Genomic DNA, 576,716 nt, shown 5'->3' on the forward strand with positions numbered 1-576,716 from the left:
GTCTACCCTACCTGGTTGTATAAGCTTTGAGGTAAATTGACGCGAGTCACAAATTGAAACAAGCCCAGAGCTGATATCACAGTTACCGTTCAATTAAGGACGTTTAGATCTCGCGGATATCGCTTTCGTTATGCAATGATAAAATTTGCAAAATTCGCAACCAAAACATGAGTACCAAGTGCTTTTGGCTTGCAATTAGATTAACTTTTTGGTCTCGGTTTTTCATTTTCATTCAAAACGTTTTCTCATCATCTTTAATGTCTAATAAAGTAGATTTATTAGATTGGTAGTTAGACTTTTTCATAGCCGTCTAAATTGAATGAACTTATGTTTATTTCAGAAAGATGAGCAAAGTTAACGTATTTTATACACAATTCGGCACACAAGTCGTCGAAGCTAGGAAAGCTTATCCTTCAATTTCATTTTGAGTACAGTAAAGATGACTTGACGTAACCTTGTACAAAGTGCATATTACTTTTTTAGACCCGGCAATCATCGCATCGTGATATCAAAACGATTATCACCTGAATTAACGGAAGTATCCAAGGTGTTTGACAAGATTTACTTATCCGTCATGATAATTAGTCGATAGACACTTCGAAACAACGCTTTCCTGCTGTATTTTCACGATTATTTCGTTGGCGTTGAATTTTGTTAGACGGTGATTTTTGTTAATATTATATGACAAACTCGTCGCCGTCACGTAAGCGTCGGTAGTTAGACATTTTCTCCTCCAGCAAGTCGATCAATTTCTTTTCGATGACCGGAAAGATCGCATTACTAAACCTGCAGTATTAAAAACCACAGTTCACAGTTTGTGCACTTTGAAATTGTTGATACTTTCCTGTAGGATTTCAAAGTCTGCATTGAATGAGAAAACTGTTGAGGAGGTTGTGCTTTATTCTATCCTGACAACATAGATGAAATGCCTAAATTTAACGATGGAATATTCAACTTCTTGTCGAATACACAAGGCATGCTTTCGATGTCACAAAAAAATCTCTCCATTCTGGTCATAGTATCCAAGATCTTCCGAGTATGAAATAGGATTTTCGCCTGTAATACGTCCGTATTTACTCGTAGTACTTCAATTTTATCTCATCGTTAGACTCAATTCGTGAAAACGCAACCTAATGCACAAACAGCGAATGACGGTTTAATACTGTTTATTAATTTGCTTTTTTGTGGCGATGTTAAATATCTTTGTATCAATATATCTGTGATAGTAATACATTAAAATACAAATAGAAAGTCTAAGTGCAAGTTCTTAGTTAGATGGGGATACTGACGATGTAGAATCAAATAAACCCAGTGTTGGATACTTATCGATGGCAGTACCATTATTTTACTTGACGATCTAGACCAAGGTATTGCTGATGTTTATTTCATTTCCACCATTCGTACAAACGTCAGTACGCGTGAAGATTTCATCTTTGATTTACTTTGACGCCTTAGGATGTTACATATTTTATTTCGAATAATCAGTATCCCGTAGATAAATAAAACTTCTTTTTCTATCATTTTACGAAGCTGCCACAGATGTTGCCAAATCACGTAGATATCTGCGCAGAGTTTTGTAGGACTCTGTTCTCGGGAGACAATCGACGAACTTGACTCCGCCGCGCAGCTGACTAAAGTCACCCATTTCCGTGGCCACTAAGTCAATCAATTGCTGTTCGGTAACCTGAAAGATCGCAAAGATATCGTGTGAAGGGAGCTCAAGCTCTGTTCAAATATTACCTCAACCACTAAGTTTGAATGATTTTTCTGAAATCCGATTTTAGTAAATGAAAACTGTGAGACCCAGAGAGGATGTAACGGTCTTTCACTCTCATCGATGACTTTCAAATGGAAAATCAAAACGTTTGAGTGTTACGTTAGAGATTGCATCGAGGTTTTACTAAGGCATAGGTAACCTCAGCGTCTAGCAGCCGATGATTGTGATGAAGAAAAAAAAATACCTTTTGGTCGGTCGCAGAAGACTCTGCTCTGACTACAAAAGCAACAGGGTGCTCATCGTCCAGAGGATGAGGCAAGCCCACGACAGCAACCTCCTTGACACCAGGATGAGGCAAAAGCACATCCTCGATATCAGCTGGAGATATGTGGTAACCTCGATACTTGATCAGATCCTTCAATCTGTCCACCACAAAAATCTCACCGTCCTCGTCATAGTAGCCAAGATCTCCCGAGTGCATCCATCCTTACGTAATGAATTAAAAGGTGACATTTTTCAAACGTCAGTGATAGGTTTGAGTTAATCGGTATCCTGACTATTCTATGGATGTCTAGTTGTATACTGACCTTCCTCGTCGATCGCTTTAGCAGTAGCTTCTGGATTGTTGTAGTAGCCGTTCATCATAGTGCAACTCTTCAACCATAGTTCACCTTCTTTATTGGCTCCCTGTACTTTCCCGGTGGCTGGGTCGACCACTTTCAGCTGGCTATCCTCTAGCACATGACCGGATGATCCAAATTTCGATCCAGGCGACTGGCGTATGATCACACCACCGACTTCCGTCATACCGTAACCAACGGTGATCGTGGCGCTGGGTACAGCCTTGATAAAGGCCTCCCGAGCAGCAACTGATAGAATGGCTCCACTGCTTGTAACATCTTTCAGGCTGGACAGATCGTATTTTTTCACGGCGTCCGATTTTACCAATCTGTTCATTACATTGACGGGTAAGAAGGCTGAATGTATCTGGAATAAAAAGAAACATGTTATTCTATGCGCATCCGCGTCCTCGATAACAAATAGTTTGACAACTATTTACTTTGAGCTTTTCGATGAGCGCGCAAGCTGTATTCTCGTCGAAGGGCGGCGGTATTAGTCTAGTTGCCTTTGCGCAAACAGTAAAAAGCATGGTGAAAGTTCCAGTGACCCATGCTTGAGGTGTGACGATTAAAGCTCTGTCGGCTTGCAGTACAGAAAGTGCCGGTCGGTTTTGCACCTTCATCAAAACTAGGTGTGACAGTGCAACACCTTTCGGCAAGCCTGAGGTTCCAGAAGTACACAGGATTACCGCAGTATCACCAGAACTTTTCACCGGTGTGCATTCGTAGTTTTGGACCTTTTCGTTTTCTTGCTCGTTGATTATTCTTTCAAACTCAAAAAACCCGGAAACGCGACCAAAAACTATGATCTTCAGGTCAAGATTAATTTCTTCGGCCGCCGCGGCAAAGGTGGTAGCTAATTCTTCGTTGACGAATGCCATTTTTGGTGCAGTTGTTTTCATCATATGACAAAAGTCCCCTGGAAAAATTATTTCAGCATCTTTAATGTTGAACGGTTGATTACAACTGTTTTTCGCGCTTGGTGTATATACAGACTTTATTCATCTGTGGCCTAAATTATGTTCATTCTGTTCGTTATGCTCCAGTGATTTATGAATATTGATCGAGTTTGTCGCTCTTACGTCGTAACAGTCTAAGCGTATGGCTATGTGTTTGGTCGGGACAGAACTTAACGTTGCGTCAAGTATTTAATCACAATTGGCACGTAAGAAACTCAGTGGTACAATGTATAATTTTACCAATTACAATAAGTAATATATACTTTCGTCACTACCGTTATATGTTTTACGAGACTTCTACACGGTATTGTGAGTTACGCGATTGTGAAGAAATTTACGTTTGCTCATCCCGACGTATAAGGGATTGAAAATGGCTCCAACGTAGAGGGCTGCGTAACACGGCATCGCGACGTCCAGATGTTGGTTGTCGCAAACTACAACAACGTCTCCTGGGAGCAAACCGTGAGCCTTCATCCACAGAGCACATCTCACGCTCCTGTCCCGCATCTGGTCGAAGGTGTATTCTTCGCCAGTCTTACCATCGATCTGAAACATTGTTCTCCAGCATATTACAACAAATATATTTCTGACCACAACGAGCTTTTGTGAAGCAGGCCCGCTTCGATTATTCATACTTCCATAATATGGAGCAATATTACGACACGTGTGGCTCGAAGTTAAAAATGGGTAATTTCGAGTAATCGCATATTTACCTGCCCTACTAATTTTGGATTATTTTTCAGACTGGCTAGTATGAGTTCCCCCAAACTGTTGAACTCGAACGGAGGATAAGGAACAACCTTTCCCTTGAGTACATTGTCCTCAAGTGTGAATCTCGAATCATTCTGAAAATAACATCAGGTATTACATTTTTCATGATTTTCCGAAAAGCGGAAATAACTTGAGCCAATTAGTGGAACTTTTGACGTATTCTATACATAGCCCGTAAAGTTTTCTACAAGAAAGCATTGAACGATGCCTTTGTAGAAAATTTTAGGATCCCTGACACCAGAATCGATATAAAAGTCAGAGACCGTTGCGTACTGTTGCTGCCAACTACGTAGAGGTTTAAATCAAGGTGAACTGAGCATCAAAGTGCGCATAAAAATTCAGTAAATTCAGCTCAGTTGAACGAATAAAAAAATAAAATCACAGTCCAGAAAAATGGAAGCCAGTCACCTATCAAGCTTTCTACGTATGTGGAGTGTGAGCAATTCACTTACCATTTTCGCTGTTTGTCGGTAAAATTATACTATCGAACTTAGATTTTGTGCCACCGTGCTATTTATGTGACTTGAGAAATTTTTTTTTCACTCGTTTAATATCTGTCTTGGAACTCGGTAAGAGTAATCAACAGCACGTTACAACTCGACAGAATGACGATTGTTCAAAGAAGAGCGTGTTCTTAAGTGATTCTCTACAATGAAGTGTTAAACCGGTGCAGCGTCGTTGATTCGTTGAAATCGATGTCGATCGGTTGTAATTATTTCTTTGACTGATAGAGTACAAGACGGATTTGATCTCTCTGCTCACACAAGTACATCCCGTTCATTCGTTCGATGATTTAGACAGAGTTTCAGACTATATATATCATTCTGAACAGCTCAGGATTATTAAATCTGATTCACCTAAGCCCGGCTTCGTAAGCAATGTGGCAAGGCGTGTCAATGCCACCTGCGAAACATCAAAATCACTATACAACCATTATCTATTTTTCCCTATAAGATTATTCGTTTATTCATAGTCTAGTAACGCTGGGTTCGTTACTACCAACTGATGGAAAGTCGTCATGTGTCGTATTTTCTGTACCCAATTCAAAAATTGGTCATGGCAACCACTTTATATAATATCTTATCAGTAACGAGATTTTTCTTTTGCCACCTATACGGGGTGTAACGAAATTGCCAATTGCGGGACACAGCATTGAGGTCATCTCGATAAGTGCAGCCGAGGAAACGGGGAAGAAAAAATTATTTGGACGCTCCGTTTTCTCCAAAAAGCATATGACCGGTAATCAATTGGGAGTGAGCTTTAGATATTTTCACCGAACAAGCACAATCGCCAGATCCAACGGATTACCGCGGATCCGCTCAAATCTACCAAAGTAGATAAAATTATACACTTCTCCAAAAGGATATATTACTAACTCCGGAGTCACTGAATAATCACCTTAACAATGCCTCGGATCCAAGCCAAGGACACGGATGCAGACGAAAAGTCATTTCGCGACTGGACTTGCTCAGCAACGAGCTAACGCCTGATTTGCACCCAATTGTATGGTTTCTTAAAAAAATCGACCATTCATATTTTTTTCTTTTGCGCTGAACCGGTCCTGCTTACGGCGACGAACTCAATACTTTTTCCTACAATCGGAAATTTCGTTACACCCTGTATAACATTCAGTCTATACACATGCATAGATTACAGGTTTAATTACATATTGAATTAATTTACTGGATATCGCCAAACTGGACTAGTCCCAAGGCTAATGAATTTATCTATCTATCTATCATTAAAGAAAATTGATTCATTCAAACTGCAATTACAGATTACCGGATCGCCACTTTCGTTACGCAATATAGAATAGATTGTTATCGATATTTTTGTTCGCGTTTCTCTGTAGTTTTGTACATGATAACTATTTACACGTTAGAAACTAGCACGGTCATCTTCGACACAGCACAGTTATGCTGAAAAATTGGCTGAAATTTCTAAAGTATGTATATTTCGTATGTGTGAAATTGTTTTCTATCTTGGAAAAAAAGGAATAGCTTTATCGAATGCCGTTTATTCCGCTGGGCTGTTTTCCTTGATAGTATTTTAGTTGTATATCATATTTGATCACTTCGTACGTATTTGTTTCTTTTCACGTATGTAACGCGTGAAAATGCCCTGACAAACATGATAATATACAGAAAAAATTGATATTTCTTTCGTATAGGCTTCTGGTGCACGTGTTAGAGATTATATAGCAACACTACGCAGCTGTTTTTTGATCTTTAGCTTCAAATGTGGATTAGCTGTTGTGATTGAGAGGATTCCTTCAAGGTAAAATTCATTATATAACATTGATTTTATTCATATCACGAATACAAATGCATCAATCTAATTATTTTCACTTCAAATACTTTCCGAGCGATGTATCGGATGAAATGGTATAAGAGTGTTTGACAGTTAAAACGTACCTATCCCTTAAATTTATTCCTTAACTAATTGCTCTTGGAGATGAGAAAATTTCTGGCTGATCGTCACGTTGTTGCCATAGATCTCCCTAGGTCGCGTACATATCCGCGTCGAATATTATTTGACGGTGTTTTCGGTAGGTTATCCAGGAATTTGACTCCACCCCGCAGTCGTTTACTGTCAGCCATTTCGGTCGCCACCAAGTCAATCAATTCCTGTTCTGTAACCTAAAGAATTCCAGAAATTAAGCGTCCATAATATTCGGACTTTCATTATTCTCACACTCAAATAACTTCACGATAATTTTACGTTGGACTTGTCGATATTGTAATTCAGAAATTTTCACGTTGATCTCGACCAGTTCATAGTGTCGCTAAGTAACCGACTTCTACTTGTCGGAACAAATTACCTCTTCTTCGGTGAGAGAAGACACCGTTCTAACTACAAAAGCAATAGGATGCTCGTCATCCACAGGATGAGGCAAGCCCACGACTGCCACCTCTTTGACACCAGGATGAGACAAGAGCACACTCTCGACTTCAACCGGATATATGTGATAACCCCTGTATTTAATCAGTTCTTTCAGCCTATCTACCACGAAGATCTCTCCGTCCTCGTCGTAGTAACCAAGATCTCCCGATTGCATCCATCCTTAGAAAAAGTATTAAAATTTGAGATTTTGTAACTTAAAAGTCAAGGGTTGAACTGGAACTTCGAATACATTTGCTAGGAAATATATTACTCAAGTTACCTTCCTCGTCGATGGTTGCGGCTGTAGCATCTGGATCGTTATAGTAACAGTTCATCGTGGTGTCATTCTTCTACAATAGTTCACCCACCTGATTAGTTCCCAATACTCTACCCGTATCTGTATCCACTACCCTCAGCTGGCAATTGATTAAGAGGCGGCCACGCGATCCGGGTTTTGAGCTGTTTGATTGTACTGATGTGCCAGCTCCTAGTTCTGTCATGCCATAGCCAGCTAGGATGGAAGCGCCTGGTAACTTTTTAGCAAATGCATCACGAGACGCAACTGACAGTTTGGCTCCACCACAAATTACAGACTTGATACAGGAGAGATCGTACTTGCTCAAAGCGTCGGATTTCAATAATCTGTTGACGATATTTGGGGCTACAAAAACTGTTTGTGCCTAAAAAAAAAAAAAAAAATAGCAGACATACGTTCAGCAGTGAATTCTACGATTATTTTGTTTACGTACGAATCGATAATTTTTATAACTTACTTCGCGTCTTTCGAGAATTTCGGGAGCAAACCCTGTTTCTTCAGCCACAAGGCACACCTCACACTTCTGTCTTGCATTTTTTCGAAGGTATATTCTTCGCCAGTGGCACCATCAATCTGTAATATCATTTGTCATGATAACAAAGTGAAAAAACATTATGTATCTCGATAGAAAATGGCTGGCTTTAACCATTTATGTATATTGTTTTCAGTTCAATGTCATAAGGTGTATCAGATGAATGTACAGCAACCGCTTACCAAGTTCGCACGAATACTTACTTGTCCCACGAAATTTGGATTGCTTTTCAGTTTGTCTAGAATCATTTCTCCGATACTACCGTAGTCGAAATCGGTACAAGGAATCTCGTTACCTTTGAGTATATTGCTTACGATTGTAAGGCCTGAATTGTCCTGGAAATGAATTCGTAACATCTTAAGTCCATTTTTGTAGTCTGGTAATTCTAGTCTTGAGGAGTTCGCACGTTCTCTGTGGTTTTCGGCGAGATTGTACAGTAATGTCACGCATTACTGCACAGCATTCAATGTACGTAACATGCATGGGTGCAGATAACTGTGCAGTAGGCATTTGAGATTTTGACTTGGCTGAATTGGCGTTTCTCAACAAGGCCGAAGCTGTCTTACGCAAGAAATACGTACGTTGATAAAAAGCTTAGTCATAGCAGCGTTAATGAGAAGTGTGGTGAACACTATTGTTGACAATCAACGATGGACCGCGCAACACAGTTTCGGGATTTACGTAAGCCAGATATTTTGACTTCACCGCTAGTACCGCATAAAATACTGTGATATGATCAGGTTGTTAAGAGTAAACGAAATCAACTCATCATCAAAAAATGATTTGAACTCACGAAAGCAGAGAGCATGGAACTACGTAGTATCATTTAAACAGTTGTAATTATTAGGTTTTGAAGAAGTCCACAGATAAATTGTGTTATTCGACAATTCGTAGAGTACGGAATCAGCAACGCAGTATTACTGCGAGTCTGCATGGAGTAGTCAGATTTTATATGACTATGATATAAGAATGCTATGTGTGTAATTAACTCACCATTTTAGCGTTCCGGATGAAGAATTAGCTTGATAAATTTCGCCACTCGTTATATCGTACGTGATAAAATGAGTACAAACTTGAAATCGGTTTCAAAACTCTGCGAAAGCAGTCAAGAAGAGGTTTGAATTGGACAGAATAACACTGGTACAACAAAGAAACTGTTCTTGAGATGTTCTGTGGAATGAGGTATGTTATGTTTAGAGGTATACATACTATACATATAGGTATAATTGGTCAGCTTAGTTCGTAAGATGCCCGCCGACCTCCTACGCCAAGGATGGCGAGACACGTCGTTCGGGCAAAAGTTGTAACCCATGTATTGTGGAACTAATCCACAAAAATAAAGGTCTAGTATATCACGAAGTGAATGAACCCAAGATTCACATTATTTTCTACCTGGATACATAACAAGGTAGTAGGTCGATTGCAGAGTTGACGGTGTTGGTTCGTGATGATGGTTTCTGTTATGCATGACGAAAGTGAGGCATGTATACTCATGAAGATATGCCATAATTCTGTTCATCGCAATTCACGGTGACATGAAAAGACAACCCACCTGATAAGATACATGATCGCTGTCAACAAGGCGATTTTCCGTATTAACTGATTTGATATAATGATGGCATGCTGCATTTACGATATTTTATCATGAGTAGAATGTCACATTTTGAATCCAATTTGCATCGTGAGATCGGCGACCGGAAAAAATTCAAATACACCGAATCTACACGTGTAGTAGCTTTACGTGTATTACTGCTACTGATAAAGAAGCTTCATTGGCTTGTGTACTCACTGCGTCTTCAACAAAGCACAATCTTTTGTTGTGTAATTCGTCGTACAAACAACCACACACATTCACATTTTGGAACGAAAGTGTGCATCATCAGTACCATGTCGCAAGTGATAAATCGTAATCAAATACGAAAGTTTATAGAGGAAAAAACTGTGAACAAGTATTTGGGAAAGAGGTACTTGGTTTGATAGCTTCTGTTTGAGTGAATGTTCGAAAGTCCAGTCAGTACTGGATTTGTTGCTGGTATTATTGGTATTGGTGCTGGTATTGAAAGGACTGTATACATAAATCCATTAAACGTGACAAAATTAAGCGTAATACTATTTTGAGCGTCTCACGCCCGATGATATAATTTTGTAATAAGTAAAATTATTACTCAAATTTAACTACAATTTTCGTTTGGTGCTGGATTTGAGCTCGCAGGCATCATGTCAGCATAATATTACGGAGAAAATTGATCCGGATAGACCAAGACCCAAGTCATTTCGTTGGACTCATCAAAAGTTACAATTAAAATACGTATATACCTCGTATTTCACTGTTACTCTTTACACTAATTATAGAACTAGGCTAATTTTCTTGGATTTAAGACTCTGTACATATATAAATTTGTATATTGTTGTTTTCCAATATGGATATGGAAAGGATATTAATAAAGAACATCAAAACCATCAAAACACTTTGCTTCGTAACTTCTTCCCTGTTGATCCCACGCTTTTTTTCGCTGCGTTTCCTGAGTTCCTGGGGGTCCAATCTGTCAGAAAAGGGTGTTTGGAAACGAATCTGGGAGCAAAAGATTTTCGGCCGAAAAATGAAAAAAAAGCAAGGCTAACCCCTTTGCATTTTTGGCGAAAATTTTCGCGATTTTGAAAAGTGCGAGAATAAATTCTTTCCGGCACTATTTCGACGTAGTTTTGCGAGAGAAATCGATTGGGCGCAGTCCCGATACGCTGCGATCAACGCATCAAAAGTTACAGCCAGAAAACGAAAACCAGTGTTTTCGACATTTTTCAGCAGGTGCTTTTTCGGTCGCCATTTCTCTCCTGTTGGGCCTACGCTCTTTTCGCTGCGATTTCTGAGTTCCTGAGGGTCCAATTGGTCAGATAAGGGTCATTTAAATCGAATCCGGGACCAAAAGTTTTTTGCCCAAAAAAAAAGTAAGGCTAACCCCTTTGCGTTTTTGGCGAAAATTTTCGCGATTTTGAAAAGTGCTAGAATCAATTCTTTGGCGCACTATATCGACGTAATTTTGCGAGAGAAATCGATTGGGCGCAGTCCCAATACGCTGCGATCAACGCATCAAAAGTTACAGCCAGAAAACGAAAACCAGTGTTTTCGACATTTTTCAGCAGGTGCTTTTTCGCTCGCCATTTCTCTCCTGTTGGTCCTAGGCTCTTTTTGCTGCGATTTCTGAGTTTCTTAGGGTCCAATTGGTCAGATAAGGGTCATTTAAATCGAATCTGAGACCAAAAGTTTTTTGCCCAAAAAAAAAGTAAGGCTAACCCCTTTGTGTTTTTGGCGAAAATTTTCGCGATTTTGAAAAGTGCCCGAATAAATTCTTTCCGGCACTATTTCGACGTAGTTTTGCGAGAGAAATCGATTGGGCGTAGTTCGAATACGCTGCGATCAACGCATCAAAAGTTACAGCCAGAAAACGAAAACCAGTGTTTTCGACATTTTTCAGCAGGTGCTTTTTCGGTCGCCATTTCTCTCCTGTTGGGCCTACGCTCTTTTCGCTGCGATTTCTGAGTTCCTGAGGGTCCAATTGGTCAGATAAGGGTCGTTTAAATCGAATCCGGGACCAAAAGTTTTTTGCCCAAAAAAAAAGTAAGGCTAACCCCTTTGCGTTTTTGGCGAAAATTTTCGCGATTTTGAAAAGTGCTGGAATCAATTCTTTGGCGCACTATATCGACGTAATTTTGCGAGAGAAATCGATTGGGCGCAGTCCCAATACGTTGCGATCAACGCATCAAAAGTTACAGCCAGAAAACGAAAACCAGTGTTTTCGACATTTTTCAGCAGGTGCTTTTTCGCTCGCCATTTCTCTCCTGTTGGTCCTAGGCTCTTTTTGCTGCGATTTCTGAGTTTCTTAGGGTCCAATTGGTCAGATAAGGGTCATTTAAATCGAATCTGAGACCAAAAGTTTTTTGCCCAAAAAAAAAGTAAGGCTAACCCCTTTGTGTTTTTGGCGAAAATTTTGGCGATTTTGAAAAGTGCCCGAATAAATTCTTTCCGGCACTATTTCGACGTAGTTTTGCGAGAGAAATCGATTGGGCGTAGTTCGAATACGCTGCGATCAACGCATCAAAAGTTACAGCCAGAAAACGAAAACCAGTGTTTTCGACATTTTTCAGCAGGTGCTTTTTCGGTCGCCATTTCTCTCCTGTTGGGCCTACGCTCTTTTCGCTGCGATTTCTGAGTTCCTGAGGGTCCAATTGGTCAGATAAGGGTCATTTAAATCGAATCCGGGACCAAAAGTTTTTTGCCCAAAAAAAAAGTAAGGCTAACCCCTTTGCGTTTTTGGCGAAAATTTTCGCGATTTTGAAAAGTGCTGGAATCAATTCTTTGGCGCACTATATCGACGTAATTTTGCGAGAGAAATCGATTGGGCGCAGTCCCAATACGTTGCGATCAACGCATCAAAAGTTACAGCCAGAAAACGAAAACCAGTGTTTTCGACATTTTTCAGCAGGTGCTTTTTCGGTCGCCATTTCTCTCCTGTTGGGCCTACGCTCTTTTCGCTGCGATTTCTGAGTTCCTGAGGGTCCAATTGGTCAGATAAGGGTCATTTAAATCGAATCCGGGACCAAAAGTTTTTTGCCCAAAAAAAAAGTAAGGCTAAGGCCCTTTGCGTTTTTGGCGAAAATTTTCGTGATTTTGAAAAGTGCTGGAATCAATTCTTTGGCGCACTATATCGACGTAATTTTGCGAGAGAAATCGATTGGGCGCAGTTCGAATACGCTGCGATCAACGCATCAAAAGTTACAGCCAGAAAACGAAAACCAGTGTTCTCGACATTTTTCAGCAGGTGCTTTTTCGGTCGCCATTTCTCTCCTGTTGGGCCTACGCTCTTTTCGCTGCGATTTCTGAGTTCCTGAGGGTCCAATTGGTCAGATAAGGGTCATTTAAATCGAATCCGGGACCAAAAGTTTTTTGCCCAAAAAAAAAGTAAGGCTAACCCCTTTGCGTTTTTGGCGAAAATTTTCGCGATTTTGAAAAGTGCTGGAATCAATTCTTTCCGGCACTATTTCGACGTAGTTTTGCGAGAGAAATCGATTGGGCGCAGTCCCAATACGCTGCGATCAACGCATCAAAAGTTACAGCCAGAAAACGAAAACCAGTGTTTTTGACATTTCTCAGCAGGTGCTTTTTCGCTCGCCATTTCTCTCCTGTTGGTCCTAGGCTCTTTTTGCTGCGATTTCTGAGTTCCTGAGGGTCCAATTGGTCAGATAAGGGTCATTTAAATCGAATCCGAGACCAAAAGTTTTTTGCCCAAAAAAAAAGTAAGGCTAACCCCTTTGTGTTTTTGGCAAAAATTTTGGCGATTTTGAAAAGTGCCCGAATAAATTCTTTCCGGCACTATTTCGACGTAGTTTTGCGAGAGAAATCGATTGGGCGCAGTTCGAATACGCTGCGATCAACGCATCAAAAGTTACAGCCAGAAAACGAAAACCAGTGTTTTCGACATTTTTCAGCAGGTGCTTTTTCGCTCGCCATTTCTCTCCTGTTGGTCCTACGCTCTTTTCGCTGCGATTTTTGAGTTCCTGAGGGTCCAATTGGTCAGATAAGGGTCATTTAAATCGAATCCGAGACCAAAAGTTTTTCGCCCAAAAAAAAGTAAGGCTAACCCCTTTGCGTTTTTGGCGAAAATTTTCGCGATTTTGAAAAGTGCCGGAATAAATTCTTCCTGGCACTGTTTTGACGTAATCATGCGAAACAAATCGATTAAGCACAGACCGAATGCGTTGTCATCAATGAATGTAAAGTTATGGCCGAAATACATGTGACGGTTTCGCTAAAAGGCTGGGAAGAAAAATTACAAATTCATTGATCAAAATTTGAGTTTATTAGACATGCCCTAATGGTTGTACAAGGGTTCAGGTGTCAGTGTGTAGTGATTTAACAACTTAATAAACAGAACCAATTTGACAGAGATACTAAATTATTTCAATTGCAATATGTGGAAACCGGTATGCATCATACGCTGTCTGAAGAAAAATATGACAAGTACTATATGAAGTAGTTACTATCATACATATAATACAATATTACAAGGTTGCTAAGTTTTCAAATCTAACTGAAAAGAGGCGTGCGACGCCGGACGCGCAACGAAAGTGAAAACTTTCAGCGGAGTTACCGTCTTTTTTTCTTTGTCCCTCACTCTTTCCTTAGATATTAATACATGTATTTGGGATAGAATTCATTCATAAAGTAGTAATAAACATGGTCTTAATATAATAACTTCTTATTCGAAAAATCGGCCACTTCAGTCAAATTTCATATTGTTATTCACTGACAAATGTTTTCATATTATTTGTGTCAAGACTGGATTTTTCACAGCTTTATTACGAAATTTATCACTCATACAAAGCTTGCACAGTCGAAAGCACTCTCAAGATTCCTATATTTTACTGTTCGCTTCGGATAAACCAAGCGAAGTTTTACTGCTGTCAATCCAGACGTCGGGGTGCTTGTACATTATAATGAATATTGCAAGCGATCTTTCTATGTTGCCCCCACAGCTCTTGCTAATTTGCGGACATCTCTGCGCTGAACTTTGTTTGATGGGGTTTTTGGTAAATGATCCACAAATCTAACACCACCACGTAGCCGTTTACTGTCAGCCATTTCTGTAGCGACCAAGTCAATTAACTCCTCCTCCGTAACCTGAAAATCGAATTTATGAGGTTAGACAAAGAGACCACTGAATATTTGTGTACTCTTAATCGGGGTAAAGACCTTAGACAGCAGCGAATTGGTTTAGCTAGTAAATGATGGTTTCAAAATAATTCGTTTGGAAAAATCTTTTGATTCTTTTATAGTCTTTTTCGCTCAAGGGTTCATTTTTTAGGAATGTTCACATTCGTCGTTTCCACTTTCACACCATTTATATTAAACATGATCTTATCATAAATAGAAACTATATAGCCTTAGTGAATCTCAGTCATATCTCGATGAATTACTGCGCTGAACAGTAGATGGACTAGTGTTCACTCTTAATGAAAATTGTGTTGCAGTTTTTTTAGAACATAGTACCTGTTTGTCAGTTATTGCAGCTTGCTTTCGAACCACGAAAGCAATGGGATGCTCGTTGTCTACAGGATGCGGTACACTTACAACCACAGCTTCCTTGACTCCAGGATGAGACAAAAGCACATCTTCGATATCAGCTGGAGATATTTGATAACCCTGATATTTGATCATTTCTTTTAGTCTGTCTACAATAAAGATTTCCTCGTCCTCGTCATAGTAGCCAAGATCTCCCGAGTGCAACCATCCTTAAATGGAAATTCAAAAGGCAACATCCTTAGAATCCAAGCCAGAAGTTAATCTTCATATGAGTATCCAAAATATTGTCTATCAAATTTATAAATATACTCACCTTCCTCGTCAATTGTGCACGCTGTAGCTTGCGGATCCTTGTAGTAATGAGCCATCGTGGTCCCATTCTTGAGCAATAGTTCACCCAATTGATTGACTCCCAGTAGTCGGCCGGTATCTGGATCGACGACTTTTAGCTGGCAATTGTCTAAGATGGAACCACATGATCCAGGTTTCGAGTTCTTCGTCTGAATTGAAATGGCACCTCCGACTTCCGTCATGCCATAACCCACGATGATCGAGGCATGTGGTAACATCTTATTGAAGGCTTCCCGAGTATTAGCGGGTAGAACAGAACCACCGCACATGACTGTCTCGAGACTAGAGAGGTCATATTTTTTCAACGCATCTGACTTTACCAATCTAACGAGCATGCTGGGGCTCAAAAGAGCTGATTTTATCTGGAAAAAGGGTAACGTATCACTGTGTACTCGTCCGTTGTCAAGCTATTCCACCTAGGATTGAATAGGATTTGTAACTTACTTTAAACTTTTCGATAATCGCACATGCTGTGTACTCTTCGAAGGGCGGTGGTAAAAGCCTGGTTGAATTTGCGGCTACAGCAATCAGCATGGAATATACCCCGCTGATCCATGCTAGACATGAGATAATCAGCGCTGTATCGTTAAATACGTCAGCGAAGGACGTATGCAATTGGTTAAGGATAAGTGCATGGGCCAATGCAACACCTTTTGGGAAACCTGAGGTCCCAGAGGTGCACATAATTACTGCAGTCTCGTCAGAACTTTTGATCGGTGTGCATCTGTAGTGCTGGACCTCTTCGACTGTTTGTTCAGCAATCACTTCTTGAAACGCAAGAAAGCCTGGAACGCGGCCTAGTACAACAATTTTCACGTCTAGCTCTGTTTCTTTGACCGCCTCGGCAAAGGTAGTTGCTATATCTTCGTTGACAAATGCCATCTTTGGGGAGGTGATTTTCAACATATGACTAAAGTCCCCTGGAAAAATAATTTCAGCATTTTTAACGTGGGAGGCTTAATATAATATTAATAACCCGTGTTTGTTTGCGGCCTTAATTTTGTTCATTTTGTGTATCATATCCCACTGTATATTCGAGTACTGATTAAGTTTGTCCATCTCATGTCACAACAATGCACACGTATGTGTATGAGTTTAGTCACGATAAAACTTAACGGTGTGTCAAGCATTTGTTTAGAATTATCACCTAAATTAGTTGGGAAATGTACGATTAGTCAATTGAAATAATTAGTAATACTTCCATGGCTGCTGTTATTATTCCAATGAGTCTGGTATATTTGAGTTTACGAACTTTGTCATCGAAAAACAATTTACTTTTGTTCATCCCAACGTCCAAGGGGTTGATTACGGCTCCAAGATACAGGGTTGCGAAACACGGCAGCGCGAGGTCTAGCTGATTGTGAGAGCACATTGTGACAACGTCTCCCGGAAGTAAGCCCTGTTTCCTCATCCACAAGGCGCATCTTACGCTTCCATCTCGCATCGTGTCGAAGGTGTATTTTTCACCAGTAGTAACATCAATCTAAAATATCGTTTTCCAACATTTTATAACAGATATGTTTCGGAATAAAATATTTTTTCGTGAAGGAAAGCTTGCTTCAGTTATCGATACTTCCATCATCGGTGCAATATTACTACAGATCTGGTTAGAAGATATCTGAAAATCAGTCATTCAGCGTCCTCTCGCACACTCACCTGTCCTACCAATTCCGGATTGTTTTTCAGTCTTGCTAGTACAAGTTCTCCAAAGCTGGTGTATTCGAACGGAGGAAAGGGAACAACTTTACCCTTGAGTATGTTGTTCTCAATTGTGATCCTCGAATCATTCTGAAAATAATTTCATAATTTTTTTCACCAGCTTACGCATGTAGCCGGTACTGTTTTCTAGATAATAGTGTGTCAAAAAAAATCTCCAACAAAAACCCTTACGTGTTTCTGCGCCAAACGATTAGTTCTCGATACCTATAAACTGATGTAAAACGTCCGTGTGCTCAAAGTGACGAATATTTTACCTGGCAGATGATTTCAAATCGCAGGATATATCGATGGCGATAATGCAAAAAGCGAGCCTCAATCGAGTCTGCTATTTGATCAAATATAAAGTGGTCCTAATTTTAACCACGTCACCGATGCGGATCAAGATCCACACGTAAAAGCACAGTCAATTTATCTTATTGTTAATTGAATTAACCAGTTCAATGTTAGGGAATTTGGTGAACTTGTCCGATATCGAAATACTAAAAGTGTCGAAAAAAGTATCTAGACATCGGACAATTTGCGTACTTTCGGACGACTCTAGCCAACGTACTCACCATTTTTGTATTTGCGAGTGAAAATCTGCCTTCAACTTCGATTTTTTACTATTATAATTGATGGGATCTGATAATGTGCCGCTAGAAAATGTTTCAAACAGTACATCAGTCTTACGACTGAGGGAGAGCGAATAACACGTTTCAACTAGAACGAATGACGATTGGCCAAAGACGAGCGTGTTCTTAAGAGACTCTTTACAACGAAATGGTGAGCTTGTGTCATGTTGTTGTCTCATGAAAATCGGTGTCCGTGGGTGATGATAGTTCGGTTGGCTGTGAAAGAAACGATAGATTACGATGCTATGCACTTACACGAGATACTTTGATGCCGTTGCGAGGGTGTATCATCAGAGAAAATTGAATATCATGCAAACGCAAGTCACGCCGCGCCGTCTGAATTCTTCTTGCAAAAACTTGTTTGTAATTTAGACAGTAATGATGAGTTTTCAAACAGCCACTAGTACGGACTTCTATCTGCCTCTTCGTTCCTAGTTCATTGTAATTTTCTAGATAATGAACTAGCAGGTGCAGATTCTCGGCATTGTCATTTTTATTGTCATTACAGTGATCAGGTTACTGAATAAATCGCAGGTGTTCCTGGTACCGTGTGCGTAAACATATTTTTACAAATGTAAGAAAATTATGACAGGCTCGGAACTCTGTACGTAAATTTTAACGCTTACTCAATTTTTACGTGTAATAATCGATCGTGTAATGCTCTTGGTATTGGATTTGACAAAGACATATTTTGATTCTGTTTTCAGAGATGAATGGATTTTAAGATGATATTAATATTATGATTTGAAAAATCGCAATTTGCTTAACGGAAACATTCGATTTTCATTACTTTTGAGAAACTTCTTTTGCAACGAATATCGAGGTTCGTGCTGTTAATGCTATTGTTGTACTATTAAAGTGTACGATTGGCTGAAAGTTGAACTGAATAAATTCAATTGGCGATGCTTGGGATTTGTGCAGTGAATCGAGCGATGACAGTTGCAATTTTAGATAGTAGCAACACATTGCAACGTTTCGCATTCCGTATACCTATGTGGATAAAAAACTAGAGTAGAATTTAATCGCGACGAGCAGTTATCCTTCAGGTGATCATGGATGTTTCTACTTTCCGTTTTGGAGTGATAAAAGTATATTTCAATCGAGATTTACAAACATGTTTAAAATTGGGTCAACGATGGCGTCAGCGATCCATTATTCTGAGACTTATCGAATTATTACGTTTAGACAGATAAGATTACGAAGTTCATATAACGGGAAAATCGTTTACTAGCTTATGCAATGCAGCACTGTTCACGCTGATTATATAGACTGCTTAATGGCTGCGAGACAAACTCGGTTTAGAACTATTTTTAATACTTTTAAAATACGTGAAGTACGATTAGGTTTTTTTAACCTTGACAGTAAATACTTTCTCGAAAAGAAGTCAGAATTCATCATTACACTAAACTGGATGTTTTTTTTTTTACATCTACATTATATAATCGCGATTTTTACGGTATCCCAAACGTGAATTATATTATTATATGTGGGTTTTGAACGGTTGCAATGTCAATCGGTATTACTTGCAGCCAAAACCGAAATCAAACCGATCAAATTTCGATTAGACGTGTGTGTTAAGAAATTGCCTGTTACTTGCTGATGGGTTACGTGAGATTATAAATTTTCTTGATTATGAATGAAATCGAAAATTCAATACAATCATAATTTTATTTGTGATAGTAGGTACAGCTCACACAAATATATACATTCCGTATTGAGCGCATTTACAATGTTATTTCGTATTTATTTTACTTTGTTTCCACGTTGATTGGATAATTTGAATAATAAATTACGGTTAGACGCGGATTCCTCGCACTGCACGGGATCCTTTTTTTTTATTTTGAACACAATGGCATCCGCATGTAATATGTCCAAATCCAAATAAATATTAATTAAACCTAAATTAATTTAGTGAAATAAATTACTTAGGTACATGAAATTACATACTCGTATATGCTTTCACAGTATTAATCATCCATTTGATTGATTAAAATGGCGATAATACGTGCATTCAGCACTATACTTTTGTCAAAATTCATTTTTGTTCTCAATTTACGAACGGAATAATATTTTCAGAAACGAATATACCGAGAATTATCGTTGGTTTTATTTTAATGATCACTACGATCTAGGAATTCTATAATTTTACAACTGAATTCGATAGAAGTATATTTTCCGGAATATTTTTGCGGTAATTAATTTGTAACTTTCGAGTCGCAATTAATTAGGCTTCGATTCATCACGTGGATACGGATAGTAGTAAGATTTCCGTTACTTGCGTTTCAGCAGTTACAATAAGATCTTATCATATAAGCTTTCACAAGAATTGTAGTGGGTATCAGCATTGTTGATACGTATCATTTAGTAGTTTCGGTAAGCTGTGTACTGTAAACGGAATATTTTTTAATCATATTTGAGCTACTTACAAGGTTTTGTTTTTTGTTGCCACGAAGAGATGCTTCTCCGAGATAATTCAAAACAATTGAGATACAAGTCTTGACCAAGTCCTCAACTAGACACAGTTATAGTGTCATAATGATAATAATGGTAATAATAATTTTAATGTCAATAATAAGAATAATGACGAAAGGAATTATGACATTTGTATAACTATATCAACTCAACAAAGTTGACTCCCTGTTTATCTGTGTAAGTTATATCGATAGCTGTGTGTGAATACAGGTGTGAGAAGAAGATTAAGGATTTTTAACGACAACAGAAATCTAACGTTTAAAATTGATAAATTGTAAGTAAGAAATTTGTAGAAGTAAGTTCACCGTCGTTGATTGTAAAATTACTGTATGCTTGGATTACGGTCTTTACTTTGTATGGATTATACGTCTCAGATAAATATAGAAATTGTTTGAAATGTTCCCCCCATATTTTCCTATATTAATCTTTATTGTAGTATCATATTGAACGGTGGAGGGAAGAGTGTGTACTTGATTAGCTAAACTTTGGAATATCAGCTACCCTGGTATGATTTTTTTTTTCTTAGGATATTTTAGTACTTTTTTCTGTGCATCGTATCGATAGTATGATCAATAAATAAACCTTGATTACGGGGCAACATTATTACACGGACACGTATCCGGATTCTGTTTACAGTATCTATAATAACTGTCATTACTCGGATTGATGACGTAGTTACAAATACATAAAATAGGGCAGTCACTGTACAATATTATATAATGCCCGGATAAATTAGAGTACATTATTTGACATTTATAGCTGCTAAGACGATAAAAGTTAACTGCAGGCAATATAGGGTATATTAATATACATATTGTATTACGATATTTAAGCAGGCGAGAATGACGGCTACTGGTATACGTTGCATTTCAAGAGTAATTTCAGAGTTGTGGTAATTGGAAAAAATGTTATCACCTCTATAACACTGTTGAAAAAAAACCTGTTCACCTGATTTACAGTTCTGAACAAAAATCGTTACTTTCCCGGCCACAATTTCCAATTTCCAACAATACCGTGACGTTTCAAGTCTGCGGATGAATAGAAAATAATTGATTCTTCTCCGATACGGATTCCCTTCAATATGCGATTCTGTTTCATCGAAGCTGGTCAACTCGTCGTCATCCAAGTGGTATTCAAACGGTTTAGCGTAATTGCGTAATGGCTAAATTCAGAGGATGAATTTGTGTTCAGAACCGTGCGCCGTGCGTTCTCGACGGCGTATGAAATGAATCGATTCAAAAGTCATTATTCGCGGTCGTGACTCCTAAAGTCCATCTCTTAAATCCGCACTCGTTTCGATGTAGGATAATTCAAAACCCCGATAGGATCGTCGATCGGACAGCGGCTAACGAATGCAAAGCAGTTAATCGAGCCTTGGATTAATTTTGGAAACGGTGGGGCCATCCCTCCTCGGCAAGGCTTCCGTACTGACGTATGCGCGGCGGCAAATGCGTTTCCGGACTCTGAGGTGAGTAGCATCCGGCCCCGGCGCTCTGGACCGGATATCTGTAGAGGGAACTCGGCGAGGCGTAGTGGGAGGACTCGCTTCCGGCCTGGAGGACGTTGCCGTACCCGGAATAGGAGCCGTAATGCGAAGACTGGGAATTTGGCGAGTGGCCCCTCTCGCTGAGGCTTCTGTAAGGCCCCGATTGGCGGGCCTGTTCCTCTTGTCAGACGGGGGTGCTGACGGCGACGCTGCTTATGTACTCGATGTCGCTGATGCTTTTGACTCGACGATGCCGTTTACCGGACGACGGTCTCGGCGGTAGTTGAGGAGGAGGTGGCGACGATCCTCGGCTCCCGATGCTCCCGTGGTGAACGTACTGACACTGGCTCGCGAGACTTCCGGTGTCCGACGATGACGACGGGGATGCCTTTTCGCTGCGAGGACGAAGACCGAGGGCTCGGCTCAGTGATCCCTGGAAAATGGTTCATATTCACGTGTGATTACGAGGTTCGCCGATCGATCGAGCAGGAATAATAGCGGAACGAAAGCGATATCGAATTTTATCGCGAGGAAACGGATCAGACAGAGGGAACTTAATTATATTTTAATCAAGGTTAAAGCACTTTCGATTTCGCACATTGTTCGTATACTTATATGTATAGGTATAGGTGTATATGTATACGAAATAAGCTACCGATAGTGTCTACTGGTAATTAATCATACGTTTTAGATAACTAAAAATCATTCGTTTCAATGGGAACACCTGAGTTCATTATATGTTACAGAAATTTTAAATATAATTTCTCTTTCGAAATTTCAATTCGAAATCGTTACCTTTCCTATTCGAAATGTGCAATTTTCAAATCAATATTATAATTAATACAAATCGAAGATACAAACAAACAATAGACGCTATCTACGACCATCGAAGTATCGTTTTCAAGTCAATTAGTTCGATACGCAAGTATGCGATAGTAAGGCTTTAGTGATTATTGGCATCGTTGCAATATGTGCAATCAAACGTTGCATATTGTCAATATTGAAATGGAATTTCCGTGTTCCCAACTTACCGACTAACGTCTTACGATTAGTGCCCGTTGGAGATTGCATATATATTTGGTTAAAAATGAAACACAATGCCGTACGTCTACCAAAAACCCACAAGCGTATGATAATAAATTAGTATGATTATTGATGATGCTGTCTCGAACGTTGTTGACAAAATGATATTTGATATACAGGCATTCGATTGCGTTTGCTCACAAACATGGAAAACCAACAGGTGTAATTACTAATTATGGGCTTTATTACGGGGGTACTTGATCTATAATTTAAGTTTTGGCATACCTGAGAGCTCCTCCATGACAACTATTAAAGGACGAGACAGGCCAGTTAAGAACCGACGCACCATCGACATTTAAATTACATTTTATATTTACAATATAATAATTGATCGTGTATTGTGGCGTGACGATTGACACGAACATGAACTGTTGAGACGATGTATTATCGTAACAGATATAGGTATATATGTATATAATAATAATAATAATAATAATAATAATAGGTAAATTGAAATCGATCGTATGAGTTAGGGCACAGGTAACAAGTTTACCCTGCAACTATTTTGTAAAATACTGCTAATAACGTACAAGTGTGGTATTAACATACGAATTGATATTTTACATGTACGTACATGGGAAGATGTCAGTATAGTATAAGGTCGGTATGGGTAGGTATATATAAAGTATGGCACGGTATATGGCATGTTATGTACATATACAAGTGTTTACAGTTTGTAATATAGTATAGGTATATATAGTATCTACCGAGTGTACAGTGATAGCAGCAAACGGGTTGGTTAGTTAGTACTGTCTTGTTTTAATGCTGATCAAACTTTTCTTTCAATTATTTTCTAACTTACGCAGTTTTTTAGTCTCTCTGGCGGATCAGTCTTGTACATTCTGAAATTTCCCCTCGTTAAAATTGCAACGTTAAAAGTTTCTTGCTACTGGATCATTAACAATCACCCTAGCGTGTAAAACCTGTTTCTTTCTCTTTTTCAAAGTCCTAACTCTTGTTACAGCTCATTTTCCTGCCGCATGACAGATTATAAATCTCGGATATTTCATACATCGTATGTAAATAAGAATCAACACATGTACTTTGAACTGAAATCATTCAATTTGGGATGAAAATCAAGTTAGTTTTTATGAGAATCGACGTTGTTTGTAACATTATTGCGACTATTAGTTTGAGCTTCGTGTTTGGTTTACCAATTTTTTTGACACTGTACAATTAGCAAAAAATCGAATTGTCCTTCGGGTATTCAAGGTCCCATTTTTTCTCTGAGAACAATCGTTCAAGATACGTTTGTAAAACATTAAGAATATTTTCAACCCGTCGCGTCTAAACTATAATTCATTAATCCCGAGAATGAGTTTAAGATTGTTAGCTTCAAATTTCATCATTACATAATTATACTTGTGTGGCATTTGCTGATTTTTATTCATACGACAAAATAGACAGAGCACGAATTTATCGATGAATTGGATTGCGTTAACTGATGAATTTCACTTGTTCATTTATTTACCTCTTGTAATCACGTACGGATCATTGTCGTTAGTGATTAGCCAATCAAGCTTGGTATTTAAAGTGCCACTTGACGCTTATCAACGGTATATATTTGTACATACAAGTTTCGTTTTTTATTACACCGAAGCCCTATAAGCGATACCAGATTGTTTTCTTTTTATCAATTGCATTAAATTTTGTAATATGTTTACGAGTCGAACGTATTTACGGCGTTCGCATTGTGCAACGATGACTTTGCTTCTTGCACACATCTTCATCAATTTAATCTCGCAGTTATGAAATTTCGTGTAACATGACCCTAAATTATAGCATGTTAGTAAGTAATAGCGAACCTTTTTTAAGTAAAGAAGACTGCAGGTCTGCCGCGATCCACAGAATGCAGGGACAATTGTTCATATAACGTTAGGTAAAATACTGTTATGTATACGTGTTCCATAGCTCACAGCATGGTCGCATATTATATTGCAACGGGATTTCTAAAGCATATTTATTTGCTGTAAGGATCATATAGCCGCCGTGCGTTGTATCAGCAGTTGACATGCAATCGTGCACCAGCGAAAATAAATTTTGTACGTGTATATGTATTGTACGTGTGTGATGTTGTGATAATCATACATTATTTACAACTGGTTCACTAGATGAAATGATTATCTGTGCCCTATCAAAATATAAAAACGACAAATTAATGTGTTTTCAAATTGCATGGGTGTAATCTTTTGAAATTTGGCATATCGAACTCACAACGGAGAAACGGTTAAGTATTCATAATTTTAGTAATAACTACCTACTCATAAGTGATCAACGATACGTAAAAACGAGCATAATATGTACGTAGTGTTTAAAATTTTAAACCTTTATACAAGAGTGTGATGAAAATTCTAGCTCGATTGCTTCGTCTTATTTGAATGCTCGATGAAAAGTAAGCGGGCAAAAAGTGTGGATGATAATGTGGTGTACAGGTGCCTTACGAAACGTCATGCAGGGAATAAGCTCGGGAAGTGAGATGATTCGTTACCCTTAAACTGGATCTGCGACGGTCGACCGTGTTGCTGTTATGGTTAGCCGCCATGTGAAGGGCTGATAGGGAGCTCTGGTGATGCTGGAGATGAAAGGCTCGGTTTCCACGACCCAGGCTTCCGCCGGCGCTGACGGTGCTAACCGGTCTGCTCCCGATGCTTCCCCTGGGGACGACCTCCAGTTGACCTCTAAGCACACACACCCACCCTCATTCATACATGGTTTACACCACTTCTGTATCATCCACACACACGTATACCTGTGTACCTTCTCTGGGGCTCAACACACTCGCGTAGAATCGGTTGTGCGATGCAGTAAATTTCCAACGCTGTTTTCTTTATTTTTTTTTCTGTTTTTTTTTTTTATTTCTAATTCTCGCTATTTTAAAGAGAGAATCACACGTATTTCGAAAGTGAAAGATTATTTTTCAACCCTAGCCAATCGCGGTATAAATACTGAATCCTTGTCACATATTTGACAGGTGAATTTGAATATTCAGGTGAAATCAACATGGCCGTCGTATACATAAAGTTACTTTCAGCATCGGCTACTTACAAAGTGCTACTCAACGTCAAGTAAAATTATGGCAAAAATCGTTTGATTGTAATATTCTATCTTCAACGAAATATCGAACCTTAGAATTGGCATCGCGAAATTTTTCTTTCATGTTGCTTATGGTTCAATGTTATTTTTTCGATTTTATGATTTAATGCTTAGCGCGTTACGTCAAGTTTTGAAATTTAATAAGTTGTGATATTTACTGCATTTCTTTCTTTCTCGGCTTTTTTTTCAAAAAACCACCATAAATACCTAGTTACAACATAAATAATATACATACACAAGCATTCTGTGCTCCATATATATGATAGGAGAGAACGTAGGAGATGGGCTCTAACAGTCTATAGTGCGTCATCCACACTTATATGTAATATAAATATATATATATGATATAATTATGAAACAAACGAGAATAACCGATAAGAAAAAAATCGAATTATTGATGCGACAGATAATAAGACAATTAGAGCCAGGTAAACGTAACATCGAACAGTTATAGAAATGTAAGTATTGAGATTTGCAAACGAAAACAAAACGATATATATAAATATATATATGCAAATAGTGTGATTCCTGGACAGTATACACCTACATTATGACAAATCCCACGTGCGAGTAGATTTTACTTGAATTTATATTCGAAGTATATTTGAAACGATAGACAGCAAGCTTCGTGAACCGTTACATTTTTTTAAAAATTTTTCTTCTTAGTGAGGGTATGAAAATAAATAAATGGCAATAAAATCTACATAATTTGTATAAGATGGACCAGATTTACAGAAAGCCGAAATCATCATAGCGATATCGAGGATCCAGCTGGTACCACGTTTTTTTGGTAACCTCCAATCCTAGTTTAAATATTTTTCTGTGAGCTTTAGAAAATCTTTCAAAGTATCTAGTCGTGTTACAGGACGAATTGAGTTATCGGAACAACAGCAGGAAAAAGGCCTGCCTGATATAATAAATACTGCCTAAAATCTTCCAAAACAATTGATAAAAAAAGTTTCACCCGACCAGGAATCACACCGTGATCACTAATAACAATGTGTGTGCTATACATAGCGCGAAGTGCATTGCAAGCAGCAACTGTGGGCTACGGCACGGCTATACTTGACATTCATATAATTTTTCATCATTTTTTTTTTTGTTGCGCTTATTGATATCTGAACGACCGATTAACGGATCAGTCGAAGGACCGTACATAGCTGAACGAATGTACCTATTAGGAGCCAGAAACAATTGTACAGTAACAAAACTCCTTCATATAGTGATTCGTCATCACACATCGATAGGAAGTAAAAACCATATATATATATATGTGATATATATGTTCACTCTAAATTGGTAGAAATGAATGTTTGTATATGTACATTAATGTTGATTGTATATTTTGTATCGTATGATCTACGTGTGTGTATATATTCCTGGGAAGTCAGGTATATCGTGTGTATGCGGTCGTAATTAAGGGTACAACATTTGGCGATGTTCAATTTATCGGATCGTCTTTGCTCACTCCAATACAGGCTGATAACGTGATTTCGCACGGGTGATATGGCCAATGCCTCGAGAGTTGCCGATTAACATCAAGAAATATGTTTTGCACTGAAAATTACAGTGTGTTACGCACGTGTCGAGATGAGAAAATTCGACCGAGTACGCGTAGGTAAATTTCAAACGGTATGCATAGATTCGTATCATACAACGCGCGAATGAAATGTAAATCCGGTAACTATTATCAACTTCGTAAACTAATTAATCGAAATTTCAGGATTTCATTTCATTCGCGCCACGCAATTTATCAGTAAGTAACCCCTGTAGGTCACGTAAAATGTGTAGTTGTGTATAAAATTCATTGTTATTTAACTTCTATACCGAGTTTTATGAGAAAAATAAAAAACTTTGGTGACGTTCGCGTACACGAGAAACTGTAAAATTACGCGACGATGATAATTAGCTAGAGATTATTACATTAACTTTCAACAATTTTGATTTTGAACAGTTCGATCCAGCTTCGGTATTGACAATTTTTACGAGGCTTTATATATCATTTACTAAACGAGTTGACGATTAATACCTTATACGCTCTATACGATACCATACACACATAGTTAATGTAAATAGGAGACAATCCGTGCAACATTTATAAGGATTACTATTATTGTTTATGGAAAATTTTACAATTATTTTTATATTTATATGTATGTATACGAGTATGAAAATAGGAAATCGCAACGATTGCGTTCATTTAATACGACGCATTTATACTGAAACTAATTGATTCAATTTAGCAATTTTTGGGTTATCGCTTGTTTGAATCGATATAAAAGAAGAAATCGTAACGACTTTGAAAATGAATTCGTTGCTTGACTCGCATCCGAAATACAAACGTAGACGAAGTGGGAGGTCGTTGGAATCGAAATCTAATTTACGGATTTTTTTTTGTGCTAGTTGAATTTCGGTACAACATTCGATACCATTAGATTTTATTTAAGTATATAAGGAACGTCTATACTTAATTTTCGTATGCCGAAACAAATATTTATTATCATTTGATTATTTATAAAGGTATTTTAGTTCCTTCATAACGACTTGCAGTTTTCACTCGTAGCGTTACTTTACCTTCCTCTTCAATCCTGCTATTTTTGTTCTCTCCCTATAAAACGGTTTTGCGTTTTTTTTTTTTCTCTTCAAAGAAGTTCACTTCGTTTCGTTTCACGAAAATATCCGCGTCATGAATAAAGTTACCGCGGTCCTACCTCGCCCAAGGGACTAAGTAATTATTTAGATTTATGTATTTACCTCGCGAGGTAATATAATCAGAGTTTTATGATTACCGTGCATTTGTCTTTCTAAGTATCGTTGTCGAATTTTTAATCGACGCAAGTGCGTGATCTTAGAAATGAATTTTCGATATCTCGCTTCGTAGTCTCCGTACAGATCGGTGTCATCAATGCGCATGTGCTTTGAAAAAATCGGATTCGCGAAAACTTACAATTAATCAACTGTCCAAGTACGTTCTAAATTAATTTGCCCGTGACAACTTTGGCTATCCAAAGTCTATCTGATAAATAATAGACCATCGACGCGTGATGATTCGAGAAAGAACAGCTGATCAATTCTTCAAGTTCAAAAACGTCGCGACCAATCGATCGAATTCGGCGATTGTAACTGCCAGTCGTTCAAAACGTATACGATATCGGGACAATAATGCGGGTACTCCGAAAAAGTCAACGTTTCAATGTCATCGTGTTGTTTTGCCAATCGACGGTAAAACAGAGTAACGATCAGCTGTACGAATGATCCAGGATCAACCCATGGCAACAGAGACGAAAGTACTTCGTTAAATCTAGGCGGAAACACCGTGATAATCGATGACGGTATATGCAACTGTGAACTGGATGTCATTGGAGCGAGAAGACGTTTCATTTCTCTGTATTAAAAAATTGAATAAGCTAATGAATGATGTCTTGCGCTGCTTCCGGATGACAGTAGACAGAGTACCTGGCGGGGAGTACCAAAGCTTCAAGTTCGGCGGTCAGATGTCGTCGGATCATGTGTTTCGCTGGTGGGATTCCTAGAGCAGTGGCCATCATCTCGCCTGTGAATGACGGCTCCAGAACAACGAGAGCGCCGTGAACACCCGAGTCTGTCACAGAGGGAGAATTAATGAATGTGACACGATTAAATAAAAGCTACGGAAACCTGGAACCGCGTTAGCGAATCGCAAGTACTGTTTATATGCGATCACTTAAGAAACCTCACCTTTCAAGTTCTCGGCGTATTCGGTTAAATCGATATTTCGTGCCCACCTAATAAACCTCTGATTGGTCCAAACCAATGGGTCTGCGTCCACCTGTTCACACTGGTGTCTCCTTACCGCCAGTGCCTGCGTCAAGAAAATTAATCATTTTTAAGCTACAACTAATTCAACGTCACTGTCCTAATACACGGATTTTTCATTTCCAGCCGGATCCGTTGTCTTGTATAGAGTTACTTGTTTTCAGTACAAATATGAATCATTGGTATACAACGGTACATTATGACAAATTTTAATTCCAATGAAGGAGAAAACGCACATTTACGATTGTCGGAATAGAAAAGGCGTAGTACTAACGGTAATGAGAGAATGATGCAACAAAAAAAAAAAAAAAGAAAAATACACTTAGTCTTGCAATTAAAGCAAAAGTAATGATGCAAAACATTAGGAACCTGTTCATTATGACTGGATTATATACGCTACGTGAAAGTGACTAAAAAGCGTCGTTGGTTCAATCGAGATATAATTTTTTCAAAAATGCGAAAGAAATTTATCCAGATTATTGAGCAACCTATAGCAGATACTAGTTATCCGGTTTTCGAAACTCTGAAAGATAATCCATTCTCGACGGTGAGTGTTAGGTATAATATTGATGGAATAATTTTCGCATAGATTATGTAGTAAAGTGAGGACCACGCTCCGGCGGCGTTGTTCGCCATTAATATTGATATAACCAGGGGTCCTTGTTAGTCCGTTGATAAACGACGTAATTGCCTAATGGGATGAAGAACTGATTATACATCAAGCACCTCACCTGCCTATCGTAGTTCAGCATGCGAAGCAGATGAATACCGTGAACGATACTGGCTTGATGAGACTTTCGCGTAACGCCCAGCAACTTTTCGAGCTCCTTCTTGCTCAGGTGGTCCAGCATCCTGGCGTCGACCATGTTCGTCGCGAAGCTCTCCGAGTATTGAGCGAGGCCCAAGTCCGGCAACCATTCGGAGCTTACCCAGGTGTGGCCGAGCTGAGCTATGCAAGGGTATCGCACCAAACTCGGATGGCGGTGTTCCTCGATCGCTAGCCTAAGCTTCTTTCTGTGCAAAGGATGAGTGACCCCGAGACCGGCGTCTAGCTCAGCATCGTTCAGCTCCAGCAGCACCTGATTTTCGTCATCGGAATTAGATTTCACAATTTCACCATCAAAATTTCGGCCAGCTCTGCACGGCTGTTAGCTTATACATATATTACTACACCGGCGGAGGGTTTTGAGGCGGGGTAATTGGAAGGAATAGCAAATCGATGAACATTACTTTTCCGGACTTGACGTTTTCCGCGCACCGCGGTCCGTACTGGGACATTCCCAGGGCGACCTCGAGCCATGCCAGGACCGTCGGTGCTCTCCATCTTTCCATGGGGACAGACGCAGCTTCCCTCAGGAGCCGCAGCTTCTCGGCGTAGCCTTCCTCGGTCAGTGGCGACCACGATCTGTACGGGTCGAATGTTTCCGAGGCCTCGTTCCCGGGATTGGTATTAGTAGTTTTCCGGTGCCGTGTCCGGGTGAACACCCTGTCAGAGATCATAAGGGAGGAAAATTATTGAACCTTATTTCGATAACGCGCGATTGGGATCCGGGTCCGCGATTCGGCGTGTTTCATTGTTAAACCGACTGATTGTGAATTGAAAAGAATTCCTTTTTACATGCGGAGGCCTTCGACGATTCTATCACTGCATCCTCCTCTCCCTGCCGTCTCACACTGTCATGTCGTACTCGTAGGTGCGTACACACACGTACATACGTTTCGGATTGAATTCAAAACCTGAGTGGTAAACATCCGTTATTCGGAGATGGCGAGGGTGAGGGAGAGATGAATACCGCGGGGAAAATTGCCGAGTGAAAAGACGTTGAGGAGAGGTGAGGAGAAAAAATTCACGAGAAATTCGAAAAGAAATAAAAAAGACGAACTGTTTATCTGGTCCGTACATGTAATCTTGGCAAGTGTATATACATATATAATGCATCACATCAAATTATACCTACATATACGTTACATTCGTTCGTCTTTCACTGAATAATGGAGAGAAATTTCCTGTGGTAATTATGTTTACTCCAATTCACGCACCCGCGAAATAATTAATCGAACGACTCTGGTCCAACGAATCAAAATTCACTGCGGTTTTTCCCCAGTAAAATCTAACCAGGGTAACAAACCCTTCGAACTAGGATTCGGTCCTACAGAGTGATTCTAATGATATTTGCTGGTTTGCTTAATTGAGAACAAAATAAGGGAGGATATAACGAAAGCTCAGAATACCTACCTAACCAGAATCTGATCATTTCACTTTCCTGTCACATAAATCTGGTAAAGTAATATACGTATAAGTCACCTTGAAATCGAACCCCAGGGTCCTCCCCGCGTAGCCGAAGACCTTGAGTGCGCAGAGGGTGCGACAACGGGAGGTGGATGTTTGTTCCGTCTGGGTTCGGACTCCATTGGGCTTGAAAGTTGTTCCACCGACCGAGACAACGAGGAATTGTCCATTGACCTTGAGAACGCGTTCAAGGGTGACAAAGTTGGGCTGCAATCCTTGGGCGTGGTAGCTGCTGCACACACGGGGAATAAAAGAACTCCGTGAGGTGGGTGCGAGTTATTATACACTCGAAAATTAATATTTTCTGCGGATATGATAATCAACTGCGTCGACTATTTCGGTTAGTGTATACAGTGAACGGAACCGCCTATGCGTACCGTTCGGTTGTACAACCAATATCTACCGTATAACAATCATTGGACATCGATCGTATCGATTGTCACAGCGTGTATGCATAGAGAGCGGTGTTTCTTTTTTTTTTTTTTTTGTTTATTTGCTTTCACCCTCGTTTTGTAATTTTGCATTCAAACACTCTGGTGAAATGAATAATTTCCGTGACTGATACAAATTGAAAAATTCTCATGAATTCAGGGTGAAACAATCAGTAGGACAGAAACGTTTTCAATCGATAATAGCGACATTGAAAAGAGGAGACAAAATTAACAACGAAATGGCACATGTAGGACAATGCAAAACATGAATATAAGTGATGTAGATACGTGTACCGAAAATACCAACGTCCAGTGTATGTACTACATACATGATGCAGACGAATCGGCGCAGCTCCGAATAATGCGTTTGAACCGTATGCTATGTGTGTGCGTGTAAATATGCGGAGAGGGTTTTGAGAGAGAAAATCCGGAGGAGCGCACCCTTTGATTACGATTGAATAGACCGCAAACCAACTCGTATTTCTATGCTGATTGCTAAAATTGATCCCGACGCTCTTCACGCAGCGCAGGAAGCTGTACGCTATACATATGCATACATACAGGTTGAATATACGTGGGCGTTGTTCCGATCGTAGGAACAAAGGGAAATAGAAAATATCACCCCCGCACTTTCTCTATTTCCGAGCCTGGTATTAAAGGTGGGAAAATTAGATTTATGTCGGCGAGGCTCGGATATTGACTTGTAAAAGGTGCGTGTCTCGTGTGATAATTCATGGCTCGTCGTATTTTGTCGTGTCAAACTGTCGTAACTTGATACTGCGGCTAGGCTATTCGTTGTAACTGCGGATCGTGTGTTAGCGAAGGTCGAAAATCGAAAGCAACACCATCAATGCAACATAGAGAACATTCGATTATATATACATAAGTATAATGAAAAACCTTTCGGTGTAGGATAACTTCACTTGCGGATCGTACCATGCGCATGCATATACATGTTATATCATAAACATTGATCATGATTTAATGCAATTTGACTAAAACACGATTTAGTCGTCGAGTATTAACAAGTATGATTATTTTTTTTTTCTCAGCGAGTTATCTTTCCTTGCGAAATTCGTACAGATGACACTGCGTTATTCATGATGGGAGAAGATGGGCAATAGATGGTATGATCACTTACATTGATACATGTGAGGTGGCGCAACCGAAGACACCACGGAGATGTTGTCCATGTCGAGACCACTCCCTTCAACAGTAATAGTTGGCGTCCCTGCGCGGAATATTTTTCTTATAAAATCAACAAAGTCTCAGTGGGCGTATTTCAATGTCGCTAAATGCATAGGACGGCAGTGGATACTCGTATACTGTAGGTAATCAGCACGTGTAAGTAGATAATAAAATAAGATATCGTACGTGCGTGTAAACTTTTTAATTCGAAAAATTTTCTCTCGAAAGGTGAGCGGACGTTTTTAGTAAATTCAATTTTTTGCAGACGAAATACGTGGTCGTTTCGCAGTAACGAAAGTTACTCTGGTCTGCTTCAGTTTTTTTAATTAGCTTGTGGTATGTGGTTTGTTTTTCCACGTTAATAATTGTAATTGAGTTAATTACAACAGGAAATGAAGTGTGTTTGAAGAAGGGCGTGGTCCCAAGGAATTTTTTTTTCAAGGAAAATTTTGGTTTTAAGGACAATTATCCAAGTGTTGAAAACATATTGTTTCTGAAATGTATTCGACGCTAAGTAGCACGACTTTTACCATATGCACATTTTTTTCGGTACTATTTCGAGAGCTATAATAAAAAGGCATCGTTACATCACTTTCTTCGTCAGGTGCTGATTCTTAGAAAATATCCGTTCTAAAAGCGTCTCGTTACTTATTATCTAAATCTGAACTGAAAGATAAGAAGAACTAATTCAGATTATACTTCTCAAGTCGGCATCTACACAGATCATCATTGAGTTGTAATAAAAAGCAGTCAATCGATAAATGTGTGTTGATTTACCGAAATCCGATTTCATCTAACATTATAGGGTTCAGCGGGACATTTCTTGCGAGTTTTGCGCGAAAAAAAGGACTTTACAACTTACAGAGATCGAACGTAATCTGAATCATTTCGAGAGAAATCATTTATCGTCTCTATTGGAATTGAATCGTTCGATAATCAAAGATTGGAAGGGATATTCTGGTGAAAAAAATTCCACTGATAGGCAGCTCGGTGTAAAAATATTTATACTTGTTCTATATGTTGCTTTTTGGTGTTACGTGCGAGATATGTTGACAATCGGACGTCGAGGCAACGACCTTAAACGTGAAATACGTAATGTTTCTAACATAAAATTGTGGGTTTCCTGTCGGTCTGAGCGGTATGCTTCGGCGGGAAAAAGTTGTTTGAAAGACTCTCATTACGAATTCGCATTCAAAGCTCATTTTTCTACCTCTGAGTGAAGAAACAGTCTAGACCTACGTCCAGTTTATCCTTTGCTTTGGTTACGTCTTGACTCAAGTTTTGTGCAACGTAAAATACCGAGGCGCCAAGAATTTCCCCAGAATAAATTAATCTAATCCTCTGAAAAGAGTTAATTGGGAATTACGATTAAACTCAGAATCCAACAATCCCGCGAACTTTATGCAGAACTCCTGGGGATTATCACGTACAGTTTAGTGGTACGTTTAGATATGTACAAGTTTCCCTGCTAAAAGTCAGTTCAAACTATCGCAACACCAGGATAATAAACCCTGCACCAAAGTCCTGGTTTTGCAGTCAGAGGATTTATCAGTCAGTCATTTGTCGGAAACTTACATTATATTTTTTTCAATGTGTTGCCAGAATTGGAAAAAAAAACGTCAACGCCTACACCGTGAGGTCGTACTTGCATAATATTTTTCATATTCTTGACTGACGTTACACGAGAGACGTATTCGGGAAGTATGAGAACACGGTATGCAATTTTTTTTTTAATAACGGGCATTTCCCTAGTTTATGCATCTTTTGCTTGTCGTTTATGGTGATAAGTGGCTGCACCTCTAGGTGACAACTGTCATACATATGACACATACATACGTGAGTGAGTATAAGTGTGCAATATTCACCGTTATTGCGGATGAGTTCACGTCCCAGTCGCGTTTTTCGCAAACGGTAATTAAACGAACTCACTCGCCCTGCAGAAGCGTTTTATCGTCACCGTCTCTTAATTTACATTCGGCGTTTATTGTCATTCCATTGTCCACGTGAAAAATGTCGAGAATTATTTACGTCGAGGCTTGGTTACCTCGTGAAAAAAGGTAACGTCACAAAAATGCGCGAAAAAATTGGAACTTCGTTCATTGGATGAACATATTTATGGCCCCGTTGTTGTTGTTGCTGATCATTTGATAAAGGGGCGTCTATCGCCACATCGACAACCAGCGTGTCGCGTATAAATATGCAAATGGGGAATCCATATGAGATTAAGTTTAAGCAGGGATTGAATCTGAAGCTACCCACCATACCAGTCAAAGTAAAGTGTATTCGCAACGAAGTGTCGTTTGGGTGCACACAGATGAATGAATCTGCTTCGGAATATTCTACGGTTATTTCGGGCTACCAGACACTCACCCCACTTCAATTTTCAACAATCATCATTGAATATTCGAATCCCACTGTACTGAACAAATTTTCTAATTATAAAATTGAATCGGCCGAGCTGTTTGAATCGAAAGTGAGGAAGAGAGAAAAATCATTCCTACTATGTGATAAAAATGAATTTGTGAAAATTCTGATGAGAAAAGTCAATCCATCAACCTTTTGAAAGCGATGTTATGATTAGAAAAATCTTACTTCATAATATAGAATCTGGTATAATGCGCAAATGTAATTTTGTTCTTGAATTGTTAAATTTTAAATTGTTCACGAAAATCCGATGCGAATTTATTCCACTGCGACGATATATACCTGGATTGCTAGGAAAAGATTTCAGGTCAACTCTGAAGATTTTTATAATGAACAAAATCAGCCGAAAAATATGAAAATTGAAACAAAAAACACGAAAAGTTTAATAATTCTGAACGTAGTAATCATAAAACCATTTCTGTTAACTTGTTGATATCTCAATTAGGAATTGTGTGATTTGAATTTATTCATATTCAGTTCTGTAACATAATCATTACGTCAATTCATTAGTCTTCACTATAATTGTGTCGCCAAAAAAAAAATAAAAAAATTACCGACCATTTTTGAAGGAGTTATCGTTCTTCTCCTATTATACGATAATTATTCAAACGTTTCGGCTGACTCATCCCCAATGAAACACATACCTTTCATTTGCATAGCAAGTTCGTCATACACGAGAGTGAAATCCAAATGTAAATCAGCGTCGATAAACCCAGTAGATTCTTCGACGATCCTGACTTTTATCCCCCGATTTTCCGAACCGACAGCCAATCGTCGAGAGGGGAGGATCAAAGACTCGGGAAATTCCGTGACGAGTAATTAATCCGCGAGAGAACCCTTCGCGGCTAATCCAGATCGCGAGAAGATGAATAACCCGGGAAGGCGGCAGTGACTTACCGTCGGTCGTCGAGTCGGATAAATTTCCACCAACGCTGGTCGCACCCCCGCTTTCGCGGTCGCTGGAACCTCGCACCCCGCTGTCAGCGCTGCAGCTTCCTCGGTCGCCAGCTTGACCTCCACCACCGGCAGCACCGCCCCCGGCAGTCCCGCCCACGCCGCAAACTACCCCTAATTCCGTGACCCCCAGAGGCTGTTGCGAGGTCAAATGCGGGATACCACTTCCGCTGCTGCTCCCGGCACCTGGGGTTGCGGCGCCGTTGACGCTTCCTCGAGGAAACGATACCAGCGATTCCTGATCGCTGAGACAGGTCCCGACGCTCCCGCCCCTCTCTATCAGCTGCCGCTTGAGCTGTTTCAATCATTGTTTGCAAAATCAATATTAATTTATGATTCGTGATGTTTCATTGAGTATTTACAATTTTACCGTAGGTACCGAAGTCGTAAATGATGATAGATTTTGTCAAGACACTGTCACGTTCTTGGAAAGGGTATTTGTGACAGGATGTAGCGAGAACCAAATAGAAAATTTAGAAAAACATACATTCTTACACGTATAAAACGATATTGAACACTGCAAGCTCGGAGTTTGTTTGGTAGAAAATTGTATGGGCGGATTAGGGAGTGTCACGAATATATAAGACCCTTAAATTATTATACAAAGTGAAAAAAAAAAAAAAATAAAAACTATATATAATATATAGTTTAATTGAGGACTCTACAACAGGTACGAATAATCTGCAAGTATTAATTTTCCACTGTATCTACCAGACCTCAAGCTTTTTGTTTTTAAGAAATGGACTCAGGCACTGTGTCATTTTCGAAATACATAAAACGAAACGAAAAATCTGTGCGATTTTTGCATATCGGACTCTAACTGCCTTTCTGACCGATAAAGCGTTTTGAGTAAGAGTAGAAAGACCGCGCGCGCTCCCTCTCTCTCTCTCTCTCTCTCTCTCTCGGAAGCTTTTTCTGATCGTTTTTGTACTCGTCCCTTTCTCTCTCTCTCTCTCTCTACTCTTTACCTCTTGTATAGTCGCGTGGGCGTGCAGCAGGGCCGCTTCTTTGTCGGCAAGACTGGCAGCCAAGCTGAGACTTCGGTCCGCCTCATCCCTCGCCGCTCTCAAGAGACTCCATCGCTCTCTCTCCCGCTCTCTCTCTCGCTCTCTCTCGTCGCCTGGTCCACCACCCAGAGCTCCTTGTTGCTGCAAACGGCCAAGTTTCGCCTCGCTCTCTCGCATCCGCTGCAACCAACGGTCAAACAGACCCATATCCGGGCAGTCACTTCATCCAGGAACCAAAACCCCCCGAATACATTTTCACCCCGTTTAACCACATTTTCTATTCGCCCGCTAAGCGAGCATGCACGATTTGGCAAAAACCCTTCGCGTTGGATCCTTCGTTCACCCTACACGATAAACTAACTCTGCGTCGTTCTTGTGGAACGTTGGCTAACGACCGTCGATTAATCACGTTTAATATTGATTCGGAATTCGGGAATTATCATCATTTCACGGAGAGGGGGAAAGAAATACCTCGGTTAACTTTAGCGGATGATTAATGCGAGAGAATCCGAGAGAGTGAATCTGACACACGGTGCTAAGTAACGGATTAAACTAAATCCCACGTTTTCACTTATACTTACACTTATACATGCTGTTACTTCACGTCGATGAAAATAGTTTCACAATTTGTTTACATCGCAAATCAATTGGACTATCGATTCCATCATCAAAGATGGATATTTACGATCAGTAAATATTTATAATTAGTAAGGCGTACCCTCTTTGCAGTGCTGTCAAACGTGTTAAAGGCTCAGTTATCATAAATTGACGCGAAAAGATATACGCGCGGCTAAGATTTGAACGCTTATATGCACTCAACAATCTGCCGTACGGACGTGTGGGATACATCATGACGTGGTTAATAATATTTTGTTATTAGTTTGACGTGATATGTCCGTGGATTTTTATGGATAACGTGATATATTTTCATCCCCATGGTATTTAGTCTCGATCCTCATAAATCAAATTATCGCCGGGGAGAATGTTTACCGTGGTAATATTTTTTTTCTCCCCTTCTGTGCAGTCATAATAATAACATTTCGGACACTTCTAATTTTCTGTCGATCAGTTACAGCCTTGAATTACTCGTTTCAAGTTAAACCACATTCAGCATCGTATCCTCCCTCAGGCCCTATTCCGTCTGTTTCGATATCTCTCTCTCTCTCTTTCTCTGTCAAGATTAATCCATCGGCTTTCTTCAACGACTTTCTCTCCAGTTTGTTTATCGCATAAAATTCGCTTCGCCGAATACGCACGGAGAGAGCTGTTGCGCGGAAAGACAAACGGTGATAATACGATCCTCGCACCCTTGTCTCGGTGGCTTCAGCGTCAACGCCCGACGGAAGAAGAGGTCTACAGTACCAGTGATGGGAGAAGATGTGGCGGTGAGTCGACAGCTGGGTTAGTGACGCGTTCGGTAAGACGTAGCGATACGTAAATATATTGGCCGGAGATGAGGGTGACTTTATGCAGGGCGGGGAAGAGAAGGAGGGCGGTAAATTGAGGGGAAATTGTGACAGCGTGGTATTATCGAGGAGGAGGAGGAGGAGACAAAAAAGCTAATGACACGGTGCAATTGATCGTTGACGATGTTGAAGAGGAAAGAAACATCTGGCAAGGGTTTGAAAATGGAAGGATCATGGAGATTTTTTTTCAGCCATTTGTTTGAAAGGCGCGTTGTTGATTGTGAAACCCGCGTATCGATCCTGGAGAAGCCTGGAGCTGGGAAAAGGTACGGGATATGGTTGGGTAGGCGTTGCGTTCTTTCAAAGTTTGGAGGCTGCAAAGGCTCGATTCGGCAAACAAGTCACGCGCCTAGTGTACGGCTGACAAAAAGCCCGGGTGGGTTAAGTCGTAGAACGACGAGTAACGATCACAGTCTCGAGAAAGGGGAACAAGGGACAAGGAAAATCAAAATGCGCTACTCTTGTCAGGGTTTCCGCAAAATTTACAGATATATGCGTACCTAGATCCGACCAAATCTACTGCAATTTACTAATTAATCCGGTTTTCTGGAATGGTGACAAGTGCTGAACGTATATGCAATGGATACCCACTTCACTTAAGAGAGAGAGTATACCTATAGACGTATTCCGCAAGTGTCGGTAGAAAACCGCGAGCGCTGCAGGTCTGAATTTATTTTGAAGGTTGCGCCGAAGTTCAATAAAATCATAACCTGAACGTCTGCCAAATCGTTTTCCGACAAAGGGTAGCGAAAATGTTAATCCGCAGCGATGTAATCTTTACCGTATGATGAATCTTCCCTTTTGGAGCTCGATAGACGAGCCATAAATCTCTAGCAGGATTTACTCACCTGTTCGTAGTTTCGTATAAAGTCGCGAAGTTCTCGTTCTTTGTCCTCGAGGGTCACGTACAGATCCTTCATTTGATTAAGAAGATCGAATTTCTCGGCCTTCAAACGCTTGCGATCTGCTTTCAGGACCTGGAGTGCCTCGCGGGCCAGCTGAAGCTCCATTTCCAAAGCCACGACTCGCCCCTCTTCGCCGAGGGCGACTTCTTCGTCGCCGACCTCGCCACGACCCGCGCCACTCAAGAGGAGCCGCCTTAATCTCGCTACTTCCGCCACCAGCCTCTCGTTCTCCAAGCGAAGCCTTCTGGCACTTGCGACTTCGATTGGACCGCTGTTTGCACCGTGTATGTTTGAGAGCCGGGATGCCACGACAGGATCGCCAATTATGCCTGCTAGAAAATATCGCTCGTTACAATTAATTACAAGACAGGATGCGTTGTTGAGTTGACATCTCCGTCAAGGTGTAACGGAAGCACGTCGAGGAGAAATTCATTGGACATACTGAGGTATTGATCCACTCCGGTACCATAATCCCGAATTGCAGTGCGAGATCGTTAAAGAAATGATTTATAAAGTTGTAGACGCCTCAAGGGTTGACATTTAGGTACGAAATGCCACCATGGAGGGTATCGCTGGACCGATATAAAATATATAGCGAGTTTTACGATTCGAAAAAATGAGAGGCAGACTCGTGCCTTCGTGAATCTTGATCAGATAGACGAATATAAAAATGTACGATTTTTCTCTCGGGACGTGAAATTTTCGAGACACAATACCAGTGAAGCAATTCGCAATCGCTGCTTTGTTTATCTATCAAACTAAAAACGAATCCACATCTCGAAATTAGCGCAATAAAGGCTTTTGCAAATAACATTTGAATAAATTCTTTACCCACAGTGGATGTAGGTACTGGCGTGAAGGTGAAGGTCTACAATAAGGTTAAGCCACTTAAAATCAGACAATCAACGTCTTATTCTATTGTTATACTACTTAAAGCAGATTCCTCTCGCCCCTTGTGGTTGTGTAATTGTTTCGAAGCGGACAATACACCAGCATTTCGGTTCAACAGCTACTTTATACGTGTTCAATAACAGTGGTGAAAACCAAGAAACAGTACCGCGCACATTGTAATTTTAGGAAAAGGCGCCAAAATCGGTGTGGGAGTTTCATAGCCGCCATTGTTCAAGTCGCGTCCCACCTCGCAACTTTGAAGTTATCATTTACCTATACAATATTTCAGGCGGGGAATCAAATAGGTTAGGTTATTTTTTCATCAGCTGCAGCCTTGAAAAACGCTCATTTTAACTCTTTCTGCATCAAAATAACAGTAAGTTTGAAGTACAATTTGAGCACCCCTGACGCCATGATAACCTCAACATTGCCGAGTCATCCAGAAGCTTTCCCACCGCGAATATACGGAACTGGTTAAGACGTTAGCAGTCATCAAGACTATTAGCGATGTGAAATTGAAGTTTTTCAAAACTTGAAAGAGTCTAGCTGATTCAGATAAAAATATAACGGAGGGACCGAAGCGTGTCTGATGTTGGGAAAAGTTTTTCGAGCTCAAAGAGACGCGATAAGCTTGGTCGGGAATGCTTGTGGGGTCCGTTACCGAATGAACCCCTCGTCGAGACGTAACTTGAAAACGAGATTACCCACCGTGAGAACTAGTCGGTGAGTTTGGCCGACTGCTAGGCGCGGGTCCCGGCGGCTCATCATCGTCACCACGCACGTCGCTGTCCCCCATGTCTGATCTTTCTTTGTCCTGATCAGCAACGTCCTTAGCGACACGCCCCGTGGTGATGCGGAGCCTTTCGATGCTTGAACGTTCGCTGTTCCCTCTGTGCAGGAAACTACCCCTTGTAGAAAATCCTCGGTCAGGACTGGCGCTTCCAGACCTCGAATCTACGCTCCCGCCCGAACCACCCAACCGCGTTTTCTCCAGGGCAGGGGCGCAAGGCCGTCGATTTTTCTCGCTGGGGCTGCGGCACGGCGAGCCATTATTGTGCCTCTCTGCAAGGGATGATGAAATTCTGTTAAAAAATTATTAGGCGGGCTCGAACGCCGCTGAGGCGTTTCGAGGAAACTGCATGGATTAAAGTTGACTACGACTTCTAAGATGGCTGCTCAAGCTAGCTACATAACAGGCACGTGGAACGTGAAAATTTTTGTGAAAGATTGTTAGGGATTTAGAAACGATAACGAGACGTTTCCGTTATTGCACACGACTTGTCTTGTCGCCGTTATCTGTGGTTTTCATGCCACTGCGAAACTTCATCATCACAGTAGACTAATATCGCATAATATTTTTTCTCTACGTTATACGTATAATCTACGGAATGAACTCCTTGTTCTCATCGTAACCTTATACAAGAAAATCCTAGAAACTTTTTAGTGTAACAAAGAATCACTTGAAGGTAATTGTTTTATCGCACAATTAAATTAAAAAACCCGTCGTACAATCCATCAGTCTCAACAGTGTGGAATACTGTATATCAGACATTGGTAAGCTCTAAATTGTCACCTATGGGACTCGTCCTTCTGTCTATGGGACTAGTGCGTTCCTTTTTGTCGACTGGACTCGCCCTCTTCTCGATTGGACTGGCGGATTTGTCGCTGGCTGAGCTTCGCTTATCAACGGGGCTGCTTCCGGCGCTAAGTCGTTTAAGATCTTCCTGTATTTGCGCCTCGCCGTCTTGGGGGGGATTTAGGTTAGCACCGGTGGTACCGCCGCTCGAGTTGTTCAGGACCAAGGCACCCCTGACTTCGCGAAGCTCTCCTCTCAGCGTCGCGCATTCGCCTCGTGCTCGTTCCAGCTCACCGTCAAGCCGGGCACCCGTGGCTGCGTTCTCGTCCACCATCACGCGGAGTTTCGCCTGAAAAGAAAAATTCGTAACATGGTAAATGAGACTTTCCACTGTTGGTTGAATGGGACCGTTTACGTAGAAGGGTTTGCGTGGAATCAAGACGTCAAGCAGCTGCCATGACAAAGATGTTCAGATTCGATGGTCATATAACACGGCTCTTCTTTGAAGATTCCGTTTCATATTGTCTCGGACAATTTTGTTTGGGAAACTGTCGTTCGGAGAAGAGATTCCGAAGAGGCGAGAAGGCGCTTCTCTTCATCTCTGATGCATGATTTCTCGATGCAGAGTCTTGTCTAAGGTGGTAGCGATAAAAGGTAAGAGGCTTTTGAATAACCTTGCGGCCTGCAATCTCTATCTTACTGACAGCATCCACTCGCCTTCTGGCTACCTGCCAATTTACGGTAAAGAGTCAGGATCTCGTGGAAGTGATACTCGTCCCACTTGTTGCACCGTAGTTTTAGCGGCAGATGTCAACGTTTTCTCTTCCGAAGGACATTTCATTTGAGATAATTGATTGAATGAAGCTGCGAAAGGCCGATAACTCGAGATGCAGTTGAAGCTCGGTAACTGCACGCGGATAAATTCGAAGTAACGTCGTCTATAACTTGCATCACACGACACTTACATTTCGAATTTTTATCTCTGGCACAAACTTTTCTGTGGGAGAAAAACGTTCTCCGAGCTCTTGGGCCACTGGAAAGCGGTTACAAGGAAACCACAGCCGTTATGTTGAGCCGATCAGAAACCTGAGAAGCACTGCAGACCGCGGTGTAACAATTCGATATAAATTTCAGCGCCATTCGACTTCCTGTATACGAACGAAGCCTTGTCAAGAAATGATCGGTGACAAGTTACTACCAAGGATATTAAAATCAAGAACAAGTTACAGAGTTGCAGTTCGTTGGTTTAAATAAGATCAAGAGACGGTTTTTTAAATTCAGAGATTAAAATCGTTGTTAAACTTGAGATACGGTTTCCGTTTCTACACGCTACACACTTTTCTAAAGAAAATATGGAGGAATCAGGTTTGAAATTTATCCGCCGTACTCGCAAATTTATAACATCGTAAGAAAAGAAGCATTGTAAAACTTTGCATCTAAAAGTGATGCGTTATTTAATTTACGGCTTGTAGGTGTAGGCCAGAGTCCAATTTCACCAGTTGCATTCGTACCACTCAATCAGCGAGAAACGCGCGTTCACGGAAAACGAAATTAATTTCAATTCCGTGGGTCGAAAAACAGAGCCGGCTCTGTTAAATACCCGCATTCTGAAACTCGCTATTCGTTAGACAAAGAGAATAGCACCGCAAATTGGCACTTTAGTACACGCGCCAGCCACGAGCATTTTCAACGTGAGGGTAACGACGTACCATTCGGCAAAATAGGAATTTCTGCTGCTATTTTTTTCTTCACTTTTTACTTTTTTACGTCGCGTTTCAGTTTCTTTCGTTTTCGTAGGTGTACGTAAAATACAAAACTTCGTCAGTCGTAGTTACAAAGTTTTCTCACAACTGAGTTACTGCGTGACGTTGATCGAATTATAGGCTTAAAATTCTTTTAAAATTGCTCACCCGCGAGTGTCTCAAGATTTTATCGAGACATGATTTTTCCTTCCCAACCTTCGAGCTGTCGCGCACAGCTGGCGTGGATATAACGTTTGATAATATAAAAATCATGAATATTTTTCATTTCGATTTACCGTTGGAATATCTCCGCGTGATTTACTGTCAGGCCGAAATTGAAGCCGCTCGATCTACCAGCCTATTCAAAGAAGGATTCGATTTCGTCAAGACTTTTTGCGCAGTCGTGAAAAGTTTTTGAGCTACGATGAGCTCTTTTTTTCTCGATCGAACAACATGTAAAAACTCCATTATCGCGATGTTGAAGGAAAACTAATTACTAACACAACTTTAATTATGACCCGGGAAATAACATTGCATTTATCTTCGTCCCTGATATCATCCGTGTACAATAACAGGAAAATAAAGAAACATTATTACACACAGAGCTGTGGCCCTCGGGTACAGAATTTATCTGCATACTCCAGTGGCACTTGTACGGTGCGGCGAACGAGGCAAAGAAAAAAAAAAAAAAACCGAGAAATATTAGCTGCTTGACAATAAAACGTAAAGAATTTAAAAGAAAGTATGAAAAAAGTATAGATAGTATAAAAAAATAGAAATGCGAAAAATTTAGTTATTTCGCATAAGGATATTCGTCATCCGGGCAGCAGTTTTACTCGTAGCTCCTGCAGTAGAGAGTCTGTCATACACAGCGGATGCGAGGCGTGAGGGAATAAATTTATCACCACTGACGTTAGCCGTAAAGTAAGTTGTACGTAAATTCAGAAACTTGAGTGTCCCTGCCGGCTGCTCGCGTTACAGAAGTGCAATTACTTCGCCATTTCGTTTGTCTCCTTTCCAACTTCATCTTGCTACTTGTATTATCCGTGTGCTGCCGCTTATTTGTTCACTCTAAAGATTTAGTACGGAGTTTACTTATGCGCAAAGACCAGGTGAAAATAATAGAACAAAAAAAGGATGCCATTTCATTCGGATTAAAGTTCCTTACACTATCCTCGACTCTGAGACTCTGTATAAATTACTGCGTTACACCGTTCAACGTGCAATTATAATGCACTGCTCCTTATTGTCGCTTCCGTGAAGAAAAACGAGACGCTGAATTATATCTTCAGGTGGGCTAATTTATTGACGAATTTATCAACTTTTATAGGTTCGCAAATTTCGAAGTACAAAAAAGCTTTTGCGATTCGACCGAGTTACTCGACTACGACAAATGATTTTATTCGTTCTTACCATTTCCTGGTAAGTCACAGCCTGGTCTATTATACACTATCGCACGTGATTATGCCGAGTTCGCTGCTGCATCCGAGTGCATTCAAGTCAGGCAGACGTGACACCGTACAGCCTATAAGCTTTAAAGGGTTCACTGATCTCCGGGATGGGACAGAATGCGGTTAAGACTTGCACAACGCGGCGACCGTCCAATCTACAAGCAGAAGGTATTGTTATTTCCCTCAGCTGTAATTGTATACCTAATTGCATTTAACAAGTTGCACGCTGACTGTATGCGTACAGAATTTTCTACGTGTTCATGCCTAATAGTCCGCGTGCATCCGTGATACCGCAGAGATGGAAATACGCTGCAAGTACAACTGGCGAGCTGTATAACTTGGCGTTTGAAGTTACGAAGTTACGAAACTAGTACGGATAAGACGATATGCAGGCGAGATAATATCTCACGGAAGTAAGAACGTTGTACAAGTTTTTTATGGACAAGCACGAGACCTAAACGAGTTCCAAATCTCAGGATTGAAGAATAGATCAGGAAAGTGTGCCACGGGGTGATCGTCGGAACAGAAATAGCGAAAAACCTCGTTGCCAGAAATTAGAAAAGACATTTGTGGCCGATGAGAGAGACTGGATCGTATTTCGCGTTTCACCTGCTTCATATCGCGTTTCCCGTATGCTTGCAGGTCACGCGATTCCAGATATATAGAATATGTCCGTATACACGGTATATTTGCACGAGAACGAACGGAAATGAATGAGCATGAACGACCCGTGGGCACATTGAATAACCGCGGCTATTGTGGCTTTCGATTTTCTGCCAAGAGCGCAGGATATCAATAGAGCGTGAAAGAAAAATTCAACAACTTTCAGGTGAAGAGAATAAACGATCATCGGTCCCATGGAGATTCGAAACTCTTACACGATAAAAGCCGCAGCTAACCGTTGACTGTATATCACATCCGACTTACGGCTGTTTGAAAATTTTATAATTCCCCGGTAGCACGCATTGCGGACAGTTCAGATAGTCGAATATCCGTGATGATGGGGAAGATCTTGAGTTTCAAGGGTGGCAGCAGACGCGACGATATCGGCATTCAAATGTAAATTGAGCCTGTCGCTGCACAAGCTGCTTGGCTTATAATTCGCTCACGCAAGAGACCAAACTGTGATGATAAAATTTCGGACGAGTTTCCCCACCACTGCACTCGACGAATATAAGCGTACAAACTTGCATTTCACTGCGGGCGTTTTAATCTGGCCGTTGCAGTTGTGTCCACACTCGTGACTACACAAGCTGACGATGCATAATGAAGGTAAACAATATACGCACACACAACTTTCCACATAAATTCTATGCCGGAGAAGTTTATGCTCAGTCAAGTTAAACTATTGCATCCATGACGAATTGCGATTGCGTTAACGTGCCAATCATTCTGTAGTGTAGAAATGATGACAACAACCCTCAATCCACACTATTCCAATTTTTACTCTTCACTCAGTCTCTTCTTTTCCAGTTATGCAGATTTCTCAGTTTGAAGGGGAACGAAGTAATTTATACGATTGGGCCGATTTTATAATACTGTACCCAGATAGAACACAGGTACGGAGTCTCAACGACAGTCTCTAACATGTATATTAACCTTAATTAACGCATTTCACGGATACGATACGTATTTTAGACGGTCGTTTAGACTTTATCTATACTGGTTCAAAACACCGGCAATTTTGGTTCCGAGGTGCAGCTGACTTTTCGACCGAAGTTCCTCGTTCGGAAACCAGTTAACGCTAAACTCGTGTTTTCCCGAGTACGGAGAAGTTGCACCAGCGAGCGACACGGAGCCCGAGGCGAGTTGTATCCTGGGTGCTGAACAGCGAACAGTGAATAAGGGACGAAGGAAATATGGAGTGCAGGTAAAGTAGGTGTACATTCTATTCTTTGTCAGGCATTTCAATGCATATCGAAGAAGTACTGTCAACAGAGAGGGAATATAGGTCAGCAGACTCGACCCAGTTCGACGTCTGCATGCACATGGATTGATGGATGCGGGTTGCAGCGAAGTGGCGAGGCAAGCCTTTTGAAAAAGTCCCGAAATATTCGTACTTCAGAATTGCACATGCAGCAAAAATGACAGTCGGTACTTTCCTTTCGCATTCTTGACAGCAAATTTTTTTTCTAGAATTTTAAGAAGAATTTGTTAAAGATAATAAACCACAAATTATAGTTCCACATCCAGATGCGATCACTTGCCGGAATCCGAATTGCGATATCGGTGCTTGGTTCATCGAAGAGTATAAACTAATTTTTTAACACGATTTCTACTTCTATTTTAATTACGGTCGTAAACACGTACGGGTGCCTGGTCGAGTGGGTAGATGTTTAGTCGAATTCTTTGAGAGCCAAGAGACTGTTAACGTCTGCAGTGTTCATGATTATGAATCGTTAATGAAACGTTTAGGCGAAGTAAACACAACCGGGGTTTATTTTAAAAAGGATTTTTATGCGCAATATTCTATCCCACTCTCTAACGATAACACCATCCGCAAAGCTTTTTGCGAGTTTATAAAAGGGGCCCTGTTTCAATGAGTTTCACAAGGAGCGTATGGGGTTTTGGTTTTCCACGGGAGGGAATGCTTGTGCACTATATTTTCACGGATCTCAAAAAGTTACAATATTTAGAACATAGACAAAAAAAAAAAATTATAATCAGATTTCCGGACGTGCATAATGTTATTAGAACAATGTTAGAAGAACCAACCATTAGATGTGGCATAATTGGGTGCTAGACTTGTTTGGAATAAAAAATTCATTTGACACTCAAAGATTACTGTCTGATTAATGTCTAAATCATATTTAATTCCTTTCTTCGATGATTTCCAAAATACTTGTTTTTTTAGTACCTTTCACCCATACTCTGCAACCATGACGCCGTGTTATCAAAGCAATGAAGAAACGAAGTTTCCCGTTTAACCTATTATCGGGTTTTTTGACATGGTCCTGATAGGATTATCCACGTAGCTTCCGCGGGTCGATGAGCTTAGCAAAAGTTTCCTACGAGTACGGCCCTTACCAATTGCCAACAAATCGTTCGTACCGTGAACCCTTTCTTCAATACCCGGATAACCGAGGTGCTGACTACTGAAGCTGACAAGTTATTCGATATCCTGTTACATGCGTAGGTTTGGACGTAAGTGAAACTACGATGCCGATGTCACAAGCAACTGATTTGTGACTTAGTTTTCTGGTTGGGTGTCAGAATTTCACCGCAATCGAATCCCGGCGAACAAGTACGGGATTCTCTAGCGTATACCTACAATATTAAACGATATTAACGATGACGGATTTTTCTTCCCCCACGTAACAGCGAATCAATTCACGGTCGGTACGAACTGGACTGGATCATTTCTCACCCAAATTGGGTTAAGTTTAGATGCAGGGTGCTCGACACGTTTTATTGCCCCGCAATACCGGAAGCCCAAAGTTTCGTGAAAATATTGTACAAGTAAGAATTTGATTCTCCAGTGTTATACTCCGAAATTCGGGAAAGTTTTGAGCATCGTGACTGGTGGAAATTCCGAGCGGGTATCCGGGACAACATTGAACGAGAACCAGGGGCGAAAGAGATGGATGGATGGATGGATGGGTGGGTGGGTGGGTGGTTGGGTGAGTTGGGCCTCCTTTGTGACAAGGGCAATATTGTACGCGAGATTCTCTCTGAATACACAAGCCGCTGTCGCGGCGCGTTGCTCGCTGCCGAGAGAGAGGAAGCAGTGAGAGACCGAAGAGGAGAGATTCGAGAATGGCGAGAGGACGGAGAAGCGAAGAGAGAGGGAACAGCCGAAGCCACTTAGCTGTTCATCAAACAAGCGACCATGCACGCGGCCTCTCGCTTCCTGATTTTGCATTTTTCATTTACGCCCACGACCGGCTGCCGGTTATATTCCAGTTTCAAGGGAGCCTGCGTCAAGGCGAGGGTCGAAATCCATATTTCTATGCACGCGAGCATCGAACCAGATTGTAAAGATAGTCGGTAGGGATACGATGCGTAGACATCTGTACGAACATGTATAACCCGTTCCGCGGAGGGTGATTCGCGTTGGGTGCGGGCACCCGACAAGGTAAATGAATATTCAATACCTTCATGATTACCTATAATCATACCCTCCGCGTTCAAGTGCAAGGGCTGCGCAGCTTTCAGCGATAACGGGACCAGTTACGCATTTCCACTTCGACGAGTGGGGAAAGCACAGAGCCAGTCACGTTTTAATTACTTTATGCAGAGGAACTCAAACATTCGGACTGATGAAACATTTTCATCGTCAACGCACGTTATTTGTCTTAAAATTGCAAACTGATCGTTAGACCGTTTTTAACTACCTACCAGGCTGTCTACTTCCTCAGAGAAAACGTCACCATCGTATATCTATATATGAGTGGAGAACATCTTTCGTGGTGAAAGAAACAATGGCCAGTCATAATATATTTGTTATCTTTTTAAAACCGAAGCCCAGCGTAACATTGCATGGTCAAATTAGCATCTCGTACCTACAATTGCTTAATTGTAAGTAATTTTATCGGTGGTACGAAGTGTGAATAAGAAATATATTTTGGTAAAGGTCCTTGGTCTTTTGTGAAAATAATCATCAGTATTAGCCGTGACGTTCAATATTTATGCAAAGTTTTGTTCCTGCTGTTTTTCTCGCTCCTGGTAATAAATGTCATGAACCACTATACGAACGGGCAGACCCGACGTGTATTTCACTTTTATGGTCTCCGTGATTTTCTCTGTGATTTCCAGTAAATTTTTGCTACCCATCATCTTTCACCCTCTTCAACAACGCTTCGTAAACCAGGTATTCCAACAGTTTTCACACCTTTTCAATATTCAAGAAATAACTGGATGACATTTTTTTTTTTGTCATAATATAAACTTGATCGACGTATCGAATTCCGTTCTACCGCGGATACTTCCTTCTTCCCTACAAAAAGTACGATTGCACGACAAACTGGAAAATTTTTCGGACTCGTCACCGTCAGTTTCCACTAAATTTTTCACTTTCCATCTCTACACCAAGGCTAATGGATCTCCATAAATAACTCGCGCCCGTATAGACATGGATAATTTAACAAGGCAGCAAATTCAGGTCGGATAGCGATTCGCGACCGTCACAACTTGTAAGTGCCTCAGTCGCCGTGGGAAAACAAGCCTTCTCACAATCAGTGTTCAAGCTAAACCGATGAAAATTAAAAAAATCGAAATCTCTTGCTCCGTACTTGAACCTCTTGAACATTTTCACTCCCGCGGTAGCATAAATATCGTATTTATACTTGCGTATAATAGTTGAGCATCGCCGATCATATCGTATTGCATGCATAAATCCATAGGTTGACACCCTGCAGGATGTGCACACTACAAGTTGTGCAAATCTATCAACATAATATGCATGGACTGAAATTCGCGTGAGTGCGCCTGCATGTGGGTGGCAGAGCGATATTAAATACTCGCTAGATGCGCGTTGCGCGAAGTTTCACGGAGGGCGATTCCTCGCTTGCTCCCCAAAGAGGACGAAAACTACTAGCTCACATTGGAGGTGAGAGAGTAACTTCGAAGTTAGAAACTCCTCTGGCCTCAGGCGCCGGAATAGCATATATTTGTATGTAGCTATGTACATAATGCGAAACTTGTTACTAGCTGCTTTTTGTAGCAAAATGATATTGCGCCACCTATAATATAACCGTCAGAAGCTCTTTCCTTCGAACCATTGAAGCCACGCGTACATATATATATATACGGATTCCAATGTTGATTTCGCAGTCGAGAACTTCTCGTCAGTAATTGTTATAACTGCGAAGTAATAATAGTTATTTAGGGACAGAGATTCGCTTTGATGATTAACTTGGCGAAAGAATATTACTCTCTTCGTCGATACGTGTGTAAAATTTTTAACACCAGCTTCCCCAGAATTTCCTGTGTTCAAACCTTAAAAATTGTATTTCGGAAACAGAAATTTCAATCCATCTTCCCGGCTAGGGGGCTGGTTCTTTTTAATCGATGCTCTGCGCTGAGTCACGCAGAAAAATAAGTGCCTCTAAGAGGATCATATTTCATGGCTTCTTATTAATCGAAGTCACGTCGAAAAAATAGCAGCAAAAAATAGTGTTTATAAAGTATACAACTTTCGGTTCTATTTCCAAAAACCTCTGAGACCCGTGGAATGTGTTTCAAATGTCAAATAAAATGTATAAAATGTAAGTATGTCATTTAAGAGAAAAGTTTTTCACGATTTTCCCCTTCAGATAAATCTGTCCGAATTCTAAGGCAGAGTTTTTACGGCATCCAGATATGAGTTGTTTGTTCAGTTTCGAAGGTTTTCTCGAAGATTTTAAGAAGTTTAGTGGCTGTTCGTGATAAGTTATCGAAGTAACCGGTTTCTGTACAACTAAAGTGAATGAAACCGAACAAAAGCTGTGTTCATAGAGTTTCGGGATAAGGAGGCATATGTTTTTTTTTATTTTTCCACCGTGAGTCTTTCGACAGAGACAGTTATCGATATTTTTCCTCATTTCTTTCTTCATCCTTTTCCCCGTCGATAATTCCACCGCGATCCATAATACATGCTGCACAAGTCCGTGAGACTATACATATCAAAGGGATACAGAGTCGTCTTTCATCTCTGCGGGCGACAAGCCGGAAAGTGGTTCAACAGAGTCCAGAATCGTGGAGAGGTAAAACAGACGGGTGAAACAAATGGTAATCCAATTCGATATTTTTCATGAATTGTCATGGAAATAGGACGATATTGAGATCGAGGAAAGTGCCGCGGGACCGTGAATGTCAAAACCAATATGCACGGCCGTATCTTAACGTCGGAAAAATTTTACCATCTCGTAAAGTTAGCGGATCGCGTATATACGTGATGTGTTACCTATACGTTTCCTTACCTTATACTTATGCGCCAATGTTATTGCAAGCGTAAAAATAATAATAATTCTAACTTTTTCCTCGTTTTTTTTTTCGTTTTTTTTTTTCTTTAGCTTGTATGCATTCACAAAATTTAATTGCAATTGAAAATTCTTTTAAAATCGTAACCAACTCTACCTACTCATTGAAACAGATGTGGTGTCAATTTATACAGCATCCAGGCTGTAATATCGAGAATGTACTATTCGAAATGCAAAATACATTCCGGAAATTAAAATACTTCGAGAACAGGTTGCTCAAACAGCAATTTCCGAGAGTGGGTACCAGTTACGGCAGTGAAGTTAAATTGCATTTTAGAAATTACTATTCTCCATTTCATTCCTGGCGAAAATATACCTACGTAATCTCTATCTCTCTCAAATATTCGTCGTGAAACGCTGAAATTTACCCTGTGTAAAACTGTTTATAAAATAACATTTGCAAATGAGTAGATACAAATACGTGTCTTTTTTTTCAATGAAAATTTTTGCGATTCGTCGGAAAACCTTCAAGTTTTATGAATTCAATGTACATCACAGGATTTGACATGTAATTTTTCCGAACGTACATACATCGTCACGTATTAAATTTCGGAAATACCTACGTGAATTTTTCTTCGGTATTGGATAAATTTGTCTTTCTTCGGAAAAAAATAACTCCTCGCTGATGCAGCGTAAGACTTTCCTTACCGTGCCTTAATATCGCAGGCTGAGGTCGTTCGGGAATTCGAGAACTTATTGTTTTCCATCCCAGACTGGGTATTGACATTTCAAATTGAGTAGCAAGAAACATAAACTCACGACTACGGTTATACATGATATAAGCGTTGACTTTGTTCTTTTTTTTTTATTCAATTCTAATCGCAATTCAGAATTGTGTACAAAAAGGAAAACATTCTACTATACATCTGATCGATAAATATTTCGAGCATAAATAACAAAAAACCAAAAAAAAAAAACTGGCAGTGCCGCTCGTTTGCAACTGGCGTGGTATTGATGGAACCACTTAGCAAGGGAATAGGCACTCGAAATGTATTCGCCTAATAATATTCAAAGACTAACGCGAAGTAGTTTTCGTCGTGTATCGATCGCGTTACGTTTTGTATCGCACTTGTTGTTAGTCGACCGTAAATAAATATATATATTTTTATCAGAAGCGTCGCGTCGCGTCGATTTCTCTGCTTTTGGTACAACGTACGTATGTATAAAGAATAACGATATACTTGCACTGTCTGTATCTTTCTCTGAAGCATTTAATATCCAGCGTGAACGACAGAGACGTAATATAATTTGACTGATGTAATATAGGAAACCCGAGATCTTAAGTGCCTGTAAATGAAATGTCAATATCGCGTCGAGTATTCGGAATTTGATAAGAAGAGAAGATCGATAATGTAATATGCATTAGTTGAAACGAGCCACACTTTTACACCCCGGCAAAATGGGAATCTGATGGTGAGACGTGAACCAAGTAACCGCTACGATAACTCGGAAGAATGTTCATTCGATAGGTATACACGTAACGTTTGCCGAAATCGTTCTGAAAGTTTCTACAGATCTCCTATCAGACATCTTGTCCCCGAATATATTGTTTTTCTCTCTCATTTTCAGACCGTCATTCCATCCACCCTTCGCCGAACTGAGATAAGACGAGATGTGAAACGTACGAAGAGGTCCAGAGATACAAAATTGCGATGTCATTGGTCGTCACGTTCGCTAAAGGTTAGTTAATAACGACAGGCTTCAAGTACGTGCACCGGGTGCCGAACGCCTTTTAACATCTGCTTGAAATTTGAAATTCATATTGATCGAAGATCTTGGTGAATCACGTCTGGGACAATTTGCACCTGCCGATACAGCCAACGATTTCAGCGCATGCTCTTCGGTCTAAGCGGAGGTAAAAATGAGAGCAAATGGATACACAGCGTTAAACGCCGGCGGAAACTCGGTAGGTTCAATGGTGTTCCCATGTTCTGACAGTGAGTGACGGTGTCATGCGAGAAGACCGGGCATTAATTTCAACGCGATGCGTCTGTGCGTGCGAACCGCCATTGCGTGGTCTCGTCGTCTTATACCTACTTATATTGTTGTAGGGCGCGTGCCGAACCAATTTTCCTCGTCATATATCACCATTACCCCATTGTGTAATCTCCGTGTCCCGCCTAACCTTGTTCTCAAACACTTATCCGCTTCCCCGTGATGGATGTGCAGGGATCGAAATTCACGCTATGAAAGTTATACGGTCTTCCACAGGTTACCGCATTTCCGGTTCAGTGGAAGTTCGGTTTGCCGCATATTTGTCACGTAGCTTTTTATCTTATTTAACATGATTCCTAGTTTGAATATTCGCTGAATCGTTTCAAGCAATTTTAAGATGATTTTAGGACCTACGTGTTCGAAGATTTGATTTGTTTTGCTGGAAATCGTGTCAGGAAACGTGACTTTTCTGCGCTTTGAGCTATTCGGGGACAGAAGTATAGCAATTTTACACGAGCCTCTGGATCCTTTTGTATTTTCAATCTTACACCTACAGTTTCCCAAGAAGTGTATATGCGATCTGCCTGTTATCTGATCTGGATAAAAACACCTCGCATTATGAGCAACTAAATATTTCCAAGTACCATTTTAGTTGCGATTCGATATCGAATTATACAGGCTGTATTTGCCAGGTTCGAGGGTCGCTGTAAGGACATAGATTTTAACGCTGACTCAGAGATATGATTCGGAAAGCTTCGCCGATAAATCCTTCCTTATTTAATCCACGCGATTTATCCTTCATCATAAGAGTTATGAATGGAAAGTCCTCGTTGCCATTGGGTTCAGAAATAAGCTACCTTGAATTATTTGTTCAGATTATATTACCCTATTATAGGTATAAATTCACGACAGCAAAATAAGAGGCAAGGCCTGAATAGACCTTGAGGACAATCACGCAACGCAGCGAGCTTCGGAGTGCAATTTTAAGCAATTTCATCTTATTTTTCAACCCTGAAGACGAACAGCGTGCTCATTCGGTCTGCCAATTTTGAAAAGTACAAACTCACCGCTCCTATTCGTATGAAAGAATTACCCGCAATCAGCGAGAACCTCGGTTCCGTAATTTCGCGGTGAATTCACTTTATTTTCGTATTTTACCCGGCTTTATCCATTATAAACCGTCCCCACAAGCTACGGCCTGTTTTACCTTTACATATTCTGTAAATTCCTATTCTTGGTACGCACGTATAATATTCATTTGTGAAAGCAATGGAAATACGTTTGTGAGAAGTCTGCTGCGTGCAAAAGGCTACACAGATGTACGAATCTGTCAACTCTGGGATTCCAGATTCAGTTTTATTACGGCTTCTGCCAGGGCTTCGAATGCGGTGAATACTAAGCCGTGACCATTGATTACAGTGTTCTTTCAGGGCTGCTCTCTTATTCCTTTATAAGTACGTCGATTTTTCATCGTTTTATGGGTTTTCAACATTCGCAACCAGCTGCTGTTCTCGGCTTCGATGGAATTCAATAAATTCACCCTCTTTTGCTCCAATTAGTCATTTATATACCACAAAAAAGATCAAGAGAATTCTCGCCAACATATACGTCAAAAACTGATTCCGATTACTCGTTAACCCTTCTTTTGCAAGTGGAAGTAATGCAGAGTATAGAAGTGTATTTTGCGAATATCACGGTTCGCTTATTTCTCTACACAAACAACGCGATTCAATCATTACTGAGTTTCAATTAGAAGCCGAGTGGCACGGTTAATTTAAACTGTGAACATCTGATTCGGAAGTCTCGCGATTGTTGTTTCAAACGATAATAGCAGAGAAAATTCTACTGGAACCCCTCACTTTCCATTGAGAACACACCGTCTTGCACCCTTGGCCAGATACTTTGGCCTAGTTTTTCTCAAGGACACCCTCAGAGCCGAAGCCGCGAGAGAAGAGGAAAAAATTTCATGCCTCGTTTTTCGCTGCTCAACACGCGGAGAGTAAATCCACTTCTGGCATCAGAGAATCTTATCCCGGAAGTCAACAACCGGTTCAAGTATGTGTATAGAGGTTGGAAAATATTCTTGCCAGCACATTTTAAATGGAAATGCACCCCACCAAAATATGCGTTTCCGATAGCCAAGTAGTATAATCCATTCGTTTCTCGAATCCATGCAATTTATTGAGAATCATGTGACTATATTACAACATTTGTGTGTCAAACTCATGATCCAAAGTGACCTTTTGATCCTTGATGGCAGACAGCGTGCAGTTTGGATAAAAAAGAAGTTCTTCAAATGTGCTTGGATTAACCGAGAAGTTCAGCTGTCGAATATACGTCCGCAGTGATCAGATTTTAAAACACATGCGTGTAATCTAACTCTGCGCAGCTTGTGATCAAATGCTTGAATGAAACTTTCGAATCCGACGAAATTGTCTACTCGTCAGTCAGAAAGTGACTTGTGTACGCCAGAGTCGTAATTCGCAAAACGTAATTGTCGTTCGAAGTTTATCTTACGTAGTCACGTGACTCGCCTCGAGTGAAAAACGTCGTGTTTCTGAAAACTGGAAAATTCCTGTGCTTCATAAAATAGACGTTGCGAAGTTGGTTTGAAGGAAACTTCAAAAGTTCGGAATTGATTTTCGAAACACAGCTGTACGTGCGTGCCTGCCGGATTAAAGTTCGAACCGAATCCCGGCCATTGACCATTTCCTACCTCCATTTCCCGATGGTATTCGCGCCGATGGTTATACGACGATATACGAGTAATTCTCTCCTGTCCTAATTCTCCACAGCGGCGCGTCTTTCTGCATAGCGTCTATCTATCCGGCTTTCCGCGTCTCTCTTTAGAGTACCTCCCTCTCCTTCTGCTCTTCCTCACTTAATAAATATGAGAAGCAGCAGCATTTCCCCCGAGAGAAATTCTCGCAATCCTGGGGACCGGGAGGTCGCTTGCGCCAACTATATACACCACTGCTAGAGGACAAAGCCGGTTTATAGACAAAGGTTTCTCTACGTGGTGGCGAATGCTGCAAGGTAGTTAACAACTGACCCGGGATTCTCGCTTTCGACTTTTACACGCCTCAATTCTCCGGTTCTTAAGAGGCTGAAGCGAATGAGATAAAGGCAAGTTGGCACACCGGTGTGTAGTTCGTTTAATCAACGCGCGAGATAAAAAGAGCTCAAATTTTCTTTCCGGGGCAATTAAATTTGTCCGAAAGTTTCGCATTTCATCGCTCACGCTTTACTCGTATTTTATAGCAAAACCGTGTCAATTTTTAAGTCCTACTTTTCAACGGAACTAGAACGAATCAACAACTGATAGGTACACGAATTCTTCGAATCGCCTTCAGAGGAAACCGGATGAACTTTCAACGTAGCCGATGCACGTGAAATTGGGGCAGAATGTTATTAAGATCGAGGTACTTTATACATATACGATATCCACGGCGGAAGACTCGGGGCTGTTATACGGTTTTCCGAGAGGGGAGAACCGAGGGAATTAGAAACTACGGTTACTACTACGCGGTTCTAATTAACTCGGGTTGTCTCCAACGACACGCAGATATTTTTTCCTTCCCAGTTTCGCGTACCGCTCGAATCATCATTCTGCACCGGCTCGGTTTCCTCCCGAGCCAACCAGGAAGAGCTCAACCTTAATGCTTATTAAAACCGTCGAGGAGAGCGTCTCGAGTAAATCGAGTAAATTTTCGACCGTGCGGAGAGGTTGAATTTATATTGTATATAAAGACGAGGCTTATACTATATACATATATACCACATATAGGAGCGCTATTTTGCTGACTCAACTTTCTGAAAAATCACAATTTCCTTGCAAAATTCTCGAGTATTAGATACTTGAAAGTTTTTCAATTTGTTTCACCTCCGTACGTTTGGTGATAAGAAACGGAAAAAAAAACCTAAAAATAAATAACGGCAGTTTCCCTCCCAGAAATATCCGCCCTTATTTAAAACAGCTCAGGGGGTTTTCGCATTGACGCAAACCTCGAAATGATCAGCGAAAAAATTTCATTGACTCACCTGCGCGTCGGCGAGAATCCGGCGCATCAAGGCCAGGGTGGGGTGTGGTGTGACGTCATCCTCGAGGGGTAGAAACGCTTCGCCCTCCTTGTTCAAGCGATTCAGGCTCTTCAGAGCTGCAACGGATAAATAACAACGGAGGTTTAGTCATGCAGGGGATGATATAGCCCGCACCCTACGGTACGAGCTTGTGCGTCATGCACGTATACCAACACTCAAATCCACATGTCGATAATTTGGCAATAATTTAACAGCTTGCAAAGAATTTATGTTCTCTCGCCCCTCCCGAAACGATGTGTAACTTTCCCAAATAATCCGTCGTTGGCATTTTTACGGAAAACGAGATACTCGACCGCAGTAGGGGATGTTTGAAAACAGTCGTATAGGTATGTACCTACCATGTTGTCTACCCATACCTATAATACTCGTATGATACCTCATGCAACACGTGTAGAGGTTAATTAACATCGAAATTGTGTTTTCCCAGTATGCTGTTTAAATATTTGCTATCTTCTGATCACTAGATGTTCAAACCTTTGAAGTCGATAAAGTTGTATTGGACATCGAATAAGCTTAAACTTGAATCCACGTGTATTTCACACTGGATTAAGACAGGTGGCAAAAGAAGATGACAGCGATTTGAGGGCTTTATTATTTATACTTTCAAGAACATTTTAGAATTTTGTCTTTCAAATTGATAAAAAAATTGATGCATGGCGCGTATAAGTAGCGAACGACTTTTAACTCGAAGGCTTTTGCGGTGGAGCATCTCCTGATATCACTGTCCATTTCGGGTTCAAGCTCATAAACCAATGGTTAAAAAAAATTCTCTTTCAAATATATACGATTACAACAAAAAATTATGAAAAAAAATTTGTATGATAAAATTTTGGGATTGCAGTCGAAGATCTAGCCACGAGCTCGGATCGATAGACAAGTTTTAAAGATTGTGTCCAAGTGTTTTCATTTTCTTTAATAATAAAATAGGCATGATTTTATACTCCCCGCCCCCCCGTACATCGCAAGGCCAGTTTGGTGATTCGCATCGATTCGTCCTTTAATATCGTATATGATAAATATATGCGGAGGTATTCGATACGTGTATCCAGTTCGGAGTAAAGAGTGTAGGATTTCGTACAAAGGGGGCCAAGGAAGAGTGTCATAGGCTGAGTGCGTCGCGAGTGAACGCTACCTTATAGCAAGTATGTAATATATCACTTTGGGAATCGACCAAATGGATTAAACCCTCTTCGCATTTCGGGGTTGTAGCTTTCTCGCGCGCATGATTCCATGTGCCGAATATATATATTATATGTATATATAACCCACGCGCATGGTGTATACCCTAAATGCGTAAAACTTACCTTCCTCGAAGGGTTGAACGCGCTTTGCGAAGGCCCTGGAGAACACCCCCCGGGATTTCGGGGTCTCGACGCCACCGTCGATAGCCGTGCTCATGTTCAAATTGGTTTTCAAGTTTTGGCTTGTATTATACTTCTCAACTTCGATCACATTTCTTTCACAGTCTATAATAATACATGCACGCTGTGTTGTTCGTCTGAAAAGCAATGAGACGCCGGTTTTTATTTCTCGGTTCGATTCCTCGTCGCGGAGTCAATTTCGCAATTGCGAAACCGGATTGGAAACGTCAATGATCAACGTCAATGATACCGCAGATCTATACCTCGGATCTGATTACCAGTCGAGTGCACGGTGCATTTAAGGTCATCGATTTGGAACTTCGCTAGTTGATCGACCCTTCGCTTCCGGTGAACGAACGCTATAATGCGGCAGCTGTGATAGAGGAAAGTAAAACACTAATTTCGGTCACTTGCTTCGATTCCAGCGAATTTTTCCAACCGGCAATGTCGAATTTTGCGAAATGTTAAATAACGTACAGCTCGTTTAGGAAACTCTTCGGTTTTCAACTATAACTGTAGGTATATGTATGCGCAAGGTATTCGTCTGAAAATAGGAACACATTTAAGCGTATATTGCAACTCACTCGGTTCTAGTTAGTGAATATTTATGCAAGACTGAACCTCGCGTTTACTCTAAGAATTAATGAAGCAGAGGTACATTATAAACATACCGCAACCTACACAAAACACTCCTCGTTAAAAAGGTAAAAACTTTCTCGTACATATTAAAGACATACTTGTAAAAAGGTGAAATGAAATTCATTCCACGAACTTTTATTTTTATTCATCTAGCTTGTTTAGAACATTTTTTCTTATGGAATTCAAACCTTCCAACTAATTAGACGTCTGAAAATTTAATATCGCATTCGAAGTATTACTTTATGATTTTTAGCATCTTCCAATCGTGCACAATTTACTTATTTCTCCTTACAGTCAATCCACGGTAAAGTGATTTGCGAGTAATTGTTATCCATAAAAAAAACGGTGTCGTCATTAATTAAAAACGGAGACGCGAGCGGGTTTTCCGACTTCTGATCCTGCTCGGAGATGCAACGAGGCCGAATTTCGTTAGCCCAACGCTTTGGCTTGTAGGATTTCATTTTTCGCGGGTGGAGAAATTCCTCCCCTGTCCGACGCAATCGGCAATCATCAGCCCCCGGAACCATCGTCCTTCGATAGTCCGGCATCCAATCGACAAACTAACGTCGTTAGGCCAGGTCGTCTATACAGCTCCGCACCACTTGGTTTAGACAATTTGCCACGTCATGCGAACGGAAGAAATATCGCACCGGATGAGGTCGAGGGTCCTAATCAATACGAACAGAACCAAACTTGCAATGATTTTGGGGGAAAAAAATGTAATCTCGACACATTCTCGAGGTTTTTGCCAGCCGCTGTTTCGCCAGGGCGAGAAATCGCGGGAGAAAAAGGTTCATTACCGGCACCCCGTATCTGCACAAGGGACAAGATGCCGTGACCTACGCGTAACCCGCCAAACGTACTGCTTAGTGTCCCGAGAAATTGGTCTGAACCAAGCGCAAACAAGCTTCGCGTCTAGGCGTTTCCCATTCGCATGCAACCATTCCGATTACTTCCCCTTGATAGTTGGAATCGCGTGTTGGGACGGCAAGTGTATTAACTTACAATTAGTGTTTATCGAATCCCAGGAAATTCGCCGATTCCACCGCGAAGGATCACCTTTAATTCGTACAATCCGATGTAAGAGGGTATGTAAGTGACCGATGTACGAAAGCTCTGGAAGACTTCATCTTTATTCCGGCGTGATTGAAGTTGGCGGAATGCCAGATCCAGGCGTATTTTATCCATGGGATCCGAGGCGGCGAATATTGGATCCGAGAAATTCGATCATACTTTGCATTCGTCGAAGATTAGGAGTGTCGTTAATCCTGGCGATAGGCAGCCCGGCAAGCCCGACGTTTACTCGGAAAGCTTAGACCAGGCGCTACTGTCCAGAAGTTTCTCAATCGGCCAATCAAGCAAGGTCTTGAAATTGGCTTAAACAACTCGGATTCGACGAGATTCTAGGCGGCAATTATTCGCGTAATTTTACCTTTGAGAATTGGGAGGCGGAAGCGTACTGGCGGTATCCTGTAATTGCAAATGGGATAAGAAAAGGATCTGGAAGAGAAATAGCACAATTCCGGATGAATAGTTCATCCGGATCGAGAAGAGATATTGGATGATAAAATTACCCCTGGGTACATTATTGACCATGAGCGTATATCTATGGACGGGGATTCAACTCTACTATTCACTCGGGAATCCTCGAAATGTCCTTCGGGTGACTAACGCTCTTGATGCATTATTCCTCCTGGTTTCTACCAAGTATCGCATTCTCTTATACGGCTTGGACAGCCTTCGATGGTCAGTCGAACGATTCCAGAGAGAAGGCTGATTGGGAGAACCGTTTTTCGATGTGGGATACACGATCTAATTAAACTGATTGGATAAACGCGGGCTGCTAATATTAGGGTGGATACACAGAAGTTTGCGCTTCGTAGGAGGGGACTGGCTCTCGTTATTTGGGATCGAGGAACGTTATTCACCGAAAATTACTCATCGATATTACGTAGACGAACACGACGGGTATATAAATTCATTTTTGCACCAATGTCATCGTTTAGCACGCGAGTAACGAGAAGACGTTTTAATCTCACGTACGTAAATCTGCGCGCGCTTTATTCAATCTAAGATAGGCAACGTCGTAATAGTATATACGCTTTGGATATTCATTGCACGTACAAACGAGTCTGGCATAAATTATGGTGAAGTTGTTGAGAGAGGTGCAGGGAGAACCGATTACATATACATGTAATTATAAGTTTTTCATCGAATTAAAACGAGGTAACACACCGCGTTATCATAACGCGATCTTACTCGGTCATAATGTTTTAATTAAAATACTCCAGAGTCGTGACGTATGGCAAAAAATTTGGCTGCCGCTTTTTTTTTTTTTAAAGTCGTCAGGTCGAATTGAAGTTTTTTAATCACTTGTAGCCGGACTTTAATCTGGCGGATAAAAGGTACGCTGAAATTTAACAGCTGACAGCTCACTTACTGGAACAGCTTGCACGACGCTCAGTTTATTGTCGGTTCGATCTATTTCTTTCGATTCAAGATTGAGAAAGTTGAGTTCTGTTTGATTGAACCAAAGTCTGATCGACAGTTCGAAAAACAATTTAAAATTCACAGGAAATTCTCAATTCCGTATTGAAAGCGTGTACCTACTTTGTTTACAAGGAATCATTTGAACGCTTATTTATACTTCGATAGATTAGGCGAGTTCCTGTACTGTCTAAAATCTAAACACTCGTTAATCGGATGGCTTGCGACAGGTGTTTTTACTCGTGTAATACTTAGACCGTATCTGATTATAAAAGGGAATATTTTATAGGTATTAACTTCCACAATAAGAGTGGAAAATGTACGAGTATCGTTTTAAAAGAATGCCGATGGGAAACTCTGCTTCACAGAAAATACCCAATTTTAAAAGAAGCACAAACTCCCTTTATCGTGCGGGTCTCCCGAAGGAGCAAGTAAATTCCGAGGTAGACCGTTTGTACGTTTATTTAAAAAAAGACCAAGTTTTATCGCAGTTTCGTCAATGTAACTCAGGCAATGTTTGGGTTAACAAATATACATATGTATGGAAGTTGGAGCAGGTTAAAGCAGTGGCATTGATACCGGAAGTGGAAGAAGGCACATCGAACTAAGCTGGCGTCTGGAAATAGACGTAAGCATTTACCGTACCTTTAAGATTTCTATAAATAAAATTCTAAATCTTTGCCATCGCTGTGCATGAGCATTGACTCGGAAACGAGCACGTGCTTCGAGCCATTTCATTAATTTTGGAGTGAAAAGGAAAAGCTGAGTAAAGTGGACGCCGAACACGATGTACGTGGAACATCAAACGGCAAATACCGACTCGGTCTCGCGATCAGGTGTGAGAATTGACAGATAAGCATCATCGTCACCGAGTCAAGTGGCAAATTCGGTATCTTAACGTTTCGGTCCATTAAATTTTTCGTTTCATCCTCTCGAGACGCGGAAAAAAGACTAGAAACGCGACTCTCAAATACTCACCGATGGATCGGACACGCGGTATTGTCATCATCTGCGTCACAAGTACATAAGTAATCATCCAATCGCGTGCCGATACTGTCCGATATTTTAGAGGTTCGGCTACTTCCACTCTCTCTACTATCGATGATTGAATAGTCTGCCCATGGCAAACTTCGACAAGGATATCAGTTGGGCGAGACTGTCTCGCGCGATGAGTATTGATCAGAGCTTTTTTTACGCTAAAAATTTATTTACGTCGCGTCCACGATTTTTAACGTGATAACGATTAGCTAGATTCGTCCTCTACTGTTCTGCTCGTAGGACGATAGGAAAACCAAATCAAAAACAGCGATGATCTCGAAAGAAAGTTGGAGAAAAATTTCTAAAAAAAACGAGTCTTTGGCGTAACAAGCGAACCTGAGCTTTTATAATAGAAGCGACATTATTCTACGAATATTTGGAGAATTCAATTTGTATGACCGTTTTCCTTTTCTTCGATGTCTCGATTCCGACTCGGAACTGTAATGCCAAAGATATACGGAGGCAGGTGGAAGGATGGCGAATCTGTGCCTGGTGGAAATAGTTTTACCCGTATATATTATTCCAACGGAAGAGTCTCTCCAGGTTTTGTTAAATTGAAAACTCAAACGCCACAAATCTCGTATCCAATATGAAGCAATAAAATAGAGTCTAGCTACCTTACTACTTCCGCTCTATTAGCCAAGGTCCTTATTCTGCAACTGCGCAATCCAACCGCCCCGAGTTCCCCCTGTGTTTTTATTCCCTCCGTTGGAAACCAATCGTTTATTCCACTCTCGCCAGAGAATCGTCAGCGAAACATTTCCATCGATAAAGTAATCCCGCGTGATGAAAATGTAGACGGAACAACAACGGGAACTATCTCGAACCAGAAGATGAGAAAAGCTACCCGATTTGCTTTTATTTATGGGAATTTTCGAAAGTTCTGCCAGTCGAGCAATAAATAAATGCAAACAATATTCCTTCAGGGTTTTTTTTTGTCAGTTATTGACGGTGTTGGTCCTTCCTGGCGTGCAGTCAAGCCACCGTGGCAGCAGGCACGAAATTAACAACAGCCCTGCGTGGTCCGTGAAATTTCAACTTGAATACTCAAGGAGTGACAATTCGAGCCCCGCGCATTGACACTGCGCCATGCTCTAACACGTATCTCGCATTATCCATTCATGAATATTCACGGTGCTGGAGAATGATTGAAGCTTGCCAAGAGCTAACTACCGGATCACTGTAAACGTACGTTACACGCATCCTGTCGAGTTCATGCACGCATGCTTTGGAATGGTGGACGATTTCGGTTAACGTTTAAAAAATGTTATTCCTCCTGTCCTGCGGCCAAGGATTTGATCTCAGTGGAGCTTCGGCTGAGCAGAAATTATTCAGAGGTCATTCGAGAAGTTTGAAAGTATGCAAAAAGTTTCGCCAACATTTCTCAAATACTTCTTGTACTCGGAGACTTATCTCGTACAGTTCTATGCTCTACGCAAATCTCTGCCTTCCATAACTCATGCGGTAACTTTTTAGATTCCTTAAAAATCACCGAGTAACCGAACGTTCGCACAGCTGTATAAAATTTCTACATACAGATATACGTGTTCTGCATAGAAATAAAAAACGACCGGCTCTTCCGTTCCCTGTCACTTTCATTACTTGTCTTCGTGGCCAAAGCTCCGTGAAGCTGGTTCATCCGAGGCCGTACATTGCACGGTGTAACGAAGGCGTTCTACTCGAACGGCGCAAAGCCAAACTGCAATGAAACGAGTCTGTCTATCCATAATCGGAACCGCTATGTAAATCCCCGGCAATTTTCTATTTTATATGCAACGCTGTTCGATGACAACCCCGGCTTGAAACGCCCTTCGCTTCAAGTTCCATCACGTCATAATGTATATGCATGGGATGTACATCTAGGCGGAGTTAATTGCAGCGTATAATCGCAGGGAGACGCCCCCGTGCAGTTAATTAGCAGTGTTCGCTATTAAACAACACGATCTTCAAAACTCAGCAGGATCAAAGAGCTTCGAACCTTTCGCTTCTGTCTAACAAATTTCCGGCTCTTAGGGCGCCAAGATGACGCAATTCCCATATTCTAATGGGTAAGGTAAACGGTTTTCGAGTTTCGTCGACAGCCAGCGGCGCGTAAAGTAAATATTATATGTATTTCACGAGGGAGCGATTCGTTCCGATTTTCAATCACGTAAAAACGGTGAATAATTTTTCGACCACTTAGCTTCACGCTCACCGTTACAAAAATAGAGATCCAGAAATTTCGACATACGCGAATTACGCCGTATCTGAGACTTTTGTATGCGATAATCATTCCATGACTATACTTTCATTTGCCTGCCATAAACAACGTTTATAGTCCCGTTCACCGACACTTGGACATTATGCGGAGCCCGTTTATCCTGGCTGCGATTCAACTCGAGAGATGAAGAGGTAGTCTAACGGAGATCTTACGGAAATCGTTGCAGATAATGATCTTCGCCCGTTTAAGCGCGGGACAATGTAAGTATACGTACTCGCTATTTATACTTCCATATTCGGTGAGATGTTGAGGAATACTCGAAGCCCGCAGATATCTTGCTCTGTACACTTACGTCAGAGAATTGTAATATCTGAACGAGGTGCTGTTCGGCCACGAGTTAATATCTCTCACTTCGCGTTTTGGCGAAAGTCGATATTTCTTCCGTTCAAATAAAATACGATCCCGAGTTTATCACTTGTTTCAGTCTTGTGCACGTTGTACCGGTAAAATCCTGTTTCACTTAGATAGCCGGTCCGTTCCAAAGATTGAGTTTAAATTTTCATTACAGAATAAATGCGATATAGCGCAGGTTCAGCTGCGAATAAAAATAGACAATTCCGAACAATCGATGACGCTCAAATCTCATTTTCCCCAATTTTCGGGGGGATGGATTTTCCTTGCTAGCCTGCAATGTATTATTTTCTAGAACTGTTCGCGGTGCCTTCCTTGAAAACATTTTTTGGTGTATTCATTTCCGCGAACCAAATACCCGCATTATTCTTCTCTGCGGAATATTTTCAGATAGATAAATAAACTTTTGCCATTATGTTCGTCGAATGTAATTTACCGCGAGTCGTACCATTTCACGAGACGGGTAAACTTGAATCCGAGATGAAATTGGAAAGGAGGTATTCGATCGAGTCGGTGCGGTTTGTTAGATTTATCGCTACCGCGACCGCATCAGATATTTGTCAGAAGAAAGACATTCGCTCGATTGTTCAATCGAGCTCGATTTAATCTGATGCCGGTGCAACGCGAAACGCGACGTAGCTGTCCATCAGAGTGGAATCACATGTGTAGAATTAAAAAGTTTACGCTCTGGATATATAGTTATTATCGAGGACCGGATGTCCTTATAGAGCAAGCGTATAGACTGTAGGCAGAGCCACCGCCTACACAAAGGGTTCACAACGGCAAACCAAACCCATGCCGAGAGCGAGTTCAATCAACTTCAACTGAATAATAATACCGATATAATAAAGATCTCGCGACCTCGTTTCGAAGCTGCCTTACCGAGCCAAACTGATTGTGGATCCCAGAGGACGATAAATGTCCCTCGGATATTATATCGAGCTTTTCGGACCAGCTTCGCGTCATATCCGTTTGAGAAAGTGAAAATTTTGGCGAATCGCCACGCGCTCATCAACCCCGCGAGCTTTCACTCGACGACACGGGGTTCATTTTTGTCCAAAGTTTAGTTGTTGGCTGAAAAGTTGTGTGATTTTTTTTTTTTTCATTACCATTCGGTGTATTTTATCGACACCTGGCGATATTTTTCGGCAGATGAAAAATAACCGATTAGATCGAGTTCGCGGATTATCCACGACGCAATCCACTAATACGTTGAGTTTAGGTATTCGCAGAACTCTGGAAGAGCCGTGTTATATCCGTCGACAATATTCCGGAGGAGGAATGCGTCCGGAATGTCTGCAGAGTCTGCAGCGCAACGCAGCGAGGCGATCGATTTCGGAGATCCCGTTTTTGCATACCAACTAACCGATTCCGTTCTTCTGCCTCATGAAATTGTCAAATACATCGAAGCATGATCCTGAGGTAAAAATCCAGAAATGTAGCAAGTCCAAAAACGGTCATTAACGTTCGTCTGTTAACTTTTTACTTACGTTAAAAATAGCGATAAAATATCCGTCCCCCAATGTATAATGTAAAGAAAATGTAAATTGTAAACGTGACGAAGAAAGTAAAAAAAAAAATATACATATATATTAATAACGACGATCTCATAAAACGTAGGAAACACTTTTTACACTCTATATTTCGTTTATTCTCAAGTGCAGCTGCTGCGGCATAACTCGAACGCGTGAATCTCAGCGATGATCCAGTTTCAACAGGCTGTTATAAAATCCACAGCAGCTGCAGCACGCGTTTATTGAAGTTAGCCGAAACACATGGAAATTCGCAACGATTGACACCGGCAGTACGATAACACGCGTTCATTAATATTGCATCAGCTTAACTGCACCGGTAAGTCGTCAAGTTTAGTCGATTTGTAATTTCGACGAGTGATGAGTCAGCGTAACATGAAATTACAACATACACCTTGACCAAACGAGCGTCACCGTTTTCTGCTACCACGATATGTAACAATCGATCTGTAAACAATGCCGCAATGCCACGAATTACGTTTAAACACTTGCATGCAGTTGTACGATTTCCCCGCGCGTTCTCATTTCAGTTCACGAATCAAATTAATACAACAAAAAGTCCGGAAGACTTGTTTTTCATTGATTTGTAATCATCGCTTCGGAGCACATATCGAACCTTCTCCCGGAGTACAATAATTTACGAATATGTGGAGGTTGACGAAGCTGACTAACACGTTCCGTCCGCCTCGACGGATCAAAGTAAAACGTTTGATCGTCAAGAGGAGTTGAGCTTAGCTAATTAGCTACCGCCAGCCAATTTCATCCAGATTATTCATACGTCACAATAACGGATGCTGTTTGTGTGTGTGCGACAACACGATCCAACTGTAGTACCGTGTGCCAAATGTAGGATAAATTTTTACACGTAATTTTAGAGGCATCAGATTTAACGACCACGAGGAGATCAGATTCGTTTAGCTATCGTAATGAATTTTCCTATATTTTGCCAATAATCTCAACAGATGAATCAAAGAATAGATCATTCGTTCTGAGCACGAAGTTGAAAATTAAATTGATCGTAAAGAAGCGTCAACGTAAAAGTTACTATCGTGTGTACCTTGAAGATTCTCAAATTTTCACGAAGGATATTGCCACATGGGATTAGAAAAGATGTAAGACTCTGAATCGGAATTGAACGAATCGCGTTGACAGGCGTATCTCAGCGTAGATTTCGTTCGACGGATAAAACGAAATATCTCGCGTACCTGCCAAACGCGTATCATATCTGTAAGACATTCATTGACTGTGATCCTCGACGTTTCCAATCGTTAACGTAACTCCATACCATTCAAACTTCTTACCCATAACAACAATACGATTCAGTTCATGCAATAAAAAAAAATAACAAAAAACGATCCGCACTTCTGGTCGACGATTAAAACTTCACCTCACTTAACTAATCAGCACGAATTTTCCGTCCCAGCACAACTATGACCGTGCTTAATTATAAATATAAAATAAGCCTTCGCACACTTAATCACCCCGGACTCGACGAGCTCTACTACATAGATGGTACGCACTCCTTAGGATAAACCGCGTTACGAGTCAGCCGAGTGTGGCCCAAGCCTCGCCGATTGCCGTCTGCCTGCCGTCGACCCGTAGGACCCGTCGACCAGGATGGTTGGGCCCGTAAGTCGGAAGAGGTGGAGGGAGGAGGAGGAGGAAAGAGGGGACGGCGAAGGTCCGATGCGGCCCGAAGGGATACCGGATTATTACAACCAACCTGGCTTGCGCCTCTCGGATGCCTCTCGCCTCTTCGGTCGGTTGTCCGTTTCTCCGTTCAACTGCCCGAGCTGCCCAACGGAGCTGAACTCGCCTCAACCCTTCGGTACAGTCATGCTCATCCTGCTGCTCGTAGCGATCGTGAGGTACAATAAATCTCGCGTGTGACTCTCTCGCATCCGGACGAAAGCCGCGCATCGAAGATTGAATTGATACCGCCTAACCGTTCCCGATGATACGTACGACGATCATGATCGGACTTTGTACCGGTGGTCTGTGAACGAGGGACTGCTATTAGAGAGTTTAGTCGTTGCATCGCGATTCGGCGAGTTCGTTATTTTCTGACCAGGTATATCAGATCTGCTCGTTGTACTTCAAAATTACTGGGGTTCGGACTGGGCCTGATAATCATTAGCCGCAGTAAAATGTCGTTGCACGTTGAGTGTGAAGTTCGTGTTATCAGGAATGACACCACATTGAGAAAAATTTCATTTGACATAGTAAATAGAAAAATTCGGTAAAACAGGTATCGTTAAAAAAAACTGTTTGAATATTGTTGGGATTACGAAAAACGAGGTACGCCTAACCATATTGCGCTATCGTCGATACTTTTTTGGTTATTGCGATGCAAAATCAGTTTGTGAAGTTTACTCCACTTTTTTAGTTAAATAAGGCTTCAACGTCAATTTATCGTTGCACAAGCATTAAATTTTCGCAACAGTTACAAGAAAATATAGCAACAGTGATCCTAATGAGAAAGAATAGCAACGGATACTAGACTTTCCAGCGACAGCTAGTAAAAAAAACTAATTTTCATTTTGTACCTAGAACTATATTTTTCGATTGTGGTAAAAGATGAAAATAGTCAAGGAATGAGCGGTAACCGGAACTAACAAATTTCTCTCGATGCACAAATATCCAAATATTTTCCAATTCGAGATTTCTCTGTGTGTACCGAATTTAAGAACGTCAAGATCGTATGGTTGCGGAAAAACGGAGACAAGTTCGATGCTCAAAGAGAAGATGTTCGCACTGCAGGTTATATTCTATATGTATAGATTCAGCCTGACGACATTGACTGAGGCAGACGTGCCTACGCGTAACTATCTTTGCCTTGAGATTCGCTCAAGTTTTCGTAGTCTCAAACATCGTTTTCCTCAAGGCTCTGCGCTCTGCCACGCAAATACGAACAAAAGATAATAATTACCCACTTAACGTTCTAACATAATTGCGATTGAGGCATGCAGCACGGATGTCCTTTCAACGATTGACAATTGTGTAAAATGCGTTTTCACGCATAATACGTTACAGGTATACATGCTGTCGTTTGAATAACCCGACCGTGTGATTTATGCCAGGCAAATTACGTGCACGTTGATTCTGCAATGACTTTTGAGGGTTCGGCTGATATTCTATGTTGGGAAATAGGAAATACGTGTTTCAAGATAACTAGGTATATTTGACTACCTTGGCGGATACGTCACGTATGTGTAATATTCACTGTCCGCATAAGTTTACCGGAAGTAGCGGGATTGATAACGAAAAGGGAAACCTCTGTGCGGAAGTTGAATCGTGCGACGAAGTTGAGGGGACAAAAAAAAAGAGAAAAAAAATTTATAGGTTTGCAACGGCACAGGTTCAAAAGCGGCGAAGCTGCAATACGATATGCAGCCGGCTACCTGACACCAACAATACGCCATTGTGTGACAGTCGTTCAGAGTTTGCACTGTATGTTCCGTATACAATGTACGCTGCTGGAGTAAAAAGCCGTGGAGTTATGTACGAGTTTTCTCGTTCTGTTGCCGCAAGGTGCGTTGCGGCTATAGGTGCAATCGTTTGTTTAGTTTATGAGTTGTGCCATTTTTTTTTTGTTTTTCGTAAAGTTAATTATTTCGGCATCGGTTGAAAAAAATAATTTTTACTAGTCATAGATGTCCTCTCTCCTCATCGTCGATTCTTTTCATTGTTGGTTACACGATGAACGATTGTTCTTAGAGAATTCATGCTTTTCCAATAAGCTTCCGAAAGAAGTTTTCAGTTCGTACGAAAAGGAGGCTGCAGCAAGAAGGAACGAATGTTTTATGCATGATGCATCTTTGAATTTAGAGCTCTGAAATACCAGCACGCCTTTGGCATTCAGAGGACTGAAATTTCTCTCAAGCGCTCCTCGGTTCCTTCTGGCTATACTCGTATGGCTGTATAGATCACTTCTCAAAGATGCATACACCCATTCGCTCATGGCTGAACGACATCGCGTAAATCTAAAAAATTCATCCTCTGCTGAGAACCGTGGATGCAGATTATTTGCCGTCTCGTTCTCAAAATAATTTTTTTTTTTTTTTTTAGGAAACATCAGGTTCAGGAATAGTTTGTATAATTTCTGAAATTTATTTTTACCACATTGAATGAAAAAGAACGAAAATTATAATAGTAGGGTTGGGAAAGACGAGTAGAAAGGTTGAGCCGTTTCGCCGACGAAATTCCATCGATATTTTTTTCTCCCTCTTTTCGGACCGCTTATTCACGCTAGGAATTCGGATGCAAGTTGAACGGCAACTGCTGGACCATCTTGCCACTCGATGGCAGATGTTGTCCCAAAGCCTAGCGTTTCCTAAAATACACAGCTGTCGAGCGGAGGCGAAAAAGCCTTACAAGATGTTGCCATGATAGAATACATTTTCATGTGCCCACGTTGAACACAAAAATTTATACCTACAACGTGTAGAGCGGTTCGAGGTAAGTGCCCAGAAACAGCTGCCCTTTGCCCCTCACAACTCTTCACGATTTAACGCACACGCGCGACAACTCCAAGCAGATGCTTTATGCGAAAGACTAATTCCTTTTGTCTTCCTTCGTATACTTCGGTATAACCGGCGAGGAGAATTTGTTTCTAATAACGTTAATGCCGCATCAACGAATCTCATTATATGAATCACTTTATGCTAAGGAGCTCCCTTTCGACTCAGCAACTTGTTTAAGTTTTGATTTACAAGCCGTCGAAGCAGGAGGCGGTCGAATTCGAGCAGATGCAAAGTTATACATACATATTAATATACACGTCGGCTTTCGTACGAGCTTCCCCACTTCCACCGTGGTTGCAATATCTGCTCCCCCTTATTGCCGTCGAACCCTATTATTGTGTATCGGTTGGACTTGGCCCCTGTAATGGAGAAACCTGACGTTGTCTAAGTAAGTCGTATCGCCTATGACGGTGTTTGTAAGTATCGATTTCACGAGGCTGCAAAGTTTCAGTTGACTAAGTTCAATACGGGATCATTCGGTAAAGCGTTCAAGTCCTTGGTGTGTATGCTAAGATGCAAACCGGCTTACAACGATACCTCAGTCTTTAAATACTGCAGACATGTTAATGGGAGACCAAGAGCTAAGGTAAGTGCACCAGTCATTGACACGTTTAGACCCGATTATAGAACCTTTTACTTTCCAAAATTATAAATTTACGGCATAAATTGTGAATATCTCGATGATTAAAACCAATTGCTAGAGGGTTGGACACTTCAAATTTGTTTCTTGGTCATTTTAGAACCAAGGATCAAACAGATACAACTAAAAAAAGCCAATGACTAGGAAACTCAGCTTAGTAGTTGCACAAAGTGGATTTCCTGAAGATATTTATAAGATTTCTCATGGCTTTAGAATAAAGTGGAAAGGACGTCTACTCCAATTTGCTCAAATATCTAGTGAGTGTATTCGTTCATTGGAGTTCATTTTGCCTGATTGCTTTCACCGTTTGATTCCGACTGCGGGCCGTACGACGGTAATTTCTCGAAGCCGAAACTCGAGCCAAATGGGATGACACCAAGTGAACCGTATCTTAGAAAACTCCGGACCACAACCTGCTGCTGCTGTTGCCATTGCTTCACTAGACCTGGCCGACTGTTTTATACCTTCAGTTGCGTAGCTAAAAGTTTGTACGCCGATTGTGAAATTGCAATATCAGTTTACCGGATAAATAATTGAATGAGGGGCACGAATTTGCAACCTAATCTGAGGAGAATTTGTCAAAGTTTGAATTATTTGTCATTTCTTCTAGAGCACTTGTACTTTTTTGAGACATGTAACGTGTAATCCTCATACAACGACTATATTTCATGTGAAAAATGAATTACTCTCGATCGAATTAAAACATCAAAAACGAATTCGCTTCGCTTGCCATTTGTCTGGCCATTGTGTTTTTGAATCACGGCATTAGCCTGTCAACAGCTACATATTACGCGTACATACATGATCCAGATTCAGATTTCTCTGTCCCCGATTCGTCCAACCCTCTTTCATTATTCTGACGCCTCGCCGCTAGTTAGCGCAAGCTGACCCCTTTTAATTTCGAACCGTAGTACCTATTTCCTATTGTAATGTTCTACAATAGCAGTTTCCATGGATAAGTTATTACCCGTATCGCTTTGTTGAAGAATAAATCTTTGCAATGGATGGATTGAACGGAATAAAAGTAGTGAAAGGATGAGCGGTACGCAAGCTCGCGTATCCACAATATCGATTGCGATGATGACAAGTCGAACTATTGAACTTGATGGGATATTTTGATCTACCTCCGTTACCCAACTGAACAAGCAAGCCTGGTTCAGAGTGATAAAATCGTTCGGTTATGAGGGGAGATTTTCCTTTCCTTTTTTTTCCATGCTAAATTATTGCGGCGGACTATCGAACGCGTCGACGGTGGTTGAATTTGATCAAAGTTTACCAAGGATCAAAGCCTGTCACGAATTCATACATTTTTATTGGATACGGGTCGGACTCGATTCTTTCTAGTCGTATAACCATGTACAACGAAATGTAAATCGAATAAGGAAATTTCCGGATATCTCCGGTTATTACAGTTAGAAAGTTTTCAGAATCAAAGAAGAGAATTTTTTTGAAAGTTCATTCATTTTTAATCATCCTCTACCCAACACGAGGACAAACCCATAATCCAAAGGTCTGAAACGCAATTTATCTTTTTTCCTTAAAAGTAAACCTAGAAATTTATGAAACGCGTAATGGTAGACTTGAAAACACATACCCTGCAGTATATACGCAACTGGTTGACCACTCTATCAAACCGATTAACGTACAAGTCACTTGAAGACTGCGTCCGATTCCCACTCCGATTATTGCCTCCAGTACATATATCCAGTGGCATATAATACGGCCTGAGTACCTATGTACGTAATTCGCGCACGGTGAGTTGAACGCCCTTCGACTGCGGTATAGATTGTCTATGCACAATCAGCCTGAGAGGCATGATGGGCCCATAGGTCACCTGGATGCAAGAAGGGTCACTCACCCCTGGCATTAGAAGTACATGTATGGCAACATGCAGGAGCGACGCACCCTTGCATGAATAGATGTGTCACGGGAAGTGTGTTTACCGTTGGAGTGTTACGGTGTTGGGACACCAAGGCTGTGTCGTGACGTCAAGGTATAATCCAGTTGCATTGTTCCCAAAGTCTTGTCTAAGGGTTTACACGAACGTGGATATAACGGAGTGGGGAAAAATAGTCTCTGTTCACACGAGGTACGGTATTTGTAAAATACGATCATCGTGAGAGAAGGCTGTCATTTCTGTTTGGAGCTCACGGCATGATTTTTGAACTCGTTACTACATCGGAGTGCTGTATCATACTCCTGAGGACGAGATTGAGAAGGCAGATTCTACTCGAAGGGTGCGATAGGTGCTCGTTAATAACGCAATTATAGATTATAATTCAGTTATGAGAGAATAATAAACGTTTATTGCCTTAAAAGGGTCCATGGGCAGGCAGGTATAAAACGAAATTACAGTATTAAACAAGGCTATTAAGATTGTTGCTAGACTGTTTCAAAGACCGAGGTAGCTAGTGGCAATCGTGCAGGCTACGAGCCTCCAGGTTATAAACTGTAATAATTAGATACCTGAAACGTGGCTATTAAGTACACCAGGCTATAATGGGCGTGAGATTCATCGAGTTGCGTTTTCATTTAAAAAAAAAACTAAACAGGAAAAAATTACTCCATCGAGCTTATAGGTGCCTTATACTCGCTGATTGTACATTAAAATTTAAGGACCGTAGTGCCAGGTGTTGGATTAAAGTTAATTAAATACTCGGTGAAATGTTTGGGCATGATAAAGCAATAACAATAGTGATGTGTACAACGTTCATCGGGTTCATCTACAACACAAGTCATGCAAAGCAGGAGTCGAAGCAGTCCACACTTACTTGACTCAAGATTGAGACAAAGACTTGATCTACAACCCGACTTCAAGACTTTTGCCATGTTCGTGTTGAACCTCGTTAAAGTTAAGTTCCCTTAATCCAGATCCATGATGTGATACACGAAGAGGACTTAACGCGAGCATTATTCATTGCTGATGAAATATGGTTGCTCGCATGAGAACGAGAAGGGCAATTTAGGGTTGTCAAGACCATTGTCAGTAAACACAGTGTTCGTAGGCTAGTCGTAGTACAGTAGTCGTTAGAACTACCGACAACTCATGGCCCTGTTTACCGATCACTCGGTCATTTTTACTACTACAATAAATTGTTTACAACAATATTTCGCGTTGCGTGTAATCGTAAGAAATTACATCATAACGAGGTTTGCGATAAATCATCAGACAGTGGTCGACTAATTCTTTCAACTAGGCATTAGAATAACCTAAAATGCGATTTGCACCCAGTCAGATAACATCGAATAACGGTTGAAAAGAACAGCGCGTACTCCCAGGAGGATTTCACTGCAAGTTTACCGTACCAAATGGGACTATTTGACATGGGTTAGCGGTATAATCGGAGAAAAAAACTCGGAGATATTATCTCGAAATGAGAAGTTGATATTTGAACAACAGTAGACTACTCATGGTAGACCAAATATTTTCGTGTAATGGTCGCGGAGTTTCAGGCGACGTCGTCCCCCAATGTCTCGATCCGTCAATACCGCATTGTGAGTTCGTAGTTTTCGGCGTGGTAGGTATGACTCGACAAAATCCGAACGAAGCCGAAACGCAAACGCGAAACGTATGACACACGCGACTCCTGCACGCTCCGCACCCCCTCGCATGGGGACCATGGGGTAGAGACTTGGGTTATGACGACGGGTGGTGGTGGGCCACGTGCGCGACTTGGTTCATTCACCAGCGGTCCACCTCTGCAGCCCGCACTGCAGGGAAACCCTCTCGAAATCGAGCTTTCGACGTTCCGTTCGTGCTACAGGATTATGGGGACATGCAAGTGTTCGTATACCGGTACAGTCCCACAATCCGTGTAGGACTACGCGGTACAGTCTGCGGAGAGACGTGGTCGAGAAATTCAGGGGCTGACGCTCTTCGTAAAAATACTTTATACCGGCTTTATTTTTCGATGCCATGGAATCCGGTTTCAAGATCAAATCGTACTTGCTCGAGTGGCTGAAAGGTATGAAACAATTCGTATGGGTGGTACTTGAAACGATGTTCTTATATATCTTCCGCTTGTACATCTTAAATTGAACTTATACTTAGGGGGGATATTATATATATATAATATCAACAGTGGAGTTAGCTACTGCTGGAATAAAGTATGTCTGAGAAAAAGTGACATCTTTACAGAGAGAAAGACTTACGAGAAGGGAGCGACGAGGACGATAACGGTGTACTCAGAAGGGTTTATAGCTGCTCTCGAAACCCTCCTTGAATTCTTTTTCCGTGAATTTGACATGTTTGTACTAATATTTACGCCACTCTTATTTTACGGACGTTTTCACCGGGGGTTATATTATTCTCTCTTTGGTTCTTGGCGCTGCTTCAGTGAATTCGAGTGCTGACGTCGCGTTGTTCGAAGCTTGATATGATGTTACCCTGAATCAATGAAACACGGAATTCGACGGGTTTTCTGTCTGAAGCATTTTATTTTCGACTGAACGTCACGTTTCGCAATAGATGAGCTGATTATGGGGTACATTGGACTATGAAATCATTGCAAGTAATGGTGGTTAACACGGCTTTACGCGGGGTTCGGTTGCACAGTGCCATAAATTTAACCGGTTTCTTTTCCTCCGCCATAACTGTTGAATAACAATTATTTTCAAAGAAAAAACTTATCAAAGATAGCAAATCAAAGAAACGGATACGTTTGCTTTGCGGACACCGAAACCACTTACAATTAGAAGTTACGTGCATAGTTTGCAAGATTTGTAAATCAAAACTAGCGCTAATGACTGGAACGCAGCGGATTTTAGAAAGAGACAATCTGCATTGATCTTCAGCGTGATTTACTTTGAATATAACTTAATCCGACCTCTTGATACACGTGACTCGACTTTATGAAAATTTCGAAGCACCCTGAACTGACGTCCCCACAAACAGCCGACAGCCAATATATTTGGAAGAGGGAGGGGTAAAATAACCCTGATACTCCGGAGTAAAGAGCGTTCGGTAAAAAGCGAAGCAGAGTTTTCTTTATTCCGTCTTTATGTTTTCCTTTCTTCTTTTTTTTCACTTCTGTTCGACGACTGCACCCCTGGTACAACCGAAACATCCTGTGAAAGGCACCCTCCAGATTATTGATTATGTATTACGCGCTTGCAGCCTGGCACTCGCGTTCAACGACTACTCCCTGCAGGCAAGCAGGGTTCGCGCGTTCCTCATTTTCGCGAGTGGCGAACCCTAGAAACACGTCGAGAACTTCAGAACTTGGGAACTGCTGGGTACGAGGGGAAACGACACTGCAGGAAAAACGTCGAGATGCCCTCCCTGCAACTTCTCGGAAATAGTCGGACGCGTCAATATTCGGTAAAGTTAACTTTACGCATAGACGAGCCGGAGCGAATGCTTCGACGAAAAAAAAGCGCCACGGAGTTTCTTCAATTTTCGTTTTCAATTAATCGTAAAGACAACCCAAAAGACTTTCGCGACTAAAATGAAAAATACCGATGATGCGCAGTTGGCGAGCTGATGTATATATATATATATTATGTGAATTGTACCCGAATTACAGCAAGATGGATTAATTTTTTTCAAATTGCAGATGGTCGCGGAATCTTTATACACTTTTCTTCGTCTCTACTTTCCCTGCATAAATATAGTCAAAGTATGAGAGGAGAAAAAATGGTGCCCTCATAATTTCTGGAAGAACCCTGTGTTACGGCGGTATGCCTGTGAGATATGAGAAAACTTTAAAAGATAATTTCTCTGACAGGCAATCAGGATATCTGCAGAAACTTAACGAGGGTTAGTAAAATAATGGAAAAAGAAGGAAAAAGAGAAAAAGAAAAAGCAAAAGCAAAAAAAAAAAAAGAAATAATAATAATTAAAAGTAAAAAAGTAAAAAACCGTCAAGATGTTCCAAAAGTATCGTCGAAACTGCCGCGCCCCCGGGTTCTGCAGATGACGTTAATTCCAGCGGCATCCCGGGGATCGGATAGACGAGTTACGAAACGGAAGCGAATAACGCCGTCCATTCTCTGATTCGAAATCACGCTCATTGTCCCTTCGTCCCTCTCGGCACGCTGTACTTACTACGCAGATCGCCGAGGGTGGTTAACAATTTCACTAATTTTTCCAGCGGCCGAAATAACGCTAACTGGAAGCATTACGCTCCAGATCCACTCCTGTTTCATTTCGTTCGTTCGGTTTGGTTTGGTTTGGTTTGGTTTGGTTAGGGTTGGCAGGGTTGAGTTGGGTCGGATTTGCAAATTGCGCGTCATCCTACGGCGCGTGCCGCAGGGAGTCCGCTCGCTTTGGGGTTTTCCTTCATCCACCCTCGATTTCTCTGGCTCCGGATTACATCCGTACGTACACGTGCATGTCGTGCGATTGAGCATCTCTGCACGCACGTCGTACGGAGCCGAGAAATGGAGGGTACGGCCATTTTGGGATAAGAAATTTTTATGTTTCTTCCTTTGAAAGAACAACATAAGTCAAAGTAACAAAACAAAATTCAGAGTTTATATCTGAGTGAATCAACTTTGATTCTATACATAGAATAATAACTAAAAAAAAATTCGTTTATTACTTATAAAGTTTGCTTTGGTCTTTTTTACGTTGATAAATAACACCGGTCAACACGCATTTTGTGTTTGGGTTCTAAGAGAAAAAATATTTTTATTAGATAAGGTAACAATTAAACAAGATTCACTTTGAATTAAATTGATCTAAGCTTCAGTTTGTTTAATTGTTATATTTTTAGAAGAAATGTTTGAGAGAATAGGTAATTTTTCTAAAAATACCGAAATATCGTTCTCGTTTCTTCGAAAGCAATATTTATCCAATAAAACTATTGTTTCTTTTATTAGTTAAGTGGAAGAAATCAGAATTTGACATCTAAAACCCAGACTCAAAATTCGAGTTAACCGGTGTAATCGATACGGTCGTAAAACGCGTTTTGAAGATTACTCGAGCCTGATTCAACACCAATATATAAGTACTATAGATCCAATGCTAATTTAACTTGACTTCGTTATGCTCTCCCGACGTAATGTAATCGCAGAATTAAACGGTTCTGTCTAAATAAATTTCCCCCAAGTGAGTTATAGATAACTGGAGTTACGGTAATGGGATCACAGGTTATAAATTCGCAATCTACGAAAATCGAGATCAAATTGTACCTTACACCTACACGATGCTCAATATCGTTATGAAAATTCTGAAAAAACATCCTACATATTTCACACGGCGATAGTGGGTACAGTAATTTCATTGCAACGATTTTTTTCCTACAGTATTCTGTAACTTCGAAGAGCAGTTCTCACGATTCGTTAAAATTAATTGGGACTATTCATTTTAGCTTTTGCTGAAAAGTATCAACGATTCAAATTCACGTTATACTATGGGCCACTTGAGGCTGTTCAAACTTTCACGAAACATTAAATGAAAAGAGAAAATATAGAAACACGGCTGTGCGCATACGTATTTGCTATTGAAAATAGGAGAACACGAGGAAACTGAAATAACGAAGAATTGTCACGCTTTATGATTTTTTGTGTGATTGCTTTGAAGAGGAAATTATTATTTATTGTTTTATTTCTCAATTACGTCGCGAGTCAACGTATAACGATCCGGAATCGATGAAAACAAAAGTTCAAGAGAGAAACAGGAAGATAAAATGTTTAACGCATGATGTAAAAATCAAAATGTATGACAACCAATTTTATCCAAGCAAATTTGTTTGGAATAGAAATAATAATTCGAAAGTTCTTTAGAATTGTAACTCAAATCTTTCTACTGATGCAATCCAAGAAGATTTTTCTGCGATTTTATATCTATATGCGAATAAAGATGACGAACCGAGAAAATTTTGTCTTCTTTACTGCTCGCTGGTTAAATTTGACGTCCAGGTTATACGGTCCAATCTTGTGGGATGGATATATCTCAGAAAGTAATCTCTTTCGCAAAAAGGATTGCTTCGAAATTAGAACGAACCTTGCTCGAGCCGTCGGCAAAAGAGTGAAATCTCCGAAGCGTCTGAATACATTGAAAAAATATCATATTTCACAAATCGCGGATGAAAAATTCAGCAATGATCGTCAACTGTCAAAATTATTCGCATTGCAATTTTTCCCTCCAAAAATATGATCCGTGAGTATAAGCTACATACACACCATGTGTGGGAGTTTACTCGAGAGTAGAATAAAACTCGGTTCAATTATAGGTATGCGTTCCCTGACGAGGACGCTAATTCATGACGAGTCGTAAGTGTTGAAAAAGAATCACGCGGATATGATTGCCCATCAGTCGCACGCGACTCGAACAAAACAGGGAGAAAATTAAAAAATTCAACCATCGTTACTGCAAGTCTGCGTCGCCGCGAGCATGCCGCGCCAAATGTGGCGGCGATACGAGAATCGTGACGCGCAGCACTCCGAGGGTGCAGAATCATCGGCAAGCTATCCAGCTGGAAATTCAATCAGACACCACTAGGATGTAAATATCGTTACGCCGCACGTACCGCCGGAAGCAGAATTGCGGAAATTCTTTACCGCGGCGGCGGAGGGGAAAAACGACAGCCGCAGTCGGGGTGAAAAACCTCGTTGCAAGTATATGCTCGGAAGCCAGAAGGGAGGTCATTGTTCACAGGACGATCCTCTCTTCGATCGAGTTTCCTTCGTTCGGGGTCGCAAAACAGGGACTCGAGGGTGCAGTTTTCCTGCATCGAACGACGCCTCGCTAGTCTTAAATAATACATCCGTCCAGGAAGAGGCGAGTATCCTTCGGAGGCAATCTAGCCTACACCAATACGACATCGACTGGACCTCCTAACATCCGGTTGTTATTCATCCAATAGATGTCCCGCGCCGCGAAGAACATCGCCCGGAAATTGGAGATCCTCCAGGGAGTTGTCCTCGGACGACCACCACCTTTACGAAGTGTACGCGGGTCGGCGTGCAAATTCCGAATTTGAATTGTTCCGAAAGCGCCGAAATCCGAATTTTTTCGTGGCGAAGACATCAAATTTTGTCGAAATATCAAAGTCTCGAATGATCGGAAACTCGAGGCTCAAAATTCGGAAGGGAAAAGATTTCAAAAGGGCATACCTCCGACAAGACAAAGTTCAAACGTGTGAAAATTTAAAAATCTGAAACATCGAAATTCCGAACGATCGACAATTTTCAGTTCTATGAATATCTAGCTTGGAGCAAATTTTACCACTTTGATTTTTCATTGCCTTGGATTTTCGATATTCTTACGTTCGGAATTTCGGTAATTCTGATTTTCGGTTTTTCTGATTTTCTACACCCACTCGTTGAGTAAACTATGCTGCGCGAGTATAGTTTAATTTTACGGGAATTTTGCTCTATCGTAACTTGATTTTTCAAAGTTCAAGGTTTGATTTCTTTACTTCAAGTTTCGCCACCAAATAATTCGGATTCTGAACTTCAACCCCGCCCCGTACACACAAGACGTACTCGTATGACCGAGCCCTCGAGGCCATCACCCGAATAAAAACACCCCCGTCATTGTCCTCGAGGATGAGATGTGGTGGTAATAAAAGTGCAGCTACGTCGCATCCGAGAGCATGAAAATAGTCGAAAATACCACAGTTTCGACGAAATGAACCATGAAATGAGGCGGAGAACGAAAGCACTCATGCGGAGTGGCGTCGGGACTCTATGGGACCACATATATTTCTTCTCTTGGCATGTGCAGATCGTCACTGGATCGGGTTCGTTATCGAGATGGTATATCACGGCGATCGTTCATTCGAGCTGATGATCATTCTTGCCACTTGATACCTGCTGGGCATTTGCCACTCGACGTTATTCCTCCCGCTGTTCACGAGGGAGTCGCGTTCTTGTCCGTGATTCGAGATGACTGATCTGATCGATTGATGGTCGTGCGACTCGTCGTTATGAATAATATTTTGTTTAATATTTCAGTCGAAGACTGTCCTCGATTCCGCTTCGAGATGCAATGTAATAATCATATCCTGAATTAATTTTAGCGAGCAATCAGCAGTTACCTGTACACTTCTGTCCAGACTCGTCTTAGCGAATAAACTCGTTAACTCTGTCGTTTCAAGACGATTTTCGATAAATTAAAAGCGACGTAATTGACGAAGCGACTCAATTAATCATAACGTCATGTAACGGTGCAAAGATATAACCTTATACCCTCATTTACATTAGAAATTTAACGTGCACGTATGAATGTAGATTACTCGTTTAAACAGTCTACACTTTCTGGTGCTCTCTGAATTCACGACTATAAAAACTCGAGGGAATACGGTATTTCAGAATGAAAATTAAACATAGTGTTTTCACTCTCTCTCTCTCTCTCTCTCTCTTTGATTTTCAAAAAAATGACTCATTGTTGATAGTCACGGTAGTTACGGTTACACGTTTTCTCTTTCCAAAAATTCGTCCCTCTGCAAATCCAAGATTCGATTACAGCAAAGACACGTTGACATTAGTTAAACCAAAAAATCAAGACTCGAGTCAAGTTAATTTAAGTAACGCAAGAGCCGAGGTTAAAAAGTGACGAACTTGAGTCACGTTAACTTTACAGGCACCGGAGCAGAACAGCGTTTTCCTAGCAATTAATTCCCACCGTTTATGAAACGTTTACTCACTCTTGCGCATATAATGAGAAATAAGATCGACTCAATTCGAATTTAATTAATTATACCGTTTGAAAAATGGGCGTAACAAGACTCGCCTCGAGTCGTTATAATACAGTCGTTAAAGGAGCGATCAATACGAGCCAGGTTAATTATCTGATTACGTATTAAATGTGTGATGATTTCCATCCATCAAGGCTTGTGTATGAATTACGGATAAATTGGCGTCGTTCGTCTGGACGCTTCCAGCGCCTTGCGTAGGTACCGACAAAGTTACACAAGGCTAACGACAAGTTCCATTTTAAATTGCAGTATACTTATCCTCGGTTTATAACGACAAAACAATTATTTCGCACACGCCGGCAGGCACGCGATAACGCGTGGCCCCGTGTCAACACGAAAACGCGATTTCAACTGTCGGCCCAGCCTTCTGGATAGAGTTTATTCCCAGGGTTTATTCCTTTGCATCAGCGTGAAAAACCCCCTGCAAATATTTTCTCCTCATCGCACGTCTGCGCAACGTATATTTGCTTTTTGGCTCTACATTCATAAATAATTGTTTGCGCGAGGGATATGGGCACGGGCATAAAAGTGCTCTCAGAAAGTCTCGCGGATCGGTAGTGATTTTTTTTTTTTTTTCGTTTGTAAAAAAAAATGTAGAAGTTGAAAAAAAAAAAAACACTCCACCAAGCCTCCGTTATCCATTATATTTATTATTTTCTTGTTTCCCCGTTTGTTCTGTATATTATTGTGTCCCGCACGAAATTCTTTTTATACGTGAAATTATCAAATTGATTTACGGTCTTAATTACGCCGTAATGGATTCGAGGTACGAGAAAATATTCGCTGGTTGAAATTCCGTTTTCGTCGGACAGCCTTACAATTAGTTACAGTTTTCAATTTTGTCTCTTCTAATTCTTATACTACTTTCGAAATAGCTCCGAGTTTACACAGATGTTGTTAGAAAATTTGCAGGAATATAAAAGTTCAAATTCAGTTGCCACAGAATCATTATTATTGTTGTTATTATTGTTATTATTATTATTATCGTTGTTGTTGTTTTACTATCTCGCAGTTTCGAGAGTTTGAGTTTCTGTTGAATTTACCTCGCGATATTACGTCTCAACTTTTTTTCCTCCACATGACCTTTTCTTCGGTTCAAACTCATTCTCATTCTCTCGAATAACAAAAGTTCTATTACAGAAATAAAAAAAATGGTCGGTTTCACTCCAGGTTTTAATTCAATCCTCAACTTCCTGGTTCTGGCGCCACTTAACCTTCGCTAAGCCAAAGACTCGCGGTAAATTGTCTGCCACAATCTGTCGGCTAATTGCACTGGATACAATTATGTACAAAATTAGTTTGACGTATATATACAGTAAAGTTCGAGTCGTGGTTTACTTAAAGAAAGATATTTGTTTTTTACTACTGCCCGCCTACTGTTGAGATCATACATACACCGAATAAGGTGCGAAAACTTGTGCTCCGTTTCACTGCCAAGTGACTCAGCCTTATGGATGGCAGGTATTTAAATTTTCATCAAAAACGCGTTACGCTGAATTCAAGTATCGATAAGGTGTTTATACAGCTATATATATATATATATCTTTATATATATATCGAGAAAATCAAGCATAGCAGAATAAGAATGTATGTGTCCGTATATATCTCGAGTTTGTACGCTACATTATACACATGTGCAAATAAACGTCTTGAAGTACAAGATGATGAACAGCACGTACTCAGGGGGTTTCATTATTTTTTTAAATATCTTTGACAATAGTTGAAACTAATTACGAGAGTAATGATCTAACGAAATAGCGGGAAAAAATCGGTGGGTATAATAAATTTCAATATCACGAAAAGCGATTTTGGGTAATGATAAATTTATGGGCTGGGGTGAAAAAGTGGAATACGCACACAACAGGAGGATCGGAATGTCAAATTCTCAAGAAGCCCAAAATCTAATTCACACAATTTCAAAGTATAGAAAAGAAAAGTACAATATGTATATATGTCGAAAAGTAGAAATTTCTGTCGAGTTATACGATACACGATCGAAATACAAGATTGTCAGAAAAAATAAAAATGCAACCGAAAAACCGAAACCTAAATTCTGAAACTGCTTTTCATCCAATATTTTTTTGCATATTTCGACTTTTCTATACATTCTGAGATATCAACGAATTAGGTTTAGGTTACAAAAAAAAAAATTCATCACTCCCAACCCTTCTGCCATTGTATAACCATTCTACGTTTCGACCCCCCACTAAATTTGTGGCTGAAAAAAAATAGCCAAAAAAAAAAAACAAAACAAGAAAGAACCGATTTACCGGACGGTTAATAACAATAATATTCGTCTCGCGGTTATGCTCACGGTTTTCCGTCGGGTTTGCGTAGCGGGTGGCGAACAGTTGGATGCAGAGGTTGAGGGCTTAGGTCGAGGGGCGGGAGGCAGGGGAAGGCGAAATGGAACGAAACGGAACGAGGAGAAACCCCGTGCAGGCTGCAGTGACGAAGGAGACTCACTCTCCCTATCCCTCCCTTCCTCTCCCTCTCTCTCTCTCTCTCTCGGTATCGTTTGGGTCTGGGAGCGAGAGAGGTCGGGGAGTTGGGGTCGTCGGCCACCCCGCTAGGGGCAAATTGTTGGCGGGTTTGCGGGGGTGGAAAACGGGGGTTGGAGAGTCCCGATCAATACTCGGCCCGACTGGAAGGTACCCGTTGTGGCCGCAGGGGGTTGCAGGGGGTTGCAGGGGGTTGCAGGAGACGCGGGAGTTTACGGTCTACCTGTGGATCCGCGTAAACCTGCACCGAGTGACTGCGTGTGTGCAAACCTGTCGGTCGGTCGTAGACGGATAACCAGGGCGCAAAGGGTGCCCGTTGCTACGTCATCGTATTTCGTTTAGCTACGCGTGCACGATGCAGGGCGGGGGGGAATTTGAGGGTGGGTGGGGGAGGGGGATGGAAACGTTTTCCGACAAGACGCGAGACTCTTTTGCGTTTTTCCATTTCAATTTCCTCTCTTTTTTTTTTTTTCGTTACTTATTTTTATTTGTATCGCAAACAAATTGCATGGCGCGAATGAATTCAGGCTTTTCATTGGTTTCCCGGATCGAAAATTCTTATTTTATAGATAGCTTTTGTGATTTTGGTTTCTTGAATGGAAATGGTTTGCGAGATATTGAGCTTTCGAAATTTAAAAACGACGATTTTTTTCTTTCTACGTACGAAAGAATCTTTGAACGTGTACATTTTATTAGATTCCTGACACCGAAAAAATATCTTTAGCGCTCCGGTCATGGTGTCTGAAATTTGGAGTAAGGTTGTTTTTTTTTTTCTTTTTTATATTAAAAAGGAATAATTCGCAGATCGGTGCGAGGAGTAGCTGCAAGATATAAGCGAAGAATGGTGGAAAAAATTCAAGAATCAAGAATATAAATTATAGGATAGAGGGCTTAGCTTTCGGTTTTCGCGATTTGAAGAAAATGAACGAGATGGGAGAGAAAGGAAGAAAGAGGAAAACTTATTTCCCACCCATTACAGACTGATCGGAAAAAAGATGATATTTTTCCTTGTGAGGATATAACAACCTGGCAAAATTTGATTACATACACCGGAATTCAAGCGGGAGGGAAAATCAGGAAATGAGAAATGATAATGGAATAAGGATATTGCAAATGACAAGTTTGTTGGTGGAGAGTGAAGCGTGAACTCGTCTTAATTTTTACGCGTGCAAAAGTTGGAAAAAAGTTCTCGGATGCCGGATTACACGAGTCCTAATTACGGCGAATTCAAGCCGTCCTTGATTGAGTTTGCAATTCTAATTTGACTAAAAACTCTCGCAACCGTTCCTCGAGACAAAGAGTGAATCCCAATAGAAAAAGTTGTTCGCAATATTGACCCTGGCAAAGATTCTCATAGCTCACCCCCGAATAAATATAATTTTTTTATTTTCGTTTTGATAATCTGAAGGAAAATTTTTTCAATTTCAAAGCATTAAACATTCTAAAAATTTACGAATCTCTAGAATTTTTTCCCCAGCATATTGTTAGGAAATCAGCTATTCGCAAATTAACTCAGCAACTCAAGCTTATCTCGATCTCTTTTGTTATTGCACCTGCGTTATTGACTCCTTCGGCGTCTGTTCCGAATTGGAAATGAAATCAAGTGACATCTGGAAGGTGAAAAAGTAGATTTTTCCCTCTATCCGGCAATATTACAGGCACAGTGGTTAAGTCTACAGATCTGTCCAAATTTGAGCAGCAACGTATACCCATGATCGTGTTGTTTGTAAGATAAAAAAAGAATAAAATTTTTAAATCTGAATACTCTAATTTCTTTCAACTTACAATTAGTTTGAAACTGATAAGTTACACAAGCCTTTAAGTTCTCTGTAGAAAATACCCCGGAGCAACGGAGTTACGTAAACCTTTTTGAAAGTGAAATCAGTTCTCTCAAGGCATGAAACGAATTTTCATCAAGGAAATAGGATACTATCCGGGTTTAAAGATGCTTTGCTCAAAGATCGTAAAGAAAATGGCAAAGCTTCGGAGCGGATTCGATAATGCTTTTCAAAAAATACTTCATCGAAGCCTCGAGTTATCACTTATGCTAAATTCTAATTACAAACGAATATCATACATCGGGGAAATACATGTAGCCTCAATTTTATCGCTTCGTGTTATTTGACTAGCCGACCAAGTTTCGTTTACTCATCGAGATGCCGCAAGCTCGAAAGAGAAGCGTCGACGAAAGAAAAAAAACAAAGAAAGAAAGCTCAGAACGATAAAAATTCTTAAAAATCAAGGTACAGGCGTGCTCTGCAGGCCGCAGAGTAAATGGACACGTAACGCGACGTAGCTCCGAAAACCGCAAAAACAGCACGCGTACGCAAAAGCAGCGATGTAGATATCTGACGCTGAAGCGAAAAGCGGGGGAGCGGATCCGACGACCCGCCTTTTGACGAGATATTCAGTCACGGAACATAATGGCCCGGAAGAGCGAGTCGCCACTGTATCTACATGGTGCATTACACGCCATGGTACATGGGCATGTATACTTCCATGTATACATACGACACATAACGCCATGATTCGCGCTCTTCGCCGTCTCATTGTCAGTCAAAGAGCAAGGAGCGAAGGGGGAGGGAGGAAAACTCAAGAACGTCATCTGCATCCCTTCTTTTCTCTCCTCTGACATCTCCCTCCCTCTTCGGTTGACACAGTTTTATACGTGCTGCATGCACTCGTTGCGTTACACCTCGTATACCTACAACCTAAATGTACATATGATACGTGACGTACGTATAAGGTATCGACCTACCACCTACGCATCGCCTAGATATATATATATATACATATACGGAAGAATCAACGGTGAATCAAAAGGTTCCCTATCCCCGGTGTAACCCACATTACAATCGCGTGTTGCACAGACCAGCGTCGCAGCTGTCGAGTGTAAAATTACATAACTGTTGTTGAGAGATTTGTCATCTGGTTTTAATGAATATTATTTCGGAGTTTAACCTACCCGCGAAACACGTTTCTACGCAGTTTTTTTTAAAAAGAATTATATTTCATTTCAACCGTCGAGCCACGCGTAATCATTTTTCGAAGAGAAGCTCTAATTTATGATTCTCACGCAGAGTGGGAGATGGATCGTACGTAATAATTGGAGCTTGAATATAGCTTTAGCAGAGATAATAAGGAAAAGATGCGAAAGCTTGTTTCAGTATTCGCGAGTGTGATTTAATTTTTGTTTTTTTTTTTTATTTATTTATTTTATTTCTTTTACTTCGCACTCATCGACGTTTGTCCGTTTTATTTGCCAGACTTTTCGCCTGGCTATAACCGAAAATATTCCTTCGTATATTTTCGACACTCTTTGGTCTAAAATTAAACACCGACTTGGCATGATTTAATGGTAATTTCACGTTCCCGCTGTAGTTCGGCTGAGAATAGACATTGTGATTTTATTAAAAAAAGAAGAAGAAAAAAAAACCAACAATAAAGAAAACACACACACACACACACAGACTCAAAACGAACAAAATGTTCCACTCAAAGGTTACAGCGCGACTAATATATAGATATAGCTAATGAACCGAGTCATTAGCAGATCTGGTTCCTCAAGAGTACAACGATAAGAAAATAAAATAAAAAGAACCGACATTTTGCGCAAGTTCTTCGTTGAAATCGACGTTATAACGCAACTCGCAACGTTTAATGCAACATCTATTTTCTTAAATTTTATTTCTTTTCGTTTCCTCTCTTGTGATTCACTCGGCATTTAACTTTGAAAACACTGGTCCGCGATAAAAAGAACGAAACAATTTCAGTTACTCGTCCGGTGTATATAGTTAATTGGATAAGCATTTCTTGAGTCGAATCAGCGGTTTAAATTGAAAGGAAAACTTATTCAATTGACGTTAGTTCACCGATTATTGTTCGTTGCGATTGAATGGAACTAAAATAATTCTATCGATACGTATAACGTACACATATACCTACACGAGACAGAAATATGTATGACACTTGGCACTCGCGTCTTTATATATAATTTTAACGTGATTCCCCGATGAGACTGTAGAATTTAATACGCTGATTGTTGATAAGCCGAAAAAACTTGATTAAAACCCTGCAGGAACAGCTCAGTGGGTTTACCATAACTGATTAGGACATTTTTTCATATTCTTCGAAACTTAAACAATAAACCGCGGAGAAGAAACAAAAAATCGGAGTAAAACTTGAGCGATTTCGAACCACACAGATATAAATATCCAGCAACGACTCGATACGAATGGAATTTTTGGAATAAATCCCAATTAAAAAAAATGTCAGTCTCGTAATTTATATACCTAACAGAGAAATTCAGATGATCGAGGTTAACTTCGTCTATTTTATTTGCCGGTAAAACCTAATAAAACATTTTCCACCCTTGCAATATTATTATTTATCTTATACCTTTTTCTCCACACAAAGGAAATTTTGATATAGCATCAGGGGTAACGCGATAATTAAAACTCAGGTGCAAAAAGCTTCGTGCTCCGAATCACCCGGCAGCCAGACGATATTTTGATAACGACCCTTTATTTTTCCTCGACCTTTATCAGCCCCTGGGTTGAAATACCACCAGGCATTTCAACCCTCGGCTGTACGGCTCAATTCCACTCCGTTTCCATTCCCTTTTCCCCTACATCAATTTATCCAATTAAACATTCGTAAACAACGATATTTCGTCGAGAGATAAACGACTCACTGCAATTCTCTATTGCCGGGACTCCGACTTTTCGATTCTCGGATTCTCCGCCGTGTTCATTTAGTGCCAACCCTTCGTTAATCTTCGGCTGATTTACATCCACTCCCGATATCAAGGAATTAGGGGTTGATGAAAAATTTCAACCATCCAAACGAACTACCGATTTATTTTCTCTCATCAATCGCAAAGTCCGATTTGATTCGATTATAAAAACGAAAAATTCGTAGGTACGTCACACTCTTGGGTTATTTTGCATCAAAGTTTTTAAATCCGGTTGCTCCGGCCTACTTCACGTTTGACTGATATTGACCGATTGAAAAAAAAGTATTGTCGATGGAAAAATTTTGCGAATAAACATTGCAGATGAAATGTAATTTCAGCAAAGCCTTAATTAATTGATCTTCAATTAGCGTTTCGGTTCGCAAATTCCTATACTTTTATTTGCACAGCTTTAGAGAATAATAATTAAAACTCGGAGCTCCGTAACTTTTATTATTATTATTATTATTATTGTTTATTTTCTGATATTATTATTTGTCGAAAATGGGAATGAATGTCTAAATTCGAGGAATCAATGTAGCATAAAGGTGTAAGTGTTAACTTTGACAAATGGATAATAATAGTAAATGAATTCATTCAAATTTGCGACAAATACGATGAGCTGCAAGTTTTACCCCTGCAAAAGAGAAAATAATAAATGGTGTAAAAATGTCGACTTCGCACCCAGCGTTGACCCAAATTGAAAGGAGAGGCGAACTTGTTAGCGAGGCGTAAGTATATAATATATTTATACACACGCACACACACACATACATATATATATGGCGGGACGATCGCACCAACCAACGGCAATACGTATATATATTATATTATACCTATCCGTTTCCGAGTCTCTGCAACCGCGTAGATATATATCCTGCACTCGACTCAGTTTCCACGTTAGAATTCTATTTAAGAACCGCTGCAGAGTTGTCCCATAGGCGAACGCGTGTACTCGAACTATAATTACTCTTTTGTGCTCGTAGCTTTCGCGGCGGCGGCCGCAGACCGCGGATTGTCATCGTATCATCCCCGTGGTTTCGGTGGAAATTTCAATGCCCTTAATTCGGGTTGGAAATTAAGGGTTGCGGACTGCAGGTTCAATTGAATGAGGGGATAATTAAAAGAGGCCGCACATCCAGACATGAAGAAAAATAGAAAAAATGGAGTGAAATTGTTCTTTCTTCACGGCATATTTAATACGTCTGTAGAGTTTTTGTTTTACTTTTCTCAAACGGTACTCGCAGCCATTTTTAGATTCTTCTCTTCAATTGCGAAGCCAGAGCGGAAATCCCCAGTTGGAAACAATTCAGCTAGCCGGTAAAAGTGTGAGTAGCGTTGTACACACATACGGTATTACACGGGATTCTAAAATGACCGATGATGTAGTCACCGAGATTGTAATAAATCACTGCATTTGCATATATTATTTGGGTTATACGTGTACCAGGATTTCCAATCTCTCTCTGATTCCAAGATTCATCTACGGTACAGGCTATTGCTCAAGAAATATTGCACCCTGTACTTGGCGATTATACTCGAGATGCGAGGGGTGTTATGTTGTTCTGTTCATCGAAGTGGACGCCTGAGCCAATGACGCGAACGTATTAAGAACTACACGTCATGCACACTCAAACCAGGGTGATACTTATTTAGGGCTGGAACGAATTTTTTATCGGACCACACTCACAAATGGACTCCAAATAATTTAAAAACAGTTGCCGTATTTTTTCAGATTTTTACCACCAGGATGGATTTCCCGATTTAAAATACACGTGTTTCAGCTATAACCTCAGTATATGTATTTTATTGTAAGCGTGATAATTTTCAAAAAAATGTCCAACTGCTAGATTTTCGTGAGCATTAGCGCTACTATATCTGATAAAAAATTTACATCGTTATACCCGGCAATCTGGACGAATTGTACGCCCTCTGAACCTGACTTTACTTTTCATTTAGAGGGTGTGCAATTCGGCCAGATTGCCTGGTATAATGATGTGAATTTTTCATCAGACAGCAACACCAATGCCCACTAAAATCTCGCGGTTACAGATTTTTTTTAAATTTATTACTCTTACAATAAAATATAACCGAAACACGTGTATTTTAAATGAGAAAATCCACCCTGAGATAAAAATTTGAAAAAATTAGGGAATTATTCTTGAATTATTTGGGGGGCGTCTGATAAAAAATGCGGTAGAATCCTAAATGAGGATCACCCTAACCTATACGTACATACATATAAAAGCAAAAATGTTTCTTCCACGTTTTCAAATTCTGTTACCTCAATATCTAGCCGTCTCTATCACTTGAAATTCTGCCGGAGGGTTATTCAATTGCATTGAGGCAGAATTCTGCGTCAGTTTATGCGCTATCACTATTCATGGACTGTACCTATACTCTCCTCGGCAAATATTCTCTTTTAGCACAAGTGCGCCAATTACAGGGTTTATTCAAACGCTCTGTAGAAATGGAGATTTCACCAGTCAATAATGAATTTGTTAGAGGTATCAGGCTAGGTATACTCGAATAAATCTACAACACCAATCTATTTCCAGCTGTTAATCCCTTTCTTCTATACATATGCACAACTGAGAACGGTTCTAATTAGTTTCCACCGAGGGTTCTTAGCAGTTGTAAATTACTTTGGATCGACACGGAGTTCTGGTGATGTATAATATGCATGTAATTACACGATGCTAACGAGAGATCACTCGGAATCGCTTAGAATTATCTGATCGTGAGTATTAGAAGAAATTTTGTTTTACACTGGATTAATCCCAAAAATATACATTGCCTGGCTTATCGTCAGTCAGCGAGTGCTCATCGATTTTTCGGATTGTTAGAAACGTTCGAAGATCGAGGAAGCTCGAATGAAAAATGTTTTCTTCCTCGTCCCGTTGTATCCCAAACCCGTGTCCTTCCAGAGTTAAGATTGACGTCATAATTGACAAGAAAGTCGGCATTCAAACATAGGGGATGTATAACGTATCGCTCAGTACACACGTATGAATAACCGTTGAATTATTATTACAGCGAAAAAAATAAACATTCCTATCATTTCTAAGACAAATCACCCACAATATTCCTCAAGCAATCATTTCAATTTAGTGTTTTATTTTATTTATTTTTTTCCTAACCTCAAATTACGACCAGCGATAAATTTCGAGGTTGCAAATCACTCTCGAAGATTGGCAGAAAAAACAGACGAAACAATGAAAGAGAAAAAAGAAAAACGTCGAAAAGATTTACAACGTGCTTTCAACTATATTGTCTATTTGATTTGTCGTGCGTCAACTCAGTAGAAAATATCCCGAGATTGATGATACACGCCGTCGAATTTCACTTTCCCAGCTTTTTCGCAATGCTTTATATTCGCGAATAATGCCGCGAAGAAATCAGCGATTTTTTTTTTAATCCGAACCTCTATTTTAATACCGCGGTTATAACGGGAGTAATTGTGAGGAGGTTCAAGAACGAGTTCAAGAACTAGCCGTGGGCGCCAAGTTAAAAGGGTATCTACAATACCGCAATGGCCGAGGGGTGGTATTATTTTCCTGTTAACAAGAACGTTTTTTTTTTTTTTTTTCTTCAACTAAACTTTCAGCTTTCAAAAAGTTTCTCCAGTTACGCCGGAAGGCCGCAGGCGAAGCGGATTGCAACAACTGCTGTTGACTTATGGAAATTCATTTCACCGAAGGTATAATAACGCAAAAGATAAGCAGAAGATGCTCCAGATACTTGCATGACATTTAATCCCGATTTGCTCCGAAATTCATAATAAAACATTGAATTTTAAAAATTGGGAGGAAATAGTGCGTCCAATGATTTAATAAGAAATTGACGATGCAATTACAGATATTTTCTTCTTTCTCTCTCACTACCTCTCTGTATGTCTCCCGCTTTTTTCTTTGTGTATTTTGAAACGTCCCCGAGTAAATGATTCGCCGCTTTGATTGTACAGGGTGAAATGGAAACACTGTAATTCTCACGTAATAGATAAGAGGCCAATGAGGTAGGGATAGAATTGTTACGAGGGAAAAAACCGATGGTGTGTGATTTTCCGATGAATCGTAACTGTTTACGACGCGAGACAAATATGGTAGACGGAAGTGCGTGCTGATCAGGAAGGGAAGTGACGACCCAATTACACGCGAATTAACATTCGAGCGTATGACGTATCGTTGATTCAAAACGCACTCGACATAAATTCAACGTCGAACGTGCCTAACTATAAACACGCGTTCACTAAACCAAGCTGAATTCCAACCAGGTCAAATTATCTGTCAAAGTCGATATTCCGTATATTTACATCGGTAAAAATGTTAAATTAAAAAAAGTTTAAAAAAAAAACGCGGTGATGTCGTCGCGTTCTCCCCCAATTTTACAAGACGTCGCAAAAAGCGTGAAACAAATAATCCGGATATACAATTTCCTGTTTATCAAATGTCGATGAAAGAGACTTTTCCTCTTGGTGTAAATAATTGCGTTTTCCAAGGTTAAAATCGATTCTGTAAATTGGCCCGCGGCGAAGTATCATGAAATATGAATTCCGCTTCATATTTTTTACGAGAGTTATTCAAACGAAGGGCAGACGATCACTGTCACATTGCGAGGGTCCCAAAACACTCGGTATAATAACAAGGGAATCGTTTTCGTCAAAATATATTACGGACATTCAAATCCAGCACAAAAGCATGACTGCGGAGGTGAAAATGGGAGTGAAGTCAAGTGAATATTTTCTTCACCCGATTTCAAAGCGAGTAAGAAAAAGAATGAACAAAAATTGTAGTATTTCAGGTAGGTGTCGCAAAGGAACTTCACGATCATTGTCAACCGAAAAAATAATATTCTTTTCGAATAATTAAACAGCACACGAATGACTCGCCTTGCAGGCATTCAATGCCTGTAAAATGCAGCTAGTGCAGCAATTGATTCACACGTATTGTCGATATTTCTGCACAATAGCATGCAAAGTGAGAATCAGAGTCGCAGACTGCGGTTGACGTCGGTTCTACGCATACGTATCCAAGCGCGCGAAACTCTTGTTAGGTACATTGACACAAAAGTGTCATCAGCTGTTATGGCAGCTGCGTTTTTGCGGATCTCCGTGACGCATTGCATCCCGCACATCGTGCACAGCATCCGGATTCGTACGAATAATAAAAATATACGCCACGCCGCAGTTGTACATTAAATAGGAATTTCGCAACTTACCGATTGATAGAATATTCGCGTTCATAAACCAGAGGATCCACTTTATCCGGTAGCAAAGTCCGCGTTTTATCGCGGAAAACCTCGCGTCGAGAACATCAAGGAAATTCATCGTGTCGGCCCAGCGACGACCGCACATCGCCCTGACAATCAGCGCACTGGGTGATCCAAATGTATTAATCCTGGTTCAGAGCCGCGGTACCGCTTAGAATCTGGGGTTGCCCCTACTTATCCTCGATAACAACGCAGCTACGCCCGCTTCATTCGTACCTAATTGCGACCTGCCGGATGTCGCTCTATTCGACGTCACGACAAAACGCTACGCGTCCCGACGCCAAGCCGTCTGCTGCAGGGTCGCTGTTGCGCTTCTTAATTCACCGATTCACGTCGCGATGTGTGAAAGGCGTTTCAATTGCATGCACCGACGAATACCGTCAGACTCGACTTTCGTTTTTTCATTTTGAAATTTTTTTAATACCGCAATAACGAAAAGTTAAGGAGTAAAGTGCGATTGTTTAGGGAGAAAGAATTCCGTTTCAATTAAAGCTTTCTCAAATTCATTTCGGATTATCCAATTATCCGTCGTTAATTAACTATTCTTGTAGTTGTGCAGAGAAATGCAAGTGTCGAAATTTTTCGAGTGAAATCATTCGAATTGATCTTTGATATATTTCAATTTTTTCACTATTCAGATTCTAGAAGCTTTCTTTGATTACGAATGTTCCGACAGATTTAGTGAACTTTTAGTGAAATTAAGTAGGTATATAAAAGTTATAGGTACGGGCGTTGTTGGTCGGAAAAGTAATGCTGGCAGTGATCCAAATTTACCGGTAGAATGGATACAACGAATTGGTGATCAGTTTTCATTTTCGAGGATTACGGTTAGAAACTACTTGAGAATATCTCATGTCGAAACAATTCATACGTTGTTTCATTCTTGTTTGAACTGAAATATTGTATTTCTGTATATATCTTATATATATTATGTATATATCTGTATAGCCCAAAAGCACCTCTGGTGCAAAAGGCTTGCGCCAAATACAACATTATAGTGGAAAGTATCAACAAAAATTCACTTTGCTACTTAGAAACCAAACCATCCAAACAACAATATACATTCAAATAAGTACCAGCAATAATATCCTGCCAACAAAAAAAAAAAAAAAAAATTGTGAAATCAAAATCCTTACTGCTAAGTATATAACTTCTTAGCAAAAATAAGAATTCAATACTAAAAATGTAAAATTAGATACGAAATTAAGAATTCGAGGTTAGTTGAACTTGGCTGGAAGATGTTTATATCTGTATTAACATTGCGTCTTGAATAACGATGCCTTTACTTTTATGGTCATAAGAGCATAGTTGTTGAAATAGTCGGGATAATGAACAAGAAACGATTTGAAAACCTTTTCAACGCTGGCTCTGATACTCTTTTCGTTCGTTCATTCGCATCATGCGTCATTTGCAGCTGACGGATTGTTCAATTTAATCGTATACCGCACTACCAGGTTACGTTATTATAGACCAGGCACGAGCGATCGACTCTTCGTGCCTCGATCGTGTTGACACAGAGCTTAAACGAAAGCTCTTAAAATCTAAAAACGTACAACACTTGTCAAATGTCAAATTTCATCGTGAAAGACGAGAAATGTGTGATAACATTTTCGCCGGGTAAGTCAAAGGTTTCTCTTCGCGGTAAAAGAAAGTCCGTTGTCTCGCTTCTTTATTTATTATTTTTTTTTAAATGAACTTTTCGCAATCAGTGTCGGTATAGTTACTCTGTTTCATCGGTGCGTTAATTCGTTATACTAAATCGAATTAATCGCCCTACACCAAATCTGTATCGCACATTAACGACCTCTTCAACCCATCAAATGATGACCGCCAATTACAGTGTGAATGCCAAGTGTGACCTTGCGCACATTATACAAGTGCTGCCAATTTAATTCGCACGCGAATCTTTTAGCCCTCTCCTTCCCGGCTAATATCCAGAACATCGTCACCCGCAGAAATAATGATCTCGTATTCGTAAATTTGAAATCTGAATTTTAAGTTACGCCTTTTACCAGTTTAAAACTCGTGCGACGCGTGCGGGCGGCAACTTAAAAGGCAAGCTTGGTGCAGCGGTGTTTTTAAGACAACAAGGGGTTCCTCGGACGTGGGTGGGGAAATTTTCTCAAGAGGTTAGCAATTAGAGCTACCACCGCCACACGTAATGGATCTTTGCCCCGCGTACCGCGGCTCATAATGCCTTCGAGTTTTTAAACTGCACACACCTTGTACCTAGATCAAGGAATTTTTTCGCATCGTCGAGTAAAGGTGCACGAGTCATGCAAATTTTTTTAATTTACTTTTTCACAAGCCAATTTTCTTACTTTCAACTTACCGTACGGATCATTTTATTTTTCATCTTTTAGACCCGAGCGTTCCGTAATTTTGTTTTCATAGTCAGAACGTAATCTCCGACGCAATTAAAAGTAAGGTGAAATATCATTTCAACGAGTCGGTCTGAACTTATCAGCTTCTAAAATATCCGTAATAAAATGCGGGTTAATCGCAGGATTGTCGATAATAAATAACAATTCACTACGTATCGTTCGGGCAATCTTTAGGGAGAGACAGAAGAAAAAATTTCGTAAATGGAACTGCCTTTTACATTAACAACAAGTCATATTATGCCCTGCTGTAATGCAAGTATTGATTCTCAATACAACTAACGTTACGACCGTTCGGTATTCAAACGGAAAAAATACGAAAGAGGACTTTAAGTATAATGTAAGTAATACCACGTTTATTTTAAGACCGCAGGATCTATGATGAGTATTGCAGCAAAAAAGTAGATAACACGAAAAGGAGCTCTGATAAATCGATAATGAAAAAAAGAGAGCGAGATGTAGTCGAGGCGTTATGGACTAGATTTCACAGTTGGTTTGGCATCCAAACGAGCCCGCAAGAGATCTTGATACGCCAACAGATGTCGTCAAAGAGGGGGGTCAGCAGAATCGCTTAAGAGAACCATATTTTTTATCTTGAGAAGATTTAACGAGTTTCGCACAACACGCGCGCTCCTCTTCGTTGATTCATTCGTGCTGATTATTGAACCGGGTGAACCCAGCTGTAATTATAAAACATACCCTCCGTCGTTCGATTTTCACCGCAATGGTCCGTCATCCGAACCCCCGCATCACGGTTTAAAACCATGCAAATCTCGTCAACAAATTACAACACGAAACGGTCAGTTTCGAAGACCTCCGTAGCAAATTGGCTGAAAATCTTCCACGAATTTATGAAAACTCGAATCAGCTCGCTTCGCTCACCTCCGATCAACGGATGAAAAACAAACTGACATGAGAACTGCGTAAAAGTGATAGAACTAACATATAAATACACCGCGACACTTCGGCAACTCAACTGAATTCCAAAAAGGAAAGTTAAACGCAATTGACAACATTAACGAAATGTCATTATTCTTATATCTACAATCACAGGAATCCAATTTTATCGACAGGTGAAAAATTTGGTTGGCTTTAATCGCGTCGAGGCATTAATAAGCACAAATAAGCGATTCCTTACCTTGCGAGAACTCCTTGACGCGCAACAAATCGTCGAAGATCTTAATTGGTCGGGGTCCTCTCTTATTCCATGATAAAAAGTTTGACTGTTGTCATGACAACCAAACACCACGATCACACTGCACTATGCATCGATCCGGATGGAAGGAGGACCTCCACCCCTGTGCGATCTCCCAGTCACCCTTAGGACGTGGTTACTACGTCATTCACCGGCGCATATTATCGCAGCCCCGTAGATTGACACCGTCGATTATCGCGGGTTTCTCCCACTCTCCACCGAACTTGCTTTCCCGTTATTCCCTCCGTCCCGTTCACCCCGATCCATCACTTAATCGGCCCGATACGAAAAAGGGTCTTAACACCGTATCGTAAACCACTTGCGATCCTTTGCGGTTTTGCGACGACTCGTAAATACGCCGAAAAACAGGTTTCACTTTTTCCCTCCCGACGTCTTCATGCGTCAAAGGTGAATTTCACGCTCCTCGATTTTTGTTTACAGTTCCTGTTCCGAGGGGTTGGCTAAGGACATTCTCTTTCAACTCTGCAGCGCGGACGGGTTAGCTGCAGGTAAACATGAAAGGAGATCGACAACCCCGCGAGAATTTCGAGTCGAGCAGATGCGATCCGAACGTTCACCGAGGAAGAGAGCGCTTAAGGTTAGCAATCGGTGTAAACTGAGAAGCCGCGCGGCGATTGGAAACGTGCGGTTATCCGAAGCGCGATCGCCTTCCGCGACTCCCTTCCCTCTCGGAGATATTCTCGGCAACTGACGACTAACGTCAGCCGGTGGCGCTGCCACAACGCAAAGCAACAGCCCCCGCCCGGGCAACGCATGCGCCATCCGAGCCGTCGTCGCCCCGACGTTGGATTCACCCCATCCTTCATCTTCTTTCCGCGCCCTTCGACCTCTTTTCTGCCACAACCCTTCACCGACCCAGCGATATCTCGCCGCTCCTTCGTCCGTTTTTCCCACTCCGTCACCGTTCAGACTCGCTATATTCGGGGGATGATCCGATCAGCGAACGTTTAACCAGAGGGCGAGAAATGCGCGTAACACTTGCACGTAGCACGTGCCTCGGCGATAGGTAATCATCTGCCAGTTGAGACATGGAAGGAATATTCGGGAACGTGTTTCCACGAGGCGGTTAGGTGCCCGGTATCATCATCGTTGTTGCTCACCCTTTGTGGTCCGAACTTTACGTCCTACGTGCTTGAGAATTCTCGGCTTTTGTGTGGGAAGGAACGCTTGTGTGGGCGTAATATCCGGCGGCTCTTCTCCATATCGATGGAAAATTCGTTGTTTACCTGCCCCACGAGACAAAGCTTTCTAAGAACTAAAATTGATGCGAGTAAAATATTGCTTTTACGGAATCTGATGGGATTAGTTAACACAGTGTCTGGATCAATTCGCCTGATCTTTACGTCAACGACTGGAATAATGAAGCATAAGAACTTCACTCAATCGATAATGAACACTGCCTTAGGCTATTTCCTTGATTCACAAAAAACTGACTGCATGTATCTACGGAATTATTTTTCGAGCACGCTACCAGTTTGCGGAATATTTTTCAAATATTTAGATACATGTTACTTTTCAGCATGTATGAATTCGATGATATTCCAATGAGCCTCGAATTTGACTCTCGAATTAATATTCTATGCGTTACAATCAAGATGAATCAGATTGGCATAGACCTATACCGATTGTACTGCTAAAGATAAAAGATACGCGAATCAGTTATCTTTTCTCTATGAAAACGTTGCTTATAAGTATCGGACAAAATTTTCTTCTGAAATTCTTCAGTTTAATTACAAATATAAATGCAAAATTAGTTATAGTAGTAACTCCAACTAATTGTAAGTTCCAAAATTGCCTGTATGATTGCTGTAACATTCATAACAAGATAAATAAATAGATTTATTTACAGTTGAGTGATTCATTATTTTTACATCAATAAGCTTGTATCTTTTAATACAATTTCTGGAAACTGTAGAACTTGTTCGATCCATTTGGCAGCAGTGAGCATCTGTTGTTCGTGAAGAACTGGAGCCATAAGTTGCAAAGAAAGGGGAAGCCCGTTGCTAGACAGCCTTACAGGAAAACTGACAGCGGGAACTCCTGCCATGTTTGCAGGCTGCGTGCAGACATCCTGGATCGAGCACTGAGTTTGATTATCCATGGAGATGAATTCCCGATATCTTGGGGCATCGGTAAGTGTAGTGGGAGTGAGCAGCAAGTCGATATCAGAGTTCCAGACTTTTTCAAAGTCCTCGTAAATCAACCTGCGCACTTTCATGGCCCTGACAAAATAGTTTTCGTAATTTTCAGCCAATAAGAAGTAATTTCCCGTCAAAATCCTGCTCCTCACTACTTCGTTAAACCCTTTGCACCTCGTCTCGGCATAAAGTTGCTCCGTAGACTCGTTCTGGTCTACCCTAAGTCCGAATTCAATGCCATCGTAACGAGCCATGTTGCTCGCGACCTCGCATTGATTTAGAACTGAGTAACAAACAATAGAGTGCTCCGTGTGGGGCATAGATACAGGAACTATTTTTGCTCCCCCCTCTTCCAAGTGCTTAGATACATCTAGCAAGCATTTTTCAACTTCCACGTTCAGCCCTGGTGGCTTGTACTGCTTTGGGATTCCTATCCTCAGGCCGTCTACGCTTGGACATTCCGGCAATTCGATTGGGGTGAATTCCTTCTTTAGCATCGTCGAGTCAAAATCGTCGGGCCCAGCGATGGCGTTCAGCACCAGAACCGCGTCATCTATTTTTCTAGTAATTATTCCAGGCACATCCATCGAATTCACAAGTGGAATCAAACCGTGACGAGACACCAAGCCATAGGTTGGTTTGAGGCCAACAAGCCCACAGTAGGATGCTGGATTTCGAGTCGAGCCTCCAGTGTCTGAACCTAGAGCGGCGTAACAGGACCCTGTGGCAACGGCGATGGCTGAACCTCCGCTACTCCCCCCAGCGATGTGCCAATTGTCTGGAACATCGCTGGTTTCCTTGTTGCTTGTTTCTGACTCGGAGGAAGGGTGACAAAAGTAATTGTTCATAAAGGTCGATTTCCACAAATTTTTTGTCGGCCCAAAATACGAGTCTATTGTCCCTGAGCCCATGGCAAACTGATCGAGATTAGTCTTACCGATCAAAACTGCTCCAACATTCTTTAAACGGCTATATACCGTAGCGTCATATTCAGGAACAAAATTAGCCAGCATCAAAGATGCGCAGGTCGTTGCTGTGCCACTTGTACAAAAGTTATCCTTGATCGCTATTGGAATTCCATCGAGGGTTCCTAGAGGCTGACTTTCGGCGTATCTAGCATCTGATTCCTGTGCCTGCAACTCTGCCGATCCTCCGGTCACACAAATATACGCGTTTAGCGGCTTTGACGCATTTGCCAGCTTCACCGCGGCTCTGCAAATCTCGGATGGCTTCAATTCGCCGGCATTCAGTTTGTTACTCACTTGTTTTATCGGTCGTGACAGTATCTTATTCATTGTCTCAGTTTGTTTGTTACTTGTCAGGGTTAAGATTGTGTATTACATAACCTCAACTTTTAAACAACCCCGGCATCTCGCGATTAACCACGCTTTCAACAATTCGATATTCGATTCATAAATTTTTTAAATCACGCGTATGATTGCTACATGGGTAATCTAAAATTAGGCGTACGAGGCACGCGTTACACACGCGAAATTCAAAGTGAGAAAACTACGTTGGATCAATGATGTGTAGTAGGAAAACGAAGAACGTTGAATGTAGAATTAGAATTCGATTTATTTATTTGTCTACCTTTAGTCATGGAGAGCGTGAATATTTTCGACAAATAGACCAATCTCGACTATATCGAACACTAGCTCATATGTCATGGAAAAGAATCTCAGCGTAAACAATAAAGTATTTGGTTCCGATCTACTGACAATGAGTGTATACGAGAATTTAACGGTGATACTTTAGATGTAACAATAGTTAAACTTTAATTCATACATGTATTACATGCAAAGCTGTTACCGTTTGAAGCGACCGGCGCTTTTGCGCGATTGCCTTGCGATATTTCAGAATACATATCTAAATCTATGTCTAATACGAACTTTCTATACAATAATATACACGGATCTCTTCCTCGAACAATATGAAACAAATTTCTAAGGGCACGGAATTTTTTTCAATATGCTTATACATTTATAGTATTATCGAAAACATACCCATCGAAAGTGAACGCAGATATTGCGCCGGTTTTACATTAAAGTCATCAACTGCTTGAAGAGTTCTAGATTAGAAAAAGTATTCCTTGAACATACGGAAAATGTTATCACTCGCATATGTCAAATTCAAAAATTACTCCTATATGTTAAATCAAACCTAAAGTGTTCGCGTTTCTCAGTTCTCGACTTTTTATGTTACTAACATGGATATTCCGATACGAAATCACGAACCGAGCTGCTATTACTATATCGCGAATCTATCTTGAAATGTAAATTTTTCCTAAGATAGATTTAATTCATCCATGTACTAGTCAATTTACGAATTGCTTTCACATTACTAGCTATATGACGTTCGTTATAACATGAAGTTCGGAAAACTGCTACTATTTTACGACTTAGAACGTATTATTCAATAGTGTACACAATGTAAAAGACTAGACTGAAAGTCATAAAAGAATCGCTACAATATCTCCTCTAAATAAACGCATCATTATTTTCTACAGTCGGTTATAGTTCAACGAGCTTGACCATCTCCCGTGTTCATAAAATAATCTCATAAAATATAATTCGCGCAGATCAACGGTAACTGTGCCAATGTTAAGTTTAGCGAACAATATACATATTTTGTGCTCAATAATGTAAAGCTGACTTAAAACTCAGTATTATATCTTGATGATCATTCCAAGCTGTATTCGAAAAATACTAACCCTAGATAAATTCGGTTGTTATATATGTATGAATCAATAATCCCTCCAATATTCATACTAGCAATAGTAATTCGTTTGAATGATTATTCAAATAAGAAGTTGTCATATTGAACCCCAGCTGTCATCCGTTTCCTACGCCTTCCGACATACCTCAAATGAACAGAAGCGGTCCATCTAAATGGTTTAATTTTAAACCTTTGCTATTTTTTTCACATTTGACACGATTTCGATCTTTAACAAACAAGTAAATCACGATATTTTCACCTGCAAACATCAGATATGCACTATTCAAGTTTTAGCTCAATTTTCTCTTTCAACTTTCTCACATAAAATTGCAGGAGATCATAATTTTCGCCATATCTTCACGGATATGACTAAAGACGTCAGACTACCAGCCAAAACTATATTACATGAAATTGAGATCGATATCTCATGATACTTGCCACTGTTACGGTTTTCCGTGATACGTTTTATCGCTCAACATATCTGGTAGTAAATGTTTGTGGCTTGGAAGATTCCTCTTCATCGATAAAACATATTCCTCTAAACTAATGTGTGTAGATCCTCTTCATCTTCGTCAGAAGTAGCAGAGGGTGGCAACATATGTCACATCTTGAATAGATGTGGAAACTCGTTACTGATTTCACGCACCAATTTTTGATCAGATTTACTCTCAGGCAATTCTTCGCAAAATATCCTGTAAGATTGAATAATAAATGCATTTGTTTTTGGAACATTGTTGGTACTTCGTAAAAAAATTTGCCTACTACCCCTGATCAACATTTTCCAAGCATAATACGAAAGAAATCATAGCGAAACGAGCCTAATTTAAAGTACGGAACGAACTGTAGTTCAATACAAACCTTGTGAAACATTTCAACACGTCTTCACACCTGTGACGATGTTCATTGTAGCTTTCAGTTCTCAACACTCTCCGACACAGCTCCAAATACTGTCTGCGTTTCTGTGCAACGACATGTTCCACATCAGGTTACAATATACTACTACATAATTTTTTATTTTTTCATACACCTGGAATTGTTTCATAATATTTATATGTATTTAAATTACCTTCACTCCTGGTGAGATATCAAACAACTGCCGTACAATAATGTCAATCAAGACTTTAATATCGTTGGTGTAAAATAAGTTTGCAGTAACATCATTACTGAAGAGATCAACAAATAATTTGAGTACAGAATGTGGAGGAGCAGGTTGATGATCAAATATTCGTACCGGATCCTCTAGAATAATGGTGAATGCAAGAAGATAAGACGGAAGTTTTTATTCTCCAAAGAAGAATAAACAATGGATAAAATATGGTTGCTACAGTAGGTTCAATTTGGCGTGAAGCATCAAAATCTCACCTTCTCTATTAAGAAGCAGTAGAATTTTTTCTGTGAATGTTTTTGCCACAGTTCGCAGTTTTAATGCATTTAATACCATGTTTTCCGAAGTGGTGAATTGCAAATTATAGGACAGAACCAAATTCAAAAATAAATCCGGTATTTGATCATCCATATCGGTATCAGGAGGATTTTCTATCAATTCTAAAAGGAATGATATAAAATCTGTTCCCAGCTGCTCTGTAATCAGACAATTATAAAGACATCGCAGATACTGAAACTCAGTGGAAATGAACACACAACGTGGAGTATTCTTACCCAAATGAGTGACGGGCATTGGTTCACCCATTGAGAAGATCATAGTAAGCAACAGCGAAGAATAATTCAGCCTTGGCACATTCCTTGGGTACGTTCTCATATCACTGTTTGAAAAATACACTATATAAATCGGGTGATTCCGTTATGCCTGTTTGCAAGTACGTGTTTAATGGAAAGCACAATAAAATGAAAATGTATATCGACAAAAGCAGGTTGATACTAATTTAAAAACGATTGACACGGAATCGTTAATATCACATTTCGGCATTAGACTGCATGAATACATTGTTAAATAGAATGGAGTTCAGCGAAATTTCAACTTTAATACTGCATTACAGTAGTAGGACAATTTTTCTTGTCATACCTTGCTAATTCCATTGGCAGAACACTGTTCAACATGATGGTAAGAACTACTGCATCCAAACTGCACATAACACCAAATGATTGCAGAAGCAGTTGCCTAATAGTCCATCTGGGTTCCATTTGGTAGTATTGTATTAATGTCGTTACGCCATTATATTGGTCCGATCTTAATGCATGTCGTGAAACATTTGCATCTGCATTTGTCTAAACAGTGTTCAATGATATGATTTACGTGGCTAACAACGAGGATGTATAGTAAGAACGATGTATAAACATAAATTCCGATATTCTGACGTGTATCACAACACATTTTTATGCCATTACTCTAGTTATAAGTATATTTCAGGTGTTAAGGAAGAGAAGTGTGTCAAATCAGAAATATTACTCTAATTATGGTGTCTGGTGACTGGATGATTTGAAAATTTTTCAAACTTTTGTGACCTTCATTGGTTGGTTGCAAGGTTCTTCAAAAATACTGAGAGAACTATGCTCCCTGTAATCTTTCTCTGTTCTCTTAATGAACATTTGTAGATATTTTTAAGGTACGTTGTTTACTATCAATATTGAACAAAGATGTAACAAGATAATTAAATTTACCAGAATGGATGTGAGCTCTTTGATGTATTCGACAATAATAGGTTCATCTTCATACAACATCCAACTTCTCTGCTGAGAATCCTCCTTGCAAGAAGTTAGCTCTGTAAAAATAACTTTGAGCCTATTGGCATCGTGTGTTTCTTCAATACTCATTTTTGAAGCAATCAATGGCACTTGAAGCTGGTTCAGCACTGCAGCAAAATAATGACTTATACTAGCTGGTAAAAGTTCCTGCAGACCAGAAACAACCACAGCAACTGCAACTTTCGACATTTCGTGACTAAGTTGTGTATTTCGTCTCACTTGATCGAGTAGCTGATAAGCAGCTTTTGAATTAATCTCACACGAAGTTGAGGAGCTGCTTTTTATTGGTGAGGAATTTCCTACAGTGTTCAATGCACTTTGAGAAGGACTTCTTTTCATTTGAATTGGTTCAGATTGGCTAGTGTGAATTGTATCAGATATAGATTGTCTAGGTAGCTGTCTGCGCTGATCGTTTACAGTCATCCGCCTGCATTGTGCAATTAGTTGGGCGTCTGCAGGATCGGCATCGTAATGAAGTGTAGATTGAGCAGTGGCATAGGACGTATTACTAGGAGCAGATCGAGCATCGCCATCCGGATTAGTATAGACTGTTTGATTAGTTGTATCTCTTCCTAAGGTGGAAGTCGAAAAAACTGGAGGCATAGGTGCTTGCTTTTTTACTTTTCTGCCAAGCTCTGCTTGTCTCTCCTTTTCCACAAGCCTCATTAGAAGATCCTGTTTATCAGCTTGAACGGAGCTGCCTTGCTGTTGAATTTCGGTTTGCAATTTCTCTATGCATTTCCTCAGGTAATCAATCAAAAATTGAGGCTCGACCTGCAGAGAGAATCGAGTATTAATGACTGTAAAACAAAATAGAGAAATGTATGAATATTCAGAAGACTTCCAGTATCAGAAAAGGAAATACCTTGACCGTAGTAACATAGTTAGATGGTATATAGCCAAGCTGCCCCAAGCTGTTCACAACCTGCCACCAATTTCTTTGTTTTGTATTTGTTTGATACAGTATAAAATGTTCGTTTTCTCGAAAGCTTAGAGTTTTAGCAAAGGTTGCCTTGAATTCGTACAGTGCTTTTAGCATCTCATAGTTTTCTGTGTACAAAAGAAAGATTATGAGTACAAGCCACAGTCTTGAATATTTGGAATCATAAGTTTCAACTAGTAGAGCATTTGCCATTGACTAACTAGCAAAAACGTGAAAACGAACCGCGTAATCGAGCGTGATAATTTCAGATAGATATGTAAACAGATTCGTGTACGTCTCGTTGTTTGGTTGAAGGACTGGCTAGTTAAGGGATGCGATCTTACCTAACCTGATGTAGTTGTCACCCATCATTTAAACACAAAATATAAATCACGAATTAAAACGAATTCGGTTGAATTCCTTAAGCAATAGAAAAAATAGATGCAAGTATAAAATACAGACTGGTCGACGAAAATGTGAGAACAGATGGTGATTGCTTTTCACTTTCGTTTACTCTGCTCCAGTTATCATTCTTTTTTTCAACAAGAAACACATAACCTGTTTGTTTACGAAACACAACCCACTCAGGCGCCCACCGACAAACTCGCAGCGGTAACAACGAACTTGCACAGTTGCACTGATTTACCTTGCCACGGAAAAAGTCGATGGAAAGAAATGAAACTCTGCCTCAATACTGTGCAATGAACTACAACGTGATATGCCATGTTGAATCGACGCATGAAGAAACGAAGCGAATAGCGTTTCTTCAGTCAACGGATTAGTCAATGGACTCCAAATACGCGCCACGCGGTATTCAATAACATGTAAGAGCTGTTGAGCTTACGTGCATACATATTATACAGAAAAGTAATAATCTATACAGAATTTTGGAGTAATGGCTGCAACGGTAGACCGTGTGTCAAGTCTTGAACCATCTGAGGATGAGATAGAAGCAGAAGAATTAGAGGAAACACTGAGAAAAAGAAAAACGTCAGAACCTGAACTTGGAGAGGTTAAATACAACAAGAAGTTTACCACTCCTCTGAGAAAGAAACGCAGAAATCATTACGACCCGGTAGAAGAAGCCAGGTAAATGAACTTGAACCATGATCTTTCACCTACGAAACAATTCTTCATCCCTTGTATTTCAAATTCAATCACATCTCAATAATTTCCAGACTCGAAAGGCTCGTATTCGGTGACCATATCGACGTCATTAGCAACCTTCTACGAGATGAGCACAATGATTCTAAATCACAGACACCTTTGTCCAAGGTTTCGACCCCTAATGATGAGGTGGACGATTCTGATGACAATGAAGACAATGATGAAAAAACCGATGACTCTGATTTAGATAGATCGGGTTCAGAAGATACAGAGCAAGATACAGATGCTGATTCGGGAGTCGAAGATGAAGAATTGAAGACTGAAAAACAAGTGGCATGGGTAGATGATGACGAAGAAGAAAACCTTTCGTAAGCAACAGACAATAATACATCTAGTGTTGAAAACAGAATAAAATTTGTGTTGAATATATGTTGATTCATTTACTCAACAGCGTTGAAGAAACCTTGCGTCTGCAAGGGCGAAGACTGGCTGTGCAGCGGCCTGAAAAACACTACAAAGAACTGCTACGAAACAAGTACCAACAACTTGTTGGCACTCCTAAGTGGGCTGAAATTAGTGCAAAAAAGGAAACTGGCTCCGAAGAGGATTCAGACGACGAAATATTGCGGGTACTATTTAAATCTCATCAATCATATTATAACCATCGATGATTAATTAAATTATGAAGTATTTAGTTTTTCAATTAGTTTTAGTATTGATGTTTCCCTGCTATTATCTCTACAGCACAGCAGTCATTTGATAACACCAAAACCTAAGAATTTAGCACAAGGAACAATCGAGTTGAAAGCTCTAAAAAATATAAACCAAGAAACTCGATCCGAGGGGCCTGTAATAACAAGTCTTCAATTCCATCCAACCTCTACAGTGGCATTAGTCGCTGGATTATCTGGGATATTGTCGATATTTCAAGTGAGTCAAGAGTGATCCACTTTTTAAAAAAATTACAGGGAATCTCAATATTTGCAACCAGAGTAATAATGAAAAACTCGCAATAATTTCATCTTCTATTTCGTCAGATTGATGGTAAACAGAATACAAAACTGCATAGTATGCAGTACCGAAGATTTCCAATAAATACGGCCAGGTTCACAAAAGAGGGATCAGAAATAGTGGTAGGCTCACAACGCCATGCTCATTGTCACACCTATGATTTATTGGCTGGAAAAACGTACAGAGTACCACTACCACATGGCATCACTAATATGAAGGTACGCAGAAGACAATTGCAAGTTTGCTAGGTCTATGGCAAAATCTAATGCTATCCTGGTAACATTGATTACAGAACTTCGAAGTATCTCCCGATGAGAAATTCATCGCCGTATGTGGAAGAATGGGTAATATATACATCCTGACTACCAAAACCAAAGAACTTGTGAGCACTTTGAAGATGAATGACCAGTGTAATACTTTGGCATTCTCTCCTGACAGTAGGAAACTTTTCACACATGGTGGTAAGTTGAATATTTCTGAAGTTGTAATCAATTTATAATTTGTTCGGAGGTAATCAAAGAAATATTCTTCTCATATATTTAGAGGGAGGCGAAATTTACGTATGGGACATGAACGAGCGTACCTGTATGCACCGAGCTATAGATGATGGTTGCTTGTCGGGGTCAAGAATTGCGGTTTCACCTAGCGGGCAATATTTAGCCACTGGAAGTAAACAGGGAGTAGTTAATGTCTACGACACTAGCACAGTCTTAGACAGCACTAATCCCTCCCCATTGAAAATAGTCCTGAACCTTGTTACTTCTATAACAAGTTTGAAATTTAATTCTGCGTCAGAGATTCTTTCAATGGCGTCAGATGAGACGGAAAATGCATTTAAAATGATGCATCTACCATCAGCTACGATATTCTCAAATTTTCCAACATTTCGAACAAAGTTTTTTAAGCCCATAGCTGTAGATTTTTCTCCCGGCAGCGGGTATTTGGGAATTTCAAATAATAAAGGCAATGCTTATTTGTATCGGTTGAAACACTATGGAAACTATTAGTTACTAAAATTACGAGTTGATATCGTTTATTAGTTATTCATAATTATTGTACAAAATAAAGCATCTTATGATGACTAAACGACGTAATCCGAGTTATGCATATAATTTCACGATGATTTATGAGTATAATATGTAGCCATAAAAAGCTGCGTAAACTCTTTGATGACACCTTTGATGTAGACGTACCGATATTAAAGTTTTATCACTCTTTGTTTTATATCCAGTTACATAAATGGTTTGACCTTTCCATGGAAAATGAATGTGGGGCTCCAATAGTGCAAAATATTCGACCTAATACTTACAGAACTTGCGTTCGATACCCCTTAACTAGCAAAGTACATTAGATGGAAAATGCATTAAAACCCATGGGCTATGATATATTCAAATTTTCCAACATTTCGAACAAAATTTTTCATGCCTATAGCTCTAGATTTCTGCCAGCAGCAGGTACTAGGAAATTTTAAATAACAAAAGCAGCGCTTTATTCACCGGTTAAAACGTGTAAGTCTGTGGTTGAAACACTATGGTAACTATTAGTTACTATGTACCGATAGTAACATTCATCGACATTACTATATGTCGATGGTAACACTGCACATTTAATCAACTATGATGATTCGTTTCCATAATCAACCTCTGCGAGTATACAACTATTAGAACCAACTAGTGTATTCCAGGAGGGCAGTATTCTCCATAATTCTCCATAAATAACAATACCTACAACTTGCGAATAAAGTTAGAAAGTGGTGAAAAATTTCAACGCATATTATAATCCCTATACCGATTAAAACTATCAAACGAAAAAATGCTCATCTCAGGATTCGAAGCCCGATCACATCAAATATAAGTTATAAGTTATTTTATATAAACGCTGTAATCACTTGGTTTTACGTATAGATAATTACTTTTTTTGATGATCAATATTACCAACTTTTCATGATTTTCATATATGGCTATAATAATGAAATGTATTAATAGCACTGTATCTGGTATTTTTGTGAGATGATTATTATATTAGATAGATGATTGCTACTCACTCATTTCTATAAGAAACATCAATGATGGTGATTAAATGACATTTGATGAAAAATAGTAGACCATGCATGCAATTCGTGGTTGCAGAATAATTTAATGCATTCTTGAAATTGAAAATAAATTAAAGCTCATAGAGATGAGCTCATATATTATAATTATCTCAATGATTACAAATAATCAGGACTTTAAATTTCAGGTATGTATTGGCTTTTGTAAAATGTTCAACTTTATCTTATTAGAATATTGTAATAATATAAATTTACCTGAATGGTTCGGCAGAGAAATGTTGCATGGAACAACCTTCACATGTTTCTTTGAACATTTATATCACAAGTATGTGAAATTAGGTGTACAACCCTAAGTTGGTGAAGTCCCTCAATTTTTTTGATGCTTCGTGTTTCACTAAAAAAAATCCGTACAATATGATGCTAACAGTAAATATGTTTATACAAGAGAATAAAAATTAGTATCTATATCTTACAACATTTTGCGTCCGACCAAAATTCACTGCTTCATTTCTTTACACTATTTCACAATCTTTATTCCTACCACATCATTATTAGATTGGGTGTGTAGAAAATATCTAAAAGCTAACATTTGGTATGGATTCGTTCGCAGAAAAACAAGTTGCACTCCAAGTTGTCTTTGATTGGCAAAATATTCTCGATCTCAATTTTCAAAATTCCAAGTATTCAAGAATGTTGACATCAGTATTCAATGCTATTCTATTTATAACACCAACGTAACACGCTAATACCTGGATCATTTCATTACTTTGCTCATTATTGTTATTATTTTCCTTCGAAAACATAATTATTCTATTCTCTATCTTTCTTGTCCATCTCGGACTTGGCAACTTTAATATCTGTTTCTAATTCTTCTGTTGGCGAATTTTCCATATCCAATTCTTCACTCCCAGGATTCTTTTGATGAATCGGAGTGAGGAACACTAGCTATTGGTCCCCGGCTGATGTTGAAAGTGCATTCGCATCCCCGCTACTACTCTCAACTATCAGCATAACTGTCTCTGCAGCGCCTCTTACACATTCTACCTGATGACCAGCCCAATCCTTTCGTTGGCAGAACGTAGAACAATAAGGCGTACGCCTACACAGCGAACACTCAGCGAAAGCTTCGCGATTGCAGTTGGCACACTTGGGAAAACATGGGAAAATTCATAATGAGCCCATGTCAAAGTGTAAATCGACAATCGAACTTTTGAAATAGTCAAACTTACTTTTTTGTTGTGTGTATCCGAAGTTGGCTGCAGACCAACTGTTTCAATTACTTCACCTCGGACATTGAGTTGCGCAGCAAGAGCTTGCTCTCGCTTCTGTTGCCTATTCAATTCTTTGGCTTCGGCAAGAGTTTGCCTAAATTCATAGGCTAGTTTCAACATCTTATTTGACATTTCGTCGAGCTTCTTAAAAATATCTTCGTTTTGTCCATTTTCAATTTGATGCACACTCTGCACAACTGTTTCCTGTTCTTGTGATTGTTGTACCACCAAACCATCTGCTGATACAAATTGAGACCAGCTTTCCTTATCGGGTACAACAACTTCAGTGTCACTGTCGTCATTGTTACTTCCGTCTCGAGAATTGTCACTTTTGTGTTTGCGATTTGGAGTCTCACCATCAGAGGTTTCTCGCGCTCTTCTCCTACGCTTGTAAGGAGTGAACAATCGCACTGGGCCAGTCTGCAGCATAGACGCCAAATCATGTCATCAGTTGTCAGTAGCAATAAAATCAATACAAAAGTGAATCACCAAATTCAAAAAATGAAAATAACGATACTTACAGCGCTATCGTCGTCACAGCAGGCTGCACAAGTACAGGATGTGGCATGTGGTTTCAATATCTGTTCATCTATCAAGGTCTGTAAACTCCTGCCCCCAAACCTTATGCTACGTTTCCAGTCTTTACTTGATGCTCTTCCACAAAGAGCTTCAAACTCACTAGGTGTGTACCAAGTATCTCCAAGTTTTATGCAACGTCCTCTTCCCCCTGACCCAAATCTACTTTTGTGCAGTTCTGCATTAGTGTTTTTACACCTAACTGGCAGTACAGCCATGTTCGCAGACTCTGACCAACTGCATATTGGCTGCGAGTTGGCTGTTGTGACATGGATTTGATCACTATCATTTTCATCTGTACTGTTCTGGATTACGATATGCGTCGCTTTCAACTCCCCGTTCCAGCGTAAAGGATCGCTATCCTTGTCATGACGAGGCTCACAGATAAATCCATTATCCACGCATAACATTTGCTTAAATTGACCAGAGCCCGGTAGCTGAAATGTAATTAATAGCACGTGACATTTGATCTTTGCTGGCTAACGCAAATCTTACTGATGCAAATTTTTTAATGTATACTATTTTGGTGGCGGATTAATATTCCTTGTCACACAATGTGATAATGTTCAAGTGCAGCATATGTAGACAATGGCGGCTAAAATCTATTAAAAATAATTCTACACAGATATTGTGTAGATAATTAAAATATTTTTTCAGTCGTTTACTTTTAATGAGGTACCGTATTTGATATTCTCCAAATATTCTAAAGATCATAAGAACTTTGGGAATTGAATTGACAGTGTGTTGACTTAGCAACTACGCGACAGGGTACCTGAGAATTTAATCATTTCGAATTATGTATAGTTTTCCACAGAATATCCCCGAATTGGTATTCTAATGAATATCAATGATTGCAATTACTCATATTCTGCAATAGAACTCAAATACATAACGTTGACATAGAGCATGCAGTAAAGGGATCTTGCATGACAACTACTATCATGTATTCAATAAGCTTTAGCAGTTCTCTTCATTATCTCAAAGTGCAATAAGCTGCGAGACAAAAACTTTTATTGCTCAAATATGACCACTGTTGGTACCCTATCCGTAGCACGTTCGTTTTATAGCGGAATTGCGTCATAACCTTGTAAAATGAGTTCATAAAATGTTGATGGTTTGTTTTAGAAACTTCTGAATAAGATACATAACCAAATTATTGTTATACAAAAACAAAAAAACAAATGATGACTATTTTTTCCACTACAGATACGATATTGCAAATCATCAAAACTGTGCACTCTTGTACATTAGCTCTTGTGATACATTATTTAGACAACCAAAGGCAAAGGCAGGTGTACAAGCATACAAAAGCCGATGGAACGTTCGACAGAATTGGAACATGGCTAGAGTGAGCGTACCGAGTAAGCGAAGGAATGTAAACAAATTTATGAAGTTGTTAAGAAAACCAATAAATTGGATCAATCTTGGAGCATGTAAACCCTCGGATAATAAATATTATGGTAAAAGCCTGGGCCTGTGTAAGCAAATACCGTCCGTGTAGGTTATAAATCGATAGCCCACATACAGACACCATGCAACTAGCTACCGGATAACGAATGGGGAAAAGATGATGCGATTATTCAAAGGGGTGGACATTTTGGGGTGATGATGGTCATATGCTCACAACTATACGAATTGACAAATGACATTGAAAAACACGTTGAACGCTGATAGGTGAGAAAATTCGATCAGACTTTTTTCGAGGCCTGAGGCGAAGCGATAAAACGTGAGAAATACGCGGAGCGTAATCGTCAAGCCAAGTACCTGCAGCTGGTCGGAGGTAATGACGTTGAAGGTGGTGCCATTGCTGGAATTAGCTACCCCGATGATCGAGCCAACGGGTAGCGAAACGGGAACGCCGACCCCTGGAACGGAGGAAACGTTGGCCGTGACAGCAACAGGATGGGCTTCGTGTTCGCCCGTTAGGGCAGCCGACTCCTCGGTTTCGCTCGTCAACGGTTCGGACATGTCCGGTAACACAGCGACACTTTCCGATGTTTGATTCTCCTCCATTTCGGCTGTCCTCGTCTTCAATGGCGCCAATACTTTCGTCCTCGCAGTTGACTATCGACTTCCCACGTGATTGTCTTTAACTTTTCCTCGAGACCCGCGGTAATCAAAATACGCCCTGCACGTACCCAGATACAAATTTTCCGACCCGTTGCCCATGTAAAGCTATTTTAGTTTCCCCAAATACCGAATAGATGTCAGTCGCTGGACATCGACTAACGCGGTCGTAGTACCGAGCACGATGGGTAACTATACCGCTCTGAAACATGCACGGAGTTTCTTCAACGCCGGCATCGCGTTTCGCTAATTCATACTCTCCGACAATTATTATCACCGTTATTTTATCATCAATTGGTCAGTTGCCTGTTTGGACTTTGATTCAACCGCCACTTTGTGAATTGATCGGAATGCATTTCTCGTCTTTTCAGAATTTCAATCTCTTATTCATATTTACCGACGGAATTTCGTGCCGTGCCGTAATTCCAAGTTAGCTTTAAGCGTGTGCAGATTCATTTAGGGCAGACCGTACCGTTGTCGGTCAGACTTTTAAACTGCGACAATTTGTTGCTTTGACCGACGATACTTTGTTGTTTTGTTCTTGCTGTATTGAAAATTTTATCTCATAACTCGTATGCAGTACTTAATTTAGAGCAAGTGGAGTTTGAAAAAAATACCCACAGAAACTGTTTTATCAACCTTCCCAGGGACATCGGTTGGCTGTCGGTATAGCAGTTCAGTTACTGTCAGTAAGCTACCACTACAGTTGATTCATATTGCAGAGTTTGATTAACAGATGTCTTCGCACTGGACGTTTATTCGCAAAATTAACGCAAAATTAAAAATATCATTGGATTTTAAAATAGAAGATACGAGGAAAAATACATCTATAAATTTCTAAATGCAGCAAGAATACTGCTTAAAAATTACAAACAAGAATTCAAGTTCCAAACCTTTAGGTTCTTTTTAGTTTTCCCGTTATTTAAAATGAACGTTTTCTTGTTTTTCTCTCCAAATTAGGTAAATATTGTTAAAAGTATGCAGCTTAGAGAACCATCATCCAGAAAGGTTCAAGAAGTATTATTCACAACATTTGAAAAAACAATTTATGCGAGAAACATTGCATGGCATCTGTGTACAAAATTGCGAATATGTATTGTACAGTTGTATAAATTTTGGAGTGCACCGTAATAACATTTTGCGCACAGATTAGAATCAAGTTTATATAACGCTACGTATCACGACTCGCGCATGTATCACGTTTTGTCGTGAACTCGAACATTGCATAATTTTCGTAAAGTTTTCGTCGATTTATCGTTCATTGCGCGACAGAAAGCGGAATATTTCCACTTTCCGTATATATAACATCACTTTCAAACATAAACAGTAGCCGTATATGTATAATATACGTATATATCTCGTACGTATGTATACGTTTGCAAACCTTTCCTTGGTTAACAAAATCCATATTCATTGTTTAATTACAACGTGTTGTTCAGTTATTCCTAAAGTCTGTTGAAGTATGCAAACTCGTTTGAAAATTCTTCCGCAGTTGTGTTTCTAGCGGCATCAACTGATCGTCTGTACAGGTGAATAAACTTACCCGTACATGCCTTATACGTGCTTTGATAAATCTCTAAATGCACAAAGGTTGAGTCCCTCTTGTATTTTCCTCGGGCAGAGCGATGTTTATAAATCGTGTGAACGAACCCGACTGCACGACCCCTGCAGCAGAGCACGAGGATAATGATGTTATTTAGAAACTCTGAAAAGTAGGTAGCCGGTGAAGTAATGAATCGTAACATTTGTTCAGGCTTGAAAATAACAGTACCTGCTAATATATGTATGTATACGTATATATCTGTCTTCGCCGAACCGTCGAACTGCAGTATTTTCTCAAACAATCCCGGAACTACTCGACGAATTTTTAACCGACGTTGAGATCAGTTAAATACTTTGCTGCGAGCAAAGCGTACAATTTAAATCACAGCCAATGAAAATTTAGATAAATAACCTTTTCAAAGGTATAATAAAGATAAAATTGTTAAATTCGCGAACCGAATTTCTCATAGTCACACGACCGATTTTGCGATGAATTTTTCTATCAGTTATAATTGACGTGACCACTTCTCCACGAGAGTGTATACTTATTTTTCATCGTCACAAGCCACGAAAATTTTCTCAATAACTTCTCACATTTGGACTCGAGCCAGTAGAAAATTTCGTAGCGAGTTTATGTCGTTAAATAATGTAATGTAAGATTGTCAGTGTATGAAAGATGTAAAATAAAAGCTCGTTCACTTTTATTCATGAAAGAAGTAAAGCTTTAATTTATAAAAAGTAAAAAATTGGAGGAAAAATAGGAATCGCAAATATATAGGGATACTTTTAAAATGGTGTAGCGTTTTCGCAAGTGAGATGGGGGCGATGCACCTTGAAATTGTTCTCTCATCCAGCGATCTCACTCTTGCTTTCTGCGCGGGTAAACTAATTAGTCGTTAACGAGTTTTCTATCAGGAAGTTCATTCTACTTTGAAACTTTCTCGGATCGCCAAACGTACAAACTGTTAGAAACTAACTGATACGAACGGCGCGTATACTATAAAAGTCTCAGAAAGTGTAAAGAACTTTTGTACAATTCTCTGAAAACGCAGCGTCTATTTAACATCAGGGATTAAAAAATTTCTATTAACAATTTTTAAGACTTTCTTACTACTTTTGTAATCACGAGAGAAAGAGAACAGAGATCATGCTAATCGTGCTCCAAGGCGTTCGAATTTACGCAAGGTAGAATTCGAGAATGTGGCCAGATTATAGGCGCGCATAAAAACGAGAGCTTCAAACGCTCCGGATCACTGAAGGGAAAAGTGGAGACAATGGAAAATAAAATTTTGACAAAATGAAATTAAAGTCCCCTCTCATGCGTCAATATCCGAGCGATAGGAACGTAAACCAACCGTGGTCTGATACAACAAAGAGCATGGGTAACGTAATTACACCCGTCCAACGAAACTTCACCGCTAGCTACGTGTGTATAGTATATTCCAGTCGTGGACGTACATGCATACGTGTCACAGGTTCGCATCAGGCAATCCATCGCCACTCCACCAACATTAAAATGGGGTCATCTCGTATTCCTTCATCGTTTTATCGTAATCAGTTTTTCGAGTTAAAGTGTATTCAAAAACTTTTTCAGATTTTTCGAGCGAGAAAATTTTATAGCGCGTCGAAATTGCGAAAATAATATCTTATACCTAAGCAGCAACAATGAAAAAGGAAGGACATGTGTCAAATCTGTAATGGTTAGAGTCATGTGACGAGTATTTTTCAATCACTTTATCCAATTAAAGAATGGTGTTGCACATTGTGGCGTATTTGGCGTGGAACGCCTCACGTACGTATACGATGATACGTGTCTTCTTCATCCTTGGAGTTTCCTAACACCGTCTCGAGTCTCTCTTAGCTCTCTCTCGCGTTTCTATTCTCTATCAATACCAGCGTAATCTATTTTGTAGCAAATAGGGCTCACGACCCTCAGACAATGGTTCTCTGCAGTCTGTATACACCCTGGTTCAAGTTCGTCCATGGTACATCTATATCTGTACAATATCCACTCAATGCGGAGTATCCGCAGCACTCGCATTTCGTCCCCCGAACAATAATCATGTAACTATATAATGCCTGATTCACTTGTGGAATATTCAAGGCACCTGCACTTACCACCACCTAGCGCAATGCAGCCAACTAATTCTTGACTTTGAGCTTGAGGGGGGATATTGCTTCGCCTTTATCACGACGCCCATACCCGGGGGAAATCGAATCGTTTACGCGATAGAGTGCAGGGAAAAACCTTTTATCTGATCTTCGGTACGACCCGTCCTGTCATATCCTATATAGATCATTACACGCCCGATGCCAGGCGGCAACACCCGTAAAGAAGCAAACGGGACGTGAGGGGGCGAAATTTACTTTTTGTCGAATATTACCAAATCACTGAATCCAGTTACATAAGACGATACTGTCCAGTAATTAAATTGTTCGTGGTTTCTACTCGCCTTAACTTATCACCAACCATCCTACGTGTAAGTTATTTTTTCATTTCAAAAGAACGACATGATTCACAAAGCTGTTATCAGGTAATCTGTCTTTAAACCAAAATCTCAATTCTCGATTTATCAGACATGGATTGATATTTCGGTATTCACATCTACTTTTGAGCTAATTAATTGATTACAGAATCAGCCATTTTGCCAAGCCCAAAATTCTATATACATATAAGCATGTAGCACTGAATGCCGATTTCAATATCTCGCACCCTCGGATCCCATTCGGATTAAGTCTAAACGAAAATAAAAGAGTTACATCGTAGGCTCGAGTCGATCAGCTTTCCCCTTTCTACGCAACTCGCACTTTGATCTCGGAATCGTTTGTAACAAATCCACATAGCAAGTTCAACACTGGAAGCTTGACAGCGGTACAGACTTTCGGTAATATGTGACATATATCGCCGTAACCGATTCCTTGCAGTATAAGAGGAAAGGGTTAATCGACTGCTATGAGCTGATCATAGAAGTCTGCTATAAACATACTGTAGTCTGGAATCGGATAAGTTGGAACGGTACCCGAGTATTACGATACCTATTCACATTGAAACGCCTACCCTAAAACGTTACACACATCCGCACATACACACACACATACATACGCGGTCAGAGGAGTTGAAGGCGTAGAACCCGAGGTTTTAGGTGCGTATAACGGGGAGTGGTGTGCCGTGATCCCAATCCGATTATATCTCCTCCTCGATCCCACGCCAGCGACTCTTGTCAGATACTCCTTATTACCCTTAATGAACCCAGATCTCTTCGGTCCTTTCGCACCACTCGTCATTAACTCCGATTCGGCATTGAGCACGGGTGCGTAAAACCCTTTCTAGGTTACTCATACCAGTAGGTGGAACGCGATTCTTCACGTGAGGGCTTCTACAATTCCATCTAGAATGATGCCACTTCAACGCGCACTTGAGCACGGACCCAGTCTCGGTTCGCGAAAAGCCAAACAGTCGTATCTTGGGCTTGAAAATGGACTCGACAAGTGCACGGTTTTCTGTTCCATCTCGAGTTGGTTCGAATTTGTAGTATTTTTAAGAAACGTGTAACTTGTTCACTTTGAATTTTGTCACTACGGTGGATTTTATCACTGAAGTTGCTTGCGAGATGAATTGGAATTGGTGCGAAGCTAGGCCTGCAAACGCATTAGGAGCTTTCTGATGAATTCGTGCTCTCATTGTACGCATCTCACCGTGGAAATTATTCGGGTTTACGACTCGCACCTCCGTCACTCCTGCTTCGCCGACAACGGTGCGGGGTAGAACCATGGAAGTCCTCCCAGAGCCGGTGGAAAGGTGTTTTAATGTGTTTCATTAAAACGGTCTACTGCGGGTTTTCGGTAGAGTCCCATCGGAGCGATTTATTTGATGCGCCCCTGTTTATTTCCGGTTACGCGTTTCATTACGAATCGTCCGGCCACTGCAGGGTGGAAACTGCTGGGGAGGCTTGAATTGACAGCGATGTTATGTATCGTTTTATTCCCGAACCCAAAGTCAACCCACTGACCAACCGGAATGAAAGGAAAATTTATTCGCTCGACTACCGCAATTTCACCTGCTCTTATTTCCCTCATTCTGTGCCCATATAGTGAATAATTCAAGAGGTGGATGATAAAGTAAACTCCATGGATTAATACAACCCAGTTGAAGTATGGGCGCACAGTTTAAAGATGCGGTATATTATTTTATCGATCATTTCCTCGATCGTTATAATTACGAAAACTTCCCAGCGACTTGTATTAATGTGCATATATATTTCGGCGAGCGGACACTCGCGCTGCCGAGGGTAGTGATACTTATTTTCGTGTTTCCCGGTGCGGTCTGGTGTCCCCAGAAGGACATTAAGCAACCGCAAACCCGGCTAAATTACTCGCACTTGCGAATTGCGAACTAGAGGCATAAAATAGCTACATACCCGAGAAACGCTCTCTGGGTTGGCCTGGGCTCGATCTCCGAACCCTGAACCTTGGACGCTGCGAGCCACGGAACCTCGGTTCAAGGGGTCAAAGCGACGATCCGTAAGAGCCGATAGCCCGGCGACTTGTGCCACCCGGTAATTAAGCGTTGAGAAATTCACGGCTACCAAAGTCGAGCCAGTAAACTGTAATAGTTCTACCGAAACTTGACCTCGGAGCTTCGCTGTGATCTGCCCATAACTTTCCACGCCCAAATTCTGCATCCACTGACGGATCCATTTACATGGACCAATTAATTACTCATCAAGGACTTCTCGCTTTTGCTTTACGAAATTGAACGCTCGGTCCGATCGCGCCGGCTCGTTGCCTATAAACATATTATCTTCTAATTTTCATTTCGAAACCTGTGCGCACGTTTTTTCGCGAAAAGCTGTCTTCGAAGAACTGATCAAAAAAATTACCTTAAGAAAAAGGGTTATCCCTTTGCACGGTTCCGACACACGGACGCAACACAGAAACGCACATTCGAAGCGGCAAGGTGTAGGTATAGAAATCTTGGGTATATCTGTACCCTAATAACCAGTCCCGCACTGGAGCGAAAGCGTTAATGCGGGAATTTAGCAAAGTGGATTTCTGTCCCCGTGCAGCAGACATAGGTGTATTATACCTATGTATATACGCCCCTGGTCCCTTATCCGTCGTTTAATGCTTGACGAGGGCGAGGAAGATGAGGGCGTGTGACAGGGCGATATTAGAGCACAATGCCGGATTTAATTAGGTGTCGTATGGCGCGATTCGGGCTGGTTGTCTTCGGGCTCGGTGGCTGAGCGACGCCGCGACGCGACGCGACGCCGACGCCCCCGAAATTCGCCTGGTCCTTTTGCGACGTATACATGTAAGGGACAATGCCGCGGGGGGGGTGAAGGGACCCGCGACAGGTACGCACCTACGCACACCTATACGACTGTATACAAATGGGTACGATTCACACCCAATTAACTGCTACGGACGTGTTCGCGCCTTTTACGCGCCTCTTGCTAGGCGCCTAAACTGTCCGCGTATATTTTATATATATATATATATATATATATACATATGTAATATGTAGCTGCTACTCTCGTAACGCGACGTATGATATAACACACGCGTTTTCACGTTTCTGCTTTATTAACGCGCTCAAATTCTTAATACTCTTGTACTCTGTCCCCCTCTGCCCCTCCCCTCACAGTCCGCTAATCACTCTCTGTCACACGCATTTTCATCACCCCCGGGATCTTAAAACCGGTTTAACAATTCCCCAGGCACGATGAATTCCTCGCAATATTTGGATGGTTTAGTTTTCTGTCTTACGCTTTTCAGGCTGTAAGGGATGGTGCTGAAGGGTTGTGATGTTTAGAGGAATCACGTGAACCATCACGCATAAAGGTGTTCCAAAAATGATGGGACATCCGATACGCGTTTAATGAAAGCTTGCTGATATTGAGCGAGGATTTTTGACGTAATCCAATATTGTTCGATTCTCGCTATATCGGTATAATTAAGCTCATTTTGCAATGGTCCCATGTTTCGGAAATGGGATTATTAAAATTTATTTCTGGGAAATAGGTATGTAACGGTTTGAAGCTCGATTCACTAGAATTGAGCCTGTACGTATTACTTTTATGCAGGAATACTAATTAATGCTACTGGAATAGCGAAATTTTATTGGCATTTTCGCGAGGTGATTTAATATCGGTAAATTACGGTGGAATTCTGTGACTAATTTTTAAAAACGAAACGGAATCCATGCGAACACTCGGGGAAAAAATTCTTCTCTGACGATACGAAATGATTATATTTTCGTTTATATACACGCCCAGAGTTCACACGGGAGTGAGGGTAATATGGATTAACAATAAATTGTCGGATTTGTTTTTACGAATCACAAGATCAACCGATCGAATGCAGGCCAATCGAGTACAGAGATCGAAACGAATGTCAAAAAAATAATTGAATGTAAACACTTTGCGTTTGTTAATTGAAATTCAATCGCAATGACGTTGAACGGATAAAATGGTAATAGTAATAATGCCACAACGAAACAGGATTTATGTCACAGCCCCCGAACCTGCGGATATTTTCCAATATCTACAGATTGAAATATTCCGGCAGACCGTGCAGTGGAGTGATACATAATATGCGACGGTGAACGGGGCCGCGATTATAGGCTTCGGGAGTTAAGACCCGGGAGACAAGAGAGTCTTGAGGAGATCTCAACGTTAAATACAAAGATGTCGTCTGCCTTGGGCGCTCCGAGGCTCAGGGTAGGAAACCCGGTGAAACTCGAGGGCATTGTGTGCCGATTTTCAGCGTGTCACGCTATTAAAATCTGAATTTATGAGTATGTTCAAGTTATTATTCAATATGGCGCAGCAGAGTCCCGCATCATACAATACCTACCGGAGCTCTCGTTCCATTGTCGTGCAGATGTATAAATTCTCGCCAAAGAGCGAAAACCTGGAGTGTTGGCCGCTGTAACGTCGCTCCTCGGAGCTTCTCGAGCGCGTTTCGTTTAATTGAAAGCACCCGAAATTATACGATTGTGAAAAAAAAAGGAACTTCTCGTAAACGTATCCGGCGACAATAATCACGGGAGAGAATCTCGGAGCTGCTGATATGCCGGTGCAGCCACTGCAGCTGCGATGGCGATGTGTTCGTAACATCTGGCGGCCAATGAAATGCAGGCTTCGCTGGGCTGCTAGTGACCGTTACGACCGCTGAGAATTACGATCGCGAACTCAATCTCAGTCGCACGATTCGAACGTGATTCGAATATCGAAATCCGGTTAATAATCAACGACCGCGTTAATTATCATTACTCGCGGATGAACGGATGGAGATTATACCCGTCCAATTTCTGGCAAAAGGAATCGACTCGCTTCCAAGATTAACAACCCGTTAAAGCGGAATCAGACTTTGTTTCCTCCGCGAATACGGATCGTCAATTTTTTCTTTATTACTATTTTTCTTTATTTTCTCCGTGTATAAATAATAAGAGGCAAGTTTCGCTGCGGGTCTTGAGTGTCAGAGCGTATACTTCGTGGTCTCAATTAATCTGTGAAATCGATTCAAATCGGTGTGTACAGCATGTATTTTGTGAAACTCAGGTGGTTGGAAGATCCGCGACGTGCATTTAATGCCTTTCGCGAGATGCTGCGGTTTTACACATTTACAATGTAACTACGCGCAGAGGCACGGGTGGGCTCCAAGAGTATCTTTTTCGTCTAATGAGGCGAGTGAATGCACTAACAAGGAAGAAAATGAGGGAAGAAAAGAACTGAGAGAAAAACACACGTAGACGCACACTCACCGAGAATGAGGTAAAAAGTAAAATTTGAAAGGAACTTCTCGACCGTGGTCTCTCGTCCCCCTACATCTTTCTCGCTCCTCAACTTCGTTCTCCCTGAAGCTATCTTCTCAACGCTGTCAAGTCTCGACTGATGAAAGGATTTTTGCCCTCCCTGCAGAAAACGACCATCATACAAAAACGGACCTACTTTGAAGAGATTTCGCAATTTAGTACTTCACCTCTTTCTCCACTCATCCTTTTATTTAATTAGGCCCATCATTCCAACCCCGATTGAATAAGTTTGACCAGAACCTTAACTCCTGCCTCCTCCTCTTACTTCCACTTTACATCATTAGTCTGATTTCAATTTTCCAAGTATAATCTCAACGGTGTTGCAAATTCTCAATTAAGGAGAACGTGTAGCAATCAAACACCATAATTCACGTATTAAAAAATCAATGACTTTCACTTCGCCGTTTATTCACCAACTTCGGCAATAATATGACCGGCGGGACTTGATAAATGTACTTTAAAAATGTCGACATAATCTGAACCGCAACAATTCTAAATGAAAAGTTTTTTAGATGGCAGATACTGTAATTTCGTAAACTTACGCGATTGGAACATTCTCACGAAAACTTTTCTCTTTCGTTTATAACAGACAAGTTATGTGAATTATCAAAATTGGAAAATCGTCAATTCGACGTCGGTTCACCAGATCAGACGAAGAGAAAGTTGTGCAACTAAACCAAATCTTGGTTTCCCGCATGCTTGATGATTAGGTAAGAGTCACAAGCAGTTACGTCCTCGTATGACATTTTTCCTGAAAAATTCTGTGATCCGTAACGAGTATTGTTAGGAGGCAACGACCACCGAGAAACATTCTTTCCCAAATGTCGGCACCAAAGGTCACCTCATCCTGTCCACCATGCCACTCGATCCATAATTAAGGTGGCGCTACGGCAGCAGCTTATAGTTACGAGATTTTCCATCGCTCCGATACCGCACCTCAATTAAAACGGAGCTCGACCAGCGTCGGGACATGTATATTGTATATAACCAGTGAAAACTCGTTGTTGCAGTTACCGACAAGCTGAAAATAATTATCGAATTATTCACCACCATTATACGTTTATAACTCTTATTTTAGTCATTCTTCCTTATACCGTGTAAAGAGCAATGCGAAAATTTTCTTCAAGAACAACTGTGTCTAAAAAAGTAAAAGCTTCTCGGTGAATCCGGCTTCAGAAAAAAGAGCAGCGGACCAAACGGATTCACGTGCACTCGGTTCTACTTGGCGCAATTCTTCCCCGATTCATACAACCTGACATTACAGTAACTCTCGTCGAATTAGGCCAGGATAGCGACATATGGAGGTGACTAATTACACGTGACACATGGCAGAGTGGTTCCGTCCATCGAGTCCTAGCGTTGGGATGATCCCTGCGGCTGTGCCGAGTGATTATATAATACGAACCAGGGAACAGTGGCGTGCAGAGGGTGGCGACCGAAAATACGAACGAACACATCAAGTTCTCTACGCAGATTACGTCTTGTTTGCACACTGAGAGAAATTCTTAGTTCCGGTTACCGCTCAGCTCTTAATTATTTTAATTTTATACCCCAATCGAAAAATATAGTTCTAGGTACAAAATGAAAATTAGTTTTCTAGCTGTTACCATAAAGTCTAGTATCCGTTACTATTCTTTCTCATTACGATCACTGTTGCTGTATTTTTCTTGTAACCGTTGCGAAAATTTAATGCTTGTGCAACGATAAATTGACGTCAAAGCGTTGTTTAACTAAAAAAGTAGATTAAACCTCAGAAACTGATTTTGCGTTGCAATTACCAAAAAAGGTTCGACAATAGCGCAAAATGGTTACGCGTACCTCGTTTTCCGTAATTCCAACAATATTCAAACAGTTTGTTTTAACGATACCCGTTTTACTGAATTTTTGCTAGTTACTATGAAAAATGAAATTTTACTCAGTATACAACGAGAGTTGACGGCGAGAAAGAAGGAGAGAGAGAAAGTTGAATTAACTGGAGTGAGTTTGGCGAAATTTTTCACCATCCTATTTGTCACTTTTTATCGCGTCGGTCCGCCGGGATATAAAACTATATTCCATGGTGAATGAAGTCGACGACATGCGAATTACCGGTCGATGCTGCAGTTGCACGATGCTGTCGCATCGTGCCGCACGTTACACGTCAAAGTGTCGAAGGTTTGCCTGAGTAAACATCTGGACGAAATTCACGATGCGAACAACGCGACACTCGTGTCACACTTGCGTGCATGCACGCACCAGGAAGGCTGGACTCCATTCGTCAGTGCATATGCTCCGAGTCGAGTCGGTCATCGTGCTTAACCACAAATTGACTGCTCGCGTCGGTCTCCATTCGAACGCGATCCGCGGGTCATTGATCAACCCCATTTGCCAGCTGATTGGCTTTATGACGAAGCCAATAACAACTGGAATGATTATCTCGATAAGGGGATGGGGGGTTGTTTGCGGGGGATGTTGATGGTGATTGTCGCCCGTGCCTCTACGCGTACGCACGGATGTGTGTGCTTGCGCGTGCTTGTACGTAGAAAACGGTCGAAGCGAGGGTAAAACGAGTGACGTTCGACAGAGCTGCTGGGGTCGAATCGCATTCAATTGGTTTTAATTCAATCTGCTAATTGATAACCGTGGGGTGGCTCGTCTTTCTTCTCAACCCAACTATCTCGCGGCTAAAGCTCGACGGGAGAAATTTGCAGGGACTGAACTTTGACGGTGGTACAAATTTCGCCGAGATCATGCGAACGTCCCGTAGGTACTACACTCGTTGCCACGCGGCAACAGAGACCCAATTTGAAAGACGTTGTATTGTCATTTTGAATTGACTTTGCTTTCGTAGAACCGCCGTTGCACGATGCAATTACAGAAAATTCTGCGCCACTCGGTAAACTGGTACTACACTAGATCACGGAGGGGGATGCGGTGGGTAGGGTGTAAAAAAATTGGGTCGATTTTCTTCCGAAGAGAAGTGATTTTGAGAGGATCTTGCCTCGAACGACAGCTGACAAGGGGTAAAAACGGTATCCAGCTTAACCCCCTCAGACATCCGATAGGCAATCGAGAAAATTGTCTGGAAATGCTGAAGCCAACCAGGTTTAATCGACTTAATCAACGTCTTTGTACGTCAAGGGTGTCTCTCGGCTCCGACAAGGTTCACCGGACGCCCTTCTTTCCCATCAACTTTTACCCGTGCACGCGTTGTGCCCCGCTGTGTGACGAATGTATTTGTTTTCTCGATCCTCCAACCCCCGTCTTTACGCGTCCATCTCTTTATCTCTATTCCTCGTTCGGCCGAAGGCGCAGAGTCTTATCTATCCTCGATTACACTTCCGGACGTGAAGGTAATCAGCGTTTTATTACGGCCGATACTTATCGTCAAGAAACAATACGTTTCTCTCGTATCAGAGTCGCTTCATCTTTTATTCACCCGCTTATACCCGGTATGAGAAGAAGAGGGTAAAAGGAAAAACGAGGAAAACAGAGTAAGAAAAAAATAAAATAAATAAAAAAAAAAAAAAAAAACAGCCGACCGAAAGACGGAAAGAGGGAACATAATAACATTAGGGTGGCTGTACAACCCCGCAGTTTGTCTCGGCTACGCCGTTCGACGTTACGGCCGACCGTCGACGTCGCCTCGCATTGCATTGTAAACGTTGATGGGTCAATACGAAAAATGAGTCATAAACTCGGGAGGTAAGTATAGACAATTTTCGTGCCATACCGTGGACGCCGATTAACCTGCCGGGGTTTCGGTTCGTGTTACGCGTCTATGAGGCTGCATGCCGTCGCCTCGAAACCACCCCTACATTATAAGTATACTTGTCCGCCGCTCAAGCTTCTTCGCGGTCGAGTTTAACCGGCTGCATACGAGTCGAGTCTCAGGGTGGTTGGAGGTCGACGAACCGAGCGAACTATAACACTTCGAGTCATGTGCACCGTATACCACGGCATTAAGCATAACTTGTCCCATGTTCAATTGTGCCGAGGAAGATGGGACGCGTGCTTTCAGCTCGCACAGACAACTTCGAGTACCGCGTTGCCGATTTTGGTTAACGTGCTCTCAACTGGTATAATAAACTTGCCGTTCAAATCATCCGTTTTACACTAAATTTTTCTTTTCATAGCTCGTTATATACCTAACTGATGGAACTTACCGCGGTACCTATACCTGGGCGCGCGAGGTGAAGAATTAACCGGCGGAAGTCTCGAATCGAATTTCAAAAGTCCCATTCGCCACTGTAATACAAGCTTTCCGAGTGATCCAAGAGTGCGTGTGTGCCAGGTATATATATGTATATCTATACGCTGGGATTTATACTCTGTCGCGTATAGTCGGCGTGATTAATATTCATTTATCCTTTACACGCGTTGGATTTAACGACCGTCGTGTCTGCCCGGCGTGCACTGCCTTACCGTGACGTATGACCGGGTGTGTCACCGAATGAATATTACCTATACATAGATACATACATATACATATATATATATATATATATGTATGTATATATGTAGTCGTCCCACTCGGGTATCCGAAACAACTCACCAATAATTTGGATTAAGATCGTTGGTTTTTCGTTGTCATAACGGTTCGCAACCTTTGGAACGGTGGCAGTGATATGTAGAAGGTACAAAGTGCCGAATTGGAAAAGAAGGTGATCAAGGTTCTAACCGAGACCTTGACGTTTATGACTCGTCGTGAGTGGTCCTCTGAATTTCGAAGAAAAAGAAGAAAAAAAGCGACGAGGTGTACTTTCGGGCATTAAGGATAAATGATGAAAAGCTTAATGGAAAACGTTATCCATCGCCATTAAAAACTGTGTAATAATAACAAATGGCACTTTATCTCACACCTACGTGTAATATAGCGTGCGAAGTAGAGAATTCTAGGCGAATGATTCGACATCGTCTACATATATGTATATACCCTCTTAAATTCTCGGAATGGAAGACCGCTATTAATCTCAATGAGAAGAATGGCCAGAGGGCGGAAACTCGAAGGAAAAAAATCGATTCCTTACGCGTAACCGTGACGGTTAAACCCGTAATAACGGTTTTCGAGAAGTAGTGTGATGGCATAATAATCTTGAACGTCGTGCGGAAGAAATTTTGATCAGCCTCAACCAGCGCATCTAAATTAGCGCCAGAGAAATCCATGGTCGGGCTATTGTTCGTTGAGGCACGCAAGCCGCGGCGCGGTATTCAGTTTGTACTGCAGGTTGACGTAAAGCCAAAGCGAAATGTGCGCCCTGCGGAGAAAGAGAGAGAACTGAGACCCGACCGTAAATACCTGGGCATCCCCTCTTCATCCTCCGGGAATTTCTACCCTCATCTCGGGGTGGCGGCACGCGGTTCCCCGTATCCGGGTTTCGGACTTCCGGCTTCATTTATATAAGAGTCTCGAACCCGTGGATGAACCGTGCGTGCGCCCATGGGCATTAGGAGATATCGCGATTTCATCTCGATAAACAACCGATCGTTTATCAAAACGGCCTCTGCTGCTTATGGACGTGATTCGCTAAACTTGTGCGCAAACACCTACGTGCGAGAAAAATCGACGATGTTCTAGCCGACGAGAGGGGGCGAACGGGGAGGAAACGGGAAACGGGAAACGGGAAATGGGAAGGCGGCAAGGGGCGGGGGTGGCGGGGTGGCCTGTGCGTGACGGCAGAGATGGATGTTGCAGGGTGCAGGTCTAACCCGACAGCGTTCTCGAGCACTACAACATTATGTATACTAACCGGCGAAAAAATGCTAACGGACTCTTGATCGCCGCCAGTACAGAATGTACGTTGCAGGCAGTCGGCCGCGTTCGCGCGAAAAACAGTCAAGCCGCGGTTAGGACTTGAGGATAAACCGTTCGGTATTTCCAGTGAAAAATAGGTGCGTAAAGAAGAAGAGAAAAAAGGAGGAAAAAGAAAGATACCTATACACAAGTGTTATAGGTATCATTGGGAGTGGGGCTTTCCGAGGGTGGCTGCAACGTCTCCCGGAAGGCGTTCATCCGTCTTCGTTTCCGTCAAAATTTGAAAAAAAAATACAATCGCGGGCCTTCTTTCTTAGCTCGGAGTGTTCCACGAAATATGACTTGTATCTTCGTCGTTGTCAAATACCGCGCGATTTCTACTCGCCGAGGCAAAGCGTAGTGCGCGTCTTGACGATGGTGTTTAATTTACAACCGCGTTCTTCCGAGGCAAACATCTTATTTCGCTGCCACGTACGTCTGCAGAGTGTAGTACAGATGTTGTAACGTATACAACGCTTCAGGATATCCGAATACTTATATTCGACGAAGCTATTCCGGGTTATTTTCACTCTCGAGTAAAACGGATATTGCTCATTAACCGAGTTATTTAAATATAAATATTTTTCGCCCTCGGTCTCTCTGCCGTGGCGATACGAAAAAACCGACCCACCGGCGGTATCGAAGGCGTAACGAAACGACTGGTGGAACGAAAATTGGAACGGCGCGAGAGAGTTGAAAACTTGGGTAATCCGAGAATGAAATTTGATTGTAGGTTGAGGGAAGGCGTTAGCTCGGTGTGAAGAGACGTTCAAATTTCTCCGCTGCAAGGGAGACGCGACGACTGCAGCTGGCTGCCCGCGACTGTGAGGGAATTCGAGATAGAGTTGGCGTGGAAACGGTGGAAACTAATGTAGAGGCATTGTTAGGCAAATAGTTGAACACGGTCCAAGCCAAAGTCGCGTAATTATACGATGTGCTAGGAGCGAACCTGGAGGTTGGCCATTACTCATACTTTTCACAATTGCGAATTGGTATACACGGGGTGGCTCGGCAGTTGCCCCGTGAAAATTGAGTGGAAATTGTTGAACGGAAGACTTTGATCGCCGGATCCCGCCCCGCAAGCTCGAGGATTTATCTATCCGAGATCTCTCACTCACTCGCTCACTCACACGGTAATACAATCTTGGCTGCAGCGCGGCCTCGTTAAACCGCCGAGTCATCCCCGAACGCCTCGATTTTCACGCTTCAAACACCTTTCACCGTTGGGATTTTTCCGCTTTTATACGCTGGCCGCAAATAGCCGCGACTTCGGTCCCGGTCTCTCCGCGCTGGCCGAGGGAAAACCGAACGTCGAAGCGAAGACGGAGACGAAGACGAGTCCGGTAATCAGGATTGCCTTGGAGTAATCGCGTTAGCTAACCGGCCGCACCACTCTGGCATACTGATCGCTGATACCACGGCCCGGAAATAGGTAGAGCCAACGTTTGCACCGGTCACGTATTCCCCGACGTATATACGTATGTACGTATATATCACTGGATGCAGACCCTCCCCGATCCTCCGTCTACCTCCTGATCCGCTGCAGGAAGAATTTCGTTAGGTCACTCGATCATAGAGTTAAACGGATGTACGGAGCAGTCGTCGCTGGGATTTGGAAGGACAATCGTGACAAGGTAACGATTGTTCAGCGTCGATTGAACACCGTCATGTTTCAATTAGGCTGAGAACAATTAATCCGAGTATTGCCGATCGCGAACCGAACTGTGTATACGGATAAAATACTGAGAGCGTATAACGGACTAAGAGTGAAAATGATTAATACCCGTACACGGATTTACCGCAAACCGTAATTTATCACGATATGCTGCAGGTTGCGGAGGGTTAGCTAATTGTGTTTGGAAGTTCACATGCACCACCGTGAATCAGTTGTACTATATACATAAATCTGTATAGCTGTGGAGCAGAAATTGTACGGTATCAGATGCGTAGCGAGGAGAGTTGGCGGCGTTAGGTGGTGTAAAGTAATTACGAAACTCACCCCTAATTCGTAACGTGTTTGCAGATTCTCAAGCGCAAATCAATTCGATTTACCTGCAAGTACAAAATTACTGCACCTTTAATCCTGCGGACAAATTGTCGCGTTTTCGCTGCGACGTAAAAGTTGATGGATAGAAAAGGGGTTGGATCTAGTCGGCGGTGAACTGCCCCGCTCTCCGGCTGAAACAAAAAGTGCGAGAGAGAAAGAGAGAGAGAGAGGTGTAAAAAAAAAAAGAAACAAATATGGAGAAAGTGAAATTTCATCCGTGCCCGAGGCCAACGGCGAGGCCGCGAGGCGTCAGATGAACAACTGTTGCATCCCTTGGCGCTGGAGCCGATTTCTCTCTCGCTCTCGTTCACCACCCCCACTGCCATCTTCCATGTGTAAGCGAAGGGTGCGCGAAAGAACCGGCGGCGTCGGCGTCGTTGCGTCGCGTGGATATTAGGGGATGATGCGCGAGCTGCCGGCCGCCGCGAAAGCCGGAGAACTGCGAGGAAAAGGCGAGCGCCCTCAACGGTGCGTCGGGACGTCCGGCGTCGAGTCAGTCTGCGCCCGTTAGCCGTCGCGACGCCACTGATCGTCGAACTCCGTCGCAACGACGCGCCTCCGACCGTCGCACGCGAGTTTCCGAATTACGCGCCCCGTCGAGGTATCGGTCAGGTTAACGGTCCGTTCGAACCGCACGTGCCGATTGGGGCGAATTCACCCCGCCGAATGATTTTTTCCTTCTCTTGAGTTAATTTTTCGTAACCGTGCGGTAAATGAAACACAAAAATAAAGTACAGTTTGAAGATTTGCAAAGTATAGAGAACAGGATTTGCCTGATTGTTGTTATTTTATCCGTACAGGGTCTGTGAAAAAAAGAAAAGAAAGAAAAATAAAAGAAAAAAAAAAAAAAAAAGCGAAATTGTTGCTTGTCAAGAGTTCTACATACATACGTATACGTATAAATTGCTATTTGTACACGGGAGAATATACAAGCCGGGGAAAGATCTACCGAGGAATTTAATCGGTGAGTAAGATATAATAATTACGGGGAAAGGTCCTCGTCGTAATCGTGTTTAAAAAATAACACACAGGCAAGAATCCTGCCTTTTAACGTTAATTATCCATCAACCGTGGTGAATTTTGAGCTTGTTTACAACCGCTCGCTGGGTCACGCCATAGCTCGGAACTCGTTGACAAAGTAAACAATATATTACAGCCGATTACATTACCCCCTAATGAAAATTTCCCTGACAAACATGTGTACCTATACATACATATAACATATTATAGGCGGGCACCCGCGACGAGCAGTGCGTGCTGCTAATTACGAAAATGCACGACCATTTACCACGGTACGTGTATGAAGTAGCCTGCGTTAATTATCATAATGTGGGTTCCGTCATCGATCACGGAGGCGAATTACGCGTCGCTTGATTCAATTAGCAATCGCTGATGGAAATATGCTGGTTTAAAAATTTATATCGCACTCCGTTTCGACGGAGTTACCGAAGATCCTAAATCACCGATTCAGATTGCAGCGCGGTAGATACGTTCGATATCCGAGCGAAATTGAAGGTATCATAGATTGATAACATGCGTGATTCCGTTAGCTACGAGAAATGTTACTGAAAAATCGATCGGTCACGCTGCTTACGTAAACGTGCAGGAGTGCCGTGGATTAATTATTTATATTTTTGTATTCATCACGCACGTAGCCGGGCTGACAGACGGACTTCGGCCTTGCGGGTACACAACGCACGCACGTGACGGTAAACGAGCCGATTTTATCGCCCTCGATCACCGTGGCGGTGACAAACCAGCTCGCGCAAGTACCTCGAGGATTCCCCTTCGCCGAATCGATCGTCGATGAAACGAGAAGAAAGAGAGAAAAACCAAATAATCACCGACTCGCGACGGCTGCAGTAGTAGGGCTCAACGGTTGGGTCGGACGAAGAATACATCAGGCGATCACCGCAGGAGCGACGTGTAAAATCCGTGCCCATGAGCGGAGTTATTCCACCGACAACACTTCCCCAAATAGCGTTAATTAAGTTAGCGAGGCTGTGGAAAGTTGGCAAAGTGCAGCCGATCAACCGCGTCGCGTAATTACACCAAGAGCTTTGACCGTCGGTCGCGCTTTTGACGAACCTGCAGTCAAACGACTTCCGCCCATCGATCAGATGTCGATGGAACCGAGCGTTGAAGCATCTCGAGTGGCTTGGAAATATGCGTTCTGTAATTACGAGGAACGATCAGCTGACCTGGCTGATTTTTTACTTTTTTCGTTGGGGCTTCTCCCTCGAGACCAAATTTCGAACGCATGTGGCTTTTTCTCTGATAATTAAACTCCTCGCAACATGGGAATATTTTCTATCAAAATTCCGGGGCGGCAGCATCGCCCGCGTGAAATGACCACCCCAATTGCGGTATGTGGAAACCAAGGGAGGATCGAGGGTGTCTAGAGCTCTCGCCTTAAGAGCCTTGTGGAATGTGGCTGTGCGGCCACTGCAGGCAGCCCGTCTTCTCGACGAAAGCCACGCCACGGAGCACGGAAGCGGAATCGTAGCTTCTCGCCGTCTCGGATTAATTTTTTATTTTCTTTTCAGTCTATAACGAGGGGTTATATTTAAATAACTTACCGGAAAGTAGCTCGTGGCCTCAAGTCAATCAGCCAACTACGCGACGTCACGCCTATCTCAAGTCACTTTTGAATTATGAAGGGGACGCGACGATCGTTAGCGCTACAAGTTTAAGCTTGCGAGTAGCTTGGACGTGATACACAAGCTTTTTGAAACGTTCGTTAAAACTGGGAAGGATCATCCTCTTCGAACGATGTATCGAATTATTCATTCACGATGAATCGTACGAATATACCAGATCTTGTATCGCATCTATGAGTGTTGGTTTAACGCGAACCGAGTGAATCCATTAATCGTTGGTGAAAGAGAAAAATGAATATGTTAATTTCAGCTCCGAGTTTATAGATTACAAAATTATAGTTCAACATCGCTCGTGTATTTGGTACAACGAGTTTTACTCCTCGTCTTTAAATTATTTATGATAATGATCTTTGGCGAAGAGGTAGAGAAGAATAATATCCTATAGGAGGTTAGTTGGGCTTGTCGTATTCCTGTCGAAAGCATCGAGCCAATTAGGGTAAAAATTAAGGCACGCCAGGTGTTCTCCTTACGTCTTGACGAAGCTGTTCTCATTAAAAAGATCACCCCGCGGCCACTTCGTAATTGTTATTACAGCCATTCCAATTTTAGTCACCCTCCCTCTCGATATCAGGTTAAGGTGGTGTAAAATCCGAGGTGATTAAGGGATGAAAAAAAAAAATATATATATATATTCCTGGGTAAATGAGACGCGTTGTAAGGGTTTCGCCGACGTTGATCGGGCTAAATCGTTTAACCGGCAATGAATTGTAATAAAAGTCAAGTAACGCGACTGGCGAATCGTACAATAACTCCACCGGCTAATTCTCATTCGCAATTTGATTATCGCTATGATATTCAACCGAGGCATCGAAGCCGCGCGTTATTCAACGGAGTATTTGATCGTGCCTGGAGGGAAGAGGAAAGTCCGACGCAGGTTCTCGCCTCACGTACATTCGACATAATCGAGCGCCCAGAGCGACAGATACGTAGCGGAATGCTGAATTTAAGTAACCGTTCAGGGTGGATATATCGCGTGGGCGAGGATCGCGGGTGAATTCCTGGATGTAATCAACGAAGAATACTAATTCGTTTGGGAGTATTGGCATTGTGATTTTACCTTCGGGACGATCGCTCCTGCTCGAACGAATGACAGGGAAAAGTGTATTGACCGTATCGCGAAATGGAAAATTAACAATCTTCGATAATTGGGGGCGGTTGAATTTACCCTGAGTAAGCTGACGCGGCATCCTCGGGGTCGTGAATAAATTCGCGGAAAGGGTACGGGACATAAAATTTAGTCTAATCTGAGAGCGACCTTTTCCGATAGTTTGCCACTTCGCGAAACGAGTGAGTGAAAAAGTTCTCCTCTTATACCTTCGGCTGCAGGGCACGGCTGGTAAAACCTTCGATGCAAGTTCCAAGTGGGATTGGTTTTATTCCCGGTAGTTCTTCGGGTCTGTGCACTGCACTCCAGAATTTATAGGGGCGATGATTTAAATTTCCAAAATCCTATCCCCGGACCAAAGCGAGCTAGAGGCACGAGTCGCTCTCCCACCACCAACACGGAATAAGACAAGAGTAAGCATTCGACTTTCCGGCTGACTAACGGGAACACCGATACACGTATTCCCTCTCGTTCCGGTGTTGTAGACACAAGAATTATCGCGAAGTAGGGTGAGACAACGTCGAGCAGCGACGAGCGACCAGGGGTAGGAATGTCAGGGCGGAGGGCGAGGGTGGAAGACAGACTGTTTGGTTAAGCGTTCTCGAGATATCGAGAATCCGCCGTCGTAATATCGGAGAGAATATTTCCGATGTATCCTACGAGTGGATAGATATTGCTATTTAGTATGAAAATAATAGCCAGAAGTCTGTTGTTTCACTCGATAACGATCAGAGTGTCTCGAGTGGTGTAACAAAGAACGCATCCCTTCCGCCTAGGAGCAGGCGGTCGTATCGAGAGCCGATCACGAGCTTTCGGAACGGTTCGCCAAAGGACCGAGACCAATCAGTCGAGAATATTTGCTATCGCACGACGCGTGCGGGCGAAACGCAGCTGAAATCCCACCGGATTGGCTCCGTGGCGCTGAAGCAGGCGAGTGGCAACGCTGTCCTGGCTGAGTATGAGTTATGCCCCGGAGTTGCGGTATCTGGTGGTAACACACGACACCCGAGAACCTCGTCGACCGGGTCCTCGTCGTGTTGCGATAGGCGAACCGAAGCCTGACTCGCATGTCCGCAAGCTCGAGTCGTACATGCGACTTGCTAATCAGCGCGCAGCCAGACGGGAACAATTCATTCCCATCGCACGATCCACGTTCGAATTATCGAAGAAATAAGCAAAGGATACTCGTCGCGCAGACCGAATCTTCGGCGGCATTCCGCGGCGAAACGGTCGTGCGCGTTTATATGTCAACGAATCGTCCGCATGTACAGTGCAGAGGGTGAAATCCTCCGGGTACCGAGTGAACGGACGGCGGAATGAAGAAGGACGTCGGAGACATGATGCACGTCGGAGAGAAAGGCGGGATTGTTCGTAAATTGACTGCCGGAGAGGCAATTCGGACCGTTTCTTCCCCGGGGATATGGCCGGGTCCTCCGGGCTAGAGATGCGAGTCCGGAGGACCGTGGTCGGTTGGCTAGGAGAGGAAACCATTCTCATTCTATGTCAGTGTTTCGGAGCCACGAGGCGGGGCGAGGCGAGGCGAAGCGAGTCCGGCTAATTTGCTAATGCCTTATTTAGGTGCAATTATTTGACTTGGTTCTACGGGATGGTTGCAGACCCTGCAACATTCGCAAGCTACGCAACCCTCGGAGACTGTTTCTCTTCCCGTTTTCCTACATAGTGATTCGATATGTATAACAAGGTACATTTCGTAACTTCTTACCTCGTATAATTTTGAAAACGGGACAAATGCTTGGACAAAGAAGAGAGTGATAAAGAGAGAGAGAGAGAGAGAGAGGAATAATGCAAAAACAAATCAGCTGATGGGAAGAAAAAACGACGACGAAACTAGGGCCCTCAAATTTTCCGCTAACGCGAGCGACGGAATGGCAAGTAGGTGAAGACGACTGATGATATTTACGGGACTTGATTTTTTGGAATAAAAGTAATCCCATGGCTCTCTAACAAAGTATTATGGACAAGTAACGGGCACTCGAGGTTCGCGCAAAGTGGAACCACGTTCGTTATATACCAGCAACAAATGAACCGAAGGGAATACGATTGCGATAGTTTCCTTGACGATCGACGATTAGGTAGGTGAGTTATTTTTCCCTTTAGCGTTGAAACAGGGTTCTTATCGTTGAACACAGGTAACGATTTCGCCTGCAATTTCAAGCACCGAGATTATCTTTACGCGAAGATTCTGCCGCGCAGTTAGCTTTGTCATTGTATACACAAAATTTTACGCACAGTTATAACGGAACTGGAATATCGACGATTCGAATCGCGTGCAGTTATTGTAAGAATGAAAACAATACCGAGAGGAAATCGCGACGAGTAGTATAGGCACGCGTAACGTCGGATGCGGGACGTTTGATGCGTACAAATGGATTTCAGGCGAGTGTCACCCTCCCTTTTAGTTCTCCCGTTTCTTTCCACATACCGTCAAATCATCCCCTATCACGATCCCGCAGAGCCACCCTCCCGCCTTCAGTGTGGAAAAAAATAAATATAAAAACTGAGTACGAAAAAAACGACGAAAGAAAAAAGAGAGAAATGAAAGAGGATTCGAAATCTGGAAGACCATTTTGCGCGGGCGGTATTGGAAAGCGTTTCCGCAGGCACGGGAGGCGATCGGGTCCGGTGCAAAAAGCCCAGAATTCCTAGTGCAGCGCAAAAGGTGCGCCCCACCGAATTGAGACGGGGAATATTTCGCGATGAACCGAAATCGACGTTATACCCTGCATATCATGTAAGCTTGGATTAACCGAAAGAACGAGGCAAAGCGCAGCGCTGCAAGCTCGCGTGTCGTTTAATCCGCTCTACGTCATACTCGAGTAACGTATCCCTTGTGCATGATGCACTTCTCGGAGGCAGCCGTAGAAGCCCGCTGCAGCGAGGCGTACGGTTCAATATTCCCTCCCCCATTCGTCGGGATTAAAAATTCCATCGTGAAAATATATATACATATATATATATATATATATATATATACGTATACGCGTATGCATGATCGAAGCAAATCCCCCATGGAAACGTGATCCGCGACGGCAATTTAACACGCCCTGTACAACGTAGGCGCCTTATACGCGATTTAATTTTTCGGTGACGAGCCATTACCTACCTACATGTAGAATAATTGATCAAGTCGATGTAATTTCGACGGTATAAAAAGACGCAGAGAGAATTGGCACTCTCGTTTATTATAGACGCGTTCAACGTGTTGCGTAGATCGCTTGTTCGGATTGCCGAAATCCCGCGGTTGGATGAATCGGCGAAATTCTCCGTTAATACAGGGTTAACTTTAATTTACGACGTATAGGAAAGGTAGGGGTACTGCATCGTGCAACCCTAATCACCGCTGTCATTGTCGATAGACTGGGGCGGTGGAAAATTATGGCGAGTAACGCGTGCACCTCGCCTGCGACGTGTATGCACGATTTTACACGCCTCTGTCGCAGGTATTGTTGCGATATTCCCGGCATCGTGCACTCATGACGATTCGCGTATAATGTATAATACATGCTGCCAGTCTCACCATTATTGAGTTGACGAGGATTCAACGACGTCGATCTGTCATCCGGTGAAAATTCGCAGGTCGAGTGCAGGACGAGGCGACAAAGTTCAAACGCGGAGTCGCGGAATTTCGTCATGGTATTTTGTACCAGTCCAATTATCGCGGGTGAGACTTTCGATTCCCAGCAGTTTTCCTTTTCTTCATCTGAAAATGAGAAACGAGAAAATGGGGAAATTAATTACAACCACGGTCACATGCGAAACAAATTTGTAAATTCTTCCCGTTCACCTGATACGAATTGCAGTGGCGAGTATCAGCGATGATTGCGCACGATGTACCGGGAATTATTTTCTCTGTATAATTTATAAGCCAATAATCTGCATTACAATGCAGGCCTTGCTGCAGCCGGTGCAAACGGTCCGCAATGCGAATCCGGGGGAAATGGTTTTCATAGTAACAACAATTCAAATCAACAATCGGGTAGACATGTATTAACCCCGTGCAACGTCAGCGTGGGATGTTCTAATTCTGTTAAATATTTCTCTACCGATACGGTAACCACCAACCAAAATTATTCTCGGACTAGCGAGCAAATTTATTACCCGTGCAAACGATAGTTGCTAATTTTCCCTGTTCCGATATCCGGCCATCGCGAATTCGATTGTAACTTTTATCAAACGGTAAGCCGAAATGAAGATAATTACCCCAGACCTTTTGCTTCCTTGATTCCAAACTTGAGGCCACTGTGAAAAACATCAACTTCTTGTAGATTATTTTCGAGTAAACGTCGTATTCCGTCCGTCGTTACGCTCGGGGAAATCTGACGCCTTTTTTCACCCCCACCCCTCGCAGAATACGAGACTTTCCAGCTGTTCTAACGAGGCGTTCGGGTAATTGAGACTCCACCGCGTGGCCGAGGAGCATCAGAAATCGAGGATGCCTCCGGGGACTCGGTCGTTCGATTCGCATCAGAGACGAGCAGGACTTATGTCTGGAACATTCGATACTCCGAATCGTCCTGAGGTGCGGATTCAGGGGTCCCCGGAGGACGAAGGAGCGTGTAAAACGAACCAGTTCGTTAATCGTGGTTCAAATTCAAAACACACGAGAATTATCAGTTATACAGCATCGTTCCTCTCGGGAATGCATCCCGATTATTCCCAAGAAACTGAAACCGAAGTAGTAACATTTCCTGAAACGGTCCACGATCCGAGCGGGACTCGCGTTCGTTGAATGCCTACATCCGACTTCGAAGTTAGCCTGAAAACTTTCCTCCATACCGTATAATGTACCTCGACTCGACTCGACTCGACTCTTGAGCTTCTCATTTTCAGTATCAAATACCGAGATTTCACGCAAAGAGTTTTCCCTGCACCAACGTAGCGCAGTGTAGAGGCTGCCATTCGCCCACTTTCGTTATACGATTGCGAAGTGCACTTTCGAACAGCTTTCCGTACCGATTACATTTCATCGGACTTTTAACTTTACGGATTTTTTTGTTCCCACGATTCCGCACGACACGCACCCACTTGTATCGGCGCAACAAATTGAGGCCTTAGGCTAATTCGTTTTGAGTACCGTAATATCTGTGATAAAAAAATCCGGGATACCATTTTGTTTGTTGAACCGAATTGTTTGTTCAATACGCGGTAGGCGGATGCGATACTCCGAATCAGATGTAAGCCACACCTCGCTTAAGATTAGTCTCAAGCACTCTCGAGAGTCGACGAGCGATCTTAGGACGTCTTTGGGCTCGCCAGACTTTGATCTTCCTCCAATATCGAGCCTTTTCCTAGAATTTTCCTCACCGGACGAACGAACTTTATCAATTTTCGTATGTACAACTAATTTTCTCGAAAAATAAACAGCTCGGATAACCTTAGACAGTAACCTACCGCTTGAACTCCCGCTCAATTTGGAAACTCATAAGCCTTGATTAATGAAATCGAACAATACCGAAAGGTGAACATTTGATACTTAAAGGCTCTTATATCGATGGAGATACGGTAGTTGTAGGTTACCTGTCCTTTGTGTGTACATGAAATAAGTACTTTTCTCATCATTGTTAAATAAAGTCACATTTGGAATTTGTTAGCAACGACATTTTCTGATACAGTTGGAGTCTGTCTTCGTCAATATTCAAAGAAGAAAAGAAGTTTTCCAAACAGTTCTGATTCTTTAACGAGGTCATGGTAAAGAGGAACGTACAACAAAGACGTCGCGATGTTTGATTTAGAGTTGGAAAACCGAGGAAAATAAGCACGACAAAAATAAACGAAAGACAAAGAAGTTCGGGCAAATTGGATCTCGTCATCGAAGGATGGAACACGTGACGCTTCGGACCATCTATTTCCCCAGATCTATTTTAGATTTTTATTAATATCGTACGATAATTACGCTGTATTTGAAAGCCAGTAGGTATAACCGAATGTTTATACCAAAGATCAATAAAATTATGAAATAAGGTATGGCGATTTATATCATTTCAGACACTTATCGCTCTTCTGTTTGGACTAAATTGAATGTATGTATACACACCTCAGATTATTACTTTTACTATTTTTTCGACCGTAGCTGAATACAGTGTCGTTATTTTGACCGGATACTTGAGAACCGCGGAAGCTCACGTTCTCGGTAACCGATAGACGCCTCACGGCAACGATTTAATATTTAGCGGACCGCGAAGCACAACTCGAGATATACGTACGATTGCCGTGAATTGCAGAAGCCTGTATCCGACTAACGGAGGATGTTTGACGTTGGTTAGACACTTGGGAAAGTTTCTTAATTGAACGACATTATACATAACAGATCAAAGATCAAAAGTCGGTAAAATCAAGCTCTAGAATCCCGAATCGGTATGCCGTTTTCACCGTGAATATGAGCATATGTGCAAAATTGTTAACTTTTTCCTGGCATTTTCCGAAGCGTCGAATATCGTTACAACAATGAACGCGAACAAAAAAACGTTCGGAATATGAGGAAATAAAAAAAAAAAAAATATCAACGTTATTTACACTGCAGAAATTGTGCAGTTATAGGAATACGTATCGGATCGCTCGTCGACTCTGGTGTAACATCGAATTTGAACGGTAAACAAACGCGTTCAAACCGTTCACAGCAAACTTGCGCGTAACTGCGGCTGCCCGACCAACCGGCAGCGTTGAATTTATAATAGAGAAAATTCATACGTTACCGGGAAATTGTAACGATCAACAATTAACGTCTCATTACTCTATCGGATAGGTCGATTGGTCGGTGTATCCGCCTGTAAAGCGGATTCGCGCAGAGTCATTAGCGGGCGCATTATCGAGCTTGTTTTGTGGCCAATACTGAGCGTCAATAATTGTTAAATCTACCGAAACGAGTTTTCCGTTAGAAATTCATAGTTCCAGTTTCAGTTTTACCAGAGGTGGAAAATCCCGCGAGTTGAAACAATTGTTGGCCGAACAATTTTTCCGTCATCCATATCTTCCGGCACGTTCACGGGATGAATTTAGACAATGCAATAAAAGAGCTGCTAAAATAAACGGGTGTTACCGATAAAATTGAGACTCCATAATCACGATGGGCGTTAATGTCCTACGGATAAGTTGTAGGTAGGTTGTATATTTTGCCGGTGATATTCTTAGACGGTATTGAAGGAGAGGACCGGACCTGGAGCCTTGCAAAAAGCTAAGATAATATTATTTTCAGGGCTTCTGGTACATGATCACGAGAGCGTATAATCACCTCGGTTAGCCCGACTCCGCGGCTCCTCGTTCCGTTTTTAAATTCTTCCAAGAAGCTTGGAACGCCGCGTAGGTATAATTTCGCCTTACGTAACACACGTAAGATCGGCCTAGCCGGAGACGCTTACGCGAGTTCCGTACCAGCCTTTATTTCCTTCTCCTTCTCTGCACCCCCGTTTGTATTCAGGCCTTTCCGTTTTATTTAGGGCGTGACTTAAAAGCTCCATGCATCATATTTACATGGAAATTCAGCACCGACTTTCGTATTACCGGTAGTTTGTATTCATTTACGGCTCGGCTGGAATTTTACTTCCTTTACATATATATATATATAAAATACACATATACGTATACATTGTACACATATATTTTTAGGGGTTTTCACCCGGGACACAATCTATATATTATACATGCAGGTATAAGTATACTCGTATACCATATCGCAGATATACCTTTGTGTTATTATACCTTTACCGGACAGGTATTTCTGTAGCAAAAAAGCGGAACGTTTTATTCGTTCGGATTTGCCAAGCACTATTAATCTTAATCTTTGAACTTTCCTATCGTTGGCTCGCGACCGGCTTCTTCGTTTCTGACATGAAAGAAAACGGCTTTGACTATGTTTGGAACGTCTACTCGCTACCCGGAACAATATTCTGAACCTATCCTTACCTTTTCGAAATTTAACATGTCGAAATAACAGCATAAACGATACGTTTTATCAATGGCACGCGAGTATTTTGCGAATATTCGTACAAGAATTTGACCGACATAATTGAGTACTCTGCGTCGTCTTGTAGACAGACGAGAAAAATTCTATTCCGTATCAATTCATGCCCAAGTATCGGAGATATGACGAAAGAATTCCGGACTCGGATTTTTTTGTGAAAATTTCTCCACGGCACGCTGAAAGAACAAGTTGTATAGAAGAAACTTTATAAGGGAAAAAAAGTTTTCCAGTTTTCCAGATTCGTTAAATTTTCACCCCCTCTAACTTTTATATCTGCTTGAAAGGATATTTTTTTTCTAATTGAATAACCTGAATTCGACGGAAAGGAAAAACGCACACGTTGAAAAGCTAATACGAGTACGTATAATGTTCGTGAAAAGCGACAAAGATGAAACGCGCAACGGTGTGAAGATAAGCGAGAAGTCGAAAGACAATTAAGTACACGTCGATTCTTTAATTCGCGACTACTATTTTCACGTAGCATGCAGACGTGACAGACCATCGATCAAACGACAGAAGGAACCGAGCAGCCCGGATGCTGTTGGAGAAAGAGGAAGTGTGACGTAGGGGATGAAAACGGCGCGAGAAATAAAATAGAGAAGGCGGCGGTGGAGGGGTAGAGAAAAATAAAATGAAAATCGGGAAAAATTTATTATCCAACGTCTGGATCACGGGGGCGATTCAGTGAATTAATAGCCAAAATACACGTTACTAGCAAGTTAATTAATAGGGCATATTTACATAGGCATTAAACAAACAGGTTGATCGGAAGAGATTACCTTATACTTTGCAGGTGTATTATACCCCTCCTGAGCAAGGGTTGGTAGTGGCGTGCCGTTGTAAATACGCTTACCGTATATTCTATCCGAAGATAGGGGTGTGATTCATGGGGGACAACCACCGCGTAGATCCGAGGAGATACCAAGACGCCATGAGCGGCGAGGCCTGCAGGCGAGGGATTCTCTTCCACCTCTCTTTGCCTGCCCGCCTGCCTCCCGCTTTTACGCACGCGAACTAACCATACGTTTCAACCCCCTGCAGGGTCGAGACGAGACGCTCCTGTTCAAGGACATCGGGATTGCCCGCCTCCCCCGCCCCTTGGCCGGAAGAGAATATTAACAAATAACCGCGTTTCCTGCCTCTGACAAGTCACGTAAGGACGTTCGGGGGACAATTTGCTCGTGTTTTGGTCGGTGGGTTTGAAATTTTACAGCGATTCGGGTATTCCTCAATAACGAGAGAAACTCGAATAATGCAAGTTTGTTACGCGAAACATCGAACCAGAGAGATTTTGCAGCATTTTTGTGTACAGCAAATTATTTACACCGCTAGATTTTCTAGAAATGTTTTTCTAATCCCCCCCCCCCGCACCAATTAATTTCATCATTCACGTGCGTGTGTACAATGTACATACATACATTCCGGATACTTTTCATCTGCTGAACGCAACGTACCGGAGTTCTGACCTCGGTAGTAAATAACTCTGAAATTCTACGACGGGACCCGCGGGTTCTTCTTGCAGGGTGCAAGAGTTTATTGCTAGCAGGAACTGCTAGAAGTTAGTTCACCGGTTCGTGCGCTGTGCTTTTTGATGTAGTGAACCGTATACACGAGACCTGGGTTCACGAAAGTAGGTAATTTAATTACGAAAGACCTTCTTTATTTACTATTATAATTTTCCTCGAATTACTTTCCCCCGGTGACCCGGAACTTTTCGTCAGACAGGATTCGAAATTAGTCTTCCTTCTCCTAGTCCCTGTTCTTATTAGCGCATACGGTGAGAACAGAGCGCGTGACGTATGCATGCTCTCTCTTTTCACCCTCGAGTTCCTCCCGCCCCGCCGCCCTTGCGAACTTGAATTATTACCGCCTCCCTTTGCATAAAGTAACGCTAAAATCTTCCCCCATAATGACTCGGTTCGGTAATAACAATGATTTATTTTTATTGTTGCGACTTCTGAGACAAATTCAAATTAGCTCTTCACCCCCACACGGCGTGGAGCCGAAGTTTCCTTCTTTTTGCCAACGCCGAGAAAGTCGATTTGTTACCTTTTCACTAATTATAGAAGGTACGACAACATTGCCGTACGAAAAGTTTTTCCAGACACGCAATCCGGCCACCCGTCCACGTTCTTCAGGCATCGTCGGAACACCCGTTAAGAGTATATTAAATTCAATATTTCCTGGGATATTCTCGATCCCCATCTCGCCGGTTTCCTCGACCAGACTTCTTCTTGTATCCTTCTCGTATAATAACGCAAAGTTCAAACTACCCCAAAGCATTAGGCTTGTCAGTTTCTAGGAGAAAATACATAATACGAGACTCGCGATCAGCTTTCGCCGAGGTAGAATCGACTCCTTGGATGTGTAAACGGAAGTCTCCGAGAACTCCGCTTATGATCAATAATTGTCCGTACAGGGCAAAATCTTGACACAGACGCTTACATCTGTGTCAGTAGATACCCAACAACACGCGTGCACGCAAACACGATCTAATTAACCTGCTCCTCGCTGCATCCCTCGGGCACCGACGCCAGCCGATCGTTCCGCCGTGGAAATTTTCTTCGAAAGTTAATCAAGCTTCTTGAAATTCCGCACCGTTCACCCGTCCGTGCAACCGTAGCTGCAGTATCGAACAATCCGACACCCTTCCATCCCCGGAGGCTTGACGCAGGCTTCTCGAGTCGCAAGATATTATCCGGGGAATGCGCGCGCGACGTAGCCGATTAATAAATTCTTACCGCGACACATCCGATGCAAATGGAGAAAAATTATAATTATACCTGCGATTGTTATCATCGATGCCGTATCGTATTATTACGGCGTTTACAGCGCGGGTACGTAATTTTGCTGAGCGAAGTCGGTAGAGACTCGCGGGCGCCGGTCAACTTTTGCTACTTTCGTTCTTCCGGCTAGACTCATCCGTAAAATTACAACCATCACGGAGAGGTGATGTAGGCATATTACAGGGCGGAGTGGCGTGACTGAGGAAGGCGTGTCCGACAACGTCGGCGGTCAATCACTTAATGTTCCATTATACAGTTGCACGCCATCATCTGCTGCACAGCCCTAATTGCTGATTAGAAGTTACATACTATCGCAGTCGCCGGGTTTAATTGCAAATAATTGATCGAATATGGAGGATTCCGTCGGCGGCAGATTGACGAACGTTGATCGTTTTGAAATCAGATTTTTTCAATGTCGGGGAAACAAATACAATCACCCGCGCAAAGCTCGGACGTAGACGGAGCGAGCTTTTGATCCATTTCCTTTGTTCAGCGATTATTTCATCCCTTAATATTCCACCTTCAAACATCGTCCGTTTTTCAAACACAAAATATCATCCCGGGGGAGTAAACACCGGACTACGGTGTATAGATAGGGGCGGGGCACTTTTAACTCCGAGTTCACCCCTGCCGAGCGAAAGGGGTAAGGGATGTAGTACCCGGGTGGCATCACCGGACAAACACTTACAGATTCGCGTAGATTATCCTCGACCAGGAAACCAACACCCCGAAATTTGTTGGGACGTTAAAGCGTAATTCGGGATAGACGAAGAAGAAGAAGAAGAAGAAGAAGAAGAAGGTTGCAGGTGGCGAGGAGGGAAACGTCGGGAGAGCCGACAGGAGGGCAGGAAACACCAGACGGCGTTTCGAAGGTGTGGGCGAGTTACGACTCGAGAAATAAAAGTAACGACACTTACCCGAGAGACGGGGTGCGGTTTTAATTGCCTTTTTAATGCCTATGCAAATCATATTCTCATATACTCCCTGCCTTATGGCTACACGTACATACAATTTCATATACCTGCTATACAAGTATGTAGAATACGTACGTAAACGGGAGCATAAGCGTACCTCAAGATAGGACCCTTATTGTACGCCGTATATTACAGGCATGTACCAACCAGTGCGTAAAAGATTTACCAGTGGATAAAGGAAGTGCTTTTTTTTCTCTCTTATTTTCCCCATCCCCTCTATTCTCTCTCCGTGTTTCCCTTGATTTTTTCTCTTTTCTCTGCTCCACTTCCCTTTCATTCAATCACGCCACGGTTTTTACTGCATTTCCGATGCAGAATATTCCGCGCATGCGGTTGTAGCGATCGCGTATAACAAAGAGACGAGAGAAGTGTTTGCACGTGGTCACGTTTAATAATAACAATAACAGCAACGCGCTTCTATTGTATTAGCGATTTATTGATTATCACGTGTATATTCTCCCCGCTTCTTATCCTTCCATCTTCAGCTTTGTTTATTTTATACGTGTATGTATGTAGACGTACACCCGATGGCGCAGAAACGATCCTCTTTGCTTTTAGTTAATCTCGAGTCTTTTGATTTTTCAAACAATTTCACAGACGTTCTTCGTTGTTTGTCTTTCCTTTTGTTTCTACTTCTAGCGGATTCTTATTATGATCTTTCGTGTAACGTGATCAACAGCTGACGATGAAAAACGGATCCACGTATATACTATGTATATGTATTCAGTAGATTTGCTTTGAGTCTGATGATTTGATTTCAAGGAGTTCCATCCTCGAGTTAGCAGCGCTCGTTTACTGCGATAAGTTGAGCCAGACTTCGCTTTTTCGAATTCATTTCAATGCGAGTTCGTCAATTTTTTCCTTACCAAATCTCTTATTTTATTCGACATAGAAAAAGCTTTTTATCGAAGGGTGTTTCACCGAAACGATTGAAGGATCAATATCGTTCGAAATCATTTCGTAATCACCGAAATCACACCGAACTCAGTAATATTAAAATAAAATTCTGCATTGGTAATCATCTGAGAAATCATTTAGGATTACAGGAATCGCTTTGCAATTTTAAGGAATCATACGTAATCTCAGAAATCATGAGAAATCACGTAATCAAAGAAAAATTTATCTGTCAAGTTATCTCTCGTAATCACTCTACGCAATGTAAGCATTTAATCACGAAACACGTAATCATGTCGTCGATTTCTGCTTCCTTCAAACACTCCTTGCTACTTGGGGCGATCGGTAACATCGGTGGAAACTTTTTTCATTGTTTTATCAAAAACCTTTCCCCGATGCCTTTCCCGAGAAATTCAGAGACTTGCATCAATAATTAACGAAAGCACACTCGCAGCCTCCGTCAGGTGACAGCAACACGTTTGCTCAATCGGAAGCAATTAGGTCCTCGTCTTTCATCCGCATCGCTGATCGTTCGTTAGCGCAGAATGAAAAATTCATCGGACAATCCTGAAACGTCGAGACGGACGTCACCGTCATTCGGAACGAAATTCAATAAGATCCCAAAGGTCGTCTGCCTGTCCTCATTCAAAATGCATTTCGTCTGCTGTCTGAAGTAGGGCGCGAGGTTTCTCCCTTCGTCACCCCAATTGAAACCCGATAAATTCATCAATTTTCAGACAATCACAGAAAATGATTCTATTCGAACGTGGGATCTGAATTTCTTGTGATCTTAAAAGTCCAACGGCCTCCGCCTATAACAGGTCTTCAGATTCAGTTTGTACAACGACTTTCAGCTCTCTCCCGATTTGCCGAGGACGTTTCTCACTCTCTCTCTCTCTCTCTCTCTCGCCCTGCACCCTCGACGCCCACTCGGCGTACAACAATTAAAACTATAATCATTACTTTAACGCGGTAGTTAGGCGTTTAGACACGGAAATGGGGCGGAGAGATTGCTGCAGGTTACAACTAGCGGCGCGTGCAAGCGCGAAATACACGCTTTGTACTCCCCTCTGCCATACAGCAATTCTACAAGCTCGACGGAGTCGTCAGGCTTGCGCACCTTCGGGTAGCTTTAAACTTTTTCACTGTCATCGCGGGGGCGCGGATTAGCTCTAATTCTTATCCCCGTGGAAATTAATATAAAGTACCTGGTTCCATTACCTGACTGTGACGAGTACGCTTTTTAGCGAAAAATAATTGAAATTTGGAACGACGGAACGGAAGGTCGCTGACGTAAAGGAAGTAAAAATATTGACAAATACGTAAATTTATACGCGGAGAGAAAACTGGGGTAGTTATAACGGCACGCTCGTTTCTACCGTTATAACGTACAGTTTGCAAATTGATATACATGAAAATCGAGCGCGCAAGCTCAGAACAACGAGCTTACATGCATACATCGAGTTCAACGAAAGCTTGCGCTAATCCGCTCGTTCCTCTCGACTTCCTTTCGCCCCCTACCAGAGCTAGTTTATACCGCGATGCAGCAGGTACACGATGTGCGACCGTGCAGCATTCGAGCTGGGGTCGCGGCTGTGTGAGCGGGATAAATTTTCAGGCGCAGTCTACGTTTCCAATTTCACACATGCAACGCTCTCTCGATAATAAACGGCCCCTGTTTTGGCGTAAATCAACGCCACAAACCCCGTGCGCGGCTTCATCATACCGCCGACGTTTACAGTTTCCTATTTTTTCACTTTTTTTTTTTTTATTTGTCTACGGCGTTCTTTTTTTGCGCACTCTTCTTTTTACCGTCGATCTTGCGGAACACTCGCCAATCGATACCTGCGAAAGAAGCCCAGCACCAGAAACACTTCCCGTTGTCCAACGTCGTACATCGAGATGTAATTAGAGGAAACAGAAACACACAAAATAGTTTCTCTTTAAATCACGTATAACTTGATCCATGTATTATTTTATTTTACTATATATTATTCGATAATTTCTTGTAATGTTGAAGCAATAAAATTGTGAAAAATATGGTTTCACCCGCAAAGCTTTTGTTTTTTTTATTGCAAATATCAACCATACTTCTACTCTCTATTTACTTGAGCATATGTTGTAGTAGGGTCTGTACATACCCACTCGAGACGAGTATTTCTCTTTTCTCTGTGATGCGTGGCAGCTGCGGACAGTTGTCGTCTGAAAATACAGCGACAAGTTCGCTTCCCATATTATTTTATACGAGCTGGTATGTAGACGTCGTTGTGCTTCCGTCTTGGCGGGGACGGAGGGAAAAAAAAAGAAAGAAAAAAAGATAAGGTTTGATAATTTATTGGCCAGTTTGGCAAACCGAAACTAAAACGACGCGTACGAAGCGACACGCACGTCTATTTGTCTGTCTGTTTGTATTTCCACGGCACGCTACCCTCGCAGGCGATTCCCGTCTGGATTGACCTCGAATTTTCACGGGCTAAATATAATTCTTCGTTTTTTACCTCCTTCTTCTTTTCTTCCGCTCAATTTTCCACGAGATGACGGCTAAGCTTTAACGATATAACAAATAAATACATATTCATTCTCCACGACTTTTTTTTTGTTCTCGCTTATTTTCGGTTAAGCTACATTGACAAAAGTTTCGTTTCACGTACAGTTACTAGAAAATTTGAATTACAAATATATTCTCCAGTTGTGGTAAATAATTTATAATAGTCAAGGATCGTGTAGTAGGAGCAACTAAAAATTTCACTCGGTGTACGCGTTTGTATGCTCGAAGCGTACGATGCGCACGATAATAAAAGTGGACGAAGAGAGGTCCTGCAGATCCTGTGTTTTTTTTTTTTTTCCCTCCCCAAACAATTGTCCCCATTGAAACTTTTGATTCAATAGTTTGTTTCGCGCCTGCACAGAGTAAACCGAGAAGTTGTCGCCTAAGGAAACAAGATTATGCAAAGAAGGCTTCGCGCCGGCCGTAACCCAGCCAGGCTTGCGTGACCCGTCGCGTACATCCCCGGGTCGAAAGGTCGTTTTCACCTCTTCTTTTCCGCTCAACACATTTTTCATCCAAGAACGTAAAAGGCCGACGCGACTCGATGCGACCCAAAGAAACCGGGCGTTTCTTAAATTATTACATTTTCGTCCGCAAGCCTCAGCTTCTCTTTTCACAAAACACTCGACTCCGCGTCACCGCGTCGTTATCTGTCATCGGTGTTAAAAGCAGGAGGGAGAAAAAAAAAAGAAACATAAACAAACGAAAATCAGATATACCAACCTCTTTTCAATCCGACTCGCGAAAAGTGGCACGAGGATCGTTTTATACAGTCAGAAGACATCCAAGGTACATAAAAATAGGAATGATCTAACATCTATACACAGCGTGGGCAAAGCTTGACTCGTTGCCTATTATTTTTTTTACCTCATAAATGAAAACGCGACCGAGACTTCTCACTCGTCTCAAACTATACCGCCGACCGTAATATTCCAACCGGCAACCAAGTATTAATTGATTTATCGCTTCATCCTGCTCCGTTCGTTCGTTCGTTCGTTCCCGACATTATTGAAGCACTTGAAATGCTCCGTACGATGAATGGTTCGCGTGTTAAACATGCGCAGGATCTTCTACGCTCCAAATCGACACGTCGATATTGGGTACAAGGTGACAAAAAAGCTCCCACGACAGTCGGGATTGGTAGCAGCCGCGGTAGTAGTCTTGAAGTAATTGATTTGAAATCGTTTCGAGTGATTTTCATTAACACTCAAAACATTCAAGAGATAATTCCGATGACGTAGGTTACATACGTATATAGGATTGCCAATCGGGTAACTCCGCACATACAACACGCGTTATTACAAAACGAGGTTATGATTCAGCAACACGTGTAGCGATGTTTCCGGGTGGAGTTGGGACTGGTTAAAATCCAATGATCATTAGAATCCAGGGACCATTAGAGCGGCCATCGTAGTACGGCAATACAGGCGGTAGCATGGCAGCTGACGAGCATTAATGGCGAGTGACAGGGGCTAATTAATTGATGCGAAATGCAGTAGCCATAGCCGGACGATAACGAATTGAGTGTAAATAACGATCGGGAGGGAGATCCTCTCTTTATTTTTGTGCTTAAAGCAGGGCGGGATATTTCGCGTGCCGTGGGCATACCGATCGTGTAATGATTTTTAACGAGACAACCGTGGATGCCTACTCGCCACGCCCGTTGGCCTCGTGTAAACAAAACTCTGAAAAAATGTCAGCGCCGAATTCATAAATCAGACTCGACTATCGCAAGCTCGTCGACCGGTTGCGTAGGTGGGCAGGTATGGATGGTGCCGTGTCTGGCGGAAAGCGTGAGAGTATTTTGACCCGGCAAGTATCGATAACGCCGGGGTTGCCAGCCCGGGTCGGGGTTAAACCGCCCCTGAGCATCACGTGCTTCTGGCAGGGGGTGCGAGACATTAACACGTCTTGAACAGCGTTTGGTAACCCGGTTCGTGACCCTCCTGACCCGCCCAACTGACCGCCGATCGTGCGGCACGACTGATCTACTCGGTAATCAGATCGGTTAACCCCTTGCCGACATGACTTGGCGCATGTATGCGGGTATCCCCTCGCAGCTGTCATTTACGGTTCGATATTTTTGACACGCGGTAACCCGGGCGAAACGAATTCGTTGGTAAAGTCGAGCGTACCGTTGAGCTTTCGGATTCGCAAGCGCGAGCGCGTTTCGCGGAATATTCGATGATCGATGACGGTATCTTATCACTTCAAAATCGAACCGAAGTCGGTTCTTACTGCGCTTGCGATGCGCGTCACGCAAAGACAATGTCGCGAATTCGGTGGAAACCTGTGGATCTCGCGTCGACGTTTCGAATGCATTTATGATAAAATAAGGAACTACAGTCGGAGAAAGAAGGACTCGCCTAGACACTGATGATGTGATCAAATTCCCGCAATCGGATAAAGCGAATCGTGCTCGACGACGATTGGAATATTGTATTTCCTGAATGTAGGACCGTCATTGAATCTCAACACGCGCTCTGCTTGAGCCTTGAATAGCTATTGTTCGGGGTGTGAAATAAGGATAGTACAATATTTCGTCGGATCCGTGCAACAGCTTACTTATTCGCCGGTTAAGAGTCGCGCAATTCGTGCGGTAAGTTTTGTTTAGTCGTGTTCGTTATTGCTTCATTCTCCCGCTAATTAGTGATCGTTTGTTAACTGCGAAAGACGGTAGCTCGGAGTATATCGTTTTCAACTTTATTCCCAACCCTTACGGGGTTTCTAAATATAAAACAAACCGACGGACAAGTTTGCCAACGCAGGCAGGGCACAATTAAAGTTTTCGTGCCAGGGAGCGCGCGGAGTGCTAAAGAAGAAAAATAATTCGTCTACCGAGTTCGGAATTGAGAGGTGGAAAAAGTTGCAGCCCCAGCTGAAGTTGTTATACTGCATTGGAAGATAAATGCTTTATTATAGTTCTTCGAGAGAGCCGCGAGACTCGTGAGAAATCGATGGTTAATAGACAAACTTGACACCGTTAAAACATTGTGTAACTGCTTTCGGATCTGCTGCCGTTTGTTTCTTTCGCGTTGGACTCGCAAAGAAGGAAGGAAGGAAGGAAGGAAGGAAGGAATTGGCGGACTGCGTTCAGCACGAACCCCTAAATTTTCACGTATAGAATGGCATCGGGTTGACCAGCAGTTAGTTTCCGCGACCCGGTTTCGCAAAACTGACCGTACCTCCGGTAAATTTCATGAAAACTAGCATGAAAACGAGGTAGCTTTAAAATGCAATACTAGTTTGTCCCGCGGGCGCACCGGAAATTCCGTAAGACTCGGTAAAAGGTCCCTTCGGCGACGTACCTTTGTCGTTCCCATGTTTTATTCAATTCCGCAGAGCCTCCTTGTCTCGCCTTTCGAGTCGTCAGTTTTTACCACCCTCTTGATCCACCCTCAGTTTTCTCTTCTCCCCGTCGACTCGACAGTTACTCATATCGCAGATTGGCCACAGGTTCGCCTGATTTTTGAGACTCTCTCTTTTCCCTCTGTTCGACTCAGTCCGCGAGTGGAATTCCAGAAAGACCATGGAAAGAAATTTTGTACGAATTTTAAGTTCTCCTTCAAAGCCCTGCGAGTATATTCAAGGTACGGCTAAACTCGGGTTTATTCCTAGCACGATCCGTGCAGCTGCAGCAAGTTTTAAACCGAGATGTGAAAATTACCGGGCAACAATTCTCACCTTGTACAAGTACAGCCTGCACATGGACCCTGGACGAACAGACGAGGAAGTGCATCGAGTGGCGTAAGCTTTCGTGATTTTCTGCTGGCTGGATATTCCCGCGGGATATTGAAACTCCCGTGGTGAGTCTTCGGCGTCCCGACCATGAAACACACCCTCCGACTCTTCATGCTCCCCTGTTCTTAGACGGCGAATTTCGACCCGACGCGACGTGGCGTTGCAGACTCCGTCTCTTCGAGTCCAATAGATTCGACGCGAAATTTTCTCGCGAAACGAAGTCACCGGTCAACGGAGAATCGTTCGCTTGATCAAGATCGCGGGATAATGGTTGGCATAAAAATGCCTCCCCCTCGGAGAACGCGGTCTTTTTCCTCCACTTTCAACGACCGCTGAATGCGCAATGAAATAGCAATCATCGAGAAGCATCCAACAAACACGACGATTATTATAGCTATACGTATTTACGTATCCTCGGCAAAGAATAAGGGCTTGACGAGGGGATGATGACCGTCTGTATAATTTACTTTTCAACGCAGTTTCATCTTCTTCTCTTATATATACAATCATCGTTGTTATTTTCACGAATCGATCGATAAGCGAGTGTTCTTTCTCCAGAATATTCAAACATTCTGCTTCTCGATTATACGTAGCGCTGCATAGTGCGTATTCATGCTTCAAAACGATCCAAGCCTAACGTTATGCGCGTTACCAGGATAAGATTCTAACTAGGGCGTAAGACTTGAGCGTGGGAAAGTTTTGACAGTGAGTACACCGTTCTTTGGTGAGTAGATAGTAACGCAGAAGTTACGAAAGTTAGCTTGAAATATAGGTAAACACACACGTATGAATCCCCGGTGCTTCACGAAGCAGACGAGAAGCGTGTAACGTGACGCAACCGAACGCAACGCAGCGTCGTACACACAACGAACGGTATAATCCGTGAACGGGATGTCTAGCCTGCAGACTAGAGTCTACTAGAGGATTCTGTGTGTGGAGTGAGCGAGGCGAGACATCGTACTGTATTATCATATTACATCCCCGAGAGTAGAGAACGCTGGGGGGTAAGTAATGCATGGGGTTGAGGGGGGAGGGGGGATGCGAACGCCGTCAGAATCCCCAGGTATCGGGGTTGGATGCGGATATCACACGGAAGCCGGATGCGGTCGGTAAATAAACAACGAGCTCCGGTGTCGCCCGCTTATTGCAGTCACGTGCTGCACGCGTGAATTCGCGTTAAAGGTGAAATCATCGCGAGTGGAGAAATCCGTGCTCTTGATTCAACGATTACCGTTTTTCCTATCTTCTAATTGGATACGCCGGGGCGGGGTCGAAGTTTCTAAAGCGCCTAATTCCGAATTATTTGGTAGCGAAGCTTGAAGTAAAGAAATCAAACCTGTACGAAATAACAAAGTTTCGAATGGTCGGAAACCCGACGGCTCAAAGTTCCAAAATTCAAGTTACGATAGAGCAAAATTCCTGAGAATAGTTTCGATAGTGTGAAATTTGGAAAGTTGTAATATACTCACACAGCGTAGTTTACTCAACGAGTGGGTGTGAAAAATCAGAAAAATTGTAAATCGGAATGACCGGGATTCCTAACATAAATATATTAAAAATCCAAAAGAAAGTAAGATCAAACTGGTGAAATTTCACCAAGAACTGAAAATCTTCGATCATTCGGAATTTCGACATTTTGTCCTTTCGGAACCTTGTGTATCGGCTTCGGAGTATTCGAGACTTTGATGTTCCGTCAAAGTTTGATTTCTTTACTTCAAGTTTCGCCACCAAAAAATTCGAAGTTTGGCGCTTTCGGAAGTTTTAAAATTCGAAATTTCATCCTCGCCCCGATACGCAGCCTTCCGAACTTGCATGACTATTGGTTACAATTCCTCACCCCTCGACATGTAATTTGGACAGTTAATCTTCGCCGACTCCTGCGCGAGTAATTGGCAATAGTTTCGTTCGCCTGTTCGCGCAACGGTGTAAGATTCACCCGAGGAACTCTCGGTTTTACGGTATTTTGTCTTGGCAGTATAAAGACGCGGTTCTAACCTCGAAGGCTCCGCTCGTTTCTACAGCTCGTATAACTGCACGATGTAAAATTTTTACAGCTGTCAGAGAGACTCACTCATTTCGGCCCTATCGCCCACCAAATTGCGCCTCTCGACCTCTTAACGATCAGTCGACTCCACCCTCCGGAAATAATTTTATGTATACTTTACAAAAAAAAAAAAAAAGCCTGCACGCATTTGCGATCCTCGATTAGGGGGAAAATGGTGCCGTTGACGAAACGCATTATCTTGAACTCGGTATTCCGAAAGTGTCACAAATACAAGCTGATAACAAAAATCACGAATCACGGGCAACTGTCTGACTCTCGACAGAGTTTCTTTCAGGTGAAGAATCGAGAATATAATGAGTCGGCAGCTCGAACGAGCCCTTTTTGGTCGGAGGCAAAATGTAAGGGCAGCAACTCGATCTGGGAACGGGAATTCGGTACGGTTCGCGGGTAATGATTCTGCAGAATGCAGGCGGCACTATTCCCGCTGCCTCCAGTTTGTCGGGTCGAGGTACAGTCGAGGGATCGATCGGATTCCAGATTTACCGCGAGCACGATGTCTGGCTCCCTATCCCTTCTTCGAACATGTGTCATGTTATTTACGGGTGAGGCATTACGTCGCGTTTGATATACTGCATTCTACGCTACGTGAACTGGGTTCAAATATATCTGTATACTATATTTTTATCGCGGTCTGTAGGTCAGGCCTGACCTTCACTGTCTACGTCGGAGATTGTCCTGTCCTTCGATATACTCGATACTGCGTTGATCCTCCTTAGGATTCGCGAAAGAGAAAAATTGAATTTTTGTTTTTTCTACTTTTTTTCATACCGATTCCAGCACTTCGATTAATGGCGTTGGTCTCGACGGCGGGTTTTTCATCGGTTTAATTCAACGAGCGGCATAATCCGTACTAGAGGAAAGAAACATAGAAGAAGCTCGTCGGACGAAAGACTGATAAATGGCTAGTTCACGTTTATTGAATTCAACTGAGGTTGGTTGAAAGAAAACGATAACAACGATGAATACTCAAACACATTCATTCTGCTGTATAAATTATAATGTTTGCCAGCTTTTAATATCAGACACGATTGTCAGACCAACAACGAAAATGTCTTTTTTATCTGGAACCATTATTGTGATGTCAATAGTCGAAAGATTCTATTTTCTAAACAATGTCAGAGCAAGAGAACCAAAACTCATTCAACGGTTAAGCTTTTAACCCTCGCGAAAGCTATTATTTCGTCGACTATAACCATCCATCAATCACGCCCAGTATCTCGAAACGGAATTCGTGAGATATTATACGCTAAAAGATAAGATTTGACGCTAAGTAAAATTAGGCCTAATTGTACTATTATATGAATGGATTTCGAGTGACATTTTAAGCAGGGCTTGAATAAAATTTGTCCGATTTGAATAATCGAATGTGTTTCGGGTGGCGAGGCGGTCCCGAAGGGTGTAAGTGAATATATTCGAAAGAATTCGCTTTCAAGCAATTCGATCCGGCTGTCGTTCGCGTAGCCGAATTAGTCTCGGCTGTACTTGAAATCGTACAAATAACCCCCGACAGTGATCCGGATTCACGGAATCGCGCACACCCCACCGGAACACGTTCAGGGTAGATACTTTATACCCTGCGCGGTGTTGTGGTAGGCTGCGGATGTATTTGCCCTGCAGGGGAGAGGGAGGAAAAAAAAAATGAGCAGTATAAAATCGAAGGGATGTATATTTTAGCGACAGGTACACGTCGAAAAATCAATCAACGTTGAAAATTCGTCGAGGGTTTGATAGGCGTGCGCACGCTTTGATCGGGGTGAATGTTCGTTACATCGGAAATAAAGAGGAAGAAAAATTGCGGGTAACGAGTGCGCGGCAGGCGAATCCGATTAACTAATTGCAGGAACTCGAGTATGCCGACGGAGGCAGTGACGGCGCGGCGAAGAGGGGCGGGGGGGAGGGGGAGGGTAAGGGTCTTATCCTCCAAGAAACAAGAACATCCCTTCGAACCCTAAACCAGGATCGAAACCGAAACAGGGTTTGCGTGACCCGGGGCAGTTACGGGAGCGTCGGAGAAGAACAGACGGCGGCTTCCTGGCGATCGCTGCAAGTTTCACCCCCTCCCCCGCCCACAGAATAATGCCAGACGTTGATTTCTCGGGAATTCCAACACCGTTGGAAACGTTTCGCAATTCGTACCTTCGCAGCGATGTTCTTACGAGCTCAACGGCCGCTCGCCTCTTCTCCGCTACAAACACGATTTGTTCTTTCCAGTTTCAGGCCAGCCTTACTGCACGGGGAAACTCACGGAATGGGATCGAATTAGGCCGCCCTCCGAAACCCCGGTGCAATTCCTTCCGTAATACCTCGGTACCCTCCTGATACCTGCACTGCCCTTCTCGCGGCGGTCCCTTTTCTTCCCAATTTCGTACCTTAGTTCCCTCAATCTATCTCTCAATCTCCCTTATCGATCCGTGGACGTTTCTTGCCGCAGGACCGGGATTGAGGTGCCAAAGTTGGCGGTGGTATAAAGAAGCTGACGCCAAATTGTAAGCGACCGAATTTCAGTGCGAGGAATAATTGAAAATCATCCTGCACGCGAAGTTTTTACGATGACGTTAGAGAGCATCGGAAGTACGTATGTAGGTACAGTTTCGTTCTTGAAGCAGAGTCGCAAAACGTCGAGGCAAAATCTGGCTTTGACGGATGCTGTTGCAGAAACGAAAGATGCATGGACGAACGGTGAACTTTTGATCGGTAAAGTCGAGCAAGGACGCGGAGACACGACTGACTGACAATGAGTCGCTTTATCTAATTCTTGCCGTTCCCCCCAAACTTAGAAAGTAAGATGTCCCGGTGAAATTATTGTAATAATTATTGCCCAGCCGTTTACTTTACGGATTGTCAAGAATACGGTTTCCCGATTTGTCAACTCACCATTAGTGCGGATCGTGTAGCCAAATTATAGGGGTGGTTAAATTTAACCACAGTTATCTACCGCCCGCTGACTCACCGCCCATTTTTCTTCCTTCTAATTTGTTCCGCTCTATAGCTCGAACCCGCTGCATGCGAAACTTACATTTATCTTACTCCAAGATTCACCCCGGCTATCTCAGCCTTGCATCGTTGCAACGGCCCTTCCGCCGCAAGCCAGGATGAATTTTATTCACCTCCATCCCTCGCCGACGTGCACGCGGTGCACCCTTCACTCACCGACGAAACACGTGTACCTACTTCGTTTCAACATCAAGAATTTCACCTTTCTCGACAAAATTCGCTTGGTTGCGGATTCAAGATGTTCGTGGTTGACTTGACAAAGGCACGGATTTAACAGTCGGGGTGGTTTTTATTTTCTTTTTTTTATCCAACACAGAACTCGAAAAATCGCGACTTCGACGAAACGTGGGAACGAGAAGCGAGCGAAAAGACCAAACTTCGTAATCGACGAAAATTCCAAAGACTTGAAAATAATCACGATCGCGTCCGAATCTCGAATATAAGTAGGTACATGAATAAATACGCAGACACGCGCCGTGTACGAGGTAAGAAACGAACACGAGACGTCTTACCCTCGACGCACACGTGTAACAACACCGTCGAGGCGTGAGGGCGGGGGTGTCAGGGGGTGCACCGAGATAGGGGATGATCGCAAAAACGGATTAACACCGCTTGCCAGGCGTAACGGTGGAGCCCTAAGTTTCTTATTGCGAATAGTAGCAACTGGCACCGACTGCTATCCGCCGGATCGTATGCAAATCCCTGGTGGCTTAATTACGCGAACATGCCTATCGTAGCGTCTCTGCGTTGCCCCCAAGCTTTGGCTTTCAGACACATGCAAACGTGTCCGCCATGCAGCGGAGCGCCAAAGCGTCGAGGTTCGGCCGTTGGTTCGCGGGTAACGCGAACCGGAACTCGATAAATTTTCGCCACGATAAGAAGAAACTGCTTCGGGGGAATAAGAAAGGCGGTGAGGGTTGCGGCGAGGGGCTCGTTTTGCTTTGCATGCATCCCGCGGAGACTGCGGTGCGCGTGTAACGACGATTTTCTGGTATAACGTATAACGTATAACGTATAACGTATAACGTATAACGCGGTTGCGTCGCTCCGGATTCCACTCGCATGGAACAGCTGCCAATCAGAAATTCTCCACGGAGCAAATAAAATTCCCGCATGTCACGTCGTCGGTAAGTCTCACAAGTCGAACCGCGACGCGACTTCGTCCTACAGGGTGCAAGGTTGTCGCTGCTTCCGGTTAGAGTTTAACACCTACGTGGACGCCGCGTGTATGTAGAGGACCTGGGAGAAAAATAAAACGAAAGAGTAAATCCGAGCGGTGTTACGTTTTTCCTTGCTAAAATTCCGCTTGAAAACCGACGAGGAAATAATCTAGATCTACATTTTTTTTTTTACCCTCGCCGTTACAACTCACTTGTGTGTTATTTAAGCCTACAGCTGTGTGTATAATCGCCACGCTAAAATCGTCTGTCTCGTAAAATTCATCAAGGTAGTAACTTTCTCTTGTTTATTTTACTTTCTTATTATATTATCTTCTCAGCGAGTCGTTTCATTTTTATTCATGTACACTTTGGTTGCCGTAAACTTTGTTGTTCTTGGAAATTTATCAGCTACGCGAATGACCGGCGGAAAAGTGAAGACCATGGAAATTTAAGTACCCGGACTTGATTCTGTTTCGGTTTTCTACCCGAGGCGAACCTGTCCGCAAAAAAATTTCTACCAACTTTCTTCCGTAAAAGTCTCTTTTAAACATTGAAACTCCAAACTTCTGACTAGTGGAATTTTCTCGCGTCAAGTTTGCAGCCAAGTCCGAGGACTCGTGAATCTAAGTGCTATAGGTTCAAGCTAGTCGAAACGGAGCCAAATCGAGGCGAAAAAGAACCGCCAACGCAATCGAATAAAAAGTCGAATAATCAAAAACAAAAAATAAAAAACTCATCCCTGTAAATTGAACACGGATATAAAGAAGATTCTGGTTAGATGACGAGGTTCGTTCAGCCAACTGCGAGTGCTTGAATAGGCCGCTCGGAATTTTGTAGTCGTCGTTAAACACTTGATTACGCTAATTATGAATTTAAGGATGAGGGTGCTAGTATAGCCTAAAACACTGCCTTGTTCGCGATTTCAAATCCTCTCTTTATACACAAACCGCGCGATACTTCTACGCTCGTAAACCTGCCAACTTTTCAAGGGGTGAAGAGAAGTTTAGCAACAGGTAAAACAGCGGGAAGCCCAAGGATTTACTTTGCCCTCAGGGTTACACCTACTTGATACATCTCTTGGACAACAGAGATCTACTTTTTCTTACTTCTCCGAAGAAGATTCACCGTGGTAAACGCACCTCGCACCAACTACCGGATCCTATCATTCGCAAAAGTATCGCAATAAGTTTCTGTATTAAATATGAGAAGAAAAGATGAAGTAAACTAGATCAAACGAAGAAGGAATCGACGATTTTTGAGAACAGTCGCCGTAGCTAACCGTAGGTAATCAGCTCACGCGTCAAAACTGTCGCAACTTTTTCCTCACCGTTAATTTAAGCCATGCTGCTCGTCTTGGCTTCCACGTTTTCGTAGTAAAACCAACCCTGTCAAGTTCACGGTGGCTTCGGTTGGCGTGATGCGAAGCGGGAGGGATCATCGTAGGAGGAAAGAAACGGGGAGGAAAGAACGTTTCATTCAAGATAATTTCTAGGCTGTTGAAAATTAAGATTTTCTGACTGCTATTATACGCCCTCGTAGCTTACACATAGTATAATACGTAGTATATTTTATTCGCATGCAGGGTATCAAAATTTTTTATACGGTGCATCATTGCATGTCTACACGCGATTTATTTGTCCTATTGATCGTTTCGTGATCACCCTTTCTCTCTCTCTCTCTCTCTCTCTTTTTCTTTTATATTCGTAACTGAGAGTCAACGAAACGCGAAACATTTTTAATCCAGGCAAAAAGTGTACCATTTCCAATTTCACATCCCACGCTGGAGGTTATCATTGGTTCGAATGACGAGGGTCACGTCACGTGTCAGCGCAGCTCAGCCGATTCTATCTCTGGTCCCTCGACACGCTGAGTGCAATATCTGGTTTTGATTTCAACTATTTAAAAATTAAACCGTTACCTGCAGTCGCTTTTACTATAGTGACGCACGCGGAGTAATACGAATTAAACCTTGTTACCACTCTTGAACAGCCCGTTTATTTTCCTGACCTAGAAATACGGATCCTGTATTCTGGATATTTTTACGGGCATTGGGAGCCCGAGGAATCAAATTGAGCGAGTGACACGACCCTGTGAAAACAGCATAATTACAGGTCTCTGTGAAAGGGTAGCAGGAACCGAATAGGAAAACAGATTGATCGAATTCTAGAAAAGCAACAATTTAGAAGAACTTATCGTCAGATAGAATAATCATAAAATATGCCACGTGTCATAATTCCGTATAAGAAAAAAGTTAAACGATTCTTTCGAGTTTTGTAAAATTTTCCTATTCGAGCAAAAGTTTGAAGAATGGCTAAAATTTCTTTCTATCACAACACTTTTATTATGAACATGAAAATGAGAAATGAAAAGAAAAATAGACATGACAATTTCATCCAAATTTTCCCTTTATCGAAGTACAATACAAAAGTATCGTATACAACATTTTTACATAATTTTTAACAATCGAGCTGATTTCCGATGCTTTCACCCGTCGTTCCGTCCCCCCCCCCATTCCGCCCTCAACTCTCACGGTTATGATATAATAAACGCAGAGTTGACGTGATACAGCTAAATCCAATCATACACGGTGTACGTCACATCTCGCAAAGCCTAACTCCCGGAAACTTTGAAATTATGCGGCGTTTATGCGCTCATTAACGTGAGTTACGGCTAAGGGTGGGTATCGGGGGTGAAAGTGGGTTTAAAGGGGGGGGGGGGGTGAAGGGGGGAGGGAGGGCAGCTTACGCTCACCCCCGCCGACGTATCCCCTTTGAGCCGGCGTCTCTGCAATGCCTCGTGATTAATCCCCGGGGTGGAAACGGGAGCATCCCTGCGCTATAACCCGCGATGAACGTTGCATCTTAGCGTCGAGACGCGTCGACGGGTTCTCACGTGGTTTTGCCGGGTCCGTCGCTCGGCGCTTCGCATCCCCGACGAAGAATCGTTATTCGGAAAGGCGTCTGGAATTTTAATAATACGGCCTTCCCGGCACGGCGATCATTCCGGTTTCCTGCGCTTCTTTTTTCTTCCCCCTCTCTTTATCCCGGGCTCCGTTTCGGGGAGGAGGGAAAATTTTTGGAAACAAGATTTTCTCCTCGCCCGATTCCTCGCCTGTTATACGTCTGTAAAATATGGTATGCCGTACCAAAGTCGAGAACAATAGCAGGTGAAGCTTCGGCTCGGAGATTGGCTTGGCAGCCGTCAGCCCAGTGAAAGATCGACCGACACTGCGGGATTCGGAATTAAGAGATACACGCGATTTGGGCACGGATCTCAGTGCCGAAAGACGAAGGACAGGGAATTTTATAGTCGGCATTACAGGTACGACGCACCCGCGGCCCTCTTAGATATACGGTGTATTTATACGCCAAGATTAATTTCGCTTTAGGGTGAATTTACTTTCTATGGCCGTCTGCCAGCCCACCAGAGACAGCGTCGTCCGATGTCTTACGGAATTCAACCTGATGCTGAGCTACCTAACGTTTGGATTAATAGAGATTAAGCGATATCGCGCTTAGCACCTCTATCGGGGTTTAAAAGCCACGTTTTATCAGGTCGTCTCAATTTATTCCCTGAGACGGATCCTGATTCAAAGAAAATCGTTGTACGTACAATCATTTGTCACCACTAATTACAAGACCGGATTTCTTTTTGCATGGGTACCGTGCAAACTGAACTCCTGCGTCGCAGATTAATAATAGCCGCGATCGATATACTTGAAAATCATTCCCTAGTCACGTATTACATAATATTCTTATCTAGCACACGAAATAATCCAATGCAGCTGTCCGTACGGTTCAATTATCGCAATAAATAAGAAAGGCAGAGCGAATCGGATGATTGGTTGTAAGCCTGTGGTAGAAGCTGTGCAAATGCGTGCGTCCGATCGTAATTTTGAGAGATAATCAAGTCTGGCAAGGAAGAATTGTTATTCGTCCACAGAAAAAACGCCTGTGGGCCAGTTATCTCACGTTTGGCGGACTCCTGATCGATTTTATACTTGTTACCAGATGTTCAGCGCCGCGTAACAGAGTGTAGATACCACGCGATGAAAACGGAGTAATAATAAAAACTCACTCCCAGTGGCACGTGGCTTAACAGCCAGCCGAAAATCAGCAGCGAACATTGAGAGTATTAAAACTACATACTGTAAGTCTTCAGGCTGCCTTACAGAAAATTTCTCGCAAGATTTTATTTTCTTAAGTACGAATCAATTTTTTCACTCGAAGAAATATCGTCGGAACATCAGTTTTGTACCGTCAGGAAAAACCACATTTATTTTTATTGAAGAAAAAAACTATCACTTTCTTTCACTATTTTCCCCAATATCAACAAACTTTGTATTCTGCGTACACATTGACGTGCAAACATATAACCATATGACGGGCGAAACACGCGATTACCGCATCAAGGATGAACTTCTTCAATTTTTAAGTGTTAGGTACAGATCGTTACGAAATTCAACACGCAGCCGGTAAAATCCATGCAGTTCTTTCTTTCATAATTTTAGAAAATTTATTTTTTCACCTTCATCAATTAGACGTCCGAACCTTTTGCAGATTTAGTGATATTCGTATTCCTGTTGCGAAATTTAATGCTAGGCTGTTTTGCTGTGCGCAAAAATCACCTAGTCTTTGGCTTTGGAAGACGAGAACCTTACTTGTTCTTGGCACCCGAGAAGTGTCAGAGAAACGTTAAATAATTGCCGGCCAATCGGACACGCTAGCATTTGATTAACGCTACGCAGCTACACGGAAAAAAATGTAATGTCAATTTCACATGCTCTGCGGTGAATACATAAACAGCATTTTTTTGGAATCAAATTCACATCAATTGTGGTAGATCTCCATATTGGTTTTGCAACTTTTATTATCGAATTTGTAAATCGTGCCACAATTGCTGTAGACTTGACTAAAAAAAAAGTGCTGTCCATGTATTTACGACAAGCGATGTAAGACCTACAATATTTTTCATTCCGTGTAGGGGAATGACGAGGATCGCGAGTATATGGTGTAGCAGCATACGTAGGTTGACGTGGTCATTTCCGGGCTCTATATTATGGACGCACTTAAGTATTTTACGTCCCGTCCGCAGCCTGAGGTGGAAAAGCTTTTCTCGGGGTAACTATAAGCACGAACCTATATTTCCAGGGCGTTAAAAACATTCGCTATACATTTAAATGCAAAAGGGTTATGAATTCCTTCTGGGCTTGATTCGCGAAGAGATCGAAGTGCGCGATTTTACCCTGGGACGGTCCATACATAAACATTAAAACCAACACGCAGATCTTTCATTTCCGCAAATCGTTAATAGTTACTTTTTTCCACGCTGCTCGATGTTTTCCATTTTTCGCGATTCTCATCAAACACCCGCTAGTCCGTTAAATTTTTGACATTCCGCTAGCGCGGCTCGTCCCTTGAATAAAGAATGATCTCGTACCTCGCAGCATCTCGAGGGTCAGATCGATGCCAAGCAGCCAAACACCGAAACCCGGCCACCGAATGTCACATAGATTTGGATCCCCCGTTTTAGAGTATTATACAGCAATCGTGTTTCGTCTTCTTTACAAGAATCATTAACAAACATATATTTTTTTTAGTAAGAGTAACGGAAATCGTATACGAACTTGCGAGTGACCATTGATTACAGTTGAGCTCAGAAGCTGCACCGTTGCCAAGACTTTAACACAATCAATTCCGATTTCTCAGACATATTTCGAGTATAATTGTTCCGCTGAATAATTTTGATTGCTCTGTGCTTCGTACAACGTTTTGCGCGCAAATAGGCAATTATTGACAGACAGCAGGTGCGGACCGATAAAAAAAAAAAAAAATAACGAAACAAAAAAAAGAAATTGAAACAAAAATAAATAAAAAAAAAAAATAACCGTTTCGCTCGTAGTTCAAAGGATGAATTTCTGGTGAATTTCGATTTGTTTTGACGAAGGAAGTTTACAGTCAATAAAATAACGAACAAGGCTGTTCGTTTCGGAGAATTGGTTAGTTCCAAAAGTACAGAGAAGGCGTATCGTGGAACGTTTGGCTGTGTAATGAGCGTAAACTTACCGCCCGCCGCCTGAAGTCAACCAAACGATGTTAACAACGAATCTGTGTTCTGTTTCAGATATCGGTGAGTGAAGCTGGGTTTCGAGTCACGGATTGAGTGAGGCGAGGCGTCGCCATTCGCCCGAATCGGGAATGGAACGAGCACCGTCGAATATCCGACCCTCCGCAGTTCGGTTCGATCAATTCAGTTTCCCCAGCCTTAACAGTTCGTAACAAAGTAAGACTCATCGTGAATTGCAAATGCGAGATATAACTCGTAGGGCGAGACGCAATGGACCGGAATATGATAATTCGAACGCGCATACCTACCTCCGACTCTTCGGGAACAAGAGAAATCTCGCTTAAAGAGATTTCCTGCTCGGTTTCCAAGGGAAAACTCCTTTCCTCCGACTCGCTGCAAGCTCACGCACCTGGGCTTTGAAAAAGAGAGACAGAGGGGGAGAAAGAGAGATTGATTAATTTTACTGTGCCATATATGGTAAGCTTTTGGCAAGAAAAAAAAAATAAGAAAAATAACAATTACCAAAGCGGTTCTGCAAAGCAGAAAATTTGACACATATAAGTAACAAAATTTAACGGCACTGGAACCGCATGTGTTATAAACCCAGATAGGACCTACAAAATATTACCGCGACGAACGTAATTAACGTTAGATAGAATTATAAATATTATTTCATATGAAAAAGGTGTTTCAATTTTTGAGAATGGGCGGAGACGATTCTTTTTCCATCTTTTGGGGAAACGACGATGACTGTAAGGAAATGTTGAAAATGTTTGAAATCCAGCGATATAGGCAGGATAAGCTTGAAGCGATTTGCTCACCGAAAAAAAAGGTGAAATACCATCGGGTCTGGCTGTAAAAGAAGCAGCGCCGGGGTTATAAGTAATGCATGTAGGTACTTGAGTAACCGTGATTTCAGCAAAACGAAATATAGAGAGAGAGAGAGAGAGAGAGAGAGCGCGGAGTGGCACTTAGTGGAAATCAAATGACCGCGGATGGGAATTGAGCCGGGGAATCGTAAGGTTCGTTATCAAAATGACCGGGGCAAAGTACCTCGGAGGCTGCGGCAGGGCGCCGGCCGTCCCGGCGCTGCGGATTCGATTTATGCCTCCTATTTACGCCGGGCGTCTACAATGGTACGCGCGAATGTTCGATATTAATCCTTACCTTTTTCCCCGCAAAATCCTCGCCCAAGTTATTGCCGGCGTCGGGTTGAGTTACGGGTAACTCGGTGTATTTGCAAAAACTAATATATGCGGAAAGGATTACCCCATACCAGCGCGTATATGATATTCCGGGAGGAACTCATTCCGCGTACCTTCGGAAATTTGAAGGAGAAACGGGATGAAACGATCGTCGCCGATTCGTTCCCACTGAAATATGCATGCGCGTCTGGTAACAATCGCTCTGGGCACATCTGAATTTGCATTTAATGCGTTTAGAGAAACAGCCGTTCAACGTACGCTGACTTATTAATAGGAAGTGCGCAGGGGGAATCGTTAAATCGCTACCTGTATAATTATAATCGATCTCGTTTTGCTGGAGCCGTTATAGCCTGTACGGAAACGAAATCGGATCGCTGATTCCAGTTACCCTCATAAATAATCCATACCTTAGTCCTTTACCGACAAGGCTTCTCTGTAATAGAGACTTTTTCTATCGTCTCGAGTTAATTATTCGCCGTGTGATAATCGAAGATGCGTGTCTTGTTCTAAAACGGTAAAAATAAATGCACTGTAGTTACAGCGTGCGTGCAAATTTTGCACATTTGTCAAATGTTTCGTTGCGGTTTTTTTTTTTTTTGTTTTTTTTTTTTTGGCTGTTCTGACTCCTTATCACCCGAACGTTCGGCTTTGGCGGAGCTTAAGCTTCGACCGCCTGCAATTATTGTTACATTAGAAATATTGTAATGGTTGAAGGAAAATGTGGCAACCGAAAGCGATGGGCTACGGGTTTTGCCTATGTAATTAATGGATTTTCACAGCGAGAGGTCGAAAAAGTCGCAGAGTGGCGTTTTGGCCACAGAGTAAAAGTTTTCCGAGGTAGTTCTCCGTCACGGTTCAAGTGTCTTTACAAAGTCCAACAATAACCTAATTCCAACCGGGTTATACTCCCCGTTCCGTTGTTTGCGAATTTGGAAGCGTGACGACGGCCCATCATCCATCCAACCATCCGTCCATGCAAAAGTTGTAATTAAAATCTATTGCCATATCGTTCTGTAAGTAAATTATAAATTAATCGTCCGCTGGTTCGTCGGGGTAATTAAGGGGCTTAGGGCTAAACTTCGCAAAGAATTTGTTCGTCTGAACAAAATTACTTGTTATAGTCTACATTTAAGGTAGAGTTTGGTGGAAAGAACGCCCAGAGGTGGAAATCGAATCGCCCTTCAAGCGGTCGAGAAAGGACCTGTTTTCACGTGCTCACACTTGCCAGTATATCACTTTGCAGCCATTGGCACATTCATCACTCGATATCAAAGAGAATTCGGACTTTATTTCCTCAAATCGAACGACAACCTTATGTCACTTTGTTGCCTCAGTACTTCATATTGGCGCCGAAAGGTTTGTTCCGTGTTTACTCAATACGGCAAGTTCAAAGTTGGATTTACCTAGATAGACAGCATCCTCTGTATCACCGCTCCGAAACTCATCGAAGATTCAGAGCATAACAAGTCGTATAAATCTTGGCGATGTTGCAGGCAATTTTTACACTGACAGCTTTCGTTTTTGCTAAATAATCCGAAGATGTTTTCCTTGAAAAGACGTTTTGGTTCTCTTCCAGATTAACGGTGGCGTCATACGTATTTTCGGGTCGAGATATTCAAGGTCCCAACCCACGCGGTGGTGTACAAAGCGTTTTTCCGGCTTCGAAAATGGCATCTGATCAGCTTTACTAAAAAATCTTCGGGAAAATTGATGATACTTTACTGGCAAAGATCAGAAGCTTCGTCGTTTAACCTGTAACTCGGAGATGAGTGCAATATCATTTGTCTAATGGCATAAGGTCGTATATGTTTTTTATCGTACGCAGGCATAGAACATGAAAATATGGTCAGAAGCGTTGCAATTGAATAACGGTTCAATTACGCGCAAAAGGTCGCGTGCACTGGTGGACACGATTTGTTAGTCCCGATGAAAATTGAAAAAATGATCTACTACGGTGATTGCGTAAGGGCGTAACCGCAAAAATCAAACCTTGTCGAATTACAATATCCTTCGTAGCCGCCGGACATGAACGGGGAGCTGAGAATTGCGGTAAAATGAAAGTTGACGGGGCCTAGAAAAATCAGGCAGTGCTCGCTGCAGCTTTAATGAAGCCGTGATCGCTGTTCTCCGGTTTCCGCATACATACAGTCCGTCGTTTCTGTTTCGTAATCGAAACGACGCTCTCCGAGTCTTTTTCCTTATTAACGAACGAGCGGACAAGCCTAGGATGGAACGAAATAGGAAGTTGGCTCTGCCTCGGACAGAAGTGGATGTCGGAGTGAGCAATTACGATCTTTGTATTTCAAGACTGTTCCACCGTGCCGAACCAGTCAGTCCCATCGTATCCACGCTACCTGGTACAGGCTTCGACGAGACAGTCGAATCTTGTTTTATCAGGGATGCTGCGCTGGCATTTCTAGTTAGGAGATGCAAATTATAAAAGAATAAGACGACAGTGACTCGAGTCGATGGGAGTCGAGCGACCGCGGACAATGATTAAGAGGAAACTCTGGAGTAAATTGGATGGTTCTGCAAACACCAAGTAAATCCGCATTCGAATCCTTTCCGCCCTTCGCGCAAGTCTGCACCGAGTTTACCTTAGCAATTAGTCAACGTTGTTTGTTCTTTTCTTTTTTTCTTTCTTTTTTTTTTTTTTTTGTTTTCATAATACTCAACTTTCCTCACCCGCAGTGTGACGACTGCTTATTTGTTATACCGAATGATTATATTTACTCAGCCAGAAGAAACAAACAGATTGGCAAAAAGTAAAGTAAAACAAACGAACCGAGAAACAATAAATTCTTATTCGAATTCAGTGGAATCAAGCACTACTTATTTTTAGCATTATTCAGTTCGTTGTTTCAACCGATAACCTATACACGGAATATTCGTCACAGGCACCCGCATGCGTCTTCGTACTGATGAGTTAGAAGAGCTGGAGGAATACAGAACGTTATATGTAAATATTATCTTACTCAATTTTCCACTCGAATAACAGGAAATACGATTATCGAGCCACGTAAATGATATCGGGAGTATGCATACTGTAAGAAGAGACGTTGCGTATAAACGAGAAACCAATATTTTTCTGACCCCGAAAAAAGAATCGCCCCCGCTGCACCGCCTCCATTTATTCCGACAGCTCGAATTCTACCCCTGTTAGACTACCGTTCTTTTCCTTCATTTTCTATTTTCCTCCTTCCCTTCCCTCATTCAATAATTAACGAAGCTTCACTCAGGTTGATTGGCGGGTATCGATTCAGTTTCCTCCGTACCTGCGATGCACCATAACCTAAGCCAAATATGACCGCGTGATGTGAGCTCTCTCGGTGAAAACGTATTTCTCGTTTGACGTTTTCTGAAAATGAAAACAGAAAAAGATGGCATAAAAAAGAAAAAAAAAAATCACGGAAAAAGGTGGCGTGCACAGGCATGAAAAATCATACGCGAACGACGCGCCTGCAGCCCAAGAATTTGTCGGCAAGATTAGGCCTCGACCTAATCCCTCGACAAATTTCGGTCCAGCCTAATGGCGGTTATGCTTCACGCTTTTTCCCGCCGTCCTCCTCCGTCCGACCGTAAGCCAGAAGTTCCTACGCAGCGATTCCCGAGTGTTTCAGAGGTCGAGGGAAGTTGTTTGAAAAGCACGTCGGAACGAGAAGCAGCGATGCAAGAACTAGGTGGCAGGAATATATCTTTCCTGGACATCAGTCACGCGGATGAGAGTCCCGTGACAGATGCCCCGTTGTTTCGCATTCCATCGTCATCATACCCACTGAATATAATCTGGGTCAGCGTTAATTTTGTTGGATGTGAGTTGCCGGCGCGCATTCTTGACGCTGGCACGCTAATAGCTCCTGCACAGGGTCTCGCCTCACAACGGACCGAGACGCGAGGCTGTAGGCGAGGAAAACCAGCGACGGATTTCACCTCTAGATCTCTCCTCCAAGGAGAGAGAGAGAGAGAGAGTGGGGAAAAGAAAAAGAACAAGTTCGCCAAGGAACTGCATTCAAGACGAAGCACTCGCGGTATAAAAGCTCACCGGCAAAGTGGAGTCCAGTTTCGTTCATAGGAAGCCATGCGGACTCTTTTCTCCTCCCTTCTCGTCTCCTCTCCACCGCTCCTCTATGCACCGAGACGAAAGTGGCGGGTGACATTCTGGGCGCGAGGTGCCAAAGCAGGGTGCAGCAAACCGGGGGAGTGACTAGGAACACCGGATTAGACGCGGGAACGAGAGAGTTCAGAAGCAGCAGCGCCGCTGCAGGTGCTCCGCTCGCTAATTGGACAGGGCTATCGTTTGTCACCTGAGCTTAACCACCTCTGAAAGCGCGGTGCAAAAGAGCTGAAGAGACAAAGGCGAAAAACAACTCTGTCGATTTAACGCGATGTCGCGGTCCATGGGAAACACGGGTCGGGTTGGTTTGTTGGTCAAGTTTTACCCTCAGCCCTCGATCTCGACGACGGTGTCTATGGAGTTTGTTGCCGCGGACGCGTCAAGCCTGGATCAAAATACGAGTATAAACCCGACGATCGTTTGTCTACGGTAAAGCGTCGAATCGCGCTATTTTTCTCTTTCCAAGGCTTTCGGCGAGACTCGAGAATCGCGGAGTGACTTTCGGGACTCGGGAATATCGGAACAAGTGTTTACTCGACGGAGTACCGATTGTTTCGAAAATAACTGACACTTCAATTAAAACCCCCTCCTAAAGTCTCCCTAGCTTTTCACATCCAGCTATAAATTCAATTTTCCTACCCCTCGATCTATGCCGCACCTACCCTAAACACTCCCTCCCTCCCTCCCTCCCTACCACTCACCTTTCGCCCCTCGTCCTCTTCGGTTGTACACTCGCTGTAATGCCGTGTAGACTCGAACCCGAGTTGTTGTTCCGCTAATACCGTTTTCAACCTGTTTGACGTTGTTCAACAAAGGCAGTGTCACACTTTCCCGAGACGGGTGGAACAAGAAGGGACTGTCACTTACTCGTCGACGGACGTCGAGTGGCTCCTCGGCTCGGCGTCTCACCCTCAAGCCAAATTGTAATACAGACGTTCACCCTGCCGCTGCAGACTTTCGCCCCGCTGAGGAACTCGGCTGAATACTACTTCTTCGTCGATTCTACTGCCGAGAAAATTGCGACAAGGTTTCCTCTTGCCGCCTGTCTGTCCGTTGCGAGACTTGAGCCTGCCGTCGAGAAACCTGCGCACTGCGGATGTTGGGAAGAAGTTACGCGAACCTCGCGCGATAGAATTTCACGCCAAGACCTTAGACACAGCTTCGGTCTCGTCGTTTATTAATACCTGGCGTGTTTCCTTACTTTTGCTCCTTTCCTCTATCTGTGGCTACATATCGCCACGGCGATACAATAATTGGCCTAAGTACTGCAGCATGCTACTTTTGGCACCGCGTCGTTCTCGAAGCCGCGTTCAGACCGACCCGGAATAGCAGAGCGTGACTACTCAGTGTCTAGCTTGTTGCTCAATGGCTCGTAATCTCCTAAACTTTGTCGCTTTTCAACTTGACGAATAAATTTTGTGACATCAAGTCCGCGACAGCTGCGCGTACGCGAGATGTTATATATACCATATCTGCGTTGAGGGACGGTTGAGAAATTTGAATCGCCTTGTGCATACCTGCAAATCGTTGCATGAGTTGAAATTTTCGGCCCTTTATTTATTGTACTCGATCACTTTTTCCAGACCTTGTATTTATTGCGTGGGTTTATTTTTATTCTATCGCTTTGATGGGTGAATTGGAGAAAAAAGATGGGCGATTTTTATTAATTCATTGGCAAAAAAATTTATCTGCGAAAGGTGAAGAGAGTGCTTAAAAAGTTTCGAATAGAAGTGAAGGGAGGAGCGTTGAAACGGAGCGAACGATATTATCGTCTGGCAAGTTTAACAATGGACACGAGGTTTGCGGGTTGAATCAGCGTCTGCGGCTATTCCCAAGTACGATACGGGTATGCATAATAATATAATCGAACGTGGATAAGCGGTTTATAAAAGCATTCGAATCAAGAAATACCTACAATATTGAATCGGAATCAATATTGGATTCTGGCGATAAAAAAATGGATATCGTAAATGTGCTTGTTTCGTACGGATAGGCCGGAAATCAGGAAACATTAACCGCGTGATTTTGCCAAAATTTTTAAGGCGTCTGTATATTTTATTGGTTCTCGATTTCTTCGTCGCGTGTGTGCGATATTCGACCGAGATTCGGTGGGCGCCGTATCCAATAAAGGTGAAATTGCAAAAGCCAAATATGCGGAATACGCATTGATGTTTAATGCAAAATTCAAATAGCTCCCAGGGAAAGAGAGACCGCGGAGAGCGACATATGACGCAATCTTGGCGGAGAGAATTGTCGGCGTCTCTCGCGACGTATCTTTAATGTATGAGATAGAGGCAGGAAGTGGTGGTAATTGTCCTCGCGTTCACGCCACCCCTTGTACAGGATATGTATACCACCAGGAGAAATTTTATCGGAGCTTTCGCGGTTCAGGATTCCGAGAGAAAGTCTTCGAGGGTACGAAAGATAAGTCGATTTCAAATTTGACGAGAACATTGTTCTTCGTGAAATTATGTGCTACTCAAAATCGATTCAAAGACAGCATCGATACCAACAGCGACGAAGTTCCCGAAGATAGGGGAAAAAAGAAACTTAAAGATTCTTGTTCCCGATGACGCCATTCCGCCTAATTAAATCGCGGTAAATCACTTTTCTGTGCGCCACTTTTACGCCGTTATACAATTGAGGATAAACTCGAAGGCGTTGGAAAGCTTCGCTCCGAAAATCGATTCGGACAAAGCGACATTTAAATGGTATGATTTCCCCCTTCGATAATGGAAATGGAAATACATTCGTTGACTACCGTCGAGTCTCCCCTTACACGTCTGCTCGACCGGTTTTAAACCGTAGCTTCGAAAGTACTGCTCCCGGATGAAAGAGCTCGATGCGAAAATGAAATAAACAATACCGAGAGTTCTAGACTGCGATGTTATTATACTTACTCATTTTCCTCAAGTATAATCGCAGCGTTCACGTTCGTTGTACCTACACTGAGTTAAATGTTACGCATGCGAAAATTGAAAAACTTTTCCCAGCGAATTACTGATACATTATGCATTTTTTTTTACTTCTTCATCTTTTTTTTTTCCTTCTTTCGTTTTTCCTTCCTCTGTTTATCACGCACCCGCGGCTAAGCTCGCTTACTTCTGATATTCGAATGAACAATGGTCGTATAGCAAATTATCTCGCAAAGATTAATCTTATAATCCAACCGGCAAATCCACCGACTCTTTCGTCTTCTTTAATCCCCCCCCCCTCCCCCCACAGTTGTCCCGGACGTTCCCCTTCGCCTCTTGGCATTCCACTTTGTCGAGAAAGAAATGGAGAGATAATCCTAACGATGCTCCTTTCATCCCCTTTTTCTCTTTCACCGTCACCCATCTCCGTTCTCCTGCGGCTTACTTTCATTACCTTAAGCTTCGTTAGAGGCCTCAGAGCTATGCGAGACCAGCCAGTGTTTGTACGGCATATATGTTCGATTATATATCCGTATATATGCACATATACACATATATACATACATATATATATATATATATATATCCGAGGCTTTCATTAACTCTTCAACGCAGATTATAATACCGTATTGCTGGATCTGACGTGGAGGTCCTTCAATTGTCTCTCTCGCAAAGCGATTCAGAACTGTGCGATAATATCCGCATGCGAATAAAACGCATTCACGAGAAAGTGCAGCGCTAATGACATGCCGGCGCTGACGGTTATTGATATACTGTACCTACAGCGAGGACACAAGCCGACGCGGCTGCGGTTTGTAGACGCGTTATGAATAAAATAAAACATCAAGAGGTCGCAGACTTGTGATATTTTATTAAAACGTAAGATGATAAGACCGAGATGAGAGCGCGGACGATCCAAGCGAGCTTGACTGATGAACCTCTCGCGGTGTAAAGTACATTGCAGGTGCAGCCGCGGTAATGCGAAGAATGTGTGTAAAGAGCGGCTCTGCAGGATATGAAGCGCGAAATATTGACAGAGCGAAGCTAGTCTCGGGCGACGTTTACACTACGACTGCTAATTGCTTGTAACAACGACCAAACGTCGTGATGGCAGGCAGGTATATTTGTTGCGAGCCAACAAGACTTTGCGCCAAGTAGTCTGGCTGCAACGTGCATCCGCGAGTGCAGCGTGTCGCATTTTGAGGAAAGATTTGACACGCGCGTGTCGCTGCGGAGAAAATACGTTACAGGTATAAAACGTGAATGTGAGACGTACACATCTTTATTGTGTCGCCCGTTTTCCCGGAACGTAATCGACCGTATTCATTCAGCTTAATTGAACTGAATTAAATATCGGGCTCAATTCAGGTTGAAGGATTTTTACCCCGGTATATTCTCCGAGTGCCTAAGTCCCGTGCTACCCTCGACCCTTGAATAAACCGGCTTGTCGCGGTTCGTTCCGAGGCACATTGAATGAGAAATGCTGCCGACGCGAAGCTGGACATCTTATTTCCGCGACGAATCAAAGACTCCTTGTACGTATAGGTATACTACAGCCGAGGCCGTGGACTCTTCGGCGTTCGGAAATCACCGCAGATTGACCCTCTCGTGGCCTAATTCGGGTCGCTAACGACGTGATACGAGAAAATTCCGATCGCTCGATCGCGGTGGCGAGTCGGGTCGTTTATGGATTTTTCTTCGTTTTTACTGCAGGCATCGATGAAATTTCTCTCAACTTTTCGCGACACGATTTTAGCTACGATAATGGATTTCTTCGTATCTGATTATTTTTACTGGAGCACTGTTGCGACTGTTTTGCAAGACCGATTTTAGTCAATAATTTGATACACTTTTCGTTTTGATATCGGGGGAATTCTAGGGAACGGACCCTGGGTCGACTCGAATCAGCTGTTAGGTGTAAGGCGATATGGAGACGGTGACGGATACGAAGAGACAAACCGAAACTCCGCCTCGCTAGTAAAGCAGCTTTGTCGCGTAAGCGTCGCTCCGGGTTATCAGAGGAGTAGTCATAGGCGCGAGAAGTAATTTGCACCTGGTTTTGAGAGGTTGATTCGTTTAGTCTTCCCCTCCGATCAACCGTCTGGAAATTACCGGTTTATTATACGAAAGATGTTCACCGAAATTTCTCTAACGCGATTAACTCTCTCGTTGAAACTAGTTGATATTCGAGACTTTGAACGATGTTTAAAGCTTTGTTTAGTAAACTCCACTGATTGTGAGTAACGCTACAGAAATTCTGTTCGCCGATCCTTGATTCGATGATTCCAGGATTTTCTTCCAGCAGAGTGTACGTTATGAAATAATTGAGGCAGACTGCATCGTGCAGCGATGAAACTTGATTTTTACGACGATCGAAACGAACATCGTATGCAGCTTTTCAATCCGGTAAAGTGAAACGGTGCTTCTTTTATATATAATGCGCTACGCTGTTCTCCAATCGAGTATCCGAACTAGCGATAAAGCCGAGGTATAATAGAATTTTTGCCCGGGGAAAGACTATCAGGTCCGATACTTCGGATATAACAGCCTGAAAATTTGAAAGTTCGGTTAATCGGGCGAGCGCATTTTCTCGTTATGAGCGAGCATGGCTGCAGGTTAACATTACGGTAATTTTCACACCCGCGGAGTATAATAATTGCGAAAGATAGCAGAGCCAAGACTGTATTTTATAGCGATAATATTGGACCGGACTGCACACAAGGGGTCATGGCGCATGGCGTGAGTAAAGCGCCAATAAAATTTCGTCGGCCAGTTTTATTAAATTTTGCCAAGGTGATACATCAAATTTTTCCCGCGTGTTTGGCGTCTCGCCCTTTGAATTTCGTTTTACGGTCGCAACGGAAAAACACACACACACACACATACAACGTATGAATGAATTACAACGAAGGCAAAGCCGGTAGGCTTTGTATCCCCCTGAGCACAGCTATGACTCGGTCCTCAAACACCTGCAGAAATAGAGTTTTAAATCAGCGCGACGAGATCCGCCACCTCGTACGGCTGCAACAGCCCCATCATTTTTTACACCCCTGTTAAAATCGAGCCCCCTCCACCCCTTAAACTTGATTTCCATTGGATGGGCATAAAGAAAGCATGGAAATTTTTTATTCATTTATTTACTCTCTTCCTTGCTCTCCCTCTACTTGCACAAAGTCGACGACAGCTGAATAGATTTTCCTTTTTCCGTTTGCTCGTCGCTCCTGAATGACGAATCGCCGTTGGTTGCGAGGATATTTTTATCAATTTTTTTAATTTTCATTTTCTACTCCAGGCGAAAGGTTTTCATCGTTCAAGCACCGAGCATATAGGACCCTTGGGTGGTAAACTTTTCCGGCAAACCTATATGCCGTACTAATTTGAAGTATCGCCTGAACGTAATGCCGCCGTTTATACTTGGCCCGTTGGCATTTTGTATTTATGAAAAGATTAGCCAGCTTAAGACTGACCTTTTGACTTTGAACAATAGGCCATCCCTTGCCGCAAGTCGTTGCAGCCCCCTCAGGCCTCGCAGCCAACAGACGGCATTCATCCCCGAGAACAAAGCCGTGACTAGTTACAGCAAACATGGCGCTCAACTTGATTAGGGTAGATCAAGGTGTTTCAATCCGATGAGGGATACAAGTGTACCAGTTGCATTATGCAGCAGGGTACGCGGCCGGTGTAAAGCAGCTACTCCGAGGATTACAAACGCGGAATTTTAGCAGCGGCGGTTTTCGTTCCGTGCAAGCATTAAATTTCACCTTCAGGGATAAAGACGGTTGTGATCCTTACGCGCGTGAGATATACGGTATTTCTTTAGCTCACGAATAGCTCGGCGATTCGTTCGTTTCTTATTTTTTTCATACACTCAATACGAGGGCTGGAACTCGAGTATATTATACAACGTGGTGAAACGTAAGGGAGCTTTTAGAATCGAGGATCTCGCAGTCAGACAAGCATGACGAAGCTCGCTCGCATGTTGAAAGACACTTTGGTCCTGACAGCGCTGAAATGTTCGCTGATTTTTCCTTCGTCCAAACCGGTGCTGCAAATTGCGTATGAATATTCTTACGCTCATAGAGTAGGGTTTTCGAAAGGATTTCCGTACGTGATCGCGCCGCTCATCGAAACGATGAATGAATGCATGTATTCGAGGTACGTCACGCCCTGCAGATCCAACTCGAGAAATGGCGTATCGCTTCTGCGGCTTCTGCCATAATATTACCGCCATTCCGCGCACATTGGCGTCAACTCAATTCATTACCGCACGAATGTAATTAAGCGTATACCCTCAAAATCGGACACAAGCGTGTAAGATTTACAATCGTTTAAATTCTCAGTGAGGCGATGATCCTGACACATTTCACTCTAATCGTAAGTTACTAATCTCCATTGTCTTGTCGATTATTGTGTACTGCACAGCGTACCAAGGCAGAGCTCTGTGTCACTTGATAATGAATATTATTAGCGCTATCAATTACATACAAAAGTTTTCGATATTACATAGAAGAAAAGCACAGATCGAAAAGCGCAGATATCACAGCTACGATTTGCCGCATCTATATTCGACGCAAATGTATTTAATTCAGATTACCTGAACAGTGTAATTACCAACGATTAAATTTATCGTTTATTTTCCGCCTGATGAAAGAAAAAGAACTCCATACCTGAAACATGCAGACTGCGCTGATACCGACAGAGTAAGATTTGCCCAAAAGGGACGACGAGCAGTTTTCTCAGAAAGATCGCGAATCCTCGATTTTCCAGGTCTTGCCGAGAGCTACCTGCATCGGTGGCCGTGTAGCTCATCGTCAGCTTGCGAGATGGACGTCGTGATAGAGAAGACAGAAAACCAAGGAAGGGCTAAGCAGCGGAAATGTCAATGTGTCAGAGGCACCCTCGATCCAGGAGCGACCGTGAGTGATTTGCTGGGATGGGGTTAAGGGGCCGGCGAACGGCAAAGGGCGAAGGGCGAAGGGCGAAGGGCGAACCATTCGGAGACAATTCGAACCTCGAAGCTGACACGAGAACGACAACCGTGGCGAACGCGAGTGACGACTATAAAACGGCAATGGATCGGATCATCGCACCTTTTTGCGGATTCCTCTTTTCCTTTCTTTCTTTCTTCCTTTTTTACTTCCCTTCTTGCTTTCTCTCCTTCCATTTTACGAGCCTCCTGGAATCAAAGATACTTGCGAGTCGACACAACCAAAAGCGAGATGAGCCAGAGGAGTATTGAAGCAGCGTACATTTTACCGATGGGTGCAACCGGACACCCATAATCGTGCAAAATCTGCGCTTTATCGATCTTCGTCACAGCGAGTGATGAGTAAGTGACCTTTGCGTAGCATCGGAGCGATGCAGTGATTATTTTCAGACACGGATATACGTGTGTATACACGATGTATGTTACATACTTACAAGCTCTTCGTGGATTGACACTAATTGTAAAAAATACGACGACCACGGAAGCTTCGGGTACCGAAGACACAGCTAATTGGCAGAAAAATTCTAACACGAAACTCTTCAATGTCGACTATTTTCGTATGTATTATATCGACCTTGTCGACATTAAAGCCAAAGAGGGGGGAAAAAAAGAATGTATTTTCGACGTTTTGAATTCCGTAATCACGGGTCAGAAATATTATCGGGTAAAGTTATCCGCAATTCAAGCGATTAATCTACGCCCCGTTTTCATGGAATACCAAGAAACGCACCTCGGCAGGCCAATACGGTCACACCCATCAATCTCCGTATATTATTCTCATTAAAATTCTCCACGGGAACACAACTGCAACGGTTAGAATTAGAGCTGGAAAGTGGAGTTCAAGTGTCTGCAGCGAGAGTTGTCACCGATGTAATTAATATCACCCGGGGGCCCAGAAACGCCGCGCTAGACTGACGGGGTGACAGACGAGACGGAACGAACGATCAGGAGAAATGCTTGACAAATGGCTGTCGACGTGCCCAACACTTCTGATGAAGTAGAAGGGTTCTTGCGCTCCTTTACGGTTTTGCTTCGCTCGCTTCTTCCCCGTCCCGAGCAACAGTTCACCGTGCTCCGAGTAGGTACACCCATACGGACTGATGGCCTGAGCCTAACCAAGTTAGGCACTTCGGTTCCTATTAGCCACGATCAATTACCACTTCATCTCTCTTCCGCCACACTTAATGCTTGGCTTTTTTCTCCAATTGCGAGATACGAGTGGTTCCTATTCCTGTTGTTCGAGTTACTTTCTTTTTTGTCGGCTCATCGGTTACACGATTATTGTATCGTAGGTACGGAGTATAAATGAGCAGGGAAAAATTTGACGTGACCGAGAACGCAAAGATGGATTTCGAAGCGCTCGGTTGGCGGTATTTCCAAGTCTCTGTCAGACATTTGCTCCATCGGTGAGCACGCATACTTATATGGATGCTTCACGGTCGGTGAATTTTCGCCGGGGCCTGAAGGATCGTTGAGAAATTCAATACCCTTTTCGGTGAGATAAAAGGACGATTTAATACACCGTTACCGCTAATCATCTATATTCATTCGGCTCTCGTAGCAGACTCTCTCGGTGCCTCTGCGTCCTGCGTATTCAGCTGCGAATCGATAGCCGAGGCGGCGTGGCGCCGTGAGAGTTAAAGCGAAAGACAAAGCAAGAGGCGTCGAGCGGAGGACCGCGCGTTCAAAGAACGGTTTCGGGGTTTTAGGATGTTGGATGGGGTGGTACTCTCTCGAAGATCGTCGAAAAGCAGAAGAAGAAGAAGAAGAAGAAGTAGAAAAAAGATGGTAAAAACCGGCCAACAAAGAGCACCGAAGTACGGAAGCGGAACTCACGTCTTGAAAACCCCCTTGTGTGCATGGAAATTAGAATAAGTACAACAAACGAAGGGGCGAACGTCACAAACTCGGCTCGTTTCACCTTGAACAGGCGTAGAACGAACCCTGCAACGAAGAGGTTCGATGCTGAGAAGCAGACGGAATCGAAGAAAATAAATTTCAACTCTACGCGAGAGGCCCGTCCAAGGGAAGTTCCTCCGAGGTGGACAATCCGCGAAATCCGGGAGTCCGAGTCGCGTCTTATACTCTCGATCGCGGATCGTGACGATCGACTTGCCGAAGTCGTGTGCGAAATACGCGCCGCCTCATAAACAGCCACGTGTACGTACGTATGAGACTGTGACGTCGGTCGGCGATGCCTCCTCGGCGTGTCGGAGTCTGACTGTTCGTACCGGAAATAACTCTGGCACGGGCCGCAATAGTCCGCGGAGTAGGTCCTGGAGGCCGTGCTTCAAGATTGCTCTTCCGACGGACGCGAAGGTGCGCCGAGTGCGGCTCGACGCGTCTGTTGCACAGAGGCGAGACGTGTGGGTGGTCGAACCTCGCCGAGAACACCCGGTCGATGTATCAGAATTCGTCCGGCGAATGAATGGGTCGAAGAACGCTCCGTCGGGTCGAAGGAGGGTATCGACGTCGCGGTTCGACGTTGCCTCCGCATCGGCCTCTCTTGGCAAACGACCAACAAACCGTAATCAAGACGCTTAATTACAAACGATCCACGCCACTACTTAACGAAAAGATTTTAGAACACGCGTTCCTCGCCAATTCGTCCCCTCCCTCCCCCACACCTCTCTTTCCGATCCCGAATCACCAGGTGCCGTTTCACCGATACGTTTAAGGATCTTGTCTAGCCGCACCTAATGATCACTGTGGATAATAGACTGGTTTAAGATCTCATTGTCGAAATATCTGATCGGGTATTGCGAAACGAGAGAAAGATGTAACAGAATGATGTATTATCTGAAGACTTTTTTCTTTTTTTTTTTCTCCGTATAAGATTGAGCGTGGATTTTTGGCTGGTCAGGTTGAATGCCTACACCGCTATTCAATTTATCGGTATACCTGTGCAGCACGTATCGATCCTACCGTGCAGGGTACATCGTCGCCTATTTACGTAACCTAATTTCATCCAGATCGTGTATATATATATACATATAATATAATGCGCAATATATATATAATACGCAGACCGACGCTCGAAAGTTGGGTTGAGTTTGACTGAGAAGAAAAATATTGACAGAGGAAAGGTTTTCAACGTAAATATATCGAGAGGGTAGGTATAGCAAAGTTTACTGGAAATAAGATAACACCGCGTTGACGGGATCTTGATTGAGTTTGTAAAACATTGATCAGCCAGTCCGCGGCTGTACGAATCGGTGTTTGAATATACAATTATCAAATCCACCGCTTTGCAACTGCGTTAATGAAATTCTCCGAAAGGTGCTTGACGCGCGGCGTATCGGCGCGATTGGATCTGGTAATAAAAAGTTGTGCAGATTTAGCTCGCGCTTGGCTTAATTGCAATGGAAACTATCGGCGTCACGACCGCGACGTAAATTCCCGTTCGTTATGCAGGTTTCTCATGTTCTTACAGCTGCGTGAGAAAAGCTCTCCGCAGCGCATGAGCATCAACTCGAATTCGACGCAGAATTATAATTAGACGTGCGTTTGTTTGCGTGACGCCTAACTTTAGCCGTTCGTTATTCTATTTTCAAATTTGGCGCGGACGGTTATTTATAAGATACTCCGTTCTGTTTTGCAACAACAAACTCGAAAGTGCATGCACAACCCTGTAAGCTTCTCGTAAAACTTTACCTATACGCCACCTGCTCCAAATATCTTAACCGCTCCTCCATTGTACTTAGCATAGTGTAAGGCTACCGTTTTTGCTTGATATTAACCACAGCTCATACGTATATGCACCCTGATACTGCCGTGAAATTGTTATACGGTTGACTTAACGCCCTCTGACATTCAATTGCTTTCTTCGGGTATAGTAAAATAGTCCGTTTACTGTATACCTGTACCTAATGGCGATACGCAAAATCGCGAGAAATAATCACCCGGTCAAAACCACAGTTTCACCTTTACAAAATGAAAATCATTGATAAGTAATTCAATAACTTCAAGTACGGAAATTTCCGGATGAAAAGTATTTTTTTTTTTATTATGTAGAAAATTTTTTGATCATTATGACTGAATAAAACGTCTTTTATACAAAGATAATTATTTACCGAACCCAAAATGTTATACAAGCGATTGAATTTTTTCGAAGCAATATAACAAAACACTTTGGCAATCTGTTTGAAAACAGGTTCAAGTATTAAAATCAGACAGTTTTTCATTGTACTCTGTGAATCGCGTAAGAACAGTTCTCAAGTAGTTACATTTTGTACAACGTGACACGCAAAGTACGACAATTGAAACAAAGCAAAAAAGTTAAGGTCTGAGAGGACGAGCAGAGATTTTTGTTCCGACCGTTGAAAAGGAAAGGGAGGTTTTGAACAAGGGGCTGTACAACTTGTAAAGCTGGAGCCGCGAGAGTTACCATCGGCACTTCGCACGGCCGTTATCTCGTTAATTAAAACAATCTTATTCCAAGCTAATCTCAGGGCGTCGATTGGCTGGCAGTTGTGCCAATTTCATTCGCACGGAGTCGTCGAAAAAGAGAGAGCGCGAGCAAGAGAGAGAAGGGAGGACGCGACCCGGAGAAGGACCGGCAGGACATTTCGATCCCTGCGGTTGATTAGGGGGCCAATCTCTAGCCCTAGCCAAACCTAATCTCGGTTTTGAGGGGTGGGGGCTAACCTGCCGACAACCGACTTAATACGAGGCATAGCCCGTTTGTCAGAACCGAAATTACTTCCCGAAATTGAGCGGGTGTAGCTACTGCCACGCCGCCATTTAAAAGTCAAATCCCTGTCAGAGCGAGACCCTGGAGAATACGAGACATCCACCAACAAATTCAGGCCTCGCTTGATCCGATTAACCGAGACCAGAATTTAGATCCTGCCGATTCGAATCTCGGCTACTTCGTTATGATCAAGAACCAACGCTCCGACCGTGTTTAAGATCAACTGTGCATCGATCATCTCGAACCTTGTCTTCGATGCTGTCTTGCTTCCGGGTCCGAACAGGGATGTTCGGAATCGCTGTACGATGAGGTGAACAATTCGTTGCCCGACGCCCGACGAGACTGTTGAAAAACGTTCGAAACGAAGTCGGTACGAATAAATTGACGAATCGGTTTCTTTCCTGCTTAATCTTTTGAACCATGTTCCGAGGAGATAATGTAAAAATATCGTACAGTCAAGTTATCTTGCTTCTAGAAACGAAGCTTTCCATTAATCACTCTGGCCGGTATCGCTGACCGAAGACAAAATAAGATACGGATTGAGAGACGAACCAGAGACGAAGATAAAAAATGGATTATGGACCGAGGAACATTTGTGAAAACCGTTCGAATTATACGACGTGTGCCTAAACTTTGTTTTTTAAGTAGCCCGCGCGCGTAATAGCGTGGGTACCGCGGACTTGGGCATTTCGGTTAAAAATAGAAACGGTATTTTTACAAAGAGTATTTCTACCTCGACCGGGAGCAGTCTATCACCGAGTTATTCCGAAGTGACGAATAGCTAACCGGTGCACGTTGGGTTATATAGACGAGGAAAAGGAAAGGGCGCGTTATCGGCGCGATAAAAATTGCTACCGGTAACGGTTCGATTCAAAAATTCTTTTTGCGATAGTCGAGGCTGCGCTGAAAGAATTTGTTAGCTGAAAAAGTGTGCCAGGGGCACGTGTTTGCAGAACGCTAACATCGAACGGTTTAGTAAAATGTAAAACGATTTTGCTAACGAAACTCGGATGTCGAATGCGATGAAAAAAACATTAACCCCGTAGAGTTTGAATATTTTTACATTCCCCGTATCGGACGTCGGCGTTACGACGCAAGAGGCACTCCGCAAGAGGTTGTAAAATAAACGCTCGAATGATGACCTGGGTACGGGATCATCCGGAGAAGTTAGCGGCAGGATCCTCGGCTAATAAGCGAGTATCGACGGGACGCGACGGGACCGCCTGGCGTATAAACCGGCGTTTATCCGGAGATAAGCCCAAGTTTGAAAGTCTGCATGAAAAGAAGCTGGGTGCCGTGAACCCTGGACCCTGAGTCCTGGAAATTGAGAGGAAGGAGCTTGATAGTCTACCAAGTATCCGCGGCATCCACGGAGAGGGATACTTAGGGTAGTAGTTCAACCCTTCTTAGGCCTAAGAGGGTGAGAGTGCCAGAATAGGATTATATTTTTGTTGCCTTGCGGGGGCGGCCGCGCGCTTTTGCCGCCTTAACACGATCCGCGAATATCGCTGAATAACTCGGTACACACGGTGTTCCCCCGATTTTCTCGATCCAAGAACAAAGAGTAAAGGACAGCGAAAATTATTACGGAATGAAAATTTTCATCCTTGCTAACGTTGGAAGTTGAACCGACGTCGAATTTTCCAACATATACCGCTCGTTCAAGTGGCGCGAAAAAATTTCCGTTACAAGTTCCCGCGGGTCGACGGTCAGTTACCGTACGCTTTGTCAAGCGCTTTGTTCTCCATTTGCTATGTGCCGTCCATTAGCTAGGAGGGAATTTTTCTTTCTTTCTTTGGGTATGCGAGAGTGTGTGAGTGTGTGTGTGCGGTTTTTTTTGTCCTCCTCTCCTCTGCCCACCGCAAAGTTAATTTCGTAAGGCACGGCTGGCACGCGACCCGCCGCTTTGTTCCCCGCGTCGCAATGGCAGGAACGTCTTTGTACAAGCGCCTTTTTCGGATGACGGTTGAAATGAGACGGTGGACCGACGTGTTGATGAGGCGGATCCAGAGACCCCTCCGACAACATTCTGAAGGCTGTGCTACCGGCGGCGATAAGTGATTACAAACGACGACTGCCTGAGCAAACTTTCAATCGAGCTAAATCAAGCGATCGGATGATTTATCTTAGCAATGCTTGAGCCGGCGGTTTTCTCTTCGCTCCTTTACCGTCGGACGAAAAGTCTTCCCTTCCTTCGAAAGTGCGAACTAGGCTGAAAAAAAAAAGTTCATCGCAAGCGTACCCCCGATAAACCAATTGAATGTTGAACGAAGAGGTACGAGGGTAAGGCACATCGGTAAGTACACATTATGTAACAAGTTCCTTCGTTTGGGCGATTAAAACTTTTTGGGAAATGGGCTGATGCAGTCGGAGGAGAAGTTTCGAGCTGTTACAGACCTAACGAGAAGTTTACGCGACAGGGAAGTTTGTTCTGATTTCGGGTAACGGCGGGTAAAGAAGTAGAGAACGGCTGTTCCAATTCCATCGAACGGCGTTCGGTTGAATTTCTGCGTGAGCGCGAGTGAAGTGAAAACCATCCCGGATTCGCGGATTCATCGAAAGCGCCAATCAGTATCCTTCGAGGTTTGATTAACATTTGGGTGCGGTATTCAATGGGTATTAGAATTCTGGGAAGCATAAAATTGGTTCAAACGGTGCGTAAAGTATCGATACAGGGAGTTTATAGACGCGGATCACCTTGCGAATTGACGCAATATAACCGCGGCTATACATTTTTATCGTTGTATCCGAAGAATATCAAACAAATTTACATATTTACTGCACCCCTTACTTCTCTCACGGTTGGCGCGCAAAGTTTCGAGGAGCTAAACTTTGAGAATGTACCGTAACGATCATAGCATGAAACGGCGATAAATTATTCAGCCAACTTTTCCGAGGCGGTTGGATCTAACCAGACCGTGAACAGATTGAAAACGGTTACCATTCAAATATCAAAACGAATCTAACGTAAGAAAGGCTCATTCAAATTCGGCTTAATCTTCGCCGAGCAAACTTTCCACAATCGCGGGTAGATTATTCGCAAACCATCCGAACCCAAAGTAGCGGGCTTTGCGGAGCTTACAAAAATCTCTTATCTTCCTGCTCATCGAGGTGGACAAGCATTTACTTCTCCGGAGCATTCCTTTGAAGTTCCACGATCCCCTAAGCCTCGAAATCTTAACTACCAATTACTAATTACCATAACTCGGATATTAATATTTCTTTAATCGCATCTTCAGGCCCTGTTCCGCTTCGCGAAACGCGTTTCCCAATTTGCAAAATCACTTAAAAATGCGAAACCGCCTCCGTATCCTCTCGGCCGGATGCGACGCCCTACGTCTGGGATTTGCTTATAATACTCTGTAGCTTCCTGAGATTATCTCGGTACTTCATCTTACTCTCATAAATCTTTTTCACGAAGCGCAGCGAAATGTGACACCCGATCTCCCGAAAGGATTTCAAAACCGTGAATGGAGGAGGGGGGGGGGGGGGGGGGGGGGAGTGTCGTCTATAGAACAGCACGTAGTTACGCGACACGCGCTCACTTCGTTAGTTATAAGCAAATATGTATACATCCACCCGTCTCCGTGCATGTGTACATAAACGTCCCAGAGACCGGCACCACCTTATCAACTGCTTTGGACCATGAAGTCAGAGTTAATGTATGCCGCGACACTCGCAGCTTCAGACCCCAATAACTCCCTGTTTTAATTAACAGCAGAGGTCTGAGCCAGCACCGCCTGCACCTGGAGCAAGACTCCTGGTTCCCAAGTCCGGGGTGTCAGCGAGTTGTTCTGTGCCGGCAGTGTCTAGTGGTATCAAGGTCATTCGATCACCTTTCGGCTCGGCGCCAGTGCCGAAGATCGTCGTTTCGCTAAGCCCGGGAGGAGGGAAATTTCGTTGAGAATTACGACGAGGAGGGTCGTATAAATTTAAATAGACACATTATTGCGCAAGCGCGATTATCATCTCCTCCGGGATCCTCGTGGCGAAGGTCCATCCTAGGAGGCAAACCCGTTTTGTCAATCCTCGGGTGATATGGCGCGGTATTTGTGAGGTAAATGGCGAAGTGCGAGGCGACTTCCGCGTCCGAATTGTGTGCCATTTCACCCTCAAGGACAGGGGAAGACCCCTTTCCGACCGTTACTAGCTTCTACTATACCCTGATGAGACGACGGGATTTGCGTTTTGTGTTCATAGCTCCCACGTCGAGTTGTGACGAGCCCGGCAGGCTGCAGGGACTAGAAAAGGGAATCGGCGCGGACAGAGGCGGTATTTGTTCGATTGGTTAGGTCGATGGTAATTTGGTTGAAATTCGGAACGCGAATGGTTATTTTCGTACGAGTCGTCGGTCCGGAGATAGCTGCGGAAGCACGCCATGGCTGCCAAACCGTGTGAGCTATAGCTGCGCTGTTTAGTGTTTCGGGTATTTGGAGAGTTAAAGGGAGGCCAGGGCTGCTCCAACTACTAATTAAGTCAAATAGGCGACCTAATACGCTCTAAATTCTCGATATTAACTCCCGGCAGTCTCCCTTCGCCCGGCCTCTTCAGTCGAGTTACCCTGTTCGTCTATCCCGCCCTTCCGCACGTCGGTCCCAATGCGAAACTCTCGGCGAATGCTTTTCGTAACGCCTACGTGCGCTCGACAAAAGTTATGGTATTACATTTCAACTTTGTCATACCGGAGCGTATTACTTTGTCAAAATGAGCCATTTTGAAAATTCACCTAAACGGAGTATAGACATTACAGGCACCCTCGACCAGCTGCTTCGTCTGTTTTTTCGCAAGTCTTAGCTACTATAATTTTTCAGACTGGTCAACTAGCTACGGACAACTATCGACTCGACTTCGTTACAGTTTACATTCCAGCGTTATACAAGGTTCGAATTTTAAATTAAAGATCTGCGCGGATCGAACCAATTGTCGAATCAGGTGATTCGTGTTCCGACAAATGAGACTCGCATACGTTGAACGTACATTCACGGATGAGGAAATCGATTGCAATCAATCGAGTACCTACCGCCATTTCGTCCTCGGCTATTATCCACCGGTTGTAATTAAAACCGAAGACTGATGAGCCGGAACGGAACACTTGTAGAATTACGTGATTCACGCGAGGTCGAGTGTAACTCACATTGAATATAAACGCACATGGTAGCAGTTGATTCGATTGATTTTTCCAAATCGACACTGATTTCTAACCGTCCTGCCAGCCAGATCGAAGGTCAATTTGTCAAATTATATGTCGGTTCCAACAAATTGAACCTAATGGATAAAGGTGATGTTATACGTATGTCACACCAATCAAACGAGACAAGTTTGTTTTCTTTTTGTTCGAAATACGTATCTCGGCTATTGTTCCAAGTAGGTATATCACCGCAAGGCTAGCTCGCTATCACTGAAAAACGTGCCCGTCAAATGAGAAAATTAAGACGCGTACACGCTCGAAGATGATATCCGTAGGACTGCTTCATCCCGACGTACGACGTTCCTCTCACGAAGTGCAAATTAGAGTACCAAGTCAAACCAAATTACGACAATACCTGCAGACTGAACAAAACCATGATTCGATGTGTCAGCATTGAATGTCACTCGTTTTATTCGGATTCCACGAGACTCACAAGCTCACCGAACTTTGCCCAAACTCTGACGAACTGGTAATGGAAGTGTCTTCCGCGAGCTTATACCTTCACCGGCTGCTTCTTGACGGTGGGAAAGCCGCGCGAGTAGAGTACATTGGTATCCGATATTAGGAACATGAACGATGCTTCAGCCCATCATCGGATAACCGGTGGCAGGCATTTGATGAATTGTCAACAGCCGAAAGCGGCCCCCGAACCTTTTCGTGACGGAGTCGGACGGTTGCGGCTTCTTCGGCACGTGCGCAATTTCTCCACATATTAAAGTCACGCTATGCACCATCGTTTCAATATCTGTGACGGTACGCGAAAAGTCACAGATCGAATCGACCGAACGAGGGGTGCTTTGTTCGCCGGTTCGAACTTCAATCTTGAAGGTTGAAGTCGGTGTCCCGTGTTAACGGCGAAGCGTCCTTTGGGCTTGGGGGTTAATATCAACGACAAGCGTCGCGACGCGTGGCTGCTATACATGTACGATCGGGGCGGTCGGTATCGGCGTCACGCTATTGAAATACTGGTGCGGACCGGGGAGTTTCATAAAATACAATATCACGAAACGTCGGACGACACTTTTTACTCTTTATTATCTGCGGTTCCGTTCGGTATATTCATATCGGTGGCCCGCTCCTACCCGGAGCACACTTCGAGTGGTAGCTGGTACACGTATACGATGGAGCGTTAAAAGTGAACGATATGCAAATCGAGGAATTTGCATTTCCTGCACTCGATGGTGCAACGCGATTGTATAATCTTGATACAGGAATCCCCATGGCACGACTTGGCGGTATAAATACCACCGCTGCAGCAGCGAGTGTCGCTCGCGTTGCTGCACGCTCGCTTTTATTTATTTTTTATTTTTTTTACTTATTCAAGGATTACATGATTGGTCGTAACGCGAGTATGACGCGTGCCGGCAGGACGGACCGGCCGGAGGTTCAGGAAGTAACGGTAATAATTCCCGCGGTCTGATGACGAGGGCGTCGAAACGAGAGCCAGGGTTACACTCGGAGGCTTCGTTTACGGTCTGGGCTCGACGTAGGTAACCCGGATCGCTGGAGCCGGCTGGTGTAATTGGCGTAGCTCTGGCTGGGGTCGTGCAATCTGTTTTTAGAGCCAATTCTTCTCTCCGCCATGCCGCTGCAGCAGCGGCGACGTCCCTCTACTCTTCTCTTCGCCTTCCGCAGACTCGGAGACGAGTGATCTCGCCGACGAAGGCCGCGTGGTTTTCCAGAATTACGGGACCGGATTGGAGCGCGTAACGAATGAGCTTGGAATTAAACCACCAGCCTCGCCTCGCCCCTTCTCGACCCTCTTCAATATCAACCGGCCAACCAGCCGACCGTCCGTCTCGCAAAGCGACGCGCAAAATAAGAAAACTTGCAATTTAAGACTAAAACGAGATACCTTCCTGCTTCTCATCCTGCTTTTTTCTCGCGGCCCTTGACGCTCTGTTAAATTTCATCTCATCTCCCTGTCACCTCGATTGCGCGACTGAATTCTCGCTTGGGTAGAGCGAACGGATATCCTACGAAATGTTCGAACAATTTTTCAGACAGTATACGATACCTAGAACGTGGTAACGGACTTTCATTCTCACAATTACACGTACGCAACAATTAGTAAACAATTCGTCTATTGACGGAGTTGTGATACATCAAAAGACGTTGGCGGCGTATTTTTTTCAAACGCCAATTCTGCCATTTAAGGGATGAAAACCACGGCTATAGTTTACTATCAAAAATCGATTGGACATTATTTACTGTCAATGGACAATAATAAGCGTAGTATGTTATTTTTATCTTCACGCACTGTATCCCTTACTTTCTAGGAGAACACCTTAAGGGTGATTTTCTACCCTTTCAGTGGCCGGATTAGCATGTAAAATATAGTTGCCCAATACTTTTTGATATATTCCTTCTGATTGCGGTTTTCAAGTTTTAAAAAACATCTTTAACGATCACGATTTTTCCTCGAGGCACGCTGTCTAATAAAAATATTCCGCAGGTTCATAAATAACTGCCTTACACCTATCAGGGATAAAAAGTTTCAAACAATCCCATGAGAAAACTTAAATCCAGAGGCCGGTAAGTCCGGGAATTTCGTGCTCTTGGGTACGTCAAGTGTACTTTTGCCGAATAAAAGTTTAAGCTCTGAAAGGAAAGGCATCCGGTAAATAATCGGGTGCCTCGCGCCGCCCCGCCAACCAACGAACCTTTCGGACGATTAATTCTCGAGGTGGTTGCCTCCTCGCTCCTTTGTGTCCCCCAACAGGTCCTCTCAGTCCTCTCGCGGATCTTCGACTCTTGAGCTATTCACGCCGAGCTTTGGTAGCGACGCCGTGCGGCGCGCGCATTTCGCGGATGGAGAGCGGAGTCGTGCTTTCGGGCGTGCTTCGGGAAGAACGTGATTCGATTTAACAAATTCCGATTCAAACCTTTTCCACCGTACAGCCCGATCACCCCGTTCCGCGGAGGTAACGTCTCGCTGGGCGAGTAATTTCCGTTTGATTAAAGATGGTGGGAATGAAAAAGGAATGACGGGAAAATATGAATAAAAGAAAATCGAAGGACCTTAAAAAAGAGAGAGAAAGGGGTGAAGTTCGAAAAGCGAAAAAATTAGCGGGGGACAAAGTTGGAGAAAAATTTACACCTAGAAGAAAAAAAGAATAGCTTTCGAAAAAGATATAGGTGTAAGGAAAATCCGATCGCTGGGGAGAAACTACGATCAGGGACGAGTGGGAAACGTCGCGCCAGGAATCCGTATAATTAAATTAAATCTGGGTTTAATTTACCGAAGTTCAGACCGTTTAATGGCGCAAAAGAGGAAAGTGGCGGCCGTATTGGAAAAAAAAACACACAGAACAAAAATCACCATATCGATTTCCCTTCGTGCGTGCTTCGAACGTTGGTCATTTTTTTCACTCTTTTTCTTCATTCTCTCTTTCCTTCGTCTACTTCCCGTAGCAATATTTTTGACACGAATTAACTTTTCCTTAATTGGAATGAATTTTTATGTACAATTTTTGCGTGATTTTAAACTTTTCGAACACAACAAAATGCGTATGATAAAAATCAAGCCATTCCAACTTCGGAACTCTCTCTCATTTTATCGATCCAGCAAGGGTGATTTCAGCCGGCTTCAACCATCGCAGCTGCTTCTACTTTTTCACGGTGAGATTTTCTTCCGTTTGTTTTTTTTTATCCTTCTTTGGTCTTGTTTTATTCCATAGCGATAGAGTTTCGTGGTAGCAATTTTCTAGGCAGGCCAGGCAGCAGTGTAGCAGGCCGTTTCTGGTGCCATATCGATATTGCCCGTATTCGATTTGAGCCTGATCATATTTGAGGTCAGCCGCTACCATCCGCTGACCAAGGAAACTTGGAATTATGAATATTGTGCGCTTTTCTCGAGGAAACGATTCTGTACCGCTTTCCATGCTGCAGTACGAATATGCCAGACAAGTTGAAACAGAAGTTGAAATGAAGATTACATTAATATAAATACACGGAGAAAAGAAAGAGAGCAGATTTTCGCATCAGGGTTTTTGGTAAAAACTACCCAAATCAACTATGTATTTTTAATATAAAATATGTAGCAAATTTTACTCTGCACACAGCAGTTTTCACTGATTCTACAGTAAATTCTGCATTTGACAAAGTATATTTTACAAAAACAACTTGACGCGTCTTGCTCTTCCTGCAGTTTTGAGTAAAATCTACTCTTCTATTCTCTCCGTGTATATACAGATCAGGTACCTAAGTATGCAACTGAGAAATTTCACTTACGATGATAATGAGTTGTTGCATTTTTGATACGATCCAAAATTGCAAAAATGTGGAGTAGCTGAGAAGTCGTTTGTTTTTACTAAATACATAAATTGCTATGATTCGCATGAAAGTAATAAATATTTATTTTATTAAATCGACGACGCTCGTTCAACTTTTAATCAACCCTGACCCATGCGGTACAAAAGCCAGCTTTACGTTTGTGTAAAAAAAATCTGTGCACGGAAACTGGGGTGGTGTAAAAAAAAAAAGAAGGACTTAATCGAGCTCCGAGTCTCTTGCAGGAGCTAATAGTGTCAATAATTAGCTGTCGGTGGGATGAGAACGACGTTCTAGGCGGCCGTGGCGGTAGCAGGGAAAAGGCGAATGGGGGATTCGAGGTTAAGGGTGGCAGATGGAGGCAGCGAATCAAGTTAACGCCGTAGTAAAACCCCGAAACAAACCCACCCTGGCTATCCCTGGTATACCTATCCCGAGCTTCAGATTACCACTTTCTCGATTCTGTAGCTCTCTCTCCCTCTCTCTCTCTCCCTCTCTCTCTCTCTCTCTCCATGTATATAAATTGTATTGTACATGGATGTGTATATATACGATACATATGTGCGATACAATGTACACGTCTCGCGGGCGTGGACCCCAGAGGAGGCTCGGAGCCTGGGAAGGGGATGATTGCAATCACGGCTCGGCGTAAACTGATCGCTCGCCGGGAGCAACGGTGTCAAGTTATGTTTAACCCAGTATTATTCACTATTTTTTTCGCAATCTCAAAAAGAAATAACAGGCTCGGTGAGATTGGAAAAAAATAAATTTTCAACCATTATAGAAAAGTTTCATCTAAGTAATGAAAAGCGGAGGGCTAATAGAAAAAAGAAAAAGAAACCTGAAAGTTTATCGTTCCGGAGTTTTTCACCGTTCTTTTTTTTTTTCTTCTTTTTAATCGTACCGTTTTGTTTCTTCCTTTCCACTTCTATATTTGTGGAAGAAATTGAAAATTTTGAAATTCTACGAGCGTATTTTACCCTCCGTCAGGTAAAGGTTTTACGCGAAAGTAGAACTAGGGTCCTGTCGTCGCGTCCCCTAAACCCATCGAGGGCCGAACAAAGGCAGCCAAATTACAGAGCAAAGTAGAGAGAGAGAGAGAGAGAGCCTCCCGTCTATAAAGTCCAGAGTCTATATAACCTTCTCGTCAAATCGGAATCACTGAGCGTACCTCGCGCCTAAGGCGGACCAGAACCGGCCCCTGCACGTTCCTTACCCCCTGAAACCCGAGGAGAGCGTTCGTTTCGAACGTGACTCACTGACCCCCATTACTTGACTGACCCCCCCCCCCCCTCTCCCCACTTAAGTGGTTTCTCCCTTAACTTAAAACGTGCGCCAGCCAAGAACCCGACACATCGCGACTGGCTAAAAAATCTTTGCCCTAAACTCCTTTCAGAGCAAAAGAGAAAAAACCAAAAAAGGATATATTTTTTTTTTTAATCTAAAAATGATCCATCCGCTTACACCTACATTTTTTTCAAGTCTGAATCAGCTTGCGACTTGAAAAAACAGTCCTCGGGTCACCTGGTGAACATACCTGTGCACCCAGGTGCTCCAGTTGCACTTACCCGATACAAACGGATGCTGCAAACGTTGAAGTAGCGACCTCTGAACTTGGCTGCATGTCTACACCTACGTACGTACAAGTTCACCTGCCTATATACGTAGATCGCGATCGCCATTGAGAGAGCGGGTATTGCGGATGGTTTAGCACGTCGGCCCCTCGTCGTTTCCGCTTACGTATCGACGATAGCACTCGTGCGCTTATTCCTTGCAGGAACGCTTCTTCGGTGGCAAAGCGATCGCATCCATCCAACACCCGTAAGGCGATTCGTGGCAGGTAAGAATCGCCGTTTTTCAATTCTCGCGAAGAGTTCCTTCGGAAGTTTGATATCCTTGTGAAAAAGCGCACCGTCGCGCGTCGTTGTATCCGCAAGAGAGATGAAAATGAATTATCAAACCATAAGCGTCATTGCAAAATGAGCGCAAGCACGCGTGCTGCAAAGACGGTAAATATCAGGGGTAGAGTCAAACGCGTAAGGGAGGCTTAACACGGAGAGCATATTCATTCTGCAACAATGCGCCGCTGTCTGTCAGGTTATTGCGGCACTGTAAATCCCAGGACGAGCCGAGAGTCGAGGCAGGGAACTCGGAGGTGGCTCATCACCATCTAGATTAACCAAGCATTTCATATTTACTATCGAGTGTCCTCGCCGTTGCGGTTAGGGTACTGTACGGTACCTTGACACGCTACCCTAGAGGATAACCGCGTGCCGGCTCAACGACGCAAACAATTTTTACCGTCCGTCGTCAACCGGGGGTTGAAAACCCTGCGTTTACCAGATCTTGTCACTTATCGTGACCTCGTCTTTTACGGCTAACCCCAACCCTTTGAACAAATCTCGTAACGCTCGTCATTCGGTCTGTTTGAGCATCGCTAATCCGACGGGGATTACTCTTTGCTTGACGAGTAAATCTGACTGGCAGTTTTTTTTTTTTTTTCTACTCCGTATACCCGTATTAATTCTCCCTTCAATGCGGAGGAATATGCGCGTATTTTAACATCGCACGAGCCTAAAGCCATCGTACAAAAGTTTTATTATTATACACTGTATGTTAAAACACATTCGCTTGATCGATATTTCACGTACACCTACGTTTAAAAGTTGAACGAGCGGTTGTACCGAATACCTCTGCCACGGTAATTATATAATTTAGAAGTTAAGATTACACCCCATGAAATATCAGCAAGCGAGCATGATGCAGGTGAAATGTTTGTGCCTGTGAACAAATTTTCTTACCTTGCACGAAATTTCAGTAAACTGCGCCAAGAAAGAAAACTTGCAAACAAAAAGAAATAAAAAAAAAAAAAAAATGAAAGGCTAACGTGCAATATGATACCGAAGTTTGAACGAATTAATGACCAATATTCAGTACCCGAGGAATGTATGTGATGTGGAAAGTAAAAAATTGCCGAAAAAATATAAAACTTTCTCCTCACACCGTATATCTTCATCTTCAACGGCAGAAAAATTCGGAGTGGGATCAGTCCGTTTCATGGCCAATTTCGTGTGGAAATCGTTTTATATGTATATTATGTGTGTATACGCATAAACGTGATACCATAGAACGCGAAATGGGACATTTTCGATACTTTATAGTTCTCGTATTATCGTTCGGCTTATCAAAGTCAGTTCCGGCGTGTCACAGCTATAACTAAGGGTCATTCCGTCATTTCCTTGTGCCTTTTGTGCCGCCGGAGGAGAAAGTGGGCCGATGCGAGTCGGCGATGGAAGTAGGTTTTTGAATCTTATCAGGAGGTACACATCCTATAACATCACCGTTTTCTTACAAAAAGGGGCTTGCGCGTATACATAAATTCCATTTAACCAGAGATGGCATGAGCTCTATCTTAATGCGATTCCTCCTTTTTTATTCGTCCTTCCACCTCTTCTTTCCTTCTTTCTCTATTCCGAGTCGTTTTAGTTGTTGTTGCTTTTTTCTCTCTTCTCATTCTTTTTTCATTCATTTTCCTTTTTCGTTTTGTCTCTTCTCACGCCGCTCGCCGAGGTCGTGCACATTTAGTTCTCTTATTTTGCGTCACTGTCGCGACGCGGGGAGAACGAGAATCGCGGGGGCGGGATGTTGCCGAGCGGGTGTACACCGTGCGAAAGTAAAAAAAAAACGCGAGAGGGGGTAAAAGCGGAAAGAGAGGCACGGAGAAAAGCGTCGGAGATCCCATGTAATTACTGGAATCTCCAGCCACCAACACCTCGGCCAACTCCTCTAATTACATTCTCGAGATTTCGGTAGTGTACAAGTACTTACCCGAGTAGCAGAGCTCACGCGAAGGCATCGCGGCACATACCGTGCAGACATACCGTGCAAGAGAGTTCGAAGCGAGCACACCAGCCTCTTTGTATCTGTTATACAGCTTCGAACCGTCGTGTCTACAGTCTGAGTTTGGTGGAAGTTGGCCGATGCTTAGGCGACCCCTTTACCGAAGTTTCCTGCTCTTCTTAAAGTTTTCCCTCGACTTATACCAGAACCATCAAATTTTCAATTAATAATGTAAACGCTGTTATAAGATCCCGCTTTGCTTGGGGACCAGATACCATCTTGCAAACGTTACGGAGAGTTTTTACCGCCAATATAGTTTCTGGCCTCGTTGTTTCCACTTTGAATTAAACCAATTGCCAATATCTTTCGGTCGATACGAATCGCGAAAACTGTAGAAGTGATTGATCGTCTTTTTGCTCTGACGACACCTTCGTGATTCCGGCAGACTTCTCGACGTAAACACTTCGAGAACGTCAACCTGAGCGGAAAATCGAAGGGCGGCCAGACTGTGACACAAATACAACGTCGAATAGCCCGAATGCCAGGGTCGCAGCAGCCATGCAAACTCCTACTTATGTAGGAACTGCCCATTTTCAACGACGTTTCCATGCAAGTCTGTACATTAGCTGGATAAAGAAATCAGGCTTTTGAATTAGGCCACACACATTACTAATTCACTTTCTACGTTATATTGCGGTGGACACACGGGGTGAAAAATATTGAAAAAGTTACTGTCTGAATTGTCCCATAGTTGTCGTACGTTATACGTGTAAAAAATTCGCGATACGAAATGAAAAAGCCAAGATGGGCGAGTGTCCCTGAGCCGCGTGACAACAATCATACGAATATTGAAAACGAGAGAACGCTCGAGGCTTCCTTTTCGGAGGCCTCTTTTCAATACGTACATTTCTGAGGAAAGCCTTGTAAAGAAGTCTGAAATTATTGAAATGATCGAAAGTTCAGATAAACAAATTTTCAACTTGCTCTCAATTTTCCGTAAAATTCTTCAAACAAAACCGTTAGTCGATAAGCACATTTCATTTTGGAAATTGGAGGAAACGAACAAATATATAACAAACCGTACATCAACAAATAATCCTTAAGCCTTCTGTCGAATAACTTTACGCGATTCTTTGTCGGCGCGAGGCGACGTAAGATAAGAAAAAAATATCGTTCCAAGTGTTATTCGGAACGTGAAATTAGTGAACAGATTTAGGTACAGTAATACGAGACCAAGACAAGTTTTCCTGACTAATATCACAGTTGAATTAAAAACCAATCCACCAATTAACGAGTGGATTTTTTCGCGACGTATTATCGCGTGTTCCTGTAGGGGTACGTAATAATACACCATGCTGTATATACTGTTTGGACCCGAGGCCCCCTTTCCTATTTTTTTCCTCGCTTCCAGGCAAGGATTGGGATGGTCGCAGAGGTTCTGTGAAAAATATATCGCGAGACCGAAATGAAACCGCGAGCAATCCTCGGAGGCAGAGACTGTCTAATTTAATTTTCCAGGGTCTTTCCACTTGTACGCCCGGGTAACGCGTCAGGGGCGCATCGGCAACCCTATCCTAGTCTCTCTCGGCACCCGACACCCCCGCATTCACACCTTCCCGACAATTTGACGCGCTTGTGGTTCGTAGCTACGCCTCGCCGCGTACCGAATCCCATAAACAGTCGACCCGTCTCACGGGCTCTTTCCCCAAGACGTGGCGGATGCCTAAATGTTCTACGAGGGATTTCCACCTCCGCTCCGCCGCCTCACTCTCGCTGTAAATCAACTCGTTCTCAAATATTTTCTCTTCCATTTGCAAGTGGATTTAAGTGTCACTCATTCGTGCGAGTTGCCGGAGATTCCGATTCTATTCCAGAATTTTACCACGATTTTATATTTACTTATGCATAATCCTCTGAATCTTCAATGTTGACGGTCAAAAGAGCAGACATTCTTCAGATTTTCAATAACCGTGAGTAAAATTATTTACGTGGGTAATACTAGCGCAGAGCCGGATGAAAAAAAAAAATCCGAACATTAGTCATAGCGTAATTGAGGTACTGATTCGGTACCCTAGTAAAAACTATGAGAAAAATTCATTTTTGTATAGTTTTGTTGAAACAAAGTCATATCATCGGAGCAACGGCAAAAAAAATTACCGAAACGACAAGTATTTCGGAAATCAATCAAGACGGGATTTAGCTACCTCATGTTCGACTTTACTAACATAACTCTGCTAATATTGTACGCGTGAATTATTTTTTTCGTTCGATATTTACATTTTCCTTTCATCTCTTCAAGACTCAGTTCAACATTTATTCAACTGTGAAGATCGGCTCGAAGGTTCAAAAAATTATTCGCATGTTCAGACAAAAAAAAAAATAAAAATCACAGCGTTAAATTTATTGTTTTTTTTTTTTTACACTAATTATTCACGGCGCTTATCTCTTTAAAAACAAATTGGCACGGTGTAAGTACAATTGTTGATAGTCGGTATAACATCCAGCTATATCCTGTATCTTTAAAACGTTTTTCACAAGTGTGTATACGTATACATGTCACAGCGGCTTGATAACGCTCGAGGGCTTCTCAACTCAACTACTCATTAGACATTTTCCAAGGGTATAATGTTCATTGATCTAGTTAAGCCGGTGCCTACCTTCTCAAGGAGGTCTTAATTCAATAGTCGGCTCGAGTGTAGCCGCGCACCTTGAGTAGGTTAAGTTACAGACTGTACAGAGTGTTTCAAAATGAACGTTTTCGAAAGCAACCGAATCTGTTGCTAAAAATTTTCGGAAAAATTTGCAATTTCTTTTTTCTGTCTTATCAGCAAGATTAGTTGTCGGGTTATCATAAGAATCTCAAGAGTTACGTACCTACAAATGAATAATAAACACCGAGTCGTGTACAGTGAAGTTAAGGTTTTTGATAATGGCCGAGATAATTGTTGAGAAATGAGAACAGATGCTGGAAGTAAGGGTCGAGGGTTGTTGGGGAGGTAAGAAAAGATGGGGAGGAGAGAACAATGATAATAAAAGCGGGAAAGGAAGAGAGAGACTGAAAAATGAAGCAGAGACGGAAGGGTAGATGCGGGGGCCGAGGGAACAAGTAAGGAATTAACTAAGGGTCGAAGTTAGAGTAAGTTGGTGCAGGGAGCAAAAGACGCCGAGGTTCGAGGCTCGCAGCGCTCCTCAGTTGAGGAGTAAAGGGTATTTGAAGAAAATGGTGTGCTAAAAACCACGGAAACTGCCTCGGAACGGTAATTATTTTTGACCCCCAGCACTGATTGCCTGTCTTTAATTCCCCAAAGTCAACCCAGAACTTCTCCTCCTTTTCTTCGACTTCTTCTTCCTCTCTTCGTCTTTATCTCATTGCTTCAATCTCACAGGTGTACGAAGATCTCACTACTTTAATTGGTTTGTTTTTCCCTGATTTCCTCCCTCCCTCCGACCATCCCTCCATCTTTTCTTTTCTCGCTTCGTGCTCGAAAGACCGCAGGACGTCTGAAACGGATTTCAGGATCAAAGCACTGCAAGTACATCAATGCCACAAAATCCTTGTCGTTTTTTTTTCCTGACATAAGTTGCCGCCGCAACAAGATATCCCGGAGTGACGCGGCGCAGATTGAAGTTGGAAAATTATAGTGCGCAATAAATTGAATTGAAAAACGTAGCCCGGTTGACGTCGACGCTTCGCGGCGTCGCGTCGCGCCGCGTCGTATGGTCGAGGATAGTGCGGAGGCTGAAAATCGGAATGAATAGTTGTGCGGGGACTTGTTTAATTTTTTACTACAGTGAACGCAGGCTGCGCTCGTCGCCCAGCCGGAAAATATTTATTGCTGCAACGACACTTCATTCGACCGTACTATAGGCATCACTCGAGTTTAGGCATACATGTACCTACGTGATATAACGGTAGATGCATTTTCGAAGAGAACGACGAGACCCGGCAAGCCGGAGCCGTGATTTTACCTGCGAACCGACGGCCTAATTCACGGCTTGGCTGGCCGCCCGCGAACCATTTGGATATACGGTTTCCTTGAATTGATATTCGAGTATTATTAACGACGCTTCCTAGGCGCCAATGAGGCGTTTTAGGACGAGTTGTGCCGGGAGAAACTTTAAGTACAGAAATCAAACTTTGAGGAAACGACAAGGTTTCGAATGGTCGGAAACCCGGTGGGTTAAAGTTCCGAGATGCAAGATTCGGAAAATTCAAGTTACGATGGAGCAAAGTTCCGAAACTAAAGTTCCGATAGAGTGAAATACAGAAAATTAAAATATACTAACACAACTTGTTGTTAGTTTACGCAACGAGTGGATGTAAAAAATCGGAAAATCCAAAAAACAGAATGACCGGGATTCCTAACGTAAAAATATCGAAAGTCCAAAACAAAGAAGGATCAAAGTGGTGCAATTTCACCAAGCTAGAAATTCACAGTACTCAAAATCTTCGATCATTTGGAATTTCCATGATTCAGATTTTTAAACTTTTTCATTTTCGCAATTTCGGAATCCTTGTGCGTCGGGTTTCGGACCATTCGAGAGTTTGATGTTTTCATCAAAATTTGATTCCTTTACTTTGAGTTTCGCCACGAAAGAATTCGGAATTTGGTGCTTTCGGAACTTTTCAAATTCGGAATTTCAGCCCCACTCCAATATACCGACGCGAAAGAAAGAGTGTTCAATACCCACAATTTCTTAATGTACATATAATCCGCGTTGCCCTTTGCGCGTGAGATTTCAGGGATTTAAGATGGAGAAGGGGAAATAATTATACAAACTGAATGCTAACGATAAGCAGTGGGACCAGCCCAGCTGCATCTGCCGGTGATTTTCTCCCCAAAATCTTTTGATGAAATAGCACGAAACCCGCGTTAATTCTGCAAGCTCACGGATTATAAATCGTCGAATTTATTAATCCGCGCGGTGTTGCAAACAAGACGAATCCCGGGACAGTTAACAGGGTTGTACCTTGATCAAGCTCGTAAGTTGTGAACGAAGCGACGAGACTTGTGTGTTGAAAACTGAAATTTTGACAATACTCTATTCATCGTCACTCTCACTTTGGAATCGGTCCAAAATCCAACCCCCGCTTTTATACACCGAGTGATAATCCCCTCAGGAGTTAAAAGTCTGTTATTACGTCGGTACTTGTAACACCGGATCCTTCATCCCTCGAAAGTAGAATTTAAGGCTATAGCTGCTTGCTCGTCTCTCGTCACGCCGTGGCGCCGCGTTTCGCCGAGTTGCACAATAAATTTGAATGGAATTGAATGAAAATTTCGTTATTCATCAAATCTGGCCTGTGTATAGGTGATACACAACGTATAACGTGTGCCCATGTGTAGATATATTTCTACGAGGGTATGAATAATGCACGTGATATATAATTCAGACGCCGTGCATGCCGGACTCCGGCCTTCCGTATGTCTGTGTGCCCGCTCGCTTATGAATATTCATTCGAATTTCTGCCTGGCGTCGGTGGTTGGCTAAGTCCTAAGAGGTCGGTTATGCCCGTTTGCCCAGATGTTAGCCACGCCGGCGTGTGAGAAATATTGAAAACCTTTGTGGCCTTCGAATATCCTGGCAAATCCGTACAGGAAAGTAGAAGAATTAAGCCTAATTGCACGCGTTACCGAGTTTCCGATGGTCGAAACTTTGAATCTGATCACATTTCAACAAATTTGTCCATTTCGAAATCGATGCAAAAACATTTCGGGTTTTGGTTTGAATTACGGGCACTTCAATTCAAAATTCTGCCGAAAAATTGATGGCCGTCATAAACAGCGAGTCGGAGAAAATCGCACTTTGTCTAGTTCACTAGCGAAACCCAAAATATCTGCATCAAAAAGCTTGTGTACTAAACACAAGTTTAGACGAATTTTACGTAAGCCTGTTTCTTTCTGTTTGTTGTATTTTATTGACGGAAAAGAAAAAAATAATCGATAATAGGCACGAAAAATGGCTTTGAATTTCATTCGACCTGCCTCATACCTCATTTGACGATTACGGTATAATCGTAAATTACGCTTACGGATCAACACGCGGCGAAGCGAGCCGAATAGTGAGAATAATTCGTAATTAAAATCTGTCACGGTGGGATATAGTGGGATAGCGTATTAAAACGGAAAGAAATTGCAATCAATTGCCTCTATTACGATTTAATTAAACTCCATCGACAATATCGAATTATACCGGATGGCAGTAATTCCCGACTACAGCGGTAATATTAGTTAATTTTGGGGAAAATCCCTGACACAGTGATATAACTTAATTGATTAAAAAATAGATCTATAAATCCGTTTACGAACGACCCTGCAGCGTATAATATAATAATATGATTTAATGTTAAATCGCAGCGGAGCATCCGCTAAGGTGATTTCCGGCCCAATTGTGATATAAATTATTTGCATAACGCTGCCGCAGATTATACATTATGGATACGGTAACAAAAGCTCAAACACACACGAGTGAGCTGCACGCGTCTCCATGTGTGTGTCCGCGTCACCGTGCAGAGTAGAGAGAGAGAGAGAGAGAGAGAAATTTAATCCGCTGGATGGAAGATTCCCGCCTTCATTAACTCTCGGCGGGAATATTACGACGGGTGATACGTTAAATTATGAATAACTGGCTGGGGCCAAAGCTTGAAATAATACTTGAACGTTGACTCTGTACAAATGTAGGACTGCAGGAGGTCACGCGCGAAATTCGCAAAGGGTGGGAAGGCGGAGGGTGCCGAGGGTGGCCGAGTCAGGTGATAGCTTTATAACGGTGCTGGTTTTTCATGGCCTCGCCACATGGCACTGAATCCACCGATCCCCCTTTAATAACAACGAAAAGCCCTTTGCCGCGAGCGGGGAGTGTGTTTTTAATGCCCAAAATCATTTAGAGATAAAAAACGAGCCCAGGAAAAAACACCCACACACACACACACACATAGAGACTGGCGGTGGGAAAATACCTGTGCGCTTTACGGCAGCGGTGGAAAATCGCTCATTCGAAACAACACGCCCGTCGATAATTACTTTCATTTTCACTATCGATCACGTAGAACGAGAGCACAGACGAGTAACAGCTTGAACATTCGCACGTACACGTATACAAATGTCCGCGACTTTGCCCACGTGTGAATTGTCTCTTCGATAATGAATAGGATTCAACGCAACGCGGTATCTACCTGCGGTGAAATATTGCTTGAAATATAAACTGGTGTACGTACATGTAAGAAAAATAATTGGTAAAATTTGATTAAACATTCAGAGTCGATTAAATATTCATCGTTACATCGTCACACGCGACGTCGCGGCTTCTGATCAATAAATTCGAGGTTCCAAATTAGTTGAACATTTAATTAGAGGGAGGGTCGTTTAATAAGTCTAGCTGTTATTTCTCATACGATAAAAAAGCCCCGTACGTAATATTATTATTGTGTCAAATTAAAAACAAATTAGTTGACATAACGACTTAGCTATGGATTTTCAATAAAGAATAGGACACGCAATTTTTCAAATTTTCCATCGCAGTAATCCAAGTGATTCGAAAGGCAAAAATCCTCAACAGTTCGTGCTTCGCAATCTTTATAAAATCGCCGTCTTATAAAATCCGTCCATCTTAAAAAGGGATCTTCGCTGTACGTTGAAGGCTCGAAGGACACAGATCGGAAACTGGTCCGCTTTGCCGATTTTCTATGAGAAAAATAGTTACTCTCCGAAGACACGAGCTGCGGAGGATATGGACTCGGAATAGAGCGAAAGGCTGGCGATATATCCAGAAGGAATCACATGTCTGATACCGAAGAGAAGCTGCTTAGTTCGCCCCATCCATCCTCGCAGACATAGCAGCTGGTAACGTTAGACGGGTATCGTGTTTCCTGAATATCCAAGCTCGTGTCAGCACCGAGGTTCGACTACCTATGCGCTCGTAAACAGCATTCAGTCCACAGCCGACTAACGTCTCAGACTCGTGTTCGATTTCGGTATGTGCTTCGCCCGAGCAGGAATCCAAAGAATCTGAAATCCGGTAATCGCGCATCTAACAGACGGGTAAGTGGTGCTCAAAAGCGGAACTCGAGGATCCGGTGATCGCTCGATCCGCGGTGATTTCGTTAGCCGGACGGACCGAGTCGAGGTCTAATGAGTTATGAATCATCTGGACCTCCTCGGGAGAGAAAGAGGAGGATTTGCCGAGGAGGCGCCCTGATTTTGTGCCTCAGACATTGCTCGAGTAGGTACACGGTTGTCGCGGACTGTGAAAACGGAGAGTCTGGGAAAATGTCCGCGTTTCAATTTGTCTTTGACCGATTGCTCGGATCTTGTTTTATAACATAACGGTTGTAGTATCTCGAATCGAGTTTCTTTAGAACCTGTTGTTTCTTTGTTGCAGAAAATGAAGATGAGCAAAGTGGGTAACCAGACCAACTCGCAGGATCCACAGGCGGTTAACTCGCGAGTTTTCGTTGGTAACCTGAACACCTTTCAATGCAGCAAAACCGACGTTGAACGCATGTTTCAGCGTTACGGGCGTCTCGCTGGTAAGTCTGATTATTCATCTCATTAAAACCGACGAATGCACGTCAAGGAAAATTTCTCCTTAACTCCGTGCACCAATTATTCACAACAGTTTTCAGTCAAATATTTATCCTCTGATTATACTCGGCTGCAACGGGAAACACGCTTCAACAATATCCACCCCATGGAACGCGGCGACATTATAACGATGCGTAACCTGCATAAATGTAATGAAAAATGAGACAATTGTTCGAGTACGAAAACGTGTCTGACAATTTCACGTAAATAGAGTTTCAACAGGTAAAGTTCAAACCCGAATTCAAATTGCTTACTTGTTGGATCGCCTGACACGGTTGTAATAACCTCGTAACCTGCAACAACGAACGCTGGCGATTTCGGCTCTACCACTACCGTATCCGTACAGTTGGAACATATTGCCATTAGTTCGAGCATGTGTAATTTTTTCTCCATTATCAATATCGGCGTTCCATCATTCCTCGGCACTCCAAACGTCATCGATAATCACCATGCTTTGATTGGCCTCCGGACACGACAGTGCCGGAGTGCTTCGAGCATAATTATGCAAGCACGTCAAATCGATCAGGAGCTCCGTCCAGGCGGGAGCTTCTGAGGTCAATTAGGCGTTCGATCATGACTGGATACCCGGAGGGGTGAAGTCGTCCACGTGTAGTATCTGCAATTCCGGCAGGAAGAAGATGGAGGAGCGACATTTTCCGGTAACGGTCGTTAAATGCGTGACGTGGATGATCGACGTTAAACAAGAGTTGGAACGCTGCGGAGCGTAAGCCGGAAGGTCTACGGCGACGGATGTCAGAAGCTTTCGAAAGCTTACCACTTCCGGTTGAAACTGAGAATTGTCCACTGCCGGTTATACTCCTCTTCTCCCTCGAGCATGGTAGATCTTTCGCATGCGGAATGGGATTAGAGAAAAGCGTTGTGCAGCGCTAACTAATCTCGTCCTCCGCCATGTCAGCACCGTTTGCGTTAGAACTTGAGAGGTGTCCAGGTACCCCGAAACTGAAATCAACTTGCTAAGCCCCACTCTCAGTCATCTCGCGGTAACGTTTCAATTCCCACGCAAAACTATTGTTATCCACCAAGTCTATTCTGCGTCGTGGTGTCAGGATATTTCAACGAAATCAATATTTTAGAGACGTAAAGGGTCACTCTTTGGGCCGTCAAGCTAACGAGACACCGAATTCAATAATTCATCCACGTTCAATTCTTCTACTATCCATAGTGTCGGAAGTCCGATATTTTAAAAAAGCTGGAACCTCGCCAGAGACAGTATTTCCGAGCACATCTTCGTTGCAGGAAATTTAAAGCAAATGTAATTTCTGTTAATTCAAGTCACGATCTGTTTTCGTATTTCAACATTTGTACACTGTTTTCACGCGATTCCCTCACATTCTTAAACTCATTTTGAATTGTCTATAAATGGAAATGAATTTCCGGCTTCGAGGTCTGTGACAATGATTCGTTCCTGAAATTTGGGCAGCCAGCTTAATTCTTCGCGATGTACCGAAATGACCGCTAAACGATGTAACAGGCGGGACAACAATCCGGTAGAGATTGAATTCGCTTTTCAAGATAAAAGTTTGGGCAAGAATAATGCCGCCGAGGGATATAAACTCTGAACGAGTCCGCAAGCTCCGTCCATTCAACCGACCTACACCCTCTGCTAACTACTTCGGTCTCCCATCTGTAACTGTGTTTCATTCGCATCAAAATGATCCCCCTTTTTCCACAGTGATTTCGCAATTTTGATTCTCTACTCATTGCACGTAGATTGGAAATGGAAACATCTCTGAACATTTTGAATAATTAGTTAATCTCAGTATCTGGCACACAAAAAAAGAGACTTAAAGCATTGCCAAGCTTAAACAAAAGAGCTTCGATTATGTTTTTACGACTCCTCAAGTCGCAAATTCACTTTCTGATGCTTCAGACAATTATTTCTCGCGCATTTATCATTTGGATTTCTTTCAGATACGCATCTAATTTGCAAATTTGAATGTGAATTGTAGCGTATAACGTAACCTAACACCGGCATGGAGATAAGACTTGCACTGATCTTATCTAGATTCAAATCGCGTAGGTGCCGTGACGGCAACTTGGATCGAAGAGCGGCGCAATTCCTTCGCATCCTGCAGATGCTGCATTATGTGGCTGCCAGTCTAGCCAGATTTCTCGAGCTTAGATCTCATCTCGGCTGACTTTTCTCCTCAAGCTCCTCTCATATACGAGTGCATCTCAATATTTACCACACTTTCAGATACACCCTTCTTTCGGCCGTCCTCGACAAAATTCAAGTGTACGGGCACAAAGTTCACAGGCTCAGTTTTCTTATCTGACAAAACTTGCGTAAACGTAGATAAATATGTATCCGCGTAAAATCTCGGCGAAAATTCAAGCCTCCAAGTTATACTCGGATGATAAATAATTCATTTGTTGCCTATATAAGAACAAAGACAATAAAAGCTTGACTACAACCGTTCTGTCGGAGTCTGAAAGTATACGGTACGATGGCGGAACGACTACTCTTCATACCGATAATATGAAAAATAAACGTGACGCCGCGGTTTACCTCTAAAAATATGAATTTTATTCTACCCAGACTTCCCTTCTTTGTTCTAACGGACGTTCTGACAGGAGAAATGCTCTTTCACTAGTCCCGCGCGAATGGAAGAGAATTTTCATCCTTCCCCATTTTTGCGGCGTGTGAGAAAAAAGAACACCGATCATTCGCAAAACTCTTTGGAATCATTCGGAACAGTAGAAATTGAGCGATTTCACTCCGCGCGATTTTCCCCGCAGCCTGTATGTTCCTCTTCATTTTTCATACGATATTCTCGCGATCCGACCCCTCCCAGAGTTCGTATCGAGCCAATCCGAGACGTGTTTGAACGTCGGAAGTCAGACGTGCGTCAAATTCTGATAGATTTTGACGAGAACGCTCGAGCAAAGATTAGAGTGCCTGCCCTTGACCCGGGCCTGTAGTTACGATATTTCTTCCGAGGCTTACGCATCGTCGGGAAATCTCATCTCGCAACGCTCTCTGAATCTGAAACAAAGCTATCACGGCGCGAATCCCGTTGGTTTGCATACGGGAAAGACTCGCCGGTCTCTGAAACGGACTCTCCGTCACCGGCTTCGCCTGGAACAGAGGCAGGATTAGTGCCGGACACCCTCGAAGCGCCTGGTGCCCGCCGATAAACAGCTTAGTTTACTTGGTTCCCGATAAAAACCCGAGGGACAATAAGGTCGGCCGAAAGTGCTGGGGTGAGTTTTGAAGGAGAGAAACGAGGGTCGCTCACACAATGCCGAAATATAACGCCTGAGGGAGAGACGAGATTCGAACGAGAAATATATCGTTCAATGTCTTTTGGAAATGTTTCACCCGCTATCGTTAAATAATGTGCCAAATTATGCGGACGGCGATTTATTTTCAAACAAGTAAAAAAGGCACTGCAAAATTGATAATTCGTCGAAGAGACGTTAAACGGATGCCGTCTGAAAAATTCGTGGGAGATGAATTTTCATTGGTGAGAAGAAAGAGCAACGGTGAAATAATTGTGAGCTTGCAATCCAAGATTCATCCTGAGTCGATGTCCGTCATCGTTGCTCCGTACTTCCGGATTTTACGTACTACCGCATTGCTCTACTTTTATCTTCAGAAAATAAAGAGGTCGAAGTCCCTTAGCCGTATATCGGTGAATTGTTGGGTGTATACAATAAGCCCGACTTATTGAGTAACAAAAACGGAAATAAAGAAAGGCAAAGCAGCACGAAAAGGTGTTGTAAATAAAGCTCGAGTCCGGGAACCGGGTTCCCTCAGGATCTTAGGAGACCCGTGTCTTCGGCGTACCTGTATAGAAATCTCTTCGTCTCCAAAGCTTACTGCCGTAGGATACTAGGTACAAATTGTTGTGTAAGGGAACTGGGAATAAATTGCCTGCCATGACACGAAAATCGCGTGTTATCGAACCTAATATATCTAGAAGCTTCTACGAGGGCCTCATTTGTTTGCGATCCGAATGTACGTTTTGGATTGTCATAACAGCCGCCTTGTACACGTCTGAACGGAAATACCATACCGATAATGTCGTTCCAGACACGTAAGTTCGAAATAACGCTAAACCCATATCTAAAATGAATCATCATCACCGTTTGGAGAGTCGCGAAATTCTACAGAATCGAAGACGCGATATCACCGAAACTCGATTTACTAAAACCGTAGAATTTCACTACCTTTTTCGTATCTTTGGTGGGAAGTTATACGAACTGCTCCATTGCGCAAATAACCTCGGACCAAAATATCATAAAAAACAAAAAACAAAATGAACATCCTCTTTTCGGTTCAGTCAATATTTATGGAGTTCAAGAATGAAGTTTGGGGTGGTTTGAGACGTTCATACGGGTTGCGGGAGTGTGAATAAGAATTGGGGATAAAATTTCCAGCAGGGCGATGCGTGACTGAGCAGCTGATTCGTACCTATAGCCAGGCGAGTGTTCGGTGCACGGTCTCAATTATTAACACATCGCTTTTCGAGGCGTAACATCTTGCTCACGTCGCGTCAGAAGTGTCGCTCCACCTTCTGACGTCGATTCGAGACATGCCGATCACAAGCTACTCGAGTTGATCGATTAGCGGGAACGGACGATTCTTTCACTGGCGATCGCTTTAGCTGCCTCACCCTGCGCTGACGTTGCAAATCCTACCGGAAGTGGGAAAACTGTAAAAATATTGCAATAATTTTTTTTTATTTCGATCAATACCGGCACGAAATTACTTTCGAATTGGCTCATTATGACCCCGCGACTAAAGGTATGCGGTAAAATTACACCGTACTGGTACTAACGCGGTAGATAATAATTTTGCATCACGGGGGTTCCTAATTGCCTTGAGCTTACTATTGGCCAGCGTATTCGCATCAGGTTCATTAGTCAGTCAAGGCTCCGGGTTACGAACCAGCTCGTAAAAACAAATGGCTACTAAAATAATCACGCACCTTACGTACGGTGGATAATTAATCACCGGCCCTTTCTTTTTTTTGTTTCTTTCAATTCCTGGTTAATATAAGTACGTATAATATATGTTATACGTTTTGCCGAGAGCATAACGAGACCCGGCAAAAGCTTCGAATCTTCCGAAGAACAATGCCCCCGTGGAAAATTTGAATTTTCATATCCGAATAAAATTTTTCCCCGCTTTTTTGTGTTCCAGGTATCTCGATGCACAAGGGCTACGCCTTCGTGCAGTTCACCAATCCTTTCGACGCCCGTAGCGCCTGCCTCGGGGAAGATGGCCGAACTGTACTTAGTCAAGTACTCGGTGAGTGTCCCCAGTGCTTATGTGAGTGTATACATAGATAGTAATCAATATATTTTATAGTAATCTGTTGTCCGTTAAGATACAATTCGTATCGGTTGTAGGCTTGACCGGAACGAGAAATGAAATATATTATATACTTGGTAAGTCGTGAAAGCAGAGAATACCGGGTAATTCAATCATAATTTTCTGACAAAATCAAGGGAAACGAAGATTTCCACGACGTAAATTCCAATCCCTATACATTTCCAAGGCGAAGTGGATATAAATGTATCGGCGACCCCCGCGATATCCGCCTTTGCGAACAGCCTGCTGCAGTGGGTAAATTTATATATCTACCCAGCTAAGCTTTCGTTCGCAGCGTTATACATATACGTATAATCCCGAGGAGATTCCGACACGGGAATTGTGAGCTCTCAGTCATTGGATATCCCATGCCCCATGGTCAGCGGAATACATCGCTACGTTGCGCGTTGATAGCCGGTCGATACGACGAACCGGCTCGATTTTTTGTACCCACTAGATTCTAATCAAGGGACAAAGGAGAAGATGAAACAGACAGAACACGTAACGAGTTACCGAAGCAAGAATTCCCGTCTCTTCTCTTTCCGCATCTCAAGAAAACCCTCGGTCGTTTACCTTTAATCTAGCTGTGTAACGAGTACCGACGACGACGGGATACGCGAAGCGAAAGAAAAAGCAAACTGTACTTTAACGTCCGGACCCTGGAGTGAGAACCGAAATGAACGATGCGTAAGAATTAAGTATCGTTCTTTGAGGTTGCTGACGTCTAATCACACGGGTTCTTTCCTCGATTTGAGTGGTAAGAAGAAACGAGAAGGAAGAAAGAAAGAAAGAAAGAAAGAAATAGGGAGAGGTAAAAAACAAACGACACGCCACTCGAAACTAGTACAATGATGAACAATACTTTTTCTCAGCAAAAACACTTTCCAAGATCAACTCCAACGCTGACGCAATTCCGGTCCGACTCTATTCCTCCGATCCCGACCCTTCGCCAAATCGCCAAAGGAGTACAAGAATTTCGGCGTATGTACCGGATTACATCCGAGAAGTCCCGCACTTTTGTGACCTTCGAGACCTTTCACGTCCGTAATGGTATCCGATCCGATTTTCCGCAAAGCTCCATTCAAACCAGCAACGAGTTATTCCGGCCGGTGCAGAAGCACATCATTCACGGCTGCAGTCACATTGGAACAAGAGAAGCGAGGGCGAACAATGTTGCAAGGTGAAGTAAGGTCACACGTTTTGTCCGAACGAGGCACGCGTATTTCGGACTTTCTTATCGTTGGCCAAACACCGCGTGTGCGAATCGGGAAAGTCTGCATGCAGCAAGCAGCGTGGCAGCGATCATCCGACCAAGGCTATCGCTAAACCGCTCGGCTCGTCTCTCTCCGGGAGAATTTCGCAACTTGCGGCAAACCTTTCTTCGACTAATGCGAGAACTGTGTTCCGGGCATACATACCCACGCGGGAACCCAAGGACCCTTGCTCTCTTTCTCTTTCTCTCTCCCTTAGACCGAAACTCGGTAGCCCGGGATTTCACCGAGGCTGTGCCCCGTCGAATAGCTGTCGCCGTTTCGGGGGTGGGAAATCTCTCTCCACCCCCGTCGCCGCATCGACCCCGATAAAAGTGCAAACTGTTCGTCTATCCGCAATAGACCAGCCGATACGTCGCATCCGCAGCGACAGGTGTATCTGGGAAACTTGTTCGTGGAAGCGTAAAATAAAACTGAACAAAGTATAGAAGGGAGGAAGGAAGGAAAAAAGGTAGAAAATACGGAAGACTGGGAGAGTAATTCAATTTTTTTTCTTACCTCTATTCTTTTATCCCCTTTTATTATTACTATTGCTGTTCTCGTTTCTATCAACATTGTTATATCATCATTACTATGTAGTCTCCACGTCGGTATTAGTCCGGAAATTTAGTTTCGCTCGTTCGTTTCTTCGATTCGCCCAACCTGTAACGGTTGTAAATCGGAAATGGACCAGGATTATGTCTTTCTTACTTTTTCTTCTTATTTCAAGTGGTTATCTTCGAAACGATTGACTTTCCTTTGGGACGTCCTTTTTTCTCTTTCACTCTTTCAATTTTAGATCTCAAATCGTTCAAGATGAATCAAAATATAGCGAAGCAGGGTCAGGAGATCAATTCTGTCTTCAGAATCGTTCATCAACGTGTACCTATAAGAATACTTTCAGCTCGTTTTCAGTTAAAGAAAGTTTTAGACCTGAGTTTGTACATATATATATATATATATGTATATTTTTTTTCCGATATCCACCACGATATACTGCGCTCGAATAATCGCACAGAGACAAGAATATTGAACGGCAAAACCCCGTGTATTACATTGTACAGTATACGAGGGAGATAATATCGAATCTCGACGGAGGGTTGGGTAAAGCCTCGATGGCTACCAGCAATAAACGGCAATAAAATCCAGCAGCATTACGTATATAAGACACGACTCGTTACACGTGTGTGTGCGTGTATCATTTTCCTCAAGGATCCAGAGCGTTTTTCGATATATCGGAAAAGAGGGACGATAATTCAATCGGCGAACCTTCGATTTTCCCCATCATCCGCTGGATGCAACGACCAGCGTACGTCAATTTCGGAACTCCGTCACTGCCGCGGGATGATAGCTGAATCGCTGTCTTGCCAGGGTCCCTGACCCGAGTCCCTAAACCCAAACAACTCCCTGCAGGATACGCCTCTCGTTCCGGTGATTATCGAACGAACACCCGGCTCTCGGCTGCAGTACGGCGGTGCAGAAACGCGCCGAAACGTTGCTAATAAATTATACACCCGCGGTGCAGGTTTGCGAAATGGATAGAAAGAAGGAGAAAGATAAAAGGAGGAAAGAGGCACTGAAAAACGTCCGGCACCGGTATATGAGTACCAACCTTTCCCACGTAGCAGCAGCAGCAGTTGCAGTAACGGTAGCGGTAGCACTAGCAGTAGCAAAGCAGCCGTCATCCCCTGATCCTGCAGGATTACCGGGACTTTTATTAATACACATGCTACCGGGCTGTCGTTCTGCTTTGTCCGTGCCTTCTGCGCCTTCCATCCTGTCCACAAGCCGGTCCGATCCTCCGGGTTTAAATCAAGCGACGACCGACGGTGTATTGTTCCCATTCTCCCACCCCTTTTCATCCCTTATTCCCTCTGTCTCGCTCCCTCTGTTTCTTTCACATCTTACTCGTCTCGTGTCCCCGTCTCCTGGGTGAGTAGTTCTGTTACCGTAGCGGGATGATCGAGGGGAGAAAACGCGAAGAACTTGTGCGCGCGTTTTCCACACGGAAGGAATTACTCACCGCCAACCCCGCGAGGCTCCTTCGACTCTCCGAAAAATCCAGGGGACTAGAATCAGGCGCTGGGCCAGTCGGGATGAAAATCGGCCGACGCACCTGCGGATAATTCCGCAAAGCTGGAAGCCCCGGCGTTTCGGAATCGCGAACGTTTAGACCGTGGTTATGTTATTACGCAATCGACGCACGCGCCTCGTTCCAAATCCGTTCGCCGTTTCTGCAACGGTTTAAAAGATCACCGGGCATGATTCACGCCCGTCTGTCATCGCCGACGAAAGACGTCGCCAATTTCGTTCTACCCAACCAACTGCTCGCCGAATGCTGATATGCATGCACGGGTGATTTTTCGACGCTGAGGAATGTATCAGCTATCCAGATACGGCAAACGCGTTCAAGATTTCACCGAATGTTTACACAGAGTTAATCGGAATTTACGCATCGCTACCGTTTATCAATTATCGCGTTATCTTCTTACACGCTTCTTACGCGGAGAGAATTTTTTTCTTCTTTCTTCCACAACGAGTCAATTTTCTTGCACTCGTGGAAATTACAATGTGGAAATATTTTAATTGATCACGCGTGATTTTGCGCAACGGACAAAACGGTCACATTTCCGTTTTTATCAAGTCAAATTTTAAATTTTAACAAATTGCATATGGAATTTGAAAAAAAATGATACAAGGTATCTAGAAATTCAAAACTTCTGATTGTGAGTGGGTTTTAGAAAGTACAAGGCGATACTCCGAAACAGAATACCATATACCAATGCGTTTACGAATCACGGTATAATTTTTCTCTCAATGACCAATCAAGAATACTATTTTGGTGAGATGTCGTGGGAAAAGAAAATCAGCGTCTCTTGTCTACAAGCACGATGACATACAAAGTGCCCGTTGATAAAATCAAGATCGGCTCGCCACGCGATCAGTAATTGGAAACATAACAAGTTGTTTTTCTCAACCAACTTTTTCTAGAGCTATCTGGCAAGAGGTAGTAAAAATTCTTCTTCGCGATTTAATGTTGTTGTGAAGTATCCACTGCCCGAGATAATATTTAAAATCTCTGTTATCCGAGCCAATTAAATAAATTTCGGTGAGGATGAAAAGACACGGAGGTGTATATGTACATATGTATATATAAATATGCAGAGGTATGTATTATTTAGGTAGTAACGACGATCTCGGGAGGCTGAGAGTGATGAATTTCTTAAACGTCTGTCGCCACGGCGAAACGGGCTCGGAAGATAATAATTAGGCCTCATCGCATCGCTTCCTTTCTTCTATGGCCAGTCGTTATAACAGTTCGGTATTACAAAACACATTCGTATATTTTACGCACACACACACACATCGTCGCAAAGAAGCGGAGACGCTAAATATACCAAAGTGATAAAATTAGCCGCGTCGCGCGCTCTCCGCGTGTTTCTACACGGGCTGCTGCTCACACAGCTTTACGGTGAAAACGCAAAAAGACGAGGGTCTTTGATGTGACGTCACGCCAGGTTTCGCCCGTCTCGCCAAGGACTAACTCACCGTGTAAACGGGTTGAAGAAAATTGTGCAAAAAAGCCGTAGCTAATTATTTGTGATATTGCGAGACTCTTTTTTCCCACCACCTTTTATACCGCGGCTGTAAGCAGCGAGGGAAAACGATATACCCGCTATATTGTTAAGGAGCAAAAAGCGATGCAGGCTCGCCTTTTACGCTCCGAGCGGAGAAAAAAAAATTAATAATAATTATTAAAACAACAATGGAAAGCGTGTTTTTTGTTTTTTTTTTTTGCTTCCATTAATAAAGATAATAATGAAGGCAAAATCTTTTAGACATAGCGATGATGTTTATTCAGGATTACGGTCAAATCCACACCCACGCGTGACGAAGAAAAAACAAAAAAAAGAAAAAGAGTTAAAAGTCTCACCGTCGACTCGAAACAATGATTACACCGTTAGATTTATTTTTCTCCTCGTTATACGATCGCGGCCAATATCGCGGCGCAAATAAGCGCGGCGAATTTTCTCCGGGTCCAAAACTGGCAGCATTTCAAACGAGACAGACTCACCCATATTTGCGTACATGAGGACTGTGTGAAAAATTGATGTTTAGTCTGAACGTGAGACGAGAAAACCTGACCTCTCTCGGTCCATCCAACCGAGGTTCGAGCTGGTCCCGCGCACCTGAGAAGGGGTTTGACGCAGCTCGTAAAAAAATAAATCCTCTCAGTGGCTGCCCATTGCAGAAATAAAGGTTTTATTATCAGTAGTTTTCCAGCGATACGATTGCATTTAATCCGACCGAGCCGGCGGTGGTCTTGGTGTATAACCAACCTTCCTGCCTTCCTACCTTCCTACCTACGTCCAACACGAACTCCGGTCCATCCTTCTGAATACGCGCTAAAAGCCGACGCTGAAACTCTTGAGAGTATAATCCTGGCTTTCGCGATTCTCGGCCGCGTCCAATCCTCCCCCCTTTTCCCGTTTCCCTTTTACCATCCCCTCGCATCGTTCTCGTCCGTCTCTTTACCGCCCTTCTTTTTTCCGTCTACCTCCCAAGAGTTCACCTAATGCACGGTATCCTCCGCGTGCGCATCACGAGTATCACTGGAATTTCAAAAACCTTTTCATTTTAATCTCCGCTTATAAGTGTAGAAATTTAGCGAGATAAAATTCGTTGGGTTTTTTTTAATACCGTTTTAGATTTCGCACGATGGAAAAATTATTCGGTTTTAAAGCATTACATCAATTACGGCGGTTAAAGCCTGGCAAATGGAGATGCGCCAAATATAATATCATTTTAATGTAATACTTGATCGGGATAATTCGTGCAGTTCTTTTTTTTTCACTTATAAACTTGCGATTGTTTCTCTGTTGTGTGTTCGGATGAGTTGAGTTAGGTTAATGACGAGTTTCTTAATTTTTTACAAGTTTTCTTTACTTCGATGATTTCAAACGTCATCGCAAATACATAAAAATTTTAGCCCACTGGGATTTTTTCAACAATTTGCCAAAATTTAATGTTGACAATAATCGTTTGGCGAAAGTAGAAATATCGATACACGCAATTTGAAAGAATTTCAAAATAGAAATGATAAGAGACCGTTGTGTCAAACGTTTTTCACTACCAATAGACGTTGGTGAACAAAAATAATCATAACGAAAAAAAAATATGTAACATACATATAAGTAACGTGTGTTTTTTCCTCATCTCCTCGATACATATTGCAGCGGCGACGTTTAGAATTTCTCCCGCTATTGAACGGTTAGTTCATTTTAGATGCCGGGCGTACGGTTATTGGGCAGTTAAATCGTTGAGTGTTCGTTAAACGCCGCGGTTTGTCACAGGTTTTATTGCATTTTGTTGCGTGGGCGTAACAGCGGGAGTCGAGGTGACGAGAAACAGGGCGTCAAACGCGTTGACAAACCGCCGCCTTTTCAATTCGAAAGAAACAAAAATGAAAACGAGAGATAAAAGAAAATTGCAGACGAGCCGTTGGAGGGCACTTCAAAGAGATCGTCAATGCTCGGATACACGAGCAGCTCTCGGCGACTCTGGGCGATTACTGATGAGGACGTGTGAGATGAAAAATAAAAAAGGCGAAGATCACCCGAGGAGGATGACACGCTTGTATCGACCCACGTATGATACGCGATGACAAATGACAAGGTAGGTATAAATTACGATTCTCGCGACACGGTACAACTGCCGATTCATAACTAGCAATAAAGCTGTTCACTTTCATACTTGTCACGTTAAATCAGAGTTTCGTTGCTTTATAATGATCGCGTATTTACGCGTACAATGTAGCTTGTTATGTTATCGGTCTCACGCTGATGATCGACCGACATGTCAATTAGCATCAAATAAGCTAATCGAAATTCCTCCACTCGCTGTTGAAAATGGATCGGTACTAGAATGAATCTAGGCTCGATATTTACTGGGACGTGAAAAAACTTGCGCAAGAATTTATGCAACAATCCATATGCATGTATGTATAAACCTATACGTTGTAAATCAACGGGCGCGAAAAAATAATTTTTTCGTTAATCGGCATTCGGAAGGGCGTCTGGTCCGAGGGTTCCATTACGGGAATGAGTTATAGAGCGAGAACCTTCGGTTTACGAGAAAATTTGTTAACGGAATTCGTTGGAATAACAAAGAATTATTCCGGAGCACAGCCACCGTGTATATTTATTCAAACCTGCTCCTATTTCCCCCGCGTACCGAACGTAAAAGCGGCTCTTGGATCTTTGAAGCCGGTAACTGCAGGCGCGAGTCGAGGCGCCGGTGGAATTTAGAAAAACCATTTCGCTTAGCGAGTCACTTATACGTATAACGTTCTGCCTACGTGCATATACGTATGCAACTACATATGTGCGCGAGTGAGCGTGTGCGTATCCATAAACGCAGCTACTACATTACCCGAGAAATAAAACTATCTTGAAAATATTAAAAACCGCAAACATGCTTTTCCGCCGCACAAGCGAGAAGAGCTGCGCATGCAGCGCTTATACACGTAAATCTACCCCATGAACCGTTGAAAAAGGTGCGCTCCGGAGAAAACTGCGGTTTCGAAATATCACGGAATTGCGGAATGCGCAGAGTAGGTATACCTATGATTAAACGCGGGAGCGTGCTTAATTATAAGATTATACGTGTATACGTATACACGTAATACTTGTCGAGTAATTAATTAATTAATGCTTACCAATTAGCGGTCTCATCATCGCGAAATTGAAACGGTGCGTCGCGTTATCGGTACCTAATTGGAATGTATACTACAGGCGCTACACTAGCAGAAATATCGCGAGTGTCGAATCACGGTTGACATACATGGACGTGAAACTGCACTGTGCACTCACGCATACACCCGCGCACATTTATATCGTATAATAATATGATCGGTGAGGTTTCGTTCACGTGTCAACGATGCGAACGTCAATTAATTAACCAAATTTTGAACGGGTTTTCCCTCGCCGCGATGCAGCCACGCATCGCGTTTTATATAAAGTGCATTCCTGTCCATCCACCATGGCAGTGGAGACATGTTTGAACAAGTTTGCAATTTAGAAATTGCAGAAAGGAGGAGGACGGGGATCCTGGGAGCGCCCGAGGGAGTCCGTAGAGGAAAGTTTCACAGTTTTTCCGTATTTTCCCTCCCACTTTTCATTTGATTAGTTCGAATTAACCCCATCCTCGTCGGCGCGGCGTCCTTGGCCTCTTCAGCCTGCAGCCACCGCAGTCGTTTTAATTAATTCTCAGTCTCCACACACTTCAGGACGTTTTACGTACCTACCTACCCCCCGTGCCTTTTATACGCCCGCAAGCCCGGACAGATTTGTGTTGCAGGCGCTGCACAGACTCGGTGTGCGAAAGCTCGCCGCGAGCTTTACGGTTTCCAACGATTTTAGCACCATGGCAGACAGAAATTGCCGAGTTGTACATACAGTAGCCCCGCAGCCTAGGGTCGCAATATTACACCATTTGCTAGGCGCAAAGCTCTGCGCCGCCCTTGTAAACACGACCAGCGAACAGCCCGTATGTGGGAACAAAGCATCCGTTTGCAGGAAAAGGGAACGGAAGGATGAAGGCGGCAGCCGACTTCCACGAGGAGGTGAGAAGCTTTCCGAGCGACTAGTCTTTTCCTTTGATTTTTTTCATCCTGCTTTTCTTTTTTTTTTTTCTAATCTCTCCGTTCTCCTCACCACCCACGGCGTGAATTGAATTTTCTGAACAAATCTCCAACATACGACAAATCGCGACAAGTTTTTTCGAAACATGCAAAGCGCAATGAAAAGACCGTGCGGTTTTTAACGGAGCGAGAAATTAAACTGGGGGTTCGATTAGATCGGCAATTCTGATACCGGAGAGGAAGGGACGGGGTGCGGGGGCGATAAATATTTTTATTACGCTTAGCGTCTCGGGTTCGGGTGCCGTTTTATGGCCATTAATCGACTTTTATTGAGAAATATTCAAAGCTGTAAAGAAAACTATAAAACATACGGTATACGTAAGAGACGTATGTATAGATGTATGTACATATCGAATCCTCCGAGCCCCTTGTGCTTCACCCTACATTTTAACGGTTATATAAGAAACCGTTTGAAAAACAAACGCTCAGGGTAAAATTGACGACCGACGTGTTCCACTTTGAATCGCGATCGTTTCTCCACGAGGGAGTTGAAATACTCTCGGTGTAATCGTCGACGTTGAATCCGTTCGAAAATGACCGTCATGGGGAAGCTCTATGCGATATAAAAAAAAGAATAAAAAAAAAAAAAAGAAACACAGACAGACTGGAACATGAAAGAAAAAACCTAGTCGCTCACCTCTTAGACAATCTGCACCAGATCAACTGTCACAAAGCATAACCGTCAAGGTCCCTGTAATTCACCAGCTTCCTAGTCACCAAACCCGATACTTATTGTCTGTTGTTTGTACTGTGAGGCGGAAATTGTTCAACTAATTTGCTGACCAAGGGACGCGTCGTTGTGTACGAGTATCGGTGGCTATCTCGTCGACGGATTAGCGTGTGCGTATAGAAAGTATCGTAAAAACGGGGCCCCCGTTTGGTCGTATATGAAAATTTGAAGGAGTAAAAAGAAAGTCCACGCGCATGAGCTTTTCCCTTTTCTATACCCCATAAATCTTCCCGGAAACATAAGGAGTGCCTCCCTTCTGGGTTCTATATTGTCCCAACCAACGGTAAGCCTCGAGGACTTTTATTGCGCATGTATATATGGATGTTGACAAGATTGTATGAAGAGGAAAAAAACAAGCAAGTGGCCAGCAAAAAAGCGGGGACGAAGATAAGAGGACGGAAAAGATTGCGAGGATAATGAAATGTTACTTACTGCAGATGCATGCCGCAGTAATACTTTAGAATATGATTCGGGATTCGGTTCGTTGGATTAACAGGACGCAAGAAATATTCGGTCAAGTTTCGGTGTTAATTTTACATTGGGCTAAGTTGCCGAGGATTCCGGAGTTTACGCGTCCTCTGCAGTATATACGGGATAACTTTGCACCTTACCCATCGGCCCTCGGCATATTCTCCGGCTCCTTGTCACCTCCCTTTCTTCCTCCGTAAATCGCTGCTTGACTGAGCGAAAAGTTTGATAGATTACCGTGTTGGTTTATATACGGTAAGACGGGAGGTGAAGGCGCGGAGGTAGAAAAAAACAACAAAAAAAAAAAAAAAAGAAAAAGGAAAAATCACGAAGACGAGGGAGAAAGGGGCGAAAGGTGTATTATAATCGCATATAAATTGAAAAACGACACGAGGGTCGGGAAAGATTTCACTCTCGGTTTTTCTCGCTCCTTTCACCCCGCTTCTTTAACTTCATTCAATATTCGTTTACCATTTGACCGAAAAGTTTCGTTTTCTGCACAAGTTATATTTTCAGCTTATTATTGCCGCTGAATGGAGGCGTAAATTTAAGATACGTATTGAATATGTCAAACATTGAAACACGTATTTGTAGATTTATTTGAACTAGCTGCAATAATTTTTTTCTCTGCGGTATTAATTAACTCTCATTTTTATATTTTCCTTCAAACCGGTTCAACTCAAATTCTAGGCAACTCTGACCCTAATCTAACAATAAGGTGAGTTTTATCTCCCCAAAGCAAACGAGCTGCGGCCGTACGAACATGATTTTTTTTTTTTTGAAACAATTATTAACAACCACGGTGCGTTAATCACGACGGAGGAGATCAAACGAATTTCTATATCTAGTCGAGTAGCTGGCGTGGAGGTAGAAATTAAATTTCAAATATGATACGTCTTCACGCCGACAGAATTGAACAGTCAAGTTCAAACGACCGAAATAGCCAGTGGAATGATGTTTCCTAGAGTTCCTTTTATCGTTGAAATTCCGTTCTTTGGAGACCGTCAGAATTGGATAAAAATGAATTTTTAATATTCTTTTTTTTTTAATTATATATTGCCGACGAAGTGATCCATATCGAATGAATTACGTGCCAGGAAAAACAAGACTACCGTCAAGCGACAAGAAAAGCATATCGATAATATCATAGACACACGGTAGTACAAATTTTAAACAGTAAATCACTGACTTGTCAATACCAGAAAGGAAATTTAATACCTCTGTACTAATTATACTCTTTCGCTAATCTTTTCCGAACATTATTACGCATGTGTGAAATTCTCATCAACATCGTCGAATCGGTCTGAAACAGTTTGATTCCTCGACACAATTTTCGTCAAATCTCGCGTTTATATATAACATAATAACCCTCTCAAACCGACGCCATTTTCCCCGACACGTTTCAATCGTCTTAAGTACAATATCGGCCAAGGGGTGTGAAGCATCCACGTTCGAATCCCCATCGGAGTTCAATATCTCGGGTAAGTCATCACCGGGACGAAGTCGACAGAGATTAAAAAGTAAGTGAAAGAGATGGCCGTGCGATGCGGCCGTGGGTAACCAGACGAAGCGGCTAAAATTTTCGACGATATTGTAAAAGATGTCGACGGGATCAGCGGGGCGGCTGGAAGTCGATGGGAACGATGAGGGGAGAGGTGCGGAAGAACGGGGGAGGGGGGAAGCTAGCCGGGGAATCTCATGGGAAATTCCCAGGGAATCTGAATAAATCGAAATACAAAGTGATTCCCGAACTTAAATTAGTTTCCGGCTGGTAGAAAAGAGAGGGTTAGACGGCGGTAGCCGTCACGCAAAGGTTGCCGGGCCTTCGCAGATTTTAACCCACGTATATGTATAATGCCGGTCTGCTACGGGTATAGAATTTCGCCACGGTCGCGACCATTTTACGGCCGTCAGGCGTTTTATAGGCCGGCGTTTCTGCGGTGACAGAATGGCAGGGGACAGTCGGACGGACGTCGGATTTGCGAGGAGCTTTTTACCCCGCAGAGCTTTCGCACCGTCGTCTGTACTGCAGGTGTTTCTCTCGTTTTCTCAGCGTCTCTCCTCACCCGGAGTTCCGCAGGCTTAGCGACCCGCTGTCAAACGTCGCGCCGCCCGACGCGATCCGATTTTTCTGCATCCGATTTTTTTCGCCCTCTGATATTTTCTTGCCTCTTACCCTCACGCGGTCTTTCGACAAAAGACCGGGACAACTCGACTTGTGCACCTATCCCGGGGGACAAAAAAGACGATCTTTTCGAATGGAATTCTTAAGCCGAATGACCCACCGTCGGTCCGGGAATTACCTAATTAGTCGAGTTAAAGTCTGCCGCTGTACACCCGCGTCTTGCTTGCGGGACTTCGCTCCGCCCCGCGTAATTAACAGGGCACTCTGACCGTAATTATGACGGCTAGTTCAGTTCTTATTCTTCTCTGGCCTGCACCGCGGTTTCTTTACCGTCCTAACTCGACTTCGTCTCGCGTCGATTTTACGCGGGATAATCGAACGGTTGAAAAAGCTCAGGCAGGAAAAATAATTCCGCAGACGCGTCGCGCAGTCGTTGGAAAATGACGCGGTGGTCAGTCACTAGCGATTTTTCGGCGTTAGCCGGATTCAAATTAGCTTCGTAATCCGAGCTTGCAGCGGCAGGAGATCTCGGTGCTCGTTTCTGGGGACCGGAATTGACCCGGAAAAATGGCCATCGATATCCTATGAAAGAGCTGCACGAGAAGAGGTCGGAAGCGTTGTGGAGGGCATGAGAGGGCCGCCTTTCAGAGTGACAAATATCAGTCGTATCTCAGCGGTGGCGTAAGAAAAGGCGATCTCTGGCACGACGGTGCAGTTGAGGCTATCGGTAAAAATGGCGGATAGCGACGGGCGGGGAGAGGCGCGGGAAAAGGTAGATAAAACGTTCGCTTCCTCGCTGTAAATCTCGGTGCCAAAAATCTCGAAATCAAAGTTAGCCAATCGCCGCGGGGATCAGACTGTGAGAAATCGGTTATTGAGAAAATATGGAACCCCGAACGTGACAGTCGTTTGACAAACGAGTCTTCAGCTCCCCTCGTTCGATCGTCGTATAAGAGATCAGATCCTCGAGCGGGAGTCGAAACTTAATATGCCCCGGCTGCAAAAGTTCCACATAAATTCTCAATCCCCCTGCAAAGGTGTTTCTCTTCTCTCTACTAAAGCGTTGCTAATTTATTTTCTCGTTTCATTCGAATATGGGAAATACCTACTACATCGCCATACCATTTATTCTAAAATTATTTGGGATTCAATTTTTGCTCAATTTTTCCGTATACTCATTTTTTCAACGTGCTAATTCCGCAAATTATGTATAACCTCTGTGATTCCACGTAGGGAACACCACCCGATTGTAATAAAATTCTATTACACTCCACCTCTTTTCTTATTCTTCAATGCCGTGCTCGAACCGCGACGTCCAGCGACCGTTTGAAATTAGCGCGCAATTAGAGATATACGGGACGACCGGCTCTGATTGGCCCCTCGGAGACAGTCGAACACCCTGATTGGCCGCCGCTTGCCGCGTACGTGATTCGAGGCACGCAAGGCGATTCGCATTCCGGTCATGCGATCGCGACTCTAACTCAACAGCCATTGCCTGCCTGACTGGAATTCTTTCCAGCTAATTACGCGTCTCGCCACTGGCCAACCCAAATCATACCGGTTACCCCCGCTCGATCGGACCAACAACACGCCTCGCTAGATCTACGCTGCGATCGCGGCATCGTCCGGTGACTTTTACCGAGATTTTATCTTAGCCGCATCCCGCACTGTGCACTCCTGCACGCTTCGTTCGCGAAACAACTTCGTCGGCAACTCTTTTATTCGTTCTTATCATCAATTGTTCCGCTTGACTTCTGTCTAGTTGTTGGTTCGGTATTTCTACAGCTGTTTCCTTTTTCTGCTCGTTTGTACTCTCGATGTAAAATTGAAGAGATATTTTGTTTCGTATATCTGCGCGGACAAAAACCTGATTTTATCCAGCACGTAACGAGACAGTACTTAACCGTGTCCTCAAGAGCCAACATCTTTCACTAATCTGTCCGCTTCAGGGTTGCCGGAAAAAGAAAACAACGGAATATACACCATTGAAGTCTGATTATTTTCTGTAATTTCATTTAATTTTACGCACTCGACCATAACATCGTCGGTATTTTTCAGAGTTCAGACATACTCATTGGTCCCCTTGAAGAGGCGAGAAAAAAACCACCCGCCCTAAGAGCATAAAAGAAATAACGAATCGTACCGCAGAAAAAAAGTCAAAGAAGTGTGAGCGTCGGTCTCTGTACTTGAGTTGAGCCGGAATGTCGGGCGTATGCGATTGCGTAGAGAGGGTCACGCATACGGTAAAAATACGTGGCGTGCCTTCCGTGATTACATACTTTGGCCCAAAATGCAGAAACCGCGGTATATGGCGGGGGTGGCGAAAGGGGCGCGCATGTATCGCGCATAGCGCAGGGATGGCGCCGTGGCGGACATGGTACAAATTGCAACCATTACTCTTGCCTGACCCTTGCTGCGAGAGCACGGAACTATTGTGTATGAAATGATTATGGCCGCGTGCGGTATGAGGTGGCAAAGCAAGGTGGCGAGGTGTAGAGGCGGTGCAATGCCGTCCGTCAGTTAGATTGGGTCGCAGGGCCTGTGTAACGCGGGATTTATGCCCCGCTCGACAGAGTCATAAATGTCCCTAAGATAAGACAGTTGCTTTCCCGCCTTTTTAAACCCCCGTGCAAAACCCGTCGCATGTGTTGGTGCATGCGATACATCATACACACGTGTAACTGTAACTGGGAGCTCGAACACGTCCTGCACAATCACCGGGCACTGAATAACTCGTGCGGCATTGTTTTGCGACGTAATAACGCAATGATTTCCCAACATCATGGCGTCACCGACAAACAAACAGGTAGGTGTACGCATACGTTAATCAAAATGTCGGTACTCGCGAAAGGATGGAAATGCGGAAGAAAAATCGTCAGAAAATACCGAACGGAAAGTTGAACAAGCTTTGAAAACGGCAAGGAACTGTTCCGAGTGATGATGCCCATTGCAGCGTCTGATCAGCCATCAAACTCGGCGCAAAACTCTTTCATTCCTGACTTAAAATTGTTTGAAAGTGAATTTCCTTCATTGAGATCGGGATTCAGAATTCTCAGAAGGCATTGAGAGTTTTCAGTGTATCGTTTCAACTGGAGGGTGAAAGGAGCTTGAAAGTCGGGGCAGGTGTATTGAGTATTTCTTCGTTTTGAAACGCTGCAGGCTCTCTCGAATTAACCAGCTAATTAAAAAGTCTGGCAACAAACGGTGCATAGCTTGCATACAACTGATCCGAAGGCGATTCTCAGGGTGTAGAATTATACAGAGACGACGTTACGCTCCACCTTCAAACCGTTTCAACATTTCTCGACGATTTGAACGATGATGATGAGGAAACGCACTCGGTAAAGCCATAGCGTCTATTTACAGGCTTACCCGATTCGGCATCCGATTTATCTAACAAATCCAACAACGTTAAAATGTTTGAAAAGCTTAAGGATTCCTTCACCGCAAGCTCGGCTTCAGAGGTCCGATCTTGGCTACGCGGAGTGTGAAATAAGCAGTTTTTCAAGCGAAAGGGGAGCTGGTTTATCATCTACGAAATCCTCGCGGCATCAAAGGATTATCATATAAATTATTTCGGTGTTTGTCACCTTTCGGTTGGCGGTATTCTGACGCGGCGTGAATCCAGCATCGTGCTGGTTATTCACCGTGACACAATAACGAAGGAGATTGGAAATAGACGGTCGCATATACGCAGCACCTACACGCACGTGCGCCGGCGTAAATCTCAAGACGAAAACTCGCTCCTCTTCCCCAATTGTAATAATCCCCTCTTGACTCCTTGCCAATGAACACAAGTATATCTGGTTAGTTCCGCCGATCTGGGGGACAGCAAAATTGAAATTAGATGACTCCTTCGGGCAGAGATACTCCGGCAAAATTTCCCGACACGGCACGAGGAATATCACGTAACGGGACCTTCCTTCTTCATAGCCCGGAAGTTTCCAATAACCCCGAGATGTGATTGGATACACGATACTCGCGATACAATGCGATACACGCGGCGCACGCCGCGACTCCGGGGGGAACGGAATCGGCAAGCCGCCTTCGACGTCTCGTTTGTATTCCGATTATGAATTCCCATGGAAAACTCGGAGACACGACAAGGGAAAGGGATTTTCGAACCGACACTCTCTACCGAGGAAACGTTGAAGCCCTGATCGTTCTAAACGAGGAAAACGTTTCCATCCCCTGATGCCGCCGTCTCTCGGGGTGGAAAAATTTCACTAAATTCTTGAGCGTTATGGGAACGGACGTACATGCTGCTTATATTATAGGGATCATTCAAGCCTGCAGGAAGATCAGAAATCTAGTGTCGCTAGAAGCCGGAGGTTTATCGCGGGAGAGTAGCTAAAGTCAATTGGTAAACAGGTTTAAATCCAGAAACAACCTTTTTAGGCACGAACTATGGGTGCACGTGCTTTCAGACTCGGTCGTACATAATGATACAAGTCAGGTTTCCACGCCGTGTACGAACTTTGTACGAAATCAAACACAACGCTGCAAACAGATTTCGGATCGTGCGGGCACGGGCGGTGCGTGTGAAGTCGAGGAAAACGTGAGGAAAATTTTCAATATCCTTAACCTTTGTTTGACACTTGTGTAGAATCGCATATCTGACACACCGGGGTCGTTTGTACCCCAGATTGTCAAACGTACACCCAATCCCAAGTGCCATCGACAGCTAACCGAGACCGGAAAAATGATAAACACTGCATTCGGCATCATCGGTAACGATATGAAAAGCGTAAATAGCTGTGGGTTCGGTGGAAGACGTTAACTCGCGAAACTTGATATGTAAGTAGAAAAAATCGTAGAGCGTATCTATATTGTAGCCCGCCATTAAAGGGGGTGGATTAATGTTACCAGTTGGTACTTTTTTGTTTTCATTACCAGCACCCTGTGAGTAACCTTACACGCGACGTACACGCTGTATCATACTCAAAGGGAAGTTTGTATAAAATAGCAGCAAGGGGGAAAGGGAAGGGGGGGGGGGCTGCATTCCATTTTGTCCAACGAGAGTGGGCGGATTGACCAACCGAAAGTATACATGTGAAATACACGAGGCGCGGGTGTGCTTTTGTACATGTATGAACGAAGGCAATGAATTCTATGGGCACGACGTAGGGGATCAGTGCAGAAATTCACCGAGCGGTGAATACGCGCGGGATGAATGGCCGACCTTCAATGGACCGGAAAGTGAGCACACTTTGTCAAAGAGTTTAAAAGAAGAATTAGCAATAGGCACTCTGCAGACTCGGAGCACAAGCCTCGACGGAGAAGATTCGCAGAGGGGCCGCCTTCCCTCTTATGGGGCTTTACACACTTGCCGAAAAATATAGTAATTTGATAGCTTCGTTTTCGCAATTTTTCGGAATTTCCGATGAAAAATTCACGCGCACATGTAAAAGTTGTTAAAACTTGACGAACGAAATTTGTGGAACACGGATTAAACGACGTCATTTCGTATGAACGCAAATTCTTCCAACGTGAGAATTTGTTGACATTTGAATTGCTTCAACATTGTTCGAATTTGTATCGTCAAACGTGTCTTACTGAAACTTTAACGACGTGTCAACGCCTACGCAAAAGTTTCCGGATTCACAAAAATTATAATATTCAACCCTGCGACACGCGGACAGAGGACCATTGATCTCGAAATAGCTTTAAATAACCGTAGAGTTAATTAAAGCTGGCCCAGTTAATCCGCAGAGGCATTCGCGGTCTCCCAAAATTTTATCCAACGATTAACGACTGACGGGATATTAATTGTCAGACAATTGCCATTGTTGTAGTTTCGGTACGGATCATTTGTTGTTTAGAATACGTGTATACGTATAAACAGCCGGGAATCGTTATCCGCTGGCGTATTGTACCTGAAATAAACCGTCGAATGAAACACCTCGAAACGGTTCAGTCGCGCACGCTACCTGCCAAACGAACTTGCCGAAATACATCAGATTGTGATGTTAAGTAGGTTAACAAAACCTTTTTCCGTGCCCGCACGTCAGATAAAAAGAAGCGCGCCAGTCATCTTCGTCGTTTACACTACTTCGCGCTGAGTTCACTCAAGTACGTGTCAATGAAGGATGTTTGAAAGTAGAAAGTAAAAAGACTGCGCAATGATCATCGCGATGAATTGCCTCACCGAAAGTCCTCGTTGTTAAGCAAGTTTCATCAAGAATTCCGTAAGCCACATATTATAGCGTGAAATCTCAACCGACCAAGCGTCGATTAAGCCCAATTATAAATGAGCCCATCGTTTTCGGAACGTCTGCGTTTCCCAACATTCGACTTCTATTTGGGAAAATGGTCGATAAATAAGTGGGTTTGGCAGTTTTCACCCACTGCAGAGAGCGCAGCTTTTCGAAAGGAGTACGTTGTGAGGGTTCCCTGAGGATGTGGCGCGAGGGGTGGAAAACAAGGGAAAGTAAACGGCGAAGCAGGGGCAGAGGAACCAAAATGGAGGGATCGGTGCCAGGGCGTACCATCCTGGTGCGGGCCGACCGTCGCCTGCACGCCATAGAATTAATAAACTACCCCCTTTGCCCCCTGCCTCCGCCCCCATCGCCCCCTGCAGCCATGCGGTAATCTCGCTGTAATTCTGCTGTGCACGGTGCAGCGTTTTCGCAAAACAAACGGCAGAACGCACTCGCGTCGAAATATAAATCTCGTCGTTTTTAGCTTATCGAAATTTCGTTGCGTTGTTGTTTTTTTTATTCTTCGCCACGGAACCGCGACTGTGCATACCCGAATGGTGCAACAAATTTTAATCACGGTTCTACATTTTCCGACAGCGGTACGGCCGATTTACGGGACAGCTAGTCAGGTGATGGATGATCGTACAGTCGGCGAGTAATGCCTAGTACTAGAGCTTTTGGCGGAAGTTATGAACCGCGATTATGTAACGAGACGGGGAGGCGGTGAACTATAATGAAATGGAATTACCGAGCAATACAGGCGGCTCGAATACAGACGAGAAGCGGTAAAACAGTGCGGTGTGACCGCGGGGCGTTACATTAAAAATCTCGCGGCGGTTGATTTTTTTTTTCCAAAGCTATACGCCGACCCCGAAAACCTTTGAAAGCAAGCATGCGCCGGTTTCCGGTCGTCCCGAGCCGTGGGCAACCTCGACCGTTTTGGGCGGCTTATTCCCACATGTCACGAAACAAATTACAGCGGCAGTGGAACTAGAACTGAAACAAACTTTAACTACTCCCATAAATAACGTCGCACAATTAAAGAGACCTGAATGTATACATGCGGGTTATATACACGTTTAGCGTATAAAGAGAGATAGAGAGAGATGGATGGTATGAAACTGTGGAAATGATATCGTGTTTTAGGAATGGTGTGGCACGCGGTGCGTGCTTCGCCGGATGAAGAGGGTGGCTAGGGTGGTCCGAGCTAGTCCGGGGGCTGGTACCGCGAGAAAGTGGCTTCGCCAAGCCCTCCGGGTAGACAGACAAAGCTCCCGGGCTTTCGTCTCGTCCCGATACCAGGGTTCCTGGAGGACGTCGGACTAAAAGGCCGGCGAAGAGCCGAGGGCTTCGGGTGGAAGAGAGCGGAGAGCGTTGAAACCGTGTGAAACTGACCGGTGCTTCGTTTCGGTGACAAGAGGTTCATTCGCCATTAAACCACTTGGCGTCCTTTTTATTTATTCGTGGACGTTCGATACGCGATTATCGTTAAAGCTCATTGGCACACTCGTGCGTTATACGTATGCTTGTTCGCTCGTCCACCCCCCCGTGAAAGTTGAATTATCAACGCCCTCGAATATTTTACGACTCGGCTCGCTATCCTGTAATTTTATTATACCTCGCCGCTTCGCTATACGCCTTTCTAAATCGCCGTGTAACGACTACGACGGTTATGCGAATGGGAAACGGTTGATAAAATCGTTTGTTTCAATTCACGGGATTGCGGGTTGCGGCTGTAACTTATTATTAATACAGACCTGACAGTTGAGAAATTTTATACTTTCGTTTTAACAACGCCTCTGAGTTGCTCAATTTTGCAACTTGGTAACTTAGTCTCACCCCCCTGCGGTGATGGATAATCGTTTCAAGGAAATGGAACAAAATCGCGTTCTAAATAGAACTCAAATTGTTTATCTGTGTTCTGTTACATATTTAGATCGAGTTATTGCATCGAACTTATTTCCCCTGACAGAGGAACTCGATATCACGAGCGCACGAGGATCGAACCTTTTAATATGACGCTTCGTCGATTTGCCAATGATGGGAATTCCCAGAAATTATATCAGAGTGTACTATAATAACTACTATAAATTTATCAGTACTGTACATTTGATCGTTATATACAGTGAACTGAAATTGAATGTAAATATTTGAGTAGGTGAAAATCGAAAGTACTAGGACCGATGGTGAATATATTGTATATATACGGATAAAATTTTTTTTTTTTTTATTTGAGCCATTTTTTATTACACACGCCGATTGGTTTTCAGCTCTGAAAATTCTTTTATGTCGGAGCGGGAATGCCGAGGGGGTCTAAAAAGTTGGAAGATCTATCGTACAATAAATTTCCGAAGGGAACGACCCGCCTCGTCCATTAGAGATCGATGGATCGCCGGGCGCGGGTGAAAACTGAAAACTAGATCGGTGTAATGCACGGAGGGTGGGAGGTAGACCGATCAGCCCTTAACTTTCCACTTAGGGTGTGAAAATAAATAATCCACGGAGGCCACTCGAGCCTGGGAAAACTGGAAGCTACGAGCTGGAAGCTGAGGGTAGTTAAAGCCAGCCCAACCTCTCGACGGGTTGTTTGCACAAAAGGAAATCTCCTCCGGTGCCTTCGTTGTTGAAGCTTCAAGCTTGAAGTCCGCGCCACGCCTCTGACGGTGACATCAAGCTCTACCAGCTATTAACTCGCTTTCGAAAGTGTTTTTAAACTGTTTACATTTTACGGCAGATTATTCAGCGGCCGATGAGGAGTCGCCTGTATGGTAAATCGGCCTGAGAAAAAGCTTATTCCAGGAAGGCGGTTTCGCCGGGTCGGAGAAAATTATAAATAAAGCGATTCGAGCTTTGGGAAATCTAGTTGTGAGAAGAAAGAGGCGAACGCCAGTAGCAGGAAAATATATAATACCGCCTGCCTCGTGGAGGTATAGATATAGGCTAAGGGTGAAAATTGATTTGGGTCAAAGAGGGTTGAAATTTTCGATTGACTGATACAGATGACAGGCCTCCGACGGACCGGCGATATTCCTTTCCAGTTTCGCTATTTTCGTCACCTCCGAGCGAGAAATAAGGAAAAGAGAAATAGGTATAAGAAAAAAGGAAAAATCCCAGAAGCGGAAAGCAGCTCGAGCTTGCTATTTCAATTACCATCGGTCACACTTTATGTCGAGAAGCCAAATTTCTTTTCCCAACTAAAATTGATACCGATCGACTGTCTGACTCGCGTATATCAAGATTCTCAGTTGAATACATCCTTGGGATTCCCAGAGGCGCTCGGGCCACGTGTAAAAGATATGACGGTGTGTGATCCTCGTCTTGGCTTTCACCGTGAAGGGTATAACGTTCGCATTCCACTGCCTCGAATAATTGGATCGATATTCGATTGGATTTTTTTTTCAATTCAAAAAGTTCTCAAACAATCATCCGTTGCCAATAAATTTGTCATTTTCATATATTGTGATCTTTGTGATCACGAGGCCTAAAGTTTCAATTTGTTTTTGTTTTTTCTCTCAACTACCTTCTCGAGACAGCTAGTACCGTTTGGTGAAATTCGGCAACTCGATATTTCCAGACATTTTGGTGGGTGAATAAGTCTTCACTCGATGAATTCTTTGTCTGACGGAGAACATGCATAGACGAATAGTGGCAAGGAGGGAAGGGCAGCAACGTACGGTGAATTTTTGTCAAAAGAGAGAGAAAGAGCAGAACTTGGCTTATCGTTAATGACGTGTAGTTTTGTTTGCAGCCGTGGGTGGAGACACCCCAGGGAATGAATAATGCATATCGTGGGTGGTTCTTAATTGAATTTACGAGGGTGGTTTAAATTGTGTTTATTCCGGACGATAGCGCCGTTCGTAGCTGATTTTATCTTCGAACGTGTTCGCCAGTATTGGCCTTAAACGGCTCCTCAAAATTTATTGCTGTTTATTTAAGAACTTATCCCGCGCGCCGACATATATTATTTCGCTTGAATAATAGGGCGAAAAAACGCTTGGCGCGCTCGCCGGACGCTCGACATGACTTTACAACTTTTCACTACTTTTCCCTCTCTTCCTGCACGAGCAAAGTTCAGCCGAGCGTTAAAGTGCGGTAGGGTTGAAAAGAGGAAGAACGAAACCGTTCGACAATCCGAATCGCGGATGTATAACCAGTTCCATCAATGTCACTCGTCTCGAATTGCTCGAGGATCACCCAGATAACAAGAATATTTCACGCGATACGGCAATTACTCGCAAGGGTGATGTCGGCTGGCGGAAAACTCTCTCAGATAATAAGCCCATTTAAAACTAGAAAACTGCTCGGCGAGGATGTCCGCATGGAAACTACACACTGTCTTGCTCATGGGATATTAGACGAACGGAGAAATTCAGGGGGAGCTTTAAGAGCCGTGAGCACGCGACGTCGCGCCGATAAGAACCTGCCGAGTCACAGGCGACGTCGTTCTGGCTTCATGATCCGGTGATTGAAAGATCAGTGGCCGAAGAAATTTGACGAGATAAATTTGCCACATCGCGTCGTTCACTTCTCGGTCAACTGCTGCTCCGACAATGCTGTTTGGAGTAATTGACCGATTTCGCTTCGTGCTTCGCGTCCAGAGCGCAACGAGAAACGTATCTATGGAGAGTAGAACACAAGACCATAACAACATAAACGAGAAAGGAGACACGTGTCTGTCTTAACTCGTCTCGAATCTCATTTCCCTCGGTCCTGGTTGCACGGAAACATCGTTCGGCACAAGTTGTCTCGAATGTGGTTGTACAGCGGTTCCGACGCCCCGATAGTATTGTCGTCAGTTGCAAGTTACCACGGTCGTTCAAACTTTCTCATTGTTAGGCAGAGGAAACAAGTGCTCGGTTTGTACAAGGTAAGGGAAGCTGCCGAGAACTTTACTGCGATTATTTCATGCAGCTGCAGCTGACACAGAATCATACTCAACGAGCTTAAAAAAATTCACACGCTGGTTTACGAACTATGAAAAATGCGGTATTCAAGGCCATCCAGAAGGCTATTTGTTTAAAAATTCCTGCAGAACATTTTCACTCGCGTGAAAGTTCTTTTGTTACTGAAACGAGATTTTGCAGATTGAGGTTACGTTTCTCCTGTTCCATCGACAAAGGAAGCGGCCAAACAGTGTACTCGTTAAATTTGATTAGACACTGTAACTGCAGTAACTTTGCCGTATAATTACTATCAACCACCAGCGAGGATAGGTTGTCGTTAATTACAAATTTACTCGGTATAGCTTGAATAGTCGTCTGTTCAGGAGTCTCGCGATGCAAAAGGTGGAGGAGAATGGTTGGGTGCTCGCATAGATAGGTAGTTAGAGAGTCGAGTAAACTTTGGGCAAGTCTCGAAACAAAACAGCGGAGTGCAACCCAATGATCTCTACTATAAACCAGCCTAGTGCAACCAGATCGGACGGGATCTTTCGCAATGTCGAGGTGGGATTAAGGGAGACGGAAAATCGGAGATGGATGAAGTCGACGAGGAGTCGATGTAGGCGTCCATGCCGTGGCAGCAGCCCCCGCAGATAGCTCGCTTGTTTGTTCCTATCCGTTGTTCGCGAATCGTTGTCAGGCACAGTCCGCGTTTTATTGCAAAGTTTGCGAGCGCCTGATTATTATGCACCGCACGTTGTCACTGGTCCTGTTTCATAAGGGGAAACGTCCGATTCAGATCCGCCGACGGTTAGTTTGAGCCAGAGTTCACAATGCTAGCGACGTCACCCTTCAACTATACCTACCCGCTGCTTGTGACATCGATACTTCGAGCCTCTCGCCGTCCGATAGAGTACAACTTCCGCTTTGATTCTGACTTCGGCTTTGTATTCCTAGCCCCAAGTTTCCACGGTACGTTGATGCTAGGCCTGCACCGTTCGTGGCTTTACTCGAACAAATCGAATCGGTTTTCAACCACCGAATAATAATCAAGATTTACGTGATTTCACCTCGCCTCCATCCCCTGGCATGCACGTTGTCACCCTCTTTCGAGACATCAGTAAAATCTTTGGACGATTTCTACTTTTAGCAAAAGATACATACCAGTTCACTCGATCAGCTGAATTCTGCCTCATCTCGCAAGGCACGATTACTGCTGTACAGTCACTTCGGAGGCTTCGTCATCTGAAAAACAACAAGATCTGATTAAAATTGTTGTTCAAGCCTAAAACTATACGATTATATCTTCGAACCATAAATTGCAATTCAATGGCTGTAAAACCATTACAGGAGTAAAGCAGATAAAAAATTCTTGGACATAGAGCAACAGCACAGTATAACAGTATATGTAAAAAAAAGTTTCGAATTCAGAGGCTACCCTGCGCTTCGATAGAAAAAAAAGCCAAAAAAGTGCAACATTTTTGAAAGGGTTGTGTTCTTTTCTTCGCCATGAAATTAAGTCTACGTTACTAAATTGAACAGACACAATACGAATATCTGTCAGAGGCGTTAATTACTTGTAAAAGTAAGAGTATTTATTAAAGCAGTCAGTGTGTCCGTCACCCGGGGCTGTATGTATACCCGTTTGTTACACTGTGAATTTAAATTTGGACAGTCAAGTTGCGACGGTCGTTAAAAATAAGGACGATCTGCACGGTGGAAGCCTGGTAACGAGCGATAAATGAGATGAATAATCAGCTGACTAATATAACAGGGTATCTTTCGTCGGGTTGCTCCTCGCTTTCCTCGCTGACGAGTTCACCTTGGATTTCCTTCCACTTGAGAAAGAAAGAGGGTGAACCAGTTGGCAGATGGAGTTCCAAGCGAACGTCGTCAGTTTCACCGAATGCCATCAAGTCTCTTTGCCTCCTTGAGACAGTCGTTATTTGTTTATTTCTTCGTTGATTTATTTATGTACCCAGAGAGTTTTCCCTCATTGCTCTCTATCATTTATCGCCGAGAAAATCTCGCTGATACAACAAAACACCGTCGTCGAACACTCAAAGGATCTTAAGTTAAACATTTCGTGGGCTATTTTTTCAGGCAATCCAATTCAGAGCGTCTCGCGAATCCAATGAACGGGAACTCGAACATGAATATGCGAACCGTATAAGGGTTGGATTTTAGTTTTGCGGAGGCTTATCCCCGGGCATATTCGTCGAGGATTCCGATCGGCTTTGGTGAGCCGTGTATATTTCACCCGTAGGGATTGATAACCAGGTTAATTCAGCGGTTGGAAGTTCCTAATTTGTAAGGTAAACAAGAGCCCATAAAAACGTACAATTCGGAGCCTTATCTGCGAGGATTAAATGGATTTATTGCTGGGGAGAGAAGTTTCCCGGTTCACTTATAAATACACATACACCCCCGCGACGCACTCGGTTAAATTAGACGCGCGTATACTTCAGCTTGCCTTATACAAGCTTCGTGTAGACCAGCTTTTTCAGTTCTGCCGGGCTAGGCATGGTACCCACCCTGGTCGTGTTCCCCGTTGCGTGCAAACCTTCAAAGAAACAACCTATGCAGAGAGATAAATTTTCTAGCTAATTACACGGTTGCGGTATCGCCTGTCTTTGCCCACCAATTTTCGCGAGCGTTGAGGATCATAAAATCACCACCTCGACGCCAGCGTCTCTCACCCATGCAGGTGGTTGGAAGGTAGGTACAGGAAATCGGGCAAATCCCAGAACGGAAAACTCCGCAACGCGTCTTCGGTTACAACCTACATCCGGAACTTCTCGGAATTCACGAAATTTCAGGTAACGGAAGGTGATTCGCCTCCCGTCTTTAATTAAATCGACCCTACGCTTGGTTCTAATTCAACCCCGCCAAAGCACGAATTGAGAAGTTTTAGGAAACACGAAACAAGCATTAAAATCCTGACGAATAACGCACGAGAAACAGGACGTGCTATTTTCAACTACGATGAAAAAGAATATTCCACGAACCGCGTATTCCGCCACTTTTTTTTTCTCCTCCGGAAGTAGATACTCCGGACGTTGATCGCCTCCTACTCGCGCGCCACGAGGAGTCTGCAAACACTCTGCGGATATACCAACGCAAACATGCAAACAACCGGCAAACCACTTGCCTGGTTTATTGATACGCCGCAAGCCGTCGAAAGACGTCTTCTCCGACAGTACATACATGCGTACATGGACGTATATTTATCCGTACGTCTGCCAAAGTTCGTGGGATGAGCACACAAATTTATCTGTGTACAAGAGGAGTGAATGATTCTTGCATCAGCGGCGAGATAGAAGAAAAAAAAAACAAACAAATAACAAAGAAAAAAAAAAAAAGGAAAAAAGAAAAAAGAAAGAAAGAAAAGAAAACAAGTTATTCCGTTAATAATAAAAATGAGTCGATTTCCAAAATACCGTAAAACGCTTAAGTTGCGGCAACTTTTGGCCTATGATTATAAATGCATGGGCGACGTGTCTGCCGATATCTCTGTCAATGATTTTCAAATCTATTTACGCCCTCGGGCTCGATGTCGAGTAATCTCGTCCATCTCTTTCGGGCCGTTGTTACAACGCCCACGTTTCGCTAACAACGAGGCCCTTGTGTCGTTCGAATGATGAAAATAAACGTGCCGCTACGTTGACTAACCGCCGAGCAAAGCGAACAGCACAAACCTGGAACGGCTGACGCACCGTCTATAGAGCCCACATCTGTAGCCTCATCTATTCCCTCTTATAACGGGCACGAAAATAACCTGACAAAACGTTGAAACTATTATTAGGTCGGTAGGTATTATGCCTTCGTCAGTGACTCCGCATGCACATTTATTCTACGGTCATCGTCTTCCTCGAAGTGACCGCAAATCGAACCCTTGAACCGGAATTCTTGTTGTTCCAGTAAATCGGGATATCGGTATCATACGTTTATATATAATATGTGGGCGTTCGACTGCGAGTTAAAGTTCGTTTCTTTTCTCGTATTCTTGTGTAATTGTAAAGCGCGTTGTGTGATTGGATCACTTGATCCTTTTTCTACTCTTTTTCCACTTTTGTTTTCCTTTCATACAGTTTCCCGTAATCAAACGTCTCACACTCTGGTAAGAGTCACTAAATTAGTGGGGAATGACTTCGTGCACGGTAGAAGAAGGATACATAGGTGTTTTGCTCGGAAGAGAACGTAACGCTGTTAGCATCCAGTCCCATTAACAGTGATTTAACGCGTTCCAACGGAGAAACAACAGGAAGGAAAAAGCGCGGTCTAATATTTCCCTGATTATATAAATCGAAATGCTTAAATTGTGAATGGGGTCAGCAGTTAAACCTGAAAATTTTAATCCTACATCTTTTTTTTTTTAAACGATCCTTTATCTTCGCACTGCGAGAAATTAATTAAATTTTTCCTGGTTAGATGTGACCGAGTTATACATAAGCACTGTAGGTATGTGACATAGGTGAACATACATATACGTGGACAGCACAATTAATTACTGTCGGTGGTCAATTTGACCACGTTCCAGTTTACTGTGCGTATTCATCTCTCTGCCACATTTGGAATACCTCCCGAAATTTATTTTCCGAAAACTCGATGTGCTCACCCGACGTGATATTTAACGGTAAATGAGGTAATAAAAATATTATGAAACATACGGATGGCCTGTAACCGAAGCAATCAAATACCTACATCGAGTCACATTCGTAAAGTTGGCGGTCAGAACAGTTCGTGCAAGTATGTACGGAGACGGTGAAGATGGTTCAATAAATACCGACTGCGTTACCGTAAGTGAAGCGAAGCAGCCCCCTTCAAGGGGTGTAAGATCGGCACGCTCAAAAGCATTCGTAAACAATTTTCCAATATCTTGCAACATCAAAGTGTCCAAGTGTTTGTATCATCCCTGCCAGCGTATATACGTTTCAAAATGCAATTGAGCGATAAGTATATTTGATATTTGTGTTTCCAGTTCATCTTATCTCAATCACCCATTGATTCGTATGGTATAACGTCACGGTCCCGTTTGTCTAGCTGTGAGACATTAAACAAACTGTATGCGAACTGAACTGACTCAATTACGTTAACGCCTTGGCTAACAATAGCAACTATTCCTAACTCACTAGTAATATTGTCATTCCGTCGAGTACAGTACGTGAAATATCAGCTCATGTAAAAATTATACCTCACTAAAAATAATATTATATTTCGTGCAAGTATGCGAAATAATTTTCGGCGGCCTCTGTATCGTCGGTTAAAAAAATGCGCACACTCCCGGTACAAAGAATTCTCCTCGTTACGCAAGAGTCGTACGAAACTAACGACGTCACAGAAGGTAATTAGTCGCACGATGCTGTTGGAAGTCGGTGTTTGAAGCCTCATTTTTGAGGGAGCACTGCCGCATGTTTGAAGTAAACAATTCACTTCTCACGCTTGCATAAATTCATTCTGATGTATTATGAAAAAGCTTGAGCTTTGCGCAGGAGTGAGGGGCAGGGGGGGGGGGGGGAACCGTTCATTCTAGGTTCTGAGATTTACATCCCGCAGGAAAAAGAGAGAGAGAGAGAGAGAAAGAGAGAGACAGACAAGGCAGAGACGAACCGGTGGCACTGGTGCCTGTTTATAATGTTACGGTATTGAATCATACCAATTACAACGAAACAAAGGATGGTGTACACTACATCCTACCTAACTTTGAAAGAGAAGCCGCTTGTTCGTATGAGTACCTACCTTATATTTCGAATAGAAGCATGCTTAAACTCTGTGTATCTCCTGGAGGCTTTCGTCAAACAACCTCGCACCGTGTTTAGCATTTCCATCATCCACATGCAGCAAATAACGAAGGTAATTAACGATGACGGAAAGTTTTGAATAAGACGAAAAATACTTATACGTCCGTTAGCACGTCAGCTAATATAACATGTATCTTGATTATCTGGCCGCGTCTTATTAAATACGGTTTTCTTCACTCGATATCAACTTTCGTTACCTTGCTCAACAGTTAACGAAGTCTATCGCAGACTGGTCCAAGATCCGTATATATAGCTCTGATCCATTTCAAACCCAGTACTTCCTCGCTCTGTACCTTTTATCCCGTATAAAACCGGAGAGCGCGGAATGAAGCAAATTGAAAATGACCATGAAATCCGGTAAAGTAACAGCCCGATTCATAGATAGACGGGATAAGCTTGCGGCTTTGGGCTCTATAATTCCATGGGAATATTAACATATGCAAATCTGCTCGGTTGGTTGGATGAAATTGTGGAAACGCAAGGAAACGACCAAGAGAAAGGTATTAGAGAGTTGGATAGATGTATACGCGTGAGGGGAATGAAGGAGATGAAGAAAAAGAGAGGAGGACCGGCGATGGCAAGCAGAAATAGACGCCTGGAATGGAGGGAGGAAAAAGGAGGAAGAGAAGCGGATATTTAACTAGGATGATGGCACCTCGTTTAGTAAAACTTAAGCCAAAGTTAAGCGTCTTTCTGGGAGTTAAGTTGGCGGTGGTCTGTTTGAGGCGGTATATCTGTCCTCCAGTCCCGACCGCACCTTGCCGTTTCGCCAATTCCAAGGGTAACTCGGTCCTCGAGAAGGCGTCCTCCTTCCTACCGCGGATATTGTTCAGCAAAGAAACGTTGATTCCTCACAAACTTCGGGTAACTCGGTATAGTCACACCTCCAGAGGGTCGTGGAAGTACTCAAAACTCCTACATAAATGCATATTCATCTTACTATCGCCCACCCCGACTCGTTCCAAGTCCGAAAAATGACATTTTTTTGGACCGCCAGGACGTAAAAATGACCTCCTCGTCTTCGGTCCCCCGGTTTCCACATGAGTTCGGTACGCCACGATTATTATTTTATTTGCAAGCCTCCCGGGGTGACTTTGGCTGCATTATCCCCGGATATTATTCCCAGTGATCTCACACCAGCCGGATCATTATGTGCGATAAATATTTAACCGGATGCGTAAGTGCAGCTGGTGTGCTCATCTGAGCTGATAAACCATTGATCGCATCCCGCTTCGGGTAATCGCTCGGTCTCATCGATTATTTATCAACAGCTCCACATGGTACCGCGATGTCATGTACAGATCGACGTCACCTTCCGGTGAGGATTAAATGCGATCCCAGACTCGCCTTGACATGTCTGATGTGCCGCTTTCATTGCGAGCTGACTACTAAGCCCACATCCTCAACCGCAAGAGAGAGATAATTTTGCGGGGGTGCACCGCAAACATAATCTCGCCCTAAGTAGCATCCAGCTACCTCACTTGACACGACCCTTCGTCGAGGAGTCTCTCTTTTCCTAACTCAACCTATCAAAACACCACATGGGCGCTCGACGGAGGCAGAAAATTCGTGCGGCTGACCATGCTGGTGGCAGCCCTGAGGACCACCGGAAGATACACACCTGATTTAGCTTAACACGAGACCCCCTCTAAAATTTACAGGAGAAATTCTTCTTTGCCAAGGAGCGAGACGCAATTAGTCGGCATGTTTGCTTTTCATCAGCTGTGTGGCCGCGATAGACTGCGGCGTGTTACTACATACTTTGTTGGCAAACTGAGTCGGTGGGCCCCCTGATCTGCATAAACTTCCCGTCTCAGCTTAGGACGAGAGAGAAGTTTATATACGAAATCAGATAGCGGACTGGTGAGATTTTGCGTCGCCACGGTTTATAACACTCATTTTTAGTTCAACCAAATCTATAACTGAATTCTTATTTCATGTTCATGAGAATTTCTTGTCATAAGATTTAGCTACTTGAACATTTTCCTCTGGTTTGGTTGCAGATGTGAACATGGTGGCGGAACCAAAACCTCATCAAACCGGACGCAAACGTCAAAACGTGGCCAAGACCGGGAACGACTGGTGAGTTGAATTTTTGAAACTAACGAAACTACTTGCACGCGTATCAATTGATAAATTATCTCTTGGCGATGTGAAGCTCGAAAATTATTATTCATTGGAGTTGTAGAACTGAATTCTAGCTAGGAAATCGTACACAATGTACAACGAGGGTAGTGGTGGCTAATGGGTAATGGTCAATGAACATTCCACAGTATCAATATTTGACTGGACCGGCCACCTCTGACGCCAATACGCATCCATTATTGGACCCTGCCCAGTGTTGTGACGTTACAAACACTCGACATGTCCTCTCGAATCGGTACACCTAGGCCACGATGAAACCTCGCGTGTTTGCACAGCTCCAAATTGTGCAAATGCAAACATTTACGATAGTAATCAAGATGGTGGAATTCGATAATGGTAATTTATTGGTACCAATTGCATAACCCCAATCGATTCGAGCGTCATGCGTTGCTACCTACATACATATATACATGTGTATAGGTAAACGCAGCCACCCAGACTCCATCGATATTCCACCAAATCTGCCCGCATACATCCGATGCTCACTCCGCTTTTCGGATATCTTAGATATTATATTCGTTACAGAATCACCGCGATTTAGTTAGTGTTTTTCATCCACTAGACTCGCTCGTTTATTTTCAGTGAAATTAGAACGTTTCGACTCGTTCGCAGCTGAACTCTGGTCGAGAGAATCCAGCGGGTGCACTATTTGTCTTCATATTTGGGCCTTGCGCGTCTAATCCAATCTCCGCGAGCTTGCAAGAACTTGTTGTTATGTGAGGAGACGAGATGGATGGAAGCTTGAAAATGCGGGGCTGGAATCACGGGATATGTAGGGTACAAGGGAAAGAAGAGTCAAGCGAGACGGGCGGAGAGAGGGCTACCAGACAAATACGAGACGCCATAAAGCTATCAGTTGAGCGGAGCCAATCCCGAGTCGCAGGACGACCTAAGGTAGCGCCTTTTCAGCGGACGAAGAAGGGATGAAGGGGGAGGATAATGTGTTTTATGCAAGGAACGTGCCTCTGAATTCCAGTTCTCGCCGTCTCAAAGTCTAACGCGCGAACTGAACTAGGTTTATTTGTTCTTCCCGCCGTAATTTCACCCAGCGTGGCAAAGTACCTCTAGGAACATATCTCCGTGTAGGTACAGGAGTATAGAACTTCAAACGCATCCACGGACGCGACGTTGGACACTGCAGGTGTACAAATATCGTTATCATTGTTCAACTGCGATTCCCGAGCAAATATTGCAAGCGTATAAGCCACGAATAAAATTGCAAAGACAATTGTCACAAGATGCAAAGTCATAGCGATTGTCACTTCGTGACGTTCAATGGATCGACGGTCAACAGAGATTGGCGTGCTTTGATTTTATACTGTTAATTGTTCTCCTTGCACACCAGCAGCACATTCGGTTATTGGCATAATGATTAAGTCCCGGTTGTACGAGGCAACAGAGATTCGATTTGGTACAATTTAACCCCCTCCGAATAATGCAAATATCGTTAATCATGAGCATTGAGCGTTTTGTGGAGAAATGCCAATCACTGTCACGGTGCGAACAGTTGCGCCTGTCAGCCCCTACTCGGTTTCTTTGACTGTCACTACATTGACGTCCGCGCGGCGTTTCGGCGAGGCCGGCCGTGACTCTACAAGTTACGTTTTACAGGAGGATATCCCATGCGTATTCAATAGGAAACGCATCGCGCAGATAAGTTAGTTGTGATAATCCGGGTATGGGCCGTAAAAAATTTTTGATTTGAAAATCGTTGTAGCTCGATATCCATCAACTGATTTATCGAGCGAGACTCTCAAACAATAAATCACCCCGAACTTGGAGGCACAACATGAGGGCTGAACCTCGAAGGCAGCGTCACTTGGAAGGACGTGCGAAATGGTACGAAACGTTGAGTCGAACAGAACACGTACAACATCCAACAACTGTACACAAAATCCAATACCGAGCAGACTCCACAGTTTATACTATATCCAGAGTCAATGCTCTTGCGGAAATCGAGAGGAAAAATAATGATAACAGTTTTGGTCCATTTCACGGACAAATTACACCCCGCGTAAGATCTGTATCAAAAATCGAATTCAATTACTACAGGTACTCGAAGCTGAAATTTATTCATGAAATACTCACGACCGGACTTAACCTTGTTCGGCTAAGATCAGGAGTTGAGCCGAGAGAGGGAGAAAGCGGGGATCATCGCTGCGAGACGGGAAGAAAGATGGGATGATAGAGCCTCATCTGCCTGGTTGTGTGAATGGAGGAGGGACGGTAGAAGGTGTCAGATTCATCGCCCTCCTGGAATTAGGCACCGTACACCATTTGAAATTAGTGTGGTTACGTTTGTTTAGGGTACCCGTACCGGTATCTACGCTCCTTTCGCAAATGCTGCAGCCCGTGTCGAAGCGCACGAGGAAATGAGCGCCAGAATTCGCATAATTACCTATGGTTCGAAACTTGTAGAAATGATCCGTGAAATAAGTTGAAAATCCCGAAATGAAGGTAACAGATACTCGAATACGAGAGAAAAATTATAACACTTAGCAGTAGGTGCGTCTCTCACAGTCAGACATTACGTACCTTGTTGTTTCTTTCGATTGTAGTCGGGATTGAAATTAAACCCAAAGAAGTATTTGGGTTCATTAAATCTATAGGTGATTTGAATAAAATCGGATACACGCTCTAGAATCGAAGCCCTGGATTGTTCTTACTTTGTCTTTCAGCAACGATTTTACAATCCAGTTTTCTTGTTTCACTTCTTATCAGAGCTGATTAAATTTACTGTTAACGAATCTAATCGAATGATATTATTGGAAGTCGGAGGCGACTCCTAAAAGGCATGGTAACGAAATCCGTAAGTCGATGTTGAATAACCTTTACCTGCTAATGAGCATAATAGTGTAATTTTATACTCGTATTAACGAACCTGGCTCACCGGGAAATTGCACGCTCACATATTTGCGTTTAACTCAACTCACCTCGTCCAATTAAAAACGAGCGTTTATTATACCCATCGGTTGTTGCTTACACCGCTCACTGTACTCGATTTTCTCGGATAATTTATAAACGATGGGGAACTAAATTTGCATGCACGCACATCCTTGAAGTCGGAAACCTTGCTTTATCTCCATCACTAAACTTTCCAAAATTTTGCAGCATCGATAGCCTGTAGACCGCGTACATTTCTCGTTCGCAGTACGTATATACATGATATCTCATTGTCTCGTGCTTCGGTTCATTCACATTTGTCCCGGAGAACATCAAGCAAGTCGATTCGAACAGTCAGAGGTATAACTTAGGTTTCTTATTGGTACAGACTCTGAGGAATTTTGAACTGTCTTCATCTGCGTTTGTTTCCTTTTTTATCTCCGTACAGTGCACCTCATACTCCTCACTTATTTTTCTCAAAGTACAACGTGCTTTCAAATCAGTCTGTAAAGTAGATATATGGTTTGAGAGAAGAAATGAACCTTCCAGCTCAAAGTTACCGGAGTCTCGAGTGTCGCAATAGAATAACCCCTTTGGCGTACAGCACTAAAATAGTGATAGTGGTTTGGGCCGCTTCTTCATCGAGAGATGGAAGAGGACGAGCACTCGCGACAGAGACCATTCATACACGATCTATATGTACGTACGCCGATAAAAATTCCACTTTCGTTAATCATTCACGAAGCACTATACCGACTATAGCGGATCCGTACATCTTCGCCAGATCTACGAGCGCTACATTTCCTACTCTTTCACATAGGCTGATTCTTTCTGCGTTATTCATGAACGGGAATCTCGAGTTCCTGAGGACAAGAGGTTGAAAGCGGAAAGCGTGCTGCGTTTCCCCATCTTATAGTTTTTAACCGACTGGCCGAAGTGGTTTGGGTTCGGGTTTGGATCATCGGACTTCGGAGAGTTTCGAGAACTGACTCCGTGACTGTGGACCCAACGTATCACATCTCGTTTATCCTGAACGTGATCCCGGCTTACCAATCTCCCGGCATTAACCTCTTAGTCCTCGCTTCATCCCTTCAGGAAACCAATTAACATAGGAAGCCTCGAGTAATTGGCCGTTGACCGTGCACTTACCTCCATTCCACGAGAATCCCTATAAGATTTCCTCCTCGAGAGAGATACGAAATACGTAACGACAAGGTCTTGCAATTAAAGACCGAATATTCCGAATTTCCAAAACGACGACTGTTAGTACGGGAACGAATCGGAACCAGGGGTCGTTATTTCATATTTGAATCTATGAACAACTTTCATGCTATCCATTTGTACATTTTCCACAGTGATGTCACTAGAGGGCTGATCGTGAGATACCGGAAATCACGAAACTGTGTGCAAACTGGCACACACGATACGTTCACCGTTCGTGTTGAGTTTTAAGTTGCTTCTTGCCCAAAGCCGTTGTACAAATATCACTGCATAAGTGAATGTTTGATTAGAGCCAAGGAGAGAAATCAAAACGTCGAGACCCTATCCCTCGGGTTGTTTTAAAAAGTTAAAACGCTGTGTCGAAAAGTGGGTCTCGTTATTCGTGGAAGTCGAGCAGCACAGTAAAGTAAATTGAAACATAACGTGAAATAATTTAGAACAATAACAACGACGCAATACGAAAGGAAAATTGATAGGAATATTTTAACCTTCTGGCTCGAACCAAACGCCAAATGCCGCTGCACACCGCGCGTATGTGCCTGGCAGATATCTAAAGAAGTTAAATTTCAACCAATCTCACGGGAATACGCGACTCTCAACTACCGAGAAAGAAATACTACCAAGGATTCTCAAAGGGCTTAAGGGGTTCTTTAAATTGAATGCATATTCTTCATTCTTCTTTTTTTTTTCCAACCTTAAATTTCTTTCTCCGTTTTCTCTCTTTCTTTCTCTCCCTCTCTTTCTCTTCTCTAGGGCCTCAAGGGCTTAATGAATAAATTATCCACTCGAAATACAATACGAGTAGCCTAAGCATCCGCTGTTTCGTGTGCCATGATACGAGTTTACGCTACATGGAAAAAGGACGTACAGAGGGGGGGGGGGGGGGGGGGGGGGAGATACGAGAGAGACAATACCTGGTCGGATATTTTGATAATAATCAATAATAAATAATATAAAACCTCGGGTCATCACAGGTGGTAGAAATATTCGTAGTCCACGCGGTAGATCTTTGCCCCCTCCCTGCAAGCTCGCCTTGTTTACTTTTTCCATTTCTTCGTATTTTACGTACATTTTAATCCATTTCACTTTTGTTCCTTTCTTTACGCCACCCGCCATTATTCTTTTTAAACCGCTCGAGCTCGAGCGCAGCACCGGTTAACAATATATATCATAAGTTACTCCCAGCAAACAGTCCGCCTGATACGACGCAGAGGGATAGAATTTAAAGACAAAAGAAATGAACTGCGCCGCGACGACGCGGCGTCGCGCTGAAGTGCATGAAGAACGAGAAATGCCAAATTTCATTATATAAAACAATCTAAAACAATGTTGGAGAAAATTAAAGGAACACATTTCACGGGAGTCTCAATGAATTCATTTGAATAATTTCATAAATTTGCTTAGCAAGTGTGTAACTGATTCCGTGCTTTTAAAACTCACAGCCACAAGAAAACCATCCCGTGTTCAAAGAATATTCCCTCCGGGCCCCAACAGCTATCCCTTAGGAAAAGCTGATTTTGAACGATTACTTTCACAGCGCATATTAAAGCGAAACGATGAACGATGCGTTAGCCGTTCGCCATTTCAATCGTCGAAGCCTGTGGCCGGGAGCTCGGAACTCGACGATGCGGCGTGGCCCGGGATCTGCGATTCTTTAAAGTCAAGTTCTCCAACTAGTCGAGCAGGCAACGTCGCCGGTGGGAACGACAAAGACAAATTACGCACGGACAATGGTGGTGCGCAATTTGACGGAAGAGAAGAGAGCCCCGCCTGACCCCGTCGAACCCGGCGACCTCGGTGACCCGCAAAGGCCCGACTCGGTGCGGCATTTCACGAGCTTAAGCCGCAAAATCGTCCGGTGTGACGTGATCGATTTGTGCGCGAAACCAATGGGCAGTTTAGACAGTTTTATAGGTGGAATTTCGTCGGATCAGCGCCCCTCGGTGAAAACAAGTCGGTGGGTATCAGGGAGGACGGGGACCAGATGGAAACAATTTGTTAGGGAGATCCGAAAAATCCTAGGTCCTGACTGTCCTGCGCCGAGACACTTTTCATCAGATCTTCCGTCTGGCGGCTGAGTGATTGAACCACCCGCGTGTCGAACAGAGGGAATCGTCCGTCTCTGGAAGGGCTGTAATAGGCGGCGAGAGATATCGACTCTGCATTATAAAAGTTGTATATTCCGAACGCCGCATGTGCGGAAGCGAATAGGAGGAGGCAACGAACTCCGATACCTGCAGTTACCCTTCACCGATGGGAAGAACCCTAATGGCATAGCTCGCGAGACAGATGCCGTACAACGCCGATCGCCGACTAGATGAAACGCAGAAATATACCCCAAGTAAAAGAAGGCATCAGACAAAAGAGCTCTCCGAGGATTCGTAATAGATGCACATGCACACGTGCAACCGAGCGCGACGTTAGCCGTACCATTATAAACTCCCGCACTGCGTCTATCATCCATCTCCAAAGCTGCTGCAGTCATACACGCTCGGTTTCTCCTCGCTCTCGCCGATTCTGGAAGGGCTTGTTTTCAACCCGCTCATCCCACTTAACGGCCGCTTTTTTCCACCTGCCCGGCAAAAAGCGCACATCGACTTCTCCAAGACGTGTTTCATTCCTTTCCATTCCTTTCCTGCTCTTCCTTTCCCTTTCCATCCATCGCAGACACACATCCCTCGGATGCTACGTGCACCCTTCTCTCGGTATATTCCTCCTCCCCGTTCCTCCGCGACGCCTCTTCCTTCGTCGTAGTCGACGCCGGCTACCCACTCGGACACAATAGCTCGACGGTGATTTTCTCGCTGAGTGCCGCTCAACGTCGGTGAAAAGCGAAGACGGTGCCTAGCTCCAACCACCCCCGGACATCCAAATGACGTAACGTTACGACGAGGGATGTCGACCACCAGTCAAACGTCCCGGAGACGGAATTCATCCCATTTAATGCTCCCCACACCCTTTGATATCTCAACAAAACGACCCCACCACCCTTGATCCGAGGTCAACCATCGACGGGATACGAATGTGACTCGTTTTTTCAAACCCAACATCAGCTTACCGGCCTAAGTTATTGCACTTCCACCTGGATTTACCACGTTTTTCGAATTAACGACATATTTCTCAAGCTTGGCTCGCCTGAACTTCAGAAGCACATGAATTTTTACACCGCTAAAGAATAAACTTGGAATGAAAGAAAACGAATTATCATCTTTCAAACCGTCAACCTGTTTCGTAAAATAAATTTTTCTCCGCCACGGTACGATTCCACCGCAGACGCCGGTCAATTCCCATTGCACGACTGAAGCCGCAACTCTCACACTCTTTAATCGCTGCAAGGTGATGAATAGAAGTCACTTAACTAATGGATAAAGTCCTCGATATCGATCTTTCGAGGTCAGCTTTGGAGCCTTTCCGCTGTGTAAACTCTGGCAGCTGTTCGTCTGGTCGACCGGATTTTCCAGCTGACAAGAAAACTAGGATAGGAACGGGGAAGCTAAGCCGAGGCAGACTTAGCTGATAGGACTTCGCGGGAGATGGTGAAACTGTAAACATAGCTTCCTGGACGTAAACATGAGTTGGCCGAACTTTCCCCGTCAGGTATTACTCCGGCGGTTCTCTGATCCTGCATTGGTTCCCGCTACTCCCGGGCGTCCGATTTCACCTCCCAATTTTTGGCACTTCTTCGCGCAGCCTTGGCAGGTATGGCGAACCATAATTTCGAAAAGATAGTTCGCCATAAATTTCGCACTTGGCGAGACTTGGCCGATTCTCGATGTACTCTAATTGTAGGCTGAGAGACGGAATTAACGAGTCAAACGTCGAACGGTAACTTCCAATCTATTGTCGGTAATATTTAACCAAAGACCTTGCAAATTTGGGCGGCAAACCTACCCGGGACAATCCAAACAAGTGTTTATTTATACTAAACCCATGCCTAGTTCTGTCTGTTCGGTCCCAAAGGGTGCCAACGGGCGTTTGCATTATTCATGTCATTTAATCACACCACATGGAAACAATTTCTACCGGCTACAGAAGGATGCCGGGTCTGGTCTGGTTTGGTATCGTATGGCATGGAGTGGAATGGAACGGCGCGGAGCGAAGCGTCTCTGCCGTGTCGCGTGCTCATAAATATACTAAGAAATGCCCGAAATATTTACATTTATAATGTCCGCTTCCCCTTTCGCCTCCCTGCAGCTCATATCCGGCAGCTAACCTTCACCGTGCTCGCCCCTAACGGCACGTTTTTGCCAAGTTTGTCTCCCGCTTCTCCCGGCTCAACCCTTTAACAGCTATAAACGCGTTAACGGTTGACACTTTTTAACGCCCTCACGCCGAGCATTTTTACGTCCCCTTTTCGCTCGCTCGCTCGCGCGCTCTCGTTTTTCATTCCGTCAAGCTGCCCCATTCGCGCAATCCAATTTTTACGATTCTCTTTCACATTTTTGGCATTTTTGTTTTCCCTCCTCCTTTCAAATTGGAAATTGCATAATCATACCTGAGCAGAGTTTGATTACCTGTTCATTCGAAGCTGTGTTTTTAAACGTTATTCCGTTTCGTTTAACAGATTCTGTTTTCTCGTCAACTGATATTTCAGCGTATCAGTTTATGTAGTTAGTCACGTTACGTGATTCGAAATCTACTTTTCATTTGAGCCCGTTCATAATCCTCAGTCCTTTGAATTGGTCATTGTCGAGCGCGAATGATATCGCATGAATTTCAACTCTCAATTGAATATTCAATCGCGGAAATATTTCCACTGGTATACATATGTATGAACGATAGCTATATGTATCGTTCATCAACTTACTCTGCCGCTCGATGCGAATAAGGCCGACGACGATCGGAATGAGTTTGATTTACGTTTCTGCGTAAGATTGCGCAGGGAGGGAAAGATAGCGCCGTCATCAAATAATATTCACCGTAAAATTTTCAACAAATCCAGAACCGAATGTATCCAAAAATCCAAGGAGTAACAGACAACGAAAATCCGTGGACAAAATATCCATTTTCGAGCTGCAGAGACATAATTTCAAGGTACTAACAACTCGTCTGTTAATTTGCGCATATTGTACCGCATGTAAGCCAGACTCGCTTCCACCCCAGTGCCAAAAAAGTGTTCCAACAAAAGGGGCATGCATTGTTTAAATACAATATAAGCTCTGGTTTAGAACAATTTATGACCTGGCCAAAAATATATTCCGTTCTCAAACAATTGTAGTACCTGTGGCTATGACCAAAGTTAATCAGCTTATGCGGTGGGTGTAGGTACATGGACGCAAAAGCTAACAATGACGGTATTATACGTTTGTGGCGGGCATACCGTGCAGCGGTGAGACCATTTTTTTTTCCCCGCTACGCGCAGTCGCCTCGGAAACTGCTTTATTATACCGATATCACGGAAATCACAACGACGATAATGTCAATGTGCAACTTCTCCCCTGCAGCATACGAAAATGACGCTGGTACACATATATAGGTAGGCAATAATTCCGAGTATCCACTTTCATGAAAACGAATCGTTCCTGCAACAACACCGCGCGGCCGTAGGGATGTATTCGTTATTCATGCAAGTCGAGAGATGTTTACTGGACCGGCCGTTAACGTCACCAACAAACGTTTAGAATTGTAATTTACAGGAATGTCGAGGTATTTTATGCGTCTGCTGCATCCTGGGAAAATTAATATTAAAGTAGGTGATTCGAATTCCGAGTAATACAGAGGAAGTTTCACTGGTAGGCTGGCTGTCCGCGCTTTTTGTACCTTATATCTGTAATAACGTACATTGGTATGATCTTGGAAACTGCCGATTAAAGCACCGTTCAAAAATTCATCCTGGATTATTTTCCGCGAGTTTCTCATCACCGCCCGCGTTGTTAAATTCTTCACGCAGAGAGGCGATAGAAATAATCGCGTTTTCATCTCGGAGTAGTATTTAAAAGGTGAAACCGGGTCCTTGTGCATAAATGCTGGAAGAGAGAGAGAGACCGGAAATTATCCATCCGAAAGCAGGTGGCGTAAAACGAGACTGCAAACAAAGAAATAAACGAGAATGCAGCCCAGCTCGACGTATTAACCGCTTTGCTGCTCTATTTACTACTCTGCAGTACCTTGCCGTACTCGAGCAACCTCTGCAGACTTTTTTTTTTTTTGCACCAGGGATTAACCGGATCCACATCGCACCCTAGAATCGCACTCATTACAGCGTAGAGTTGAAAATTTTTCAACTGAATAAAAATTTCATGATTCGTTTGCCATTTCTCTTTTATTCACATACGATATGCTGTGAAGATCTGCAGCAGATGTGAATTGCCGTTTGTTCTAAATACCAAAACCTAAATAAATAATCGCGGAAATAATTTCCCGAACGATACGAGAAAACCGATCACCGTAATCAAGCCTTACGCGAAACAGCCGAGTGGTCAACGTGATTTCCTGCGGCGAATGAAAATAGGAAGAATCTTAAAAAGTGGGTAAGAAAAGAGAGTGCAGAGGATCGAGATTAGGGAGCAGCACTCTGCGAGGAATTTCCCATGTGTTTTTGCGGGTACATAAGTTATATGAAGACAGAGAACTCCCTGTTCGCCAGGGGGGTTTCCCCTGGGACCAAAGCTCGAGGTAGAACGTCTGCCCGGTGACGGTAGCCTCTCTGACCGTAAAATACCCGAGACGATTGCAGCGGAAGCTGCTTCCTCGAGTGTGCGAGCCGTCGAAATTATGACGTTTGAATGCTAGGTTCGCGTTGAGAGAAAACACGGCTACAATTTTCATCGGCGTTTAGCGAGGCAAGCTTTGCGGTTTTCTTCCGCCGAGTTCCTGGCAACGTCAAGGGGACGAAAAAAAGAATCGAGCTCCGCTGGACACTCGAGTGCCCCGGAACTCTGGTGGGAAATCATCGGGAGTCTAAGAGTGGCGAACGAATTTAAAAGCGAACGAGTGTAAAATACTTAAATTACCGCCACTGGAGACCGTCGCCACTTTGTCTTTTTTTCAGTGTTTGGATTCTTCCATCGACGTCTCGGCTATTATCGGTCGGAGTCGATAACGAAACCGCAGATTGACAATAAGATGGTTGGCCACTTGGGATTGCGGGAAAGAAAGAAGCACCCGGTAAAAGCTAAATTTGTTTGAAGTTTGCGATGTTTCACCTGATTCGCAAATGATAATAGAAAACAACAACGTTGCGGTGAAGTTGATCCCGACGGAGGAAACTTGATCGTAAATGCGATCGCGTCAGCTTTGAAAATACCTAACCAGCAGGATGCTTTCTTCTGCGAAGCTTTGTGGCTTACATGACGTTGGTCAATGCAATTTTCTCAGTCTTGAGATGCGACTATACATACCGCGTAACCTGCGTTTGCACATCAACTTAGAAGAATATTTGATTAGAAAAATTGTTTTCTTAACCTCAACGGTAAAGTTTAACCCTCAAGGTACACTCTCCGGCATCGTAATCGAGCTGGTGATGCGAAATGAGTAAGAAATCGTCGAAACGCGAATATCAATTGAAAATATCTCCAAGTTCGTTCCATTGTCAGAAGCGAGCTGTTAAGTTCGGTGTACCAGTTATCGACACGTTTAGAGCCAATTATTGACCCTTTTATTTACCAAAATTACACATCGACGACACAAATTATGAATTTCTCGATGACTAGAACCAACAACGCTAGAGAGTTAAGCACTAGAAATTTATATTCTGGTAATTTTAGAACCAAGCAACCAACAGATACAACCAAAAAAGGTCCAATAACTGGTACACTCACCTTAAACTGTTCTCGCATTAAAAAGAACTCTGGGTGCCTAGAGTAACAATGGGAGTCTGAACGGGGATGAACCATTTCCATAATTACCATTCCGCATTGATTGTTCATCGACCAGAAGAAGATTACGCATCCGAACTCCAACTGCTTCGAGCGATGAGCACTGTTTCAGTTTCGAGAAAAATTCCTTCGTCAAAGAAAACGCGCGACGGTGAAGAATTCGTTTACGTAACATTATCGGCGGTACGGACAGCGAGGAAGGATTCGCTGGTATATTCGGATAAAACTAAGCCGATCTTGGAACCGTTAAAGCCGGCGTTAACTCGCTCGTAAAATTGCCTGCTAAGGTCCGGGACGAGTATCGGGCAAAGGCAAGCGGGTTAAGGCAAGGCTAGCTCGAAGGCGGCCCAGTGTATACACACGGGCCATCCCTTCGCGGCAGTGAATCAAATTCAATTCGCAGAAAGTAGATTTGAATATCAAATAGCTCACGACCCGGCTCGTTCGGCGGTGCGTGTCCGACGTTACGCACGGTTCGCCGCTGCCGGTCGGTGGTGTAAAAATTATACTTGCAAACGTAAAGACATAAATAATGTCACTGGCACAAGCCATTATCTGCCTCACGCCGGGTAGTAATTACACCTTGCTACCTCCCCCCCTCCCCCTACCCCGACCGCCCACCCCCGCAACCTCGAGCTGCCTCTTTTTTCAACTCGCCATACGTTCGCCCGTGCAGCCTGGCTCTCGCACATCGGGAAGCATACATATTAATAAGCCCACCGTGCCGGGGTTTCGCGCCTTCTCTTTGGAACCGTAAAGATTTCGTTGAGATTAGAAAACAGTCTTAGGGTTTCGCCCCCTGTCGCAACAACTGTATTCATGCAGGTTGTGGCGAATTGCAGGTGTTTCGGGTGGGTAATAACATCGTAAGAAGTAAAACGACCCCCGACTCGGCTGCTGGTCGAACCGACCTGCAACCACCCCGGATTTCTTCGAACCGTAGTATCACACATACCCACGTACATAATAGGGGTGCAAAGTGTTCCGGTCGTAGAAACGGACGCGGGTCCTCGACTCGGTTTTGGAATCTGTTCATCCTCAGCCCTGCAGGGTGTTCGTGTAATTGAATGCTAACAGCTTTCAACTGTTGGTCAAAGTTCCTTGACCGCTCGGCAAATATACTCTTGAATGTTCGCGGGCGGCGAGGCCCTCTTTGTGTCGGTTACGTGGCTCCGGGACGCGGCCTCGACTGTCGAGGACGTAGCGTTGGTACTCCAAGTGTGACCGAACGGACCTGGCACACATCCGTGCTCGCAGCCGTCGGAGTTTGGGTTAATTCCCGAGGGTCCTGGCTGCAGGACTCGTGAGCACCGAGTTACACCGCGAAGCGACGCGACGTAGCGCCGGCCCTGCAAGATAGAGCCGGAAAACTATTGAATTCCCCCGGGCTTCGCAACCGAACGTTGAATCCCCCGTTTCATCGTCAGCGATGAGCATCGGATTCAGCAGTCGGTGTCGGTGATCCAGAAAATTATTCAACCCTTTTCCCGTTTCCTCGACAAATTGATTCATCATCTGATCGATAGCTCCCGCTCCGCTCTATGCAGCGCTTGTGTCCCTCTGGCTGCCGCTGACTGCGGTCAAATTAAAACGGAAGAAGTACCTTCGCTGTATAAACCGATTTGTCCCGCTAACCGTATCACGTGTAGAGGATGATTGAATACCGGAAGACGAATGACTTCGTAACTTGAATTGCATGTAAAAAGATGAAACTTTGGCTCTCAAGGTCACGTGACTATGGAAAACCGGATCTAAAGCGTTGTTTTACACAACGACAATGGTTTCCGACGGAACGCATTGTTTGAGGCAATTTGCAGTTTTTTTTTTTTTATTATTCTTGTTCCCACTCATACCCGGAATGTTTGCCGAGCGTGATTGTCACGTGTCGTCGTAACGACGTTGTTTGTACAGCAGCACTACGTTTGGAACGCGAGCGTAAAAACGAAGTGAATAAAATAAAACGAAATGAAAAAGAAGGCAAAGGAAAAACAAAAAAACGCATCAAATGCATATTTGCAAACGAACACGGTAGCTCGATAAGCGACAACGCAACCGACAAATCCTTTGTTGGTTGTCAATCGTGACGCGGTACGCCGCAGTAATTCCATCCTATCACTGCAGCTTGCCCGACGTGTGTGCTTGTACATTGATACGTATTAAAATGATGTGATACCAGCCGGGTGCAAAAGTAGTGCAAATTGTACACGTAAAAACCGATCGATATTACAGCCACACGTGAAACGATCGGCCGTGTTAACCTCTACGCGATATGAAAGAATCGAAAAGGAATGCGTTGTGTCAAGGATCCATCATCAGCAGGGTTTCAACATCCTGTTTCCCTGGCGGACAGCAGATTTGTAGTTGATTTTTGGTGTACGAGACCACAGTACAAGAACCAAGATTCATCCGGATCGAATAACGTGGCTATCAAGGCGGCCATCAAAACCGAGAATAACCCTGCGGGGAAGCTTAATTGGAACCGCGAAAATTAACGGTTGAAAAAAGATGGAGAGAGAAAAGGCAGGTATAATATCTCGAATCTTTTGCTTTTCATTACGCGGCTTCTTCTTCGTTAATACTTTTTCCACAGTTTATGAGAAATTACGAAGCGAAATTAAGCCGATTAGTAGTCCGTCTTTGGAACGATTAACCCGACGTGAAACTTGACGAACAACTGAACAGGGGATCGCTTCTACTGTTAATAACAGCCTAACTTTTCGCATCCGTTTTGGAGAAGCGAAGTGTGAAGGCGCGGCACGTAACCACATCTCATGTCGTGGGATGGTACTCCAGACCCTCTTCAAATTTCTGTCTCAATTAACTTCAGGTTCCAATCTGCGGAGATTTCGAGAAGGTATATATGATACAGCCAACGTCGAAAATGAAAGTCTAATCAACTCGAAACTGCGCAAGGCGAGCAGGTCGCGCAAACTTGTGTAATACTCGCGCAGGGTGCATCCGATTGATGTTCCTAATTGAAAATCGAGACAAGAATTTATTCCCAAGAAAGCGATAATTTACAAAAAAGTCCGCAGAGGCCCGAAGGCGTACCTTTTGAATTCCGATCCGTTTCGAAATAAGTAATATTTTCAATCGTTTCGCTTGTATTGACGAAAGTATTTAGCAGATGTGGGTCTTCGCCTGAAGAAAAGGCTGACAAAATGTGAAGGCTGGCTCCGAGTCTCGGGGCTTCGTGCAAATCCGGCCGCAATAACCGCTAATTAAATTTGACTCTCCTTTTTCTCCTTCCACTCCTCCTTATTCTCCATCTTCTCCTTCGATAGTTTTTAGCTTTTACCGAGCACACAGAGTGCGGGATTAAACTTGACTTTACCGCCACGATTGCTCCCATGTATATATAAGGGGAGAAATAATTTCCAGCTATAGGTTACAACGTGGATCCCGGATCTTTGTCCTTTTTCGTCTTCTTCTTCTCCTTGCACCATCTCACCCCCATTTCTGCCTTCTGTACTCACTAACTGGAAGTTATCCGAGTATCTTGAAGCCTGTAAGTTTTTTTGAAAATTTCCAATCTGGCTTTCGTAAGGAGTTCAGTAATCAAATTGCCCTTTTTCGACTTACCGATGATGTCAGGTTTGCCATCACGTCGAACAGATTAATCCTCCAGATCTACTGCAGCAAAGGCATTTCGTTCAGAATCTAAATACTCAATTATTCACCATTCGTCCTGAGCGATTCTCAATACAATCTTTGCATATCCGTAATTTTTACGAATGAAATAGAACCTTTTACCTTTTATTATTACTCAAAGTGAAGAGAAAGGCAATTTTTTCGACCGCTTCCTCGCTGTTCAAACAACATAATAAACTCATCCTACCGAAGGGTATCGCCCGAGTTCTTTCTTTTTTTTTTTAGATATCAGACACGCTAATTATAGTAGATAACAAACGCAGTCAATTTCGAGAAGACGCTTTGGCACAGGGCTGAATCTCATTGTCAGTTAATTAGGTTGGGCGGGTCTCGCTCTCGAGAGTGCGTTGAGAAGGTGGTAAACGACGCGGGAAGAAGACGAGCCCTTCTGGCTGGGCTAAGAACGGGTCGACTCTGTTTCACAACGAGGTGGTTCCCTCTTCCTTCCTTCCTTCCTTCCTTCTTCCCCGGGCGAAGCTCCGCTTCGCCTCCCGGCTCTCCGAGGGTAGCAGGAACCGCGGGGAACTAAGCCAACCCTTTCTTCCTCGCTGACTTGTTATCTTTAGTATTCAGACGGTGGTGTCCCGAAAATGTCTCCCGTTTAATTCCCGACTCCCACCGTCAGGGCCGGCATGGCGTATGGTGGAACGGAGCGGAACAACGACGACGACGACGAAGACGACGCCCCGCGAAATTGCATCACGTTCTCATCTGTATGTTTTCAATTTTTCGCCCCTTTGAACCTCGCTCCAATTTTACGCCGAAAACATTTGCCAAGCGCTGTGCCAAGTGCCCCGCGGAACCAGAAAACACCCGCGAACTGTGATTGGCCGCATTGTCGTACCCTACCCCCGACATATCCGGTTCTTGTCACTTTTTTATTTTTTCATTCCCTTTTCAATTCACCCGCCATGCGTCGCACCGCGCTGAGCCGAATGATAATCGCGGCACCGCGCGGCCGGAATTTTTCACTTTAACCATTTTGCAATATAATTCCCACACCGAGGAAAATCAGGGATCCTTCTTTGAACGCGTTTCAACCATGAGCTGTAACGAGTCGAGGGGGGCCGCAGGGTTAACCGCGCAAAGTTTATCAAAGGGATCGGGATCTACAACTTCCTGTGTGAATTTCAACGCCCGCACATAATTTCTCTTGTCCTCTGTGCGTTTTGTCAGCAGTGAAAAATTTACCTGAAGTTCGAATTTTGACAGGGGACATCGAATTGTATCCGGTAGCGAAATAATATTGGTACAACGCAATATTATCGTCGCCGGTATTATACTTGTCGATAATTATAATTGACAAAAATCAATGAAGAAACGTATAGCAGAAATCAGCGGGGTACCGATTCAGAGTAGAAAATGAGTCTGACAGAGTTCAATTATTTTCCACAATGTGTATCGATTTCCGACTTAATTGTACCACGCACGAAAATCGGGATTATATTTAACAATTTTCCAAACTTTTCTCTGCCTTTATTTTGAAAATTTCTGTCATAAAATGATTTACATTGTAATCTTTCTTTTGTTTCAGGGACTACTATTACGACAGGTGAGTCTGAAAGCTGATCAGAAAAGTGAAGGACGTCGACGATATTAACTGAGCCATGTCAAAAAATCCGAACATGAATGATGGCTAAATTTATTTGAAAAATAACCAAAGTGTTTTTTAGGCGCTGATTAGATACCTATCCCAATAAAAATTTGAGCGCTAGATTTTTTCTATCGAAACACTTTGCGGTGATGCTGCTCTGCGAACTCGATTTCGTGGTAGCAGAAAGCACCAGTCAGCTCAAACCTGTAACGGTATTTCGATTGTATTTTTTGAGTTCCCAAGGTTCCATTTAGTCGGAAAAGAAGCATCGTACGAAAAAATGTTGAGAAATCTTTAAATCGTAATAAGCTCAACACCATCTAAGTGAGCTTTACCTTACGTTCGATTTTTCTGACATGACCCTGGTAATGTTATGCAGGTAGAGGAAGATGTATAAAAATTGAAGGGTATGTTAATCACTATACATTATATATCATGTATATTCTGTGCTCTATAAATGTTTGACTTGCGGAATGGATTTTGCACGTATTGCACTGCAGAAAGACGTGGTAGAGAGCCGGGAAGTGAAATGGAAAGCAATGTTTAAATCAATCTAAGAGTACAGCGAATGCCTTGAATACTTTGTCGCGTGCTAGACAAAATCCATATGTCAGGTTTATATTCAAATATTTCATACATTCACGCAAGTTACGCGAATACGACCGTATCCACGTGTATGTATTCACGTCGTGAGTAGCATGAATGTTCAATCTTACACTGCGAACACAACGTAAGAAACTCGGTTTCGGAGCTTTTATGTAAATGAGTTCATTTTTTTTTCTTTCTTTTCTTTTCTTTTTCCTCTTACGCATCATTCGCGCGGCGGGTTTCGAATTTATTCATAACCTTCTCAGCGTTACAATATTATATGCAAAGAAGAAATAGGTTGTCAAGCGTCGAAAACACTGAACGTCATTTAAAAGGTTTGTTACAAGTACAAAAAAATTTAAAAATAAAAGAAAAAAGAAAAAAATTGCACGAATCTCTTCCACTCGAAAGCCCGAAGAAAAATTCTTCCACTTTGTCCTTTTGGGAAAGTTCGTTCGGTCCCTCGACGCTAACGAGCAGTCGTAATTTTTCCTTTGACTCTTGCTCGAACCCGTCAGAGACCTCGGCGCGTAACAAACGTGAGAATTTTCAGCGATCTACATGCTTACCAAGTTTTCCGCAATAAGCCTCGATTCGCGGGATTCAACGTGAGTATATACGTGCATTAAGATCGACTATCGACGTTTGTTTCCATTTTTTCGAATTATCTCGGTTGTTCCACTTTTTGAAGTCGTAACGCGGTTGAAAAAGAAAAAAGCAAAGCAGCAAGGATTTTCGAGCGAAGTTAAATCGCATTGTCGCACCGGCGTTTCCTAATTCTTGGTCTGCCAGGCGTAAAGTAAGTCACGGATGGAAAAAGGGAGAAGGAGGCAGCCCCGCTTCGAACAACGGCATCCAAGTTCCGTCCATTATTCAGTCTTCCTCCCCTCTTGATCTCCCATTAAACTTAATTGAATTCCCCCGCGCGACGCCATCGCGCCATTGCCATTGCCATTGACTTGGAGATACGACCATGAATTCGACGTGTGTTTTACAAATTTACATCCACCCGTTTTCCTCGCCCCCAGTTCTTCTTCCCACCCCGAGCCATTGCCTCCCGGAGCAAGGATTCCAGGGCGAAGGTAGGCACACGTACAGCTTCGAACACGCGCACACAGGAGCGCCGGGACGTTACAGGCGAAATTCGCGGGAATAAGCTTCGATTGAGATTTACCGAAATTGGACGCGTTCGATTTTTCACTGAATAGTTTCGCACCCCTGGAATGCGTGCCGCGGGTCGAGTGGGTAGCGATTTCCCTGCACCCCTCCTAGGGGAAAACATCTCAGCTCCGCGATGAAAGGTTAACGCGAGTTTCATCCAGATCCCGGTCTCCGCGATTCCGTTCTGTGGATATTTTTTTTCTTTTTTTTTTTATCCCTCGTAGGGACGTGAGAACGACGAAAGGCGAAATCGCAAACGTGAATTGCTAATTGCGAGGATTGAAAATCCGGGGGCAGCACTCTCGCGAGTCGGTTTAACCGTCGTGTATACACGGTTTTAATCGAGACTGAAATCGAGTCGGGACGTGTCACGCATCGGAAACACGAGCCTTGTCCCTTCGTCGACGCCTTTTCCTAGTTTCCTCTGCGGCTCGACAGTCAACACGGAGAAACGCTGCATCGTGGTAACTGTGGAGCCGAACGGGGAAGGAAAAGCGAAACAAGAAGCGTTAGAGGGACGGAGAACGTGGAAGCCAGCGAAAAGTGGGCAAGGCCATCAATCATTTTTTCCACACCAGAGAAGTCTGGCAGAACGCGTTATAAATGATATGTTGCTGCGCGGAGGCCTCGCGCCGAGCCAAGCCGCGACGAGGGTGTTTTGCATGAAACAATATTTACGTCGAGCAAAATTGAATTTATGGTCACCCTTTTAACCGGGAACAATAACATCTTGAATCCGGACCCGCGCCCTTAAATCTCTACTCGCCACCCCGCTGCTGCACGGGCATTAGAAACGGGTGGAGAGCAAATAAGGCGATAATAATGCGATTTTTCTAGTAAACGCGGGAGCAACGCTACGACTCGAGGCGTAAGAATTTGACCTGCCGTTATATTTTTCATGAAAAACACAAGCCTTCCACCCTCGGCTCTGGTATTCAACGTGTTTAACCCCTCACACCTCGCACCGTGTGTGTATAGCCGGCATTGGTGGACGGCTGAATTTCATTTCTGTTGGCAACCTGGCGCACGTGAGCCGGTGGTGTAATTTCGGAGGCGTGGAGCTACGCACGTGTGTATGTATATTTACCCATGTGCTCATGTGCGCGTACATCCGCGCCCGCACGCGAGAGGGGCGGAGGGGGATGAGTGAGTACAGAGGGAAAGAGTTGAGGAAGCGGAGTGCGCGGAAGGGGCCCTTTTGTTTTAATTGTCGCAATTCACCGGGGCAGTTCGTGACCGGCCTAGCCAACGAAAAATATAGCCGAAAACAAAACGCGCGGACGAAAGTTAAATAGAAATAATAAGCCGCGGAGGAGATGAAATTAAAGCAGCGGCGGTGTAAAAACACCCTGCATCATGGACGAATTTAACACCCTGTGCAGCTCGAAACTCCGGCATCCCCGAAAGGGCTGCAGACGAGCGAAATTACCCCCGATACCTCGAATCGCAATCAAATTGCCGTCAGTTTACCTCTCCGCACCCTTTCCATATACCTAATGCGATGATAACCCAGGGTTGTTTACTTATTCCAATTTATCCCGTTCACCCCCCCACCGTAAGCGTACCAAGAATCGTGGAGAAAAATACCGCCATTTCGTTTTTTTGAATAAGAGGTATAACGATACAATTTTTTTTTCTACCTTTTTTTTCACACACATCTAGATTCAGTTCTTTCTTTCATCAACCAAGATTTCTATCATGGCGTATTAGCAAAAGCTTCAGACCGTTGAAGGACTGTCAGGAATAAAAGAAAAATAATGTGCAAGCCACATGCGTGTCTGGGAAAACTTGAAATAAAACAGGGGCATATTGTTCAGAAAAGAAAAGAGAATATTCCACCGAATTATTACCGGAGCAGACATGCAGAACCTCGTATACAGAGGCCATTATGCGAGCGTTCTCTCGAGGTTTAAAAAAAAGCCAGACAATACACGTAGCCAACTAGTTGCGATTCGTGCGAAACTCTACATTATTCTCCAAATTTTCTCCCATTTTTTCCATTTCTCTCACAGAAAAACACATCTCCGACATTTTCGATACATCAGCGTTAGCTTCCCATTTCATTTCGCGACCGTATACTGCAGGGGTCCGCGAAAAGAACATCTGGCTACACTCACGTCGCGTCAGTGGTTTTCAACGACCGCCAAGGTGGAGCACTCGAAGTCTCGGAGCAAGAGATAAGCCAGCGGATATGTAGCGCACTTGCTGTATATATTGACTGCAGAAATGGAGGAGATACCCGTTTGACTTGCAGGGTTTATGGAAACCGAATAAGAATGTACAACTTTGGTACACGACGCCGTCGAGGAGTGACTTTCGCCAAAGTTTCACCTTCTTGGGTGTAGGTGAGCGTTCCTAGAGCCAATCCGCCTCTTCTCGAGGTAAACAAAGGCGCTCGTCTCTGGAACGGTTGCATGTATAATGGGCGTAATACGATGCGGATGGCGGATGTAGTGTTATATGTTCGAAGGCTTAGGGGGCGGGGGTGTGAGGTGGGCATTGTACACACACGAAGCCGTTATAAGCCAGCTCCGTCGGATAATGACGCTCATCTCGAAAACTTATTCGCGAGAGTGCGTCCTCCGCCCGGAGTATGCAGGCTAGTTCAACGGACGTTTACAGTGAATAATTTAGAATACCGTACAAGGGATGCTGTTGCAGGGTGACTGCGGTAATATCTCGCGTAAAGAACGGGGGGAGTCGAGAAGGACGAAGAACGATACCCAGCCACCCATACGTGTACCTTGTATTTTGCCACCTTGCAGCCACACGACGAAGATGAGTCTGTGAGAGAGGAGGAGTTGTAGGGGTAAAGTGAAATTAACGTCAACCGGCTTGATCTTCCTTACCTGGTTTTGTTTCTCTTGCTCGTTCAATTATTATTCTAAAACTGGGGAGAATTTTTCACTTTATTTTTATTCAATTTTCATTGTTTCTTTTCCGTTCACTTCGCTTGTATTTTTCGAGCCCCCAAGTTTTTCAAGTCCGACTATTCTTTCTGGGCAAAGTTTCTTACACTCCCGGTTTCTCGCTGAGCGTGAACTCGGTCGAGGTGAGACGGAATATAAGACATTGCAGGGTTGAACTTCCGACGAGTCCAAATTTCCGTTGCCTTTGAAACAAGTGAAAAAAAAAAATACGTCTCTCCCTTTCTTTCAAAAACCAACGAAAGAGCTGCTTTATTGTTGGCCGTACGGATGTACGCTGACTCGGAATGTACCTATGTCACCGTGCAACTTTGACTTCTTCTTTACGCTTCATTAGTTTCTCTTGCTTCTGTTTTAGCTACACTCAGCCTTCTTTCTTTTCAGTTTTCGAAATATTTGGCATAGGTCTTCTACTCTACTTCCGCCTTTCTAGACACCGACATATGAAATACGAGGTTACCTCACGGTTAAGCGATGCATTCACTTACATGTTGGAGTCAAAGGAATCGCGAAACATAAATTTGCATAGACCCAGCGCAAGCTTCTCCCGCAGATGTATGCGTATAACTAAATGTCATTCACTACCTTCGTTTTGTCCGGTATACAAACGGCTGCAAAGCAGCTTACGTGCTGGCTTTCATATCGGCTTCAGTGACTATCAGTGTTCCTCCAACGACGCGCATTTCCTCTCTTCGTACTTCACAATTTCAGTTCTACTTGGTCTCAATGTAATTCGAAATCGGGAACCTTGCTAATCATGCGATGCTTTGATATTCATATAGTTTGGCAGTGCGGTGCGGACACACAATACAGTTTACTAGGTACTATACGCTAGTTTCACCAAATCTCCGGAAATAGAAATTTGTATTTAATTACTTGGTGAATATCACAGAATCCAACAGCACTAATTTCACAAAATGTACTGTACCTGAAATTGTAATTCACACACAGAGCCGTGCAGGTACTAAAGATCCGGTGAATCCGTCGACGTGCAGTTGCAGGTAATATTAATCATTCGGGGTATGTATTCCACGTGGCACGAGCTGGCCTATCACACTTGCAGATAAGGATAGCCTCCAAGTTTTGCAGGGAATCCTTGCGAGGTGACATTTATAACCTGTATCAAAACCGGTAGAACAATGACCGTGAAGCCTTGGAAGCTTGACGCGTACGATTGTGGCGGTGGTTGCGGGTAAACTATTGGCCGAGTCGACGGCTTGAGACGACAGGAAACGTTACGTCACACGGACAACGCCTTTTCCATAGGTTGATCCATTTAACAGGATTTGCGTCGCCTCGAGTTAGAGGTTGCCTCGGTGTCAAATGCAGCCCTCATCCTCACCCCCGTCGCCACTGCGCCTGCAGTATACTGTCATACCTCTCCAAGACATCGCATTAGAAACCTGCAGGTGTCTCTCAGGGGATAATCTCACCGTTGCAAAGCGAATGGAATCAAGTTGATCGTCAGCTGGTGCATCGTTTATTTCATTAACAAGTTACGTACTCACGACGTGATGACGTCGCCACTAATTGTATCGGGCTTCGTGTTAATCATCCGCAGTCTTAATCATCACGAATACGACGAACTGCAATGTTCGCTCTATGTTCTGTGAGACTGATCAATTCTCTAAGAAAGTTCCCCGCGTGGTTGTCGTAACAAGTAAACGATCGTTTCTCAGTCTTGCACTTTACAAACGGACCTTCGATTAATGCGGATTGCACGATGCGTCGAATTCGGTACCGAGAATGTTGAAACTGATCTGCGGGATAAAATATAGTCAGGGTAGTCCGAATCAACTCTGATTCGCATGCACGGCGTAAAGCTAGGTGTAATATCCACGTCCCTGCATGTATCGTATAACAGAGAAGCTGCTTCTATGGTCAAAGGATTCGAGTTTGATATTGATTACATGCGCGCGAACAAATGCATTCAGCCGGCTTCATGTGTTGGCGTTTCACTCGACCCCGGATGGAACCGAGGTAAGCATGTATTCGTAGGATACGGACGTATGGAATACCCGTGGGTGACCACTGACAACTGATGAACAGCGTGTATCCCGGTCCCTGCACACCGAAAGGGCATCAAGTTTCGACGACCGTACTAGCAGTGATTACTGTGGGCCATGCGATTTAACTTCCAGAGCTCTCTATGCGACTGCGAACAGAACACGTTGCATGCTGGGAGAACGAAAGCTTGTCTGGCGACGCTCGCCCTGGTATACATGCATATGTATGAGGCGTGCGCCAACGGAAGTTGAAGGGAAACTTCCGGTCGGCTGGTTTCGAACGGGACTTGCGGACGGCAACGAACGCAACATGCTGCCTCAGAACTACTGAAAGCGAAATTCGTTCCGAATCGAAAGACTTTATTCATCATACCCGACGCCTCGCAGGCATTGTCTGAGTTGCTAACGATCCACCCTGTCTGATTTAAAAAATGGTTCACTACCGGAAAACCACCTTATAAAGGTATCAAGCTATATGATAATGCCCATTTGCCATGAGCCTCTTGTCCGAATATGTGAAGGTGGTTCGACAACCGTACGTGTAACACATTTCTAGATCATTTCGGTCTGCTCAAAATAAAATACAAACTCCTAAGCTGCGTTTGGTTCTTGATTGCGCGTTCGATTTAACCGGACTATGTCTCACAGTTTTAATTAATTTCTTTCACTCTATTTCTCTATTGCCCGAAATCATGGCACCCACCAATGGTAAATTCAGGTCTTTGAAAATCGAAACTTAGACTGGAAAATAGTAGGTTCGTTGCTGTGAGTAGAATGGGCACCTAGCTAGTTTCAAACTAGCTGTTACAGGTCTCGAATTAGTGCAAAACAAGCCATGAGAGAATGAGAAGGGAAGGAGGTAGAGACGAAGAGTTCACCCTCTAATTACACCACGCAGCTCGGTGCTCGGAAAAACGTTAACCAACTTTTCCAAATTAATTACGCTGGAACTCAGCTTCCACAAGTCCCGTTCATCCGTCAACAATGTACGATGATCCCCCGCCACTAACACTCAAACTTAATTCCCCACCACGAGTTAACTTTCCTCGTCACCATCTCACATCGCCGCTACCTCTAAGCTTTACGTTTAAATCGCACGGTTGTTCTTCCCAGCTCGTCGAGGATATTACCATCAACAAGTATGATCTCAGCGACTAAGAGTGCCACTTTTCGACTAGTTCATCCTTACGACCAAGGGTGTCAACGGTTTAATACCACGAAGTCTCAAGTCTCTCGTACCGACAAAAGTAACAAAAGACGTATTATATTTTCTGCAGGGTGGTAATACACAGAGAAACTAAAACACGAAAGAACATGTTCCAACCACCCGACATGGGAAGTAACGGGATACACTCTAAATGTCTGATCAGTAACGATGAAGATGTGACATTGAAGTGGACGGGAAGTTGGATCTAAGTTTTTGAAACATCCGGTAGAACTTCATCCTTGCTAATTATCCCATGCAACACCGAACATCGCCATGAAATCCTCAATCAATTCGATAACATTTTCATCCGTCCGGCACGTGTTGCAGCTCTGCGTATAATGCCACCGTATCCGTTCCCCGCCCTGCAGTTTGTCCGTCGGTGCACAGTAGCTGTATGTTTGCGAACCGAAGCATGCAATTTAGCCACAAACGGTGCTTCCCTCACCCTGCGCCGTCGTCCCCACGTTCATTCTCGTCTCAACCCCGAATTTCCGAAGCTGTAACACGTGGCCCGTGGCAAGAACGGGATGCCGGCTATCCCGACGTGGTAAGGGAGGCTGGGTTAATCAGGGACATCCGTCCCCTAAGACATCGCAACGCGATCCCCAGCTTAACGGGACACGCTGCAATCCGACCCGCAACACGTCCCTGGTCTAATCCCACAGACACATATTAAGTGCACGGATTCGGGATTCTCGATTTAGGATATCAGAGAACGAAGTAGCGACACGTTGACCCTCGCTTGAATTTATGCATCAGGCTTGAGTAATTGATCCACCTCGATGCCTCGATGCTAGGTCCATCCGTGCTCCTCCTCCTCCTCATAGTTTTTCTTCTTCTTCTTCTTTTTCTTCCGCGGCTTTCCTTTCTAATGGTGTTTTGACCTTTTTTATACGAGTTTGACTCCTTCGACTGACTGAAGAGCAACCTCGTACGGTGTAGTGAAGTTCTTTCGGCGGGAGCCAAAGCCACTCGGTCTTCGAGAGATAGTTAATGTTGTGCTCTACTTGGCAACTCGTTAAACCCTAAAGAGAAATTTTGTACGCTGCTACACTTTCGAACAACTTAGACAACTTCGAGTCGACTAGCCCAGCGTCACGTAGTGGATGAGAGGTGGGCAAACGAACGTGTGAATGGGCCATAAAATGAACCAAAATGCCGTAGTTAGTATATACAAGGTACGCTCATCCGTATACTTCGATGATGAGATCGGGGGATGAAGCCGAAGCGAGCGAAAACTTCGAGTCGTAGATTCGATTGCGTTTGATGACTGTAACCGCTTGAGGAGCATTTTTTTATTCTCAGTAAACGATTGATAGTCCTCGTTATATCTTACATACTCACATATTTCTTTCAGGATTCGTTCAAGGGCTGAAATTTTACAGGCAGAATGATGTCTAACTTCGAGAGTTCACCTAATTCAGCAAACTGAGAAATTGAATTTGAAATAATATTTTCATAACGAAAATTGCATTATCTCTAATATCGTCATCTCAGTTATATGTCTGTACAATGTATATACATATATATCGTATAATACGGCATCGAATCGATGTCTCGAGAGCAAAATTACATTCTCATATTACGATCCCCAGCCCCTCGAGCCTTAACAATGTTATGAACAACAATTTTTCCGCAGAATAGCGTTTCTTTCCGCAAACCACCTCGGGAAAAACGATTTCTGCAGTCTTCGATATAGATTAAAAGCGAACGAACGAACAGACCACAACACCACTTGATATAATAATACTTTCCTGTATCGATGTCAATTGAGTAGGAAGTATAAAATTGTAGAAACTCGCGACGAGCCTTGAAGATGATGAGAAACGAACCGAATACTTTTAATGCCAAAATATTCAATCGGCTGAGCATCAAATTGCGTTGATTTTCTTGGAAACATTCAATCCCAAGTCATTTTTCGTCAATAAGTCGTGTTACAGTGCGTCGATATTGACGCCTTCCAATTTAATTTTGATAGAAAATATACATCGAGATAAATTGATCGAAAGCCCAATTTATATTTCGCCGTTACGCCTAAGCAAGTAAGAGCGCAGGTTGGGAGGAATCGGTAAAAAAAAAAAAAACACGGATTAAAATTCACTCGTCAAAACGGCGATTCGTTATTCAACTGAAAGCGCCAACGAGCACGATAACGGGGAGCCAAACCCGATCATACCTACCTTCAATCGGGCTAATCCGGCGCTCGTTACTCGGGCATTAATGGGTATTTAATCCGATTTTAAATATCGCAAAGGGGCGCCGGCCATTCCCCTCTATACGGTTACATAAGCTAATTATTTCATTCGTATCGGTGTACCAAATACGCCGGTCATACCGCGCGTTCTGGGAATTCCGCACTGCCATCGAGAGCGGTATAAAATATCAGATCTGTTTCATTAGCTATCGCTCTTTGTTATCCTGGCGTAAGAGAATAGAGACATTTTGAATTCCGGAAAAAAAAAATAAATTGCAACAATAACAATCACTAAACGAACGTTCCGAAAATTGACTGTAAACAAGCGAATTTTTTTCTACCGCTATACCGCGAGAGTAATAAATCATATTTAGTGAAAATCGATGCATTTAGATATCACACGCTTCCTACCCTCGTTTTGCTCGAAAAATTTCGTTAAGAAGGCGTAGCGGGTCATCAATAACATCCATCGACTTATCTACAATAGTACGGCGTATTCGCTTGACGTTGAGCCGTAGCTGCGTAAATTAATGTTTTAATTATTTCCTTGTGGTATTTAAGAACCCCTCATGCGAACGTATAAAGAACCAATAGGGAATAAAGATCTCTGTAAGCACGCCGAAGGTCTACAGAGGGTGCAGAAGGACGTGGTTGTTTTATAAATTCACCCCGTTTCCAAGCCCTGACTGAAACGAGGCTGCCAGGTGCGGCGGTTTCAGGTTCTCTTGGTCTGGGGTCGTGTGCCGTGAGTCTTGAGTCCTGATCGTGAGTCGTGCGACGCGTGAGTGTAAGCAACAGGTATAAACCCCCGTCACCACCGGGCCGCCCACTTAACGTTGGCAGCCGAGCGACGCTGCCCTGCTGCTCTTACATATTCAGAGCACGCGTTGAAGTTGCGGCGGCGGCAAGAGAGATAAGGATATTACCATATCTCAGACTTTTAATTGCGCGAAATATTACCGACCGAGTACGCCTCGCTTCCGCCCCTCTCCCCCCTCACGATGAATATGTTTGTAAATTTTTACTCCGGCGTCACGGCATCCCCGAAACTAATTGATAAGATCTTATTGAATAACACGAGGACTCCCCGCTTTTTTAACCCCCTTTGCCTTTCACGAAAGCTCCTATACGACTTCCGTCCCTTCCGTACTTACGAAGATTCGTTCCGGATGTCCGACAAAATTTACACCCAAAGATCCCAGAGCTTTTTCAATGATGTATTTAATGTTCTTACGACTGTGAAACGTGACACTTTCGAAAATTTATTGCCGCCTTTTAGCTCGTGAAAAAGAAATTACGATAACGAAGATTCATTTGTAAAGGCCAAACATATAATATGCATAATTTTATCATTTTTATGAACCACTTGCGATAAGAATAAATCTTGAGAAATTTCCAGAACACGAGTACGAGTACTTTTGTATATTACCGAGTGCTGTTTCAAGAAATTTTTGTTTTCTCTTATTCATTCCATCCTTCCGCTACTTCGTTCGAAATCAATGTACCGCGATTCAAGGAATCCCACGTTTCCGGAACTGCCCATATGGTACATCTGGGTTGGCACAGTAGCTGCCCGCTTAATGAAGATGCCGGGAACAATGGTATATACCTGACCGCATTGTTCGTAGAATTGGTTGTCCTCTTCCGGGAACCCGGGTTCTTGTTTCTAAAGGAGGTGAAGTTTGGTACCTACACGGGAACCGGACTCTCCAGGAATTTCTGCAATGTCCGTTGAAATTAAACGCCGGTATCCCGCACGAATGTCAAATTGTTCGTGTATTCAGCCGGTGCAAATCTCCGCACCGGAGTGCGAGCTTTAACGAGAAGCTTTCAGATGGGAGGGGTTGGATGAATAAGAGCTGATTTCTCGCTGTTTACACGCAGCACTGACCATCGGCTTGAATCGATTGTGGTTGAAGAGCAAAGACTCTTCTAAGAGCTTCTTTAGCCGTAGCTCGTAAAACCGTTCGAGAAATACGAAAGTGGATCGATGATGTATCTCGAAGGCGTTGGATAACGGGTGTTTATCTCGTCATCAGCATCTTGAAAATCCGTGAAAAATCGAAACGGCGTGTTGCGGGCGAGCCGCTAAAACCCATTCAGCCTAAACCTGAAATGACGTCTCTGGGGATCCCTAGCCATCCCCCGCTCATCCCTTTTCTACGCACCCTTATTTTCCCAAATCTGGCTACATCCGGCGCGAATCTCCAGCAGCTCCAGTTAAAATCGGCCGCCCTTCACCTCCACCTCCTGCTCCTCCTCCTCCTCGTCCTTCTCCATCTCCCAGATCTCAGCCGAGTTTCTGAGGGGAAAAAGCCAGCGGGTGGAGAGTCGGTGTCACTCACTTGCGAAGGTAGCCGAGAACTCGACGTTCCTTCGGGATTTCAATATACCGAATTAATCACTGCTTGATTGACGACGAGCTTCCAGCCGGCCATTTTCCTTCCGCTAACCCAAGGCAATGAATAATACACATCGAAGGAGAACTAGAATCATTTATAGGTCTTCAATGCGCAAGAGTGGCCGAAAGTGTGGTCGAAAATTCATGTCGTTTGGCTCTGAAATCAGATACCGAAGATATTCTATCCGATCGCGGTATTTCGACGATATTGATTAATTCATGTCCTCCTTACTACTGTGATTATACCTAGCTCGTGCCTGTGAGATAAAGGTACGTCCCAAAGGAGTTGAAATAATTTTTGCTAACAACAAGTATACAAAAGTAAAGTCGGTACGAAGAGGAAAGAAAAGAGCAGAGAAACAGCTTTAACGGCGGGTGTATTATCCTTAGCAGTAGGAAGAATTCATTTAGCGTTTGAGACGTTTAGCGGGATAATTATTCGTTTATTCGATGTAAAGGTAGGGCGGCGACCGAGTTTTGAATTAATCAACGTCTCGACGTGCCGCTTCTATCATGTCCCGATTATCCCGAACGGAGATCCAATCTCCGTCTCACCTCAGTCTCGACTCCGCCTCGACACGAGGATTACGTCAAGATGTGAATTAATGATAGAAGTGCCCGATCGGCGTGGGAGGAGGAGGGGCAAGAAGAAGAACCCGTTCGGAAGAGTGAAATTTCTTCGGTACGTCATGGCGCAGATACGCTCTCTCGATGAGCTCGCGGCCACCTCGGCTTTTCCGTCAATCCAAAAACGAGCCGAGATTTTACAGGCACGCATACAACCCGGCAACGATCCCTTGCCACCAAGCTCTACACGCTCGTTTCCCACCCTCCACCCCTATCGAGCTGTTGCAGGTTTTATAAACTCAACCTCCTCCCTTGACGCCCTGAATACAACCTCCGACGCTAACGGAACATGGCGCAAATTAGGTTCGCGGTAACAAAAACACGGCTATTAATCACCCCCCCCCCCCCCCCCCTCCCTCCCTCTCACCCTCGACCCCCACGGGACAATCGTATCGAACGAAGAACGAACGAACGAACAAACAAACCAAACCACCATCCGTGCCATATAATGTACGAGTTTTTCTCCCATCGGCTGCTGCAGAAAGATGAGATTACACACCGGCGATTAAATACTGCAGAGCTGATCATCCTGTGATTATATCTTTGCTATAAAAGCATTTTGTATACGAATATTCGACAAAAGTACGTTAACGAAAAGCTCTGTGTCCATCAGGCTTTTCTTAAAGTATTTTCTAACGAAGTGAAAAACAAGCAAAATGATCCAAATGCCGGTTTTTCTTCAGGATACAAAACAGTTCTATTGATCATGAAGTTTACATAATCGCGGTACGATTTTCACGTAACGATTCAATAAATAAAACTGAGGACGCGTATCCTGACACGGTTAAAGGTTATAAGGTGAAAGTCCGTGGTATTCAATCTCAGGGTAATGTGACATGGCTGCTGACATGCCTCGCGCGCTTCGTGGGTGGCATACTTAACTCGTACCATACGCAGTCAAGAACAAGATTGCCAATTTCTTTGCTTCATCTCGTGATTCACCAGTGGGTGGGCTGAAATTATAAATTACTGCCAAGCCAAGCCCCTCGGATAAAGAAAAGAAAACGTCGTAGATCGCCTTGAGACAAGTAACGAGATTACAATCACGAAATTTCTTCATTTTTGTAAGCACTGAAATTGCAAAGAATCAGCCGAGAAAATTAGTACACATACACAAAAGGACCCACCGTGCTTCATGGCCTTTTCACGGAATTTTTGGAGAGGGGAAACTGCCGCACAGATTTCCAGAATTTCCAATCTCACTGACGGAATGTCTTGGCGTGCCGACTCGCGCACGCGACTCACCGCTTCCAAGCCTATTAATATGTGCTTCTATTTTAAGCCCCCGTCTCGTGAACTGGCGAGACACGAGACGAGAGAAAGATCTTGTAAAATGATCAGCTTGCGCCTTGTGTGACGGGCAATACGAAAGCTAAAAAGCTCAACGAGTTCGTCTTCCTCGACAAGCGACTGCAAAATGTGGCCCAACGATCGGCACCTATTGCCTCTAACGTATACCTATATGTGTAGCTCTTTTCTCTTCCGCGGTGCTTTTTTCACGATGTTTCGAGGTCGAAAGCGTTACACGTAAGTACGGGGCAAGATTGTGTAAGTGCGATTAGTCCGAGGCCACGTGTTGCTTGAAACAAGCCAAGAAGTGCGTCAATTGTGAGTCATAGTGCTAAACATTAATTCTCCCGGAAAGTTTTTCCCAATATGTTAATCGGCACGATGGGTATATTTTCATCCGGGCTACTTCGGTAGAAGCTCCGACATGGAATATTGAATAGATAGAAGAGTAAAGAATCGTTGAACCTATGTCTACTGAGCATGAATCTGGATCCCAATGTAATATGCAAAAGTGAAACTAGGTGAACGTAAAATCTTAAACGAATATCAGAAGCGAAGGAATTGATCAAGGTTTCCTTAGTCTCCAATTGTAGTCTTTAAAGCCGTTGATTAAAAGTAACAAATTGACGGGCCAACTCGTTTCGTAGGCAAAGTACGTACCTATTGTATTTGCCCATTGGGCAAAATCGGGCGTCCGACAGGCGTAGTCAATAGTCAATCGCAATTATTTTTCCAGGCAAGCAAATATCCTGGCAGTTGATTAAGCCGCGATAACTAGCAATTAACAAAGCCATGAAAGCAAGGGCAAAGCAACAGGAACCTTCGATCGAACCGCCACACAGTGAAGCCGAGTTGGGAGCCGGTGGTGGCGATGGCGGCGTTGCAGGGACAGGCCAAGTTGATATACGTTTTAATATCCGGACAATCTGTCGGCAGAGAGGGAGGGCGAGACAGAGCAAAGAGAGTGAGAGAGTGAGAGAGAGAGAGAGAAATGTATAGATAAAGAGAGGAAGAATGAGGGATCCAGTCAGCGATGCTCATTGGATCCTGGGACGAAAATCCATCTCAACAAAGTACTACGGAATACGTTTTAGCTTGTATCGCCCGCGCTTCTCGCTGTGCTCAATTCCACCTTCGGTATCCCCGGAATGCCCGTAAACTGTTCAAAAATAAAATAAAATTAAGACTCAGAGTGTGAATTTTGGAAAAAAAAATATATAAATTGCAAATGTCGCGTGTTTTACTAAATGCGGTAAAGTTCCACGGTAAGATAGGTAGGCGTGTTGACGAGTTGGCTGTACTCCGCAATATGAACGCGAGCCCGAAGCGAGGGTTGAACTATTAGCAAATTACCGAAGTTATCGTTGTGATTGACTGCCGGAGATTGACGCGCGGCCTGCAGTCAGAACCGACTAACACTTTAACTTTTCCAATTGTGATTGCATCGCGTTTCCATCAGCTGATTTATCGACGCGGTAAACAAGGTAGATAACTAATTATCCCATGCCGCGTGCGTGTAACGGGCGAAAGATAAATAAAGTCGACAGCGTTACTTTCAACTCAAGTACGTTCTTTCCTCGACGCTGAGAACACGCGGAGAATCATATTCGTCGTATAAGCCGCGAACAATGCGATATCACCGTCAATCCCAAAAATTGTAGCCCATGTTCTTATTGTAACAATGAGAAGCCGACGTGCCGGGTATTCGAATGGAGCAGTTGTGACGAGGATTGGTCGAAGGAGTTTCCGTGGGTTGCGCAGTAACCTACACCGGTCAAGGGGTCGCGATACAAAGCGCGGAGAGAATATCTCGCACAGAGAAATTTATTCATGACCCCATAAAACTTATAGTACCAACTCGTTAATCAGAATCTTCGCTCCTGGTTCTGCCACCGAAGCAGCGGTGGTGGCGGATGCGCAAGGCAGCGGCAGAACTGCACACCGCATTACCGGCATGGTGCGACTGCACTTGCAAGCTGCGCTGCATTGCACCGAACTTCGCACTACGTTGGAACGATAACTCTGCTCCGTGCATGATATAACATAAGGAATCGCTGTATCCGTAGAGATTACGAAGTGGCACCTTCTGGGATAGAATATAACGCGCGCTGAAAACGTTACAAGTACACAGAGCTCATCGATCAGTTTCATCGTCTCGTCAATATTCTTATAATGCTTACCATTATCGACCTCTCGACGTTAAATCTCAACGTATTCTCGCGCAACGGCGATCTCTGAATGCGGCTTCTTACCGCACGGCTCGAATCATGATGCGATATTGGTTCTTCATGCTTTCCCCCCGGACAGACGTAACGCAGTTCGATGGCTGCACTCCCGAGGGGAGTTAGCAAGGGTCTAATTTCAAGAGTACCTTTTCTCTGTTTGCGAGTCCGCCGACAAGCATGGAAAAGTACACGCATGTTCCGTTCGACAACTTCCTTGCGATTTCCGACCACCGGTCAAATCGTCAGGTCCTAAAAAGTCGACGGCAGAATCGTTCCTGCTGAGTGCGATGCCGGAGGTGCGATTCGCAGACGAACTACGGCAGCTGAGTGTAAACGAGACGAAAATCCGCGACACTTACATGTATTTTCTATGAGCTGGAGGGCACGTGATCCTAGAGGAGGAGAAGGAAGCCGATAATCGATGCGAAAAAGCAGATTTTCCGGTTTGTCAGGACGTCGGGAACAGGTTCACGAGGCGAGATAGTTGCCGGGCGGAAAAACGTCTGGCCCGAGTTTGTCGGTAGAGAGAAGAGAGGAGGGAGGAAGGCTGCCGGGTGATTTGTAGGAAACAAATAATTGTCCCGGCTGTGTCAATCCCAGGGTGCGCGTATTAGATTCTGCCCGTTCGGAGCTTCGATAATTCAGTTTGACCTGCAAGAAGGAAATCGTTCGAATTTGTCTCGGCCAGACGAGCAATGCTTCTCGCCTGTGTATACCTGCCTACACCTATACGCGTATTTATGTCCTCTCATCAACGTACGACCGAGGGTCAGCAATCAAACGCGAAACTTGATCGAGGAAAACGAGAATGAGGTAAAGAAATAAAGAAAGATGAAGAAAACATGGCGCACGTTTCCATCAATTTACCACTACTCCGCGCTTTAGGAAGCAACAAGCTCCATGTTCTCCCGTTAACGAGGTAAGACTTTGACACGTTCTTTCTCTCTACGCTCCGCCACGGCGTTGTCGAGGGCGTAACGTGAGCCGGTAAATTGCCCACTTGCAAAGAGCGTAGTGTTGGATAAAAAATGAGAATAAACCAGACAGCGGACAAAACAGCTGTGTAAAAGTTTTTAACTACGCCAGAAAGTCACGATCCCGTGTTCCCGAATACGGGCAACGTGTCAGTCGTTGGTGGTGCCGATGGCGGTCCTCTGCAGGGTTAAAGTGACGAGAGAGTTTTTATTTCGAAGGGTTTCGAAGGACCGTGCATGGAAGGCTTCGGGCATGAACCGCGGCGCGGGGAAGAGAAAGCGACGGGACAGACAGAGGAAGGATATGGACAGATAAATACCGAGAGTTTCAGGGTTGAGGGTTGAGGGTTGAGGGACGACGGTTGGAGGCTGCGCGAGGAGGATCGAGGATTTCATAATCCCAGAACGATACGCGTCCACAATACACCCCCACCCCCGACCCCACGAGCCCCATGCACCACCAATCCGCCTTTTTCGCAACGATGCGATGCTACATCGATTTTTAATGCAACGCGTTCGTTCACGCCGAGCTGCTGCTGTTGCTCTGCTAAATGACAATTTTTTATGCCGCCAGCCGCGTCTAGACGTCGGATAAGGGTTGACGCCACGAGTTGTGGTCGGCGGGGAAACTCCGATCAAATAATCGCACCACGGAACAGGTATGACTCGCTCAATCATGCTCTCATTCATTGGTCATTAGGGCAACTGAATTTCAGCCCCATCCTCCGGTTCCCTCGTGGTCCGATTGATCCGCTTCGAAATCCACTGTTCTCGTTCGCCTCCAAACTTTCGTCAGCTATTGTATTGGCAATTATTTGTTTTCAACAATACCCGTCGAGATAATGCCGTAACTCGTTTAATTTATTTACTCGTCTGGAGGCCAGCAGGGGTCGCTGGAGGTACGATAACGAGCCAACGATTTCAATACTACTTCGACGATCTAAGACCGAAAGATAATTCGAATAAGAGAGGAGACAAACATCCTATATACTCCGACCCACCTGATACATATGCGTGAGATGAGTTAGATGCCGCGAGCTGTCATTTAGAGCGAATCTAAGCGTAGAGGAATCTTTGGGATTTCGAGTTGTTGGAATCCGGTCGAATTGCATGTTTCTTAATCAGTTTGACCCAGATGTGAAACCTGGGTGTCTATTCCTGGCGTCTAAATGCGAGGCTATCCAGTGCACGATAATAATTATGGGTGGGTCGTTGAACAGACGTGTGCGGCCCAAAGATTCACCGTCATCCCAGATTCACACAGCTGCATTACCGGCGTGTTTAGCGACTAGACACTGGTATACGTACAGCGTATAGGTACCAACGGAAAATGTTTGTTTTATACGGAGTTACCGTCGGGTTTGCTGCATTTCGTATTTTACAGAGCAGCTCTCGCTCTGAGGTTCCTGCAGTTAACGTCCGCACAATTCCCGTGAGGTAGGTATAGAGCGAAAAGGGAAGGAAAAGAAACGGAAAGCGGCGAACTTGTTAGGAGGAAAGTACCGCGGCCGATTTCTGGATCGTTAACTTGAGCTTTCCAGCAGCGTGCTGCCCCGCAGTAGCCTGGGATTTATAGACTGGAAATAATCGATTGATTGGATACAACGGTAGCCGGCACGGCGGCAGTTCCGTTCCAACACACCGAGAAAGATTTAAAGCTCGATCATTTTTCGAAAACAGTCGCGGTCCAGCCACCGAGGCATAACCCTAATCGCCGAGCGAGTTTCTCATTCGTCTAATAAATTATCCTCCCTTCCACTCCGAAACTTGTTTGCCGCTAAAAATAAAGCGCAACGCCTCCCCGAGTCTCGATGACCGTCTACTTACTTTCCATGGTCTCCGATCTGTTTCAGTTACTACGCTTCGACGGCCTTTCCTCCGCGCTTGGCGCCCCCCTTGAAACGGCCGCGTCTCATGCCACCGGCACGACCCCAGCAGCCGAAACAGCAGAAGCAGCAGGCGACAGCCAACAACGCGACGGTGCCGAGCTTGAATCAGCTCAAAGTGTACAGTGAGTAGATGAAAAATTGTAAGCGTTTCTTTCAGGACTGTTGCAGGGTCAATTAGGGTATTGAATACGAGGAAGGGCGAGAGCGGTGGCGGGAATTTTGATCGTCTTTGTAAATTAATTGCTCGATCACAACGAGCCGAGTCGACACTCGGGAGAGACGCGACGCGACGGCGAAGGGAAACGACTCAGCGACGTCGTTTATAACGGAGCTGCCATCGGCTTCTGAATTGCGCATTTATGAATATAAATTAACTGACTTATTGAGTTTAAACTCGAAAGTTATTAATAACCCGCGTACGGAAGACGCGAGAGAGACGAAGAGGGGACGAGAGAAACGGCGGAGCCTCCTCGTAACAAGGGAAATGTGACTCTCGGGGTAAAAGTAGTGAAAACAGACGACGACAGGCGTAATCTTACCAATTTCATTCAAACAACGCAGCACTCCTCCGGGGTCCCTGCAGTATCCTCTATCCACTTTAAAACTAAAAAAAGGGTCAAGTATGTATAATACACATATACGATCCCGAAAATTTTATAGAACACAAAATGTAGCGGGGAAAACCGTGCGAAATTTATCAGAAGTTTAAACTCTCCGGATTTTGTTTCCTGGTACTAATTTTACTCCTGAACCTATAAGTACCAAGAAACAAAACGTACGAATGTGACATCACGGACAAGGGAACGGAAAATAAAGCGAAAAAGCGTATAGCTGCTTTCACTCGTATCGAATTCCTTCGAAACCGGATTCGGGTTTAGCGATGAAGTACGTTTATTAATCGTTAACGAAGCAGTCACTTTACAAACGAACAATTTTACCGTCCATGATTATTACCGCGATTCGTCGCTATTCATTCATTATACAAACTGACTATGTAATCGGTTCGATCAATCTTTGTCTTGGCTTCTGTGGCTGCTGTGTGACAGAGTCCTGAGGCAGGTAATTGACTTTTGACTCGAGTCGACTCTGACTGAATTCGGTTGGCACCGAGGAGAACACGGCTCGCTTTGAACTCGGCTAAGAATGGGACCGAAGTCAGTTCCGACTTGATTTATCCGAGTGTTTTATGGCCGGTCTCGTAAATTTCAGATTGAACTTCGCCAAGTCGAGGAATAGGGGCGGTAGAAAGGGAGGGGGTACGAAGAGGGGGCAAAAGCTGGGCCCAAGCGGATGCAATTAGTTTCTTGTCAACACCCTCGCCTGGTTAAGGGAGCGACCTTCGCTTAATTACCAAAGTCCGGAGGCAGAGGGCGCGAAATTAAGAATTTTACAAGTTCTTATTACCATTTCCCTCCCGCGCCGCGTCCGGATTGATCGGCAAAAACTTTACCGAGGGTATAACCTATGCGTGTGTGTGCATGTATACGTACACCTATATCCGATTGCGCCGGGTGGCAGCGTTTCAGTTTCAGGTGCGACTTCCTGGCTGGCTGCAGGCGACGAATTCCAACTCAGCAGTTAATTATTAGCTGCCTCGTTAATTCAATCGTATTCAATCAGCTTTGCTATGATGGTGAAAAATTTTCTACGTAAAATATTTCACTGCGTATAACGAACTTCGATCAATTTTTTTTTTTATTCTCCGTTTCATGTGTGAGGAAAAATTTAATAGGCTTAGCGGATACGAATTCTCCGGCTTATTAAAGTCGAGTAATTGTACCGGCGACCTTTTGCCTACTTCAATCAGGTTTCGCCGAATCTGACAGGGATCGAAACGTGTGGTGAAAAAGAAGAAGAATAAGAAAAATAAAAGAACCAACTCTCGCGAGAAAGAAATGCGGAAGCCGCGGGTGAAATTGGCCGGCCAATAAGACGGGGAGACTAGCGGACGCTAGGGCGAAAGGGGCCCGTAAGCTGTTTTATACTTTTATCCACTTTGTTCAAAGAATGCGAATATTGCTGTCAATTTGGCGAAGAAGCTACCTATATTTCCGAACGACGAATCTGGATTCCATTGATATTTATGGGGTGGAAAGTATTACAGTACCTACCGACCCCGTGCACCTTATAAACCCCCCATAAATATAACTTAGCTCTAGTTTCGACCATGCTGCACACAGACATGCGAAAACCATTTCCGATCTTTCATTTAGGTATATACATATAATCCGAAGTTCATAAAACACTCGTATTCGATTTTGACAAACTGCAGTGTAGGCACCTAACCGAACGAGGGTCGAATAACAGCTTCGGACTTCTTGTTCTATTTTTAAATCGTGTATCATACCGATCTACGACCGTAGAGTGTTAAAACTTTTTCTCTCCTCCTTACAGGCAATCCCGACATTCTGATATGCGGCAACTGCAGAGAAATGTTCACAGACCTCGGCGAGCTTCTCGAACACAAGCGCAACTACTGTAAACTACGGTTCACATGCAAATGTCACACCTTCAACGGAGCCACGCCAAGTGAGTAGACATCGACGAGATCTCGTCGAATTCGCTACGTCGACAACGCCTGTCGAAATTTCTTGTCCATTCCATCTAAATCTTCCCCTGTTCGTTTCTCAACGCAGAAAGTGACTCGACAGCGTCGCTGCTTTGCGTACTGTGCAAGGATGCCTTCCCATCGGCGTGGGAACTCATGGTCCACGCGCAAGCGGCCCACATGATCAACATTTACGAATTGGGAACCAGGCCGCAGAGCCCACGATCTGGACAGAGTCCCTCACCTCACAGCCCGAGCCAACTCGCTAAGGAAACCTCACCCTCGCCCCAGGATATTCAGGTGAGCAGAGAGTCCTTCTTTGATTGACGTCTCTTCGCCACGTTTCCTCCACCCTTATCCCCTTGCTTTGGCGAGAGTCCGCAAGAGGTGGCTTTTAAAGGCGGTGTGCGACCGAAGAGGGGATTTTGTTCCACCGGGTAATTTTGAGAAGAAAGTCGTTTCGAGGATCGACGCAGGTGAGAATCCTTGCAGCAGCGTGAGATATATAAATGTGTATACCTAGACTTTAAGTCGTAACGGTCGTACACGCGGTGCAGAGGGGGTAAAAGGCGACGAAGCGTCGAAACAACTAGCCGCCTCCGCCCCTCCGCGATCTAATTATAAACGGCATTGTTCGCCACACCGAGACGACAACGTGGTAGTAAAAAGGTAAAAGTATCCCCATAAGGAGAGGGGTGGATAAGTTTAGCGAGTTCCTACCTACCTCATAGCTACCCCTTATACGTACCTCGAACCGTTTAAATAGCTTTTAGAAATGCGTGTTCATGCTGAGCAAACTTAAATTATTTTTAAGAGTCGTGTAAATGGATTATCCAGCGAAGCGAGACGAAATCGCTCCGACGAAGGCAGTTTGCGAAGAACATTAAGGCGCCGGGAGGAAAACCGGATTGTTGGCTCTCGGGGAAGATTGTAATACGGAATTCAGTTTCGTACTTTTAACAGTTTCAACTTTATACTCCGGATTGAAACAAACTATACTCGTCGATTTCTGTTTTCTCGACGTTCCTCGCTATAATATGTAACTATAAAAAGATTCAATAATTGCGGAAACGGTAGACCGAGAAGTGGCAGAGATCAGGATAAGCAGCTTCGAACGCGGCCAGGATATCCGGAGATCCGCCCGAAGACTCGAGCACTTGAAATAGCGATGGTCCAAAGTTCTCGAAGAGGTAGTTTCCCGGTGCGCGTAGCGGTAGCTCCCGTACAACAGCGTAGCTACGGAATGTAATTCACAACTCGCAGTTACCGCTTATTAATTAGCGGTTCCTTACCCTCGCTCCATCCACTCGGGCCCACAGTCTGGCCCCTTATTCTACTCCTTTCAGCCTCCGCCCCCTGCTTCCTTCCATTTTCAGAGGCATACAACCGAGAGCTATTCACTCTCCAGTCTCCAGGGTTAAGCACGGACGGAAGATCCACTTCTGCAGTACCAACCTGCGATAACTACCTCGACTTTGAGCACGGTTCGCCTCCCTCGAATCATCCCCCGCCGTCTCGCCCTACTCTTGCCGTATTTCTCATTGGACACCCCGGCCGCTCGACGAGCGTTACATATCGGTGCATAGAGTCGGGGAAAGAATTAGGAACTTGGATTTTCAAACCAAAGTCTTCCTGTTAGGGTGGTATTCGCACGCGAGTGACACTCGCGACTTTTAATTGCTTTTTCGCAATTAAAATTGGCTTCCGCCATGCAGGGCTGGCAGCAAAAACAGTTTCGATGTCGCAGTCGGGCACCACTTCTTGCCGGACACGATTGATTTCACGGAGACAACAATACCAGGGTGGAGATTCTCGAACGACTAAGGCATTCCGTGCAAAAATAAAAAGACGTTTTTGCCGTGCCAAGTTCACGAATAGAAAAACTGTGGAAAGTTAATTCCAGTTTTCGATCCACCTTTTAAATCCACACGATAATCCGAGACTGTTCATTTCTCTTCTCCTCTTACTCTGGTTTTTTTTTTCCCCCAAATGTAAGAAACGACGGAGCTTTCCTGGGTAATAGAACGTTTGCTGCGCGTGGCGAATTAAGGTGGTCATTGTTAGCCGGGAACAATGCCGAGCACAGGAAAAGATAAATACAAGGCGGTGAAAATAAGCCACGAACCACTCGGCGGCATGTCACTCTGATTCTTCGTCATCTCGCGCTTCGGCAACAAATAAATACACGTATATAACTATCGATCTTCTTTTGTTACGAGGAATTTGCCACTTTACGTTCGTTCACGCGTACGTAAGTACAACTACGAGAAATCACACTTTCGATTTCCAAATTTCGAGCCTCTGAGTTTGTTGAAAAGTTTACCCTGTTCTACCTGAGAAGAAAAATATATTGACCGAAATTTACGGGGAAAAACAATCCCACTGATCAACGCGATCAGCAGATCTCTGATGTGATTTACGATATATGAAAGTTCCAAACCAAAACTCTGGACTTGATGAATTTGGTGAAATCGAAATCAACTCTAGCGTTAGTGATGTTCCATACTGGACGTAGGCAGAGATTTTATATACCGAAGGATTAATTTGTTGGAGGTCAAGTTTTCCGTAAGACGTAAGGTGGTTGTCGAGATCAATAAATTTGCGGCCGCAACCAAGAATCTGGCTATTGATCATTGTCGGATCCGGTGAACCGGCTTACTCAGAGTGACGCCAATTTGGCAAATTGCTCAGCCCTTAATTCATCTGATATATCTTGGAAGTTATTAGCACCACCGCGTTATGTATGATCACGTGGCTTGTTTGCCAATTATCGAGCTGCGAAGTGGAAAGCGACGTAATTAAACTCGAAACTCATCAGCACGGTATCTCTAGCTTCGTGACCGCGATTGTTGCAACCAACAGTCAACAGTCATGAGATTGAGGTAGATATAAACAGCATTCCGGTATTAAAAGGCAGTCGGTGATTCTTCACTTTTATTCGCGATGGGCTCGCGTGTCAAAATGCTCATGTCCGATATAAGCCAAAATAGAAGTTCATCTTGACGTGCATTCTCAAATAGAGAAAACGGCCAATATTCACGCCAGAGCGATATTGACCAAATAAAAGCCCCGAACAAATTACATGTATGAGGAAATACTTGTCCTGTGAGTGACTCAAGTTGCGATGAACAATTCCGCGACAACGGCAGAAAATGGTTCGTCGTTACCACGTGACTGTCTTTAAAAAGTTCCACTCGTTCAAAGCGCAGGAAATAAAACCGTATAAAACTATTCGTCAGAATAGAATAAGAAGAAACAAAAGAATAAGAAGAATAAGGAGAAGAAGAAGAAGAAGAAGAAGAAGAAGTAGAACGAAGAGAATAAAAAGTAAACGACCTAAGGTGAAGAAATGAGAGAAAATAAAAGTATCCACGCCATTATTCTCTCCGCAGCTTGCGACCCTGTCGCGTTCGTGTCACTTGGATGCTGCGTCCACTTACCCCGCAACTATAAACTACTAAAACTTCTCCTTTTTCCTTCACCGTAGTTCTGTCACTGCGACGACCAGTGGCCATCGATTAATGAGAGTCATCCCCGATGCTTGTTGCACAAAAAATGCTGAAACTCCTTACGCAAGCGAGTGATCGACTGATCGAGCCACGTATGGAACGGGCTTTTCAGACACCATGGAGATGCTGGGACGCCTCGACATGTGCAAACGTGCGGAGATATCCGTGTTCGTAAAAAGCACCGTTCGATCTTCCTCTCCCTCCCAGACATTGATCGCTACGCCGTTGTATCTGCCACTCGGGCCCCCTAATGTTTGCCTGTTCAACAACCCACGACAACAACCAGCGCCGATCGTACCATTAGTCGAATTAACCATGCCAGAGGCGGACGATAATTCATTAACAGAATAAACGGATTACTCGTTCGGAGCCTTTTCATCCGATCTTCGCGTCGGTCCGACGATGCTCGAAATTGATCCGGAAGGAAGGAAATAAGCAACGTGACCGCCAACACTTGGCACTGCGAGTGCCAGGTATCTCTGCACACGTGGCCTAAGTTCTCAGTCTCGGGAAGGCGCGTTAATCAATGATCAGTGTTCTCTAATGAACGGTAATTGGGATTTCCCATTACGAGATCAAAGATGCCACAAGGTCGAACGGAGATCACCGATCTGACGTTTCGTGCAAACAAGGCAACTGACTAAACAATCGGGGTGAGTGAACGTCTCTATAGGTTTACAGATACGTGTCTACGCCCGATTTCACGACGCGTTGTAAAGAGCTGGCCGACGTCTGGCACGACGGAGTTTTTGTTGCAGACTACGAAATATAATTATACAACGGCAAGTTATAAAAAGCATGGACGGAATAAAGATGGAAATAAAGAGGGGAACTTCGGTAAATATATTTTAATTAACTTTAATTCGTGGGCAAAGAAATTTCTCAAGACGAATATACCTTTATATAATATATATATATATATATATATTTCATTATATGCACATACTCAGCTGCCACTCCAAGACCTGGAGGCAGGATAATCTCCCTTGGAATTTTCTATACATGTCTAGAGTATTGGCTTTTGTAATTCGTGGTATCAGGAACAGAGCGGATGAGGAGAAGAGAGATGGGAATTTAAGTTAGGGAAAAAGTGAGCAGAAAAAAAAAGATGCCGACATTAATAAAATGGAATGAAAAAAAAAAAGAATTAACTTGACGCTGTTCGTCCATACCTCGTTCGTTCCTTGCATCGCTTCCCCGTGAAATTCAATTGGATCGCATCTCCCCTGTAGCCTCATTCCCGGAGAGAGAATCCTCCGCTTTCTTATCCTCCTTCTCGCCAGAACGGTAATGAATTTTCTCTGCATTTAATTTACTCCACTATATCTCGGTTAGATCTTACAGACGTAGATCGAGTCAAATTACGTCGCGTGAATCGCCAGACATACGAACCCGTTCAAAATCTCCCACAACATACAAGTGACATTAATTGTTATAAATTTTAATGACGTGTCGCGACGCGTGATCTTTATTCGTATCGTAACTAACTTACAAGATCCGAGATGTGATACTGAATTATAAAAACATCCATTGTGGAAACTGGCAACTGAGGCGTGTTAAAACGACCGTCACGTGTAACGTAATTAAGTGTGAGTTAACATCGTAAGTGATTACTGTGGTAGAAAATTGGAGAGACTGTGTTTCATTTCGAATTGGGTTTAAAATATTTCCCAGTCAAGATGAGAAAGAACAGGAAATTGAAAATACGAAACCCTGCGCTACAGGCTTAATTATTCGCGCAAAAGAAAACCGAGAACCTTGTAATGATTTTCCTGTAATGGGCATTTCTAAAAAACAGGTGAAGAGCGAAATAGAAAAACTATAAAAAGACATCAGGTGAACGTACAGAGGGCTGAGGAGGGGGACGTGGAAGGCGAAGAGGAAGAAGTCCAAGGCTCACGTGGATAATTATTTTCCGAGAAGGCGCTTTGTTTCGAATAATTACCATTGTCCCGCTCCCGGGACTATTACGTGCGCCATCCACAAAAGGAGATCAAAAGGAAAGATACTCAGACACTCGACTGGCGCTGACGGGAGGAGGCCGAGAGAGAGAGAGAGAGAGAGAGGCAGAGAGGGAGATGAAGGAGAAAGAAACGAGGGGATGAATATCTCTCCCACATCCCTACGAGCCCGAGACCGCGCACCCTCTGTTTCGCGGACATCGGGAAGGGGCTGCCGGTGCTTCTGATGCCGGGTATAGTTGGTGTATTCCGGCGGCGTTCAAGAGCCGGGAATTCCTTTCTTTGATTATTCCTTTGAAAGAACCACACGCCAGATGAACTAGACAGGGCATAGATATAGTTCGATCCCGTAATTACGGGATGTTCAGAAACAGCCCTAGTAGCAGCTGCTAAAGAGCGCCAGGAGTAGGTGCCTGTTTATCTCGTAGAAAGTTTAATTTCTGACCCAATTCCTAGGTCGAGGACAAATTCATGAACGGATCAACCACGTGGACACTTGGACTTGTACAAAGTCTATCTATTCTTAAGACGGTATCCCGGATGTGTGCGGTGACATCGTGCAGTTCATATTTTATCATTTCCTAACGCGCTTTCTGAGTCGCGAAACGTGGATGAAATATAAACGAATGACAAATGTCTAGCTTGTGTCTGATAAACTATGCTTATATTTTCTACAGTTTCTACTATCGACCAGAAACGCGCGTAGATCACACTAGCCGCGAATCCAAAGTCGGCTGCAAATACGGAGACCAGCGTTTCAGAGCGCTCCTTTTTACTACAACCACACGCGTCTTAAAGGGAATGAAAGGATCGCTCGATATTTCACGGGGCGAGCCGTAATTTGATTTAATTATTCAATTAGTCAAGCTTTCGAAACAGCAAATTGACGCTACGTTGAATTTTCCGCCGACAATGTTTGACGTCTTCAGTCTTGCTGTAATATCGGCGTTGATTGCTTGAGGGAAACGGTCCGCGACCACCGACGTTTGTTCTTTATTTTTTCATTCCACTTCCACATTTTCTTCTAATTTTCCTTTTTCGTGCTTAATGCTCTTCAAAATCACGGCTCGGTCTTCAGCCTGTCGAGGACACCAAGTCCTCTTTAAACTTTGTTTAATTGGCTTCGCCCACTTCTCCCACTTCGCCACGTTTCCGAAGGCTGCAACGTCGCTGAAGAGCGCCGCGACTGGCGCCTTGGTTCCTAGGTGGAAAACGGGGTCGTGCGAAGTGGCGAAGCAGTCCTAGTCTAGCTACTTTCACCACCCGAAACTACCCCGCACGTAGGTTGCCACCCTCTTTCCTCCCGGCAAGACACAACCGGCGACACTAGACAGTGGAACGCCTCAAACAACCTTCTCGTAACAACTGGACTAATAGCTGGCCTAACGTCCACTTTGAGCCCACTTCGCTCGACGTACAGTCGCTGGTCCCTTCCGTTACACTTTTCTTCTTTTTTCTCACAATCATCCTTTGAGAGGGTCCGTCGTTCCGTGGTTACTCTCTGGGTTTGATTAGGGCGCCTCTGTAATCATGCTACGAGATCGTCCTCATCCTCGTGCAGATATATGACGTCACGAATTTTCCCCTACCAACAATTGCGCGAAAATCGTGCAGCGTATAAAAATTTTCTACTTTTTCATACTTTTGACAGGAAAACAAAAGGTTGGAAAGTGACGAACGCCCGGAGGAAGAGGATCTCGACGGACACGAACTGCTGCCTTCACCCGACAGCGGCAAGTCAACCGACAACGAGGGAATAACGTCACCGATCAAAATGCGCTCCGGTGTACTCGGCTCCGACCACGAGGACTGTGACGAGCTTATGGACGTCGAGAACACGGCACAGGCCTGCATCATGCACGCCCTCAGCATTGTAAGTTTTCAATACACCCAACAATACTCGAATACCAAGGACGAGACTCGAGGTAATTAGCCAAATTAGAACCACCTCTGGATAGGAAAAAAGTGAGTTAACGATAGTTTGTCTATTTTTCAGAGATATTCTAGCGCCTGCGACTAACGAGTGTGTGACACACTTTATATATATAGTCAGGTAGCGTGACTGTTTAATTAACTGCGAAATTTAATTAACTCAGAGGTATATATAATCCTTACGGCTTGGATGTAACATGATCAAATACCGTCTTGAAGTAGCTTGATTAAAACTTACTGCATCCGTTGCGGTAAAGCGTTGCACGTAATAATTTATGAAAAGAACAGTAAGGCGAGAAAAAACGAAAAATATCCATTCAGGGAACTGACATCCGACTCCCTTGAAAGTCCGATAGAGTAACCAGTAAAAACGTCCAAGGTATGTCAATGTCACGAATTTTTAAGAATCCTCGAACTCTTCACCCCGTCGATGTAGAAACGGCGATCAAGCTCGTAATATCGAGGATGCAACGAGTCGATGCATTCGGGGGCTCGGTGCGCTGGCAACAATTACCAAAGCCATTATCCGAGACGTGCTATCCGTAATACGCGTCGACCATAAACGCGTACAATGGCCTTTGGCGATGGTCAGCCCATTTTCGAGCCCTCGGAGCACGGCGGCTTCCTCCGAAAGAGAAGCTCAGCAAGGCCCGAAGACCTGGATGGACGCGTCCCGACCACGATTCGTCCTGGACAAAGGGCCCGAATTTATACCGATAGTGCTTATATTGCTGGTCGTGAATACCTCAATTTCCTGTTTCTGTCGTAAGCCTATTTGGCCAGCTGCACATTAATACCAGGGTACATAGCATTGATCCGTTATATGATCGGCGTTGAGTCTCGGAATATGCCGGAGCCGAGTGAGGCGTATTTTTTGCAAGGATAGTAATGAAAAAAGTCCAACAAACAGGATGAAAATGTAGAAAAAGAGGAGAATAAGTAACGATAATTTGGGTGTTATAAAATACAGAGCTCACGTTGACTGACGACGTTCATCAAAGTCTTATCGTAGCAATTTACCGAAAGCTTTTTCACACTGCCGTACATAGTATACACATATACCTACGGTGTATGCTGTGTGTAATCTTGCGAATGATTTCAATATAAGACTTTCAACCGCCAGAGCTATTCACAACGAGTGCTGAACAAAACTTTTCGAGAGTTAGAACGCTTGTGAATTTTTCAATTCAGTTAAAAAAAAAAAAAAACAACATTGTACAGAACTGTCGCGTAAGGAGAAAAGAGCAGATCTAGTCGTGAGATTTACTCCAAGAACATGACGTTCGTATTACCTTAGATGCAACGGAATGGACCGACTTCAGAGGTTGAAGGAAAAATTCACCAGACTAAAATTTCTCCACAACGGAATAAAAATTTCAATACGGTATACCTTCACAATCGCAGTATTCAAGACCGACTGAACAACATTTATAACTAAAACGTGAATTCTGTCCCACCGTTTTGACTATATACGTGCTCCGCTGGTATATGCAGGGTATTTCATACATAGGTATATAACTAGACGCCTCGTGGAAACGTGATGCAAGAGTTGGTGAAAGACAATTCGCTCGCACGTCGCGGCTTTCACAATGCACTACGAATTTATCCCCCGGTAAAGCTTCCAGAGTCGGGAAATGTTCGATATGACAGGCACGCGGCATACCGCGTCACACCTTCCCTTTCCCCTTCCCACAATTTCACCCCGAACCACCCCGAATCCTCCCTCGATTATACCTACGTTTCCGTTCGTCAGGGACGCAGTCAGCTTCGCGGAATTAATTCCTCAAATTTCACTTTATACGGTCGACTCGGCTGATTCACGGTATTTATAATGGTTTGTTACACGAATGTGCGTATGTGTGGGAATATAGTGAAATTCTATCAGCCCTCGAGGTGGTAACCACAAATTACAGCTAGTTCGGTTAAACAACGCGGTGGTCGCGTTACGTCCCGCAAGCAGCTTGTTTAATGTATACCTAGTCAAAACGGTACAGGATTCAGAAATAGTTAATGCAATTTAATCGCCGAGGTATTTGGAATACATTTCGAACCATTTGACAATCGATTATACCTATACCTAAACTATGTAAAAGCTGTTTCTTACAAATTCAATCGTTGGATAATTTTATCGTTATATACGAGATACATTTACACTTGTACGATTCAATCATTGTTCGATCACGCGACAACAAGAGGGAAGGGATCGACGAGATTTCAAAGTAGTCAATTTTCCTCTCGTAGAAAATACGCTTTGATTTGATTCGGAGCGAAGCCCATCGAGTTTGCAGGTAAAATTGAAAGAAATAGGTGGGTATACGGCAGCTGTATACCTATACGATCATGGGTGGAGAGAAACGTTGAAAGAAAGACGGAGAGAGGGATGAGGGGGAAAGGAAAAAAGAAGGAAAGTAGGTAACGAAGGAAGGAAAAGGGCGTAAAATCGACACAACTGTAGTCTTGTGAAGTTAAAAATAGTAAAGGGGTTGCAGTTAGCCTGTGTCGTGTCAAGTGGTTCGTTCGTATGGTGGTTGAGTAAAAAAGTGCTCCAATTACCACGCGTGCCGCAGAGTTTACAGAGCGGGAACAAGAGCGATATAAAACTGGATATCGAAAAAGGGGATGAACGCACCCGCTGCACTTTGCCCCGAGTTTTCAAGTTGTATTCGTTTTTTTTTCCCTCTGATTTCAGGATTCATCTCTGGAACGCACCTCGAACTCGAGCTCGCGAGGGGGTCCGGCCGACCCGGTGGTCATGGCGTTGACCAACGGCTCTCTATCGGCAAAAGAATGAACTAACCCTAATCACAGATTCGGCCTTCCCTCCTACTATAAACGAGCATGGAAGTCCCAGCTTCTACTCACCAGCAATGAGACATATCGGGGACATGCCCGTCTGTAAATAGCTTAAGTGTTCCCCAAACCACCCCCGGTCGTCATCCCTCCATCCCCCTCTCCAAACACAACTACACACACACACACGCGCACATACATACATACGCAATTCCCTCAGACAAGCCCCCCCCCCCCCCTCTTCCTTTGCCCCTCTTATCCAGCAGACTAATTACGTAAGTAACTAACGTTGAATTAGAGAAGAAGAAAAAAATGTTAGCAAAGGTCGGTGATTCGTCATTGAAAACGTCCAGCTTGACCATTCAAATGTTTCGATGCAGTAAATGTATAATGTTGCCTACAATGTATTTTGTTATACACACGAAGCTGCAGGACGATGTATTATAAATATGCTTGGTACCATTAAAATTCGTCGTAGCACCCTTGGGGCGATTGGCATTGTTAATTCGGATCTGATAGAATTGTGTGCAAGGATCCCGGATCGAAGGGTTGATTTGGATTTATAACGAGGGTGTTCCAAGCATTTTTGTAAAGGAGTGTGAACCGCTTTTTTGCAGTATGTTAGAAAAAGCAAAATCTTAATCACTCACTCAAGTCTTACCTTGTACATAATAAATAAATGTAATTATTATAAAAGCGAATGAGAAAAAAAAAAAAGAGGGTAACATGAAAACGGTATTATTTTTCGAGAAACATATATTTATGTGTACACGCGTGAGAGTTTAACATATCAAATCGTACTTACTCACAGAATATGAAGAAGAAAAGAAACTGGACGATTCGTTGACGACAATCCCGAGGAATTAAATACGTCTAATGTAAGTAGGCAATGTTTAAAATAAATTGTAAATAAAATTCTCCAAAGAGACTAACTCCTATAAGATAATACATTGCGACACCTTCGTGTATGAACTTTACCGAGTCACGTGACCAGTTCAATTTCCATCCCTAAGACTTTCTGGTTATAGGCATACTTATGCTTAGATTTTACTTTGATTCGCTAGAAAGAAAATCGGCAGCAAAGTACCACTTTCACCAGTTAATCCTATAGTTTTAAATATCGAGAAAAATCACGAGGAAAGCTTACGGTAAAAAAAAAATACTCGAGTCAATACCGTTGAATTTTTACGAACCAAAATTCGACTCGGCCACGTGTGAACTTACTTGTTGGTAAGTTGCGTATAAATACTCTCCTCCCTTTCCCAAATTCACTAAATTGTGTGTGAAGTGACTTAGCATAAATCGTACGTCGTACAAGCTTTGACACTTGTACGTTTTAAGCACGACGCGTTCTCTCACTTGAGACCCCAAACTATACGACGGCGTAAAATATCATCGAATTACACCATTCGATTACTAATATGATTCTTATTATTATTACTTATTATTATCGCCATGCAATCAAATTCATCAATTTATAATCATAATACACAAGGTTCGAGAACAGAGAAGCAAGCGCCGTGATTAAAAAATATTGGAATTTATCTCCGTAATCCGAACTATCTAGTCAAAAGCACTGCAACACAGCCGTGCACCCTGAATTTTATTTCACGTCAGCTGTTATACCTATCCTACCACTGAAAAACTTTTTCGAAAACGATCATCACGACTTTATCATATATACATATATATATATATACATACATACATGTATATATATATATGTTTATTATATAAACCACAGGTCTCTTAGTGCCGAAATATAACTATTAGGCTATACGTTATTCGTTTAAAGCATATTTTCAAAACAATTATATTAACGTATATTACTATTAATTATTATGAATTTGTAAACATTACAATAAAGTGAACTCGAAGCGTATAAGTATGAATATATATTATAAGAGGATATGTCGGATCGCAGGTTCGCACCGAAGTAAAAACCAAAAAAAATAAATAAATCAAATACCAACCATACGGAGTGACTACTTTGCGAGTCCGCTCGCTGTATAATCTAATGTTATACTCGTATTAATTTATTACTATAGGGAATATAGAACCAAAGGTTATTTGTTCATTGTCGTATACAAACAATGTTTTATGTATATCATTATCATCTTAATAAAAATACGTTACGTCTTTTAATATCGTGGATAAAATTTCTGCATTTCACCTAAACATTACAAATCCGTTTTACCCTTTAGCGACTTGCAGCTCCTTCCGAATATACCTACGCATTTAATATCTGTACCCGCATCGTTTGTTTCGGAGGTCGCGCGACAGCATGCCGCAAAACTTGTATTCTCGATTACAAACTGATAATTAGATCGAAGCTTTATCTTTTGCTTGTAGAAATTTTCTATACTTCTCGAAACTCTCAACGCGGGTTAATAACAAGTAGGTACATCGAGGTATATCAAGACGAGTGATTTCTCCCTCGATCCGACTATAAGGCGAGAACGTGGATCGGCTGTTCCTGATAATTGAGAACTCAAGCCTATTGTACCTCGGAGATGAAAACTGTCAGATCAGGAGACGCGACGATAACGATCCGTGTCCCGACGACGCCACTTACATATATTCAACTATTATAATTGTAAGCCGGCTAATCTTTGACGACGATATAGCTGAACCACCGCGTCGTCTGGCAGCGTCAAAAAATGGGTAGAGTCGTTGCGTGTAACTCGGTTGTCAGATAAAGGCCGAGCGTTATTTTTCATACATCGGTTACTTTCCTTTTGCGTACCCATCTGTTTTATTATCCAAAGAGCAGAAGAAGCAAAAAAGAAAGAAAGAAAAAAAAAAAGAAGAAAAGAAATGAAACAGAAACGTAGAGAACGAATAAAGAGATTTATAACCCCAATTTCTTATATCTCCGTTGTAAAAAATGATTGTATCGATAGAGCGTTTTGTTATCACTATATCCCCAATACGACGTATTATCGTTCCGTGGAAGAAAGAAGTATCGGCGAGAAAAAAATATTTATCGAAATCCCTTAGCCCTGGCAATAAACATTGATTACCTAAGAGGGGGGTGCGAAAATGATTGGAAGAGAAAAAAAAATGACGGTACCGTGTAATTAAATTTATCGAAATTACGGCCATAAGTTTATACCCAAACTGCTGAAAGTTATTAGTCGGTGAAAATATTTGTTGCTCCATATTGTGGGGAAATTAGGGGCAATTTGTAACAAACCTAATAAGCAATTTAGATAATCGTCCTCGACACGCAACACGTGAACGAATCGAGCCTGAGGCAGAAATTCTATTCGTCAGGCTTTATCAACCCTTCGAACCGAATTATTTCAAAATTTAACAAGTTTATAAAACGTAACGAGTTTATATTCGATATTCTACATTGGATATATTACACAATACCCAGTGAAAAAATCAATTCCTCTTGTTGTGTTCCCGTATAAATTATATGCGTGAAGAAAAAAACTTTATTACGAAAACAAAGAATAATCGCGAAGAGTTCCCTCTTCGAATGCTAATAGAAACCGAAAGGCAGGCACCCTTTAAAAGACCCCAGTTTGACTCTCAGAGGCGTTCCTTTATCGTCCAATGAACAACGGTGCCAAGATAATAATTCTGGCAACGTTCTTCGGAATCAAGAACAGTTGGGGATTCGGATCGCGCATAGAGTCAGCTGGGCTGCGCGAGCTGCGAAACGGTGAAGATTTTGGCAGCGTTTTCTAAGACGCTATTTGTCAGAGAGAGTGGCTATATACCGCCTAGCCGCATACCTCTTCGTACATCGCGTCAAAAATAGACACAGCGTCACGATCGGTTGTGCGAGCTTGTTCGGCATCGAGCTTTTGTATGAAACTAAACGACGGCGGCTGCCTGAAGAATTAAAAGAAATCTTTCCCTGGATTAGAGTGATTGATTCGTGAAGAATTGTAGGGAGAATTTTGCGCGGGCACCAGAATTTTAAGAATCCTTGTTACTTGAGCGAGGGGGCAAAAAGGGAAATACGAAGACTGTTGTATCGCGGTAACAAAGGTTGCGGTTAAATTAATTAAGGCTCAAATTAAGCCTGCAAACAAGGATCTTATATATAAACGCACTCGCGGCCGCACGTTTTACACCGCGATAAATAATAGAGAACAGGGTAATTAATCATCGAGTCAATCTTAATACCAAGTTTGATTTTGTTAATTAACCAGCCGGTAATGCGAAAAGGATCCCCATCCCCGTCTTTCATTTTCCGCAAAGCCGTACGGCTGCGTGAGAAGGAGGAGAAGCGTGGCTGCGATTCAGTCCCGTTTTTCAGGATCGGATACCCAAAGTCAAAGGCTCGGGGGATTTCTCTTTCCGGTTTCGGGAGTCGAGTGAATTTTTATAAAAATTATTCGAATAAACAGCGGACGGCGGACCGACGTCCGAAATGTCCTTCGTCCTCGCGAACGAAGAAGAGAAGATCTGTCATGCTGTCAAATATTCGGTTATTGATGGATCGGCCCTTTCCAACGTCGCGAGGAAACGCCGAGCGTGCCCGAACGACACTGTCGGCCATTTCTCGAGCCTAATTGACAGACTCCTTCGAGGACACGGGGTTATTTTTTAGGCATTTTTCACACCTCCTCACCTTGCGAGATAGGAACCTTTCTAAGGGCACAACCTGCACGGCTGGCTGAATCCGAGGAGAAAAACATACCCTCTATCTCGTTTGGCGTTCCGTTCTCCCAGTCAGCCATCTTTTTTTTTTTTTAACTTTCTTGCTTCTCGGTATCGCAATCGATGGACGGTGTCAGCTACAAACAGACCTGACACTGACAGATTTTTTGTCTACTCCGATCTCCTTTTTACGACAAATATCCCCTAACGGGTATACTGTACATTTTCTCTGCATTTCACTCAAATGCCATCAGCGGTAGATTCGAGCTTCCAGCGGAGCTTGAGCTATCAAATTTAACAATTAACTTTTAAAAAGCGAGTCCTTAATTCGCCGGGGGCGCGTCTTACGTAAGGATCATATTGACAGGATCGGAACGTGACTCTGCGATTCTCCCGTTTCAGGAATAGTACGTGTGTTATTGATAAAAGCATAGTCAGAGGTGCGATAGTGGTAACGATATGACAAGCACTCAGGGTATTGCCTGGCTCCGACTACCGGCACCCCGGCAACACCCTCCTATAGCTCATGCCTGCCCTTATTTCTGTTCCCGTCTATCCGAAGATGTACGGCAGGCGGTGCGCGGGTGTGTAGTTTTAACGAAACGACGTCTGATGCGACTGATAAAAGAGACACCGCACCCATCTGCCGAGCTCCGACACTTTCTACGCACTGTTTCACCCCGTTGCGTGCGACATTCAACTTATACTACTATGTAAGTAAGTATTCGTATCTCCTAGATAAAGTCAGCGATCCACCCTTCTCTGTGCAGCTTGACTTCTCTGGTGTCTTTTTTATTATTATAAATAGCTACGGAGAGAAACCGCGTCGCTATTTGTCAAGACTATACGAGAAAATTAGATTGAACAGTAAAGCTGTTGCTTTTGTTGCGTTTCTTCAGAGTCGCCGACTCCTTAATCACCGCGATTTTATATTCTTATAAGATTCTTAAAAAATATTAGTAAATTTCGAGAAAATGTGAAGAGCTTTATTTTATTATTCTCTTGAGATTTTCAATTCTTGTCCCGAGTAATGTCTTTTTCTAGCCCGTCTTTCTTTTCTTCCTTGTAACAAATTCTTGTTCATTAACCAAGTAAATGAGTCCTGCAGGGAGACGAGCCAGCCGGCAAACAACGCAGACGACGGAGCGGCTCGGTGAGAGTTGCATATTGGCGTCGCGTCCCCGCGATATTTTCTTGCGACACGAAACGCGACGCCCGGCGTCGCGGCGTCCATATTTAAGACCTTTCTAATTACCCGCCTTCGCGTACCTCTACCGAGTAAAAGGTGGACGCCCGTAGTGGCTGCAGCACTATTTCCCGTATTGCGAAGAGATTTGCACGCTTTCTTACGTGAGCGGGCAGCTTAATCCGCTCATTCTGTTTACCGTTTGTTTTCCCTGCCGTTCAACCCAACCCGGCTACCCTTAAGCTCCGTAAGGTCGGTGCCTACATGTATGCGGGTCGATTAAATGAAATCGAGAAATCACCCGGCGAATATTGAAGGAAAAAATTTAATCAAGACGGAAACACTACAAGTGGATAAATGGCTTGGTTTAATCGAATGAAACGCCAGTTTATTGACATCAATTTGAATTTAACATTCGTTTCGTTGTGAATTAAGATTCATAACATTTTTTAAGGTCCGCAAAAATGCAATTCAACCAGAGACATATTTATATAGCTTATTTTAGGTGCTACGATAAATTGCTCGATACATTTCTCCAGGTGACGTTAGTGGAAAAAATAACTGTCGAGATTCGTACGCGTGAGTTCTTCGTACAGATTGAATAATCATAATTAACGATGATCTCTTACAATAGATTTATACTCGACAATCTTCGAGACTTGCATTTCAGAATCAAGACACGTCACAGCGATCTGATTCGAGATTAAAAGATAAATATATCGGGTACGTTTATAACGGAGGATTATTCAGACCGGAAGCAGATCTCGGCGTAGCTTTCGAGTTTGAAATACGACAAGTGTTTAGATCGTGTGAGCGATCGGCGAGGTGCAAAAACCCGGACGACGAATAATCCGATTAGTGAAAAAATACATTCTCGGTAATTCGAACCTTCATTTAAAAAGTTTCAATTTTATTTTCATAAACTTTGGAAAACTAAACTTGTTACCTCACGGTGGCTCACGGTAAGAGGCACTCTGCAGCAAAACTAAGAAGTAGGTATACGGACATAACAGAAATAACCGTTCCGAGACTCGGTCTCTTTCATCCGATGGACGAGACTACACGGCAAAGAACGAACGAGAGGAAAGATAGGGTGCAGCATCGGCTTAGAACGGGATGGGAGAGTTTAGGTCAGGTTAGTTTTAGACAGGGTAAAGTTTCGATGCAGAAAACCAGAGAGAGAACTATCGAAAAAGTTCGGGGTGCCGCTGCGGGCTGCACTTCGAACGAGATCCCGCACTTTTCACCCCTCCCACGCCACGCCGGCACTGCGACACGTTCGTCGTTTCAGGAAAAAGCTTAAATTCCACGTGGCATTCGGAATAACGATGAAAAAACTCTAGCCTCTCACCCTACGTCGATTAATATCTGCCGGCTTAATATTCCGAGGCTGTAAAACCGGCTGAATATTAACGCTCGACTGAACTCTGTCAAATATTTTCGAAACTCCATTTTTTAACACCGGTCACATCCAGCACTGCTCCAGCAAAAGAAAGTTGCAAACTTGAAGATTGAAAACACATTGAAACTGGCGAATCGAGCACCGTTAGTTTCGGTATATTGAATCTCTTATCAAACGCGTTTCACTTTCACTGTGTGAATTCTAGATTTCTTTGGTTTGTTTGTTTTCTTTCTTTGATATTCTTCCGTATTTCTTGAACGATCTATCGCAAAAATTACCATCGTAATTATCAACTGTGACAGGATAATCACTCACCCGGACGATTTTACGAACATGGTAAATATGACTTGGAGCGTTTCACATGACGAAGTGTTTTCAAACTCGAGGATTAACATGCACGCGTAGTATAAACTATAACTCTGGATCAGAATTGCAGAAAGAAATTGATTTACCGAAATCAGATTAGTCTGCAAAGTACAATCAGCACAAGTTAACATTCAATTTCGACACGTTTATGGAATCAATATTTCTATATAAAATTCATTACCTTCCTGTCTTCTTGCCGCAGTGACATTTATTTTGAAATTGTAGAAACTAGAAAAGTCGTCATATTTTTTTATCGAATAGAATCACAGCCCATCGCCTCCGCGCGACAAGAAAAAAAAATGTTTATTCCGCCAGATTATCGTCACCGGAATAAATTTTCGGAAGAATAATCCCCGGCTTTATTACCACCCATCTACACTCACTTCACGGGGTTACCGTGTTCGGATTGAGGCACGATGGAAGTTGTGTCGTAACTTATTGAGCCCAAGTGGGAGGGAAGAGGAAGGGTTTGGTCGGTGATGCGAGCAGATTACAATGATGGATGAAACGGGGCTGGTGGTAAAGGGTGAGCTGACCTCGACATCGGGAGCTCCGCACCCCTCAAGTTATATCCCAGTGCATGTGTACGCGCAGCTGAGTACAAGTTGTCGGAAAGCCCGTCGATCTCATTGGCGAACAGCGAGTTCAATTGACGCCGCGATGCTTTGGCGAAGGTCGGAAAAAAATCGGTAGACGCGATCCTTGATCGTCGAGAACAACCAACATCTGGCAGTCACGCGTCCCACGTGAAAATAAAAAACGAGGAAAGAAGAGTAAGAAAAGTAAGAGGTTGCAAATTACCGATTTTGTCTACAAATCATAGATACGCTTCTAACTGTATATTATACCGATAAGTTTTTTATCGCGCTGCGGAAAGTTATTGACAATTTTCTACTCTCGAGACATTTCATTTCACCACTGTGGCTGAAAAGAAACTAGTTGAAAAAGAGCGAAGAAACACAGGATACGAAAAGATAGCGTGGGTGAACTTGAACAAGATCTATACGGGCCAATATCATTAAAGTTGTAGGAAAGGTTGGCTGACCGTAGGATCTCCGTCCCAGACAACGCAACAAGCACTATGTCTCTATAAGGAGAGACTCTGGCGTTAGGCACGTGTTAGGCGAGTCTTCGATTTCTCTGGATTTATTTCTATGCGTTCGAAGCAGGGAAAGGGCCGGGCTTATATTGCGTACTAGGGTACGAAAAATGGAGTCCCCTATCGGACAGGTATTGCCTATTTGTCCTTATATTAGAACCTCCCTGCAGTTTTAAGTGGTAGCGACACGCAGCGCTATTCTTCTCACTCGAAATGGAGAATTTCGTTAAAAAAAAGCTACCAAGTCAGGTAGGATCGGAGTTGCCTAGACGCTGACGTACCTCGTCCCTCCGATATTTTTCCACTCCGTTATCGTTATCCGTCGCAATTTCATCAACTTTTTCAACTACCCACAATTTTATTCATTTTCCGGCTGATTCTCGTCTCGTTCCAACACGTCGCACCGAATTTAAATTCGGAATCTCAATCCTCACCGACGTCTCTAATATCAACACTCTGCGGTTCGCGTACCGACGCAGACGCGCAATTACCCTTTGCTATCTCACGTTTCTCGTTATCAGACTCCCACATACCTGAATTCCTGGATCAGCAGCTCGAGGCGCGCCCGACGACCAATGGACCACATGGACGTACCATTGGAAGCAAAAAGAGAACTCAAAATGCATCGACCTTTGCTGAAATTTTTTAACTTATAAACCAGAAACGACGTGGTCTGATAGAAAAAAAAAAAAACACCGAGTGCCAAGTCACTGCAACCGGCATATCGAAGAGGACGCAGAGCTGACGGATGGATCGAACGTGCAGCCAGAGGGTTGTTGAAGCGCGAATTGCAGATACTCGCGTCTTCGTTCGGTGGTCGGTAGGCGCTTGTTACTCAACCCCAGGGGATTTTGGGAAATGAAAATTCATTCCCTGTCAAATCGACGGAAGTGTAAGCCTGTCGGATGACACGTGATTTACAGGGTCGATCCTACTCGAGCAGCTTACTACTACTCGTCGACTGTTTTCATCCCCAGGTCCTGCATACCCCGAGGTGTGTACGTAGGTGTATGGAGGTTCGTACGTCGCCACCGGGTCGCCGGACACCCGCTTGATCACCCTGCAGTACCGGTATAAAATTGCGTTTTCAGACCGCCCTATTAATCCCACGTCAGGGAAATCTAGCCCGCCTATCCAGCCCCTATGTTATTAACCTGTACCTACCATCCACTTCTGCATATAAATAGTTTTACACGTTACCTACACACCTGGCTCATCGTAGGCGTCGTCGGCGTCCGCTGCTGCACCTATAGATCGGACTTTTTACTCGAACGTGCAGGAAATTGACGCTGCAATGATGTATAGGTGTAACGTATATATATATATACATATCTCTTCTACAAAGTGATAATTGAGCTTTCAGAATCCGCGCTGGAACGAACGAGGAAAATATCGCTGGACCTCCGCGTAATTCCTTATGCATTTTTATTCACGTTTTTAATTCTCCTATTCTTTATATCCCCTCTATTTAAATTCATTCGTGACTTTTTTTTTTTTTTTATATCAATCCCATTTCCTCGTTTTCATTACGTGAAGCGTTATTATAATTTCACCGGGCTTCTCTACAATGCTTACACCGATTCGCCGACAAACTATTGTTTTCATTGGACAAGGCATCTCCGGTGTTATTACAGTGGTTCTCAAAATATCACAGATCCGTCGTACTCCCATTGCAGGAAACAGCTTATGGGAATTTCTCACCGTTGGGAATACACTCTGCATGACGATGGGAAATTTGAATTGCACGGAAACTAGTTACTGCCAGACAGATGTGAAATTGACTTCATGGCTACGTTTTTAAAAAGAAAAGAAAATACAATCATAGATAGAATTTGTCTTTGTCGCTGAGGGTGGGTGAAATATTTCAGGAGATGGTAAACGTTAGCAAAAACTAAGCAACGTATCACAGTGAGAATAACATGCAGGATTCCGGTTACAGAAAGAACAGAAGACGATGCCAAGACTAATTTTTTTTTTTTTTTTTTTTTTTAATTAAAAAATAGAATGAAGCAGGGATGTCATTGATAACACGGAGACAGGCGTCCTTGTGAAAAGAGAATTGAAAAAAGAAATCATCTGAATCAAGAGGCAACGAGAAAGCGAGAGAATTAAGAAGACGCTGCAAAAAGAACGGTAGAAACCGGAAAGTAGAAAAGAACGTTAGCGATTGGACACGCCTTGACTTTATTCCTGGATCGTCTGTAGCTCCATTTCCTGACTTGGGTGGCGTTTAATCGAATTACAGGCAATCCTTTCGAGTGGACGAGAAAAAGAAGAAAGGACCGGGACGAGGAGGATCGGGCTAATTACGCGCAAACGAGATAGAAGCGGATTAAAAATATATCAGGAGCGAAGGGACGGTTGACGGATGGCTGCCGGACACGGACTTCAACCTGGGAAAACCTTCGGCCCAACCGGCCGCCTTAGCCTCGTAAGTTTTGGACTCTGGTCCACCGCCCGCAGGTCCACCGAGGCGTGCTGGGAATTCAATCGCGAGCCTCACTGGCAATCTCTTGAAATCTCCGGCAGGTTTTTGCTCCCGGGTTGGATGCCAATCCCGCGGGTTTGCCGTAAGCGATCCTTTGAATGCCCCTGATTTTTTCTGACTCGGTATAATTCTACAGACCTTTAATTCCACGAAACTATCAGGAAACACCGCTTATGCGTGCATAATATAGCGAAAATTTACGACTTTACATTTACGTTCAAAAGCTCCGTTTATTCGTTCACCGAATCCGAATTTTACTCCAAAATATTAAAAAACTTCCCTTAACGTGCAAAAGAATGGCACGATTACGACGTACCACCGTCGTTAAATTTATTGCACGTGTTCAGTCTAACGACAGAAGCGCGCGGCAGATGAGCAACAATTACAGTAGAACAACAAGGAAACTCGTTGATCGTCTGTGGACAGTATGGAATGGAAATGGGGAAGGCGGAAGGGAGGGAGGGAGGGTCGGAGTGGCAAAGTGGGTGGCATCAATCAACCCTTAAGCTATTAACGCCCTTCACTCGCCCCGACCTCCGTTGGCTACCCTCTTCCTCGTGGAGAGAAGTAGGCATACCTACCCCGAAATCGGGGATCAGGACTGAGTCGGGGTGGCTTGTTTAGTCCTTGTCGAACAGAGGGTGGTGTACAGAGTTCCATAACGCGATTAGGCCGATTGACGGCTTGATTGGAGTCGATGTGACCGCACCTTGGATTGACGTTGCAATGAAAATGGAATCCTTTCAGGCTTTGACCAACGCGTTTATGCTCTCTATGGTTCCAGCTACGTCAGTTCCTGCACCCTTTTTGTCCTGCACACGCTTTTACACACGCCAACTCGCCCGCCCCGCCAAACGGCGAATGTTGATCGGGGGACGAGGCGAGGATGGAGGAATGGTTCAACAACTCCGGCGGGTCTGCTCGTGATAAGCGGGTGATTAATTAGAAAGTTAGCAGTTAATGCCGGCGGAGCGCATCGGCAATATCGCGGCCACGGTTCCCCTTCTTTATTCGGTACGTTATGCTCGGAGGTCGACTTCGTCCAAACCGGGTTTCCGCACTTCTGCAAGCTCTCGACCGCTGACGTCTGGCCCGCCTGACCGTTGCAAGCCATGGCAGCGGACTTACAGCTGCTGGCCGCCGAACAACGCCGTGATTTATACCCCAAGTGTTTTGCTCCAAGCTATGCCCGGCAACTAATAAAACGCGGAAAGAACAATCTTGCACTGACGGCTCGAACGAGGAGCAAAAAACGTACGTCGAGAGAAGCCGGGGACGAGGAAAGGGACGTTAGACAGACGTGGCAATTAAGAAGAGAATCTTCTCTAAAACACGATCTTTTCACCTATACACACTATACCTATGTTTATGTTGTGCAATACACACAGGGTCTGGAAAAGGGTATACATCTGTGTAGCTTTATTATACTCACGACATGTGTTTTAAGTAGCTCGGACGAATTTTCACGAGTCGAGAACTTCTACAGACTCATGAGGTGAGGTCGCTGGGTTTAAATACATATATCTATAATGCGAAAGGGCCGATCAGCCTCGATTGCATGGAAGTATGCAATATGCGTAAAATTCTGTGAAAAATCCGGCCTCGGATAAAAAAAAAAAAAATTGCCCGGAAGATGAAAATCTGAAAATTGCACCAACCAACCCCGGATTTGACCCGTGCAGTGGAAAATGCGGTAAATAAATTGTTACACGTACGCTCGGCAGACTAGCTGTACCAATCGCTCTGCAGCTACGATTGGGAAATTTTTTTGTGGCGTTAAATTGCGTCACGTTCGTTATAAAATATTTTTTGGTTGATGTTGTTGAGTAAGAGAGGAGATAGGTATTTTAATATTTAACTTTATTACGATTGCTAGGTTACGCAGATATGCAGTTTGCGCTGTGAAATTTTCGTTCAAAAAATATAATCAGTTTCCGGTGAGAGCGTTGCACGCGTTTGTCTTTCGATCGAAACCAAAGCAGGGGTGAGACGAGACGGAGCATATTCTAGCCACTGGATGTCGCTGAAATTAAAAGTTTAATGGACATTTCAGACATATTTTCGAACGATTGGGATAATTCATTACTATGTTTAACGTGAAACTCGCAATCGGATGAGCAATTTAAGCGATATTAACTGATCCAGGGTGTTCAATACCGTATTGTTTGCAAATATTTCCGAACCTGCTGAAAGTTCTTTCATACAGAATTGAACATAATGTGATAGTTTGTATGCGCGATGTCTCGGAACTTAGTCACAGAGCCGTTATCGCGTTACGAGATATCTTGCCGCAATTGATTTAACCAGTTCAGGGTAGTTTTCAAATCAGATTACGCGGCGAACGTTCCTGAAAATTGAATTCGTTCGTGTGCTCCGCGTAATACATGTCGTCGCAATTCGCTGTATACCTTGGACGATGAAATCACAACTCGAATACCTGCGAAAAATTCTCGAACTTATTCGAGGAGCACGAATTTATTGAACATCAAAATTGATAACGGAATTAAGCCCCTGAAGGATGGAAAGCGTTACGTTCGTATTCATACCAACCATTGGTAGGTGGAGACGGAGGTGGCGGAGGACCTCCTGCGTGTCCTGGAGGACCTCCTGGAGGCTGATGACGCGACGAAACGCCAAAAGTCTCACGACGTTCAAGTCCGGCATTGTCGATTCGAAGACCAAGCTAAAGTGAACCGCGGCATAAGTAATTTACTCGTGAATTCAATGAATCGATTAGAAATGCGGATGGAGCTTAATCGAAACTGTTGTTAAAAAATTGGATGGTTTTGTAATCGTCAAAAAATTACATTGTACTACGATTTGAAAGTTTAGAACAACTTATATTTGAAAATTGTTATGTATTAACTGTGTGTTTGAGAAGACTATAGACGTAATCACCATAGACGATCGAACAAACAATAATCGAATAACAATACAGAAGGAAATTGACAATGAAACTTTTCAAGTTTACATCGCGATTGTGATATCCAATTTTATAAATGAATCAATGAATATTGAACTATTTAATACGTATTCATAGTCAAGACTATTTACCGTAGCTTGGAATAGGAATAATACCACGAACAGACAGATCGAGAAGAGCTTCATATTTACTGTGTAGAAAATCGTAATTCAAACTGTCATTTTATACATCGGCGCGTTAAAATGGACGTCCGGTTTCAGCAATTACAGCCACAGTGTTTTGCGACAAATGATAGCGAAAAAACACCCACGCATCATGAAACAACAAAGTCAACGAAGAATCGTCTAGGTCAGAATCATTAGACCCAATACGGATGTTGAAAATATTTAATCTACCCAACAACGCGCAACTCAAACACTTTAATCGTGGTTGAATATACTGTGATGAACATGTTTCCCTGAAATTGCAAAAAGCAAGACTCTCCCATCGCCCCCGCAGCAGTGGCCGTTGCCAATCTGTCGACCAATTGTCGAGCAGGTCTGCAGGTACATTTTCTGCCAAACCGTAAACGCCACGACAACGTTGATCCCCCTCTTCGTCATCCAGCGCCTTTCGTCGCACCCCGAGCTTTTACAACTCAGAAATTCTCGCTCACCCCTTCGCTTGCTGTGCACGCGCAACGTCGAGTTTCCATTGCATTTAAATAATAAAGCAATAGTTTCTCCCCTCGTGCCATTCCAACTCAATCGGCTCGAAATCCGACGTCGACGACGTCAAGCGAGCGAGCGACTCGATCGACTCGACGATACAACTTGTGCAGAGTCTATGAATTTGGCGATAATTAGCGAGAAATTAAGGATTCTTTATCCTCGTAGAACCGAGGATTACGAGAGTTCGTAGATAAGGGCGCAGCCCGGCTGACTTCCGGTAAGTAAATCGCTGACGATTTGTACACGTCCTCAATGTCGTATCCCTCCCTCGATATATATATATGACTGTTACAAATAATTCATGAGCGTAGTATAATCGCAGAGAAATTATACCCACCTCGCTGTTACAAAGATCCATCATAAATGTTAGACACGCTTGCGATTCACACGCACATACACAGAATCTAGGAACCCACGCACTTTGCCTGGGAACCGCTCTGCGTAGCTAGAGAAACACGATTTATAGGATGATCTGATTGGCAAGAAAGGGGACCGCCGGGAAATGTTATTATCGCCAACCGGTTGCGTGATGAGGTCACTTTTAGAAGTTAACCATATGCATTACACTCTGTGGTCTCGTAATGTACCGGAGGCAAAATCGGAGCGAGGATGCATGCTATGAGAAATGAAGTGCTAACGAAATAAGACGAATCTCTGATTATGAGCTGCGTCAGGAATTTGAAAAAACAACCAGATAAGAATTTTTTTTCAAATTCAATTCATAACTAAAAATATTTCTAAACATATCGTACAACCGTAACACCGTCTTTCGAAATGCTGGTAAAATCAATTCGAGTATTCAATTAATGAAGGATCTTGCTCCTTGAATCTGTATCGAGAAAAGATTTATACTTTCACCACAAGAACACGTTGCTCTAAGTACAATAAATCTACTTACAAATAACCGCTGTACAACGATGAATTGAGAGTTACGAGACTGCTCACCTTATATACTCTTATACGTGTACAACTTATTTAAAAGCTTCGTAAATCACAAGTATGCACTCTCGGAGCGGAAATTTATCATAATAGTTTCCGATGAGCTTGCAGCATGCACGGTAGCGAACCGCGACTAATGTAATTAGACCGTACAGGGTTGGCTTTTAGAGTGGATATAAGATGAAACCGGTGTCTATAATTGGAGAGTTTATTTGAAGAAAGTTAAAAGAAAAAAAACAAGCAACAAAAAGCCGAGAAATACATTCGGTAAACTCACCTCGCCACCGCAACCGAAACCGCAGCGTTACGTCGTCCTGGGTATCAACTTCTGCAAGAGCGAGCAGATGGGAATAATCTTATATGCGGGGGGTGAGTTGCAGGTAAATTTTATTCGTCGCCACTCGTCCCCTAACTTTCACTTTACGTGAAACAATTTCGGTGATGTACGGTCATGAATAGCGATGGCAGTCTCGCACTGCGTGGGGCTCGAGTATCGCGGCACGCAGCATCCGTTTGCAAATGTTTCCCCAGGTTATTTCTACGGGACCACACAGGTATAAGATACAGGGATGCGATGATAGGCGGCGTCGCACACTACCTCGCACAGGGTATGCATTGAGGATTCCTGAGTAAAGTCGACCTTAAGTTACGTCAAGTAAAGGAGGGGCCGTGATGTCGGGGAGAATTAAACTCGATAACTACTTCGCGCCTCGCTTCTCGCTGTCTCATTGTTGCCCCCCGTTAGAGCCGGTGGTGCGAGTTGATAATTCATCGGCAAGGGGGAGAAAAAAATAGAGAAGAGCTTACAAGGGACGAATGAAGGAAATACAGTGTATAATGGATGTAAAGTAGCGGTGAAGTTGTTCAGGGTAACTAGAGTAGTGGAAATGAGCTTGTTGGGAATAAATAATACGGGGACTACTTTTCATCAGCTATGCGAATGGACCGATGCGATACAATTTTGATATTTAAATACACCTTTCTCCGGCAGCCCCCCGTTATTACCTACCTCTTTCCATGCGATGGTTAAAAAATTCATTCAATTTCGCCAACCATTACCCGCAGCTATTTTGCAATCCTCTCGGGTACTTTGACTCCCTTTATTGTGTATATATAGCTCGTGGAAAATGGGGTGTAAATCTTACATCTTTAGTAAATGTGTTTAATAATACGTGTAATCGGGGATATTTGCCAGACCGGTAGGCAGTCGCCGCCGCCATCCGACAACCAAACCCAGACCCTCCTCCCCGTCATCCTGGTTTTCCAATCCCCCAACCCAACGAAATGTATATACGTAAACTTTATAAACAGAGGGGAGTATTAGCTCAAGGAGAGGAGAGGAGAGGAAAGTTAGAAACGAGATCGAGGATTGGAGGAGAAGGGACGACGGGGTGGTGGAAAAATAAGTAAGGGCTGCGCGAGGAAAGATTTGTCAAGAATTTACTCAACAATTCAAGGGCGTTCCTCCGTACCATTGTGTTTGCTTGTACTATACGAGAAAGGGGAAGAAACCCTTTCTTACTCGAAAGCGTCGCGGGTCGGGGGTTGATGGGAAATAACCGTAAAGCTGTTGGACGAGAAAGGAGGAGTGAAAGGCTAGAAATTTATTCCCATCAAGCAGCCAGAGCTTAAATTGATCACGTCACGAGCTCTCGGCCAGCGAGTTCCCGCATCCTCTCGGGGTGGAAAAAGATTTTACTATCCATGTATGTATACCCATCCGGGGGTGCATAAACGAGATGCAAACCAAACGCAAAACGTGTATACACGATCGTCTGTCCAAGGGTACAAAAGTTGAAAGGTTACAATCGCGACGTTGCTCGTAAAATTCATACGCGGTGTGAAGCGTCGACAAAATAGGCGACTCTCTACCAGTCAGCGGCGATGTCTACAACGAGAGTTGAGATCTTCTTCACGCGCCATTAACCCTTATCATAATTATCCGCCTCGACTCGGCATCGCCTTCCATCTTCTACGCTCGTCTTATTCGCCTCTTTTTGCACCCTCGTTTCCACCGGGATGCACAAGCGTTACTGTTCTCGTGCCAAAGCTCGGCAGGCATGAGTTATATAATATATATACTTGTTGAGCTCGAGCTTCGCAGCTTCCCTCTCGGATTCTTACACGTTTCATCGTCTGTACCTATTATAATCGATGTCTGAGTGCAGACTTTCGGCATTAATCAAAGAAGGTGATCGTCAACACGGTGAGACACGGTTTGTCCAAGGATAGTTATCCTGCGGTTTAACTTTCACTGTTTTTTCTATGTCTCGCCGTCACTTGTGTCGCGTGTTGAGCAGAGAACCTTTAGCGACCATGGAGAGATACCTGCTCGTCGCTAACGGAAGTGGGAGAATGTGGACCCAACATTTTAGCCGATCGTTGAGGGTCGAAGATGCGCTTTGCCGGGTTTTATTTGTTCATTCGCTTTCAGAAGCACATAACTTTGAGTGTGCATCGGAGTAAAAGTATTTCATGGGTTTTATACCATTTACCCACCACACTGCAGGAATGTGAGTAACGTATGTATCGACACTGGCAAGTTTATCGCTGTGGGAATCAAAATTGACACTGTAGTGCCAGACACAGCAGCAGCAACATAAAACTAACAAAAAATAACTGTGCCAGAAGGCAATTTCATTCGTAGCAAAGTTCGTAAAAAACTAAAACGTTAGCTCATCGTTAGATGACCGACGTAATTCGTGGATAAAACCTTCGCAGAGACCGAGCTTTAATCACCGTCGAGTAGCAGACCGACGTATCGATGCCGTTGGCTAGCACAATTACCCAGCAAACCCGTTCCCTGCCTCTTGGCTCCCTGCTTTTGTCGTCGCGTATACGTTTGCTGGTTAATGAACAGCGACGTTCGGGGGCGTGGTTGTGCGACAATCTTTGATCAAACGTTGATTCGCCATGCTTTGTTTTGACGCGCAACTGTTCATCCGTTCGTCTCTTCCCTCGCTCAAGCTTTTCAAGTAAAACCTCACCCCGCACCCTCGGGCAATACAATGCCGAGCCTATTAGGCACCTGGCTTTTCCTTGTTGCTTGTACCCGTCACAACAGTTACTGGTTTGAGTCTTGTCCGAGGTGCGTGGCCTGGCATCATCCCGGGTTAAATGACTGACTTTCTAACGTCACCTCTTCTCGTCAGGAAGTACCTCGCACACCTCGTCAACCGACATGTCATTGACAAATTTACTAATACCGGAATGGATTCCACCAACTAACGTGTCAACTTCGGCCACAAATGTACAAGGGTTGATGTGACTTTCTTGTAAGACAGTGCGACTTTTAATACCTCCTGGCTCCTACGCCTAGCTTTTGTATCGAGTATGGGAGTGTCGTTTACGACGTCTGTTACGTACATACCCAGTTACCGATACGGTTTCCATCACAGCGCGATGATTTCTCATCTCATATTACGTACGGTGAACGGTTGAAAAAGCATCAGGTTATCGAGATATCTTCGAGAGACTCGTTTAGATATAACCACTGGAGTATTTTTCTCGCTTGTCGTCTAAGAACGGGAAAATGGAAGTTGAGAAAAGAAGTATTCGCGACTTGTCGATATTCAGTTGGTATGCGCGAACGACAACCTAAAAGGCTTAGGTACGTACGTCCCTCCGTTTCGATCGTCAATTTTTACGAGGATAGATAGGTAGGTACCTAAGTGGAGGAGGTACAACCCTGCAGCAGTAGCAGCAGCATCGCCTCCTCGCCGGAGGCTCGCTCACGGTTTACCATCACGAGGGCGGTTATCGAAGAGACAGTTACTGGCCCCCAGAGATACCAATATGCAAGGTACATCCCAACTTACGTCTCATTTCTTATCCTCAACTTACTGCCTCGTAACCAGGGTTCCCCTACACTCTTCTTCTCCATTCGATATTATCCTACCTACGCGTTTGTTCGTACAGGACATGGTTGTCCCGAGTGGCCGACGTCCAAGATGTTCTTGCATAGTTTCCTAGATGTTTTTTTCTTTTCTTTCATGTCAAATCAATTTTTATACAAACTATACAGATGAAAAAAAACCGAATACACCTGCAAACATTTTGAACAATTACCTAGCCTGCAAAAAACTCTGAACGAGGGTTTCTCCTGCAGTGGCATGCAAGAGTCTAATGAAATATGCACTCGTGCTAACAAGGGCTAAGTTTCCATTCAACCAATTAAATAAAGTCATCCGAGGATCGAGCTGGATTAAAAATGAAAGAGGGCGTAGAATAAAGGTTGAGCGTTTACAAGTGTTAATCCGTTTGACGTAAGACTTGCGTAATTTACGAATAGGTATGTGGGTATGTGTAGGTGCGGTTAGCAGAAAGTAAGTCCTGAGTAATGAAAGAATTGTTCGTCTGTAGCTGTACGAGGCGAATGGGTACTTGACCGTCTTCGGAGATAAATTTAAAGACCACAGTAGCTCATTCATGAAGATCTCGTCAAACTGTCTCAGTTCAAAGAAGATAAAGGTATATCCTATGTATACATCGACTAATTCGCAGCGTTTTCAAGGTATCTCCTTAAAGCCTAGTAGTAATGCATATACACCGGTATATAGCTATACATATACAGACTGAAGTTTAATTCTCATGAGATCCCCCGAGAATTTTGCAATTACGGAATTGCCTGGCCACCACGTGGAGTGCGTATAATGATAACATGCTCAGACCTATAACGTGTAACGCTGTTACGTAGGAATACGTTATAATACATTAAGGCAAATTCAACTAGTCGAACAATTTCATTAATACCGAGGAGCTTCTGCTGCATAGGTGGGTAGATTAGCCTCCGCAAGTATATATACCGGAGATGCAGGCTGTCTGCCTTGTTGCAGATGCGGGTGTATATAGATATATCTTATACACTTTCCTGAAGCTATAATAATTCGCGGATGTTGTTGTTGCGGGGGTGAGCCTGCAGCTTGGAACCGGATAGCTACGTGTTGTGTAATAACCATCGTAAACCGCGTCGTGCACACGTCGCTGTGCAATTATCGCGTAACTCCGGAAGGCGATAACGGTCAGTTGAATTACTGGTAATTATTGTCAGGCACCTGAGGTTCCGCTCGTCTTTCGGTGTGAGTAAAGCCAAGGAATTCGGGAGGATCCAATTTTAAACCCATTCTACGCCGTTGGTTCTCCTTCACTCCGAGTTACCCTCAGGGTCCCCTAATACAGAAGCCCTCCTTGCTCCCTGATTGGCATCGAATTTCAATTTGAATGTGAATTTGTCAGCGTCGAGATGGGTCTCGAGTTTTTTCCCCCATTCTTTCCTTCCGCGCCCCTTTTTCTTTCTTTAGCAAACGGTGACGTAGTCATTGACTGTCGTTTTATTGAGGGTCTCGATTCGCGCCGAGGTATAAGGTAGGGTATACCTACCTATAACCGTGGGAGGAAGGTAAAGTGTAAAATGTAACGCGACTCGCCGGCAAAAGGAGGGAATTTTATCCGAATGATGAAATTAAAATGGAGATAATGTCGAGAGTAATATCCAACGATGAGACCCGGCTCTAATTACGTTATCCACTTTTCCTTTCCTGGAGTTCAATTCGATAAATGAGACGGGGCAAATGGACGCCCTGCAGAGCCGGATCGGATCCGAATGGCTATGGTAGGCTACTCGGCTAATGAAAACATGGGTTAGGATGAGAGACGGGGAATATTCATTAAGTCGCGCGTGGTATCTTTGCTCAAAATTCTTCTCGGACATTCCATTGATTATCACTTAATATTCGATCGTTCAATTCCGCAACAAAAGAAAATAAGCCAAATTCATGCTCGTGATACTTTTCGAACTAAAGTTGCATTCGTTGCGTTTGGAGGAGGATTTTTTAAACGAATAGAATATAATTTCATGTGCGGTGGGCTCGGCGGACGAGAGGTTCGTGCGTTTGAAGTAAAAAAGTAACCATAATAATGAAAATTGAAACGCAAGTCATCTCAGGAACATTGCGGAAAAATTAAAGGTCACGTTGTCCGACGCAACGAGAATCAGAACTAAGGAAATAAATGGAAAAAATGAATCCAGAATGGTCTTGCTTCATCAAACGAAAATAAGTTCAAGACAGTATCAAAGGAAGGATATTTGGCCCAAAGGGACGAACTCCTACCCCCCCCGCCCGACCCACAAAACTGAACAATCCCGGAGCGCTGTGAGAAAGAAAGTGAATTAACCAAAGCAAGATTAACCCTGTATAATTTCATGAGCATACACGCGCTCTTTTGTATCCCCCGCAAACGATGGGACAAAAATTTCAGGATTTTGGCATTATGTAATTTAAAACACGATTAAAAGCTCAGCTTGATAAGCGAAAAATTATATCAAACTTTTTCATTCGCTTCTCTTGCCTTCAGATATATACATATACATGTATATATATACGCAATATACGTACATGTATATTTTTACACCGTATAAGTGTATACAACTGTGACTCAGGATCGAAGTTGCACTTTGAGCCGCAACCATTTTAACAATTTAATCCCACCCGCACATAGAGAAAAAGCGTGCTAATTTTCGGCAAGTCACTGACAAATCGAGGCGAGGCTGGACGGTTTGCTACTTTATTCTTGTAAAGCATTCTGTCGGTTTGTCCCCCGCGTCTGCAGCAAGTTCGAAGAAAAACCAAGAGTCGCAGGAGTTACAGTTGCTGAGAGAAGGTAATACCAAAGGTAAGTTTAATACTGTCCGTCATTTGTCTATGGAAATTAGATAATTTATTGGATGAATTTTACCTCGACTTCGCGCAGAATTTTTTCTCCCACTTCGTATGATTCTTTCGAGTAGATTAATTAGTTGGTGCAAATATTACGGAATTTATGAAAAGGAACAGAAGCTATATTTATCGAAACACTTTTCAACTTATATGTATTATATGTATAATATCTTTCCGATCAGACACTTTTCCGCTGTAACGCAAGCTCGTCAAAAAGTTTCTGCAGAAGAAACGGTCAACATAAATAATGTAAGATCGTTCGATCATGCTTTATCAGTTCGACGACAGGAACCGAAGACTCCGTAAGATCGGTTCGATACGCCTAGTGTTTGGCTTATCCCCTGGCGTGTCGCGTCCTAGAAAAATGAGCTCAGATGCCTAAAAGTTTTCCGAAAACGTACTCGCGGCAATCGAGGAACGCAGCAACGTCAGACAACTGCTTCCAACTAATACAGATTATGTGCAAAACTGGTATGAAATTCAATGCGCTACCTGAAATATTTTTTTCAGAGATAAAAAAAGGACTTTTGCATCACTGCTTAGCAAGACCCGTCGCATGAACAAGTAGAACGTTCGCCTAAACGGAAAAAATATTCAGTTTCATTATTCTACGTCGAAAGTTTCTACATCGGACCACGAACGAAGCGGAAAACTAAATCTGTCGAATTCTGACGTGTAGTCAATACTAACGAATCAATTTGTCTCGCAGCTTTGCTCGAGCAGCAGCATCAACGATATTGCATCTACCCCGCGAAACAACGTTATGGGAATGGATCTGGACATCCATCATACCAGCTATCATAGGTATATTCGACAAACCGAATCAAACGAGAATCTGACGGGGACAATTATACCCAACACTTTTATCCGTCGCTATTTTATGTTTTCGAAAATTTTCGCTATGGGTTTGAAGCGCTTTTTCCCCCCAAGTTGTTTTAATATACTTGTATTCTTCTCAAGCCTGTCCGTGATCGATCATCAGTTTGAATTCCGTCATCACCCCTGGCATTAATTCCTGTGACGGATAAAAGGGCGTACGAAATAAAAGGGCCAAGTTAAGGGCCTAAAGTACACAAAGGGTTGTCGTAGCCCACCCTTCGTTGACCCCGAAAATTAACCACCTGTTGTAAGTCGCAAGGCTGAAAACTCGAGGATACTCGTAACATTTTCAAGTATCGGCTTGTTCAACCCAATCTACCTCGTGCCCTTCGAGTTTCGACAACCCCTCAGGTTTCCTGACTCTTAAAGGGCGCATATATATATATATAACATAGAAACCCTTGCAAAGCAGGTATAGATGCAGCGTGTTGGATTCAAACAATAGTGATCTCCGTGCGGAGAGGAAGCGATAAATGAAAGTAGGAAAAGAAAGTATAGTTTTTTTATTTACTTTTTCCCACCCCCGCAGGATATAAACGAGAACCGAAAAGAGTATAAAAGTCCGCCTCGCAGAGGACACTGCGATACATCATCGATGGCACGGGTTTATCAGAAATTCAAGGAAAATTGTTCCCCTCCGTAAAAGATGTCAGAGTTCCTTTTACGCTCGCCTACACAAGCCTGATGTACGTAGGACACATACGCCTACGCACGGCTCTGTATACTATATACCACACGCATACACGTTTCGAGTAGATAAAAATTAAATATGAATTTCTCTGGGGCTGATATGGGAACTAGGGGTATCCTCCGCCCGTCGCACCTCAATATACAGGCAAGCAGTGAAAAGTGAAAACCATCGGACGTACATATGGACCGTAGGTACGAAATGGGTACGCGTAAGACAGGCTCTTACACATCCTCAAGCCTCAAACGAACCAGAGATATATAGGAGGAAACAGAGGAACGACGTGTGGAGAGAGAGCAGGAGATGAGATGCAATCGTCCTCTTTTCCCACCACGGTTACCGCCATCGAAGAACGAATCAGGGTAGGTATAGAAGGTCCAACCTACGCTGCGGGAGAGAAGGACGAAGAGGAGACGAACGAAAGGGCGAACTCGTCTCTTTCAAAGTGTGAACGCGGCGCGCCAGGAATTCTCATATCGTTCAGACTCCCCCCTCGTACCCTCGGTACCCACCCCAGCGACCCAACCCACCCACTGTCACTATAAATCCTCCAATAATTTCTTGCAGCCCTCGATATATGGGCTCTCTTATTCCCTTCACTTTATACCCACCGAATACTCGTTCCTGCACGCCTTCCTCTTCCCTCGCCAACGCGACGTGTCAATGTTTACCAAATGGAAAGCCACTGTTGTTGCACTTGTAAGTATCAAATGCAAAAAGCGAACCGTTTGGAAGAGTTTGATGAAAATGAACTGTCGATATATGAAATGATTCGTGTGTCACTGATATGTATGTCATGTGTGTAAAAAAGCAACTGTTTCTGTACTTGCCACAAGCTCACTGTTTTACTTACAAGAAGAAGAATCGTACACTCCGGTTTCAGATTGTCGAAGACAAAGTGATAGGTATTACGCATCACGCGAGAATCCCATCTCGGTATAGCATAAACGAAACTAGGAATAAAAAAAAAAACGGAGGGAGGGAAAAGAGGATATAACTAAAAGCAGGCGGTTGGACTATTGAGTTCCAACATGAGTGTTGAGACTAAAAGGCAGTCCTAATCCGGCAATCAGCTTACTAAATCCTTTCTAAGTACTGGCTCGTTCCGATCACTTCTAGACCCGAGAGTCGCCGAACCGCAAGCCAAATCCTGCCAGGCACTTGGCTCGAAACCCGAACGCTACGGTACAACTTCAAGGATCTTTACGACGCGAGTTTACGACAGGCAACGTCCACTCGTCCATCCTGATGATCGCGTGCTTATTAAAGTCGCCCATTATTGCTGAATGCGTAGGGGAAGTTTTCGTCCGCAATGTAAAATTTTCCGCAACTTTTGCAAGAGAGGATGTTGAAGAAAAATTCGCTAATTTCGAACGATTCAAGACGGAGTATCAGCAAAGACGACAGTTTTGACTAACTACAATATACGTCTGGAAAAATTGTTCACCTTGAGATCGACTGAGTCGGTCAAATATTATTCGGGCTTTGGACCAAATTTTCTTCCGACGTGTTCAGATTGCAAATCATTTGAATGATTTAAGCTGCGCACCGTATGAGTATTTGGCACACGTATTTCGCAACGGCGTATGATAAGGATCACGAGTCCAACCCTATCCGTTTCTACGAGAAATTGCCGTGCACCTGAAATCCAATACTGGTCGAATCCGAGTTGCCCAGATGCGCCGAATTTCACCGCAGTAAAAAATGTGCGATAAAGGATGGCGTAGTATATTCGTTGGAAATATCGTGCTCAATAATTTATTTTAAACAAGTTTCTTTCTACCCCAGCACGTCCGCGTGATACGTAGGTATGTATCTATTACAGATACTGAGATACCGCTGACGAGTTTTCCAACTTTCGAAATAGCGAAGTATAGATACACGAGTCTCGAAAAAGTGGTGCGAACGAATTTTTTTTTTTTTTTTTTTTGCTGGACCTTCGTTTTTTACGATAGGATTCCAGCGACGATCCAATATTCCCACAAATTCGAAAGATTTTTCGTCGGACGATGAAGAGTAAAGAGCAGAGTTTTTCACGCCGACAAAAAAAGCATAAGATCGATATTTGAGGTATCGGATGTTGCTTCTGTTGAAAAAAGAATAACCTTCGGCTCAACCTTTTCCAATTTTTTTTCTCACAGCTTCTGCATGGCAATTGTGACACCAATCGTGGAATCAATCAATCACACGATTGATCGTGGATATTTTCAAACCCGGTAATTCAAATTTACTTATGAATATAACCGTCTACAGGACCTCGGGGGCGAAAATTTTCCCAGAGTGTCCGTCTATGTTGCCGAGGCTCCATCCGAGTCGACTTTTCGGTTCTGCGAGTGGAAGTTACAAAGCCAAAGAGACCGCAATCCCGCGGTGACCAAGGAGAAACGCGACGACCCGTCTGCAGGGGTGGTCGATCAACAGAACCGGGCATATTTGTACGCCTGAATTGCAGAGGAAGAGTCAAGCAGAACCGAGAAATTTTTCGAAAAATGCCTCATGATCGCCACATTTTTTCGTGCCTCCTTGTCGCGAAACGTTACGGGTCAAGGCAACACCAACAGCGTCAAACGGAAGTGAGAGGAAAATAGAAAGGCTGCGAGAGAGCGGATGCCATGGGACGTAGTGACCAACGGTCGACGTTCGCCTCGTTCCCCGTATGTGAAACTCGGGGTTGAACTACACCGCTACCCTTTCATCGGCCCATGACGCCCCGTGGCGAGACGGCAACTTTCTCCCGGACAACACAGCGCCGCGTGCTCTCTGACGGAAGGAAATATTCAGTTCTGTTAAAGGTGACCGAGCGTACGAAAGTGGTTCATTCTATAAGCCCGCGGTGAGTGGGGCTCGATTCAAATTGACAATCTTGCATAAGGAAACAGAGAGAGATAGAGAGAAGGGCAGCAAGAAAAAAAAAGGAGGAAACAACGGAAGAGGGTGGAAAAGAAGTAACGGAAAAGAGGCGGAGAGAAAAAAATCTGTGCCTACCACTTTTTTTCGAAGCAATTTAAGGAGTTTCATTTGAATTTCAGTAGCGGATAAAGCGACGAGAGCGAGTAATGCCCGCCACGTTAGCCGAAAGCCAACCGTTAACCATGGAGCCGCGAGCAAACGACCTGGCTTAAGATCAATTTCCCTTTCTAATGACTGCATTAATTTTTCAACCAAGGCTAAGGGCTTGCAGGGTCCGCAAGGGTGAGGGACGCCTCGAGTCTCGACTCTGCCTTGCTTCCTTTAATTTCCACTTTCCCTTGCACATCCGGCTGAATAACCGGAATCGCGATATCGATGTACGTACGTACCTTCGGGATCTGCAAATATTACAGGTACTCCATACGTGAAAAGGAATATAGTGCGCGTATCGTGCGAACCTTCCCAACGTTACAACCCGCCTCTGAATTATCCTTATCTATCTAACAAAAAGCTGCAGGAAAATTTGCCTGTCCTAGGCGATTTGCCCCTCGAAGCGCTCGGGCGAAATTAATTGCGAAATATCCTATACCTACTGCGGAAGATATCGCCGGACCGTATCTAATTTCCAGGTTAGCGCCATAACCCAGCTCGGTGGTCGCCGGCCGAGCCCATCGGCAGGGACGAAACCGAGGCGAATGATTACTCGCAGCTCGTAAACCAACACCTGCAATATCCTTCGGAAGCTCCCCGTGAACCCGACAATTCCGTTGCGCCAAACAGCCACTTACATGCGATATCCACCCTCGCCGCTCCGATTCGGCAGCATCAATCAACTCCCCCCAGAGCGGATCAATTAACGTTGAGCTAACTCGACTGGACCCGATTATTATCATCCGAGGGAGGCAAATATCACGAGTATAGGCTTGCGGACTTTGCCCTCGCCGAATTCGAGACCAACGCTCGGTCACGATAAACTTTCCTCCTTTTTTACGCCATGGCGCCGTGTAAAAGCACTTACCTACCAAAGGTCTGACGGTGCGGAGGAATTCTCACGTCCGAGTGGAGAATAAATACAAATTAGCGAATAACTGATCGGACTCACGTTAACCCCCTTCGTTTCCCCATTGTTGCCGCTTAAAGTGTGCCTACTGAGGTTTTAAGAGTTTCTGCTTAAAAATTCTCAGGGTTACAAGTATACTCGTTTCAAGTATTTACGTAAACTGAGTTCGTTGAATTATAGGGTGTAAAATACAGTTTGATATAGGTGAATGATTAAAGTCCAAGTTCTACGCATGTGATAAGTCCAATGTGTAGTACAGTTCGTAGAATTAAATGATTTCACGATTTAAATTGTCACGTTTTTGCTAATTATTTGAAACAAGTGTGGCTAGTCCGGTCGTTCCTGATCGACTGAAGCGTCTCCCGAAGGAAAGACGTCTCTTTTCGAAATTCAAGGGGAAGCAGCTTTCTCCCTTTTCCGTGAAATCGGGTCGAGCTGCACATCGTCAAGTGCCAATGCGGCTTTCACGTCATGTGCAGACCCAGTAAAACACTTAAAATACTGTCCTTAAAATGCTAGCCTCGTTTTTGTCGTCGTCAAGCTCGACTCCCACTAAACAACTCAATGCCTCGTATCGCAAGACGTTCGTAGCTTAATCTTTACACCACATGACCCGTTGCAGTTCTAAACACCCATCACTTCTTGCGTAATAGAGTCGATTCTAAATTGAAAAAGTAGAAAACTCATTAGTTGCAGCAAGGCGCGTGTGCCTATAAGAGTACCGGAAGTTCGTTTGAGGCGGGTGGCAGTGAAAGGGGGTGAAAGGGTAGTGTGTCGTCGTGTCTTTGAATAATAAACCGCCCCCGGCGCTGTACGGGATGGGCGCTTAATCCGGGACCAGGACACAGCGGGACGTTCCAAGGAGGAAAACGTAGCGCTGGCTGGCTGCGTCTAGCCGCCAAGGGCAAGGATCTTGCCGGCTGGTGCACCGAAACTCGTCCAGTTCACCGAGTTCCGCTGCTCCTCAGGACCCTCGAGGCTCCAGCCACCAGTGAATTTTTTATCCATCGCGGTATGAGCGTGAATGTTTGATAAGCGCGGAAATTGTGCGGATTTTATACCGCCGCGTTGTACGTAGATAAAGGAGGAGGGAGAGCAAGAAGCCTGCTTTGTGAACTGATCAACAAGTACAACGAGTGTGCGTCACTCACGTCGCTCCTCGTCCCTCGTTCTTACCCGAAGACCGAAGCGCCAATCCATGAAGGGTGAGATCAAAGGGGTTCGAAATATCGTTAGTGGGCTTACGTATAACTGAGCAAAGAGATTCGAACTCGCGTTGCTCGCTCCGCAGGCTTATCGTTAGGCTCAAGAACCTGTTAGACTCTTGATGGTATTACACGACACGATTCTCCGAGTGTATTTTCTTTTCCTCCGCATTTTACTTTGCAATTTTGTCACGGCTCGGTTTATTCGCATTCCCTCGGTATTTTTCAAAACAGACGTTCCCCGATTCGCGGCACCAAACTCACATCACCAAAGTTTACGGCAATACACGCGGCGCGGCGTGTAAAAAATAAAACAACGGTAAAACCATGCGACGAGATTTGCACCGCGGGTTAACTCCGAGCCGAAACATATCTGCATGAGTAACGTAATACGTAGGTCCAGTTCTTGTCCGACCGAAACCCGGAATGAACGGAGATCTCGGTTACGATGGGTGAACCCAAAGGTACCAATTCGTATTCGCAATCTGTAACCAGACCGTGACACTTGAACGTGCGTGAAAATCAAAGTATCATATTTTCACGTGTTACGAATTACGTGACGTACCTGTGAAACATTCGCCATGTAACAACCTCATACTTTGTTATGCATCTCACATTGCAATCGAACTTTTTTTTTCCCCCCTCCTTCGGTGCTGCAAAACATACATCATAAATATGATCTTGGATTGAAATTCGGAAATTGGTAAAGCGTAATTATAGGAATAAGAGAAAACTGCAACTTCGACTACAGGTCTTTTGCAACCATAGAAGAATCGATTTTCAAATTGAAGTATGTAGGATTATTTTCTGGAGTTTTTCCATGAGCAATTTAACATAGGCTATAAATTTTATCCTTTGACATTTTTTATATGGTAAACAATTGTAGAGAGTGGAAATTCGACCTTTTCGTGAAAAGTTAAGAAATCTCGATCGGTAGAATGTACTCTCAGTTTCTGAAAACATGTACCCTGAATTGCGTAAATTCTAAGGTATTCGCCCTGTGATAAATTACCCATGGAACATTTCCAGAAGAAAACCCGAGAGTTCTGAACTTCTTCCATCTGCCAGATTGCGGAAAGTTAATACAAATTGATAGTTTCATAATTTACGCGCTTCCTGTCTGTCAAACTTTGTGAAAAAATACTTCGCTTCCAACTTTTCAATTGGCATACAACAGATACATAATGCATATTATTTCCAGCTTATGATTAGAGTGAAATCAGTATTTGATAATAAGTCCAGCAAACTCCGTGATGTTGTGATCACGCAAATCGAACTTCTGTCCATCGCTCAAAGTGAAAATGACAATAATTTATAATTATCGATTTCCTCGAGATAATGCTATTTTGTATACGCGTTGTACTTTACGTTGACGAGAATTATCGCCAAGTTATAAACTTTCCCATGATTTACGATCAAGTTCAAAGTTTATACTCGGCTCGTGTCGGAAACATGGCTTTTTTTCGAATCGAAACCCGGAATCGATGGGAAAATAGAGAAGATCATGGGCGTCATTCACCCTCGCGTGTTTCGAATCAGGTTGTAATGAAAACGTCAGAGCATCGCTAGTCGGAGGGTAATTCGGCCTTTCACTTTAATGAGTTTTGTTCTGCACCATCATATATAAACCGCGAAGCAGCGTGCCGACTGACATCTGCATTGCGGAACAAAACGACCGAAGAGTTTAAAACGATGATGGAAAATTGTAAAGGCCGCAGTTAGCAGCAGCAAATTTTTTCGATCTGCGCGTAGCCGCGAATTATGAGCGTCGTAACCCGTTATAATTTCACTCTACCACCGAATAACGATGATTAATTGCAAGGCAATTTACGAATACGTATCACGTATCATAACGATTCAACGTTATGCCCAAAGCAACTCGGCAGATAACGTTTCTCTATAGTCTATTCCTCGCTTATAATAGAACGGCGCGTTTCTTCTTCGACGGAAGTTAAAATAGCTTGATAAATAATTAAAATATCGATTCGGAAATCTCGATGCGAATAACTGCGCGATAGACCTTTCCGCCTCGTTATTCTCTAATTGCTCACCGTGGATGGCTCAAATTCATTCAAATTATGCAGTTCAGTCCCGAACACCAGGATTGGACACATGCTTCATTTATGGCTCCTAGCCGCGCACGGTTACCTTTAATAGAATCTTTAATATGGCAAAAAAGAGCTTGAAGTTAAAAGCACTTTGAAAACGTGAAGCTGAAGAGTATGATGCCCCATTTCGATTATTGCGAGGGTTGAAGCATGCAGCGACTGTATGCAGGAAACGGAAATCCTAACGTTTTTCGCACAAAGCGAACTACCGCTGCGCGTCAAGTGTTTCACTCAGAAATTTGCGCAATTATTTCAACGACGGGGGACGAAACCGGGATTAATTATAAGATATTAAATTGCGAGTTCACGTTCAACCTTTCCCGCTCTCTCTCTCCGCTTTTCCTAGATTCTATATCTCGTTCGGAGAATATGCGAGAGTTCTCACCGAGGTTCACAGTGGATAAACTTTTCCAGATACCATGCAAAAAACGAGGTCACATGCGTAAAACATCAAGAGTGCCGCGAAAGTTCCAACTGTGCAAATAACCCTGTGACATCAAATTAGCGAAAAATTTACCGAGTTCATTATTGGCGTAATATAATTGTCAACGTCATTGAGAGAAAATATTTTTTAAATTGTCTATATTTAAAATAGAGAAAATTCTTTTTCCTAATCACAAAAAATTTTTCATTCGCGAATATTTGCTAATAATATTTCAGTATTTGCAGTTTTTTATTTTTTCTATTCATCGCCGAGTTGAAAAAATGTGTTTTTACGGTGTTCGTCCAACTACATCGAAACATATAACTCTATAGACGGCGGGCAATATTTCAGAAATATTTATTTCCAACAGTGAGATGATTGAAAATCCAGCATTGTTGATAATGAATATAATATGAGCTGGCTCGGGTGAAAATGTGGATCTGGAACAATCCGCGGATGGTTAAATATTCCATGAACTTACCTTAACCTAAACCGTACTCAAAATCAATCAAAGTCAATTATTAAACGTGACGTAGCAGACAAGAGAGCGAGGCCATCAATGATGTATCGAGGAAAGTTTCTTAATCGTAGCGTGGCTCAACTCCTTGCCCTTATAAGGCTGACCAGACGTATCGTCGAAGAGGCGGAAAGTCCCTGCATAATTACTTTCTGTGATAAAAAATTAGCGGTCCAACTCAACTATGTAAATTGAATATACCTATTTAACAGTGGCAGAATTGTTGAGGAAGCAACAAAATAGCCAAAGTTGCAAATTCCGATATTTTTTGCCCCTCGTCTAATCAGCTACCCGGCGTGATTTACTTGAAGAAAGCTGAAAAGGGAATGAAAGGAGTTCAATCACGAGTCGGCGTGCGTTTCACATACAAGATCCGCCGGGGTCCCAAAATTTTCCGGGGTGCTTGCTCCACAAGCGGTACATAATTCGTCGAAAAGCTAGCAATTATAATTCCCTTTCATCTCTGGCGCTTGAACAAGAGGGAATGCGAAGTAACTGTAAGAGTCCTTTCCATTTCCTGCTAAATTAACGACCAATCGCTCTCCGCGCGTTTCGCATCCCTTCACCAAATTCCGGCAATGCGGCATACGTGTAAACTGCACTCTTCGTACGAATCCTGCGTGGGCGTCTGTCAGTCACAGGTACGTTTACCTCCGTGCGTTTTAAAAATTTCAACAAGCTTTTTCAATCTCAAAACTACCGCGAGAAAAGCCATCTATTATTTTTGTCGATAGTAAGCTCTACAGATGAAAGCGATTCACTGGGAGTTCCGCAGAAGGAATTACTGCACGGTTATAAATTATACTACATGTATTACGTGTGATATATTTCGTTAGCATGTTAGCTTCGTTATAGAGACCGAGACCCAATTATGAATCTTCTCAAGAACAGTATGCAACTGCATACCACGCCTGCGTAATAAGCTATGAAAAGCTCTTCTTGGATCATAATATATATACAGGGTAAGTATAAGAAGAGCGCAAATAACTGTCTGAAGTCAAGTTGTGCAGTGAAGCGAGCAAACGGAATGCGCCATTGAGCCAAGAGTAGTACGCTATTAAAACCGGATAGGTATAGTTTGGCAGCAGCATTGATGTTGCTTCCGCGTTATTCGTACAAGCATGTATAGGTAGGTATAATGCGTAAAGCGCAACGACATTCAAACGAGCTTAGAGAACGATGGAAATCCTGAAGTTGGTAACAGACTTGGTATAATTCCTCAACTTCGAAAATTAAATCATTCCTCGCTTCTGCAAATAACGTTTATACTATTAAATTTACAGGGAAGATTGCGGACGATATAAATATTCCCGTATATCTATATTATATGCGGTATCTACTCGGTATCTCAAAGCGGAACGCATGCTCAGTCGTATGACTGTAAATTCGCAACCACCTTCGTCTACACGCGTTGTGCAGTGAAATGGGGAAAGAAAAATCCGAATTTACAGAAAATAAGAAAAAAAAACGTTATCTCGAGTTTCCACCAATAACCGTACAACTTCACGTTTCACGCCGTCTTCGTTCAGGTGCTATGATGCCGGATAAGGAAAGTTTTTTTTTTTTTTTTTACCAGGAAGCGGCGTATCGGTAAGCAATGTAAGTAAGGAAATTGCACAGCTATTCAGTGTTTAAAAACTTTCCCTCAAATAACGAGGTCCAAGAAAAGTATTTCTCAACCGTATAATAACAACAGATCCCAAAATAATTGCCGAATTTCATAATTTCTGCAACAATTCAAAAGCCTCGTATCTTACAAAATTATGATATAAAACTGAACAATAATTTTATGGCTGAAAATAAACTGTTCGAACTTTTCACTCCCGCGTAACCATTTTTTTTTCCATGTTACCGATAATGTGTGACAAATTATGAAATTTATCTTACGAATAAATTATCGGCCAACGGATCTTCATGGAACTGATATTCAAATATTTATCAGTAACATTATGTTAAATTTGAATATGTGACGAATGAGTAAATTGAATTGATAACCCGGCACATAATGCATTAAACTAATCAATGTCCGTCTGAGTGATGGCCAGTTAATTTCCTAAGTAACTAACCGTGTTTTGTCCTCGCAAAGGTTCGACGCGTCGATCGTTTATTAAATAATTTTGTACGCGGTGATCGTATATTCGGCAAACCTTTTATAACGATGAAAAATTAATGCCATTGATCAGTTGGCATTCACCTATGCAGTCGTTGAAGAACAGTATCACGGAAAGCGGGCGATAACTAGCTGCATAAATGAAACCTACAACAGCGTATCTGTGTCAAAATCTACGAATGAAATAAGATTGTATTTCTCAAATGTACAACGAAGTTTTCGGCCACCGAATCTAAGAACACCTGCTCGAACTGTGCCGCCTGAATAATTTTGACAGCACAGTCTTCTTAATTCTCGGAGAGCAACGATCCATCTACTTTCCCTCTCCGAGAGCTTGTTCTGACAATTTAATTTCGATAAAAAGAAGAAGAGAAACTGACTCCCTCATGAACCCCATCCATCTAGGTTTTGGCTGCCACACCTAGAAATACTTCCAAAGCGCTATATACACCTTGACAGCAGGGCGTGGTCGTTTATTATTAGGTAATCGAAGAGGGTTCTACTTCCTTTATGATCCCGCAAATAAGGTAATGGAAAACAGGGCGAAAGAAAAACCTCACGAGAATAAAAACATTTTATCGAGGATTCATCCGATAAAGAAAGAGTCAATAACTAGGTATGTACATGTACAGGGCTACACTCACAAAACTGAGGAATCGTTTCGCTCCGGCTAAATTCGATTCACTTCCAATATCATTTTCTTTCATTTCGTTATTTTTTCCCAATCATACTTGACCGTAGTCTCGATATCGTTATACTCGCTTTCCATTCAGGAGACATTATCGCCAGCCGTCTTCGGTGGAAGTTGCTGCTTTATGAGCATGCAGAAATTAACGAAATGTAAAAACGACACCGCAAATCCATATTAATTTGATACGTGTCCAGCGTCTGCGAATACTTTTCCTTCAAATCCATCGTGCTCCGTTGTATTATTGCACACAAGGCTAAAAAAACAGGAACTGAAAACCTGCGGCAAATAAATGTTGATTAATTTACATCCCCGCAGACACGAAAATATACAGCTCACCAGCCTTGCGCGAGATTTATTGAGTGAAAAATTACACAAAATCCTTGTGCTTGTGAATACGTGCTGTGAGAGAAAGATTTGATAATCGCGATGATACAGTATATTGATAGTGTCGAAATGAAGTTTCGTACGAGTCCGTCAAAGTCGTTAGGCTTTTCCTGATAACCTAATTACGAGATAAAGTTTTGACTTCAAGAGGAGCTTTGCTGTTTTCCCCGGCTTTCCTTTTCATCGAACAGCATGTATTCGAATCCACTAAGATTTAGGGGATTTACGTTAACGAGCCAATACCGTCTGCCTCCGTCTGCGCGCGGATGACGGTAAACGGAAATGACAAAGATGGTTATCCGGACTTTAATTATCTCCGATTCGCATCTTCCGTAGGTAGTTTACCGTAAGGAATTCAGGTAAATCTATGTACAATGTACGTGTATACGTGGATACGTTCACACAATATCCAACCGCCATACTGTAACCATACACCAAGTGGTTCAATTCGACTGAAATAGTGAACAGCCGTCTTGATTACTTAGAGGGATAAGTCATGCAGAGAATCTCGTCGGCGAAGTTGTTGTGTTATGTATGGACCGCGGGTCCGGACATGACCCAGCTATCGATTATACCTAAACTTCATCGCCTGGATTCTAGCATAAGCAACCCAATGGTCCATTTCCACCTCCACAATTCAGATCCCCTGAAAATCCCAGTCTGATATCTCATGACCTCGGACTGGTTGATTCAACGGCTGGCTCTCGTGAGGCCTTTGAGAGAACGTTTTATTTGAAGATCTTAAAACAGTTCAGCATTTATTGTGATTTTCCGAGGAATTCAACGTCATCTCGGTACTTTAACGGGTTTACTGTTTTTAACGAGAATACAGTATGTCAGCTACGTGAAAAAGAGAAAACCTATCGTTAGCATTGAGCAAATTTACTGCATTCTATTTTTCTATCACTACATGATGGATCAAAACTCCAGCTCAGTCTTCAGAGGATCCATTATCGATTTAATCATTTTCTTATCAGAGAATAGAAACCAAGGAATTCAAGACGAAGCCGACAGACAGAAGATAATTACAAAGTAAGTTAGATATGCCTGACAGGTTATGAGGTGATATAAAGAATAGCCAGATTGACATATGAGATTAGATATGAGAAATGATAATACTCAATAAATCGATTCATTACCTCGTACACTTTTGATTGACAGCTTTTAAAAATCAATGTAAAGTAAGATACCGATAACGCAAGCTCAGCTTTTCTAGCTGCAATTTCTGTTGATAAATACAAGTATGTAGGTTTTCTCTATAAAAATATGGGTACACGCTGAAAGTGAAGAGTTGCTTGTCTAATTTCTATCGCAGTTTTTCCTTTAACCTGCGTTGATAGGGTAAGTACAGTCTAACTTTTGAGACACCTCTAACACCAGGTGATTTCAAAAAAGCTTACCAATCGGCCTAGTATTCAAAAGTACGCGTTATTATACGTATTTGAATTAATAAGAAAGGTCAGCTGCTGGTGACAAATATCTTGGAACGAACTCATGACATTTGTGACGGCTCATATGGACTATTATCTAAATAAAGAGTTAAAGACTATTTTTATCATATTTTCCTCTCATCGTCAGTGTACGTTGAATAATTACGACGTGGTTTCGCAATAAGTTTCTTTGACAAAATTCAATAAATCACAAAAGAAAAAATCAATGAACCATGGAACTTCACAGTGCGATAAGATGAAAAACTCTCCCCGAAGGACTGATTTCAATTGGTTGAAAATGGTATGAGGAATCGTTCGCGAATTGTGTCAAGCTACGACAGCGGCTACTAATTTCAAACTCTTGACGAGTCGTTTGCAGATAGGATTCTACATAACATGCCAAAGAGTTGTCGGCAAAAATACGGCAAATCTAAATACTCGAGCAGCACTTGAAATTTGGTAGTTTTTTATGGTTAGCGATGGATGAAGCTAAATCATTGTCCGTTCGTTCAGTACAAGTCAATCGGTATATTATATATAATGTACAGTACGTACGTGTATCTGTAATCCAAAGTATTGAATATGGATGACATCGAGTGTCGTATACGAGAGGAAACTATTCCGGTAAATTCAATAATCTCAATAAACAAATGATTTCACGCTGAGAACGTGGGATAAATTTATAAACAGACCGAGACATCGTCGGAGTGCCTTAGCGATAAGTGAGACAGCACCGAATAGATGCAGCGTAAATTGCTTGAAACAGAGTGACATTAGTAACCAAGGGATGATTTGGATTGAATACTAATTAACTAATGGCTGCTGCATCTGTACACCAGAGTACAATATCAAAGTCAATTGGCAAATAGGGTGAATATTTTTGTTGTAGTAATTAATCTTGAAAGTTGTGAAACTTCAGAAGTTAATGGGCTCATACCTTGGGTCTGCTGAATGATGGAACGCGGGTGATTAGCCGGTTGATACGTCAGATAGTTCGTGACGACGCAACAATAGTCAGACTGATGCTTTAAGCCCCCCGCGAGATTAGATGTGACAGATAACATAACAAATCATCACACGTGGAGGTTGATAATCGTTAGTGCGTCTACGGTGGTGTATATAAACAATTGCGAATTCACCTACAGTAGTTCGATGACAATATGCGTTTGCTACTCGTACTGCTCTTCGCGGGCCTGGCCCTAGCCAATCCAGCTCAGGAATACCTGCCCTCCCTCGAAGGGTATGTAGCACAGTTTTTTCGGAAATTGCTAATTTACTGTATCCAACCAAAAATCTGTTCTACAGCGCCAAAGTGTACCACGCCACGATAGAATCAGAGGATAAACTTTCGGCGATCATCCCTTACCGTGAGAAACAAGGATACGAAATCCTCAAATACGGTCAAGCTCTGGGCGACGAGGTTCACATTTTTGTCACCGCCGACAACGTCGACGCTTTCGAAAGCTTTTTGCTGGAGAATAACATCCGCTACTCAGTCGCAACTGACAACGTTCAACGAGCCGTCGACGAGGAGGCAGCACGTCAGCGTAACGCCTCGGCGATTCGCTCGAATGGTCGTCTCTCCTTCACGGCCTACCCGCGTTACGACGCCGTAAGATCAATCCTAAGTCTCATCGTCCGTTATGAAGTCAGATTCGAGGGATAGTTCATTCCTGACGTCAAAACTTTGTTCTTTTCAGGTCGTTGACTTCTTGAGGCAAGCAGCCTCTGATCGCAGTAACATCGCGACTCTCCTAAATCTTGGCCTCTCGGAAGAGGGCCGGATAATCTACGGTTTGAAAATTTCCTCTGGAGGTACGAACAAGCCGGCTGTACTTGTCGAAGGCGCTCTTCACTCTCGCGAATGGATCACAGTTTCCAGTGTTGCATACTTTATCAACGAGTTCATAGAGAACGCCAACAACACTGACTTGTTCCAGAGTATCGACTGGTACTTCATCCCCGTGCTGAACCCCGATGGTTACGAATACACTCACACCAATGTAAGTGGATTCTCAAAGTGTAGTAAAATATGGATTTTTCTGAGGTACTCCAGCCTGATTTCGATTACCGTGATTTCAGTATCGCCTTTGGAGAAAAACACGCAAAGTTAACCCAGGCAGTAGCTGCCGCGGCGTCGACGGTAACAGAAATTTCGGTCATTACTGGATGGGTAAGATCCTGGCTGTTTGGTAATCATAAATAGAATCGAATACACCGCACGTTCGAGAAGCTCGCTATGTTTGCACCATGACTGACTATGTCAAATGATTATGTTGCAGAAATTGGTGCATCCCAAAATCCGTGCGCCGATACGTACGCTGGACCAGAAGCCTTCTCTGAAGTGGAAACGCAAGTTCTTCGCGACTTCGTTTTGGCCAATGCTGACACGATCAAGCTGTACCTATCCTATCATTCCTATGGCAATGTGAGTACTCGTACAGGAGTTGAAACTCAGTTTGAAAAAATCACGAGGCATTGAAATCTAAAAATTATTTCACACACGAATACGTCTCGAAGGTGATTTAGATCTTTGGTTTATTTTTTTCCCCAGTATTTCCTTTATCCTTGGGGATATACCACAGATCTTCCCGACAATGACCAAGAACTGGTAAAATCTTTAATTTCAATCTATCAATTATTACCAAACTCTACCTACCATTTTTAACTTCGGTTCTGCTTTTCTCAGCGTGATCTAGCCCAAGCCGCCGACGATGCCCAAGCTACCGTACGCGGAACACGTTACATCATTGGCTCAATCGCCACTGCTTTGTGTACGTATTAATGAACCGATATTAATATGATCTACGAGTCGTCAATGCGCGAAGAGGCTAATTATTTTCGTGAAAGTTGATCTTCCATAGCGAAACTGAAATTTCTTAATCCGAAAATGGTGTTTCAATGCATGACATTTTTTGGATGAGTATGCCCAATAATAATACATACGATCAACTCGTTGAATAGATATAAATTATTGGGTATCTATCCCATTTTTGTACCAAACATCTGTTACTCAACGATAATTGTAGATTATGCTGCCGGTGGCAGTAGTGACTGGGTGAAGGCCGGCGGTGGTGTCGAACTGTCCTACACCGTTGAATTACAAGGTGGAGGATTATTTGGCTTTGATATTCCCGCCTCCGAGATCATCCCTGTGGGTCAGGAATCTTTCCTTGGTCTTCGAGTGTTCGGTGAATACATTGCGACGAAATATGGTTCAACGAAATGATCGTCATGTCATTCAATTCTACCCGGAGGCATTGGAGACGATTGATTTCCGGTAACTACGTACCGAATAATTACAGTGGCTGTGTAAAGACAATGCCACATCAGTTGTAAACGACCAAAAGTTACGGGACTGGGTATGATATCGAAACGTAAGCGAAAAAATACGCTCAAAGACGCGCAGGTGTCTTAATTCTTTTTCCGAATCCTGACCGTTGAGAATAAAATTTTAACCGTGCTAACGAATAAGACGTGCGCGATCTTTGGCACAGACAAATGAAAGTCATAACGTGCGATGATTAATTTTCGCGAGACGAGATAAAGGTTTAACTGAGTTTCTTGTAAATATAAACTGCGATTTCTGGCACTTATGTGAATATCAAGTCGACATTAAGGAACGACAGGAAAAACTGTATGATTTAATAAATATATATTAATAATTATACCGCATTTATATCTCACATACTTGTACTTTAATCTCTGATCAATCAAATAATTCAGTAATCACAAATAGTCGAGATCCCGCTTCGCCCTCGAAACTGATCAAGGCGGACGTATAATTTTTCTTCGATATCAATCTGTCTATAATTATGCTATTGGGCTTAAATTGGATAACATGAAATGCTGCGATTTATCAAGTGGCACGTAGATCAAAAACGATAATTCATCGATCGCGACTATATAACAGTTACACCGATAATGCGTCCAGTGTAACACTTGAGCAAGATGCGGTTGCTCCTCGTACTCCTGGTAGCTGGCTCAGCTTTCGGTTTCTCCAACGCGGAAGACCTTCCCTCGCTCGAAGGGTACGTAGCCGAGTGTTTCTCTCTATTTTTTCTTTCTCACTTCCTCCTCTTCCCTTCAACCACATGTATACGTCTCCAACTTTGGAAAGTCCAATTTTTCTCACGAAAGAATCATTGTACGAATATACTACTGAAATATAACAATCATCGTTTTATCGCCCCCTGATCTTCTTTCGAACCAGAGCTAAGGTCTACCGACTGATACCAGACTCAGATGAGAAACTATCAGCAGTCCTCGCTCACAATGGTAAGGAAGGATATGACTTTTTGAGACGTGGTCACAATCTTGGGGACGAGATCAGAGTGCTGGTGACCGCCGACTTCACCGAAGGCTTCGAGTCCGAATTGACGGAATATGAAATCGACTACGTGATCGTAACTGAAAACGCCCAGGCAGTTATCGACGAAGAGAAGACAACACGTCAGAACGCAGCCGCGTCCATCACTCGTCTGAACGGCCGAATTTCGTTCGAAGCTTATCCGCGTTACGACGCCGTAAGATTCCTCAGTTATAGAATAATATGTGCAAAAGGAAAAATTTCTAATCAAGGAGCCAGTTGTTTTTGAAAAATGCTCAACAACTCCGAACAATCTGCGCTGCTGACAACGGAAACGAACGCGGGGTCAACGCAACGACTTCGCGATGCAGTACGACTGTAATTAAATGTTTCGCTTTCTTTGCAGATCGTCGAGTACTTGGAAGGGCTTGCAACCAACTACAGCGGTATTGCCAGTCTGGTGAATATCGGTACCTCTTACGAAGGCCGCTCCATTTACGGTTTGAAAATATCCTCCGGCGGTACAGGCAAGCCCGCAATTCTAATCGATTCCGCCCTACACGCCCGCGAATGGATCACCCCTCCGACGGCTCTTTACATTATCAACCAATTGGTAGAAAATAGCGACAACGCCGATCTCTACGCCAACGTCGACTGGTACATATTCCCGGTCCTGAACCCTGACGGTTACGAATTCACCCACACCAGCGTAAGTTTTCGCACGCACCACTCTTACTTGCTCTCTGTGCGACGAATTCTTGCTTGAATTATCATTGATTGCAGTACCGTCTGTGGAGAAAGACCCGCAGCATAAATGACGGAAGTAGCTGCGTCGGTGTCGACCCTAACCGTAACTTCGGATACTACTGGATGCGTAAGGATTTTCATTCGGTGAAACGAGAATCTTGCTCCGATCGTGGCAATCGCATTATCTGTATGCAACTGTTTAAATTGCAGTGAACGGCGCTTCCGACCTTCCGTGCAGCGAAGTCTTCGCCGGGCCCGAACCCTTCTCAGAGGTGGAAACACAGGCTCTGCGAGACTTTGTCCTGGCCAACAACGAGACCCTCAAATTATACCTGGCCGTGCATTCGTACGGAAATGTAAGAAATCATTGCTCGTCTCTGAAGCCAAAGTACCGTGTCAATGCAGTGCAAAGACAAAGCCTCACTTCCCTTCTTTCTTACAGTATTTCCTCTACCCGTGGGGATACACCTCGGAATTGCCCGACAACGAGGAGGAGTTGGTGCGTTTCTAGTTTGTATTCGCGTCATCTATTCCTACGACAAAATCCGATCAGCCTTTCTCACAAACACGACGCTTTCCTTTCGCAGAGAACTCTGGCCGAAGCTGCGGACGACGCACTTTCCACTTTGCGCGGAACGCGATATACCATCGGAACCTCGACCAACGTTCTATGTACGTACTGAATACGTTTAGCGTACTTGTCGGACTTTTATCAATCAAGGACGAGCTGTGAAAATGCGGCGTATATTTGTACGACTCTGGAACAAATCACACACCATCGATCGGGCAAATTTTATCTTTACATCTTAAGAAATAATTGAACCTCCGAGATTTACAGGAATCATTTAATTAGTGCAATCACAATGAAAACCGGTAACGATCGAATCGCCTCGCCGATAACTCGGTATCTCTAATGGATAATCAGCGTTGTTTTATCAACAATTTTAGACGAAGCAGCCGGTGGAAGCGATGACTGGGTGAAGGGTGTCGGTGGCGTCGAACTGTCCTACACTTTGGAATTGCCGGGTGGCGGAATTTGGGGTTTTGACCCTCCCGTATCTGAAATTCTTCCCGTAGGCCAAGAAACTTTCTTGGCCATTCGTGTTTTCGGCGAATACATCGAAAGCAAATTTGGTTCCTCGAAGTGAATATTTAAAAAGAAACGCATTACCGCATAACTCTGTACGAAATGTTAATGATGTTTTTATGAAAATATGACCTCGAATGGGATGAATGTAGGAATGAAATTAAAATAACTTCACAACCAATTAACGATCAATATTTCCTCATGATATGTTATGAAGCATGCACCTTCCTGTTCTTACTCCTAAATAGCTCATAATTACAAACGAAGTTATGTAAATTTTAAGGAATGCATTAAAATTATTACAACTTCAAAGCCTCGTCCAATATTCTTTAACCAATGACGCGAAAGTGCAGGAAGCTCATCATAAATTATGGTGTCACATAAGACGTTGACTATTCAATATCCATCACGACGCTGCAGGTACTAACATTATTCCCATTATTATTTGTGAAGGACAAGACTGATCAAAAAATAAGCCTGCAGAAGAGAGCGGTTAAAATTCGGTGTGTATATTCAGTATACCAATCTAAATAATTTGGCGTTTCAGATTTTCGAAAGTTCATTTTCCCTTAAACCTGAAACATCGGTTAGAATGGCGGCTATTATTTCTGACATGTACGTTTGCAGGGTGGCTCCCCGTTAAAGAAGCGTCATTTCTTCAAAGTAATACCACTTGACCCATTTCATACATACGTTTTCACTGCTGCAGAGTTATGAAAACCCAGGAGCGTTGCAGCTGATAGCGATCGAATGTGGACTTCTTATGTCTCTTGCAACGTTGCTTCAACGTTGCTTCAAAGGCAGCGATATGAATTTTGTAATTACCTTATCGGAACGATAACCTATATTACAGGTCATTGTATTGCAACTGTAATATGTCCCTTCTGTGGTGCAACACTCTCGTCAAAAGATACACACATGATTTTACCACAACATAATGAATCCGAAGCATTTAAAATCAAAGAGAATCCGGTGAGCTAAGCTCACGTTTACTGCCAATTACATACTTCAGTTGAACTAACTATTCTGCGAAAATTTTTGGACGTACAACGATGTATTGTAATTGCGCATTACGACGTATTTCATAGTTGCCAAGTGTTAAAGAACAACAGCGGAAGTGACTTGTAACCCGAATGTTTGCGATGAAGATTATTCAGAGCTACCCTGATATCGACTTCTGTTTTGCTCCAGATGCTAATCTCTCAACGATACTGTTTAGTTCAGATAAGCGGCCATTCGTAAAGATCGAAAAACGATATCGCCGAGTATATAACAATGTGTGAAAATTCATCCAGAGTCAGACACCAGCAAGATGCAATTGCTGTTTCTACTCCTCGCTGTTGGCGCGGCCGTGGCTGTCCCTGTGGAAGAACAGGTTCCCTCGCTGGAAGGGTACGCAGATTCTTTGTTCTTATAAACTTACAAACCAGTAATAAGTTCACCTCAAAAATAAGGGTATAAACACTTCGTCCAATCTATTAAAATTTTCCTTACAGAGCCAAAGTCTACCGTTTGATCGCAGATACGGACGAAAAACTATCAGCACTCCTTGCTTACGATGGTCACGAAGGATATGACATCCTGAAGGCTGGTCACGCTCTTGGAGACGAGATCCATTTATTGGTAACCGCCGACAACGTCGAGGCCTTCGAAACCATCTTAGATGAGAATGAAATCGACAACATGGTTATGACTGAAAACGTTCAGGCCGCCGTCGACGAAGAAGCGACTCGTCAAAGCACTGCATCCACTGCTCGTTTAGACGGCCGTATTTCGTTCGAGGCTTACCAACGTTATGGCGACGTAAGATTTTAAAGTTTATAAGAGCAACTGATACTGGGTTTAACGTGGCTTAAAGAAAGGATCTTAACGTGTTCCACTAATGGCCGTTTTCTACATACTGAATTCAACCTAAACAAATATCTAATGAAAGTCGACCTGAACTTCTTTATATCTCTTAATTTGTTTTGCAGCATTACATTGAAAATACCGTTTAAAACATCCAACATCTCTAACTTAAATAAGTCCACCACTATCGAGTTACTACCGTCGTTGTCAAAACTAGCGAACCTATTCTAATGCACTGAAAATCCTTCCATCTTATATCTGCACGTCAATAATGTACCGTATGAAGTGCGCTCTGGATTCGAACCATGATCAGCAGAATCGTAACCAACATTAATGTTCCTGCAGATAGCTGACTATTTGGCAGAGATCGCGGAGAGCTACAGTGATGTGGCCAGTCTTGTTGAAATCGGTACCTCTTTCGAAGGACTGAGCATCTACGGTTTGAAAATATCATCGGGTGGTACCGGCAAGCCTGCAATTTTGATCGACGGTGGTATTCATGCGCGTGAATGGGCTGCACCTGCTACGGTAACTTACATCATCAACCAGCTGATCGAAGAAGCCACTAACTCTGATCTATTCGAAAACGTCGACTGGTACATATTCCCAGTCCTGAACCCCGACGGTTACGAATACACTCACACCACCGTAAGTTTGGAGTTAGAAATTTCGGGCTCACTTTCTATATGGTAAATTTTATATTCTCGGTTCCAGTACCGTCTGTGGAGAAAAACACGCAGCAGCATAACCGGAAACCTTTGCCGCGGTACCGACCCCAACCGTAATTTCGGATACTACTGGATGTGTAAGAATTACCTCAGCCAATGAAAATGGGATACTTAGACAAGGTGTGACTGCGCAATTAGTTAATAAATATCGATATGCTTGTTTTCAGTGACCGGTGCTTCCTCCGCTTCGTGCAGCGATACTTACGCTGGACCCGAAGCATTCTCCGAATTGGAAACTCAAGCTCTACGTGACTTTGTCCTGGCCAACAACGACACTATCAAGTTATACCTGACCTTCCATTCTTACGGAAACGTAAGAATCACCTATACCCGAAGCTATTAGGCCACTTGTTACATAAGATGCTCAGCAAGAGCAAAGCATTACTTTAATTGCTTGTTTTCTTACAGTATTTCCTCTACCCGTGGGGATACACCTCGGAACTGCCGGATAACGAGGAGGAGTTGGTAAGTTTTCCCCGATTTTAATTCGTTCGAACTATTTCCACGAAAAAGTCCAATGAATCTTTGTAACAAAATCAACGCGCTCCTTTTGCAGAGGACTCTCGCTGAGGCCGCTGATGAGGCTCTCTCCACCCTCCGTGGAACCCGCTACACCATTGGAACTTCCACCAACGTATTGTGTACGGGGAAAAGTTTACAATTTCAACATATTAACAAGCTAATGTCATTAAGAAAATCGAATATCTATATTGATGTGTGAATGGCTGGAAAGTTGTCTCAACTATTAAGTAGCTGTCATTCAATCTTTCTCCTACATCCAAAAACTTGAAAGAAAAACTTTTGGGCAATACAACCGTATTTTATATAATCAGTATTTTAAATAGTGTAAATATTTGAATGTCCCAGATGCTGCTGCCGGCGGAAGTGACGACTGGGTGAAGGGCGTTGCCGGTGTCGAACTGGCCTACACCCTGGAATTGCCGGGTGGTGGAAATTTTGGATTTGATCTTCCAGCATCTGAGATCGTCCTCGTTGGTCAAGAGACCTTCTTAGCTATTCGTGTCTTCGGTGAATACATCGAGAACAAATTCGTTAGCTCCAAGTAATAACACAACGCACTAATACGATTCTTCGTGGTCAAACTGCCTTCTCTACCAAAAGACGTTGAAGATATCAACATACAGTCAACCTCCAGACTGAATGTTCTTCATAAAATGACAATGGCCCCGTAAAAGATAAACGATCAATCTTATCTCGTATACGAGCGCGTGCCGAAGAAGAATAAATTGTTAGCTTCTGGCGCTACAGAATGTCTTATGCGATGAAATAAAAACATTCCTGCTCTAAAACCATACCGAATTCTTCCAGTCCAATTGCACCAAAGTCTTACCAATAAACAATACGACGGCTATGCAGCAACAAATAATCAAGTAAACAATCGGGAATGAATTATACGGAGCGTAAGCAGCTGGCGAACGCGGGTGAATTTTTTCATTACAGGTATGCCAAATTGCATTTGTTCGCATTCGTTGCCTCTCGACGATTATCGTTATATATCGGCGAGGTGGTCAAGGTAAATAGATGACGATAACGGTTGATATCGGTTAGCAACGTTTCTCGCACGATTAGCATTCATAATTGAAAAACCCATTAAAATTGAACATTCTTCCGCGGTCATGTGATGCTGCAGTCGACTCAGCGTCTGCGTCAGTGTGCAATGATGCCCCGACAGCAGGAGAAGTTCCAGAAAATACTCCACGCGACATTCGTCTGCTTAAATCTCTTTGTCGCCTTCAATCATGCCGGCGATTACAATGGGTAAGTTAATTTTGAAGACTGGATTTTCCAAATTTGGCATTAAAGAATTTGGCTACAAGTCACCGAACCAAAAAAAAAAAAAAAAAAACAGCACAAATAATAAAAGGTCTCAAATGCGTTGGCGCAACTCTAAAATGACTACACGAATGCGAATTAGTTGTCTGTACGGATGATCAGCGGCTGTTTATTGCTTCAATTATCTACGTTTCTTTTTTTCTTTCTCTCTTTTTATCGCTCCATCGAACATAGATATGAAGTCTTTGATTAATTATTTTCCTACCTATAATTGAATTGCATTATTTATTCTAGTCGGAGGTTAAGTAATTAATTGATTTAATGTGACGCTGATAATGGGGTGACCCAAACTACCCAATTTCCAAGGATGAATCAGGGACAAGGGCCTCAGGACCGAATTTTTGATTTACCGATGACTCAAAGTGGGATAAAAGTGAAAGGAAATCACGAAGGAATAATGTGCAATTGGTTGGATAAAAAACAGAACGCGTGTTTAATTAAATGATTGAAAATTCATATTTATATGCGACAAAATGTCGCTTTTTGCGTTTGGCAGAATTTCATTTTGTTTTCAAAGTCCATTGAAAGATCACCATTCAAATAAAAATAACACGTTTAAAATTTCCTTCGTGCACTACTCCGCATATGATCCATTTCATCGTATAAACAACTCAGAAAGTAAGGTGATGTGCAACGAATATGAAAGTATTGTAAAAGTGTAACGCAATATATGCTCACATACTTGAAGGTCTGACCAATATTCCTATATAAGGAAATGTTCTGCACATGAACCGCTTCTTTTATTTAATAATTCTTAAAACGATAAATAATTATCGTTTATAATTGAGAAATTTCAAATCCGCAACAGATGTTATTCACGATTTTCTACGATACTATTCTACACTATTATAACTAATATACTATTAATGAATAAACCGTTTTTCTACATCGGAAAAACATGATCATGTAATGTATCCGTGCATTCAGAATTAATTACGGCAAGCTGGTTGGTTCGGAATAAAACCTCACCTTACTTTTAAACCGTTCTTCTTTCACACCTACAGCTATAGTTTATATCTACCTGATACTCATTGTCAGCGAGATGTAAGTGACAAATAGAAGTACGTTTACAGCTACATGGTGTATCAGTTGTCCCCGAACACGTCAGAGAAAATTGCGGTATTGAAAAGCTTGGAAAGCGTAACAGGATATGACTTTTGGCAAGAACCTGGGCGCAAAACCAGCCACTTGATGGTAGCACCGGAGCAGCAGCACGAATTCGAAAAACGGATGGCTGCATCGCAGATTCAAACAACCGTTAGTCTCTATTGAATTGTCCTTTAGTGCGGGAATTGCAAAATTGTCTAATTTCAAAAACACGTCCCAATGTGACAGGGTCGGAAAATATTGCAAAACTGTTTCGCAGACGACACCATTAACGTGAATTTACTTTCAAGATCGCCATAAACAACGTCGCAGAGCATCTGCGGAAAGATGGAACGTATCGCGACGGTCAAAAGGAAAAATCTAACAAAGGTACCCGAGGTAGGTTCCTTCGACCCGATTGGAAAAATTTTTCATTCGAACGATATCTAAAATACAATGATATGTTGAGACTGGTTAATGGCGTCGTGGCTAAAAAATCTACAGCGAACGTCATCACGATAGGGCAAACCTATCAAGGGCGGAAAATGATCGCCGTCAAACTATCGACTTGTGACAATAATCCGGTAAGTAAATGAGGGAACAACTATCGGTCCAGAGCTGATTATATGTAGTCAGAGAAAATCAAAGACCTTGTTATATCGTTCCGTTTATAGAATAGACTGTATAAAAAAAAATCGCCAAATTTTTTGTCAAAAATTAAGTCGAAAATATTGTTACAAATGACAAAAGAAAAAAGATGCATCTTTTTTTCGTCACTCCTGACAATATTTTCGATTTGATTTTTGAAAAAAAATAGTCTCTCTTTTTATACAGCCTATTATACATGATACGACAGGTAATCCTGATAGATGGAGGAATTCACGGCCGCGAGTGGGCCGCACCGATGTCTGTTCTCTATATACTGCAGAAGCTCATCGACGACGACGAAGTGATTAAAAAGTTGACCTTTTACATAATCCCTCTCCTTAATCCTGATGGCTACGAGTATTCCCGACGGAAAGACCGCTACTGGAGAAAGACAATGTCCAAGACTCCCTTTACCAAGTGTCGAGGAGTTGACGGCAACAGGAACTTTGATTCTCATTGGAACGGTAGGATTTTTAGTGAGCGAATGTTTCATCCACTGTAAACATTCTCCATCTACATTGTATACGGAATTAAACACTCGAATCATCATTTAGAACAATATCCGATTGCTTTTCATTGAATAACTTTTGGAGAGCATAAATGTTGACGCCTTTGTTGACTATCAGTATCCGAAATTTTTCAGCTATTGTATTATAGAGAGCTTCGCGTCAAGTGCAAGCTCATTGTTGGATCAGCTCTGATTTATACGCACGATAATTGCTCTATTGAAAATTGTGAGAAACAGATCAAGTTCGGTACAGCAATTGATACCGCAGATAATAGTAACCGTGGATTTGAAATTTTAAACCAAATGAACGAAAGGCAAGAGAAAAAGGCAATCCCGACACACAATCTTACACTTTATAACCAAGTGTATAACTCTACAAAAGATTCAATAATTCGAACGTATTTCAAGAATCCGGAACCGAGGGTGACCCTTGTTCGCAATTGTACTCGGGACCCGAACCATTTTCCGAATCCGAAACACGAGCTTTACGAGATCTAATAACTTCAGTGAGGCCTGTCATGTACATCACGTTTCACAGCTACGGAGGCGTGAGTATTCTTGCCAATACTTGTTTCTCGGTTCCTCGATGAAAAATTCAATCAAACTTCAATTGTTGAAACAGATTTTTTTTCGTCTACAAGATAAAACTTAGGATCAAATTCGAAAGTAAAAACCTGTTCATTTAATCACTAGGATAGTTTCGACGGTAAAAATTATATTGGTTATCATCTCATATTGAAAAAATAACGTGTGATATCCCTTTCTTGGTTGCGCTTTTCGGTTCACGTCTTTTTCAGCTAATCCTTTACCCCTGGGGCTACGCCCCTGATCTACCAGACAATTGGCCGGAATTGGTAAGAAACGATATCGACTACTACCTCTCTCACATATTTAACCATTAAAAAACATATCGATTAACTAATCAAGTGTGCTTTAACGCATTATGATAATTTCCTTCAAGCATTTATTAGGGAAGAAAGCAGCCGATGAAGTGAAAAGGCTCTTCAACACGGAGTACGTTGTTGGCGCCTCAACGAACTTATTATGTAAGAAAATTTAAAACTATACGAACCGAAATTTGATTACAAAACGTTTAAATTTTAACCAAAATAAATCGAACCTTATACCACAGACCCGGCATCCGGTGGCAGCGACGATTGGTCTATGGAAAAAGCTGGAGTACAATTAGTTTACTGCATAGAACTAGAAGATTTTGGATCAAAATTTGAGCCGTCACCGAACGAACTAAAGGAGATCGTCCAGCACGCTAATACGCTCGTGCAAGTTTTCACAAAGCATGTGGAAGAAAACTACGCGTCTTAATATCAATTAAATGGCGAATGAGGGAAAAAATTAGACGAAAAACTAGATAAGTGCGAATAAACACTTATTTACGTTTTTCGATTTTCTTGCGTCCTCTCTTACCTTACAATAGCAAGCATTTGTTAGAATTAAAAAAAATACCTCCACGATATTCATAAAATATTAATTAAGTCATACACCAATCAATTGTTTGTATGTACAAGTATTGTTTGGGACAGTGAAACAGCTCACGTACGTATATACTGCTGTTTGTTTTTGCAAAATTGTATAACTGGTCAAAATGGAGTTGAAACTTACCTCAATCCTTCACTGCAAGTTCCATGAAGCGGTCGTTGTCCATTTCTCGTTGTGGATTTCACTGTCACAGTCTTCTTTTTCCGTTTTATCGTTAGAACGATCGTCAATTGTTAACGGCATTTCGATTCAACAACATTCCAACGCCACGGCACAACCGTTCATATTTTATTGCTTAACCCCGAATCCCGGCAGAAGTTATAACTTGTCACTTGCAACACGCCGAACACCCGATAAACACAAAAGCGAACTTGGCTCGCAGCATTCACGAAAATCAAAGATACGCGTACAAACCTGAATCCGTACACGACAGCTAACACTGCCGAATTCATTCGGCTTCAAGACGCTTCTGATCACTTCCCAAACTTATCAGGGTATCGCATACCTACAATGTGTCACCTCGAAACTGCCGGCAAATGTTTTCTTTTCGGTTCGCGCTTCAATTGTTTGTAAACATGTTCAAGTCACGAACTTCACGTTATGCTAATCGGCAGTCACCCGTAGCAGAGATCTAAAATTACAATCAATGCAGACTCTAAGGTTGACGCATTGCGTATATTTATTTATAATGTTTCATTAATATTGATTCTGTAAAACTAATGATTAGTTGATTAAAATCGATTAAACTGTATAAGACATTTATTTCTATGCAAAAGAATACACAAAGTTAGAAAAATAAGTTTTCTCATATTTGAGACAGTTCATATCATTGTGGATTTCAGAGATTCAAGAATAAAAACTATCAATTCGACTTATATATCGTGTCTTTGTCAAATCTATGAACAATTAATTTTTCAATGTTAAAGTCGTATACAAATGAGTAATTTTGGGACACCGGAGATTGCTCGCTGATGATTAACAAGGCTATAATATTCACAGTTACAATTTAAATATTAACTTGGGAGGAAAACCGAAACTCTTCTGCAGCATGATCAACAATTGAATACAACACCACGGTAAGGCTGAGGAAAGTATTTCTGTCCAACAATATACCTATTATATACATATAGCATAGCATTTGTATATAATAACGCACATCATAATCGATATTATCTCTCTGTAAGAATGTTGAAAGCTATGAAACTACCTAATGATTTTATAATTTGGATCTCTTACCAAAAAACCTAAACAGAAACAGCTCAAAAACAGTCATTCGGAAGGATGAGATTAAAATATACATCTAGTGAATAGTAATACGAAAACAAAATGTATCTATTGGATCAATTCAAGCTGCTGTTATATGCTCGAAGTTCTACAGACTTCAAACTAATTCAAGATTTAGACTCAAATCGGTCCTACAGTCTATCAAAATTTTTGAATCATGTCAAAACTATAGTTCCAACTTTGAACGATAACAATAATCGTACGATTGAAATTAAAGCTAAAGTATTTTATACCTATCAGTATGGGCATCTATCCCCACAATGGATCAATGGTACCTATTTGCACGTCGCGGCGGTACCTGCTATACTTGCTTTCACAGAGGGCACTGAAATAGACCGAGTAATAGGTATCATGCCTACTAGCACAAGTACAGGAATGAAGCTTATGTACCAAATAAAACAGGTGATTGCGGCAATAGATCTCTGTTAGTTCGACTTGCTGCGCACATGTTAATTCGAGTGGTAAAATAGTGAGAAAAATATATGCTGAATATGAATCTCGTGTTTCTCAAGTTACTCAGAGTGGAGATCCCAAAACTAGGTAAACCACTGACATACGTACTAACAGGTAAATGTATGATTCCCATCGCGTTGCTTCATATTCCTGCTGAAGCTGGCAATGTGAACCGTATATATTTGCAAAATTATATACACACTGATAATGTCCTTACGTAAGTACGCACAGTTCCTACGAGTGATTAATGAATTTTGGAAATTTTTAGATTCATTATTCGTGCTCTGATAATTTGATTTTACAAATATTACAATACAGAAATGATATTGGCTATGTAAATCTATCCACATTGTGAATAATACTTACAACTCAACACTAGCCTACTATCTTTGGCTGTATTGTGAGACGCGTATGCAACGATTCAGTTCTAAACCCTCTCGTAACAATGTCCTCGGGGATGTTCATGAGAATATATATATAATAAAAAACAATGAATTCTTAATCGCTAATCACTACATACACAATCATGAACTACAGTCACAATAAATGAACGTCATAATCCAATATCTCATATACATTCTCAGATAAATGGTTCGTTGAACAAACTTCAGCAACAAATAGACGAATATTCACGTTTCCATTGCTTCCATTGTTGTGTCAACCAACTGTGCATCTATCGGAGTTTCCATCGGAGTAACATCCAAATCATCTTTCAGCGGTGAATAAATTTTTCGCAGCTTTTCGTAATGTTTAATTTCCTGAAAATCGGAAAGTATACAGTTTAAAAAGTTAGTATCTACAGTTCATCACAAAACCTCCAGTTATGAATTGTCATACGTTTTCTTGGACCGATGGTCGTATTTTGTCAAGAGCAATGCCAATATGCCTCATCGCAACCTCCACAGGTCCTTGATATCCGTTAATTAACTCTTTCAACGCCTCAAGCCCTGCCTCTCTAACTAAGGCAGCCAAATCTGCACCTGAATATCCATCGCATTTTTCACTAAATCCTATTTGGGCCAGATCTACATCAGTAGCTAGTTTCGGTTTTACTCCATTCTAGTGACAAAAATAAATTATTACAGTGTAAACTGTTTGATGTTCAAGCACCCACACATTCAATCACAAATAGCAGTGACTAAAAAAAAAGAATAATACGTATAATTTGAATTTGTTAAGAAGAGTAAGCTGTGACACCATGTTTAATAAGTAATTTCTAACTAAAGTTACCTTCGTCAAAGCTCTCAGGATATCAACACGATCTGTCGGATTTGGTAATCCTACGTACAAGATTCTATCGAGCCTTCCAGGTCTCAGAACAGCAGGGTCGATGATATCTGGACGATTGCTTGCAGCCATAAGAAAAACTCCGCGTCTTCCTTCAACTCCATCCATTTCCGTCAACATCTGGTTCACCACACGGGATGTCGCCGAATTATCACCATCCGATCTCTTTGGACACAGGGCATCCAATTCGTCGAAGAATATAACGCACGGAGCAGAATTTCGTGCTCTAATGAAGCATTGTCGAACAGCCTTCTCACTTTCTCCAACGTACTACAACGGAAAAGACAAGATTTTTCCAAAGTAAATATATGTTGTATATTTTATTAATTTTCTTGACCTCAATGATTATGCTGCAGTCCGACGATTATCTTGTGTTTACACTAATGACGCAAGTTCGGAAAACATCAGTAAAATAAACTTACCATGTTTAATAGTTCTGGTCCTTTGACAGAAATAAAGTTTATACCAGCTTCATTAGCGATTGCTTTGGCCAGCAAAGTCTTGCCACAACCAGGAGGACCACACAGCAGGACTCCAGTTGCAGTCGTAAGGCCCAGCTCTGCACATTTTTCGGAATGCTTCACAGGTGCCTGGAAATGGTTGCACATATAAAAGCTCTCAACGAGTTACTTAGGTAATTATTTTTAGACAAGAATTTATGTGGAATCACACTCACCAGTATAGACATTTGCAATTCTTGGCGAATATTTTGTAGAGATCCAATATCGTCCCACGTAACATCTGGGACTGTGGCGAATCCTTCTCTCTTTGCAGATGGTTGAACAACAGACAGAGCAGCTTCAAAATCTTGATGTTCGATAAATACTCTTTGAAGGTACTCTTCCGACAGTGGCGGTTGGTCGTGGAGCCACATCATCAAATCAGTCAATTCTGATGACTTTGAAAAAGCGGTAATTTTTTTTGTTTCTTCAACTGGATCAACATTTTGTGATTCCAGTTCATTTGGCATAGGGGTATTTTCCGGCTTTGCTGCCGCGATTTCTGGCACTATGCTGTCTTTGCTGATACTTCCTTCAGTTCCATTTGGTACGTTGTCGCAATCTGGCTGTACATTACCACAAACTTCAGTATCTGGAATACTTTTGACAACTTCTTCCGGCTCCTCGATCTCAACTGGTTTAGTTTCAACGGCAGTTTTCTTCTTGAGATCTCCGAATACTCTACATTGAATAGGTAAAATTTATAATCGACTTTTTGTTGGCAAAGAAACAACAAATGAAAGCAATTGTCAACTAATTCTGTGAAAGTTTCAAAACATTTGTTAATTTTCATCTTGATGTAGTTAAGACATATGAGTCTGACAATTATGCACAAATATTGACGAGTTTTCTAAAATGACCTATTAACAGCTGCGACGGCAGCTTCTCTGATTAATGCAACCAAATCTGCACCGACAAAGCCTGGAGTAAGTGCAGCTATCCTGGTTAAGCTGACGTCTGATGCTAGAGCTAGCTTGGTTGTAATAACAGCTAAAATTCCAGCTCTTGCTTCTCTATCGGGAATTCCTAGTGATACTTCACGATCAAATCGACCAGCTCGCCTCAGAGCCGGATCCAACGCATCTGGTCTATTTGTAGCACCCAGGACCAAAACACGATCACCATTCTCTTTGCTGCCCAAATCTGCATCAGCAAAACAACAACAGATTAAAGTAATAAATCTAAATTCTTCTGAATGCACACCAAACTTACCATCAAGACATGAAAGCAACTGAGCAACAATTCGTCGTTCCATTTCTCGTTGAGCTGTAGCCCTATGTGGCGCAACAGCGTCCACTTCATCTATGAATAAGACACAAGGAGCTACTGCTACTGCTTGCTCAAACAAATCACGTATTCGAGATTCACTCTCTCCAGAAACACCTGCGACAAGTTCTGGGGCAGCAACTTTTATTAGAGGGACTGCTAATTCCTAGGCAATGTAACAAGAAATATTATATTGGTATTAAAATTTACCCGTAGTAGCAATAGAAATGTTAGCAACGTTCAGTTATTACAATTGTCTATTATATGAGAATAATAGATTCAAGTTACCCCAGCAATTGCGTGTGCCAACAGTGTTTTTCCACATCCTGGTGGTCCGTGGAGTAAAAACCCTCGAGGTGGAGAGATACCCAATTTTTTGAAAATCTCAGGATGTTTGATGTGAATCAAAAGCTTGCAAACTTCTTCTAAAACTTTTGTATTCCCACCAATATCGGCAAATTGAACTTTAGATTCTGTCACTTCACGCTTCTTTTTGGCTGGCGTTGCTGTGCCAACTGGGTAATTACCGTCTCTTTCAACTTTTCGTTTCTTAGCAACTTTCTCCGGAGGGGGAGATTGTAACACTATTTCAGACACACGCTGCAACGAAAAACCATGGTATATTCCATCTCAAGTTACTGGTAAAAATTATAATGGCAGGGAAAATCAGAATACTCACTCCCTTTGAAAGTGTGGAATCTACTTCCAAGGGTGAAGGTTTAGGAGTGCTTGATCTGGTATACATAGGATTTTTCTTCACCTCTCTATGAACATCCTTCGGCTCAGTTGTTCCCTTGTTTTCTTCAGTCTCCTTGGGCTCTTTGATGAATTTGAGCTTCTTGGAATTTTTGAGTTCTTCAGAAAATTGGGATTCCTTGGGCTTCTTTGCATGTCCAGAAGATGTTGCTTCCATTTTACCCTGCTCATCGTCACTGCTTATATCTATCAACTCTTTGTCACTAGAATTTCCATTCTGACCATCCAAATTCTTTTTATACATCTTCAGCAGCTGATTGTTCAATGAATCAATAGGAGCATCCAGCTACAACGAGAGAAAATTAATAACAGTTAGAAGAAAAATAATTAGCGATTAAGAAAATTTAATTACTGTTGATTGTTTCATAACCCAAATAAGACTTGAATGATCTGCAAAAAAATTGCCTTAAACTAACATATGAGAAAAATTCATACTTCCAAATCAACCTCTTCATCATCGTCATCTTCATCTTCTTGCCAAGGTGCATTGGGATTGAATTCATTCTTTTTGGCTAAGCCGTCGGCAATCTCATTATACGCCTTGCGTACCATTGCCCTAAAGGCACTGCGTTTCTTTGTGCGATAGTCACGGTATCTTTTTTGTAAATAATCAGCAATCTCGTTCACATCTATGTAAGTTTTGTCCTCGTTGTCAAGTAAAAACTGAAATAACGAGTTTCAAAATTACAGTCGTAAAACATTTGTCATGTGAAAAATAAATCAAACAAACAATAAAACAACATTCGGCATGGCCACGCGTACGTTGTTCTTTCTGTACTACTTTAAAAATTGCGCCAAATTATGGCGAACGTCGAATGCTCGTGGCGGTGCTCTGCAGCGAGTTACGGCTTCGCCATATCCCTATACTTCTGCTGAACTCTACGCCACGCACGGAGTGCAAATAGCTTGAAGGAGACGCCGATTGCAGGTTAGGTGTGATTCAATTTAACATTCATCATCTAGTCGTGTATGCACCTGAGGAGTCTGATAAATTACGGCGTAAAACTCACCGCGTAGACTCTTGAAACCATCAGTGGGTCCCTCATGACTGATCTGGGAAGTTCATCAATTCTCTGCCTGTTTGTATTCTTGCTTTTGTCCTCATTACTTGAACCTTGCAAAGGAATAATGTCGAGCGAAGTATTCAATTTGACAAATTTATTCATCACAAATTAAATCGCAATTAACTTTCACGCGTTAACAAAAATTCTCTACACCAATCTCGCCGCTCTAATCTCGAACCCGAGCAAGCTCGAAACTTTACCGAATGGCGGCGCGTTACGGGCGCATTCGGCACCAATGGCGCATTTCTTGACAATGCTATGAATAGGCGGCAGACGGCGTACGATTCGCGCCCGCCCTTTTAAATTCAATTCGAATATCCCTGTGAGAAGACTGTAATTTCACAGCAATAGAAAAATTAAAAAAAAGTATCTCTGTGAAATTAGATGAGTATTTTCTATAGCGCCACTGAATCACATTAGAAGATTTACTGCTAAGATAAAAATATTCACTTACAACTGAGATTCATTGATTCCGATTACACGCTAGGATATTTTTCCAAACTTATCATCAAGTCCTTATGCGCTTACTCTTTTCTGATTTTTAGATCCTAGTGAAGACGCAAAATGATTGGAGCACTGAATTACAGTATTCTGCTGCGCGGATCAAGACTATCCAGTTACTGGAAAGTTGCATCAAACGTGAAGTTCGACATGCCGTCGAACTCTGCAACAGCAATGATGAATAGATCATTAGCAAGAGAAATGTGCAAATTTGTGCCACAAAGGTCTTTAAAATCATTAAAAGTACAGGGCTTAGATGGTATACCGCTTAGTTACGACATTATCTATACCTCACATGAATATCACACCACAGCTCAGTATTTGTTCACATATATGCCGGTTGGAGCAACAATAGGAGGTCTTTGCCAAATAGCATTGGACTTTGAAACTTTCTTTCCTGATCCGATGAATGCTGCCTTGAACATATGGATTGCGACTTTATTTTACTTTTTAAATATCAAATCAGCTATTCTGGCATACAAGGCTCCAGTGAGAATCTATCACGACAAAGAAACAGGAATTTATAAGGCTATCTTCAATGACTGGAGGCCATTTAAGATCAGAACACTGGAGTTTAAAAAGGGATCGGTCGCACAAATTCCACCACCTGATGAATTCACTTGGTTTTCACACAGTAGATATCGTATAAACGGAGAGAATATCTACATGGTGCTCGATTTTTTTAGATACCCTAGTGATTTGTACAATATGTTTGATGGAGTAGCAGTTGAGACTGAGGAAGAAACCAAGAATGATGATTAGCCATACTAAAGTAACTGAATCATATAACTGTTGTATGAGTTTCTTGTAGTTCTTACAAACTATTGCACAGCATACAGTCTTACATGTAAGAGAGTATTAACACCAGATTTTCGATTGAATAAATTTAACACCATATTAAATTATGTTATAAAATTGTTCTGCAAATTTAATAAATCAGAATAACATTTTTTACTGTTGATTATTCGTATTTCTGTCCCTTTTACATTTTAAAGAAATTGATACAAAAGACTCACGTCGCATAATGAAAAACTATATGTACTTTGAAAGAATACTTAAATAAAAAAGAACCTTTTCGTTATACATTGTATAAAAATAAATACATTCATTTCTCTTACACACATCGTGTCATATGAACAACTATAAAGATGCTATTGCAAAAATAGTTGCAGTGAAATACTTTCTTAGAATTGAATTTTTCGATTTGATATTAATATGAATGCTAAGTATTTCTAATAGATTGATCATATAAGTTACGTATTATATACTGTAAGACAAAGAATGATGTATGTAAGTAAATGAAATTAATATAACTCGATTCATTTTGGTCACGATATGCATGTATATATTTTAAACCTACTTACGTTATTACAATGTTAATAATAAAATAATATAACATGACGAGTTACAAAATATTTCACTTAACTGCACTCGTCCTAGCGACGTAACATCTCTCTTTAGAATATACATAGATTTGTTCTAGTTACGTAAATTGATATATTCGCTCGTGGACCTCAGTCGTAAGAATTTGTTGGAGAGCACGTCATTAAGTTCATGTATTGTACGTAAAACTGCAATTCATGAAACATTGGATAAATTCATTGTGTATGAACGCAGCAGTATAGCTAAATGCATGAACACAATTTGCTCATACTATTTTTATTACTAATGCTAATCAAGCATTTACATATAATTGACAAATGCATTGTATTTTAAACTATCAGGCTTACTTAAATGTATGTATATCCTCTCTCTCCTTGAAGTTTTTCTCTGTATCAATATTTACGTTCAATGCACATCAATAGCTTACGTCTGAATCATTTATTGTAGGAAATTTGCAATTTTCTTTCTTTTTTTTTGCGTTACCAATTGATTTATACTTATTTAACTAATGGTTAATCCAGCTCAAGACTAAATAAATGGATGACATATGGTTTAGCAGTTGGATTGTTACATTGAGCAAAGCCTTTTCATATAGGTCCGTTATAACGATAGGCAAGTTCTGAGCATGCAACTTGAATTATACACTAATTACAGAGCAACTGATGTACATAAGACATCAGTGATCATCCAACAACTAGAACAATAAATGTTGAGCCTATATTCTTGTTGACATACTGTACACAAACATTATTTGATAAACGAAAACATACTATAATAAATTGGAGGATATAAATAATCCAATAATTAGTCAAATAATATTGGTAACAAGTTTCTCAAAAATCGAATCAACTATGTTCGAAATATTGATAGCATGATTCCTCTATCTACGCAAGATCTAAAAATATAATTCTCAAGTATTGCATTTATAGCCCCATAGTGAAGTTACTGATATACATAAATGTTACGTATGTGATTGCTTATTGTGAATTGTTTAAGAAAATTTAATAAATATTTTGTTTATTTTATGACTATTAAGTAAGTATTAATTTATCAGATCAGGATATCTCCAATAACGTTCTCAAGTGGCCTCAAGATGGTAAAGATTTATAATACAGCCTGTAAGAGCTAATTATAATATGAGGCAAAAAGCATTTTGTTTTTCATAAACTCTGGAACGACCAAATCTTTTTACATTAAAGATACAAGATTTTTAGAACCTTTACCCTCCATTACCTCAATCTTACTTTTCAACATAGATTTATTAATTATATCATTACCAATGGAATAAATATATAATATGTTGTGATACCATTTATTCTAGGTAATTATTTTTCATAGGAATATCATGATGTTTGCAGAAAATATTGACTCATCTTATATTGACATTCGATTACTATACGAGACTTTTCGGCATGCCCAAGGGAAAGAGAAAAAATTTCGTGCTAGAAGTTCGAAATGATTGGTAAATTTATAGCAACAGCTACGTTGGTCGGCTATTTCATTTCCTCACAAGTGCTAATGTTTCCTTTTCAATGATATGTCTCGCTGATATTCTTGTTTCAATCTAATGACATTTTACGTTTCATTACTACGCAAGATCAACACACATTTGCCGAGAGTTCAACTGAACTAGTTGGAGGATATCAGCTAATGTACTTGCTGATTGATACAAAATTTATTACTGGGTATGAAAATGTTTAGACATGATTTCACTGTCGAAAAATATTTACCCAAAAGCTAGAATCAAGTACCAAACATAGCGGTAAGTTTTTCACGATATCTAATCTAAAATATATCCTAGCAGTTTAGAATGTGCTCTTGATATGTACAAAATAGTGTAGATTTCTGATGCTTGTTTTCCAAGGTTGGTTAAAAATCAGGAATTTATGAAAAAATAGAAACAAATTTTTCATCATTTATCTTGCACTTCCGTTTATACACTGTCGTATTGAAAAAATAAAAAAATACCCGAATTATAAATATCTTACCCAGCACTGTCAATGAAACTCAATTGACAATCATTCGTCTAACTATAAAAATCCTATATGAAAATCTGTGTCCGACTCATTCGGAGAGCTTCCACTCATTACAGAGTTATGTCTAAGAACATGATTATGCCCAACTTCCTGCAATAGATGTACAGATGCATTACGAAATTTTTCTAGATTTTTAGTAAATTTACAACGAATATATTGAATCCAAAGCTCATATGCATACCGATGTTGATCCGATTTTAATATGAACTAAGAGAGAAGCAAGTTCAAGATCTTCACTGAAACTATTCTTGAGTGGCACACTTCTATAGCCTGTTCTCAAACATCGGACCTAAACAGAAGAATAGTCAGTTTATTTGATGAATTATTGTATCGCTTTTGTAAGAATGTATAAAATTATCTACCGCCTCAAGTAATTTCATTTCATTTAAATAGTGTGCCTGCAATTCAAATCTGCGAACTACAGCACAGAACTCATCTGCAAGTTAACCGACTCAATTCTGTTCTCAAAGAGGTGCGAGTTTAATCAAGGACTAGATCTTCCTCAGTTTAGATTGCAGACACAAATTCATTTCACACGCTTGCAGCGATTTGCTAAGTAAATCAAAAAATAGTATGACTGCATACCGGAAATGTAGCTTGCCCGATGAAATTACTTTCTCCGAACATGTCTTCATCTTGTACAACAAATCGTAACAGAGCAAAGTATGGATTTGCTATTTCAAATTCGCAGGATTCGTTCCACATCGGATTGAAACCATTATCCGCTGAAAGAAACGTAAAATATTTGCATAATGTTTTCCGAAAAAATTGTTCAATAAAAATTCGTTCATACGGTGTAGAATAAAGTACTAGTAAAGAAAAAATGTTGTTTCAAAAAGATTATTAACTACATCTTACTTATTGCTTTGGTATTTAATTTTACTCCAGTATCAAAGTCTGCCCCGACAACTTCAACTTCGACAAACGGACTAGCGATTCCTCTTCCCGATTTGCTCAAATGCCTCGCACCAATAATTTTTAAATTAATTTTCATCCCGGCAACGTTATGCAATGTGTTCTTGTCGTATGGATTAAAATCTTCTCTGAACATGAACTCAGGTTTCAGTAAATACCCGCTGTTACCATTTTCTCTGAACTTTGCCTGGTTAAGCTGCATTGGCTTATCACCTGTCTGATAGTTCAGAGCTATCATCTGACTTCCAGAATTCCACATCGGCATAGGATTGTAATTGGATGAATCTATGCGCTGACCTTTCGGATACACCCGGCTGAACTGATGCTGCAAATGCAAATAATTTAAACTGGACCACTTTGAAGAAAAATATGCATAATATTCTTCAGCTGCGCAAGACCTGATACTGATTGAATAACATATATAAGTTTGGTAGGTGTTTATTACCTGGTGATATTTCAAGAAGAACTTATTGTCCTGTTGGCAAATAAGTTTTTCAGCTTTCGTTTCTGGGAAACTGCTCATTTCGTAAAAGACAAATCCCTTGGACTTGATTCCCTCCATATGGAAAGGAACTGAACGGAAATAAACCGTAAGATCAGACATTTCTTTCGCTATTCGCCATGCACGTTCCATTTTTTTGTGCTGATTTTCCTACACGAAGAAAGAATGCCGATATTATGAGTATTTAAGACAGCGTAAAAATACATTGAAAATAATGATTAGTGTATCGCTTTATGCATGGAATACTCACCCTAGCACTAGCATTTTGTGCGGCTTCTCTGATGCTCGTCATCCATTCCAGAGTAGAGTCTTTGGATTGAGCAACAACTTCAAACGTAGAACCCGTGTTCGGAGTCTGTATTCTAAGAACCCAATCTAGCACAGGTCGTTCCCTGACTGCCAACTCCACAACTGCTCCCATAATGTCCAGTGATCCCTTTTGCAAATTTCCAAGCATCATGGAATCGGACGACTATGTTGATATAATAACAGATGTTACAACGCATATAGAGTGGTCCCTTCTGATAGATCTATATAACTACTTTTTGAAATAACTTAGATCATTTTCAGGATAAATTTCTCCCGATTTTTTAAACTCGACATTTCAGAAATCAACAAGTATCTGACTATTTGCAAAAATGATATTTTTTCCAACAATTTTCCAGCCCTACTCCTTTAATTCGTAATGCTGGTAAATCTTACATAACTTTATGAAAAAATTTATCGTTTAGGTAATATTTTAAAAGCCAATTACGAAGAATATCGAGATGGACCGCCTGTCTACTTTACATGGAATGGATGTAATCGATTTCTTAGGAAACATGATAAAATTTTTTCTGACATGAAAAGCAAGACATAAAAAGAAAGCTTTTTTGCGGCGTACATAAAATTAAACGAATTAATAATCTTGTCGCATTCACATTATTTTCAATTTCTTTATTATTTTTATTTTTGTTTACGTCTGTTATATTTTCTTGAGACCCCAATTTCTCCACGTAAATAGCAGGGAATAATTGCTGCTTCTTCCCACCGTAATCTCCTTTCCACCAGCCTCCTTCACAGCAATTTACATTCGTGATTATCGCATGTTTTGAAAACGTCAATTCGTCATCTCTCGTTCCTTTAAAGTCGTAAATAGCTTTCACTGTCAACTAAAATCAATATAATAATCATCACTAACGCAGATCTTAACTATGAAAGTATATACGTACACATATACTAGTAAATCACGTGTGACTTAGAGTGAATATGATCCCAGTGAAAATGTTTTGATTTGCTCCAAAAACTCCCACTTTTTATTGAATTTTTCTTTCAGATATAGATACAGTTTCCAGCAGAACTTGACGCAATATTTTTTTTTTTTTTTGTTTTTCTATACACAGCCCAGCCCATGTGGATTCGCCGTCATTCTATGGCCACCATCTTCGTTCGATCTGCAACTTTGGCATGTTAATCCTCATGTGACTTCGTGACCCACGTATTTTTGTGTTTTGACGAAGAACAAAAATTTACCTGTTTCGTCATTTCGAAATTTTCATGAAAATTGTGTTTTTCCATTGCAATTGGATGATTGTGGACGAACTGGCGGCAATTTAAAGTAACCGTGAATTTTTTATTCGCGGAGAAACACAATTTCCATGAAAATATAAAAATAGCGAAACAGAGGAAAAAATTCTTTTTTCGTCAAAACGCAAAAAAAAAGGCCTCTCATGAAATCGCATAAAGGTTGACATGCCAAAGTTATAAATCGATCGAAGGTTGTCGCCATAAAATGATCGACAAATCCATATGGACTGGATCATACTAACAAAAGAAATAAAATGAAACAAAGTAGTAGTTATGATCAGCATGCAAATAAATACTACAGATAAGTTGGAGCGAAACGATAATTAAAGCAAATACCAAAAAGAAATCATCAATAAATAAAATAACGATAAGTGAAAATTCAAAGATTACGTGACTACATAAACAAGATGGATAATATTATATACATGATTAAATTAAATAAGACAAATGATGTTAATAGAATAAAGCAAATAAAATATATATTAGTTTGCGGCAAAACCATTAATCAGTGAATATGTCGAGTATTATTTTGTGTTTGATTTTATTTTATTAGATTAAATCGAATGTTTATTATATATGCATTAACTTTTTCTCAATAGCACAGATTTTCTTAATTTATATAAAGTCTCTGAATAGCCCGGCAAATTAAATTTACCTGATAAAATTTGTTTTTAAATCCCCACATACTGACTGATTAATTGCACCTCTGCAAACTACGGTAAAAAGTTGCGAATTGCAGAACCTTTCAGGATTTTAAAAGGATCGGGGAAATACTTTTTGGGGATGAATATCAAGCCGTTAATTTTGTAATTTACCGGAGATGTGAAACTGCTAGGATCCATGTATCCAGATGTGCCGTAAGCCGTTCCTTCATCCGGCTCCTGAAACAGAAACAAAAACAGTTATAAATAATTTTTAGCTCAAGACAGACGATGAAAAATTTTTGTAACGTGACTTACGATTTCCTCCCTATTTCTTGAATTCAAATTCCTGATATAACAGTAATAATGATAATGATGATGATAATGATAATGATAATGATAATAATAATAATAATAATAATAATTCTAAGGAAAGAGGCACTCGTCACACGTTAAATTCACGTATAAACATGACATCCTGCAAATAAAACTACGTAGCACCGAGAAGCTGGGCTCCACTTAAGATGCGCATCGCGTCGCATCGGATATCCTGGGTCCGGGTGATCCAGGGGTGTATAAAGGGGGACTCGCGGACCCGAGCTGTACCGAGAATGCATTACCCTCGCCTTGGGGTCTGATAGGATCTCGGAAAACCACTTAGGGACTGACAGTACTTTACCACGAGCTCGCTCGGCTCCGCGGGGGTTGTTTTGTCGTTCTTGGTACGAAACGAATACATTAGTCGACTCGGAGAGGAGAGCTCGAGATCCAATGATGATCGATCTCCGAAAAGTAAGAAGAAGAGAAATGCCGTTCCATGATAAATTGTTAAAATTGAGGTACTGTTGGAGCCACAAACGAGTCAAGTTACAATCGCACCTCAAACGAAAGTCCGCAAGAACAGAGAGTTTCACTTTAAAGAAAATTCAATTTTTCACGTATAAAATAATTGCCTCTAGTCCGTTATTAAGAAGGAAAAGAATCTTTGGATCAAGTAACAGCAATAATTAGTCGCTTTTTTATCAACGGACTTGCCAAACGTTATGAAAAATGATAATCGTTGTGAAATTTTGCGTCACGGGTTGTACCACAAGTGAAAGTTCTATTTTTTGAACCACCTCGGGAAGAGAGCAGGCTAGAAATAGAGGAAGATAACAAATGTGGATCTTGATCTCACGTAGAGAAATAGATATAATTAAATGATTACGCGGTGCAAGTCGACCAATGCGGTAGGTACATGCGTCCATTACATACTTCGAGGAACTCTTTAACGCGAAGAGGAGAGTCTCAAGCCTCGACACGAAGTTAAACAATTCACATGACACCGCAGATCCGCACGTGCATTGAAACGTGTACCTTGTATAAACTCCGATTCTGTGTAGACATACCGTAGATGAACGTCAAGTAATCGTTTCTCTTCACCGTGAACGTGAAAGAATTTCCGTTCAAAGTATTTTCGATAGATGAGAAGTAGTTGTTTTAAACCTCTAAAGAAATCGAAACACTATCAGAAATTATTATCAAAGAATTTTAGCAAAATTTCAGATACATCTTTCCGTTGGATTATATAGTTGAGAATATTCGAATCCTTGTATCGTTATAAAGAAACTGAAAAAACCATAAACTCTTTTATTTTTTGTTTGATCGACTTTTTCTTTCAGGACACGTTAAATTATCAACGAAACTCCGGAGGTCAATAATTTATTTCCCAATAAGTGGAACGATCTTTGTGACGCACCTGCTGTAAATTTTTTACATCCGGTATGACTATCGGACGAATGAATAAAGAATGCCATCTGATTGACTTACTGGAATTGGTTTCTATTATGTAATCGATTACGAATATTTACGTTGTATTGGTAAACGAGTTCGTTTCCATCCACGTTTTTTTCCTCTCTTTTATAATATGCACATGCGCCATTAAACGCAATACGCACTTCCGGTTCTCAAAGTTGAGTTTTTTGATGCAGGAAATATACAGCAAACGCTCAATCTTTTAAACAGTTTCCATCGGGTAGGTAACATTCAGAAACTATTGGAATCCAAAGAAACGCCTTCATGAAATACAGATTTTTTAAAAACGTGGAATACCTCCGATTGCATAAAATCGCAGAATATACATTGGACAGGAGTAAGGAAGTTTTCAGTATCTAAATAAAATACCAAAACAATGTTATAACATTGCAGGAGGATGAATTCCCGGTATTTTCGAAGCTTCCACAACCTTAGCACAATATTTATAAACGCTGTAATGTGATAAACAATATACCAACAGATAGAAAGGTTTTCCGCAAACAAATTTCTGCATAAATCAAATCAGCATGACGCGTAATTTGAGATAATAATCACGGTATTAAAAAGGAAGAAAATAATTAAAACCGTACGTTGTTCTCTTCGTTAAGAAAAAAAAAAAAAATCTTCGATCCATCTCCTATTTACCGTAGATCAAGCCTGCATCAGACGTATAATTGTGTGCATAAATACGCACGGGGAATTTTTCTGTCAGCTGCATCCTCGTTCCGCAGATACAATTGTATCGTTGCATGTAAAATCGCACAACCGACGCGCAGACAGAGACTAAAGAGCGATCATTATTCAAGGCAGGCAAAAGGTGAAAATTGCAGATAATCGCCGACTATTGTACCTGAGAAACCCTGTTCTCGTTATACCTACGCGATCCTACCAGTTCGACCGGTATTTTCACGCGAGGTCGCTTATACATAACCCGCAGGTAGTGTGCAAGCCCCTCATAGTCTAGGGATAGGAAGAGACAGTCATCCGTACATGACAACCTGCCTCATCACGGGCTCACCTGTGCCTTATTCTTCTACCTACACGTGGATACATACAATCGGACCTTCCGCGACCTTTTTGCCCCTCGGTTGATATTTTTTAAAGAATTTATGACCCATCCGAAGGGAGAGAAAGGCAAAGGTATTATAGGAACGAAGAGAAGAAGGGCAGCCGCCCCCGTCAAATATCTTTTGTTCGGCAACACCTGTCGAGTATAAATTTTCCATGTCATAAAAATGAAAATCGAATTTTGCGCCATCATTTTCACGTTCACCGTGCATCCCTCCGTGATTTTATCTCCCTGTGATCTTCTTCTCGTCGTACCATTTTTAGAAATTTTTTTTCTTTTCCGTTACTCGCTGTTCGTGGAGGTCAAAGTGATTTATACAACAAAATCTGGTTTCGAGCTCGAGCTGAAACGATTTCTCTGTATAAGGAAATCGAGGAAACCAGACATTGAGAATCACTGTAGGGTGTAAAAAGACACGTTGAGTTATTTGTACGGTACGTTAACAGTGACGAACGACGCCGGGAAGAAGACTGATCAAAGAATTCCGTGTAGAAGGTAATCCATTGATCACGCAATATAAGGTGCTGAGTCAGAAAACGACGAGATCTTAGATACTTGGTACAAGATTTTCACGCGCTATTCAGATCTAATTGCCATCTCATTGTCAGGCTCTCAGGTCAATCCTCGTCGATCGAAAGTCAATTTCTCACCTTGGACGATAAGAAAAAAAATTTTGTGAAAAATAAAATACTAAAAAACTTGTCACGCCGATTTTAACTTACAACGGAGTTTGAATTAGTTACAAATATCGTAATAGAATCACGCAATTATCTAGGAGCTCCAATTATACATACGTATACTCGTAGAGTTGTTTTCATTTTCCACATTTTAATCACTCGAAGCCACCGCAATTAGCTGAGGGAAACGGAAAATTTTAACTTCCGAAGCAAAGGGAAAAATCCTGTAAGTGTAAACAGCGAGCATAGATTATTCCTACCGCAACTGCGTCGCACGTGATTTTTGCAAAATGGTTTAATCTGCAACCGCATGTTACGCACGATCCTTATAATATTGTTTTACATAGAGACAGAATATAAATGAAACTAAGTTTCCGAGAGTCGAAGATACAATTCCACGATCTTTGTATATGATCCGTAAGCTAAGCTCGGATTCGGACGTGAAAGATTATGCCATTAGAATAATTATATCCTGTAAAAGCTACCTGCCCCGATTGACGATAAGGTTTAAAAGGACGGAGTCACGGTATTCTGCTTCCTGACTTCTGCAGGGCCGCACTTGTTACCTTCTCAAATAAGGGACGACCTTTCGACCGCGTTCTGAACCGTGGGAGTATTTTCAAATGCAGAATTATGCGACGGATTGCGCACCGGAAAATCTCTGCCTGCGGCGGCAAGAAAGTCTGGTCTATGATTTTACCGTCTCGGAGTCTCAACCCTCATTTTTAAGCTAGTTTCCCAGCAGTGTTGAAAAAAAAGGAAGAAGACGCCTCACCTCTGAAAGCATTTGCAAGGTGCATTCGCAGAGGCATGTCGATCGTCCCTTTGGTCGGGGATATTTGATTGTCCTGCAGATTCTCTTTATCCGTTTTCTCATTACTCCGGCAATCGTAGTTATACGTGCTTCGAATCGAACGCCTCGCGAAATGACCGCAAGACCGTATCCGCACTGCCAAATGCCGCTTCTTGCTAAACATGATCTCGTTTCTCGCTTCCTTGAATTTCAGAGGCTGGTAGAAGAGAAGCAGCAGCTGGTGAAACGCGCGAGCGAAGATCAGCCACTTGAACGATCCTTTTCCTTTCTCAAGTGACGATAAATATCGTCGTGTGCGTAAAATACAGACGCGTCGTATGTTCGTACGTGTGAATTCTTCCGCTTGTCGTTAAGTCGAGTCAGCTCAACTTCTGCGGTGTCAAAGACTAAGCTATCGGCGACCGCGATGACGACGAAAATGGTCCGTGGTTATTCGAACACACGTCGCGTTCTCGTCGTTGATGCAGCAGCTGCATACTCATCTATCGGAGGAATTTATGAAAGAATATATGCGAACTGCGAGTTCCGTGTAAAGTGAATAGAAAATAATAAACACGCGAAATTTTGCAAACATGAATTGCCATTGTTGTTTCTGTGTGTTGACAATTATAATTTAGAGCACTTCGCTGTTTTGAAAAATTTCGACGACGCGTGATTCGTAGCTGCAACCAATTCCTGATATATTGTTTACCAATACCGTTAATTATCGAAGTGTACATAAAGCGACAGTAAGACCAGCAATGAGGTCCATTTTCCTATTCGCAAACTAGTTATCGCCACTAAAAATTTCGTGATATTATTGCTCTGTAATTTTTGTTTTTCTTTTCGATGTTTATACATGCAACCAACCACATCCTCGAATCTGGTGGATAAAATCGGAGGTTTTGATTTGTTCGACTTGTTCCCCCATTCATCTTGTAACGTATCATGCAGATATTTCCATTAGACAAACCGAATTTCCGAGTGTAATTGATCTTTTACTTGCAGCGAAAATTCGTCGCTATATTTTTAATCGCTGCTGATAGTTTTTGGATCGACAAAAAAGGATTGAAAAATATACATATGCACACATATTGGTAGAAAAAAAAAGCATTGAGGTGCCGACGCTCTGGAACTACTACTTCTTCGACGACGCTTCTGGAAGGGGAACACATTTATACCTAGCAGGCGTTCCAGACATGCAGTCGGGGTTAGTTTGTAAAAAGACGCGACCGAGGTTGGATCGTTGGGCGTGGTGTACCTGAACCGGCATAATCTATCCACCTGCAGACACGGACGATTCGAGAAGAGTGCATCGACAGAAATCGGTCGGGAAAATGGATGTATCGTGGCTGGTGAGTAGAGGCTGCGATCGCGATCTATTAATCAATTAGCACATACTCGGATAGTGGGTGAAAAATTCATGCTTCGTAGTTCTTCGATCTTCAGTTCTCTGTCCCTTGTTATTCGATATTTCAAGCCAGCGAAAATATCTAACAAGAAGAAAGAGAAAATTCTTTCACTGATTTTAATGTTTTTTTCGCTTCTGCACAGATCGGCTTCTTCCTAGGAATCGAGTTCCTCTGCGACCGGACAACTCTCGCTCACATCTCCGTACTCTCGATCCCTAGGGATGCTATTGTGAGTCTATAAGTACAATTGTGTGTGTTCAACATCCAGTTATAATTTAATAGAATTACAAAAAATAAAAATAAAAATAAAGTAAATAAACGATTAAAACCGGAATCATACATCACCGCCAAGTCTGGGAATATGATTTCAGATTCTTATACACGTATACGTCGCATATCTAAAACACGAGTCAACCTGTTATTACTTTGGTCTCTTTGAATCCGTAATGAATACCTGCGCAGTCTCATTTTTTTTTTTTTTTTCTTACTTGAACTGTAAGACCCTTGTTGTAACCAATAAGGGTGGGAAAGATTCGAATTTTTTTTACGAATCGAAGTAGCACAAGAAAGAATTCCTTGAGGTCGAATTAAAGCATCTAATATTGTTAAACCTAACGAGAACTTGAATTCCCATTCCTTTTCAATTCACCTTATATACGTTAGAAAACAAAGAATTAGAAATTGTGATCTGATTCATCTCTGCAGGGCTCTGGAACGCAGTACCGATTCCAATACTTCGTGCGCGACGAGCACGGGGATTACAAAACTCAGGAAGAAGCTGGAGAAGGTGGAAGCGCACGGGGAAGCTACGCCGTCGAGGAGCCGAACGGTGAATTGAGAATAGTCCAATACACGACGGACCTGAGCGGCGGATTCAAGGCGCACATAAAGGTGGATCACGCGGGAAAATCGCCGTCAAAACTCCAGGAGATCGACATACCGGCTGAGGAGATGCGGAAGTTGATGAACGAGAACCGACGGAAGAAGGCGGAACCGGACGTGCCGGAAGTGAAATCGTCGAAAAGCTACGTTCTCGGTCCGCCCCGAAAAATGTCCGACATTGTGATGGAGCAGGCGGCAGCGATCAGGGAAATTATATCCAAGGAAATAAAGGCGGAGGAAGAACGCGAGGGAAAGCGGAAGGGCACCGAGAGTCTGGTGGATGAAAATCTTGGATCGACGGACGTCATCGACTGCGACGAGGAGAAAACGGGCGCAAAAATTTCGGAAATACCGCCTCCTCGTATTTCCTCCTCTCAAGTTCAGGACAAGACAAAAACAACGCCTCCTTCTTCGCGCCGTGGAAGCGAAGAAACGCAGGAGCAATCCGTCGACGAGGTCGACTCACGGGACGAAGTTTGCGGATCCGGAGGCTGTCCGTCATATTCCGGCGAAAGAACTGCCAAGACAGTTTCGATCAAGGACCAAACAGAGGGAAAAAACAATTTCCAGGTTCCGAGCGACAACTCAGAGATCGGGAAGATCGGGACAGAGACCGCGAATCTCCAGGAAGGGGATCCGCAGTCTCCGTTGGTCCGCGTCGCCGTGACTTCTAGAAAAATCGACGAGAGTCCGAGTCTCCCACAGGTAGCAAAGCCGAGTCCGGAAGTTTCGGGAGGCCCCGTGAAAAATTTCACCTTTAAGAACCGCATAATGTTTTACAAGCCGGCGGATAAGAGTCCGAACGGCTCTCCGAATCCGAATCTGCTCAGAACGTCCGACGGCGTTGAGAAGTCCGTAAATCTTGCTGGAAACTTGGCCAATGAGAATCAAGCGAGCACCGGAGGACTAGAAGAAATAGTCCTATACTCGCCGCAGGCGGAGAACGGAAACCAGGGCGATCGGAAGCGCAGGTTCATCAAGGTGCCCTACGAAGTGTTGAGACCCTACTTCGCCAGCGTGCAAGAAGAGGAAGAAAAGAAAATGACAAAGTGATTGATGGAATAGAGAGAACATACTATTGTAATAATGAACAGATTTATAGTGTTGCGAAGAATTTGCTACAACGCAATGCTGCGTAATTACAACGATATACATACTTACCTTACATACGTAATACGATTAATGAATTTGTGATTTACACAATACGATAGTATTTTTAGACGTACTGTACGTATTTTTTAAATATTCATTCGAAAGATTCTACTGGAATTTATATACATTTTTTATTCATAATAATTTACGTTCCGGTTACTTATATACTTATATCGATTCCTCGAGGCATAACGTATATAAAGTTGAAATTTATACTTCGAGTTGAATTTTAATTTTAATAAATTACCGCTGCCTCGAGTTATAAAACCGCAGAAAATAATGACATTTAGAAACTTCATTTACTTGTATATTATTCAGCCGTGGATGACTCCACGCGTTCGTCTAATTTGGGCATAATTTCGTATTTTAATATTTAGAAACCGAAGACTTAACGGTGGTGGTGATGATTTTAGTAAATGGGTCGGTGCCACGTGCAATTTTGATAATAATCGCGATGGTTTGCGAAATGCGACCACAACACACAACCTGTGTTCAAACGACTGATGATTTTACACACTGTACAGTCCAAACTACGTAAGATATACAGTGTATACCGTTGAATTTTACTTATAGTAAATAAATAAACAGTTGAGTGAATGAATAAATGATCAAACAAACAACCGTCGTATTTTTTGGTAAACCCGTCATGTATACGAGGAAAAGAAACGAAAAACTTTTAGGTACACAATGAAATTTATAGAAACAATGTATTAGATAAAATGATAAAAAAAAAAAAGATTGACACTCACCAGACCAGCTCGGCGCAACATATTCTGATTAACAGGATCGGTGAGCTTAATTTTCTTGTAGAGCGGATGCCGTTCGTAGTAGCTAATCAGCTCAACCAAACTCTCAAACTGGACTGTTCCAATAGTGTAAAGACGACCGTCCTGCTTTATTCTACAATGCTTGATCTTTCTTTCTGCCCTGGAATGAACAAAAGTTAGAAATTTAAGTATCGATATCTGTTACCAGTGACAATAAAATTAGGCCTTAAGGGTAAGAAAACAGGGCATCTCTGCATCCGCAAAAATGTAAATGTGAGAATAACACAATTGTTTAAAATTTACCTAAAGGAAATAGCGTATGAATTGACTTCCTTCTCACTAGGCCTGACCAGAAAGACTCCGTCGGCAGATACTCGTCTCAGCATATCTTCCGCTTCGCCACGAGTACAATCGGCATGCCACCATTCCTTTTCTTCGTGTTTACTTGGCTGAGGAACTGGCTCTCGTAGGGTTATCAAAAATTCCTACAGCCCATGAAATTAGACAATTGATAAGTCAGAGTATTTTATCACTTGCCGTAAAATGGTACGAAAGTTGATGCAATATAATCACACAACTTTCAAAATATCACGGTCGAAATTTTTTTGTTACACAGGGGTAAAAACCGAGGAAATTCAATTACTTCAAGCCCCCTATTTTTGAGTATCTTCATAATACTAAAAAATATGAAATCAAAAGAGAAACGTTCAAAATAATTACCTGAGTTCTAAGCGGATGATTACGGTAGTGAGTAATTAGACTATAGAGACTATCGAAACAGTTCGTTTCTATCAAGTAGAATTTGGTTTGACCCATGTGTTGCTTGATCTTAATGCGGCCGTGATTGACCGTGCCCTGCCTCCAAAATGAGAGACAATAATCCCCTACAAAAGTGAAACTTTGCCTGACTAGGAACGTGCCGTCTCCTAAATGTGAATAACGTCTGAGTAGTTCCTCAGCTTCTTCCCTATCTCTTCCCAGCTTTCCATGAAACCATTTTTCTCCAAAATGTAATTCGTCGTTTGGTACGCCCTTTCAGTAGAGAAACAAAAAGGAATCACATTTCATAATTTCATATCAATATCATCAATAGAATTTACGTGCAAGGACAGAAAAATTTTGAAGATTTCACATCTCCTGTCGTGAATACATGAACAGCACTTTTTTGGAGTTAAATCTACAGCAATTGTGGCAACATTTACAAATCTGATAAAAAGAGTTACGAAACCAATGGTAAGAGTGACAACATCCTTAGATAGATCTACCAAAATTGATGTAGATTTGACTCTATGGAAGTGCTATCCATATATTCACCACGACAGATGTAAAATCTAGATTACATTTTTTATCCGTGTGTGATTAAATTTAGACGTCAACCAATGGATCGAATTTTACGAATCCGCACTCACTTCTGGTGGCCTGTGAATAACGCCTTCTTCCTCGTCATCATGATTTGCCTCTGGAGGTTTCGAAACTGTATCTGTATAGTACAACTTCTGGTCGGTTAGAACAAAGAAGTGAGGATTCCACACTTTATCAATTGGATCTTCAAGGTATAAGATGCCCTTTTTGGTGGTATTTCTAAGATCCATTTCTTGCTTACTGTCATCATTTTGGGAAATGAACAGATTCTCGTCTACTCCATCTGGAAGTTTTTTATGCTTCAGTAAAATTCTTCGCCGCAATGCGTCCGGTGATGGAAGAACAGTTTCGTTTTTATCCACGCGCTGGGTTACCAGCATATCACCAAATATGTCCCGCATCCAACTTGCCATTTTACGCTGCTGAGGTAACGTGCAGTTATCCTCAATCGAAAGAATGACTGGAAATCTGTAAAGAGAAATTGCGGAGACATTTTGTAAGGATTTGACTATTGTTCCTCTGCCAATAATTATTTTAGGGTTGATCTTACTCAGATGTAGCAAAGGCGTGTTCCTTGATCGTTTTTATAACGTCCACAAACTTGATCTTAGTTGTGAAAGTGTGTCCATGATAAATAAACGGCATTCCATCTGCTCCGTCCCAGCAATCTAGTTCAATACATCTACAGCCAGCCCGCAGAGCTCTGACATATGCTTGACAGCTACTTTCACTGAATATTTGATCACCAGTCAAGTACCTGTTTTAATTTTTAACTAATTATGAAACTGTTCCAAGTGCATCACACAGTAAATGATATATTGAGAAAGGTAAACCGGAAAAGGTGGGCTCACGTGTTGTGAGACGACGCAATCCAATAATCGCTCAAGGGTTTGGTCATGTCGTGCGTGACTTGATCATTCCTAGCATCCCAAATTTCGTTTTGTTTAGAGTATAAAAAGTCGATGAACTCTGAAAAGGTGAAGTATGGCTCCTGAACGTCCCTTTGGGGATCCTGAAGATATTCTCTTATGAAGCGAGATACTTCCTGTTCCACATTTCCCAATGAATCCTGTTGCTCTATTAGTAAGAAGTTGCGAAACGCTTGAAGGGTGACTGTTTGTCCCTTTTCCGAATAACCCACCAATTTATCCCAATCAGCGAAGTTCTAAGTGACAAAATACCTTAGGAATGATTGCTATAAAATCAAACGTGAGTGAGGATTTCAACCATACATACATTTGCAATATTATCAAACATCAGCTTGTAGTAAAGAGTAACAAAGTCGTCAAAGCCCAACTCTGTTCTGTTCCCTGTATCGACTTCTTCAAACATCTCTCTTAGCTTGTTGGTCATAATCTTACAGTTCACTCTTGGTAAGAAGGCTTTGACATCCTTCAGAGTGACCCTATTAATGAAACTATAGTTAAAACAGTTGAATCATTCATCATTTACTTCAAATAATTATCATGCAGAATTTAGAACTAACGGACATATTCATTCATTCACATTTCTCGCGTTACAAGACTAAGCTTTTCGTGTTCTGGTGAACTGCGCTTGCATTCAGACCAATAGATGGAGACTATTGATTTTCTCTGCTTCTCTTGCGTATAGTTATTGATAGATAAGACAGTTTATCAGGTAGACTAATTCAGCGTATTATCTGATATTGATTCGGCTGGGAATTCTAATGCTATTTCTATTACTGGAAAACCACATGAGGATAAAATAGTTCAGATTGGATCCCGGATATTTTCTTTAGCTGAACTTTCAGTATTTAGCAAAGCTTATGGAATAAGTTGACACAGATAATATCAAGCTTTCATTAGTTGCAACTTACGTCTCCCTGGTGTTCTCCATCGAGTAAAACTCCTTCCTCAGCCATCTTTCAACTTGCAGCGGATATGGAGCATTAATGGTATCTTGAACCAAATGACGGAGGCCTCGCACCCAGAGCTCGCACTCTGTTTCACTAATTGCTGAAGAATCAATTCAATTGGTTACTAGCACAAGGAACAAAGGTACAATCTGAATCTTGTAAGAGGTATGAGATGAAACAATATAGTATAATATCATTTGTATACCAAATTTGAGATAATTAGCATATTTTTCAATGGTCTTTCTTACCAGATATAGATAACGTCTTAAGGCGAAACTCAGAACCATAGTAAACAACAAAGCATCTCATGGATTCTATTTTTTTAGAATCCTCCGGCCACTTGTCAAACTCATCATAATTTTTTCCAATTCGTACTTCCTTAATCTCCCTTATTTCAACTGAAAAAGCATACGTATGACAAAATACAGAAGCGCACATGAAAGCAAACCCTTCTGAGGTTCGTACCTGCGCCTTCGAATGGTCTGAACGTAGCACTCCTTGACCAAACTATTTGCCTAGTTTCTCTACGTATCAACAGAGTCTTCTTCTCAGGTCTCTTGCGAAGGAAAAATCTGGTAACCACTGTTCCCCGTTCCAAACGGCTTATGATCTGCTCCATCTCTGGTATTCCGTTCATCTTGCCAAAAATTTGGTAACAATCTGAAGTAATGTGAGCAAACTGGATAGTTTTAAAAATGAATTTGGGTAATGAAAGACACAAATGAGAAACGCTTGTGACTATAACAATTTCTGTTTACGAATTTTACGACCTTTATGATACCAGTAAATATTTTTCGATACATCGGAATTTCGAGCTAACCTTGAAATCATTCACAAGTATATCGACGACTGGGAAATTAGAAAATCAATCGAAGTGCGAGTTACTGCAAGTACATGCGATTGTTATACCCCATGTAGTAAGGCAAAACATAACCAATAATGGAAAACTCTCTCGCGTTAATTTCACCACTGTAAACAATTGTAATATTTGATGTGTCACACCACGAACCTTTCACACTCTCTATTTAAGACGTAACTAGCGTTATAATAACGTTTGCAGCGAGCAGAAGTCACTTTTTCGGTGTTATTATTTTATAATCGGGTTACATTTTATCATAAAATACAGCGCCCCGTTTATTCAGTTTTCTTATTTTCATACAAACAGCATTCACATAAACTTTCCATAACATGCATGTACGTACACTCCGCATCGAGGAACGTTTCTTGTTTTAATTTTTTTCAAATAGGCGATATTTTACCTTATATTCTAATGAGGAAATATATTGCACGAACTAAATGCGGTTAAAAATGAGACCGTTGTATCATATATCCGCCTACTGTCATCAACTGTCACATTGTCGAAGAAATATTCAGCCGCTGTGCAACTAAGCTCCCGACAAACATATCGAGCAGCAATATCCGTATAGTTTCGGTACATCCAATACCCACTCTAATACGGCACTACACGTATGTCGTACGATGTACGCATTCGTGCATAGAAATGGAATAGTCAAATAGTGTAGCGCGACGTACGGATGCGTGCACTACTTTAACTCCGCAGGAACCAGCGGAAGGCAGCGGGCAACAACACCAACTGTTTTCTCCTCTGATTTTAGCTTTGAGTTCGAAACTCACGGTTCGAACGCGATTGAAATCGCCTGTTGGCGATTGGTAAGTACTTATTCGCCTTTGCGCAAGCGACTTGCGAACGGCGCAACTGCGGCTGGCGGGCGCCGTCGGTTCAATTCGATAACAAGAAACTTATTGCCCAGGTAACTCCTGCAGTCGTGACTGCGTATAACTAGCAGCGATATTTGACGAAATCAATTCGTCTGCACAAATTTACCGAATGAGCTAATATTCACGACCGTGCAATGATTTTTCTACGACTCAGACGCTCAAAATTAACGGACATTACACTTCCGGGAACTGGGTATAACATAACTAGAACATCGTGTGATTCAAGTTTATCAAGTTTAATTACAGTATATAATTTGTAGTTATAAATCGGAGTATGGATATACTAGTAATTTTATTCGGATATGGATAAAATATAGTTTGGAATTACGTTTCAAACGACGAAAATAAACAAAAAAAAAACAATCACAGGGAATCGAAAGTCGTGATGTTGTCAATATAATAAAATTATTGATACTGCATACTGTACTGACTAGCGCTTAAGCTGAATGTATGAGATAACACATTCTTCTGACCCTAATTACGAACAGGATGCGACCAGAGGACATACAGTTATGCACTGCAAAGCTGAATTCCTTCTAATTCGACCATATTATTCTCAACGCGTACTGAAAATGAGAAATATAATATTTTCCCGTAAGGAATCGAGACGCATTTTTCGAAGCATCATTCGTCTCAATCTAGATGCATTTTGCCGCGTACTAAAGTAGGTACTCAAACTAGCCGGCAAGGAGTACTCGCATCTCGTTTTCACTCGTCAAATTTAACTGGAAACGACGTAGGCGTGCCTGAACTTCACTCTGATGAGCCGTCAGAGCTTCACGGACTTGTCGCGCCCTCAGCACGTGGCAGCAGCTGTCGGTCAGACACCGGATTTTGATGAGCTTTCTACCAATCGGGTGCTTTCGCTTCCCACCGTATTGCTATTTTCCGTGCTTTGATTCGCCGATTGATCTCTTGTACCTGCATGTGGCACCGAGAGAATATTCTGATGCAATAGACGTCAGAAAGTATTTTTCATTCTTCCGACAAACCAGTTAAATATATTCTCGAAATAACCAAATTACGTACAAAAAGAAAAGTTCTCTGTTTCTTATCAACATGACCGAAGAGGATTCGGTATGTATTTAATGAACCAATATTTGTGACTGGATAAGGTTCACTAACAGTGCACAGATTGAATGGCACAACGTGTTCCCATTTACGCATTTTTCATATATTACACGCTTCTGTAGCCATTTATTCCCCCGAATGTGGCGAATATTGCTTGGCTTTACGTCCAGTTTACATGACTCGAATCGGAAATTTTTTAATAATACATCGCAAACACAACCTCAATCCCGTATCAACGTATCACGGATTATCAGGCAGATTTCCATGCGTCCACGTGATCTGTGTGGCTGTGGTCTGAGTTACAACAATCATTTTTGATATCCGTGATAATTTGGATAAAGCGATAAAATAGAACTATAAACACCCTTCTTGCGTTTTGCATGATGTATCATCCATTCATTTTTTTCCTGCGTAATACTTTATACCGATAATAATTCATAGGACAATCCATGCTTCTCAAGCTAAAAATATGCTTAAATTTATTCATCGTCGACGGTACTTATATTTTTCACAATAACAGTATGATTTTATTGATTCGTTTCCCCTGTGATTTTCACCATATAGATGGGACCAATAGTTAATGAAACTTAAATTTTTCAGATCTTTGATCCTACTATGAAAATAAAGAAGAAAAAAAAGAAGAAGACTACTTTCGATCTCGATGCTGCAATGGCTGAGGGCGGCAGCGGTGGTGAAGCCACCGAGGGCATCGGTGATAAGGAAAATCAGGAGCCAGAATCGGGAGCGATAGATGACGACGAAGGCCTTGATCTAGAAAATTTTGGTAAAAAAAAGAAAAAAAAGAAGAAGGCATTCAATCTAGATGAACTCGATATGGCTCTCCCAGAAAGCAAGAAGGAAGTAGGTGTTACGTGCCGAATGATTTGAAAGTTATATGAATTTTATTATAGCGATGAAATGAAAGTCTATAATTGTTGAATTCTTGTGTTTGCTGTTTTTATGGAACATGATTTAAAGATATAAAAACATAACACAAGAAATACATCTCGAAAGACATAGCTGCGATTTCTTGAGTGACTTCAGGATCGCAGATTCATTTGGTGAAGTGATTTGACATTTTGAATACTTACCCTATTATCTTAAGGATGGCGCAGAGCCAATCGGTGAAGATGGGCCTGCGGAAAGTAACTTTGACCTGGATATGGAGTTCTCGGGCAAAAAGAAGAAGAAAAGGAAGAACATTCTCGATAACCTGGTAGCTGAAGAGGAAAAGAAGGAAGCAGAAGATAGGGAAAATGGTAAGTATTGATACTAAACTCTGAAAAAACTGTTTTGCTACGAGTTGCTTATCGTGTATTCTATCTGTTAACATGCTTCACTGAATCTGAGCGAAGTGTAGAAACTGGTAAGACACGTTGGTCGACTAGATAAAGACTAGTATTTGTTTTTGCACTAAAATGCTTGTTTTTATACTTTCTTAGCCGTTTGTGTCACAATTCTACTTTCGCTGTTTAGTTTAATATTTACCTTTTCGTGTCACGTTTGTACTTGCTACAAAGTAGTAAACCAAAATAGGGAAGTATTAAATTGATATTTTGTTTCTCATGGTAATGCTATTAAGAAATTTGTTACCACTTTAGTCACATTTTGATGACTCTTTTCCATTGTACCAGTCGAGGACACCACGTCGTGGCTTGGTTCAGACAGAGATTACACATATGATGAGCTACTAGCCAGAGTATTTGAAATAATGAGAGAGAAAAATCCTGACATGGTGGCTGGAAAGAAGCAAAAGTTTGTTATGAGGCCCCCGCAAGTCGTACGAATCGGCACCAAGAAAACTTCTTTTGCAAACTTTACTGAGGTATTGAATTGTTTAACTTTTTGATGTAACAGTTTTAAAACTAAATGCATGGGAATAATCAATATGTCAATACCCTACTTGCGAAAATTTGAAACGAAGTGACTTTTTTTTTTTCCTTCTTTCATTTTTTCATAGATTGTAAGTATATTCTCGCAAAATATTCAAACCTGAAGCCCTCACCAATGAATTACAATTTGCCATAGTCTGCAGAATACCCTTTTGTCTGAAAAATTAAACGGACCCTTTATTATCTTTCCCAGATTTGTAAAACACTGCACAGACAGCCGAAGCACTTACTGGACTTCCTACTGGCTGAACTGGGAACCAGTGGATCTGTTGATGGAAATAGTCAGCTTATTATCAAGGGTCGCTTCCAGCAAAAGCAGATAGAGAATGTACTAAGGAGATACATCAAGGAGTATGTTACGTGTCACACGTGTCGCTCCCCTGACACCATATTGCAGAAAGATACTCGGCTATTCTTCCTTCAGTGTGAATCGTGTGGGTCTAGGTGCTCCGTCGCTAGCATCAAATCTGGTTTCCAGGTAATTTATGAACAAATTTTTCGTTCCATCTACTGGACAATATACAACAGTTGGTATTGACATTTGTTTTTTGCTTTCAGGCTGTGACTGGAAAGCGTGCGGCTATCAGAGCAAAAACGACTTAGACACACTTATGGTGATAATGAGCGCGAAAGAAAACACAAACCCAAAATTATCACGTACGTTATTATTCTCAATAGAAAAAAAGTTAAATAAAACATTCAATACATACAAAGAGCTGCTAAATCGAACTTTTACAATAATTTTACCGCGTACGTAAATGTAAAGAGTGTATGTTATGTACTGTACCTTTTGTCACCTTGTACATAGCCTTACTACAATAATAATAATAATAATCAAGGTTTTAAATAAAACGCTGTTCAAACTGCAATTCGTAAAAGTAATGCTAAGAAATATTATACTAAATCAATTTCCAACAGTTGCAATATATAATCAGATGAATTAAATTGATGTCATGAAGTGTTCACGTTCGTTTCTTATAGGTAATGTACACATCTGTATTTACTAGCCAATAAATTCATCTCAAAATCATCTACGTTGAATATTATCATAAATGTTTCTGAAACTTGAATTTATTAATTTATCATGTCTAAGTTCAAATTCAAAATATCCGAACAGTGCAACGTAAGCAGCGATCAGGCTTCGGGTCAGGTTAAATGTACGCGATAATCATGCCATAATTACATTGTCACTACATGATATCGAGTGCATGGCGATATAAGTAACCAGTGTGGAAATTTTCCACCGCTGAAATGACAGTTGTGAGTAAATATTTACAAATACATTGTACGAGTTGATTGGACAAAAGTAGAATATATTCATATTTATTTATGTCATGCCATAAATGTATTGTACTGAACATAGATCCAGAACCATTTTCATACTAATCGTCAATTTTTCGTTGACGTGATTCTGCGAAAGTGAGTGGTGGCGTCTCTGTATGTATAAACAATCGCCAATCGGTAAATCGTCGAGACGCCACCATCTTGAAAATTTACCTCCAGTTTAACCGCCGAAACTTTGCGTGCTATTCGCATCGTTGATATTCAGTCCTTGTTAAAATGAAAAAAGTTTGCAAGGATATTTCGGCCCGTATATTTGATCCTTTGCGTGATGGGGAATTGACGCGGCGTATAATCTGTCAATTGATACCGCGAAGCGCTTCAGCTAATGAAGTCTGCCGATTCAATTTTCATTCGTTGTGACCTGAAGTAAGGTAAAGTTATACATTTTTTTACCCAACTCTAGATTCCCTGTACCAGGTTCTCGAGTCAAAATGTAGTCTCGTTGAATATTGCAAAACCCAGTACATTTCAAAGTGCAGTTCACTCCAATTTGCGTGCGTAAAATTGTCGCGGTAAACAGTGATCGTTCGTGTTGTCCGTAAGCGGAACCATCAATGATGATGACATCGTCAAAGGCAAAGGCATCGGCAAAGATCGTCAACTTAACCAGTGATTTCGAACAAAGTATGTATAAATTTTTCAATGACTTTCAGAAGAATATAACATTTATTTAGTGACGCCTACATAAGTATAAAATTTATTTCTGTTTATTCGTTGATTTCGAAGTGGATACACATCAGATGTCGAAGTTTAAACAAACAATGTGTTACGATACGGCATAAGTGAGTCGCAAGAGTTTAAGATTCGCAATTACCATTGAATTTCAGCTTTTTAAATATATTTCACTCGCAGCCAGTGCCATAAAATACCAGTAGTGGAATGAGACGTGATATTCCTAACAGGATATTAGTCGGTACTACAGAACGCATACTGACCGGTTTTTCTCAGACACATCGTTAGCTTGCAATTCAATTCTTCTGACCCGCAAAGCCCCGTGAAAGCCTAGCTCTCTTTACGAGGATACGATTTACTCAATGACGAAAACAAACTTTATTACCCAACTGTCTACAAGGCACATCTTTGATACTGTAAATTTACCTGTCAGTCCATGTTTCAATATGTTATAAGTCTGTTCTATACCTATAAAGTTTTGCCCATCACGTGGTACGTTTATTTGTACAAATATTTGGATACTCGCGTAATATTGACTTACATTCGAAGTGAATGAAATTAACAGATGTTCTTTCAGAAAAAAACGGATAAATATTTATATACATTATCAATACATAATTACCTATATACTGTTCACCGATAATACCTATTTTTGTAGTTGAAAACATTTCTGTATACCAATAGACCATTTTTAAAAACGTGCCAATACATGTCTTCAACTGTTAAAAATTTGCAAAGCTGCGTGGGTTGTTTCGTCGCAAGTCTTTTTCATTCGCAATCTTTTCACGTCACCGCGTCGCTCCATCTGGTAATTGGTTTAATAGACCAATTACATACTTCTTCCACATATCGCGGCTAGTAAATTACATTGTCAATTGCTCTTTGAATGTCGTAGCCCATTGTTCGCAGAATTCTTACGTAAACACTGATAAGCCACAGTCGAAAACTTTGAGTCCTGAAACGGGACAAATATAACCATATTGACGTAAAATAGGTGCATTGTGCAAAAATGGATTAAAAAATGTATTGATCTTCTCTTACCACAATCTCGTTTCAAACCAAATCGAACTCACTGTCCCCGATATTCTTTTCCACAACTTCTGATTGGTTGTTCTGTGTTTGCCAGACACGGCTAGCCTAGCCAATGCTCGATATCTGTTTACTGGATCACCATGTTCACGTGCAATAGCTCGAACAGTATTCAAATTTCTGAAATGCATGAACGCCGTTCTACATAACATACTACAAAACGAAACGCAGAGATCGTGAGAATTTCAATCGATAGTCAAGCGTGTAAATGAGAATTCACCTTATCACCAGCATCAAGCTACTAGGCATTGCCCTCAATGCAGCCAAGACTTTATCGAATCTCTCTTTAGCTTGCAGCTGCATGTACTCGTCCATGCTCATGTTTCCTTGTTTTCTGCTGACCCCTGGCAGAGTTATTGGCGATTGAGTTATCATTTCGGCAAGCAATATGTAATCTGCAACAGTGGGGAAATTGATTACTTTGCCAGCGGTCACGCGCTACGAGAACTTTGGTAAATAATTTGCACGATTTTGTTGATTACCATTGACGTTCAGTTCCAGCGCGTATTTCTTCATGCTACTGTATCTCCTCAGTACTATGGATTCCCAAAAATTGCACAAAGTATGTCTAATATTGTCCGGTAGAACCTCGTACAAACCGTGGTCTAGTAAGACCAACTGAGCTTTGCCATCTGCACCCTTCCTCACGAGAACTGAAGTAAAATAAAAAAAATCGTTCGTAATTCTGGTTCCATGTGCGCCAATAGACGTTATTGGAGAGAAACCACAGGTTAGCTTACCGTTGCCAGGATGTGGGTCGGCATGGATAAAACCGGTGTGAAAAATCTGCTCAGCCATAATAGCAAATAATTTTTTATCTACATCGGCCAGGTCGAATCCTTGCCGCTTCAGACAGGCTGTATCATTTATTTTGCAGCCATCTATCCATTCGGTGGTTAAAATTCTCTGGGGAAAAAATGTTTGTGAAATACATTTGTTCATGCAAAAGAGAAATTATTGACGGTAGCGTGACATTGATAAAGATTACCTTTGTGCAACAGTTCCAATAAACTTTGGGCACATGAACTTCTTTATGAGCCTTTAAATCGTTAGCGCACCTTTCAGAATTCTTTCCTTCCGTAATAAAGTTCAACTCTTGAGCCAGCGTTTCTTTCAATTCCTGAATTTAAAAGTCAACCATTTGAAAAGTGCTCGATAGACCTTTCGGACAAAAACAAAGTTGCCTACCTGTAATACCCAGTGAAAATCAAACTTTGGATGAATTATCGAAACAATCTTGAGGAGAAACTCTATCGTTTTGATATCGGACTCGAAACGGTCTTGCAAATCGATGTACTGTACTTTAACGGCGACAGTTTCTCCAGAATGAGTCACCCCTTTGAAGACCTACGGGTTACATCTGGTGAAAATTACAATATTTCAATTCTGAATTGCGTAAAATAGCAGAGTGCAAATATTTCCTCATACTTGGGCTAGGCTCGCTGCGGCGATCGGTTCCTCGTTGAATTCCTTGAAAATTTCTTTTGGCTTTGATCCAAAATCCTCTAGGAAGACCTGGTCAACCTCGTCCGCTTCTCTCGTGAGGCATTTGTCCTTCAAAACAAACAACACATCCACGTCGTCGACTTTCGTTTATAGTTTATAATCCGGTACATACCGATCGCCAAAGTTACCTGCAGCACGGTGAGCGTCCGCACATACTCCCTGGGCAATATGTGATTAAGGGCAGCGAGTCCTTGACCCAACTTGACGTAAAGCCCTCCATTGCTCAGACAGCCGTCGACGATACGCCGAGCAGATCTTTCATGAATCTCCTTCTCCTCGTCTCCCATCAACGGCGCTACCCAATAATCAGCCGATATTACCAAACCGATCGCAAGCGAGCGAGCGAATCTTACTGAACTTCCAATCAACGATTTGAACACCCTCTTTTCCTTTGGGTCGAGGAAAATATAGCCTGTCGTTACGACTGCCGCTCCTGAAACAACGCATAGTCAGTAAAATATTCAATCGGTCATCTCGTTATTCCAGTATCGCACAAGCGTTCTACCGACCAGCTCCTCCTATTTGAATCGTCCTGGAGGATTTGACGAATGCTGCCAGGGCTCTCGCGAATCCCTGCCATCTTCTCCCTGACATCCGCTGTAACAATAACAACAAGGTGATGAATAACGGATGAACCTTAGACATGGAAGATTTGGAAGAGGGACGAATTCTAAGGCCACAGAAACCTTAACAAAGGCCTGTCCAGTGCGGCAAGACGTAAGATCCTTGGGACAGGTATACTAACGAGAGTGTGCATCCCTCGGGGAGATGTTCGAGGGCGGTGATAAGGCCGGATGGGCAGGGTTGCCATGGCAACCTCAACCAACGCCGCGAGGCGAACGAGCATGAAAGGCCCCGACATGTGCCGAGATGCAGGCCGCAGCTGAGCGCGGCTGAAACTCTGATTCCAGTCAGCTGTTTGCTGGCAGAGCGAAGGGTCGGTCGCCTGGCGCAACGCAACGCGTCACTAATCAACAATCGAACAATCCCGATCATCGTCACGGATCATCCTCACCGTCGGGTTGACGAAATAATAAAAGATAACGAAATGCCGGAGATATTCGACGATTGATACACCATTCGTCAATCAGCAGGGAAATAACCGAGGATCATTCAAATCGTTCTGCGATCGATGATTCCTGCCGAAAGTAATCGATAACGTCTGTATTCAGGAAGTAACGAAATCGTCGCCCTCGTTTCACGAGCCGTGATTCACGATATCCGAGACCGATCGATCGGGGTTGAAAATCGTACATAGATGCAATAAGATACGATTTTTTTTTTTTAGTGACCCTTGTGTTGTGCGGAGTGTAAGAGACGTTGTTCCTCATCTCGCCTGCATTAATTCCTATAGAGGTAATCGTCACGCCGCGTATCACGCAACAAACCACTTTGTTTTCGTCATCGTTAATACTCATTCCGCGTGCAAGTGTGAATCAAGCGAGCAATCAGCTGACTCCAAGGTTTTCATTTACGTTCCAACCGTTCTTCATCGACGTCTGGCACCTGCGATACAGAGGTATGTGATTGAATTACCGTAAACGCGCTCGTATCTCGAGCTGTTTAATAAATCTTCTCGAGAAAAAAAAAAACACGTTACAGTCGCCGGAATTTAAAATCGCCTTGAAAAGGGGCCTGACACAACGTGCCAGGTACCCGGACCCTTAGAGTCCGGGATACAAAGGCCCGAGCAAAGGTCCTTTGTTTCATCAAGCTTAGATGGCCCGTGGCCCTTCGCATGTATTTTTGTACTACACCCCTGAGGGTATGCGTTCAGGTCCTGGGTGGAAAAACACACGTAAACTTGGCCGTGGTGTTCTTGGTAAGCAAGTGTATTTTTGTGTGCGCGCCGCGCACACTTTCGAAACCTTATGGATAAGTATACCGACGTGTGTGCGTGCGTACACCGAGAACGCCGAGCGAGGCTATGCAGCCATCCTCAAAACCGGAATCCTTTGTGTGTACCTGGTGATGACTGCAACAAAAACGCACGATTGACTCCGTTGGCACCATTACTGTTCGCTCTACGACGCTGAGCCTCGGCCTTTGATTGACAGACAATGCGTCTTTTGTGTCCATGGATGTATGTACGTACTTCTCCGCATCCCTATACTCGCCATTCCTTGTAACGTTACGTTACGGTACGGTGACGTCATTCGGACATGTCATTAATCCCTACCGAAAATTTCTAATCCCGTATGTAAACCATAACCGTGTCACGTAACGTTATCGAGGTAAATGATGTAGATATTAACTGCGGTTGCCAGTCCGTGCGCGTTTCAATAACGAAGCGATTCCTCTTTTTCGATTCCTCTGCTATTTAAGGAGGTACCCTGATCGATTTCGAGAATATCGAAGTCCACGTATCCGAAACGTGAAATAGGGCTTAACAGATCCATTATATACGCAATCCTGAAGAAAAACATTTCAAAGAATTTTCATTTGACGCAGAAATAGAAAAATTGCGCGGATTCTACGAAATCGTAATAGAAAATTCGTAGAATTCATGCAACTTCTTTACTTCTGTGTCAAATGAAAATGTACTCAAGTATTTTTACATTTGGGGTACATCGACTTCGATGTTTGAAGATTCTTAACTCTATTTACATTTCTTGTTGGGTAGGAGTACGAAACTGGAATTGCTAATTGATAGAAGGAAAAGAATATCGAATTTTCGCAGACGCGAAAGTCTCATTCGTAGAATTTAAAAGCGTGAAAAGTTCAAGTCCAGAAAATTGAAAACGTAGTAAATCGAAATACAGAAAGAGAAAATCGAGAAAGGTACAGAAAACTCGAGAATCTGTATACAATTCTATATTATAAAGAGGAATCCCGACGATTCTAGTTTGGCATTGGCATTCAATGTTCTGACCTTTCTAATATTTTACTTCTCCATACTTCGACCTTCACCATTTTTTAAATTCTATACACCAAGTGTTTACTTTTCTAATAATTCTACATTGTTTTTGATCTTTCAACAATTTTACCACCGCCCTCCTAGTTTCCTCGAAGCAGTTAGTTCCACTCGTGCACCGTATACGCAATAGCTGGCTTTCGTGCATGCAACGGGGAGGCGGATGTCAGCCAAGACATCTAGTCTCAGGTCTTCTTTGTTTCTGGGCAGTTAAGCCGTTCGTGACCGTGGCAAAGAAGGAAAAAGATATACACCGAGGGGGCCTCGAATGCCGGTGTATAGCCGCAATTACGGGAGACCCGGAGAGATACGGAGGTAGAGATAGAAAGAGAGCAAGTCTGCGGTCAGGAACGGAATTATACGCACATGTTGATATGTACATACATAGGTACGTACGTCTCTTGTGCGAGAGACGACAAACGACCAAACGAACCGTGTCTCCCTAACGACCGAATATGCTTCTTCTCGCTATGACGTGGGGTACGTTTCTGCTCGCGATTTCAAACACAAAACATCCTCAAGAAGCGTTCGTTATGGTCAATTTTCCCGGAAACTACGGTAAAAATCACTCCACGTTTTAATGGCTGCAGAATTAACTGTAAAATTCATTGGGTCGAGGAGGGGGGGGGGGGGGTCCTATTGAAAAATAATACAGTCTTACATAAATCCGGGGAGATTGATTTTCTTTCATAGCCAAAGTTTACGCAGTTTACGAGTTTAATTTTATTACTGCAGTCGCTGGTTGGTCGTTAATTTTCCTCGATAATCCGCAAAAGTCATTACAGGTAAAGAAAATTTCTTTTCCTCTCGTAATATCCTATCTACAGCAATTTGCACGTCACCCGCAGCTGTTCCTGTAAAAAGGCGTCAACGCGTCTCGACGTTGGTATTATCATCGTTAATCGTAGTTAGAGCATTAAAGCTTACAGTAATCGACGATGAAATCATCATTATTCTCCTCTACGTGCGGATATTCGCTTCCTCTGCGCGTACCTGGGAGGAGAGAGTACAGTTTTTCCAAACTTGGGTGCTGCTACCGCACGAGGTTGAAGTTTGTAACGTTATCGTAACAAAGCATTGGACATCAATTCGCTATTTTTCAATTTTCAATCCCCTCGAAGAAGCTTATTGCTATATATCAAAATATGAGTGTGTCTTGTTTTATGACGATTTTCCGAATATCAAACAATTTTAAACTCGTGAAATAAAATGGTTAGAGTAACGTTACCAACTTCCACGTGTTGTGCTGCCACTGCGATATATGAATCCCGTCTACGTACGTTATAGGTACAACAACTCCCGTCAGCTGACGCAGGCGCTCAGATGACGGCGACGCAACCTAACAATTATGTAACTTTCATATTCCGTTGCGGAGCGTTACGTTGTTTGCACGATTTGGTAGAAAAAATTTTTCGAACGAACGCAATCGCGTACCATACATACCTATTTCGAAAAATTTTACAGTCACACAAATTTTTACGTTATATCGGTGGCTTCTTTTTCGAGGCAGTTTTCAAAAAGTTGCGAATACACATTGAAATATGAAAAATGTCAAATGAACTACGGAGCTTACCGCGCTTGCGCGCTGACCGTAGGTTTGCACACCGACTAAAGGGAAAGTAATTTTCGCTTATCAACAAGCGCTTCTCCTTCTTTTCTCCTTTTATCTACCGACGGACGGCGAAGGCAAACAAACACATTGCAGTAAATAGACGAACCGTGAGAGTTGGTGCGCAGATCGGTCGAGCTTTGCCCGACGGATTCTATTGGTCGCGGTCTCTACAGTAAATAACAGCTGTTGCTTAGACGTATCGTATGCGTCGCACGTAACTACGTGTGTATAAAGCGTCGGGCGGGCAACGAGATTAGTGGGGGTTATCCGGGGTGGAAAATGAAAATATGAAATTAAAAAATTGTAGAGAATATTTTCCTTCGGTCTCTCTTCTCGTCTTTTCTGGCAATTAAGCTGTTGCTGAGCGGTAGAATGAAAAACCCACCGCTGTTTGAATGGACAAAAAAAGAATTACAATTCGTACGATACAGTATGTATATATAAATAAACTGCACTATGTACGCAATGGTCGTTGGATATTTTTTTAGCACCGCAAGTAAGCCGCATCTCATAGCGATGATCTCATCTCGCTTCTCTCTCTCTCTCTCTCTCTCTTTTTAGATCCGTCCGTCCTCTCGTCTCGAAACTTGTTATCCGCCTGATTTGATGCACATAAGATCGTACGTATGTACATACCTACGTTTTCCAGGTGTATATGTACGACCAAGGCATGTATGTACGCATGTAACTTAAGTATCGCGTCATGAACTTTTCGTCCGTGCCAGAGCCTCGTAGGAGGAGGAGGAGAACCTTGTAGGTATATTATACACCAGATTCAGCGTGCATGATCGCGTTATACGCCTAGCCCAACAGATTCCTGTACGCAGATGCATCTAGCGGTGCGGAGCGTGCGAATTCGAATTCGAAATATGCAGCACGGTTTGTTCGCCGCTGCAGAATGACCTATATATCGTAACGAGCCGCAGAATGATTATTATGCGGTAGCGAATTATGATTGTTCCGGTAAAATTTACAAGGAAGCAAATGTATATAATGTAGATGCATCTTTGGACTTGATATTTAGTAAACTGTCAATACAGCAGCAACAAAATCGGATTTTGTAAATTCAACTTCTTCAGGTATTCTAAAGGTGCAAAATAGTAATTTTTGTTTCAACGTTTAATGATACATTAACGTTAATAACTTTAGCCTCGTGCAAGTGGAACGTCTTATCTGACGGGGTATCGAACGGGAGTTTTAGAGTACAATGGACAGGTAATATTGGATGTTTGGAGATATTACAGAAAGATTTCGACAAATTTTCCGATATTTTTTAACATTTCTAGGGATTCTTGAAAATAATGAGGAAATTTGAAAATATTTGGGATGCGCTTGGCAATTATCGCAAGGCAATTTTTGAAGTAAATGTAACAATAGAGACTTTTATCAAACGGAGATCTGTCATATACGCCATTTCGACAGTGATTTACAAATCCCTCGGTCTGATCGGTCGTTGATTATCCAGTGCATCTTAAAGAAGAATCGTTACTTCGCAACTTCAGGAATTTCTGAATTTTAGTAAACCGTGTCAAATAAAATAGACTCACATTTTGCAAAGCCAACTTCTTGACAGTCATTCTAAAATTGTTCAGTGATGATTTTCTCTAACGTTACTAACTTCAGCCTCATATTCACCTTCATTCGGAATATCCGCTTTTCCCCACATTTTTATTTGCACACGATTTAAATTTTGTTTTCGCCGATTTACTTCAAACAGCGGACGACGCAACGTGATGCAACAAAGAGGCTCGTCTTCGTAAAATACTCAACGTCGCCTCGCGTTATCCAATCGTAATTGCGGAATTGTAACGCGATCGCGTATCTACGACATATTGTCACACATATACACACGTATACCTCGCATCATATTAACGTACGTATATATTGGATGCACACTATGCACTAGGCAAAATGCACACGTTCAGGCTGCTTCTACGTTGCACGTATTACACCACGTATAACGTTGTACAATGTAGTAGGTATAGCCGTACATAATGCACGTGTACGCGGCTAAATGCTTACGCGGCAGCTTCCTGCATCTTCAAACGGCATTAACTCATACATCGTCGACTGAGATTAGGTGGCAGTGTTCCTAATGTGCTCTACATGCGTACATAGACGCGGAGAATGGCTGTAATGGACGGCAAGCGTCGTAGGTAATCATCCCCCCTCGGCAGCATGCGTTTAATACCTCGATGAGGTAATCGCCAGCCAACCCGCGCTTACGTACTCGCGGAATATGCATGCATAAGGTATAATATACATTTATACAATAGTATATATATATATGCATATGCGTGCATGCACGCGCGTATGCCTCTGCGTATAAACGAAATTGCGGGACCGAGTCAAGGCTAGGGAATATGTAGGTGCGCACAACGTTTCAAATCTAAATGTCGTTATTCGTGTATATATAGTTATAATAGAATTCGCATGTATGAAATTTCTTATTCCTAATTTTTTCAATCAGGTTAGGTGCGTTCCACACGATATTTTCTTCCCAAAACTTTCCATGCTCGTGCGTTGTTGACGTTGTTTTCTGTTTTCGTTTTTTCGTTTTTTGCATCGGCAAAAAGATGATGGTAAATTGTTCATTTAAATATGCCGTATGATTACGGTTTAAAAAAATAAAAACTGTGACTGTGGTATATATATATATGTGGTTAAAAAAAAAAACCGACTATTTTTTTCAATTCTTCTTTGAGCCTGAAATAATTTTGCTTTCATTCTAAATATTTTAGCTGACACGAGTACCAAGGTAATGTACGTAAATAGACGATACACATTTTTGTAGGAAATTGAATGCTCTGCGCAAAAGGTCTCTTACAATTTTTCGATAACTCAACTCGTTCCAAAGTTATTCAAGGTTAAAGTTGTAATCGTGTGGAAATTCACTTTTTTCGAGACAAACAACGAAAATACTAGACTTATCAGAGAATATTGTGGTTTTTTTTTTTTTTTTTTTTTGTAAAGCATTACAACCGCTGTGAAATCATTTCATTCGATTAATTTTCAAGTCAAGTAAATTTATTTTGTAATTATTGCAAGTAATAATACGTAATGTGCGTGATTCTAATTTGAAAGATGAATTGTTCGGAACCTTGATTTTCGTTATTGTATTTTCCCATGTTTGAAATTTCGATAAATCGACCAATTAAAATATCGACCCTCCGAATTTTTTAGCCTCACCGGAAATATCCGAATATTTCTTGCGAAGTGCGACCGATAATTTCGATGATATTTTATAGCATAAGAAGAAGAAAAAAAAAAGAAACAAACGTATCTCAAATTACTTATTCTTGATTGCATCTCTACTTCTGCAGTCTCTCGACGGAATGTTTTTCTTCTTCCTATCCCCTCTTTTTACAGTCTCCGTGAAGAAAAATTCTCCTCCAAATCCGTTGGTCTTCCTTTTCTTGACTGTTCGGTGTTGGTGTAAAATATACTTCTTTATGGAAATTTACCTCTCCGAAATCCGTTGGTCCTTTTTTTTCGTACCCACTGTGAAATCTGTTCGGTGTTAGTGCAAGATGTATATCTCTTTCTGGAAATTTTCCATTTCTTTGGGCTCGTGGGTATACGGATATGCATCTAAATTCTTTGCCTTCGGGTTCCGGGACAAGGACCTCGTCCTCCGGAGGTAAAATCCCTCCCGAAACACCGAAGAGCCACAGTATAAGTCGGTCTGCCTCTGAGCCTGCATGTGTTCGATGCCCCCGCACAATAGGGGAAAAACGTACCGTCACAGATTTAGAACCGCCGCTCGATCGGACAATGCAACGCGGTATCGAAAGTCGATTCCTTGGGTCCACTAACCTGAAACAGGTTTGAAAACGGTCGAGTTGTCGACCTGCAGCCACCAAAAGAAACTACACAAAAGTCGGAGGAAATTCGGTGACCGACGCTCTGCAATCCAACGCGGTGAGAAAATCTTCCTCCATTTTATTCGGCCCGACGCGTCGTTGAAACGAATTTTCCTTAAATAGTCTGGTAATTTTGGAATAGCGAGAGATTCGTGATTCCAAATTTATTCTGCGACGTCGTACAAACCTCGCGTGGAATCTCGATTCATCTCCGTTTGGATGGATAGATAGTCTATAAGGCAAATATCTTACGTCTACCTTGTGTAGGCTCAGTTCGGTTTGTTTCATTAAAAACTAACGATTAGTACAGCTCCTTGAATATCCTCAAATCCTGGAATTATTTTGGAAAACAAAAATTGCTCCTCAAGTCCCGGAAAAATTGTGGAATATTTTTATTTACTCTGATAAAGTTGACATGATACAGTTTTTACAGAATACTGCGACATTTTGTTCGTTTGTAATACGCTACCTTGAAACTGTTAAATTTTAGCAGACGAACCATGCAGTCGTTAGCAATTCGCTCTGTATATAAACTGCTATATAAATTTCTTGATTTAACACCAACCAGCTTATCCTGGCCTGAAAAGTTCATAAGAAAACGAAATAAAACTCCTAGAATTTTTTCATTACAATATTCCGGCAACACGCTGTGAGTTTGTAGATGTTTTTCATTTGTACAATAGTCTTATCTCTTGGTAAAGTTTTTTCGTTGTCACATCATTCGTTTAAATATAGCAATTTTACGGTTTACACTTATCGTTAACGATTGCGGTTATGATTGAAAAATAAAAAGCAAAATATCGGACTTTCCACTATCGGATATCCGACGGAAAGTTGTTTTCTTTCCTGTAACACCGCAGCCACTCACAGCAGCAATGAGTCAGTGCAAAATTTCGTCACTACATCCGCATAACAAAATTCCAATTTCATTTAACGCTGCACCGAAGCAACGGTTCGCGGTCAAAACGTCGCCAGTGGTGGTTTTAGTTAATACCCTTCGCTACAGGTATATTTTGGGTATACCCAAGATATTTCTAATCTTATTCCTGATTCCCTTCGAGGTTCGAAGCCCATCGCGTTTCGCCTCTTTGAACTTTCCTGCGTCCCGTTTCTTTTTCTTATTACTCTTTTTCCTCATCTTCTTCTTCTATTTCTTACTCTAGGACCTGTTATTACCAACGTCTGGGTTACAACTTTGTATATACAGGATACCGTGCACACATCACACCTTTGTACAAATACATAGAGCTACGTATGCATGTACAGACGTTGAAAAATCGGTTTGTGCGGTGTGTCGGGTTTGAGAGAGAGAAGAAATATGTACATACATACCCAGTCGAGTATTGTGGGGAGAAAAGAATCGACTTCTTAGAGTGGTTAACGAGAAAAATAAACGTAAGCGTGTTTTTTTAAATTCTTGTTTCAGTTTATTAACTCAATCCGCGAGTTTTTGCAACGTCGCGTGTTAAATTTCTATCTTTTTATCCATAGTTTTATCGTTTCTTCTCTTGATTATTATTTCGGGGCATATTATAGTCTCCGCTGATACAGTATTTCATGTATAATCTGTCTGGCCACGTTCGGTGGCTTTGAATTTCGAAGCTTGCCGGTAATCTGAGACTCCGGCTACCACCGAACACGACTCTTCTCTGCTCTCTCCGGCTTTGGATGGATCAACCCACCGTCACTCTTCGTCACGGTTCCATAATCTTTAAGGCATAGTAGTTATCTTCGCTTAAAACAACCTTCGTCACTATTTCGAAGCCATTTTGCAGTGTGTTTACCTGATAATCCCTTTCCGTATCATATATATATATATATGTGTGTACATATTTCGTGACGTCAGAAGCGAGGAAATTTCCTTGTCGAATGGTGAGAGAACGGGGGTACGAATCCGAATAGGAAAATTTTTAAAACTTAGTTTGAATAAAAGTGTACGTCGCTAACTCAGCAATTGCTAACGTAGATCGCTGATAATTTTTATCACGAATAACGATGAAATAAGTAAAATCACGTCACATCAAATATGGCCGATCGTAACTAACGACTTGTTGAATGTTCAACGCTTCTGCGATTTCAGAATTTCTCTCATTTTCGACAGGGAGATAGAGGCGTATAAAACCATCGGTTAGCTTTTCGGAAATATGACGCGATTCGATGAGGAAATTGTCAGGCGATAGGAGCTCGATGTATGTAGTACGTTAGGGTGTTAGAAAATAAAAAAATTAGGTAGAAAAAAAAATCTGTCAAAAGAGAAGCATTATAGGTTGAATCAAAGATAGGGGAAGATAGGGATTTTGCGATTTTTTACAATTTTTATAAATTACGAAGAATACTGAATAAAAAAAATAATGTTTTTTATTGCTCGCATCAATGAGAATATCAACTAACTTCGTAAAGAAGACCCACACTTGTAGCATTAAGTCTTTATTTTATATTTGAGAAGTGTATCCGATGACTTTTTTTTTTTATTATCAATTCAAACTCATAAAATGGTTATCAAGTTAATTTGGATTTTTCCAGTTTGATACGTCGTCATCTTACAGATCGTGATCTTTGGGTTGAATGTAATTTTCAAAAAAGGAATAATAATTGAAACGCCACAAATTGTTTCTTCATAATTTCAAAAACCTTTTCAACCTAAAATAATGCTCATCCTTTGACTGAACTTTTTTTCCATCCAATCTAATTATTTCAGGTGTGGCCCATTGGAAAATCGATTTCTTTTAAATTTCGAAACACTCCGATGCGTACATACATGCATAGAATTTGATACTCCGGTAAAATGTCGAAACTACTTTTCTGTAGAATGTAACGAATTTCGTCACCTAGAGAGTAACACACTCAACCTCGACTATCATTTCCTTTTCCAAAACGCCCAATCCGCTAGCTGCCCAATTTCACCAGGCCTTGCCCAACGCAACGATTGAATCTGGGAATAATCTCCTACTGGCGAAATCACGATACGCCTCGCAATTAGGATCACCTTTAAACATTTCGATTCTCAATCCGCGCGCTTTGACACAGGTAGTTGAATTATTACGTCCATCGGAAATTGAACTCTTCACTTCAAATCCACCGACCCTCGAACGTTTGCGCGTCGCTGAAATTGGACCCGATAATAATTCGAAGCGGCAAGCTGAAATCGAACGAAATTAGAAAAAAAAAACATTTTGATAAAACAATCGAAGAAAAAAAATTCCCGCCGCAGCTTTGACTTTTGCGAATAGTTTTCTGAGCACTTGGTGAAATCTTGTGTATACAGGCGTGTTATGATAAAAAAAGGTTTCTAAATCACCACAATTTATCGATACTATGTATTCGTGTCTCCCGATAATATACGCGGGGTCAATGGCCATCGGCCGTTTCCAATCACCTTCTCGGGCTTGGCAGGCGCGAATTTTCTCAAAGATTATTCCTGGCCGTTTCCCAACCAATGTCCAGTTACATAAGACCTCTCCAAAACCGAAATATTAATAGGGCTAGAGCACGGAGTGGGAACAACTCAAATCTGCGCAGTTTACAAGTCGTTGCGAAATACGAATTTATATCTAGGTTAACTGGTAGTTTATTTTATATTGCGAGAAATGTGCTTGCTCAGGTCTCCCAACGATAGGAAAATCACAATCGTCCTGAAAAATGTTTGTCAACAAATGCGAATGAACATTTAGATCGTAGACTTTACATTGCAGCTGATCGTTTGGAAAAGTGCAGTCATTGGAAATTGGGATCAATGCGTCATGCTTGCAAGACATTTTGTTGATAGGCTGAAGTTGTCGGTTACTATAACATTAACGTTACGAAACACCCGAGCAAAAGTTGACTAGTTAGACATTTTATAGTCACTTTGATGTAGGCAAGTTTTTCAAGATACGAATACGCTTTGTTTTGTTACGATTTAACGCGTTTCATAGATTTCTAAAATTATGGTCTATTACGATTTTGACGAAACGTGAATCATCCCGATAACGATACCAACTTCAGCCTAATCTTTACCGCGTCTTGTATAATTTTCTGGCAAACATTTGTAAATTATCATCGACACGTGACTAGCACAATATTGGTACTCTTCTTGATAACTCGTAAAGCTCGACTATTCGGTGTGATGGCTGTCTGAAACTTGACCTTTCGGAACATTGACCCGCGCTCAGTCCACCGTATAGTCGTTATGTACACGTACGTATAAACATACACGTTATATGTGGATATCAATAGGTATAACTATATATCATCCACGATCGTATAACAACGATTTTATGGTATATTTTTGGAAAACTGTTTTTCTCCAATACTTACGCAGCAACGCAGGTATCTTTATCAGGCATTCCACATTTCAGCCTCGCCATCGGCAATTTGTTTTATTTTCAAATATTATGTAGAGTGTAAAGAAAAAAACATGTTTCACTGGGTCGATTTTTACTGCTCCTAAAAATACGAAAACCCAATTTTCGAATGAACAGCCCCAATCGATTGGCTTTGATTTTTTTTCATTAATTCTCTTTGTTAAAATATGAAAATTTTGAGACCAACGTGAAAATGGGGAAGCTTGTGGTTTAGAAGCTACAGATGAATAGTGAGAAAGCACGTATGAAGTATAAATTTGTATTTTTGCAATTTATATCTAATTCGATTTCTCTCACTTTTTAATTATTTTTTTCGCCTGTAGCTTATAAATTAAAAGCTTGCCTACTTTCATCTTGGTCTTGAAATTTCGTTTTTCAACAAAAAATTCATGCGAATAATTCAAAGCCCATCGATTAGAGCTATTCATGCGAAAATTGGGTTTTTGTTTTTTTGGGAGCTACGTAAAAATCAAGCCCGTGGTCCGAAAAATCTAAAACTTGGTAAAGGGTGATTTTTTGTATACTCTACACCATATTTAAAAATACATAAAATCCCCCATGGTGAGAGTCCCCCATGGAATGCCTAGTAAGCATGTGTAATAATAAAGTGTCATGCGTGAGCGGAAATCAAAAATTAATACCGCGTTTCAATATTTAAACACAAAAATGGAAGTGCACAGAGGAAAACGGTGCTTGAAGCGATCTGTTGGCGGAGATTGATCGGTTAATTAACGCTCCAATGTTTCGACCAATTAATCACTTGAGATTACTTGCGGATAGTTGTGAAATAATTCTCGTTAAATGATTATATGTATAACTATTCGTGAATACGTGGTGGAAGAAATCATTTAAAAATCGCATAAATAATGAGATAACAGGTGCATACTTTTCAGGTGCATCTAATTATTGGATTATTAATATGTGAGCAGTTCTTTGTGTAGTTGCAATTATTACATTCGTACCCAAATTCATTGTTTCTAGTTTCCTTAGGTTATATTTCCACAAACAATCGACACTTTCACTCGCTGCGTAATATGTTTTCAACTACAATGTGTTCATCGCGATTCAGAATTAAAAAATCCAAGTGATTTCGTCTACCGAATGTTCATCGATCAGTTTGAAGCACAAGTTCGATAATTTCTCAGAGCTGCAGTTCATTGAATCGATTAAAGGGTATCAAAATCTAGGGCGTTCAAAGTGTTAAATCGGCCGAAATCGCCTCAGGCTGGCATTTAAGTGTGTCCATAGCGGGTACGCGTCTTGGCCATATAGGTGCCGATAAATCCGAAGTTCCGAATTTGAAAAGTTTTGAAAGCGCCTAATTCCGAATTATTTGGCGGCGAAGCTTGAAGTAAAGAATCCAAACTTTTACGAAACAACAAAGTTTCGAATGGTCGGAAACTCGACGGCTTAAAGTTCTGAAATGCCAGATTCCGAAAATTCAAGTTACGATAGAGCAAAGTTTCGAAAAGTAGAATTCCGAAAAACAAAGTTTCGATAGAGTGAAATTCAGAAAATTGAAATATATACTCGCAATATTAGTTCACTCAACGAGTGGGTGTAAGAAATCGGAGAGACCAAAAATCAGAACGACCAGGATTCCTAACGTAATAATATCGAAAATCCTAAACAAAGAAGGATCAAAGTGGTGAAATTGTTTACCAAACCAAAAATTTACAGAACTAAAAATCTTCGATCATTCGGAGTTTCGATTTGTCAGATTTTCAAATTATCTCACTTTTGGAACTTTGACTTGTCGGAATTTTGTCCTTTCGGAACTTTGAGCGTCGGGTTTCGGACCATTCGAGACTTTGATGTTTCCTCAAAGTTTGATTCCTTTACGTCAAGTTTCACGACAAAAAACTTGAGAATTCGGCGTTTTCGGAACTTTTCAAATTCAAAATTTCAACCCGGTGCCTTAGGTACGTACGTCTTTGCGCTGTGCAACTGTGCCTTTATCCGATCATATCATACCTGCAGCCCTTTTCTGCCGCATCCTTCGAAGCAGATAGACCCTTTCCCTTTGTTTAGTGTTTAGAGTACCGGGATCGATGCCCTCCGGCTCTTCTCTCATCCCGTCCGCGCGACGAGACGAGCTGCAGGGTAACCGGGAACCGGAAATGGGAATTGACTCCATCCGAGATTAACACTCTCGCGGTTGCGAATTCGTCTCCCTGAGTCTTTGCTGTCACTCGTTTTCGCCATTTAACGAGGAAATAATTTAGCGAGTTCATTGTCAGTCCAAATTAAACAGGTGAAGTAAATCGGTCGATGAACTTCTCGATTAAAGTTATTCGTTTGTGAAGGAAATTGAGATTGAATAATTGTTTTGTATCTTAAAATAACGAGAGAATTTATTCAACTGTACATTGGATTGAACGTGTTTGTCATTCGAACGATGTTTAAAAGATTTGTACGTATACGCAGATCCTTCCGAATTAATTAGAAACTATAAATTAAATTGAATCGAACCTTACTATTAAAAGCGATAGTAATTAATAATTGATCAGAATATCTTCGAATTCACTTGTATCGATAATAAATCCACTGAGATCGATACAGCGTGATTAGAACTCGGAGGATCGACTAATTGCGCTTTACGTCGAAAATTAGGCGCATGTTTACATTTTTATACATCCGTGTCTAAATTTAGGCGGGCATAAGGTAAAAATTGAAGTTTAAAAAGCAGTCTCGGGACGCGAGCGTGGGTGTCAAAATCGCGTAAGCTAATTTGTTCGTAGTTTAACTTTGCACCTGAACTTGTGTACTAAAAATACCAAATCTATGTTTCTCAGCCAAGGTTGCGAGGTTCGTGCGTACTTTACGTATTATATTTATACCCGGACGAGGTATCCACAAGTCACCTTTCCGTTTCTCTATTTATTTATCCACTGTTTTCTCTCTCTCTCTCTCGACAGAAATTTCTGTCGAGCGGGTTGTTTAGATTTCAGCGCAGGAACTGATGTATTTTTTTCTTCTTCGATCCCGCGGTATGAAAAACTTTCGACCTCTACTATTGTACATACATTGTTCCGATTTACATACCCTATATTCCTGTACGTATAAATTAATAATTCCGGCATCATTGAAATCATCAAGTCTGACAATTTTGTTTTAGGCTTTTTCAATCGTGATGATAATAATTAATTACTCTTTTTCTTTCAACTAGCGGATCAATAATCCCGAGCGAGGAAATGTCTCTTCACTCGAATAATGAACTTGTTGTATAATATCGACAGTTTGAAAGTTACGGGATATCGAGGGAATAATTTATAAGTAACATACACATATACACACAGTAATTAGCGTGAATTATTGTCGCTGCTTTACGAGCGCCATTGACAGGTGAAAAAATACGCAGAATTGAAGTCTGCTGGTGATGGCGCGATATGTAATCAATTTATCACGGTAGCCGTTGTAGCCCGCTGTTGCCAAGCAGTCTGTAAGAATTGTAATTCGTCCAATTAGGTATACAATTATACATAAATTGTGCAGACCTTACATACATATATATATATATATATGTATATGTACGATGAGCAAGGTATAATCTTCGGATGTGTGAACATCACACACCTGAAGTTTGCGCATAATTGTTCGAATATTATATAGCCGGGTTGCGTAATGCCGAGTTGTTAAAATTGTGTACGGAGCAAGTGATGTTTGGGAAAATCGTACGTATCGTATTTCAACTCCTCTTTATTACAGTTTTTATACCGCGTCTTTTATACTTATCATCAATGAGAAACGATTTTATTTTTTGTCAAGAGACGTATATCTGGATATAATGAAATACCTAAATGTTTTGTTGTTATTATCAAATTTTAGCTGACACCGAGCTCAATAATGATGGGTGGAAATTTGTTAACAGTTAACAAATTGTATTTGGTTGAAATAAAATTTAATAATAATAACGAAACATTCATTTCCCTATATCCTAATACACGTTTGTTAACAATGAATAAACTCTTTTGTCGGTGCATTAATTATTTTTTCCGAATATTTGGATGAAGGTTCTCTTCGAATGTTTATTCATATATTTGTCTCGTTGTTATATACAGATTTGGCAGTTGTATTTTCCATGTCAGGGAAATTTTTTTTGTTTTACAATTCGGATCACAATCGCAGTGAAATGTTTTTTTTTCACGTTATACGGTTCATCTATTCAGTTTCCACGGAGACTTCACGGATTATTTTTGTTTCGTGAAAACGGAATGAAATTTTACGAAATCGATGTACCTGTAATATATATTTTAGGACGGGTTCTAAAAAAAGGTCTTTTTTGCTCTTACTCCCTGAAATGTTAGTGTTCGATGGAAAAACAAATCCTCCCGAAAGACGAGCTCTTTAGCTCAAGTCTAACAGGTCGCTTTTTAATTTTTATTTCCTATTCATTTAACATGGGAAAATTTCACTTTCCGGTAAAAGTTAAAATACTCGTGAAGTATTTAATATTTTTCAAATTCACGAATAGATCCCTGCAGCTAATTTTTCATGATTTCCAAACCGCTATAACAAAGCATAGTCATCATCATTAAGAAACTACCGATTTTCTCTTTTTCGATAAAAATCGGTAGGTTTTAGATGACTGTAATACGTGTAATATGTGTCCTAACGATGATAACTGTACTTCGTTATAGATATTTGGAAAGCTCGTAGAATCAGCTGTAAAGATCTACGCATGATATTGAAAAACAATGAATAGTTTACGGATATTTTAACTTTTAACGATAAGTGAAAATTTTCCATGTTAAACAAACAGGAAATGAAAACTTCAAGACCGACCTGTTAGACTTGAGCTGGAGACCTCATCTTTTGGGCGAATCCTTTTCTTTCAAACACTAACATTTCGGGTGGTAAGAACGAAAAAAAACTTTTTATTTTAACAAAAGTGTGTTTTATGCGTACATACGTATACATATTGTAACTTCGAGTAACAAGAAAATAAAAGGGTTCTTTGATAATGAATTGAATGCAGTGAAACACAGGAAATATATTGGTATAATTATATAATATATATCGGAATGCCGTTCCGATCACAATTGTTATACCTACACCCTTAATTGTTACATATCGTTTAAGTATCCTATAATTTAATAGAGGCGGCTCGATTGTTCGTATATTACAAGAAGAAAGAAAAACTCTTTCGGACATTGTAAAGAAGTTGACGATGCATTTTGTACAACTCTGCCAAATCAAATCTCTCTGCACAAAATTTTTCTCCGCACAAATGTTGAAGATAAATTGCTGTTAAAATTCGCTGTCAGATATTTTAGCATGCATGCATCTACGTATATGTATGTATGCAGTGCCTTCTTCCAATGCGTGACATGTATGATCATATATATTATATATTGCGTGTGTGCAATCCACGGGTGCAGATGTTAGTCGTGTACCTCCGTTGACATAATACGTCATTGCGACGTATTGTCAGACTCATAAATAATCCTCCCATGTATACTACGTTCGTACGTACATTACGTACCTATGAACTCCGGAGACGCGGTAGACGCGGAGGTTATTGGCCCGCGTATATAAGTCTGGCGAAAAGAGGATGCAGCTGCTGTTGCACAACTCCGACTTGGACGTAAATTTTCTTTTCATTTTCATACGACTTCGTGCCGATTTTTTTTTATCCTTGCACTTTCCCTCGAACAGATATATATAATACAAGTATATTATATGCGTATACCTGGCTGTATACGCGCTACAATGCGTAATATACCTACTTACAACACGTTTGAATTTTCCGGCAAGAGTTAAGACACTCGAGGAGGTTGAAAATTGTCGAACGAAGCCGGCGAGCTTTCTGCCCGAAGGGGTGGAGAGTGGAAATAAAGCAAAACCAGGGTCGAGGCGTGACCCCGGGGCTTCGCGATGCATCCGTGTGTGCATCGGTGCTTGGTTGAGCAGAAAATAATACGATCGTCGGGCGCGTTCTGCTCTCTCGTGATTAACCTTTTAATGAGCTTTTCAAAGACGTCGTTGTCATACGATTCCTCGTTTTTTATAATCTTAATTGCCACAGGGGATATATTAATCTTCGCGGTATTATTCGAACAAAAATTCGCAAACAATTCTTACTCGCTATCTCTCTATATCTCTCCCTTGCAAATGTATGGAAAAATAATTATTGTTCTCTTTCAACGTGAAGTAAAAGATGAAAATACAGCCACTAAATTTTCACCACACGAATACGTATAATAATTAATACGTGATATAAGAAAGACGTTAATTTCATCTCTGCTTGTCGACTGACAACTAGGTCGTATAGGATCAATAATCTTGAGTTCGAGTATATATTTGCACACACATATATATATAATACAAGTGCTTGCAGTGTGTTCGTTCAATTACGTAAAAATCAAGGTTTGATCGTTCTTTTTCAAACTGACCCGATTGTCATTGTTCTAAGGTTTCAGGTTGATTGTTCATTCAATCTCAATTGAGGACTGCATTCCCATGTATGTGTCGAGACGATAATGATGATAATAATATACATATACATACAGCGGAGCTACGTATAATAATAGTTGTACATACATTTGTAATAAAGGAGAGTGTCAAAAAATAAGGATCATAGGGACTGACTCTCGCCGTTTACAATTATAGTTCGAAAGAAAGGAAATGAAAAGGCATATTCAATATCTCGTTGATTGTACACTTTTTAAACATACTTTTAAGAAATTTCTTTCCTCAATTTTGAAAATCTAATACAGTTATGTTACACTAAATTCTACACATCCAGTTTTGAAAGATCTATATCTGCTGCCTGCAATTATGATGAAATTCTCGGTCAGGTTTGAGTATCTTTTTTTTTTTTCTTCTTCACACTTCATTCCACACATGCAAATATATTGCAATAGCTGTGACACGAGCAGAATAATTGGCTCAACGCGGGATGAAATCAGATCAGAAAACCGTACGACGGTCGGTACACTACAAGTGCATATATTGGTATGCATCCATACATATGTATATATAGTGTGTGTATATATATATATATATATATACGTATACGAGAGTCGAGTCGTACAATTACACGCCCATGATATAACAAGCCTGGAAATTACCGTTTATGTCATATATCGTATAAATTTTCTTGCTTGTTTGTAGATATATCTTGTGTGTACCTACCGTACGTAATAGATTATTTGCGCAAATTGCGCTACTACGTTACACATTATTTTTCAATCGAAATGAAATTACGTGCCAATCGACACGTAGGCTCGTGGACTAAACGAGAGAATAGTTAAAAAATAAATAAATAAAAAATACAAAAAAATTGGGATCGATGTTGACTTCGTTTCGGTAAATATTAGGATACTAAACGAGCGGCAAACTAGAAATGGACGGATCATTAATTTACGTCACATCGCGTTGTGCGGACCGTAAAGCCATTTTCTTATAAACTCGGAGGGAAGGCACGTCACGTAGACGATTTACGCGATCTATATATTGGCGAAACTGTTCATCCGCGAAAAACTGCAATTCGTCTCGTCTCTTATCTATTGTACATACATACATATATACAGAGTAGTATCTGACAAAATATATACACGCACGCAATGCAAAATCGTTTTGTTTATTTTTCTTATTCTCGTCTACGTTTCTTCCTTTTAGTTTTTACTTACATTTTTTTCTTTCAAATCTATATTATACCGCGCATCTTTTCCTCCCCAGCGTATATGTAACACGACTGCAAAATATTCTTTGTCTCGGCTGCTGCAATTGGAACGTGTTTTTTTTTTTTTTTACTGTTGTATGTGAAAAATAATTGATATCAGTAACTTGTCGTATGCGCAATAGCCGCAATTAACTCACGTCCGGTAATCTCACTTTATATATATATATATATATATATACATATATGTGTGTACATATATACACACACGTTATAAAGTATTCATATGTATGTTACATGAATGTGTGATAGATACGCGAGAAAAATGTGCGGGTGCAGATATCATGTAAATTTCATTATACACAAGGTTACACACGCAGACTATTATTATACTTATCGTCAACTATTTTTTAAAACATTTACGCAGTTTAAAATGTTATTATCGCGCGTGCGTTGTACAGAGATATAAATATAAATATATATATTGTGTATGTAAATTATACATACGAGACGCAGCGATTATCTCGTTCTGCTTGGGTATATGTGTATACATATACGTGCGGATAAACATTGTGCTAATTATGGGCATAATAATTCATAGTGAACCGAGTTCCCGAATCGATAACGTCTGCAGTCCTGTAATACAAGCCTCGTGTCTGCCTCTGCATATGCTGCTTTTTATCACGTGTAGGTACGGTTGAAACGCGTGTCGAATGTCGTTTCCCTGAGTATTTTATCAAGACGCCCTAAATTATAACACTTATTGCGGCGGAGAGAACTTATTATAATTTCCATCGAAATATACTATCGCATATTTTCTCATTATCAAAGTTTCAGAATTCTGCCCAACAAACAAGTCCGTTCCAGAATAAATATATCATAATAGGTATGTTTATTATTATTGGACAAAAAGTAATTAAACGCACTTAATCACATAGCGTGAACGAATAAAATTTTTTATTTCAATAAAAGTTTAAACAGATATCGGAAGTGTTTATTTTGTTCTTGATCCTAAAATTATTACATCCATCTAATCACGAAACGCTAATTAATTTTTTTACTTTCGTACATATATTTCAATTCAATTTAAATTCACCAACTTATTTGTAAATACGATATAACGTATTTTTGGTAATTATATCGATGATTCGACTTTAAATTCGAAGCCTAACGCTCAGACATCCTGTCTTTTATTTAAAAATTCTTTTATTTTACATTCAAAGGCCGGTCATCGCGAGATTATTTTCAAATTCGTTGTACTCGTTGGAAACAAATCACTTTGCGCATAATGATTGCCAAGGGGCGAGTTAATTAAAGCTAACCCGAGGCATGTGTAATTATACTTTCGAATCTTTAATTAAAGCAAACAGTTTTTAACCTTTAAAATAAGGTAAAATACTTTGCAGCACGTTTTGCGCGTCAGCCTCTTTCGTGCAATTTTTTATTTCCGTATCCGAATTTATTCGAACTCACGACGATGCGTTTAATCCATTTCTTTCGTCAGCGGTCTCGGTTTTCCGTTCCACGGTATGTATATGTATATTTATATGTATATGCAATTCCCGATTTGTCAGCACTTCGCAAATACAACTGGGCCACGTGGCCGTTGCGTGCAGGCTATAATCTCTGAAATACCTATTTCGGGATGCGTGTAAACTCGATGTTGCTAAATGTATATATATATATATATATATGCATATATATATGCGACGGCCCCAACAGTTTGAGAATTGATTTTTACAAGCTCTCTGTACCGCGGTTGGACTTGAGAATGCTTTGGATGTTTCACATTCAGAACGTTCTTTTTTATCTATCATAAGCGCGATGTTATTTTCATTCTACGGATCATCGTCATGGTCATGATGATGATCATGTTCGCGATTGCTTACAGTCTGTGTCTACGACACGAATAAACAAATCTATAAGGAAACAAGTTGCAATAATGTCAGATATAGATTTTCGATTCTTGATATTATTATAATAACAATTGTAATTGTATAGATGCATTAAGTGCAAAGCTCGATGCATCAACTGCAACATATCGGGATTTTCTTTCAGGTTCGAAGATACAGTGCAAAAAGAAAAAAGGTTTCGTAACGCGAGACACAAGTTTATCACCCTGATGATTAATGAAATAAGAGGGATCGTCCGTTCGTAATCCGCAAAAGCGTTATCAGGGTTCCCACACACCTGGAATACCTGGAAATGTCTGGGAATTTAAAAGCGGTCATGGAAAACCCGGGAATTGTCAAGGAATTTTTTATTTTCTTTTTGGAATTTGACTTGAATTTCAACCGAATACAGAGTTAATAGGCTAAACGATTTAGGTTTTAGTAACTTTCTTATCGTTAGGTCCTGGAAAACCTGGAAACGTAATGGAATTGGTTTTTTCTCCAAAATTTGCGGCCAGCCTAATTAACGTTGTCTAATACGCAGAGTACTATTATAGAAACAGTAACGACATTTACGAAAATTTCAATTTCTTATAACGGGTGTGCGAATATCACGTATACATACACACACGTATAATCGATAAGGTATCGCGGCTTTCGTCATCTTTGTTGCGATACGTTATAACGGTCGAAAGTACCTACGTACCGATTTTTCTGGATCGCCGGTTGCATAACGAATACAAAAGTCCGTCCGCGATACGATCAGCTGTTGATAAGCTCAATAATTACCAAAGTGAAGGAAACGTGAGTGACGGTGCAGACTGCGGGGCGGTCGATAAGCAAGTCCGTGCGTATTATACATTTTTCAATTTGTTATCGTTCAACGGTAGGAATTCATGATACAGGCACAACAAGGAGGCTGCAAGAGAATTCGTTAACAGCAATCGTTTCGGATGAAACGTGTAATATAAAGGAAAATACGGCCTGAAAGGAAACAAAATTTCTCTTGAATCCAAAATACGAAATGGCAATAAACATGATTTATGATATATGAAATACTTAATCATTTTTTAAGCTGCATTTTTATTTTTATTCTCGAAAAGCTGAAAATTTTCCTCCGCTATTGCCAGGCGGGTCGTTTTTTCCATCTTCTCTTCTTCTTCCCTCAACAGGTGTATCGATGTGTTCGACACTATACACGCGCGTCGAAGCTTGTGAAATCTTTACAGCAACAAACCGGCCGTCTCGCAGTTAGAATAATGTACATAAGTTATACATATATATAAATAGATGCATATCGCAATGTCGGAGGTGAATCACGCAGTGCGCGCGAATTTTATCGCAAATTTTTTTCACCGCTCATTTGCTTCGTTATCAATATGTAGGTACACGCACGATAACCTTTTTTTTTTATCTTCTGTCATCTGCTGTGTCAAAGTCCATTACGAAAAAGAAAATAAATATACACACAGCATTTTGTTACTGTTACCAAATATGGCGAAAGAAATGTGTTTTTACCAGGTTCATTTTTTTTTCCATTGAAACGAATATGAGTTCGCTTATCGATGAAATTTTTTCTTTTTCCCTCATCACTGGTTCACGTTGAGTCAAATGATGGATCATATATGTGTATGTATGTGTACGTATTACTTTGAATCAAAGAAAGACATTAATGCTTTTACCACATTTGGTAAGGTCAGCAAAACTTTTCTCTCTTTCCACATCGCGTTAATTTATACGTCCATGTACACATATATGTCAAACACACACACATATATATACGTATGTATTATATTAGTCATAAAATCTCCATATTTTAATAGGTGTCAAAAATTTTGTTATACTTCATAAGTTTTCTGAAATTTTTCAGTTTTTACAAAGTGGGGGTTCTTGTTTCAAGTTTTTAAATCATACCTCAGATATTCTGGGTCGAAGAAATCTAAAAAAAAATTGATATTGGATTTTTCGTGATGTGCTTTAATAAAAAAAAATTATAAAAACAATCTGAGAAATCGATGTAGAATCTTGATAGAGACGTCATGGAATGCCCCATTGTATATCTATCCTTAAATCTTGTAATTACATAAATTTTCCACAATACAAAGTACACGTGTATTACATGTACCTGTTGTATAATTGCGTATACATACTGACATAAATGTGCCGCAGGCTGCCATTTGTATAATACAATATAACTTTTACAACAATACGAATAAAGCTCACTCGCGACGGTGTGAAAGCAGTCGTGGAATTGTGTGTTCAGCGCGCAACCTTGAGGGCGGCGAATCTATTATGCATCTACATTCTATTATACATGTACCTATAATACTTGCGCACTTCGGAGAAAACTGTACAATGGAAAACGGTTACGAGAAAGCCGTGGCTCGGTGGCATGTAATTGGTATACCTACTTCACATTATTACAGGTAGACTCTCGTCGAGGTTTTCTATGAAAGAGAAAAATTTTTTTTCATTCTCAACGCACGCAGTTGCTCAAGTTCATTTTCCATCACAAGTATTTAGTATTTATGTACCTATATGTATGTATATATACACATACATATATACATATATATGCCATTTAAACCAGTTATACACGTTTTTAACATGTAACGTGTACATGTGTACATGTATAAACACAAATACTGACAGCGTTACGCGCGAAGTACGCGTAATACGTGTACAATACTAGGTCAACAGTGATGTGTGATGATTTTTTTTTTTCTCAAGTTCAAAGTTAAAAACAAACGGCTAGACTGCACCAGAGTCTCTCGTCACCTTCGTATCAACGTAATAGTTTTCAACCGTTCCTTTAGCACTTGGAAATTTCAATATCACGATCGTCGTTCCTACGATTGAACTGATCAATTCCGCTAAATCGAATGAAAATAGACGATTTACAATACGCGTTCTAAATTCTTTTTTCGTCAGCTTTTCAGGCATTATACCGTATGAACTATGTGCATACATGTAAAAGCTAGACACGTATCGTGATTCAAGGAAGTATGTACAAGTTTGTAGAAAGAAAACGCGGCACACACTCGTCCAAGCATAATCTATGCAACGTAATATCTATTGCACATGTCGCAGCTACTGTAATTGACGAAATTATATCCTGTTATAATCCGCGTACGTATCTGTGTGTTAGATTATGTACACGCACTTGCATCATCATCGTCGTCGTCGTCATACGTCGCATGACAACCGCGCGGCGCTTTTTCTTTGTTCAGACAACATCGAGAGGTCTGCAAGCCGCGGGCGGAGATCGGTTTTTCTTAAAAGTAAGCAGTTCACCGCGGCGCGGAGAGGACGGAGGGAAAATACAAGCAGCTCTCTCTCTCTTTCTCTCTATCTCTCTCTCACACACCCAGTCTGCGGAGTGGAGGCGAGCACGTGGTTATCAGCTGATTGGTCACAGCCGAGCGAAATACGCGTGGTTCGGCCGAGCGAGACTCTGCCGAACGTCAGTAACGTCAGTTGCCAATTGTACTGCCAGCCCACGGGACGCGGGCATCGTGAAAAAGTGATTCTACTCTCTCTCTCTTACTCTCCCTGCGATAACAGATATCACAGGCACACCTGAAACGTACCTCCTATACACTCTACGCGTATTATCCACATCTGAGTCAAGATTTGTTGTTGGGTATACGTTACAGGTACTGACAATTGTAACAACGTGCGTAGTTGGTTGAATTTAGTTTTCAAATTCGCGGTCTTACAGACGAGTTTTAATAATATATATATATACTCGTATATATAGACATAGTGTTGGTAAATCGAGTGCTTTTTATCACCGCATCGGACGCATTCTGGATACAACGTAATCCTCCTGGTAGGTGATCAATTTTTTATTTTGTTTCTTCGTTTTCCTTCTCATAAAAATATTAGAAACTGATGATTTCGCAGAGTATAAATATATCATGTGCGTATTACACGCGTGACGAATTTATCGTTGTCGAGAAAAGTGCGGAACGTTGATTCAGAAATTATTAATTACAGCACGTATTTTTACTCACTTGTCTCCGACAATAAGAAGGTTTAATTTCTGACTGTTTAAGTTTTGGCTTTATGGAAATTAAAACCTCGCTGCACGATTTTCATCGTCGATAAAATAGAGACGAAAAACGGTAAGAAACGTTCAACTCTAATCGGTTTCACACGTGTGCACCAAGTATTTTATACTCTTGCGTTATACGTATAATATGCTGCGCGTTACGTGCACGCGTATAACCCGCATAATGAATTTTAACAAGTGTAGGTATTTCGCTGAAAGAATGAAATTCTTTGTCCCTTTATGCCGAGCGACGGCGCGTGTAATGTTATATTGCACGTCGAAACGCTTTGCGAATAACGCGTATTGTAGGTACAAACGTATAACGTATGTGTAGGTATATACGCCTGGAATTTGTTCTCTGCCAGATAAAAGAAACACAAAGCCAGATACGTTTAACACACGTTTTACACAGTGTAAATATACGTGCGTGTGCGTGTGTATAAACATACATACATACATACGTACATATTCTTCAATATGTAATTCAATAATTTTCTATACCTTTCGTATAATTCAAGTCGCGACGATCTTCTTGTTTAATTTCAATCGCGGGAATAGAAGAGAAAGATATTAGGCACGTGCAACCCTGCGAGACTTGATTACCGCGAATTTATTTATCACGTTATACATACGCACGCGCATCATGCGTATATAACGTGTTGTATGTGTGTATCACTGGGTCACCGAGGCTGTGGAATTAACGACGAATGCGAGGATCGTTTGTGATACGAGTAGCGAGTATAACGAGTCGAGGATAGACGTAAAACATGAGTTGTATTCGCGTGTTCATGTGTGGCTACTGTATACAGCGTAGATTTTATTAATTCTCTAATTAATTAGCGATACGATAATACGCTGTGATAAAATATTCAGTCATAACAATAAATTGGCAAATTCCTGCGTATGCGTGTGTACGCGTATACCTGGATATTGTAAACAAAACAATACCCGATAACACGACATACCGACAATAAATACAACAATGACGAAACCTGTTTAATTATCCGGCCCTCCGTTCCTCAGACACGCGCGATTCTTTCCATTCGCTCTAACCCGACACCGCTAAAGACGAGTTTCAGTCATAACTAGCCTTTGTTTCACGCCTACGGCGTCATTATACGCTGGCTTATGTCAACGAGTGCTTTGTTTCTCATATTGTACCGCACGTTTGGAAAACGATTGGTGTATCGTATGTATGGGATGTGGGTGTACGTATACATGTGCGACGAGGAACGTCATCGATGTAATCATTAAGCGCGCGGTGCAATTGTTATGTGATTTATTTATTCCTATTTGTTATTTTTTTTTTTAATTTCTTTTACATATTTTTCGTTGGATAGAAGAAAGTGGGGTGGATAACGAACATCTGCGATTTAGCGAATATCTGTACAAACTCTATTTAAATAGATAAACTCCTTTGACGGTTTTAAAACGGTAGTAAAAATCTTTCGCAATTTATATTTATTTTAGTTGAATTTTTATCTTATTCTAATTTTTTGGAAATAACGTTTCGATCTCAAGTCTGCGCGTTTTATCATCGTGATTCACGATTCTTGTTACTAATTTTTCTCCCGTCTTATCGGTCGTTGTGAACGAACTGTACGTAACAAGTTTCGCGCCCTTGTCATTAGCGCGGTGCAATAAAATCGCGATGAGAATATTCCAAGAGCATGTAATATTGTGCTTAGAAAAACTTCCGCAGCCGAATCTTTCATGCATAATTGTTATTCATACACGAACGAAAGATTATTTTTAAAGGATTATAATGTATTGCAATATATGGATAGCAGGAAAAAAATCGGCAGAATTACGCGTTGCCATTTATATTATTAATATTTATTAATACCTGCTCGTTACAAGCGTGTAAAGTTGCAGGGAAAAAATTCGTAGCCTGATCGCGTCTCGGCAATTTTTGAAAAAAATTGAAAAGACCTTCGTGCGGTCGAAGGTGCAGCGAAAAAACAAAGTCTAGCCATTATAAATTGCAGGAATGTGAAAAAATTAATTATTTGCAACGATACAAATAATCTCGTCTTAAATTTTTCACGGTTACGCATAAATATGTACGTATATACCTGCATACGTGTTTTTACACGACAGGTTCACACGTGTGTAATCATCGCACCTGCAGCCGCCTGGGACGCGATGATTTGCATAAATGCTGCGGTCTGGCCGTCGAATAATGATATATATATACATAAATAAAATATATGTGTATACGGTACATATGTATATTATATACTCATAAAATCGATTTGACCCAGTTAGCGTAATTACGTTATTATAACGTATATTACCGAGATAAAGAGAAACCACGTTAATGGAGGTAGAAATTAGTCGCGGGCAACGCGGATCCTTCGTGATTCACACTCGCATGAACCGCAAACCCATGCGTGGCTTTTATGTATGTAGGTATACTTACATTATACATATATTATATTATATTGCGTTACGTGCGTACTGACCTTCGTCCGAAATAGAAAGAAAGAAAGAAAGAAACAATGAGCCAGAGAGAGAGAGAGAGAGAGAGAAAGGGAAAGATAAAATGAGAGATTATCGATTCCTCCTTCAACCCGAAGTTCCTATCACGTGTACCATGTCCTCGCAGCAATTTACGCGACCAATTCACTTCGTACGTATTACATTATACCTCTTCATATGTAAGATATTGCATGGCACCCACACGCATTTCACGCGGCGAACCTGCTGCATCATATATGCAGATACAATTATACCTATACTCGATGTACGTTACACGCGTATAATGAGTGCAACAAGTGCGTTGCGAAACGAGACATTTGTTCACACGAGCAATGAAACGTGTTTCTTTTTTTTTTTTTCTTTTTTTTTTGCCAATTTTTATTTACGAATGTATCACAGTTAGGAATTAGTACAAGAGAAACGTGTTTTACCTTACAGTGATATGTTTATACGAGTAAACGGTGCGCGTGCGTATAGGATCCGTTCTCAAGCGATACATCTATCACAGCTTGCTGTTGCAAACATTTTTTAAGGTGAACACAAAAGGTCCGATAGATGAAAAGTTCGGGGTATTTCTGCAGCTTACATGTTTTTACTCGTCCGCTCGTCGCGTCGCTATAACGTTAGACGATTACTCGCTTCAAACTTCACTGCAATTGTGCCGCTCAATCGTCTTGATACGTACGTATATCTAAACTGAAAGAATTTTTCTTTCTTGAAATTTTGTACATCGTCTGCAACATATTTCTTTATCGTATCGCGTCGTATTGCAATACACGGTACAGATTTTATTATACAATTTTTGTTGATTTCTGCGAGAGCGTTGCGTCATCGCTAAAATAATCGCCTGTGTATTTTCTACTCTTGTAATTAATTATTATTATTATATAAATATGTTTGTACATATAGCGCACGAGAGGCGATTAAAAGATATACGCTCAGCCGCCGAAAAACCGCAGCGAGATTCCTACGCGTCTAAATGGTTTTCGATTAAACTGCTGGAAATCCGGCCGGTCGCATGTGAAATTTGCGATTTTTTCTGTGCTAGTGGTTGTTGTTTAACGGTAGTGGTGGTAGGGTAAGTAATAGCCGAGGAATGACAGATGCAGTGTAATACATGTACATACATGCATACATAAAAGTATATAGTAATGCATAGAACCGCTACATGAATTTATGAAAAGTTTTTATACCGAAAGATAGAGTTTGTGCCTTGTGAAATTTCAATCTTGTAACGACGATCGGCTCTTGACTGTATCTAATTTTTTCAAAAAATTCCGAAGTCAGGACTGAGTAATGTGGAAAATTTGCATCATCGATGCAGATACGCCCGAGTAGCGATGATTTTTATTTTTCTTCTCTTTCTTTTCTCTATTGCATTTTTCTAATATAGCAGAAAATACACACCGTCAAGGCCGCGACGTTTTAATAGGCGTCGAGAGCTTGTTTTTCCCGCCAATTTTAAGCACATACGTTGCAATTTAACGACGCAGATTAAGTATCATTGTATTTACACAGCGGCGATCAATTCATTTCCCAACACAACTCGGGCTTATCTCGATCGGAAGTGTTTACAAAAAAAATGCTAACTTTTCTCCACACTTTTTCACGCGACAGGACCTGTTTCATCACCGAATTTAATGTCAACATTTTATAGGTAAACCAATTAAGTCTTGTTGATCGCGATTTTCCTCTCGCTTTATTATATATATACATGTATACGTGACACATGTTTTGGCAAAGCGTAATAATTGTAACACGCAATACGCGTAACGTATATATCGCTAAAGTGACGTATGCGGTGAGATGTTTCAACGAATGTTATACGTATTATTAATACACCTTCCTACGTAGAATCGCTTGGAAAAATATTATATAAATATTTTCAAAGCAGCATACATAACACATTGCGTATCTGTACAGCGATAAGTTGACATGGCTATAACTCGTATAATTTTAAGATATTTTAGGGAGAGAGGTGATGCGTAGTATTTTCAATGTTTGAATAGAAAAAATAACAAACTAAAATATAATTCAACGCTCTTGGTAAACATATTTTCGTCAATCAACGACATTAAGCCACATGTGTGAAACTCGTACTCCATGTATGTACATCGATCGTCGCGCATCACCTGAGTCACTGTTATGTCTGTATAATATATATCTCATATAAAAACTGATATCGTAACGAATCGACGATTCCTTATAATATAGCATCTGTTGATCAAATCTACGACTATAGATGAATGAAGAAATAATAAACGACGCGTCGATAAGCCGGAATATCAATGGGCTGGCATATTATACGTTATTGTACACATACGTTAGTTTACGAATAATGCGCAGATCCAGTTTATCAAACTTGTATATATATATAAGTACATATCTACGTATCTGGTATAATCAGTAAATAGTTCGTCGATTTGAAATTGCGTCATTACGTTTTACCGTAAGAATATATATATATATATGTATATATATATATATATATATATATATATATATATATATATATATATATATATATATATATGTATATGTAAGATGTTTATTAAGGTGTTTCAAATGAAAAAACTTTTCGATTTTCGTTCGAGCGGACGAAGAAAATTCTTACTCCTCGTCTAAAAAGAGGCCTCGAAAGTATTGGGCACTTTAGCACAAGTGTAAAGAGGAGCCGTTTGGATTTTTGTCATAAATAAATTGAGCAGTCGATTTTAGCACACATTTAGCATGAATTTTATTTTTTTTTTTTTAGACCGTAAACTATCTGTTTGACATCCAACACGAGAAAATACTCGCGTAGTACGGTCGTCGAACATTAATTTGCATTTTTATTTTCAATGTTAATTGAAAATAACGACTTACAGAGCTGTCGAAAATTATTCTTGACTCCCAACTCAACCATAACGTTTACTTTCCTACTATCGCTTTTCAGGTCGGAAAAGTTATCATTGTGGTCGAGTAAACTTTTCTGCCGTATTTTCGGGAAAATATATACATATACTAGACGTTTATGACTATAGCTTTAAGTCTCATGTTTTCTTGCATTCTTTTCTTCTTCATCTTCTTCTTTCTAACGTATCGAAGGTGGAAAAAATTGTACGCATTATCGAACTTGTGGCGTATCGGGGAAAAAACGACGAGGAGCTATTTACGTGTCGTCGAGCAAGTTCGGTAAGATATTCACGCGCGTATAATATGGTATACCATGTGCGTAGGATAATCGAACGAATGACAAATTTCTCAACGTCCACGTTTTTTTTTTTATTTTTTTTTTTGCTTTTTTTCTTTCCTCATATCGCAGGTGCGCACAAGATATTCAACTTTGATTTCAAACTCGCTGCGGTATAAGATAATAATGCAAAATCTGGGAGATCGAAAGTTGAAACACTGTCGATTAGGGAGATTATTCACTTGACGTGAATATAGTCAATATTGGTATCGTATAGCATTACACATAGCTTACCGATCAAACCTCGAGCGAATTGATCGATAATCGTTGATCAGTCTGGTTGTACGAATGGTAACTGCCTGCGGGTTCACCGGACACTCCAAAAGACGACAAAAAAAAAAAAATTCCCCATTTTTACCCCTCAATCTCTGCATGATTTTTCGTCTCGGTACGCCGATTTCACGATCCTTGGTCCTTGATCATATCGTAGTTAGTAACGTCATCGTAACGATTCATGCCGAGATAAAAAACTATCATTTCGCGATTTTGGAATCGTCTGTAATCCAGTAAACCGTAATAAAACATCTTAGTCTTTTAAAAATCACTTGAAAGTTGAGAAAATAATTTTTCCCCCAATGTTTCGTTACGATAACGTTACTAACTTCAACCTCGTGGCCCTTGACCTGATTTTGTCGATTTCACTACAATTCTCGAATTCGAAAAAAGTCACATCGTAGTCGTTTTATTATTATTATTATTATTATTGATGTTGTTGTTGTTGTTATTATTTTGTCTCTCCGCAAATGTCAAGGAACAAAGTCGCCTCGGTTTTTATCGCGAACGGAGAACGCCAACGCGTTAAATAAAATTGAATCATCGCCGCTGCTCGATATTACGATCTCAACTGATCCAGGCACCGATGTCGAGGCTCGTGTCCTTCTACGCTGCCCCTATAATAATACAGTATCCTACGGTTCGTTACACGCAAAAGGTCGTTGCGAAATCGCCACGCGTACTACCGTAATACATGCATACACTTATACGGTACTTTGTACGCGTAGCGGAGACACGGGGTACGTTGATCGTAAGCGACAAAGGCCTCGGTGCACACTAGAGATCCTTGCGGTATAAATGCTCGCTGTAAGAAAGACCCTTGAACTCGTTGTAACGGTGCCCGCGAGTCAGGGTGATCCGAAATCCTCGACTCCACTCGCCTCGTTCGTTTCATTCACTTCGTTCGTTTGTCACGCCATCGTGCCAACGTCGGAGCTTTCCTGTCGTATTAAAGTTTCGATCAGAATCAATCCTTTGCACGGCGTTCGTTTATTCGCGGTATAACGTCGACGCGATTAGAAGAATCCGATCGCGAGCTCGTCTTACGTTGGTAACATTGTCGTAACGAAACATTGGGGAGAAAATCACTGTTTTCTTAATTTTACAGGGATTTTTAAGGAACTCGTAATCAGATTTCGAAATATCAGTGCGTTTTTTTCCGTAATTGTTTACCGAGTTTCAGGCTGTTCTGAAATCGCGAAACAACCGTTTTTCCTCGGCATTGATCGTTACGACAACGCGTTACTAAACTTCAATGTGACGGAAAGAAAAATGTCATCTTTTCCGAGCGTATTTCCCTCGTCGTGTCAATTTCATTCTCGAAATTAGTCGACAACCGGAACGTTAGAGTTACGCTCGGTCTACCTACGCTGTACGGGTACGGGTCAGTGCGCTAAGGTCGCTGAACCTAACCTTTGAAAACAACCAACGACGATCCTCGGCCAATGGACAGCTTTCGTAGCTAAGCGACCACCGGCCGATTGCCTTCTTCTTTCCGGAACGCGCAGTGCGCCGAGTACCTGCACCTACACCTTCACCCTTCACCCTACACCCTTTACCTAACATCTCCAGACACACGACGATGCCCTTTCTAACACTAGAACTACCCAAATCAGCCAAAATGACTGGTTTTACAATTTGATTTAAACATTCCTAATTCACGTTGTATTTTTAACCCGCAATGATGTAATTACTTTTACAACGTTAACTAAATCGGATAGTTCTGGTGTTAATCGCCATCGACTACCGGGCACGGGTTATTACTACGCCATATACCCTCGTGCTGGCCGATAAAAATAGTTAAACAAATTACTTGACTTTTCCTTTACCGTTTTTACCTGACCCAATTACAATTTTCACTTTACTACCGAAGCGTACGTACCGATATTCGCAATTCGAGTATCTCGTTATAAATGAAAGTCCGAATCAATCGGTATTCAAAAGTACATTCATGACCGACAATGGTCATTGGAACCGAATACATACGCGGAAAAATATATTTCTTAGAATTTTGATTCTTCTCCTTTCATACCGCCTTAATTTTTCTACCATGAACCGATGAATTCTGTGACGTTTCTGATCGTTTTTCGAAATCTCTCACCAGTGGACACCGTGAAATTGGCCAAGTTTTGATGGCGAAGTGGACAAGTGTAGATGAATAAATTTCGACATAAAACTTCATCATGTAGTGTGGAATAATTGCAGCGAATATGTGAATACAACTATCAACTCTGTAGGTATATTATCACGCTGTGGCGGTAGAGGAGCAGATAATCGAGAGTGAAATGACCCCGCGATTCTTCCCAACTCCACCGTCGCCCTCCTATTCCTGTATGTACGTACGCGTAGGTGATGGCACTTCATTTCAGCGTCGCCATTAATCATCGTTTATACAAACTTCACCCCAGGCAACGATCATTATATATATATATACATAATCATATGTATGTGTGTGTACATACGCGTATATAACGTCGCCTGCTCAATTTCGAAATCGTTAACGAAAATTTTGTAATCGAATTGAATTAAGTAGTGCCGCAACGTATCGTTTCGAGGTTCGGTTGATTTTTGTTATCAAAATTTGTGTCTTCAATAATCCTGGTCAACTCGATTTATTCACAGATCTCTATACTCGGGATATTTTACAATTTTTTTTGTTTGTTCATATTTCTTTCTTTTTTCTACACGTAATATAACATATGTATTACGCGTATGTCGTTTTTCCTAGATCAGCGCCGTTTGGTTACATCTCAACAATTAGACACAGTTGCTAAAATTAACAGCTTTCACTAAACGACACGTATAAAATTACGCAGAAACACGGGTATTTCTGTTTTTGAATTCCATAATGTTTTCATTTATCCTCTAGCTTATAGAAAACGTTCAGTTTTGAAACACATACGTACATACGTATACATGACACTGTTGCCATCGATACGCTAAATCGTAAATAATACTCTCTCAAGTCTCGGTATTATCGTCGAATCGACTTTACAATAAGGGGTATATTATTAATGGTACATGTGAGAAAGAAGAAACGGCGTAAATAAATAAATATCAGTGTTCGTTAAAATCGACAAGAATTTCGATACAATCATCATCATCATCATCACATCTTTCCAACTTTTCGGATAGTTATTAATGGATCCATAACATGTTATTGATCGTGCTCCGAGGTGTTTTCGACGTGCGTGCGAGTTAACACAACGCGTCTATCTCCGGTTACACGTTGATACAAATTATGCGTTAAATGCCTACGTATTAACCTGTCGACCGGTAAAAAACTTACTGACGTTATACGGCTGTAGAACATGTATCGTCTTATACTCGCAGGTTGGCTTTGTTATTCATTTAATGTAACACGGTTTATTTTTACGTCTGTTGTATGTATTTTCTCTCTTTTTCGAGTACATGGAAGAAAGAAAGAGAGAAAGAGAAGCAGGGAGAAAAAAGTAGGGAAAGCAATTAAAGACGGGTGGCGTGAGTTTCCTCGGCTTATCTTCTCGCGTAAACTCGCGCCGGCGGCGATAAGACGTTGATAAAATGCTACGTTATACGTATATGTAGGTACATACGCGGCTCATCGATCGGTCGAGGGTGAAATGTAAGAGGCCCGTGAGTGAAAGTATAATATTTAAAGGGAGGGAGGAAATCGGAGAGGTTCGTCCGTGATAAAGTCTTCGTCAATTATTATCGATCACCTTTGGGAAAAATTCATTAACGTGTAAAAATAATTTCTGCAAGCTCCGTACGCCGTTATACGTACGTTATCATCCGTTGTATTTTTAAATTTCTCATCAATCGTCGTTTAATTCTTTAACCGCAACAGGTATATGCGTACGGGCAATGATACGAGGCGAATAAACATCGGGGAAAATCTGCGGAGGGTTCGCGTTTGTTTTTGCAGCCGCCTTTTCATCCGGAAATAGATCTGGCTAATTACGGCTTGTGTATTCTCACACGCACACACGCACATTACGTACGCAATGGTTGGAATTTACTTTTCAAACATCATTTTATACAGTGACGCGGTGCACGGTGTTCGCCAAATTAAACAGCACAATTGTACGTTAAGTGTGTATGATTCGTGAACGTATAGTATTTTGTATGCGTGAAACAGAAGGCAGGATGTGCTTTTTGGCTTCATTTTCAACATTTCTTTTTCTTCCTCTCTGTTTTTTCATAAGCCTTTTTTCGCCTTTGAGATACGTGCTCTTCGATAATTGGAGATATGTATACGCGACAAGGTGGAAATCGATCAGGGCACCCCCTTAAGGGCTGAAGCAGCACCAGTAAACGAACCAACCATCTCCAGATTGGTCTCGGCGCGATGTAGGAAGTCGGTTTTTGAAGAACTAGGGTGGAGGCGTAAGGGAATCCTGGAACTCCCGGGACCAGCCGGCAAATAAAAGTCGAGTCTTAAGTATTATCGACCCTACGAAACGTGGTACCCACACTTGTTTGCAGGGCAGCTTTTAATACTCCCCGAACAAAGAACCGCGGACCGGAAACCGAGACGTCGACTCGAGGGCTGCCTGCCCTCCGCATAAACGGAATTGAAATCTTTACTCTCGTGCATCATTTTGCCGTGCAGTCTGCGGCGTGCAACGCGCAGCTTTGCTTGCCAAATAACAAGGCGGACTGTTTTCGTTCACGTAACTTATACGTAATGTGTACGAAGAGAAAACTCGGCAGTCAAACGCACGGGCTGCAGTCCAGGAACCGTTGACGTTATCCAGTCCTCCGGCTCTGCGGGGGTCGATAACCGTTGTAGTCGTCGGCGGTGGGAAGTTTCACGGGGATACGGAAAACGCGGAGCTGCTCCCATTACGGCGGGGATTTTGCGGGACGAGGAGGGAACGGAACGAAACGGAACGAAACGGAACGGAACGGGCTCGGGTCGCCCGGTATTGATTGTCAGTTCATTCGCATTGCCGCGGACTGTGTTTACTTCGTTCCTTCGACTTTTTCCTACTACTATTTTTACCCGACGCATATGATATATGCATATTAGGTATATACAAATATATACGGATGCATGTTTTCCATTACGCAATTACTTTGACGAAAAAAAAAGAAAAATCCAAGAAGCACGAAGTTAATTTCGATAATCGACGACTCTGAAAGAATTTGTATAAAGCTGACGATAATGATAATGATGCTCATCGTCATTCTCGTACCTTCTTATCTGTAATATTTATATTATACATGGTCATTGCACTCGTGACTACAACACAGGGGTATTATATTTATATACCTTATATACTTGATCTGCTGAGCATCTATATATAGCGATAAAAAGAATTACACTATTTTTCTTTCGTCTAGTGTGAACGAAATCTCCGAATTCCGGATTGAAAATTATATGACATTTAGAATAAGGAAAGAAAAAAAGGAGCAATTTAAGACGGTGATCGGTTAATATTACAGTCGTGTTTACGCATTTCTGCAGATTGTCACTAACCATTAACAAACTTCTTTGTTTCACTCTAACCTGGTTGATATATTTCTACATCGTTGATTATGGTGGAAGAAAATATCCGACGGAGTAATAATTATTTTTTGGTATTCGACTTGCAATGAAAAAAATTATCCACTGATCCACGATAAGATGTCGAAAAATTTCGTACACTCACAACAGCAACAACAACAACAACAACAGTTCAAAATAAGCGATAACCGTGTATCGCACCGGTGTTGTTACAAGTTATAACCAACTTTGTGATATTTTCGCACGATTATTATTATCGGGAATTTATGCAGTTGAGTAAAGTGTGTAATTTGTCGTTTATAAATTTGTTCAGATGTGAGATACGCGTTGATCGTCCGGAATTTTCGTAGGTAAATTTAACTGCACTCAGCACGCCGAGATCGTACCTATAGTATTGTAATTTTCTCCGCAAGTAACGGAGAGCGGCGGCGCTCTCGGATGATCGTGAACCAAACCGCCTGCACAGCCACCGTCGAATAACAATCATCGGTCTTCACTCGTGCGTACCGACGCCTAAATACTTCTAAATACACGTAAACAGCCTTGCTGCACCACTTGGCGCGATGCCCGACGCGAGGAGAGAAATTATTTCGCGTACGCGAAGAATAAAGTGATACTACTTTCACATACGAGGTTATTCGAACAGGAGAATTAAAAAAGGCTCCAATTACCGTTGAAAGATATTAAAAATATTTTTTACGCAACATTTTTCATGGCACACACATACTTTTTAAATAATATTTCGTTTTTCCGTTTGTCGAAATTGCATTTGCAGTCCTTTCTAATTCTCCTTATCCTTTGACAGAGGGGAAAAAAAAACAACTCGTATCACCGATTCCCGGCTTATTATAACCTTGTTATAATTTATCTCTCGTTTTATCCCTCGTTTGTTTCGCCGGACGCTAATGAATGTTAACACTTTATATACGTTATACGTTGCATCATGCCGTGCGTCTATTATTGTTAACCTACGCTGGGACTTTGCAATATGGCGCGAAATGGCGACGCGACGGTCGCATGATCGCCAATTTGCAAGTTATATTAATAAGTCAATAAAAATTTTACACGCGAGCGAGCGCGGCGATGCGGTTTTTCATACTTTTGCACGGAATTACGATGTGTAAACCGTTTGGAAAATAGTCGTTAAATATGTACGATAGATATATGTTAAAACGGTATTGTAAAATACGCTTTTCGACGAAGAAGAAAACGGAAATTGGACTGTTATCGCTTTGTCAACACCGATATCTCGATACTTTATGTTATACGTATAGATAGCCATGCGCACGTAACACGCATCAACGTGGAAATCCCTTTTTGACCGTACCTTCTGCTGCTATATAAGTACCCAATTATTTTCTGAGCGACCAGTTTTTCTAGCCAACAATTATAACACGTCTGTAACTCAGCTCAGTGTCCACTGTGTTTTTTTTTAATCTCTTTTCTTTTTTCTAATTAAATGAAAAATCGAGTATACAATCGAACGGCGGGTATTAGCTGTAATTGAAAAAAAAAGAAGCTATTGCTCGTTTGCGCATTGATCCGAGTACAGAATTGTTGCTAATTGATTAATTTAACGTGATTTTTCTTCTCCTGCAACCTTCTCCTGCGCCTGACGTACTAATTGCATGTTTTGCATTATACCCATGTTGTTCTCGCTTCTTCGCGGATAATATGAGCAATGAGAAACGAGACGTCGTCGTCTTTATACGACGGACAGGTAATTAACTATCGTCGATTCTAACGCGGACGTTGATCAATGAGCGACAGCGGGAGGAGTCGAGGAGCGAAGGTAAGAGAAGGGAAGAGACGACAGAACAGAAGTACGTTCGTGCCTGCCTGATTCTCGGAAGATTATTTTTTAAAATAGGATTTATTCGATCACCTCGCCGGCAAAGTCCCAGTCAAAGTTCTCAGTGCCAGAATCTTAGAATAGCTTTACTGTATGTATATATTGTATATACATACAGATTTTGAACTTCGCGTGCTGTGCAATTCAAGGCAAAGGTCACCTTCGACAATTTTTACTCCCGCTCCCCGTCTCGTTGCTCTAGATTATAGAACCTGACATTTACGGGCGTAATTTCTAAATTTATCACACCCGTCTCCTAAACTCCACTTATAAATATAATTGTGAAAACAATGCCGATCATAATGTTACAAGTTTATTGTGCTAAACTAGAAATTGCAGAATTCTTACATAACTCTGTTATGCAAAGTTGTAAAGTTGCAAGATCAAAGAGACGCTATAATTTAACGAATATTCAAATATTTTTCTCTCTTTCTTTATGTAATAGAATTTTTCGTACGGTAAGAAAGGCGCAGGTACGGTGATGAGTAATATTCATTAAGGGGTCTGCCCGTTAGCGTCGCTAGTCATTGGCACATAAAATTTGATCCAAAAGGAAGCTCGTTCCATTTTTTTGATTCCAAACAACAGCGATCCAGTGGAGAACCTATTGACGAACATTACCGCACGTAGCTTCGACTAAACCTTCCCCCAGAATTCCAAGCTTTCCTTGAACTCCGTGTAACATATAGAATTCCCGATTTACCGTCTGTTGAAAACCGCCAAAACACCCCGTTATTTTGGAGGCTGCAGTAAGCTCGATTTAACCACCACCACCAATCCCTCCCCCAAAAAGGGCAGATGCTCTCTCGTCAGATACATTCTTTGTTACATCGAGATTCGACATCTGTAAATCAATTGAAAAATACCTACATACGTGAAAAAAAAACTGAATAAGAACAGAAAATTGATCTAGTTACGAATTCGCGTAATCGTTTCCAGTCTTGACGATATCTCTACGTACGTTATTTATTGGAAACACAAGAAAAAAAAAAAATGAAAGATGGTGGTTAAAAAAAAATCGGTAACTCACGAGTGCTCTGGACACCGATGATTTACGTCACGTGTATACGTAAACACAGGTATATATATATAAATGCAGCCAGACGCAGGGATCCGAAAGCAGAGAGTCTCGAGCCGTGAGCGAGTGCTGTTTACACACTCATCTCGATCGAGTAAACCGATCAGTTTATTATCCTTCCTCCGAAACGTCGCCTCGTCCTGTTTGGATCCCGGGTTGTTGTACGCTTCCAAGAAGGAAAAAGTGTTACAGAAGTTTGGCAATCCCGCTCCCTCTATCTAACTATCTATTTATCTATCTACCTATCTATCTTTACCCTCCCTGAAATTTTTCGGAAGGAAGAGAACGTCGTCGAGGGGGCTGCGTTCCTTCAAAAGTAGGAACGACGTCGGGCGTCCCCATTTGCGAGGGGGGTGGGGATCCCGTCCGGAGAATCGTCGGACGTCGAGGCCAGTATCGACACAAACTCGACGCGCAGGCGTCCCGCTGGCTGCCGAGTCTCAGGGGCGTCGCCTCACCCTTTTCGACGCCCGACACAAAGAGCTTGCCCACAAGCTCTTCTTGTTGCTAGGGGGCATTTCGTAGCGAACCGTGCAGGCCGACTCGCTTGTTCGACCGCCGACGCTGCGACGCGCGAAAACTTTCCAGGATGCAGTTGTGCGCTCTTCCGGATTCTCGAGTCCATCTCAATTACTCTGGGCGTCTTAGTAATGTAACATTTCGTTTTCAAATCGATCGTTGAGTCGAAATGGAATTTTAAGGTGGTAGAAGGAAACGACGCAGTCGAGTCAAGTACGGAAAGACGGGTTTTTTTTTAAATCGAATTATTTCGTGTAAATACGAGTGACTCGATTGATTTCGAGGTTCGTTCGTATTGTACAAATGTCGAGTGAAGATGGATATTTTTATACCGCAACTTCGTCAACGATTCCAAAAGTATCTACATTGATCGTTTCCTTGGTGATTCAGATTGTCAATATTTAAATTCTGGTTTAAAGAAAAGAAGCTGAAATCATCGCTTTTATTCACGGTTCGTTACGGGAAGATTACATTCGACGCTTGGTCAGAAACTTGGCGCACAGAAATAATGATGACAGAAAAAAAAAAAAGAAGAAGTAAACATTACAACGAAACGAGAAAATTTGCCTACTTTTGCCAGTTATTACCCACGCTGTTGACGCAATGAACTAAACCGAAATATGGCCGAAAATAAAATTGTTATGCAAACAGAAATTGAGAATTTCCGTCGGAACGAAAATCGGAAGTGCGAAATCTGCGATCCCCGCGCTTCGGCGCCTATGACAGCAGCTGTTCGCCCAGCTGAGTTCTATCCCCACCACTAGTAATTGATGCTTCTCCTACCTTGCCGTCTTTACTCCCACTCCGAGTACTGTCAGCCAGTGTCAGCTGACGGCTGTCATTGCGGGTAGTTGCTGCCGCGGCTCCTCAAACGCAACACACGTTCAGGCGAGTGATTTTATTTATTTATTTATTTATTTATTTTCCACTTCTGTTAACCACAATTACTTATCATGACTAACGACGAAGATTTAATCCGATCCGATTTCCCGTTCACTTTAGTAGAAAAGTTGGTATTTCTTGTACGATTTTTACGGGCATTCGGGTTTCGTTTCAGTTACTCTGTGTTTGTTTCTTTCAATCGTAGAAATATATTTGTGAGGTTTGAAAATTTTTACGCCATTTGTTCTCGCTAAATTTATGCGGCGCTGCGAGTTTTAAAGGGAGCGCAGAACGATGAATATACGACAGAGTATCGAGATATTGAAATTTCTCGCGTCTGATATGTACATATAATCGGGTTTTTATCCCTTCGCTTGGCAACGTCATTCTCTCGTTTGATCCACGGTTAATTCTTCGCCGCTTGACGATTACGTCAGCGGATTTTCACGACAAATTACGGATCGATTTTCTCGCCCTTGTATCCTCTTGATCGCTATGTGAGAGAGAGAGAGAGAGAGAGAGAGAGAGAGAGAGGCGGGGAGGTAAATCATTAGCGACAAGGTGACGATGCGACTTTTCTTGTACTCGACCTGCCACATTTATACGATTATATGCATTATGTCGATGTCATGGTGATTGACCGATTTATAAATATATATATATTTAACTCTGGATTGTTGTTACCGTGATATTATTTCAATGTTCAGTCTGTGAAAACAGTGGAAATTAACCGATATACCGAGGGGCCTGAAATAAAGTGGAAATAATTTTGTGTACAGAATCACTCGAGCTACGCTGCAATCGTTGGAGATGACAATTACAAATTGTTTCCGACAACTTCCCGTAAACGCTTCGTGTTTTTCTGAACATCCTATAGACGGTGTAAAACAGCATATGTGCGGCAGCCGTGAACGTTGTAAGTTGGACAGTGATGAAAACGCGAATTTCCGTCTACAAAGCAGCCGTTTGAAATGGTGAATTAGACGCGGCGAATTGAGATAATCGTTTTCTTTTGTCTAGTGTTTTTTCTTTTCTCTTTTTTTCCCTCTCAGCCCCGTTTTTTATCCCTTGGCTTTCTCTCTCTCTCTCTCTCTCTCTCTCTCTCTCTCTCTCTTTAGCTCTCTATCCATCTCACCATTATTCTACGTAATCTATTCGAAAGAGTTCCGCGCCAGATACTCTCGGCGAGGGTGTAAATAGGCTTAACACTTTCCTGGAACCATGCGCTTGTCCCGTTTCAACCATACAGTGTCCATAACGTCACTGTTGTACGACTTCCTGTAAAAAAAAGAGTCCTAGTTTCCGTAATTATTATTTGTCTACGTTTTATTTCTTTCTTTCTTTTTTTTTTCCCTTCTTCTTTCATGTATCCCATTTTTCCGTCGTAATTACAAACCAGCCACCTCACATCCGTTTGTCCGCTCTCAGTGGGTACCATGCATACGTTTTACATATCAGATTATATCATCAATTAATGTATGGACGATTTTATTCGTGCATTCGTGCGTCTCTCGGTTCGTTCATTTACTCTACTGCGTATAAATATATCGAGACGCTGTATAACGGCTTACGAATATACACAGATACGTGTAATTGCTCGAAATTATTTTGTAATAATCAGATGTTTTTACAAATTACGCAAACGCAACCGTATCCGAAAATTATTCGCGCTGCGATTGACGTAAACTGGGATACCAGCTCTTGCCAACAATCCTCTTGGCTTTCATGTAGCTTGAATACCTTCGACCACGGTCTAAAATGCAACGGAGACAAGGGCATAGTTGTTAAAAAGAGATTAAGCTTGTTGCGTCGTAAAAATAACAAATAATAATAACAACAATTCGTTACCATTCCGGTAAAAGAATTATTGTTTTTCGTAACGAGTATACTTGACAAGTTTGCGCATACTCAATTTTCAGTACAAATAATAAACAAATTAATCGTTTCGAGAGTCAAATTGTCCGTCGAAAACTATTCGTCGATTTACTCGACCGACGGCAAACTTTTTGTTACACACGTCTCGAGACATTTTATTTATACCTTTCTCCGTTTTATTCCTTCGTCACCACGTCTTCCTCCCCCCTTTTTCCCGTAGATTAGCCCCCGAACAGCGATATAGCAACGATCCAATTCATAAGAGAAACTCCGAACGAAATTGCGAACCCGAAGTGGTTTCGCGTCCTTGGTTTTTTTTTTTTCTTTTTTGTTTGTTTTTTTCAAATCTTTTTTTGTTCCCCGTTTCACGGACGGCCTTGACCGCAGGCTGAATGCCAAGGAGGGGCTGGAAGGGGCGGGTCGAAGACTTGCTTCCTGGGTCGGGGCGATATTACTTCCCGTTTTCTCCCGGCCTGGCGGGGATGCGAGAGCTCGTCGCGCCTGCGTCGTTCATCCCGGTTTCTCTCGTGTCCTGCGGAGGGATTTTCGATATCCCGCGGAAAGGAAGGGATACGCGGATTGACGAACAATTATACGGGAACAATGTTGTAAATTTATTATAATATGAATGTAATTGTTCAACCCTTGTGTGAATATGTTATTCAAGTTTTTAGCGATTATAACCGACATCGTCGCGTTGTTTCATCAGTGGAGAGAAACGAAGTTTTACCTAACAAAATTCTCTTTGTTCGAGCTTTCGTATCGTCGTGCGTGTAAGAAATGCGCGGTAAACAAAGTTGAAAAGAGCGAATTGAGAACGAAGGGAGGGGTGTAAAATAAAATTTGCACGGATATTACCTCGTTACTATCATGCATCGATCGTGCCATCTAAAATCGGTGAAACACGCATTAACCGATTAATTAATATATTATGTTTCTTTATTGAGTGTACAATTTGCATAGCCACATTGCATATGTTTAATGTCCACTTAAATGCGTGACATTGATCGCAGAGGCGAGGTTATCGTGTACGTGTATATTACAAGGATCACGGTCAGCGGATCGATTAATTGTTCAGAAAGAGGGGCGATTTAGAATTATAACAGTACGGTTCGTTACGATTGTTACATAGATTTATTATATAAATAAAACTGTTTTATTTTACAAAAACTTGTATTCACTGGTTCGAATTCTGTAATACTTGTAACAATTTTACTCGATTGAAAATAGTAAATATGCTGTGAAAAATTTAGTCATTTGTTAACATTTATTTTTTATTATTTTATTCGTAAGCTGTCAAATAATAACGTACCACAACTTTTGCGCCGGATAGTCAAAGGTGTGCCCAGATATACTTGAAGGAAAATGAAAGTCCCGCGTCCAAGCAAATCGTTGTTATTATGATTACTACCATTATTACGTATAAGCGATTTGCAACACCCTGACCGTCTTACACACACCTGCGATATTAGCTACAGAATATTACAGGTATTTAAAAATTTGCCGTTTCTCTTTGCAACGCGTTCATCGACGATACAACATCGACATAGTATATAATAAGAATAATATATTATACGACGCGAATCTTTGACCCGGAGTTTTAACTTGATATCGAATCTCATCGGCAGCCGCGCCGCAGCGATAAAATTGCGATGCGCGATGTCCAGACAGCGACGGGCTGACGGGCGCGTTTTTATTTCCGCTTTGATTATTTATTTGATTTTTTTATTTATTTTTTTTTCATAGCTTTACTCGTGTGTTGTTATTTTTTTTTTCTCTCGTTCTTCTCGCAGCCGAGATAACTGATAAGAATTACCGTGTTTGTTCTCCATCGACCTTATATTATAGGCGCAACGCGCGATAAGCACTCCCTCGCGTAATGACAACGTTGCTTAGCTAATCTACCCCCTCTACCCCCTGCACCGCCACTATATATTAGAGATTTGAAAGAAACCGAATAGTGTATAGAAAACAGAAGGACAATTTTATCTTCCTTGCGGACGAAAATGTGAAAAATGCTGATACGTAATTCGGATTCGCTTACGCGTCGCTTATGTGGGAGAAACTTGCAGGGGTAGGGGGCGAGAAATAAAAGAAGAAAAATAAATCGTAAATATACGTGTATTCGGACGTATCCGAATATGAGTTTTAAATCTTTGAAGCATTCTTCTGCCGTCGAGTTTGGCGCCGTCTCAAAGAGACGGACTTGGGAAATCTGACCGCAATAAAGGTCGGCAGTGGAATTATTAATTGCCTGCTTAGAAAGACGAGACGAGACGCCCTGCAAACTCGTATTCAGTCATCCTCTCGCGACGTGGATCTGTTGTAACCATGGACGAAGGGCCTGTTTGTTATACAAGTTGCGATAAACTTGTAATATATACATACACGTGCGTACGTGTGATGTTACAATATTAGGCCCGCGGCATTGATGCGATGGCGCCTTTATTATACGGCACGTAGGTATATGTGTACGCATGTATAAGGGACACGTGTCGGCTTCAATTTGAAACAAATTGGGAACGGCTGCTTGGCTGCTGGGCCAGTTTTCTTTACCTTGCCCCTTGGTCCGCTATTACAAAAACTTAATTGTTACGCCTGCAGTGAGTTCGTTTTACATTATAGGTAAGTATGTTCGAAACTGAGATTGCGTTAGGTTGCGAGACGAGTGAAAATTATTACTCTACGCCCGATGATCGTTATGTTATATCCTGTACAAGTCGCTGCAGACCGAGCATAGTATACATTATATGTTTGTAATTACTTTGAAATGAGAAGAATTTTTGTTATTATTCTTCACCGTGAAAGGATCTCATTTATTTTTAGTTTATTTATTTATTTTTATTATTGTTCATGCGAACAGTTGCGATCGGCAAGGAAATTTTGTTTTTCGGTTGAAATATAATATAGAGACTATAATTTTTGGATCTGCTGCGATTTTGTCTCATCGTTAGCGACGATTTATTTTTATTAATTTTCTTTTTTTTTTCTAGATTCTCCATTTTCTTACTTTTCCTCAACGGAAAATATCTCTGTACGTCAGTTTCGATACGCCGATGCAATTTTACGCTCTGTAATAAATTCCTCGTACAACGTTTATCGTTATGCATTTGGCCAAATGTGCACTTGTCGGCTACTATAAATTATGCAACGGTTATTTCCGTAACCGGTTATCGCGCATCTCGCGAGAGCATACACGCACCTTATCTCTTGATTTATAAGGTTAATTAATGAATGAATACGTTCGCTCAAAGATAATGCGTACGTGTAACACATGCGTATAAAAAAATATACTCAACGGGCATGGCAGGGTTCCTATTCGTAGTAGTATCATAACCAACGTCAGAGATGCGTCTGGCACGCAATTATTGCAGAGTATAACTCGCACGGCGATTTTGAAAGAAGAGTGGAAAAAAGAAAGATGCGACCGAACGACCGTGAAGCTTGAAACGCATTTATATCCCCGATATTATTACACAACGCAAGGTATGCGTTGCGTTATATAACAACCAATATTTTCAATAACTAACTTTGTGGAATTTTTTCTTTCCACCGAGAGATTTTATCATTCCGACTACCGTGGCTACGCCGATATAGTTAATGTAATACGCGTATACGACGACACAGACTCGTCGAGCGCTCGTTGATGTCGGTGAATAATTTAGCATACACGCATATACAGGTACAACAAGTACGCAGAAAGCCGTGTTTTGTGTAACGCAAGGCAAGCTCGTGTGTAGCTCTGCGTCTTTCTGTTTCTGTGACGGCGGCGTCGCGTCCAGGAAGCAATTACACAACTTTTAAATATAAACCCGGCATAGAGCGTTTGGCAAACTCTCGTTAAGCATACCCGATGTACAGGTATAAGGTATGTTCAGGCTGTACAATCCGGCCAACAACGCTTCGACTCTACGTCCTCGAGAATGGACTCGATGCGCGGCGCTGCCATTGCCGCCTGACTTTGCACCGTTCGCCTTGATTCGACGCCTACTTTATTCCCTCTTACGATCTATCAAGTTATAACCTACCCGACTATCGTAATATACTCCGCACGCCTCTGGTAACAACCAAGATTTTGGCACTGCGAAATTGTCTTGTTCTTTTCGCATCTACTGTACATACACCGTATAAACATGGTATGTATATGTATACCTGTGCAAGATACAAGTTGCCGCATTTTATCCAAAAATTTCTTCTTTTTTTTTTTTTTTTTTTTTTATTAATATTTTCTATTATTTGCAACTCGATGCGATCGTTCGCCCTCCTTTATCACCGCAATCGAATCGCGAGGAATTCGTTGTCGATTCGAGACTGCTTACGATTACTTGTAAATTTCTATCGGGGAACGTGATTCTGTATAGATTGAAAAGCGATCCGAGAAACGTTCGAGAGTCGCGTGACGTTCTTTGGTGGATTTTCGGTGACACGAGAGAAGCACGAGCTCGTCACGTGTTAACGGAGGATCGGTATCGCAGATCACGCGGTGATTACGCGTTTCTTCGGCAATAAATATATATGTATATATATATACACACACACACACACACACACACACACACACACACACACACACACACAGTATATATGTATACATATAAGTTTAAGCTTTCAGCGAACCTGCAAAATACAGATGTATTACAATAATTCTTGTACTAGCAATGCTACGCCCATGCATCTGCAGCTCTCTCTATGATGCATTCGTATGCATAAAGCTTTCCGATACATTCCAAATTGCAAATCGATCGTAGCTGTAATATATTCCTCAACTTGATATGCATAAAAAATAATAATGATCGTAATTGTTTATACATTCTACACTATAAGCTGTATTTGACAATGTTGTTGTTTATTTTATTTTATTAATTTTCTTTTTTTTTTATTTGGCAACATCGCGACATTTTGATCTTGGTTAAAAAATATATACAGCATACAAATATCATGAAATTAATCCCATCGCTTTCTTTTTGTATAATTAGTGCAGCAGCGTTATAAGTATATATAAGGCGTGGTAGTTGGATTAATGTTTTGTTTTTTCTACCCCGGAACTCGCGGTAATTCACTTGAAGCAACAATTTTCTTTGACGGGGGCGCGAATTCCTGTCTAGTGCAACCGCGCGTGTTCGTGTGTGTAACCTTCGGAAACGGCTGGCACTTTGCCGAGGTTAACATCGGGAAATCCATCAATTTTATTACGCCTGCTATGGGTTATTGTGTCGGGGGATGGCGGCTAGGCGAGGTAATAATACCGATCGTGTATACCGGAATAGGGAATAAAGAAACACCCGGTACGAAGAAATCTGGAAGAAAACGTACGCTTCGCGATTTATGTTAATTGTTTATTTCTCCCGCAAATCGATGACTTTTGCAACACTTTGCGTCTCAGGGTTTCTCGGTCCAAGTGTGTTTGAACAGATGATCCGCGGTTCAGAAGCAATTTAATACTTATAAACCGTGCAGGCTACGCGGACTCGTCAATTTTTAGCGCAAGTTCGGGAGCCTCAGTCTCGGAATTTATAGGTCCAGACATCGACAAGAAATCGTAACGTTTTAAAATTCATATATATCAAAACTGCCAGTTCTTTACGCATCTGTAAAACTTTCAACCCTTGTTTCGATGCTTAAAAATGCATCGATTTAAACAACGTCGAGTGTCACACGTCGAGTTGTGTATCGAGACGTGTTGCACATTCGTCGTTGCGTCGCATGGATGTATTTACTACACCTGAAAAGTGACTCGGCGTAATGCAAAGTCTGCGAAAATCTTACGCGTGAGTAAACAAACTCATGCATAACGAACGAATGGAGATCGAGAGTTTCGGGAATATTCATAAGCAGGACCCTCGGCCGGGTCGGCGGGTCGTTCGTGGGTTTCCCTCCGAGTGGAAGTAATCGGGCGTTAAACTTATTCCTGTTTTAAATACCCGCGATGCTTCGACGCGAACCTAATACACAGAAATTCAAGTTCAAGCTCGCCTAAAGCTATCGACACTTTTCTATTATACAACCCGTTTATGCATCCGCAAAGACATGATTAATTACGTCAAATCCAACCACACCGTCACTCCGTTCTTTCAGATAATTTCTATCTTCTTACGGAGAGTAAATTTTTAAAGACTAACGAAAACCGTTTATCAACATGTTCGGCAGACGTCTCGCTTTACAACGCAGCGATATGTCGCAATTTTTACACCTGGTGAGTCAATGGAGGAAGAAAAAGCTGACCGAAGTCTCGCAAATAATGCTGTATAAGACGATTGCATTTTAATGGCTTTTCTTTGGTTATTTTATTATTTTATTTAATTTCTTTTTCAACTTTTCCTTCTACCGTATGTATGGGAAAATTTTGCTACTTCCGTAATGACACGTTTATACACAGCGCGTGTCGTCGAAACAATTTATTCAAAATTTTTGCTTTCGCGGGCAAAGTATGGTACTAAAATTTATCATAAACCGAAAACTCAACCGGGTCTATTAATGACGCGGACAAGCGATTGTGTGACGGGCGTTGAAACGGCACGCTGCACACACCATCTTTGTGGTTAAATGCCTCATGGTGCAGGTTCTACGCTTCCGCGGTTACGGCTACCGTTAAAATCGTCCGAACGAAGCGTGTCTGGATTTTATTATTAGCGCACGTTCATTCCTCGTGATTGTTGCCTGAATAGATGTTAGTAGGCAAGCTCAAAGCGGCGGTCTAACGAATCGTTTATTCTCCTACCGCTTTACAAATATTTTACCGCTTTACGATAAATAAACTACACGTAATTTGCGAACGTGTGACGTATGCAAACAAAAATAATACGCCATACCGTAAAGATTATTTGCGGAGAAAATTTTTCTTTAAAAAATTAGCTCTTCCGCATTTTCAAATCGTCGAAGCCTCGCGATACTTTAGAACCGCCAACGAGACACGCAAGCGGGCGAAAGTTAATACGCAATTTTCCGATGCGTGCGATATACGTTGAAGCGCACGCGATATTCGCTACTCCCTCACAGTGCCCTTCCAACTAATCACTATCCGCAATGGTAGAAAATATGCCGACCGCAGCTCGCAACTCGTCGAGCGATTTAACGAACACCAGCTATTATGCTTTGTTACTTGTGCGTCGTTGGTCGGCCGAGTGGCACAGTTTCAACGGTATCTATTATACGTATATACGTAATTCCATGCGAGTTCTGCACGATCGCCTTGACAGGAATCCCGACCTTGTCTTTGGGCTCGCGCATCAACCCGGTAGAATTCGGCTTCCGTTTTACCATCCTTCTCTGCCTCGCAGAGCGCGTTTGTCGATTTCGATCAGGTGATCGGCGAATTGGAGATTTATCGGTTCTTGAACGATAAATTTATACGCGAAGAAGAGAGAGAAAAGGGGGAGAAATATATTTAAGACAAATTCGCAAGGTGCAACTCATGTCTTGTATCTGCGAGTGGATTTGATTTAACGACGTGTTTTGGATATGATAAAAGATAGTTGTGAAATTTATCTTACGACGTAGTTACTATCGTCCTGTAATATCTTCGTGTAGTTATACATGGGGTTTATAATATATCAGGCAGGTATGCTTTGTACCGCATCTTGATTTATCTATAAATAGACTTACGCAAGCTTCAAAGTTGAGCCATTGCGCAGTCGGTGTGAAAAGCTTGGCGCTCGGAGTAAACCAGAAAATTGAAAACCCGCTAAGGTGAAACCGATTCCTGTCCTTCGACGTCACCTAATTTTTTCCATATCACACCGTTTCTAACTATGGCGAAATACACGGCGGGCAAACTGAATTTACTTTGCCAGGCTCTTAAGCCACATAAAATCGAGTCGCTGCAAATTGTGTCGATGTATACAACTCGCGTACAGTTATCGAATAACGCTAAATCTTCACCGGCGATAATATAAACGTAACGCGAAATTACAGGAGAAAAAAAGAAGACAAACATACATAAAAATGAACGAGAACACCGGAAATTATTTTCAATCGCCACACATACACGCCCATCGTGCGATAACCTGCAGATACATCATTTCTGCAAACGGCTGGAGATCGTTCTACAAACTCGTGAATTTCACGACGCCACATCGTTGTCCTCGATGTATATCTCGGCATACGTTTACCGCTATAATCTGTTATACTGCACCCAGTGCATTTTTTAACGCGTCGCGTGACCTTCTTGGTAGCTTTCGTTGCACGTTTTGCATATACACCGTGTGCTCTATTGAGCTGTCGTACCTATTTCACGCATTCACCGCTTCTAGCGAAATCGATCCCACCCTACAGACAAACTCATCACTTCCGTAATGGCAAGGCGTGGGAAGCAGGAACACAGTGTTTTGCTTCGAGAATAAAACCTGGCTGTCGCTTCGTTCGGATTTACATCCAACGGCAAGTTCGCTTTGGAATCCGTGCACAACAACGCGCTAAAACATTTGCGAAACTGTGTTCCTGCGTTGAGACTGCAATCGAGAGTTAAAAAAAGCCAGTGCATATGAATCGCGGATTCGGTGTAACTTTTCAATGACATTTCACTGATTTTTTCCAGTAGTATAACCGCAACGATTCGTATTTAGAGGGTGTGCAACGTTGATTGAAAAAATTCGCTGACCAATTTATCTTGAAACGACTGTCGGTTGAATCGACGTCGCCATAAGTTTACGACCGCCATTCGATCCGACAGTTTTAACGAGTTAATTGACAAGGAAACGGTTCATCACGAAACGGCAGAAACGCCGGGTGGTTTTGCTGATATCGACAAGCTCTTGAAGGTGCTTGAGTTTATAATGTTAAAATCAATGTGCATGACGAGGCGAAAACTCGAGGCGAAGCCCAGTCGGTCGAGGTGGAAAGGTGATGTGAGTCAGCTGTACACGAGCGATGCGTGTAAAAGCCCGTTTAGTTTGAACGCGGGGAAATCTGCAGCAGTGAGACGCGACGCACGATTTATATGGACAACCTGCACTTCGATACTCGTTAGATACACTACCTGAACATTCGAGTCGCTTGTGCGGTCGGTTTTCGCGAGTTTCGATTATCAAACGAAAGTTATACCCACTGTAATATTTACAGGCTATAGCCTGCCTAGCGAAACGTTGCGGGGAAAATGCACCGCGTGTAAAGTGATATGATATAGACAAAGAAAAAAAAAAGAAACAAGTTTGTCTCATTACAGGTTTCATTCGCGCATTGTAATTGCGACAGTTTCGTTTTCTGCATAACTGTATAACAATTAATTTACGCGAGTGTCTGCCGACAATACGTATACATCGTTTATACGTGCATGATTATATGTTGCGATGACGCGGAGCTAATTTCGAGTACGTATTATTGGCAAAATTTCGGGCGTAGCTGGAGCAGGATTGATGAGGCTGAATAATTCTCAAGTTTAATGAGTAAACAGCCAGTCTCTGTGGACCGGTGCAGCCGACGGTCGGTTACTGTAATTCATCATCCATGGCAGGGTATATTTTCTCCTTGTTTTCATCGAGTCAGTTATACAGGTGTACAAGGTATACCTACGCAGCTGACCTACACACGCACACACACAGACACATCGTGAATTACATTGCGCAAGATGCAACTAGAGCGTAACGGTTGATATGTAGGATAATAAAAAGTGGTTAATAATTGTGAAGTAAAAAAAAGATGCCTCCTCTGACAGGCCGGAAAAGCACGTATTGTAAACGCCACGAAATACTAAAATCACTTTTATATCAATGTCAACCACATTGAACGTAATTTCAAGGATTTTGTCCGTTTCTCTCTTTCTCTCTCTCTCTCTCTCTCTCTCTCTTCATACCTCAATTATAATAATATTACGCACTTGTATTATCGCTGAGGTGTACATAATTTCACATCAGCCAGCTTGTATGGCCATAAAATAGTATTTTTTTTTTTTTTTGTATTCAGCCCCCCCCCCCCCCCCCCCCCAACCTTTGCACAGAAAAAATAACAATATTAAAAAACAAATCTGTCAGCGAAACCGGGCCAATGCAACAATAACAATCGGACGGAATCGCGCCACTTGAAGCGCTCTGCGTAACACGACCATAGAACTTACAGCTTGCAGCGTCGCTGACAGTTCCCTCTCTACAATTCAAGCCTACTGTAACATGGTGCACAGGAGGTTTCTTATCGCGTCGATCGACGGTGTAATGGCTTTGAATTTTCGGTAAACTCGTTTGCGTTGCGAACGTCGATTTATGTTACAGAACAATTGATGCACGTGTATTATTCCATTTACCTATAAACCTGCAACGAAGCTTTATTCGAACAATATGACATGTGCAGATTATAATTGTATCATAAAGAATCGATTGAGAGGCGAATTGTAAGTAGTGTCGTAGTATACTATAATTAGGCGAGCTGCTGTTGCAGCGTCAAGTCGGCCGGCAACGAGGTCAAAACGATTCGCGACGGAGGATCGGGCGTTTCTTGATTGCTGCGCGCAAGCGCCCCGGCTGTAAAACCGAGCTAATAATGAAAGCTAATCACCGATTAAACCGAACGAACACAGCTTTGCCGTGTCTGCGGCTCCTCTTCTTTATACTCGATTGGTCAATTCGTTACTATAAATATATATATATACACACACACACACACACACGCACGACACGATTTACGTATGCATACGTATGCGTAGCGTAACACGTCGTGCCTGTACGCGTATGATATAATACATGTATAACGCATATCAGCGATGCGACGAAATATTGTAGCCGCAGTAGTTGTTCTGCGTCAGGCCTTGACACCTCGTCTACATCATCGTGATACGTTGAATTCTAATCGCGAGGATTCGACCCGCGCCGCTGCTGAAAACCGGATGCGACCTTGTAGCACCGATGTTCCAATCTCTATATATTTTACAGAAATTTATCTCTCCTTCGTTTCGTTCCTAATACTTTTCTGTCGGTACATACTTGTAAACGTATACGCGTACGCGTGTAATCGTATCGCGGAAAGGTTGACTTTCACGTCTCCCTCGCAGGGAAATAAGCGCAATTTCGGACCGTTGCAAGGCCATTTTAATTTTATATTAAATCGCAACCGGCCTGGTTTACACGCTTCAGAGACGGTGTAAAGTATCCACGAAAAAAGAATATCAACAAATCTTACAAATATATGGGAAAGACAGGAATGAGAACCGCTGCTTGTCGGTTTTTTCGTTTTTTATTTCATTCAGGCTAGCGCGAGTATGATGACATCATATCAAAGGTTGTTCGGGCAATTGAAGTGAACCGTGCAGGTTCAAACGTGTTTTTTCCCCCCCCCCCTCCCATTCTGGTTGGTTTTTTCTACCAGCCAAACGAGGCGTTTGTATAAGGTTTTTTGTTCGTCCGAAGAGCGACAGCTTAGTTTGCGTATTTGTTATGTACGTGTAACCGAACCGTGTTAAAAAATGATCGTATTTTTTTTTTGTCCCCTCCATACACATAAATATCCAATATAAGTAGGTAGTGTATAATACACGTCGTTCGAAATGTTTCCCTACAGTTTTCGTGGTGCCTTGTGCCGTGCTCGGTACTAAATAGGTTACAGCAACGAATCTAATTTGGTTAACCGACTGCTTGTTACATCAAAATGATGTCAGAGTTACCAAAATCATGTCAACTAAATGCAGCATTATACCGAATACGAGAATTGTGTAATGATGTGCTATATCGGGTGTATAGCGATGAAAAAATGTGCTCACTTATACGTGACTGAGGTTTTTTTAAAAGCATATCGTCTCATTCGACGCTGATAGTTTGACGATGCCGATTCGTTTCAACAATTTCTTCTCTTTATATTTTTACAGCGAGTAATCTAGGAAGGAGGTCAGAATGCTGAGCAGCTTGGCGAACTACCTGCTGGGGGGTAGTCTTAGCGCTCATGACGTTCACGAGGATGATCCAAACGGGGTATCGCTCTCCGTTGAGACTAGGCTTAAAGAGGTTGAGGTCGAGGGCGATGACTGGATCCTCATTGACCGTGCTGGTAAGCAAAGCTTTCGATATCGTCCACTCGTTACTTGCAATTAGGTAAATATACATATACATGTCGTGACGACACACCCCAGTGCCAATTTACTCTATTATATACCTACACCATATACTTGCTTGCAAACGAACACGAGACTAGATTCGTTGAAGATAGACAGCTTCTAGCTGATTAACCGATGCGAAGAGTTTGATACAATATTTCAAGATGAAATAGCGTCAGCTATCCTATCTAGTCTACATCTAATTATCGCGTTAATTCAAGTCTATCGTCATCCCAACCTCCGTCTCTGCACATTATTTATATTGCAGCACGCCGGGTTTTATCTCATTGATATACACAACCATAAACGGCGGCTAGATGTGAAACAAGAAGAAAAAAAAAAAAACAGAAAAAAGCTGTCCATCGTCTTGCGTCATCGTTCGAATCGGTGTTAGCGGTGTTTTTGTGTTTTCTTTTTACGACCCGGTGTCTCTTTCTTTTTACTTTGCGAAATGTGGCACTTGGTCATTGTGTTCTGTGAGGAAATTTTATTTCATATTAATACGTCCCTTCGGTTATTACTACATGTTTTTCAATATATAAACAAGACTTCGAACATCACTTCATGTACGCAAGAACGTGATATTACGTATCGAATAAGGGTGGTAACATCATACTACAGATTTTTCGGGTTGAATTGTGAAAATCGTATTTAGTCACGGTGAGAGACGAAGACAGTAGTTAAGTACTGTTAAGTAACTACGCAATTGGAAAATTTTATCGATGTACGAGGCTAACCGAATTGTTTACAAGCACCGCGTCGATCGGCGGCGATTGGAAATTGTTGGGATTATTTAAGATAAAATAGTAGAAAAATAAGGTAAATCTCTAACGCGAGAAATGACATTTTAACACAGTTGAGGCCACAACGCCGCTTGAGGAGTCATGGTACGTGACGCCGCCCGCGTGTTTCACGAGGGCGGGCCCCATCCACGTGGAGACGTCGCCGCTCGAGGATCTGCTGATAGAACACCCGAGCATGTCCGTTTATCGGGCAGCGGCTCCCCCGGCTACCCCGGAGACTCCCCCGCCGACGCCCGACACCCCAGCGGAGTCCGAACCAAGCCCGACACCCCCCAACGACGCCGAACCTGCCTCCAGCTTGCCGAGGCAGAGGCACAACCGAGGGGAACAAATTCAGGAAAATCAGCAACGCAGGAACGGCATTCACGAGCACAGACCTGCCAGGGATGAGGAGGCCCGAGTTGTTCAGCTTCGCATCGCGCAAAAGGTGCCTTTTTCAAATCGTTTATTCATTTTTTTTTTTTTTTCTTCTTACGACGACGAATGATCAAGCGGTCAAAATTCGGAATGATCAAAAGTTCGAACGTTACCAATTCTTCGCAGTTTCGACAAACGCTTTATGACGTATGTATTTGCGAAGGTTCGTAACGTTCCGAGTTTTCACCATTTGGAATCTTGATCGCTCGGTAATGGTCTGTCTGAACTATGATCCGCATCCAGGTATCACGTTTTCATAACATTCGTAATTTTGGCTCTTCCATTTCAAAGATATTGTAATGGCAAATGCAGCAAGATATTAATTAATAGTGAAATGTGTCGGTATCAAATTCACAAATACTTGTCTATTAATTGTGTGAATTTCAACCGTTGACGTCGTGGGTTCGCGATTAGCCAGCTCCTCTCTACCATACGATGTAATACAACAAATCCTATAACAGTTTCTGCCTCCCGATGCACTTCTCTTCTTCGTATGTTTTCGTCAGACGCATTTCGTTACAACCATTGTAGAATTTCGTTACATTTTTCATTTTACAGGCACTCCCATTCACCTATTACCCAAAATTTTCCCGATTTCACCGACTCTATGTCCGCACATCATTGAAGTACGTATACCTGTGGTGCATTCTTGATTCCTTGTCTTTGAAACGAAAACATACGTTTACATTTGATGGAAATTATTGAGTCAACAAAGTCTGTTCCCCAGTTCGTAGTTGAAAAAGAAAAAAAAAATGGCTAAAAATAGCGAGTTGATTATGACCCAAGTTTATAAACATTATATAAAATATTGGTTTGCAAATTTCCAACATCATTCCCTGAAACGAGTACAAAACTGACCTCCTCATATTGAACGAATAAAATTTGTGCCAAAAATCACGGTTGTCCCTATTTTCAGGCCGGTTTCAACTTCGAGCAAGATAATAATAAAGGAAGGAAGGATCGTTTCTTAAACAATAATCGAATCGTTTGAATCCAGGTTCTGGAAAACCGAGCAGCGCAGGTTCTGAAACGTGGCCGTATGGAGCGTGGCAACAAGGTGAGGGAGGTAGCAAGCGGCAAGGGGAAACGTCCCCGTCGCCAGGACCGCCTGCGTCAGCAAAACAGCGGCGCAAACAACAATCGCAAGTGCTAGTCGTCTGATCTCAGGCCAGGGTGCACTCTAGCCCCCCTCCCCCCTTGCACCAACAAAACCCCCTATATATATATATATATATATATCCTCCCCTGCCCTCTGACCCCTCGACCACGTGGTGGTAGTTACGCTATTGGATATTGTCATTCTTTTGTTTTATCGCTGTATTATTTTTACGGCTGGTTACACTTTAATTAACGATTCTTATTATACCGTTATTGTGTTTCACCGTGCTCGTATGTATTCGGCTGATTACGATATTTATAGTTTGAACGGAAAAAGAAGTAAAAGAAAATCGAAGAGTCACGGAAATGTGCCAGCTATATATACGATATACATATATGCAATATATATATATATGCAATATATATATATATATATATATATGAAATATATAGGGTGTTGAAAAATTGCTGTGAGGTGGTATGTTGAGTTTTCTTTCTTTCTTATGTTTCTTTTCCAAAGCGCGTTTCTTTTCAAACTATATTTACTCATACAGATTATTTAATATTTATTTCATTACAGTGATTACTGATTTAACTTGTATCACGAACGGCCGATTATTTTCCAATTACCTGTCGCAAAAATTATAATCCCACCCTTTTCTTTCTTTATAATTACTGATCACGTCTTCACATATAATTGGGTATAAATCGGTTGCTTTTGATCAGCCTGTTATTTCAGTAATATTCAATATTCTAATAGCAACGTATTGTATCACGGCGAGGGAAGTTTTTTCCTACGATAGTTTCAAACTAGATAATTTTCCATTTTTTTCACTTTTTTTTCCAACTTTCGTATTTATAGCACAAAGTTGCAAATATATCTTGAAATATTAACCACACCCCCAAATCGTTGATGTAAATAATATTTTACGGAAGATTTCTTTTAACGGAAGGTACGCATTTTGAAACGAACCTTTAAGTGTTAACGGAGACGTAATCATAATTATTTGCAAAATAATATAACTGAATACTGGGGGAAGAAAAAGAATGAAAGATAAGAAAGAAAGAAGAAATTAAAAAGTCAGTAAAACTGATTAGGCCGTTATAACCCTTCCCAAGTAAAATCCGTGTATACAATATGTAACATACCGTACGTAGAAATGTACGTAATTTCGCGGCGTACAAGTATCGTATTTTTGCTGTGGTGAAACTTGTGAAATGAAAAAAAAAGCATCGGATAAACACGTTAGATTCATTAGGCAGGGAATATTTATTAACAAATATACATAACTCGTGAAAACGTTGACTGACAATGAAATTGATTTGGTGGAATAAAAAAATTTATATTAATAATTTTTCAAAATTTTGCCGTCGTACGTAGAAACATGAAACCTGAAGGGCTTAGAAAGGAATACAATATACGGCATAGAGTGTATATACATACATGCATAAAATAAATATGTACGCATGTATACATACCTAATGTGAAAGTGTATGATGTAAAAAAAGAAAAGAAGCAAATATTCGCAGGAAAGGAAAAACGTGTGTGACCACAAAAATAACGGAAAATTTGAGAAAAAGACAAAGAAAAGAAAAAAGAAGTATCTACCTTGTGTTTAAAGCTTGACGATTCACTCATATCTGTTCATTGTTTGAAACGTATACATATAGGTATACAGTAGGTATGTAGAAGCGTGTGCACCCTGGCCCTAACAATGATAAAAGTATTTTATACAACTAATTGTAACTTTTAATTATTAGTTTTATGAATTCATTAATTATTAATCATTATTCATCATTATATTGTAAACGATTAAGTCTTTCATTACGCATACCAATAATGGTTTGTGTCATGTGTGTGTAAGTGATGAACACGCTCAGAATGGATGCGAGGATATTACCGTGAGTGAATTTTAATTCGAATGAATCAAATCGATTTTGCGATAAAAATTTGTACTGTATCATAAGTTGTAAGAGCACAGTCTTTGCGAGATGCGGATATTTTTGTTGGTTCTTGAAAATTCGTGTACGGCATTATGTGGATATGCGGGTGCTTTTCGTATATTTGCAGTCTGAAAACTTCGCATTACAGCAAAACACCGTACCGCATATCCGTACAACTGCCTGTATCAATTCCTTCGAGCGACTTTGCCAATTAAACAAGCCGAATCTGATGGAAAATTATTACGCATAAACACAGACTCATTAACTGAGAGATTCGGATTGAAGACGAACGTATAATATAGGTTAAAAATGAATTAACATTTAATTGAACTATAAAGCAAAGAAGGATTCGATACTTTGCGAGGAACGTACTCACCGCAATTGAAAAAGAACCAATTCAAAGATTTCTCTTTTTCTCGTTTAAAAGACCTATAAAAATTGTAACATAAACCTATAATAGATATAAAGGATATACTAGCTCGCTATATTAACAATAAACTGAAAGAATGTATTTATGAAAACGGACAATGGTCAGCGGTGGTAAATAATTTTTCCATTACCAGCGCAGTATTTTCGCGGAGCCCTTTAATCATCTGACAATGAAGAATATAAATCGGCTATTACCTAAAATATTGATAGTATAATTAATCTGTTGCATCTATAGATCTTATCCGTAATTGTTATTTATCGAAAAATATTGCAGGTTCCTCTAAAAAATTTTGTTTTTTTCACTCGTGTAGGTGTATAAATTTATAATTACCTCAGCGCAAGATATGCATATGCATATATTCATACGCCGATAAATTGGCTTATTTTATACCCGTCCCTGAATCGGAGCATGAGAAGATAGGACAAAAATGGCAGATGCATGATTAACAATTATTGGTGTAAATGGAGATTTTTGCGCGTTTTTCTTAATTTGCGCGGGTCGTGTAATAATGTAGTTACACTCTTATTTTTATTCAGGAGAGAAAGCCCCCTTTTTTGTTTTGATATAAATAAAGTCAGGAAATTCTAGTTCGATTTTTTTTTCCCATTACATAAACTCTCCGTTTGTTGTTCACTCGCAATTTGTCTGGTGCGATCTTCCTTCATTCGTGTTCAAATATATAAACTATTCTGATAGTAAATGAATTACGTGTATATTAAATACATCACATAGATACGCAGCAATTACTGTATGCTCATGAATTCTTATATACTTGCACTGATGTTTGTGAAAAAACAAAAAGCAAAGGAAGAGAATAAAGAGAATTATAATCAATTTGATACATACATAGCTCGATTTAATGTTGTTGCACAATGAAATTGTGCTTAGTTTGTGTTCGTTCAATAATATAAGATACACCTTGTTAATAATTAGTCAATAGCTAGCTAGACTATAAATTTTCAAATGTGATACAACTATACATAACGGAAATGCAACGTTCGATTACTGTGAAACCTTACATGATTGTGCATGGTTATAATAATGAATTCTGACGAGTCAAAAATATATTTAATAAACATCTATATTAAGCTGGAAACTTTTTTCGACGAAATGCTGAATATTTTACCAATAATGTACACAAGCATGCATATATTTTTTCATTCAAATTATTTTTAATTGTCATTCAAAGTAAAACGAAGCACGTTGCATCAAGGTGGAATAGTATAATATAACCGTGGTATAAGTTGAACAAATACCGCGTATTTTATCTTGCACGTTTGAGAAGAATTCCGTACGGTTCAAAATATGAATAATGTCAGTTGGCGTGCACATGTTATAACTATAATAGTAAACACACACACACATACACACACACACACCACGCACCTTAAGTAGTTCATTAATAATTGTTGAAAGAGCAATACTTACTAACGAAGACAAATTATATAGCGAAACTTGTCTCGTGCTCTCTAATTACCTACTAATACTAAGATTGATAGATTGACTGTGAATCAATAAAAATAAGTGAAATAAATAAATTAATATGTGCATACATATATATGTATACTATACACATGTTCTTAGATTGTAAATTGAGAAATGAAATCTAGACTGTAGACAAAACTAAATATTATAGGTTTGTTGCATCAAATCAGGTTATTAAAGATTGAATAGAGATGAGAGCGCAAGAAAAAACTATTTGTACATTATATTACGTAATTTGATTGCACACAGATTTATATTGCGAAAAATTTAATGAAAATCTTTTATAAATATATCGATCCATCTGAGCGTGTTCAACCCTAATTCCTCCACCACCATATACTTAGATTATTATTATTATTATTATACATATTATTGGACATTATAATTATTGTGACGCGAGTATAAAGTACGTCATTGCAATCGGTGTGAACTGTGAGAAGATGTATAATTTATTTGCGATATAAATGATTAAAACATGCGAATAAGTAAACAAAGTAGCCGATAAATATGTAATCGATTATAATAATTTATTCTCGCAAAAGTAATAATTATGTATATTGTAATTATAATAATTATAAAATATTATAACGTTCGGGTCCGTAGTAGAAGCGATCTGATTTTCAAGTATCAAAATGTTGTTTGTACCATACATATATTCAACAAAATATACTGGCTGTGACATAGCCCAACAGATTGCAAAGTTTATTTTAAAGTTAAAAAGAATAAAAATAAACGATTGAAATAATTTGAACAAAAAGATGCGAACTATTATTAAACGAAGAAAACAAACTAAAATAATGACGGTAATATTAAATAACAAAAGGTTTAACGGAAAGGAAAACAAGAAAAATAAGACAAACAAAAAGTTGAATGATATATTATTAATATTATATTTATCGTATATAATGATGAATTATAATTAACTTTGCGTATATAATTGTACATTTTTCGTAATTGTAATAACATAATTACTTAACTCCTTATAGTCTCACTGGAGAATATGAATGCAAAAAAAAAAGAAAAGTGAAAAAAATGAAAATAAGAATAAAAACTCATATACATGTTAGGGTAATATACATATATTGTATTTTTCGTAGATCGCAAGAAAGTACGACTGTAATAATAAATAATGAAATTCCTCTGCGGAGATGAAAAATGTGATAAAAACATAAATAAAAGATTTAAAATGATCTCTTTGTTCATCTACTGAATTCCTTATCGCTATCTCAAGCATGTTATTTTTCTCAGTGTATTATATTCATAATTGTGTTGAAATTTCGTTATAGGTAAATAACAAAAAAAAAGCAAGGACGGAAAATAAGTGAAAGGACTTCAAAAAATATCGGTTGGGTTCACTCTATGATTTTTCAAGCGGAGATAAATTAAATATCTTCGTCAGATTTTACAAGATTTACAAGCCACATTTGTCATTCAAGTTTAAGCGATGTGCAGGCACAAAAATAAGGAGCATAATTAGCTGAGTAAACTAGTTATAGTCATTGGCTATTATTTGATGATATGGAATTGTAGCTGGAGCGAATAAATATTACAAGTAATAACTACTTTTATCATCAAATATGCTACTCTTGGAGCGAGACTAATTTTTTACCATTAAATGGCGTCGTCCAATATCTTAATGGTCCCTGATAAATTCGGAATTTAAAAAATCGTTAAATTTTCACTGTCTAAATAAACCGTGAAGTCGAAGACTGGGCTTTCTAATAACTTTGAAATAAATTCGAAAGCCACTAATGTGTCCGTTGAAACGTCTGGTTGCCGGCGTCCAGTCCCACAAAACCGACTTACGCACACATGCAAATAACTACTGACATTTCAATCGTGTTTCCACGTATCTGGTCGAAGAATTATTACTGTACCACGTGAACGTGACGACATTTATTTCGCTGTGTAATTTGGAGAAGACAGCAGTTCTGTTCGCATCGTTTATAGACCTGCAAGAGTGCGAACGCGACACGCATTTCGGGAGAAAATAAGCCTCCTAAGCCCTATAATATTAATAGTACATTGTACAGTCTCGGACAGAAGGCGGTTGGGTTAAAGTTATCCCGAATCAGTTGTACATACGTATGTAGGTGCGTGCTTGTATGTATATATTTATACCTACGCAGATTTGTGGGAGGATGCAAATTGACGTGGGAAATAATACGGAGAGTGTTTTTCGTCTTTGACTCACCGAAATGTTGAGGTTTCGCAAAGTATTCACGAAGACCGGATGCTCGGCGATAGGGATGATACACGTGGGCGGATTGCCAGGTGGAGTACTGATTTTTTTCACGTGCTATTCAACTAACCTCGATCACTCCGCTCTCGTCTGACGTAATTTAGACGCCGTGCGCGCAGCGCGGCGACGGCGGGAAAACTTCGAATGGCGATTGACAATGCTAGAAATTTCTCGTTCCCAAGCCGTTTGTTTAATCAATGTAAAAACGCACGTTATGCAGTTTAACGCGGTATCCAACTTCGAGGTCGTTCGATAAGCAATCGGTATTTTATTTTAGGAACGCCACGATACGGAGGCAACGTTAAGAGAATTATCACAGATGCGCTCGACGACGCCGCGATTTATGCAAGTTGCAAAGTGGTCAGTATCTTGGCGTGCATGATCGTTTTACATTTATTAATATTTGATCAATCCGTCTTTCAGGATGGCGTCCTGGTGGAAAATATGCACGACATCCCGTACGTCCGATCTAAGGACTTGCTTCCGGAAACTACCGCCTTAATGACGAGAGTTTGCTCTGAGATCAGGAAAATTGTTCCTCGACACGTGCCTTGTGGGGTTCAGGTATCAAAAACAAACTTCCCCAATTTATTATAATCTGATTAATGGTCCTCCGTTATGATGTTCGTATCGATCGAATGATAAAAAGGTTTTAGCAGGAGCGAATAAAGAGGCAATCGCCGTGGCACAGGCAGCTGACTTACAGTTTATCAGAGCGGAAGGTTTCGTTTTCTCGCATATAGCCGACGAGGGATTCACGGACGCTAGTGCCGGGAGTTTGTTGAGATACCGTAAACAAATAGACGCCGAAGATATCCTTGTATTTTCCGACATCAAGAAGAAACATAGGTTGGTACAGGTTCTTTGACGTTTAACAGCTTACTGTAAAAAGCTGAGCATTACAATTAGCTAATCAGAATTTCGTGACTAATATTTTTAGTTTAATTCTAGCGCACATTCTATTACATCCGATGTAACTTTATCCGAGACCGCCAAGGCAGCTGAGTTCTTCTTGACGGATGGTGTTATCATAACAGGATCTGCTACTGGTGATCCAGCGGATGCCTCGCAAGTAAAGGGTATGGAATGTAACCAAAATTGGAAGCGTCAATGAGATCATACCTACTACGTATTGCGATGTGTGTTGAGTTGTCATTTTGTGTGAAATACTTTATTGCAGAAGTGAAGCGGGTGGCAAAGGGGCCTGTCATCGTTGGTTCAGGTGTGACTACTGAAAATTTAGAAAAATACCTTACAGCAGATGCTGTTATCGTTGGAACGTACTTCAAAACTGACGGACAATGGAAAAACGCGGTTAATTCAGACCGAGTGAAATGCTTCATGGAAAAACTTGGGAAGCTTCGATAGCTTGAAAATAAGCAGACATTGAACATTCACAAATTGCGAACACACGTCGAAATAATTTACTGAAAGTTAAACGTAAGGGGCCATCCATAAATTACGTCACACGAATTTTAGAACTTTTAAACTCCTCCCCCCGTCCTTGTCTCAGGTTGTCACATTTTTAGAACCCCCTCCCCCTGATGTGACGTAACAAATTTTTCAAACTTATGCATGTATTTAAAAGAAGTCAAATGAAAACAGTTATTTTCATTTTTTTCTTATTATCATTGAATAATCTTTAATAAAATCAACATAGAGTCGAATATTTATGATATCAGAGAGAAAAAATGACTAGTTAGGAAACAAAAAGCGACTATTTAAGCATCTCCAAGACGCTCACGTTGAATTTTTTCAAAGTTTTTCACCAAGTCAACTTTAATCTGCAAATATTTTGAACAAATTTTGAACTACATAATTTTTAGTTACAAACGTTTCAAAAATGTTCCTACAAAGAATTTTTTTTTAATTTTACACTGAAAAGTATCCTCTTGTACGTTAAAAATAAATGATTCATGTCAATTCGGAACAGTTCTCCCTTTGTTACAAATTCTTTTTTCGACAGACTATTCCCTGCTAAGTGAATTAGGGGATGGACATTTTTGGATTTTGATTGAAATTTTGATAATTAAAATGATGCTGGAGTGTATTCTTTGATGCGCTGCATAAATGTAATTTTCCGAGAGGAATCTATGAGACGCAGTTCCAATACGCTGCGATCAATATATCTGAAGTAACAGCCGAATAACGAAACAATTCTTTTTTCATATTTTTCTGCTATCTGTATTTGCATCGTCATTTCTCTGCTGTTGATCCCACGCTCTTTTCGCTGCGTTTTCTGAGTTCCTTGGGGTCCAATTGGTCGGGCAAGAGTCATACGAATCAATTCTGAGACGAAAAATTTTTTGGTAAAAAAAAAAGGAAGGTTAACCCCTTTGTATTTTTGGCGAAAATTTTCGCGATTTTGGAAAGTGCTGGAATCAATTCTTTCAGGCAATATTTCGACGTAATTTTGCGAGAGAAATCGATTGGGCGCAGCCCCAATACGCTGCGATCAACGCATCGAAAGTTACGGCCAAAAAACGAAAACCTGAATTTTCGACCTTTTTCAGCAGGTGCCTTTGCCTTCGTCATTTCTCTGCTGTTGATCCCACGCTCTTTTCGCTGCGTTTTCTGAGTTCCTTGGGGTCCAATTGGTCGGGCAAGAGTCATACGAATCAATTCTGAGACGAAAAATTTTTTGGTAAAAAAAAAAGGAAGGTTAACCCCTTTGTATTTTTGGCGAAAATTTTCGCGATTTTGGAAAGTGCTGGAATCAATTCTTACAGGCACTATTCCGACGTAATTTTTCGAGAGAAATCGATTGGGCGCAGTCCCAATACGCTGCGATCAACGCATCGAAAGTTACGGCCAAAAAACGAAAACCTGAATTTTCGACCTTTTTCAGCAGGTGCTTTTTCCTTCGTCATTTCTCTGCTGTTGATCCCACGCTCTTTTCGCTGCGTTTTCTGAGTTCCTTGGGGTCCAATTGGTCGGGCAAGAGTCATACGAATCAATTCTGAGACGAAAAATTTTTTGGTAAAAAAAAAAGGAAGGTTAACCCCTTTGTATTTTTGGCGAAAATTTTCGCGATTTTGGAAAGTGCTGGAATCAATTCTTTCAGGCAATATTTCGACGTAATTTTGCGAGAGAAATCGATTGGGCGCAGTCCCAATACGCTGCGATCAACGCATCGAAAGTTACGGCCAAAAAACGAAAACCTGAATTTTCGACCTTTTTCAGCAGGTGCCTTTGCCTTCGTCATTTCTCTGCTGTTGATCCCACGCTCTTTTCGCTGCGTTTTCTGAGTTCCTTGGGGTCCAATTGGTCGGGCAAGAGTCATACGAATCAATTCTGAGACGAAAAATTTTTTGGTAAAAAAAAAAGGAAGGTTAACCCCTTTGTATTTTTGGCGAAAATTTTCGCGATTTTGGAAAGTGCTGGAATCAATTCTTACAGGCACTATTCCGACGTAATTTTTCGAGAGAAATCGATTGGGCGCAGTCCCAATACGCTGCGATCAACGCATCGAAAGTTACGGCCAAAAAACGAAAACCTGAATTTTCGACCTTTTTCAGCAGGTGCTTTTTCCTTCGTCATTTCTCTGCTGTTGATCCCACGCTCTTTTCGCTGCGTTTTCTGAGTTCCTTGGGGTCCAATTGGTCGGGCAAGAGTCATACGAATCAATTCTGAGACGAAAAATTTTTTGGTAAAAAAAAAAGGAAGGTTAACCCCTTTGTATTTTTGGCGAAAATTTTCGCGATTTTGGAAAGTGCTGGAATCAATTCTTACAGGCACTATTCCGACGTAATTTTTCGAGAGAAATCGATTGGGCGCAGTCCCAATACGCTGCGATCAACGCATCGAAAGTTACGGCCAAAAAACGAAAACCTGAATTTTCGACCTTTTTCAGCAGGTGCTTTTTCCTTCGTCATTTCTCTGCTGTTGATCCCACGCTCTTTTCGCTGCGTTTTCTGAGTTCCTTGGGGTCCAATTGGTCGGGCAAGAGTCATACGAATCAATTCTGAGACGAAAAATTTTTTGGTAAAAAAAAAAGGAAGGTTAACCCCTTTGTATTTTTGGCGAAAATTTTCGCGATTTTGGAAAGTGCTGGAATCAATTCTTTCAGGCAATATTTCGACGTAATTTTGCGAGAGAAATCGATTGGGCGCAGTCCCAATACGCTGCGATCAACGCATCGAAAGTTACGGCCAAAAAACGAAAACCTGAATTTTCGACCTTTTTCAGCAGGTGCTTTTTCCTTCGTCATTTCTCTGCTGTTGATCCCACGCTCTTTTCGCTGCGTTTTCTGAGTTCCTTGGGGTCCAATTGGTCGGGCAAGAGTCATACGAATCAATTCTGAGACGAAAAATTTTTTGGTAAAAAAAAAAGGAAGGTTAACCCCTTTGTATTTTTGGCGAAAATTTTCGCGATTTTGGAAAGTGCTGGAATCAATTCTTACAGGCACTATTCCGACGTAATTTTTCGAGAGAAATCGATTGGGCGCAGTCCCAATACGCTGCGATCAACGCATCGAAAGTTACGGCCAAAAAACGAAAACCTGAATTTTCGACCTTTTTCAGCAGGTGCTTTTTCCTTCGTCATTTCTCTGCTGTTGATCCCACGCTCTTTTCGCTGCGTTTTCTGAGTTCCTTGGGGTCCAATTGGTCGGGCAAGAGTCATACGAATCAATTCTGAGACGAAAAATTTTTTGGTAAAAAAAAAAGGAAGGTTAATCCCTTTGTATTTTTGGCGAAAATTTTCGTAATTTTGGAAAGTGCTGGAATCAATTCTTTCAGGCAATATTTCGACGTAATTTTGCGTGAGAAATCGATTGGGCGCAGTCCCAATACGCTGCGATCAACGCATCGAAAGTTACGGCCAAAAAACGAAAACCTGAATTTTCGACCTTTTTCAGCAGGTGCTTTTTCCTTCGTCATTTCTCTGCTGTTGATCCCACGCTCTTTTCGCTGCGTTTTCTGAGTTCCTTGGGGTCCAATTGGTCGGGCAAGAGTCATACGAATCAATTCTGAGACGAAAAATTTTTTGGTAAAAAAAAAAGGAAGGTTAACCCCTTTGTATTTTTGGCGAAAATTTTCGCGATTTTGGAAAGTGCTGGAATCAATTCTTTCAGGCACTATTCCGACGTAATTTTGCGTGAGAAATCGATTGGGCGCAGTCCCAATACGCTGCGATCAACGCATCGAAAGTTACGGCCAAAAAACGAAAACCTGAATTTTCGACCTTTTTCAGCAGGTGCTTTTTCCTTCGTCATTTCTCTGCTGTTGATCCCACGCTCTTTTCGCTGCGTTTTCTGAGTTCCTTGGGGTCCAATTGGTCGGGCAAGAGTCATACGAATCAATTCTGAGACGAAAAATTTTTTGGTAAAAAAAAAGGAAGGTTAACCCCTTTGTATTTTTGGCGAAAATTTTCGCGATTTTGGAAAGTGCTGGAATCAATTCTTACAGGCACTATTCCGACGTAATTTTTCGAGAGAAATCGATTGGGCGCAGTCCCAATACGCTGCGATCAACGCATCGAAAGTTACGGCCAAAAAACGAAAACCTGAATTTTCGACCTTTTTCAGCAGGTGCTTTTTCCTTCGTCATTTCTCTGCTGTTGATCCCACGCTCTTTTCGCTGCGTTTTCTGAGTTCCTTGGGGTCCAATTGGTCGGGCAAGAGTCATACGAATCAATTCTGAGACGAAAAATTTTTTGGTAAAAAAAAAAGGAAGGTTAACCCCTTTGTATTTTTGGCGAAAATTTTCGTGATTTTGGAAAGTGCTGGAATCAATTCTTTCAGGCAATATTTCGACGTAATTTTGCGAGAGAAATCGATTGGGCGCAGTCCCAATACGCTGCGATCAACGCATCGAAAGTTACGGCCAAAAAACGAAAACCTGAATTTTCGACCTTTTTCAGCAGGTGCTTTTTCCTTCGTCATTTCTCTGCTGTTGATCCCACGCTCTTTTCGCTGTGTTTTCTGAGCTCCTGGAGGTCCAATCAGTCAGGAAAGGGTCATGCAAATCGAATCCGAGACAAAATATTTTGCTCCGCATATGAGACAGTATTCCACGCAGTGTCCTGATTTAAAGACTTAAAAGGTGATTGTCTGGGATTTTTTTTTTGATAGGGAGAAATAGAACGAAGCTTTTTAAAACTTTGAGTGTATTTCAATTTACATTCGAAAGGTACGAGCAAAAATTTTTATCATCCAACTGTCGCAGAACGGCAGCGTTATTAGCTGACACGTTAACTGAAGAATATGTCTTTAGTCAAAGGCTGACCATCGAAGGGCCTAGCCTCATGAGTCTGGAATCGGCAGGAAAGATAAAGTGCGTATTCCTTGGCCGAAACGTTAAAACTAAGTCATTATACATCATATCATACATCATAGATCATACATCATACATTATACATCATACATTATACATCATACATTATACATCATACATTATACATCATACATCATCATACATCATACGTAGTATAAAAGTACGAAACCAAAGTTCGGTTGTTTAGAAAGTGACGTCACCCAAAATTTTTTTTCTTGAAATATCAGCTAGCCGAATTCATCAGTATGGAAACAACGGCGCAGTTGAGCGAACGGATGAGAATCGCGCTTCGCAGATTTCGAGTACAGGGTTCTCTTCTTCCTGGATCCTGCACTCCGGGTCGGCTTCCTGGTGCAACTCGTCTTTCAGGACAAGCGCTCAGTACTTTCTACGCTCCAGGTACGCTACCTGGTGAAACTCGACTTCCTGGACAAGCGGTCCGTGGTTCTGGCTGTCCAGGTTCTTGATCTGGTGACTCTTGACCAAGCGTTGCATAGTTTCTGCACTCCAGTTCCACTACCTAGTGAAACTCAACTTCCAAGAAAAGCGCTCCGTAGTTTCCGCGCCCAGGCCCGCTACCCCTAACCACCTCCGATCACCTCCAATGACGACCGCTAACCAACTCGAGGTTCAACTCGAATCCTGATAAATATTTACAGTAAAAATTAGAACACAGTACAAATATTGTGTTAGTACGAATATAAATTTCGATTGACACATTTTACCAAAAAGATTATGAGAAAATTATAAAAAATTATAGAAATTTTATCAGCGCATTGATAGCGACTGAATTTTGGTTCGCGCGAAAAATGAATTGAAATAATTTATTGTGAACATGACGTGTGTAAAAAATTGTAGATCAAATATAATAACAATTGCAATTAAATATTACAAAAATCTTCTACTCACCGTTCACAAATTCTCGTCCTCCTCGTCCACCATATTCTCCTCGTCGTCCTCGTCCTCCTCTTCCTAGTCCTCCTCCTCGTCCACCTCGATCACTTGCAACCACTGCCAACCACCTCCAATGACCACCGCTACCCACCTCGGGTTAGACCTCAAATACTAATAAATATTTTAAGTATTAGAACATATCAAAAATATTGTGTAAGGATCAATGTAAATTTTTTATTGACAGATTTGACCAAGAAGATTACGAGAAAATAATCAAAATTATAGAAATTTTGTTAGCGCATTGAGAGCTACTGAATTCTGGCTTGCGTAAAAAATGAAGTGAAATGATGTATTGTAAACGTGACAAGTATGAAAAATTGTAGATAAAATATAATAACAATTGCAATTAAATATTACAAAAATCTTCTACTCACCGTTCACAAATCCTCGTCCTCCTCGTCCACCATATTCTCCTCGTCGTCCTCGTCCTCCTCTTCGTCCACCTCGATCACCAACAACCACCACCAAACAACTCCACAGACCACTGATAACCACCTCCGGTTGTACCTCGATTACTAATCAATATTTTCAGTATTAGAACACATGAAAAATATTGTGTAAGGATAAATATAATTTTTTTTATGACAGATTTGACCAAGAAGATTATGAGAAAATTATAAAAAATTATAGAAATTTTATTAGCGCATTGATAGCTACCGAATTAGGGCTAGCGCGAAAAATTCTCCTCGTCCACCCCGTTCTCGTTGTTCTCCATGTCTTTCTCCACCTCCCGGTCCTCTTTGTCCTCTTCTTGAAGTCGAGTTTCGCCGGGTAGTGGACCTGGAGCGCAGGAACCACGAAGCGCTTTTACTGGAAGTTAAGTTTCACCTGGTAGTGGACCTTGAGCGCAGAAACTACGGAGCGGTTGTCCTGGAAGTCCAGTTTCATCAGGAAGCGCAGGATGCAGGATGTAGAGAACCTGGTACTCGAAATCTGCGGAGCGCGATTCTCATACATTCGCTCTACCGCGCGGTTGTTTCCAGACTGAGGAATTCGGCTAGCTGATTTGCGTCTATATAGATCGATGACGTCGATAGAAAAAAAATTTTGGGTGACGTCACATTCTGAACATCCGAACATCCAAACATCCAAAGTTTGGTTTCTAACTTTAATATCATGTATGATGTATGATATGATGTAAGATGTATGATGTATGATGCTATGATATGATGTATAATGATTTCAGTTTGCGAGAGAAATCGATTGGGCGCTGTCTCAATGGGCTGGGAGTAACGGATCAAAAGTTACAGCCAAAGAACGAAGAAATTCCTTGGTGATTTCTCTGCCGTCGGTACCTTGCTGTGATTCATTTCTCTTGTGTATTTCGTGGTGTCTTATCAGTCTAGAAAGGATCAATAAATCGATCTTGCAACTGAAAATATTTCGCTCAAAGAGTATGGATTACCCTTCCGGATTTTCTGAAAATGTTGACACAGGGTCTGAGTCGAAACTGACATTTCGTTGATCCAGCAAGAGCAATAAATGCCTGGAAAGGAATCCCAACTGGTATTGTGAATTAAAAAGTTAGCGATAAAAAATTACGCTTCTTCGACGCATGTTTTTTGCGCAGCAAGGTTGAAATGAAAAGTAATTTGGGATAAATGATGAAACGGTTGATCGAAGATATTATGATTGAGTTTACTTCGAATTTCAGAATGTACATTTCACAGAAGTATAGTATATTTTATGTATCAACTTTCGACTCTCGGAATACAGTTCAATCATGGGACTACAAATCTTGAATTAAATTGGTGCTTACGGACAGTGTTAGAGCAAATGATCCAATAAGTACAATTTTTCGTAGATTGTTCACGAAACGCTGAAGACATGTGCTAATTCTGAAGATTGTGTATTTACAAGTATCTTCAACTAACTTCGCTATTTAAACTCTTACATAAATTTATAGCATGTAGGTGCCTTGGATCAACTGAACTCATTCAAACTTGATTCATTCGACACTCGATCATGAGGATTCGTTTTACGGTATTAGAATCATGAGCGTTTGATGATTCGAATACAGCATTTGACGATCACATATGTGTATATGATGTATATTCTAATGTCAAAATTAATCTGAAGTATATATATATGCTTCAATGACGAACATTCAAAACAAAACAATAATATGAATTGCTATGGGTATGGAAGTTAATTCATGATTATCATTTGTCACTAATGCCAGCGAGCTCTCAAAACGTGTACATTCATTTATGTTTCCGTTGCAATTTCAATTTGCAAATATCGCGTTTCCAGTTGACTTCCAGTGGTGGGTATTGTGGTTGACAATTCGTGGAAATTATGTTTCAGTGTTTATGTACCATTAGGTAAAATAATGTATATGCGTGCAAAGTACGTGGATTTCAATGGATAGATCGGTGGTGATTTGCATATAGTTTATTAGCCTGTTGTGATTGTTGTATATACAGTTAGTAATAACCATATTAATATTAGCATACTATATGAAGACTATATGTGTTACAGCAGAGCACAGTGAACTTTTCGTCATCTTCCTCCGAATACCCAAAAATCTTTTCAAATATATTACGATTTTTGTTACAATTCAAAAGCAATATTCAAATTCGAAACAATTTATCGTAAATATTCGCAGTAGATACACACACACACACATATATATATATATATATACCTACGTTGAATTTACAATTTCTGAAGTAAAAAATACCCCTTCCTAATTGATTACAAATATTTAATTTTGATTTCATTGGCTTTTCTTTCCTTTCTTTAAGTTTTCAATTTCCGCGAGTACACGCGTATGTATTTGTACATATACATACATACATACGTAAATACATACCGAGTACGCAAAAAGAAGAAGAATTAGATAAAGTACGCAATGTGGGGCTTATGTGCTACAAGTCACAACGCCAGAGTGAGGGGCACCTCGTCTCCTGCATGGTCGCTCTGTTTCAGAATCGTACTCGTAATAAGTCTGTGAAATAATACACGTATGGATAAATTTTTAATTTCTTCAATGACATACGTAATTTTATTCATTCTTGCCCAGTTTGTTCGTGCAGCGGTTGTTTTTTTATTTTGCAAACAGAAATGAAATCATTAGCCGAAAGATTCCCGATGAAGCTTTACGTCAAGTTATAATAAACAATAATTACGAGACATTGCAGAAGCCTCGATACCGAATGAAATATCTGGGATGTCATGACAGGAGACAGAGGCGCCGTATATGAGTTTCTTTGGATTTGTCGTACATTTTTTCGCCTTTGATGTGATTCAACGTTGCTTCGACTATTATCGTTCAGCATCCTGCCGTATTAATATAGTATATATAGTCTGTACTGCACCCTTGTAATTCCCTTGGCTAGATCATACTTCGTATCGAGTAAATGCAACGCGGTCTAGATGTGAAGGGTTCAGTGCCAGAGTAGCCTAACCCACATTGCCGATAAGGCTCATTTCAACTATCCTAAGCTAATTCAAAATTATGCTTATCGACAATGTGGACGAGGCCACTCTGGCACCGAAACCTTCATACGTCGCCCATAATGCGGTTGTATAATTACTTTCCAATACTTATATAAAATCAAATGAGACTTTCAAATTGTAAGTTCTTCTCTATCTATGACGAGTATATAGAGGAAAATATTTAGCAGATATTATATAGTACGGTGACTAGCAAAGAGTGAGTCGAAACGTAAAAGAATATAATTTTACAATGACTTCTACAATCTCTTTATTTCGTGTATGTATAGTATTTTGGGAGTTTCAAATTTATATTTTCTGTCTTTCGATGTCTAATTTATTGAATATTTTTCTATGGAATTGACAAATTATGTTCCAGCGAAACGTGCAGCAATTTGAGACGATCGACGGGGTGAAACAGATGTGGGCCGCTCGCTTTCGTTTTCGACTGCGAAAACTACACGAGGTACGGATGGACATTTTATCATTTCCATAGGAAAAACTCAATACCTATAATGTGCTGTATTATCTCATTAGCTACGGTACAGTCGACCTGTTTCAGGGCAATTGAGGCCTACCACTATCCATACAGGGTTTTTAATTTGTGCTGGATACAGGATGAAGGGGCACATTCAATTGATCACATACCAGCTACCATAATCATCACCTTTGACCTGGTGTTCTTGTACGAACATTTCCCTAATTGTTTCTAGTAATTTCAATCTATCAATTATGCACATATTATAGCATTCGAGGTGTTAGACGGTGACTGCGTAATGCACGCGAGGTATCGGGTAGAGATATACATATAATATACTTGACATGTATTAAACGTATGAGGACTACATATGAAGTGTAATATCTGCCGACGTCATACGGGGTGACATTTGCCAGAATTGTTACTTTGAATGCGCATAATCAATCGCCTAAGTAAGTAATGATTATGGAAGTGTTTTAAGATTATTGCCGTCTTTGTACAGTGTATATTATATATATTTATAACATTGAAAAGAAAGATTTATATGAGAAAAATTTTATATAATATACTCGCTCCCGGAAGGTGCGAGACATAATATGTATATATATACATGTACATGTATAATATATATATTAGGCTGAAAACACCATTGATTTATTATTAAGAAGTAATTTCTAATACAGTATTTTTTATTTGAGAAATTTTCCTTGCTCTTTTTCATTTTCTAAATTGTCTGTTATTTTCTTTTATCATTATTTTTCATCTGATAATCATTCATCTATGAAATATCTACGATAAAAAGTTTTTCATATTCTTTTTTTTTTGGTTTTTTTTTTAAATTTAATTTCATGCTACAATTTAGTTTTCCCTTTAAATTTTAATTAATCAATAATCTCACTTTGTCGCATCAACACCAAAGTATTATGCAACCTTTTTTTTTCATTAACTTTTAAATTTAATTAAAAATTTTATTTTCATTGTTTAACGTTTTCAAAAATTACGTTTTAGTTGAAAGTGGAATTGACACGCATATAAGGTTATTGAAGTAGCCTTTTTATAGCAAGAATAATAGTGCGGATGCAATAAAACATATATGTGTATATATATATATATATATATATATATATATATATATGTATATATTTATATATATATATATAAATGATCCACTTTTTACATTTTTGACTTGACCACTGTAGGATTACTTATTGTTATAAACACGACGGCCTCATCAGGATACGTCGACTTTAATTTACAATTACAATAATTATATATATAGCCGTCTGTCTTATGTAGCTATGAGTGTAACCGAGAAGAAAAAAAAACACTTCTAAAATAGAGACTGCAGGTCGTATTGCATCGGCACTATATCGATACATAACAATACGTATGTATCAGTGCATAATGCACTATGATGCAATAAAATATAATGTGAGGTGCAGAGGTTGACTGCACCTACATTTTCTTTTGTATTTTCTTGTGTTTATTCGTTACCAGCTTGGCATTGTTAAGCATTAATTTCCATTTGCAAACACTTTTCGGTTTACGACAATCCGATGAAAACGATTGGGTTTTGTAGAAAAAAAAGAAAAAAAATTTGATATACTTATCCGTCTATAACGCATTCTGAAGTATGAGATCAAGGAAGACAAATCACCTGTCAGTTGGAGACTATACATAGCGTTGTTTCATTTTGTTCCTGTTCTATTCACGGAGTATTGTCGGGGCAATGAAGTCATAGAAACATTCACATTTATGATTCCGATACATTGCGTTTAGACGATTACATCAGAATGGAAGGATGTGAAATTCGATAAGAATCTTGCAGTTGCGAATAACAACGAGGTGAGCAATAGCTATAAATGAAAAGATACTAATCGGAAACATTCATCAGATTGAAATGAAAAATTGCGTGCGGCGCACAAAGAGGGGTTTGAGGTTGATAAACGTTCGGTAGCAGAATTAATCTTGCGAAAATTTTCGAGTTCCGATTCTACGACTAAACTCTGCGATACGCTAAATAAATTTCACGACCCAATCACACACCGCACCATCAACCTTAAAAAATCAAATTTAGGCCAAACTTTTCATCAATACACAATTGTGATTGTGCATCGATAATGTAATGTAATAGACGTAATAATTGTATATTTATACTCGTAAACTTATCTATCGATATAAGAAAGTAACGTATTCTCTCAATTCCTATATGATGAATTTTTCACTACACTAAACTATAATATATGAGATTAAGGCTAATATATTTACCGTCTATTCGAGCTCTGGCTGTCAGAGGACTCTGGCTAAACTTTTAGTATGTGATTTTTTCTTTCCGCCTTTCTTTCTTTCTTTCTTTCTTTCTTCCTTCCTTTCATTTGTATTTTAATATGTATAAGGGCACCATTGGTTGCTAATGTATAGAAAAAACTTCTTGGGTTTCTTCCGAAATTATTAAAAACTTTTGGGTCTGTCTATCCCAACAAAAATATTTTATGCATCAATGTTCTATTCCGTATAATTGTTGAAATATATTTACTTTCAACAATCTCAAATTCACGCGGTGTATCGCGGTACGTATTTAATTTGTGTGCGAGCAAGAATGAGAAAATATACATTTTTGTCCAGCTGCACTTGAAATAGGTATCACTGACAAACCAGAATGACGTATTCTCTTGCGGTAAGTTTCGATAAAAGTGAGTTATTATACCCATTGGTGCCCGCTACCTAAACATGATCATTGAATTCTAGTAAATATTATTAATTGAATAATAATACAATATAATTACATTCAAAATTTACAAAGTTTGAAACTTTAAATTTAGCATTAACCTGTAAGATCTCATCACATTCGAAAATTTATCTCAATAACCGTAAATTGAATATCTTGTCACTATGAATCGGCAGGTATAATGCATTAATTAGATTTCACAAAATATATGATAACTCACCGGGAATTTGAAAATTTCGGAATTACGTTGACAGAAGAAATAATCAATGGGAAAAGAGCTTTGTCATCTCACAATCGATTACGAAGGAGTTCGCTCAAGCTGCCTTGAGAGAATTCTGCTTCCGTAAGATCAACGTGTGTGAAAACAACTTAAAAACCTGTCGGAAAACTGAAGAACAAGATTGAACTTTCTATTTTATTAAACTTTGTCGGTTCGTCCCATACTTTTTCCCCTTTCAACGTATCAATCGACCTGATCACGGTGCTCTTTCCATATTTATTTTATTCTTAGGACCTAGCAACTGCATATTCTTACCTTCAAGAGCTAATAAGATACTTGTACTTATGGGTTGTTATACATCATATCATATCATAATATATCATAGTGAACACCGAAGAATATATTTAACGAATTGCTTCTTTGTTAGTATAGAAATTTTAATATGCCTCTGGTGCAATTGAAAACTTTACTATTACAATAATTTTAGAGGGATAAGAAATGTGTAAATATTACAAGGAACCTACGAAACAATCATATAGAAAAATGACTAGTATACACGAAGCTTACGTGCTTCGAACCTGATCACGTGTTCTAAGTAGAAAACAGAAAAATTGAACTCATTTAACCAAAAATTATCCATTGTATAGATATATTACGTTACCGGCACATTTAACTTTCAGATTTTCTCTTTATCAATTTCGCATGACGTAACATTTGAATTATACGGCCGGGAGTATTGAACTGTCCGTACATGTTATGTTCATGTGATGACTGATCTAACAGTAATGATAGATAGTGGTTCAACTTTAATTTAATACATATGATAGAATATAAGTATACATACACACACATATATATGTATATACATATATATAAATATATATGTATATATATATATATACACATGTATATGTATAATAGGTAATAACATAGCTACCTAGACTAACAATTACACTTTCTGTACAATGCAAGGTGAGCTTGATATATAATATTGTATTGAATTATTTATAACGTATATTTTTCATCATTTCATAGTTGTAATTATTATATAATTTTAAACAATAACCCATAATCATTTTTAATTATTAATTATTATTACTAATTATTAATCATTAATCATTAATTATTAATTATTAATCATTATTTTTTCTTTCCTTCTTCTCTCTTTTTGAGTGTATTACGCCTCAAAGTTTATATAATATCCTCAACAGAACGTAACATGACACTTTATTTGTTTAAATTGGTTATTATCATCATCATCATTGTGATCATCGTCGGTAAATAGATATTCTATTTCACTGCGATTTTCAATGATCACTGTGTAACTATATCATATACGTAAGATATCACATATATCAGTAACTTTTGAAGAAACTAATACATGAATATCATAGTTAATACACAAAAGTTCTCTGTATTCCCTCGTTAATACGATTATTATTATTATTATTATTATTATTATATTTATTCATTCATTTGCAATTTTTTTTTTTTCTTTTTTCTTTTCTTTTCTTTAATAATAATATTATTTATAACACCTAATATTATAATATTATTGCTGCAGCAAAAGGTTTAATTTATGGTGACCAGCACGATAAAACAACGGCGCGCATACATATTTCAGATTCAATCATTCCTCGGGATTTGCAGGAAATTTATCTGTAACAACAATAGCTAATAACAATAATAATAAAAATAATCATCGGACGTTTAAAGTCAGAGGGAAAGGATGTTAATAATTGATTCAAGTTCTTTGCATTGTATAGAGAATAAAATAGTATAGATGATTGCAGAAATAAATTTGAATCAACAGAGGTATACTGTTACATTACGAAGAAAAATTGAAATCTGAAACATCATTGTTAAATAACGGCCCGGAATTTTTTCTCTTAGGCATGTTTTTCTAGCCGTTAATCAGATTGGCCGATGTATAAACAGTACCGGCTGTAACGATGCCTCATCGTCATTGTTTTATAGTACGAAGTGTGCCCTATAAACTAATTCGCTATTACTTATAATATACTCAAATGCTGACCCACCGAATATTGCAAGCTGCGTTCAATACAAAATATCATCAACAAAACTCAACAACCACTAGGCTAATACTACCCCTCTATAACATTGTGATGACCGGGTGTTTGAAAAAATGATAAGCAATGAAATGAAATTAGTATTAATTATGATTTCAGCAGTCTCGGTGGCGTATTGGGATACTGATATGCACGCTTCGCCGAAATGTACGGTCGCTCTTGTTTGGACTACAACACAATCCACGCAGCAGCTCCTCAAACATTTAAGACGCACTATGCTTTTTCTGAAAAAAAAAAACAACAAAAAACAAAATTGAAACAAATCGAGTATTTATTTTTCTTCGTTGTTCCTTGATCTCTACTCGTACCTACATCCGCGCGCATGTTCTGTGTCAAAAAATGACAAGACTTTTCCGATACTCATACGGGAGGATTATTTTTTATTTCAGTTTAAAAAATCGTACGACATCGAGACACCTCAGGGGGTGGAAATATACTGACTTAGGTAGAAACCGTTTGGACTCGTCGTGGTGAATTGTATAAATTTGACAAAACCGTGTGCACAGAGATACGCGAGATGTAGTTTGGAACAATACGAATAGCAGCTGTACAATGTGATAGTAAGAAATAAAGATAAACAAATTTACCTGAGAGTCGTTCACAGCCCAAAGTATCCACCGATGGTGGTTGCCACGATGACCGCGAGGATAGCGAGGCAGATCATAATCATGATCTTCTTCTGTTCTCAGCATTAACAAATTTGTAAATTGTGAGTTATATTGATTGATCAACTATCTATAAACTCTGTCTGGTGCAACAGTTCTGTGACACTCTGTCCACTACTAACTATTATACCCATCATATATATCATTGTTTTCTTTTTCTTTTTGTTTTTAATATACTAACATTTTAATCCTAGTATCTTGCATACTTAAATGATACTTACAAATATTAAAATTATTCGACTATCTTTAACTGTCGTTTAGAAACTATGAATGTATTATTTTCTCAATCCTTATCATCGTCACCAAAATCACTGTACAGCAGAATAAAGCATATCTTGACACGTACATACATTCAACTGTCCCAGAATCAAGTAGTGAAACGAAAATTATAAAATAAAAATGTTTATTTACATAATGAGCATAAGCTCAATCATAATATTTTATGTGACATAACAAACATTCGTTACAGAAATCAGTAATAACAGCAATAATAATAATAATAATAATAATAATAATAATAATAATAATAATAACAATAAGAACAACACCAGAAATAACAACAACAACAACAAAAATGATGATGATGATTATTATGATGATGAAGACGACGACGGCAATAATAATAATAATGATAATAACAACAATAATAATAACAATAATAATGATGATAATAACAACAATAATAATAGTAACAATAATAACAACATCAGCATCAATGACAGTAATAACGACAACAAAGTAGAATCACGAAAAAGCAATTAAATTGAATAGGTCTTCACTTACTAGATTGCTTGAAAGAAATTGATGTGCAACTGCTACAAAGTGCATAATATTGAAGACTTTCTTGGATTTCTACATTGCATCTCTATACGCGGATGTGTGAAGTGATAAGAACGGTGAGAGTTTTCTGATACATGTGCATACGAATAGAAAATTAAAAAAGAAAAGACGATGTAAAAAGAACAAGTATACGATAAAATGAAATGAAAAGTAATAATAAATTTACATATTTAATGAAAAAGTAGAAATAAGCTATTAAGAATCATATTACATTTAAGAATTGATGAAACATTAGGGACAGGATGTTTTGCTCAACTCCGTTGTCACCAAGATCCGGGTCATCCGATTGAACGAATGATTTTACCTCGATAATTATTCGTAAGTATATAACCAGCGTCAGATAAACGTAAACTATTAGCAATTGCTGATTTGTAGGATTAAGACATTAGTACCCTTCTGTGATATTATTTGTATTATTATCATTATCACTATTATTATTATTATTATTATTATTCTTATTACTATTATTAATAGCAGAAATATTAATAGCAAGTATCTATGTTACGCGTGCATACCTTGACGAAGGTATACATATACCGTTATCGAATTGCAATGGTAATCAATTTATTTAGTCGCATCATACTTTGCGCAAAAATTTGAAATTAGAATTTATTCGATCCGCAAACTCTATGAATTATATATTATCTCATTGTCAGGCTGAATTAGACCTAACTATCAGAGGCTAATCGTAGATATCGTACGAATGGACCAGCTCGTGCACGGATAATATTTATTGTAGTTCAGTTTTACAAGTATTAAAATATTGGTTTGTACGTTTGTTTTTTTTTTATTTTTTATTTTTTATTTTTTATTTATTTTTTTTCGTCAAGTATTTTGGGTTCTTGATTTTTTTGTCATTTTTGTTCTTCTTCCTTTTAAGTAGAACATTATACGATCGCGGATAATTTTGAACAGACGTATCAGACTGAATTGAAAGATGATGATAAATTTATGAGATAGGTAAACGCAATCGCTAAAAATTTTAATACAGCGGACTCAATTGTTACACATAATGTATAATGAATATTTTTGGACTACGTTATATTAGGCTGCATACCTATAGGCAAAAAATTGGGTCATTCGGTTTGATATATAATTCCTGACTCATGCGCGCGATATTTACAACAATATATTAATATACAGCATATTTGAATCACTTGCCAACTACTTTCTCTTTCTCACTCACTCTCGCTCTCGCTCTCTTTCCTCCTTCTCTGCCTCATAATTTCGCTTTTCTTCTAGATAAATATTCAAGATTATATGCATCTGCACTTGCGTCTGTATACATACACGCACTTACATTTATCTCGATCACGCTCCTACTACGTACATGTATAATATATTGCACTCAGATTTTTCTGCAATTCAATCTGACATCCAAGAAAGTTGTCCATATATATATATATATATATTAGCAACTATTGTAAGATCGAGCTGCGAAAATTACAATAATTCTTCAATTTTCTAGCACATTGAATTCTCATAAATATGTAAGAAACCACTAATTATATATTACAACTACATATAACGTCTTCAATATTGTTATTATTATTATTACTACTACGAATTATCTATTCATTTTTGTGGTTATTATTAACGTTATCATTATTGTTGTTGTTGTTGTTGTTGTTATTATTATTATTATTATCATTATTTATTATCATCAATAATATTAATATTATTGTTAATTTTGTAGAGTATTGCATGACAATTATTATGAACCTTATTACTGTGAAAGAAACGGATCGCTAAATACATATAGTATAATATATAAGTATATATACACATATATACATATATATATATGTATATAAATATTATAAATCGAAAATCCTGCTCTATACAAAATTGAAAAATATTTTCTGGATAGAGAGAACGTAGTACAGTGTAGTTCAGAAGTGGAATTACTTCTTGTTCGTGTGAATCAATAACTTTATACATACTAGTTTGCGGTTCTATAAAAATCAATGACAATACATCGCAATATTTTTCTTGTCGACGTGGAAAGGTTCGCATTTACATCAAATACCACTTGGTTTATATATATATATATATATATATATATATGTATGTATATAAAGTAAAATTAATGGGACTGTTTGTCGTTTTAGGACTAATATTGATAATAGTATTTTGAAACACGTACGTAGATGAAGAATAATAATTTCATTCGGATTTAATAATAATAATGTATATGTTTACGATCGAAGCGCCTTATTTCTTTCATTCAAGGAACTTGCAGTTGTTACGTTGAAGTAGGATGCAGTTGTGGTCCGGTAAATGCCAAAGTTTCGTCCAGTATGTTTCTTGACAGATTTGAGGCGTTTCTCGATAAACTAACAGCTATACCGTATACGAAAGAATGGCAATTTATTAACAGAGGTACGTAATTGTAATCAGAACGAATATTTCGACAATTCCTATAAATTCATGATATTCTGTATTAATTAAATACATGTAACGCATCTTAGATTAAAGGATGGCTTTACAATTTGTAACATTTATTTTTCTACTCGCGTAAGAAAGAAAATTTCCGAAAGCGTTTCACCCACAAAGGTGAGTATATTATCATCCGCCCCTTGATAATTTTGAGTCAACTACTCGTATGCGTATCTTTGTTGTTCTTATGGGTTTTTTTTCCTTCTGTTTTCAATACATGTATGTCTGTATATATTTATATATATACATATAGATATACAATTGTAAATGCCATTCTTTGGTATTTTGAAGAATATTGGATCGAAGTAAATTACTAAAGATTTATGTTGAAAGCTCACTTTCTGGGAAGTTATGCCAATAATTAACTTAATTATAATAATCGTAACAATTAGAACAATAGTAATAATAATATATCCGTGTGCTATTTAATAAGGAATTGTGATGCGAGGACGTGCGTGATTTAAAACAGAAGATGGTCATTCTGCAAACAAGCAAAAACGTCAAATCCAGTCAAAGCGTTCCTCATATGTATATCGGTAGTAGATTTTGTTTTCACTTCACAGTCAGTTCGAAAATCTTATTGCTTCCAATGTATCCTATAAGGTTTAAATTTGTATACCTGTGCAGTCGTACATTGAGAAGACTTTGAATTAAGCCACGGAAAGGTAGGATAGCGATCGTGATTGTTAGGAGCATCGCGTTATTAGAAGGGTAACGAATATTTTTAACATCACAAGATTTTCGCGACCCAACACATTTTGCACAGAAAAGCGTAGTGACGCGAACTTAACTTTGTTAATAGCTCTGATTATTTCAAACCCCGCTGAATTGGGGTTATTCGCTTTGCCATAAATCGCAGTCCAGACATTTGACGTGTTATAAGAGAGATTCAAAATGACTTGCTTCATTTCCTTTTCCCCCTTTCTCTAATTTTTAATTTGGAAGCCCTCGTATTCAATAATTATCACTGTTATAATTTTGATTTACGATATTTGGATAATCGATAGTTGTGAAGGAAACAAATTGTCGCATTTTTTTTTTACTTATAGAAAAATTTCTGAATCTTCATCATTCGGTAAAAGGATATGAAAATATCCGGTTCTTTATTGAAACACGGACGATTACTTAAACATCATACGTCCATGTGTAAGCAACGTTCAAATCTATGAAATTTTGAGACAGAATAGCCAATTGAAACATAATTGTAAGCTTTGCGCACTCCCCAATTATATATCCACCCGAGAGAAAATTAATGCATCGCGTTTAAGCTATCGTTAGGTAATTTATGTAACCAAATACATGCGTATACACAAGACTTGTATAAATCGCAAACGTGTTTACAATACAATTGTGCTGATTAATAATGAACTTCCATAGGAATTTAGAATCTGTAATACCGGTACCGTGATGTTGTTGGATTTAAAGTTTAAACGGTAAAAACCGCATTATTTCAAGTTTAAATTTAAAACAAGGTGAATACGTACATACATGAATAGAATAACTTCCCAGACTTGTGGATTTAATTTTTCGTCCTATCTTATAGTTATCAGTATAATACGCGACAAAATATACTTCTACAGAACTCTGAAACAAAGTGATTGTATAACGAAAATGAATGTACTGTACTTTGTATCTTTCTATACATATATATGACTTCCTTCTCGATCGCCATGCAACTAACATCTTAAGCGTTTAGGATAATCATTTCACCCTGAAGATGGCTGGCTGGGCCCAGCCGAAACGTCGAAAAAATTGCAATTAAATAATTTTGCAAGTGTCAATCAATGACCTTCCCCGACGAAACTCTTCCTCAAATCTCTCTCTCTCTCTCTCTCTCTCTCTCTCTCTCTCTCTCTCTCTCTCTTTCTCTATATATATATATATATATAAATATTAACTGTAAATTTGTATCGCGTATAAATTTCTACTAAATAAAGTACTAACGACATAAAAAATATGTCTTATGTGCATTTGTTACGCTCATTTTATGGTTTGTACCAAAATGATAATCAAAATGATGATTGCTATTGTCACGCAGATCATAATGAAGATCATTTTCTGTGGACAAAAAGAAATTTTTGACGTCAGTTTCTTATCAAGAAATTAATTGTTATTATATCGTCAAAGTTTAATGATAATAATCTAAATAAAATGTTGCAAGTATAGTGTTCAATTTAATTACTGAGCATGAATTATGATATAATAAATAATTGATCATAACATTTCGAGCAAAAGGGCAATAAATGAATAAATAGAATTTACAAAAACGATTCCATTGCACATTACGAATAGTCAATATGAGAAATGTAATTTTTTTTTTCTGCTCAACTATTTTAAACATTCTTTAAACTTAATTTTCCAATATTTAGAAATATAATTAAAATCTTAATGGCTTGGAATACATTTTTATAGGAGTGAAAAGCATTTGAATAATGACAAAACTAAGAAGCACTAATTATTCGGGAGATTGTGCCGTTGGCAAAATAACATATGTATAGGCATTCGTGTTTGTGGCAAATTAGCGTATTAATGTAATGTATATATAATGTGCAGTGCTATGAAATTTTTATGCGTATGTCATTGTTGTACAGAAGGTTGAATACACAAATTTTTTGTTCTGTGTTTCATGTGCATTGGATTTAGTTTTATCTGTGGCAATACTATACTTGATGGTTGTGTTCTGTGTTATGTGTAATAATGATGTGCTGTTTGTTTGGTGTTGCAGTTGTGTTTTAGAATTGCAACTAAAGAATTGGTGTGTCTAGACGTGCGATGCTGTGGGGATTTAATGCTCATGCTCTTGTTGCGGATAAAGGTGACTTACATAGATTCTTTGTTCTGAGTTTTATGTGTTTTGCGTTTAGTATTATTTGAGACAATGCCAGGAAATTTAATGGTGTTTAATGTTGTGTAACATGTAACGTTTACGTGTTATTTGTATGACACAGCATTTGTGTACAAGAAAATTCATTACCATAACATGTGCCACTGTAAAACCTGTATACATACACACTAAATCTAACAGTATATAAAAATTCATAAGTGAGAAGTAAAAAAAAAAAAAAAATAAAAAATAAAAATATTACAATCAAAGCAATGATCCTCTTATGAGGATAAGGAAAGAAGATTCATGTCATCTATCCATTGCAGCTACGTAATCCCTAATAGTGCTCGAAAATATATGTTTCTACATTGCTACAAAAAAATTAAATACAGTATGGAATAACATACGTATTACACGAATCGAGAAAACTGTCGGTGGCAGTTTCTTATTTCTTCGACGGAATGCTTTCCAGGCTGTGGAAATGTTATTAAGAAGAGATAATTGAAATTTTTTCAACAATGCGTCAGGGTGATGAAAGATGAACGAAAACCGTGCAATTTACACTATTCAATCCATATGTTGATATCTGATTTATCTGCTGAATGGCGCTGATTGATATTTAATTACATACATGCAAAAATTATTTACTCATTTTTTTGCTCAAGAATTTCTCAAAAATTTCTACAATGCAGTTATGCTCGTCAGTGAAGGTATTGTTTTTAAAATAAAAATTTTTCAAAATTAACCAGTGAAAAGCGTATAGATAAATAGTAAGAATTCACAATCGACCTATTTTCGTAACCAGTTTGTGTTCAATTGTCTTCTTTTTCTTCGCATTTTTCTTCTTCATCCCCTTCTTAATATCACTACCACTAGCTATTCTATATTTCACAATACATGTATACGAGAATCTCGACTTTCTTCTGTTGAAAATAAAATGTGAAATCAATTGGAAACGTCAAGATCAAATTTTACTCTTTATTTTATATCATAACACTGTGTATGTATACTATAGGATTTAACACAGTGGTACAAACACACAACGCACGGATCGGTTAAAGAGATTGGGTAAATTAGGGCATTTTGGATAAAAAGGTTTTTCTCAGGGTAGAATCAAATATGAAATATTTATAAATATATGTATAATATATATCAAACCAAAAAGTAATACGGTATCAAATTGCATACGGAATTATTTTTCCAGTCACAAAGTTTTGAATCGTGTGGATTATAACGGAGTGGAAAAAAAAAAAAATGTTATGTAATAAAAACAATAGTAATTAGGCAGTATTGTACTGTTACGTGTGTGAGTATTTTGTGTATTATATAACTAGAGAATGGATTAATACCGTGTATTCATAGCTTATATAATTTCAAGCCGTGTTCGACAAACTGCATCTAGATAAAATATCAGCCACAACTCAAAAAGCACGTGTTAAAATACTGTTACGTAGAATAAACCAAATAGGATAAGAAAGAAAAAAAATAATTAATCAAGCAATAATAGCTTGTAATATTTACTAATTGAAATTCTGTTTTCTTTCATCACCATACTTGTAGAAGGGAAGATCCGATTGAGCATTGGTCAAACAAAACTTAATCCTAAAGCCCCTTCGATCTTTCACTTTTTCTCCCCTATCCTTATATACCCTGTTTGGAAGGGTGAGAACAAAAAAAAAAAAAAATGGTTTATTAAATAACTGCGTATAATGATTGACGGTCGTATAATTATGTATGGGATATAAAACATATCGTAGATATCGTTCTTTTTGGTTTGATACTTATCTATATTGACAGATTTTACCTTACGTGCTTTGCTTCTATATTCTTCTGCTTTGGTGAGTTGACCTTGTGCTTGACCAACGTGGTCCTCGGTTTGCGTGACACAGTATTCAATGCGGTCCACTAATTCACCCTGCGACATCGTACGCAGGGAGGCGAAAAGGGAAAGGAAGAGGATAGCAAGGAGGAAAGAGGAAACCCAAAGAAGAGCAGGAAGATGGGTGAAATTTTTCTCGACGAGGAGATAATACATATGTGACACAACCCCAAATAGATACAACACCAAACATATTATATATATAGATATATAAAGTACAGCAATGATGATACATGATTATATCGCATACGCATGTCGTTACGTAACATATATATACATATATATATAAATATATATATACATACGTATATATGTACATGGTATACATGTATATGTATATTTATATAAACAGATGGCAGTACGGTAATAGGTATAGTTAGCGTTCAAGTTAGTAGTCAGAGCAGTAATGGACAGAGACACAACCAGAACACCCATGTTAAAAACAGAACAAACACCGTCACATTTTTAAGCACCGTACACACATGTTATAATGTATAATATATAGATTAGTAGTTTAGTCGTGAAGTATGTTGGGGGGAAAAAAAAAAAAAAACCCAAGATGAAACGAAGAAACGAAAAAGCGACGAGAGTAGTGAATGTGGTAAGAATCCGTTGTTTTTTATTAAGTATTGAAATGCGGAGTGTAGAGAATAAAAAAGAATATACGGTTGGTGGGAAAAATTGGTGCGGGAGAATGGGAGATGCGTAAAACGGGGGAATGACGGATTCGCAAGGGGATAAGGGTGAGACGGACAAGGAGAAAAAAAAAGTGACCAATTAGAAATGTACGAACACGAATGTCATTTTTATAAATATGGGAGGGACTCACCCGTCGAGCTTTGCTTTGATACTTGAGTGCTTTTTTGGTGTCCTGCGTGGCAGTCTGAACGTAGTCAACGGCATGTTCCACGTGGTATTCTATGCGATCTATCATCTCTCCCTAAAGCACGCGACGCAACCCAACGGTAACGGGAAGATATTGTTAGTTTTAGAATAAACCAGTTTCTTTTCATGCATCCGCAATACAGACCGATATTATAAGAAAAGGTGTGGGGATTAGGATTTTTTTATTATTAACAGATACAATTATCCAATTGTCTTTCGATGATTGCGATCGTATCCTCACTCAGAATGTAATGCAAAAAAAAAAAAAAAATGCGTACCGAGAAGTCTACTGCAAAGGTAACAGGAATGCATCTTCTGCAAAATCGCAGGCGAATATATTAAAGTACAATCAAACGTAGAACGAAATTATCGACGATCTTGTTTTGTCCTCTCAAAGGATGATTTCATTTTCTTCCAACAACAGTTTGATCGCAATGATACGCCAATTTTATTATATCATAGGAATTTTTGGATTTATAAAAATGAATCAATGTAAATCGCAGTTATTTGAGTGAGGAAACACATCGGTGAAAGCAATTCGATATTCAAACTACATGTTATCCCAGACAATGGTAATTAATGTAACGTGCAAAGTATGAACAGCATGGGTTAGATTTATCAACCTAGTCATCATCATCTTGCAGGTATTCGTTATACTGTAGAATTTTTTCAGTCAAACAGGGAGAATTAAAATACTGTTTAAATCTGGGTAGCCAGAAATTGAACCAATACTTGGAGGGTCGAGTTGACTACTCGAAAATATAAACCGTCAGAATTGTTTCAGGAATTCGTGGTATTCTACCGAATGCCAAAAATCCAGTACATATTCATGTCTATTTTTTTCTGTACAAGATGAATCAACGTAAGCTGGTATGTTTTTGGAAATTAGGAGTTTAGCGTGAATATAGATATGTATCACCGTTTGAAATTAAGAATGAAACGATTGAGTGATACAAGAGTTACCAGGAAGGGTTAATTGCGTCGCGTTATTATCGCTTATACATATATGTTGAACGAATTAACAAGACTGAAATAAATTCATCCGGCTGAATGGATCCCTCGGAGAAAGTGAGATTATTTTCATCGTTTCCAACATCAGACGTGAACACGTGATATAACCGAGCTGCGATTGTACTCACGATAAAGGAAAGTCTGACACACGAGATCGGAATGAAAACAGCGACGATAGCGAGTTACGAAAGGGATTTTAATCGTCGAAGAAAGCGTACAACTTCTCCTTCAATCAGTCTACGAAATGGCTAATTCTCGCATACAATTAACCCTCGTCGTTTCGGGCATAGAATCACCGGCTACCACCCTCTACCACGCTGCTATAATAATCGTCAATATTATTTGCAATTAAAACTTCCCCCGTCCCTTTTGTTTTAACGCCAGTTGAGCGCTCACTGCTACCAAACTTCAAATAATTTCTCTCCCTTTCTAAATGCGAGGGGGAAATAATTAATTTTTAGCACCTGTTGGGGAGAATAGTCACACTATTACATATTATGGCAACTGAAATAGTAATTTAGAAACGTAATTTCAACGGAAATTGCCTGAAACTCCTGAACTCCGATGCAAATACAAAACGCGTAACTTCAATGCGCGTCATTCACACGAATGGTGTGAGTATAATTTCGTAACAATGTATGATGCAATTGAATTTACGTCTGTAAATGAATATTGCAGTTTCGATATCAACTTGAACATTGTAATATAATGAATAATAATTTCAATACGACGATTTCAATCTTACAATTATCAGTTACATGCCTGACTGTATTGGAGAATAATCACACCAGGCAGCTTCGCGTCGATTTCAATGAGATTCGGCAATTATATACGCAGCTTCGTTAATGATGGACACTTTTTTAACAAGCGGCGTGGTGACTTTTTTGACGATTTTCCAATACGATTCAGTCTTTTTCAAATCTTAAGAGGGCAGGCATTACATGATATCTGAGGTTTGGAAAAGAAAAGTAATCGATTCCAGAAGAACTGACAAAAATTGAAAGATTCAAGGACACTCTGAATAAAATCACAGATCGGCCATAGCTGGAGTTCTAAGTAAGAAGCCGATTTGCAGAGTGTATGTTCATTGAAAAAAAGTATTTTCATATCATATACTGAAATCAATTTATATAGTACAGTGAGGTTCATTCTTTACTGCACTTAATTTGCCAATCTCGCGATGCCTGAACGCAAAAAATTTGAGTAACCGATTGAATATACTGAGTAAGTTGCGTACGGTAAGAGATGACTCACCTGACTTTCGACTAACATAGCCATATCCATGAACATATCATGGAGTTCCCTGATGGAGTTTTCTAATTTAATGATGTCAGCGTGTCGAGCTTCGATGTCTGCCAGCGTCTGTTTCGCTTGTTGCGTTTCCATTATGATCTGTATCGTAAATAAGTTTAATTTAGCGGTATACACATAAAGACACGGTTTGATGTATCATTGATTGAGCGAATTTGTACCAGGAAGAAGCGTTTATTTGATTTATGGCATTTCATTTTGTGTATACGTGCGGTAAACGCGAGAACCAGGCATTGTGAAAAAAAGAGCTGGGCAAACATCTAGTGCTACCACGATCTCCGATCTTCATCTTAGAAAGATAAAGAATATTCCCAAGGAATTCCGACCAGCGGATCGAACCTATATCTATTAATCCCGTAAGGTTTTGATTGTCTTTTATCAATTCCTAAGGACTCGATTAGTCTAGGGCCGTACAAATCGATTCTTAAACGTTTAATTTTTTCGCTCTAAGCTTGGCCGATTTCAAATGATGCTAAAATTAATTCTTTGATGCACCATTTCGCAGTAATTTCGTCATAGAAATCGATTTCGCGCAGTCTAGAGGCGGTGCGATTAGCGGAACAGCAGATACAGCCGACAAACAAGGAAAAGAAGAAAAAAGTTTTCCCTTAGGTGTTGATCCAAAAATATTTCGACTGAGATTTTCGATATCTCCAGATAAAAAACTTCTGAATATCGACTTAGGTACTGATAGGATAAACAAAAATCTCGTATAATCTGGCTCAAGATTTTCGAAGTTTGGTACACCTTTCCATTACTCATTCGTAAAAATTTTAGGAGGTTCGAAATTTTTATCAATCAAAAACAATATTCAGAGGGAGAGAATATTAAATGATCACGACGCAACGGATCATAAGAAAATTTATGTATTGCTCTGCTTTTTCCTTTTCACTTTACATCTGTCGATGTTTTGCCCGAAACAAGAGCCAGGCTCGTTTCACCCTGGTTACGACGTGACATGCGACGCAACTTTCGAAACGGAGGCGAGAATAGATTGAAAAAAAAAAAAAAACCAGATTGCCCAGAACTAAATCTTATAATCTGATTCTTCACTGCAGATACGCGTGATATTGTGGTAAACAAAGAGAAACAACACCGATTATTCATTACCGAGGAAGCATGAAAATTTTCTCTCGTCAAAGTTTTTCGTCTACTACATATGTGTAACATAAAGTGGAAACTTACCCCCTGCGTAAAGACAGCTGGGTTTCCTTGTTCCAACATTTCTTCAAGTTCTTCATTAGTCGTCGTTCTCCCCGCTGGAAATGACGATTGTAATTTCATAATAATCCTTCTCTCCAAATTTACTTGGATTAAAAACTGCTCGACTCGTATGACGGAGCGAGAATATTCACTCTTCAAGAGTGAATTTTTCCACTTTAAACGCTTGGCGCGAATAAAATCACTCTTAAATTTCACTCGATTTGGAGTTGCGCAATTTTCACCTCCGCTTACAATTAGTGATTTTTAACTTCATCGGAGTGAATTCTCACTCCAAGACATTAAAGAGTGTTGATTCAGGGGCGAATATCAGCGAGTTCTACAACGACTTACTGATTTCAAGCTGCCGTTGTATCCTTCCCTTACATCGCTCTCGATAATCGGTCTGCGTACGATTGTATTCAGTCATCACCTCGACGAATTTCCTTGACAACGTCGAATGTTGCGTCTTGCGTATCCTTAGGTCTGCCGACGATTTGTTCGTATGTTCTTCCTGCTCGATGTTTTGCTCTATCACTGGAATATTGCCGTCAAGCCGTTAAAAATCCAATGCCGGTTAGAAAATCTCTAGTCCCGACTTTCCGTCGGTTGTCTCGCTTTGTATAATTATGAGTTTATTATGCATCGAAAAAAAAAAAAAAAAAGTCGAAATGACATGTGAACAAATAACCGCTACTATGCATGATTATCAATAAATATGCCATCGTACTCACCCTTTAACTTGGCCCGAACTTTGTTGGCAGTTTTCTTTATATCAGCCATCAGATCTTCGAGTTCCATTTTCACCTCTGAAACAGATAAAAACAAATAATTACCGGACTGTCTAACTGGTATGAATTTAAAGAAAGTAATCGGATAAGGGCTTGTTGTATCACGATTGAGAATTCCCGTTGCGTGGAATATCCCAGAGTTACGCGAATACAATAAAATTCGGCATTATTATGTTGATGTATTAAATTTGCGTCAGAAGAAAAAACACTCCTTATTCAGCCAAGTACTGTGTATAAACGCTAAGCCGATAAGACCATGCAACGGTAAGTGGTAACGTATAATACGGTTAATTTAGACGATTACCGGGATTGAAACTTTGTCTCAGTACGAAGACTAAGCGTTAATCAGAATCTCTCTCACATCTACATCGAGGATACGAGCATTGAGAAACTTGGCAAGGTAGACAGTTTAAGCGTTATCTCAAGAAAATGACGACCAGTTTTTGTAACGTTGCGTACTTGAAAATTATCGCCACTAATCCAAAAGTTTGTCAAAGATAGATGGTCGGTCGTAACGAAAGGCCCTTGATGAAATATACATCAAAATTTATCACCGAGTAGAGAAAAAAGATCTATAATAACAATAATCTCACGACGCAGATAACCGAACCGACCGTCGTTCATCCGTTCTTCGGTAAGTGCGTTTGTATTTCCTGTTAGGTACCTAACCGAGACGGTCGAACGATTACAAGAGAAAAGTTTTCTCTCTTTCTCTCCACCGGACTATGAATATCTGGGTGAAATTTCATCAAGTTAACGAGGCGATGTTGAAGTCTCGTATGCGAGTGATCGAATGTTCGCCATGGTTGACCTTCGACCTCGACATCGGTAGGATCGTGGATCGGTACCACCTACGATATTCTACGGTACTCTATAAGCCATCTACGCGCTAATATCGCGTAGGTGTTTCAGAGGCGTAAACTTGGTGCAGATGAAAGGAGGTTCGCCGCCCACGTTTGAACTCTGACCGTTACTGCGGTACGTTTCGCCGTTAACATCAGGTTCCCACCCCTGACTCCGCGCTGTCAATATTCGATACACAACGCGGGGTTGACGACAGTCACCCACCCCTTCGGACGTGTAAGCCCCGCACCAACAATGAGACGAGTAGCTTCAAACGTATGTGTGTATGTACGTGCAGCAGCATTTTCGCAGGTAAGAGGGTGCGCTCGGATTTTTATTCTTTACGTGTTGTACGCGTAACGACGACCTTTCGGTCCACATTCTACGAACAAGAAGGAGAGAGAGGCGAAAAGACAGAAATGAAAACTGTTTTCAAAGCACGTTTTCCGTGGGCGTTAGATGGCCCACGCGTTGTACGTAGACGCGATTAATTCTGACTCGAGGAACGGAACTCGGTTAAGAAAGAGAAAAAAAAAAGGATGAATAAACAAAAAAAGGGCGAGTGCTCGTGTTTCTAGCAAGGACTTCGATTTAAATTCAGGATAACGTGCTGCGTGAAAATATATCCAATGATATTTGAAATAGGAAATAAGAAACATTGGCATTAAGGCACTGAGCAATTTTTATTTATAAATTTTCACTTGAGAGATTATACTACGGGCAAAGCAAGTTTTCACAAAGAAACCAAGGTTCGTACGTTTTTTTGGAACATGAAATTTTTTTCTCAGGATCGATAGTACTTTGCATAAGAACGAGTTTACTTCTTCGACAGACTCAAAATTCCAATCTTATTTACGAAATTCCCTGACTTTTCCCGACTGCAAGGAATTCCCTAAATTTTGCCCGTCCCCCTCGTGTCGCACGGAATATTGCGAGCATGTAGAGACATATGGGACAATTCACATCATAACAGGTCTGCCGCCACTTGAAAAGAAGACGTCGGTAGTCAGTTTCGGAAAAAAGTCGCCTACAGTTTTCCCGTATTTATCAATTTTCATTTCATACGTGTATACAATGTTACGCAGGAATGACACGGTTTTATACATAGAATGGATGATATTATACTTAATACAGAAAGTTCGTTTAAAACCTGCACGCCGTATGTATTTTCCTGGTATTTCTCATATAAGGGTGAAATGGTGATTCGCTCGAGGGAATTATTTCATGTCATATTGTCGGGTATTATGGCTCTTCGTGGGCTTCCCATTAAAGTTCAGAGTACCCAATGTTCTGACGAGAATTATATAACCTACGAGATTTCTTAATTAGTAATCTTCGGTCCAAGATATGACAATTTTCATATAATAATTAATTTGATTTCATATTCTTCATCGATAACCTACAATATGATATATGTATACCTAAGTTGATTGAATTTTCAATTTCGAAATGAAATCGTCGAATTAATTATTCGTCGCCATGAAAAACTTCTCGCCATGTGTCACGAAGGTAATTACAATTTTGTAGAAACGAGAAGCAAAGCTGAAAATTGCTTGAAAGGTGCCGATGAGAGTTGCTAACGGGGTACGAAGGTATGCAGGGGAGGATTAAGAGGACGGCAATGAGAAAAAAAGGTGGGCATAAATTAAGGTGTAAACTCGGTATAAATTAAGAATGCAATTTGGCTCAATTCCAAATGCTAATGCGATCCGAGAGCTTCTTTCCGTTATCGTACATATAATATGAGATATAGTTGAAATAAAAAAATGAATGCTGTGATAAAGAATACCAATGAACCCTGTCTGCCTTTTTCAAACAAAACAGCAACAAAAGCGATGAAAAGCGAATCGATGAATAATCGCAAACTGCTCGCGCAAGTCCATTCAAAGCACGAATCCAAAGATTTTTCTCATGATCGATTCGTTACGCTGTATAATGTATAGCCCGAGCTTTCAGTGATGTGATTAAAGTGGGTCAAAAATTTATTTCACCATTAGAGGATGAAATCAGCTAGAAGATCGTCCAATCATTATTCCATCAATATTAATACTCCTCGGAGAATTTTGTTTTATCGCGATAGGATAGTTGGTTTGCGGAGAGATTACAAGAAATAAATGAACTGATACGAGAAAGCTCAGTGGGCGAATGGATGTTGAACCAAGTGGAAATTTCGTCGAAAAATTTTTGCGGATCAATACTCTCGGATATTATATTTCCGGTATTCGGTGTAAGGTATAGGATTTTACAGCAGGTACTTCAGGGAGCATGCGGCACCCCTTAAACGTTAACGTCCTGCGGAAAGCAGCTTTGAATCCTTATACTTCCCCAGTTACTACTTTCGACGAAATTCGAATGGTATATTTTTATCGGTTATCTACCCGAGCGTGTAATAAACGAATAATATCTGCATCGCGAAAGCTCACGGCAAAAATGCTTTCAGCGTACGTATCTTACCCAGCATCACATGTTGCTATACGCATTATAGTTCTGCTGTTACTGGATATCATTACTCAGCGTGACAGTTATTTTTCAAACATTACGGACCTCCGTTACACGCCATCATTATTACGTGCAACAGACGAACGACTGCGAATGACTCGATTCGTTTTCTAGCAAAATTTCAATCTCGCCAAGCTTCTTTGCCTAGCTGGAAAATCGATTGATAAATTTCCATCTTGGGAATTAAAATAACGATCAAAACTCGTTGAAGATACAAAAATCCGTACAAATTACTCCGTAAGTTCCCCATCAGAGAGGCAAAAATATCATTCCGGAAGTGACCAAGTTTTCCCCTCAACTCTCGTTATACGGAAAGAGTCGCCGGGTGTCTTTCACCTGAAATTCCCCCCCACATCAACCAGACGTATTAATCAACCTCGAGGTTAGAGCGTCACCGCATCGACGGACAGGCAGGATCCCTGTTTCGTTGCCACAACGCCCACTCGATATCCGAATCGTACGAAAAGGGGTCAGTATTATGACCGCATTCATTCGGGGTAAAAGCATCCAGTCATCGTTTAGCTCCTCCGACACCTACCACGCAATTTTACCTTTCAACAAAGCTTGCGCTGTTCGAATTCTCCCCGAAACGCCTCTGTCGCCGTGAACGTTCAACTTTTGACCTTTGGTCATTCGTTCTCACAATTAGCCCAAGAAAAAAAGCACAATTGCAATGAAAATCATTTTCTTTCTTTGATCTTTCCGCAATCGGAAATTCAGTCGACTTCTTCCTCGATAAGTACACGGCGTCGTTACGCGGTTTTGAAAAATTTCCCAAACGCGATGATGGTATGGCGAAAAAATGGAGGTCACGTCGTAGACGTAGAGTTTTTTAATCGAAAATAGTACGGAGAAGTCCGTGCAGTCGGCAGTGTTTATTATTCGACGTTAAAACTGTAACGGAGTTGGCAAAGTGGTGAAAATTTAACACGACAGGGATGCTGCAGGTATACCTGTATCTGTCATTTGCGAAGGCATTTAATTGCTCGCCGCCTTGATTACTCGTTCGTTGTTAATTCGCTTGCACGTGATGCTGTGAACTCTGCAGAGTTTCTAGGCAGGTATATAGACGTATACATTATACATACGTACGTACATACATATATACATATACGTGTACGTTTGCCTAAAGACACACTGCGGAATACTTTGAAATATGAAAATTGCCCAGATGTGAAATAAACCAATCTCGGTTTTCATTGAGAAATTAATTTCCCGTAGTATATCGCTATCGGTCACCGTTAAATAAATATTATATCTTGGAGCGCATCTCGTGCGTACGCTGTGTGTATAGAAAATGAACTTGGATCAAATGAAATCATTGCGAATGAAATTTGAAACAATAATTTGTGAACTTACGAAGAGGACACAGTGTCTACGCGCTCTTTAAAATTTGAGAATATCTAGGAAAACAATGCTCCATATTGTCTATAGAAACTTGCATAGCTGCAAGCACGTGTTCTCTTCGTACGTTTACCCATGCTTGTGACATGTGATCGCTCGAAGCATCTTACATGCTGGTATATAACGCAGTGTACCTACCTACGTCATAAGGCTCGTTGTATATGATACATAGATTCCAAGCATATCGGTCACATTTTAAAGATGGAGTAAAAGAGCAGCTCCCCTTCTTCCAGGGTTTGGCAAAAAAATTTTCAACTTAAAATAACGTATATCTCTAGCTTTGATTTATGAAACTGTTGAATTTTTTTTATATTTCACGTTACAGGTACGTATGTGGGGATCGGGAATATCAGTCATTACTGGCGTAATTTTGAGAGCGAAAAAGAAAGGGATAAAGATTTTCTGTCTGCTTTTATCCAATTTAACGAAATTGCAAATGAGAAATAGATAGTGAGTGAGAGAGAGAGAGAGAGAGAGCTGAGGGCGAGTTCGCTCGCGTGATCGATGGGGTGCACAAGTGGCCAACGAGTTTGTTTACCACGAGCTACGGTCATTTAGTTTACTGCGGGGGTGAACGCCCGTCACGAACAAGCGAAGTATGGGCGAAAGGGAGAAACGAATAGAGGAAAGGAGACGCGAGTACGGAAGGGTCGGCGAAATTGGCACCCTTTATTGGTTTACCTATTACTCAATTCGAAATAGAAAATCTCCGTAGCAGTTATTGACTCGTTCCAAATAACTATACACGAGCTGAGTAGTAACTTGTAATAATAAATATTATCAATTATAACGAGCCAACTAGCGACAGGACAACATATCACATTTTCGTAATGGAAAAGTATTCTTACAAAAAAAAAAAAAAAAATTTTTTTTGTTCGTGAAATGAAATATTCCGCGATTTTAGAACAAAATAGGTATTACAAAGAATCGATGATACGAAAATTTTCATAAGCTCCACGATACGTTTAGATAAGAATGAAAAAGCAGGCCGGTGTTTTAAACAGCATCGGTTCGTCCTCGTATTCAACATAGCAGCTTTCAACAGCGTCTTCATCGAAATTCTTATCTTCGTTCATGGTGCGCGTCGTCAATTGATCCAAGAACGACGTTCCGTCTAATCGTGACGCGACGATCGACGTTAATCAAGTCCTGAAGCCAGTAAAGCTTGGTAAAGCTAGTCGAAACCTGTGCCTTCTTTCCACTCAAATTTCCCCGATTTTCTGCACACTGTATTAGCATGAAATTCGATTGAAAGAGATACCTGATTGAAGGATATTTGTAAGATTTTTGTCAAATATATCATAATCACATTGTATCGTCAGTGAGATTTTCGAGTTTTCAATCTTTGCAGCTCTTGCTTTCTCCTGCACACCTGATGAGAGTTTAAAGCAAAACGGACAGAAAAATAAGACCATAAAACTGTGGGTATAAATCGTTGAATTATTGCCGATATTCGCCATTCGTTGAATCGATGAAGAAAAGCTTTAGGTATATATGTATATATATATGTATACGTATACTGTACATGCATCTGTACACATACATACACACACACGCACACACATATACGCGAGTTTTCGCTGCAGAGAGATAAATGTAAGCGGATCAAAAGACCGACGCGGATGGGGCTGTAATCAGAGACGAAAGAAAGAAGAAATGGTTTCTGTTCCGGAAAGGATTCCGGGGGATTGCGTTGTATGTACAAGATTCTATTTTCGCGCTAGGCCAATATAAAGAAACTGCCCATGCCGCTCATACATACATCTATATATATAATATATATACACATATATCTATCCCATATCCTGCGCTAAATTTATGGAAAAATACGTGATAGAAATATTATATTACCGCGGTATATACGTGTCGGGATTACACGTCATAAATACGATGAATTGCGAGATAAAGAAAAGAGAAATCAAGAAAGACAATCAAAGTATAGATATTCTTCGGCAAATAATTTTTAAGAGATAAAACGTCGAAAAGATTTTTTAAACCGGAACAGAAGAAAAAAAAAAAAAAAAAAATAGTATACGTGCATCTGCCACACCTTGTACATTTTAAATCCGATTACCGTTGGTGCGGGCATACATACATATATATATATATATATATATATATATATATATATATATATATATATTTTTATTGCAGTACATACGTCTAGGTGCCACCGTTACGTGCATATTATGATGCCTCGGGTCATCTTTGTACCGTATAGGTATAAACTATCTTGTCATCGCCCGCAAATCGCGAGCATTCGCGAGAGATTCTCGGCGAAGCCGTAGAGTTCAGGGTTCGGGTTCTAATTTTCTAATCCCTGCCACCGGCGAATTAAATACAAGGATTATCTTATCGCCGTCTCTTTCAGTTACTTTGTATAGGAACAAGTATGGGGATTAATACGGTGTTTGAAGCGTAATCGCCGAGGTTTTCATCGCCCGATAGCTTTAAATGCTCCGCACTTAAAATTTCGGGGGTATTAAGGGAAGGGCGATTCTACCCAATTTAAATTCTTTAGATATCGATTAACCTGTTTGTATGCTGCGATGACATAATACTGATTCTCTGTTGAAAAAATTGACAAACCGAACAATTTTCGAAAGGGTGTCTTACCGACGTGCGTGTAGGAGAATTCAGAAATTTCCACTTTTGTGCCACGTAAGAATTCCGCATTGCGCTACAAACGGCGAATGGTGTGTATTGTAGGTATGTCGACACACCGCAGTTCGATAGCTACGTCTGTTCGTCGTTTGCTGTGTTATATCGGTTAAACGGAAGCAGCGCGGTCGTTTGATCGATTCTATTTTTTTCCCCAAGAGAGAAAAAAAAATTGGAAAATCGAATTGGAAAGTAGAAGAAAAAATTTGAAAAAAAACACACACACACAAAAAGGAAACTAAAGGTGTAAGAACGAAAGTAAGGACGAGTAATGATAAAATTTTATCCGTAATATTTTTATCTGTTACGTTGCGCACGTATAACAATATATTGCAGTATGTTACACGGTGTATCTGCGTTAATCCATTGACCGAGATTAATTAGCCGATAAAGTAATATACGCCTGGATATAATTAGACACTCGTATGCACGTGATAAAGTTAATCGCATCGTCGTATGTGTGGAGGAGTGTAAGACATCGATGAATCATTGCAGAAAAAAACCCACTCAACATTTACTTGAACGAAAATTGACAAAATTATACGGGGAATTTAAAAATTATTTAATATAAACGAGTCACACATGGCAATAGCATAATATATTTTAGTGATACTAGTGTAATTACTTTCTGTGACGCAATTAATTAGAGTGATAATCGATGTAAAAGTAACACTATTGTAAATAGGTAACTGTAAAGTTGATGGAATCACGCAAGATTCGTTGCAACCGATTTAATCAACCCGAAAGCGTTTTCAGGTGAGTTTCTCTCACGCATCGTTGCACCTCGTTGAGTTTAAGCAATCATACGGCTATTTGAGTTCTACGTATTTACGCGTATAATTAGGGTGACACCGATTTCAAACATTTTTCACAAATGCGTCTGATATACTCGTTACACTTATGCATACGAAGAAGGAATCGTCGAAACGGTAAAAACGGTTTAAGGTTTAAGAATTTTTATTTCGTATCAAATCCTCAAGCATTTTTTTATTTAATTTTTTTTTTTTTTTGCCGTAGGTTTTCTAAACCTGGCGCAGGCTTCAAGCTTACGAAAATATACAGATAAATTTCGAAACAATATTAAGTACCGATTACAAACACCCGCGGTATATTTACACAAGAGCTTAAAAGTTATTATACGCGTAACTAGGATTCAAGTGTTCGGTTAGCGACGCGGCGCCAGATAAAAGGGAATTAGAAGAAAAGGAAAACAAAAAAGTTGTTCGTGAAAATTTTTGTAGCTAAAAAATTGCTTATACCAACTTTTGTCATACTTGTTGTATTTTCCGTCTTGCAGATTGCGTACTCCGTTAAGGGACTTTTTTCGATCGATTTATCTTGAATGGTTTCAAGTATAAACTTACATTATATACGTATACGGAAGCCCCACGTCGCTCTCGCCATGCCTGATCGTTTATATATTCTATATTCTCGTATATTTCTGTACTTAATTTTTACCCAATATGAATTACACCAGAGCTTATCTGTCGAGCTAATAAGCTTTGGTAACGGAAAGAAAAACAGTACAGGAGAATTGTAACTTGAAACAAACAATGTCTGTAGAATTTTCTCAGTCAACTATACTTTTAAAATTATTTTCAGGCTTATCGTTTTTTCCGTTACTAAGAATCTGTTTGCATGTCGGTAAAATTTATTCAATCGCTAAGAAAAGTACTGTCTAAAATAAAAGAGAAAAAACATTTCAAGTTCAAAGGCGAAATCCGTCGAGGTAAAGCAGAGGATTGGACTTGGTTTCTGTCCGTGCATCAGACGGCGGTCAGCGATTTCAATCTATCGATATACAACCAAACCGAAGTTGGGAAAAGGTATTGCGAAGAGTAAACACCGCTTGCGAGCGATTACAGTTCGCAAAGAAAGCTCAAAGTATCAACCTAGGGCACTTAAGAAAACGAAACACACCGGTACTCGTAAACACGATTCTCGAATCCCGGGTGAATTCGGAGTCAGAGATTGGAAAATCGGTCTTCGGAAGTTGCGTCTCTAAGGGATTAACATCTACACCGTTTGTCTTCTATAAGCAACGCGTAGCAACTCGACGCCAATTTTGTTTCACGCTGTATCAACTAGGAGCTGTTTGCACCTCGTGGCACTGCGGGAATATTGCTTTGCGATTTCAATTCGGATTCATCGGAACACCTCGTCACTGAGCATTCAAACGGTAATATCGAACCGTTGTTAAGGCGAAGTTGTTGACGAATTATCCAAATTCGTACGAGTGAAAATAAAATTCATGTATGGATAAACAGCGAGGTTTAGAAGAGCGGGTAGGAAAAAACCGCGGAGAAGCTCGAAACTGCGGAAGAGATTTCGTTCGGGGAATATACCGATGGTTCGACTCCGCAGGAACGGCTCAAGAAAACGTAAACATCCCTAGGAATAGCCTCGGCTTCCCGGGGTCTCCCTGCTGCACCCTCAGGGATTATCGATTCAGTCCTTCGGTGCAGGAGAACTTTTAGGACAAGGCCGAGATCCCTACTGCGTATAATGGAACAATAACTCATACATTCGGTGCTTTCGAAGCTTATTTTTCATCCATTTTCACCCATTTTCATCCATTTTCACACCCCACTCTATTTCTCTCCCTTTACATCGAGTGTTCATTATTCCCCGCAAATCAATCCAGCTACGATTCTCAATAGGACGGGGGTGGTTCGAAAATGACGCAACACCTTTTACGACCTATATTATGGATTAGTTCAGTTCAGTTCCTCCGCTGAATATACCGCGAGTTGTGCGAGGGAATTGGGTCGAAATATATAAGAGTGCTCATCTATTGTTTCCGGATCCGCACCGATGCACTACACGTGTTTTACGGTACATGTTGTTTTTCCCACAATTTTTCCGTCAACTTTGCATTTCGGTAAACATTGAGTAAATGAAAAATTATTTCAAATACGGTTCAGCGGTTTTTCGTAAATTGTATCAGGTTTTTATTATTATTATTATTATTTTACTGTACAAATGGTGAAAATTAAACCGTAACCGAGAGAAATTTCTATGTTTGTGGTTACCGTACGTTATTCTTACTCATTTTCAATCCTTACGATAAGCGAAAAATATTGTTTTGGATTCAAATTGAAAATGAGTGTTGTAACTCTAACCGGAAAATCTATAGTCCGTTTTCCATTCTGTTTGACGATTACGAGTCACTCGTACTGTATTTTCCTGTGAAAATTACGATGGTTCGATGTTGTTGTAACGACAAAGTGTGGTTGAGGTCGTATTCGACTGAAAATACAACTACAATTATACTAACCAGTTACTTGGATGAACATTTACGATATTAGAATCGTCGTTGTAATAATACCCACTTTACTGGAATATTCTAGTGTACCTAAACGTAACGAAGAACACACATCCCAGAGCGACCTGAGTTTAACGATCAATGAGTGTGCGCTTCCAGTTTAAAACGACTTGCTGATCTATCAACCTTTTTTTCCGCCCCCTGAATCCCGGCAGTAAATCTAGCTCGTCGTCGTTCCAGCATAGCGATCACATCGAACTTTTGCAATTATTCGCACCCCGGTGAAAAGAATTCTGTAGAAATAGACTCGGGCTGTAGTACGAGAGAAACTCGAGAGTTAAGCCCGTCCTCGCGTTTGGCGAAAAAACAAAAAAGAAAAAAAGAAAAAAACCGTAATAACGATCGTAACTCGGGGATTACACGCGACCTACCCGATTACCCGGATCAAAGGATCCTGCCCTCATTACGTAGTCTCGCATGTATCTGGGATCACCTATACATTATAAACACAGCCGAAGTATTGGCCATTTACTCGAAACGTTCGTACATGAAACTTTTGGTGTATCGCTGACCCGTAATGCGTGGAAAAATAATTTGCACGTATATCCGAAAATTAAAACAACACCCACGCTCAAATATTCCGATATTTCTTAACCGATGAGAGAACTCTCGTATTTACCTTAACGGGAGAAAGAAAAATGTATATCGCATATCGCATTGATATCAAATTCATGGTTTTGAGTCAGATTTTCTTTTTAGCTGTCAGGTTGAGGAAAAAGTTCAGGCCGGCTGCCCGCTTGTTTGGTTTTTATAACTTGCAGGGTTTGCAGGGAAAGAGAAAAATAGAAAGGATACGAAAATCCGTTGAAAAAAAGAAAAAAAAAAAAAACAATTAATCTGCAAACGGGCGATGAAAAAGTTTATGTATACCTACGATATTACAAATTTCATGCGAGCGAAATCCGAGTGACTTGAATATTATTAAGGAAATTCGTTTTTCCACCATTTTCAGCGAATAACTTTCAAAGGAAAAATATATAGTACACACACACACACACACACACACACACACACATATATGTATAATATATATATCCATACATACACATGCACACACGCATATTATATATCTGCAAGCATGAACAGAAATCGTAATCTAAAATTGAAAAGTGATTTAAATTAATGAAATTTTTCACTCAGAGGTTCGCCTGAGTCTCCGTCCATGAAAACGAGCGTTTTCTGCCGACCATTTGTCATTCGATTAACAGGGAATGGCCGGCGTACGTGCATAAAGCACGGTAGAACCGAGTATAAACCAAAATTTCATAAATTCTCGCACGGTATGCAGGGTGTATATATATTATCGAAACCGGGCAAAGCCTTGCGTGCGCGGATGACGGGGTCACCAGTGAGATCGTCACGAGGGGGTGTCAGGGGAAAACCCCGGGCGAGATGTGCAGCGCAGGGTTCACGCCTGGGAGTTCCGCCGCGTTCTACATACGTACATACGTGCACGCACGCGTACGCGCATTTCCACACACACTTGCGTATACACTCGCCTACCACGTGACAAATTTACGAGCAAGCTTCCGCTCCGTCTCTGTCAGGTTGGATAAACGTGTATACCTTGTATATAGCGGGTGTGTAACGTGCAGAGGGCATTGTGCGTCGTGGGTAGCTACACTTCGTATGTACGAGTCGATTTTTTACAAGTGCCATTTCACCCGCGGCACGAGGTCTGCTTTTTCATATGTTTCACCTTTTTCCTTTTACCATCTGCAATTTTAATCAGTCTGAAAAATATACATATATATATATATATATATATATAAATGGAAAAAGAGAGAGAGAGACAGTAAAGGTACGAAAGCTGTCGGATCTACCGTAGCGATATTTTTTCACCGAAGAAATTCCATGGTACGTCAAGGGGTTGATAGATCCGGTATAAATATTGGTTGAAGAGAAAATTGGCGAAACAAAAATGATCGAGTTTACTTTTCGAATTTTTTCCCTCTTTTTTTGTTTTTTCATCCTCTCCCCGTTGAGCCAAAGTCGGAAACGAAGATAAGAAAAGATAAAAGTTTCGAAAAGTTTTTTTTGGGGTGACATTTTGACGTATTGAAGGTCGGGAGAGATTTCGAAACGCAAGTTGAACGGCGCAGTAGCAGCGAGACCGTCGAGGGGTTTCAGGGTGAAATTCGGAACTTTTGAACCGAGATAAGAACAGGACAAAGGAAAAGTCAAGTCTGTGTACACCTCTATATATATATATATATACATACACATATATATGTATATACAGGTATACGTGTGTATGCACAGGGTATGGAATTGTAACCTGAACTGGCAGAGAAAACGGGCTGATAAATTGGCCCTTTACATTAGTTTCACGGTACGTGTCTCAACTACCGGAGGTTTACCCTCTGACCTCCTTCCCTCCTCGTCTTTCGCACACCACAGTCGTGAATCCGTCGACGACGACGTCTTCCGGAGACTCCGATACCCACCCTAATTAGTAATTAAAGTACCTTACTAATTTGCCCGAACGCTCGTCAACCGCAGGTCACGAATCGGGGAGATGAGACGAGACGGCTGCTGCAGCAATTCTTTGCAATTATCTTGATTTCGGTACACGTGTAAGTACCTTAAATTTTTTCATTACATTGGATTGGGAATAACAACGTCGGCTTTACACTCGATCTATTGTTTCTATTTTGAGATTCAGCTGTCCGTAAATAACGGGATAACTTTTTGTCAATTATTTTGTAAGAATCCTGCATCCCTTCGCTCGCAATATTATTAAAGAACAGTAATAACGAATGGCGTGATTCTTTTTTTTTTTTTACAACCCAGCATTTATAATTGATCGTTATTATAGTCATGCTTTAAAACTCGTTCAATTCAATTTTTTTTTTTTCATTACAGTAGGAACAGTGCCCAACATCGATTGGATACCGACGTTTAAAAATGTTATACCTATTCTTTCAAGAGTCTTTGATAAAAGCTTGTGTAGATAATAAGCCGGCATCGTTAATATTCTCAAGAAATATTCTTCAATCTAATTTTTATCACCGTACGATAATGCATAAATGGAAAAAAAAAAAAAAAGAAACTAAGGGATGGGGATGCGGGGAGGAAGTTCCATTCGACGGATATTAATATCGGCAATAATGATCAATATTCTGCTGCACCGTCGAAAGATTGCCAGAGGGTATATATAATATCGAGGAAATACCCTTATTATCCCACCCCCTCAAGGGAGGGGTGAAAAGGTGGATATGTACATACACACACACACACACACCCACACATCTACACATCTATAATATCTTCCAGGGCGAGGAAGGGTATTGTGCCAGCTTTCAATTCCCTGGCGGGATTCCTCTTCGCAGGGGTAAGTCGAGAGGCAAGTGTACAAGTAAAGCTGCAGTGGGGCAAGTAGGCGATGCTACAAGGTGAAGGAGTTGGCGAACTGAGCCGGACGAGGGCGGCTCAGCACATTATACACATGCATGCATGCATACAAGGGTGCAGCGTAGCCGAAGGTTCCGGCGTTATTACCGCGGCCGCGCAGCAGCGGTGAAAACCGAAAGTATGAGACTGCAAACCCTCTTCCAACAGTTTATAATTTAATAACGGTCGATGTTTATCCAGGCATAATAGCCGGACATTTTATACCTACCGCGGATGTATGGAATTTTATCGGAATACACGCAGAATTTAATGGACGCCCATGATACACGCACACCCGGAGCAACCCTCCGTGTTCTGTTGTGCAACTTTTACATCGGGATGGGGTGGGGGAGCTTTTCGCTGCCTTCGCAATGATATACGTAGAAGCAAAACAATTTAAGCTATGGCGCAACTTTTCGCGAAACATATGCCGTGTTATACGTATATACGTATTATAATGTGTAATTTTTGCTTCTCACATGTCTACGGTTATTTGTGAAGCGAGAATTTATTTTTAGACGTTGAAACTAATTTTACTGCTCCGCGTGAACATTATTGCAAACTAACCAGAACGCTCGTTAACGTTAAAGCGCTCAAGTCATGAAAGCTGCAGTTCGAGTTAACGACTCTTCATAAATATGGATTTAAAGAAACGGTAATAACACAGATTTTTTTTTTCTCTATTGCTAATTTTTGTAAGTTTAGATTCACGCGGTAACTAATTTCGTTCATCTTTGTAAAATATAACGACAACGCGGCACGGACAATGAGTCTGTCAGTTTCCCCTCATTTGTCAAAGTCGTTTTACTCGATAAAGAGCTCGACTTCTTCGCGTTACCTACCGATAATTCGATTCGGTCCCTGAACGAGTTATCGGACAGAAATAAGATGTGGAATTATGGATTCCCCGTATTTAGGGCATGAATTTGAATATCCGAAAGCCGCCCGCCCGGGGCTCATCCTGGCGACCTTGCGACCCTCCGTCTGGCGCTAAACTATAGCCAGTTCCTGATATCGATTGACAATGAGTCGACCGGGTCAGAGGCGAAGAGAAAAGAACGCGGCCCTTTCCGTATTCGACACCGGGCTGAAAATCCCATTGAAATCCAGCAATAGCCAAGTATAACTGAAGTCTAAAAAGATATAATATACGTATATGAATGCCATATGAAAATTCTTCTTTGTGATACATCACATAAAAAAGTGTCGGACTTGGTTTTTATCATAAAAAATATTCATGCGCTAAATAATAATTATTTTTATTGATATATCTCACTTTCTCCCTCCCTCTCTCCCTCTCTCTCTTTCTGAGTATTATACGTGGTCCTCTTTCTTCATCAATCTCGATAGACAGCACTCGACAATTTTTTACCTCTCGACCTCCTCTTTGCGTAGCTCTTCACGGCGCCTCTTGATTCCGAGGAACGTGCTGCACCATCGAAGAACTATTTGATAGCTGAGTGTTGGGCGAGAATCGAGGCCCTCGCTTCTTCTTCACCGTTCAAAAAACAGAGAAAAACAATTTTTCCTTCTTCCTTTTTTCACCGCGATTGAAAACGGACAAGAAAAACGTTTGAAGCATCGTTTCACCGCTGCAGAAGGATATATGAAGGAAAAAGAAAGGCTCGCCAAGTACATGTATCCACGTATTTTATGGTGGATGAGTGGTGGATAGAATTTTACAGGATGGATATGCAGAGCAGCGGAAAATAATATCGCTGTACCTGCGATCCGATAGATAGAAAGGAAACAATTTTGTTCTTAATTTTTTTTTTTCTTTCCGTTACTGGTTACTATAGAAGGACATCCGGTTATCGACAGCGTGGCACACACAGTTTGCTATTCGCGTCTACGTCGGTAATCGGGAAATTGGGTTAATACGAGGTGGAAAGGTGCCAAGCTTCTTCCCACCCTCCAGATCGCAGACCTCGAGGAGACCATCGCTCCTTGGTTTGGGTTTGGCGGCAGCCGGTTGTCGGACATTCGAGAGGACGTTGGATCCATATCGGAAAATTATTAAGAAACCGTCGAGACGTACGGAGACTTTGCGTTGTTTTTCCCCGTCGCGTCGGGATTAAGGCAAACGGCGACCGTAAGAGCTTCTGGCAGATTGGTAGTAAAAAGCGCGACTCGTTTCGTCGACGAAACTTGAAAGTACAATTTTCCGAATGTGTGTGCGCGAATGTGGAAAATGAAATGTAGCCGCCAGTTACACATTTTCCACCGGTTTGTTCCATCTCGAAAAAGTTCATTTTCTCAACCACTGCGGCTACTTTTCCAGTTGTAAAAAGTCTAAGGCATACATGATACAGTACGTGTTGCACGGATAGGTAGATAATTGCCCAGCTTTTTTCATCACCTGTTATCCTGGAGGATTTATGACACTACGTAAAAAGTGACCCATTTATCATGACGATGTTGTAGGTACCTAAACTTTTTCCAAGTGTTAAAAGCATGTACTGGCCGTAGATTCTCAATCGAAAATGAGTCTCGTCGACGATATTGAATACTTTGTGATAAGATAAAAATCTGAAAATAATCAACCGCAATAAAGGCGATAAGAAAATTAATTTTGAATAATAATGATGATGCCCAAGGGTTATCAATAAATTTTTGAAACAAAGTATTGTTTATCAAATTCTTAAGCAATGTATTTTTTTTTTTTGTTATGTGAAATAAATTTTTGTCATTTTCCTGAATGCATAAGAAGTTTTAAAGAATTTTCTCATTACTTTCAAATTTACCATTTTTGAAAATTTGTAAAGACTGTATTTACGAAAACGTATCCAAAACTCGCGATCTTTCCTCCATGTATCAAAATCTCTTATTTTCGAAAACGGTAATTTTAAAATAATCTGAAAATCTTTAAAAGTTCTTGGGTATTCAGAATAATCAACGAATTCATTTAACACGACAAAAAAAAAAAAATTCTCCAATAATTTGTTAAGCAATGCTTTGTTTAAACGATTTATTGACAACTTTTGGGCATTATTGTTATTCAAATTCAATTTTCTTATCGTTTTTGTTGCGGTTGATTTTCTTCCGATTTTTGTCTTACCATAAACTATTCAATATTGTCGACGGGGCTCACTTTTGGTTGAGAATATATAGGCCATTACATCCTTAAGCCGGCACGTACAAGTTGTATATTATTACAGTTACGAGATATAAAACATTAACGCGTATGTGCGTAGCTTGATGAATAGACATTATATTGTATACCTTTCGTCGTGAAAGCTGTTTGCTTTCGTTGCGTCTATATAACGTGGGGATTTATACAGTTTTCAGGGATGCCACAATTATACAGCTAATATGCTGTTGACCAAAATTTAAGAATCGATTATATTAACTGTGTAGAGAAAAGTGGATTTGCCTTTATCTCTCTCTCTCTCTCTCTAACTAATCAAAACATCCCTTCAAACTCAACAGCAGTTGTTTATTTTAACGAAGTTTAAATGGATTTGCAGTTTATTTATCTGCCTCGCGTTGGTTTATACGATTCTGATAAAATAATACGGTAGATTTTCACGAGGAATGTAACAAACCAATTAGGTTATACAGTTGCATCTGCAGTTGAATCGGGTAAGATTAATGTTTTTTAAATTTTTTAGAGTAAAAAATTTGCCCAACTCCAACTTGCTACTCGATCAGAAGAAAACTTTATTTCCCTCATAGTAAATTGGGTCACTTTTATTCTATAACTAGATATTATATATGTATAATATGCCGCGGCTTGCAGCGCGAGCATGAATACGAAATACCGCGTCTACGTACAAGAATATTCAACGGAGCGTCGAATGATTTCATTAGAGAAAAGAAACTTTTCTTACGATCGATTTATTTTCCTAAAAAACTGTAAGAAATCCATAATATATGTATGCAAACATTTTTCTCACAACCCTTGGATCGAATTTTATTTCGACACAAGTAACACAACCATGAATTACTCTCGTTGCGCGAACGTTGATAATAATCGAGTCGAATTGCTCTCGCGAAGCAGAGAGGCAACATTTCTAAAGAAAACACGCGTCTCGCCCGTCCTCGGAAATTCGGGTAAAATTGAAACTGACCGCAGGCTGATATGGCTTAGCCGGTTGGCAGACGTGCCGGATGTTTCCTCGCCCCCAGAATTGACTGAGCCCCATCGGAGTAACAGCTAGGGTAGATACGGCGAGCAATTTGTATTCCGCCGGTCTAGGAGGATCGTTTGAAGCCCGAACAACCTGGAAGCTCTTGTAACTTTAGGACGGCAGGGATGAATCGACCGGAAGAACGGGGCCAAATTTCCGGGGAAGGATAAGAAATAAGGATCGATTCGCAATTTACACGCAAATATATATATACATATTATACACATATGTAAATGTGTGTATAATTGTATACGTTTTTTTTTTTTTTATTTTTGAGATCTGAAAAAAAATTCCCTGACATCTTCCCAGTTCTAGTAAGTTACTGAAATAACCTAAATCGTACGGTTTATTGACTCTGTAATCGGTTCAAATTCAATTCGAATTGAAATAAAAAATACACAATGTCCAAAAAAGTAGGGTTTTGGCGAATTTGTTTTTTTTTTTGTTTGCTTGTAGACAAGTGAATTTGTCACTTCAAAAAATCAGTTCTAATTCCCATTATGGTAAAATGATATTTTCAGTTTCTTCGATGACCAAAATAAAAATTCCGACAATTCCTGGGTTTCCGCGAACTCTTAAATTCCTTGATATTTCCAGGTTTTTGAGGTTTTCCAGGTACGTGACCGCCTTGAAATAATGTATAATAAAAAGACCGTCCGTTTGATTACACACAAAACGATAATAATAACGATAAAAACGGAACCTCTTCTCGTTACTTCCGAATCACAGATGATCATGTTTCTCTGCAGAGGTGACTGGCACTGAGAATTCTTCATTACTTTCTCGGTGAATTTTCCAGTTGATCGTTAGAAGGCGAGAAATTCGTCTCTCAACTGATCAAATATACACAAGGTCTACAGCGAAGCGAATTTCGCAGTACATATACATTATATACACAGCATCTCGACGGAGACGGGAAAAGCGCTTTTGAAATTTCGTCGCCGTTACATGTATAATGTATATACTTCGCGCTGCAAGCTCGGATTTTGTATAAATATACAAGCTGCATCTGTAAGCGTGCGAACGCTTTGCACAGAGTCGAGTATTATAATATCGGTACCTTATAAAATGCAAGTACAACCCCGGGAAAAGGAGCTGCTAGTCGGTTGAACGGAAGTAAACGCCCAGAGATTCGCAAAGGAGGGATGGATGGGTGTATAAACGGAGGCCTGGGAAGGAAGAGGGAAGGAAGCCTCGGCTATACGTATAATACACGCTCTGTTTTCTCGACGGTATCTCAGCACGTATTGCGAGCAAAAACCTCCGGCAATACCGTTTCGAATATAAATTCTTATTTCCGTATCCCTCTCGGTTTGTAGCATTTCTCTAACTGTACGTCGATCCTCCATACATACATGATATACCAATAACTTCTTCCTCTCTGCCGCGGGGTGGAAAGAAAGGAAAAAAGGTTTATAGAAGGTACGGCTCTCGTCTCCTTCTTCAAAATACGCAGACCGGCTATTTTCTACGTGAAATTTCGCGATCACGCAAAAGCAGGATTTCAATTCTCAAACGATTGTTATCGGCTACGTGATCAAGAAGATAAATAGAATTAAAGGATTTAAGGAAATAAGAAAAGATGATTTTTGACGAAAGCAATTATCACTTATCGGTATCCGATCAACTTATTATACCTCTAAAAAATTAAGCTTCTTCAGGCCGAAACCTCGCTTCGTGGCTGACAACGTGATTCCTTACGACAAGTTGCGAAAAACACAAATTTGGTTTACTGAAGGGGGTGAGAAAAAAAAAAAAAAAAACGAAAGCGATTGTAAGTTAAAAATCTGTGTCTAATTTGCGGGAACAATAAATCGAACGGTTTTCGGGTCACGGCATCGTTAATCTACATATTCTGAATACACGTAAGAGCAAAGCGGAACGCTTCGACTGTACGCAGATTTACGACAGTTTGCCGTGAGGCTGCTGGTACGGAATTTCGGAAATAGGAATTGTTTGAATATTCCGTTATATGTACCGAACAGTATGCGTCACGTATGGCAATAAATTCACCGGTACCGCGACAATATTTCCTCGTACGGCAACGTCTGACTACCGTGAAAATTTGGTAGAGAGAATTTACTCGCGAAACGTTCTCTCAGTTTACACCGTGTATAAAACAATAACCTCGGTCAGTAACTGTAATAATAAAAAGCATTGTTCGTCAGAAAAATTAAAATGTGATAACATTCCGTTACAGAAAGTGATTTCGTTCGTACGTTTAACAGAAAAAACTCCGAGTTTCTTATCCTTTAAACCCTTTTACTACGAAGAAGAAAAAAGTTTAAACATTTTCTGCAGGAAAAGGGTATCTTCAAAGCCGTAAAAGAATCAGAAACTTCAATCGTGATTCTATCGGAATGTGATGAAAAAGATTTGCGGAACTTTTCAAAATCCTCACAAAAAGTACGAACTTTAAAACTTTCGTATAACGTTATTGAATCAGGTTCGAAGTCCTTCAGACCGTACACTAAAATTCAATGGTCAATTTTCCGCACAGATATATTGGTGTACGTGACACACGTCGATTTTATGTCACGGCCTTAACCGAGAACCACGTAATAATAATAATAATAATAATGATAATAATAATAATAGTAGTAATATGAACCCTCCGATACCATGCAGGCCGATAAAGCGATCGACACTTTGTGCCGGTAATTCTATAAGAAAACGAACCGATGCACACGATAAAACTATTAGTTGATTCAAAGGCCATATGCGGCTATAACGCATCTCCGTTCTCCGACCCAAAAATATTCCACGTCCATGCAGAAATTCCAAATTAAGGGGGACGAATTCGATACAGTTCAACTTTATGCTACGTCACCTCGGAATTAGCAAACTAATAGGGAAGCGAACAAATTGACAGAGAACGGAAGCGGACCACCGACCAATACCACAGTTTTCAACCCTTGATGCAATATCCTGGACGGTCCTCGGGCGCCAGCTGCTGCTGTTCGTGACCCGTGGCAGCAGCTGTTGTTGCGAACATTGCGATGATGTTTTGACGTCTGCGGTCTGCACGCCCTGTACATGAGTATACATGTATGTATTGTGATTTATCGCCACCTCCGGCTCGCGTATCCCGAATAGGGTAGGAAAATCGTCGAAAATACAACAACAAATTGATGGTAAAGTTTTGAATGATATTTAAAAAATCACGTAATGACTGTCAGATTACACGTCAAGAGATTAGTTCGGTAAAGTTACTTGGAATGCGAAAAGATTATCGATATTAAACAGCAATGTCGGGATTGATAAAGGAATGGAAATTATATAATGTATAAGAGTAAATTTCCCAGTCAAACGCGAAATGCGTTATAGGGGTGGAATAAAAAGTGAGACAGCCGTCAGCTTTGCTCGATCCATCGATGTAAATTTTCCTGATTTAATATCGCGGATTTAATAAAATAAAATTTCACCAACTCGGTCGAGGGAAACGAGTTAAATTCTCTCTCTGATTTATGTCGACAGGCATTATTATTTTATACCGGGTGAAATACACGCGAACTTTTTCGCTCGTCGTATAATTCCGAATCGTCGAACCGAATGAAGAAAAACGTAAACATTTCACACCGTCAAGACGACGGCTTCGAGTGAACCCGACGTACACGGTTGAATGACGAAAATGAGAATCGAACTTATGACGAAACAATTCTGTCTTTTTTTCTTTATGTTTTTTTTTGTCGAAGGGCAATAAACGCACGTCGAAAGAAGTTTTTTACGCATTCGATGAGACGTCGCAGGTTTCGTATACGATCGACGTACGAACCATAAAGTGTTCAATTAGAATAGTCTCGAATATATCGATATTTCTATTATCGTCTACGGCAGAAACTGCATGATGTGTATATTGTTTATAAATATTGAACAGCATTGTAGATTATGCACGTGACAAGGAACTGTATATAAGGACAGTAACGAGGTGAGTATAACAGGTAGGGCGGTGGGAGAAAAGCTGGCTCGACAGAAATAGACAGACACACGGGGAGGAGGATGAGGAAGCGTGGCGTGCATACAAGTCGCGAATGCTCGTACGTCGAATCACTGACAGCCAAAGATGAATTCATTCAAGTTAACGGCGGTGGAGGAAAATGCCGATAAATAAAGCGGTCAGGTATGGTACATGCATCACGTAATACATTCACGTTTCGAGGAACGGCGTATATAAACGATCGTACACGTCGACCCTTGGGAATTACGAGGATCAAGTTATAGTAACGTTACCGTAACGATGCGTGTTTAGAAAAAGTCGCGAAATTCGCAACTTTTCGACTTCCCGAACCTTGGTAAACTACTATAAACAACAAAATGTACACTGATTCTGCAAAGTCAAATCCTTGAAATTTATCCTAAAATTTCCTAATAGCGATTGTTTCTTCGGATGTATCGCTACGTTAACGTTACGAACTTGAGTCTCATTCGGAATTGCGTCAGCTTCGGATGTCGGGTGAACATGTTTCCACAAGGTAAAGGACCTGGACAGCCAAAACCACGGAGCGCTTGTCCTGGATGTCGAGTTTCACCAGGTAGTGGACCTGGAGCTCAGGAACCACGGAACGTTTGTCCCGGAGGTCGAGATCCACCAGGTGGAGGACCTGGACAGCCAGAACTACGGAGCGCTTGTTTTGGAAGTCGAGTTTCACCAGGTAGTGGACCTGGAGCTCAGGAACCACGGAGCGTTTGTCCCGGAGGTCGAGATCCACCAGGTGGAGGACCTGGACAGCCAGAACTACGGAGCGCTTGTTTTGGAAGTCGAGTTTCATTAGGTAATGGACCTGGAGCTCAGGAACCACGGAGCGTTTGTCCCGGAGGTCGAGATCCACCAGGTGGAGGACCTGGACAGCCAGAACTACGGAGCGCTTGTTTTGGAAGTCGAGTTTCATTAGGTAATGGACCTGGAGCTCAGGAACCACGGAGCGTTTGTCCCGGAGGTCGAGATCCACCAGGTGGAGGACCTGGACAGCCAGAACTACGGAGCGCTTGTTTTGGAAGTCGAGTTTCATTAGGTAATGGACCTGGAGCTCAGGAACCACGGAGCGTTTGTCCCGGAGGTCGAGATCCACCAGGTGGAGGACCTGGACAGCCAGAACTACGGAGCGCTTGTTTTGGAAGTCGAGTTTCATTAGGTAATGGACCTGGAGCTCAGGAACCACGGAGCGTTTGTCCCGGAGGTCGAGATCCACCAGGTGGAGGACCTGGACAGCCAGAACTACGGAGCGCTTGTTTTGGAAGTCGAGTTTCACCAGGTAGTGGACCTGGAGCTCAGGAACCACGGAGCGTTTGTCCCGGAGGTCGAGATCCACCAGGTGGAGGACCTGGACAGCCAGAACTACGGAGCGCTTGTTTTGGAAGTCGAGTTTCATTAGGTAATGGACCTGGAGCTCAGGAACCACGGAGCGTTTGTCCCGGAGGTCGAGATCCACCAGGTGGAGGACCTGGACAGCCAGAACTACGGAGCGCTTGTTTTGGAAGTCGAGTTTCATTAGGTAATGGACCTGGAGCTCAGGAACCACGGAGCGTTTGTCCCGGAGGTCGAGATCCACCAGGTGGAGGACCTGGACAGCCAGAACTACGGAGCGCTTGTTTTGGAAGTCGAGTTTCATTAGGTAATGGACCTGGAGCTCAGGAACCACGGAGCGTTTGTCCCGGAGGTCGAGATCCACCAGGTGGAGGACCTGGACAGCCAGAACTACGGAGCGCTTGTTTTGGAAGTCGAGTTTCATTAGGTAATGGACCTGGAGCTCAGGAACCACGGAGCGTTTGTCCCGGAGGTCGAGATCCACCAGGTGGAGGACCTGGACAGCCAGAACTACGGAGCGCTTGTTTTGGAAGTCGAGTTTCATTAGGTAATGGACCTGGAGCTCAGGAACCACGGAGCGTTTGTCCCGGAGGTCGAGATCCACCAGGTGGAGGACCTGGACAGCCAGAACTACGGAGCGCTTGTTTTGGAAGTCGAGTTTCATTAGGTAATGGACCTGGAGCTCAGGAACCACGGAGCGTTTGTCCCGGAGGTCGAGATCCACCAGGTGGAGGACCTGGACAGCCAGAACTACGGAGCGCTTGTTTTGGAAGTCGAGTTTCATTAGGTAATGGACCTGGAGCTCAGGAACCACGGAGCGTTTGTCCCGGAGGTCGAGATCCACCAGGTGGAGGACCTGGACAGCCAGAACTACGGAGCGCTTGTTTTGGAAGTCGAGTTTCACCAGGTAGTGGACCTGGAGCTCAGGAACCACGGAGCGTTTGTCCCGGAGGTCGAGATCCACCAGGTGGAGGACCTGGACAGCCAGAACTACGCAGCGCTTGTCCTGGATGTCGAGTTTCACCAGGCAGCTGACTTGGAGCGCCGGTACTCGAAATCTGCGGAGCGCGATTTTCATCCGTCCGCTCTACCGCGCGGTTGTTTCCAGACTGAGGAATTCGGTTAGCTGATTTTGGTCGCCGACGATTACTATAGATTGATGACGTCAAGAGAGAAAAAAATTTGGGTGACGTCACTTTCTGAATATCCGAACATCCGAACATTCAAAATTTGGTTTCGAACTTTAATACTATGTATGATTAAAGGATCGTAGGTGGTTAGATTTTAATGAGATTTCATTGCGGTTAAATAACAATAAAGGTATATTCAGCTAGTTAATAACTTGATACGATGTGGCATATATCGATGTGATTGTAGATTGTTACACGAGCATAGGCTGAAATTTTATGAGAATAGAATAATTCCCGGAGTGATTACGTTCGCTTTAAAGGTGCGTGGACGACTAACGCACGTTTGAAATTCAAGGAGAGGCAATGTGGTGGGATAGGATAAATAAAGACGGAACAAGGTTCACCAATTTTTAGGATGCGGATATGGTGGGGAAAATAATGGAAAGGTTCGACGTCGAAAATACGGATACGGAAACTGAAAGGCCCAGTGAAAGCTCTAGTAAGCAGAAAACTTTTCGGAGCCAGATGTTCAGTTGTAAATTACCTCCTCTTAAAGCTTATGCGAGGCTTTTTGCGACGCAACAACGATTTCTAGTAACAATTTCACAGCTCGCGTGAGGAAATGGATTTTTCCCCGTCCGCTTTTCGCACTCTCTTGATTATTTCTCTCTACGCAACCGGCCACCATTTAAACGTTTCAACAACAGGATACTACGATTAAAAAAAAAAAAAATGGAGCTCGAAATTGCCCGACTCTTCTACGTTTTTCGACAGCTCAAACTGTGGCATCATATCTCTCTTTTTTATCATACGTATTAAGAATAAGGAAAAGAAAAAACAAGCTTTTTACGTAAATCACGTACATATTGTATTGGACAAATTTTGGATATAGTTCAAATTTGGAAAGCTATCGACAAAATTTACGAAAAACTGACATTTGCTGTTTCTTTGAAACTTTTCAGCGAACATATATATTGTGAAACTCACAAAATATCGAAAGATGATTATTGAAAGTGACGAAAAAATTATCAAATAAGTGAAGGAAAGAAAAAAAGCGTTCAGAGAAGTGAGCGAAAATTCGCATTTCGTTTTAAGATGCAGGCAGTTTCTCTGCATTTCCATACCCGACGCTGAACGTCGAGGCTTGACACGTTCACCGATTGTTGTCACGATGTCGGAATTGCGGCTTTAATGCGATTGGTTCGGTTTCGAACAGGTACACGGTTGTTGGAAATTTCGCTGACTTAGCGACGAGCCAATCCGATAGTCGGCCCCTCGCTCACTTATTTATACGCCTCCTGGCTCGAGAAACTTAGTCGGTATATTTGATTCCACGCTTACAGTTTGCACAAATGCAGAATCATCGAAGAGTGATTCACGCGGATTCACCGTGTAGCAGCGAGAGAAACGAAGCAAGTAAAATACGTAAAATCAAAGCAAAGAAAAGTAAAACTGCATTTTTCAACTTGTAGTAAAACAGGTAATTTCATCGTAAATTTTCCACCTTTGATACAAAGATGATAATTTTCAGCAAAACTATCAGATTTCAACATTCTTGCAGGTTAAAATGTTTTACGTTATCGGCAAAATTTGTTTTCCTCAAATTTCGCCTCTCGCTGCAGGCTTTAATGTACAAACATACCAAAAAGAGACCAAATAATCGTTCCCAATCACGACCTACGCAGTATTTTATTCGGAAACTTCCTAAATTTCAACGTAGGTAACCAACACCCACGAGAAACGGCACAATTTCATCGACTATCCGAAACATGTAATAATCTCGGAATTATCCACCCATGGAATTGGGACTCTGAAACGCAAATCGTTCCGTCCGCAGACCGTCGCGTCGGTAGTTTCGTGGGTCTGATTTCTGCGCACCCGATAAATCTAATCGGCCCGAGGCAATTTCTTATCGCTATTAGGCATGGAACGTGTCCCGAAAATGGAGCCAACGCAGCGTTAGCTGTTTGCCGTTATAATCCCAAGGTGATTTCGCAGATGGTTTAGATCCGCATCCTCGGTCCCTCCTTTGTCCTTTTGACATTTCGCTTTGACGAACATCCGTGCGATACGTGATATTAGAGAAGAGAAAGAGGAGAGATGAGAAGGAGGGAAGAGATGACGGCGGGAGAATATGAGAAGAAGTCTGGAGGCCGGGAAGCCGGGAAGCCAGGCGTTGATCCTTATCAGCCGACCTCCCGAAATTCAGTTCCTGAGCTCAGGTCTCGCAGGACTCGGCGTCGCGGTGTTTTCGCGAAAAGGTAGGTCGGAAAACCCGAGGCGTTATATCGGGGGCTGTAGGATGAATGAGGGGGGGATTTTTCAAGGCGGCTTTGCGGCGATCCGTCCTCGCGAATCCGGCTCGAAAACTCTGTTAAACCATCCCACTCACGAAATGATTCCCCCCGGCATACCTGCCGCCACTCGAGCGAAACCGCGACGAGTAAGAACCGTGGAATCGAGGGTTGGGAGAGAAGGGAGGGGGGTGAGAGAGGGAAAAAAGACGAGACGCGGGGGAACGGAGTAGGTACAAGTTTATCGAGAGAATGAAGAGCGGGCGAAAGGAAGGAAATCCGGAGGCTTTCGACGGCTTGACGTTTCGGGATATTCTCGTTTATTAACAAGAACGCCTCGACGATTCTGCTGGCTCAAATCTGTTGATATATCGCGCACAGGAACCAAAAATATATGGAGAGTATAAGGTGAGTGTACCAGTTACTGACCCTGTGCCAATTATTGACCTTTTTTTGGTTGCATCTGTGTGATATTTGGTTCTAAAATTAAGAAGAAAATTAACTTCGAGTGTCTGATCCTCCAGCAATTGGTTTTAGTCGTCGAAAAATTCACAATTTGTTCCGTCAATTTATAATTTTGGAAAATAAAAGGTCGTCAATGATTGAGTCTAAGCGTGTCGATGACTGGTGTACTTACTTATGCCAGTTTGGCACAGTTTAGATTAGCCAATCATCGTAGTTTTATCAGTGGATGAGGTCGCATTTTTCATTGAAATTTATTGTACTGCTATGGTAAAGAAAATTGCAGTAACTATATAATTGTCATGTTTTTAGACTTTCGTCATTAAGTATTTGAGGCTGCAATTTTGGATGAACTCTGCAAGGTTTTCGAAAAATAATAATTCGGAAAGAAGAGAGGAAGACCAAGAGAGAGAGAGAGAGATAGAGAGAGACAAAATTTTTTGCTCTATCATAATTTCGGCATTTAAATCAAGAATATAATTATAAAAATTGTACAAAACTAGTGCAAGTGAGTTTTAGCCGGCGGGGTGTCACGTTTTATTTTATTCCAGGTCGAGGGTCGACTTGTATAATTAGTGGATTATTATGATATTCCATTCCAGTGAAAAATATACCCTGATGCGAAAAATAATCATCGACAAACTTTCCCTGTCATTGCCATTTTTTTTCTACAGTTAATGAACATAATGAACCTATGAATTGTATTCGAAACTGAGCAATAAAGTGGAAAAAAATGTTCTTGTGTACAGGCAGAAAATAAAAGCTGTTACTTTTGATTCATTCTTCTTCTTCTTCTTCTTATTCTTCGGAAATTCAACTATAAATGAGGAAAACACTCGAAGACTCTTCAAGTATACGGACCGGCTAAATGTGGCAGCAAGAACGGAAGAATGGAAATCGTATAAACGTGCCAGTCGCTCGCTCGCGGTAATTCTTTGCCCGACTTTAGTAAAGCTTTATATTCACTGCTTACGCGGCAAGATTACAGCGAGAGAGAGAGAGAGAGAGAGAGAGAGAGAGTACAGGGAGGAGGATTGCAGGGTGGTTGAGTAGAGGAGCCGTGAGCGAAAAGCTTCTCCCCTCGACGCCTCTCCTCTCCTCTCATCTCCTCATTTTTCACTTATACCCAGGGCTCCGAGATCCCGGCATGCCTGCGCAAATTCAAGCCCCAATGAATATTCTACTTGAGTTCAACGATCAGGAGCTAAAAACGACTACCGCCATTATACACGGTGAATTTAGAAAGTGTTTAAAACTTTATACCCTCTCCTTCGTCCTCGCATTGATGTCGCAAAACCCCATTGATTATACTAATCGAGCAAGGGCGCTCTCTCTCTCTCTCTCTCTCTCTCTTTTAATAAACGCTTTTCTCTCTCTCTCTCTCTCTTTCTCGCTCTCGGCTTATCGCCAAAGAGTTTGAGTTGGGTTACATACCACAATTTGACGTAGGTACCTAAGCTCGAGGTATAAAAGGATCGGGTGCCGAATTAACGCAAGGGCAATTTCCCCGATCCACTGCACGGATTCTGATCCCCTGTAACGATCTACCGCGTCGCTTTGACGACGCGAACAATTCCAATCATTGCTTACGTATATTGTACCCAAAGTGTTATTCAAGTAAATGTTGTGCCTAAAATTACAACTTTGCTTGAAGAGAGTACGGTAATTTGGTTTTTCTTTCTTTTCTTTCTTAGTGTTTCGGGTACCTTTTCAATCTTCTTTCAAAAGAAATAAGAAAAAAGGTGAAGAAAATCGTTGATCACGTTCTTACTTTAATTATCATCTGCATAATTTGTAAGCTAAATGCAATACTCGAGGTTATTTATTATCAGGGATATTAAAACTCGAGTCTGGTGTTGCTCGTTGCAAAACGCGAAGTAACCATCCTCGCAGTAGAAATCACGGATACCTATTCAGGTACCTACGTGCATAGCGGAAACAGAATCAAGCAGTGAAACGGAATATTATAGTAAAGAAAGGAAAACGAGAAGAGAACTCGTATTTTATCATAAAGTTCGTCCATTGCACTTCCTTCGACAATTGACGCCACCGCGAAATGGATTTCGGCACACGTACATTATACAACTCCTGAAGAACATGAGAAGGCAAAGAAATTGCCAAACAGAAGGATAACACAAAAGGGTAGATAGGGTAGATTTATCGGTCATGGTCGCCAAACTACCGTGCAGCAGCAATCATAGTTTGATCCAATTTTGGCCGCGTTATAAATTTATTACGTCTAATCTTGGATTGTGGCCACAAGTGATTACAGACTTACTTTAATCTGACACGTGACCTCTGATTTTCAACCAACAAACTTTACACCAGATGTGAACAAAACTCCTGCATCCAAAAATTTGCTCAAAGTCAAAGATTGTAGTCACGTATCGAAGGATTGTAGAGATTTGTAATAAAAATAGTGAATAGACGATTTTCTAAAGGTGATCAAAAATGGTACGTCAACCTCGTATCTTCGTAAGTTGCTCTTTATACGCAGACCTGCTGGGAAGAAGAAGTAGAAGAAGAATACACCGGGTGTGTTATACGCTTAGGTATAACATGGTACTGGTACCTAGGTATTCACGGAGAAGAAAGCAAGAGGAAGAGGAAGAGGAGGAGGTAGAGGCGGGTTAACCGGAACGACGTACGTAGCTTCCTGGCCGGACGCAGCGGGGGCGGCAACGACGGCGGGGATCAATAGCGGGAAATCCAGACCGCCAGAGCCAGAGCACAGAGCAGCCAGCAGCCAGGAGCCAGCAGCCAAAGGCGAGCCCCGGCCGTCCTCAAGGTCACAAAACCCCGTCGACGAGTTTGGTTACCTACGTACACGACACGTCGCACCCTCTCGCCATTCAATCCTCCCCAATCCTGCCACCCGATGCCTCGACTTTCCTCCCGGCTTAGGTTAGGTTAAGGTTAACCCGAGGTTGGGCTAGGTTTAGGTTTAGGTGAGCTTGTTCGGCGGGCCAGTCTATAAATGGACATCCTAAATTTGGTCACACACGCCATTATTAACCTCTCCTCGAACCTTTCGAGCAATCTGTCACTCCTGATTGTACACTGTGAAAATAGACTACAGGTTCGAAACTTGGTAGCTTTTCACAAAAGCTTCGTTTTTTTTTTTTTTTTTTTTTTTTATTCCAAGATCGACTTCATGTCAGGATATGTAATACTCGTCGGTTGGTATCGTATGTATTATTCTCTGTTCAATCGAATCGCAAACTTCTGTTGAAGTTATTTTTGACGGTGTTACCGACTACTTTTCAGATTAAATATCTCTCGCAGGCGGTTCAGGACATTCGAAATAACTTGCGAATAACAGTAAAGGTAATCGGTTCGAAACCAATGATCCGATAAAAAATCTGCAGACAAATTTCACTACAAACGAAGCTGACTCGTTTTTCTCCTCGCGATCCTTCTTCCGAAATAGATAACCCAGAAAAAATTCACCGTATAAAAATTGACTACCAACGCTAGGGAACTAAAGCACCTCGTCATCTGCAGAGAAATCTTCATCCTCGTGAAAAGGTTAAAGCGTACCGATTCCACAAATGTTCGACCCTCTTTCACGCAGAGACATCGAAGCGGCCTCAAGTCGGTCTGCCAATTATCGATTCATTCTCTGAGCCTCGCGAGGTACCTGCATAAAATTTCAATTGTCATTCACCGGGTTCTGGCGTTGTGTTGGATAAAGATTCTCCCATTATCGACACCGTGTTTCAATCACATGCGCAATGCCTGTGTGTACAATCGGCGAGGCAGCAGCGGGTCCCACATAATTTCGTGACCTCAAGTTGTAGGTGTAATATATAATTACACGTGTTGAACGATGACTGACGGATACGATTCGTGACTCAACTTCCGATCTCAATAAATGTTTAAAACTTGCAGCTCCACCTACAGGTTCAGATAAAATGCCAACCCATGGTGTTCGGTAAAAAATTTGTAAAAAATTCGAGGACGTCTCCAGGATATTTTCAGATTATTCAAGAACATTCAGGATAAATAAAAATACACCAATGGAGACGACACTGTACGCAATACGTTATTTCTGCTATAACCTGTTAGTAGGAAAAACCAAGAAACGCGATTCGAGGCGGGAATCCCACTTTTTAAAAACAATTACCAAACCAAGACAAATAAATATATCATTCGCAGCAAAGCTTAAGAATAGAATATTTCCAGGACACGCAAAAAATTCAAGGATATTTCCAGAACCTGTCAAGGACAAGCAAAATTCAAGGACATTTCCAGGACCTCAAGGACTTCCTTCTTCTGCTTTTTTATTTCATGGTAACACCGAGCGTATCGCGTATAGTTTGTCAAAAACCTTTTCTTGACATCGTAATCATCACCGATGAAACTCACGCGCGTTCGTTCGTTTTTAATATAAGACGTCGAAAATCGTTCCAACTTTTCAAGTTACTTTTTTCAAGCTTTCATGGAACCGTGAAACCTTCGAAGCTCCCAAACTTTTTCAATTTTAAGTAATCCAGACAGCATATTAGTACGAAAAATATTTACCAAACACAGAGATGCTCTGCCTCTCATACGTTTCATTAAAATTCCACAATCATATTTTGAAACATGTACCTAATACGTGTCACCCTTGATTCAGGGCACTCGCAGTACGAATAAAACGAATACACTAGATTGAAAAAGAGTTTGCGAAAAAATACAATCAATTCACTAAATCGGTTATACTGTTTTTCTTTCATTCTTCTTCTTAAAAAAAAAAAAAAAAAAAAAAACTGATTTCCTAGAGCAATTGCGAGCACCCCGAAAAGGCGATAACATTCTACGATACGTTCGTCAGGCATATGCGGAGTATACATTACCCCATATGGTTTCTCAAAACTTGTAATCATCCACTCACCTGTAAAGAGAAAAGAAATCAAAGTTAATTTAAAGAGTAGCGTATATTGTGTCATAAAAAATATTTTCATCCAACGTTTTTAGAATACTCAAATATATGAAGAATTCACCCAGCAGGGATGGATATCACAAGTGCTCGTACCAAGTGTATGTGAGTTTGTGACATATACATGACTGCGTTGCGTGTAACAAAATGTATAAAAGCTCAACACGTAATAAGAAAAACAATTAGTCAGTTCGAAAGTTTGTTACATCAACGACGGTGGTGATCCTCGGATCCGTGCGCCTAATACCTAAAAGGACTTCGCTAAGAGTTTCCCCCAAAATTCCTTCAGGGTTGCTTGTGGATAAGGGTGGGTGGGATGCGAGGATCCGCCCTCGTCGGCCGTATAACCATCCGGCAAAGTCGTCTCTTGCCCCGAGGTAATTTGGTATGGTCGTTGAAGAGAACGGGGAGTAGAAGCGAAAAGAAGGAACGGAGAATGGGGGGGGGGGGTGAGGGAAGAATGAAGAAAAAATAAAAATAAAAAAAGGAACACACCTCACGCACCTTCGTGCTTCGACGCGATATCGACGAGGATGACGACGATGACGACGGTGACGAGAGGACGATCAAGTGTGTGGAGGAAAACTAAGGCAGTTCAACTATGGATAAGTGTTACACGGGTATACCATGCACGGTTTAAGGTACTCGTATACTCGTCGTGGCTCAAGGGAGGAAAAATTGTTATAACGAACTGGAGGTGGTTGTAGATATATACAGTGTGACGGGAGAACGGAAATAGTCGTTGACAAATGTGAAGTAATTCCAACAATTATGTCCCTCTCTCTCTTTCTTACTTGTTCTCACCGCAGTAGCTCGACGGCATCAAAAATGGCGGCTCGAAAATCGCTACCAATCCCTACCGTTACTGCCCTATAAAGGGAGTAAGCCCTTATACGACGCCGCGATATAAACGAGAAAAAAAAAAAAAAAAACATAGGTATGCGGGTGTAATAAAACCGAGAGACAATAAGCGCGACGTGATGTTAAACGCGTAAAATATAGGATATGAGAAGTATACTGTAAACAAAAATTCGTACTTACGGAAACGAGAAGAATTATAAAAATAGAAAACACAATTTTTTATACGATTAACGGTTTTTTTTTCGGATTGAGCGTGAAGTAATTATCGTAAAAACGAGAGTGAAGAAAGAGAAAGAAAAAAAAAGAAAAAAAATATATTGGAACCACGATTACGGATAACAAGTTCGTCCAACTTTCAAATATTAGAGCCGAGTTCGTATCTCGTATCGCGGGACAATTGCCTCGAGGGTTCTTCTTCTTAAAAGATTGCAACCAGGCAAGGTAGAGGTAAAATTCCTCAACTGCTACTATACCTATACCCAAATGTCTGCCTATTTCTTTTCCACCTCTCGTTTTGTTCATATATATATATATAAAAAGAACAGTAAAAACCTTTCTTCACTCGCCGGAGGCTACAGGCCCTAATTTTATAACCCCTTTCTCCTCCCTCGACGTGCTCCTTCCGAATTTTCTGATTGCGAGCAGCGCTGATGCCAAATAAACCTTTTTCTACCTTGATAAAATAATAAAAAAAATAAGCAGGTAACTAAGCGGAATATTATAGAGTTGCGTAGATTTGGAAAAAAATGTATGTACCGTACCTACTTCGTATTCCAACCCCGTATTATTCAATAAGACTCACAATTTTTCTCAATCCTATTCTCTGCGACTCGCGTGATTTTGAATTCTGGAATTTTAACAAGATCGCAGAGTTTGTTCGTCGACAAACAAACACAAAGAGAAAAAAAAAAGAAGAAGAACTAACCTAAATTGAAACTGCGTTTCGGTCGGAATACGTAATGAATATTTATTCAAGTATATAGTTTTTAACGCGTCAAAAATTAGCGCGAGAAAAGCGCAAAGTACATATAACTACCTATCATAGTTCAACACGAAGAACTTAACATCGGAGGTATAACTTGTTACCTATTATACATATATATCGTATATGTGTAACAATTCTTTGGACGCTATGAGTAAAACATTATTATCCTCCTTTATTATCCGTCCTGTAAGATTATGTCGTCGCTATTACGATACTAAAACCAAAATTGTTCACTGTATACACATAGATACATTTTTCGGCTTTGACGTTGATTGAAAAACGTAAATACGTAATAGAATTATATTGTCAGACTATATTGACTGACTAGATCAGAAAATCAAACTAACGAATGAAAATATCGTAGAGTAATTGAGTTTTACGCCTGGTCACAAAAAAAAAAAAAAATAGAAAAAAATAAGTAAAGATTTTTCGCATTCAACGGAGCGACAAATGGTTGGAATTTCATCTTCTCTTCTTATTTTCATTGATGCAAAAGTTCTGGTTTGGCCTGCTTATTAAACCAGAGCTGGCAACTTCCGCTGAACGGTTAAGAAGCCACATCTCGCGGTTTTCACGCGCTGAAACGCCGTTGCGAAAAATAAATACTCAGAGTTTAAAGATTTATCGTATGTTGTATAGACGGATACTACAAATAATTTCACAATTTTGTGTTGCATTTATTCAAATTTTGCAAGTATTTAGAAGTAATGCTTTGCAATCGCTATTAAATATGTCAACGTGCCCTATAAAAAATTATGGCAAAAAAAAAAAACCGAATCCGCCTGGATGATAATAATAATAATAGTATCGGCAACAAGAAAAGAATAAATTGAGAAAAAAAAAAAAAATAAATAAATAAGAATAGAAAACAACAGGATGTGGAAAGATAGATCCAATTTGTGAAGGTTGTTAGAACAGGTAATTAGAGCTCTGACGTTGACGAATATAACGCGAAAAGCGTCACTTTGCAGACAAAAGTATTTTTGGTTAACGAGACCCAGCAGGACTCGAGTGACAAGAAAGGCAACAATTTTACCGGTATAAAAGTTGCTCGTACAATTGTATGAGATGGAAGGTAAAGAAGATAAAAGTAAAAAATGGTAAAAGGCAGAAGGCAAAAGGTGAAGAACAAGCTTCTGTTTTTTTATGGTTCAATTTGTATCATCAAAGTTGTCAGCATTACTTTACAGTACGTACTGTTATTGAACGCACGATTATATTGCAATTTAAGTGGTACAAAAGGTTTAAGAAGTAAATAAAAAAAAAAAAACCTCAAAAATTACAGACAATAACCGGAATTAATATTTGAATTTAAATCGTTAAATCGTTAAATGGCGTTGCAACCTAGTTCTGCATATAACGTAATTATCAAAACCACATCTCGTTCACTCTGAACCTTGTGTATATAGTCAGCGATAACGTACTGATATTCATATTTATGGAAGTTAGAACGAGGCCAATTTATTGTTATATCGTAAAGAGAACAGAGAAGGAAGAAAGTGCAGATTTGAAAAGAAATTTTTTCTTACCCACATCTTCGAAATATGAGTTTCAAATATACCGCAGAGGGAGAGAACAAGAGAAGAATATTCGCTGGTATGTAAGAAGACGTGATTCGATTCGGTACTTTTTTCTGCGTATGGGATTTTACGCTTGCGTGTATACACGTCTGTATTATACACGTTCGTGTCGCGTAACATTGCGTAACCTTACGAAACGTGCACGACTAGGCGGCTTCCCATCCCATGCGGTAAGTACTTCAAGTTAATAATTTTCAAACGATGAAATTTCGAGGCAATGCTAAAAAAAAGAAACCTCAAGAAACTGAGAAAAGAGAATTTTTGTTTTTTTGTTAAGCTGAAATCTAATTTTTCATACAAATATTGCTTTTTCGAGTCATATACGAAAGGATCGATAAAATAAGTAACTGCAGTCACTCGAGAACAACTAAGCTTGCTCCTAGGGTCGTTGACATCAAAATCTTACTGTTGGCCATTGTTATAGGTATCTAATTGTAATATGCGGTTGACATTTTTGCCGAGTAAAAGACTTGGAATGATTGGCAAGAGAGCTTTCTCTCGAGAGAGGAAAAAAAAAATTCAAGTGTGAATTTAAAAACGAATCTAGAAAAGATCCTTGTATATATGCAGATACGTAAGTACACGTATAACAAAATCAATGTACAAGAGAGAAAAATAAAAAAAATTCTCGACTTCCAAAAAATGATTCGAATAACTTTGGAACTCTAAATTTGTTTAACACAACGCGAATCGTAGAGACAAAGAGAGAGCAACCGTGCTTGCGTGTGCTTTATCTCTGTATAAAAAGTACTGCGTACATATATCTAATATTTATACATACGGATATTGAACGAAAAGGAAAACGGTGAGTAAATTTATTCATAAGCTCGAGCTATTGGGATACACCGATACTTATCCGTACATATAGGACGAGGATATTATGAAACTTAAGAGGGCCGTTGATCTCGTGTTACGTGTCTTGCGATTCATAGATTAGAGGGTAGACTTTACAAGTATTAGCCACCTACTCGACCCACGTATTACAGCACGTACCTGCCATCCCCTATACATGTATACGTATATTATGTGTATAAATATGCAATAATCCGTGTGCCGCATAGCGAAACGATTTTTCCCTTTTAGGTATGCGTATAAATATATATAAACTTTGCATATATCTACCTATATACATATAACAGAGATTTCCGTGATCTGTTTCTGGCTGCGGTATAGTTTTAATCAAGCCAAAAGCATTTTTATGCCGGTTGTGAACTTGAAACTTTCACCCGACGTGCACCGTGAAATAACTAGATCCTGAACACATGTATATGTACGTACAATTCGGTATTTATCAATTGGTTTTTTTCCCCCCGACTTTCATTCTGATCAATCGATAACTGTAACGAGTTATAGTAAAGTAGACTTTAGAATTTCTGAATAAGGCACAATTTGGTTTTATTCAAAACCGTGAGTAGTTTTTCGCAATTACGAAAGAATCGGATATATTACGGAGATTAATTACGTTTCAACCAGACTAATCCTTCACAGCGTGACGTCACGGCCTGCCGGGTTGACAATAATATATATATATATATAGATGTACAATTTGATCAGCAGAATGTGTTTATATCGCCTACACAGCACACGCACGTACTCTCACCACGATTCGATGTAATTTCGGGGCAAGCAATCAAAGTTGATTGAATTATTCGGTTTCGACGAAAAAACGTGGCTTCGATTGTCGACGAAGAGAAGAAGGAGGAGGAATTAGGAAGGATCACGTAGTAATGAATATCCCGCAGCATCCAACCTGATGAATTCGATATCGCATCGTCGATTCGTGTATGCACATGGAATGACGTATAATAAACGGGCCATTATAAAAAATAGTAATTCACATATGTGTGTACCAGAGTGGTCTTCGACAGGATTGTTTTTGAATTTTTATGGTCCCGGGGGCTTAAGCGCTGTGAAATTATTAAAAAATAAATAAATAAATAAATAAATAAATAAATTCCCTGAAAATTTGAGCTCTCCGCATCAACTCTAACGATAAAATAGTTGGCTTTGTAAACGAAGTATCATACGTAAATAACGTGAGAAAAATTATTTCTGCTCTTTGAAATGTTGTAAATCGTTAACGAATGTACCGACAATAATGGTAAATAAATATTTTTGTACATCATTAAAATAAGATCCGTTTTGTCGCTATAGAATTTACAATTAATTTCCAAAAAAAACCAAGATGTGGTTTGGATAACTTGGCAGATTTTTTTTCACACTCCGGGTGTCTTTGCCTGGATTCGAATTAACGTGAGATCGCAACGCGTATTGATACCGTTGGATTGTAGGATGAAATTGGAGATTTACACGCATAAATAGGTCATATGCATATGTGTGTATGATATTAATATCGGTAAGGGTGCGTGATCGATGCGTATATGCATCAACAGCTTGTATTATACGATAGAATTCACGTATAATACGAACCGCGGCGTTGAACTTGCACGGCGTCGTCGCCGTCGACGTATACGCAATTTTCCCTCCGCGGTAAAGCGATTAATTTGTTAAAATTCAATTTCTCGCGTAATTGCGTCTCCAGCATCCCGGGGGCTGCATCAGCTCTGCCGCCCCTTCAGGACACCGCCTATCTCAACTGTGACGCTACGCCCTCTAAATTAGACTGCAAAGTACATGTGTGTGTGATATAGGTTATACGTATATATCTATATATATGTGTGTGTGTGCGTGTATGCGACATGCATGCGCATCCAATAGCGAAATTAAATTTCTCTATAACCATATAATCGAGTTGCAGCAGAACGATTAGGTCGAAATCATATTTGTTAAATAAGGAAGCACATCTTTTCTTCTTTCTTTTCTGTCGCGTCGCCGCAATTACAACAGCCGATTGTAAGTTATGCAAGGAAAAAAAAAGTTTAACGGTAATAAAATTAACTTCCCTTTTTATCATGCATATATGTACTAATATATATATATACATGCTCGTATACATGTATGATAATATTAGCAAATGTGATTCCAAACGATGAGATTCGTGTATAAGATCTGTATAACATCATACGCGGAATTTTATGTTTTTTTTGAAATTTGAAAATTGCTTGTGCAATATTTAATAAAATAGCTGACGATGAAGGACGGAATTTACTTTCATTTTCTAACACTCTAAACGAAGAAATCTCTTTATCAAGAGTATGAAAAACAAATCGAGATTATTTCGTTTCTTTTTTTAAATTTATCTCGATTCTCCCCGCGACATTAATCTCAAAAATCCGTATTACGTACAGATTTACGTAAAATCTCTTTCTCTATCCTCTTAATTTTTCGCAAATTCAGTATAACGACCGATGATTAAAATGATAACGATCAAGTTGCATAAAGCAAAACGTGCAATTTCACAGTAATTATATGTAATCTACCTGTATCGAATATTTTTGTTAGTTAATTACAAACGTTGCCTGAGTCAACGTCGACGATATATGCAACATTGTGAAATAAATTGCTCCCGAGTGTACCTACGCGTATAATAATATTAAACCATAAGTATCGTACAAAAACGGACGCATAAAACGCAGGATAAATATCCTGCATACAGAATTAAATAAATAGCAGCGCCACCGAACACAAGGATGAGTAATTTCTCGCCGCGTACAGGAAATCTACGCGAGATTCCGAGTTTCCCAAAGTTATATACGAGAATAGAGGGAGAGACACGTTTCCAATTAGTAGTTGTAGATATCCTGCTATACCGAGGATTTCCAGGACCTAATCCTCCCTTCGTGATATAACAGCGAAAATGCAACCCCCTACAGTAAAATTGAATTTCCAGTAACGCCGAGATTTTCTATCATCGTTATATGTATATATTTTTACAATAATCACACACTGTATATGCATCGTGCGTAAGTCGAATTTCGAGGTGATAATTCGATGAGAAGAAACGCATATCCCGAGCGCACACGGTCAGAAATTATATCTATTTATGTACACCAAATATTTGTTACCTAATAATTTATAAGTAAAATGAGATGAAACGTGGAAAACCCGCAGAGTAAAGGCTGAAGTGGTATATAACAACCCGTCGCGTTGTACAAGATCAATATATCCCCGGGACTTCGACGTCCCTGCAGGGAAGAGAGAGAGCGAGAGGGTGAGAGGGAGAGAGAGAGAGAGAGAGAGCGGCTGTGGTTGGATAAATGACATATTTAGAGAGAGTTGACGTCACATGTGCAGCAGGCGATGGTAACGATCTTCTCTAATCACCGCGCGAGAGTTCTGACGAGCTGATGTTCGATTTATTTTTATTTATTTACTTTTTTTTTCAATTTTTCGTTGAATTTCTACCGTTTACGGTGAACACTTATATTTTGTTGACGGGTTTCGAATTTTATTCGATAAATTCGACGCGTTACGTAATATGGAATATGCTGTGACAATGTCGAAACTTGTATCGAAATATTATTACAAAAAAGTTTGTTGTGTAACAAACGTTCACACTATGGGTAGGTGTTAGATCACCGAACGGAAACTCGGTAATATCTGAAATTTCTTCTTTCTATTTTTTTTTTTTTTATTGTGATTTGTTTGTCAGATTTTTTGTATATTGAGAAAAATTGATTGCGTATTGTCTAAAGAATAGTTTTTGAATTATTTCACGATATTTTCAATGATACGTGTTTATGTATAGGTGAAAATTCGCGAAGAGTTGAAATATGCACGCATGCGGCGTTTCCTTCTTCTTCTTCTTCATCTTCTCCTTTTATGAGAAAGTGAGTTTTTGGTCATATTGACGAAGCTTGTGAATCGCGTACAAAAATTTCTGCTTATTGTTAGCCGAAGAAGAAGAAGAAGAAGAAGAAGAAGCTAAAGCAAAGATAAAGAAGGGAGAGTGACAGGGGCGAAAAATTGGAAATGATACTGAAAGACGGGAGAAGAGTATATATAATCCTTACGTCAGAATCCTGACACCGTCACCCTATAAAATATACCAAAGTGATACTGTACAGAGGTCGTCGGAACAAGGTTTTACTTTTATCCCCGCATATACGTCATCCGTGAGGGTGACGCGATATAAAATTACAAAAATATCGAATCGATTGAATATTCCGGCCGTATGGATAATCCCGATACAGAAATCTGTGTGCCTGCGACGAAAAGAAAACAAAATAAGCACAGGATATATTTATATCATGTAACGCTTGGTAAGTATGCAAATGTGAATTATTTAAAACTACGAGAAAGAGAAAGAGAGAGGACGAAAAATAATCAAACACGTTAAATTCCTCTTTATTTTAAATCCTATGTCGTGTATCGCGTGTCTGAAGAATAAGGTTTACGCGTGCACGAAAGTCAATGACCTAAAATCGGCTGCGATATAACAACGGTATATTGTTAACTCATTGTTGATCCATGCTCAAGGATTGTAAGAGAGATCGCGACACAATCGCACGGTACACGGTATGATTATTATTATTATTGTTGTTGTTCTATTATTATAAAGCTGCACCTTATTACATAGATTACGTCCAATACGGTACGAATAAATCGCGGATTATAAAGTAATTATATAATTTCCACCAGATATTTATACCCATGTACTGTAATGATATATAAACAAAACCAGAGGCAAGTTTTGCAAAAATCGCAGCATGTGAAAGATATAAAATCTCTGCCGTAAAACGAAAGTAACGTGAAAAAAAAAAAGTACATAAATGATGAACAATCGCACGTGAAAAAAAGAACGACGTTGCGTAATTACACAATCTTGTCGCACCTGCAGCGCATATTCAGGCGGATGCGGAACGTAAGAAAGGGGTTTAATTATTGTTATTAAAATGCATATGCAAGGCAACCACGGCGTCGGCGTTCTACTTTTGTAATTTGCATAAATCGTTGCATGTAACGCCCGCGTTTTACTGTAGATGGGAAGCTTATAGAATCAATGTCGCGATGATTAAAGCTTTTCCAGGCCGCTGTGCGAAATTCAGATCACAAGTAAACAAATAAAATTGAGAATTAGTGAATTGGAACGCGGTGATTGCGACTGATCAATTGATTCGATTGAAACAGAACAAATGGAAAAATGATACCATTTTAATATTATATACAGTTCAAGGAATTGAAAGTATGGTGAGAAGTTCGCCGGCGAGCTAAAGAGCACGAAAATAAAACTGCAATGAGAAAAATTTTCGATAATTTAATGTTGGTAAAACCATAAGTTACGGTTAAGATAATAGTTACATCGATAATACTTTGTTTAAAAACAAGTTTATTACTTCGACAGACTAAAAATTCCAATCTTATTTTCGAAATCACCTGACTTTTTCATGCTGTAAGAAATTGCCTGAGTTATCTCGATTTTCCAAGTTTTCCCCGAGTGTGCGAGCCCTGAGATCGTACACTCTAGATAACATTTGAACTATTATAGAAGCGATAAAATTCACTTGGCACTAGATTTTGTTTTCTAACGCGTACTGAAAACAAAATTATTCACACAATCGGCAGCGGTGAGTTGAAGAATTTACGAAACGACTCGCGATTTCTTATCACAGACGCGTTTATATCGAATAATTAATAACAGATCGAATCAACCTGTTGCGGCGAGAAGACGGTTAACGCATAACAAGTCGAGTCAACTTCGATCAGATCCTTGGACAACAACCGCGGTTCGTGAGCCTCGATGATTGTCGTTATATCGGGGTTACGATATAGTTCTAAGGATACGGATAAAAAACCGTAAGGGTTTCAGAGCGATCATGAAAATCTACTATGAAAATAACAAGAGCTCGACAAAGTTGTACACGTGATTCGTTGTAAAGCCTGCGGTATATTCGCCAACGATTTCTCCCTTATTTTTCTCTTTTTCGCAGAGGTAAGGGAGGGGGAGAACGAGGAGTCTGCAGGGTTGGTTAAAAGTCGATCGCAAAACCCGGACAACAATGCACCCGCCGCCCCGACTCTCAAAGCATCATCCAGCAGCTACTGTTGTTACGTACCTACGTAAAATGTGGGTGTAAAAGAGAGCTAGCTGGCTAACCGGGACAAGGACGATGATAAACTATAGCTTTTCCCGCTCCTCGTCGACGGCTCGTAATTTTTTCTCAAACCGCGAGTGTCCTCGGACCATTCGAAACCGAGTTTTCATCTAGAAAAACTAGATGAAACAAACCAACCTGGAAACTAGGTATCTGTATCAGCTGAAAAATCGGCGTACATTTTACGCTGCACTTCGTGCTTGGTATGTTATTTTACAATTTTGAACTGATTTCAGAGTGGTTATAAAACAGTCTCGTTTTAAAATGAGACAAACGTGTGTGCGGAATACGAAGTAGAAGAATATTCATGTCTGAATCAATGATGAGTAGTATATATGTATTTATATGTAAAATATATTTCCCAATTAAAAATACGATTTTCGTAACCTCAATATTACACATATTTGAGCTTATTATAATTAATAATATATGATAACATCAAATTTTCTTCCATCGAGCTGAAATGATCTCGTCAGCGGTAAATTAAAATTCACTGAAAAATGTTGAATCAGGCGAATATAGAGAAATATACAAAAAAAAAAAATAAAAATGAAACTGCTGTTGTAATTTATATGTGATGTATGTAGAAGGTACTTATGTTGTACGTACAAAGTGTTGGTGAGTGATTGGAAATGGTCTTTTGCCGCGAAGAAAAGAAGAGAAAAGAAAAGAAAAGAAGAGAAATGAGAAAAAATCGTTTGCGATATTGTACGTTTTTCTCCTGCTGAGAATCATAATAATCAGCGTTGGTTATTTCCCATCGTTTTTAACGATTTTTTCCCCTCATTCTTCTTTTCATACAGTATAAAAATAACAGACACGTAACAAAGGCGGTCATTACATTTTTTCAATTTATTACTAACACGCAAGCGACGCGACGTAAAGCTAATCGTAAAAAAGAAATTCAACGCATTTGACACTGCAACAATGGAAATTATCGTATTTATTCGCAGAATATATATTTTGTACAATATTCCCAGAGAAATGAACGCAAAAAAAAACATAATTTTTCTTGCATTTCACCAAATTTTATGTCGGTATACGTGTACAAGCGATTACGCGATTATTCGTTGAGCTTACGTCGTCTCTCACTCGTCGATATTTCATCAGTTTGATTAAGGATAAATTCGTCATTGATTATTCAAACGTGTGTCATAAATGTTGAAAGCAAGGCTATAACGTTACTGTAGAAAATAATAATAATAACAATAATAATAATTACTACGTCAGTTTTACGTACGAAATTCGGCAAACAATTCGCAACTTTATCGGTTCAATTTGCCCAATTTGTAAAGTATGTCCTGGTATCGTAATGCATTAAAAAGTAAGAACCGAGAAACTAAAGCAAAAAAAATAGAATCAACAAGGGTGAAATTTTTTTTAAAAAAAGCGTAAATCCATCATTGATAGCAACTTGTGATATAGCGTATAATAACGCAACATTTATTCTACGATCAAACAAAAATCCAACAGACCGTATATAATGTGGATTACGTTATCGAAACGTGTAGGTGGAGATGATAAGGTACGTGAAATTTCAATGTCCCGAAAATTGACACGTTGAAAATAAAAAACGTGAAAATGAAAAAAGATGTGTATATATATATATATATATATATATATATATATATATATATATATATAAACCCGCAGCATCTGCAGCGTATTTTTCATGTAACACCTAACAATTCCGCTCTCTTTCCGTACATCCAAATGATTCGATACTTTGAGTTTTGTAAAATATATTTTCAAGCTTCGAGAAAAGTAGAAAAGAACAGTTGACGATTTATTTAAAACGACCAAAAATTTGACTTATTATACTCACTTTCATCTGTCTGCGGCGCCGACAGGATGGCGCTGTGTTTCTTCTTGACTTCTTCAACATTCGTCTGGATCTTGTCTATCATTTCGCGAATTTCCTCCACCTGTAACAAATTTTTTTTTCATTTATAATAAATAACTGAAAAATATTACTTAAAAAGAGTATTAAAATTTTAAAAAACAACGTATTCGCAATTTTCCATTACGCCGTGGATATCTCTCGAGTGTATAAAGTAGATATAGCGTTGATTTTATTTTCCACAGCCGCAAAATTAAACGAGATACGTAAATCGCCTGACAAAGATCGAGATTATACGCCCCCGAATGCAGAGAGGGAGAGAGAGAGAGAGAGAGAAGGAGAGAGAGTCAGTCGAGGGCGTTATTTCTGTTAATATACACTCATGGATTATATGCAGGGGTATAAACCAATGCTGATCGGAGTTACTTGATAGGAAGAAAGTTGAAATTCAATTTCACCGTCGCACTGCTCTAGACACGTCGTCGAACATCGCTGAACCCTCGGCTATATACATGCATATGTATACATACATCCACTCATACATATGTATGTACATCGAGGTATCGACGACTCGCGATGAAGAAAATCGACTTACACACCTCTTTCCTTCTCTTTCCCTGTTTCATATCGTTCTTTTACTTTCCACCGAAAAAGAAAACTGATAATAAAAAGCTCGCAAAAATAAATGGAAGAAGAATTAATTTTATAAACATAATTTTCCTTCGTTTTTTTCTTTTTTTTCTTTCTTTCTCAATATTCTCTTTTATTTCTGGCTATATGTATACATTTGATTTATTAACCGAGTCTTATCCTTACGCATCTGCAAGAAAATTAAATCGATCATGGGGAAATATAATATAAATTATACACACACGTGCAAACAGTGTACCTATAACGAAGTTTTGTTTTGTTTTATCAGAGAATAATACCAAGTATACGCATTGAAACAATGTAGGTATGCATGCTTGTATTATATGTATATAATGCTTATCACACGCAGCAACGAGAAAGCGTCCGAAAACGTAGCAGTAACAGGGGTAAGAATTTATAGCGTCAATTTATTACTTTCAATGAAATTAAAGTCCCGCGTGTAGTTCGCGTCGCTACGCCCCTTTCAAATTACACATATATACATATGCATGCATACTTCCGAGTTTTAATACGTATGCATTTACACTCGAATAAACTAGAGCGAATTATTATTTAAACCTGTATCTTTCGGTATATTTAAATTTAGTATAACGATGGCGAAGTTAGGACGATTATTTATTGACGTTTGATCGAATTAATGTATCAGTATTGAAAATCATAAGTTATACCTACGAGGATACGCAAAATAGGTAAAGAGAATTTGATACCGATGCTGATGGAACTCGATGAAAAATTTGATGAAAATATCATCATATTCTATAAATATTTTAATGACCACGGATAATTTGTAAATCCTCGTCGCGTATAAGGTGATTAATTATAGGGCTGTGTACATCAAAGTGTTGTATATATTATCGGTTCAATTACACTGCGAAAAATTAACGACGGGAGATTATTACAGTTGACTGATATTTATTATATTCATGATACGATCATACACAAAATTTTCTACGCAGATCCCACCGCGTGTAATAAAGATAAGAGCAATACGCATACGCGTCGTTCACACCGTTCCGCGAGATATTAAGCATATGTACATCCGTGTATATTGCATGATAGACGCATCACACATGCATACACTGCGGAGAATGTATACCTGTATCGAATAAATCGTTGCACGAAGGGGAGATTTCCTTGCGAATTATTTATCACGTCATAGATACCAATGATACGTACGTATATGTGTACCTTGGACATTTGTACACCCATGTAACCGATACTTTAGTATCGTATGGGTAAATTATTATCACGGAAAGTGATTTTGACGTGTACATAAATTCCTCATCAGAAATCTAAAATCGATTCGAACGCCGCGTCAATTGAACCAAAAATATATGAACGAACTGAACTCACATTCGAGGAGATGCAAATCAAAGTACATAATATCGAAGTGTATTTATGAAAATTCTTTTTTCTATTTTCAAAAGTTTCCTCCTACAATATTGTTCAAAGAATTTTTCAACTTTCTCCTCAATTATCCATATGTCTTGTATATATGGAAGAGAAAAGCGGTTTGAAACAAGGTTTACAACAATTTAAAGCTTTCGAAGTTACGATTACGGTAAGTTCTTGAAATAGAAGGTTATAGTAATTGACTATGTAATCGTACGAAGGATAATAGCTAAACGCATAATGTGAGCAATAATTTGTCGGTTTGAAAAATAGTTACATTAGCAGCACCTAGATTTGTTACAACTGTGTACGTATATGTGTTTTAGTTCACGTTGCGAAGTTGTTACACGAACGTCATTTGGATTAATTAAAAGCCTGGTGACTCGCGAATTAGTCGGTGAGTGCTGAATTAAACTCGCAGAGGAAGAGTTATAAACATGTTACGTATACAGTACTAATACAACTTTGCGCGAATCTTTCTACGCAAATTCATTAAGTATAAGGTACACGCTGCACGCGCGAAATTCTTCAATGTTTGTCAAAATTTTCTCATGCAAAATACACGATGTATACCTATTGCAGGTTCGCTAGAAATTGTGTCGCGAGGCACGAAAAAAAAAAGAAATTGGAACGCTTTCAACAGCTGATTCGCAACTGCGTAATGCCTGAGCAATTAAAAAAGAAACAACGTCGAACATACGTTTGCTATGAAATTGAGATGAAAATCGGCGGAGAAAAATTGGGAAAATTGACAGAGGGCTGTTTATTTCTTTGAGCGAAGGTTTCGAGGATCTGCAGGAAAAGCTCGAGAGTCTGTAAGAGCTGAAAACGGATAGACGTTAAATTGACTTTGCACAGTACTCGTGGGCGTTCGCGTCCAGTCCGCAAATATAACGTATACAGGTATACAATACGTACGTATATATACAGTAATAAATGTAGGGGATGAAGGAAATTCGATACTTACATACGCCCGTATACAATATATACAATATATATATATATATGTGTGTAAGCATATATGAACATGTGTGTGTATTATATATATATATATATATAATATATATATATATATATTATATATTTCCGAGGGGTAATAAATTATTTCTTTTTTTGTTTCGGAAGGTGGAACGAGAAAAAACCTCCGAGTCCTGCAGGGCGAGTCTACCGAAGCGTATACATGCTTATACCTATGTATAGATACACATGTATACTTATATTATACGTATATATATATATGTACATATATGTAATATAATATACTTGGAACAAAAGTATCGTATCGGGTGGGTAATTTATTATGTGGTATCACACTCGGCTGCACCGAAAACTATAATCACCTTCACCGAAAAGCTTCGACGCGAAAGAAGCAAATTCAGCGATTTATCGCCAAAGCCGGATTCCGGAAGTGAAAGTTGGGATAGGTATAAAGGTGGTTACCTGAAAGTTACATTGCGTAATACCGGCCAATTTTATTCGGTAAATTATATTTTTTATATATAATTTATTAGCGAAATTTAATTCGCTGATTTTCAACATACACAACATTATACGATCTTTGATTGCGAAATTTTTTCATTATACATCATACCTGAAATTGATTTACACAAAAATTAATCACCATTAAAAGCAGGGTTCGTTTCCCATTAAAGAGCGAATAATACAACGCTGGAATTAATATACTTTTTAATAAATCGCTTGTTATGCCTTGAAAATACGCGCGTAATGTACAATACATAATTATACAACACGGCACGTGCTGTTACAATGTAGCGATATTTTTCAAAACCTTAATTTATTATCAGGAGAAGGTGGTGGTTTGGTGTAGGTACCTACTCGCCGCCCCTGCCGGTCGCGATAATTAATTATTTTATATTAAACTCGAGGGGTTGTCTGCAGTAGTTACGGTAGAAGAGAGACGTGACGTCACGTCACGCATACGCAAAAGATTCAACCGGAGAAATCTTTTTTCTTTTTTTTTTTTTTACTTCCAAATTGCATACTTTTATCTTCACACTTTTAGCACGAAGCCATTGCGAATCGTCTATCAGTCACGCTGTGCAGTGTGGATAAAAGTTTTGGTTGTGTCTGTTCGATCCTTGTTTCTAAAATTACCAAACAATAAATTTCCAGTGTCTAATCCACTAGAAATTGGTTTTAGTCGTCGAGAAATTCACAAATTGTGCCGTAAATTTATAATTTTGAAAAATAAACGGGTCAATAATCGGGTGTCATAAACGTGTCGATAACTGCTGTACTTCTTGCCTTACCTACATACGTCTATGTTGCTAAAGAACGTACATGCAGAGATACGAAATGTGACGATGAGTCAGGCTGGGAGGCGCGGACGGGAGATAAGAATGTTAAATTATGCGTAAAATTCCTAGGTCATTTTCTTAAATTGGCATACCGAGGAGAGCCTCGGGACCCTCGGAAGCCGCGTTTCAAATTGCGCCTCAATTGCCGAGGCAGGCATTCACCCTGCGCCCAACTTCAACCTCGTGGCGAAATCTTACTTATTTACTTTAATATCGCGCCACTCGCCGAGTGGCCACTCAGTATCAAAACACTCTCGGCATCTTATACATACATATATATGGATATATTTTTACATGATATTTGAGTCACCTGGAATTTCCATCAAGTCGACGTCATCCGGAGTTTCGTACCACGCGTAGCAAACTGCGAACGAGACTTCGGAGCAACGATTTCGCCAATTATTCCTAATCGTTTGAAAGCTTTACGAGTATTCTTTATTCGAAATAAATAATCATTAATTTTCCTGAATTTCCTTGGAGTTATTCGGATGAATTCAAATTCGTAATCTTGAGACTACGACTAAAATCCTCAGAAATTATATCTTTGTTTCAACGATATGCTCGAATTGGATCTTTAAAAGCCTAATGTGGCGTTTGAACTACATAGATAAGTACTAATTAGCTCTGTACTCTTAGATCAACGTTTCCAGCGCGGTAGAAAATTTTAATGCAGGAACATCGGAGAATTACGCTGCAAATAATCGCTTCAATCATATTCCGAAAAAATTGAGACTCTTTCGATTACATATGTTCTCATGCCAATCTCACCATCATTAAGATTAAAAGACTACAACAATTAACAAACAGTGCACGTACCACAGGGTATAACAATATAATTAGTATATCAAAGTACCAGAGTTGAATTTTCGGGATTATTAGCACGATTAATATTTATACACGCATTCGTAATCGTATCATATCCTCATATTTGTCAGAGAGAAGAAATTGCCTAAAACAACGATATGATTGACCGTTACGAAGATATTCACGACTGGAAAAGAAGAAAAATAAATCGCCGTACCCGCCATTTTAGAACGATCATATACTACCCGAAAAAGGTTGGCACATAAACTCTCTTCCGAAAGAGGAAAAAAAAAAAAAAACCTTGTATTATACCAGCGGACACATTTATCAAAGCTATCCTGTCCAGCGCCATGCATCATCAAAATTTTAAACGTTCTATTCGCAGACCATGTTTCAAAATAGGTACGGTATGTTGTAAAATACCGCAAATTTGACTTTATTTTCAATATATGAATTTATACCGTGACAAAACCAGGCTTTCCACGTCATCTCAAACACATAACGCCGATTCTGTGCATCGGCCAAGTTGATTCGCACAATTATTGCCAAGCCAAGCTTCACTTCCCGATAACTAAGTGTACGATACATTAGATTTTCACGTATATATCGCGATCGCACTATCTCGTATTCAACTTATGCAAACAGTGGATACGTTCAGACATTGTGTACACAGAGACGTGTAAGTTATACGCGCTTGTCCACGTAAATGAAATTCGCTTATACACATTTATGCCCGTCAAAGAGATAGGCGATAGTGGGCAGAGAAATGACACACGATGGTACTAATGAGAGTCTCTTTTCCTTCCCTCGTTCAAAACCGCCCACCAAAGCACCATTTGACGACTAAAGGGAATTTCTCCCGAGGGGTTTGAAAGTAGGGGAAAGCTTTGTGAAAACAGGGTGGTTCCAATATTTTTTCATGCCACTGACCAAATAGAGAAGAATTATGGATACACACACTAAGGTGGCCGTTACTTTCGTCGGGGAAATTTTTCGATTACACTCCAAGAATACATATTTTTACTAGGTATAGAAAACAAAAACAAATCTTCTGTAAATATAAAAATTTTCGAATAATATTGACACGTGTCGGGGGGCGGTTAAAATATTTCGTACCTTTCCATGTTTTTTAATTAATATTAATACTATTATTTTTTTTTTCATAAACTCAGGTGGACTGAGAAAATCAATTTCATACTCGAGAACGATATTTATATTTTCAACTAAATGTAGGATAAAATTATTATCGGATGAACGGAGGTATACCGTCGATATCTGTACTCGATTAAGCCGTAAAAATTATGGTTTTGTGAAATACAAGTGTTTTAATATACAACGTACGTGTTTTTGTTCCCATATTGAGTTGTAAGTATAAAAATTGTTCACAAGCAACGGATTGATTTTTTCTTTTCATTTTAGCTCATGAAAAAAAAAAATAAAAAAAGCAAACTAAAATTACAAATTAAATGCTGATATGACAATTCAAGTGTTAAAATCACAAAAATATGTGTCATATTCACTAACAGAATTGTAACAAGTAACACAAATATAAATTGGACTCGTTGTCAGATTATGTCTGGTTAAATTTTTCCAACAGTGTGATATATACGAGACGATTCACACTTTCCCCGTATAACACAGCCAATGAAATCGTGCCAGTAACGCCGTTTGCGCCTCACTTGGCTGCAATTGCAGCAATATCGTATCGACGATCGCTTCAAAAGTTATGGGTATCTACGTGAACATGTTACGAGTGACGTGTAACGATATCGTTCTACGTTTTCGGAGATTTGATATCTTATTGAGAGTCACTACGCTCGTTCAATCGACTTTTTTTACTTCCTTCGTTTCTTTTTCTTTTTCTTTTTCCAAATTGATCGATTCGAGATGGTTATCCAAATGTACGATGCTCGTACCAAGCAATCTCGATTTCCAATAAATTCCTACAGCAACGGTGACTTCTTCTCATTTTACAATTAAACGTGTGCCGTGCTATACGTTTTCCTTAATAATGGATGACTAACTCTATGATTACACCTTCCTATACTCTCGTTAAACAAAACTTAAAACCGAAGGATGACTCAAGTCCAGCGAAGCTTGTCACAGTTCATCGCCGTGTTATAAAAATTCTGTCAGACGTTGTACGCGAATTTTCAATTTTGCAAGTACACATTTTCCTCCCTCAGTGTCAAGTGTTAATGTAACAGCAGTATTCAATGTAAAAAATAGTAACGAAGTTTCGAATATTCATGATTGTCCATGAATTTAAATTTTTTATTTCAACATTCATTTTATTTTCACCAAAAACTTCTTTAAACTTGTCTTCCATCACACACTGTAAAATTTAGACTTCTTTTTTTTTTTTGTTTTTTTTTATACAACGATCGGTACCTGCAGAAAAATACCGATACAAAGAACATTTTCGTTAACCGATGGTTTATTCAACGGATTATGAGTGAAAAATATTGAAGAAAAAAAAGAAAAAAAAAAAAAGAAAAGAATACAAGTAAATAAACAAACAACACAGCGATCACATTCCCATGAAAAATTTACATTTTTTTATGAAGTTATTGTTTCACCTGCAGCACACAATCTGTATCACATCGGCATGCGATCATCGTACCGGCGTTCTATCTTTACACCTAAATAAACAAAATTTTTCGTCGTACACCGTCTTTTCTCTTTCATTGTCCCGTGTGCTTTTCAATAGCCCGTAATGAAAGAGCATTGTTTTCTCCAGCTACCGTCTTTCATTCGTATTGCCGTTCTTGCGCGAGGCGCGTAATTATTGCAGCATATGCGGCGGAATGCATCCAAGATCAACGAAGAGGATTTATCGCGTCATCGCAACCGCGAAGCGAGCGTTGTAACCGCACCCTGTAACAGCGATGTGTCGACGCATATGGCGTGTACATGGTACATGATATCGAATGGTGTTACATGCACGTACATGTACACACGACTATATAAACAGACGACGAATTTACATTCTATTTCAGGTACCGGACAATCTACCGCAGAAATGCCAACCAACTGTGCCGCTACTGTATCTTGCCTGTTCCCGATGTCACCGTTTGCGTATATATCGTATATAGCTAATACACACAATTCATTTCAATGCAACCGATATCTCTGTGTATTTATCTCCGACGCGTCGATTGATTGAATGAAATTGTATAATTACAATATTCAGCCGGAATAAACGAAACTGTAATTTTTTGAAAATATTGTTTCATAAATCAAAATATACACTGCACTTGCAACGACGATGCAGCATAATCTCAAAGCACATGCCTTGGAGTTACGATTAAAAAAAGAAAATCGGAAGAATGAAGAATTATCAGCAACTGCTCGTCGATAGACGGACGACAATGTTTGGGAGGTAATGAGTACAAAAACAAAACTCAATTTCGTAGGAATGCGAAAAGTTTTGAACAACCAAAAAACAATGATTGAGCAGGTCGGATTAACGAATTCGAAGTGAAAATCTGAAATTTTTATACGACATGTAAATATCATGTGCATACATATGTATGTACATCGTTAGGGGAAGTTTTTCTTTCAACTCTAATGACTCGATAAGAAAAAAAAATAACAAGGTGTACCGAATACCTATACATGCATGTTCATTTGAACATACATATTTAAAGTAGATCGGTTTAATTGTAGCAGTCTCAACAAGTTCCAAGCGTATGTAAATGGGAAAGTTGGTGTATATGTACATAAATGTATGGTTGCATACGTTTACTCTTCGGCTTAAATATGTAGAAAGTATAAGTCTAGTCCAGATTCGGGGTAGATATATGCACGTTATATACAAGGATTGGCAAGAAAGCACGCATAATTAGGTCGAGAGGCTTTCAAGAGAGAGAGAGAGAGAAAGAGAGAGAGAGTGCGAGATTAGAGAGAAAGAGACGAATGACGAAATTACGGTAGCACGAAGTGACAAGAATTATATAACAAGAAGGAGGGGTCAACGAATGGATATAATTGAAAATAAAAAAAAAATTCTGGAAACAATAGTTTTTCGTTGCCAGAGCTTCGAAGAACGAATGTTAATACAATAGAGTTTAAAAACATCCATTACGATGATAAGATCCCGCAACATTTTTTTTTTTTCAACAATTTATCATCGGCGAACAACAAGAAAAAAAAAACTACACTTTGTTAACAACTTGAATTACCTTAGGTAAAATTTTCAAACGAGAATCGAGTATAATCGAAAGGTAATTTCTTCAATCGCAAATTGCGAGGAATAAAAAATTGTTCGGCACCGAAGGAAACGGGATTCCGGCCGTACGTCAAGTTCCCTGACCATCGGTCAAAACCGATCCCGTTTTTCGCGTATAATACTCCATAATACGCACGGTGTAAATTACGTGTAAATTATATGATTGTAGGCACGTGCAACGATTTAATGATATTTCAAGTTATGAAGCTAATTCTCATCGCGCAAGCGCAAATTCATCATCAAGCGTTACGCCTACGCCGGTATAAATCCGGTACGATCGGATGGATCCACGTGGTTGCAGATTGGTCTAGGGTTACGCTAGGTCACGAACATACCTACATCGGGTAGGTATCTCTGTGTGCGTATACACCCTTTCCCAAATTACCTCCGTCCGTTCGCTCGACGTGCGATTGAAGCAGAGTGGTGGAGGAGAAAGAGGGGAACCAGGAAGAAAGAGGGGGAGAAGAGAGACCTGAACTAGGCGCGAAGTTTATACATGTTTCCTGATTTCTCGACGAGCAGCAAAATTTTACGACGACGATTTACAACGGACGTATTACATGTATGTATATATAAAAAGTGAAGCGTACTTTTTTTTCAATGTGAAATTTGTCCAAATTTTCGAACATTACAACAACGGTTATGGACTTTAATTTAATTTTATTTTTTTTTTTAAACTTTTTTTTGCCCTCGCAAATTAAAATCATTACTACCATTGTCGTGATCATTATTATTTTACAACCGGGTTTAATTTGCGAAAGGGAATGAAGAACGATAGGGCAAAAACAAAAGGTTCGACTGCTAGGCTGGAATTGCATTTATATATATATATGTATAAATAGGACACGCCATCGCATCGCATCACATCCACCGGTTGGCTAATGACTCTGATAATTTCTCAGGGATTCCTGACGTCGTTAACCAAAGAGCATGCATATTGTCTCCTGGCTCCTAATGAACTTCTCTCTACAGCGACTCGACGTCGACGGCATCTGACAACGCCATGTATACGTAGGATAGTTCCGCGAGATAAGTTACGCCTCTTGTGTTAGAATTATAGGTATGTACAATGCACGTGTGTACCTGTATACTGGGGTGGTTTTTTTTTTCAACTCTTCTTTTTTCTTCTCACGTACCCTTCGAGAATTTAGTTTTTAGCCTCAAACGAAGGCTCGCGAAATCGGAACTCGGTGATAAAATTCTAAAAGGTGCCTCGAACGGTTTGAATTTTTCAAACACTATGAACGAAATATCTCGAAAACTATACAAGTTGGGAAGCTGTTTTTCGTTTCATTTTATAAATAATCAAAATTTCTCTAAAAAAAAAAAAAAAACAAATCCGAGACTACTGTACACTTAAATGTTAATCTTGTATTCGATACGAACGTTTAAAGTTGAGTGCATTGATTAAACGAATGAAGATGCTTATGCAAGTTCGTATCAAATACAAGATTAACATTTAGGTGTACAGCAGTCTTAAAATTTTTTTTTATAGGAAATTTGTTTATCTACAAAATGAAATTAAAAACAGCTTCCCAATTTGTATAGTTTTCGGGATATTTCGGTTAGAGTGTTTGAAAAATACAAACCGGATGAGTTACCTTTTAGAATTTTGCTACCAAGTCCCGTTTTCACGAGGCTTCGTTTAAGGCTAAAAGCTAACTTTTCGAAGGGTGCGTGAGAAGAAAAAGGTTATAAAGAAAACCATGACCCTGCTGTGTAGACACACGCTGCTGTATATTCGTAGTATTCGTATCGAAAATTCGTCTTCCGCCTTTCGTTCTTCAATTTCTTTTCATTAAAATTGTATAATAACCACGCTTGTTGACTGTAAAGATGTTTTTCATCCCTCTCCCTCTCCATCAAGCATTCGCTACCAGTTACCGCATAATTATATAACATATATATATATATATATATATATATGTATATAGTATACTTTACGCCAACAGTTACACAATATATTCCAGGACGGATCGATTATTCCTGAATCATGGGCCATGAATATACGGGGTGTCATGACGTGACGTAAGCATATTACGGAGTACATCACCCTAAAATATAACCTTCTTCTCTCGGAGATTGATCCGACTTCTATACAATAGAGAGACTGACTAGAATTTTACCGAATTTCATAGAAATTTGTGGGCATTTTTTATTCCCACTTCAATCTTTTCACTTCACCATACACACTGTGTACTGTCTTTTGTTTTAATCATCGCCTAATTCATTACGGTTATGATTATATTACTACACGTTTTAGTTCTTTCCTTTCCTCTCTATCGGTTGGTTTTTTTTTAATTATTTCGCTCGTTCTTATCTTACCAAGAACAGATTACCTTTGCATGACGCATAATAATCGTACAAATGCGTACATAGCGTGCGACGTAATTTCCCTTGTCCCCTTTTCAGTGGCATCGTATATAAATATGTAATATTCCGTGGATGAAATCACAATTTTCTCATCGGAAAAATTTTTGCACGTATACTTCGAAATAAAAGAAAATAAATCTTCGTCACAAAGCTGATATATATTGTGTTTTAAGTGATTTAGATGCAGCCAAATTTTTTCGGTTCAAATTCTTTTCTCAAATATAAAATTCGATTTCAATACCGTAACACTGTATAACATATATACATATACATGTATAATAAATATAAGTGAAAAACAGTATATGCGTATCATAAAATTTGTCGACATCCGCAACAAATGTGAAAAACTTGGACTTGAGAAATTGAAATCTCAATGTAGAGATTTTGGAATGGTGGAATTTCAGCCATAAATAATCCATACACAGGGTGACGAGTGAAAAAGAGCTTTTTTTTGCTATCGTCGCTTGCCTTTGAAACGCAAATGCGTTATATTCATACGATATTCGTGCACATGTATGTATGTATTACATGTATACGGGTATACAGACATGGTGCCATGGGCTTGCTTTCTATATAGATGGATAAAAAAAGAGGCGCGTGCATTGATGACTTAAGCATGACATTGAAAAAGTTTGAAGGCCGTGTACGAAGCTAAGTAAAAAAGCTAAAACATGATTCAACACGGTATAAATTTGTTTTTCAACTTAATATACGAACAAGCTACACACGTACACACGTTTTCATAATTGTTGCTATCATTTGGATGTAATAATAATTGATGAGAAAATTTGCGATTAGAAATGAAGGGTTCCAAACGGTTGTAAATATGTGGTAAATAACAGAGAAGAAAAAACAAACAAATAACGAGCAAAGAAACACAAGTTGCGTAGTTTTTCTCCGGACCAGCGATACATATTACACGTACAACTTTCATGCAGGGACGATTCACGAGAGGTTCGTTCGCCCGGATATATACGCGGCAAAATTGCACCCTGTTTTGTCCGCAGTTGCCGCACGGGGTTTCAGGCTATATTTAACGAATGAAGTATCATACCCAACTCGTTTTACGTGATAACGGTCGGTTAAACCGATAATAGATACTATGATACAGGCAGAGAGGGAGGGAGGGACCTGGCGGAGTAGAAAGTTCCACAACTGCCATAGTAGTACTAAAATAAACGTAATTATCGGACGATTTGTTGCCACAGATCTTACAAATCCCTACGTTTAGTGTTGTACAGAGATAAAGAAAACTCATGGAAACGTCTGTGCTGCATTACGTGCGGACTGAACGATTCTGAAGAATGCAATCATCTTTATACAGAAAACAATATTAGAAGATGGAATAAATTTTTGCAATTTAATGTGAATAGAGAACCATGTACCTATAGAATAATCGTTAGCAACATGAAAATTAATGAAAGAAAAATCGAAAAAAGTAAATACTTATATTCGGGAACTTTTTTCATCGATAACGGCGGTATGCGGCAAATTTTTCGGTGAACGGAATAATAATCGCGAAAAATTAATCGTGAGATAAAAATTTACGATAAAAATCGGATGAATCCTTCCTTTTTCTCCCCGCTCTTCAATTCAAGTATACCTGTACGTTCCTAGTGCAATGTTTTGCGGCTGCACAGCGTATTAAACGCGAAGAAACACACACGATATATGCGGTGCTAAAAGGTGTGATATATATATATATATACCTACGTATAGTAATTTAACCGGCTCGAGAAGCTTTTAGAAAATTTCTTTTTCACCCGGAAGTTTTCCTTTGATCGCTTTTCACTCCGAAACCAACCGCTTACAGCGGTTGAAGGTGAGGGGGAAAAAGACTGGCTGATTCCGGGAGTTTTAACTACCGTGTAACACATAGTTGGAAAGAAGGAGGAAGAAAAGGACGACCATGATGCCGTTGCAAGCCGGCTCGAGGATCACAGGACCGGGGGGATGTTTTCGGAGTGGCAAAGTGCCAGGACCTCGAGTCGAATGCACCGGTTTTTTACTTTTTTTTTTTTTTTGATTTTCTTTTATCGCGCACTTTGATTTAAATTATTCGAACTTTCTACCATCATACTTATTAGTTATTTCTGCGCGGTTTTATCGTCTCATTGAACCGACCGCTAAAATATGTCTTTTTTTTTTTTGTATTTTCGCAATTTGTTTTTTCTAATGAATTTTCAAGGATAAGATTAGCTGGTTACATGTTGAATCAAAAGAAAATTATATAGCTGTTTATGTAGAGAGAAAATTGCTAACGATCAAATGATCCGTCTGGTAAAATTGAACGCATTCACGGCCGTATATTAAAAATGAAATGTCGCGGTTTTCAATCAAAAATGTATTACGTCAACTTTTCCACGACTTAAGGAGCAATATCTGTTTGCCAGGATAATTCCAGGATTTAACGATATTTAAGGATATTTAAGGAGCGGTACAGACCCTGTACAAATTATCTATTTTCTACGGACTAAGACGGTTGAATGATCTGTTTGTTTTCCTTGACGTACGAATCAATTATGACGTATTCTGAACACGCGTTCATCCTACAATTGCCGGCGATAATTATATTTACGTAGATTGGACCGAAGGTAAGAAAAAGTTCACGGATAATCGAGCGAACATGAATACTATCGAGTATAACACGATATTTTTTTAAGAGACACGTCCATTAAACGGCTATCATATGTGAGTAAAATATAATACGTCCAACTATCGTTATGAATCATGATGCTTAATTGCTGACCTTGCGACAATAAAAGCTCTTATCATATGCCGACTGTCAGCTCAGATATATACAAGGTTTTATACTTTATACCGAACACAGCGATCTAAACCAGATACGTAATTATAGAAGAAAATAAATCGTAACGACACCTGCTGATACCTATACCGCCCTATAATTATTGCTACATATAAGTGTATAATAACGCTAAAATTAAACCTAACTTTCTTTCTATACGGGAAGAAAGCTTTTGCGTAAAATCGGCAGATATTTCACGCGTGGCTTGGAAAACTATTTTTTTTTCGAGTGTTGTGGTTCAGAACTTTCTTCTGTTTATTTTTACTTTCGCTTGAATCGTGTTCAGGAGGAAAAAGCATACGGCAAATAAAAGAATAAAATTAGACCAACTAGAACACGAGAGTTACTTGTCAACAATCTTTAATACGTTTACTAATTTATCGTAATTCAATTATTATCCACGTATACATAAACTTTTCGATATATCGCGTAGATACGGGATAACATTTCTCAAGTCTTGCTACGATTTTTTTTTTAACACTGCGAGTAAGTAAACGCGCCGGATTATCCGACCGCCGGTTGTAGATTTGCAATCTGTGATATTAAACTGATAAAAAAAAAAATATCCCTCGATTACGTGCAATCAGAGGTTAAAAATTACGTAAAGATATATAGTATAAGTGTGCGACAAGAATGTGTAACAGTCATTGTACCTATGATATAGAAATATTCTTTCTCATCATTGCGATAAGAGTTTTGAAGATAGGTAAGTACATTTATTACGGCATTGTCAACTCGACGAAAAGGCGAATCGTGGATCGGCGTTCATTCATCACATATATACATATGGGGCATTCTGTGACATCTCGATTAAGATTCTACGTCGATTTCAGTAGCGTAGAAGATGGAGATGACACGACTTCAAAAGATAAGTAAGAGAAATGACAAAAAATTATCATTGTCAAAATTATATTATTATTATTAATAATGCACAATTTTGTGTTCTATCTTGTATCAAAAATGCAATCGAATAATAACAATTTTTTATTATTCTCATTTATCTTTTGAAGTTATGAAATCTCCAACTTCTAATAGGTGTCTAAATCGGGCGTTTTCGTTTCAACTTTTTAAATCATAATTGAGATACTCTGGGTCGAAAAATTCTGAAAAAAATTGCGATCGCGTTTTTCGTCATGTATTTAGACACAAAAAAATCACAAAGCCAATCTGAGACATCGACGTAGAATCTCGATCGAGATGTCACGGAAAGCTTCATGTATATAATCGTATACTTTCGATTCGTCGATTTCTCTTCCATTCCTCTTTAATGCGAATTTTTCAAACTCACCTCCGCGAAGAATTCCGTCATGAAATCATCCTGCCCTCCCACGTTGACGGACACCTCGTCCGCCACGTCGTCATCGTCCGACTGAGCCTGTGAAAAAAGTAAAAATTTTCAATTATCGTCATAACGTATACGTGCATTTTAAATACGTAAAAACTGTCACTTCAACGTCTCTGCGGAGAAAATTTTTCAAGGTATTGCGAAAAAGAGGAAGCTCGATTCGCTCACGCAACAACCAGCCGAGTAAACGGTGATAAGAATTCTCAACCGATAATCAGTTTCCGGTCAAGTCAAGAACTGATTTCACATTTTTCGTACGGAAAAGGATACGAGAATCATACTCGGAAAACCCTGCCAAACGAATGCCTAATATTTCTAACCCAATGCGCACGAATAATACGATAAAATGATATCCCGGAGCTATTATCGTTTCAGTGATAAAACTGACAAGTTTACTGTGTATTTGTGACGCCGTCGGCTATGTGGAACAGCTTTTGAAGGACGGAAGAATGTGCCGACGGCCTTCTCGGAGGATTTGACATTCGAGTTAGCACAGGGTTGTTTTTCTTCGTGACTCTTTCTCTCGATGCGTAATCAAAGTACACACGTTGTTTCTTCGCTGCAATACCGTGCGAATCACCGATATAAATGACGCAAAGTTTTTCATCTACTGATCTAGCGTTGTTGTTTTGTAATTTTTACAGATATTCAACAAATCGGAGGGGTGAAAAAATATCTGGACACTAGGTATTGTACTCGGAATAACGGAACGATTGAGTAATCAACGGTACTGTGTACAAATGTGAGATAATACAGCTCTGCGTACAGATATTGTACGCGCACTGTGTCAATACGACGAAAACCGTTCGTACTTTCGTAGTAAACGATATTTACGAACATTTTCCTGCCAATTGATTGGACTCGGCGAATTAGCCGGAAATTGCTACAATCAAAAGAATACAAAAAAAAAGAGAAGAGACGAATCTGATTCGAGATCTGATTAGAGCCGACTCGATATGGAGAGAACTAAGCGTCGTTTCCTAATACGGTTTGACAGTGGGAGGAAGAGAATAAAAAACGGAAGAAGGAAAATATCTTTTGTTACGAGATTGACAGGTAATGAAAGCGACAAAGGGGTGGGGCATAGGCAGATAAGATGACAGCTCACTGGCTGCATCATAGAGATATATGGAGATATATAGATATATATATATAGAGAGAGAGAGAGAAACAGAGGAGTCAGTCAGCAGCTGAAATAGGCCGATGACGCGGACCATAGACACCTGTCACCTAAGGATACCGGCGAAGCGGTTGCCAGGACGTAGGTGATAAGTGTCCTGGAGCGATTTTTGCACGTTTAAAACGACGTTAACCTGTCGGGCTCAATTCGACGCATTGTTTTTCATCCGGCAACCGCACTATCGGGGTGGGTCGAGCCGTGACAAGCGTATCTCGACTGGCATCGTATATTCGTACGTAATGTAACACGTTACGAGGTTGTGAACGGTTGTCTAGCGGCTCGGCAGCAGGAGCGAGGTGCGTGTAATTGTGTATAAACTCACCGCGACGAGGGCCGCTAATCTATCCTTGGTCATGTTTTATCACGTGTCGCGAGTCACTGGGCGTAGAGCAAAATCCACCTAGTAAATAATCCCATTCACGATTTTATCCATGTAAGAGGAGGATGCACAGCCACTAAAAACTAAGGAAACGGACACACTAACCGCGAGACACGATCATAAAATCGATACGTCTCGCGATTCGCCTGCTTCTGCAGTGCCGTCGCCGATTAGTGCGCATGCGCAGCTGACGTCAAAACGGCGCACGCCAGATGTCGCTAGGCCGATTTATTTCTCATCAGCACAACCGTACCGTTTTTTATTTTGCAAACACACCCTGTTAATAATTGTTTTCTTATTTTTTCGCTTCTAACCGAACCACTTTCATTCACAATCTATCGACCCTCGCGTCCGACGAATGACGAGGTCCTCTACCGCCGTTCGCCTACCCTGAGGAACGCCATTGTGAACCATAACGACTGTGCGAGACGGTGAGTTTTATCGCCCATTTTCACGTACATCGTATTATACCGGGAAATTCCCTTGCCGCTCTGAAATATTCGACATTTTTCACCAACGGAGCACGGATATATTTCGAAAAACGTTGAACTTGAGTCGATTACCGCTTCTCGGCGATACCGGTCTTTTAACATCAATTTCCCTTGATACAACCGAGCGGCGCCATTTCTACACTTAACGAGATCATTTCTCGACCGTTTAATGCCGGCGTGGAACGCACGCGGCGGAAACCGAACCGACCGGCATCTCTGTGTCGCGATAAACTCCGAAAGTTCAGGCCGGCGTTTGGCTTTCGGTTAGGCATCATCGCGATCCTCGATCCGTCTTCATAGTCAGCGTCACTGTCTGTACCGATGATACATATATAGAGGTTGGATTAACAAGTCACGTTTCTCGCGCGTGATTGTCCCACGTAGACGAATATTTCGTTATAGTTATTTCTCGCCACGCGAATCTTCGCTTCCGCCCTGTATTTTACCTCCTTTAATCTTTGGATAATATTGTTCACAGTGAGGCAGGAACGTTGGAACAATATCAGCCAAGATGACTCAGGAACCCGATATGCCCACCTTCAAGTGCGTCCTCGTCGGCGACGGAGGTACGGGCAAAACGACCTTCGTCAAGAGGCACTTGACGGGTGAATTTGAAAAGAAGTACGTTGCGACACTGGGCGTCGAAGTCCATCCCTTGATATTTCACACGAATAGAGGGCCGATCAGATTCAACGTTTGGGACACTGCTGGGCAGGAGAAATTCGGAGGTCTTCGAGACGGTTACTATATCCAGGGACAATGCGCCGTTATCATGTTTGACGTAACATCTCGTGTCACCTATAAAAATGTACCAAACTGGCACAGAGATTTAGTCAGAGTCTGCGAAAACATTCCTATCGTACTATGCGGCAACAAGGTTGATATCAAGGACAGAAAAGTCAAAGCCAAGAGCATCGTATTTCACAGGAAGAAGAATCTTCAGGTATGTTGTTCTTTCTGTTGATGCAAATTTACGCAGACTCCCTACCTCGATCTCATAGCTGCTTCTGTTGTGTTCGAACATCTGTGCAAACTGTTTAAAATAATTTTGACACTTGAAATGTAGAAAAATGCAATTTGTTGATATTTTGCATTTGATTTTAACAGTATTACGACATCAGTGCGAAGAGTAATTACAACTTTGAGAAACCGTTCTTGTGGCTGGCTCGCAAACTGATCGGAGATCCTAACTTGGAGTTCGTGGCTATGCCGGCTCTCCTGCCACCTGAAGTCACAATGGACCCACAATGGCAGCAACAAATTGAAAAGGATCTCAAAGAAGCTCAGGAGACAGCGCTCCCGGAAGACGATGAGGACCTTTAGTTTCATTACCATCAATCAATGCTGAAGGCCTTACTGCGAGGTCTTGGCGAGCGCCTTACTGCACGTCATGTGCTCGCCCTTAAATGTTTAATGCGAATAAAATAATTATATAAATATCGGTCGAAGGAACTTTCCTTTTATGAAAATTCCTTTATCATTTTTCTTTGTAATTCATATCGCATTACTTGAGTATCCAACTAAATAGAAATTTTTTTTTTTAAGTATTCTGATAACATTGTAGTTATTCGATTATGAAATTAGCGCGTTTTAAAGTTGGATATTTTTGTGATTATTCACTTTAAAATTTTTTATTGTGAATAATGCATCGACTGCATAATTTTTAACGTCTACTTTTTTCTGCAATCATTTTTTTTCTTGTATGCTGGTTACAATTGTTGTATTTGTGGATACTAAAATACATTTAACTTATTTAATAATCAATGGTTTTGCTTTATTTTCAAAATTAGAACCGTATACTGAAACATGTGTTAAATTCTTGACTTATTTTTAATGACAAGGATTAATTATAACATAAATCGTAATATACACGAAAGATACTTTTGCAAAGAAAAAGTCCTTCGATTGCATAAGAATGCGTGTTAGCTCACTGTGAACTAAACTGAATTTAAAATTACAAGAAGAATGGTTCAAAAAAAAGTAACAATGGTATTTATTGGGAGTAACCGGCTACTTTAGGGATTGTCTGTTGTCTGCGAGTGTGTGCTTGAAAGGGTAGATTATTAATAAATAATTACTAAACTATGTAATATCGTTCCATGAATTGTACTCGTATGGACAGAGTATGTTTGCGTCTTTCCACGTTCTTGAGGACTGTTTACTATTTTTATAAGCGAAAATGTATGTATGCTTTGTTCGGCTTGAATTTAAATTGTAACAAAAATTACCTACAGTTCTTTTTTCTTGTGTACTTGAACCAGTTAATTTATTCTATTCGTTTTTTATTTTTATTTTCTTTGATTAACGTAAATAGAAAATTTTTGTGACAGACTTCTTTTCACAAACTGTGTGGAAAATTTCGATTACTTCTTTTTGTAACAATGTTAACATCACTTTAAACATTACATTATGTAGTAGTATTGAATTTTTGAACGTTGTAATTTCGATCAATTCTTCCTTTCGTTATCAATCAATAGAGAAGGATTTGTGCGAAGAGAAAATTACACCGCTAATACATGTGAAATAAATAAATCAACAATGAAACTGATTCTTCTGCGTTTTTCATTTTCATTTACCATTTATTGTTATTTCAGTATTTAGATGTTGCTTGCTGTGGTTGAATGAAAAATTCGCTGAGGAAAACCGATCCGAACATTTTCTTCTCAATTTTATTGACGATAATATCTACAGGTACTACTTACACTAGCAGTATGATAATTAAAATGGTTTTACTTACAAGAAAATGTGTAAAAAAAAAAAAAAAAAGCGGCTGGACATCTGGAGCTTCAAAGTAACAACATTCGGTTCATGTTTCATGGTATAATTGGCGTCATGCTTTACCATTCTTCCAAAGTTCAATGGTACGAATGTCACTCTCGAGAATCACATTTTTTTGTAATATCAGTTATACGCGCTGACAGAACACGAAACCTTAAAGTGAAATGCATGTAAAACGTATAACTAGAAGGCATATTAATGTCGTTAATTGATGTATTGTTTCATTTTGCTTTAAAAAATCGTGATCAAACTTTTGAGAGAAATCAATTAGCTAAAGATGCTCTTCTGTTACATTATTACTGAGTGTTGGGTAATCGTTATACTGATCATTAACAACACCAACAGACTACAATGGAAACGGGCAGATGGGTCAATATCTCCTTTACCTTTAGGATTGCCTTCTAGCTTTAAAGTGATAACAATGTGAATGTGTGTTCGGTATTACTGATAAATTAATTCGCTTTCGCTAATTTCTTCTCACGGGCCTTCTTTCCTTCAGTAAGTGCCAACCTTTCGGTTTCATTCAGAGGTGGCAATATTTTTGTAATGACACCTGTTCCCAGAGTTACAATTCCATCTCGTATCGTAAACCGTTGACCTTGTTCGCATACCATTGGCTTAAATAGTTTCAGTAGAAGCCTGTGGATGATAAAAATAATAAATATATGGGAAAAAGATGGAAAAATAAATGAAAAGTTTTTACCCAAAGTGGCGTGTACCGAAACGTGTGAAATCTTACTTTGTGTCCTCTCCTGGCATGACCATATCCTTCTCGAGGATTTGCACTTGGGTAGCACAATCCCACGTTTTTGAAAACATTTGTAATTGCATGAAGTTGAGAACTGGCTTAGCCCTGCCCCCTTCTTCCTTGCTGAGAACGTAAATTTGAGCCTCGACCTGATCCTGTGCTTTGACGGTTCCAGGTTTTGCAAGTATCATGCCTCTTCTAACATCATCCCTCTTAACACCTCGGATAAGAGCTCCAAGCTGATCTCCCGCCTGAGCCTCTTCCAATATTTGCCGGAACATTTCTACTCCTGTTACCACAGTTTTAAGAACTTTACCATAACCAACCAACTCGCACTCATTTCCCTTCTTCAGGACTCCACGCTCCAATCGACCTGTTACAACAGTCCCTCGGCCCGGTATGGAATAGGTTTGTTCGACTGGAAGTAGGAATGGCTTATCCAGGTCGCGAACAGGAGTAGGAATGTACCTGTCTACTTCCTCGAGGAGCTTTGTAATTGATTCAGACCCAATTTCAGGTTTTTTTCCTTCAAGAGCACAGAGTGCGCTTCCCTTTATGATCGGCGCATTTTCTCCGTCATATCCCATCTCTGTCATGAGTTCACGAATTTCCATCTCCACTAACTCAACCATTTCCTCATCAGCTGCGTCAACCTTTGATAAGTAAGAACATTGTTGAATATTTGAAGAGAAAAAAGGATTCCTTCGAATGGTACAGAACAAAGCTGTTTAGCGAGGAATTCCGATGAAGTATTATATTATGATTGTAAGTGTTTTTAGAACAACTTTCATTATGTTAGTTTGATACTACTACATTTCAAACATTGTCAATGCCATATTTTAGCAAACAGATATGTAATGAAATTTTTTTGAACTTCTCTGAATGAGGAATGTAAACCCTACCTTGTTGATAAAAATGACAATGTAGTTGATGCCGATTTGTTTAGCGAGAAGCAAGTGCTCCCTTGTTTGGGGCATGGCACCATCGGTGGCAGCGACGACGAGAATGGCACCGTCCATCTGAGAGGTTCCAGTGATCATATTTTTTATGTAATCGGCGTGTCCAGGGCAATCCGTGTGTGAATAATGACGATTCTCAGTTTGGTACTCAATGTGGGCTACATTAATAGTAATTCCACGTGCCTTTTCCTCCGGCGCATTGTCGATCTCATTGTACGCCTTTGCGGTGGCCATTTCCTTCTCAGCGAGTACTGTGGAAAACAAATATTACAAGTGATTCATATTGCAGGGTCATTCGGTTGAAAAAACACACATGAGCTAGGTAGACTGCAACCATTTTTGGAATATATCAAGTTCCCTAACTTTACACAAACTTTGTTACAACTAACTAATTATTAGACTACTTCGATTGCAAGTGATAATTTACGACGTTCAAATTCGTCAATCAAAAACGCATCTTCCGACCTTTGGTGATGGCTGCGGTGAGTGTGGTTTTGCCATGATCAACGTGGCCAATGGTTCCAACATTGCAATGCGGCTTGTCCCTGAGAAATACTTTTTTCTCGGCATAAAATCTCTGGGCTGTTACTGTGGGTAATAAAAGTCTTGCACAGAGCCGGCCATGTCGCTATTAGAAGGTAAGAATGAAACAAGTTTTCAGTAATCACAGCCAGTAATTAAATTCGAACTAAGCAAAGCAGAACAGTCAAAATTACACTTACGTATTTGGTCAGTTGATGGTTCCCGATAATTTGTTTCACCGTCTGCCGGAGAACTGTAACACAAGAAAAATAGCTGTTCGTACTAATTGATAACTAGAGGGTCATCTTTGTACGTCAGAAGCGAGTATCAGGCACAGAAACGGCCATAACCTCTGAAGAATTGGCCGTCTGACGAAATGACGGTTTGACGAGGTTAAGTTTCGTGACACTCGGCGCCCAGGCTCATCAGCAGCAGCCAGCTAATTACTTTCATCAGCTGTCAACGATGTTTAACAACATTTCGAAATTTGCAACTTACCTGGACTGAAAATTGCTCTAGCAGAAACCAACGCCATGATTTTCTAACCAAGAAACTTTGATTTCCAATAAGACCGGTAGAACTGCCGACTCGCGGAGGGAGAGGTTGTTACGTAAATATACCTCCCACCAATTTCCGCTGAAATCGCTCTGATTGAAAAAATAAATTTGCAGAAAATAGTGAAATTTAGCAGAATAAATCGAATTCCAAACCGATAATGGCTAGTAATTTCATATTTTACGATTTTTTTCATTTTGGTAATCACGACAATAGCGTAAACTGCTCTTCCCCATAGTCCTGAAGTTGATTAATTAAGCGTAGCCGTACAGGCGGTTTTTTGTAATTTTCGCAACATTTAAATGAAAACTAAATAATGATTCCATTTTCTTTACAATCATGTCACATGTAATTTTTCAAAAAATGTTCAACATGACTTGTCTTAACGAAAGTATTATTTATTTCTAATGAATGCGAATTGCAAGGTATAGTATTCAGTGTCTTCAGTCAACGTGCGAGGCATGTACGATCAGAATGACGGCAACCAGTTATACATAAATGTAGCACCGCGTGCAACATCCAGGCGCCACTCGTTACTGTTACCTTGTCATCTCGGTGGGTAAGTGGGACTATAAAATTGTCGATTCTTTTTTTTTCATTTCATTAATGAATCTCAGAGACGTGAATAAAATCGACGGTTTTCCCTGATAATTTTACGACGGCTCATTGAAATTCAGGAATGTGCCCGTAACCTGGCTATTTATGAATATATCTATACTGATATTTGCAATTATAAACGGTTCTAGAAGTAATCGACCGATCCACCGAATTAAATTTTACGCATTCTCTACGTTCTCACCATTCAACGTTTGTCATCATCGCATTTTTCCCATTAATAGATAACAATATATTATGATTTTCGAATCGTCGAAGATACGTAATTCGATTACATCGTAAAACTGAAATCATTCATAATCATACAAATTTTAACTTACTCTTTAAATAGTACGCGGAACATGGAAGCCAAGCAAATAATGGAGTTTGAACCAATAAAAATTGTTGTTGTATTACATCAATAGCATGTATTTCACCTGAAATTTTCAAAGTCATACCGTCATACCGATACCATACTTCATATCTACTTACCATAATAAATCTTCAGGGTTCCGTGCATGCAGCTTTTTTCGAAGGATTGCGCACGACGCGTTTCAGTCTGGTTTCCTTCATTGAACGTTACCTATCTCCTTGTAGCACTGATTGTCGTGTTGGAGTTCAACAACACCGGATATGCCTGAAACGTCGTCGACGATGAGAGAGATCATTATAAATCTGCACAACACCACCAGCTCTATTATCAAATAATTGACGCTTGCGGTTCAAGTTGCCAAACTGCACCGTGTCAATTTTCGCGTCGCCCTTTCTGCACGATAAGTATCACACGTTGAAATATTAAAGTATCATTAGTAAGCTGTATTGTGAATTATCGTTTAGAATAAAAATTCCTCAAATTACAAGCTTCATTAATAACGATAAATTACATAATTTAAACTACGGTCATTACATAAGTTCCTCGGTTACGGTATGCGCGGGCAAAATCAAACGTAAACAAAAATTGCGCATACCAAACTGTCAAGATGAACTCAAGGTCGACTCATTTCCAATTTCGATATAAGTTTATCCTTTAAAGTATGGGTGTAAAATATGCCGTGGAGGCGGGTTGAGTTATGTCACCTCCAGCAATTTACATGCTACCAACGTCTTGGGCAGTTTCCTGTTGCCCATAAGGCCGAACCACGGTATGTATACACATAACATATAATGTGCCTACACGACGTCAGAAATAACTTGACAAATGCTCCGTCGGTCCGTCGTCCGTATATATGCCTACATAATTCACGCCTTACGGTAAACCCTTCTTCGGCGAGACGGGTAAGCGTTATAATCACCGCTCAGACGTTTGTCTTCAAATATATATTCTAGACACAATAAAATGAACAGCCTCGCCCCATTTCCTTTTCCACTTTCTTATGTACAAGAAAATACCGTCGTCTTCCTGGCGTGTAACCGTAACGTGACCCAAAATGACAACCAAGGGGTCAAAGGTGAAGAGGATCGACTCGATTTCTGGATATACCAGTTTTAATGCTGTGCAAATACCCTGCATTGCAGCATCATTTTTATTCCGAAACCGGTTGGGAATTATAATTCACAGCATTTCACGCTACTTAAGCTAATATAAATCGTAATGCACAAGAACATCGTCGAGTGTGAGTTGGTGCCGTTGTTAGATTAGCAAATTTCAAAACTTTCGTACTTATTTGTCTCTACATATATTTAGTGTGAAGTTACTCGGCAATTTAGTTTCATTTATCGATATACAGTATCTATGTGTTAATGGTTATAAACATGTATCTGTGGCGTATTTTACCGTTCAGAAGAGCGAAACTTTCAGTTAGGTAGCCAGTTCACAATTCGTAAATTTCAATCATGAATTACAAATTGTCAGCGCTGAGCGAACCAACTGGACGGTAGTGCGAATAACAAAATTTCAGCTCGTGCATATATTTCGACGTATTGAAAGTTAAAAACAAGAAACCTGTATAATTAATTTATAGGAATTCGAGTTCTACTGCAGCGATATTATGATTTGACGACTGTGAGAACTAATTAAAAGAGATTGATTATTTTTTCTTCGGGGAATTAAAGTGTTTTTTAAGAATCAGAGCAACGAGATGAGATGCATAAAAGATTTTTTTAACCTGACGCCAAACCAATACTGCGAGTTTGAATAAAGTAAAGTTCGATTATACATAGAAGTGTTAATAAAATTGACCCCAGACGAAAAAAGACCCCGCCCCAAGAATACAGCTTACGTCTTCGACTCGATACCCAGATGATAATTCGATTTCATTGTCCGAGAGTAAAAAAAAGTTTTTCGGTCCACGTGATTCTTAATTAAAAACGAAGAAAATGAGACACTATAGGACCCTTAACAATATTATATATCCGAGAAATGCAATTTACAAGATTAGCGCGTTGTTTCACCCCCTGTTACTGGAATATGTAAAATAAAATTAAAAAATTAAAAAACACGTTACCGTTCTAGAGTTAAAGTGAGCTATCTTCGTCATTTTAATTCGCAATGCTGAGTCAGAGAGAAACCTCAAGGAAAAGTATGATTGACTTCGAAACTAGAAAGGGTCTACTTTACGATCGTATTGCAGCACTGGGATCATTATCTTGGAAAATAATGGCAATCTCAACAATGTTCAACGATTTTCAATACGCTTTATTCATTTACCGGGAACGAAGAAAAGGATGGCAAGCTGCGGAACGAAGGGATGCGCCGTTTCCCTACGCGTTCTAATCGTGCAAGTGGGAGCGGGACGAGCCTGGAGTAGGTAATATTCTTCAGGGAAGAGAACTGCCCGCGGTTTTCCCATCCAAAACCGGGACGTCAGTCATCAGCACGCAGGCGCGCAACGCGCACGCGTTTTATTCTCTCAGCGGTCTTTAAGTGTTTACGTTAGTCGGTTGCAGCAGCTTTATCTTATACCGCTCGCAGATCTCAAGCGTGCATTCCAAAAAGTTGTTACAATCATTTTTCAATTTGATATCATTTTTATTTTCAATATTCTGTCCTCAACTCATAGCTTTTGTTCTATTTGGTGAAACTAAAAAATGTTGACCATGACTTGGCAAATGAGGATCCTTTTGGTAACAGCGTGTCTGGTGAGTTCAATGCTACAATACTTTACATTAGGATTCACTTGATACTTTTGCAAAATTTTACATAATAATTGTACGCATACCCGTAAAATTGAAAACGCGATAAACGTCATGATTATTCGATACCCGAATTTTGAGATTAGATAAAAGAAGATCTTTGGAGGCGACGCGAGTTCGTAAAATTATAGAAACGACATCAGGCCGGTTTGATTTTTATATTTAATCACCGATAACTATAATGCCGAGAAATGTTTCATCCAAGCTCACGTGTCGTGGGTCATTATTGACTGCAGTTGAAGGCTGATTACGACGTAACGAATTTCGGAGGCGCCATACCGCGTTTGCAGATTGCAGCTTGACGAATTGAATTTTGATTAGAGACTCGACGGCGTCGCGGTGTCAATGACTTAACGTCGGCGACCTGGTCTCCTCACCTCGCCTCGATGTTCGCTGTACCCGCGTCTTAGTTTTGCCTGTAGTTAACTAGTCGTACAAGTGCGCCATAATCGAAGCTCTCGATTCGCTTTAATGTATCTATTACACTTTTATTACTTATTACCGCCGCGTTTATAGCTGCAGCATTTTGCACCGACCGTGAGCATACTCCGATTCAACTCATCGTCAATCAATAATTCTGTAACAACCCGGAGTTCTCTTACGCACTTCACCGTGCATTCCATGCGACTTCATCTCAATGTCAAACGAATCTGTATATGGTCCTCTAAATTTTTTGAGAACCATCGTACGTATCATTTACGAAATAACCAATTGAATCTTGGAGATTCTTCATTCGTTTCAAAAGTGCGGGAAAATTGTAATCCGGTTTTATCAAATGTCGCTAATACTAAAACGTGAAGTTCACGTTGGTTGTTTCCGCTAGTTATTTTGAAGTCGTTAAGTCAGCGCAAACTTTAGGGTACAGTATCTGAAACTTATGTATACCTAAAGCAATCTTCGGATCGAGTTATAAATCCGCTCGAACTGGGAACAGTTGTTATTATTATTATTACAGTGTTACGACAGGCTATAATCATTACCTAAAAGGATCTTTGCCACTCAACATGCAATCGCGTGCGAGTATTCGAAAACTCAGCGGCAATGTGTTTATTACAAGACATTATTATAGGTATCCTGTAAACGTTTGTCAATGGACGTTCAATCTCTTTGCGGTATAATATTTTGAAAAAGTATTGTAAGAAACATGGCACGAGCGATTTAAACGAAGCGGTAAGGACCTCTGGAGGAAGTCGGTACATGATCCCATGAAAATCGCGTAAACTGTAGAAATGGCGGATAATTTTTGCAAAGCGGTTAAAACTGGACGGTCGGAAAATTATTGCCCCATTTATAAATCGCGCGGGAGATCTTGTTAGAGGTTGTTTCCCCGCGAAGACTGACTTCTCGCAGTTGTTCGCTCGCTGCAGGTTTGCCGGTGGAATATTCACCCGACTTCCTTATTTCTGTGGGATTCTGTACGTTCGGCGAGTCGGAGTATACCGCGGAGGTTTAATTTGTAGGCAGCTCTTCGGATAAACGACGTGCTGTAGGAAGAAATGCAGCTTCCCAATGTCACCTATCGCCATTTGTATCCTCATATCCTTCGATCCTTCGTTCTTCGCGGCACTTCCTTACGACCAGCTTTAACTCCGAGGTCAAGGGTCGCTCAAGTTGCCATCAAGTAACCAAGAGACGCTCACTACTTCCTAGACTCGGAGCATATCGCGAACTTCGCGATCTTCGAGACAGAAACTCTTCGAGCACGCGTTCTCGTGCAGCAGGATTGAGACGTTTCCACGATACGAAGGCATGCCTGATATAGGCTTGGAGGGATCGGATATGTATGCCGGATTCCTACAATTCGCATCCGTAGACCCGACGTCTTGACAAGTTGCATCGCATCGCGGCGATCCCTGAGACACGCGTGATACAGATGATCAACTCAAGTGGCGTGCTGGATCCGTTCTGTGGGTTCCGATCCATACGGACTGTTATTTGTGAAAAAAGCTATCCAGCTACCGCCGTAACAGAAGGTAATACCTATCATTGCCACGCGGTGAGACTGACGGTATTCCAGTGGCACAGTGGCGGTCGAATTACGGTCCGCAACGCATCCATCCATCGCAGATCGACGCGGAACAGGATTCGCATGACTGTGGATCGTAATAGCAATGGAATTTGATCGTCCGGGCACCATATTCCTCGAAAAAAAAAAAACCGTTCGGATAGCATGTCCTTTAATTCCGCAGGCGCGGACGTTAAGAAGAATGGACCGAGCAAGAGGTTTAACGAGGAAATCCTGGTTCATCAAGTTCAACAAATGCGTAAACTGGTCGAATATAGACTCACACAGCCATTGGCCACATAAACACGGACGGTATTTCGTCATTAGAAACCGAGAATCCATCTTCCATCCATCATTCGGTGGCTATGGTTCAACTCGCCCGATGGGTTAACGCTAACTCGAAGTGAGAGTGCGAGATCAGGAAGCTTGGACCGTAAATGGCCAAAGCAATACCCCATTGTCGCAGCCACGTATACCGCACTTACACGACGTAATGAGCAACGGAACATTATGGGGTAATTTCTTTTCTGTCGACCTCACAGCGACACGACGGCTTTATGTTTGTTCGTCCATAGCCCATCGCGTCTCTACCATGTGTCGACAGATTGTGCGACTGTGTATATATGAGCACTTAAGTGCAGCGAGCGAGGGTTCCGACCATTTCACGGGGTTCGATGTTGGTTTATGGGGCGAGGAACAGGCGGGCAGGCGAACGAGTCGGTGAGTGAAAAGCGTCTGCGAATGGCGCTCGATGAACGCAAGGGATGCTTGGACTCGGTTAGGTACGTGTCTTTCTTTCTTTAACGTTCGGATTTGCGACAGTTTCGAGCTTTGTCATATCGGTCAAAGAACGATTTCGAGAGAACGGGAAGAGTAGACATAATTCTGAGTAATACACGGAATCGAATATCTTCTGATACCATTTGTCCGGATGCAACATGATCGAATAATTTGCAGACGAGTTTTGCTCAATCGTGACTCAGTCCTACAGTCAAAGATTGAATCTTTCAGACCAAGTCGCATAATCATTTTTACCAGTAAGTCTCATAGTTTCGCGAAAACCACTTTGTCCCAAAATTCCGCAATGGAACAACTCAAATCCTCTAGTTACCCACAGTCATTCAGCCACATGTTACACTAAAGGGTGAGTCCTGCGGAGTATTATAGAATATCCATTACCTACATATAGTTATTCGAATGATTCCGTGTTGGGTATATTCCGAAATCCAGTTGCACAGTGCGATTCGTAATAAGATCGATGAAACGTCGATTACCGCTTATTGAACGCAAACACAAACGTCACGTGAAATTATTTCGTTCCGGTGATCTGCCGGAGCGAAGCCTGATGCCGGAAGCATGGTATTCCGGGTGAGGAGAGTTCGATACCTCCAGACCCCATATAATTATAATTATGGACACGCATATCTGCGCCATGAGTAATACACCGTGTCTGCCATCGCCTACTCTCGCAAGCTCGTAAACGCAGTTAGCCGAAGATGATAGCCGCTGCGATGCACAGGTTTAGATACGTACACGGATTGCTTACTCGAGCATGCCGAGCACGTAACACGTAGTAGATGAGGTGCGACTCGGGGTTGGAGCTGGAGGAAGAATTCCTACTTATTCGACTTTTTTATTAGTATCAATACGTCGGTAGCCAGATTGAAACGGAATTATATATCTCTAGGGGGGCTTCGTCTCGGCGTGCGTGAATTATTCAATCGGCACGATCTTTCGACCCGGTTGATTGGTGTGAGACCGGAATACATTGGCATGGTATACGCAATTAAGCGATGTTATTATGGTTTATATATCTAGAACTCGGGCTTTGTAGCATACGTGTCGTAATTAAGCGAGACATGTGCAGCTGTGGCAACGCGGTGCAAATGAACTCGTTATTTGTTCAGCTTTGTGCCCAGCGGAAGTTTAACCGCAGCACTTGCATAGTTCGGTTAAATTCGTATCTCATGCAGGTTCGTAGATACACACAGTTGCGCCAAGAATTTATCTTTCTAAAGTTCAAAGATCATCGAAACACACACGAGAATTTTCAAGAAAAATTCATCGCAGTTATACCATAAATTTCCACCAAATTTACAAAGGTCGGATAATATCTTCCATGAATTGTTTTTTCATGTTTATGTAACGAGCGAGATTTTCCGGTGGCTGCAATTTGTTCCAGTTGAATCTACCGTTAATATTACTCGCGTAACTACACTCGTAATATGCCCGCGATGCATCGGCTAAAATTGCAGCGCTCGGTTGGAAAGGGGAATTGAAAATTATAAAATATCATTGGTAATCTTTACAAGTATCCTGAAACCAGGGAATCTTGATACAAGAAATCGTAACGCATGCGTGACTTTTACGACAGTTTCCTTTGACCGAATTAAACGCTGTACATTCGATCGCGGTTCTGTTCCGCAGATTCAGCATAAAAACAAGTTCGGTATACATACACTTATTGCTATATGCCTACAGGCGTGTTATACTTACCGGTCACGAGTGATTTAAAACCGATACGGTGAACTTGTTTAATGAACTTGACGGTCGCTAGATCGGTTATTTCCCAAGTATATAATCAGGAAAATTTTTCAACATCCTCGTCGTGTACGATCATCAAGAATCGGGGGGCAAATGGCTTTCCTCTGCGTCGTATACACGCTACATCATAATTTCTGCCTATTCCCATTTGCCCGTTCGTTCCCCCGGGATGCTGCTGGATCTTTAAGACAACGCGGTTCTGCAGCTCTCGCACGCATCCGGCACGAAGATGCAGGCAAGCCTGGGAAACGGATGACATCAAATTATCCCTTAACACGTTTAATTGCACTTCGTTGATGCAGTTTTGCACGCCTCGTAAAGGGACCACCATGAATGCCTCTCGACAAACGTGTACAAAGGTGTAATTGTCACGCGTACGACGTGCGATCGAAATCCGAGCAAGGTTGGTAAAAAAAATTATGTAAAAACACTAGGAATCCCGGGTAGTCAACCGCGTAATTTACAATGAAACGAAATGCGTAGAAAAAGAGTGTCGCGGATGGATTTAAATCTCTTGTACCATAGATCGCGCACTCACGCTTCCTTTCTTGACTGCATCCTTCGTGAGCTCGCTAATTGGTAGAAGCCATTGTTATAGCTCACTTATTAACGACAAGCCCATCTTCCACAGTCATCGTGTACCTACAATTATAGTTATACGTAGTGAGAACTCGAGATAACGCATCGCGGAGAGAAGAAAAAGATCGGATTTTAATCTAAAGTCTAGGAAAAGAGGGTTACGTTAGGTTTTTTGGTTTAAAAATATCCATGTCAACTATATTTTTTGCTATCAATGTAGCAGATTTTACTCTCCATACACTGTTCACAATTTTCACTGATTCTGCGATAAATTCTGCATTTTACGAAGTATATTTTACCAAAAAACCTGACGCGTCCCTTTTTTCCCGTAGTTTTCAGTAAAATCTGCTCTTTCATTCTCTCCGTGATCGTCGTCGATTAATGGCGTGCAACTACGGCGTCATTCCTTCACTTTTTTCCGCAATGTAATTTAATTGTATTCATTTTCTTTTTTTTTTCCTTTTCTTTTCCTTCCTCTTCATCATCGCTCAGCACTCGAGCCTCGGCTCGGGCCCCTCGGGTACTTTCCCTGCTCGTTTAAAGCGAAGCTGTAACCCGGCCTGACCCAAACCTCAGACCTCCGAAGGTAGCCGGTACCTAGGTATAAGGTAGAAGGTATGTGTGCAACGAAAGTAACGGATTCGACACGTCGGTAACGGATTGGACCGTGTAACATCTTCGAGCGTGTACAATGCGGTATGTATAATGTATACGTATATACGTATGGTTATGTGCCTACCGTGGCATTGTTATTCGTTGCCCTGCAAGATCTCGTGGGAAAGCCGGAAGCGATTAGCGTTAACGCAGTAAAAGATGTACACCCGTACACTGGGAAGACAAGAGGAAACGGTAAAAGCATCCAGTGACAACATTCTCTGGTTAGCTTGTCGCGGTGCTGTTATAGCAGCAAGCGTGCGATTTGCACGTGCGGAGCGATCCGTTTCTGTCCTTCTTGTGGGAGGGAATGGGTAGGAACCGAGGGCTGGAAACCGAGAGATCGACTCGATTCGATCCTATACTTCGATGCTATACCGCAAATCTATCTATCTATTGCTTTTTTCGGAATAAATTGCTCGACACTCGGCTGCGTGTCTCTTTAAACTTACCGCTGCACACCGCAGAGACTTTGCCCCTTTTCACCGGAAGTTCGGAGCGTGATAATTCATCAACCACGAAGCGTGCTGCCACTTGCAACGCGGGACTTAATTAGTTTTCGTAGAGAATCCTCAATCTTCGTCCGAATCTTATTCCCGTGTACAACGATCTGATGCTAATCTGAAAAAATCGTGTTTTTAGAAAATCGTCGACGCACCTGTATGGGGTGTGGATAGATATTTGGAATCGCCGATACATCGAAATGAATTCAATAATGCGAAGATAGAATAACGATAGATGAATTTTTCGAAATCTTGATTATCGTTATTTTATTTTCGCGTGTTTGAAATTTCGATACATCGGTCATTCCAAATATTGATCCTTCCACGTTTCGACTTCCACCCACAGTCCGATCCTCGCAAAGCTCTTCAACGAGAATATCCGAATCTACCTGCTATACGGATTGATTCGTCGATGGAGTTTTGAATCGTTCAAGGCCTGTATACAAGTAACGGTTAATATTGTGCACGTTGTTACAGCCGAGTTCTAAACACCCGAAACGGAGGTCGCGTTATTCCACGCGCAAATATACCTACCTTCGCAGCCGTAATATATTTTACGTTCAGCTCACCTACGACGCGATACGAATAATAATACGAATATATCAAGGAGTGCGAAGTCCTTACGCCCGCGTGGGTTGAATTTCAAATTCAAGTGGCATCGATACGGCAGACGAAATAGCCGCTTGACTCACCGGAATCTTCGAAGCATAAGACAAGAGTTGTACCCGTTGAATGAGCTTCGTCGCTCGTCACGGTCGTAAACAGTCCGAACATGCTACACGATTTTGTTCCTACATAGACATGTGTTAAAAAAATATGTGCAAGTTATTTTGACTGTGTCAATAAGGCTCGAGAAAGAGACCTAAAAATTCCCGCCCCAAAGCTGTTATTCCACCTGCGGAACGTTGAAATGTGTGGAGGTTGAATCGCAGGTGTAAGATTTTGGGATGCACACGTATTCAAGGGTTCTTCTTTTTAACATAGTCGCATCGTCGACCCTCGGCAAACAGTTTTATACCGGTTCAACTTGTATGCAATCTACAGAAACGCACACATTGCGTATGTATGCGTGTACATACATAAGCTTCTACGGAGATGAAGCAGCTGCTTTAACGCCCGGGTTCCACAATTACACATTGAGACAGAGTTTACGTCCGTAGACAAGCTATGCAGACACCGATGCGTCCCTGTCCCGTTGTAGCGAGCCTCTAGGAAGTTATTTTTTCATTTTTCTTTTCACTTTTTTAGTATCCCCGTTCCTTTGTTCCTTTCATTCCCATCCATGCCTTACGTGTCGCAGCCTCGAATGTCCGTTCGATCCTCGTCCGCACGCTGAGGCTCGAATACGAATATGGACCGAGCCGCTTCAAATAATGGATCCTTTCGTTCGACGAACAATAGAAAAGCCCGCGTTGCGTTTTGCTCGCTGCCTGAGCAGGCCAAACGCGAGACGAGGAATTGCACCGCGTTACAAAAGTGAAGAGCCCTCGGCAAAATGTAGTATAAGTGCCATCGGGGTGCAAAGCTCGCTTCATCGTTCAACGACGTCCATTTTTAACCCCCCTGTAATTGTTGCACTCCGGTGGGCATAGAATTTACGCGGTAACAATCGGCAATCATTTCCCTTTTCCCTCCAATTTACTGTCAGAGAAAATCCCAGCTTTTTTACCGGGTTGTCCGGACTTCGATTTTTCCATTTCGCAAAAATAATCGACTTGAAGTGCAGATTCCGTTGTAAAACGATTTTGCAGATACCGTAGGAGAAATCGCCGAGGTGATATACCTGTATTTTTCACTTTTTCAGGCCACCGCGTATTCCGTGCCAGCCGGAATTCTTACCCTCGGGAACGAGTGCAGTAAGGACAGAGATTGCGAGGCTGGTATAAGCAACAGCCAGTGCCGATCTGGGAATTGCCGGTGTCGTCCTTTCTTCGCCGAGTACAATCTCACCGAGTGTTTGGAATGTAATAAATTCTCATATAATATATAAGTAACGTCGGCTGGTGCCGATGCGTTGTATCTTGATATATCTATATTATACAGCACAATTGCCTCGCGTAACGCGACAGTGAATTATTCGAAATAGATGACTGATTTCGAGTGATTAGGGGTCATTCAAGTATCAGCTAACGCATTTTTTGCAAATTTCCTCATCCCACCCCTATTGATAACGATTGGTAACGTTTGCTTGTTAACGTTAGCTAACGCTTTTTTAAAAGTATGTTGGCAAATCGATTCATTTCCTAGGAACAGCAGAAATGCGATTTATAGTCAAATCCTGATCAGTTTATTCCTACTTTGTTAAATATGAACTATCATTAATTATTAATACACATTAAGATGTTCAGTCAAACGAGAATTCATTATTCGTTGAGTATTGAATACATCACATATTGTCTTTCTTCTTAAATGCATGCCACAAACATTATATTTACCAAGATATTATTATTGAGCAATTCATGCATTATTAACACATCCTTTTACAGAATTTTTTTTTTATCATTCTCAAGCACGTGGCGCGCTGGCTTTGAGCACGCACTTTGAATTTTCTATGCTAGCTAACGCTTGCCTGGAATGCCTAATACTACAGAGTAACATTTGATAACGTTTCTCCGAATGGTTTACCCCTATTGTAGCGTTAGCTAATACTCGAACGACTTGGTCTGCGACGATTCAATGATTTAAAAACTAGCCGTATAACAATACAACGCAGATTTATCATTGCAGCAACGCTTCTGGGCTACGATTGTCTCGTGAAAGATCAATGCGCCATGAAGGTAGCTCACAGCAACTGTCTAGCTGGAGTCTGCAGATGCGAGGAAGGTTATTTGCAGTTCCGAAAACACACGTGTCTCGGACGTGAGTATAGTATATCAATTTTACCATCCGTACTTCACCAAGGCTCCGACTAAACTCGAAGTAGAAATTTTAAGCGACGTAGCTTTACTGCGGAAATTTCTTTTTTTCCTGGTCAAGAAACCCGATCACGATCAGGAAGGTAATATGCAATTCGTACGCAAATGTGTCTTCGTGTGATCTTTATCCAAATCCTTCCCTTGTTCTTTTGCAATTTCTACTCAACCCTGTGTGGTATAAGTTCACGTTATAGTCAGGGTTTCGTTTAATGTTAAAAATTTCTGTACGGAACTTGCTACGCTGTATTTTGAAATTTTACTGGGATACGGAACAATGAGTTCACCATAAATTCAATTTACAAATAAAATGAATTTGCTACACAATTTAGTAAATTGAAATAATTTTTCCGTCTTCCTTCTATAAAATTTACTAAAATTAAAAACTTTCATTCTATATCTAAGACATATACATAGTCATTTAGGTCACCGCGCCAAATTTTTAAACTTGCAACCTTATTTCGTAAATTGACAACTCTTTCGCACAGTATAAAATGCACAATAATTCTTAACAGTGTACCTTGTACTTTGCACGACTAAGGATTGCGAACGGTAGCCAAGTATCATTAGACGTCTATATTGTGTTCGTCTTCTGCCATAATTTATGAAGCGATAGGTAGGCAGACGGCTTATAGGTTGCTTCGAGTTTTCATTTCAAGTAACGACCTGGCCCTCGGTTCACCGACTCGTGCAAACACAACATTCGAAATGTATCACGCAGTGCAGTGCGCGATTCGCGAATCATAATAATTAAGCGACCCCGTTCCCACCCACCAGATGATAAATATTTATTAAATGCTTACGCAGGATGATAATACGGCCGACTTCCTCGGACGTTGGCGCAGTTAATTAATTCGTCACGTCTCTGCGCGCAATGTCTTCTCCCTCATACATATTCACATCGTACATATATGATAAACTCGAGCGTTTCTCCTGAAAATGCAATAACCCGAACTCGAGGGATGGTTTTTACCCTGGTGTTTTAACGATGACGAATGAGAGAAAGTCGAGATAAGAAAATTGTCACCCGTGTAATCTCGTAATTTCCGTCCAGCCGCTCGGCCTGGCGACGTTTGTTACAGCCACTCGCACTGTCATCTCTGGGACAGCGACACTCATTGCGATTTCATAATCCCTGATCTATTCGGACGATGTCAATGCACCTCGCCGATGCGTCGGGACGGCGACGTCTGTCGGCCGGATTTCCTGGTCAGACCACAGCAAGTCCCTCTTCAGTCGAGCAACGACGTTCCGGAGAGCGTGGAGGAGGAAACGATCGTCATCCATGACGCTGACGACGACGACGACGACGAGGAGGAGGAAACAGGTATCATTTCACGTCACGAAGCTCGAGTCACGGCGTTGAATTTTTCCTGGAAATAAACTCGAGTACGGTTGTTAATACGCGTTTTTTTCTTTTCGTTTAAGGTGTTCAAGTATTCTGGCTGAAGAACATATCTGCGGTTCCTTCCACTACTCCCTTCAGGCAAATCGTACCTGCGGTAACTACGACGGTTCTACCAAGCCTCGTTCAGTCAGCTCCGGAAACTCCGGCACCGAACCAATTTCCTGGTGCCGACAACGAAGCTGTCGTCGTCGAAGCTGCAGAGACTACCGAGATTTTACAAACTACGTCGACTTCCACATCGGGTAAACGGAGTCGAGAGGCGTTGCCTGAAATTTTTTAAAATCATTTTAACCGTTGGGCATTTTTCGAAGTGACAGGAATGGTTCAAGAAATTGCTTGCTTTCATTAACATCGTGATACGATTGCAAAATGTTGTGCCGCAGGAATTGCATTGACGACGTTTCGTAATTTCTTGACAAAAAAAATTATCACTTGCAAGGATTGTTTCATGAAATTATTATTTTCGTAAGCTACGAAGATCACTTTGAAAATAAAGAAAAAGTAAAAGAAACAAAAAATTCTGGATTTCGGTATAAAGAAACGCTTTGATATCGACGCTTCGTTTGAAATCGATTCGAAATGGTTAAAAATCCAGTGGATTCGTATGATTTCACTCTGCGATAGCTCATTTTATTCAGTAAACTTATATTTTTCTACCGTGCCCAATGAAACAGTTGTTTTCTGTCTACTTTGTTTGTTGATCGTAACTAGTATCAATCCAGTATTGTAAAATAAAAAATTTTCAACGATGCCAACGTGTTGAAAAAAAGTATTTCAATAAATTTATACAAAATAATCAATTGCGAATAAAATTATCAAGCTCTCGTAGTGTAAAATCGAACGAATCTATGTAAATATAAGACTTTCAACAATTTCGAAGCGATTCAAAACGAAGCGTCTAGGCATCCAAGTTTCTGTTTATAATCCCAGTATTTTCTGCATTCGTATTTCAAACGAAAGATCTTCGCAGCTTACGAATACAATAATTTGACAAATACCCAATGCCCGACTGTCTGGTATGAAAATTGTAAAAAAATATCGACTTTCGCCCAAAGTCAAGATCGTTCACCCGTTGAATTTTCCCCAAAAAGCACCGATCAAGACGGACAGACACGAGCCGGAAAGCACAATGGCGATAAGTTTGGGCCTGGCATGCACCGCGGACATAGAATGCCAGATGGCGGATTCGGGTTCGCGATGTCTGGAGGGTGTCTGCGACTGCGCGATCCGCGGTAACGGAAGTTTCGCCTGCGGGGCGCAGAGGACCGGATGTGCACCCGGGACCTTCCAGTGTCGCGGTACCGGGCAGTGCATCAGCTGGTTCTTCGTCTGCGATGGTCGTCCGGACTGCGCCGACGGATCGGACGAGGAATGCAGATCCGAACGATGTCCGAGCCAGGCGTTCAGGTGCTGGAGAAGCGGAGTCTGCGTATCGAAAGCCGGCGTTTGCGACGGGAACCAGGACTGTCCGGACGGGGAGGACGAGGACGGCTGCAACAGCCGAAGAAGTTAGTCATCCTTCTTGCGGAGAATACCCGAAGGAAAAAAAGATCCAACATTAATCGACCGCACCTTGTACGTATTGCAGAGTGCCCGAAGGGCGCGTTCAGATGCAACAGCGGCCAGTGTCTGCCTGCTTATGAATTTTGCAACGCCATGGTGATGTGTCGGGACGGCAGCGACGAGCCTCGTGGGGCCTGCAGAACCCGGAATCGTGGAAGACTCGCACCTCGGCTGTGTCCTTTCCGATGCGACAACGGACGGTGCAGATCCGATGCTATCGCGTGCAGCGGTCGAGACGGATGCGGCGACGGATCCGACGAGAAGAGCTGCTCCGTATGCAGTGAGTATAATATTATATGCGCGTGCGTTGACTGGGCGATGGGTTTTTCGTATTTTCAGGGTTTAAGGGAGTCCTTGATTTCCTATTTTCACTTGGCGGGGGTTCGAGAAAATAGAAGGCTCCCGGTATCGACTTTTCAAAGACGCAACAATTTAACGGACAGAATTGTTAGAATGTAGAAAAGTCATAGATATAAGATTGTCAGATACGGAATAAGAATACAGCGGAATTCTGACGATTCTATCGTACTTGTTCTTCTGTAGTTTACGTTTCTATATTTCGAGTTAATGCAAAATTTTGAAAATTCTGTAAATCAGATTTCCGCGTCTTTGATAGTTCGGCATTGTAACTCTTCTGTCTTCTCGTCTTTCTAGATTTTTACATCCACGCCATTTCACTGCACACATTTGAATAATCGAATGCTTGTAAATCGTTTCAGGATGTCCTGCGTCGACATAATCTTGACTGGATACCACGCGGCGCGATGATAACGATAATTGTGTAAGAATGAGAGGATGTTATACCGATATGCATGAAATATTAAGATTACTATCATCACGCGAAATGTGAGTGTAGATTTTTATACTGCATTTTTGTATGATTACGAGGGTCGCGGAAAAAGTATACAATTTCTATGCGTAGCCAAAGATATTTCACGCGAAATTGAGTTATCGGAAAAATACGCAACCACCGGTGCAAGTCTATTCTTAATAAATTATAATATTCGCTGATCCGGAGTTGATTTCTTTAAAAAGCTATCGACTGACGTCGCTTTTTAGTGTTAAGTACTTTCGAAAGATCCTTTGTACCTGTCGCAAACGGTGTAACACAGTTTATGAATTTCAACCGATACTGTATACACACATATGCTAATTCAGATAATTGTAGAATGAATAGCAAAAAGTGAGAAAATCTTCTGGCAAGTACCAATTTTTTTTTTTAAACACACAAAACAGGCGCGCTGCAACTTATACTATTATTCTGAATAGACTTGCTAATTGAAAATTGATCACAGGAGCCTTGACAAAACGTTTGTCAAGGATTCTCTTGACGAATTAGCTAAGCAACGATTACGTACGTACTCTGTAATTGAATGTACAATAATTCTTTTTTTCTTTCGCCACTTAATGTAAGTGTACCAGATGAGACTATGCATAGGATTAAGATTAGGAAATAAGTTTGGCATGATTGATAGTGAGTGACAATACCATATGCTTCAGATATACGCACAGACATGTGTATCGGCGATTTTCTGCATCTCCGCTATTCTCACGACACATACGCGTAGTTAATATGTAACATACGCATATATATATCAACGCAATATATCCGGTGAATTTAGACTTATACATGTACCGTCAATTTTTTGTACCGAATAAATGTTACGCTGTAAATGAAAACAAACTTTTGTTTCCAAGGAACGATTTAATTATTCCTGCAGTTTTCCCGTTCGAGATGACGAACAAGAAGTAGGTGTAAAATTCGCCTGGATATTATTTATAAAAATATTGGACGTGGGTAGGCGTGTGAAGAGGTTATACTAGTAAAGTATTAACACGTCCTGATTATATATTATTTTTTATCATAAAAATTGTCTTTGTCTTTGTATGTACTAAGATTTTTTAAAGTTATTTATCGTGTGCAACATTTTCTGAACAGTCTCTTGACGATTCATATGTTTCTGAACGCATTGTTTTTCGATTATCAATACACAATCTTACAATTAATCGACCTTGTTCCACTTTTACATAATTAGCCACATCACATTGTTGAAGTAATCGGCGCCGTAATAAAAATATGTTAAATTCATTTTTACGAGTAGCTAATCTGTATTTCATGTATTCAGAACCGCTCACGCTTTCAATAGTACCTTAGTTAGTTACTTTCCTGCCAACACGAATGATCCTATAGGATGCCAGCCTCTGATTCCGTATGGATGAAATAATGGATAAATGCACGTCTCTACGTCTGGATCTATCCAACTTATATTTTGTGATATTTAATATAAAATTTGTCTCCAATTTTCATTGATTTCTTCTGCTCAGGCCAGAAAATATTTTGCTACCGCGATGAAAGGACCCTCTTGTAACTTCGAATAAGAACATTTTGATAGGAGGAGGTATAACCTTTCAAACGTGAAATGAACATCAGTCTCTAGCAAAAAAACATGACAAAATGCTCGTTCAACGCCAACAAGCCGCGGTGATCCGAGGACGCTCGGAGTGTATAGACTTTAAACACAAACGGTATAAATATGCAGTAGGTGTGAAAAAATTAATCTCCCACGAAGCAGGCAGCAGATGTCAAAACTGGCCATCTTCTTCTTAACATAGGAGGAAAGTATGATTGACGTTTCAATTTTTCAGAGTTAAACAGAGAATATACGAAATGAAATATGAGTATATGGAATAGAGATATTCTGTTCGAAGAATGAGAATGAAAGATGATTTTTATAAAGGAGTATGATATAAGAGTGTGACAGATATAATTTGTGAACCGAGAAATATTCAAGCGTTGAGTGATGAGGTGGAAGATCACGTACAGCTGAGTAAGTAAATTTTTGTGAGCTAAGTAAACGACGGCTAGTGTTTGTAATATGTGATGTTAACCCCAAACAGGTAACGTGATAACAGTGATGTATATAATTTGAATATCGATGAGTATTTTGAAACTTTATTATAGCGACTGAAAAACTACTCTGTAATAAATATAAATTATGCCACGTTATTTTCAACTGTTGCAACGTATAGGTTTCAAATGAAATAGGAAGATTCGTAAGATTAATTTAATCGTGAATATACTGTCATTTATAACTAAATCTTTCACAAACCCAAGGGACAATATTGGCATAAAAACCTTTCACTTTCGCACCATAAAGTCGCACATTTGGCGACCAGATGATAACTTTCCCAATCTGTTTAATATACTCCGTATGTGACTTTCCAGTATTTTGCTATCTATTGTTTCTATCACGTTCAACTGTCACCGTAAAAACTACCCTCTACTAACCTGATCATTTCCAGATCTAAGAATTATAAAAAATTATCTACCGCGCTAACATCCCTCCTGCATTTTCGCGACTAATCCATCTTGTTAAACAATTCTTCCACTTTGTATCCTGAATAAATCCCAATGCATTATCAAGCTCCTATCCTTGATAAAAATTCCTTTTTGCTCCTCCTATCGCCAACTATCAAAATATCCGAAAACCATTTCTTCAGTCTGACATGATCTTTTCGCTGATACACACTAGCTTCCAGAATATCATCGTTAACAACTATGCATCCAAAACAAACATCAAGCAACTCAACGGAACTAATTCGAAACCGATTTTATTGATTCTAGAATATATTTTTGTAAACAGTATTCGGTGAGTTGATCAATTATCTAACTCGCAAATCACCTGTAATACTTTAATTAGAATTGCAGGAGTTCACGTTCTGCAAAACTGATTTTCAATCGTATCAAAAATTGTTTTCACACTTTTAACACCAAATTAAAACTACGGTAATATTTTTGGTAATTCCTAAGCGAAGGTATGGCGAAATAAATAATAAATAAATAAATAAAATTATCCCACGTCGTTAAAGCGAGGAATGAAATTTTTTTCCGTCTCTCCCTTAAACTGTGCGCTTCTCTGTATGTGAGACGATTCATCTTTCGCAGTGTTTCGCGACTGCGTCCCGAAGCTTGGACCAGCTTATTGACGGGAAAGTTGCGGGAGTGGTTTCTAAACCGGCGCAACGCTGCTCTCGAGTTCACGAACATCGCGCACTCTGCTGTAAGCAAGTTCCATGCTTAAAGTTTGTACATACACGTCTCCGACAGTTCTTGTCCGGCTTGCAGCACGGAAGCACGCGAACTTGTGGCCTGAAACTAACCGCGTCTCGAAGCATGCTTCCGGCTTCTCAATTTCCGCAAAAGACATTCCCGTGGATAATAAAGGAGAGAAAAGTAATATATTTCAACTGAAATCAGAGTGAAGCTTGTACGAAACATGCTGCTGAAATTTTAGTGCTTGTATCTTTTATTTTTCGGTCATCGTGACATTCATTGCCGTTTCAACGAGATGGACACATTTTTTCAATGAATGTAGCCGCACGTAAATTCTCTCAACGAGCTTTTTTTGTTGGTAAAGCGATTAAAATATATTCGTATTAGAATAAATTGTGAGTATAAATAATGAGTTTAACGATAAATAATTAAGAATTTGTTCACAATTTTATAAGTAAATCCGTCAGGGTTTCTCACGTACGAAATATCCACGGAAATATCGTTTCTGATTGAATTTCTACGTAAATCCTTTGTCGATATTTTGTAACAGTATAAGTATTGATAATTGGAAATTATTGGCCGGTTACTTTTACTCTTGATTAGAATATCAGATTAGTGATCAACGATTATTGAAAACACTTCTTTGAACCATTGCTCGACAATTTTCGATCACCTCAAAGTAACTTTCGCACCGGATTCGCACATTTATTGTCTGCGTTTCTGCCAGCGAAGTGCTTGACCGTCGTTCTCTACTCTTGGGTTTAACTGTCAGTTACTTAAACTCCGTTTCATATCTGTAGGCGAGTATAGCTATGAAAACTGTGGCTTTCAAGGTTGAGCGGTGGGGATAAATTTAGTGTGAGTGAATAGCTGGAAGGCAGCCGGTTTATGTAGACGGGATGTCGATATATTTTTGCTTTACGGAAATAGAAGGTTCGTAAATTTTAAGGATGATTAGACATTTAACCCAGCAGTAGGAACCGCATTGCGAGTCGGCCAAAAAAGTAAGTGAATTCCATTCGATATTGGATTTATAAAATATGAGCTGATGTTTCTTGCAAGAATATTTTTTGAACATCCGAGAGGAAACCCTGCGTCTTAATTGCTCAAGCCTCAAAAGTCCTAATGATATTTACGTAGAACGCAATGTGAATCACAATTCACTCAGGAGCTACCATGTGGCCGCCTGCGTGATAGTGAAAGGTATAAGCTTATACATAGATTTTATAACTTGTTATTGCTTGAGCGAGCAAAGCAAATCGACGACAGCGCTCTAGGTGTCGAAAATAGGCGTTTTTAAAGGATCTTTCCACCAGTCTTCATAATTACGTTACAATAAGCATATGAAAAGTACTTCCGTTTTTTCGAATTTTAGATCCGGAACAGGACGTCCTTAAAACCTCTGCATGTAAAATGTCATAACAATTAATGCTTGTCGAATGACTAATTTTCATGAAACGGACACAGTTCGATTGATCGAATATTTTAGTTCATTGAAAAATAAATTTCGTGAAAAAATTCAAAGCACCCCTAAACGTTTCACGAAAGTTGTACATTTGAAAAACAGATTTTAATACATATTTGATAAACCTGTAATGATAAGTGAAGTGTGTAATGAGAAACGCCGAGTATAATCTATTTGACCGGACATAACAATGAACCAAATTATCATACGTCCGCTGAATGACCAGATTGCATACTTATCAAGCAACGAGTCGTCGGTTCATAATGAAAAAAGATTAACTTATCATATATTGTATTTCAGTACTTTTGAAGGAGAAAAAGTCGTTGAATAAGCTTTCACGTGAGATGTGTAGTGCACACAGAACTAAAATATATAATCTGCATAATAGGATGCGATGATTCACGTGAGGTCCGTGCATGAAAAAGGCACCTCTCCCAAGGTTCTAAATACGATTCGAGAGCTAAAACGCACTAAACTCAAGGTTATGTTTAATGTTTGCAGTTTCTTTACAGCAGGCACGAAATTTTCACCCGGGTAATTTTGCTAATAGCACTTTTACCGACTGTTGTATCTTGACCATGTAGTGTAAATGAACTATATTTACTATACATGCGCTTCTCCTCCTCTGCCGTTCTGTCCCCGTTATACTGAACCGCTTTAACGCGACACGCGCTCGGCCGTTTTCAGTCACGTTCGCAATCATTTTTCACCTATTTCGCAGCGTTTTAACGCAAAATGTGAATATACGTTTCGTAGAACTATACTTTTACTTTCAAAATACTTTTGGAAAATTTAAATCGGAACATCCATGACGCATCCCGGCATAGGTACTGCAATTTAAGATGGTGCGATAAAAAATTCAAATTGCAATTGTGTAAAAAGTAATGATCCGACAGCGTCTGTTTCATGCGCATGTAAAGTACATGTTAATTGCTTCTATTTCGCGGAGGACCCGCGCTACAACTTGAAAAATAGCAGAGTTATCAATTTTTGTTTTTTTTTATTCAATTTTTCTCCGTTATTAATGATCCAATCGAGTCGTCCCAATGCTAATTTCGTTCGCATTTTGACTCTTTACAATCCACCTCTCTGTAAGATCAAGATTGTTTCATTAGTTTTGATTTAATTAGTAAAAAATAACGGAAATACAAGATATTTGCTTTTAAATATTTATAACGAATTAATAAATGATCGTTGCGAATAGAAAATATGACAGAATATAATTACGAACTGTATTTCATGCGTGATTGCACAGTCGGTATCCTGCTAGTATTTTTGTCACAGAATCACTCATGCTCTGCTCTGTTGATTGGCCTATCAACGGACCTCAGTATCCCAAAGTAACTGTTTCAGGATTTCGTTACATAATCCGACGTCTAATTTATGGAGAAAATCTACCTACCCATCACGAATCCAACTCTGACGTGCCTCGATATATCCACGGGTGCAGAAGAGCTCTGAACGCGGAGAAATGTTTTGTGGCCCAAGATTCTGGTACTTGGCCCAATGCATCTGCCGAAGGCCCGCGTTCTCAGCGATCCTCATATTATCGACGCTCTTCGCAGCACAGTATCTGATTTCGGACCGCTTCGTTTACCTGAATCGCTACCAAGATGTACCTTACATATCTTCCAACATGTCTGAAGGTACGAAACACGTTCGTCGTAAATATATACTCACTGCCTTGTTTTCATAAAATGAAATGTTACGAAGCATGAGTCCTATGAACAGCGGGTTATCACGAGGCTTATCTGAAACGTAAAACTTCACAGTAACGTGAGCGCGATTAATTTATAGAGAATGCGAATCAGTATAAATTAGCGTGCCACCGTGACGATAAGCATTGATGGTATGCGTCGAAACGTAATCAGCTCTGCATAATTGAGAAGTCGCTGTAGAATTCAGTCACATCGACTTTAACGCGTAATCGATTACTCACCCACTAGAATCGTGCAAAAGGTGGAGCTTCCCATGGTAGCGATAGGTCATTTCATCAATATATACAGGGTGTTCCACTTTAAAAAACGCATTACGGTTCCAGCCGACCTAATGGTTTAATTGGTAAATGTGTCATACAACAGTTGTGTGCTTCAGAGGCGGACATATCAACAATTTTTTTCATGCGGCCGAGCATCATAACTGGTGATGCTGTGGAGGATGGACCAGTTTTTTCTTTTTTATGAAATCATACATTTTTATTTTAACTCAAATATTCTGTATTCGAAAATGTACAAGATTCTCGCGAATTTTTTTTTTTTTTTATAGGTAATAGTTCGTGATATACAATACAAATGTATGATTCAATTTAAAAACACTGGTCCATCCTCCACGGCATAACCAGTTATGATGCTCGACAGCATTAAAACATTCTTCACGTGTCCCCCTGTGAACCATATAACTTTTGTAGGACACATTTTCCAATTGGACGATTAGATTGGCTGAAAACGTAATGCGTCTTTTAAATTGGGACACCCTGTATAGCGATACGACACGCAAGTTAATATTTTATTCCTTACCGCAGGAAAGGGCAGAGGCTTCCTCGTGTCCAATTCAAAATGTCGGATCCCAGAGAGAGATCCTTTGGATCCGTGGATTCGTCAATTTGTGACTAAGGAAAAATTTGAACCCTGTACGAAGACGGCGTTATTAACCAGAATAGTCAAGATGCGGAACGGCGAACTGGCGTTGAGAGTAAACTTGAACTTGGCCAAGAATTATGTCGACCTGTCCTGCTGCTGGGCTCCGATTCACAGACCGAAGCCTTCGGAAACTCCAGATCGTAATATTGACTCTGAAATAAGGTAAATCGTAATTATTTCTACAATTATTATTCCTCGCCTCATTCTCTCGGTTATGATACTCGGCAAGCCAAGATAATACCCGTCGTTAGAGTATACCTTTTCGTTATTAATTCAACGAGCTCCAATTCAGACCACAATTGAACGTAACCAACGTAGTCTCAGGTCACGGGCACGCATTGATTACAGTCATTGAATAAATGGCCAGCGTTTGCTTTCATTGCTCGACATTCCTCGCGGAAATTTATTTGCGAAATCTACTCGAAAGTGATTAAAAAAACTTTTGTTGATTCCCGCAACGAGAGATATTGTTGTACAATCATATTCTAATAAATTATAAGAGAAGAAAAATATCCCATAATACTCTGACCGAGGTATAAAACAGGGTAAACAGTTAGCTGTCTGGTAGAAAAAACAACCGTCTAAATAATATCGTTATGTATTCCGTTTCAGTCTGGGTTCCTGCACGGAGTTCAAAGACGAAGCGATTATTCCTGCCAAGGTGGAGGTCATCTTGGTGAAATGCAAAGCGAAGGAGATGAGGCCCCGAACGAAGAAGAATACGAGAACGGTGTACGAGAACGTTCATCCACTATTGCGACCGGAAAAGGTCAGCGAAAAACTCTCGCAGAGAAAGAGGTCAAACGGCACAAGAAAGCTGAGCGTCCTTCTGCTGGGAATCGATAACGTAGCGCGTTGGAACTTGGAACGTTCGATGCCGATTACTTCGCGGCACTTGAAAGACACCGGATGGATCGAGCTCCAGGGATACAACAAGGTGGGTGAGAACACGTTCCCGAATCTGATGGCGATGCTGACTGGCATGAACAATTCCCAAGCCATGAAGGTGTGCAAACCGACCGAGTCCTTCGGCCTCGACAACTGCCCGATGATATGGTACTCCTTTAAAAACACGAGCTACGTAACCGCCTACGGAGAAGACACGGCCGAGATAAGCACCTTCCACTACAACAAAGCGGGCTTCGTCAATCCTCCGACCGACTTCTACCTCCGTCCCTACATTATCGCGGCGGAAAAGTACCTTCCGCTAAAAAGGCACCTGGACAACAACTACTACTGCACCGGCCCCGATCTCAGCGCCATCAGGGTCTTCAATTACGCGTTGGACTTTGCGAAGACCTTCATCGGGGTTCCGTACTTCGGTTTCTTCTGGACGAACAGCATGAGCCACGATAACATTAACGGTGTATCCGCAGTTGACAACAAGATACGAGAGATCCTTCAGCGGCTTGACTACGAGGGCGTTCTCAATGATTCGATGGTGATTTTCCTCAGCGATCACGGTACGAGATACGGCTTGTTTAGAGAGACCATTCACGGCTGGTACGAGGATAAACTGCCCTTCAACTACGTGTGGCTACCCGAGTGGTTCAAGGTGGATAACGTGGACGCCCTCGAGGCCCTTCGAGCTAACGGAAGGACTCTAACATCGCCGTTCGACCTTTACGAGACCTTGAGGGACATCCTGGCTCGGGCTGGAGGCGAGGCTGATCCCAGCTCGGGTTGCCCGCACTGTCAGTCTCTCTTCAGCCAGACGAAAAAGGAAAGAGGTTGCGAGGATGTGGGAGTCAGTCGTCTTTGGTGCGCGTGTACGATGTTCGGTAATAACGGTGTCAGTAATGAATTAGCCCATGAGACTGCTAACAAGATCGTCAGTTACATTGACAGTAACGTTCAGCGATACAGGAACTCCGGGGGGAAGAGGATCTGCTACAAACTAAGACTGAAAAAGATTCTCAGGGTCACCGAGATGCTAGAGTCCGTTTCGTCGAACGGCACTTTCGGATACAGGCAGTTTTTGTACCACCTCCAAGTCACACCGGGAGATGGAAAATTCGAAGCTGTGATACGGTACGACGAGGACGGAAGTTTGACTATAGTTGACAATGAAGTCACCCGAATAAATTCGTACGCGAGTACCGCTGGATGTCTCCACGCTGGACCGAAACAGTTTTGCTATTGTGATTAACCTTCACCGATGGACAGAACTTTATGTTCTAACAAAAATGAGAAAATTATTCTCCGCTACAAGTACTTCAAGGTAAATGCTATTTGTAGAGGTGTACTGAAAGACGTCGGTCAATTTTCCGACCGTTTTCTCAACTTTACAACTTTCGCAGTGCGTGTGAATTACACCATATTGATAGACTAATTGCAGTACCTGTAGTATAATGAGTACAAAATAATATTCTTATTGTTAGTTAAAAATCTCATCTACGTTATTTCACTAATCGTAATTAGCTGTAAAATTATTAGTGATAGTCAGTAAGTAAGTAGAACTGTTATTTGTGTAAGTGACAGACGTTGTTCGTGAGAAGTTACCAAAACAGAATCTAATTTTTTAAAACCGCGATTTTTATAGTTGATGTGGTTGCATAAAAATTGGTAATTATTTTAAAGTATCTGTCAACGATGTATAAAGTATAATGCGACTCGCTTTTGCAATATATAGTTGTCAAGGTATGATATTGCATAAATTCATATTACGATATCACAAAAGATACGAACACATATTTCCGCTGTTTCCAAACGTGTCTTGGACTCGATTCCGTTGCTAAAACCTGGTAACATGTTGCGAACTAAATCAGCAATGACATTTGTACTTTGAAATTAATTATTGAAATCCTATGCGGACGAACCTTCAACCCGAGTCGTTACACATAAAACATTGTTATTGTGATATACCGCCCAAGTCAATCAAAGTATGTAACTAACCAAAGTTGTACGGTTATCTCATTAAATTAACTGCTGTATTCAGTATTAAATTGTTACAAAATATGCCAATAACACTGCAAGGACGTCTATATTTTTACCCATACAACAGATAATACCGTTCACTAAATTGTTAAGCGTTATGTCGAACCTAGTGTTTTATGATTCTGTACGATGATTGAATATTGACGAGAAAATTCTGATGCTTGATACATTTAATTAGAAGAAATTGAACTTGATGCTGAATTATCATGTTCCTAGTTTTTCCTAGAATTTACAAGTCAACTAATGTGATCTTTATATCTGTAAGCTATGAAACTTGCGCGCGTTAAAATGTAACTTTTACATACCAGTAAAAAAAAAAATCATTTTAATAAACACTATGAGTTCTTGTACATCCGTTGTGTGTCCATGATGTTCTCCGTTGCGACAAATAATCCAACAACCGCACTCAAACCCAGCCAAGTATGAACAGAAGTGCGAATTTCTTTTGTGTTCACACTTTCACTCCTCCAACCATCGCACGTAGAATAATATTTCTGTTTATCCCGACTAGCATCGAACACTCGCATAGATGGTTTTGAATTTGACTGACACTGTGGTCGCGTTCACGTTCGAAACGCGATTGAACCGATCGTAAACATGATTCGTGCCTTATACCTCGACAGTTTACCTCTTGCGTTTACACACGTCGAATATGGAAACAGACATCTAGAGGACGAACAAAGCAAAGCGACAGACTGCTAATTTCCAAGGATAAAGAAAGATTGAGAAATTTTTATACATTACGAAGAGAAATGGAATACGAAAAATCCTTCAAGAGAAAGATGTTGTTGTGGACCAGCAATTGGCTGAACCAGGAGGATCCAAACCCAGAAGAAGAGGTAAGCAAGTTCATGACTTCACTGCATCCTTACCCCTCAGACCAAGAATTCGTCTTTTCATGAATTTCAAATCCAATGCCGTGGAGTTAACCTGACTGTAGATAACGGCTAAATAATCCTGAAATTCGTTAATTATAAGCCACTTCCCAACGTAGGTATACCGTTATAATCATATACTTGCACATTATTGTGTCGCTGGAATACATTTTCCCACCCAGTAAATTCGTAATATGCTTTGCAGTATGAGCGATAAGACTTACGGTCTGACATTGACATTGATATTAAAGGTCCCGTTTACTCCCGACGCAGTGGAAATTGCTCGTATTTTGGTAGCGACTGGTTACCGCGTCCGTTTCATGGACCGGTGCTTGCCGAACGAAATGTGTCCAGTCACAGGAGTTCCTGCGGATTCACCAGCGTGCCGGGTGATCATAATGTGTCCTCGTTCAGGGCTCAGAATGGAGCTGGAGGCTGCAACGTCCTCATGCAATTGTCCACCACTTCCTTACGGCCTCGACAAGTCCTGGACCGTCGGCGAACCGGGCAGTGAAGGGGTAAGGTTTAGAAACTACAAACATATTTGTATACCAGCATAAAACATGGTAGTATTTCAACTTCCTTAGATGGAAGAAGCTGTAGAGTTCACAATAGCCCGAGCGAATCAGGAGATTTCAAAGAGCGTCTCGCAATTTATCGCCGGATTACTAAGAGTGACTAGTAAATTCTACAACGTGAACCAGACCGATGAGGTAAAAGTTAATACCGAATCGACCGTAGTATCAATGACAGAGGTGCAGGAGGCCCTTACACAGTCGGTGAAATCTGATTGCGAATCTTCGGTAAAGACTCCGGCTACAGCTGGCATCACGGTTGTCACCCCAAGTGCGCCTTGTATTCCAAAAGCTCCTCCGTCTGACGGGAAGACGGCAATACCCGGAAGGTCAGTCGACTTTAGGATCGAGGAAAAACGTCCTTCGTATCTCAGTACTTCATTATTACTACAAAACTGTTGTATTTTTTGTTTTCTTTTTTCGACAGGTACAGGTCTTTGGACACCTTGATCGGCTCTGGAGCTTTTGTTGACGATCTTCCGGAACCGGGGCAATTGACCCCAAAGGAAGATGGTCGCTCCGGACCAGAAACGGCCATGGATGTAGACGCTGATCCTGATGCAACCATAGTAGAGGGCCCACCCTCGGGGTACAAGAAGGTGAAAGGGAATCAGTTTCTAAAATTATTTGTGAATCAGTCCCAAACTTCAAGATTATTCTGTCTTTGAGTCCATCACTATTGCTATTGTTACAACAACAGTATTATAACGCCTGATTAAGGAGCCATTCGTCATTAAGGAAGAGTACTGACGCACATCTATATTTCTACTTTTCACAGTTCATCTCAAAGTCCAGCCCTGCAGTGAATTACACTGAACAATTCCAGAGGTCGGATACATTCGTATTCGAGGAGCCGGAAGGGGGAGAAAAAAATGTGAGGCCCGAGCGGACGATAATTCGCAGCGGAACCTACTGTGTTAAGGATGGTGCTGCGAGCGACGCTGAAAAAGGTCCAAGGTTGGGTCCACCACCGAGTAGAACACTCAGCCCATTGTCGCCTGTTTTCTCACAGTCGTTGCTGCTGAATAAGTTGCAGGACATTCAGCAGGTCGTTAGTGAAATAATCGTGCTAGTCGCCGGAAATGACCAAGTCCCTTCAAGCATCGGGGACGTCTCGAAGGCCTCTAAGGCTATCCTCAACGTTGTTCAGGTAAATATATAGAAATAACGAGGGGGTAAATTGCGGTTGATATGTGGTGTCGTTGGAATGCGAGGTAAGATTCTATGGAAAGCTTCGAAGATGAAGGAATACTGTTACCAATACCGTTAAATTAAAGAAGTGAAATCGCGCCCCGGCGACGAGGGAGGCATAACTAAAAAATTGTCATTTTTCAGTAGAAGCAAATAACTATGAGTAAAGGCCTTGCATGCTTATGGAAGTTACCTCTGCTCTGTGACGACCAATTTTTCAACTACCAAAATTTCCCTTTTCCAGCATATCAATTCAACCTTTGCGACTCCAAACATGGTCCGAATTAAAAAATGCCAATTTTTGAGTTGTGTCAGGCTTGTCGCCGGGGTGCGTAATAAGTAAATAGTTTGCATGTACGAAAAACGTAAGGAAATTCGTCACAAGTCTTAGGCAGCTCTAATCCTAAGTGTGCAAAGCGGGAAGCCGATGAAATTCGGAGATTTATTTCAGCAGAGGGTGTCTGACAATGTTCGCCCGATCCGGTGCTTATCGGACTTCGGAAGTGTTCCTAATTTGACGCGTGATGGTACGACATCCCGGTCGATTGCTAGACCTCAAATGCGAAGATACGCCACGACGTTAGCCGCACCAGCAACGCCAACGTCCTCGAGGCGCGACGGAGCCTCTCTCTCAAAAAGAGCCTCGACCACAGCGTTGTCGAATCCTGCAGGAACAGCCGGAAAAACCCAAAGGACTTCCAGAGGTGGGGCCAATCGACTGGCTGCTCCTGCAAGCGGCCGTCCAACTGCGACGTCTCCAGGTTCAACGGGGGCCACGACTACAACTCGGAAACTCACACCAGTTAGAAAGTATGCCAACGTACAGTCTAGCATTCCCAAACCGAGCAGTGCGCGGAAATAATTTCATTGGATACATGCTGTTTAGTCGTATATTTGGCTTCAATTTTAGGTAATTAAGAATGAGATATATTAGAGTCGAAATGGCCTGGGTTTTGATCAAAGGTGTAGTTACTACTGATGATTGTACTCGAAATTGGTAATTTTTTTTCTTTCATACGCATATAAATTTTTCAGCAAATAAAGTTGCCCAAAATTACATCAATTTGAAAGTGGTGTAAGGGAAGAAATTTTGTAATTGACGAACGTCGTACAAAGAATAAGTACAGGGTAAGTAGATGTGAGCTGCGGTATATTGAAGTTATATTAGATCTATTAGTTAATTAGTTACAGAACTTCATATGCCGTTACAGCTTAATATTCCATGCGAAATTGTAATGCGGATAATCGTAATAATCTTCGACAAATAGTTAACGGTATTTATTATTTTCTACATCGCGATATATAATTGTTAGCATATTATCACGTAAAATCAATGAAAATCATTTTTTTTTTCACAACGCGTTGGTTAAATGGTTGATAAATATTAATCTAAGATCCATAAAAGACGTAAATATTATTCGTGCCATTCCCCATTTCATCACTCACAGAATCACAGCCATTTAGTCAAAATATTCTATTTCGATTCTCTCCACCTCCAAATGCTTCTACTTTTTCATTTTGGTATTTACCTACCTATAATTCCAAGTTATTCATCTTTGTACCTATAAGATGTATCCCCCCTGGGTACGAGAATTATGAAATTAGGGTATCGTCGGTAGAGCGCCAAACGCGTGAAGCGGTAACATTTCGATTACTCGATTCACCGGAAGCACCATTTCCACAGGTTCCATACTCCGATCCCACATGATGCAAAGTTTCTGTGGAGTGATTGCGGCTTTGAAGAATAGGTATTCCTCTTGCAAGTAGAAATGAATCAAGAATTTTCACGCTTTCGTACAGACTTTCCATATCGCAGGTGATGTGGTTTCCAACTCTGGAAGAAACCGGGCTTGTTATTCGCGGAGTACAGTTTGGAGTATTTGCCACGGTGTTCAAGTTCGTCATTGCTCCAATACTGGTTACTTCAGAGACGATATCAAATTCATAATGTGGTTCATCACTGCTGTATTTCGAGCTCAAAGTTGATATTCTTGTGATGAAACTATCCTTGGAGCATATTGACGGGCTTCTGAGACCAGGTAAACCTGCGGCTCTTCCTAAAGTTGAATTTGGGGTAGAAGACTTTGAAACTGTGGTCGAGTTGAGGTTGGTTCTGCCTGACGATGTCATCGTACCGTTAGAACTTCCTAATAATTTGATAATTGCGTTTCTCGTAGTCGAAAAATCCCTTTGAGGCTCATCGATCGAAGATGTGATGTCCAACAATTTTTCACCTTCTCTCGCACCCTCGCATTCATTAATTGCACATCCACAGGCTCCTTCGCATGCACAATTTTCTGGCTCAATGTTGACGACATCTCCTCTTTCTTCTGACTTTTCTTCGTATTCTGGATTCATGTCCCTCGATGCATCTTGAGAGCTGAGTTGCTGCAGAGTAGAATTTTCTGTTAATCCTGTGATGTAAGATTGCAGATACGCACCAAGCGTTTGCGCTTCCAATGACGAAGGGGGTCCGTCTGCTGGTGGCTCCTCTGATGCTGGTAGTGAAGTTGCATTTGTGCTAGTCTCGTTAATCCATGAGTACCGAGCCCTGCTACCTTCCATACTCGTCACGTATTCCCCCTCTTCTGATTCGGAAATATAAATAGCAGCCTAATTACTTTAGTAATTCGATTATTACACTGAAAGTGGAGACACTGCAAAACTGTGTTTACAAAAGAAAATGAAATTGCCAAGAAAATGTGAAATCGACTGTATCAGTACCGTTATAAAATGTTGGCGAAGCTGTGACAGGAATTAAAATATTTCGAAGCGTTGTCCCTGGTGGAGTAACGTACGCCGGTGGTGGACTTTCGGGAATTGATTGTCTGATTTCATTTAGCACAGGCGTAGTTTGGCTGCAGTTACTTATACTTGCGTCATCCCGGACTAGCAGAGATGTGGACTGTGTTTCTAAATCATTGCTTCAGCATGTTAAGAAAAAGACATGTATGAATGTGAAATTACGCTTAGAGACATTTTTTCATCTATGAATCTACTGTAAATATATTGATAGGATACTCACGAGTGTTGATTCGGCGTACTTCTGCTGCGAGGTTGTCTGTAGGACGACTTTTTTCGCTTGCGCCTAGTACCCTCTGATTCCAGTCCAATCTTTACAACCTCGTCATAACCT

At 41.3% G+C, this 576,716-nt stretch overlaps 28 protein-coding genes and 3 long non-coding RNA genes across 85 annotated transcripts in view; 14 read left to right on the forward strand and 17 right to left on the reverse strand.

Annotated features, from left to right (window-relative positions):
* Positions 1–1,080: 1,080 nt before the first annotated feature.
* Positions 1,081–4,920, reverse strand: LOC124297814 (4-coumarate--CoA ligase 1-like). The gene is made up of 7 exons (XM_046749132.1): positions 4,520–4,920; positions 4,010–4,141; positions 3,635–3,842; positions 2,778–3,256; positions 2,305–2,704; positions 1,962–2,203; positions 1,081–1,684 (listed from the first exon to the last, which is right to left on the reverse strand). Exons 1-7 carry the CDS (start codon positions 4,520–4,522, stop codon positions 1,523–1,525), a joined length of 1,626 nt encoding a protein of 541 aa, XP_046605088.1. The 5' UTR covers positions 4,523–4,920; the 3' UTR covers positions 1,081–1,522.
* Positions 4,921–6,413: 1,493 nt separating this feature from the next.
* LOC124298184 (luciferin 4-monooxygenase-like) lies at positions 6,414–7,821 on the reverse strand. Its single transcript, XM_046749861.1, has 4 exons — positions 7,724–7,821; positions 7,231–7,630; positions 6,889–7,130; positions 6,414–6,706 (listed from the first exon to the last, which is right to left on the reverse strand). The coding sequence occupies exons 2-4, from the start codon at positions 7,283–7,285 to the stop codon at positions 6,545–6,547; spliced, it is 459 nt and encodes a 152-aa protein (XP_046605817.1). The 5' UTR covers positions 7,286–7,630; positions 7,724–7,821; the 3' UTR covers positions 6,414–6,544.
* LOC124297815 (4-coumarate--CoA ligase-like 5) lies at positions 7,301–7,851 on the reverse strand. The gene is made up of 2 exons (XM_046749133.1): positions 7,724–7,851; positions 7,301–7,592 (listed from the first exon to the last, which is right to left on the reverse strand). The coding sequence occupies exons 1-2, from the start codon at positions 7,849–7,851 to the stop codon at positions 7,301–7,303; spliced, it is 420 nt and encodes a 139-aa protein (XP_046605089.1).
* A 5,779-nt stretch (positions 7,852–13,630) lies between these two features.
* On the reverse strand, positions 13,631–17,666 carry LOC124298175 (4-coumarate--CoA ligase 1-like). 2 transcript variants are annotated; one of them, XM_046749850.1, is made up of 7 exons: positions 17,501–17,666; positions 16,884–17,015; positions 16,503–16,710; positions 15,672–16,147; positions 15,190–15,589; positions 14,844–15,085; positions 13,631–14,474 (listed from the first exon to the last, which is right to left on the reverse strand). In XM_046749850.1, the coding sequence occupies exons 1-7, from the start codon at positions 17,501–17,503 to the stop codon at positions 14,313–14,315; spliced, it is 1,623 nt and encodes a 540-aa protein (XP_046605806.1). In that variant the 5' UTR covers positions 17,504–17,666; the 3' UTR covers positions 13,631–14,312. The 2 variants fall into 2 exon arrangements, with proteins under 2 accessions (XP_046605806.1, XP_046605807.1); XM_046749851.1 differs by lacking the exon at positions 16,884–17,015 and having other exon boundaries at positions 17,501–17,663.
* A 1,540-nt stretch (positions 17,667–19,206) lies between these two features.
* Positions 19,207–101,112, reverse strand: LOC124298875 (kazrin). 12 transcript variants are annotated; one of them, XM_046751450.1, is made up of 16 exons: positions 100,304–101,112; positions 58,747–58,862; positions 42,616–42,967; positions 41,751–42,104; positions 40,095–40,483; positions 37,742–37,960; positions 36,717–37,068; positions 33,349–33,438; positions 31,792–32,008; positions 30,717–30,972; positions 30,218–30,565; positions 29,409–29,532; positions 29,148–29,292; positions 25,087–25,276; positions 22,824–22,844; positions 19,207–21,948 (listed from the first exon to the last, which is right to left on the reverse strand). In XM_046751450.1, the coding sequence occupies exons 2-16, from the start codon at positions 58,771–58,773 to the stop codon at positions 21,700–21,702; spliced, it is 3,333 nt and encodes a 1,110-aa protein (XP_046607406.1). In that variant the 5' UTR covers positions 58,774–58,862; positions 100,304–101,112; the 3' UTR covers positions 19,207–21,699. The 12 variants fall into 12 exon arrangements, with proteins under 12 accessions (XP_046607406.1, XP_046607398.1, XP_046607395.1 ...); XM_046751442.1 differs by lacking the exon at positions 100,304–101,112 and adding an exon at positions 96,734–96,898 and having other exon boundaries at positions 31,792–32,005; XM_046751439.1 differs by lacking the exon at positions 100,304–101,112 and adding an exon at positions 96,734–96,898.
* A 1,087-nt stretch (positions 101,113–102,199) lies between these two features.
* Positions 102,200–103,913, reverse strand: LOC124298878 (glutamyl-tRNA(Gln) amidotransferase subunit A, mitochondrial). The gene has a single exon (XM_046751459.1). The coding sequence runs from the start codon at positions 103,812–103,814 to the stop codon at positions 102,249–102,251; it is 1,566 nt and encodes a 521-aa protein (XP_046607415.1). The 5' UTR covers positions 103,815–103,913; the 3' UTR covers positions 102,200–102,248.
* Positions 103,914–104,269: 356 nt separating this feature from the next.
* LOC124298876 (NCK-interacting protein with SH3 domain) lies at positions 104,270–109,563 on the reverse strand. 5 transcript variants are annotated; one of them, XM_046751452.1, is made up of 9 exons: positions 109,204–109,555; positions 108,803–108,987; positions 107,854–108,711; positions 107,258–107,460; positions 106,894–106,997; positions 106,597–106,815; positions 106,301–106,473; positions 106,093–106,193; positions 104,270–105,926 (listed from the first exon to the last, which is right to left on the reverse strand). In XM_046751452.1, exons 1-9 carry the CDS (start codon positions 109,229–109,231, stop codon positions 105,836–105,838), a joined length of 1,962 nt encoding a protein of 653 aa, XP_046607408.1. In that variant the 5' UTR covers positions 109,232–109,555; the 3' UTR covers positions 104,270–105,835. The 5 variants fall into 5 exon arrangements, with proteins under 5 accessions (XP_046607408.1, XP_046607409.1, XP_046607412.1 ...); XM_046751453.1 differs by having other exon boundaries at positions 109,103–109,206; XM_046751456.1 differs by lacking the exon at positions 106,597–106,815 and having other exon boundaries at positions 106,301–106,308; positions 109,204–109,561.
* A 70-nt stretch (positions 109,564–109,633) lies between these two features.
* LOC124298877 (U3 small nucleolar RNA-associated protein 18 homolog) lies at positions 109,634–112,774 on the forward strand. Its single transcript, XM_046751457.1, has 7 exons — positions 109,634–109,948; positions 110,038–110,334; positions 110,418–110,595; positions 110,711–110,896; positions 111,004–111,195; positions 111,270–111,438; positions 111,521–112,774. Exons 1-7 carry the CDS (start codon positions 109,755–109,757, stop codon positions 111,982–111,984), a joined length of 1,680 nt encoding a protein of 559 aa, XP_046607413.1. The 5' UTR covers positions 109,634–109,754; the 3' UTR covers positions 111,985–112,774.
* Positions 111,912–118,604, reverse strand: LOC124298879 (deformed epidermal autoregulatory factor 1). 2 transcript variants are annotated; one of them, XR_006906907.1, is made up of 5 exons: positions 116,639–117,140; positions 114,820–115,311; positions 114,257–114,718; positions 113,501–114,173; positions 111,912–113,421 (listed from the first exon to the last, which is right to left on the reverse strand). XR_006906907.1 is itself a non-coding variant. In XM_046751460.1 (5 exons), exons 2-5 carry the CDS (start codon positions 116,885–116,887, stop codon positions 113,973–113,975), a joined length of 1,404 nt encoding a protein of 467 aa, XP_046607416.1. In that variant the 5' UTR covers positions 116,888–117,143; positions 118,485–118,604; the 3' UTR covers positions 111,912–113,972. The 2 variants fall into 2 exon arrangements, 1 of the variants encoding a protein (XP_046607416.1); XM_046751460.1 differs by adding an exon at positions 118,485–118,604 and having other exon boundaries at positions 111,912–114,173; positions 116,639–117,143.
* Positions 118,605–134,586: 15,982 nt separating this feature from the next.
* LOC124298880 (uncharacterized) lies at positions 134,587–297,074 on the forward strand. Of its 3 annotated transcripts, XM_046751461.1 has the most exons (12): positions 134,587–134,831; positions 134,923–135,086; positions 169,151–169,156; positions 208,690–208,837; positions 214,063–214,191; positions 245,393–245,471; positions 262,641–262,658; positions 282,154–282,311; positions 284,584–284,718; positions 284,826–285,037; positions 291,859–292,080; positions 294,829–297,074. In XM_046751461.1, the coding sequence occupies exons 4-12, from the start codon at positions 208,693–208,695 to the stop codon at positions 294,928–294,930; spliced, it is 1,200 nt and encodes a 399-aa protein (XP_046607417.1). In that variant the 5' UTR covers positions 134,587–134,831; positions 134,923–135,086; positions 169,151–169,156; positions 208,690–208,692; the 3' UTR covers positions 294,931–297,074. The 3 variants fall into 3 exon arrangements, with proteins under 3 accessions (XP_046607417.1, XP_046607419.1, XP_046607418.1); XM_046751463.1 differs by having other exon boundaries at positions 134,587–135,086; positions 214,063–214,170; XM_046751462.1 differs by lacking the exon at positions 169,151–169,156 and having other exon boundaries at positions 134,587–135,086.
* A 10,864-nt stretch (positions 297,075–307,938) lies between these two features.
* On the reverse strand, positions 307,939–309,199 carry LOC124298290 (uncharacterized). Its single transcript, XR_006906774.1, has 3 exons — positions 309,145–309,199; positions 308,641–308,773; positions 307,939–308,113 (listed from the first exon to the last, which is right to left on the reverse strand). It is a non-coding gene; the product is annotated as an uncharacterized LOC124298290 (long non-coding RNA).
* Positions 309,200–332,920: 23,721 nt separating this feature from the next.
* LOC124297816 (carboxypeptidase B-like) lies at positions 332,921–335,452 on the forward strand. The gene is made up of 8 exons (XM_046749135.1): positions 332,921–333,024; positions 333,090–333,396; positions 333,485–333,787; positions 333,867–333,957; positions 334,067–334,212; positions 334,339–334,395; positions 334,474–334,558; positions 334,814–335,452. The coding sequence occupies exons 1-8, from the start codon at positions 332,945–332,947 to the stop codon at positions 335,011–335,013; spliced, it is 1,269 nt and encodes a 422-aa protein (XP_046605091.1). The 5' UTR covers positions 332,921–332,944; the 3' UTR covers positions 335,014–335,452.
* A 231-nt stretch (positions 335,453–335,683) lies between these two features.
* On the forward strand, positions 335,684–338,108 carry LOC124297991 (carboxypeptidase B). Its single transcript, XM_046749490.1, has 8 exons — positions 335,684–335,815; positions 335,998–336,310; positions 336,500–336,802; positions 336,877–336,967; positions 337,051–337,196; positions 337,283–337,339; positions 337,428–337,512; positions 337,789–338,108. The coding sequence occupies exons 1-8, from the start codon at positions 335,736–335,738 to the stop codon at positions 337,986–337,988; spliced, it is 1,275 nt and encodes a 424-aa protein (XP_046605446.1). The 5' UTR covers positions 335,684–335,735; the 3' UTR covers positions 337,989–338,108.
* Positions 338,109–339,194: 1,086 nt separating this feature from the next.
* On the forward strand, positions 339,195–346,281 carry LOC124297817 (uncharacterized). Its single transcript, XM_046749136.1, has 17 exons — positions 339,195–339,319; positions 339,424–339,730; positions 340,121–340,423; positions 340,490–340,580; positions 340,671–340,816; positions 340,912–340,968; positions 341,060–341,144; positions 341,371–341,567; positions 341,833–341,894; positions 342,127–342,282; positions 343,431–343,614; positions 343,755–344,027; positions 344,300–344,555; positions 345,008–345,147; positions 345,397–345,453; positions 345,561–345,645; positions 345,732–346,281. Exons 1-17 carry the CDS (start codon positions 339,240–339,242, stop codon positions 345,920–345,922), a joined length of 2,670 nt encoding a protein of 889 aa, XP_046605092.1. The 5' UTR covers positions 339,195–339,239; the 3' UTR covers positions 345,923–346,281.
* A 556-nt stretch (positions 346,282–346,837) lies between these two features.
* Positions 346,838–352,910, reverse strand: LOC124299154 (nuclear valosin-containing protein-like). 3 transcript variants are annotated; one of them, XM_046752148.1, is made up of 11 exons: positions 352,653–352,910; positions 352,078–352,305; positions 351,647–351,928; positions 351,175–351,486; positions 350,833–351,052; positions 350,481–350,763; positions 349,797–350,301; positions 349,543–349,710; positions 349,064–349,390; positions 348,671–348,892; positions 346,838–348,591 (listed from the first exon to the last, which is right to left on the reverse strand). In XM_046752148.1, exons 1-11 carry the CDS (start codon positions 352,806–352,808, stop codon positions 348,463–348,465), a joined length of 2,832 nt encoding a protein of 943 aa, XP_046608104.1. In that variant the 5' UTR covers positions 352,809–352,910; the 3' UTR covers positions 346,838–348,462. The 3 variants fall into 3 exon arrangements, with proteins under 3 accessions (XP_046608104.1, XP_046608102.1, XP_046608105.1); XM_046752146.1 differs by having other exon boundaries at positions 351,566–351,928; XM_046752149.1 differs by lacking the exon at positions 352,078–352,305 and having other exon boundaries at positions 351,566–351,928.
* Positions 352,434–355,806, forward strand: LOC124299156 (uncharacterized). 2 transcript variants are annotated; one of them, XM_046752151.1, is made up of 2 exons: positions 352,434–352,570; positions 353,252–355,806. In XM_046752151.1, exon 2 carries the CDS (start codon positions 353,271–353,273, stop codon positions 353,967–353,969), a length of 699 nt encoding a protein of 232 aa, XP_046608107.1. In that variant the 5' UTR covers positions 352,434–352,570; positions 353,252–353,270; the 3' UTR covers positions 353,970–355,806. The 2 variants fall into 2 exon arrangements, with proteins under 2 accessions (XP_046608107.1, XP_046608108.1); XM_046752152.1 differs by lacking the exon at positions 352,434–352,570 and adding an exon at positions 352,581–352,721.
* On the reverse strand, positions 354,110–373,704 carry LOC124299153 (1-phosphatidylinositol 4,5-bisphosphate phosphodiesterase gamma-1). 4 transcript variants are annotated; one of them, XM_046752145.1, is made up of 20 exons: positions 373,294–373,704; positions 372,500–372,694; positions 372,283–372,432; positions 371,996–372,134; positions 371,395–371,563; positions 371,010–371,323; positions 370,709–370,915; positions 370,206–370,626; positions 369,517–369,828; positions 369,100–369,281; positions 368,779–368,956; positions 360,425–360,490; positions 359,003–359,194; positions 358,294–358,515; positions 357,987–358,193; positions 357,485–357,866; positions 357,212–357,351; positions 356,808–356,915; positions 356,579–356,716; positions 354,110–356,441 (listed from the first exon to the last, which is right to left on the reverse strand). In XM_046752145.1, exons 2-19 carry the CDS (start codon positions 372,669–372,671, stop codon positions 356,621–356,623), a joined length of 3,657 nt encoding a protein of 1,218 aa, XP_046608101.1. In that variant the 5' UTR covers positions 372,672–372,694; positions 373,294–373,704; the 3' UTR covers positions 354,110–356,441; positions 356,579–356,620. The 4 variants fall into 4 exon arrangements, with proteins under 4 accessions (XP_046608101.1, XP_046608098.1, XP_046608100.1 ...); XM_046752142.1 differs by having other exon boundaries at positions 354,110–356,716; positions 373,294–373,703; XM_046752144.1 differs by lacking the exon at positions 373,294–373,704 and adding an exon at positions 373,044–373,264 and having other exon boundaries at positions 354,110–356,716.
* Positions 365,192–368,646, forward strand: LOC124299155 (uncharacterized). The gene is made up of 3 exons (XM_046752150.1): positions 365,192–365,938; positions 366,138–366,224; positions 366,701–368,646. Exons 1-3 carry the CDS (start codon positions 365,921–365,923, stop codon positions 367,928–367,930), a joined length of 1,335 nt encoding a protein of 444 aa, XP_046608106.1. The 5' UTR covers positions 365,192–365,920; the 3' UTR covers positions 367,931–368,646.
* Positions 373,705–374,678: 974 nt separating the features above from the next.
* LOC124297379 (eukaryotic translation initiation factor 2 subunit 2) lies at positions 374,679–377,767 on the forward strand. Of its 2 annotated transcripts, XM_046748345.1 has the most exons (7): positions 374,679–374,851; positions 375,446–375,706; positions 375,951–376,104; positions 376,179–376,211; positions 376,480–376,670; positions 376,931–377,215; positions 377,296–377,767. In XM_046748345.1, the coding sequence occupies exons 1-7, from the start codon at positions 374,834–374,836 to the stop codon at positions 377,338–377,340; spliced, it is 987 nt and encodes a 328-aa protein (XP_046604301.1). In that variant the 5' UTR covers positions 374,679–374,833; the 3' UTR covers positions 377,341–377,767. The 2 variants fall into 2 exon arrangements, with proteins under 2 accessions (XP_046604301.1, XP_046604302.1); XM_046748346.1 differs by lacking the exon at positions 376,179–376,211 and having other exon boundaries at positions 374,682–374,851.
* Positions 377,768–378,772: 1,005 nt separating this feature from the next.
* Positions 378,773–445,839, reverse strand: LOC124297373 (uncharacterized aarF domain-containing protein kinase 5). Of its 9 annotated transcripts, none has more exons than XM_046748330.1 (12): positions 397,655–397,659; positions 387,422–387,478; positions 381,858–381,945; positions 381,477–381,781; positions 381,271–381,396; positions 381,031–381,189; positions 380,831–380,962; positions 380,583–380,748; positions 380,325–380,495; positions 380,063–380,237; positions 379,795–379,962; positions 378,773–379,708 (listed from the first exon to the last, which is right to left on the reverse strand). In XM_046748330.1, exons 2-12 carry the CDS (start codon positions 387,449–387,451, stop codon positions 379,609–379,611), a joined length of 1,620 nt encoding a protein of 539 aa, XP_046604286.1. In that variant the 5' UTR covers positions 387,452–387,478; positions 397,655–397,659; the 3' UTR covers positions 378,773–379,608. The 9 variants fall into 9 exon arrangements, with proteins under 9 accessions (XP_046604286.1, XP_046604289.1, XP_046604291.1 ...); XM_046748333.1 differs by lacking the exons at positions 387,422–387,478; positions 397,655–397,659 and adding exons at positions 385,495–385,601; positions 385,706–385,897; XM_046748335.1 differs by lacking the exons at positions 387,422–387,478; positions 397,655–397,659 and adding exons at positions 385,491–385,601; positions 385,706–385,897.
* On the forward strand, positions 382,735–444,710 carry LOC124297384 (tumor protein p53-inducible nuclear protein 2). Of its 3 annotated transcripts, none has more exons than XM_046748357.1 (4): positions 382,735–382,867; positions 437,119–437,297; positions 438,200–438,573; positions 439,561–444,710. In XM_046748357.1, the coding sequence occupies exons 2-4, from the start codon at positions 437,144–437,146 to the stop codon at positions 439,714–439,716; spliced, it is 684 nt and encodes a 227-aa protein (XP_046604313.1). In that variant the 5' UTR covers positions 382,735–382,867; positions 437,119–437,143; the 3' UTR covers positions 439,717–444,710. The 3 variants fall into 3 exon arrangements, with proteins under 3 accessions (XP_046604313.1, XP_046604314.1, XP_046604312.1); XM_046748358.1 differs by lacking the exon at positions 382,735–382,867 and adding an exon at positions 407,061–407,428 and having other exon boundaries at positions 439,480–439,613; XM_046748356.1 differs by lacking the exon at positions 382,735–382,867 and adding an exon at positions 407,067–407,428.
* Positions 445,367–447,860, forward strand: LOC124297382 (uncharacterized protein F13E9.13, mitochondrial). The gene is made up of 6 exons (XM_046748352.1): positions 445,367–445,794; positions 446,040–446,122; positions 446,186–446,326; positions 446,412–446,611; positions 446,714–446,841; positions 446,943–447,860. Exons 1-6 carry the CDS (start codon positions 445,719–445,721, stop codon positions 447,128–447,130), a joined length of 816 nt encoding a protein of 271 aa, XP_046604308.1. The 5' UTR covers positions 445,367–445,718; the 3' UTR covers positions 447,131–447,860.
* Positions 447,861–452,137: 4,277 nt separating this feature from the next.
* LOC124297380 (syntaxin-1A) lies at positions 452,138–538,053 on the reverse strand. 7 transcript variants are annotated; one of them, XR_006906586.1, is made up of 11 exons: positions 537,841–538,051; positions 536,282–536,368; positions 520,404–520,503; positions 475,734–475,808; positions 475,354–475,536; positions 474,985–475,058; positions 473,743–473,880; positions 471,422–471,532; positions 453,649–454,003; positions 453,366–453,506; positions 452,138–452,679 (listed from the first exon to the last, which is right to left on the reverse strand). XR_006906586.1 is itself a non-coding variant. In XM_046748348.1 (10 exons), the coding sequence occupies exons 1-9, from the start codon at positions 537,871–537,873 to the stop codon at positions 462,544–462,546; spliced, it is 882 nt and encodes a 293-aa protein (XP_046604304.1). In that variant the 5' UTR covers positions 537,874–538,051; the 3' UTR covers positions 455,371–462,169; positions 462,533–462,543. The 7 variants fall into 7 exon arrangements, 5 of the variants coding, with proteins under 5 accessions (XP_046604304.1, XP_046604303.1, XP_046604306.1 ...); XR_006906585.1 differs by lacking the exon at positions 452,138–452,679 and adding an exon at positions 452,952–453,102; XM_046748348.1 differs by lacking the exons at positions 452,138–452,679; positions 453,366–453,506; positions 453,649–454,003 and adding exons at positions 455,371–462,169; positions 462,533–462,624.
* Positions 538,054–538,173: 120 nt separating this feature from the next.
* On the forward strand, positions 538,174–540,406 carry LOC124297383 (GTP-binding nuclear protein Ran). Of its 2 annotated transcripts, none has more exons than XM_046748354.1 (3): positions 538,174–538,328; positions 538,867–539,331; positions 539,496–540,406. In XM_046748354.1, the coding sequence occupies exons 2-3, from the start codon at positions 538,900–538,902 to the stop codon at positions 539,709–539,711; spliced, it is 648 nt and encodes a 215-aa protein (XP_046604310.1). In that variant the 5' UTR covers positions 538,174–538,328; positions 538,867–538,899; the 3' UTR covers positions 539,712–540,406. The 2 variants fall into 2 exon arrangements, with proteins under 2 accessions (XP_046604310.1, XP_046604311.1); XM_046748355.1 differs by lacking the exon at positions 538,174–538,328 and adding an exon at positions 538,401–538,726.
* LOC124297377 (elongation factor Tu, mitochondrial-like) lies at positions 539,934–544,016 on the reverse strand. Of its 2 annotated transcripts, XR_006906584.1 has the most exons (7): positions 543,894–544,016; positions 543,596–543,648; positions 543,339–543,501; positions 542,817–543,124; positions 541,906–542,567; positions 541,553–541,805; positions 539,934–541,319 (listed from the first exon to the last, which is right to left on the reverse strand). XR_006906584.1 is itself a non-coding variant. In XM_046748342.1 (6 exons), the coding sequence occupies exons 1-6, from the start codon at positions 543,928–543,930 to the stop codon at positions 541,619–541,621; spliced, it is 1,410 nt and encodes a 469-aa protein (XP_046604298.1). In that variant the 5' UTR covers positions 543,931–544,016; the 3' UTR covers positions 539,934–541,618. The 2 variants fall into 2 exon arrangements, 1 of the variants encoding a protein (XP_046604298.1); XM_046748342.1 differs by having other exon boundaries at positions 539,934–541,805.
* Positions 544,017–547,352: 3,336 nt separating this feature from the next.
* Positions 547,353–560,702, forward strand: LOC124297376 (low-density lipoprotein receptor-related protein 2). The gene is made up of 8 exons (XM_046748340.1): positions 547,353–547,622; positions 555,766–555,925; positions 556,689–556,820; positions 557,928–558,200; positions 558,302–558,523; positions 559,373–559,789; positions 559,870–560,124; positions 560,564–560,702. Exons 1-8 carry the CDS (start codon positions 547,572–547,574, stop codon positions 560,581–560,583), a joined length of 1,530 nt encoding a protein of 509 aa, XP_046604296.1. The 5' UTR covers positions 547,353–547,571; the 3' UTR covers positions 560,584–560,702.
* Positions 556,484–559,992, reverse strand: LOC124297385 (uncharacterized). Its single transcript, XR_006906587.1, has 4 exons — positions 559,854–559,992; positions 558,371–559,772; positions 557,901–558,246; positions 556,484–557,806 (listed from the first exon to the last, which is right to left on the reverse strand). It is a non-coding gene; the product is annotated as an uncharacterized LOC124297385 (long non-coding RNA).
* A 3,269-nt stretch (positions 560,703–563,971) lies between the features above and the next one.
* LOC124297372 (uncharacterized) lies at positions 563,972–571,289 on the forward strand. 7 transcript variants are annotated; one of them, XM_046748321.1, is made up of 4 exons: positions 563,972–564,293; positions 566,717–567,009; positions 567,885–568,164; positions 568,615–571,289. In XM_046748321.1, the coding sequence occupies exons 2-4, from the start codon at positions 566,835–566,837 to the stop codon at positions 570,149–570,151; spliced, it is 1,992 nt and encodes a 663-aa protein (XP_046604277.1). In that variant the 5' UTR covers positions 563,972–564,293; positions 566,717–566,834; the 3' UTR covers positions 570,152–571,289. The 7 variants fall into 7 exon arrangements, with proteins under 7 accessions (XP_046604277.1, XP_046604282.1, XP_046604279.1 ...); XM_046748326.1 differs by having other exon boundaries at positions 563,972–564,256; XM_046748323.1 differs by lacking the exon at positions 563,972–564,293 and adding an exon at positions 564,744–564,831.
* Positions 571,004–572,102, reverse strand: LOC124297386 (uncharacterized). The gene is made up of 2 exons (XR_006906588.1): positions 572,039–572,102; positions 571,004–571,896 (listed from the first exon to the last, which is right to left on the reverse strand). It is a non-coding gene; the product is annotated as an uncharacterized LOC124297386 (long non-coding RNA).
* Positions 571,345–574,637, forward strand: LOC124297375 (uncharacterized). Of its 2 annotated transcripts, none has more exons than XM_046748338.1 (6): positions 571,345–571,778; positions 572,066–572,332; positions 572,402–572,718; positions 572,817–572,988; positions 573,168–573,539; positions 574,032–574,637. In XM_046748338.1, the coding sequence occupies exons 1-6, from the start codon at positions 571,692–571,694 to the stop codon at positions 574,440–574,442; spliced, it is 1,626 nt and encodes a 541-aa protein (XP_046604294.1). In that variant the 5' UTR covers positions 571,345–571,691; the 3' UTR covers positions 574,443–574,637. The 2 variants fall into 2 exon arrangements, with proteins under 2 accessions (XP_046604294.1, XP_046604295.1); XM_046748339.1 differs by having other exon boundaries at positions 574,035–574,637.
* A 206-nt stretch (positions 574,638–574,843) lies between these two features.
* Positions 574,844–576,716, reverse strand: part of LOC124297371 (uncharacterized) — a 4,569-nt gene continuing 2,696 nt past the window's right edge. For 3 of the 4 annotated variants that reach the window (XM_046748320.1, XM_046748319.1, XM_046748317.1), the window contains 3 exons: positions 576,606–576,716; positions 576,305–576,504; positions 574,844–576,168 (listed from right to left, as the gene is read on the reverse strand). The exon at positions 576,606–576,716 is cut by the window's right edge. In XM_046748320.1, coding sequence (XP_046604276.1) covers positions 575,174–576,168; positions 576,305–576,504; positions 576,606–576,716 — 1,306 coding nt within the window. In that variant the 3' untranslated portion in view covers positions 574,844–575,173. The remainder of the gene's footprint in view (positions 576,169–576,304; positions 576,505–576,605) is intronic. The other variant, XM_046748318.1, reaches the window with a different exon arrangement.

The sequence above is a fragment of the Neodiprion virginianus genome, chromosome 2 (assembly GCF_021901495.1).
Source record: "Neodiprion virginianus isolate iyNeoVirg1 chromosome 2, iyNeoVirg1.1, whole genome shotgun sequence".
Taxonomy (NCBI): Eukaryota; Metazoa; Arthropoda; class Insecta; order Hymenoptera; family Diprionidae; genus Neodiprion; species Neodiprion virginianus.

Coding starts and splice junctions, on each gene's coding strand:
- LOC124298875 (XM_046751439.1), bottom strand. CDS start 96,869: ATGTGCGGTCGTCGCTGGGCCGACACGATGAATTTCCTTGATGTTCTC. Junction 29,533..30,217: donor TGCTGAACTACGATAGGCAG/GTGAGGTGCTTG, acceptor TTCTTGACGCAG/GCACTGGCGGTAAGGAGACA. Junction 25,277..29,147: donor GCTTTGGTACTCCCCGCCAG/GTACTCTGTCTA, acceptor GTGTGTGCTTAG/AGGTCAACTGGAGGTCGTCC.
- LOC124299156 (XM_046752151.1), top strand. CDS start 353,271: ATGATTGGAGCACTGAATTACAGTATTCTGCTGCGCGGATCAAGACTA.
- LOC124297376 (XM_046748340.1), top strand. CDS start 547,572: ATGTTGACCATGACTTGGCAAATGAGGATCCTTTTGGTAACAGCGTGT. Junction 547,623..555,765: donor TTTTGGTAACAGCGTGTCTG/GTGAGTTCAATG, acceptor TCACTTTTTCAG/GCCACCGCGTATTCCGTGCC. Junction 558,201..558,301: donor CGACGAGGAGGAGGAAACAG/GTATCATTTCAC, acceptor TTTTCGTTTAAG/GTGTTCAAGTATTCTGGCTG.
- LOC124297991 (XM_046749490.1), top strand. CDS start 335,736: ATGCGGTTGCTCCTCGTACTCCTGGTAGCTGGCTCAGCTTTCGGTTTC. Junction 335,816..335,997: donor GACCTTCCCTCGCTCGAAGG/GTACGTAGCCGA, acceptor CTTTCGAACCAG/AGCTAAGGTCTACCGACTGA. Junction 336,968..337,050: donor CTTCGGATACTACTGGATGC/GTAAGGATTTTC, acceptor TTTAAATTGCAG/TGAACGGCGCTTCCGACCTT.
- LOC124297380 (XM_046748347.1), bottom strand. CDS start 537,873: ATGACCAAGGATAGATTAGCGGCCCTCGTCGCG. Junction 536,369..537,840: donor GATTAGCGGCCCTCGTCGCG/GTGAGTTTATAC, acceptor CTTTTTTCACAG/GCTCAGTCGGACGATGACGA. Junction 475,809..520,403: donor GGCGCCGCAGACAGATGAAA/GTGAGTATAATA, acceptor TATCTGTTTCAG/AGGTGAAAATGGAACTCGAA.
- LOC124299155 (XM_046752150.1), top strand. Junction 366,225..366,700: donor CGATCCCTAGGGATGCTATT/GTGAGTCTATAA, acceptor TCATCTCTGCAG/GGCTCTGGAACGCAGTACCG.
- LOC124297377 (XM_046748342.1), bottom strand. CDS start 543,930: ATGGCGTTGGTTTCTGCTAGAGCAATTTTCAGTCCAG. Junction 543,502..543,595: donor ACCATCAACTGACCAAATAC/GTAAGTGTAATT, acceptor ACCTTCTAATAG/CGACATGGCCGGCTCTGTGC. Junction 541,806..541,905: donor ATGCCAGGAGAGGACACAAA/GTAAGATTTCAC, acceptor TATCATCCACAG/GCTTCTACTGAAACTATTTA.
- LOC124298877 (XM_046751457.1), top strand. CDS start 109,755: ATGGCTGCAACGGTAGACCGTGTGTCAAGTCTTGAACCATCTGAGGAT. Junction 109,949..110,037: donor GACCCGGTAGAAGAAGCCAG/GTAAATGAACTT, acceptor AATAATTTCCAG/ACTCGAAAGGCTCGTATTCG. Junction 110,596..110,710: donor CAGACGACGAAATATTGCGG/GTACTATTTAAA, acceptor TTATCTCTACAG/CACAGCAGTCATTTGATAAC.
- LOC124297375 (XM_046748338.1), top strand. CDS start 571,692: ATGGAATACGAAAAATCCTTCAAGAGAAAGATGTTGTTGTGGACCAGC. Junction 572,989..573,167: donor CACCCTCGGGGTACAAGAAG/GTGAAAGGGAAT, acceptor TACTTTTCACAG/TTCATCTCAAAGTCCAGCCC. Junction 573,540..574,031: donor CTATCCTCAACGTTGTTCAG/GTAAATATATAG, acceptor GATTTATTTCAG/CAGAGGGTGTCTGACAATGT.
- LOC124298879 (XM_046751460.1), bottom strand. CDS start 116,887: ATGGAGGAGAATCAAACATCGGAAAGTGTCGCTGTGTTACCGGACATG. Junction 114,719..114,819: donor GCTGTGACGACGATAGCGCT/GTAAGTATCGTT, acceptor TCTATGCTGCAG/ACTGGCCCAGTGCGATTGTT. Junction 114,174..114,256: donor CGGATACACACAACAAAAAA/GTAAGTTTGACT, acceptor TGTTTTCCCAAG/TGTGCCAACTGCAATCGCGA.
- LOC124297814 (XM_046749132.1), bottom strand. Junction 3,257..3,634: donor ATACGTCGGGATGAGCAAAC/GTAAATTTCTTC, acceptor TAATTTTTCCAG/GGGACTTTTGTCATATGATG. Junction 2,204..2,304: donor TAAAGCGATCGACGAGGAAG/GTCAGTATACAA, acceptor TCATTACGTAAG/GATGGATGCACTCGGGAGAT.
- LOC124297382 (XM_046748352.1), top strand. CDS start 445,719: ATGTTGAGGTTTCGCAAAGTATTCACGAAGACCGGATGCTCGGCGATA. Junction 446,123..446,185: donor TTTATGCAAGTTGCAAAGTG/GTCAGTATCTTG, acceptor TCCGTCTTTCAG/GATGGCGTCCTGGTGGAAAA. Junction 446,327..446,411: donor ACGTGCCTTGTGGGGTTCAG/GTATCAAAAACA, acceptor AATGATAAAAAG/GTTTTAGCAGGAGCGAATAA.
- LOC124297372 (XM_046748321.1), top strand. CDS start 566,835: ATGTTTTGTGGCCCAAGATTCTGGTACTTGGCCCAATGCATCTGCCGA. Junction 567,010..567,884: donor ATCTTCCAACATGTCTGAAG/GTACGAAACACG, acceptor TCCTTACCGCAG/GAAAGGGCAGAGGCTTCCTC. Junction 568,165..568,614: donor AATATTGACTCTGAAATAAG/GTAAATCGTAAT, acceptor ATTCCGTTTCAG/TCTGGGTTCCTGCACGGAGT.
- LOC124297817 (XM_046749136.1), top strand. CDS start 339,240: ATGCAATTGCTGTTTCTACTCCTCGCTGTTGGCGCGGCCGTGGCTGTC. Junction 341,895..342,126: donor ATGCAGCAACAAATAATCAA/GTAAACAATCGG, acceptor TTAAAATTGAAC/ATTCTTCCGCGGTCATGTGA. Junction 342,283..343,430: donor CATGCCGGCGATTACAATGG/GTAAGTTAATTT, acceptor GTACGTTTACAG/CTACATGGTGTATCAGTTGT.
- LOC124298878 (XM_046751459.1), bottom strand. CDS start 103,814: ATGAATAAGATACTGTCACGACCGATAAAACAAGTGAGTAACAAACTG.
- LOC124297383 (XM_046748354.1), top strand. CDS start 538,900: ATGACTCAGGAACCCGATATGCCCACCTTCAAGTGCGTCCTCGTCGGC. Junction 539,332..539,495: donor ACAGGAAGAAGAATCTTCAG/GTATGTTGTTCT, acceptor TGATTTTAACAG/TATTACGACATCAGTGCGAA.
- LOC124297373 (XM_046748329.1), bottom strand. CDS start 382,210: ATGTCGGGGCCTTTCATGCTCGTTCGCCTCGCGGCGTTGGTTGAGGTT. Junction 379,963..380,062: donor AGCTTGATGCTGGTGATAAG/GTGAATTCTCAT, acceptor CATGCATTTCAG/AAATTTGAATACTGTTCGAG. Junction 379,709..379,794: donor TGGTTTGAAACGAGATTGTG/GTAAGAGAAGAT, acceptor GTCCCGTTTCAG/GACTCAAAGTTTTCGACTGT.
- LOC124298880 (XM_046751462.1), top strand. CDS start 208,693: ATGAAGATGAGCAAAGTGGGTAACCAGACCAACTCGCAGGATCCACAG. Junction 282,312..284,583: donor GAATCAGCTCAAAGTGTACA/GTGAGTAGATGA, acceptor TCCTCCTTACAG/GCAATCCCGACATTCTGATA. Junction 284,719..284,825: donor CTTCAACGGAGCCACGCCAA/GTGAGTAGACAT, acceptor TTCTCAACGCAG/AAAGTGACTCGACAGCGTCG.
- LOC124299153 (XM_046752145.1), bottom strand. CDS start 372,671: ATGAACGGAATACCAGAGATGGAGCAGATCATAAGCCGTTTGGAACGG. Junction 371,564..371,995: donor ATGGAGAACACCAGGGAGAC/GTAAGTTGCAAC, acceptor TTTCATTAATAG/GGTCACTCTGAAGGATGTCA. Junction 357,867..357,986: donor TCTTCTTGAAATATCACCAG/GTAATAAACACC, acceptor TTGCATTTGCAG/CATCAGTTCAGCCGGGTGTA.
- LOC124297379 (XM_046748345.1), top strand. Junction 375,707..375,950: donor TCCCAGAAAGCAAGAAGGAA/GTAGGTGTTACG, acceptor TATTATCTTAAG/GATGGCGCAGAGCCAATCGG. Junction 376,212..376,479: donor TGAGCGAAGTGTAGAAACTG/GTAAGACACGTT, acceptor CCATTGTACCAG/TCGAGGACACCACGTCGTGG.
- LOC124299154 (XM_046752146.1), bottom strand. CDS start 352,808: ATGAATAAATTTGTCAAATTGAATACTTCGCTCGACATTATTCCTTTG. Junction 351,053..351,174: donor TGGCACACGCAATTGCTGGG/GTAACTTGAATC, acceptor TACATTGCCTAG/GAATTAGCAGTCCCTCTAAT. Junction 350,764..350,832: donor GTTGCTTTCATGTCTTGATG/GTAAGTTTGGTG, acceptor TTGCTGATGCAG/ATTTGGGCAGCAAAGAGAAT.
- LOC124298184 (XM_046749861.1), bottom strand. CDS start 7,285: ATGAACTGTTACTATAACGATCCAGATGCTACAGCCGCAACCATCGAC. Junction 7,131..7,230: donor CGCAACCATCGACGAGGAAG/GTAACTTGAGTA, acceptor ACTTTTTCTAAG/GATGGATGCAATCGGGAGAT. Junction 6,707..6,888: donor CTTCTCTCACCGAAGAAGAG/GTAATTTGTTCC, acceptor GGAATTCTTTAG/GTTACAGAACAGGAATTGAT.
- LOC124297816 (XM_046749135.1), top strand. CDS start 332,945: ATGCGTTTGCTACTCGTACTGCTCTTCGCGGGCCTGGCCCTAGCCAAT. Junction 333,397..333,484: donor CCTACCCGCGTTACGACGCC/GTAAGATCAATC, acceptor TGTTCTTTTCAG/GTCGTTGACTTCTTGAGGCA. Junction 333,958..334,066: donor TTTCGGTCATTACTGGATGG/GTAAGATCCTGG, acceptor ATTATGTTGCAG/AAATTGGTGCATCCCAAAAT.
- LOC124297815 (XM_046749133.1), bottom strand. CDS start 7,851: ATGATATTACAGATTGATGGTGCCACTGGCGAAGAATATACCTTCGAA. Junction 7,593..7,723: donor AAATTCTCGAAAGACGCGAA/GTAAGTTATAAA, acceptor TATCGTCAACAG/ATTATTGAAATCCGACGCTT.
- LOC124298175 (XM_046749850.1), bottom strand. Junction 15,590..15,671: donor CGATTATCGAAAAGTTTAAA/GTAAGTTACAAA, acceptor CCCTTTTTCCAG/ATAAAATCAGCTCTTTTGAG. Junction 15,086..15,189: donor GTGCACAATTGACGAGGAAG/GTGAGTATATTT, acceptor TTTCCATTTAAG/GATGGTTGCACTCGGGAGAT.
- LOC124298876 (XM_046751452.1), bottom strand. CDS start 109,231: ATGATGGGTGACAACTACATCAGGTTAG. Junction 106,998..107,257: donor CTGCCAATGGAATTAGCAAG/GTATGACAAGAA, acceptor TTTTTCAAACAG/TGATATGAGAACGTACCCAA. Junction 106,194..106,300: donor ATATCTCACCAGGAGTGAAG/GTAATTTAAATA, acceptor GTCGTTGCACAG/AAACGCAGACAGTATTTGGA.
- LOC124297384 (XM_046748357.1), top strand. CDS start 437,144: ATGCTGAGCAGCTTGGCGAACTACCTGCTGGGGGGTAGTCTTAGCGCT. Junction 437,298..438,199: donor GATCCTCATTGACCGTGCTG/GTAAGCAAAGCT, acceptor ATTTTAACACAG/TTGAGGCCACAACGCCGCTT. Junction 438,574..439,560: donor AGCTTCGCATCGCGCAAAAG/GTGCCTTTTTCA, acceptor GTTTGAATCCAG/GTTCTGGAAAACCGAGCAGC.